Source organism: Phallusia mammillata, chromosome 3 (assembly GCF_965637545.1).
Source record: "Phallusia mammillata chromosome 3, kaPhaMamm4.hap1.1, whole genome shotgun sequence".
Classification (NCBI taxonomy): Eukaryota; Metazoa; Chordata; class Ascidiacea; order Phlebobranchia; family Ascidiidae; genus Phallusia; species Phallusia mammillata.
The window spans coordinates 20,721,475-21,272,546 of NC_137254.1; the positions used below are offsets into that span (position 1 = coordinate 20,721,475).

Below are 551,072 nucleotides of genomic sequence, written 5' to 3' on the forward strand. Positions count from 1 at the left end.
TTGGGCAAAGCTTTGATCCCCGCAACACTACTGTGCGTTCCATGATTGGTGATCGCTCGGACGTCACCTCCTCGTCATTCCTAAACGTCACCGACGGTGTTTCGCCACGTGGAAGCGGTACAGAGCAGATGAAAATCCTTCAAATGTTGGACGTACTGGATTTCGCTCAGGTAAAACCACTGTAAACAATTGCCCAATTTGGATGAGTGTTGCAAGTTCAACCACCACACCTCACGTTGTTTCATTTTGTTTGTATAGACCATAGTATATTTCGCATATCTTCATGAAAGCCTGCCTTTCAATTTGGTTTATTTGTTAATTTTTTACATTATATATATTTTAGTTTTCTTGTTGAAACTACTGAACTAAATTATCTCCTTTTAAATGAAAAAAAATACTTTTAATTAATCAAAGTCTACTTTTGACTGCCTCGAACCTTAGCCATTAGTGTTTTTTAAAAAATCTTTGCATTTACCTTATAATCAGCAGTATGTGATGATTTAGGATTTTCCGACAGCTTTGTCGTTGGATCAGTTTGTACCAACTGTTGTGGAACAAGCCATCAAATCATGCGAGACGACCAACGAGCATGGCGTACAATATTGTGATATAAAGGTTTGCAAAACTTTATGCTATAATACGATATTTTTGTCCTGTTGGCCTTCTTGCAGTTAACTGTAAGTAAAAAAAAAACTGAAAAGTTGTTTGCACGTTTAGTTTCAACTGGGTTTGGAGCAGAGGTTTTTAACCTGTCGTATGTCTTCCTTTTACAAATTATACTCCATACTATGTCAATTTTGTTGGTTTTGTTTGGAAATTATACTAAAAAAATACTTACAAAAATCTGTTTTTTTTTTAGGATCAGTTAATTTGTCATTGTTTACCCAAATTTGCTTTCATGCGTTCAGGCTCTTCACGAATTGCTGAAAGCTACTCTTGGCACATTAACAGCCACAGATGACGTCACTAGAAGACAATTGGCCAGTCAAGACGTGCAGGTACAATTTTCCAGCACAATGTTTTTTACGGAAAAAAAGATTGATTTACATCTGTAACCCAAACGTTGCAGAAAATACACCAAATTTTTTTTTATCAAACAAAATATGTTTTTCAAACCTCAACTTTTTGACGTTCAGAAAATCCTCAACACTGCAGTGGAGCGCAATAAAACGAGAGAAACCGTGCACGCCAAACTTTCCTTCTTATCAGCGTGGAGACACACTCTCGAAATTTCTCTGACGGCTTGTCCGGTTGACTTATTTGCCACTGCTACCAGACAACAGGTAAACGAACATTTCCATGCAACTATTAGACAGCATGTAAGTTTAATTGTGATTAAAGAGGTTGCAAATGGTGTATCGAAGTATACTCTATAAACTGTTTTGGTAATCACTTCAGAATACAGACGAATCCAGATAATTGCATAAAATAAAACAACAGTTGCGGGATTAATTCATGTAATTACAAAACCGTTGAACTTAAGGGATTTTTTTATTTATTGATTTAATGGACTTGGCGTTTGGGTTTTCTATGCGTTATATATGGACTTTTTTGCTTGCAGGCTCTTCTTGAAATTGCTCAGCACCTTACTAACCGCGTTCGTCAGAGTGACGCAGTCCAGGAGCTTACGTCACCGGTCGCTGGCGTCATTCTAACACTCGTCATGCAAATTCGGTCATGTTTTATCAACCAGAAGTCATTAGGGTAAGAAATGGTTGTTTTCTTAAGGAATAATTTAGTATGATTTTATGTTTGAAGATGTATGATATCTATGGATATTTTTTAGAAATTCAAACTTTTTCGACAACGGGCAACTTTCGCAACTCCTAAATGCCGAAAACGAAAAGGAAATCGACTTAAACGACATTGCTCCTTTGCAGGTAAAATCGTTTTTTCGGAAGTTTGGAGTAGAATTGTAGGGCGAAGAGTAGTTGAGTGCAAAATCTGATTTAAGTACGTCAGCAACAGTGCTTTCTTCATTTTCCGGGTCTTTAGAGGAAGAAATTCAAAAAAAATCGAATAAGCAAAAAAAACGGTAATAGAAATCGTTTCTGATCAATTGAAGTACAGATTTCGCAATTTGTTTTTACTTCATAAAACCACATTGTCACGGCATAAAACCGTTTCCACCTCTGTATTAGCGGATGGTGTTAATACCGTTACTAAATTAAACCCTGTTTCAGCCAAACTATATGTGTACATCCAAAAATGTGCAATCTGTATGTGTTGCAGGGTGGGCACACGAGGTGATTTTTTATGTCATTCAACAATTTGCGAGATTATATTTAAGTATCCTTTGATGAAATATAAACTATTGCATTGCTTGTACACAGTTCTTTGGGTTGTAATAGTTTTAAAACCTAGCTAACCCAGATTTCGGCCTTGTACTTTCGTGCTTGAGCCTGATACAACTCTGGACAAAGCACTTTGCCGCTTAACGTGCGTTTTGAATTAGAAGACGGAATTGGTAACAAAACAACTACTGCCCCCCTCCCCCTTTTAAAATGTCTGGATACGCCCCTGTGCCGACCCCTGGTGTATTGTATGATGATGCCATAAAAGAGATATTTCAAAGTTGTCCGTGTATATAGGTTGTTATTCGTGGAGTTGTCGAGTGGCTTCTTCAGTCCGGCATCAGTGAAAAAGTTCGCACACATCTTTATGCCGCATTCCTTTACTACATGCAGATGTGTAGAAGACCAACATCAAATAAGACTGGTAAGCTTTTTGCTAGAATTTAAGTTAGGCAAATGGTTCTGTAAATTAAACAAAGTTAATACGCTGGGTACATTTGCTGCCAAAGGTACAACACATGTAACTTTTGACACTGAAATGAATATGATCACGCCTGAATGTTTTGAACTTCTCTGGACTGGGTTCCACCTAAGTGTATGCCTTTACTTTATACTAGTGTACTGTTTGCATTTACGATTCACATCATTCGGTCAAAATCCCATCTCTTACGTACTTTCAATTTGTTCAAAAGATTGACATAAAACTAGTGTTTTCAACCATTCTGCCACCACACCATAGTGGCAAATTTGTGATAGAGAATTCAGATAGGACTAGATGGTTCTAGCACCAAGCAAGTTATAATGTTAAAGGCTTGGACTGTTTTTTGGAAATTTATAAATCTTTTTTGAAGGTCGCCGTGAAATCACTGGTATTTTAGCCTCGTTGGAAGACAGTTATTCAAAAATCAACCGAGAAAACTTCAGGCTGATCCGAGACTACGGTGACTCGTTTATCAACCTCATTTCAAAAGATGCCTGCACAGGTATAATAGAGTATTTTTTGTGAAATAAGAATTTCAGAATCGAACAGCCCTATTAACAGCGGATAGTTTGTCATTGAACAAACTGTGAAACAGATTGCAAACCATTAATTTTTTTTACTTGACCGCCATGTATATTTTTTGTTTAAGTTTTTATATTTCTGTTGTTAGCTAAAGTGTTGTTGTTCGAACGCTGTCGGATTTTATACTCTACAAGGTCTCTTACGTCACCAGCGGTGTATTAAGCTGTACATGCCCATGAAGTACGCGTTATTCCACCTAATAACGCATTTAAAAAATAGTCCATTTTGTTCTTGGATACCCTTTCGAAACACTCGTTTCGTATGTTAGCAGGGCATAAATAAGCAAATTTAATGCTCGGGTCAGTTTGTGCAACTGCTCGGCCGAGCACCGAGCATCAAAAACAGCGACGATCGGTACCGAGTACTCTGGTTCTGGCTCGGCTCGGCTCGGCTCGGCTCGGCTCGGCTCGGCTCGGCTCGGCTCGGCTCGGCTCGGCTCGGCTCGGCTCGGCTCGGCTCGGCTCGGCTCGGCTCGGCTCGGCTCGGCTCGGCTCGGCTCGGCTCGGCTCGGCTCGGCTCGGCTCGGCTCGGCTCGGCTCGGCTCGGCTCGGCTCGGCTCGGCTCGGCTCGGCCCATCCCCAGTTAATATAGTAGATAATAATTTTTAATGAGTAGTCAGTTGAGACCTCCATGCGCTTGCTTGGAGTGAACTTAATAATGTGTCTTATTTTATTTCTCCAGGTCAGAGTGTATGCAGAGTCCTTGCCCTGGCGTGTTTGGATTCCATCGTACAAATCGATTCCCAGCAGATCTGGCTTCAACACATGGTAAAGAACGGTTCTCTGAGTCATATCGCACACAGGTTGGTGTTTAACAAATAAATAGTGCAAAGCAAAGAACCAGTGTTGTAAGCAGGCCTAGAAAATAAACCAAACCTGAAAGTACAAGCCCAAAACCCGGCCCGAAGTGGACTTTTTTGAAAAAGCAAGATCTGGTGTGAGAGTTGGACTAACGTAAAATTACGATACAAATGTGAATTCAGGTCAAAATCAAGTCATTTTTATATAAATGAAATCCGTTTTTGCCCTTTTTTTCTCAAGCATTGCCGCCGAGGACGAGAGTTTACAACAATACCTGAACCCAACTTCCGAACCTCTTCGAGCTGTTTACATCTACGAACAGAAGATGGCGCTGTTGTGTGCGATTGTACAGACCACTAGTGGCGCTAGAGCAACGATCGAAAGTGGACTTTTGGCTCGTCTTACGGAATGCTCGTTTCTAGATTTGCGACCAAGTGCCGAAAACGAAGGTATCTTTTCGTCTGACATATTTTGCACTCACAGATCGACAAAACAAAACAAATTCTTAATTATAATCCTCTGTAGAAATTAAATATTTGCCAGTGAAGAAAATTAAAAAAATATTAAACTTTTATTTCAGTAGTACTGTTGTTGGTGTGAGTATTTACTTTTTTGCTGAAAATACTTTGTGTCTTTTACTAGAGTTCAACGCGTTGCTGCCTGGCGTATTGGGAAGATACAGACAACTCCTTATTCCAGCCCTGCAGTTTTGTGCAAGTTTACTAACCACCTTAGGTAAGTTAAGCCAATACACGAACGCTGCTGATTTTGCACGCAAAATTATTATGTCTGATACTACGTGTATTTTGTGCTATAAGAGAAACACTATATGCTATAATATTGATATAGTTGTATTGTTATGGCCTCGACAATCGTTTCAACATCGCATGCCATTTTTCTTGTTTTGTCACAATAGTAATGACTTGTATGACAACCTCTGTTATGATGGTTTGTGCCATGTGATTAAAAAATATTTTTAATATGCTTGCTGGTTTGGTGTTTATTGACCTCACTAAAATTTGAAGTTTTATTGGCTTTTCTAACCTCGCCAGGTGGTTCAAATCATTACGAAGCAAGCGCATTGATCCTACAGTTCCTACTTGCTCATGCTGATTCAATTATCAACGCAGTTCTACGCATAAGTTCCATTCCTACCGATATCCAGGTTAGGTGTTATCAAAAAAATGAAAACTCAACTGTCTGTTAAAGAATGCTGAACTGATAAACGAAACCGGTTAATCGCATAGCCAAATTGCCGACATTTTTTAGCTTTTTCATTACGAAATCAAACAAAAATCGGGTCTAGTTTTTGCACAAAAGCCGTAAGTCCCTGCATTGCAACATGGAGTACTTTTGTACAGTATAGTCTTGTAATATGTAACATCCCAGTTTTCTTTATTTGAAGGCTCTTACTGAATTAAAACTGGTGACGAGCATTTTGTCACAAACCGCGGCACAAGATTACAGCGACCCCACAATGTTCGGTAATGTGCCCCAAGGTCATCTTGCAGAGATTCAAGGTCACATGTTGCGAATTCAGGTAAGATAAAGTCAAGTGAAAACAAATTACGCTCGTTCTCTGACGGCAGTGGGTTTTAATATTTTTTGCGCTTGTTTCCCTAGTTTATAATGTGAAATATAGTGAAATATCTGCTACGTATTCGGGATTTGCTTTTTATAACACATTAGGTGAAAATTTAGTATTTAAACGTTTTCATAAACCCTGCATTTCGCCACTAAGTCCTGAAACACCGAAATATATCACATGGTGTACCCTTATACCGCTAGGTATGCACCTAGCAATATAAATGTGCACCGAAAGGTATAAATGCGCATCAGGCGATATAAAGGTGCACCAAGCGATCCTGTAAATTTATGATGCACCGGTTTATAAGTATGTGCAAGTCAACAACGCATAAATTAGTAACCGCGGCCGAAAATTGTGCACATGTGATATAGGCTTAAGCTTAACAGTAACTGAATGCAATTTATTTTCCAGCGACAATTGCTTTCGTTGCTTCCACATTTGTTTCCATCCGATCCAACATTGAACGAAATGCAACGTGAAGCCCAAAACGAAAACAAGGATTTAGATTTTCAGCAAGTACGAACTTACTTAAAACCTACTTAGCTGTTTTATTTGTATTTAATTCCATTTTTTGCTGAAATAAACCTAGGCTACAACTCGAGTCCGCGTCTATTTTGCTCATTAAATTTAGAGTAACACTCATTTTTTCAAAAAAAATCTCTTTTTATAATCTAGTGGTAAGTGATATATCAGAGTAAAAAAAATAGTTTATTACTTTTTCAGGTCAGTTCGTTGTTACACGAAATCGGAGGAAACGTGTTGGCTTACTGTCGGGCTGTTGCGCTTCGCTCATCCGATGTAACAGACTCGTCAGTATTGCTGTTTGCCCCTGATCTTTCGGAGACCGCTTCAGTTGCGTATGGAACAGGTAAATATTAACACAGCTTTAACACACAACCTTGTTCGCATGAACACATTTTCTAAGAAGCTCCGCAAAAAATTAAGGAAAATTCGCATGAAGTTTTGCTGAAAAAAAATCGTATGTTTAGATCAGCTATTGGGAACCTATTGCTCGCCAAATGCAACATTTGTTTGCTCTTCCAATTAGAAAAGGCGTATCATGATTTCTGTTTATTTCTCAACCTAGGGCTAACATTTTAACGTGTTTCCTAATAGGGATGACCCGAGTCGAGCCGAGTACTCGGTACCAAGCATCGCTGTTTTTGATGCTGGGTGCTCGGCCGAGCAGTTGCATAAACTGACCTGAGCATTAAATTTGCCTATTCATACCCTGCTAACATACGAAAATAGTGTTCGAAAGGGCATCCAACAACAAACATGATTGTTTTTAAATCCGTTGGATGGTGGAAAAACGCGTATTTCAGGGGCCTGTACAGCATAATACACCGCTCTTGACATAAGGGACCTTGGAAAGCTACAAAACTGGCGAGTAATTGGGAATGTTTGTCACAATGCACCAAACATTTGCTGTTTTGACCCATCCCTAGCCCCTAAGACACAATTGTCTGCATAAAAACATATTTTTGCAGAGGACTTCCGGAGTCAATCTGCTCTTGGTGTTTTACTTCGCATACTCCGTACCATTAGCGCACGATACAGTGCCAGAAACGAGGAGCAAAAACGAGAGAAGTGGAAACTGGACAATGTAAACACCCTTGGCGCTCAGGATCTGAAGGAGGTTGGTAAAAAGTTTATTGGATTAAATCTGTGATTTATTTTTTGAGCGCTGTGTTTCACAGAAGATATAAACGTTGTAGTTTTGAGATGCGCCTGCAAAATTGTTGATTAAAGCATGAAAAAGCCAAATACATTACTTCTGTACACTTCGTAATTATAAGAGTTTTTTGTTGGGTATGGGAAGCCATGTAAGCATAATCCCAAAAAAAGAATTGTATTCGCAGATCGTCAACGCCGCGTCAGAGCAGCTTTCGTTAACCCAGGAACAAGATCTGGCTTCAGCCATTCTACGCAAGCGAATACGACAAAAGGTAACCATGACGAAGGCTAAATTGCAACAACATTTCAAAAATATGCTACATTTTTGCGCTTGGGCTTGCTTAAGAATGGTAAAATTCAGTTAAATTCGGTTCCTTACGTCTACATAATTGCACTAAAATGAGCCGTAATTCGAAATTTAAAATAAAATTATGCAGATCGTTGCTTGGTATATTTTACTGATGATGCTGTAAGGGTGAACTCTTCATACTTTTAACCGCAAACAATTGATGTTTTTTCATAAACTTCTTATGTGTACACATAATTGTTTATCTAATCCGTGTTGTTTTTGTCAGATTTTCTTAATTATAGACTGCACATACCTGCTTTAAACTCGTGTACACGTGTTTTATTTTTTTTCTGTAGACGTCCCATCTCAAATGTCTGTACTACATCATTGAGAACTGCCTTTTGTTGTTATGGCAACACCTCGACTACTACGTGCTTCGGGCCGAGCCGCTAGAGGCGCCAAACAGCAATATTCTGTTCCCCAGCAAAGGCAGGTCTGAGAGTTTTTCGCGTGGGTCTCTGAGACGCCTTCAAGGTGAGCGATAAAAGTGTTTCTTGTCGTGTTTGGTTTGATTCTTGTTTCGTTATGTGTCTACCCGTTATGTTAACTTACTAGTTATACCAACTACGGTGCCACCAAATAATTTAAAAAACTTTGATGACTTCAAAAAATACTTTTCTTTAGCTAAAGAACTATAAAACACATATATTTTTATTCAAATAAACTTAAATCTTGGTTCAAACAAAACAAGCATTTGGTCAAAGAAAAAAAAGGGGAATTTTGAGTAAGACCAATCACGTTTAAATTTGATGGCCTTAAAATGCCATATGCCAAACGATTGGTAACTTCACCGTTGTCCTTAACAATTCACTGTAAAAAAAGCAATTGTTTACATTTAAGGTTTAACGTGGATTTTATTCGTAGAGAAACTGTTGTTAAATTACATGTACAAGTTAGATTTCTATGACTGCTTATGCCTTGCCCTGTGTAAGAGGTTGCCTCGCATCAGCAGTATTAAACTACTTAAACTTGTGTGTTTCCATTACCAATTTTGAACTCTTTTATAAACTTACTTATATTTGCGACTATTAGACATCTCAAACTTTGGTGCTGACAGCAGTTTTGCGGACAGTGAAGTTGTAAGCGGCTCACAAATATTTGGGAAGCAAATTGGAATCAGGCGAGCCGATGTCGACAAGGTAAGTTGCAATAATGCAGTCGAGAGTTGTAGTTGTAAGTTGGGTCAGTTTCTGACTTCACACACTGTTTCAATAACTAACTAAGTAGCTACTTGCCTTTTCTGTAGTAATATAAATACATACATTTTTAGCAATACTTGAACCAACTTTTGACTCGGCTGCACTGAATTTTTTACTGTAAATTTTTTAGTGTAAATTTCCAAACTTTGTACTGTTTAGGCTTTAGGGATTTTGTGCAGTGTTCGCGTGTGCCACCAACTTCGCAAAAATAAAAACAAAATACCCTTTTAAACGTTAATGAAGTAAACAAATACCGAGGGTTAAAAGGCCAAAGCAAAAAAAATATATTGGTTGACATAATCGAAAGAACAATCGCATCATATTCCCCACCATCAGTCAGTTCAGTCCTATACTTGACAGTTCGGGCGTTACTGTTGTACAACGAGTATTGCGCAATAAAACTGAGAAATCACAAACATCCCCATACAGCAGGGGTGTCCAAACTGCGGTCCGCGGGCCAAATGCGGCCCCCGACGGCATTTTAAGTGGCCCGCGGCTGTTTTTTTTAAATTGTGTTGCGTATTGCCCGCCATAGTTTGGAACTTTGGATTAAGTTTTTGGGTTTTGGCGACGCTACTTCACGCAAAAGCTTATCATGGAACTTCATTTACCGGTAAAAAGGAAGGTGCTGACTCAACAAAATCACAAAATTTCCTTAAATCCCGTAAATTTGTGTCTTAATTCTGAAAATTTGGCCCGCGGGCGTCTTTACTTGGTAAAATTTGGCCCCCGTTAAAAAACGTTTGGACACCCCTGCCATACAGTAAACCTCGATTAACCCGGACCCGTTTGGATCCAAAAATTTGTCCGGATTGACCAATATCGAATAGTTTAAGCCTTACCACGAAGTTTTGTCCAAATTAGTCAAAGATCCGGATTAACCCAGTTTCTGTTTACAAGTTTTTGCAAATTCCTTTTTTATCCCTAAGTTTTACACTGATTTATTTTAGCTGAAACGCGAACTGCCATCCTCTTTGCCCGACCACTTCCTACAAAAGATCGGCCAGATTGAAGTCGAAGCCCGGGCTGGCGGTGGCGATTTCGTCCAACCTCTGATTAGACGAGTTCAACACATTGTCAAGCTTCATGCTTCTGCTGTAAACTAACAAGAGTTGTAGCAGTTTCAAAACGGACCAACTTTTTTTACTCACTGCCGTGTTTGCTCTAAATTGCTCAAAAATACAATCCTTGGTTGCGATATTACAAAAGTGTGTTTTCGAAAAAGGCTGCTGTTTAGTTTTCTTCTGCTTGTAGTGAAATTGCAGCAACCTGTCCTACCGGCATACTTATGCACACAGGTGGCTTGAATTTAAAAGTCTTTTTATTATTATTTTATGAATCCAATATGTCGGCAACTTAAAGGGCAGCAAACTGAACATGCCATTAATCAGATAAGTCTATGTTTTTTTTAAAGAACCAACTGCATCTTTTGTAGGCTAAGCTTAGTTTAAAATTGATTAAAATCGCTTCATGTATATGGCGGTTGCCATTAAAACGCTCGTTAGACAAACTCTGATGCCGATGGTAACAAATCTACCATGCATGGTAGACAACTTGAGGCAGAACCTATTTCAGCAAAATTCTACGGTGGCGAAGGTCATAATATACAGAGATCTTTAATATAACATGTGGTATATCGTATTAATTTTGAAACCGGGCATGAAAATCCCACATAGCAGTACAGAAACACTGCACTAATGCCACAGAACACCCGATCCGTCTGCAAGTCCCCGATTAAAATCGGCTGTGTTACGCAGAATAATGCGTTTCTTATCGGGCGGGATTAGAATCTTTAGAACCTGTGTTATAGCACAGCCCGATTGCGGACGGTTTTATCGTTAAAGCTTGTACTAATGAAAATGATGAAACACCAAATGCACAGTGAGGACAACACTTTATTGATGGAAAAAGCACCTTATGAACCCAATTTCCACACTTCAACATTTTCAAGTTGAGCCCCATAGTTATATGAAAGCAGAAATAAATGGGAAGAGAATAAATTAGTACATTCATAGCAATTGGTTGATTGGTCAGTTAAAAACCTGCATTTACAAGTATATAGTACATACTAAACAAGGATCTTTAAGTAAACAGACTAAAATAAAACAAAAAGGTGAAACAATATTGCACAGCTGAAAATGTAATGATTTGCTGAATTATCAAGAAAATTAAACCGGATATCATGTGAAAATGAGGTTGAACCACACAATTGTCACAACATGCTATCATGCAGACTACTGGTCAAAACTAGAGGTTCTCAATTTATGTTAAAGCGGTCACGCCCTGCATTCGCTTATGATGCACGTCTCTCATTTACGAGGTTATGATCAGATTTAAACGATATTTTGTATGCCTTTACTAGATGTATTTTAGAGTTGACCTGTGAAAACCGTTTGTGTTTATCTTTAACCGTTTAAAATCTGGAGCTTTTATAGGCTACATAATTCGACAGCGCAAAAATCATTTTTAAGGCGGCCATGCCCTGCGTTCGCTTATGATGCACGTCACTCATTTTCGACGTTATGATTAGATTTAAACGATATTTTGTATGGCTTTAGTGGATGTATTTTAGAGTTGACCTGTAAAAACCGTTTGCTTTTACCTTAAACCGTTTGTCATCTCGAGCTTTTATAAGCTACATAATTCGACAGCGCAAAAATCATTTTTAAAGCGGTTATGCCATGTATTCGCTTATGATGTGCGCCTCTCATTTTCGACGTTATGATCAGATTTTAACGATATTTTGCAAGCGTTTACTGAATGTTGTTTAGAGTTGGCGTGTAAAAACCGTTTCCATATACCTCAAGCCGTTAGTGGTCTCAAACACGTTAAAGCCTGTACTAATGAAAACGATGAAACACCAAATGCACAGTGAGGACAACACTTTATTGATGGAAAAAGCACCTTATGAACCCAATTTCCACACTTCAACATTTTCAAGTTGAGTCCCATAGTTATATGAAAGCAGAAATAAATGGGAAGAGAATAAATAATTACATTCACAGCAATTGGTTGATTGGTCAGTTAAAAAAGTGCATTTACAAGTACGTAGTACATACTAAACAAGGATCTTTAAGTAAACAGACTAAAATAAAACAAAAAAGTGAAACAATATTGCACAGCTGAAAATGTAATGATTTGCTGAATTATCACGAAAATTAAACCATGTGAAAAATGAGGTTGAACCACACAATTGTTACAACATGCTATCATGCAGACTACTGGTCAAAACTAGAGGTTCTCAATTTATGTCTGATGAATCACTTTTACTGTCCGATTCTACATCAGAGTGCAAAACATTCTCAGAATTTACATGAGACCATAATCACCATGGAGGTAAAATAATATCAACGCCTACAAATGTTTGAATACAAATTCTTAATTTGGGTATAAGAACTAATAAATAAACTTGCAGGCAGGTAGAACAGTGGAAAAGAAATAACACATATTCCGATTTGATTCATGTAAAACTAAAGTATGTGGTGCATATCTCGACATACAACTTTCTCCTGTGAGGCAAGTAGGCTAACAGGTTGTATACATCAATGATTTTGCTGACACTTTAAGAGAGAGCTGTTTTTGTCGACAAAATTCTTCCGCAATGAAAGACTTTCTTCAATTTTTCTGATATGGAATGCTTCTGTTGATTTTTTCGAGCTTAAGCATTTTTTCCGGATGGTAAACTGCAATAAAAAAATAAAGATAAAGTGTATGCTCATTTGACTTGACAATTAAGGGTTAAACAAAAGAGGCTTGAGTTTAGCTACCAATAAGCAGTCTAAGTGTCATAAAACAGAGTTAATATTCAATATTGGGAGTTTTAACTGTGCTAAAATTCAAAATAACATCAGCCAGAAATACAGAAAGAGTTGAGTTTAGAAAGGCAGTAACAAGGCAGCCACTTACTGTGAATCATTTCAATTCAAATCCAATCTACAAGTCCCTCATATGACAGTGTGCTGGTCCTCACTTTGCTTCATATAAAGGTAAAAACTGGAAATTCTTCTCACTGAAAGGTCTCTTTGCATTGCTTTATTGCCAGAACCTTGATGCCAATCAGGTACTTCAATCTTGATTCTTGGCTGGCAGCAACACTAATAGTACAATGCAAGATGAAATGACTAACAAATTTCCGCACACGATCGCAAAATCAACTTAATAACACAGTCGTACAATGATATCGTGGTTTGTTAGTCAAGCCAAACCATTCGAGCCAGTTGATGACCGAACAGTAGTAGGTTAGATTTGGTGGATTGCTGCGTCATGAAGGAAGCATTGGTAGTCCAAGTTGTTTCCAGCAACAAAACCAAAATGGCAGTTTTTCATTTGTTGTTTGTAGTGAGGATACTACTACCAACCACCTATACGCGGTCTCTGGCGTTTGTCATAAGCATCGGTGGCTCGTCACTACAGGCAGCGCGTTGGTGTAAATGTGGGCTTCAACTACCAGGCTACAATAAAGTGTTATTGCTTCATAGTTGCTTGAGCAATACCCAGTTTGCACACACCCAAGAAAGGTAATACTTATCTTCTAGGTAATCTCTCAGAGCTGGCAAGGCAATTCCAGAAACTACAACAATGTTCGTCAATGTTAACGGTCCAACTACAGCTATTGCCATCCAGGTGTACAGATACAATTACAACCACATATAGTTCTGGTTTCAGTAATTTTGGATGTCGTTTTGAGGTCGCTTCAATACTTAAAGTAGAAAGGAGGTCTTAAACTAGGTGTGTTCTGTTGTGCTTCAGAAATTGTTGATCGAGCATCGCACAGGAACCTGATGAGCGAAACCTTCACTTTTCTCTCCATTACGAAAATCAAGCCAATACATCATAAGCTACAGACTGTGCATGCTGTTTCGGCCAAAGGGTCTCATCAGTGTAACTGGTGACGAAGGAAAAGATCGTCTTTAAGTGGTGATTTTTGCCGCATTCGTCTTGAAAGGGTATACTACAGTCAGGTAAAAGTTTCAAAACAAGTGAAAAACCTCACACAGTGTTGGTTTAGTTCAAGTTGCAATAGTGTTGTTGGTTGCGGCAGTATTGGCAAATTTGTCGCCCGCAACGCTGACACACATCAGTGTGATGAAGAGGTGATGTGGTCAAACCACGCCAGCACACCACACATGCATTACAGTGCTGGTGCTCATGAGCATACTCAGCCAGTACACATCTGCCACAGGAGGCGCACCTCTCATATGAGACAGGACGGCTGAAATCGATGAATCGCTGGAGAAAAAAAAAACAAGTGATAAGTCCCAAACTTCAGAAATGATTTCTAGCCAAGGTAGTATGATAATACGCTGGTCAAACGACAAGATTTAAAAATATCCTAGCTGGGCTTCGGCTACATCTGCCTGGTAGGATTTTTAGTGGGTTTACTTAGGCCTTCCATATAAGACTATTTTTAGGGCCCTCAAAAAACAAAAGCATATGCTATTAGACGTTTTTCCCCAGTCCATTGGTACTAAATAGTTTGGATAAAGTTTACCGCTTATTGCAACTCACACTAAACATAACTTTGTATTGTCACAATGTAAGATTCACCCATATTTATTTTAGAGATAAAAAAGATGCATTTTTTGATAAAAATAGTTCAAAAACACAAATGTTCTTTACACAATTTTGCTTCACACCAAATTTTTTGGCCACCTAAATGACAATTTTGACTTACGTTAGTGATAAAACAACGTCGTTCAAGTACGCTGTCGTTGAAAGTACGAAGGGCTGCAAAAACAGATAGTATTTTAAGCACAGAAAATGTAATCAAAAACACAGAGACACCTAAACAAACCACAAACACATGTGCAAACAAAAGCAGCAACATTACTTACCATTACTTAGCAGCTTTAGAGAATGCAAAGAAAACAAAAACAACCCATCACAAATATGTTAAGTAATGTTTGAAAACCTTAGACAGTGATTCTCAAACTGTGTGCCCCGGGAGATTTCCAAATGTGCCACGAAATATTCCCTATTTTAAAGACCAAACATCCTCTCGTGTTTTAGGACTCTATGACGAAATACTGGTGTGTATGACAACGTTTTAAAGCTTATATTTTAGTTATTGGTAATGAAAGGCAACCTTATCCACCAACATAAAATTGAAAACTAGAAAGGTGGCTTTCTGATGACATCATTTGATCAACATATATGATTGTTTTTGCAAGCAAAAACAGATGGGTCCCCACACGCGCGTTTGTGCGGATTTAACGTCCTGGTTATTTTTAGATTCTTAAGCAATAACCCACCTTTAAAAGTTTTGTCCATATTCTTTTTGCATCATTATTGTCATATAATTACAAAAAAAAACAGTACATAAGAACGGGAAAAATACTTTTAATTTAATCTCATGCTTTGACCTTGATATTGTCGTTCAAGGTCAGTTTTTAACACAATTTTCCACAACTGAAAATGTGCTTGATACTTAATAAAACGACATAGTATAGCTCACAAAAACAGCTGATTTCTAATCACCGAAACGACTGTCTCATAAAACGTCTGTCCGGACGTCAAGCTGAGCAATCCCGCTGCATTCACCCGCCTTAATCGTAAACAAGTGAATTACTCCCTTGAGAGTTGAGACTTCTGACTGACAGTGTACACATATTATGGGCTGTAAAAGTAACTATTTGGCCGATGAAGGCAAAATTTTAAGTACTGAACGAATAACCTACTGCAAACAATTGTTTAACATTTCAGCACATTAGGGCTTGTATTTTTGGCCTAAAACTTATTATTTGGGGGTTTAATGGGTGAATCCAATAAAAAGTTACAAAATTCTTTAGAATACCTTACATTGCACCAACCAACAAATCATGAAACTCTCAGATAATGTAGGCCTACTTTAGTCAGTACAGCCGTTTTTAATTATGTTTTTTTTTGGGGGGGGGGGGGGGCTGTGGGTGAACCACTGGGTCGTTTGGGGTCAAACTTCAGGAGGATCAAATTTGGATTAATAACTAACATTTGTGTAAATTTTATTAAATTTGGAGCACTCTTTCTTGACCAAACGCATTTAACAAACCAGCGTTAGACAGTAATGAATATTTGGGGGTTTAAGGGGTGAATCGAAAAAAAGATACCAAATTCTTTGAAATATCTTATATTGCACCAAACAACACAGCATATCACTCAGAGATGCTGTACTTTAGTCAGTTCTGTCGTTTTTAAAAAAATACGTTTTGGGGGCCTGCGGGTGGACCGCTGGGTCATTTGGGGTCAAACTTCAGGAGGATCAAATTTGGATTAATAACTAACATTTGTGTAAATTTTATTAAATTTGGAGCACTCTTTCTTGACCAAACGTGTTTAACAAACCAGCGTTAGACAGTAATGAATATTTGGGGGTTTAAGGGGTGAAAATGGGTGAATCGAAAAAAAGATACCAAATTCTTTGAAATATCTTATATTGCACCAAACAACACAGCATATCACTCAGAGATGCTGTACTTTAGTCAGTTCTGTCGTTTTTAAAAAAATACGTTTTGGGGGCCTGCGGGTGGACCGCTGGGTCATTTGGGGTCAAACTTCAGGAGGATCAAATTTGGATTAATAACTAACATTTGTGTAAATTTTATTAAATTTGGAGCACTCTTTCTTGACCAAACACGTTTAACAAACCAGCGTTAGACAGAAAAAAGAAATTGTCATAAAAAATGAAAAAAAAGAAAAAAAGAAAAAAAATACGGACAAAAACAATATGTGTTCCCTTCATAGAAGGGGACCCATAATTAACATTCTTTGAACAACTTTTGTTATGTTTAAAATTTTGCTACCTGCGAAGTGTGCCGCTGAAGGATTTGTTTGGTTTGCGTCACATGCTTAAAAAGTTTGAGAACCACTGCCGTAGTGGTCACATCACAATGGGAAGGGTGGCTTGATACATATTGCTATTGCATATAACCAATAGTCAGCAACATTTTCAATGACGCATACCATTTACTTGTTGTTTTAAACTAGAACAAGTTTATATGTTACAGATATCTGGAGCAACTGATTTAACTGACAAAAAAAGCACGCAAATTCGAAGATACAACTCTGACTAAGTTTTTAAACTTGATTCATTGTATGGGGCTAGTGAGGTAACCAAACCCTTTTGACCCAACCTATTGTCCTAAAAATGGAGGTTAACATGTCAAATCTACCATTGCAGAAGTTGCTTTCCTATTTTACAAAGAATTCGTCGCAAAAAGAGTGGACAAGCAACAAAATACAACAACAAAGTAAAACAAAATGTGTCCTGTTACACAACAAATTTAAATGAGTATTAATTGAACCCACCTGTGTCAATATTTTGTGCATTTTCCCATAGTGTTGCCTCTGTCATCCTGACCACCAAATAATCTTGATCTGTGACAAAAAGCAGTGCTGTTTAATTGTACTACTAAAATACACCTGAATTGGGCATGGTTCACACTACTGTAATAGGCTGAATTCAGATACACGAAGTGTTTAGATGGTTGCCAATAATACTTTATACTACAGATTGTTACATATCAAAGCCAGGAAATGTTGAAATTAGTGATGCACCGAAGTTTCGGTTGGCCGAAACATTTCGGCCGAATCCGTTGTTTTCCAATGTTTCGGTTTCGGCCTTTTTAACTTTTTTGAAAATTCGGCCGAAACCGAACTTTTTTATTGCAAAGAATTAAGGCCTCAAATTTCATTTTCGTCCATACGAAACATGATAAATTATCTATTTGTTGTATCAATAAAATACGAGCCACGTTCTCTGCAAAATATTTGATGTTTAGAAAAGCTCACGCATTGTGAAAGCTATTTTAATTTGTCATAATTCACTTCACTCGCATCAACAACACATAGTTCAGTTGAAAACATCCATTGAAACAGAGATTTTAGGTTCGGCTTGATTCGGCCGAAATTATTCGGCCTCATGGCCGAATATTCGGTTTCGGCCCGAACTTTTTTAGCCGGGTTCGGTGCATCACTAGTTGAAATCCCAAATCTTTACTTTCACAGAACACTGCAAACAGTGCAATAACTTCTCTGTGGACTAAATTATTGCTGATACTGAAAAAAGATTGAAAACCAAAAACCAAATTATACCATCAACATTGTCCACTGGTTGGATTTCTTCAGGCATTGGATTTGGATCCATCATGACAGCTTCATGCTCACAAGAAACGTTATTCATATCCCCTGGAGCTGCAACATTTGAACAAAACATATTTATTGAAAAGGAACAAGTTTACAGTTGTATTCAACAATTGATAAAAAATATAGTAACATTTAAGACCTATAAAATGATTTAACTGCAAAAAAACTATTTGGCGCTATTTGAACTTGATATGTTATTCAATCTTGCCTTGTTTTTAGCTGCCTTTTTTGTTTATTAGATTTATAAGAGCCATTGCTTTCGGGTACACCTGAAAAGAAAACTTAATATTTACTTGTATTTTCCACAGAATGGTCTTCAGATTCTTCATCATCACCGATTATGTCAAACTGGGCACTTGGTGAACGATTGTGAACAATGCCATTCTCCCATACCAGTTGTCTACTCGTTGAAGGTTGGTTATGAGACTGTTATAAATAAAAACACAGGTTTTAAATTCTCAATATTTAGGCACTAAATGATGATGAACTTGTCATATACAGCATTTATGTGTAATTTAACTTGCATGACACTTAGCCCAACCGAGTCAAGATAGACCATAGCTTTATATCTATGCAAGTTAATTTTACAAGCTTTTTGTCTTGCACGCGGTTAGTCAGTAACACAGTTTTATCACCACAATTTTCACTAAACTTATGTCTATCTATAACCAATTAAATTTTGCTAAAAAAAACAAAATTTACCGTGGTTGGATGGTCAGCACTGAGTGAAGATGCTGGCTCACTCTGATGAGAATTCGGGTCTCTATGATCAATCTTCATTGGTGTTTGAACGCTTACTTCATTGGAGTCACGCCTTAATCACAACATTACACATTCAATTTTTAACAAGTAGGTAATCATCAAACCAATTTCAATGCAATGTTTAGTGATAGGGACGCCTACTCGGAACTCGGTATCAATGGTTTCGATTGATTTTGGTGGTATCGATACTCGGAGTAGCGTATCCAGGGGGGTTAGGGTTCGGACCTCTGCTTTTTTAGCGTAGATAAAATATGAAATGTTAGGTCCTGGTTAGGACACTGATTTAATTTCTTGAGAAGTGCCAACTGCACTAAATTCAACATTTCGAACTATTTTTGCACTTAAGCATATAAACAGTCACAAAAATGATTTAAAACGTTTAATATGGCACTGTTCGACCGTTAAACACGTAATAGTTTGTCACAAACAATTGATCAATGTTAATCGAGTTATGTTATTAAGGTACACGGAATTTATAACTTGCCAATGCTTGGCGCAATTTATGCATTCCACAGTTACCAACTTTAGTGCATTCGTGACATTGCGCAACATAACAGTTGGATTGCCGTTTTAGAAAGACGTTCAGTCCTTTAGATGTTGTTGTGTTTTGTACTTTCGGATTTGGGCCGGTTTACAACTTTGTACAAAGCGCTTTGCCCCTTTAACGCGTCGTTTTTAAACAAAACAAAATTTCTGGATACTCGTACTCGGTATCGAAATATTTTGCCTCGGTTTTCGATGCCAACATGAAATACCGAAGGCCGGTTTACATTATAAGAATACTGGCAACTCTTTGTCAGTATCGGTACTCACTCGAAAACCTGGTATCGCCCAAAACTAGCACTCTTACCAATAATAATACAGGTATACCAATACTAGCCACTAGAGGCCACAAAACCAATTTTCCCAGCTCTGTATGCAACTAAACAGTTTATTAAATTAAGCGCTTTCGTCTGTACGACAGAAACACTGTTAGAAAAGTCTATGGTTTCTGTGCCACATTGTGGAGCAGGTCTGCGATTGCACCAGTCAGTGTTTGGAAGTGTGCTCTCAGATTGTAAGTGACAAAATAGAAACTGCTTTTAACTAGTGATGCACCGAAGTTTCGGTTGGCCGAAACATTTCGGCCCAATACGCCGTTTTTTCGATGTTTGAACTTTTTGATTTGCATGGAATTAATACTCAAACTTTCATTTTCGCCAATACGAAACATGATAAATTAACTATTTGTTGTATCTTAAATACTTGCCACAATGTCTGCGAAATATTACAAGTTTAGTGAAGCTTTCGCATTGTGAAAGTGATTTTGGTTTGTCATGATTGAGTTCACTTGCATCAACAACACAAGGTTAAGTAAAAAACACCCATAAGAAATGCGGTTTTAGGTTCGGCCTGATTCGGCCGAAATTATTCGGCCTCGTGGCCGAATATTCGGTTTCGGCCCGAACCTTTTTAGGCGGGTTCGGTGCATCACTACTTTTAACTCTTTCTTTTCATCTTTCTTATTTGTGTTAACGTTTTAAGCAATAAATAAAGAGAGAGAAATTCTCTTACTCTTTGCAATCTTGCTTATCAGCTCAAGCTGAGCCTGTAAGTACATTTAAATCAGTCTGTGTAATTCACAATGTAACTTACTGAAAAACAATTTCGCCAATATAATGACATACTCAGTTCGAAACAAGAAATTAAAAATAAGCACATGTTGAGGTTGGTTCTTTACGATTTCTGCGAAAGCACAGTTTTATACCTTCTTGTTAGTAAGCATTTTAAGCTCCAAAATAAAGAGGGTTTTACCCACTTTTCCCTTTGATAGATTTTTTCAGAGACCACAAAAAATGTAAATAATATTGGCATGCGGCGCTTTAAGTTTGCCAACAAATGCTGCACATTTAGCGCAAAAACAGAAATTGAACAACGTGTCCTGAGGTAGAAGTGGCAAAGTTTACTACATAGTATCACGTAAAGCAGGGACAGTCTGGACCTCCAGACGACAGACGTACGTCTGGACCGCACGTGATTAAAGACACCCCGAAAACAAAGAGTGTAACGAATTTGAATTTTGAGTTTCTTCGTTTTTCTACTTTCAGTTTTTTTTTCATAACATTTTCGCCTGGAAGCAACATTTATAAGAACAATCACTGCGCTCTATTCAAAGTTTTGTATCACGATACATACATATTTCGAATTCTTTGCTGCAATCCGACAAAACGTAAGCGTGTTTTAGGTGTGGAACGAAAAATCCCCATTCATAATGCTATGCAAACTAAAGGTTAAAAACACGCTGCTAACGATTTCACCCTTCGCACGCAATGTTTTTCCCTAGCGATCAATCACTCGGGAGGGAAACCTTGGGTAATCGAGACATGACAGAGCTTTAAACCTGTCCTTATTTGTGTAGACAACTTCCCAAAAAATATGGTAGCCTTGTTTCCAATGGTTTTTGAGATTTCAGAAAAAAAGTATTACTTCAAACGCAAAACAAAACAATTAAACGAAAACTATAGAAATGTTTGGGCCTAAATTTTAGCACATGGAAACAGAAATTAAACAATGGATAATAAGGATAGTAGAGTTTGCTGAAATCAACTACTTTGAGCTACGTGATGTCACGTATCAAGTACCTCAGGGTCAGACTGGACTTCAGACGACAGACGTGCGTCTCGAAACCGCACGTGATACGGGTTTGCTACCAAACAATACGACTATGGAGGGTATTTCTAAGAATGTTTTGAATGCATGATACCCATGCTAACTATGTTGCAAACAAAAGTCTATGAAAGAAAATTAATTCAGTTTTATCAATTATGTACCCTATTACAGGAGTCGGCAACTTTTTTTGCACTGCGGACCGTTTTTGAAACTAACATTCTATCGCGGACCGGTCTTCAAAAAAACTACAAATATTTAGCAATAAAAACTCTTAAATTAATTTATCATCCCCGGGATACATGGGCAAATGTTTTATAGCAATTAACCTAAAAAGTTATGCGGCCCGGTGACGAACTCCTCGCGGACCGGTACCGGGCCGCGGACCGGCGGTTGCCGACCACTGCCCTATTATATAGGACTTTCGCATAGGCTTGGACAGGGTTTTTTTAAGGTTTGGTTTGTTTTTTAGTTTTAAGAGACCGCAAGTGTTACATTGAAATACCAAAAAATAGCCAAATCCAAATTTTGGGAAACCGCTGGAGAAATTTGAAAACACCTTAAAAAACACTGGCTTGGATAAGGTATTATGCATTCAAAACATTTATTACAAAAAGAAATAGGCAGGAGCTCTGTTTAAAATCGCAAGCCATCTCATATGTGCCGCGGTTGCAGTCAAAGTGCCAAAGGATATAAAACGTGCTAAATGTGACTTCTACAAACTTGCAACAAAAATTCAATTAACAATGTGTCTACTTAGTTGGCGGACAGACAAAAATTTTGACGGCCGTGTCCATTGATGCCACACCCTTAAATGTAAAGTAAAGACAAATTATCCCTAGTTTAGCTCAAACCATGCAGTTTTTTTTATTCTGTGCCACTTGATTGTGTTTATGTATCATTTATCGTGCAATAACAAAGCAATCCTCTGGATCAGAGGTCACCAAACTACGGCCGGCGAGGTCATTTCATCAGGCCCGCGACCACATTTCTTGGTTTCCAAATCGTATTAATAACTTTGTGACATTAAAAAATTATCTACTCCTCACGAAAGTTTTCCTGTCGCGATATGTAGAATATTATTACCTATTATCATAGAATTACAACACCCAGGATTGATCCAAAGCCAGTTTGTTACGTCATAGACAAGACTAAGTGTCAATTGTGCGCAAACAATTGCCTTTTTGTTACTTGTAACGTAATATACAAGAAGGCCTATATAATTTAAAGGTCGCATCACCCAATTTTAAATGAGTCTGTTGAAAGACCATCTCTTGGCGCACCAACAAAAATCGCCTCGCGGGATAAGTTTGGAAAGGCGGCGATAGGGCATGTAAACTATGCGGCCCGCGTGAAATATTTTTAAACTCATCCGCCCCGCAGTGAAAAAAGTTTGGTGACTCCTGCTCTGGACAAACAACCTGGTTTTATTTTCAATACAACAGTTTTATACAAAAGTACAACGTTATTGGACAACATAACTCTTAGATTAACGACATGTTAGGCTTGTTTAAGAGGTAAAACCGCATTTTCAAGGCGCAATACGACCGTAGGAGGATTTTGAATACGTGTAATACAACGATGGTTGATTTCAATGATCACACAGTCTTTGTTGATTGAACTGTTCGCACGCGATGTTTTTCTCGTGGTGATGAATCAGCCCCAAATGCGGAACTGCATGGGTTAATTTCGTTGGCAGTGCTGACGTATCGTCCTTATTTTCAAAAAAATGTATTATTATTATTTTTTTTGTTTAAACCATGTTAAGTTTGTAGTCTGGCCATAGATGTTTCGCTATGATGATTTGTGACGTCATACGTCATGTAATCTTACTGATACACAAACATAAAATAATCACACAGCAAGGAAATTCCAATGGGACCATTTCAAAAGTTAATCTAAACTAGAAAGGTGAATTGACTTTATTTTATGTGAAGTCTTTAGAAGTATGACACTTTCCAGAATTGTAAAAAATACAACAAACAATGTGTCAAGAAACAGAAAAGACTGTAGGCGATATTTACACGGAACAGTTACTGGATCATACATTTTCGAAGATACAAACATATATATAAAACCATTGAATTAGCAGTATCTGATATTATACTATTGATTGGCCCAAACGCAGGTATGCACTGGCGTAACGTGTTTCCAGCTAAACAAATGCGCTTGCACTCATGCCCTTGATTGAATAGACGTCGGATGAAACGTAACAATTGTAATTGTTTCGTAACAAACGGTTGTAACTGTTTCGTAACCGTAACACATTACTTTAAAACCGAATCGTCGTTAAAATTGCTAATTCGGCAAATCGTCCTTTCGTTACGTACATATGTAATCAGACGCACAGCAAACGTTCGAACTGAACACAAAGAAAGTGCGTCAAGGGATTATCAAATTAATGTGATAGAAACCAAGTACGACTAAAGCACGAAAAAGGTGTCGTGATTTGGTCTTATACGAGTACAGATACCGCACATGGTATAGGCATCGGCACAAATGATGAAAACCCCCGGTTTTTTTAAACTCTACGTCTATGCAGGTATGCCAGCCTCTCGCGCAAAAACCTTTGTAACACACCACAAATACCTTCATATAATAATTGTTCGCATTGATTGAATTTGTAGAACGATCCACTATTTATGACAATGTTTCGTAGATTGGGTACAAGGGTCATGCGGAACAGGAAATGACAACACATTTTCGATTTTGTTTCAGGTATTGTGATTGTTAAGAAATCAACTAAAATAAATCCCCTGCTTTCAGAAGACATGAAATACCAAGCTAGGTTTTGTCATCATTCATGGAAAGTTTTACAACATACTTTACACAGTGCCAGTGGGTTGAAACGGTAAAAACAGCAGTTCAAAAGTGCACTTTAAAACTGGAAAAATATATACGATAAGTTGACACTAGCATCAGCCCTAACCATTTTAAATCTATCTGTTGGTTCAAACTTGCCTTGCCTGCAGTTCGTATCAGAAATTGGTGTTGGGCAACCACATGCCTAGAAGCAGAGTGTTATAACCCAGTAGTGTCTTTCTTTCAGGGCAATATTCTACATCATATTTAGGTAGCTTTGTTGTACAGGTACTTTCTACATGTTCATCAGCAATTATCAAAACGGTATTCAACGTTTTTTGAAAATATTCTCCTCTTACATCTACAGTCCAACTAATTAAAACAGTTCAAAAAATCCTAATCATTTTGTACTTAAACTGCAGAAGAATTAAAGGAACTTATTAAAGGAAATTCGACTCTTGGCAAAGTGCTTACAAACATCAGTGCCTAGCTTGTAATCATGCTTCCAAGCGAAAGGTCATTTAGCGTTTTGCGTGCATTAAAACATATTAGTGTTCCACAATGACCCAGATTTGACTGAACAACACTCTTTCAATCAATGTACATGAAAAAGTCGGGTGTTGTAAGGTAAAACACAGTGACCGGCACTGGGCTTAAATAATAATACTATGTAGAATACGTACTATAAAATTAGATTCACCCCAGATATTGTTTGAAGTATGTCCCATTTAACGTTTTAAAAAACTGACACATTTTAGGGGGCTAGTAGGGTAACTAATTGGGTTCGACACACAAATTAAAAAATATATAAAAACCGCAATGACTCAATCAATAGTACTGCAAAATTTCAGCCCAATCCGTCAATGTTTAAAATTTTGACCACTAGAGGAGTTTTGAGCAACAACCGTTAATGTTTCTGACGTCATAGGGCTGTTGACAAGCCCCTAACTGTCATGGCACAAAAACGACCACCAAGCAACCCACCAACGAGCAACATACAACTGGTTGCCCTTGTAACACTATTGCGCCAAAGAAATCTTTCGTTTGTGGTGCCCAGTAACATACAAATACGTTTTACACTTTAGGGGCTTGTGGGGTAAATGTTAGGACTACAGGGTTGAACACAACAATCGACACCTATAAATGGCATACTATACAAGAAATCCAAATTTCAGCCAATTCTGACACTGTTTGAAAACTCACCCATTTTAGGGGGCTAGCGGGGTAAATACTGGGGCTATCAACAAAAACAAAGTGGGATGCACATCTACATGAATATATCTACCATCTGTGTAAATTTCAGCCAAATCCATCAAACATTTGATGGAAAAACGAGTCGGACAAACTTTGGGTAAAAACACCCATTTTAGGGGGCGAGTGGGGTAAATACTGGGGTTATCAACAAAAACAAAGTGGGATGCACATCTACATAACTATATCTACCATCTGTGTAAATTTCAGCCAAATCCATCAAACATTTGATGGAAAAACGAGTCGGACAAACTTTGGGAAGAAAAAAAAAGAAGAAAAAAAACAAAAAACACAATTCGCGGAAAAATCAATATGTGCCCCCTTCAGGGAAGGGGACCCATAATAACGCCAGGAAGAAAAAAATAAAGAAACAAAAAGTAAGGAGTGGTGATGTCATATCAAACCCTGTGATGCAAAATCGACACTCAGCAAATAAGAAAGATTAATTCTAAAAAGGTGAATTATGGCCAAACTAAAACGGGTACCAGTACCATCACCCTGCTTTGGTCAATTTAAAACTGTGAAGCACTTGACAAATGTAGCTTTTTGAATTTTCATTTTTTGAGTCAAAGGAACAGTAGTTCAAAAGAGCATAATGAGATGAGATCATAGGCGTCGATTTTTTAATTATTTGCAAAATTTTAGGGGAGACCTTTCCATGTTTTGGAAACATCCATCAGCCGTTAAAACCCACAATCTTAGGAACATAAAGCAGTTGCGTTAACTGCTCCGTTGCCCTGGCGACCGCACGATCTAAGTTATGACCCTTATTCGGTTAAACCAGGGGTCACTAAACGTTTTACACTGCGGGCCGGATAACTTTAATAACGATTCGCGCGAGCCGCATAGTTAACATGTTCTAGCGCCGTCTTTCCATACTTAGCCCGCGATGCGATTTTCATAGGTGGGCCAAAATATGGTCTTTCTACAATCCCATTTAAAATCTGGTGATCCGACTGTTAAATTGTATAGTTAGCATCAACTAACGAGCAATGCACGTATATTACGTCACAAGTAACAAAAGAATGCAATTGTTCGCGCACAATTAACACTTGTAGCCTCGTCTGTGACGTAACAAATTGGTTGTGGTCTATTTTGGGCGTTGTAATCCTATGAATCCAAAAAAATGTGGGCCGTAGTTTGGTGACCCCTGGGTTAAACAAACGAAACAAAGTTTGCAGATATAGCAAACTTCCGCACAGACAGATAGTGAAGTTGCCACAGGAATTAAGTAAACATTGTTCAAGATGTTCATTTACATTGTATGTGACGATTTTTAAACAACTCAACATTAAACTGGCAACGTCTTATTCGAGAGTTGCTTGCGTTTTGGCTGCAAAAATGCCTATAATATTTGTTTGACTAGTCATTCCTGCAGTTAACATAAAGCAAATATAAGATACTTGAACAACCAGCCAGTACTGGGAATAAAACAATCACATAACAATGCCGATTGTAACTGCAACCATTGTTACGTTGCGTAACAAACCACGAGACACTTGCGTTTGTCATTGATTGTGACCTTCAATCTTACAAACAGCCGGTTTCAACTACTTTACGGTATAGACGTGTATGTGGTCTTTCTGGCAATACTTTATTTTAAACAAAATCAGGGAAGACAATACATATGTTGTCACCCCTGTTTTTTCAGGAGGGGAGACATGTCACCCCGGTCACCCCTAAATCGACGCCTATGGATGAGATTGCCATGTAAATAAGCAAAAGATCAGTTTTTGAAACGATTTTTCCAGTGTTAACATCAAAAACATAAAATATGTTTATACCAGCAGCAATAAAAGGCCAAAAATTTTTTTTTTGCAAATTAAATCATTCTTACTTTGCAAACTAAACTTTGTAAACTTTCCTAATCTAGTGTGACTGTCTGTCTGTGCAAATAATTTCAACGCAAAGAGGTGTTGCAGGGTTTTACCAGAGGCTAATATTTGTCTTAAACTCCTCTGTTTCTTACAACTGTTTTTGTACTTAACAACATGATATTTTACAACAATCAAGGCATTTGAAAAAAAATCAAGGAAAAACTGTAATAAGCTTTAACACTACATGGAGAGTTGATGATGAAATATCAACAAAATTGAATGAAGTTCTTAATGAAAGTTATGGTTTTCATGTTGATAGAATAAGAACCACTTACCCAAGTATATTTGTGTTGGGTATTTCATGGTCTTCTTGGGATGGTTGATTGGCTGACATGTGAACACTTTTGGCTGTTTGACCATCATCCTGGCCTCTGTTTAAGATAAGTAAAATTGTTAGATCAAATCAACTACATCATTTGTAATGTTACAAGTCGTAAGGTATGCCTAATACTGTGTGGTTCTTTATTAAGGAGAAAAGTCATGCTTAGATTTGTGTTGGTACAATTTTCGGTTTTCGTCCAATCACAAGAAATCACTCGGCCAAACCGATTTTTTTAAAAATAGGTTGTATAAATTTGTCAAACAAACAGAAATGTCTTACTGGCCTAGCTTGGTTGCAATGAAGCACATTTAATCATATGGCAAGTTTATTTAAAATGCAGAGAACTGTAACACATGGATTTACACTTGTTGGAAAACATACTACCGTTTAGCACTAAACTACTGTATAATTATGGCTTTAGACTGGGTAACAAGGCCAACTATAAAAGGAAACACCACTGCTTGTAGTGTCCATACTGTGCTAGTTTCTTGCAGTCATTACTGAAACTTTTCAGCCACTTTACTGAATTTACCATGTCATATAAAGTTGACCATAAGTGTGGTTATAACTTAATATGTGTCAACATTGTATAATGGCAATTATACAAAAAAAGCATAGATTAAAAAGTAACCTGGCATGCAGACTAATTTAATGCTGGTTCGATTTAGTAATTCAATGTTAAATTTGTTTGTATATTTTGACACAAACAGAAAGTCCATCAACTTCTACATACCTTTGTGTTCCAATTGGTATGGGCTTTTGCGAGAGCGGAGTTGACTATAAAACAATGAAAAAAAATTAACAAACAAATCCAAAATATACATTTATGTTTCTGTACAATGTGATCGTCAAACACAGTGATCGGTACTTTACATAAATAAATATGTTATAAGGAGTACAAACTATTTAAACTCATTCCATTAATACAGTTTTGAAGGTTCTTCTATTTTATGGTCTATCTGAGAAAAAGGGTTAAATAGTGAGAAAATAGGCTAAAACACAATAATCGGCTCCTATTAATGGCAAATTTCACATGATGGTAGGGGGCTAGTGGAGTAAATGATAGAGCGACAGGGTTAAACACAAGAATCAACACCTATAAATGGGACACTCTACAAGCTATCTGAATTTTATTAAATTCTGACATTGTTTAAAAAATAACCTTTTTGGGGGGCTAGTGGGGTAAATGTTGGGGGAACAGGGTTGAACATAACAAACAACAACTACAAATAGCACACTCTATAAGCTGTCCAAATTTCATCCAATTCGGACAATGTTTAAAAAAATTCACCCATTTTAGGGGGCTAGATACCCCTCTAGCCGGGTTAAGCACAACAATTGACACCTATAAATGACAAATTCTACAAGCTGTCCAAATTTCATCTAATCCCAACACCGTTTAAAAAACTGACCCGTTTTAGGGGTTAGTGGGGTAACTGATGGGGTTCAACACCCAAACGTATGAAATATGAAATCACAATGACCCAATCAACAGTTGTGTAAGTTTTTATCCAAATCGGCCAATGTTTAAAACTCTGGCCACTAGAGGTGCTGTAAGCAACATTCGTCAACGCTTCTGACGTCATAAGGCTGTTAACACCCCTCTGTTGCCATGTGCAAAAACGACCACCTAGTAATGCACAAACACAAGTAGCAAATGTTCTGTTGCCTTTATTATACCATTCTACCACAGAAATCTTTCGTTTGTGGTGCGCAGCAATATACAAAAACGTTTTACACTTTGGGGTCTAGCAGGGTAAATACTGGGGTTATCAAGTCAAACAAAGCAGATGGCACATCTGCATAACTATATCTACCATCTGTGAAAGTGTCATCCAAATTCATCAAAGATTTCATGTCAAAAGTGCATGGACAAACTTCATCGGAGAAAAAAAAAACAAAAAAAAAACATAGTGAAATCAAGATGGGTCCCCTTCAGGGAAGGGGACCCATAATTAGTATGAACGTTATGTATATCATAGTTCAAAATCCAGTTCAATTTCTTTTGATAAGTTACATTACAATGCAAATCTTGTTTTGTATTATATCATATTATATCAAGAATGCTTTAGTGAATTTAAGATGGTGAATTCAAAGGTAAAACAAAAAATTACTTGCCTGAAAACTATGCCCACTAGCCCCATACATCTCATCTAAACAAAAAGATCTTTTGTTAAGAATAAATGCGTAGGAAAGAGACAATGTTCATTGTATGACAGCAACCATGAGTTTCATAAATTGTTTTGTTCGAAAGATGAGCATTGTGTATCATTAATTGAAAGCATAATTAATTGTTTTGTCAAGACTCAAGAATAAAGCTATTTCATTCTTTGTGCTATGTTAACTAGGCAATCAATGCACAGGGTAGCATTAAAAATGTCTACAGAAAGCTGGCCCAAAAGACACAGCCTGAAACACATAAAAATGTAACTTGATGTCAAAAGGAGCTAAATTGGGTGACAAAAATGACTGGGTGACAAAAATGACTGGCAACACTGGTGATCATCTTCTATTGTTGTTTGAAGGTGCAAACCTAATTAATAACAGGCCATAATCTTCTTGTTTATTTTGCAGCAAAACTGAACTGTTTTACAACCTTTTTACAATCCACTTCATTGTGAATTGTAATTACTAACAGTTTCAGCGGTTTGGTTTTGGCCAATGGATAAGAATCAATGCATTGTAAACATGTAAAAGGACAATCAAATTTTAAAACTTTGAACAACATGGATTACCATCTGATGATGGTGATGATGATAAATCCTCATCCATGTTATGTTTCCTTTAAGTATGGACTGTTGAATTGTATACTTGCAGCCCTAATTCCTTAACTTGCAAAACCAGGTAATCTTTAACTTTTCAACACTTAAAGTAAGATTAACAGATTGAAACTATACAAAAAAAAAATTACTGATATATATTGTTTCAAAAACAAACTGCCTATTGTAGAATTTTATTTTCCCAAAATATTTTGATATTTTGTAAACACACAACAGTATTAGACAAACTGCACAGGTTAAACGGTATTTGACATTTGATTATCAAGTAGATATAACTGTGTTTTAGTTAAGTTTTGACACAACATTTTAGGCTTTAAGCCAGGGGTGGGCAACATACGGCCCGCGACAGGATTTTGAGCGGCCCGCAGACAGTTTCAGGTCTTACATGATAATGTGGCCCGCGGCCACAGTCTGCCGCAATCCCCCACTTCTTGCTTACTGCGTCAAATTATAGTTGAAACGGACAGTAACGCTCCCCAATAGCAAAAAACTTTCCCGCCGTTGTTACCATTGCACCTTTACGTCCATTGTTACGACATATAACTGCCAACCATGTGTGTGGCCTGCTTTCACGGTTTCCTTTGTTTCCACACGTGTAGCCTAGTTAGTGTTTCAGCAGTATCTAAGTCTGTGGTGTATGCATTAAATTTGCTGTGGTGAATAATTTTATGTTTTATCAGTTAAATTGTTTGGACTGTATTGTATTTGTGATGTTCTTGAATGTATTTGGTTTAAGTGATCAAAAATCCGTTTTAAATCACTGGATAAATACGCGATTAATGTATCGATTCAGGATTCCGGCCTGCCAAGTACTTCATTTTCCCATATCAGGCCCGCCGACTGGATAAGTTGCCCGCCCCTGCTTTAAGCATTCCTTAAAATCGAAATGATATTTCAAAAAATAAGACATATTCACTCATTGAGCGGTGTGAGCACTGCCCTAAAATTCAACTATATTTTTATGCGTGTTATTTCCATTAATCGTGTTATTTCCATTAATCGGCACAGGCTGGTAAAGCTTTAGACATTAAATTGATATATGGCTGTTCGCATGTTGTCACTTAAAAACTTTTCATGTGCGAGGTTCGTACAAAAAAAAATTGCACGCCACCAACCAACAAGGCAACAACCTGTAACCTGTTGATGTTTATATTTGCTGGCCTATGAAATGCGACTATAATCGCAATTTCACACTTCACAACAGCCACAGAAATCTAAAAACAACAATCTACGAAAAGCACGGTCAGAACTACACTTGCCTGCGCTAATTGCAACAGCTTAAATGAATATGAAACCTTCTTGCTCTGCCCCAGAAGCATGTTTCCAAAATATTTTAGAAACGGACCTTTTAGGCCAATCACAGCGGCGAGTTAGAAACATGACATGTGCCCCTCCGGCGCCCTCCAACTAAAAAAAACATCAAACGACGTTTTACATAGAAATACTACACCAGGACCTTTCGCCCATTTGTTTTGCCAAATAGTTATATATTATATTTGCCATTTTACCCATTTATTTTGTCAAACTTACAGTAAGCACTTAATGTAAAGCAGCAGGTACTTGGATAGGGATACCTTGCCACATTTTTTTAAATGTAGTTAAGATAGCTAAGTTGCTGCAAGATAGCTAAGCTGCAGCAAGATAGCTAACATGCAACGCAATATAGCTAAGTTGCATTAATAACTTTGAACTTTGCGTAATTCACCAATAATTATTCTCTCGTTTTTTTTTTGTTTTTTTTTCATTCTGTAAATGTTATTTTCATGATAATTTTCCTCCCACCAAAAAAAACTTCCTGGCTAATAATATTCTCACATGCGTTGGTGATGATTCCAAACACTGCATGTTAACTCATGTAAGAATCTCAGTTCAATAAGGGTATCTAAGTTTGAATCATAATGTTAATAATTGCAATTACAAACTCTTAACTTGACCCGTCCCTAATGCTAATACCGTATTTACTCGATTGTAAGCCTCGGCTTATATTGTTTAATAGCTGCCGTTTGTGCGGCTTATAACCGAGGGCGGCTTGCAATATTTTTTTAACACCACAACATGCGGCTTACAATCGAGAACGGCTTATAAACGAGGGCGGCTTACAATCGAGTAAATACGGTAGACTGTTTTAAGATTGTGTTGCCAAATTGAATAATATATGGCAGTATTTTTTTACATATTTCTTTACTTCTATTTAAACCTTGTTTCTGGTATTTCGTGAACGTGCTTTTAAAAACAAATTTGTCACTCCTATCAGGTTGCATTTGACTACACCCAGTGGTGGGATTCAGCCGGTTGACACCGGTTCTATACAGTGGTGGGATTCAGCCGGTTCGCACCGGTTCTATAGAACTGTCTTACGAAATTTTACGAGGTCAGCGAGTCGGTTAGCATTACTGGTTACTTTCAATCGACTTTTTATAACAGAACCGACTGAAAATATGACTTTTGTGATAGAACCGGCAGACAAAACATTTGAATCCAACCATACACTGACTACACTTCCTTTTTAAATACAGAGGCTGTTCTAGTGTTGATGCGATATTAGAGTTCAGCAGTCTTCAGTAAAAGCAGCAAAACTTTTATATTTACTAAAAATCTTTATGGTCTAATATGAGTGATGTTTATATCCAGGTCACAGCTTCTGTTGCAAAATTTTTAAAGCAGTGATAAAATATTTTAAAAGATATGTTGTTTTATCTTGCTATGGTTAGCTCGACCTGGTGGTAAGTTTATGATCAAATTGTATATGTTTTTGGTTATGGCGATTAGGCTAGGCATTTTTCTTATTGTTGTAACCGATAGGTAAAAAGTGCTTTTTCCAAACTAAAAGAAGCAGAATTACGTAGTTAGTATAGGCTTAAGCTAATGCTAATACCAATTTTTTCGATTTTCGGAGGTGCGACCATATCGAAATACCATGCGATTTAGGCCAGATCTTTACAAAAGCATATTAAACACCTTTTCCTTCTCGCAAATAGCACTAGATGTATTCTCCTCTTTTTATCATGCTACCCTTTGTCGGCAAAAAAACGAAGAGTTGATTTGCGATGGTCAGTTCTACCACAAAGCCTGCGACATGTCCATTATTTTTAAACTTAAGGTAGCGCTCCAGAGCAACGGCTGAAAATAAATGAAGATTAGAATTGAGGCCGATAGGAGTAGAATTACACAACATACACATAAATTGGGAGAAATTATACATTAAAACTTGTCTCCATTGAGGTATTATGGGGATAGAATTACAGTTAAATCTACAGCTTGGCAACACATCACACATGGTCCAAATAAACAAAATCTCATTTCCAGTTGCTGTTTAATTGTTAGATGTGATGTTCATTTACACTGCACCGTTACACGTAACCGTTATTGTCCCATTAGTTTCCGTTGCCGGTGATTCAGCTTCCATTGTTAGTTGTTACTTTGATCAGGTTGCATTCGTTATGTGGCATTTCCAAATGCATGCGTGTTTTCAGTATGCTGTTAGTTATTGTCAGAAGTCAAAAAGAACAGATGCATGCGTACATACTATCAAACTTAGATTAACGAGAGATGTTGGTACAAATGTACGGTAATAAATTTTCACAAAAACATGTATGTATTTCATTTCTGAAACAAGGCAATACAGCAGTTCGTGTAAAATAACTTTTGAGTAAAAAACTGCAATGAAAACATTTTGGTGTTGTGCTATCTTGCTATGCTTAGCCGGCCGTGGAGGAAAGTGTTTTTAATGCAATTCGGCAGCTTTACTAACAACTACCAGCCATATGCACTTTTACTACAAACTCTTATTTTTTGGTACCATGTTACACAGATTGGAGCGTTTTTAAGCACCCCTACAATACATTCCACCAACGTAGGGAACCCATACATTACGGCGAAACAGGCTGGGGTGGAGCTCGTGAGCAGGAAATGACATCGTTCAAGAGCGCAAATAGGGGGGAGAGAGAGAGGAGGGAGAGAATAAGCGGGAAAGATAGTTATAGAGAGAGATCCATTCAAACTTTAAATAACCATATATATTACTCTTTGAGCTTTTAAAAGCAAGGAGTCGAACCGCTTGTCATACGGGTTCAGGTTCAGAATTTTTTATTGTTTTCAGGGGTTCGGTTCAGGTTGATGAAAATGTATATTTTCGGGTTCGGGTATTGTTTCGGTTCAGAAAAATGATCCGTTCCGAACCGATTTGCGGTTTTAGAACTTTTCATCTCCTTCCATCTTCGCTCATTTTCCTTCCATCTAAGTCTTCTCATCTTTAAAACGGCCTTATCTAAATCCAAACAAATTTTGACTGCTCAATGAGCGACACCATAAATTTCGTTATTTTTGACACGCCCTTTAGCTATTGTCGCGTATATTCTGTCAGCTGTACTCTTTTTAGAAAAAGATCATAACGCAGGCTGCTTTTTACTATATCAGTTCCGGTTCTGGAACACCAATGAACTTTAGGGTTCAAATTCGGTCCTAATTTTTAGGAAATCGTAATTTACGGTTGGGTTCGGTTTGGATTGAATGAATGAATTGCACCGCTTAAACCAGTGGTTCCCAAACTGTGGGCCATGGCCCAGTAGTGGGCCACCAAGACATTTTCAATGGGCCACAGAGCCATTTGAATAGATTCTACTGTTTTGTAATACTGTATATGTTATGCGATTTGTTTTGAAAAACGTAATTTTTGCAAAGAATTCTGAATCTTGTAGCCAAATTTCAGGAGCATGTATCTCATTAAAAATAAATTGCTGGATAATTTCGCCTGTTTTTGAGTTATTTTTTGGTTTGTGCCCAAATTTACAGCACGTGGTGGGCCACGAATCGCTATTAAATAGACATTTGGGCCACAGACCAAAAACGTTTGGGAACCCCTGGCTTAAACCGTTCGCGGGTTCGGGTTCAGCCCCTGTTTGACTCCCTGTTCAAAAGAGACTTTAAAATTATCAAAAAAATTAAACTATATTATTCCAATCGTAACATATAAAGTTTTGTAGTTCATGCACTCAGTTTTATGATGATGTAACAATATTTCTTAAGTATCATGCCAGCTTGTTTTTTTACAATATGTTCAAGTATTTACCCTTGGGTATTCAGTTAAAATTAGGGTTGAGATTTCGGGACTAAATTTGAAAATGCATGGATCGGGATTTCCCGGGATTTTCACTTTCCAATGCCGGGATTTTCCAGGATTAAAACACTATGCTCAAAAATACCATTTTTGAGTTGTTCTTTTAGCTTAACGACACGATCACAGACTGTTGCGTTGCGTTAAATGTATACTTAAGTGGGTTAAAGAATGCTTGATAAAATCCGACTGTTTTTTGCAACTTGAAACGAGCAATTTTATTTTCGTTTGGGTGCGCGAATTTCTCTGTTCGCCGCGCTAAGTGAAGTTGAGCAGTAATCTTGAATAATGCCAGGAATGCTGATTTATACAAGGGTTCTTCAAATTAAGAAACACGCACCTACTTAAAATGTTATAACCTAGTCTCCAATCCCGAGATTTTAGCAAAACCATCCCGGGTTTGAGATTCAGAAAAAAAAACTCTAATCCCGGGATTTCCCGGGATCCCAAACCTAGTTATAATAATCGATGTTTCAAAATTTTAGTTTCTTCTCGCGTTTCATCGATGTTCCATTCGAGCTTAATAGGTTTTCGCACGCAATAAGCTTTTGACTGTGCAATAACTGATAAAAGTTAAAAGTATATGAATTGGAGAAAATATTGCAAATTCCTGCAAAATGTTGGCGACTGCGTTGTTGCGTTGTGACGTGCTTGCGTTTCATTCTTTTTTTCCTTTTGTTTATCGTGCACTGTACTAGTCGCATTCAGTGTTATTTACCCTGATGAAGACGACCTGTATAGGACGTCGAAACGTCGGAACAAAAATACATTTGCCAGAAGAGCTCTATAAACGACTAACGATGTATGCCAACTCTAAAAAGGGAAAACACATTAGTTCTTTTACGCCTAATAGTTTTGCAAAATCCTGAATAATTTTTGAACAAGTAAATAAAATCTGCGGAAAAAAGCAGTGTTTTTGTATTTGCAGCATGCTGTTACGTGAGCCTGTATGCGAATTTTCTTCAAATCCAAAATATTTCTTCGATCACCACTACAAACACGTTTTTGGACATGCTACACTATAACTAGCCTGTTATGAATTCATAACTCTAGAATACTTACATTTTCAGAGTCAAGCTTTCGTACAACCCTCCACCCACTTGTTACAATAGGAAACTCTTTTTGTCCACTTACCAAAATTTTGATTGTATGCTTTCACTCCTAAATGTTGTTTTATTCACAGAAACATAGGAACAGTTCTTGGCCCAATGGATGGAAATTTCGACATTTTGTTCAATCTCTTCAGTAGCAGTTACTTTAATGAGACTTTGTCCGAAAACTCACAGGTAATCGTCCCTGATTACATCTTTGGAATGGTCAGACTCGACAAGATTTCTACCGATGGATCCAACTTTGTTGTTCAGGTCAGCAGTAAAATCCATTAATAATTCAATTCGAACAACATATACTATTTTTGCAAACTGGAGAGCATTTACGCAATAGTGAGTGGACAAATTGTGAGAATCCAAAAGTTTCAATCCATTTGATCATTTAAATTCGTGTAAAAGCTCCCCAGTTTGTTAAAAGCAGAAAATTATGTGTTTCTCCCTATACCCTCTGGATTAATTTGGATGCAAAATGGCCCCGAGAGGCTATATATAGCTTAACAATAGGTTGAACAGCTTGTGTTTTCACTTTTCACACAGACTTTGGTTGTGACATGTGAATATAATTTTTCAATGTTTACTTGCAGGCGTTGGTCAGGTTAAACTGTAACTGTTTGCAAACACAGTTAGCTACAAGTAAAATATGAAAAACGACTCGGATGACTTGAAAACTTACAAAATATGTGATCTCGAAAACAGATACTTTTAACAAATATTGACAGTTGGAAAACTGTTGGGCAACACGTTCGGAAAGCCCTACTGACGAAATTACATATCCAATTATACAAAATGGGTAAGAACGTAAGGTGTACTGCAGTGCGTTTAACCATGATCCACTAATTGTGTCCTTCAATTTTTTTGCTCTTAATAACGTTTTACCGTTGTGCAGCTACTCCGGCCTTATGACTGCTTTAGTGCTGTTGTGCCGTTACTTTTTTTCATGAAGCGAAATAAACTCAACTTTGGTAAACCATCCAAATTCTTTTGTTGCATTTTTCCATAGCAAAACTGTTAGTATACATATTTCTGATTCTACCATTTCTACAATAACACATTCTTATTTGCAACAATTTGGATTCAAGGTGCCCTGCAGCAGCCCATGGAGATGAAGGATCTGATGCAAAGGTGGTGATCCGAAATTACAAGGAAAACTTCGCCACATTCAAGGTGAAAGTTTCGTGTGGACAAATGTGACAGACGACCAACAATCAATTTATATTCACTGCGATCTGACAATCTGTCAAAACACCACTGGCCTCTGCCCAAGACCGGTAAGCATTTTTTTCTCTTTTGTTCGATAAAATATATTTCGCACAAACTAATTGTAATATTTTCGTACATGGCTGGAATTAAGAAATAGTCCACAAACCCTAAGTACACACAAAAACAACGTAACAACTTGTCAGTTTCTACTTTGCAGACATGTGGCGGTCGTAAACGCCGGGCATTTGGAGTTTAAAACCAACCAAAACGCCTGTCCTATATGGGCCAATCTACATTAAGCAAACTGAAAAATCTGAAAAAAAGTACAATTATTGCTTTTTAACGTTTGTTTGGTCCTTCATTGGGTTATTGTCCTGGAAGCTTAATAATTTCTCCTTGCCAGCAATATTTATCTAATTAGGCTGCTGATTCAAAAAAGTTTAGTCCCTTTGAATGCAACACGTTGAATTTCTTATGTCGTCTCTTTAAAATTATTTTAAATCACTTTGTTTCAGGTGAGGAAAACTGGAACAATATACACCCGGAGTATGAAGGAAACATTACTCGTAGTTTTAAATTTTATGTTGTAGTTGTGTTGGTCATATATATTTGCGCTGCTTCAATTATGGCTTTAAAACGCATGGGAAATGTTTTGATTTAAAACTGACTGTATGCTGTAATTGCTTTAAAAGCTTACATTGTTTGTAAATTATGTTTCTTAGAATGTCTGGTCGAGTAAATTTGCTGCAACAAACTTTGATCAAATCATTAGCTCACATATTTATGCTGAATTATTGTAGATCTTTTGAAGCGTTTCGTTCATTTAATGCCAAAACCTAAAACCGATATTTTTTGACAAAAGTTTCACTGGTTTTGACAATTTAGCTTCCTTAAACAAACAAATTTCCCGTTGTATACCTTGCTAAGTTCTCTAAGTTAGTTGTATGTCTTGTTATGCTCTGTACCAGGGGTGACCAAACTTTTTTTCAAACCGGGCCGGATATTTTTAATAACCACGCGCGAGGGCCGCATGGCTTAAAAGCCCTGGCACAGCTTTTTCCCAACTGGAACTTGCAAGGCAGTGTTGACCGGACGGCCATGGGCCGATGTCACTCCAAAATCATATTTTTATTCAAATGGTCCGCTGCCGCAGCGCATTTTCTTTTACAAGTAACGAATATAATCAATCACAAGTAAGAAAAGAAGGCAACTGTTGGAGCACAAATACTATTATTTGCTTTTGTCTGTGTTGTAACAAACCGCTTTTGGACTTTATCTATGCGCTGCAATCCTGTTTGTCCAGGTACAATTATCACTAGAATGCATTCTGCAAGCTTGCGCCATCTTTAACGTATTACGTTACAAAATGTTACATCGTTTTGTTAAACAAGAAATACTGTTTTGGGCCTCATAAAACGACACAGAGAGCCGAATCCGGCCCGCCGGTCGCAGTTTGGTGACCTGTGCTCTGTACCAACGATTACGTTGTACAATATGTGAAGTTAATAAACAGAGATGGGTGGTCTTGGTCGTTTGTTTGTTTGACGAGAGGGGGGACTGAGTTAGTTCACTTGTCATGCATTTTGCGGAAGTTAACGGAAAGGTAAATGACAACCGGTAGAATTTGGACTTGGCCTTAGCTTTTTTTTAGCTACTTGTGTAATGTAAGGGGTTTGTTTCCTTAAATATGGTTCAAAGCTTTTGGTTTTACGCCAGTATCGTAATCACATGCGGATTAGGTTACGTCGATTTGAGATGCCGGCCATTTATTTTTCTCTCACTTATACTAAGAAAATCGATTTAACTTCACCAGACACACTCTTCCTTGATGAGCTTGCTACTTTTATTCGTCACAAAAGCCAAGAGTTGATATGCGATGCTTTTTTTAAGTTGTAGCAGAAGGCAAACCCGAAACATGTTCATCAGTGCAATGCGAGACTGAAGATATGGAGCTCGAAAGCAAAGACGGGGAAAAGTTAGAATTGAGACCAACTGGGACAGTTCATTTTAACACATTATGTAGCAATTGCATGAAACAAATCACTATAAAAATCAATCAATATACTGGCTATGGTTAAAAAAACATACAGTAGAAGAAATTGACCTGTCAGCAAACCGTTTGCACATGTTTCGACAAATTATTTGAATCTGACATGACATATAGCCTATGTAACAATCAACTTAAACGCTGCCGGAAAGTTTGCCACATCTGTGTTCAAGATATGTATCGGGTAGAAAAAACATCCAAATAAACAGAAATGCTGTACAGGTGTCTAGAATGCAGACCGTTAAAGCAGCTGCGTTACGTATTCGTCATTATCCTGTATGTTTCCGGTGGTGGTAAATTAGGGCTCGTCGTCAATCTGTAGGCTACTGGTGGACATTGTTTCAATGCAGGGATTGTTTTCCTCATACTGATATAATCGCGTTTAAAGAGAACGTGGTAGAGTCTTTTTTCCGATTAGTTAAAACAACGATCTTTGTTGCTAAAAATATATATCTTATATTAATGATTTTTTTCAGTGTTCCTGTAGTTAAAATAAAAAAGAAAGAAGTAAAATGAAGGAATTTTGGTGTTGTGTTATCTTGCTATGTCTGGCTCGCACTGGAGGTAAGTTAATGATGTAATTGGCATGTTTTAGGCAATTTTGGGACAACGATATGTGAGATTTTGTCTATTGCTTCTATATAGCACAGTACAGATTATTGTTTTGGTGCCAAAAGTGTTCGTAACGCGCTCTAATTTAGTCCAGATATCACCAAACATCTGAAAACAGAAAAACAAGTTTATTCATTAGGGACGGCGGTTCTCGAACTGAGGTCCGTGGCCCTTTAGGGGTCCCTAAAGGAAATTTTCCGGGGTCGGCTAAAAGGTTAATTGACGTACTTCTATAATCTTATTTAGCGTCATTTTGTGCCACTGAATAAGACTCCATTGCTAAACGATAGAAAAGAAAGTGTTTGCGCACAATCGTAATGTTTTTTTTTGGTATTGTCTGTGATGTCACAAACTGTTTTGAATCATTGTTATGCTTAAAAAAATCAATCTTCGTTTTGCTAACATCACGTTCCAGCTAACGGACCGCGAGCCCTCGATATAATGGCAAAGGGACCATTTTTTTTTAAATAATGAAAAAGTTTGAGAACCACGGATCAGGGAGAACTAGCAACAAACGATTATGAGCAAACATATAAGTAAACATTTAAGAGCTGAAAACTGAAACACTTCAGTCCGTAATGAATCTCCCGCCGACTACAGATTATAAATAAGGGTTCTTGTTTTGGATTAGTTGAGTATTTAGACAGTTTAATAAAAATACAATAAAAACTAGGCGTCATCAGTCTCAGAAAACTTACCAAGTTCTATGTCAGGTCAAAATGTAACTCCGGTCCACGTAAAAATACTTCAACAGAAAACATGCGTTGGTCAGTGTCCTTCCATTTGTTTGCGTTGTAACCAGTGATGCTAAATCTCATAAAATTTCTTAAAACAGTTCTATAGAACCGGTGCACACCGACTCAATCTCACCCTTGGCTATAACGCAGACAAACGAAAGGACAGACCGTAACAGTGAACACATGTTTTCTGTCAAATTAATTTTACATGAAGCGGAGTCAGAGTTAGACCTGAAATAGAGAAAGTTTTCAGGGCTAGACAGGTCGGTCATTAAACAGTTAATATAATGGTAATACATAATACACTACAGTCAAGTTTACAACAGGTTTAAATATGTTTTTAAAACAGTACACTTGTGTGCACATAAACAACAGCTGGTGTCACAATAAGCATATCACATAAAGTGAATTGGGCAGCTATTTAGTTTGAGATAGTGTGATTTATACTTTGCTTCGGTATTACTTGTAGGATTAGTAAAATAAACTAATATTTAAAACAAATCAAAACATCCAATGTTGGTAACTATAATTTGTGCTTGAAACGATATGTTTAAACGGTGAGGTACGCGCAGGCATGTTACATTTTTGCTCTTATTTGCCTTAGAGGCCGTATATACTAACGAACTTTCCTAAGAACCAATCTTTATATCCTTTTTTCTAGTTTGCTGTTCCAACGTTCACGAAGGATCATATCTGCAATTCACAAATATCCCGGCTAGCTGTGATACTTATCAAATGCGTTTCAGCTCAACACTAAATCCGCCTAATATGGCATTTTTCTTTCGAGATTCTTTGGTGAACAACGATTATTGCAAGGTGAACGTTTTCGATACAGAAATGCGTTGTAAACGCTCTTCAACAATCGCAAAAAAACTGTTGCCTGGTTTATGAGTGGTTTGGTGCGTAACAAAATAGCAGCTTGAGCTATGAGCTATGAGCTTGATATATATTACAGAGTTGTAAGTCGGGCCGGGTTTTTGGAGCTGTGTTCGGGCTTAGGTTTCTTCAAGAAACGGGCATGGCATTACACTCTGTGTCAGTGTTTCTTTTTTTAAACAAATTTCACTAGCAAAGTAGCTAGTTGCAGACCTGACCTAAAGTCAAACAGCCTTGTTTAAGACCAATTGTCTCTTGCATAGGCGCCGAGTTTTACAAAAATGCAAGGTGGCGGAAGTAAAATATGACGTCACTAATGCGTGCGACCACAAGAACTCAAAATCAAAGCCATTACAACACATTCGCACTGACAGAAAATTGTGTGTTTGACGCCATAAACCAGGCACCAAACTAGGTTGCAGTTTTAAGCCATGTTTTGTGGCTGCATCGCCACTGCAGTACGCTTGTTTGAAAGCAAAATTGTTACTAATTTTCTTCAGATTTGACGATATTTCGTCCGATATCGCTACAAACTAACCAAAATGTGCACGGTGGCCGCCACCGTACTTTAAAAACCCAAGGTGGCGGCGCCACCCCGCCACCGCCTACTCGGCGCCTATGGTCTCTTGTGTTTGTTGTCGTGGTCTTTCCTGGTGTTTCAATCAAACATTCGGGTCTAAAGGGGCTTCTCAAAAACGAATCGGGTTCGGGCCAGGTTTTAGTCTTGTGCTCGGGCCGGGTTCGAGCCCCAATTTTAGGCCTGTTTACAACTCTGATATATTACGTTTAAGATATTTTCATGGTTATGTCCAATTATCAATTGCATAAACTACGGATAGATTAGCTTTGAAACAGGAAAAATGCCATTTTTGATAGTTTAAATCGAGTAACAATAAAATACAAACATAGCCGAAGCAACGAAAGGCATGAGGTCAGTCAATATTACATTTACCAACTGTGAAACTTCTGTCAGAAAAATAAGAAAGTTTTAATTAAATCATATTCGAAATATCATCTACCAATCAATTGTTCATAGATTTACGCGGGTCTAAATGAATCGGGCGTGTTTTTGGAAACAGTCAAAGGTGGAGGTTTGATCATGCCCCTTGACATTCCAGGAAAGCATGTATTTATTAATTGCAAGACAAATGAAACAACAACAAAAACAGCTCAATTTGATGTTATGCCAGGTAAGCTACATACACTAGATTATTTTTTCTTATTTTTTGAAAATGAATTATTTTTTCTTGTTTTTTGAAAATGATTATTTTGGAAAATGAATTGCAGTTTTGCCGTGTTGGGTAATACGATAATTGATTTTAGAGATTTTTTTTAAAATTAGTTGATAACAAACATACTTCTTGTCCCTCTTTAGATTTTTCTTGTCCCGACGTGGAAATTCATGATTTGTTTTACGAAATGAAAACACCAGGATACCCAGGAAATTACGGGACATACCAAACCTGCCGATGGACTTTTATTCAACCAACCGAAAAGTTTATTGATTTTGATTTCACACGTTTTGATGTGGAGTACCTCTACGATTTGTTTTTAGTGAGTTTAACCCTGAGGTTTAAAAACGCGGTAAAAGTTTGACAAATTTATTTATTTAACGCTGCACACACCAGGTCCGGGTGAAATTTTTGCAAAATCTTAAGGCAGAAACGATAGAAAAGGAAACGTTTTACTTGTATTTAAAGGTAAACTTATAGGTAGTGGCGATTTTTGAATGTATTTATTAATAGAAATATCGTGATAAAAAATATTGGTATCATCCCATTCTCACAATGGATACGTCATTGACCACAATCAAGCAAATATTCTGTACAGATTCAAGCCGACAATGGCACAATTGTTGCCTGGTACGGTACGGCATCAGATGATTTCGTTTTTCAACATACGGCTAAAGTTGTCAGGATTGCCTTTGTCGCCGACCAAACGATTCCGCGTTCCGGACTTTTCGGTAACGTCTATGCAAATGAAGTGGAAAATATATGTGATGTCAGTTGGGTCGTCTTCAGGTAATTCTTGATTTGCTTGTTTTGCGAAAAAAATAAAAACTCTTCCAGGCGCTTCTGTCCGAAATATCATTGTTTTACCGCAGACTTAACGAAACTCAACTTGATGCATTGAACTACGGAGAGGATGATACACTTTACATTGCTGAAAACAGCGAAGTGCCACTCTCCGGCGTTCACAATTACTGTCAAGCTACAGGAACTGAGCCACGATTTTCCTTTCATTTTTCCCAATGCGCAAGTTTATCCCGTGAAGTAATACATGAGTTTACAAAAACCTATTCCATCGTAGTTTAATCCCTTTAACGAAAACGCTTGTTTCAAAGGAAGGAAACGGTAACATGGTAGCAACATTCAGGATTTGGCTTGTGAGAAGACAATCTACAGGTCCCATTCGCCGATTTTATGATTACACTGTGAATGTGACATGCTCATACAACGCAACTCGAGCTGTTATTTTGGAAAACTTGAAGCCAAACGTTCAGTAAGATCATCATATTTTTTTATTTACCTCAGTAGTTACCTGCCTTATAATTGTGAAGAGTATTTTTAATTAACAAAGTTGTTGCAGTTATAAAGCATTTCGGGCCCAATTTACTGTTCGTGGTAAATCTGAAAGAGTCAGTATAACAAAACAAGTCCTTTAGTGACTATAATCGCTATAACTAGTATAAACTCAATAGCAGAAACTTTATTGCAGTTTTACTATATTACCCACACATTTTTTGCAGTGTGAAAGTGTTTTGCCTAAAAACATACTTAGATGCATAGTGTGACAGAAGTACATGCCTCTTACGTAATATAATAAAATGCCAATTACAGGTTTTTGAGCTCGTTCCAAACTGTTGTTTTGTGTTCAGAGAAATAGGAACAGCCAATGACCCAATTACTGGAAATTTCGACATTTTGTTCAATCTCTTCAGTAACAGTTACTTTAACGAGACTTTGACCGAAAACTCACAGGTAATCGTCCCCGATTACATCTTTGGAAAAGCCGAACTCGACGAGATTTCTACAGATGGATCCAATTTTGTTGTTCAGGTCAGCATTAAAACGTATTCACAATTTAAATTGCTCTACATATTTTTTACCACCGACAAAGTGTGACAACTATACTATAATTGGTTTGTTAACTGATCGATGATTTAGGACAGTGGTCGGTTACCGCCGGTCTGCGAGGAGTTCGTTTCTGGGTCGTATACTTTTTAAAGTTAAATGCTTAAAACATTTTCCTAATTTATCCCGAGGATGATAAACTTAAATTTGGGCGTTTTCATTGCTAAATATTGTTTGTATTTTTGTATGCCGGTTCGCGATAAAATTTCAGTTTCTAAAACGGTCCGCTTTTAAAAAAGGTTGCCGGCCCCTGATTTAGGAGACAAAAAACGCTCACTAAACTTCAAAATGCCAAAACATATACTTACGTTTCAAAACCTATGTTTAGTTGAAATACTGTTGGGCCACACATTCGGAAGACCCCACTGAGGAAACTACATATTCAATCATACAAAACGGGTAAGAACGTACAAATTTTGGTGAACCACCTTTTGTCAGATGAGCATAAAATTTGTTTCGAAGTAAAGCGACATAAAAATAAGACTGTCAGATAGGTATATCCTTGAGGTATTGCTGTACTTTCTGACAACAACAACATCTTATTTTTGACATTTTGGATTTAAGATGCCCTGCAGCAGCCCATGGAGATGAAGGATCTGATGCAAAGGTAGTGATCCGAAATTACAAGGACAACTTCGCCACATTCAAGGTGAAAAGTTTCGTGTGGACAAATGTGACAGACGACCAACAATCAATTTATATTCACTGCGATGTGACAATCTGTCAAAACGCCACTGGCCTTTGCCCAGGACCGGTAAGTTTTTTTTCCTCTTGTTGATCGAAATATTTCGCACAAATTAATTGTTATGTTTTTGCAAAAGTCTGCAGTTAAAAAATAGTACACAAATTCTAAGTACACAAAAAACAAAGTGGCAACTTGTCCTACTTTGCAGACATGTGGAGGTCGTAAACGTCGGACAGCTAGAGTTCAAAACCAACCAAAACGCTTGTCCTTTGGGCCAATCTACATGAAGCCAACTACAAAATCTGAAGAAAAAGGTACAATTATTTCGTTTAACGTTCGTTTAGTCCAGTGGTTCTCAACCAGGGCCCAAGCCCATTTTTAAGGGGGCCACAGGTCCTACAGGGTTACTTGAAGGGGGGCACGAGGTCCAAAAGTTACTTTTAGGGGGCCACGGTCCACGAAAGGTTGAGAACCACTGGTTTAGTCTTTAAATGGGTATTGGCCTTTTTCTTGTCAGCAATATTTATGCAATTAGGCAACTGATTGAAAAATTAAAGTTTAGTCATTTTAAGTGCAAAGCGGTTAAATTCCTATATCGTCTCTAAAAAATGACTTCATCTAACTTTCTTTTAGGTGAGAAAAACAGGAACAAACTACAACTGGCGTATGAAGCAAACATGGGTCATAATTTTAAATTTTATGTTGTAGTTGTGTTGGTCATATTCGTTTGCGCTGCTTCAATTTTGGCTTTAAAACGCATGTGAAATGTTTGAAATTGACTGTAATTGCTTATATTGATTGTCCATGCCAGTGGTTCTCAAACGTTTTTATTATTTTTTCAAAACGGTCCCTTGGCATTATTTCGAGGGATCGCGGTCCTTCATCTGGAATGTGTATTTGAGAAAAACGAAAGTTGATTGCAAGATTTTAGCTAGTTATGCAAACTTGCGCATATTAATGATCCAAAGACATCATGTGACATCACAGACAAGACAAAAAAATGCTTTACGAATTACGATTGTGTGCGAACAATTGCATTTCTGATATTTGTCATTTAATAAAGGCTATTGTTTAGCAATGGAGACAGTCGATTCTCAATTATAACTTTAATTTACACTTATTCAGTGGCACAAACTGACGCTACATAAGTTTATACAATTACTTCAACCGCTTCGCGGCCCCCCAAAATTGCCGCACCCCTAAAGGACCGCGGACCCCAGTTTGAGAACCGCTGATCTAGGCTATGTTTCTTGGAATGTCTGGTAGAGTAACTTTGCTGCAACAAACTTTATTCAAACCATTGGATTACATATTTATGTTGAATTTTTACAGATCTTAAGTGTCTCGCTCATTTATTGCCAAAACATAAACGATGATCGAATAACTGACATTTTTTTAAGAGTTTCGCTGGTTTCGACAACTTTAATTCGCTTACATAAACATGGAAACTTGGGTTGTATACCTTGCTACGTTATCTACGTTGCATACGCCTTGCTATATGCTCTGTACCAACGATTACGTTGTACAATATATGTAACTTACAGTAATAAAGTTTATAAACAGAAAAATGTGATCTAAATCATTTGAGCATCTGGTGGGGGGAGAGATTAAGTTAGTTTACCAGTAATACAGTATGTTTGCGCACAATTAAAATGTCAATGTAGAAAGACCATATCTTGGCACCCTATAAAAGTCGCCTCACGGGCTAAGTTTGGAAAGACGGCGGTAGACACGTAAATATACGGCCCGCGCGAATCATTACTAAACTTATCCGGCGCGCAGTGAAAATGTTTGGTGACCCCTGCTTTATACCAAGAAAATAGATATAACTTCGCCAGATACACAATCTCATCTTCAACGCTTCAATTTGCCACATCTGTGTTCCAGACATTCATCGGGTCAAAAAAGACATCCAATTGAACAGCAATGCTGTACAGCTGTATATTGTTCTGCAACATACAGAATGCTGATTGTAAAGGCAGCGTTTACCTAGTCGTAATTATCCTGTATGTTTCCGCTTTTGATGATTTAAGCCTCGTTGTCATACGGTACTGGTGGATGCTGTTCGGACCGCCTTATTCAATGCAGGGATTGTTTTTCTGATACTGATATAATCGCGTTTGAAGTGAAACGTGGCAGAGTCTTTTTCCGAATAGGTAAAACAACGATCTTTGTTGCCGAAAACGATATCTAATATTAATGATTTATTTCAGTGTTCGTGTTGTTAAAAAAGAAAAGAAGGAAGTAAAATGAAAGAATTTTGGTGTTGTGTTATGTTACTATGTCTGGCTCGCACTGGAGGTAAGTTAATAGCTGCAGCGCGTTCTACACAATTTTGCGCTACATACCGATGCGCAGCTATTTCCGGTTTGGTGATTGTGTTTAGTGCTATTGTGTCACTGTGTTTTCTTTCACCAAGCTAACTCAACTCAACTCAACTCAACTCAACTCAACTCAACTCAACTCAATTAAACTTTACGAAACAAAAACCGAGATACACGCTGATATTCTTGCTCAACAAGAAAATCATACGAAGAAGCACTGTTAATCTCACAGAAGGGTGACAAACCGAAAACCGAAAACCAGAAACACAGTTAAACACGGGTGACCAAAACAATATTTCGTTGGGTTAAGACTAGTTTCCAGTTTTGTTTGACCACAACAACGAACTAAAGGTCATCAATGATTCGTTTGCCTGTGTTGCCTGTGTGCGCTTTCGTGCAAGAAGAAGGCAATTTCGCTTGCTCATCAAAGAGTCGAGTTGTGGAAATAGCGAAAAAGGAAATCGTGTTTATAAGAGGGAACGGTTGCCACGCAAGTGAAGCTGATGCTGCGCACGCTACAATACCTATTGCAAACGCGTATATCCTTTTTATCACCGAGAGTTGGTAAAGCAATCAAGTAATTTTGTCAGACCAGTATGGATACGTTTATTGACGGAAAGCAGTTTGCTCTAAAAATAAACGTTTTGCCAATGCACCAAGCAATTTCTTTCAGTTAAAGTTTTTAATGGCTACTTGTGCGCAATCAGAAAAACACACGTAATGAGGTCAAAAAAGGTTTATTAGACACTCTGTTTAACACACGTAATGTAGTTTAACACAAAACGTCTGAGAAATTCTTCGGGTACAAAAAAGATTAGATGGCCAGCAAGGTTTCAAACAAACAATCGCCGAAACAGAACAGCAAAATTAAGAAATTGCTTGAAGTTGTTTTTGGTAGTTGTCCTACTACAATTACAAAACAAGTTATCTTACCTACAGTTTCCACGTATTTTTTTACAGCAAAAATTATAGGGAAAAAAATGATGTTTCGCTTTCTGTTGATAGTGGTTACATTGTCACGCAGTTCCTCACTTCCATGTAAGTATATACAAGAAAAAAAATGACTAAATGGTTTGCAAAGTTTTATACTATATCTCAGGAGTGTGCTACCTTTATCTATGAGGGGCCAAATACAATTAACATGGTTGTTTCGTGAGTTGCACCTGGTTACGACATACGTTTACTTCACTTTGTTGCGCACCTAGCACCTTTATATTGAGACAACAGCTACCAGTAATCGTGTCATTACAAATTATCATTGAAGTCGCTTGCTACCATTACATTAAAGTAGTTTATCCTCACTTTATTTAAATTCCAAATGTCTGAACAAAACGTCGCGAACAACTTTTATACCCCAACGCGATATACCATATTTTTATTCTACAGGAAATTTACGAACTTACATCATACGCCTGAGTTAACGAACGAGCTTTGCTGTTTTGGCCATTTTTGCATTTTACGCGTTTTACTTCGACTGTTAATTTAAACAAAGTCTTGTAGTGAAACCGACAGCTTGCCGAGCACACAATTTTAGACCAATTTTCACTCGAATCGATTCGTGCAATTCGTATTTCTAACATACAAATGTAATTTAGGCTATACATGGTGATTTTAAACACAACTTCGTCACCATGCTAAACTACGATCAAAGACTATAACATCAACACAATACATTAGTAAAATCATGAACCAAACGTATGGTAATGTGTACCGAACAACTTTTCTACAGTAAACTAACGTTTACTTTTCCAGACCCTGCTAAAGAGAACAGTGCTTCATTTTGGAAAACTTCTGGCGATGAAGCTGTGATGGACGCGGTTGAAAAGTTCGAAAATATCAACAAAGGAGTCGCAAAAAACGTTATCATGGTTATCGGTGACGGGATGAGTTTGGGAACGACCACAGCGGGAAGAGTTTACATAGGACAGAAGCAAGGAGAACTCGGAGAGGATCATGTTACTCAATTAGACCGCTTTCCCCACATCGGACTAGCGAAGACCTACAGTCGTAAGCTAATTAAAGGGGCCTTACAATTGCTCAAGAAATTCGGTCTAAGCCATATTGCATTGGCAAAATGTTGCAACCTCGTGTGTCCACATTGACTACATAACCGTTAAGTTAACCAACATTTTGGCAACAAATATCCTTTATCGTGGAATGTATTTTGCGTTCTGTATGAGGTTAAAGACAGTAACCAACGGTTTGTTACAAACTGGCCAAAAAAATGACGAATGTTGCAAACATACGTGAAAGATCAGCAATGTTAATGTCATTATATACAAGACATTCCTAGAAAGCTTTCAAAGACACAGACAATGCGACTTCGCTTTCAAAACTCTTTTGGCTTGTATGCAAATTGTTCTAGGTACTATAGAGCTGCACTCGGCAAATTTTACGCATACATTTTAACTAACAGGCACAACCAATTTGCCCAAGATCGAATAGGCGACACGGGGAAGATTGATATAATCGATTAAGTTGATTGTCATCAGCATGATGCACACGTTCGCTAAATGCATATTGTTAAAGTGGTTTGCCACGTAAGCGAGTTGCACGAAAATAGAAACCACTCAGTGCCAACAGTTCACCCCATGCATTCGAGATCAGATCATCGATGCCATACAGATAAACCACAATAAAAATATCACGGTCAGCGATATCTGAATCTCATTATTGCCGTTTATTTCCGCAAGGGTGTCACATTACTGTTGGCGATACGGTCTTTTAAGGGGTAGTGGTAATTGTGAGCGAACCTCAACGTTTATATGTGTCCATTAAGCGAGATAAGGGAATTGATAACATCTACTGAATGACGTGTTCGAAAATGAACCCTGCGATGCAACGCAAAAAAGGCTCGTTTGCAGCAAAGTTGCATGAATGCACATGCTTGCATATCGCAGCATTGATTTACCTCATTCTTGACTTTTGTACACTCTTTTTCAACGTTTAATTTAAGTGGTAACGATATTGTGTCCATGGCCGTTTAGGATCTTAATCGATTGCAACAATTAGGGACAAATATTCGTTCACGCACAATAAATGTCTACTTGGTGATTCAGTGTACATTTTAAAATTTAAATCAGTTTAGTCCGCCCCTGACAGATATGTTATTGCCTTAATCACCTGATAAAGCCGCATTCTTAACAGAATGTATGTTTTGATTATTAAACTTAGCTCACCTTTAAACTGTCATTTTTTCATCAAGTACAAAAGACTTGCTAAATGTTGCTTGGTAAAAAGGTTGGAGATTGTCTTTGATTTAACTAAAATGAAGTCGCATCATATTAGTACTGTTAATAATTGCTTTCTACTTTTGCAGTGGATCACCAAACACCTGACAGTGCTAGTACAGGAACAGCACTTCTTTGTGGAGTTAAAACAAGAAGTGGAATGCTGGGGGTGACAGGAAATGCAGAAAAGTGTGAACAATCAACAGAAAACCATGTTTATTCAGCCCTCGAAAAGGCTATAAAAAAAGGTTGGTAATAAGACTTCACAAATTTTTGTAACCAAGATCGAATCGATGGGCCAGGAGTACTGAAATTTACAAGATCAAATACTACATATAAAATGTGTCAAATGAATAAAAAACAGCAAGTTTGAAAAAGAATACAAAACTAAAAAACATTGTCTTAATTTAAGTCTTAGTTTACTGAATACATTTTAATGACTACAAAAAAAACAAAACTGTGCCTACCACAATGCAACAACATGTAAAGTTTGGAGATTGACCAAAGATCTGTAAATTAAAATAGGTAAATTTTGCACATAAATTTGCATATATGCAACTGATTATATTTCCATAATAGTGACAAGACAATTACATTTGTTCTTTTACATAGCACTTAGACAATTTTACAGTATCATGTATCAATCATCCACAATGTTATTGCAACTCGATATGAAAACTACCCATGAGTATTTTAAAACCAGCTATTTTTACTTGCCCTACAGAAAATCTCAGTAGTTATAAGAGCATTACTCACTGCAATGTCCATCAATATTTTGTATTGCTTGTTGGGTTTCAAATATATAGCAATATTTTGAATGTATCATTACAAATTACAACAAAAATTTGTAAAATTGTTTCATAGACTAAATTAACTTTTGAAAATATAATATCATGAAATATAAGCAATAACAAAAATCACCTTTACCTATGACTAAACTGATGTGTACTGAATATTTTCTGAAATTTAACACACATAAAACATATTGCTACTATTTTATAAGAATGAGCCTTTTTCAAGTTTAGGCAGCATATACACAAAACAACTTTAACAATTGGAAAATGCATATTTATGTTTAGGTAAGTCTACTGGTATTGTGACTAACACAAGAGTTCAACATGCAACCCCAGCAGCATCATATGCTCATATTACTCAAAGGTAAACAAAAAAAAGTTTATGCAGTCATTTTGACATATGCTTTTTGCAAATATTTGATATTTTAGTTTTTTACTGTATGCAGGTAAACTTTATATTAAAACACTTACTTAAAGTCTACAAATCCGGTATGCAAACATTAATTATGATTATTGCATCAAACGTCAACTCACTTTTTGCAACAGACAATAAAAACAAAAAATAAGAATCAAAATAGAACTACACATTTGAACAAAAACATTTAAAGTGCTTACCTTTGTAGAAAACGCGTTTGATGCTCCTCCAACAAAACTTGTTTTGGCTATAGTGGATGATTAAGTGTCATATCATAAATTTAGGGTAAAAACTCACAGTCAAAGCCGCTGAAAAACTAATTTTTGAATCATTTTTGCTTTTCAGACGTTGGTATTCGGACAGAAGAGTGCCAAGAAAAAACAGGAAAAACTGCAAAGATATTGCAACGCAGTTGTTTGAAAAGCGTTTGGGCATTCAGGTAAATTGCCAAGTTAGCTGTAACCTTCTGTTTTTTGTTGATGTTTTGAAAGGCGGCATACAACATTGCAGTGTTTCCAAAATGAAAATGAAAATAAGAAAATGTATCCAAAACATGTTTGTTGTTGCAGGTAATACTCGGTGGAGGGAGATCTCCAATGCGTCCAAACAACGTCAAGGACGAAGAATTTCCGTCAAAGAAAGGCGAACGCCTTGACGGAAGAAATCTGATTAAAGAATGGGAAATGGATTTGAATAAGCGGGGGAAAGAGGCCGAGTGAGTTTAATGGATTTAACACATTTTCTTTGGACATTTTCTTTTTGTTGGCTACATGTATACTTCCAACGCACATGTTTGCAACGGCAATGATTTCAGTCGCATATCTATTTAGTTTGTTATCTTATTGAAACTATGTTCGGGTTACGGGGTCAAATTAGGACTACATTCATTCAACGCAAAGCAAATTACATTTTGAATGAAAACGTACAACCAAATACCACCTTGTCGTGCTTTGATTTGATCTCTTTCAGGCCTAGCGTCTTGTAAGCACATGCTAACTTTAAAAGACCAAATTTTACAGGTACGTTTGGAACAAGGAACAGTTTATGAATGTGGATGTCAACAGCACCGACTATTTGTTAGGTTTATTTAGTCCGTACGAGATGAAATATAAGCTTGACCGCTTTAAAGATGTGAGTGGGGAACCAAGCCTTGCCGAAATGGTGCAAAAGGTCAGTTTGAATTGAATTTTGATTTATCTTTAGCAAATGTTATATTTGTAAAAATACTTAAAAATTGTAAGTCATGTGATTTAACACAACTAAACGGCAAAATGTCAAACGTCAGGCATAATTTTTCGATAATATCACAACCCTCAAACATCCTAACCTGAAAATTATGTTGTTGTTTCATTTTTAATATGCTTTACGCGACAAAAACGGTTTTAAGTGTCTTAAGGGCATTGTTAAATGCAAAACCAGCCTATACCGCGGATAAAACACGACCTAAACATCACATACCCTGATCGAGCTCGATGTAGCCTCACCACACGGACGTGGATGGCGATATCATCGACAGGAAGTGTGGTTTTCTCAAGTCTGTTTACATTTTTGATTTTGCACACCTTGAGTGACCGTTTTAGGGTTGATACACTACGTTTTGCAGCTGTGCACTGCGGTAATTGAATTACAAACCAACGTCGTTATAATAAATACTTGATGTAGCACATGTCAACATGAGCGGAAGTTAAAGGTCGAATTAATATAAACAGGTGTTTATATGAATGTTAGCACTTCAGGTGCTTATACTGTGTTCGTGATACTCACTGTTACATCTCCACGTTCAGTTACGCATGATTAACTTGTCTCATTATTCCACTGCTATGACGTTACAATCGCCATGTGCGTAACAGTAAAATTAGAAGGCCTTTGTCTGTATGTTGCAATGATTAGTTCATTTTACTGTACAACGTGGTCGAGTAAGGTGATTTATTACTGCATTAAGTAAATTCGTTTGTGTTGCATTTTTAGAGACGAATAAGGCTAAATTAAATATTGTGACGACTGACTAATTAATCTTCAAGTGAAGGCTGTTTACCGTGATTGTCGGTGAGTGTTTAATTCGATTTGTGACCTAAATTAATTCATGGCTTTATGTGTGACTTATGGCATGCTGTATTTTCCTATAGTGATTGCAGCGATTGTTTCATCGTCTTGCAACTGTTGATACGTGTACTGTACCTGTTGACCTGTGTCGCAAAATAGTTGGTAAGTTAGTCATTGGCATTTTTGTGCGTTGACATATGTCAATGTGTTTCGTTTTCTTGTTTAGAAAACCGTTCCCGTACCCGTTCCCGTTTCGTTCTCAACCCTGTTTCTGTCCGTTCCTGATTGTGTACGACGTTGTGGTTGTTGCCGCTGTTGTCGCTGTGGATTATTACACGTGATTCGGGAAGTGTGATTTGTGTGGGAAAGGGCGGGGCGTGTTTCAACGTGACAAACCCCTTTGTGAGGCTCAGCCTTGCAGGTCGGCCGTTCAGAGTCTACATAAAGAAGTTTTCAACTATTGCTCGTTGAAAAGGAAGTTTCAACTGTCGCTGATTGAGAGAAGCTTTCTACTCTTCCTTATTGGAAAGAAGCTGTTGCTTGGTTAAAAAATGAATTCCGACACGATTGAAGAAGATAAGGGTGAACAGCTCATCAAATTGCAACGTTTATTGCAAGAATCCTACACCCAAACGGAACGTTTAATGGTCAGTCCCAATAACTTAGTTTCTGTACATTCATCAGTGCGAATTATAAATGAAAGGTACCGACTTCTTGTGGAGCACATTACTTCAAATTCACCTGAAAATGAAGACCTTGTCAAGGATTTGTTAAAGCGATACGCTGAGGAGAAGACGGAGTTTGATAGCAGGGTTGCTGAATGGATCGAAAAGGCCCAGCCTGCTACGTCCCCACCGCCACAAGCTGGTTCAAAAAAGTCGGCAAAAAGTTGCACTTCTAGTTGCCGTACTTCAGCAAGTACGAGTTCCAGTGTTCGTAGAACTGAAGCACGAATTAAGCTTGAGATGGCTCGCGCAAAACTTCGTCAGGCCAAGGAAAGACAGGACGAGGAGAACGAGCGACGAAAGAAGCTGCTTGATGACGAACGCAAGTTGCGTGATGAAGAACAGAAGTTGCGTGAGTCAGAGCGCCGATTGACAGCCGACGCAGAAATTCGCGAGGTACAACGTCAAGCCGAACTAGCCGAAATCGAAGCTCGCGGATGGGAAGGTAAATTCGAAGCGGAATTCGTTTATCCGCCAACCGTAGAGAGGCCTTTTGTGCAAACGGTCACCGAATGTCCAAAACCTGTACCGCGTTGTGATAGGCAGGAGCTGCCTAAAGTAAGTCATCAGCCTCCTATCTATGCTACTCCGCAATACGATTGTCAAAATAGGAATAATCCCACAGTAGCGCAGGAACCTCGTTACAGCTCAGATGAGCGTTTTCTACCGCGTCCGAAGATAATGTCATTTAACGGCGATCCAATGGAATACTGGACGTTCATTCGCAACTTTGAAGCGCACGTTGCCACTAAAGTTCACTCTGACGATTTGCGGTTGGTTTATCTGCTGCAACATTGTGATGACAAAGTGCGACCTAAAATTGATCACTTGACGAAAAGGCCAGTCGAGGGTTACCGACAGGCACGTCAAAAGCTATTTCATGAGTACGGACAGCCGCACATTATCGCAAATGCCTGTGAGCAGCATTTGAAGAAGAGTCCTCGCTTGAAAGGAGATCAACCGGAACGACTAATGCAGTTTGCAGATCTGCTGGAAAAATGTCTCACTACACTGGAGGATATCGATGAATATGCCGGTCTTAATTCACTTGACACCATGCTGCAGCTCATTGACAAGTTGCCATATCGCTTGCAGGAAAGATGGATAGAGCGATCAGTCGAAGTTCTACATCGCACTAATCGTGAAGCCGGGTTTAGCCACTTTGTTCAGTTTGTTTCGGAGCGTGCTGAGGTGGAAAATTCCCTCTACGGAAGTAGGATTATGGGTTCTAGGCGCGACAAGGATCCTGGTCCACCGATGAGAAAGCCAAGAGCGTCTGCGTACGTTGTGAACCCAGTAGAAGTTCGGCAGCGTCCGGCAGAGAGGCCGACTACTTCCGCTACGTGTCTGTTCTGTGGTAAGGCTCACGATTTGTCCAAGTGCTTTGAGTTTAAACGTAAAACGTACTCCGAACGTGTGGAATTTGTCAGTCGTAAGAGATTGTGCTTCAGATGCCTTACTCCAGGTCATCGTGTAAGAAGATGTAAAGCGAGAACTGCCTGCGAAGAAAACGACTGTTCGAGTCACTATCACCACACATTGCTGCATAGGCCTGCTCCAGCCGCAAAGCCAGAGTCACCAGCGACACCGGTTGAACCACAAAAGGTCGCTTCATGTTCAGTAGCAACGCCCGGCGAATGCGGTTACGACGACGTGTATCAGTGTGTCGTACCGGTTGAGGTAAAATACGAAGGCCGGAAGGTTTTAACTTACGCATTTTTGGATATCGGCTCTACCGGAACCTTCTGTAACCAAAGGTTGATTAAAGCCCTGGGCATGAAAGGTGAAACTAAGGAGATTGTTTTGCAAACACTGACAGATGAAGCCAAAGAGCATACGGCTGTTTCAGTGAGTTTCTCTGTTTCTCCAGTAGGTGGCGGAGATGATATATTTCTCCCTAAAGTAATAACCGTTGGTGAAATCCCCGTTCGTCCTAATCCGATTCTTAGCAAAGAAGCATTAAGGGGTGCCCCACATTTACGTGACTTGGATTTTCCCTTAATCGAGAAAGGAACTGTAACATTGCTGATTGGTCTGGATAATCCAGACGCCTTGTTCATTGATGAGATGCGTCGTGGTCCAAAAGGGAAACCGTTTGCTGTCAAGACACCTTTTGGATGGACATTATTTGGCCCTTCACTCCTTCCGTGTGCATCATCGAGGTATCAGGTGAACTTCGTGAAGTCTAGAGACAGCTCTTTACAGAAGCAAATCTCTAGTCTGTGGGAGACAGATTTTGGGGACGAAACTGCTGTTCTAGATTTCCCCACGTCGCGCGAAGACAGAAAGACGTATGGTATCATGCAAAAGAACGTGAAAATGGTGGAAGGTCACTATGAGCTGCCGTTGCCGTGGAGAGAAAGCTCAGCTTGTTTGCCAGATAACAAGCCAATGGCCGAAAGACGGCTGACGTACTTGAAGCGACGCCTGGAGAAGGATCACTCACTGAAGGAAAAGTACGTGAGCACAATGCAGTCCTACCTCGAGAAAGGGTACGCAAGAGAGATACCTCGAGAAGAAATCGAATCGGTTGATGGTGTTTGCTGGTATTTACCACACCATCCTGTACTTCATCCCCGTAAACCAAACAAGGTTCGTGTAGTTTTTGACTGCGCTGCAAAGCACAAGGGCGTTTCCCTCAATGATGTGCTGATGCAGGGCCCGGATCTCGTAAACAGTTTGGTGGGTGTTTTGACTCGATTTCGCAAAGAGCGGTACGCTTTGGTGGCCGATATAGAATCGATGTTCCACCAGATTCGTGTTACCCCTAAGGACAGGGACGCCTTGCGATTTCTGTGGTGGCCAGGAGGGGATTGGACAAATCAACCAACAGCGCATCAAATGACTGTGCACCTGTTCGGGGCGACTTCATCCCCTAGTTGCGCGAGTTTTTGCTTGAAGCAAACAGCCTTGGATTTTGGTCAAGATTTCAATGCACAAGCGTCTTCGGTCGTCAGAAGAAATTTTTACGTGGACGACTGCCTGACTTCGGTTGCATCTACAGTGGAGGGAATTCAAATGACCAAAGAGATTTCAGATTTGTTGTCACGTGGAGGATTCCACTTGACAAAATGGCTCAGTAATAACCAGAAGATTCTGTCAAAAATTCCTGAAGAAGAGAGGTCAAAGGCAGTGCGAAACAAAAGCTTGAGTGATGACGTCACAGAGAGAGTGCTTGGTGTCCACTGGAACGTGCACGAAGATACGTTTGGATTTAAGGTCAACCTTCCTGAAACGGCGAAGACTCGAAGAGGACTTCTTTCTGCATTGAGTTCACTGCACGACCCTCTTGGATTCGTTGCACCGTGCACGCTTGGAGCCAAATTATTACTCCAAGGTTTGTGCAAACGTGGAGTTGGCTGGGACGACTGCATTTTGGAATCGGAAGCAACACAATGGAGCGAATGGCTTGGGCGTTTACCGAAGCTTCATGACCTGTGTCTTCCTCGTTGTTTTAAGCCCGATGATTTCGGCGATGTGCAAAGTTGGGAGTTACACCACTTTGCAGATGCTTCCTCCGTGGCCTACGGAGCTGTGTGTTATCTGAGGATAGTCGACGTCGGTTTGCGTGTTCACTGCGTGTTTCTTGTTGGCAAGTGTCGACTAGCGCCGCTGAAAACAGTGTCAATTCCAAGACTGGAACTGACGGCGGCAGTTCTATCCGTGAAGCTAGATGAAATGATGCGACGAGAGCTTGGCTTGCCAGTGCATCGGTCTGTGTTCTGGACAGACTCCACTGCCGTCCTACAGAGCATCAGGAATTCGAAGAAGAGATTCCCTACGTTCGTTGCTAATCGAATTGCAAAGATTGAAAGGCAAAGCGATCCTTTAAGCTGGAGACATGTTCCTTCAAAGCTCAATCCGGCAGACGAGGCGTCACGTGGATTGACGTCAGAAGCGTTAGTGACGTCTGGCCGCTGGTTGCGCGGTCCGCAGTTTTTGTTGGAATCTGAGGATCACTGGCCTGTGAGTCCGATTGTTTTACCCGACTTGCCTGCTGAGTTCAGTCCCGTAAAAAAGCAGGAAGTCTCCATACATATGGTCGTAGAGAGGCAGTCCATAGTTGAGAGGATCATCCATCGGTACTCTTCGTTGCATCATTTGAAAAAGAGTATCGCCTGGCTGCTTCGATATAAGAAGTTTTTACTGTCGCGTGTTCGCGGTAACAAGGCTGTGGTGGAGAATCGTGGATCATTATCTGTTGAAGAATTAAATGCTGCCGAACTGGAGTTGATTAAATATGTGCAGCGAAAGCATTTCAGCCCTGAGCTTGCTGCGTTGGAGAAGGGATCTCTTTCCAAGACCTCTGTGAAACGTCACATGTTCAAACTAAATCCAATGGTTGTTAACTCCGTGCTTCGAGTTGGTGGTCGACTAGAAAAGGCTTTCATTCCGTACGATGCCAAACATCCGATTCTTCTACCACATTCGTGTCATTTTACTGACTTGGTTATCGAGAGACATCATCGTCTTGTCGGACATTCTGGGATGGGCCACACTTGGTCGTCGCTGCGCCAAAGGTTTTGGATACTTAAAGGTGGAGTAGCCGTACGCCGAGTGATTGGGAATTGCCTGTTCTGCAAGAGAAGAAATGCTTCCGCTGGAGTACAGAGGATGGCAGACCTTCCTTCAGCAAGACTGCATCCGGACGAGCCCCCGTTTTCACACGTAGGGGTGGATTATTTCGGTCCCTTTCCAGTTAAGCAGGGACGGAGCATCGTGAAACGGTATGGAGCAGTGTTTACCTGCCTTTCAATTCGAGCTGTCCATATCGAAGTTGCCCACAGCCTATCTACAGACTCGTTCATCGACGCGCTTCGTCGCTTCATTGGTCGGCGTGGGAATCCTGTAAATATATATTCCGACAATGGGACGAACTTTGTCGGTGCAGAACGGATACTGAGAGAATCACTGCAGTCTTGGAACCAAGTTCACATTGAGGAGTACCTGAAACAAAGCGGAATTCGTTGGTCGTTCAATCCCCCGACAGCCAGTCATATGGGAGGTGCGTGGGACGAATGGTGCGCTCCATCCGGCGAATTCTGACGTCTCTGATGACACAGCAAGTTGTTTCCGACGAAACATTGTCAACGCTTTTTGTTGAGGTTGAGTCAATACTCAACTCGCGTCCTCTTGTTCCTGTCACCTTTGATCCCCGAGATGATGAACCGATCACACCCAATCATCTCCTGCTCATGAGATGCAACTCGAATTTGCCTCCTGGCTTGTTCGACAAAAAGGACTGTTACGTGCGGCGCCGTTGGGCGCAAGTGCAGTACTTGGCGAATCAATTTTGGATCCGCTGGGTTCGCGAATATCTACCGAACATCATTTCCAGGCAGAAGTGGTTCCAGAAGAGGAGAGATCTCCAGATCAACGATGTGGTTCTCGTCGTGGATGATTCACAGCCACGCTCCAAGTGGTTGATGGGTCGCGTTGCGGATACATTTCCCGATAAAACGGGAACTGTACGCTCGGTGCTTGTGCAAACGCGATACAATCGTGTCAAACGACCGATTGCAAAACTTTGCTTGATTGTCGCCGCTGAAAGTGATGTTTAGTGTGCTGTTTTGTTTATTGAATTTCGTTGAACGTTCGATGTTTGTTTGTGTGTGAAATGTATTTACCCGGGTCATACATTTAGGTGGGGGTATGTTACATCTCCACGTTCAGTTACGCATGATTAACTTGTCTCATTATTCCACTGCTATGACGTTACAATCGCCATGTGCGTAACAGTAAAATTAGAAGGCCTTTGTCTGTATGTTGCAATGATTAGTTCATTTTACTGTACAACGTGGTCGAGTAAGGTGATTTATTACTGCATTAAGTAAATTCGTTTGTGTTGCATTTTTAGAGACGAATAAGGCTAAATTAAATATTGTGACGACTGACTAATTAATCTTCAAGTGAAGGCTGTTTACCGTGATTGTCGGTGAGTGTTTAATTCGATTTGTGACCTAAATTAATTCATGGCTTTATGTGTGACTTATGGCATGCTGTATTTTCCTATAGTGATTGCAGCGATTGTTTCATCGTCTTGCAACTGTTGATACGTGTACTGTACCTGTTGACCTGTGTCGCAAAATAGTTGGTAAGTTAGTCATTGGCATTTTTGTGCGTTGACATATGTCAATGTGTTTCGTTTTCTTGTTTAGAAAACCGTTCCCGTACCCGTTCCCGTTTCGTTCTCAACCCTGTTTCTGTCCGTTCCTGATTGTGTACGACGTTGTGGTTGTTGCCGCTGTTGTCGCTGTGGATTATTACACGTGATTCGGGAAGTGTGATTTGTGTGGGAAAGGGCGGGGCGTGTTTCAACGTGACAAACCCCTTTGTGAGGCTCAGCCTTGCAGGTCGGCCGTTCAGAGTCTACACTCACCAAGAATATTTAACACCGACTCTATTGAGTTTTGAAACCACTCTGACGGAAGCTGGAGTAAACCACGTGTTCGTGACGTCAATACGTGTTGTGTTTATTGGATTCGTGATGTTTATAGAAGTCATGCACCGGTCGCTCTTAAGTTTGGCAAGTTCAGTCGTTGCTAGTAGACCACCTAACAGTGGCCATGTATAAATAGACACACCTTGTGAAGTGGTACGATGCTGTAAAATGACAGGAAAATGTGTACAAAAATACGACATTTTATACTACTGTTCTATGGTGGTATATACTTAACCAATGCATGTATACTTAAACAAGTTAGTCTTTGTATTTGTGCAGTTAAGGTAAAAACAACAGATCACAATAAATGAAGGCTTAAATGGCACCTTAACCGGTTTCCATAAACGTTTTTGTGTACTCGTCTTTTCACATCCAGTGTATCATCATATACAACCACACATAGACGAGGCCGAAATAATTTTTGTAAACTACATTGAAGGCCTTTAAATTTAAAACTAGAACGACATTTTTAAAACAATCCGGGTCAGACGTGTTGCATTTGTAAACAGAAGCGTCTCAGACCTTTTCGACATTGCCACCTTCGACGGAACGTAACGTCTAACTCTAAAGTTTTTACCTCTGAAGCCAACATAGAACGTAATTTACAAATTAAAAAACATTATAAAGGCATAATGTTTTTGTAAAAAATGATGTAAGCATGAGTATTTTTAGGTTAACTTCTAACGCCCTAATTTTTTACTGTTTGACACTGCTTCGTACCAATCTTAATCGAGCTGCTCTTTATCTCTATGAGTCACTGCAGTGCTTTGAAATCATAGGGCCGATTGCTCGTCACTAGGACTAACGGTAATCTGACTATTTTACATTTTGTGTATTTGTGAGCCTTTTAGGCCACGTGTCTTTTTTATCGCAGGGACCGCTTCGCTTTAAAATTTAATTATAAATTAATTTTTTCAGGCGATAGAGATTCTGAGCAAAAATCCTAAAGGATATTTTCTGCTTGTCGAAGGAGGATTGCTTGATAAAGCTCACCATCAGGGATTGGCAAGATATGCTTTACAGGAGTTTATCGAAGTCGACAACGCCATCGAGGTCTGTATTAACTCGATAATAATTGAATAAACCGGGGAACGGTCCGGCGCGCCTGACCTTTATACCGACGTAAAAAAAAATCTTGATCGGGATTCGTCCCCGGAAGCGTCCTGGGTTCGAACCCCGGGAAAAAAGGATGCTGACGGTTGGGTCATTTGGGTTGCGTTTGCTTTTATAATAACAATAAAACCTACTTATAAACTTAGTTTCTAACAATAAATTAAATTATTTACCCTATCCGCAGCCTCACTGTCGATTTTAAAAACTGTGCTCTTTGCGCCATTTAACGGTTGTAGCAAACGTTTGTCTGCTGTGACTTCTTATGTTAGTGGATCAGAGTTGCAAGTCGGGCCGGGCTTTTCGGGCCGGGTTCGGGTTCGGGTTCGGGCCGGGTTCGGGATTAGGTATTTGTCAAAAAACGGGCTCAAAACGGGCCTGACTTTACGTTCCGTTTCCGCCATTTTTAGTAACAATTCTCTGGCTTTGCCCTAATGCCCACCCGACTATAAAACGTAATGTTTACCCCATTGTCAACGATTGTTCATTGTGTTTGTCTTCTTATTTTTTTTCTTTCTCATACTTTGTTGCAAGGTTTTCGTGGATAGGCCTGTCAATCAAAATTTCGGGCCCAAACGGGCTTCTCAAAAACGTTTGGGGTTCGGGCCGGGCTTCGGGCTCAGATTTCGGGCCCGCTTGCAACTCTGTAGTGGATATACCTTTTTCGACAGGTTGCACGTGCTATGACTTCAGAGGAAGATACTTTGTTTTTGGCTACGGCTGACCACGGTCACATGTTTACATTTGGTGGTGGGGCAGTAAGGGGAAATCCTGTTATGGGTGAGTGTTCGGAATATAAAGCGTTAGAAAAAAAAGATTTGTTACCCTTAACAATATCGACGTATATTAAGCTTTCTTGTGTGTTAATAGGCCTTGCCTCAAGTCAAAGACATCCCACAAAAGCGCTCGACCTCCGATATTTTACTTCGATTCTCTACGGAACTGGACCGGGATTCTCGATTTATTCTAAAACCATTCCTGTTCGAAAATCTATAAAGCCATGGGAAATATGTAAGTATTTACATTTATCGCATGATTTTGCGAAAGTCCTTGTCAATATGAACCCATACGTTTGTAGGCCCAGCGCACATGGATTTTTGTAGTATTCAACCAAACAAAGTGGATGATGTGGTTGGCCAAAATTGGCGTAAACATTTACTTTTTAATTAACATATTTCAAGGAGGTTTTAGGCTTAGTCACAATATACTTTTTTGATACGCCAGTTCAGTAATGCACACAAATTAGTTACCACTTTACTTGTATGATGCGAATAAACAATATCCCCATATAGATGTTCTGGTTGCTCAAAAAGTTATGACGTTTATAGATTCAAAGTCGTTTCGTCCACAAAGTGCGATTCCGCTTAATGCTGGCACGCATAGTGCAGAAGACGTCGTGGTGTACGCCAGTGGTCCAATGTCCCATCTCATACACGGAGTCAACGAACAGTCCTATATTGCTCACGTGATGTTCTACGCCGCCTGTCTTGGTAAGATTTATCACGTATGCACCAAGTAGACCCAGTCTTTGGCCACGATTGAGTAGCAAATCAAATCCCTGACGAGTCCAAGACGTCACGTTCCGTTTTCACTGGTACGCTAAAAAATGGCGTGTGTACTCTACGTGTACTCTAATCGGCAACAAACCTTTCCTTTTATATTCATTCACACTTTACAACCTTATTCAAATAAAATTGAATTAAACTTAAAAAGATGAAATAAAGTCTAAACAACCCCAAGTTTTACACCAAAAGCGAACACACGCTTTTGAGGCAATACTTGTCCAGCTCGGTATTCTATAATGTTTTATTTTAACAAGAGATTTTTAGAGAGCTTGATTGCAGCAAAATGCGCCCGCCATTTTTTTCAAATAAAACAATGGTAATTTGCACCCGGTGGAAGCGCGACGCGATAAAATTGGAACTAGAATACAAAAGAATAGCGTCTGCAACAATAGATGGGACGCACAAAAACCATATTAACGAGATGACAGAATGTTGTCACGCGGCGATCAATAACATACATTTTGCTAAGTTTTTTCATCGGTTGATTTTTTTTGAAATGTGTTTCGATAGCATTACAGTTTGACAAAACAGCGATCGTCGATGAGCATGTTGCCTGTCTGGGAGTCATACACTGTTTGCTCTTTGATTCTCAGTAATATTATTTAAATTTTTAGGGGAGGAATACAAGCAATATGCGCACTGCCAAAATCAAAGTTCATTATCCGAAAAGCAAATGATGGAAAGCAAAATCACCACCGAAATCGAAGAAGATGGTTTCGAACCAGAAGCTGAAACTGAAGACATTTAAATAATTTTTTCCTCGAAATGTTTTATTAATCTAAATTTACCTAAACTTTTTATGTTACAACGTAATTGGTGTTCTGCCCTTTAAGTTTGTGCTCTTTAGCCGACCTCATTTTTTAAAAATAAACCAACCATTCGTTTACGTATAACATTCTTTATTATAGCATGTAGAATAGAAGAGAAAACAATAAAATAAAACAAAATATAAACAAATGAGGTTAGAGAAATGGCAAATATCCTCATAAATAGTACAGCATGGCCGTAAATACAACTTCGACCAATCAACGTGGTTAGTAAAAAAACAAGAAAATAAGTTAGTAATTTGCAGCGTTAGTGCGCGTTCTAATGTTAGTGTAACATACATACATGAATTCGTAGAACAAATAAACGTAGACTACAGAAAAAACGGGTAAACCCACAAAAATCAAAATTTACATGCTAATGATGGTTAGTGTCCGTTTCTATAGTTAGTCGTTTTCTGTTCAAGTTTTTTATGATTTTTAAAGTCGCGTAAGATGACTTTTACTGCGCAATTCAAGATTTCTTAATATCCAACACTTTTACACAATTTTTAAATTCACAAGCGCAAGCCTATTTTTAGAAACCGAAAAACATAAAATGAAACAAAGGAAGACGATTTAGTTGAGATGATTTATCGACAAGTAGCACCGAAACGACGTCCGTATCCATATCCTGGTTTCAGGCAAGTACAACTGACGGATCCAGCACATCTTTCCTTCCACATTCCACGATATCCGTAGGGTTTCGGGCAAAACGCCACACAACCTCCGGTACAAACTGGGGCATCGTATTGTCGGCCTTGACCGCAATTACACGTCGATTTTTCTGCGTTGTTGCCTTGGCAACGGCCGCTGCTGCATTGGGCTTTGCACGCGTCTAAAGATATATGACGAAAGGTTAGATTTCGATAGAATTGATGTTACATGAACGCAATATTTTAAAATTGTCATGAATATTTTTAATAGCGTGTTCTAACTGTTAACCGCTTTTTTTCGAGTTTGTTTAACTTTCATTAAAATCTCTTTCGTAAAATTTGAGCGCTACAAAAATATTACGACAAAAAATAGAAAAGAATATTACCACAAAGTACACAAACTATTGTATTAAACTATTTCAATCAGTGTCAAATGGATCTGTCAATATATCGAGTTTAGTGTTTCACAAGAAAATTGTTTTTGCAAATACTAAATAAGTTTGGAATTTTGTACCTACAAAAAAACTTATCACTTACTCTTCGGTGGTTTAACATTAGCTGGGAACTTCATTGGGACATTTCCAGCTGCTTGGTAATGTGCAACAATATATATTTCGTTTCCACGCTTCTTTAAACCACATCCTACTTTGCTGCTGCCTTTCCACACGAGCTGCGTAAAATGACCTGTGAAAAAAAGTTTCTAATAAGTAAACAAAACAATTGTCAAATACGGGGGGTAAACACATACGTGTAGATGCAAAACTATCTTTTGTTTTGCTGTTGAACACAATTTTATTTAAAAAAATCGAAATAATTTTTCATGAAATCACGGTAAATAGGATAGGATCAGTAACATTGTGAACGTTATTAAAAAACTTAAATATTTCAATTACTTGTTTTGTCGTTGTAGCCTGGGTTCTCGTGATCGTAGTTGAGTCCTTCCGCATACCAACCACTAACAGCTTGGTATATATTGAACTGGTTGTACCGGTTCATTTGCCAAGCAATATTTTCACCAACGTCTTGCTCTCGATCGATACCTGAACATAAAACAAGAGCATTATTAACTAAACATAGGTAACTAAAATATAGGGGTTACATTTGGCAAAAAGGAATTTTTAATTTCATACCGGTTATCACATCATTAAATGTCTGCTTTATATGGTTTTAACCAATTGTTGAATTGAATTATCAGGTGTTTTATTGTTCTAACGCTAAATGAATAAAAATAAAAATGATTTCACAAACAAATAGGCAGAACAAGTGAAAATAATAATTGCCGTTACTTTTCGAGAACCTAAAATGAGAACTACTAGATATATTAGGTTGATAGAGAAGTCATACAAAAATCTACATCACTTACCAACTAACGAGGGTTTAACTGACGCTGCACCATACATTCCATCATTCGCCATCTTGATTGCATACGAGTATGCGCTTGTTGCTAAAATGTCGTCGTATTCGAGCTCTGGGACATTGTGAAGGCATCTGTAGTAGTTGTGTGCAGCCAAGCACTGCTCCTGCAAGCTGGCTTGCATCTGGATCTTGTATTGTTTGCATTCACGTTTGACCTCATACTGCAAAGTGTTTTCGGGGCCGAATTTCTTCTTTGTAATGCTTGTTCCGTTGTCCGTATCATTTCCGTAGAGTTCACTCAAGATTGCATAAACGTCCTCTGCGAATAAAGGAATTTGTTTTATATTTGTTGATTAAGCTTTTATCGCACAGTGCACGTATGAAACACGTTATGTCTCATATCAAAATTAAAAGACATCGGACCGCACAAATTTTAACGACAATGGATGAACATAAATTTTGCATCGGACAAGCCCTAAAACGTCTATTTCAAAACAGTCTGGCAATTACGGCACACACATGTAAATTATAGTACGCTAGGTCTATTGACAGCGTCATAACGAATCAGCCGGTCATCAAGCATGTCAAAGCACAGGCTAGAAAAATCTAGCCGGCGATGGGATTCGAACCCACGACAGGAGCCTTTCCGGGACTCGCGCTCTACCAAATGAGCTACATATATGTAGCACATATGAGCTGGTCAGTGGTGAGCTGGTTTAGTTGTAAGAATTGCAAGCACCGTTGTGGCATTTTTACTATGGCATTCGGTAAATCCAAATTTACAAAACAAATCAAAAGTGGGGTGTAGCTTACCGGGTGAATATGTGCTGATTGGTTCATCGGTGGGAGTTGGGGTCGGTTTGTAGCCTTGGGGTGGCGCCGGAGGTGCGGATATGAGGGACGGGAGTTTAGGTGGTGCTCTACATTTCTTGCATAGCCCACAGCTAAGTTTGCAGTTGGACTGCATCCAGTCGGTGTAGTCAGGATATGTGCAATACCTCATTTCTGTAGCAAGTCTTGGGCAGTCGTCACGTAGATCCTCACAGTCTGTATGTAAAGTCAATGTTAAAAAATGCTCAGTTTAAAATTACTATTAGATTTTGATTAAATGTGCCTAGTTTTGAGTTGGACTGGGCGATAGAATTTCTCTTATTAACGGTTTAACTTCCGTGGTTGCATTGTTATTGCAAACAGAACCCCTTTAATGCCGAAATAGAATCACAAATCAAACAGAAGAGTGTATGACTTTTCTAAAACAATATTCCTACCGTTAGAGCAAGGTGGTGCTTGGTATACGGGTGGAGCTTTGCAGGGCCGGCATTCTTCACATGTTACCCTACAATGTTTGCGCACCACAAGACCATGACTGCTCGCTTCCGAACATTTGCCCTTCAGAGCAAACTGGCACCATTGTGGTGATTTGTCGAAACAAGTTTTCTCTGCAAAAATGATATTTTTTGTTAATGCAACAAACCGAAATATGTTAAATTTTCATAGATGAGGAATTGATTTTTTCGGACTTTCGGCGGAGGGCACAGACGCTACTTTATCGTATCTTAGCAATAATTTATTTGTATTTGTTTGCTTATTAGTGGAAAACGAACGTGAAAATGTTAGCTTTAGTGGCTATTAAGTTGATACTTTTTCTATTGGAATATGTTTCTGCTATTGGAGAAATCGTACAATATCAGCATAAATCTAGGTAGATTTGTACAATATATTGTACACTAACCATTCAGGCCCAATTTTCAACAAAGTTTTGTTCACACATTTTTAGGCAAAAATATCGCCGGCAAATAATTTCTCGTATGGTCCTTTGTTCGTTTCTCCTTACCTGATTCGCATTTTTTCTGTTCATACGTGCACGGTGTACAGGAGCCACATGTCTTGGGGCAAGCTCGCTTTGCTGCAAGATTTACGCCGAGTTTTGGTGAGTTGCATTTTGTAACTTGCAGCATGCAAAAGAGTGTGTTCATGTCCTTGCAGTCTTCATCTGAAAAATTAAACAATTTTTAGCACTATTCAAAATAATATATTTAATTTTTTGTATCTCAAACTGAAACTGCTGTTAATTAAAAGTATTTCAACTGTCACTTACCACAACTTGGTCCGTAAAAACTACCCAACGGTGAGGATGGAAAACCAGTACCCAAAGATGATGGGTAACCAGTACCCAACGAAGAAGGGTAACCAGTACCCAACGAAGAAGGGTAACCAGTACCCAACGAAGAAGGGTAACCAGTACCCAACGAAGAGGGGAAACCAGACCCAGGCGATCCTGTGCCTAAAGATGATGGGTAACCCGTACCTAACGAAGAAGGGTAACCTGTACCCAATGACGAGGGGAATCCAGTGCCAGGCGAAGGAAGACCAGATCCTGTGGACGAGGGACCCAAATTAGGGTACCCTATCCCTGTAGTCGATGGTAACCCAACACCCGCCCCACTGGGGTCTGGAGGATTGAATGGGGAAGGTAAACCTGAAGGATCGAACGGATAGAGAAGGTTGGCCTCTGCAATAAGCACGGCAGACAGAAGGACGAGGTATTTCATGGTGTTTAATTTAAGTTTTCCTGTCCAACCTATGTAAATAAATAAAACAGTATGTAGCTTTTCCTTAAAATGCCGTAAAAAACACATGGCAAACGCATTGTGTCCGGAATATGTACGTTGTATGCTAACTAAATTTTGAAACGCCCGATAAAAATTTTAAATAAATTTTAATAAAACGCACTACTAAAGTTCGCCGTAACCTTACTTTTAGTTCTAAAAAACTAACTAAGTGCTAACTGAGCTCCTTCGATATTCTACCGATACAATACCCTTCTGACTTTGTAACGGGTAAGTGAGCGCGCTTTAAACGGTTAAGCCACCCCAAATCAACAAAAAATACGACGGGCTGGCACTCCCAATGTTATTGCGATCACCTGAAGCTATGTGAGCCATAATGCACTGACACAAGGTGCTTTCTAATTTCCCCTTCTTATAGTCTCACTCAGCGGAAGAGAACGCCCATTAAGGTAAATCAACATAGGGTACTTCGATTGGAGTACGTCAGGAGGGGTGATCAATTAACGTTGGCCATTTGGTAATTGCTCGACTGAGCTGTCAATTGCACCCTTATTGCTTGGTAAAGGATGGGCCGGCTGTAGTACCACGAAAAGCGCTGTAAATTACAACCCAATGTGTGTTTTGCGCCGTATACAACGACCGAGGCAACTGAAGGACAAAGGTTAGATGCAAAATCGTGGGCATGACACTGTGGACTGGACTGGTACCTGGGAAATTAATTTTATAAGACTTCAAGGTGTCTTTTATGCAAATAATTGAAAACTTTCATATATTTTTAAGCTGCGTGAATTTAAAAATAAATGCCTTCAATTACGGCAGATCTGACACATAAATTCAAATCAAGGGTTGTTTTAATGTTTCGTTCTTGCAATACATAACCCGTGAAAAAAATAATACAATTTAATTCGACTTCTGGAAACATACAATATCAACTACCGACGCAAAAAATAAAAATAAACAAAAACGAAAATATCCCGTGGGTGTTTAAAGTACGCGTTGAAGGGTTTGGGGCTGGTGGTGTAAATGTATTTAAATTTATTTACACAAGCTGTCCCTCTGTATCTAAAATTTCAATTACCTGCTTCAAAAGGCCCTTCCACAACTATATTTTCAACATTGGTCTTTTAAACACCTTCCCATCAATTTATGACATTAAAGCACTTTATGTGTGATTTCAAATCATGAACCTAAATGGATAAAAAAAAAACTTCAAATAGACTGCCATAACATGCAGAATACAAAACTTCATAGAAAACACGAACAAAATTTCAACTTCCATCAAAACGACATCGACCACAAACCGTTCAACTAATTACTACAATGCACATCACGTTTGGGGAAGCTCATATTGCTACCTGGTCGTTACAAAGTACCGTCAATTATCAGATAATCGTATTTTCCAGTCGATTACTAGCGCCAAGTGCTAATTAGTTTTCCGTGTGGTGCGCTGTAATCGAAGTTGGTTCCCTAAGAGTAGATGCGTTGCTGTCAGCTTGAGATGTTTGTTTTTTCACAGACAAACTACACATTATCGAAAAAGGTGTGGGTCACAAAACTTATAATATCAGCCGGATTATAACCAATCACTTTATTCAATCTGTAGGTGCCCATGGGGTTTTGAACTGCATTTACGAACCACAGTGCCGTTAACTACTGTACATAAATGTGTCGCGAAATAACCGTTTTTCGGAGTGGCACTTTTATTTTGTTTAGGGGCTTGATAACGTATACCGGGTGTGTCATTAAGCTTAATTGTCAGCAAAAGCAGCGTTACACATCAGAGTAAAAACGCAAAATTATTTGTTTCGACAATTAGTGTTTTCGGTTAAGTGTGCATCGTGCAAAACAATAGCTTGGCGGTTTTCCGAAAGCTTAATAAAGTTCTGCAACATTTCTTTGGTAGATTTCGCCGCATCCCGATTCAAGAGAAATTGTAAGCAAAAAAGTTTTTTTGCGTCAGCACATCCTCAACACCGAAGTCTTTCTTGTTTTACGTTCGTAACCATAAGGGCTGTGGGAACCCCGTTTAACCCAGAAAACCGGTTTCCCCAGTACCCCTATACAGCGCGCGAAAATAGAAAAACCTTAAAGAAATTAATGTCTCCAATAAAAAAATCAGTAATAAGTTACGTCACGTGTAAGCAGTTATGCAAGTTTGTAACCGCACAAATTTGAATGAAAATTAACCATTTATGTAACCTTAATTTATTTACGCTAAGAATATACTAACAGTAATTAGTTAATAGCAGCACATAAAAACAACCAAAAAATATAAATTAAAAAATCGGTTATCAAATTTGGCATGTAACTTACCAGTGACGTAACGGGTACACGTTTTCACGTCACCGAAATATATAATGGCCGCCAACTAGGCAGGTGTGGAAAGGATTACTGAGCCTAACCCAATGGGTGGAACAATGTGATCGAGATTAAAGAAGAAGTAAATGACAATAATTGCTGGGAATGGCAGTTATCCCTTGTATTTTGACAATGGGCGGAGGATTTAAATATGACCTTAGCAAACATAGTTACATTGCTCAAGTTTGGAACGAAAAATAACTTCCTTGACCGATATCCTGAAAAAACGATGGGTGATTTGCATGTAATGTTGTTATGTCGAGGTGTTACATGTTTTTGGACATGATTTGCATTGAAGTTACATGTTTTTATGTCGAGGCGTTTTTCTCCTGCCTAATTGCTGCATCGGAACACTAGATTATGACTTTAAAAGTAGATCAATCAAAACACGGAACTGACTAAGGGTTTGCATGATGGTTATGGTAAAGGTTGCAAAGATTACTACATCATACATTGCTTAAACAACCGTATTAAATGCATTTAAACCACACAAGCTTTTGATCAGTTTTGTGTTTTCATTTAGTTAATTTTGAAAATATATTGTACTTCAAAACAAAGTTATGATTCGGAACGTTTATGGCTTTAGTTTGAAACAACAGGTTTACACTTGGTATGATTCGTGCCGAGATTTTGGCTTCTTTTTCACAACATTTGTGGTTTGAACCAGAGCTCTAAGTCGGGGCCGGGTTCAGGTTTAGGTTTCTTGAAAAAAAACGGACTTAATTCGGACCTGACTTCATACTCTAAACTCTAAAGTCTAAACCAGTGGTTCCCAACCGGGGAGAATTTTATCAGTTCAGGGGAGGAATTTCATAAAAACTGCCAAAAAAATACATTGTAAATGTTACAGAATATTTTTGTTTGTACATTATTATGTCCATTATAATTTGGACCCGGTTCACATTTGGTAAAGGCTTCTGAATGGACATCCCTAATTATAAGGTCTAATTATTATATATAAGGTCATCTGGGATTTTAACCAGTAGCTTTACGAGAGGGTAATACGTTAACCACCTAATTATCTCAAATCGTCTTGAATTAATATTATCGTGAGTTTTCTTCACATGACGTCATATTTCAGTTGCACAATCTCTTTAAAATGAAACTTAAAACGGTTGTTTATTGTTTCAACAGCCGAAATACCATTTACTTTTTTTTTTTTTTTACTTACTCGAAAATAAAATTGAGTCCCAAGATTCTTTAAAATATTAAGCCCGCTAATCTACTTTTTTCGCTTTTAGCTTTTACCTTATTTAGCTTTTACCTTAAGATGGGGGGATAAAACCTCAGTATCTTCTAAACTAGTCAACATAAAAGTAAACAAGATTTTAAAACAAGCAAACGTGTTTTTTACGTGTTACTATATCTACAATAATTTTAGGGGACAATCTCTACAAGCCTTCCCCACTTAAAGTGGCAGAAATACAGTCGCGTGGCGATTTTATATCTCCCTCAAATAAGTACCATTATAAACAACAACGTCAAAAACGCAGATACGATACTGTAACATGAATATTTACAAACATTGGGCATCACCAACAGTAGGGTTTCGGAAATGGGATATTACTAAGGGACTTTTAGCGACGTGGCAAACTTAGCCAAATTGGCCTATTAGGTGAAGCCATATCCTTAACAACGAATGCATTATGGCTAAATCAACCGCAACAACTCATATCCGTCACCTTACACTTAGGTTCATCATTTATCAAGTAATTAGCACTTAAGTTTCTGATATCCTGCCAGATGAGACAGATTAAATCAAAACAACACACGAACTTGGCAATTATTGTTCGTGTGAGGTGGAAACTATTATTAAGCGTGTAGGCCTACTGAGCAAATTTACTTGATTAAATTAATTAACGTGTTTTAATTAGGATTTAAACATCACAGTAGTTGGATACAATCGTTATGTGGTCAAAAAAGTGTCATTGTTTGTGTTGATTGCGTATTGTGACGTAGAGAACAACTGGGGGATATCATATAAAAGCGAGAGCAAAAATTTAAGGTCATGCATTCATGAAATTACCAGGGTAAAAGTAAGATCATAAGAGGTGTACATATAAAATAAACAGGTAGAAAAGCGATATGTTAGCATAATTATGAAGTGATATGTTAGTTTAAAAACGCTCAGAGACAGTTGTTGTATTTTGTGTCTTTTTGGGGTTTTAACGAGCGATTTGTGTTTGTTTTAGAAAATTCATATTTTCACTATTCAAAAACGCCTGACAGGCTAAAAAAGGAAAAACAAAAAATGCTGCGTATAATAATTTTAACGGCAATTGCAGTTGTAGTACTGGGAGAACCCCCAGTAAAAGTCGACCGATCAGGAAGATATGTTACAACTGCATGTTGTAAGTATTTCTAAAACTATTTTACAACTTTATCGGAAAATATTTACAAAATGTATACTTGTGCAAAAAAATTTATGCAAAACAAAAAAGGCCAAGGCCAACTACGAGAACTTTTTAACCTATATTGTACATAAAAATCATAGTACGCCAGACCTATTGAACAAAGAGTGTATCCTATACCTGGCATTTTACAAAACAGTTAAACAAAAATTTTATGCAGCGGAACATTGTGAAGACGAAAAGGGGAGATGCGGTATACCTGGAATGAAAGCGTTTTGCGACCACCGTGATTACAAAGCTCTAGTGCGAGAGAAATGTCCACGTTTGTGTGGAACCTGCACACCTTGTAGCGCTACCAAGATGAGGTGTTCTCTTGGTAAGTAAAATCAAGGAATTAAATGACCTAAAAGATAAAAACTGACCTGAATACTACTATGGTACAAAAGAAAATTTATATTACCCACTGAATTGCTCAGGGCCAATGACTTAAAAGTTAATATTTCTTGGCCACATTTTCTTTTACATGTATTTCATACTGTTATTAGAACACAATTTCAGTGTTCGCTTGGGCAGTGGTCGGCAAACGAAGACCGTTACCGGGCCGAACATTTTTTCAGGTTCAGTGCATTAAAACATTTTGCCCATGTATCCCTGGGATGATAAACTAATTTGGGCGTTTTCATTGCTGAATATTTGTTGTTTTGTTGGCCGGTCCTCGATAAAATTTCAGTTTCGAAAACGCTACGCAGTAAAACAAGGTTGCCGACCGCTGCGCTAAAGATTGTTTTGGGTCAGAAGTTGTATACATGGTGTATTTTTGGATGAACCTTAACATTCTTGGATCGTAGAAAGTAACAAACCCTCGTTAAACCTTTGCTTAATTTATGTCCAAAGATTGTAAAGATGAAAACAAGTGGTGCCCTACCATGTACAAGTTCTACTGCAATCACCCAGCGTACGGACTGAACATCAGGAAGCAGTGCAAGAAGACGTGTGCTGTTTGCAAATCCTGTGAGCCTGAAAAAGTACCAAGATGTGATCCAGGTAACATAAACAATCGCAAAACAAACAAACAATTGGATGAAAAAATTTACAAATACATTTCGATTTCCTTTTTTTATCCTGACAAACCAAACAACGCTAACCAAAACTTCTGCGTTATCTTTGATCAGTTAAAACAACGTAAAGCTGTAATTTTAGGTTGTCGTGATTTTGACCCGGCTTGCAAGTACTGGGATACGAAAATGAATTATTGCGAGGGTTCGATCTACTCCAAGTGGATGAAGAATAGATGTCCTTTGAGTTGTGGCGAGTGTAGATATTGTGCTTTGCCCACAATTCCAGCAACCACAAGAAGACCTGTATTCACTAGACCACAGGCCACGACAAAATACATCAGAACTACACCAAAACGTAAGAAGTTGAATTTATGTGAAAGATTTTGCACATTTTCAAACCTCGTAGTCTTCCATTACTATGAATTGTTAAACAACGTACATAACAAGCCGTCGCCTGTCGTACTTTTCACAAAAAAGCTATCGCCTTTTATATCCATTTAAATCCCATGTAGATGCAATTTAGGGATAAATATTATCCTCAGTGAACAGTTTACTACTATAAATCGCTGATTTCAGCTTAAACCACAATGCCAAAAATTTTACGCTAAAAATTTACCACACCCATGACTTAACGGTAATATCTATCATCCAGCAATCACACGTCCCACCAAGCCAACGCCGAATAAGTGTGAACGTGGACGAACCGTTGGAGTTTCTGTAGCTGATCAATGTCTTAACACTCACAACTATTACCGATGTCTTCACGGAGCCCAACCTCTGAGGTACGACCACGGACTCGAAAGAAGTGCTCAACGTTATGCCAACAGACTACCCACAATGTCTGAACTGCAAGCATCAAGGATTGGTGAGGACTCTTTTTAACATATTGCGTTTACTCTATTTTTGTGCCACGTTAATGTAATGTCGTTCCAAACTTTCAACCCAAATTCACAGAAATAAGGTACGTAACCTAAAACAGCAGAGACAAAATAGCGTAGAGATTATCAAGTAATCACGAATAATGTGCAGGGATATAGCTGACACCCTTCACAAATATGCGTTGGGACTTACTTTTACCAACGACCATTAAGAGTTGCGCAACATTTTGGAGCGTCTAACAGTAATGTATACAATGTCTTTGCTTCAAATTTAAACAATAACGATACAACAACAAGTCATACACGAACAAATAAGCATACATCATTTCTTATTTTACAAACTGTCCTACACCTGGCACCTATAGTTTTATATCGTTTCGTTTTTTAAAATTTATTCTTTACTTTTTTCAGGGGTTGATCGTGGTGACAACGTTGGTGAAAACATGGCCTGGACATTCGACCGTAGCAGGAAACTCGATGTAAATCAGGCGATTAGTCAATGGTACGCTGGAGGCCTAAACTACGACTACGATGATCAGGGCTACACACATGAATCTGGTAAATGACAGATCAACACTGAATTTTGTATTTCCGAAGCTTTTGATCACTAAAGCTAAATTATAAGCTGTACTAATTTGAAGTCCTAATTAAAAGTGATAAACTTATGGAAACTTTTCAACAACGTTTAGTTTAAATTGAACAATTACTTTATGTAAAACGAGTTGAAACTGTTGGATAGCACAGTAAACGTAAATGATGATTTTAAAACATAATATAGCCTAGAAGTTAATTTACCATGACCTCCATGACCAATATAGAAGACATATAAGCGGGAAACGAAACCAGAATTCATAACGCAGCAATTAAATGTAAATGTTTCTTTTGGCAGAGCACTTTACACAAGTTATATGGCGCGAGACCGAAACTATTGGATGTGCAGTGAAGAAGTACAAGGACGAAACTTACATTGTCGCCCACTACAGGACTATGGGAAATATTGACAATGACTATATGTACAACGTGAGAAAACCCAAAGGTAAAAGATTAATTATTTTATGAATGATGTTACAGCTTAATAGAGAAGTGAATGAATCGGAATTAACTGCATGTAATGAGCACACTGTAAGCTTCAAAAAGTCTAAAGGAGTAAACGATTTTTCAATGACATATATTTGTCTCGAGTAATTGGCAACTTTAGTAGGCTATCTTATTATAATACAACTTTTAACAATACAAAAAAATGATTAAAAATTATTGTCAAATACCGAAACAAGCCATACAAAATCACAATGCCAAGAAACAAAAGCGAATGTGAGGATTACATGTAGTTCGCGTAAATTAATGAAACCATTGTTTACAGACACATGCAAGTCGAAATGCCCTAGGGGAAGTTGTCAAGGTAACCAACCTCGCTTTGACGATGACTGCGATTGTGACCGATCAGGAAATCCAATCTGTTACGGACTCTGTGTGGTGCATTGTGAACAGCCTCAAGACTTTTATGATGAATGGGTAGCCAGTTGTGAGGGCGCCATCTCGTGTACATGTAGCTTGCCAAGCGATTGGGCGCGTGGTGCCCCCAAAGGAGCAATGTGCCGATAAGGGTCAATTGATCTAGTTTTGGTATTTTTATAATATTTTATGACAATTGTCATTGTACTGCAATGATGCACCTCATTAATTGATTAAAAAAAGTGCACCTTATTCTACGCCGTGCTCTTTCTAAAACTATTATTCGTACGTTTTTATTTTATTTTGTGTATTGATTATTTTTGAATCAGGTGTTCTTCACCACGATTCGCATTTTGCGTTACTGTTTGTGTTTTGATGAGCGATCTCGTGAATAAATAATATATTTCCTCTCATAAAAAGATTTTGTAATGTCTATTTATAGGTCAACTATATAATATCTATACGTACGGCATCCCACCATTTAACAGTTTTGTAATAGTCTGGCACACCTTATCATTGAAGCCATTTAAAAAAAGGAACTATTCGAAAGACAAGAAAGTAAATACAAGTTATGAAAGAGCCATGTTTGGTACTGCTTTCCTTTTTGTACAATGCAGTAGAATCCAACAAATATTCAACATAAAAACAACCTTCCCGTCACAGTCTTATGTTGCTAATAAAAAGAAAGTAGAAAAAAAAATTAATGACGCTTGAAAAAGGAAAACACTACAAACCCCGGGAGACTAATTTAAAGGAATTAAATACGCAAGTAGGCTAAACCTCGGTTAATCCGGACCTAATTGGACTACAAAATACATCCGGATTAGGCGAAGATCTGGTTTAATTCCCTTTTTAATGCCTGACTGTGTCTAATTAGTTCTAGGTCGGTACAAACCATCTTAATTGAGATCATTACCTACCTAACAACAATACGATCAAAAAAAGAATTTATTGATAAATTAACATCGTACAAATTAATATTAGCATATCAAATGATTTAGTTTGTCGTCTTGGATTGTCGAGGGCATTTCAGCAACTGTTCCATAAGTATACCCGCTATTTCGATAATTGGGCCATCCATTTCATGACATGAACACCTAAGTGAATAGCGCTGGAGCGTTTGTATGGCCGCGTAAGCATCGTTTATGCTAGGTACAAGTTCTTCCTTAACTGCAGCTTGACTTTTGTTTTCTGTATTTCCATCATTGTCTATTAGCCCTTCGACCACAGGATCCATTACGACCTGTGTGATTTGTTCGTCTGTGAGATCACTTGACGTTTCAACTGTGTTGTCTATTGATACATTATGCGGCGTGCGATCTTCTTTGTGTTTTTCATCTTTACATTCTCCAACGATTTTATTATCGGCACCACCAGACCCAGCAGCTTTTTTAACGCGACTAAAGCCATGACGCTTTTTCCAACGATCAATCCAAGCCTTTGAGATTGTCTGTTTTGGTAATGTGTCCACCGACAGAGCTGCTAAAAACTTCCTTGCCTGTTGGTGTAGCATAGGACCATCAGTACGGAGTTGTGGGTCACACGATCGCTGCTGAAACCAAATCAATAGAGCTTTGTCCACTTCAGGCTGTGAGCTTTTTCTCAAGCGCTTACTGCTAGACAGAGAGCTACCTTTAGAAAGTTGAGCACGAATTTTGTCCGAATTCTTTATTAGGTCGCTTAAAGTCTTTGGGTTTATACCAAAATGCGCGGCAATAGTTTTCTTTTTCATTAAAGGATTTTCATTAACATATTGTACGATTTTTAACTTTTCTTCCAGTGTTCTGTCCTGATGACTTCGTTTCTTTCGCTCAGACATCTTTGCAACGTACAGTTTTCAGCAAAGCACAGTACACGTTCAGTAAACCAAAGCCAATATCTAACTAGCGTCTGGATACCTAACAAACACATTAACTACACATTACTTTTGGATACCTAAAAACATTGAACTACAAACAAGACAATTACATTATACGTCTTATGCACTGCAATAATTCCAGTTAGTCGACCGAGCGCTCACAATAAAGTGTTGTAGACAGTGGAGCGCAATGCAGTGAAAAAAGTTGCCCACAGCAAGCAGAAAAGCATTTTTTCTCCGGATTAGCCGAAGATCCGGATTATGATAAACCGAGGCGTCTTGTTAATGAAAACAAATCTTTTGTACCGCAAGTTTACTTCGGATTAGACGAGGTCCGGGTTACACGCATCCGGATTAACCGAGATTTCCGAATTAACCGCTTGACTTGTCAACCAGACCTATTTTAAACGTACAGTAGCTCCGTAAAAAAACTAAAATTTCATTTGTCCAGACGAAAATTACATGTTTTTTGTCTGGCGCCAATTGATAGGAGGTAATTAATCCTAAACAGATAGTAACGTAGAACTTAAGCGCCAAGGTAGGCAGACATAAGCAATTCATAAATGAATTAACCGTCAAACACAAACTCCAAGTTATGGTAAAAACAACATTCATTGATCACACATGTATTTAACATAACCACACGTATATGCGTTTGAAAAAAAATACAGTATAGCGACCAAGACTAGCCTACATATGCTTTGCGTTTAAATCTCGTTGGATTTTTTACGTTCGTGCTAAACTTTTGCAACGTCAATGCCTATTTCATGAAATCTTTCTTTACTGTTTGAAGTTTCGCAGAATGCAACTCATTGTAGATACACGGTGCGTAATTTAAAATCTGTTTGTAATTTTGTACATTTGAATCTGATGTTATTAAAGTTGGTATACCTAAACGTTATTTGTGTACAATAAAATACCACAAAAATCTGCAAACACCCATAAAAACTATATCTCAATGCATTTTGTTGCTGGGTCATCGAAAGTTGCAGGCGGTTCATTTGTGTTGGGTGATAAACAATTTTTGACGAAAAAGGGAGGCACCACTGGGATTCGAACCCAGGATCTCCTGTTTACTAGACAGGCGCTGTAACCGCTTAGCCATGGCGCCGCGAACGCTTCCGTCGTAATATCGTGTATTTATTTGTCGCTTACTCTTTTGTGAGCTCTTGTCACACTAAGCTTTGCGCTTTGCTATACGGTGTAGCTGCAGCGCGCTTAGTCATAAACCACAATTATTCTCCTTTTTGCGCTCCATAACGTTTCAACATTGCCCAGCTATTTTCAGCTAAGCGATTGTTTAGTGTTATTGTGTCGCTCGCTATGTTTTCCTTCACCAAGCAAAATAAACTCAACTCAACAATTGTGTACTACACTGTTTGGTACTCAATAACTTTTCAACGTCGCCCAGCTCTTTCCGACTTAATAGTTTTGGTAGAGCTTAACACCATACCTCACTGGAGATTCCTTTTCACAAGGGGGCGTAAAGAGCTTAATTTTTTAATTAGCGGCTAAAGAGGGGTTGGGTTGGGAAAGTTATTAAAATTTTTATATTAGTAAATAAATTTTGGGGTTAGTTTTATTGAATTTTAAATGCCCTTATCCCGACCCTAATAGCCCAAACCGTGACCTATTGGGATATAACGTTTTAAATGCAAAAAAGTACTTCTTGCCGAAAATTAGGCACTTTTTGGCGTCGCGAGAGGTATGGCCAATTTTTGAAATATAGTGGCTCTGGTGCATTTAAGTCGCTTTATGTTAAAATTAATTACCTCAAACTTATTTAACGTTTGTAAACCCACTAAACAGACTGTTGGCCTGTCAAACCAATCACAAGAGTGACGACTAAGTGTCAGTATGGAATCGCAGCATTAGTAATTAAAGATCACTGGTCTAGAACAGGGCTACTCAAACTTTCACAGATTGACAGTCTTAGCTTTTATGATGTCATAATCTATATTGTGACGCTTGTGGTATTGGCTTTTCGCATTGTTTGCACACTATAGGCATAAAAAAGTCTGGCGCTTATGGCTTCTAGGCTGGTAATATTCTTTTAAGTTCCACAAAATCAGTTTGAAAATCAAAATATTTTTATTTACGTCAAGGGTGCCGTCAAGTACATATATTGTAATAAACATGTTCACGGCCGCAGGTTGCGCACGCCTCGTGTGTAGCCTTCACACGGGAATGATGTTGAACAATAAATGTACGCACATATGCCATTTATTGTGACTGACATAATAACTGTTATTATTAAATAACACATAATGTTTCGCGACCCCAAAATTATATTATCCACAGTTTGAGAAGCCCTGGTCTAGAACATTAAAAATATTTAAAGTTAACACAAATTATAAAACATAGTTCGCAGTTCACTTGAACTGCCCCGTGTTGGTGTCAATCACGATAGACTCTAAAGTCTAAACTAATGTTTTTTTAAACATAAAAACTTGCTGCATCTACACAGTCCCACAAAACGTTAAGCCTTTGAAATCCACATAAATTTGACACAACGTGGATAAGCACGGCTGAGGAAGCGTTTGTGGAACCAGAAATAAACCCTTTCTACCTTTTTTAAACGTATCGACACATGTGCGAACATTTTTGCATTAACTATGACATCAGCTGCCGTTTAGTGCAACACATGATTGTAAGTTGCCACGTAATCCGAAGCAGCAAATAACAAAATTGTTTTACTTTAAAACCTACGCACAATTCGTGTGTTTAACTTCATCAACTTATTACTAAGTTTATTGCGTCAATGTCAAATGCCAAAAGATTTACAAGATGTAATTTTGTCAATTATGGTAAACATTAAATGAGCGTTAATTTGACCAATCGTTGTCCTTTCACCTTAGCACCGCATAATTATTGGTTTTAATTTACCGTAATTATTAAATCCCATCGTGATTTCTGCTACAACACAACACATCAGGCGTGGGCGTCAAACACATGGGTCAGGTATATAAGCCTGCAATGGTTGTACGAAATTCAAACAAGAAGTAGCTGTTATCTGACAAGCGAAAGAATAAAAATACTCGACGATGTTGAAGTTTTTTGCATTAGTCTGTTTGTTTGGGCTTGTGAATTGTTATAAGTTTGGAAAGTTCGGGAAAACTTTCCCCAAAGTTCGTGCATGGAAGAATGACAATAATGCTGCATGCGGTGAGTTTATGATTTGATCTTTTTTTGCTAAATTGGCATGCATTACGTATTGTTTAAGTATAAGTCAGCAAAATTTACATGCTATAGTTTCATTCACTAACGAATGACGTGGGCTTACAGCGCGTCCTAAGTTGGTACCTGTTTTTTTGTAATGCATATTTGCAGAAACGAAACAAATCGTAAAAGTCGTTTGTATTCACTGAAAATAAACTTTAAATTTGGAAATATCCACAAACCAGTTTTATTCGCAATTTTGTACATTCTGTACATTTTCTTCCAACAGAACCCCAGTGCAAAAACCACGCCACAATCTGCAAAGTTCCGGGAATCATAAAACTTTGCAAAACTCAACAACTGGTAAAAGTAATGGAGAAAAACTGCCCTCTATTGTGTGGTTTCTGCAAACCATGTTCCAGGGGTTGCATAGGTAGGTTTTTAACGCTAGCAGCTGCAAGTGGGCTAATTTTTTCATTTGACTTTTTTGAAAATGCACACAATTGGGGCTATGTAGGATAGGGTTGTAAAAAAGTAACACTAAAACAAAAATCTGATCTTAGATACCAAGGCTTATAGTTTGCTAGTACTAATTTCAGTATACTCAAGCACTTCAGGCAAAGAACACTATGAAAAGGCAAATAAACTTACAGCTATCTTCATGTAGATTAGTCTTGTTGCATTAAAGGCAAATTAGCAATTGTCATACCTATTGTGCAGATCCCAAATGTAAAGACCAGATCTTATTCTGTCCTGCCATGGCAACAAAAAAGAATTGTAATACGGATCCTAATCTAAGACAGCTTTGCCGAAAGTCATGTGGAACTTGTCCAGCATGTCCTAAAACACAACAACAAAAATTGAAATGCTCCAAAGGTATGTCATTTACACAAATAAAAGTATCTTTACCCATAATACATCTTTCATCAAATTGATTGTTTTGTGCCACAGATTGTATTGATTCATCAACAAAATGCAAACAATATGCTTCTATTCGTGAAATGTGTGGTGATGATTCTCCACACTATGATTTTATGCAAAAACACTGCAAACTCAGTTGCAAGCTATGTAGAAAATGTAACTTAACCATGGCTCGTGGCAAACAAATAAAAACTGCAAAGCTAAACAGACCTACAACAAGAAAACAAGGTAATGATCCTACTTGTTATGAAGTAAATAACAACAAAGCTTAAAGTAATCAAGTTGATTAAGTTTCAAATTAGATGATTTAGTTTTATTCAACTTTTTTACACTTTAAAGAATGCAGGAGAGATGTTGCATCTGAATCAACAGTAGAAGCACAGTGTCTAGGAGCACACAATTTTTTCAGATGTTTGCATGGAAGTCCACCACTGAATTATGACTTAAAATTGGCGAACCAAGCAAGACAATATGCAATTCATTTGGCTGAAAGTGGAAAGCCAGGTGATAAAGGGATGGAACATTCCAAAAAAGGTGAAGTTACCCCTTGTTTGGACACTGTGCAACAGCATTCAGCAAAAATGTATTCTACGATTTAATACAAAATTAAGAGCATAACTTTTTAGTGACAGCAAGATATGTACAAATTTACAAAAAAACAAACAATATTGTTTCCAGGAGTGGATCGTGGAAATGATGTTGGGGAAAATTTGGCATGGAGATGGGCAGTTAACAACAGATATAATGTCAGCCAAGCAATTTCTGATTGGTACACAGGGGAAATGCAATATGACTTCGATAAACCTGGATTTTCAAACACAACAGGTAATTTTGAGGCATTCAAGTCACTTAAAATGTAGTTGACTATTTTACTGAGGTTTTAGAAACCACATAAATGTGCGTACTAAAAGCATATTTTTGTATTTTTGCATTGTTTTAGCTTATTGGTTTTGACAGGTAAATCACTACAACTAATACGTCTAACAATTTGGGTACAAACCTAATTAGGAATCTTATGCAACATGTAAGTTTTTATTTATATTGCTTTTTCTGCAGGGCATTTCACTCAGCTGGTATGGAAAGATACACAATCAGTTGGATGTGCTATTGCAAGAGTTGGCCATGAGGTCTATGTGGTAGCCCAATACAGCAAAAAAGGAAACTCTCCAAATGGATTTGCACACAATGTTCAGAGATTGAAATCAGGTATTTTTTCTTTCAATGATTTAACAAGTTCTAAACTAAGTTTTGACACTTAGAATATTTATAAGCATTAATACCCAATTAGCCTTGTTAACCAAAATCTCCATTTCTTTTTAAATAACTTGGTTTGTTTAGATGTGTGTGAGGCAAAATGTAAAGCTGGAACATGTCAAGGTCAAGATGCCAACACCTCAACTTGCAAGTGCACTGGGCCACAAAACAATACAGTTCCAGAATGCACCAAACGGTGTGTTGCATATTGTCCCAAGCCTATGAATCATATTGGATCCTGGTTGGAAAGATGTGAAGGCAGTACCTCGTGCAAATGCATTTCATCCAAAAAGCAAAAACTTTGGCCAGGAGCCCAGTGCATTTAAATGTTGCAGATTCTAAAAGAGTTCTATATATATGTTATTAATTTAGAATTTTGTAAGATGTTTTCACATAAAAATAAACATTTTTGACACACAGTAGTTTTTTACTGATTTTTTGTATTTATGTACTATTTATTTATAATTTTAAATCCAATACTATTGTATTTTGTTTGTGCTGACATGTTTATGTGTATCATTTTGCGTAATAAACCAAAAATTACATCAATAATTAATCAAAGTGTTAACAACATGTTTTTGTACCACACACAAAGAAAAACAAGGCACTTTTCAAAAAACAGGAAAGTTGCTGTATAAAATAAATTAAACAAAATTTAAAATACTTAAGCCAAAAGTTTTTGGGTGCTGTTTTATCCATCAGACTAACACAACAAATTCTCCCATACTTAGGTTTACAATAGCCTAAAATACACTAAAAGTGCACCTCAAATTTGGTTGCTCTTTTGTGCAACGCCTAAATAGAAAAAAGTAACGTAAACCGAGTCTACTGCATCACTTTTAATAATTTCGACAAGATTAATATTTTCGTGCAAATCAACTTTACCACTTTTCTGAGCAGTTTTCTTATGCTTACCGACATTCGATTTTCGGTTAAATTTCGCGGGAAACGCATGAACATTGACATTATTGACAATGATTGGTGCATACCGCACCCCCCTTTTTTTGAAGTAATGACAAAACCATTAACTATTTGTATCTGCGTAAGGAGTGGATGGACAAAATCTTGTAAGCCGTTGATATCCCGAATAATAAAGCAATTTATCGTTTCGTAGCAAGTCTTGGTTTATTAGATGGCAAAAACGTGTCAGGTTTTTATCAATATCCAGATTTTTAACTTGATTTGTAAGGGAACTAAACTTTAGTTGCACCGCAGATGACTTTATAATGACAAATGTGATCCATTATTAACTTAAAAGCATGTGACCATTTTAAGCATTATTCGAGCACTTGGTCGTTTGTATCTGCTTGTTACAAATCGTTTGTCCACATTATAGTGCAGGGGTGGCCAACCCGCGGCTCGCGAGCCGCGTGCGGCTCTTCGCCTGGTTTTATGCGGCTCTTAAGTTGTTGTCGAAGTTTGGGGCCATTGTGTATATTTGGGTTAGTATGTGGCGATCTGGTACAAAAAGAGTTAAATTTAAAGTAAAGCTTTAACAATTTTGCTTTTGAACAAACTTATTATCGGTATGGCCACAAACCTTGCCTTAAAACTGCAACTTTATGTGCCAAATGTGTTGATTATGATGGCATATATTCAATTGTGAACAATGAATAATTGCTCATTGTTGGGTACAATGCGAATAAGACACAAAGCAACAGCAATATTTACAACAAATGTGATCCAAAGTAAATAATGCTTCAATACGTTGTGTAACATCGTAAATCACTCAACCGTAACCTAGGTCACATCTTATATGGTGTGATTGCACCACAATGTCAGAATCCCCTATGACGTAACAATATCATTGTGGTTATTTCTCTATGCTGTGCTTTTGGCCATTTAGTATTGAGTTTAGTTTGGACCACGTGTAGTTCGTTAGTTGCTGACTTAAATTTGCAAGCGTTAGATAAAGTAATGAAAGTGACTAAATATAATTTGTTTGTCATTAATAGATGGTAATGCTAACTTTATAACTCTGACGAAAAAGGAATAATGTTGCCTTTGCAAGGTAAGCTTGATTTGCATTAAAGTTGTCTTATCGCAATTAACCGTATATTAAAAGTCTACGTTTTTATCTGTGTAGAACACTTTCTGGTGATATCAAACTGTGTTTATCTTTGATACCCTGGTCCAAAACTCTGGTAAGCTTTATTTCTGCCGGTATAAATTTAATTTCTGTTTCGCATTTTTGAGTGAATGTTCTCTTTGCAGAAAACCGTGATTATCTTGTCGTATTGAACCGTGTCTATCGTGTCGTGTCGTGTCTACCGTGAACGTGACGTGATTACCGTGTCGACGTGTAAAATAAATTCACGCGTTTCCAGAAATTGGACTTATCTAGTGTGACGCCAGCGCGGTACCAGGCGCGCAAATTCCTGACGTTACATTAAAGTTTTCAGAGTTTCCTGAAAATAAAGTTTTCAGAGTTACCTGGAAATAAAGTTTCCAGTGGCTACTATACATAAAGATTCCAGAGTTATCTATAAAGCGAATTTCGCCACGATGGCTGAAGATTTGGAAAAGACACCATCTCCGATGGAATCGCCGGTGCCTACACGTTTGAGACCATTTGCTGCACAATCTACGCCGATGTGCAGATAAATTGAATAGCTGGTATGTTGTGGCTGAAACTGGCATTCCAAATAAAGAGCATTCCACGTTGCGAGTGGCTCAAAAACAAATTGACGAAAACTACACGATACTTCACAGTATGTACGATGCATTTATTAATTCATGTAACGACCCAGAGAAACTTGCTGCCTCCAAAGAAGATTTAAAATCTCTTGAGCAGAGCAAACTTGAATTCGAAACTAGAGTATCAGAGCTACCGCCTTCCAAAATGCCTGACTCACTGCCAGAACTTGTTCTAAGTCCACAGTTCAGGGCCCCAACTGTTGTTTCCAGTAGGACGTCACGGTCTGGCCGCTCACGTTCATCTAGCGCGAGCACATCTGCTACGGAGAGAAGTCGCCGAGAGGCAAAGGTAGAGCGGCAGCTTGCGCTAATCCGCCTCAAACAAATTGATGAGGAAAACGATCTTGCTAAGCGCGAAGCGCTTGAAATAGAAGAGCAGAGAAAACATGCCCTGGAAAAGGAAGAAAAACAGAGAAAGGCAGCGCTAGAACAAGAACAAAAACAAAGAAAGGCGGAAATTGCTCTACAAGCGGAAAAGCGGAAACTACAAGCAAAATACGAATTTCAGGCTGCCGACGCAAGAGCCAGAATCCTAAATGAAGACGACGAAGGTTTATCACAAACGGACATGAGGTCCAACGACGATCAGGTTCCAGACGTAGTGACGGTTTTTCCGGATGATGCCTCCAATGACGGTATCATGACGTCCTCTGCTGCTAGGAACTGTACGTTTCCTATCCGCGATAGAGAAGAACCACAGGAAAGTATGCGTCCTAGTGTACGTGTTCCTGTGACTAAAGCCCATTCAGTTGTTAAAGTGAACGAAGAAAACCCAGCTGTGCTTCCATACATAGTGAAGGCAGTTGGAGAGGGCATGAGTATGCCGAAGCCCGATCACATGACGTTCTCGGGCAATCCTACTGATTATTGGATGTTTGTACGCTACTTTGAATCCAATCTTGAATGCAAAACACGGAGCGATGATATGCGATTGACACTGCTTATAAATCAGTGCAAGGGAAAAGCGAGGTCTTTAATTGAACATTGCTCTGTTCTAGATACGAAAGAAGGTTATCCCAAGGCCAGAAGCATTCTTTATGAGAACTTCGGTAAGCCCTACATAGTTGCTAGAGCCTTTGTTGAAGAGTTAACTAAGGGTCCGAACTTGAAGCCCGACGATGCTACTGGAATGCGTACTTATGCGCAAACTATGAGGAAATGTCTATTGGTACTTCACCAGCTAGGAAATTTTGCTGATCTCAACACAGTTGACCGTTTAGTGGCTCTTGCAAATAGGCTCCCGTACGAGTCGCAAAAGCTTTGGCGCCGCCGAGTCGCGCAGACTGTAAGGAAAACCGGAAGAGAAGCGGATTTTGCCGATCTCGTTGAGTTCGTCGAAGAAGAGTCTGCCGTTGTAAATACTTTACCTGGTCAATTGTGTGTTTCCCGAAAGGCTGAAGAAAAGAAACGCCCCGCAAAACCCGGTGGGAGGAACGTTACCTGTGCGACTGTGACCACAAACCAGAGTCCTGCTCCTGTGTCACCAATAAGCTGCCCGTGTTGTAAACGAAATCACGTGTTGGAAAGATGTGAAGTGTTCGGCAGAAAGTCCACGGTGCAGAGAAGAGAGTTTCTAAGAGATAAGTTTATGTGCTTTAACTGTTTTGGTTACCGACATACGTCAAGGGTGTGTACCCAGCCCAGTGCCTGTACTGTGAGAGGTTGCAACCTTTCACACCACACGTTGCTACATGAAAATATGCAAAATTCCGTGCGTTCCAGGACATACGCGCATGCTCCTGAGAGATACAACAGAGCTCCGCGCAGCGAACCTTCTAATGGACAGACATCGAGTTCTACAGCCAGGTGCAACGCGATAAAGAATTGTCATTCATCTTACTTTTCTGTTATTCCAGTGAAAATTCGGTCGAACGGTCAGGAGATCATAACGTACGCGTTCCTCGACCAAGGGTCTGACACAAGCTTCTATGACAAAAAGTTGGCAGATCTGCTTCCAATAAGAGGAAGACCAAAACAAGTTACGATGTCCAGCGTCGGAAGAAGACCGGCGAACCATAGCGGAATAAGCGCGAGTTTCAGCGTTTTATCATTAGATGGAAATGAAGAGATAAGTGTCGACAATGCTTTGTCCATCGACACCATACCAGTTGAGCCGAATCCGACACCAACAAAGTCGGAAGTGAACAGGTTTCCACACCTACAGGGTTTGGAATTTCCTGTGTTGGATGAAGGAGAGGTGCTACTACTTATCGGCACTGACGTCCCATACGCACATAGAGTACTGGAAATGAGAACAGGGGAACGCAAGCAACCTTTTGCTGCGAGAACCCCGCTTGGATGGTCACTTGTTGGCCCATCCGTCTGCTATCCTGCTGTTGATAATATTTCGGTAAACTTCTTTAGATGCAAAGAGACCCAGGAACTAAGCGGTGATTCTTGGGTGGACGAATTTATGCAAGACCCAAACGACTTGCCCTTTCCTACGTCAGTTGAAGACCGGAAGGTGCTACGCATGATGAAGAGCTCAGTGAAACACACGGACGGACATTTTTATTTGCCTCTTCCGTGGCGAAGTGATGTTACTTTACCGAAAGACAGCCGTCACATGGCTGAACGACGGCTTTGGTCGCTGAAGAAACGCTTTTCGCGTGACGTCTCTCTTAAAGACAAGTATGTCCAGAAGATGCAAGACTACATTGATGAGGGATACGCAGAAGAAGTTACAAATGAAGAAGCCGAGGACGCTTCAGGCAAAACTCAATGGTATTTGCCACATCATCAAGTTTGCCACCCGCGCAAACCCGACAAGGTACGCATCGTTTTTGATTGCGCAGCGCAGCACAGAGGATTGTCTCTTAACGACGCCTTGCTGCAAGGTCCCGATTTGGTTAATAGTTTAATCGGTGTCTTGGAACGATTTCGTATGAACAGTATTGCTCTGGTAGCGGACGTGGAAGCAATGTTCCACCAGGTCCGCGTTCACAAGTCTGACATTGATGCTTTAAGGTTTTTGTGGTGGCCAGGGGGAGATCTATCCCGAACGCCCACCGTTCATCGTATGCTCGTGCACATTTTTGGCGCAACGTCATCGCCCAGCTGCGCCACATTCTGCTTGCGTGAAACCGCCGAGCAGTTTGGAAAAATGTTTGATAAAGATGTTGGCGACATCGTCCGTAATGATTTTTACGTAGACGATTGTTTGACGTCAGCCGAAACAGTCGAGCGTGCCACCGAGTTGGTCACGCAACTACGTGCCTTGCTGAAGAAAGGAGGATTTCGCCTGACCAAATGGCTATCTAACGATCAACGTGTCTTGGATCAAATTCCAGAGGCAGAGAGAGCAAAATCGCTAACCGATGTAAACTTGGACGCTTCCGTAAAAGAGCGCGTTCTAGGTGTTTACTGGCGGGTACAGAGTGACGAATTTGGATTCAGCATAACTGACACGATGCAAGGCAAGAAATTTACCCGACGCAATATTTTATGTGCTGTTAACACGCTTTATGACCCTTTGGGTTTTGCCGCACCTGTAACTTTGATTGCTAAGGTGTTACAACAGGAAATAGTCCGACAGAAGCTGGGGTGGGATGACGAGCTGCCTAAAGACGATATTGAAGAATGGCGACGCTGGCTTTCTCAATTGCCGGAGCTCGAGAAGTTAACACTTCCCCGCTGCTTTAAGCCTCCTACTTTCGGCTCAGTCGCGAAGTGCGAGATGCACCATTTTTCGGATGCTTCAACTCAAGGCTATGGAATTGTGTCCTACCTTCGTCTGGAAGATGTTGATGGACAAGTCCACTGCTCGTTTCTATTTGGCAAATCGAAGGTGACACCCCCGAAAACTGAAAGCATTCCGAGGCTTGAACTTGCTGCTGCTGTCTTAGCTGTAAAAGCGGACAAATGGCTTAGAAGCCAATTAAAATTTGATAACTGCGAGTCCGTGTTTTGGACAGACTCGTGTGCCGTCCGACAAAGTATTTACAACCAAAGCAAACGCTTTGGTACGTTTGTTGCCAACAGGTTGGCCGAAATTCATCGACAGACAAGTCCTGATCAATGGAGGCACGTAAATTCCCAGCTAAACCCCGCCGATGATGCTTCGCGACGTTTGTCCGTGCACAAGCTCATCCGCTCTCGATGGCTGACTGGTCCAAAGTTTCTTTGGCAAACTAAAGATCGATGGCCAACCCCGCCGGAGTTGAAGACTCAGCTTCCTCCAGAGTTCCAGCCAGCTGAGCGGAAGAGGATTGTTGTAAACGTTTCTGCACAGTCAGGGTCAACCGATCGTTTGCTGAATCGATATTCATCTCTTCATAACCTGAAGACAACGGTCGCATGGCTGCTGCGTTTTAAGTCGTTCCTGCGCTCAAAGATTTCCGTGCCCACCGGCAAGCTGAGCGTGGATGAGCTGAAGGATGCGGAGTTAGAGATAATAAAGTATGTGCAACGCCAGTGTTTCGCTCCTGCTATCGACGTTTTGTCCAGCGACGGACAATCCGATAGGGAGCTGCAAAGGAAATTGAAGAAATCGCCACACGCTAATTCGTTGGCGAAACTTAGCCCCCAGGTTTTCAATGGCCTACTGCGAATTGGGGGGAGATTGGAAAAAGCGCCTATTGCCTTTGACGCAAAACACCCGATTATACTGCCGTATGATCACCACCTAACAAGAATGATTATTCAAAGCCATCATCAAGAAGTTGGCCATTGTGGAACTGCTCATACCTGGACGTCACTGCGCCAGCTCTTCTGGATTATTAAGGGAGGCGCCGCTGTGAGGAAGGAACTCAGCAATTGCATGCTGTGTCGCAAGAGAACCGTACGACGAGGACAACAGCAAATGGCGGAACTGCCATTCGCCCGATTGAAGCCTGATGAGCCACCGTTTACTTACGTTGGCATTGACTACTTCGGTCCATTCATGGTGAAGCGAGGAAGAAGTGAAACGAAAAGTTATGGGTGCATATTCACCTGCTTGACTATGCGAGCTGTACACATCGAGGTGGCACCTGATTTATCCACTGATGCATTTATCAATGCCCTGCGTCGATTCATAGGAAGAAGAGGCAGACCAAAGGAGATATACAGCGATAACGGCACGAACTTTGTTGGTGCTGAAAGAGTATTACGTGAAGCCCTACAAGGTCTCCAGCAGTCCCGACTAGAATCGTACTTTAAACGACTGGAAATCAAGTGGAATTTCAATTGTCCCGCTGCTTCCCACATGGGAGGTTCGTGGGAGAGAATGATTAGATCTATTCGTCGCATCCTAAATGCGATGTTAACAAGAAACCAACCGATCGGTGCGGACATGTTGCAAACTTTGATGATCGAAGTGGAAAGCATTTTAAATTCCAGACCGTTGACACCGATCAGCTTCACTTCTACTGAAGATGAACCACTGACGCCCAACCATTTGTTGTGTTCCAGTGGGACTTATCAATCCAAAGGACTGCTATAGCCGAAGACGATGGAAACAAATCCAACTTCTCGCCGATGATTTCTGGAGAAGATGGTCTCGGGAATATTTGCCCACAATTGCCTTACGCCAAAAGTGGCCTGACCGACAACGCAATTTCCAACCGGGAGATGTGGTGATGATCGTTGATGAGACTCAGCCTCGACGTCGATGGGAGATTGGACGCGTTCTGCACGCGTTTCCGGACAAACACGGTGTTGTCCGCCAAGTCAACGTTAAAACGCAATCCGGTTCCACGTATAGACGGCCGATTGCAAAGTTGTGCTTGCTCTGTGAGGCGAGCACCCAATGCCAATAAGTGCATCCGACGCATTCAGGCCACGCAGTCGTCGAACTGGCCCTGAATTGCGGTGCACAAGATCCTAATTGCGATGAAAGAAGAAATATCATGGACGCTATGCTGTTTGCTGCGTTATACATGCCGCACTCTGAAATACGCCAGGTTGGAACTTTGCTCACCAACGGCGTTTCGCGACGCGACTGTTTAGCTTTCGTGTGTGTTTTCGCTGTTTCATGATTCGATGTTTTCTTGGTTTGTTTGTAAATGTGTTTGAAGTGTAAGCACACATTTAGGGGGGAGAATGTAACATCGTAAATCACTCAACCGTAACCTACGTCACATCTTATATGGTGTGATTGCACCACAATGCCAGAATCCCCTATGACGTAACAATATCATTGTGGTTATTTCTCTATGCTGTGCTTTTGGCCATTTAGTATTGAGTTTAGTTTGGACCACGTGTAGTTCGTTAGTTGCTGACTTAAATTTGCAAGCGTTAGATAAAGTAATGAAAGTGACTAAATATAATTTGTTTGTCATTAATAGATGGTAATGCTAACTTTATAACTCTGACGAAAAAGGAATAATGTTGCCTTTGCAAGGTAAGCTTGATTTGCATTAAAGTTGTCTTATCGCAATTAACCGTATATTAAAAGTCTACGTTTTTATCTGTGTAGAACACTTTCTGGTGATATCAAACTGTGTTTATCTTTGATACCCTGGTCCAAAACTCTGGTAAGCTTTATTTCTGCCGGTATAAATTTAATTTCTGTTTCGCATTTTTGAGTGAATGTTCTCTTTGCAGAAAACCGTGATTATCTTGTCGTATTGAACCGTGTCTGTCGTGTCGTGTCTACCGTGAACGTGACGTGATTACCGTGTCGACGTGTAAAATAAATTCACGCGTTTCCAGAAATTGGACTTATCTAGTGTGACGCCAGCGCGGTACCAGGCGCGCAAATTCCTGACGTTACACGTTGTTTTTCGGGTTATGACAAACGTTATATTTTATCGGTAGTTTGTCTTGGGTTTGAATTGAGCGATTGTTGGTGGTGAATGCATTAATGACGTCGCAATGAATTTAGTTTCGCCACTTTGCACTTGGGGCACATGCGCGTTAGGTGTTTGGGGCGCGTGCTCGTTAGATGAAAATACCGCAAGTTTCTTTTAAATTAAGGGAAAATCTTTTAAATAAACAATTTTTGTCAAGTTAGCCTTCAAATTGGCAGTGAAAAAAGATTTTAGCAATTTACCAGAAATGAATCTCACCGCACGTTATATATAGAATGAGAAAAAAGGGGTATTTTAATTCATATGTTTTTGTTTGATGGATTCGTTGAAATGAGAGTTTTGTGTGAGAGACAGTGTTTTCACTGACCATTTATTGTTGAAAATGACTGGTCCGTGGTAGGTACAAGTCAAATTGTGTCATTATTATGTTGGTGTGCGACATTTAGAATAGATCTGGCTAAGCACAGGTCTCTGTGTGTGAGGAAGGGACGAGCCATTAAACATATGTGCTTATGTGTATAATGTGGCTCTTTGTGGTAACACAATAAAAAATATGGCTCTTAGGCTTTGACCGGTTGGCCACCCCTGTTATAGTGTTTAATCGCACATATGATGACCAGAACAAAAAGGACAAAACACCGAGTGAGTGTCTTGAAGTACATCATATTGTAATTTATATTTTACACAAAAGCGGTAGCCTTTATTGTTGCATAATATCATTGGTTGACTACGTTGTGATGTCCTTTAATTTGGTTACATAAAAATTAGCAAAACAAAGAAGCGTTTCCTTAATTAGGGTACAAGAAAACAGAACCTCTCGTACAAACGCAATCACTTAAACCAGTGGTTTTTAACCTTTTTTCCTTGCTGCACCCCTTTCAAATCACCAACCAAATTTCGAACCCCCTGGGGTTTTGTATTTGTATAGGATAGACCTAACCAACCTTAATGATTCAGCATCCTCGCGCATATTTCCAAAATGTAATCTATTTCGCATATGGGGCTTTTTTAACCAATCACAGGTATCGTTTTCACCGCCGCTTCGTCAGTCCAAACCAATCAGAGAACACTTTGCTTTTGACCAATCACAGGACACGATGCGTGACAACCATGCAATCAACTTATTTTAAATTTTAAGTTCCGTTTCGCAGGTGTAGCTTGTTTTCATTAGCATTGCTTAGAGTTATGCCATTTTAAGCATATGTATGTAGTTTTAATGGTAATAGCATTGTTTAGAGTAATACCAGTGTAAGCATACTATGCATGTAGTTTTATTATAGTAATGGTAATTAAATTTAAAAAAACTGAACTTGAGTTGTTGTGTAGGCAAAACCATAGACCTAGTTGCAGCTAAAACTCAAAAAATAGAAGCACAACATTTCGTAGAAGCACTTGTTTGGTAGTAACAAAAGAAAGAACCGAAATGTTTTTTGGAGGAAAAAAACTTCAGCAGAAGAATAGTCAAATTGGCTTGGATATAGTGGACAGTCTTTCTGCAGATGTGAAATATCACATGTGAAATCTCTAAAACAAGCTGGAATTCCAAGTTGTCTTTGTACCAGCAAAAAATTATCCAAATTTGACCTTGAATTTTTGTCAAAAAATTGGTTTGGTCAACCAATCTGACGACTGGGGGTTGGTCCAAATTTTGACCGTGTATCAAGCCAAATTGGGGTTGCTATGTCAATGAAATTACCCAAAATTTGAGCCCTAATTTATACCGATTTAATTTCCAATGAATGTGTATCAAACATTTTTTAGTACTAAAAAATTCCAACATAAAACCAGTGCAATTAAATTCAACACTCTATGCCTTATATCTATAAATGTTTAAGTCAAACTTAACACCGAGGCAACTTAACAAATGCAATCAAATAGGACCAAGTTGCTTGTAACAGATGAAGAAGTGCAGTTGCCAACAACCACTCTTATCCAAAGCACACTATTTCAGGATTGAGTGCTGTATCATTGTAGGACATTTATTGTTGCCGCATGGAAGTATGCTTAAGCCTCAGCATTTTCGACGATGTTTGTGTCATTATTAATTTGATCATGAACATATCATAACATAATAGAACAATCTTCACAAGAGATTGTATATATTTATGTATCAAATCTGATAAAAAAAGAACCTCTACATTGCCAAAACTATCAAACTTCGGAAAGGATAGACTACAGAAAAAGTCTGGCTGCCCTGACACAAGCATTTCAAAATGTATGTGTAAAGTATAATTGGGGTATAAGAAAAGTTATTTCAGATTGACACAGTGCATTCCAAAAATGTTTTAATCTGTATGTATTGTCTCAAAAGATTATAAAAAGTATTGTTTTCATATTGGTGATAAAATGTGATTAATGTTTGTTTAATAGAAATGAAATGGTTTTGGATATTTGTGGAAAGAAACGAAACAAATTAAAATTGACTGCTTGCTTATGGTTAAACACTATGCCTGCCTTTTTTAAAGTCATCATTATGCTTGCCATTTTCCAGTTTATTAATTACACATATACGACCACAAGACTCATGAAGGCAGTGCAATTCAGGAGGCTTATACAGGACACTTTAATGGATACACTGTAGAAAATGAAAACTTTGGTGTACTGGGTAAATTGGTAGTGAACAAAAAGGTTTTTCAGGCCTAATTTTTTTTAATGACAACAAGGTCAAGGCAACCAGTAGTTTTGATACCAATATAAACAACACTAGTTTTTGACAAGGATATTAATGTGAGTTTTCCAACATGTTTATACAATCTATACCAAAATCTAAAATAGAATGATGGTATTTCATTTTGTTATTTCCAACTATTGACCACGAAAGCTTTCGTTTACACATTTTAAATATCTTTTACAGAACCTCAGGATTTGATACATGTGTTTTGCCCCACCATAACTTAAATGTGTGCTTTTTGGAAGGAGGTGCAGAGGCAATTATTGTTCTGTACTTGCCAAAAACAATTTTAGGACAGATTGGAGAGTTCAACAAATCAACTGACGTGGGCCTATATGCTATTAAAAAAACTAAATGCAAAAAATAGCGCCCACAAACACTTCGTTACAAGAAAATAACACAGTATTTGAACTGGGTATTTGTATAATCCAAAGGTTGTTAACAACAAAAGATGTCAACTCATTACAGATTGATAGTACACTGCAAAAAATAATGGCTCACTATTGAGTCATAAGGACCAACCTTTAACTGTACTGACTCATTTTTTGACTGGAAATGAGCCGAAACCATTTTTAATTTTCAGCCAACAAACTTTCAGTGTGAAAGTAGAAACATGGCTCATTACAAGCCGATACTGGATTGATATAAGCCATGTTTAAAAAGATTTTTAAAATGGGCCATTCCAAACCATTTTTGGCTTGAATTCAGCCATTTTATTTTTTGACTTCATAGCTAGCTAATTTTTTTTGCAGTGTAAGATTATACTGCTGATTACTGTAAACATTTTGGAAGTTTAAGCAGTATGTTGATTTCAGATATTTATGTCATTTAAAAGTAGCTTTAAATATAAAAGACCAGCCCTCATTGTTGCCATTACATACAACTTAAAGCATTGCATTTTAGTAAACATGAACACTTCTATCTTGCTGCTTGCTTTATCCGCGCTGTTGTTTTCACGATGCGATGGAAAACAAAATTGCATATATTTCTCTGAAAGTAGCCTGCATGTGTGCTGCTGTGCATAATATCAGTAATTTTACAAAGAGAAAAATATAATCAGTCTAGTTTATTGCAATACATTATATACTGGTCATTACCTGCACTTTTGTACTGAATGCTTCCATTTTCGCCATATTTTCAAAATAAAATATTATTTTGACTTGAAAAAGCAGTGACGACCTTACAACATCGAAAATGCGCAAAGTAAACCACTACGCAACGGCCTACGTGACGTAACGAAAGTCCGCAAAAATGTGTCCCTCTGATTGGTTAAAAAAGCCCCATATGCGAAATAGATTACATTTTGGAAATATGCCATCCTCGCACCCCCTAGGAACATTTCTCGCACCCCTTGGGGGTGTGCACACCCCTGGTTAAGAACCCCTGACATAACCTGAGCGCCCACGCCATAGTAAATGAATGATGGAATACATTACGATTCACGCGTATAACATGATTGTTGGTGGTGTAATCCTATCGTGTAACAACGTGAAGTTTTTGGCTTTTAAATTAACATGTTTGTTTAAAAAAGGTGCGAGGTAATTAATGTTTAAGTGATATAAATATATAGTTATTTTTTATAAAACATACATGCAAAAACACGAAAAATGTGTCTATTGAGCTAAGAAACACAAAACCAATTAGTAGGCTACACATCTTTGCTTTCCAAAACAATATTTTGTCATGACGTTGTTAAACTTGCTTAGTGTGAGTTACTTATTCTACTAACTTTTCGTTTATAAACCTAAATTAGTTTTTAAAAATACTGGAAAGACTGGTGGAAAACTAGCATGTTCGCGATAAATGGATACGTTTGTATAAAAATAGGTTCATATAGTGTAATGTGATTCTTGACTTGTTGGTGTAGTGGGACTCTTCACAGGACAAAACACGAAATCAGTGCTTTGAAATATATGCTTTATGTTACATTAGCCTACACACAATAGGTGTAGATCGCATGGTTACATAACGATCTCAATACCAATTGGTCGATTACGTAGTGTTGTGCTTGTTTACTAATAAAATTGGCAAAACAAAGAACCTTCTATTTAATTAGGGGACAAGAAAACATAACCTTTTGTACAAGCGCAATCACGCTATCCAAACGCCTACGTAATTGTAAATAAATTATAGAAATACGATTCACGCGCATTATATGTTATAATTTGTCCGTGGTTTAATCCTATCATGTAACAAAGTTTATGGTTTGTAAACGTGTTTGTCAAAATAAGGGTGTGAAGTATTTAAATATACCCTGACTTAAATATAAGTGTATAGTTTATTTTTAAAAACGTACGTGTAAAATACGCCACAAAACACACAAAATGTGTCCAGTGTATTTAATGCTATGTTAACACAAAATCATTAACATATACTGCCATGTGATCTAAATAAAATCTTTTAAAAATTAGCGTTTAACGTAAAAGATTTTAGGCTATGAAATTACCATACTAATCATCACGCAACCAAAAACAACAACCTACGCACCACGATGGGGAAATACCCAAACACCTCTTTACGAACTTCAACCATTCGGCAATAATTATTACCTTGTCCCGTCATAAATCCGTGTAGCTGACCGTTGTCTGTGTGAAGAGGCGTAATAATTCGATTGTTTAGCTTCAAAATTATATGAGAAATTCGCGGGTTTAAATCTTTGATGTTGATTCGTTCCGAATGTTTATTTATTTATATTCAAAGCAATCTGAACAAAACCGTCAAAGAGCGAATCATCACGTAATATTGCTGGATTTTGGTATAAAAGACCTGCCTAAGTTTTGGAAAAGCATCAGTCTCAGTTTGCAGACAACGAGATGAGAAAAAGTCGAGCTTTGCAAGCGACAACAAGATGAAAAATTAAAGTAGAGTGACTTAAAAAACAGTTTTAACAAAGTTTACACCGATCAATCGGTTTATTCTGGATCCGAAATTTTGTTTTCAGCATGGTGCTAAATTTCATTATTTTTACAGAAATACAACTGTCAAGTGTAAACTGTTCGTAAAAATACAAAAACGAAACATGAAGATCTTCATCTGCCTGGCGACTGCCTGTCTCCAGTTTTTCGTTCTGTCCAAAGCTTGTGGTAAGCAAAATGTGTATAATTAACTAGTGCTAACCATGACCATAATTTAGCCAAAAGCGTACACTTTGCCTTAAATTTATTGTACGTGAAAGAAATCCTTGAAAGTGTGAAATTCATGTTAAAAATTTGCTCCAGTTAAATTAAAATTCATCTTGAAATACAGACCCAGATTGCAAGGACAAAGTCACCAACTGTGATTTGGATGTCATTACCCAAAACTGTCAAAATCCCTTCATCGGTTACTTTGTCAGAACCAGGTGTCCTGCTGCATGTAAAGTGTGTACGCCATGTGCACCTGTCCAACCCAGATCTTGTACACCAGGTATGAAACATCAAAGAGTTGGACTATTGTATATTTTCAAAGAATAAAACAAGGAGATAAAAAACAAATTTTGTACATCAAAACCATATTGATAAATGTTTCGACCTATAAGATCTCAATACTGCAGCTGGCCGTATATGCGCTAGTGTTGCCAAAACAAATTAAAATCTGAAGTAAATGTAACTGTGGTCTGAAATGGCAGTGTAAGTTAGTTTTTCCGAAAGCTGCCCAGATGGCCATTATGACTGAAAAGGTTAAATTTGAGATAACTTAAAACGACCCTTGCAGAAAACGACCCTTGTCAAGACAAGTCTAAAAACTGTTACCTGTTTGCCCCCACTCACTGTCAATCTTCCAATCCCATCACAAAAGCATTGGTTAAAAGGAATTGTAAAAAATCTTGTCGACTTTGCACACCCTGTGAATCTCTTCTTGAACCACCACCTTGTGACCCAGGTAAGAAAAAGTTGCTAAACTATTTATAACTTACCATTTTAAATATTCATTCCGACGATTATTTAATTTTTTTGAAAGCGTTGTTGATTATTTATAATTTAAATCCGCAGAAATATACCAAAGGAACTTATTTTCAATTCAAAGTAAAAACACTAAATTTTTGTTTTACATGACAAATTTCACTATGAATTTCCAAATAAGAAAAGATTTACAACAAGCCTATAATGAACATGTATACTTGCCTTACTTAAAATTTACTTCCATTAAAATCATTTTTGTGTCTTTCTAGAATGCGCCGACAAACTGACCGAGTGTCCACCATGGTCTGAAGGAGGTTATTGCAAGAATCCTTTGCACGCGAAATTTATGAAGAAAAACTGCCCACTTAGTTGTGGTGTATGTACTCAATGTCTACTCGTAAGACCCCCTAAAGTTCCTCAGCCAGAAATACGACCACCACAACCTGTCACAACCACGGAACCAGTGGTTATCGTTACCACGGAAGAGCCAGCACCAGAAACCACCATGCAATCAGTCGTAACTACTGCTTCAGCACCACAAACAACCGGACGATCAGTAAGAACCACGGCGCCAAAGCCAGAAACAACACCACAAATGACCGGTAAGTAATCTAAAAAATAATATAACGACTATACGTCTTTTTTTGCTAAACCAGAATTTAAACTAGAATCTCCCAGTTCGTTGCTTTGTGCATGAAGACTACAAAGAACCTAATGCTTATTGATTTAAAATTAATAAAACATCAAATCATTCACCCTTATGAGTTCAAGAAATTTTATCAGTTCCGGCATTGTCGGTATCTTAATAAGATATATATCTTGAACTTGATGTTTAATACAGTTGAGAATTCTCGGAATTTATGATTTTTACATGAAAACTATAATAGCAATTTTCACTTCAGGTTCCTCACCTAAATGCATCAGAGGCGAAGCGAGAGAAGCCCACGTTTCTACTCAATGTCTGAACGCTCACAACTACTATCGGTGCCTGCACGGTTCCAAGCCATTGAAATACGACTACAGACTCCAAAAAAGTGCTGAGAATTACGCCAAGAAGCTCGCACAGATGGGTTCCGTCACAAACCTCGAATCCTCTATAATCGGTAAAGAAGCCGGGATGTCTACTATACTTTATTTAAATTACCTGAGTGCAACATTCGCAAAAATTTCTTATGTATATCGCTTTGGAATGGCAACATTTTATACCTACGCAAGCGTTGGAACAAAATATTATGTTTTTGCAGTCAACCATTATTGCTAACTTTTAATTTTGCATTTTGTTTCATGAAGGACTTGACCGTGCTGATGTAATTGGCGAGAACCTGGCCGCTTCAACTGATAAAGATTATTCAATTAGTCAGGCAATTACTGCGTGGTACGCCGAAAGTATGACATACAACTACGGAATAGAAGAGGTAGAAGAAGCTTCAGGTACGTTTCTCCCTACAACTGATATTTTTTTTCAAAAATTTAGATTTCTCAAAAAGAGTCAAAATTTGTAGCTTACTTGTAAAAGTAAAAAAAATCGTTGATCTCTTAATTCTTGTCGTTTCAAAATGATCGTTTTCTTCGCAGCTCATTTCACCCAGATGATTTGGAACGAAACCAAAAGTATCGGTTGTGCCCTACGCAAAGTAAACAACAAGATCTTCGCAGTTGTTCATTACGAAGTAGGCGGAAATGAACCGGGTTTCTTTATTGACAACGTCGGCATCCCCAATGAAGGTAAATATAATTCCTAATGGTATAATTAGACATCTCAACATAAGGTATGTAAAAGTGTTTGAAACACTATAGGTAATCGTTACGCATTCAAGCTTTCAGAAAATATATTTGAAGGTACAGAAAAAAGTATTTGATTATTTGAGGATATTAACATATTTTGCACTTTATTGTTGTATCAGGGGGTTAGCAAATGTCTAATAGTTTCATTTCATACATTAAGGCCTAAATTTAAATTGACTAAAAATGCACGATAAGTTTAAATAGGTGTTCTGCTTAAAAGGTTTTCGGGTTGAATTTTGGATGTTAAAAATGTTAAAGCTTTTTTAAACCACGCAACTATATTTTTGCAGATGTTTGTCAAATTGATTGCAATAATGGATACTGCCAGGGAAATGAAGGCAAACATTCCTGCCAATGCGATTCCCGAGAAGGAGGTTACGACGCCCCTATGTGCGCTGAACGATGCGTGGTACAATGTCCAAAACCACAGGGGCACACTGGACAGTGGATGAGCTCATGTGAAGGAAGGTTTCTTTGTACTTGTTCTAAGAAACCAATCCCAGAGCGTAATATTCATGCTGGTGCTTTTTGTCGCTAATTTTGCAGTGTTTCGCACACATATTGTTAAAGTTAATTGGTTTTTACGTTCTGATATTTGGATTTGGACTCAAATGAAACTTTGTAAAATCTTTTTAAAAAAATCTATTCCGCTGCTATTGATTTCATGCTGTAACATAAATTATTTAACTTATTTGTTTGTGTTTTGAACTGCGTTCGCGCAAATAAATAAAACTATTTAATCGTATTTAATTATTGTTAACTCTTTGCTCGATATGAAAGGTATCAAAGTTAATTCAAATGGTTTTATCCATGACAATTAGGCGAAGGCTAAAATGATAGTAATTGACAAAATATCTGCCTTTATTTCTTGAAATTCAATTGTTCAAACAATTTGTAGCAGTAGCGGTGTAACAAACGTATCGGAAAGACAAAAAACATAATCGTAGTGATAATTGGTTCAACAAAACCCGTTTCAGATAGGAAAGTAGGCTTTTGTGGAACGAGTTATTCTCTTTCGTTTTATCACAACAAAAACGACAATCGTTGGCCCACAAAAATATTAAAATGTCTTCTTATAAAATGTACCAAAACACTTTTTGAACCAGTTTTATGCATGCAAATTCTGAATGACCAGGTGAAATTTATGCTAATTGTTACGAAAATACATTACTTTGCAAAAAGCAAAGTATAACTTTAGGTTGGTGACTCGGCCTATAGTTTTCATAAGATGTATATTTAGCTTGGACCGCGAGTATCCGAGAAAATTAAAGGAATTTAGGTGACTCTGTCACAGAAGTTTATTTGCCTAAATTCATTGTTTTTTGAAGTTTCATGCCGAGCAGAATACCATTACAGTGTTCGATTTATGTTAATGGTGTCTGAAGAGTCTCAAACATAACTGCGTCACTACAAATCAAAAAGGTATACCACCGTCCTTAACCTCCCAAGCTCCTGAGCTTGTCAGGACCGAGTCCTGGAACCTCCACACAAGTCTCTTGCACTTCGGTTCGTTTGTTTATTACTTATGAAAGGCACAAGAAAGAATAGGAAGAGAAGAGATCGAAATGAAACAGTGTGGTTTTACATATACCCCGGATAAAGGCGTTAAATCATACACATGTGCTCTTGCCATTGGCTCTTGCACAATTTCCACACAAAGAAGCGTCCAATCACAGCACAGGACAAAACATACGGTAGAAGTTCGCAAACACCAGATCACAATGTCGCATTTACTTAATTAACTGCGACAGGAGGTCCGAAACATGATTTGTCAATAAAGTTGGATTTGGTCGCTACACATTTTAACTTCCTCGCAAGCTTTGAGCTAGCGAGTCAATACGAGCTATTTTGGTAAACAACTATAGCAAAGTTTGCACAAATTATGTCGCAATCGCTACACCAAAACGTCAAAAGAAAATCATTATCTCCAATGTTAATTACATTTAATTGGCTTACGGTAACATGTATACTTATTTTGTAATATTGTTTATATTGTGGGAACACTTTATTTAAAACAGCAGGTAGTCCTGAAGTCCTTATTGCAACTCTGTAATATTTAGAATGAGAAACTATAGGTTATATTCTGGTTCCTGATGGTCTTTAAATGGCTGGCACTGGTCCATTGGTTGCTGGAAGAGAGCAAGGGGCACACACATGGCAAGATTTTGGGCAAAGTCTTCTGATGGAACCTCTCAAGTTGTTGTCATGGCAAAACTTCGGCGCGTAAAACGCCGGGCACAGTCTGTTTTTGTCAACACAGGTGTCGTTTTCTGCACGAATAACATGTTTCTTGTTAGCCATTTTTAATAACTTCTTTTTAGTTTTAGCCTAAAATTACTCCGATTCCCAGCAGTTACATTAAATGCGTTAGTCAGTTGTAATAAACTCACTATCTAATCTTAAACAATGTACATACCACAGTTTTCTTTTCCATGCAGCACCTAGTAATGAGCGGACAGTAGCTTGAAAAGTGCAATTTCCGAGAGCGACAAGAGACAGAAGGATAAAAAGCTTCATTTTTTAGCGAATTTGTTAATTTGAAGGCGATAAAAAACTTTTGCAAGCCCAGTATAAGATCGTTTTTCACGAGTTTTTGAAATAAATGGCATAGAAATATCGAAAATAAAAAATAATTTTTAATTCTGATCTTGGTTATTTTAACTACAAACTCTACATCCGCGAACTGAGTTTAAAACTATCACAGCACAGAACAAAACATACGATAAAAGTTCGCAAACACCAGATCACAAAGTCGCATTTACTTTCTTATTAACTGCGACAGGAAGCCCGAACATGATTTGTCAAAATAGTTTGGTCGCTACACATTTTAACTTCCTCGCAAGCTTTGAGCTAGCGAGTCAATACGAGCTATTTCGGTAAACAACTATTGCAAAGTTTGCACAAATTACGTCGCAATCGCTACACCATAACGTCAAAAGAAAATCACTATCTCGAATGTTAATTACATTTAATTGGCTTACGGTAACATGTATAGCCTACTTATTTTGTAATATTATCTATAATGTGGGAACACTTTATTTGAAACAGCGGGTAGTCCTTATTGCAACTCTGTAATATGTAGGATAAGGAACTATAAGTTACACTGGCTGTTGCATAAATATTACGTGGCAACACTTGCTTATAAACTTTAATTTTTCTTGGTTGAACTTTCTTGTGTTACCCATACAGAACTCTTCGAAGCTCCATAAACGCGTCATATACGAATAGAACTAATCCGTGCCAAGAATGTACAATACATGATCTTAATTGTACCATTTTCATTTAGCTGTTATCTACTAAAGTAAACTTACGTACCTTAGCAGCAGTGTTTCATACCGGAACGGAACGGTACGTTATACCGGAACGAAATAAATAATTTTTGGCTCAAATACCGGAACGAAATACCGAAATAAAAAAAATTCAAGATACCGGAACGGAACGAAATAGGCTACCGTTATTTTTTATTCCGGTATTTCGTTCTGGACATTTATTATGAAACAATTGCTGAAAATTTCGCGCCGTTGAACTATAATAAAAATTGAAGCTCCACAATTTACATCCGTTTGACCATCATTGACAAATGTTATGTGACGTAACAACTACCGACAATAATTGTTGTGTGTTGCAACTTTTTTTTCGTTTTCGCTTAATAGTTGTAAAGACCACAAAGAAATGTTTTTTTGTTAAGACCGAAATACCGAAAAATACCGTTATAATTTTATTTCGGTCAGACCGGAACGAAATGAAAATATCGGTCCAGAACGAAATAAATAATTTGCTCAGAACGAATAACGTTATTTGATTTCGTTCCGTTCCGGTATGAAACACTGCTTAGCAGTAAAGGTACCTGCACCACAGTTTGGGACAAACTATTGTTAGAAAGATTGAGTTACCGGCTACGCCTGTTTACACTGAGTTTGGTAACTGCACGAAGCAAACGTGGCTTACTTGTATTGAATTAAAGGTTTCCTGACACTTCAAATGAAGCCAACATCAACACTTACAGGTTGCCTTATAGCAGGGGTCGCCTTCCCGCGGCTCCAGATCGGCATGCGCCTCTTTGATCCCTCTGATGCATGCCATTTTTTAAAAATTCCCAGATGTTTTGAATACACATTCTGTGACACAAAGTCGAAAAATGTGACACAAAGTCGAAAATGAAAATTGCATTGCAATAACATGAGCCAAACCGATTACAGTAGCTACAATTAACCACGTCTATACCCAGTGGTGGGATTCAGCTGGTTCGCACCGGTTCTGTACAATCAACCGTCTCACGAAATTTTATAAGATCCGCGAACCGGTTAGCGTTACCGGTTACTGTCAATGGACTTTTTGTAACAGGACCGGCTGAAAAATAAGACTTTTGTGATAGGACCGACTGACAAAAAAATTGAATCCTACCACTGTCTACTGCAGGGGTTCTTAACCTGGGGTGCACGCACCCCCAAGGGGTGCGAGAACTGTTCCTAGGGGGTGCGGGGATGCTGAATCATTAAGGTTGGTTAGGTCTATTCTATTTAAGCAATTACAGAAGGGGGAGCGAAAATTGGTCAGTGATTTGAAAGGGGGTGCGAAAATTGGTTGGTGATTTGAAAGGGGTGCAGCAAGGAAAAAAGGTTAAGAACCACTGGTCTACTGTATACCATGAAACGTTAAGTATGAAAGAATCAAAGTGGCGAAGTGCAGGTTAACGCACAATGTGAGGTTATTGTTTCGGTTTGCAGTGTGTGTGTGTGCGCGCGCAACAGTACCCTATTGATGTGTCATAATACGTGCGAAACAAAGAAACAAAAATCAAAGGAAACACAATGTTCAATGCTACAATCGTAGGCGCCGAACAGGCGGTGGCGGGGTGGCACCGCATCCTTGGATTTTTCAAGCAACGTGGCTGCCACCCTGGATATTTTGGTTTGTTTGTAGCGGTATGGTTCAAAACATCGTAAAATCTGATGAAACTCAGAAACGATTTTGCTTTTAAACAAGCGTGCGGCTAAAAACTCCGACCTGTTTTGCTTAGCACCTTGTTTATGACGCCAAACACACAATTGTTGCCAGTCAATGTTTAGCCATTATTGTGTACACTGCATTTGTACTGCAACAAATGGTTATTTTAGGTGATACAAAGAAACAGCAACGTGACGAAACATTTTTAAACGTTGCTAAACCAATGCTTCAGCAAAGTATATTATCTCTAAAATTCCTTAATATGCAAGAAACTGACTAACAACAAAAATCGACGTTTTTGCAGTGGGATTTCATTTCAAATTTCAAAACGGCTTTGTGGCTCCCAGCGTTTTTTACCATGTCCTTGTGTAACAAGTTCCAATTGCTCTTAGAGTGGTAAAGGTTGGCGACCCCTGCCTTATAGGCTGATTAGATGGTTTAACCTTTAATGTACTTCTTAAACTATTTTTTTTTCACAAACAGTTATTTCTTGTCAACAATGACTTACAGAAGTAAAATAAAGTATATATTAGTCGCTAAATAGCTTACCTAGGAATGTAAAATTGACAGACTTGTTTGCATTTAGTGGTGTACATGGTTGTAAACACGTTATTCGAAAATGATTTTTATACTAAAACTTACTGTTTTACAACTATGCCCAAACAGTCTGCAGTAAATATTGGTATTTTTTGCAGGTACTGCTAATTCGTTTTTGACAGTTAAAACTATTATTGTTACGCCTTTTTTCAGTTCTGCTGCAACAACGGGCTGTCAGTTCCCAAATTAACTTGATAAAATATTAAAACAGTAAAACGATAAACGCGCAAGCAGCTTAGACAGTCGCGACAGAACCACCGCTCATCTCCAACTCCATAACTTCCGGCTTCTCAGCTGCGTGAGGCCACGTCTCCTCGACAATTCGTTACAGCGAAACGACATAGAAATATATTATGACGTCAAATGATGGTGACAAAATAAAAATTTAACACACTTGTAAGCTAATAAACGATATGTACTTATGTCGTATTACACAGCAACGAATTGAAACAAAACGAGCGTGAGGGAATCAAAACAAATGTGCAACAAAACAAACCAACCTATTTCGAACTTTGAATGTTAGGCGACATAACTAAGGTGACAACAATGTAAAGTCAAGCATATGAATGGTAACACATCAGAATACTATCTGTAACAAAGATAATATTCGCAGAACAAGTGAAAATACAACGTTCCCGTTAAAACTGTGTGATAACACAACGGCAATTGTTTTGTGAAACACACAACAAAGCAATGACATAGAGTATCTATCATTACGTTTGTGTCAAGTATAGCAGCACACATGTATGGCGCTTAATCAATACCCGACACGAATAATTTGTTCAACCATTAAAGTTTTTAGACTTTTTTTTGTAAGTCGTTATCGCAGGGTTCTAGACCGTTTGCAGTTTTGGGGTGACAGTATGGGCAGAGTTGTAAACGGGCCTGAAATTGGTGCCCGAACCCGGCCCGAACCCCAAAGTACGAGCCCGAAACCCGGTCCGAGCCTGAATCGTTTTTGAGAAGCCTGTTAAGGCCCGAAAGTTTGATTGACAGTCCTATACATTGGAGCTTTAGAAAAGACCAAGAAAGCCAACACATTAGATTTTTTATCTCGAACAAGGCCTTTAAGGGCTGCTAGTTAATTTTTTTTAATAAAATACTGACGCAAAATGTAAAGTCAGGTCCGAATCAGGCCCGTTTTTTTGAAAAAATCCAAGCCCGAACCCGGCCCGACATACAACTCTGTCGAGCGGTAACACAATTGTAATTTTGATATGTTTATTAAGACAAAACAAAAACAATTCGCGAAATAAATATATTGCGGTAAAGAAGTACATAAAAACGGGTGAAAATACTGATATGTAAAAACATCTTATTTTCAAAAAAGAGGGCAAGGACATGTGTGTTTAGCACAATGTTTAAACAACCTGAGTTTGAGCAAAAATCATCTCTCGGCCAGTTTGCTACGTTTAAAGCATCTGGTCGATCACGTGACTAATTACATCACGTGATGATGAACTCGCACGTTGATTGGCTGCGACCGAAATCACGTTAAAAGCCTCAACGGCGAGTAAACAAATCAAGCAAGGAAAATAAAATCGCAACAAAGTATGCCATACGGAACTTATAAACGGCTGATGGCAAATCAAAGTAAATTACTGGTAAATATTTGATGGAGTAGAAACATTAATAGTTTGGAGTGGTTATTTATCTGCAGATGGCGCCGGGCAAGATGCCAGTTCTGGGATCCACTTTGCTGTTGCAGGTGCACACAACTGATCCAGAACAGGTGGTTTCCCAGTCACCCTCGTGGTCTCGGGGTCTGGGACACAATGCAATACATGGTCCTCCACATCTTGGGGAGTCGGTTCGATCATTGCATTGACATTTGGATACTTGGGAGTTTCCCTGTTCACCCTGACAAGCCCCGTTCAAACACAAAGCATCGCAGCGACCTAAAAAATTGAATAATTAAAAAAATTAAAATATTAAATTTTTTTGGTATGCTTTGAGGGTAAACATTTGTTGGCCATAAACATTTAGCTAGTTAATTGGCCGATAAAAGATAAATTTGCACGAGGCCACAAACATCAATTACAATTACACGTTCCAGAACTTATCTGTGGGTAAATGTAAAACTATAAGTAATGCTCTTTGATATGTTACCTTCATGGGGCATTGGAATGTTGTCCATGAAAAAGCCAGGCACGTTTCCCATTTCTCGGTAGTGAGCAACAGCGTAAAAGTTGTCGCCTACTTTGCGAATCGCACAACCAACACGGGTGGTGTCTTTCCACATCATCTGGGTGAATTGCTCTGCAAGATCAAAGTGGTTAATGTGGTGTCTAGTAAAATTAACAAAGAATGGAAGAGATTGTAATAGTAACAAAATCAGTCCATAAATGTCGTGGAATATAAATATTTCGCCTAAAAGCATCTTCAGTTCCTTATTCGAGTAGAAAACTGATCATATTTATTAGACTGGAGATGCGTATTAATTAGACTGGTATGATAAACTGGAGTTTTCTATTTACCTGTTTCAGGTGTGGCTTGCTCGTTGTTGTAATCGTACAGCATACCCTCGGAATACCATTCGGTAACAGCTTGACCTAAAGAGTAACGGTTGTTCTGGGCATGTTTCATGGCCAAGTTTTCTCCGACGTTGCTACCTCGGTCCAAGCCTAAAATACAGGAGAAATCAAAGAAACAGAACTAAAGGAAACATTTTTACAAGAGCTTATTTAAGGCGGCTTTAAACACAATACATTTTGTTGAATAAGATATAACTTGAAATATTTACTGATAGTAGATGATTTTAGATATCCGATGCTAGCAAGCTTGTTGGCATAAAGTTGAGCGCTTCGTTGCAGAGAACTGTCGTACTGCAGTTTTCCAACTCCGTGCAGACAACGATAATAGTTGTGTGCGTTCAAACATTGCTGAGCCTGAGACACGCCCTGGAGTTCAGGTTCTTCACAAGTTTGCAGAACATCTATAAAATCACACAAAGAGGATGGTTCAGTTTACGAAAAAACAACAACAAATGGTCACATTCTATTACCCCATGCATTTGTGTATAAAAGTAAACATTTGCTCGTCAAAACTAAGTGTCTATAGTTGCGTTTAAACAAGAACCAGATGAAAAATCAGCTTACTGTCTGGTCGTTTTGTCTCGGGACGTCTGGTAGTTGCTGGTCGTCGAGTAGCAGCTGGTCTTCTGGTTGCAGCTGGTCTTCTGGTTGCTGCTGGTCGTTGAGTGGCTGGCAATGGTTTTCTGGTTGCTGGAAGGTATGCTGGTGATTTGTGAACAGGTGGTTGTCCGCATGATTTACAGATGCCACAAGATTTTTTACAGCTTCCGCTCATGTATTCGTAATGAATGGAGTGCACACCACAATGACCTTCTCCTTTCCAGTAGTGACAATGTTCTCCTTCATCTTTGCAATCTACATTGAAGAATAAATGAGAGTTTGCGATCATTTTTTCATTTTGCATACATTGACTAAACCACGTGTGCTTACTATTCTCCTATGTTACGAGAGGCAATATACATTAAAACATATTGTCAAGCCAGAAAACCAAATCATTTCTGCTACTTTTGGTGATACTACGTAAGACTCTATCAGCGTTTGTGTAGCGCCTGCTTTAATTTGCAAAGATCAGTAACTAATACCTTTGTCACATTCGTTTTTGATAGGCACCGGCAAAGAGCAAGGGGCACACACATGACAAGATTTCGGGCAAAGATTTCTGATGTAACCGCTCCAGTCGTTTTCATGGCAAAACCTTGGCGCGAAAAACGCCGGGCAGAGTTTGTTATGGTCAACACAGGTGTCGTTTTCTACAGGAAATAAATATTTTTTGTTAGCGTACAGACAAATAGAACTTTCGTTTTTGATTTTTATGAAATTTTGTAACCCACTTGTTGTTTATGTTAGAATAGAATTTTCTTTCAGTTTGTTTTAGCATAACTTTTATTTAAGCATTTTTGAAATTAATTGATAGGAAATTCACTTACTGGTGTTGCAAATTCTTGGTGCGATTTCAGTGCAGGGCTTGCAAACCCCACAGGATTGGGAACACCACGATTTGATTAAATATCCCAGCAGCCCAGGGGAGTGGCATTTGGCTTTCATAATCGAATGGCTGCAAAGTCCAATACGATCCGAGCATTTAGAATCTGAAATCAAAACAGAAAATTTCATTTTTAATAGATTCTTTATAGTTTAAACCCGAATATTATAAGCCTACTCAGAATGCTAACAGTTGCTTCAATGGATTAGTGTAACAGTTAATGACTGAATTAAACTCTATTTCAAATCTTAAACAATGTACATACCACAGTTTTCTTCTCCGCCTAGTAACGAGAAGACAGCTTGAAAACTGCAATTTCCGAGAGCAAAAAGAGACAGAAGGATAAGAAGCTTCATTTTAGTGAGATTTGCTGCGATTTTGTTAATTTGAAGGCGATAAAAAATACTTTTGCAGGCACAGTAAGATCGTTTTTCACGATTTTTTGAAATAAATGGTATACAAATACCTAAAACAAAAAAGAGTTTTTTATTTTAGTCTTGGCTGAAGAAACTTTAAACTCATCGGCGAACTGATAATTGAAACAAAACTTTCGAATTGCCTATTTATTATTTTCTCTTGCAGCCCACTGACTGAATTTATAATAAAAATTTCCTCAATTTCAAAATCATCGATATTGTTCCATTTGTTCAAATGCTTTGCTGTGCTAGTAGTAGTTGTTAACTTGATACTGAGTTACTGTTGGTGCCTGGGTTTATATAGGCCAGGATTTTTTTCTACGCGTATGCTCCAACGGATTTATTTGTAAACAGATTGTACAAAGTGACATCAGATCTGCGCCAAAAAACGTCACTGAAAGTTAATTCTACGACAAAGTCGGGCTAAGACCACGTTGGTTTAATTAACGGGTAGCGTTGAAAACGCCGGCAAGACAACGCTTTTTGGGCATTATTACGCCTACACTATGCTATTATGATGTAACAGTTGTAATTATTTATCATAATGACCGGGACATAGGTGGTTTACCTTATTCGTAACTTTGGTTAAATGTCCAATAAGCGAATTTAATGATTTAATAGTAAATCGGCTACGCCTGTTTACATTAAGTTTGATAATTGCACGGAGCAAACGTGGCTTACTTGTATTGAATTAAAGGTTTCCTGACACTTCAAATGAAGCCAACTTCGACACTTGTAGGTTACCTTTTCGGCTTTTTAGAAGGTTTAACGTTAATCCAACAATTTTTGAGTAATTGCTAATTACTGTGAAAATGACAAACTTTTTTACATTTAGTTGCGAAGTTGTAAAAACATTTTTCGAGAAATGACAGATTCTTTACTAAAATTTACTATTTAACGAGTATGCCAACACAGTGCGCTAACGATTGGTATTTTTTGCAGGCCGCGAAAGCGACAAAGCCATGAGCATAGAATTCGCGTATCAACCACTGGAAGCAAAAACACTGCCCTTATGTGCGTATTACTTTGAGGCATTTTTATTACAATTTTTATTACTTTAAATCGTTTCTCTCTATTTTGAAAACTCTACCGAGGTAAAAACACACGCCAGACAAAGCTTGCTAAATACCGGTAAAATGTACAGTGAGCATTTGCAATTATTGAAAAGCAATTAATTGTGTAAAAATGGTGACGTTTAGGCCGATTAGGGTAAGGGTTAGGTTTAATAAAAAAAAGCAATAAAGCCAACTTAAACTTAGTTTCCAATCCAATATTTAGCTCCTAACCCTATCCCAGTCTGGCTGGTAATTTAAATAACTGCTCTTTATGCCATCAATCGGTATTTAGAAAACTTGTCTTTTGTTCGTAGAATTTCCTAACAGTAGACCTGACGTCGAGGGGGCGCGTAAATGAATATGTCAGCAATTCTTTATGACTGTTGCCTCTTTGAATTCTGCATATCTTTCAAAAATATCCAAGTGCTTTCGGTTATTTATTGCTTGTGAAACGTCTTAGTTTTGTACAAATATGAATAAAACAGGTCAAGAAAAAAATTCGAGAAAACGCGACCATAATTTCCATAATATTGTCTTTGTAGAAAGAGCGTGAAAATACATGACATCACAAATTCTTTTAGACGTCATTGAAGAAGAAAAAGGCAATTTTCTTTAAGAATAAATAGTGCCTGTACTGTGTAAAGTTGAGTTATAAAAGGTTTTTTTACTTCAGTTTTGGAAAGAAAAGACGTGCGACGCTTGTTTGCCGATGGAAAAAATTCGACATCATCGTTTATGATAGAAAAAGGTCTTTGCTCGCATCCATTGAAATCCAGCGAACCGCTTAGATACAGTATGATTCAACACACAGCTTCAAATTAATGATAAATACAGCCAGGTTGTACGGAACCACAATAGAAATCTTAGGTCATCTTTGCTTAAACAATCAAAAATTTTAAATTACTAATAGATTTGCAGGTCTACTTTAAAACAAATTAATAATTTATCAACAAGCACGTAAAATTACTAGAAAAATACGATTTTTGTAACTTATTCGGAAAACAACTGTCAGTATTTATATATCATTCGTTTTTACTTTGGAACGAACGAGCTCCTTAGCAAGTGACATCATAGGCGGTATAACATCACTCCTTCTTATCATTGACGTCATCAATTGACAACGCAGGTGGCGGAGGAAGGCCATTTGTTTCGTTACCTGTTGACTTTTCAGGAGAAGCAGAAATCGGAGTCGGAAGATCTTTCGGCATCGGGTTAACCTCGGTTGACTCCTCTGCTTGTGGGATGTCCGCTGGAGGCGGAAGATCGTCGGATGGTTTTTCTTCAGGTGGAGGAAGACTTTCCTCTTCTTGTGATGGCGGCGGGAGCGGTAGATCATTTTCTGTTTCCTTTGAACACTCAGATGAGTCTTTTAAAGAGGAAGAGTCAGGAGCATTAACAGGATCTGTTTTAAGTGATTCTGAATTTTCTGTCGGAGGAGGGAATTCCACAGGAGGCAAATTTAATTCCTCAGGAGGAGGTGAAGGTTGAAATTCCTGGGTGTCATTTGATTTTTCATCTAGAGGAGGATCTGGTGCGGGTAAATCGTCTAAAGTTGGTTCGGGCGCTTTAACCTCTTCTTGTACCGGGGGTGGCAAATCGCAATTCGAGGGTTCTTCCACTGGATCTGGTAAATTTTCTATCAGCGGTTCCACTTCTATAGGTGGTGGTGGTAGACCGTTAGTGGGAAGTACCTCTTCAGAAAGAGGAAGGTCTGAATTTTCAGACTCTTCAACCACAGAAGGTGTTTCCTCATTTGAAGGAGTCTGCACATCACCATTGGTAAGTGGTTTAACTTCCTCAACTTCAGGAGAAGAAACAGCATCTTTAATTTCGGGTGAAATTATTTTAGGAGTATCCTCATGGTCTTGTGTAGTTGGCAAAGGAGTAACATCTCCTTGTTGTACATGTGGCGCCTCATTTTCACAAGGTTGATCCTCATTCAAAGTTTCAGGTTCTTGATCTGGTACAGGACTTGAAGCTTCTTCTTGGTCCGGAGGAGGTGGCGATGGAAGATGTAGGCTTGAAAGTGCGGATTTCGGAGGCTCAAGTGAAAGAGGCAAAGGAAGTTCCACATCGTTTTCATCCCGATCCGAAGTTTCATCTGAAAAGTTTTTGTTGATAACAACAGGTTAGAAAATCACTTCACAAATTTAATGCATAAAAATGTATTCCAGTCTTCTGCTTTCTTTTCAATCACTGATTTATTTGCCCTTCAGTCGAGTATGGCGACAAGAAAGATGTGTTTCTCACGTTTATATGCCACATAGATTTGGTTCATCGAGCAAAACTAAGATTCTCCTAAGTGGACTATACGCTAAAGTGGACACAGGTATGGTAGTTTTTAAACCAAAAACATACGAATCAAACATGCGTTTTTACCACAACACTTTAGAAAAAGAGCGCAACATCTTCAAAAAACTCTGTACATGAAGTTTTACCTTTTTTAGGTTTTTCTTCAACCACTTCAGATGTCACAACATCAATAGTGGGAGCTTCTATATCTTCTTCAAGTTCAGCAGATGCAGAACTCTCATCAATTTGCTGCTCAAACTCGGCTAATGCGTTCTCCAATTCAGTAACATCATCCTCTGTAATATATTTGTTCGTTTAAAAAGCTTTCCCATACTCCCGGCTTTATTGCGGAAATAGTTTTATTTAAAAGGATAATGAAAAGAAACTTGTACTTACCCAAAGTTTCCTCTGTGATTTCCGTCTCAGTTTGAGGAGGAATCGGTAAATCGGTTATAATTTCTTCTGGTGCTGTTGATGAATTTTAACAAAGTGTTATTTTTTACAGCTATTTTAAGCAACATGTTTGATAAAAGCAAACAAAATTTGTAGAACTGGAATCCGAATATCTGTGTATAAAGCAACACAACGTTTCAATTACTTTTGTCATCGTGAAAAGAAAAACAATGATTGTTGGAATGTTGTGATGCTTTATTTACAGATATTGGCTTGTATTTTTGCTGGAAATATTTAGAACCATACATTGTGTTTCCCAACTTTATCCTTTATCTTAAATTTTAAAAATAAGTAAAAAATGTACCATAAGTTTTCTCTACAACGGAAACATCAACATCGTTTGTTTGAACTTCAGCAGCATTTAGCGAAACTTCATTATCAGGTTCTTTGGGTACTGGGGGCGGCAATTCATCCACTACTGGAGGTATCACTTCCTCAGCGACAGGTGGGGGCAACTCGTCAACAACAGGAGGCGACTCTTCTTGAGCTACTGAAGGGGGCAATTTGTCATCCTCTAAAGTTGGCACTTCTTCAACAACTAAGGAAGGTACTTCGTCAACCACTGGAGGGGGCAAATCTTCGGTCACTGGAGGGGGTAAATCGTCGATCACTGGAGGGGGCAAATCTTCAATCACTGGAGGGGGCAGTTCATCAGTTTGCGCATTTTGGGTTGTCTCCTCGACTGCAGTATCCGGTAGTTTGGGTTGTGTAGCTGTAAATATTTACAGGCATTCAAAAATTATACAAGGAAAAACAATGGGAGCAGTAGAAAATGATTAAATTTTTAATAATTAATTTCTTAAATTATACAAGAATTAACATTTGCCGAAACGTTTGAATAATGAAGTTTGTCGCTTTTTTCGTCTATTTGGGCCGTTATTTTTCTTATTAAACTTGGGATTATACCTGTATCTGTGACGGCAATGACAGAAGCGACGGCAATTTGAGATTTACGTTTTTCTTCTTCCAAAGATTTTCTCTTCTCAGCATCCATTGACTTCCTCTTCTCGGCTTCCAGCGACTTTCGCTTTTCTTCTTCCTTGTGTATAGAAATGCGATTCTGTCTTTGCGCTCTCTTTTCTTTAATTTCATCAAGCTTGCGCGCAATTTCGTCAGATCCTTCCTCCTTCTTTCTGACAGGTTCCGGGGTCTTTGCCTTATCTTCGGATTTCATCACTGCTTCTCTCTTTCTCTCAAGACTGTTTGCCCACGGAACCTCCTTCTCTTCAACCTCCAGTTTCTTCTCCTGTTTTGGCTCTGTTTTCCTCAGCTTTACCTGCGGCATGATGGCTTGCTTCTCTTCAACATCTTTAGAAACATCAGGTTTTTTCGCTTCTTCCCTGTTAACCTTCTTAAGTTGAACACCGGCCAAACCGCTGATCAAGGCGTCGTTTGCTTTGGTTTTTTGGGGTGAGGGCTTCGCGGTTCGAAGTTTTGCTTGATTCAAGTCGACTTGAGGCATCAGTGCCACACCAAAACGTTCAACCTTTACATAAATACATAATATTAGCGCTTAGAGTTGTTACCGTCTAAAGTTGTGTCAGTAATGGCACTTTCGTTCCCTGCATCAAAACATATTTCTCAATGCCGTGTCAGAGTTGTAAGTCCAGTATGTCAGGTGGGGTTTAGCCTAAATTTAGGCTCGCGCGTCAATAAAACAGGATTGATTCGTGCGAGGCTTATACACTCGGCATCAACAATTTAGCCGCTTTTTCACCCACTATTATACCCGAGATTTTCATTTGAAAGTTTTTTCAGATTTGTTCACATCTATGTGGTGGGCTTTAGGCCATTTTCGATGTTGATTCCAAAATATACGCATAATCTAACCACTTTCAAATTCTGTTTACCTTTTCTTTAGGTGAAGTTGGTGGAATATTTTCAGGCTCCAACATTTCTGTTTCCGGTGCATTAGATTCCTCAATCTCCACATTTCCAGCCTACAAGAAAGCATATGGGCAATGTGAAATCAAGTCGCAAAGCCAAGCTAACGGAAACCAACAAACATAGCTTACAAGACCTTGAAGGTCCCTAGACACTGAACCTCTTACAAGACTATGATATTTTGCCCTATTCTAAACTACACGTTTTTGGTTAAAGTTATGATAAATAGAAAACAAGTACCTGCAGAAGATTGTCTGTAGACTGAGTTCTTTCGTTGTCGGGTACAAACTCTCCCTTGGGTCTTTGGAAAAAGATTGCGCACTTCCGGAATTCACTTCCGTCCTGCTTCATACGAACGTGTGACGTCACCAAAACCGTGCACAGCTCCCAGCCATTCTCTCCAAACCGCTCCGCTTCAGATTCAAGGTTTTGCTGGACGCTCTAAAACCATGACGTCATGGGTAAAGTAACGTCACACAATTACACATAGTGACGCCACAAGTTACTTACATCGTCGATAGGTGCCCACACTTCACGTACAAGGCTTTCGTAACGCATGGGTGTTTCGTAGATTTCGTCATCGTCGTCCTCGTCATCCCCAGTGACGCCATCGTTGTCGTTGTTGTCCTTGGCAACGGGTTTCTCGTGAAAACAAAGAGTCATCACTTGAAATTCCCGCTTCTTCATTTTCTTTTTGTTTTTTGCATCGTAATCTGAAAAATAATCAAGTTAAGTATTTGGTATTTCGGTTTGGGTTTCTTAAAAGTGCGTTGATGGTGGCGTTGACGGTAGAATAATTTAATAAAGCCGAAAAGGCGTTTTTATTTAAAGCAGTGACCCTCATTCAAGCAATACTTGATAATTTAAAACATTTTTATTACACGAAATTTAACACACAATTGTTAGACGATCTTATATCTTCAAGAACCACTTTCAGAATTTTTCACAAGTCCTGTGAAAAAAATAAAAATAAACTTCCTTGAAATGAATTCCTCCAAGCTTGGAAAATAGGAGTTAAAGGCAATAAAGTAGATATCTTACCTTCGCCTGACTTGCTCATTTCACCAACGTTAATTACTTCAGTTATTCTTGAATCTTCTTCAAAAAGTTCCAACCAGTTTTCAGACCACGTGATGTTGGTGTCACGTGGCAGTTTGGTCTTCTGTTTCTTTTTCACTTTAATTTTCTCTTCTGCAACCAAATATTACAACACATTTAAGATATTGAATAGTTCACTTGTAGTTCAACTCATTTTGTTAAGGATGACACCCTTTTGCCTTTGTTTTAATTTTTACGTCATTTATGTCATGACACACAACCAAAGTTCAGAAATTGTTATTAGAGTTGCAGTTTTTGGATGTTAAAACAAAACCCTCTCAGTAAAGCCACGTAAATGAACAATGTTCCTTAACCTTTTTACTCCACCACCTACTTTTATACATTTTTTTAAATGAACAATTTCTTGTGCCAAAATATTTGATTTGGAGTGTTGGATGTAAAAGTTCACACCACCAGTTTAAACGCACAAAAACGTATATCATCAGGTCATGCATTGCCCTAAAAATTCAAGATTTTTACCTGTACAATTCATGCTGACGCATTTAACGTTGTAAAGGAATCTTTGTTTGGCCTTGTCACTGTTACGATGAAGGAAGACCATGCGCAATGTGAGCTTGCCGCCTTTCTTCGTTGTTTGATTCGGACTCCCAGGTTCGCTTCCTCCCCCATTCGAAACCCCGTTGCCCGTCGTGACGTCATTTTCGACGCGCATGACCGAAAGTAACCTTCCACCTTTGGACGCTTCATTGGAAATCTAAAATATGCCCATTCACATAATTTTGTAGAAAAATATGTGTTGATAATAAGAATACAAATTTTTGGAGCCAGATAATACACTTTTGATAAGTCCAAAGAACATACAATACTAAATAGATTTTTTTGAAAGATACCGTACAACGTATAGTATTGCATAGAAATGCAAGATTCATAGCAGAAGAGTTCGTACATATACTGTAAAAACGTTTTGCTTTAAAAAGAGGTTCCACATATCTGATTTATACACAAAAATACTGTTTGGCGAGCCTTGTCCATATTTTATGTTTTTCTTACCATTTCTTGAAGCTTTGCGACATATTCTCCTGATTCAATCTTTGCTACGTCGCTTTCATATTCTTTCACCGAGAAAATCCATTTGTGCTGAATGTCCATCCTGCCACATTAAAATTTGAATTTATTAAAATCTTGTGGTTGTCAAGGCCAAGTAAACGAAAACCAACGTTCTATGCATATTGTGGAAGTTTTAGGCAAACAACACCATGTTAAAAAAATGTGAAACAGTATATCTGCTCGCACCATGTTTTATTTTATTCACGTACCATTTTTGTAAAAACAAGACAGAACTGATTTCAGGTGTAAACAGATATTTTGGCATGGAAAACGTCGAACGTAAATTGCAAGCAAAAATAAAACGCTTTTCTTACATCATGTTGAGGAAAGTCTTTTTGGCTTCCATTTTCTTTAAAGACATTTCTTTTTTAAGTCGCGCTTTCACTTTCGGTCGCCATAGAAACACCGTATGAGTTAGGTCGCCTTCCTTCTGTACAGCTTCGCTATCTTCAGGATCCTGCGACAAAAAACAGTTATAAATTTGAAATACATGTACAAAAGTGCTTCCGTACGTCCAACAAAATTAAAATTTGAGACACTTGGAGGCCTGTGGTTATTTTGCGCTAAATGTTAAACAAGCTTCTTTGTTTATTATTTTAAATATCGGAACAACATCTATCTAGAGTAGAGAGAAAAAGATTTTCAAGCTACATTGCTTCAAACTAGTAGGAGCTTTCGGTACACAAAAGCATCAACGCCCTGAAGTAAATTAAAAAATACACAATCAAAATGTGCAATGAATTTAATAGGCGAATAACCCATACTTCTTCAACAAGCGAATTCCTGTTGAGGTTCGTAGGTCGACTTCCTTTTACTCTAGGAATAACAAAGGCAAGGTTATAGCTTTTTCTATGTGCTCTGTGGAGAAGCTGAATGATCGAGTCTGGATTTTCTGGCGTTTTCTTCTTCGGACTTCCTTCAGCATTCTTTGGGTCCGGTGATTCATCTATGACAAAAAGTGAATTTGGTGTACTCTTACAATATTTACAATACAATGTGCATTGAATGGTAATATAAGCAAGCAATTTAGAGCCTTTTACATTTTTATTCTAAAATTCGTCCCAAATTTTTTTGTCAACGAAATTCTAACAAACCTTGTTTCGGCTTCTCCACTATGACGTCAACGGCGGTATATTCACGCGCTCGTCCGACATACTTGGTTACGTCACCGTCGGACAGCTTGCAATGTGTGACGTCATCGGTGACGTAGAGGTCAGTCTTTTTGGAGCTTTTCTGTCCCATTTTTTTCAGTTACGTCATTTTTAGTTAACTTCCGTTCTAAGTGTGTCGGTTGTTTAGTCAGCAAAACCTGTTTCCTGCCCAAACCGAAAAAACAACGTCATTGGGGTCGTGACATCGGAAGTTTGCCGATATACGCAACGGCGTGGCACACGTACGTCACGGCCATTGGTCGTGTGTAGTTTAATGGCCACAAAAAGAACCAAGCAGTTAATGTGAAAGTTGCACACATCACTCTTTTTAGCGTATGTTCGTGGTATAATTAAATGTGTTAGTTTTCGGTCTCGTAACCATTCGTCTAACTTGCAGTTACGTACACCAACTGACATGGGTTACAATTAATATTAAGTAGCTCGTAGAAATGTATCACTTTCATAAATTTTATCCGGTTTGTGGATTCCTACATTTAATTTAAAACGAGACTGCCTTTCTGAGTACGTAAAGGAAAAAAAGAAATAAAACCTTATGTTGCTCTACAACAAGTGCCCTAATAAATTTGAGTTTACTAACACCATAGCAAAATACCAAAGAGCTCTCGGGGTTCCGCGAGTGCCAGGTATGGGAACATTGCTATCTTGGAATGGACTTGACAATAATTGATAAACAAGTATTGCAACTGCAAGATAACTCGAAACAACTACTGGCATTCAAATGACAACCTTAGTAATAGATCTAAACCATCATTTTGATATCGATTTGTATTTCGATTTCCAGAACTAATGATGCCACATGGGCGAAATATATATTCCTTTATTTGAACCGACTGATTGTGTTTCACCAAGGACTTTATCGTCCATGGGTTTTACTGAACTATTGACATTAGCACTGTTCCACAGAAAACAACTCTGCTCTGATAGAACTTCCTTTTCAATTCTAACCAGGCCCAATGCAAGCTTACTTCTGAAATTTAAATATTACCTCCATTCCATTCTATTGTGAGCCGCTTATATAGCATAATAGTGAGCTGGCCAAAACGCTTTTGATAAATCTAGTTGCCAGATGATGTGAGTCAGTCGTTGCTTGAACCGAAACTGTTGGTGTATTACTCAACACTCTTCCATTTATTTTTTCATGGTGGTTTCTAATGACTAAACTTATAAGTCAGGTATCGCTTGTGTATCACCAACCTATTATAAGGGCCGGCGAAACAAGAAACTAAGGTGGTAACTTGGTTGCTGCATTTATCGACCTTCAGATGGACATATGGTATATGCTACTGGTGAACTAAGCATTCGGCATTTTACCTTACTGGTGATAAAATGAAACAGCACATAGCGTTTTCCGTTCGCGAGAAATACCTATACGCAGGGTTTCCTTCGACATGGATCCCAAAATAAGGACAACCTAAAAACTCAATTTGCATACGAAACGATAGAAACGTTTTTGTATGAAGCTTTGCATTGATACGAGCCATGACACATGACACATATTTTGCCAGAAACAATCTGTCCCTGCAATCCGTTTGAAGAAAAATATACCTCGTGCATCTCACGACAGCTCAGGTCTTGGTTTACTTTTACTTGTAGCAGGGATTTGACTGTCATTTCGCTACGTTTGTTCCTTGTAATTGTTGAAAATAAGACAAAGTAAGGATTCGGATTTTTGTTGAAAATAAGACAAAAAAAAGAGGACTCGGGACGACATTGCCCTTCAAAATTAGGACAAATCTTAGAACTGAGGAGGACGGTATGACGACCCTGCCTATACGGGCTACATTAATTACTGGTATGATTGTTTGGGTATATGCCAGATCAGCAACTTATACGGCTATAACTCTTCTTCAACTAAAGCAAATGCTAATGTACTTTTTTGAACAACGATTGGATTTTGAAGAGCTGAACATCAATTATCAAGCAACGGTTTTGGCAAAGTATTTGTTTCTTGTAACCGTGACAGCTCGTCCGTATGTACGTCATTTCGGGCGTTTCTTTGCAAGATGTTCAAGTAACCAAATAAGGAGTTGTCGTTTTCGCCCTGTAAACAACCGCGTCTTGAGTCGTATCGATTACCGTTGATTTAAATTTCTAACACCAAAAACGTGCTTGAGTCGCTTTATTCATTTTTTTCAATTACAAGTGGTTTCTGCGCAAATTACGACAAAACGCTGTTTATATTTCTGGTATACAAGGCTAGTACACGTCATAAACTCTTATATATCACCTAAGCAAGAGTATAAGACAATGGCATCACCTAATTTGCCGTGAAGTCAAAAAAGCCTTGGCCAAAACAAAAGCGCATGAAGGTGTTTTGCAATACTACTTTCACAAATAAGACTAACTGATTCAGTCACAAAGCGTTAGTTGGCTTAAAGTTTTTACAACATCCTCTGTTGGCATCCCATGACCTGCGTGGTCGGTCACACAAAGGAAGGTGTGTGTTGTGGCATGATTTAACAAACACTTTGCTTCAAGAATATGTATTTGCAAGCAGTTTGAAAAATTTATTGGTTGCTAACAGGTATATTTCCTTCACACACCACATTAAGTGAGAGCAAAATCCCTAGTTGCTTGCAAATCTCAATTTGACTGCTGCTTAAGCATTGTTTTTTCGAATATCTGGAAGTGACTGGTTGGAAATCACCTTTACACGTTTGTGGAATTTTAAAATACCATTTAACTACAACTCCACTGGTTGACACAATAAACTTTCTGCCTAAATTCGCTACAACGTGTTGCCAGACCCAACAAAGCATTGACATTGGGCTGGTGTTGACAGACGGTTCATGTTGATAATCGTCAAATTTAGATAACACGTTATCCAATGTTTGTTCACAATCACACACAAGACCCGTAGGTCATGATTTAAAAATTTTGTTGCTAAAATGCTGATATGGTTGCAACATGTCAAGAAAAATCCGCAAGAACAAATTTTGGTTGAAACGCCTCATCTATATGCAGTTTTAGAACGATTTCGCCAGCCAAGTTACCATTGCTATTACACCTTATCCTACAGTAACCTGTCTTCTGTCTGATACAGTTACAGTTACCTGTCCACAGTCTTCAAACACTAGCCAATGTACGCTTAATTTGGTCCGTAAGTAGGACGTTTCTAAATGTAAATTTTCAACAAATAATGGGTTAAATATTACGTAAAGCCACTACCAGGAAATGCGTGTGAATGTATGATCAAGCAAAACCTAAATATACATATTATACAGCAATGTTATGTACAAATTTTGTTATAACCTACGCAATCCTATTGTTAAAAGTAACACAATTGACTATCACTTATAAATTAGTTCATAACCGTTACAGTATAGACCTGAGCTGTAATAATATTAACTACAAGCACACAATCCCACATATCGTTAGTCAGTTGTGATAACATGCCACAAAAGACAAAATCCTTCGACCACACTGTCGCATGTCATGCACAACAGGGACCGACGTCACTTCCTAATTGGCGGGAAAACGACCATCCGACAATCTATCACGTGACTTGGCAAGTGCACATGCTATTAGTAGATCACTAATGATCACATACTTTCGGCTTATAGTTAGTTTCCGATTACTTGTTGTAGGCAGGTTACGTGTTGTTAACTTACGTTAGGGACATATAAGGTTATAGCATGGAGTTTGACACGTTAACTTTTTGTGTGTATTAGCGCAATGTCGTATAGTCTAAACCTAAACTAAATAAAACAGCTAACTTATTGACAGCTAGGAAATCGTGTTTGCAGCCTATTTGTACACTATATTATTTTATAACTGTACCATTTTAGCACCAAATACAAACAAAATGATATATGTCGGTATTCATCGTTTTCAGAATCAAGCAGCGTTTGTAGCATGTTGCGTTAATCTTTATTACTGTTAATATATGCTAAATTTAATCTATAGTCACACTACTGTTTTACAATCTTCTTACAACAGCTGCAGTTAAACAACCAATGATAGTAAAATCGATCTTTAATTGATTAAATCCAGCAGCATTCCCAATAAGGCAATCAACAGTCAACACCAACAGCACAAAAGGGACAAATCTCGACGAAAACGTTGACCTGTCACGACCAGACCAATGACAATTGTCATGGAAATTACATCTGTCAGTGCAGGTTACCGCCAAATCACGCGTGAAATTTAATAATTGTTTCTATTCACTGCATGTCGGATTTGCAATAAAAATGCTGGGGTCGCTGTTTGACTGACGCTTTTGTATCATTAATTCTAAGTTCTAACCAAGCCTTAACTTGATATAGCCTCGAAGCCTCCCAGGTCGCACTTGGTTTTTAATGTAACTATAGCAGTGCCTTTTAGTTTTAGTTTATCACAAGTAACAACCAATTTGAGTAAAAAAATAGTGGTCTTGGGCCCGCTTTCAAGCCATAACGATGCGTAATTTGGCTGCGCAAATCAAATGAATACCCCTGTTTAAAACAGACTATTGACAAAAACACTTTAAAAAATTCGTAATCTTAGGTCTAAATTTGTATTGACTGCTGAAGCAGCTTTACGTTTTTCTTTACTTCAACCTGTTTTTTTATCAAATTTCGTTTCTTCGACAAACAAAACTATGTTTATATTACAGCATCTACTCGAGCAAATAACCTAATAAAACATTTTTACCACTGTCTGTATCTTACTCAGTCTATAGGTTTAAGTCAACTAAGATTATTAGCCGGTCGACGACAAAATAGGCTAATATGTCCTTTGGGATTTCAAAACGGTCGGTTTCCTACATAAATTGCCTTTTACGGTAAAGATCAAACGACCAGTTCGTACTTTGCTCCAACAAGTCGAATGTCTCAAAGGGAGAAAATTAAACACAATCTTTTAGTAGCAAGTTTATCACCACTATTGTACTGAACAGAAAACGACCTAAAACTGAAAATCGACCAAAATTTTAACCACTCACAAGAAAAATGTATGAATGTGCAATCTTAAAACAAGTTATGGGACATAAGGCTTGCCCTCGCCTAACTGCAGTGTACAGTAAATCACCACCAAATACGCAAAACCAAGAAAACGAATTATATATCTTGTGTTTAGGTTTTAACTAAGCAGTTTTCTTCTTTTTATTGGTTTGTAATTTACATATAGGACATACCGTCGATGTCGAATGGCCAGTATCGAAAAGGTTCGCCTGTTCGATAAATCTTTTAAGCCAGTTTACATGAGTTTCGTGAACCTGGTTTTTCCACAATACTGTCAATGTGAAACTGGACAACAATACACGTGGACCACGCATAGCAATGATGTCTTAAATTGTAGTTCCAGTAATGGTAGGCTGCATTGTATTTAACCAGGAGAATCCAGCAACAATAACTTATTTTGGTAGTGAGTCAAAAGAAAAACAACAAGACGTTAGCGGATGAACCAGGAACTAAGATAAAGGAAGGTATGTCACTTTGCACAAATCGATGAACAATTTAGTTACTAACCTACAGTAAACTACATTAAAGTTAAGTTAAAAAAGTGACAAAACTTTGCTGACAAATGACGCATACCACAAGCATAAGTTGCCAAACCTCTTAACTGATAAAAACTGTACATGTTCAGTTCTTGTGAAAACAAGTTTAACTATCTAACTGCTTTGTAAGCGCATCATGACTAGTTTCAATCGACTTGACTAGCAATTTTCTGCTGGCAATTGCTGTCGCTTGCTGTCACTTGCCTCAAAACACAACACAGTCGACTGAAAATGGTCGGTAAACTGCTGCTACCAGTGATTGATTTATGTCCGCACGGTTCCGTACTTTGCTGCAATACAATAAAACTACACCCCTGGGGTTTAAAGGAAGTAGGCAAATGGCACCATGTAGATGTCACAACTTTGCCCGGTTTGACCGTTCAAGTGATAGAACCTGTACAAAGTGCATGATGCTTGAATAATTTATAGCAGAAAGCAATTTATTGAAGACCTAGAGGCTGCCTGCAGTAGAAATTGCCGATTTTGTTGAATATGCTACTACAAAAACTAAACGACATATTAAGATGATGTCTTCATTTTTAGGTTTTAAGTGTAGTTGAATGATGACAAATCCTTCAAAAGAACTTGACACTGCAACTTTTGAAAAAGTATCGCGTTCTTAACGAGCTTCTTGTGAAGTAATAAACCGAAAAAAAGATATCGATCTTGGCTACAAATACTACAACAAACATTTTGAAACTCAAAATGACCTGTTTTTCACTAAATTCAAATAGAAAAATGCCAGCAGGGCAACGCATTGGCAAGTTTAGCAGCAGTACGAACTCGTGCATTTAGCCGACGGCAAAGTTTAACCTTAACACTACTGCGACCAACAGGGCACGTGTTTTTCACTTTAATCAATCTAGCTACAAAAACCTCTCGCTTAACACCATCTTCGTTTCTGCAGTAGGTTGTGTCTGAAAGCATTGGCCTTGCAAGGCTTCTTTCAACCCAAGTAATATAATGTTTGACAAGATATGTTCAATGTTGAACGTATTAGCATGTAGATTATAGAAGAAGATATTAAATGAACTTATTATTACGTCACATTACTCCAACATCTTGAAAGTAAACATTTGCTTGAAACCATTGCGCAGCGTTTAAAATAATCCTGTGCACACAAAGCGACTAAAACAATTGACAGTGTGTACCATTTACTTCCTTCAAGCATTACAACTACAAGTCCTAAGGGAGACAGTGGAAATGTTTTCGCCAGACCAAAACAACCCATCGGGGTCGGCTACGTGAAAAACAAACCACACTTGTTTACATTTCCTGTCCTGAAATACCCAGGTAACACAAATCGGTTCTCAAATTATTGCATGTAGGCTACACACAACAATGTAGTAGCTTTGACTTAATAATGCTTTGTTTAGCGTTGTAAGTTGTTGCGTACATTTAACTGAATTTCCTAACGAGTTTCATGCAATAAACTTAGGTAGTACTTGGAAAGACCTAAATGAAATCATAAGAAAACCATTAAACAACTACACACCATATGATAGACTAGAAAAGGCTGGGTGTATAATTCTTTTGACGATTACCACGCACAGGGCTAGTGGAATAATTAAACCAGAATTCAAAACAATAAGATGACCTTATACCTATATCAGTTTGACTAACTGCCGTCCAACAAACAAGTATCGACCTAAAATTCAACACTCATGCCCTTATTCATATAATTAATAAATAATTACCTATTACTAATTAACTGTTAGCACAGCACATGCATGCCACCTCGCAATGACAAGCTTCACAGCGGTGGCGCCTTCCACAACGCATTGCGCTCCTTCCTCTTTGGAAAACTTCTCCTTCTTGTTTCTTTTATTATCCTAACAAGGAACCGCGCATTGGGACCCGGACAAAACACATTGGCCAATTTCCTGGCTCTGTTTGAAGAATTGCCGCTTAAGGCGCACTGTGCTGCATCCGTGCGGTAAAGCTACATCAAAAAGGCTGATCCTTTGCATACATTCCAACGCGTTCAGCCAAAATGACAAATCGTCAAGTCGACAGACTGCAGAAGTCAGCTGGTGTTTGACATAGGAAGTTAGATAACACCGGACACACTTTGAACTACGCCGGGGCAGTGACAGTATTATACTTAGGCCCACATTCGAACTGAGTTCAAGATCGTATAGGTTCTCGACTTAAATCTAAGTCGTCTGTTTCGTTTGCTGTTTCTTTATACACTTTAGCCTTTAAATCATGTCTGCTGTAGCCTACGTCGATTTGCATAAATTTTCTGAGCTGTCAATTTTTCGGGAACTGCTACAACAAACCCCATTATGGTGGCTCCATTTCTTGAAAACCAACAGCATTAAAAAAGAAACTTGCTTCAGTAGCTTTAGCTCTATAACCGCAAACGGCCTTGCCGAAAACACTCTGCACGAGACTTAGGTCAGTTTATAACAACGCATAACAGACGCACTTCCGTCGTCATGGAAGTGACAAAAGAATCCTGTTAATGAACTAATTGATAGATATAATTTTAGTGATAATAGTGATAATATAATATTCACTTATTACTAAATCGCCAAGTGCATAGGCTATATTTGGTATGTCTTCTGTTAGTGTTTACGTTTTGAACCACAGAATGAAGTCTACCAGGCTTTCACATAAATCCTTAAAATCCACATATATCCTCAGCTTTAGTAAGCTGGGTTATCCTGTTTGCTGTTTTAATTGGCTTTTATTTTAAATCGTCGAAGTTCTCTGTTGGCAAGCACGCGCCCCTCGCACAGAAAAGGTTTTCCTGGAAACAAACCACTGCTATTCTTCAACTCTGGTGTCTGCGTTACAGCTTCTGGCTGATAGCTCACATTTCGTGGAAAGATAATAGGGTGAAGTTTGGAGTAGCTTACTGCACGTACAACTATAGACAAGAACATATAAACTAGCAATACCGGCATATTTGTTTGATCTGACACTGTTATACACGTACCTCGATTGCTTTATCTGTATGATATGTATGAGTACATGTGTAAATAAATAAACCTGTCCCTAACAAGTTACAAAATCCTGTACTCGCTACATTCAGCAAACAGCAACTCGTTAGATTACAGAATAGCCAACTAGACCCATGGGTTACACCGTTAAAAACTTTTGTTGGTCATCAAGGTTGCCTGATCGCATCATCAGGCGTGAAACTTAACAAGCTGTCATTGAACTGAGAAAAAGAAAAAGTTTCCCACTGTCACGACTGACAAACTGCAGTCAAGGAATGCAAACGAATGACAGCTGAGTTTTTTTGCACCTTCACTTCTACTTGAAAAGCGGATATAGTGCTTTCAGAACTATTCACGAATAACTGACATATACCTGTTGTGGTCAAAGAAGTTTCTTTTACCGTGTTTTTTTTTTATCTTCCACCATCTGTGCAAAACGTAGTGATTCGGATAGCTCTTGCCAGTTGCGACCCACTCACAAACTATCTTTTTGTGTCGCACTTTTAACGCTATAAACAAAAAGCTTTTGAAATGAAACTATTGCACCGTGAAAACAATATTTTCGAGTTTATTTTGAGAATTGATGGTTACCAACATTTTTGTTGGAAAGGTTTTGTTTTGCATACAGCCCCAAAGAAATAAATCTAATGCTAAAACGAAAAGAGACCTTTGCTGAAACATAGACTCCTTATCACTAAAACGCAGCAAAGATAATGCACCTTTTTTCAAGAGGTTTGGAACCCAGGACGCCCTCGGGTACGAATTCCGATTATAGTTTTTTATGTCGATATAGTACGCTTCTTTTTCACGGAGTTCGAACCCAGGAAGACCCCGATCAAGGTTTTTTATGTCTGTATGTAGGTCAGGCGCGCTGTACCATTTGGCCAAGTTCCTGCCAGCGATACAGTACGTATCTGTAACCTGTGATGGGCACTTTATGCTCTTTACGCCCGCATGCGGATAGTTCGTTTTGTTAAAGCAGCCACTAAACGACAAAAATGTTTGTCCATACCAATTTAGGTTAAAAACTTGCAGTTATAAAAAACAACTCCAAATTTGGACATCTTATTTTCAACATACAAGCCTAAAATGCAAAAAAAACGTTGACACGGTTTTGGCAAAGTTTATTGCATAAAAACTTCTCATCTATAGTCTCACAATATTGACAAACAATTTTCATTGTGAAGTATCAAGAAAAGGGAGAAATTTCATCTAAAGGTTTTTGTTTTAGATAGTAAGACCTACATAGGCATTTTGGTGTCAATTTTTGAACACAAAACTGACAAAATAAATTTCCTATTTAACATTACTTTCTTTTACAAATTCATCAAATATAGCACGAATTTTTTTTGCGGTCCTTCTCACAAGGTTTACAGGTGATAGGGTTTTAGTACAACAGCAGTTTTTTAACCATATGTTGACGGTAGTATTTGAAACATAACAAATGCTATGTGTGACAACCTTGTATGAATTCATGAAGGGAAAATGAAACTTATATTAACCCCAAACTTGGATCAGTCATGTTTAGACTGTTGGTACAATCTTGGTGATTTCCTACAGTATATTTTCACACAATTTTTCCCTTTAAAAATAAAAGAAACAAAAAAATGTTATGTTTTTTCTGCTGGTTGTGTTTGTGATCTCAACCTTTCTTCTTTGTGAAATTTCTCAACCTGCAAAGCAATAAACAAAGGTTAACACCGCAAATATATGGAAGTAGCCTAATCCTAAAACAAAACTGGAGACCTGTATATATAAATATTATATATAGGGTTACCAGATGCCTACAAATTTCTGAAATTTAGGCATAAAATATGTGTCAGCAAATCTTTTCAAAACCACTCATAAAGCCTGGAATTTTATCATCCAGTAGAATACAGTACTCCTCTGGGGCGAATCAAACAAAAGTTTACATGTGGTTTTGGTGCATGAAATATGCAGGTGTTAAGTAATGTTTGGTTTGACCAAAGGAATTTATTGAAATTGTCAGGAATTTTGGCCACTTTAATATGACAAACCCATGAATATGTTACTATATAAGTCATTTTGCAATGATAATAACAACAGGAAATCATGATATTGAAGCTCGTTCTAAAACATGTTTAGCTTCAATTTTTGGTTTTTAAAATGACCAACAAGATTATCAACTTTGACAGAATTTATTTTTTTAAAGGTATTTTTTTAATCCATCATTTTAATGTATTTTTATCAATATACAATAATCTTCAACTCAAACAAGCACCCTAACAGTAACATCTTCATAAACATGTGCCAGAGTTCACACACAAAATGAGGAAAAACAGATGTGCCACTATTTAATAGTTTTTAGCTACTCACGAGTTCTTTAACATAGTCAAGACAGCGCTTGGAAGCAGCAGTGGTTTTTGAATCTTTTTCCAGACAATTTTCCGACTTATATGGTGGTTTGATTAAAACTTGATCCATGATGTTAATATTTTGCTCCACCAATGAGCATTCAGTAAAACTAAAAGAAAACATATTCAGTAAATGTTCAACAAGAAACAAGTCTTAGGTTTGATAGACACTTTGAGATATATAATTTGTAGATGCATTTGCTATGTCAAAAGTGTTTTTATTTGATATTCGGCACAAAACAACAAAACATTCAACACTGTATTACTATCAAATGAGACAAAATAATGACAACAAAAATTAATGTTCAAGAAACCTTTTGAAAAACAAGCATAGTTTAATGGTAAGTGTTGACATCAGCGTTTTATTGTTGTGTAAACCTGTGCATTGAAATGCTTTTTGAAACATGATATTGACTTACTTAAAATAAAACAAACAGCTTTACACTTCACACAAAAACTTACAGATGTTTAACAGATAAATAGAGTTGTAATCCTTCTTTACTGAAGCCTGCCTTCAGAGCCTTGGCCAATTTGTTCTTCAGTTCAACTTCACTTTTATATCTCCTCAAAAGCTATAAAGGCATAACATATGTGTGACAAAAATACCCTGGAAGTAAATGCTACAAGAGAGCATATCTGCTAGCAGTCAATTGCAACTGTTTTAATTATCCTTCAAGTTCTGAAGATTGCAATAACACACACATATATATATATATATTATTAAAGGTTACATCAATTAATTTATTAATTGTACGCAAAAAGTGTTCAGAGGCTGCACAAAGCTAAATGTGACCCTGGTGTCTGAGTTTGTACCATACTGGTTTAAAATAAAATGAATAATCTAAAACAATGTCACAACAAATCTGTATTGTTTACCTTTTGACGATTAAGTGATGTTAATGGAGGGATAGGACCATCAGCACAGTCTTTGATAACTTCAACATCTTTCATGAAATCCATGTTAAGCTGAGCAACATTGCTAAGCTCTGCCTTTCCACATGATGCTGGTTGTTCTGCAAACCAATATATTGGTTTTAAACATAACCTATTAGGTGTACAGTCAAATATAAGAAAAGTTGTATATTAATATTGTCTCCAAACAAAATAACATCATAATTTATCTTATTAACTGAACAAAATACAGTAGAAACCAAACAATATATTGTAGCTTTCTTTCTAAAGATCATGAACTATTTTTTCTGGTGTAATATCTTTTATAAAAGAGTGTATATATTTGAAAGTTTTTAGTCACAAATATTAAGCTATGCTAACAGTTGACAGTTATGCTTTTTACAAGTACCTTAGGCACAAAACAGCACTTTTCAGAGGCCTTGATGGGAATATACTTGCAACAAAAGACACAAAAAAGCATTCTTAAACATTTCAGCCGGTTATGCCAACATTAGTGGTAAAATCAGAAAATTTTAAATCAGCTTGTTGCTTTTAAACCCCACTTAAGCCAGCATACTTCACGTAAGACTTATTTTGTCAGTTAGATTTTATTGGTAACATGGTTTAAAGTTTATCAGAAAATAATAAAATTCCTTCATAAATATTTGAAAAAAATATGCATCCATAAAACATAAAAAAGGACTTACTGAGCAACAGAATTTTGGTTTCATAATCAAATGCCAAAACTTCTCCCTGAAACACGTCTTCATGACAACTTATGCATTTTACAATGCTACCAGGATAGAAGTAGTCGTTGTTTGACGGACAGGGTGCCGCCATTAGCTTGTCTTGCATTCGTAATTGATGCCAATAACAGTATCTTTATTTCAATAGCTAAAATGATTTACATTCACTTGTACATGTAAACCTTGTCGACGATTGTGTACGGCTTATTAACTTGGCAGATACAAGAAGTCCACGTGCTGCTCAAACTGTAATTTCAAAAACTTTTATTAATATGTTCAGAAAAGATCTGAAGTTTATGATGGGTTTTACAAGTTACAAGACTGCAAATACAGAATTGTGAACAATTTCAACGCTTATTTGAGCAACTAGGTCAACAACTCTTTTGCACCGGACACCGGCAAACGAAAAAAGCGTGAACAAAATTATTAAGAATCAACAAGAAAATAGGTTCACAACGATTGAATCGTAAACGTCCAACGATATTTTTTTCTCGTATGCATGTCGCCGAATTAAACCATGGTTATCAAAAAGCAGTAGAACAGAAAAAATGCTGTCACAAAAAATGATTACTTTGCTGTATGTGTTTTGTGGGTGAGAGGTTTCGCTTATTTGAATCGTGGCAACTATCAATACAACTGCACTAACTATCTGAGGCAAATTCTGTAGCGTTTTTAACATGTTTTTTAGTTTATAGACAAAATGTCTCAATCAACGCTTGCTAAAATAATTATTCAGCAATGTGTCTCTGCTCGTCTGCAAACTAAACCTCCGGAAAATGATGTCGACGCTGAGTTTGTGGAGATTGGTCGAGGAATTGTGGTGTATGTTTGCTTTATGAAAGGTGCCACTGAAGCGACCGTTGAAAAAGTGTTTAATATGGTAACAAGCGTTAAACTGAGTCGCGATAGCGATGGTAAACTTAAGTCTGTTGTGGATATAAATGGTGACATACTGGTTGTACCACAGGCGACATTAGGTGGAAAATTAAAGGGAAAAACCATGCAGTATCATAATAACATTGATAAGCAACTTGGATATGAATTGTATGAGAAGTTAATCCCTTTGTTGTGCAATGCTGTGGGTAAAACATCCAGTTCCCAAGTTAAGCATGGAACATATGGCAATCTACAAGTCCTAAACATTGACACTAATGGTCCTTATGCACACACTATGGATATTATTTGATTGCCAATGTGCTGTCCATTGCATCACTGTGCAATATGCTAAGATTGTTTGCTATTTTGGTAACTTATGTTTATACTCCCATTTCACGTGTAGTTGCTATGCTGTAGAACTTAATACCATATTTTTAAGAAACATTTCAAGATGTCATTTTGTGCTGTTGATGAAGTTCTAGTTTTTTGTACAGTTGAATATTAATTGCAATTTTTATTCAACAAAAACTAAAAATCAGATTATCAAAATAATTATGGTAAAAAAGTAGTGCATTAGTTTAAACAACACCAATATAACAGTATCAGGACAAAGCATAGTATAGATAATGGATAAGGCAGAGTAGTAACAAATTGTAGAACAAAAACAGAGGCAAGGCATATACTGCAAATTACAATTATTTGAATATAACATTAGCTACATCAAAGCTGCGTCTGAGACAACAGGCAAAAAGAGCAAGGAACAAAAATACAAAAAATGGAACACTCAATGTTTTAAGAAAACACAATTTTACAATGTCAAATGTCCCATTGCTGCTTTGTGTACTTTAAAATTTAAGATGAGTATAAACAGTTTATGAAAGGTGCAAACAATAAAAACCTAAATATGAACCTAAGAAAACACAATTTTACAATGTCTAACGTCTCATTGCTGCTTTGTGTGCTTTAAAATATAAGATGAGTATAAATGTTTATGAAAAGTGCAAATAATAAAAACCTAAACACACAAAGGTGGTGGCTCATATTTGATGGTTCCCAATTTGTTAAGAAGCCCCTGTTTTTATCAACCATTGTCTAAGTAGGAACATTTCTGGGGTCATTATTTGATCTTGCCATTTTGACCTTTCCACTTCGGAATATTACAACGGCATGTGCAATGTACACCCCCATTATAATAACACTGAAAATCTGTCGAAAAAGCACATGTTTATAAAATTCAATGACAAAATAACAATTTAAATCAGTGGTTCTTAACCGGTGGGAAATTTCCCACTAGTGGGAAATTTAATGTTTTCAGAGGGAAATTATGTAAGTCAGGTAACCAAACTCGGGCCCGAGGGTCGAACCCGGCTTTAAATTAATCGTTGAAAGTTACTTTCCTAAAAATTTTCCGCAACAACATGTAAGATTAATTTTAGCAAGGCTTCCAAGACACATACAAATCCAAAGGCCGTTTGTTACATGACAGACAAGACTAAAAGTATCAATGACTTTGCTATTGTGCGCGAATCAAAGCCTTCTCTTTGTTGATTGTGATGCAATAAATGACTATTGCAAGCAGAGGAAACTCTTTAATATATCCAAAAAACTTTAATTTTTCACAGAAGCACTATTTAAACTGAATAAGATTGCAGTATACCTTCGGAGTTCCACACCAAATCGCTTCACAAAATTATTTCGATTAAAGAATAATTTTTTTGTTAACGTAGGGCACAAAACATCATTATAAAAATAACTGGGTGGGAAATTCGAAGTTGGTGGTTCACTTTAGTGGGAAACCACACCAAAAAGGTTAAGAACCACTGATTTAAATAATGGTACAGTAAATTTAAATTCTATAGTTTGTAAATGATTTTGGGTTACTGAGATACCAACTAAAACAATCTGAAAAAAAAACTTACAGCACATGCCACAAACAAGTTGTATCTGTTTCCACGTCCAAACTTTACTGCAACAGATGCTGAAATTGCCATTCCAATAAAATGAAAAATTGCACTCAAAATGCAATTACCCAACTCCTAAACAACACATTGTTAGGCAGTAAAACAGCATTTTACATCCAGAATATGTGTCGCCAGTGTTTTTTTTAAGGTGTTTTGGGGGACCAAAACGGTCCCCCAAATTTCTCCAGCGGTTTTCCAAAATTTGCCAGTAGCCTAATGAATAATTCGTTTAAGCAAAAATGGCTATTTTTTAATATTTAAATGAAACACTTGCGGTCTATTAAAACTACTTAGCGGTCACCCAAACCTTAAAAAAACCCTGTGTGTCACTAATAATTGATACTATCACAGTGATGTGCAGCCAGTTTTTAACTTACCAATATTCTCCATGGCAAACATGCACAAATTGATGCATTGTACAGTTTGCATATGTACAAAAGCCCAAGAAACAGCAGGGTTACACAACTGTAAGCACTGGAAAAACTGACATATGCCATTTCTAAAGATGGCGCGAAAAGCCAGTAATCGCTGGCTGAACATAAAATCACCAGTATAAGGCTGAGAATCTAAAATACAGAAGGGTAGTCAATAAAAAACAGACAGCTTATTGGCTTGGTTAGGACACTTTATCGGAGGGTAGGTTTTTACAATAGATTGAGTAAGTTTTTACGTTAACAACTGGAAATAAACGATTTTAGACATTTACAACAAAAGAAAATACACTTACAAAGAGAATTGTTGCGAAAAGGCCATCTCTGGAAGTAAAGCAGTTCAAATCCAATCCAACGGAACTATCGTCGTGAGGCATTTTGTCTACTTAAAAAAGTCTACCAAGCTAAAACATTAAAACTTGAAAAACAAGCTGGTGAGTTGCAACTTGCAAAATCTTTAAGTTCCTTCTATAGGGCCAATTAGTGAATCGTGACAAAATAAATTATCGAAACCAATCAAAAAGTGCGTAATTTTAAGATTTATTTTGTAGAAATAAAAAGCTTACTTTGTATATGTGTTGAAATTTCAACCTTTTTTATAACCTATAAATAGACTAGGGGCGGGTACCGTATTTTTAGAACAAATAAAGGTTGTCAAATACGGGGCTTTCCCTTTTTTCAATGTGTGTTTTAAGCGCCAAAACGGATTTTTTTTCCTTTTGGGGCCAACAACCTGACGACCATCATCATTTCGCCGAAATGGTAAGTGCGAAAATTGTTAATAAGCGTTACGCACCACTGCGTACAGTTTCCAATTTTTTTTTTTCATTTTTATTTTTTTTAAACCATAGAGAGTGGTCAAGGTACGTACAAATCGACATTTTGAGGTATGGGAGAACGTTTGAGCTTGTAAAGTCACATTTCTGGTCTCAAACAGCATTTTCCAATGAAATGACTTTAACCGATACTCGTTTACGTAGGTCGCCCATATACAAATGCATACATCGGTAAGCCAATGTTACGATCAAATAAAAAGACATTCCGAGCCTAATATTTTTCTATAAATTGGCACAGATGTACGTTGGAGCAAGAAGTTTCAACTCGTAGAGTCACATTTCTGGTCTCAAACAGTATTTGCCAACGAAATGACTTTAACCGATACTTGTTTACGTAGGTCGCCCATATACAAATGCATACATCGGTAAGCCAATGTTACGATCAAATAAAAAGACATTCCGAGCCTAATATTTTTCTATAAATTGGTACAGATGTACATTAGAGCAAGAAGTTTCAGTTTGTAGAGTCACATTTCTGGCCTCAAACAGTATTTGCCAACGAAATGACTTTAACCGGTACTTGTTTACGTAGGTCGCCCATATACAAATGCATACATTGCTAAGCCAATGTTACGAAACAAATAAAAAGACTATCCGAGCCTAATATTTTTCTATAAATTGGTACAGATGTACGTTAGAGCAAGAAGTTTCACCTCGTAGAGTCACATTTCTGGTCTCAAACAGTATTTGCCAACGAAATGACTTTAACCGATACTTGTTTACGTAGGTCGCCCATATACAAATGCATACATCGCTAAGCCAATGTTACGAAACAAATAAAAAGACTATCCGAGCCTAATATTTTTCTATAAATTGGTACAGATGTACGTTAGAGCAAGAAGTTTCACCTCGTAGAGTCACATTTCTGGTCTCAAACAGTATTTGCCAACGAAATGACTTTAACCGATACTCGTTTACATAAGTCGCCTATCTACAAATGCATACACAGTACATAGTCCAATGTTACGAAACAAATAAAAAGACATTCCGAGCCTAATATTTTTCTATAAATTGGCACAGATGTACGTTGGAGCAAGAAGTTTCAACTCGTAGAGTCACATTTCTGGTCTCAAACAGTATTTGCCAACGAAATGACTTTAACCGATACTTGTTTACGTAGGTCGCCCATATACAAATGCATACATCGGTAAGCCAATGTTACGATCAAATAAAAAGACATTCCGAGCCTAATATTTTTCTATAAATTGGTACAGATGTACATTAGAGCAAGAAGTTTCAGTTTGTAGAGTCACATTTCTGGTCTCAAACAGTATTTGCCAACGAAATGACTTTAACCGATACTTGTTTACGTAGGTCGCCCATATACAAATGCAGGGGCGGCTCGTGCGAGGGGGCTGCGGAGCTGCAGCACCCCCAGTATTTTTACTTGACATTCCTATTCCAAGTTGTTACACAAAACAATCTTTACATATAGTTTTTATGTTTGATCAGTGTATACTAAGAATAACTTTTATGGCATTAATCGGCCTTTTATTAAAATAAAATTAATAAAAAATTTGTATTATTTAAAAGAAATTTAAAAAAATAATAATAATAATAATAATAAGTTATCTATGGCGGAGCTGCAGCTCCAGTTTCGTGACGTTTCATGACGTTTTCAGTTGTGCGCATGCGCACTTGGAAAAGCTACATGCCAGGCGAAATAGGCGAGAGGGGGCTGTGGCTCGCGCAGCCCCTCCCGTGACGTAGCGCTGGTTGTGTTGTCTGCTTCGCGTCAGTGAGCTCCAAAGCCAAACCCGTGTACTGTGTTTTTAAGTTCGACAGTGAGTGCAGTTAAATAATTATTTTGCTATCATTAAATTTATTGTTTGACTGTTAGTCGTGACTTTTTAAGATGACTGCAAGTGGGTTTTAGTTTTTACAGTTATCATTGAATTAAATAAGTGTATCTAACACCTTGAAAAAGAAAAAAAAGGTCATCTAACACCTTTAAAAGTCACAATTAAGCTTTATAATAAATAACTGAATTAAAAAGATTTTTGAAAGTATGGGACAAAACATCTTCTACTCCAATGTCATGCAGGAATAAGCAACAACAAGAAATACTCAGTTTTAGTTCCTAATGCTACCAAAGAAAAATTAAATTTGTGACTGTGAAGTTAAATGCCTCACTGAAATTCAGGCAATATCAAATGCAGAACAAACAACTGCTAGCAACAGGAATTTTGAAATGAAGACAAAAAAAGAGTGAAGACAATTTAAAGTGTGGCTTTCTTAACACACCATGTTGACAGTATTTGCAACCAATTGCAGTCATGTGTATTGATATAATGGACATGTACTGTTTGTCTGAACAGTAGCTGCTAAATTGCTTCACAGGAAGTGTTTCTTAAGAATGAACATTCTACAGACAAGATAGTAGTGACACCAAGCACATCCTATTGTTGACAAAGAAAAGCTAGTTACTCAAATGAAAATGTTTCTGTAGATCTGATGTTCATGATTACTTTGAAAATAATTAATCTAGAGATGATGTTTTGACAAGTTAAATTACTAGGATGAAAAATCCTTTTTGCTGTTTCCATGATTCTTTCAAAGGCAAAACAGTTCTTTTTAACACTGAAAAAGATGCCAATTTTTCTGAGGAACACCAATATTTCCAAAAGACTTGCACTTGCAGTGCTAGTACTAAATAGAAAAACAGTTTCTTAGTTATCATTTGGGATTAAGGAAGAAGCTATCAATTATCATACCCAAACTATAACTTCATGATTCATTTTGGTTGGAAAAAGGAACCACAAGATTTAATAATATGGTTTAAATTTAAGTGAGAGTGTTGTAAATTTTAAAACTTGAAGGCGTTTTGCACTTAAAAAGGAATGTTAAGCTATTTGCCAGCAAGCAGCAATTATAGCAGCTAAGAAACTAAAATACAATCAATAGTCTGCACACAAAAATTCAAGAAAGATGTTTAAATGAACAAGTTCTGAAACCAATGTAATGGGGTTGTTAAATTTGTTAGTTATGATACCAATAAAAAGCTGTATGGCTAGTTTTTTTGTGTGACAATAATCTGTGAAGTGTCATAGAATATGTTGAAAACGCTGACTGTGACTAAATTTACTTAAATGAAACATGAAAATTTTTGTTGTCGAACTGAAATACTTCGACCTTTTTCGACTCATCTATATCTATTTTTTTTTCTATTACTTTTTTTTCTATATTTCTGTTGTGTTTTACCGTATTTACAACCGCTTCGTTTCGAAGCTGTGCCACGTGTGTTTTTGTTTTTCACATAATTACTGAACGTTATTGTGTTTGGCCCGTCGCTGTGCAAGTAAACAAAATACACAAATGATGCCGTCTGCTGTTTACACTCGTGTACATTTTTGCGTAACAAAAATTACGTCACAATGGAGTTGCTAATTAAGATTTGTATTACTTGCACAAAACAAGTGGCTAGAAATGTAGCTTTTCAATATATTGCCAACTTATATATGTTCAGTAGAGGCTAAAATTTGTGGGGGCAGCACCCCCACAAATTTTAGGCACGAGCCGCCACTGTACAAATGCATACATCTCTAAGGCAATGTTACGAAACAAATAAAAAGACTATCCGAGCCTAATATTTTTCTATAAATTGGTACAGATGTACGTTAGAGCAAGAAGTTTCACCTCGTAGAGTCACATTTCTGGTCTCAAACAGTATTTGCCAACGAAATGACTTTAACCGATACTTGTTTACGTAGGTCGCCCATATACAAATGCATACATCGCTAAGCCAATGTTACGATCAAATAAAAAGACATTCCGAGCCTAATATTTTTCTATAAATTGGTACAGATGTACATTAGAGCAAGAAGTTTCACCTCGTAGAGTCACATTTCTGGTCTCAAACAGTATTTGCCAACGAAATGACTTTAACCGATACTTGTTTACGTAGGTCGCCCATACACAAATGCATACATCGCTAAGCCAATGTTACGAAACAAATAAAAAGACTATCCGAGCCTAATATTTTTCTATAAATTGGTACAGATGTACGTTAGAGCAAGAAGTTTCACCTCGTAGAGTTTATTTGTTTCGTAACATTGGCTTAGCGATGTATGCATTTGTATATGGGCGACCTACGTAAACAAGTATCGGTTAAAGTCATTTCGTTGGCAAATACTGTTTGAGACCAGAAATGTGACTCTACGAGGTGAAACTTCTTGCTCTAAAGTACATCTGTACCAATTTATAGAAAAATATTAGGCTCGGATAGTCTTTTTATTTGTTTCGTAACATTGGCTTAGCAATGTATGCATTTGTATATGGGCGACCTACGTAAACAAGTACCGGTTAAAGTCATTTCGTTGGCAAATACTGTTTGAGACCAGAAATGTGACTCTACGAGGTGAAACTTCTTGCTCTAGAGTACATCTGTACGAATTTATAGAAAAATATTAGGCTCGGATAGTCTTTTTATTAGTTTCGTAACATTGGCTTAGCGATGTATGCATTTGTATATGGGCGACACGTAAACAAGTATCGGTTAAAGTCATTTCGTTGGCAAATACTGTTTGAGACCAGAAATGTGACTCTACGAGGTGAAACTTCTTGCTCTAGAGTACATCTGTACGAATTTATAGAAAAATATTAGGCTCGGATAGTCTTTTTATTTGTTTCGTAACATTGGCTTAGCGATGTATGCATTTGTATATGGGCGACACGTAAACAAGTATCGGTTAAAGTCATTTCGTTGGCAAATACTGTTTGAGACCAGAAATGTGACTCTACGAGGTGAAACTTCTTGCTCTAGAGTACATCTGTACCAATTTATAGGAAAATATTAGGCTCGGATAGTCTTTTTATTTGTTTCGTAACATTGGCTTAGCGATGTATGCATTTGTATATGGGCGACACGTAAACAAGTATCGGTTAAAGTCATTTCGTTGGCAAATAGTGTTTGAGACCAGAAATGTGACTCTACGAGGTGAAACTTCTTGCTCTAGAGTACATCTGTACCAATTTATAGGAAAATATTAGGCTCGGATAGTCTTTTTATTTGTTTCGTAACATTGGCTTAGCGATGTATGCATTTGTATATGGGCGACCTACGTAAACAAGTATCGGTTAAAGTCATTTCGTTGGCAAATAGTGTTTGAGACCAGAAATGTGACTCTACGAGGTGAAACTTCTTGCTCTAGAGTACATCTGTACGAATTTATAGAAAAATATTAGGCTCGGATAGTCTTTTTATTTGTTTCGTAACATTGGCTTAGCGATGTATGCATTTGTATATGGGCGACACGTAAACAAGTATCGGTTAAAGTCATTTCGTTGGCAAATACTGTTTGAGACCAGAAATATGACTCTACGAGGTGAAACTTCTTGCTCTAACGTACTTCTGTACCAATTTATAGAAAAATATTAGGCTCGGAATGTCTTTTTATTTGATCGTAACATTGGCTTAGCGATGTATGCATTTGTATATGGGCGACCTACGTAAACAAGTATCGGTTAAAGTCATTTCGTTGGCAAATAGTGTTTGAGACCAGAAATGTGACTCTACGAGTTGAAACTTCTTGCTCTAGAGTACATCTGTACCAATTTATAGAAAAATATTAGGCTCGGATAGTCTTTTTATTAGTTTCGTAACATTGGCTTAGCGATGTATGCATTTGTATATGGGCGACACGTAAACAAGTATCGGTTAAAGTCATTTCGTTGGCAAATACTGTTTGAGACCAGAAATGTGACTCTACGAGGTGAAACTTCTTGCTCTAGAGTACATCTGTACGAATTTATAGAAAAATATTAGGCTCGGATAGTCTTTTTATTTGTTTCGTAACATTGGCTTAGCGATGTATGCATTTGTATATGGGCGACACGTAAACAAGTATCGGTTAAAGTCATTTCGTTGGCAAATACTGTTTGAGACCAGAAATGTGACTCTACGAGGTGAAACTTCTTGCTCTAGAGTACATCTGTACCAATTTATAGGAAAATATTAGGCTCGGATAGTCTTTTTATTTGTTTCGTAACATTGGCTTAGCGATGTATGCATTTGTATATGGGCGACACGTAAACAAGTATCGGTTAAAGTCATTTCGTTGGCAAATACTGTTTGAGACCAGAAATGTGACTCTACGAGGTGAAACTTCTTGCTCTAGAGTACATCTGTACCAATTTATAGGAAAATATTAGGCTCGGATAGTCTTTTTATTTGTTTCGTAACATTGGCTTAGCGATGTATGCATTTGTATATGGGCGACCTACGTAAACAAGTATCGGTTAAAGTCATTTCGTTGGCAAATAGTGTTTGAGACCAGAAATGTGACTCTACGAGGTGAAACTTCTTGCTCTAGAGTACATCTGTACCAATTTATAGAAAAATATTAGGCTCGGATAGTCTTTTTATTTGTTTCGTAACATTGGCTTAGCGATGTATGCATTTGTATATGGGCGACCTACGTAAACAAGTATCGGTTAAAGTCATTTCGTTGGCAAATACTGTTTGAGACCAGAAATGTGACTCTACGAGGTGAAACTTCTTGCTCTAACGTACTTCTGTACCAATTTATAGAAAAATATTAGGCTCGGAATGTCTTTTTATTTGATCGTAACATTGGCTTAGCGATGTATGCATTTGTATATGGGCGACCTACGTAAACAAGTATCGGTTAAAGTCATTTCGTTGGCAAATAGTGTTTGAGACCAGAAATGTGACTCTACGAGTTGAAACTTCTTGCTCCAACGTACATCTGTGCCAATTTATAGAAAAATATTAGGCTCGGAATGTCTTTTTATTTGTTTCGTAACATTGGACTATGTACTGTGTATGCATTTGTATATAGGCGACTTATGTAAACGAGTATCGGTTAAAGTCATTTCATTGGAAAATACTGTTTGAGACCAGAAATGTGACTTTATAAGCTCAAACGTTCTCCCATACCTCAAAATGTCGATTTGTACGTACCTTGACCACTCTCTATGGTTTAAAAAAAAAAAAAATGAAAAAAAAATTTTGGAAACTGTACGCAGTGGTGCGTAACGCTTATTAACAATTTTCGCACTTACCATTTCGGCGAAATGATGATTGTACCTGACGACAAGCCTAATTTCCAAACTCCCACAAACATGCCAGGTACTTAAAAGTGAAAATTGTTTTATTGAAATCAAATACATCAATACATTTTATTGCTTTTTTCGTAAGGTTGTGTTAAAAATCATTCAATAACGACTTTGATCAGTTGGTCATAAATCAACACTTCAGTGGTGTGTAGATTTATTTATTTTGTATTTCTTGTGTGATATTCAAGCAGGCTAACCACTGTTGTACATAATTACCAAAACACAAACAACATCTAAACTGGAAATTAGTATAATATGGTTTCACAAATGCATGACAACATATTTATGAACACACCATAGGTGGGGTCGACCAACTAAAAAAATTCTAGAATTTACCACTTTTTATTGCAAATGGTTTTGTTGGTGTTTTATTGATGTTCAACATAGATTGGTAGTAGAAGTATGCTTGCTTTGTTAAAATATGTTTTTATTGATGCCTCTTTCTGCATTATATATTTTTTAAAGTTTATTAGACTTATTTATTTTAAGTAAAGGTTTGGTAGGATGTGTCTATTTTTGGCAATGACCATATCTATTTACAAATTTGACAAATTGTGTAAAGCTGAATAGGACATCAAGTTTTGCAGGAATTTATTTGCTTTGTATCCATTTTCTGAAGAATTCCAACATGTTCTGTTTCACTTTGATTTTAGACATAAAAGTTATGTACAGTTTTATAAAGTGTCAAAATTTAACTACACCTTTGGAGTATTAAGTAGTTTATTATGTACATTTAAAGTGAAAAAAGATACATAAACTATTAAAAATATAGCGCTTTTTAAAAGAAGCATAACATTTTTTTGAAAAAATAGTTATGTAATCAGTTAACTTTGCTGAAGTTTATATTTTACCACCAAATTGACCAATATACTAAATACAGATTTACAATTAAAGCTATTTTTAACTGAATTTTGTTAATTCTGTTTGCTGTTGTGATAACCACTTTTTATGTCTTTGTTGTGTTTATTTTGAGATTTTTGTGCTTGGTTTGGAAAGAGCAGTTGAATTTTTTTTCTCAAGCATGATGCACAGATTTTGAAACTCTTCTTATGTGCAGTTTGCATCTGGACACAAGGCTCTATTGCTTTAGCCATTCTTTTCCAAACCGTGTTAACATTCTTCTAAAAAATAACAAAAAATGTATTAAAATGTGAATGTGTCTATTAAACATTACATACTGAAATTAGTTTTAAATGGCACTATACCTTTCTGGCCATTGAAGAGCGACCTGAAGCATCTATTTCAAGATCTTGCTGACATAAAAAGATGGAAATTGATCTAAGTTGCAGATTCTGTACAAAAAAATTCTTCTGAAGGTTTTGTGCTAAAATATTGTCATGACTTTATATTAAACTTTCAGCATTTGTCTGAATAATTTTTACTTTTTATATATGTTTGCATAAATTATGCTAACTTAATTAAAATTTACCGGTGTCTGTGCAGCAAATGATTGTGCACATTTCTTTTGTAGTGTCTTTTCATCCACTAGTTGAGTTACCCTAACAGTGGTAAAGATGATGATTCCAAGGCTTAGAAATACCACCAGTGTGTAGCATAAGCCAAATGAGCTCTTCTTACGTGAGGATGATGGAAATGGAGGTGCTTTCTACATGTTATAAAACACACGGTTACTACAGCTGGTATGCAATCATGTAAGTTCTATTAATTTTAATTTTTTGGTGAAATGTTTTGTTTTAATTTTAACTTAAAGTATAATTACAAAGCAAACCTCAGTTAAGTCCACTTCAGTCACCACACTTGGCTCGTGATCTTTTTCCTTTTTAGCAACAAAAGTGTCCACAACCATTTTTTGAGAAGGGACGGGCAGTGTAGATTTTTACAAAATGCAGTGAGTCTCTGCAAAACACAGCCCATTTTTGTTAGTTTAAAACGTTCGAAACAGAATTTTAGTTTGTATCACAAGCAACACATTATGTTCAAAACTACTCAGATAAGGTATAATTTTAATGTTGACTTGAGAACATCGATAACCATGTGCACAACATTCCTCAAAAGCTCAAAGCAGTTTACCGTTGTACAATTGTCTTTGTTTGAACATAGTTATAAGCGGGTAGGTACGAATATAGCCTTTCATTCTTAAAAACTGCTCTTAAGTGTTTAAACTGTTTAGTGAACATAACGTATAACCACCTTTTAACAGTCGTTTAGCAATTGTCTGCACCAACTCGTTGCTTCCCAATGCTTTATACAAGATATTGTCAATGCATATTGTACATGCAATTTGCTTCAAAACATTATCTTCCCATCGTTTTCTGATTTTCAACCACTCGTGCGTCATTTGCTCATCTTGTCCCAGCATTGTACATCGTTTATAAGGTTATTTGGAGAAGAACATAGGCTGTTAACACGCATCCGCCTTATTATGAGCTAAAATTCCTGCGAAATTTGTTGTCTGAGCGTCTTTAATTGCGCAATATTGTAATCAGAATTATTTGTTTGTCAGCTCCATGGATTGGCAGGTGCTTTTGTATGCCATTATGACAATGCATTTGTACGACGCTTTATTCCTCGTAAATGCATTTACAATATTCAAATGTTGGTTGAAAACCGGATTTTTCTTTTTAATATTTACCAAAGTTTCGGTTGGCCGGAATATACCGTTTTGCCGATATTTCGGTTTAAACCCAAAATTTTAGAAAATGCGTTCAAAACCTCTTTGGGTGTATTACATTAATGCCTCATAAACTTTCACCTACAAAACACTTTTTTTTGCAAAAGTATTAGACGTTATGATTCTGCTGACGTATTGTGAAAGTTGTTTTGGTTATTATAGTTCACCTGCATCAACAACACAAACATCCATCAGAAATGAGGCTTTGATTAGGTTCGGCTTGCTTTGGTACTGCCCCGAACCTTTTGAGGCGGGTTCGGTGCATCACTAGTAGCAACCGCCTGCATTAAGCCCTTTTTCACATTGGTTATTGTTTAAGATTTTACACGATTTTACAATTAACCTTAGGACATGGTTAAGCTTCAAAAACACGCAATTCTCTTTGTTTTCGCCTTTTTTCCACGCGTGCGTCATTTGCTCATCTTGTCCAAGCATTGTACGTCACACTGCAGGTTTGTTTGGAGAAGAACATGGGTTATTGCAGCATATCCGCCATAGGCTACATGTGTTTATTATGAGGTAATTAAAATGCAAACACTCATTCAATCGGTTCATGAAATGTCATACGTTAATTGTTTCCAAATTGTCTGATACACCAGTCTGTTAGGCAAGTCCCTTTTTACCTGTAGGTTATTTGTTTAATAAACTGTACAGTCTTTTATCATACTCCATTTTGCATGAAATATAAATTTCTTAATTACGGTACGTATTTTAAATGCTTTTTTACATGTGCCTTTTCACAAGGGCAGCACACATCTTTTGGAGATTTTGCTTCATATTTTTTGATGCAAACACTAAGTTGTGTCTGTTTTATTGTAATGCACAACAAAAATGTCATTTATTCCGAAAAAAACTTTCTTGCACATTTTTAACTTGTTTCTTCGAACCTTGCGTTAAGGTGATTCTGCGTCATTAAAGTATCACTTTCTGATTTAGGCGTTTAAAGCTGAGTGGTTTATTTTGACATTAGTTGCATATTCCTGTTTTTGCGGTAGTGCAGAAAATGCTTGCTGAATTAAATTTAAAATGTTTTGGAAATTAAATCTGAATATCATTTGTGGTTTTACGTTACGATCAAATCCATGGTATTTATGTTTTTGGATTAAGCCCGAATCAGGCCCAACGTTAGATTTGCCACGATAAAATTGCGATACAAATGTGGCCCGAATTCAGCTGGTTTCATTTATATTTAGGCCCGTAGCTGACCCGAAAAGCCTGACACGACTTACAACTATGATGTTTACAAATAATTTGATGTTCATGAATAATTTCTTACCTGGCTGTTATGTCTGACATACTGTCGCAACGTTAAATCAAATAATAAAGTCGTAAAACATATAATTTATTATTAATATTTTATGTCTATGCCTACACACTAAATGGTAGCAATAAATCACCAACATTTTAATTTTAAAAACAGTCCTATATACATTTTCGTATTCTTGTTATAATTGTTACAGTGTTTTGTCTCAGTGATGTTTTTATATTACGGAGCGTTAAATTGTTAGTTTTATTTGTGCGGTTTTGTTATGAGTGGGATCAACTTTTTGGGACGATCTTGATAAATACCGGATCGTTCCTATAAGATTTATTTTACTTTTATCATTGTCAAAATGTAGCAACTTTGTGATATAATTATGTTTCATCTCAGATGCAATATGTAGCCTACATTTTACATTAACATAGCCTAAGTCCCAACCAATTGAAACTACAGAAAATAAAACAACACTAAACACATTTTGTTGACTTAAATTTTTGACAAGAATTTCATCCCCAAATGTTTAAATTTAGTAAGAGTTTAAATAAATACATCGGGTTTATCTTTTTGGGAGCAACCATTTCACTTTAGGCATGGCGTGTTTTGTTACGACGACCAATATTGAAGTGCTTTGTGGGATGATGTTCTGGTTTTTGTGGTTGCTCTGTCACATTAAGCTTTTTCTCAAGGCAAGATGGACGAATATTGAATTTATGCCCCTTTTTGTTGTCGTGCTCAACACATGGTTTGACTGTTGCAGCCATTTTTTTCCAAAAGATTTCGGCATCCTTAAAAAATATTATGGTTTGTATTAAATTTTATATGGGGTAGTTGGTTGATATTAAAATACTTGGCAGAAATAAAAACAAAATATTTCTGCCCAGAGACCTAAATATCAAGCTCACATGGTAATCAAAACAGTAACAATACAATTTTTCTCTATGAGAAGTCAAATTTAGAAAACGTTTGCCTACAATCCGACATTTTACCTTTCTGGGCATTCTGGAGCTGTCTTGGGAATCCTCACTGCAATTTTCCGTGCACAAACAGAAAAATCCAGCTCCCAGGACTACCTTCTGTAAAATGAATTAAATGTTTATAAACGTTTTTTATAACTCTGTTATCGTTAGCTTGATCTTCGAATAGTTGCAAAACCGACGTCAAGTATTTCTAATACAACTCATTCGAAATACAGCATATAACTTACTTAAGGTAAGCCTACAAATGGTTTGTAAGGCTTTTTTTAACAAAACGCTTCGAATTTTTTGATTATTTTATCCGGATTTTTGCCTAATCCGTAGAAACGTTTCGATTTTTTTACTTTTCAATGGCACATTTGTTTTGTACAGGTTGGTGGTTCATAACAACTACTTGTTCCACTGTTTATAAGTAGACAACTGAAACAGCCAATTGTACAAACATGCGTTCTTATAATGCAGAGGTGTCCAGACGTGCATCTTGCTCGAGCCGCATATCACAAAACTTAGTTTTAAAGAGCCGCAACACAAAAAATCAAAAACAAATTTATTCACTCACAATGAAATGATACTGTAAGTCTCCAGTGCACCTGAGCTGCAAGGTGTTTGAAATTAGGCTGATTTGATGGGAAATTTTTGTGTTTAGATTCGTAATGTCGTTTTATGTTACTAGTTTTGTAATGATTGAGCGAAGCTTGACAGATAAGACACACAGGTTTACCTCCATTATCACTGAATGCAAACTGCTCCTCACATTCTGTTTATCTTTCTTTTTTGCAATTATTTATCAACGACATTTTTTCGCTAAACTTTGCAGTTAATGCTAGTATGAGGCGCAATGCAAATGTAAAATGCTTTTAATGTCAGCCCTGACTTACAGCTTCAATTTAACAATATATTTGACTACAATGCACAAGCCATGGACGCCGGCACGTAGGGGCAGGAGGGGGCACTTGACCCCCCCTTGGAATTTCAGTGTACCTCAATTTAACATATTTTGCAGCAAACCTAATTAAAGTGGCAGCGCGGGGATTCGTGACATCGTTTAATGCTTTAACTTTTAGGCAACTCAATTGTGAGGTACACGATTTATACCTTCATATGTAAAAAAATTCTTGATGCGATAAAGTATGAGCCAAAATTTGCCCCCTCTTGTGTTACCGAATTATTTCGGCAGGCCTGACAAATCGATCTTATGCACCAAGCCTGCTTACTTAATTCGTAACCGGTCCAGAACCCTGCAATAACGGCTCACCACTAAAGCCAATTATACTCCCTCACACTGGTTTAGCTTATGGGCGCGACTTATATTTAAAACAAGGTAAAAACAAAGTTACACCGGGCACGTGGCAACCCAACACCAATATCACCACGTTTCACGGCACCCAGAGAAAAGCCATCTCTTCGACTAGTGACGCCCTATTTAAAGCATGCGGAACAGGAAGGCACATTCCGGCGCAATCAACGCTTTCACAACTAATCACTCCTAAGGGGAAGCAGCGAGGGTGCCATAACACAAAAACGTAATTAAGGTGCCACAACGAAAAAGAACGAAAACAATAAGTGACGGTGACAAAAAATAACAAGCAAATAAAATTTCGCTACACTTGCAAAATATTTTGCCGGCGCCCATGGCACAAGCTAACACGCTTCTGTACAATAATGTTCTTTTCAGTACAATGGTTATTATAAACAGTCAGTCTGATGTTAATACGTGATAGAATGCATTGTTTTATAATCAGGTTAAACAACTTGGCAAGATGGGGAAGTGCATGTTCCACTTTAAAGAGCCGCATGCGGCTCGGGAGCCGCAGTTTGGCCACCAATGTTATAATGTATCGATAAATTTGTGTTTTTATAGCCTAACTCTGTCGTTATTCGTTCCTGATCGCAATTAAGATAATTTGTACCGATCAACCACTAGATAAAGTAGGGTTAAAACGACACCAGATAGGCTAAACCGAATCTTCGCCTAACCCGGAAATTTTTTGCGTCCAATCCGGTTCGGATAAACCGAGGTTTACTGTAACATTACCGGTAGTTCCAATGGTTGCCGTACGGGTCGTAGCGCTGCACATCTTTCTTTCATGCTGTGGTCGTTTACATATATGGTTGCTGTAGCAGTAACCAAGACAATGACTCCAAAACCAAGAAATACCATCAATGTGTGGCTCAGGCCGCTTTTCCGGGAAGTTTTGAGGGGTTGTGACTTTAGAAGAGATGCTTTCTGAAATTCAATGACTCCATGTTTAGGTCATAACGTTAATAATTTTTATATTTATAAAATATTTTAAGCAACAACTCACGAAACTAAGAACTATTTACTGATATATTATCACAACACTTGCCCCATTTATATCCATATCAGTGAACACATGCATATCATGGTCGCCTTGCATTGCTTTGTCCTTGTTAAGATCTAATGTTTCCACAACCATTTTCGTTGCCGATGTAATGCCTACAACTTCTATTTGTAAAGTACAAATAGTAATGTTTTCCACTTGTAATAAAGGCCCCACGATCTGCTTAAAATCATACTTTTGGGTTAACGTGTGAATCAGCCGTTCAAAGGCATTATTTACGATTGTGAAAACAATAGTGGCATCTAAACATGGTGATTTAGCATTGTTACGTCAGACTCATCTTTTTTTTATACCGACTAAGTTTTGTCGTTGATCCAACGCACTTTAAAGGCGTGCACAGCAGCATAGCTACTGTGAAAGCAAGTTTTTTTTGTACGTTTCTGTTTTATTGCGTTAAAACTATGTTCTCAAGTCTGCCGTCAACATTGCTTATAGACGTTTAAATTTACTGCATTAAATTCAAAATGTGAACGTGATTTCATGTACAATGCTGCAGTAGACATAACTTAAAAACTGTTCCAAGCTTGTAGCGTTTACTAGCAGTAAACTTAATGGGAAAATATCTTTGACTGTTCAGACAGAAAAGTTACCAATTACAAACTATGCCCTTAAGAGCGGTAGGATTGTCTGAGTTAAAATCGTTACCGCCTACCGCTTTTATGCTGTAAAATAAAGCGTTTTACGTCATGACTGCATTATTTGCTCCCCTTGCCCTGACATATTTTGATGGTATTTTTGGAGAATAACATTCCCTGTCACCTTGTCAATATGTTTCCAACCCTGTCACTGAATGTCCAAATGTCACAAATAAATTGTTTCCAGCGTCACTGAATGCCAAAAACAACTCAAAAACATGTATGACCTCAAATTCGTTGTTTCAACTCTTTCATGCTTTTCATTCTCCTGTAAACAATGTTTACTTTTTTCCAAAGGCCAGAGAAATGTCAGTATCATTTTATACAACTACGTCAACGCGCCTCAAAATTGAACTTAATTAACGTGTTTTACCAAATTATCATAGTTGTTGCCCCAATGAAAAGTTTACATATACCTAATTGCGTCACTAGATCAAAAGAGTTTTTTTTTTTATTTCAAAGCACACTGACACGAAACTTACGGTAATGTTGCCAAGTTATGATGCTCGTGGTTTCGCAAGGTCATAAACGACCGTGCACTCGTTACATGGGCATAATTTTAAAATTTTAGCGTATTTCGATCCGGGCCATAAAGAAGAAATAACACAACGGTGTCAATATTTACAATTTTACGTTTATGGAAATACACTTTTTTGAACAAAAATTAGTTTCTACTGGTGTCGAAATTTGCATTGTAGTTTGTGTTTTCCAACACATTATTCACAATGAACTTTTCGCAGGAGCACATTTCGATCCTGATTTATTGCTATCACTTGAATCTGGTTTAATGTTGTTTTGTGGATACCGTAAGTCGGTATGTTCGAGATATTTGGTGCAGACAAAAGGATAGAAGTCTAATGCATAGTTCGTCCATGAGCATTGAATTGTATTCGTCTTGTGAATTTTCAGAGTTTTCAGTTTCATTTTTCACCGAAGTACTCCCTGCGTTATGCTTTTTTACGCAGAGGAACAAATTGAGAACTGAATTTACAAACTCAGGAGGCAGCTAAACAAACAAGTATTTGTTTGTCTAACGCTTGCGGTCAAACCAGCTAAATAAGACTCACCTACCTATACATATTTATTTAACAGTTAAACAGCTGTGTTAACTAAAAGATAAATGTAAAATAGGTATGTTAACTTATTGCCGGTTTAATTTTACAAAACCTATTTTTTGTACCTGACGATCGATTTTTTGAAGACTCTTTTCTGCTTTTCGCCAATCGACTTTGCACAACACGAACGAAATTGTTGCCAACAGACTGTCAGTCAACAAAAGAATTACGAAATTTTGAATCAATCTTCCATAAAGTTTGTCTCTCTTTGATCTTGCGTTGGGTCTCTGCATATTACCAGATTAAAAGTAAACATATCAGCACGATTTAAAGCACCTTAAACTAATTTTTTATCTGTTCAACCATTTTAGGTGTTTCAACATCACCTGGAAGTGGCTTTTGAGACGTTGTAACAGAAATCACTCCCATTGTTAGCGTTTCCTTAATGGCACAGTATTACACAACTCAACGATGCTTAAGCTGTAAAAAATGCGTTAACTTCCTTATTCAATGCCAAAAAGCCTAACTCGTGAACTTGTGCTCCGAAGAATATATAGTACTCCAGTGGTTTAATTGTCACTTTAGGCTCTTCAGAACAGTTTTGCATGTGCCGACTCAAGCCAGTATGTTTATATCTTTGGAAAACGTTGCCCGTTGTCTTCAAAGCTTGACAGAAATCAAGCACAAGGAAGTAGATGCGTTGGCATTTTGTGAGCCAAGAACATTTTTGTGAGGTGACTATACTCTGTGGCGCTTTGTGTATACTTGTAGATTGTAATGTGATGCGAGACATGATAACCAGAGCAAAGTTTATGTATTGATACCCAGTTCGTTTTGTCTAAAACAAAAGAAAATCACTTTAACGCATCGACCTTGTTTCAGATAAGTCACGTCAAACTGCACAAATACAAAAAGAATAGTAAAGTTCAAATCGCCTCTTCGTGAATCGTTTAATTTTTGAAACTTAGTGGAGCTATGAGACGTTTTATTCTGCACTAAGACATGTTTCAGTTTCTGTCACATGGCATGTTTTGTCATGACTTTAATTGTCACCGTTAATCAGAGTTGTAAGTCGGGCCGGGTTGGGGGTTGTACTTTCGGGCTCCAATTTCAGGCCCGTTTAACTAATATACGTATACGAAAGCTTGTGGTAGTGAGCAAGTTCAATAGGCTACATGCTTATAAGTCTGAAGTTTAACAAAGTCGACCCAAAGTTAACCAATACCACCGTACTTGTACACGGTATACACATCGGTATGTTTGTTTATTGTTTCCTAACGTAACGAGTGTGATTTTATACATAATCCCGATGAAGCCATAAAACTGGATGTGCTTACCGACTCTTACAATTCTTGCTCGAAGTCAGTATGTTCGGCACAGTACAAACACATAAACAAGAGATGACAATGGAGCAACATCTACATCCTAGTTAAACTGCGACAAGAACAATCGGAAAGTTCATGGCATGATTTGGATATCATGCAAGCTACTGCCTAGCTTGTTATCACAAGGTTGTCGATCTATCTTCTTCTCGGCATCTTGTAATTCTCTGAGAAACCTGAGAGGCTTTGCTTGGATTTAGGCGTTGCCTACCTACACAGGGTATACACCGAACCAACAATACAAAACTCTTTTCACCAAAGAAATTCGAACCATGCTTGTTTATTTACAAACCATGCACAAAAACGAATGTTTTTTTATCAATTGAAATCCCTATATATCATAAGACTGATCTATGCTGTTACCACGATTTACAGTAGTTTAGACCGCTTTCTTGGGCAGTGGTTCGTTTTAAATAGATTTTTTTCAGACAGCACAACAAAAAATATACAGAAACAGATGTAGGGTAAAATTCATTGAAGTTTAATTTTATAAGTGCGTCTTTTAACACTATAACATTTGCTTAAAATAGTTACGCACAGGCTATGTCACGTAAAAGAAAAGGTAAAAGCTACTTTTTGTGTGCCATTAGTTTGTTTTAAGTGAAATTGAAACTATAGGAAGAAAACAGGAAAAGCAAGTAAACAAAGCGAAGGTTGAATATATCTGTATACAGGAAAATGGGCTTTTTATTGTGGCCGAGTTAATTATATATAATACGATCATGGAACAGACGGCGAACAATTTTTCTGATCGATCTGGAGTATCTTCTCAGACACTGGGCGTCGACAGAGAGCTGGTTAATGTCCTCAATCTCTTCATCTCCAATAATGTCTTCCTGGACATCCAGCTCATTGACATCAACAGTGCAATTGGCAACAATGGCAGCCAATCTCTCCCAACCGTGCTGTGGTAAATATATACTTTTCATTTCAAGTAAGAGTAGCAGTTTTTTACCCAGCTTTACCAGTTTCACATTGTGGACTTTTTATATAAGTTTGAACAAAAGCAATTTGGTGCTAAAATACAGAAAGGCAACTAACGTTTTTAGTAGGATTTCGCACATTTGTCTTAAACACAACGCAACCCAGTGGTATAATAAACAAGCAGGATCTTAGTGTTCTTCAACTGCGCAATTCAGTATATTTGCTTCACCGAACAACAAGGTATTGAAGCCCCATTATAGTAATTTGATATTAGCTACGTAAAAACAACCACTGAAGCAACCATGTCAGAACATGGAAGCAACATACAGTGCATTCAGAAAATTTGAAATTTACATCACCATTAGATGGCGCTAAAGTGGTGGCGAACGTAAGGTTGATCTGACAATAGCTATATAAAACACTGTAAGGTACACTTTTTCAGTAAGTTAGATTAGTCCAGAAATTTGACACAACTTAATTGTAAATTGATACTTAATTGTTATTAACAAACCATGTTGTCGAATTCAGCTGGGTCAATAGGCATGTAGTCCATTTCATCATCCATATCGTCCATACCCCATGGTTCCTGTACAAACATATGTCATGCAGGAATAAACATGTACGAATTACCTAGAGTCCTAGACGGAATGTAACATACACGCAGGCTATCGTTGTTGTTTTATTAGTAGAGTGTGGTCTAGCTTTTTGTGTTGCGGGCCATTAAAAATCATTAACTTACGTACACGGGCCAGTGCATAATAATTCTTGTGACTTTGGAGATTTACATATCAATACCAAAATCCAGACATCACATTTTTTAGATAGATTGCTTAGAACGTAGGTTAAGAATCGAATGTAGATTAATGTGTTGGTTGTGGTCATGTGGTCTTGCAAGTATCGATTTCAAGTTGGTTTCGATTACTTGTTTTTTATGTTCATGAAACGTTTCAATGGCGCTATTGTTGAATTTTTTAAAGCTGGAACTGTTTTTCTTTTTATCTTTTATAGTTTGTATACCAACAAGCAGCAGCCGCTTAAAACTTTTACTTTTTACTTTAAAGCTGACTGACTAATTTTTTGATGCAGAAACCTTTTATTACGCATAACCATGTCATGCGCCACAATGGGAAATTTTACAGTATTTTGTATCGCACGATCCTCACGTTTTAGGAAGTGAAAATAAGAATTTTGGTTTTCGCAGACCAACGCAATTATCTCGCGGGCCTGCAGTTGGACCACGCTGTATGACTACTTTACATACAATGTGAAGTTTTGGGTTTTTTTTTTGAAAGCGTCTTTTTTATATTAACGTGTGTGATCATTTAAAGTTGCTTACTAAAATGAGAAAAAAGCTAGACCTAATTGATTAGAAGAAATAATATGGTTGTTAGGTACGAAAATTCAAACTGATTCCACATAAACCACCAACACTTACAGGCTTGTTCCATCTTGAGCATTTCCTGGCCAGCTTGGTCTTGTAACGGTAATTCATCACACCCAAGTAAATAGACACACCAATGAGACCCAAAATGAGAAGCAAAGTCAGGCACCCACAGCAACCCTTGTTTCTTTCTCTATGGCATTTCACTCCAGTTTTCTGCAAAACGATCATATTAGCATGCTTTGCCTTAAATATGCCGCTACAAACCACAAACGGGATGTAGTTGCATTTTTTGTACAAACACCTACGAATCAAGCGCAACACTATAGTCTAAACCAGTGGTTTTGAACTTGTGGCTCGGGTCGTTTGCTATTTTACTGCGGGGTCTCGAAGGCTTCAATTTCATTTCAGGTTTAGGAAGCTTGGTTTAGGAAATATTAGGACCATTACAATCAAAATAAATGCTTTGTGACGTGACCCTGCAGAACATTATTGGCTCAACGAAATTGTCACCGCGCGGTATAAGTAATATGGCAGGTTAAGCAATTGTGTACAAAAAATGAGAGAACAAACAAGCTCACGCGTTTTTCGCCTTAAGTCAAACTTTAATCTAGTTATTGTCAGAAAAAAAAACGATTGAAATTTTCGAAAAAAGATCGTCACCTAAATTGGGTTGCTAAAATGGGCTGCGGAATGACATGGGTTAAAAACCACAGTTGTAAACCACTGTGATCCAACCTTTTTTTGCGGGACACTAAACATCGTTAACTTACTCCGCGGATCAGTGCATAATAAATACTGGTTTCAGAATCCTTGCGTCAAAATGGGAGATTTTACAGTGTTTTGTGTTGTTTAAATTTAAGACATTGAAAACTAAAATTATCGTTGTCATTAAAATTACTCTATTGGCTCTGCAGCGTTGACCAAGCTGCCTTCAACGATAACAAAATTAAAGTAATTTTATCCGGCCAACCTGCCAGCATTCTTTTGCGGGCGGTTGAGGTTGAAGAGGAACCTCCGCATAACCAGGAAGAGCTGCTATGTTCTCCAGGTCCTGTTTTTCAGCATCTTTCTTTCCCCCAGCAGTTTCGATCACCATATTGTTTGATTTTGTTTTCTACTTAAATTCAATAAATTCAGGATTTCCTGTAATCTCTGAAGAATCATAAATTAATTATTAAATCAGTTTGTGCTTGTTGTCGTTGAATACTCTACGTCTACGTGAATTCTATATTTGATCATAATGCGGAAGTAGAAACCCATATTCCAATCTCTTTACGTGTTGACTGATTGTATCTGTTACTTCAATCGCGCTTCTATATGCACTGAAAAACTAAAACTTAACTGCTAGTTGCGCAAGGAAATATACAACAAAATCCACCCAGAAATTATACATAACTAGTATTTTCCCTAATGTTGTTAAATTCGATGAATAATATGCAAATCGAATCTTAAAGTTTTCGGTTAGTCGAAAGCATAATCGTAGCCTAAGTAATCAGTTGGTGCGAAAAAATGTTTGCTTGACGATTATTTTCTAGCTTACGCCCTGTCCTTCGTTTCTTAACTGCCCAATCATCTCTGCGAAACCTCCAACAAAGCAAGTCACAAGACCCATTTGCGGTCACGCACGTTTAAACAGGAAGACGGCCTGACTGAACAATGCACTGGAACCCGAAAATAACTAAGGCAATGATCTGGAATGAATTCTCTTTTTAAGGGAGTTTTGGACGTGTTTCTTTCACTTCTGCATGTCCTTTGTTTGGGACAAAACCATAGCGGTTGCTTGTTGTTGCAAATAATTGTTATTGCTTTTGCCAGCAAGCTTTGTAAAGTTAATGGCTTTATATGTAATAAATTAACTGGTCTTGATTTTTTTGGCAACATAATTCAAATGATTACTTTCAACATTTTAACGTTTCATATTCAAGTGCAAAGTGTTAAGTCTCATTCTGCAGTGTTAATGCTGACTAATTGCCCTACTAATAAAACCTATACGTTGACGCAGCGGTAATATATACTTATTATTCATCAAAAATGTCTATCATACCCAGCGTAGCTTAAGCTGTGCAATCTGAATCAAGAAACTTATTTGTTTTCATCCGTATATTTTCTGTTTAACGCGAGGCCCAATTGCAAACTTACAAACATGCTCAAACTGATTCACAGTACACCTACCTAACGCCTCGTTCCATGTGAATACATTATTTCACATACGTCAAAGGACCACGTGACACAGGTGGGTTACGCAGCTATTTGAGGACAAAGCGCTTCCACCTATGTTCGATATTTATTTATAGCAACGCACAAAAGGAGAGCAATGATCACCAACAAAGAACCTTTGCAGCAGGTAGCACAGTAACCCCTTCTTTTCAGATTGCTTTATTCAAAGATTTTACTGCAAAGTGATCGCCTTTGCATTGCGTGCATTTGATTTCAAATTGACAGGTGCAATTAACTATAAATTATTGCTCTGCACCCAAATCTAAACGCACGTTGGGATGTACAGACCGTTGTGTCTCTTAGCGACTATTTGTAATTTGATACATAGCGTTTTAAAGTAGTTAAGCAACATGTCACAACAAAGCGTAATGTCTGTTAAAGTCTGAAATGTTAACGTTAAGCAACATGCCACAACAAAGCGTAATGTCTGTTAAAGTCTGAAATGTTAACGTTGCAGGAAATTGAACCCTTTTGGTGGTTTCGTATGCTTCACTTCATGCAGACTGGTTTTGCTTTCAGCGCAACTCATGCTTTGGTGCCAATAGATAGACTTGGCCCATGTAGCATATTTTACGCTTTGGCATAAATGTTGATACGCTTTGCTTCACCTAACCTAGGCAGGTGAAAACACACCTAAATTGTCGCTTTTGGTACATTTAAATTTGTGGCTTACATTAGATTTAAATAGTCATTGAGGAAAAACAATTTTCGCAAACTGGTTATTCGTTAATGATTTTTGTCTTGTAAAAGCAGCTAAAATAAAGTATATTTTATTCTGTTCGTTCCCTTTCCATTTAGTTTTCAATATTAAAACCCTCGGTTTATCTTTGAGCACAATTTTAGGTGCAAACTAAACTTCCCAAATTGAGCTGGCAAACAAAGCGAGGTAGATGCACGTCTGGTTAAAACCCATATTCGACCGAAAACTGCAAACACGTACAAAAAGCCATTGATGTTGGTGTTGCTTGGCAACTGTTTGCGTCAGGGTGACTTTGCGAAGTCGACAGAGCGGCAACGAAAATCCCCAACAGTAACTAAATGCTAAAACGTTTGTTCGAATTGTTTTCTTGCAATACGTAAAAACCCTTTGTCAAGGCTTTGGGGTTTTCGCTTACATTAAACAGTTCATTGACTCAGATTTTCGTTGTTAAACGGCAGTGTTCATTTCGCGTTGTATTAGGTTTTGCTGTAAAATGCTACAATGGCAAACTTGGCCTAATATTGTAAACTCACGTACAAAGAATAAATTCATAATTTCACTTCATTGTGACTAGATGTTTGCTGTATGCAAACTCAAAACGAAACACTTGTTTTGTTCGTTTGGAAGAATTTTGTTGTCTAGCTATAAATCCGTTAAAATCGCGCATTGTTCAGAAAACACGTGACCAATTTATTATCATGTGACAACCAGCAAAGCTGACGTAACAGTTTGACAAACCCCTAAATCCTGCAATCGAAACCTATACAGTCACATGTAACTATAAGGCTATTACACACTCTTAATTGACTGTGCCTGCTTTATGTCTAAATAATTATCCCCGCTTGGTTTAATCCAGTAGTTCTCAACGGGGGCGCCAGCGCCCCCCTGGGGGCGTTTGCTCTCACTAAGGGGGCGCTGAAGAATAATTGGGCGATTGGGGGGCGCTGGGTAAAGATAGAACAGGTAAAATCAAAACGTCAGAGTCATTTTTGTCATATCTCTTTCATCAACGACTAGTAAAAGTAGATTAGACTATTCACTGTATTGTGTACTTTGTTTGCTGCGTGTTTTTAATGGTGGTGTCACAATGCATTTTATACAAATCACAATACGTCAGTTGTCAGGGCTTGTCTGCGCTTTGAATGCAAAATTTGCAGGTAGCAATTGACTTGTGCTTGGCCAAACCGTGATAGAAACCCGAGTACTTAGAACAGAGCATCGCAATTTTTGATGATCGGCGCTCGCATTAACTAAGCCGTTAGACCAGGGGTCAACAAACTACGACGTCATTTCATCCGGCCTCCGAGAATGTTTGGTCCTAATATAATATATATTTTGGAAAAACTAAAGCTTGAGTTAAACGTTAAAAGTTAATTTAATGTAAAAGTATTTCTGCAACAACATGTAGGACTAAGTTCACCTAATTTTACAGAACGCATAAAATGATCCAAAAGTTGTTTGTTTTATCACAGACCAAACCAAAACTATCAATGCCTTCATTATTGTGCGCAAACAAACGTTCTATTGTTAATTGTGATGGAATACAGTTTTGCTTGTAGAAGAGATTCAAAACTTTTCGCAACAATTTTACTATTTGACAATAGCACGATCTGACTTAGATTGCAATTTTGTTGTTCCCGGAAAGACGCTATGTGGCCCTCGCAAGATATTTTTAATGTTATCCGGCCCGCACTGAAAAAAGTTTGGTGATCCCCTGTGTTAGACAATCACTACAAAACCGTACCACGAATTGATTGCTTGCTTATTACACAATAATGTAATGGGCAAGTTATAAACGGTTTTTGTGAAATCACAATTGAACGTGTGATTTGTTTACTGTTGAGTGCTGACGTACAGTAGGGTCCGCAAGAATAATAGTGACTGTTTTCAAAAACATCAAATAGTGTTAACAATCTCAGTTGCGATTTGTTACATAAAAACCGTTGGTGTTTCACTTGGCGTTGGCTCTCTTTACGTGTTATGCAGAAAGGACCTTTACAAGTACGGCCCTGGGGGCCTAATAAGGGGGTCTTGGATGGAAATGTTTCTGACGTCACAATACACCGAGCGTTAACGTGAGATGCTTGCCGCTCGACCAAACAAAACAATTGCAGTTTTGGCCCATCACGTGTATGAAGCTAAAAGCAATGAGCACTGTCTATATAGTCGATTTATCATGCTGAATTAACCGTTAAAATATTTACGATTAAGTGCTAAAACATAACTTGTTAAACATTCTGCTCTTAATTATCGCATTGATATTGTTTGCAAAATAAAATCGTATTTATTTTAGTTTTGAGGGGGGCGTTTATAAATTACGAACAGTAAAAGGGGCGGTACAAGAAAAAAGGTTGAGAAACACTGGTTTAATCTGTAACTATTTAAGTTATTCTGCCCTTATTCACCATGGTATGCCATAACTATACGAGTATACGTCAAAGTTGCCATATGTCTGAAGTCAAAACATATCAAGTTCTGCGCATTACACCGATAAATTCCTATTTTCCAGTCGATCCTGCAAGCAAACTTAAATATACTAAAATACCAGCATAAAACCTTGTTTCTTTTATAAAATGCCTCGTTTCATGCGTATACTTTGTCTCACATGCGTCATAGATACGTCAAACAGCAGGTAGATGTTGTAATTACTATATTAAAGACAAAGCACTCCCACCTATGGTCGATGTTTATTACAATTCTGTTTTTTAATGATTGAAGTGTGGCCTTATAAGCTAATAAACTTTAGTTCACAAGTAGTTATAACTAGCAAACTAATAAACACTCCAGTATAAAACATAATACCAACAACAATTCAAGCAAAGGGAGCAAAAAGACTAACAAAGTCAATAACGGTATAGAAACAAAACAACAGCACAAAGCGCACAAAGCGCACAGAGCGATTTCTAAAATAGAAAACAGCCAATTATGACCCTGCTACCACATCACTAATCGTGCAAAGCAGAGGAAATGGTGTTGTACGACGGACGTCATCAAAAACATGCTTCTGCTTGCTGCTTTATGTAACCAGTAAAGCTAATAATAGAAATTTCGTGGTAACATTGGAAATGCTCTTTCGCCTATGTTTTGCTTCATGCGCTCAAGAAAAGTTACTTGTTTTGAAAAGCAAACGAATTATGGATTTGAATTCATAGTGCTTAAAATCCCTAAGTTGTAATTTATTGTTACATGTTAGTTTATAAAAAACATTAATTCTTTTCCATTTAAATAAGATAGGCTACTGATGACTTTGTAAAGGCTAAATATACATACCTTCAAATCTTAATGACTTTTCATGAACTTTAATCAATATACATAACGTTTATTATAGTCTTCATCCACCAAACAATGAACTGGGATATTCTAGTTCAAAGTTTAAGGTACAATTAAGTAGCCTATTGATTTTTAACAATTCAAAACTTAATGTTTTTTATCTCCTGCATTTCTTGGGCCTTTGGTCAAAAATGTTAAGGCACTATTTTTTTCCTGAACAAGCAAAAACGACAAAAGCGAACATCTAAATCCACAACGTAAATCTTACAATTTGCTTCAAAATGTGGCCCATGTGTTGAGCTCCACAGCACCACTTAGTGTGTGGTGAGTTACTTTAAATGGTGATGGTGAATTTTAGAATGTATTTGCACCAGAAAAGCTATGAAGGACCTTGCAACTGTAGAAACAGTATAATAAAACAAAAGATCGACTGAAATCATTAGATGTGTTTTTCAAAAATTGTGATTAGACCCTGTATAATAAACAGAAATTGGCGACTGTAAAATTAGGTAAACATTTGGCTTAATTTAGAGTAGTGTTGGGTATTATTTGGTCGAATCAAAAAAATATATACACAATATAAAAAACATTTACAAAATGGCACTTTTAGTTACTAGTTAAACATCATGATCCATATTTATTACCACAAGTAATGGATATAAAAGTCATCTAATATAAATTTGTTTGTAAAATGAGGGAGTTAAATATATATTATATCCCAGGCTTTACCAACTACATTACAGATCTTTATTGCACCAACAGCTGCCAGTATATCTGTATTTTTCATTTATGAAATTGTTTTCTGGTTTTTCTATATGCTCTAAATTGATGTCATATTTTACCAAAGAATAAAGTTCTTGATGTTACAAATGCAATGCACTGATGTCGCATCTATGCTTATTGTTTGCATCAATGAGCATATAAAAACAGCTTAGCAAGTTTTTTAAAATTTTAGATAGAGTGCTGTCAATCGACAGGCTTGTCAACTGTAATTTAGACTATGGTAAATGAAAAGGTGTTTTGTTTCATCATAGATATGATAAAGATATCATAGATACATCACAGATATAATTGACTTACTGTTTATTTATGGGATTTGTTGCAAATAAATAAAACCAAAACTAGTGTAAAAGAAGAGATTAAATAGCTGAGGAAAACCTGCTCACATAAGGAAAACAAATTTCTAAGACTGCTGCATGACTGTTTTTTGGTGGTAGTTATTCTGTACAACATTTTTGGATAAAAATATTTATTATTTCAATCTCATAAGAAAAATGCTCAAGTAATTCTTCTCATAATTTACTTTATACTGTAGCAGCCTTTTTTAATCCTCCAGTTGTTTCAAAGCACACTACTTCATTTTGTCATTCAAGATAACTTCTGTTTTATTATAAACTTACGACAAAATTAACAGCATTCATAATGAAAACAACATACACATTGGTGGTACAGAACAACATTCAAGTCTAACATACTGGGAGTTGTTTGGAACAACTATGCAAATGGTGTCCATAGTGTACATTTAAGTTAGAACTGCACTGTGCACAACTAAGAAAACCATTCATCTCTGTAAGTTAGGAACAGTTTGTTGATCCCAAGGTATGGCATGCATAATGTGATAAATTGCGTTGATCATAATGTGATAAATTGCGTTGATCAGGTGCTTGCACTATAGAGAGAATATGGCATAATACATATTTATTATGCTATCCAACTGGTTTGCTGTGCCGTGCTCATCATATGCATTCTAAAAAAAGACATTGATTGATTGAAAGGGATGTGTGTTATCCTAAACAAACACATGCCATTTAATAGGGAAAATATTTTGCACAAAAGCAATTTCAGACTTACTAAAAATTATAAGTGTATAATTTACCATTCATAAAGCATATATTGCACAGAAGTCATTTTACATTTAAATAAAATTATAATTTACTGCTATTCATAACCTAATGAGCATTACCTTCAGTTCAAACATCTAAAATGCATGAGTCTTCACCATGTTCTGACTTGTAAAAACACCCCAACTGCATCAGTCTTTATCTTGCTCTGGCCCGCAAAACGTATTTTTGAATCAAAACTGACATAACACTTGCAACGTCGACAATACTGAAGTCAAAATAACCGCTTAGCAACCTAGACGTGACGTAACGGCAACCCGCAGATTTCCGCTGCTGTGATTGGCTGAAAAAGCCCTGTGGTTCGAATTCGGAAACATTTTGGAAATATGCGTCCGGTTCACTTTAGGTCAAATGACAAATAGTTTAGGAAAGTTTATTACTGTTGTTTAAACCATTAGAATGCAACTGTTGTTGTAGTGTAGTGGAAAAAACAATGCCTCATGCGCATGATTTTTGGGTTCAAATCCCGTTTAATTTTTGTGTTTTTTTTTTCTTTTTTTTGCAGACTTGTAGAAATGCCTGCGGTTAGGGTTATTCGGGTCAGGTGAAGGTTTAAAATCATAAATAACTTCAAAAACAAGCTTTTTCAAACATTTGACCTGACGTTACCTTCTTGACCTAAAGTGAACCGGACTCCAGTGCCGCTAGTTTTTGGTGTTAAAGCATCTACCACTTTGTTGGCTACCGTATTTGCTCGATTGTAAGCCGCGGCTTATATTGTTTTTTAGCTGCCGTTTGTGCGGCTTATAATTGAGGGCGGCTTACAATCGAGGGCGGCTTATATTTTAATTTTATGCCGAAATCATTTCTGCACTCCAACATTTTAAATTATTTGGGGTTCAAAAAATGTATGCGTGTACAGATTATACGTCGATATACGTTCTGTCGGGTACAGTTATCAACGTAACTAACAGATATGGGCAAATAGTCATACCATATAACTACAGAAAGATGTATTAGGAAACAATCGTATCTAAAATTCCAGCGTGCGGCTTACATTTGAGGGCGGCTTACATTATTTTTTTAACACCTCAACATGCGGCTTACAATCGAGGGCGGCTTATAAACGAGGGCGGCTTACAATCGAGCAAATACGGTATTGGCTTTTTGTAAAAAAATTCGGATGCGGCATTGGTAGTAGGTTAATGTAAAAAAATCAGTCATTTCACTTCAAGGATCATATTATATGAACTAAACGTTTTCTTTTTGTCTCGCATTTTAGGCTGGGTGTGTTTTAAGATTTTAAGATTGTGATATGATGTGACTTAAATGAACAAAGGTTGCAGAGCTCATAACAGAATGGCATCCAAAGAACCAACTTGGGCTGGTTAGAATAAAAGAGGAGAATCCATCATCACCTTCCCTGTTTAAGAAATCCGCATATTTACTTCTGTTTTCGCAAGCATAGTGTATTGTAATTCCGTTCACTGCGGTAGATCGACAACTCTGTGGCTGTGATACTCGTTCCTACCATTGGCCGCTATTTGTCGTGAAATAATATATGGTACCGTTTAATATATACAAGACCTTTAGACTCAGCAGCGAAACCCAAATGCGATTGTTGCGTTGTCAACAAAAGCCTTCAATGCTTTTCTTAAAGATCCAGCTACCGGGTTGCGCAGAGCCTGGCAAAAGGTTTTGTCATGGGTGGTGTTTTACCATCCCATATTTCGACATAACTTAATATTCAAGATTAGTTCGTCCCAACACATTTCGTGTGTTGACAATTTTCATTTTGGCATCGGAAAAGCATGATTTGTGTAACAGTTGCAATGATTGTTTCATTATAATTTATAAATCCATTATTACAAAACAACATCAAAACTTGACTAGGCTATAAGTTTATGATTACCGAAGTTTGGAACACTGAAATTTTGGACTACGAACTAATATAAATATATTTTAATCGTGAAGATGTTCGTTGTTTTTCATATAAATCATGTAAAATAAAGAGCAAAAAGAACAAGCATGATGTACATTTGTGATTTCTATTTGTTTACGTTTGTGAGAGACTTTGGTTTGCGGTCGGAGGTCGAGTCATCGAGTGTTTATTCGTGACCGGCTTGCGGTCGTAATAGTTTGTCTTGCAGGTAAAGTGACAACAAACATAACATAGTTACATTTGAATTTGCTTGGTTACAATATGTGGTTATTTGAAAATTGAAATATTTACTGTTAAACACATCAAGAAAGGGACATGTTGCACGAATGTATTTAATCACTAAATTTTTATTTTACTAGTTTGATCTTTTTTCCTTTCGTTTTTAAAATTTAAACTTCATAAATTATTGCAACTTTTTGGAAAAAAAATAATTATTAATTAGCTTTTAGGACGTAATGGACTTATTGCAGGCAGTGTCCCCAAATTTTTGGGTTGCATTTGGTAGCTTTGTATTTTGTAGTGTTATTGGTGTGCCGCTAAGCAATTTTGTGTCTAGCAATTTTTCAGCATACAAACAAGCTTCGAAAGAAAAACAACAAGAATGGGACACAAGGTAAAAATTCCAGTTTTTAATAATTAAAGAATTGACAGCAAAATTAAACTACTTTTTAGTTGTAAATTGTAATGCAGTCTGCAAAATATGCTGCAACCTGCAAGCACTCCAATTTGTTTGACTGCAGTCTGAAATTTTGCACCAACAACAGCCTTGACCTATTTATCATAATCATAAAGGACTCATTGTCCCTGCTTGCCAAAGATCTTGTCTGGTACTGCCATTTACTGCAGACTGGGCTGTTCTCATAATTTAAAGACACACTAATATGAATTAAATATTTTTATGTTTTCTAAAAGAATATTTTTTTAAATTTATTATCATCTTATTAACTTTACATCTAATCTTGCAGGTTCATTTCAACAATTCATGCTTCAACTGTTGCAGTATTAAGCACTATTGTGCTAATAGTTGACCAGGAAAGTTATGGAAACCCTATTTTGTAAGTATACTTTGTATGTATAACTTTGACAAAGCATGAACTTGTAGCACACACTATCATATTATGTTTGTTTAAACCAGTGGTTCCCAAACTATGCGCCGCTGCACACTGGTGAGATGTCATTAGGTGTGCCGCAAAAAATATTGAAATTAAAATCAATCAAGTAGAGTAGTAGTACCAGGTGCTTAGACCACTAGGCCAACATGCTCCACGTCTCTGAGATGTTCAACTATGCTATTTAACTATGAGAGTGACCTGTATAGCGGCTTTATGACCTCATAGTTAGTGCCTTTGTCAGCTAATTTGCTGTGCCATTTTAAACTGAAATAAAAAAATCAAATATATTTTTTATTCAAATGTTCGAAGTGCGCCAAATAATTTTTGTTTTTTCTCAAATGCGCCTTAAAAGAAAAAAGTTTGGGAACCACTGGTTTAAACATTTGAACAGTCTGTGCATGTTGTAATATGATTTTGAAATAGATTCTTTGACTTATTTTTAGAGGGCAGTTTTGGGGAATGGAGGCAGTGGCATCAATCAACCAGGGATATTTTGTCGCAGGTAAAGTTTGTTCCAAATTCCAAACTTGCCCCATCATACATTGAATAATTATGGTAAAACCTTTAATGCTGTGCAAATAAGTGTTAATGCTTTTAATTGTTAAAATCTTAACTTCTACAAAAAGTTTTTTTTAATCCTTTCATAACTCGAACTTCATCTTTTGAGCAACATCTTTTTAATTTTTTTACAGATACCTGTTTGATGCTTTTTTACTTGACAAAAAGCTACAATGGATATTGGTTTGATATTTTTCATCACATTGCCAATTCGATTGTGGTTATTTCATGTATTGTAAGTTATTAGGCTTTTAATAAATGTATTTGCATCAGTGAATTATTGCCTTTTTATAACTTTTGTGTAAAGTGATAAAAATTTGTTAATGTTGTAGTGAGGGGACGATACCAGGTTTTGAAGCGAGTACCGAGTACGAGTACCACATTTATATACCTTTGATACCGAGTATCAAGTCCGATTAACAAGTACTTAAGTACATTGTTGTACTTAGTTGTATATCACCTGCTAATTTATCTGCCATGGCCGGCGTACAGGCGTGCACACACACATGCAGAAAAAAGTAATCTTCATACGATAGCGACCAAAATACATAACCTGGCAGAACTTTTTCCCATATTTTTACTGTCCGAAGCATATATATATTGGCACAAAGTTTTTTTCCGTATTCTTACAATGTAAACCGGCCTTCGGTATGGAATGTTGGTATCAAAAACTGAGACAAAATATTTTGATACCGAGTATGAGTATCGATACCACTGAAATTGTTCGATACCGAGTACCAGGTACCTGTCCCATCACTATAATGTTGGGTCATAGTAAAAACATGCTTTTCTGTTGTTGTTGTTTTTTCTTTTTTTTATTATTATTTAAACACTACTAACATAAATATACAGTAAAGGATACGTTTTAAATGTTCGGTTGAATTTAACAAATGCAGCATTAGGTACCAGTTTGTCGTTCCAAATACAAAACTAATTGTGCCTTATCAAACAGCTACCAATTTACAAATATACGTACATGTGTGTGGACCTATTCATTTATGCTTGCAGAAAAGCAACCTCTGTTTTTTGTGTGCTAGATTTAACAATTTTAGCCAAAATATAAATTATGATTTTAAATGACATTTTTAAGATATTTGATGATTTTTTTATCATGAAAACAACATTTTTTTACACCATCTTTTCCCTGCAACTGGTGTATAATAAAATATGTTTACTGTTTCAGAAAAACAATGTACTTTTACATCTTGTGATGGTGAGGTATTTGTCTGAATGGTCAACCCCTTTTCTTAATATGAGGTAAATGAACGGAATATATAATCTTTACCTTTATGTTACTTAAAATATATTGCTATAATAATGCTTTAGGTCTTGACAATCCATAGAATGTTAAATTTTATGGATTATGTTTTTTATTTTTAGGTGGTTCATGCTAAAGTCCAAAGTTGTGGAGGGAACTATTTATGTTGCCAATGGAATTCTTCTTCTTGCCTTCTTTTTCTTATCACGAATTGCAATCATGCCATATATGTATTATAACTTCTTTGCTTATCATGACGATGTCAAAAAGTAGGTTGATTTGTTATACATTTTTATGACTGTATTAGGACGAAATTTGTTTCATGTCATTGAAAGTGTCATATATATATATATATTTATATATTTACCATTTGACCTAATTTGCAAGACATAAAAAAATTACTGGCAAAGAAATGTTTGGTGACTAAACTGCATATAAATTATCTGCAAACAAGATTTTGATTTTCCTGTGATGTATCTTGTCACATGATTAAATCAGAACTAAATGTGATCCTAATTTTGAAAACAAACATGCTGACCCAAGTTGACAACCTTATTTTGAACACAAGGCCATGTTAGTGTCTAACTAATTCCATAGTGGCCCATTAAGGTCAACAAAAAATAAGCACATTTAAAGTTGTATTTTAGAAACACAAAAAATTATTAAGTGGACAAGACTTGGCTAGTTATATTTTAAATAAAGCATTCTTTTGTTAAAAAAGATATGTTGTGAATTGTAACAGAATGAGTTCTGTAAATTCAATAACAGACCTTTGTACCATGCGATATCAGCTGTCATGTATTGAGATAATTGTCAACAGAAATAGTCTATTCATAACAATGCTGTCCATACACAGGAAGAAGTAATTAATATCCTTACACTTTTACCCAGTATCCTGAATGTTCACAATTATAACCGTCATCTTTTTTACTGTTCCTGTTGTTACACATACTTTTCTACCTGTTTAAGTAAACTTCCAGCTGAACATTTCAAAACAAACAATTTTTGTTAAAGACTGCATTAAATCATCTAGTTGTTTATACGAGGTTAGTTCGTTTACTTCTTAATTACCTCAAAGGTCAATATAATTATTTGGTTAATGACTGCAAAAGAACTAGCTTTAACATTTGTTTTCATTCACATCTATTCAAATTTGTTTGTTTTTCAAATTTTGTCAGGCTTTTATTTTTTCTTTTTGCCAAATTTAATGTTTTTTTGGCACACAATTCAGAGTTTCAAATTTCTGACAAGAGACAGACAATTTAATATATTTGTAAAAAACATAATGTTTTGACACATCTTTTGTCATTCTCAAATTAAATTAAATGTAAAACCAGTAAAACAGACGCCCACTTGCCATTTGTTCTCTCACCTTTTTTAGTGCTTTTACTGGTTTTATATAATGTTTTTGTTCAGTGTTTTTAATTACCCTAATTAATAGTTCCTTTTTTAATAAATTTGTTATTTATTTTTAGGACTGGTTATCTACAGTATCTCATATTGTGTGGGGTGGCCATGGATCTTTTAAACATTTTTTGGTTCATTAAAATTGTCCAGTCGACCCTAAAGTTTATGCGGAAACCGAAAAGTAGCTAACAAAATATGCCTTTATTAACAAAGCTACAACAGGGTAAATTAACCAATCATTTTGTATGTGTTTATCATGCCCCATCATGTGTTTCAATTTTTATGCCAAACCTTCATAGCCAACTCTTGCTTGAAAGAACAGCTTGGTTAGCTTCAATGAATTTTACAAAAGCAGTGTTCAAAAATTAACTTTAACAAACCTTAATTTCCTCCAGGGTGGTTATTTGTGCAGTGGTCAAAAGAATAGTTGATCAATTTGAATGTTGGTAATCTTTAGTGGTGCAAATTTTATTATAAAACACGGTCACAAATGTATTACTGTGGGTATTAATTGTGTCATTAAGTATTTTTTATTGTGCTATTGCAATACAATACCCCACCACCTTACGTCAGTAAATTAACAAAACTTTTTTGATTGCAACTCACTAGCTAAATTGTAAAAATACTGTTCTATTACAATTGTTGCAAATAATCCGATGTAAACAAAATCATTTGTATTTTTGTACCTTCCTCTTGCTTATATTACTGTGTCTTGCTAGTTTTGCTGAAATATGTTACATATTGTAAAATTCAAGATAGCGAAATTTAAGCATTGCATGACCAAGTAGACTTCTTTTGGTTTGGGTACGAGCTGTCATAGATTATCATTTGTATTTTTCTATCTTGATCTTGCTTTATTATTGTGTCTTGCTAGTTTTGCTGAAATATGTTACATATTGTCAAATTCACGATAGCACAATTTTAGTATAGTATGACCAAGCATACTTCTTTTGATTTTAGATTTTCTAAACCGTAGAAAAACATACGTATTTATTGAATTTGTTCTTGATGTTAACACAATTTAGATACAATTGGGCATTTTGTTTTAGTGCTAAACAGTATTGCAGATTTAGTTTTCTTGTTAAAATGGCAATTGTCACATACAGTATTGTGTAATTAGTTCAATATTGCTGTTTAAAGATTAAGGAAATAAATTCTGAAAGGCAAGTGTTACATGGCACCTAGCCTTTATCAGTGCCTTGTGTTTGTTTTTCTTGTATTTTGAACAACAAAATTTGTTAAATTTATTTGATTTGTTTGTACTTTTATCATGAAATGTTGCTTGAGTTTATTTTATTTCAAAAAAGATAACATAACATAGCCAATTGCATGTTATGCAATTGCACAGCTATATCAATCACCAGGCCGGAGATAGCAGTTCAAAATGCTCTGAAGTGCAAAATAGTGATGAACACAATTGATGGAGCTTAACTGCAGCTACACAATCATGTTTTGTGTGTTTAGATAAAACTCTTACAACTGGTATATACTTGTAAATAGAGACATGCAACTATAGTTAGTACAAAAAAGGTATAGTGCAAAAATATAGATTTTTATTTTTATACTTTGGTAATGATACTTCTGATCTATTTTGTGTTTTTATGAACATAAATAAAGCCAACTGGCTATTAATGACCTCTGGATAGTTGATAACAAACAATTAATACTTAACACAAATGAGAAAAAGAAACGGGACTCTTATGATTTCCTCCCTTATCATAGCTTAGTTATTTGCTTTGTTGACTTGGTATGTCATTATCTAAGATGTTAAGTTATTTTTGTTAAATCCCTTGTAAGGGCTAAAATTTAAGTTCTTGTCATCTGCATCATGTCCACTATTTTTTTTTTTTTTAAAGCTAGTAAAATCAATTTAGTAAATTGTTTGTTATACTGCCAGACCTCACAAACAAGCTTGTTTGTGGCTTGGAATATTTTGCAAGCCCTGTTATTTTTTTTGCAGACCTCACTTTTTCAATCCTGTTACCTTAATAGTAATTAGGATAGTAACATCATTCTGCCTGGAAAAAGGACTTTCATTTATGTTTCACTTTAAAGAGTCAACTTTCTACCTTTCAAGCCAGAATTCGAAAATGTATTTAATGGAATTTTTAGAGCCAGGATCAGATTACAAGTGTTGGATTCTGATCTTCTACCTTCTCTGCAACACTGGATGCTTTATTTAAAGAAAACTGTTGTTTTAATTTTATAGAAGGATGGAAAAAAATGCCATACATTTTTTATAGAAACAATGTTTTGTGTCATTTTTTTGAAAAATGGCAACTTCACCCTACACTCCTGAACTGTTTAAATATCTGTCTTTTATAATTTTAATTTCTAAACTTTGTCTGTGGGATACATATATTTTGTCTGCAAAAGTAACTATATCACAAAAGACTTAAAAAATAGGACCTAATTTAAAAATGATGTGGCAAATGACTGAATAGGACCTGATGTAAAATTAAAAATTATGTGGCAAATGACCTATAGTTTACCCCTTTTTGAAAGAGGCTGTAGTGTGAGTTCAGTAGTATGATTGAAAAGCCACCATTTAAACCATTCTCAGACGGTTGAGCTGAAATAAACTTTAACCATTTGAAACGGCGAAAGCAGTTTTTTATGACTTTTATTCGCTCTTAGGTTTTTTTTATGTGTTTTATAAGCATGGACACAATTTGTTTGAACCAAATTAAATTGAGTAAATCCATTGCCAATCCTGCAACAATAAGTAGCTGGAAAAATCCAAGTCTAAAAACAAAAAGATAGTTTTAATCTGTACTTTTAAAAATATACACATATACTTACGTTTTAATCTGGTCATAGAAAAGATAATACACAACATACATATGTGGCATAACAACAATTCTGCAGATAAAAAAAGACACCACAAATGCTATGCCATTCCTAATGTACCATTTGTCATTCACCATATTGGACTTGATCATGATCCATCTAAAACAATAAAGTAGTGTACAAAAAATTTTAATGCAGTAAAAAAACTGAAATGCAAAATTCTATTATTTGCTTTATTTACTGTGATTTATATATGAGTGTGCCATGATCGCTGGTCTGCATAGACGCTTCAAGCCTGATTCCAGTTATGAATTTATGTTCATCTTAATTGCTTTATTTAAGTTCAAATCCTGTTTCTTGGTAGTGTCCATTTTTGTGAATACAATGACACAAACATTCAGGCTGTTTGTGGAAACTTACATGGAAAAAGTATTGGTAAATTAAATGTTTTTTTTAACAAACTCCCACCTGATGTGAAGAGTTGAACATTCACACCAAGATCGAACCAGCATGACTGAATATATATACTTGAATTTCTGAAACAAATACTTATTTTTTTTTTTGCTGAATTGTATGTGAAAAATTATTAGTTTGTCTTTTCAGTAAAGTAAAAAGACCTAAATTAAGCAATTTTTAAAGTAAGCTTTGTTTGTGGTGTTACCAGTAATTTCGTTTTGGTTTTCTACATGACAAGTTGTCATCGCCAGTCGCATTTTAAATAAACAATTTGTATTAACTTTTTTTTTAACTTCGATTAGTTTTCCTAAAAAAGCCTTAAATTTCCATGCCATGCAGCTAAATAGGGTGTTTATGTCATCATTGGTATTATTTGCTTTGTGAAAATGGAGTATCAATAACAAACAAACATAATAAATTTTTGATAGTTTTTTCATAATTTTGTTTATTATTCTCAGTTTTCTAACCACAATCGTTTTGGGGAATATTAAAAAAAAGGTATAGATGTACCAAGGAACAAGCGGGTACTCCGAAGGTTAAGAAATGGTGTAAAATGTCTGGCAAACTAATCCTCCATCCTGCCCATATGTATGTTGAAACCATAGCAAAATCTGAAATAAGCAATAAAATTTGGTAACAACCACAAACTTTCTTTTCTATACGAATTAGATACTGAAGGTGCTGATTACTGAAATATATATGTCATAAATATACAGGGGATAACTTTAGACTAAGAACACGTGAAAGCTGAAATTCTTTGATGAAAATACAATAGTTTAACTAATGATATTTTGTTGTTCATGGTACTTTCACTGTGTTATATTATAACATTTTTTTAAAAAAAGGGCTATATTATAACATTTTTTTAAGCAAATGGAATAAGTATTTTTTTAGCTTGGTAGTTGAAAGACAATACTATAAATTAAGTTTCTTTTTTGCCTTTTCAAGCATTTGAATATTACAGTAGTGATGTAAATAGAAATACAAACCTTCTAACATGTAACCTGCCAAAATAGAGATGGTCGTTTCAGCTCCATAAGGTATGCCCCTGAGTACAATATTGTATCGAATTATAGCATCACTGTTTTGGAAAACTTAATTCAAATGTGCATATCCAACAAAATTAACAAATACTATATTATTGCAGAAATATGTTTGTTTTGGAAAAATGAAATATATTTCACCAATTTAATAGATTATGTTGAAAAATACGTACAATTGAAATGTCTTTTGTGAAAGTGTGTTTTATGGATGCCTTATTATTTTATTAGTTAATAAACCATCCTTACCATATTGGGTTTTCATGTGATTGTCATGGTTGCCATAACTGCTGCATGGATTGTTGCAGAAAACCTTTCAAAAGATAAACCAAACTAATATGTTTTGAAAGTTAATTTTTTTTAATTAGTATCTGTATCCTAATGGTTATTAACTTAATACCAAATCTAGTTATTTTTTTAACAAAGACGATTGTGTTCAACAACACAAGAATAAATATTCGTAAAGTAGGAACTTGTATAGATTTTTTTCAAGGCAGCATTAGTGTTTCAGTGATACATCAAATGATTTGTGATATCACATTACTTAAACAATACCTGACATCCCAATTTCTTCTTGTCTTTTCTGATGCAGTTTTTTTATGATTCAAAACGCCTAAAGATGCAATTACTCCAGTAAAGAGAAGTTGCGCAAAAAAAAGCGAAACTTGCGACTGTTACCTTCACTTCATATGGAAGGTTTAAAATTGCTTCCATAATTCACCAAATTTGAATGTCTGCCTGGAAAGACTTTATATCTTTTTTAATTTAAAATTAGTCGTTACTGCTTGGTTCCACATAAAATACTGTGATGTGAAGTAACTTTTTGCATGTATGTAATCAAAAACTAAACATATGGATACAACAGGATGCATGTATCACTCTTTATTGCAAAATGCGAAATGATTAAGAAACTATGTCATAACATGATCTGTTTTCTAATTAACATTATATCACAGAATCATGTTGGCATTTTTGCCAATTTTTAATGACTACCTAAACTTTCTTTTGTAACAGTTGGTTTGGGATAAAAAATTGTTACAATTTTGGAATATGTTTTTTACACTTTGCTCATCAGTATGCCAAAAAATGCATTTAAGTCAACTGTATGAGAATAGGATATTTTCTGTTATTTGAACGAATAGGAGTTGGAATTTGCCCTTTGGGATACGGAACCCAGGTCAGTTTTACCCACAAACTTTTCTTATACCATCAGAAGAAGGGGTGTTGATCGATATAATAACAAATAATGGTATGTTTATTATACATATATGTTCAAAATATGCCTTACTTTTTAAGAAAAAACAGGGTACTGAACCTTGAAAAATCAATTTTTTAAGTTTTTATTGTTTTGTAAACATTACCTAAACATTGCTACCAACAATAATGGAAGTGACATGGTGTAAAATGTGTAAATAAGTTTCTTCGCTGCCAACCTTTTTAAAAGTAATTTTATGGGCATGCTGGAACTTTTAATAAATATGTACTTAATACTATTATGTAGCAATGATATTGCAGCAAATATTTATTATTATAAAATGATACCTACACATATGCAATCAATCATGCATAAGGTTTCATATATGTTGTTGCCTGTAGAAATACTTTTTTCAAAATTATAGTTTTATGCTTCATAGTCATTTTTATGATAATTCAACAACTAACTGTAATGACTAAGAAGACAATATCTGGATATTAAATTGAAACATGTTTGCCTGTATGTAATGTAATGCACACATAGCAAGCATATCATAAACATTGGGGTAGATAAATGCACAATCCAAATTATGCAGAGAGGTTAAAAACAAAAATCTTTTGATCAGAATTTAAAATAAATTTGGAATGCATAAAAACTGTGTATAACACAATGCACAGAAGTTGCTTCCAGCAACAAATCTTGCAGTTAAATACAAACATTCTTTTTGAAAGACAGTTGACTAACATTTAAATGGTGTTTTTGACAGTTGCTTAAAGTGGTATACTTTGATGATTTTTATTCCCTTTTCGGGTTTTTTATGTATGCAAATAAAATAGACAAAATTTTGTAAAACCAAGTCAGATTGAGATAATCCATTGCCATCCCCATCACAATAAGCAGTTGCAAGTATCCAAGTCTGAAAATAGAATGTTTTTTCTTGTGATTAACCCATGACAAGATATAAATGAAGCAAAGTTTAAACACCTTTGTATCAATTTAACATTTTTAATATACAGATTACAATCATACTTACGTTTTAACCTGGTCATAGAAGAGATAATTTGTTACATACAAATATGGCATGATCAAAATTCTACAGATAAAAAATAGAACTGTCACGGCTATGCCATTCCACAAGTACCACTTGTTGTCCAGCATATCAGACTTCATCATAAACCATCTAAAAATAGATGTCCAAATTAATTTATTTGTTTAAATACATGCAGCAGTTTTTCCTGTGTATAATAACTTTAATCAACTTGATCCAACATGCAAAACTGCTTTTGCCCAAAACACATTGACAAAATAAAGTGTTTTATTTCAATTTTACCTGATATGAATAAATGGTGTTGAACACTCGGACCATGCACGAAGAATTGTAATAAAATAAATATACTCATATTTCTGCCAAAACAAAAACATATTGTGAATAATATTTCATAATGGGTTTTGTTTCATTTTCTGACTTAGGAAAAAAAACTATTTATAATTATTGTTTTTTATCTGCTTTTGTAAGCCACATGTATATTCCTATACACCTTTTAACTGCTTTTTTCATGAAAGTTTGTATTATTTCATTTGCACTTTTTAGAATCTAAATATTATCAATTTATGTTCTAATGTGGAACACTATATATGGATCTGTTCATAAGTGTAATGGTGAAAATAAAGGCCCAAATAGATGTAAAAAGCGACTTGCTTTATTGTTCAAACGTTTGAACAATAAAGCATGCCGCTTTTTATGTCTATTTGGGCTGTTATTTTCACCATTAAACTATGTTGTAATGATTTCTTGTGTTTAGTTGTAACAATTAAGATAAGTGTTAATTTTACTTTACGATACATATAGAAATAAATAAGTATCATTTAAAGAATTTTTAATGTATGTTTCTTGTTTTAGGTAAAATCAGTACAAAAATTTCATATTACTAGAACACTTGTTGCCACCACAACAGATGCAACATGATGAACAATGTCTGGCAAACCAGTCTTCCATCCACACCATATGTAAGTTGATATCATGAGAAGATCTTAAAAAAAACGTCCCTTTGAACTGTTCTGTGACTTTCCAAAATTGAAAGAATGTAAACAGAGTTGCTAAACAGTGGCACCAATATTTACGGGTCCCTTTCCCTGGAGGGGACACATCTTGATTTCACTCTGTTTTGTTTTGTTTTTTCCGTAGAAGTTTGTCCATGCACTTTTGGCATGAAATCTCAGGACAGTTTGTTGATTTAGCCATAATTAGGTGATGATTGTTGTGTGTTACCCTGTAGCCCCAATATTTACCCCACTAGCCCCCTAAAATGGGTAAATATTTTAAACAATGTCCGAATTGGATAAAATTCAGATCGTTTGTTGAATTTGGTATTTATCATTGTAGATTATTGTGTTTCACCTTATAGTCCCAATATTTATCCATCTAGCCCCTTTAAATGGGTGACATTTTTTTTATCCATCTAGCCCCTTAAAATGGGTGACATTTCACCATTTACCCCACTAATCCTTAAAATGGGACTTGCATTATTATTTCTGCAGACTTTTTTGTCGCCCTGTTTAAACTCATAGCACCAAAATTTATTATAGTTATTTCGTGAAATGCATTATTTACAACTTTGCCTGTGTGAGGGAACCATGAGTTTCTGCCTGCAGAAACAAATAAGGTTATAAAAGACAGTGGCTGATATTGGACTGAATATTAAAAAAGTGCCTGATGTAAATATATGTTAAGAAATGGGTCACAATGTATGTGCAATGGCAATATGTGCTAAGGCACCCTTCTAGTTTGCAACACAATAGTGTAATACATAATTTTTAAGAATTTGCATGCATTAGAAATCAGTTATTGTTTTAAAGGTTGTTTTACAAAACAATACCTTGTTAAAACTAGTAATTTGCTATACTAGAATGCACAGCAGGATTAAAGTTGCTTTATTGAAATTTGCATATTACTTTGAAATGGAACACATACCTTCAAGCATATATCCAATAAATACAGAGATTGTTGTTACAGCTCCATAAGGCTTACCCCTGAAAATAATTATTTGTTTTAAAGTAAGATTTGTTTTTTGAAACAATATGTAAAAACTGTTTTGTTTTGTTTTTGCATTTTCGAAATTATTTGGCATAATTGAACAACTTACCAAATTGGGTTGGTATGTGAAAACTCTAAGTTGTTGATTAAAATAACTGATGTCATAATTGCCATAACAACTGCATGGACTGTTGAAGCAAACCTTTCACAAAAATAAAAAAACTGCTTAGAGTGCTTTGTTCATTCTATTGGTTATTGGATTGTTAACTTTATTCGAATTGGAGTTTTGGTATGTGCAATAATCCTTGTTTATTTTGTAATCCTTGCAGTTGGGATTAAATTATGGTTTAACTTAATATGACAATGTTAAAGTGCTTTAAAAAGTTACCTGACATTCCAATTTTTTCTTGTCTTTTCAGAGGCATTTTTATACGATTGAAAATCCTTGAAGAAAAAGTTACTACAGTAAAGACAAGTTACACTAAAAAATGTAAAACTTGCCCCAATCACCTTTACTTCATATGGAAGGTTTAAAATTACTTCCATAATTTAGCAAAGTGATTTGCCTGTCAGATATGTGTGGGGTGTTAAAATTGTGGCACTTACTACTTGCAACTAAATTTAGTTTACCACTTTAAACTGGTCAGCTACAGAAACCATAAGATTACTACTCCAAACAGTATTAACTAACAACTCTTGCAAGAAACATGTTTTTGAATAGGTGCAAAGATTTACTAACCAAATGAGATTTACTAACCAAATGAGTTTTTTTTTTATATGCTACTTGACTGAGATGACACAGGATACAAGTGTTACAGTAAGACTTCCTATGTGTGAAATGACTAAGAATGTTGTCCCTGCTTGCCAAAGATCTTGTCTTGTACTGCCATTTGCTGCAGACTGAGCTGTTCTCATAATTTAAAGACCCACACTAATATGAATTAAATATTTTTATGTTTTCTGAAAGAATATTTTTTTAATTTATTAATATCTTATTACCTTTACATCTAATCTTGCAGGTTCATTTCAACAATTCATGCTTCAACTGTTGCAGTATTAAGCACTATTGTGCTAATAGTTGACCAGGAAAGTTATGGAAACCCTGTTTTGTAAGTATACTTTGTATGTATGACTTTGTTAAACCATGTACAAAGATTGTTACTGAACTTGTAGCACACACAGACAGTGTTGTGTTTGTTTAAACATTTGAACAGCCAGTGCATGCTAAATATGGTTTTGAAACAAATTCTTTGACTTATTTTTAGAGGGCAGTTTTGGGGAATGAAGGCAGTGGCATCAATCAACCAGGGATATTTTGTCGCAGGTGAAGTTTGTTCCAAATTCCAAACTTGCCCCATCATACATTGAATAATTATGGTAAAACCTTTAATGCTGTGCAAATAAGTGTTTATGCTTTTAATTCTTAAAATCTTAACTTCTACTAATTGCACCTTATAAAAACTGCTACCAATTTACGAATATACATGTGTGTGGACCTATTCATTTATGCTTGCAGAAAAGCAACCTCCGTTTTTTGTGTGCAAGATTTAATAATTTTGGCCAAAATATAAATTATGATTTTAAATGTAATTTTCAAGATATTTGATAATTTTTTTACCATGAAAACAACATTTTTTTACACCACTTTTTCCCTGCAACTAGTATATAATAAAATATGTTTACTGTTTCAGAAAAACAATGTACTTTTACATCTTGTGATGGTGAGGTATTTGTCTGAATGGTCAACCCCTTTTCTTAATATGAGGTAAATGAACGGAATATATAATCTTTACCTTTATGTTACTTAAAATATAGTGCTATAACAATGGTTTAGATCTTGACAATCCATAGAATGTTTTAAAATTTTATGGATTATGTTTTTTTTATTTTTAGGTGGTTCATGCTAAAATCCAAAGTTGTGGAGGGAACTATTTATGTTGCCAATGGAATTCTTCTTCTTGCCTTCTTTTTCTTATCACGAATTGCAACCATTCCATATATGTATTATAACTTCTTTGCTTATCATGACGATGTCAAAAAGTAGGTTGATTTGTTAATACATTTTTATGACTGTATTGGGACGAAATTTGTTTCATGTCATTGAAAGTGTCATATATATATATATATATTTACCATTTGACCTAATTTGCAAGACATAAAAAAAATTACTGGCAAAGAAATGTTTGGTGACTAAACTGCATATAAATTATCTGCAAACAAGATTTTGATTTTCCTGTGCATGTATCTTGTCACATAATTAAATCAGAACTAATAGTGATCCTAATCTTTATAACAAACATGCTGACCCAATGAATACACTGTTGCTGCCAGGCATAACGTAATAACAGAATTTTTAGCTCTTCCGGCAGTTTTTTATTGTAATATGCCAACGTTTCGATGTCCCATACGAAACACCTTCATCAGGGTAATGACATACATTGCAAACACAAGTTATTATAAAGCGAAAAGGGCGGCGAAACACACACAAAAAAGGCGATAGAAATAACGCAATGCGCACCAATGGTCGTGTGATAACACCTGGCTCAAGTTGACCACCTTATTTTGACCATTTGAAGGCCATGTTAGTGTCTAACTAATTCCATAGTGGCCCATTAGGGTCAAAACAAATAAGCATATTTAAAGTTGTATTTCAGAAACACAAAAAATTATTAAGTGGACAAGACTTTGGCCAGTTATATTTTAAATAAAGCATTCTTTTGTTAAAAAAGATATGTTGTGAATTGTAACAGAATGAGTTCTGTAAATTCAATAACAGACCTTTGTACCATGCGATATCAGCTGTCATGTATTGAGATAATTGTCAACAGAAGTCTATTCATAACAATGCTGTCCATACACAGGAACAAGTAATTAATATCCTTACACTTTTACCCAGTATCCTGAATGTTCAGAATTATAACCGTCATCTTTTTTACTGTTCCTGTTGTTACACATACTTTTCTACCTGTTGAAGTAAACTTCCAGCTGAACATTTCAAAACAAAAAATTTTTGTTAAAGACTGCATTAAATCATCTAGTTGTTTATACGAGGTTAGTTCGTTTACTTCTTAATTACCTCAAAGGTCAATATAATTATTTGGTTAATGACTGCAAAAAAACTAGCTTTAACATTTGTTTTCATTCACATCTATTCAAATTTGTTTGTTTTTCAAATTTTGTCAGGCTTTTATTTTTTCTTTTTGCCAAATTTAATGTTTTTTTGGTACACAATTCAGAGTTTCAAATTTCTGACAAGAGACAGACAATTTAATATATTTGTAAAAAACATAATGTTTTGACACATCTTTTGTCATTCTCAAATTAAATTAAATGTAAAACCAGTAAAACAGACGCCCACTTGCCATTTGTTCTCTCACCTTTTTTAGTGCTTTTACTGGTTTTACATATTTTTTTGTTCAGTGTTTTTAATTACCCTAATTAATAATTCCTGTTTGGAATATTACAAGCTTGTTTGTGGCTTGGAATATTTTGCAAGCCCTGTTATTTTTTTTGCAGACCTCACTTTTTCAATCCTGTTACCTTAATAGTAATTAGGATAGTAACATCATTCTGCCTGGAAAAAGGACTTTCATTTATGTTTCACTTTAAAGAGTCAACTTTCTACCTTTCGAAAATGTATTTAATGGAATTTTTAGAGCCAGGATCAGATTACTAAGTGTTGGATTCTGATCTTCTACCTTCTCTGCAACACTGGATGCTTTATTTAAAGAAAACTGTTGTTTTAATTTTATAGAAGGATGGAAAAAAATGCCATACATTTTTTATAGAAACAATGTTTTGTGTCATTTTTTTGAAAAATGACAACTTCACCCTACACTCCTGAACTGTTTAAATATCTGTCTTTTATAATTTTAATTTCTAAACTTTGTCTGTGGGATACATATATTTTGTCTGCAAAAGTAACTATATCACAAAAGACTTAAAAAATAGGACCTAATTTAAAAATGATGTGGCAAATGACTGAATAGGACCTGATGTAAAATTAAAAATTATGTGGCAAATGACCTATAGTTTACCCCTTTTGAAAGAGGCTGTAGTGTGAGTTCAGTAGTATGATTGAAAAGCCACCATTTAAACCAGGGGCGGGCAACTTCTCCAGTCGGCGGGCCTGATATGGGAAAATGAAGTACTTGGCGGGCCAGATTCCTGAATCGATACATTAATTGCGTATTTATCCAATCTAACTGATATAACATAAAATTATTCACCACAGCAAATTTAATGCATACACCACAGACGTATACTGCTGAAACACTAATTAGGCTACACGTGTGGAAACGAAGGAAACCGTGAAAGCAGGCCACACACAAGGTTGGCAGTTATGTCGTAACAATGGACGTAAGGTGCAATGGTAACAACGGCGGAAAAGTTTTTGGCTAGTAAGCAAGTAGTGGGGGATGCGGCAGACTGTGGCCGCGGGCCACATTATCATGTAAGACCGGATACTGTCTGCGGGCCGCACAAAATCCCGTCGCGGGCCGTGTGTTGCCCGCCCCTGATTTAAACCATTCTCAGACGGTTGAGCTGAAATAAACTTTAACCATTTGAAACGGCGAAAGCAGTTTTTTATGACTTTTATTTGCTCTTAGGTTTTTTTTATGTGTTTTATAAGCATGGACACAATTTGTTTGAACTAAATTAAATTGGGTAAATCCATTGCCAATCCTGCAACAATAAGTAGCTGGAAAAATCCAAGTCTAAAAACAAAAAGATAGTTTTGTAGTGATACATACCATCTGTACTATAAACAATATACACATATACTTACGTTTTAATCTGGTCATAGAAAAGATAATACACAACATACATATGTGGCATAACAACAATTCTGCAGATGAAAAAAGACACCACAAATGCTATGCCATTCCTAATGTACCATTTGTCATTCACCATATTGGACTTGATCATAGCCCATCTGAAACAATAAAGTAGTATAATTTTTTTTAATTCAGTACAAAAATTGAAATGCAAAGTTGTATAATTTGCTTTATTTACATTTAAATCCTGTTTCTTGGTAGTGTCCATTTTGGGGAGTGCAATGACACAAACATCCAGGCCGTTTGTGGAGACTTACATGAAAAAAGTATTGGCAAATTAAATGTGTTTTTTTAACAAACTCCCACCTTATGTGAAGAAATGGTGTTGAACATTCACACCAAGATCGAACCAGCATGACTGAATATATATACTTGAATTTCTGAAACAAATACTTAATGTTATTTTATTTATTTTTTGCTAAATTGTATGTGAAAAATTATTAGTTTGTCTTTCAAGTAAAGTAAAAAGACCTAAATTAAGCAATTTTAAAGTAAGCTTTATTTGTGGTGTTATCAGTAATTTCATGAACACATTGGTTTTCTACATGAAAAGTCGTCATGGCCAGTCGCATTTTAAATAAACAATTTGATTTAACTTGTTTTATAACGTTGATTAGTTTAGCTAAAGAAAGCCTCAAATTTCCATGCCATGCAGCAAAAATAGGTATGGAAATCATTATTTGGTATTATTTGCTTTGTGATAATGGAGTATCAATAACAAACAAACATAATAAATTTTTGATAGTTAATAGTTGGCATAATTTTAGTTAACATTCTCAGTTTTCTAACCAGAAGAGTTTTTAGAAAAAAAATGCATAGATATGCCAAGGAAGAAGCGGTTACTCCGAAGGTTAAGAAATGGTGTAAAATGTCTGGCAAACTAATCCTCCATCCTGCCGATATGTATGTTGAAACCATAACAAAATTAGCAATAAAATTTGGTAACAACCACAAACTTTCATTTCTATATGAATTAGATACTGAAGGTGCTGATTACTGATGAAATATATGTCATAAATATACTGGGGATAACTTTAGACTAAGAACTTATGAAAGATGAATTTCTTTGATGAAAATACAATAGTTTAACTAATGATATTTTATTGTTCATGGTACTTTCACTGTGTTATATTATAACATTCTTTTTAAAAAAGGGCTATATTATAACATTTTTTTTGAGCAAATGGAATAAGTATTTTTTTAGCTTGGTAGTTAAAGACAATACTATAAATTAAGTTTCTTTTTTGCCTTTTCAAGCATTTGAATATTACAGTAGTGATGTAAATAGAAATACAAACCTTCTAACATGTAACCTGCCAAAATAGAGATGGTCGTTTCAGCTCCATAAGGTATGCCCCTGAGTACAATATTGTATCGAATTATGGCATCACTGTTTTGGAAAACTTAGTTCAAAAAATATCCAATAAAATTTACAAATACTTTATTATTTCAGAAATATATTTGTTTGGGAAAAATGAAATATATTTCACCAATTTGATAGATTATGTCGAAAAATACTTTAAATTGAAATGTCTTTTGTGGTTGTGTGTTTTATGGATGCCTTATTATTTTATTAGTTAATAAACCATCCTTACCATATTGGGTTTTCATGTGACATCTTCCAGTTGTTGATTAAAATAACTGTCGTCATGGTTGCCATAACTGCTGCATGGATTGTTGCAGAAAACCTTTCAAAAGATAAACCAAACTAATATATTTTTAAAGTTAATTTTTTTTAATTAGTATCTGTATCCTAATGGTTCTTAACTTAATACCAAATCTAGTTATTTTTTTAACAAAGGCGATTGTGTTCAACAACACAAGAATAAATATTCGTAAAGTAGGAACTTGTATAGATTTTTTTCAAGGCAGTATTAGTGTTTCAGTGATACATCAAATGATTTGTGATATCACATTACTTAAACAATACCTGACATCCCAATTTCTTCTTGTCTTTTCTGATGCATTTTTGTATGATTCAAAACGCCTAAAGATGAAATTACTCCAGTAAAGAGAAGTTGCGCAAAAAAAAGCGAAACTTGCGACTGTCACCTTCACTTCATATGGAAGGTTTAAAATTGCTTCCATAATTCACCAAATTTAAATGTTTGCCTGGAAAGACCTTGTATCTTTTAATGGGTCCCCTTCTATGAAGGGGACACATATTGTTTTTGTCGGTATTTTTTTTTTCTTTTTTCTGTCTAACGCTAGTTTGTTAAACGCGTTTGGTCAAGAAAGAGTGCTCCAATTTTATTAAAATTTCGACAGATGTTACATATTAATCCAAATTTGATCCTCCTGAAGTTTGACCCCGAATGACCCAGCGGTTCACCCACAGGCCCCCAAAACGTATTTTTTTAAAACGGCTGTACTGACTAAAGTACATCATCTAGGAGTTATGTGCTCTGTTGGTTGGTGCAATGTCAGGTTTTCTAAAGAATTTTCTAACTTTTATCAGGATTTACCCATTAAACCCCGAAATAATCGTTTCTGTCAAACGCTGGTTTGTCAAATGCGTTTGGTCAAGAAAGAATGCTTTAAATTTGTTCAAATTTACACAGATGTTAGCTATCGTTTTAAACCTGATACTCTTAAAGTTTGACTCCAAATGACCTAGCGGTTCACCCACAAGCCCCCAAAACGTAAAATTTTTAAAACGGCTGTACTGACTAAAGTACATGATCTAAGAGTTTCATGCTTTGTTGGTTGGTGCAATGTAAAGTATTCTAAATAATTTTCTAATTTTTTGTTGGATTTACCCATTTTTACTCCTTTAACCCCGAAATAATCGTTTTTGGTTTTAGGCCAGAAATACAAGCCCTAATGTGCTGAAATTTGAAACATTTGTTTGCAGTGGTATACTCGTTTAGTATTCAAAAATTTGCCTTAATCGGCCAAATAATGACTTTCACAGCCCATAGTTCGTGTACACTGTCAGTCAGACAGAAGTCCCAAGGGAGTCATTCACTGGTTAACGATTAAAACGGTTTTGTGCAGAGCGGGAGGGATCAGCTTGACGTCCGGACAGACGTTTTAAGAGACAGTCTTTTCGGTGATTAGAAATCAGCTGTTTTTTTTTTTCCTTAAGAATCTAAAAGTCACCGCAACATTTGTTTGCTGTAAATCCGCACAGACATGCGTGTGGGGACCCATTAGTTTTTGTTTACAAAAACAATCATATGTGTAGATCAAATGATGTGTATAGTAAATTGGTAAATATCGTATAGAATACATAAAATGGAAGTATATCAAAAAGCAACCCTTCTAGTTTAATTTAAAATTAGTCGTTACTGCTTGGTACCAATTAAAATACTGTGATGTGAAGTAACTTTTTGCATGTATGTAACCAAAAACTAAACATATGGATACAACAGGATGCATGTATCACTCTTTATTGCAAAATGTAACATGACTAAGAAACTATATCATAACATGATCTGTTTTCTAATTAACATTATACCACATAATCATGGTGGCATTTTTGACAATTTTAATTGACTACCTAAACTTTCTTTTATAACAGTTGGTTTGGGATAAAAATTTGTTACAATTTTGCCATATGCTTTTTTACACTTTGCTCATCAGTATGCCAAAAAATGCATTTAAGTCAACTGTATGAGAATAGGATATTTTCTGTTATTTTAACGAATAGGAGTTGGAATCTGCCCTTTGGGATACGGAAGCTAGGTCAGTTTTACCCACAAACTTTTCTTATACCACCAGAAGGGGTGTTGATTAATATAATAACAAATAATGGTATGTTTATTATACGTATATGTTCAAAATATGCCTTACTTTTCAAGAAAAAACAAGGTACTGAACCTTAAAAAATTCTATTTTTTGAGTTTTTATTGTTTTGTAAATATTACTTAACATTGCTACCAACAATAATGGAAATGACATAGTGTAAAACAGGGGTTTTTAACCAGGGGTGCGAGAACTGTTCCGAGGGGGTGCGGGGATGCTGAATCATTAAGGTTGGTGGTGTCTGTTCTATATAGATAAAAAACCCAGGGCGATGCAAAAATTGGTTGGTGATTTGAAAGGGGGACAGCAAGGAAAAAAGGTTAAGAACCACTGGTGTAAAATATGTAAATAAATTTATTCACTGCCAACCTTTTTGAAAGTAATTTTATAGGTAAACTCGACCTTTTTTGAATGTTTATTTAATACCCTTATATAGCAGTGATATTACAGCAAATATTTAATATAATCCCTCAAAATGATGTACCTGCACACATGTAATCAATCATTTAGGAGAATTTATATATGTTGTTGCCTGTAGAAATACATTTTTTTTGTCATTTTTATGAAAATTCAACAACTAACTGTAATAACTAAGAAGACATTATCTGGATATTAAATTGAAACATGTTTTTCTGTATGTAATGTAATGCACACATAGCAAGCATATCGTAAATATTGGGGTAAACAAATGCACAATCAAAATTATGCAGGATTGCAGAAAAGTTAACAACAAAAATATGTTTTGCAGAATCTAAAATCAATTTGGAATGCATAAAAACTGTGTATAACACAATGCTCAGAAGTTGCTTACAGCAACAAATCTTGCATTAAATACAAACATTCTTATTGCAAGAAAGTTGACTAACATTTTAATGATGTTTTGCAACATTTTAATGAACAATTGCATGAGGCAGTATACTTTAATGATTTTTATTCCCTTTTCAGGTTTTTCATGTATGCAAATAATGTGAACAAAATTTTGTAAAACCAAGTCAGATTGAGATAATCCATTGTCATCCCCATCACAATAAGCAGTTGCAAGTATCCAAGCCTAAAAAAACATTTTTTTATTGTGATCAACCCTTGACAAGACATAAATGTAGCAAAGTTTAAACACTTTGTATCAATTTAACATTTTTAATATACAGATTAAAATCATACTTACGTTTTAACCTGGTCATAGAAAAGATAATATATTACATACAAATATGGCATGATCAAAATTCTACAGATAAAAAATACAACTGTCAAGGCTATGCCATTCCACAGGTACCACTTGCTGTCCATCATATTAGACTTCATCATAAACCATCTAAAAATATATGTCTAATTTAATTTGTTTAAATACATGCAGCAGTTGTTTGTTTTTTCGCATAGCAACCAATTTAGTCAGGAATTTGGTGTTTAATAACTTTAATTAATCAACTTGATCCAAAGTGTAAAACTGCTTTTGCCTAAAACACATTGACGAATTAAAGTGTTTTATTTATATTTTACCTGATATTAATAAATGGTGTTGAACACTCAGTCCATGCTCGAAGAAGTGCAATAAAATATATAAACTCATATTTCTGCCAAAAAACATATTGTAAATAATGTTTCATCATGGGTTTTGTTTCGTTTTCTGAATTAGGAAAAAAATCTATTTACAATTATTGTTCTTTATCTGCTTTTGTAAGCCACATGTATATTCCTATACACCTTTTAACTGCTTTTTTCATGAAAGTTTGTATTATTTCATTTGCACTTTTTAGAACCTAAATATTTTCAGTTCATATTCTAATGATTTCTTGTATTTAGTTGTAACAATTAAGATAAGTGTTAATTTTACTTTACAGTACATATGGAAATAAATATGTATCATTTAAAGACTTTTTAATGTATGTTTTTTGTTTTAGGTAAAATCAGTACAAAAATTTCATATTACTAAAACACTTGTTGCCACCACAAGAGATGCAACATGATGAACAATGTCTGGCAAACCAGTCTTCCATCCACACCATATGTAAGTTGATATCATGAGAAGATCTTAAAAAAACCATCCCTTTTGAACTGTTCTGTGACTTTCCAAAATTGAGAAAATGTAAACAGAGTTGCTAAACAGTGGCACCAATATTTACGGGTCCCTTTCCCTGAAGGAGACACATCTTGATTTCACTCTGTTTTTTTGGTTTTTTTTCTCCGTAGAATTTTGTCCATGCACTTTTGGCATGAAATCTTTAAAGGATTTTAATGAAACTTTCACAGGTGTTAGATATGGCCATGTAGATGTGCCATTTGTTTCGTTTGACTCGATAGCCCCAGTATTTACCCCACTAGCCCCCTAAAATAGTTGAATTTTTAAACAGTGTCCGAATTGGATAAAATTTGGACAGTTTGTTGATTTAGCCATAATTAGGTGACAATTGTTGTGTTTTACCCTGTAGCCCCAATATTTACCCCACTAGCCCCCTAAAATGTGTGGATTTTTTAAACAATGTCCAGATTGGATGAAATTCAGATCGTTTGTTGAATTTGGTATTTATAATTATTGTTGAATTTGGTATTTATAATTAATGTATTTCACCTTATAGCCCCAGTATTTACCCCACTAGCCCCCTAAAATAGTTGAATTTTTAAACAGTGTCCGAATTGGATAAAATTTGGGCAGTTTGTTGATTTAGCCATAATTAGGTGACAATTGTTGTGTTTTACCCTGTAGCCCCAATATTTACCCCACTAGCCCCCTAAAATGTGTGGATTTTTTAAACAATGTCCAGATTGGATGAAATTCAGATCGTTTGTTGAATTTGGTATTTATAATTATTGTTGAATTTGGTATTTATAATTAATGTATTTCACCTTATAGCCCCAATATTTATCCATCTAGCCCCTTAAAATGGTTGGCGTTTTTAAGATTGTAGAATATGCCATTTTCACGTGTTAATTGTTAAGTTTTAGTTTTACCATGTAGCCCCACCATTTACCCGATTAATCCTTAAAATGGGTAAATTTTGCAAGCAATAGCGGAATTGAATGCGACTTGTATAGTTTGTATCACTATAGCATTATTATTTCTGCAAACTTTTTTGTTGCCCTGTTTAAACTCATAGCACCAAAATTTATTACAGTTATTTCATGAAATGCATTATTTACAACTTTGCCTGTGTGAGGGAACCATGAGTTTCTGTCTGCAGAAACAACTAAGGTTATAAAAGACAGTGGCTGATATTGGACTGAATGTTAAAAAAGTGTCTGATGTAAATATATGTTAAGAAACAGGTAACAGTGTATGGGCAATGGCAATATGTGCTAAGCCACCCTTCTAGTTTGCAATACAATAGTCACTATTCTACTGCACTATTGAATAGTGCAATACATTATGCACATGAGACATAAACATCACAATGTATGTGTCGTTGCTATAACCTTTGGCAGAAATGATTTGTTTCAGCAAAACATTTCCATGCACTTTATCAAATTCATTTTATGATTGCTGTTGAGTTTTTAAGAATATGCATGCATTAGAATTCAGTTATTGTTTAAAGGCTGTTTTGCAAAACAATACCTTGTTAAAACTAGTAATTTGCTCTACTAGAATGCACAGTAGGATTAAAGTTGCTTATTATTTGCATACTAGTTTAAAATGGAACACATACCTTCTAGCATATATCCAATAAATATAGAGAATGTTGTCACAGTCGCATAAGGCTTGCCCCTGAAAATAATTACTTGTAATTGTTAAGGGTCCCCTTCTCTGAAGGGGACACATATTGTTTTTGTCTATATTTTTTTTTCTTTTTTTCCGTCTAATGCGGATTTGTTCCCACGTTTTGGTCAAGAAAGAACGGTTCAAACTTTTTCAAATTTACACACATTATAGATATTGGTCTAAAGATGGTCCATGTGAATTTTGACCCCGTTTGATCCCTCGGTTCACCCACAGCCCCCCAAAACGTGAAATTTTTAAAACGCCTATACTTGCTATGATTCTGGAGTTTCATACTTTTTTGATTGGTGCATTGCAGCGTATTTTGAAATATTTTGTAACTTGAAGTTGTATATATCCATTTTCACCCCTTTACCCCCAAATATTTGTTTGTTTGTTCACATGTTAATGAGGTCAGAAATACAAGACTTAACCTGTGAAATTTTAAACAGCTGTGGATAGGGTGCTCCTTGTTAGCTGTTAAAAATTTCAGTGCAATCGGCTCAGTAATTACAGCCCCAAATATGTTCTTACAGCCCCAAATATGTTCTGCTGTCTTTTTGTGCTCGCTAAGTGCACAGCTGACGCAATGGGAGTGATTGACGATAGTGGCACATGGAAAAAATGCCTCTGCTTCACACTTGAACGCAGTCGTCACTTGACCATTTTCTCATGTGCATATGTGTGGGAACCCATTAGATTATGCTTGCAGAAACAATTATGTTATAAAGTGCCAGGAAACAGATAGGGACCCAATGAAATGTAGGTGCCAAATATATATCCATTATAAATATAGTAAATGGTATATGTGATACATCGTTAAATATGATGTAGTATATATAAACTGGCAATATATAGGAAAACCACTATAGAAGTTTAATTAATACAAATGTTCCTGATAAGAAAGTTTTAAAGTAAGATTTCATTTTTGAAACAATATATGAAAACTATTTGTATGAAGTATTTTGCATTTTCAAAAACATTTGGCATCATTATACAACTTACCAAATTGGGTTGGTATGTGAAAACTCTAAGTTGTTGATTAAAATAACTGATGTTATAATTGCCATAACAACTGCATGGACTGTTGAAGCAAACCTTTCACAAAAATAAAACAAACTGCTTAGAGTGATTTGTTAATTCTATTGGTTATTGCATTGTTAACTTTATTTGAATTGGAGTTAGGAGTAAAAGCTTTTTTTTTATTATTTATAATTTGGTGTGTAGTCACCCTTGTTTATTTTGTAATCCTTGCAGTTAGGATTAAATCATGGTTTAACTTAATATGATAATGTTAAAGTGCTTTAAAACGTTACCTGACATTCCAATTTCTTCTTGTCTTTTCAGAGGCGTTTTTATAGGATTCAAAATCCTTGAAGAAAAAGTTACTACAGTAAAGACAAGTTACACTAAAAAATGTGAAACTTGCCCCAATCACCTTCACTTCATATGGAAGGTTTAAAGTTGCTTCCATAATTTAGCAAAGTGATTTTCCTGTCATTAAGTTTGGGGTGATTCATGTTAAAATTGTGGCATTTACTATTTGCAACTTAATTTAGTTTACCAATTTAAACTGGTCAGCTACCGAAACCATAAGATTACTACTCCAAACACTATTAACTAACATCTCTTGCAAGTAACATGTTTTTGCAGAGGTGCAAAGATTTACTAACCAAATGATGTTCGGTTTTTTATGTGCTACTTGACCGAGATGAAACAGGATACAAGTATTACTGTAAGACTTCCTATGTGTGAAATGACTAAGAATGTAAGTAATGTAACCACTAACGCCTTTTTTGCCAACTTATTTTTGCTTTTTTTATCACGAAAACCTTTTAAATGGTTGTAAATAAAAACACAGTGCAGTTTCAACATTTTGGAAAACATATTAATGTACAAGATAACTTTCAAAATAAGAAACAATAGTTTGCAAAATGTAGTAGTTGTTATGTGCCTGTAGTACAAAACTATTATTTATCTGTATGTTTCTATGAATAACTACAATCCATTGTTGACTTTGTCAATCAGTTGTTGACTTTGTTCTAAAAATATTGCTAAAATTGTTTTAAACCAAACTAAATTTAGATAGTCATTTGCCTTGAAAACAAATAATGCATAACAGACAAGCCTAAAAAACAAACACATTGTTATAATGGTAAATTTATAACTAACATCTCTGGATTAAACATAACAAGCATACATAGATGACTGCATATGAAATTGAAACAATACTACATTGCTTGCAAACTTTCTTAGCCAATTGTTGGTCAGAGTAGATTACATGACAGGAAACATATGTTTTATCACAGCAAAGGAAGCGTGACAATAAGTAAGTATGGTAGGACAAAATTCAGAAAAAAGGAAGCTGACAGCAAACAGAGAACCATGTCCTCACACAAACTTTATAGTTTCACTGCTGAAAATTGTTCCAAAAGAAGTTGTTGCAACCAATTGCTTTTTTTCATAAGAATGTAGTATTCTTTACAGGGTTTTAAACAATCAGCAATAAAAAACTTTGTTGTGTAAAAGTTTATTTATTGTGAAAATAATACAAAAAATGATAATCTAATTTTATTTTTTTGGCATGGTATGATTATTTGTACTTAACCCATTTGTGTTAACAATCAATAGTCTAAAAAATATCTGGTAGTTCCAATTGCCTACATTTTAACAGTAGAAGTTCACATGCTACCATTAACAAATCTTAACACAATAACAAAGTTCTTTTTTAACAATTACATGATGTGTTAAAACAAATAAAATTTTACTGTTCTTTTGAATCTTTTGTTTTAATTGTTAAAAACCCGTTGTATTTTTTCAATTTTTATTGGGTGGGTACCTTTAACTGTAATATTTTCCCCCACTGTAATTCACTATGGTTTAGGATTTACACTATCTATGCAATAATATGAAATTTGGGCTGACAGGATTGCTATCAAGCAGAATAGCCTATATTATATTCTCAAACAACAAAGTGCAAACATAAAATAAAAGTTGTATTTGTTAAGTAAACAGATGACTACCACCTATTTGCATATATAGATAACGTATACAAAAATAAAATAAACACTTTATGTAATTTGCAGCAATCTACAGTGATTTCTCAGCATTAACTTTCGTTTGACAATTTTTTCATTCCATCAGGTTTTTGGCATTTTGTAAATGTACTTTTTTGTTTTGCAATTAATGAATGGCGGTTATAATTCCATTCATGATTTTTATTCCTGTTTAGGATTTTTTATGTATGCAAAAAGTAAAGTCACGATTTTGTAAAACCAAACCAGATTGAGATAATCCATTGCCATTCCCATCACAATAAGAACTTGCAAAAATCCAAGTCTAAAAATGTAAAAACAGTCTGAATAGTAAGGTTTAAAATCTTTTCGCAAAGGTTGAAAAGTTTAAACGTCTTGTCATACTTACGTTTTAATCTGGTCATAATAGAGATAATTGATCATGTACAAATATGGCATGGCAGCAATTCTGAAGATCAAAAAAAACACTGCCAATACTATGCCATTCCTCAGGTACCATTTATTATCCTCCATATTGGACTTCATCATAAACCATCTAAAACATTCATGTAAAAAAATATTGCTAAGATTGTTGAACTGAAACAAAAGTTTGTTTTTGGAGGGTAAAACTTAAAGCTACCATTGAATTTTAGAATTTGACGAAGCGTTGTAATTTTGTTATTAAACAAACAAATTTTACCTGATATGAACAAATGGTGTTGAAAACTCCGCCAATGCTCGGACTAGTGAAACAGAATAAATATACTTGTATTTCTGAAACAAGAATATTGCAAAAGATTTTGGGTGCAGGGTTTGTATGTTATCCTTTCTATTTCAAACCTCAATATAATCAAGGATTAAATTTAGTCATTTGAGTCATTTTTGCATGACAGTCATTAGATTGCATGATTCATTATTAAATGCAAGTTTATGTTTTTTTTACTTTGTTACACAGTAAAGATCAAATAATTCTAAATGTATTATGTTCTGTGACTTTGACAATTAGGTTGCTAAAATAGCAATATTGTTGTTATTATAATGTTTTTGTTTTAGGTAAAACTGAGAATAATATTTAAACTCTTACCAAAACGCTTGCTGCAACTAACATAACTGCAAGATGATGAACAATGTCTGCCAAACCAAACTTCCATCCTGCCCACACATACATTGTGACCATAAGAAGATCTAAAATAAACCAAATATTTAAATAGTAGCTTAATATAAAACAGTATGAATTTTTCTGTAAAAATTTAGCACTCACAATTTTGATTAGTTTAAATTACAACTTTGGTAAAAATATCATTTTTAAGTTTAGTATTTAAATCAACCAATTTAATATATGCCAGTGGTTTACAAAGCTATTGTATTGCTTAACAAAGTTATACAATAACAGTTTTGAAAATAAAAAATCAGAATGATCAAAATACACGAATGTTTCATAATTCCAATCAATGATTTTACATGCTAGTGTTGAAATAAAGAACACAAACCTTCTAACATGTAACCAAGTAATATAGAGAGGACTGTTTCTGTTCCATAAGGTGTGCCCCTAAAAATACTTGTGTTAAGTTTTCAACCACCAGGAAAAAATGAAATGTTTATGATATAATATGTCATAATATATGAAATAAGTGGTTTATTTAATTTATTCTTAATCCCAAAATACAACGCATTCTAAAATTGTTTCAAATTTTTTTGTACCCAATTACCTAATCTTACCAAATTGGGTTGTTATGTGAAATCTTCCAGTTGTTGATTAAAATAATTGTTGCCATGAATGCTACAACCACTGCATGCACCGTTGAAGCAAACCTTACACAAAAATAAAACAAGCTGCTTGGATTGTTTGGACATTTTTGTGTAATTATATAGACTATTGTACGCTTAACTTGGTTAGGTTTGATTTTTTTACTTTGTTTGGTTTTTGATTATTTTAATTCATAGAGCAATTTGTTATAAATCTAGTGATTCTAAGCACTTAATATATATAAACTAATTGTTTTGAATAATCTTATTTGAATGTCAAATCAAACTAGCGTAATATAATATTGTAAAAAAGTACCTGACATTCCAGTTTTTTCTCGTTGTTTCTGAGGCATTTCTGTATGGTTCAAAACGGCCAAAGATAAAATTACTTGTGTAAAGACAAGTTACACTAAAAAATGTAAAACTTGCCCCAATCACCTTTACTTCATAAGGAAGGTTTAAAATTACTTCCATAATTTTCTTAATTCAATAAATGTCAGTTGAGTAGGAACTGAACAAAAAATCAGTCTAACCTTTATTGCTTAAAACTAATTCGCTGCAAATACACCCTCTCTTTAAATACTGCCTGCATATATCTTTGATGGTTTACTATCTATACAACACATGTTATGACACTTTCAGATTTCTCTTAATCAGGATGCAAACGGATGCTTTGTATTATGTCAAACTTCCTATTGGAAAATGTGAAATGACTAAGAAAGTAAATCATGTCCTAAACAATAACAGCCCTCTCCACCACACCAATTAGCACAGTCTTATGTTGCCATTTTACCAACTTAAAATGCTTGCCTAAAAGTTCTATATTAAATGGTTTCATCAATCTTTAGCAATTTGAAAAAGGCTGGACAGTAAAATAAGTGTAACATTTACATCATACATATTTTCTTTCAATCTTATTTCAACAAGAAATATAACAAATTAAAATATCATCAAACTATATCATTGTTTTGCTTTTTAGATTTTTAACTATTTCGGTATCTTGTATCTTTTTGCCCATCATTTCAGTTGTTAACCAATAGATCTTTGACCATTTTATGACCGATGGATAAGCATTGCATTTTTGTCGTTTTCCAACCATCGTGTCCCCTTGAATAGTTCAAGTTTCCATCAGTGGATTTTATTTTTTGACTTCAATCCTTTTTGAATGCTTTTCAATATTGCCAAATTAGTGACATGATTTTGTAAAACCGAACTAAATTCAAATGTCATTTGCTATTGCCAAAAATATAAGCAACTGTAGATACCCAAGTCTGAAACAAAACAGCATTTGCAAAACTTTTTACCATAATCTGTTTGTGCAACATGAAATCAATGTAGTTTTTAATGACATAAAGCTCACTGGCTATGTAGAAATTGTCACATTGCATTTATAGTTCCCCAATAGATATTTTGGAAATAAGATTACTCAACAGGAAACTTATGTTTTAACATCGTCACAAAAGAGGAAATTGACTACATACAAGTATGGCATGACGACAATTCGGCAAAAAAGGTAATGGCAAGCATAATGCCATTCCTAAGACACCATTTGTTGTCCACCATATCTGACTTCATCATGAACCATCTGGAATAGTTTAACATAAAAAGTGGATTTAATTAATAGAATGATTTAAATAAATTCGGAAAGCAAGACAAAACAATAAGAAATATTCATTGACTTACCCAATATAAATAAATGGTGTAGAACAACCAGACCATTGTCGCACCAAAGCAACCGTATAAATATAGTTGTATTTCTAAAAATAAACCATTAAAATAATTACCAAACAAAATTGTTGTTGTTTTATAGAAAAAATCTTAATTACAAAGATGGTTAAAGGTTTCATATTTTTTTTATTAAATGTTTAAGCAATTATGCATGCTATAATCAATCATGAAACATATATTTGTCATACAAACACTTGAAAAATTATAAAAGATCCCTTTCTTCATTGCAAAATCGGCGTCATTTTTAGCTTAATTTGAAAAACTTATTTTTGGAGTAAAAATATGTTTATAATCTCTTAATTATTTCACAGAAACGCTGATGTTGTTTACTTACCAAAAAACTGCTACCAACAATAATGGCAGTGACATGGTGTACAATAATTCCCAATTGCCAACCTTCCCTAAAGTAAGTTGCTAACATCAACAAATCTAAAAGTAATAAAATATTAAGCATTTTTATTTTTTCAGTTTTGCTACATTTAATGTCTATGTAATTAATCCCCTTACAACAATTATATTGCAATAAATATATTTTCATACATTTCTGAACAAGTAAGTTACCTGCAAACATGTAAACCAAATATAATTATGGGTCCCCTTCCCTGAAGGGGACACATATTGATTTTACTCAAATTGTTTTTGTTTTTTTTTCTTCCCAAAGTTTGTCCGACTCGTTTTTCCATCAAATGTTTGATGGATTTGGCTGAAATTTACACAGATGGTAGATATAGTTATGTAGATGTGCATCCCACTTTGTTTTTGTTGATAACCCCAGTATTTACCCCGCTAGCCTCCTAAAATGGGTGTTTTTACCCAAAGTTTGTCCGACTCCTTTTTCCATCAAATGTTTGATGGATTTGGCTGAAATTTATACAGATGGTAGATATATTCATGCAGATGTGCATCCCACTTTGTTTTTGTTGATAACCCCAGTAATTACCCCGCTAGCCCCCTAAAATGGGTGAGTTTTTAAACAGTGTTAGAATTGGCTGAAATTTTGATTTCTTGTATAGTATGCCATTTATAGGTGTCGATTGTTGTGTTCAACCCTGTAGTCCTAACATTTACCCCACAAGCCCCTAAAGTGTAAAACGTATTTGTATGTTATTGGGCACCACAAACGAAAGATTTCTTTGGCGCAATAGTGTTACAAGGGCAACCAGTTGTATGTTGCTCGTTGGTGGGTTGCTTGGTGGACGTTTTTGCGCCATGGCAGTTAGGGGCTTGTTAACAGCCCTATGACGTCGGAAACATTAATGATTGTTGCTCAAAACACCTCTAGTGGTCGAAATTTTAAACATTGGCGGATTGGGCTGAAATTTATTGATTGAGTCATTGTGATTTTATATATTTTTTAGTTTGTGTGTCGAACCCCATTAGTTACCCTACTAGCCCCCTAAAATGGGTCAGTTTTTTAAAACGTTAAATAGGACATACTTCAAACAATATCTGGGGTGAATCTAATTTTATAGTTTGTATTGTACATAGTATTATTATTTAAGCCCAGTGCTGATCACTGTGTTTTACCTTACAACACTCGACTTTCTCATGGTTATCTCTTGAAGTGCATTATTTTCAACTTTGCATGTGTGGGGACCCATGCGTTTTTGCCTGCAGAAACGACTAAGGTTATAAAAGACGATGGCTAATATGGGACCCAATACAAAATAAGCATGGGAAATATATTAATGTTTTAAAATAGGTTATAGTGTAAATGCAACAACAAAATGTGCTAAGCCACCCTTCTAGTTGAAATTGTTGTTTCAGCTCCAAAATGCTGTGACATTTTTATTAAGTAATTACAAAGAAATTTTCAACACAAAAATGCTTTAAGAAGTGCATGTATGTTGTAAAACAGAAAGTAAACCTTACCAAATTGGGTTTTCTTGTACTGCATTCCAATTTTTAACCCAAAATATGGTTGACATTTTTACTTCCACAGTTGCAAGTAGTGTTAAAATAAATCTAAACAAACCCAAAAAATTAATGACAAAAAACAACAACCTTATATACATTTGAATTATACAAGCAAGAAAAAGCAAGATATTCATCAATTTTATTCAGTATTTTTATTGTTAAAAAAATTGGTTACCTGACGTTCCAATTGCCTTTTAATCTTTCTGATGCATTTTTGTAAGCTTCAAATCGTCCAAATATGTGTTTGCTTATCACAAGGTTGTAAATATGGTTGTAAATAAAAACACAGGACAGGTTCAATATTTTGGAAAACATATTAATGTACAAGATAACTTTCAAAATAAGAAACAATGGTTTGCAAAATGTAGTAGTTGTTATGTGCTGTAGTATGCAACCATTATTTATTTGTATGTTTCTACGAATACCGATAATCCAATGTTGACTTTCTTTTGTTCTGTTAAAGATTTGTTAACCAGCAAATTTTCATCAGTGGCTGAATAAAGGTTTTGTACCTTATTTCTTTCAATTTATTGCTAATATTATTTTAAACCAAACTAAATTTTTAATGTTATTTGCCTTTTCTCAAAAATTAATAATGCACAAACTAAAGCATAACAGACAAGCTTAAGAAACAAACGCTTTGTAATGATGGTGCATTTATAACTAATATCTCTGGATAAAACATAACAAGCATACATAGATGCATTGCATTCAAACTTTGTTAGGTGATTGTTTGGTCAAAGCTGATTGCATGACATTATTAAACATATGATTTATGACAGTAAAGGAAGTGTATAAGTAAGTACGTTTGAACAAAATTGAGGAAGAAGGGAAGATGACGGCAAACAGAAGACCAAGAACCTTGCTCCCATGAAAACATTGTAGTTGTATTGCTAAATAGTGTTCCAAGTGCAGTTGTTTGAAAACCACTTGCAGTTTTTCATAAAATATATTTCTTCATAGTGACTCAAGCAATTAGCATTAAAAATGTTGAATTTCTTATGTACAAGTTTACCTATAGTGAAAATAATACCATGGACCTAATTTTAAAGTGTTTTACATGGTATGATGTTTTTCAAACAATGTTTTTTTTTCTTTTAACAACATGTGCCAACAAACATATTAGTTTGAAAAATACCTGGTAGTTTCAAAAGCTTACATTTTTAACAGTAGACTGCTAAGTTCACATAAAGTTATCACTCATGAAGTACTGTTTGGCCTGCACAATGGTGGAAACTAAAATAACAAACGTTACTACAAAAAAAGTTAAACAGAAATCACAGAATGTTTCTTAGAAAGTGGAACATAACAAATTAGTTGTCAAGTACAATTATATTTTCTAATGTTGCTTTAACAATTACATAATGTGTTAAAACAAAAAAGGTTTACTGTTGTTTGAAAATAAATGTTTTGTAATGATTGCAAAAAAAACCTTTGTATTTTTTCATTTGTATTTTTTTGTTGATGGGTACTTTTAACGGTAATATTTACCCCAACTATAATATACTATGGTTTAGAATTTGCCGTATCTACGCAATAATATGGATTTTCGGCTGACAGGATTGCTATGAAGCAGATTTGCTTGTATTATATTGACACAAACAATGAAGTGCAATCATAAAATGTAAATTGTATTTGTAAAGGAAACAGATGACAAACATTCATTTGCGTGTATAGGTAATATATACAAAAATAAAATAAACACTTCATGTAATTTGCAGCAATTGTCCCTATTTCATTTTGTAAACCTCTATCCCAAAAGCCAAAACTCTTACATCAATGACCACAAAAAATTTTTGTATTATGCTACTGTCTTTTGATCCTTCAGGTTTTTAGTATTTTGCAAATATACTTTATTTGTTTTCCAATTTTCGAGATATAACTCCATTTATGATTTTTACTCCTGTTTAAGATTTTTTATGTGTGCAAAAAGCAAAGTCACAACTTGGTGAAACCAAGCCAAATTAAGATAATCCATTACCATTGCCACCACAATAAGTCCTTGCAAAAATCCAAGTCTAAAATGCAAAATCAATGTGAATAGTAAGGTAACATTTTCACAAAGGTTAAACAGTTTGAATGTTCCATCATATGCAGACTGAAACAAACTTACGTTTTAATCTGGTCATAATAGAGATAATTGATCACATACAAATATGGCATGGCAGCAATTCTGAAGAGGAAAAATAGCACTGCCAGTACTATGCCATTCCTCAGGTACCATTTATTGTCCTCCATATTGGACTTCATCATAAACCATCTAAAACATTAAATTAAACAAATTATTGCTAAGTTTGTTGAATTTGAAACCAAAGTTTGTTTTAGGGGGGTTGAAAATATGACGTCATGCTACCATTAATTTTCTTTTAATTTGACAATGCATTGCTATGTTTAAATTGAATATTCTTTACCTGATATGAATAAACGGATTTGAAAACTCCGCCAATGTTCGGACTAGTACAACAGAATAAATATACTTGTATTTCTAAAACAAGAATATTACAAAATATTTTTTGTGCAAGGTTTCTAATTATTTCATATGTTCAATTCAATACACTATTAAATTTAGCCATTTGAGTATTTTTTGAAAGACTGGTAATAATGCAAGTTTATGTTTCTTACTGTGTTACACAGTAAAGATCAAATTATCATGGACATATTGATTTGACTCGAATTGTTTTTTTTTTTCTTTTTTTTATCAAAGTTTGTCTGACTCGTTTTGCCATCAAATGTTTGATGGATTTGGATGAAACTTACACAGATGGTAGATATAGTTATGTAGATGTGCATCCCACTTTGTTTGTGTTTTGAACCCCATTAGTCACCCTACTAGCCCCCTAAAATAGGCCATTTTTTTAAACAGTGTCGGAATTGGCTGAAATTTTGACAGCTTGTAGAATTTACCATTTATAGGACCTGATTGTTGTGTTTAACCTTATAGTCTCAATTTCACCTCACTAGCCCCGTAAAATGGGTAAGTTTATTAAACAGTGTCGGAATTGGCTACAATTGCATTTGGAATATGCTATTTGTAGGTTACGATTGATGTGTTTTCCTTTGTAGGCCCAACATTTACTCCAACTAGCCCCCTAAAATCTGGTAATTTTCTAAACAACGTTTAAATTGAATGAAATTTGCCATTTATAAATGTTAATTGTTGTTTTTTACCGTATAGCTCCAACATTTACCCCACCAGCCCCATAAAATAAGTGAATTTTTAAACAAACGTCTGAATTAAATGAAATTTGGAAAATGTATTGAACATACTATTTTAAGTCCTCAATTGTTGTGTTTTGCCTTGTTGCACCACAATTTAACCAACTCTCCTAAAATGGGTGACTCTTTTAACAATGTTCAATTTGAATGAAAATAGGACATACTTCAAACCATATCTGGGTTGAATCTGATTTGTATAGTTTGTACTCTACATTGTATTATTATTTAAGCCCAGTGCCGACCACTGTGTTTTACCTTACAACACCCGACTTTATCGTGGTTATCTCTTGAAATGCATTATTTTAGAAACAACTAAGGTTGTAAAAGACGGTGGCTAATATGGAGCCCAATATAAAATAAGCAGGTAATAGTGTATGTGCAATGACAAAATGTGCTGAGCCACCCTTCTAGTTTTGAATGTATTATGTTCTGTGACTTTGATAATTAAGTTGCCAAAATAGCAATATTGTTGTTATTATAATGCTTTTGTTTTAGGTAAAACTGAGAATAATATTTAAACTCTTACCAAAATGCTTGCTGCAACTAATATACATGCAAGATGATGAACAATGGCTTCCAAACCAAGCTTCCATCCTTCCCATGCATAAGTTAACATCATGACAAGATCTAAAATAAACCAAGTATTTAAATAGTAGCTTAACATAAAACAGTATGAATTTTTCTGTAAAAATTTGGCAATCAATATTTTAAATATATTTTAAATACAATTTTAGTAAAAATAAGATATTTAGGTTTAGTATTTAAATCAACCATTTTAATATATTTCAGTGGTTTACAAAGCTATTGTATTGCCTAACAAAGTTATACAGTAACAATTATGTAAATAAAAAAATTAGAATGAATCAAAATACATAAATGTTTTATATTTCCGATCAACAATATTTACATGCTAGTGTTGAAATAGGGAACACAAACCTTCTAACATGTAACCAATTACTATAAGGAAGACTGTTTTTGTTCCATAAGGTGTGCCCCTGAAAACAAGGTTGTGTTAAATTTTGAACCATAAGAAAAAAACTTATTGGTCAACTCCTAACCCCAAAATACAAGACTTTCTAAAACTATTTCCAAGTTTTTTGTACCTAATCTTACCAAAGAGGGTTTTCAAGTGCAATCTTCCAGTTGTTGATTAAAATAATTGCTGCCATGATTGATATAACCACTGCATGCACCGTTGAAGCAAACCTTACACAAAAATGAAACAAACTGATTGGATTGTTTGAACATTTTTATGTAATTGTATAGATTATTGTTGTATAGACTTTACTTCATAATTGTATAGACTTTACTTCACTAGGTCAATTTTTTTTGTTTTGTTAGGTTTTTGATTATTTTAATTCATAGAGCAATTTGTTATAAATTTAGTAAACACTTAATATATATAAACTAATTGTTTTAAATAGGTTCATTTAAATGTTAGATCGAACTAGCATAATATAATATTGTAAAAAAGTACCTGACATTCCAGTTTTTTCTCGTTGTTTTTGAGGCATTTCTGTATGATTCAAAATGGCCAAAGATAAAATTACTTGAGCAAAGACAAGTTACACTAAAAAATGTGAAACTTGCCCCAATCACCTTTACTTCATAAGGAAGGTTTAAAATTACTTCCATAATTTTCTTAATTCAATAAATGTCAGTTGAGTTGGAACTGAACACAAAATCAGTCTAACCTTTATTGCTTTAAACTAATTCGCTGCAAATACACCCTTGCTTTATTTACGGTTATAAAGGATGTCCACCAACTAACTTTTCTGCATATATGTTTGATAAATAACTATCTATACAACCATATGTTACGACAATTTCAGATTTCTTTTCATCAGGATGTAAGTATTGCAACAAACTTCCTGGAAAATGTGAAATGACTAAGAAAGTTAATGTGATTAATAACAGCCCTCTCCACCACACCAATTAGCACAGTCTTATAATGCAATTTTTACCAACTTAAAGTGCTTACTTAAAAGTTCTATATTAAATGGTTTCATAACACTTTAGTAATTTAAAAAGGCTAAAATAATTGCACCCTTTACAGCATACATTTTTTCATGAGCAATTCAATTTTATTTCAACAAGAAATAAAAATAACAAATTAAAATATCATCAAACTGTATCATTGTTTTGTTTATTGGATTTTCAACTATTTCGGTATCTTCAATAGTTTGTGTGTCAATACAATGAAACATTTCTATCCATCATTCCAGATGTTAACCAATAGATCTTTGAACATTTTTTTATTGATAAGTGAGCCTTGCATTTTTGTCAATGTTTTCCAACCAATGTACCCCTTGATTACTTTAAGTCTCCATCAGTGGATTTTATTTTTTGGACTTCAATCCTTTTTGAATGCTTTAAAATATTGCCAGATGAGTGACATGATTTTGTAAAACCAAACTACATTCAGAGTGTCATGTGCTATTGCCATAAAAACAAGCAACTGGAGATATCCAAGTCTGAAACAAAGCAACAGTTGGAAAATTTGTAACCATAATCCTTCTATGCTACATGAAATCAATGTATTTTTTTAAAAAAATTTAGAGATCAGATTACTCAACATGAAACTTACATTTTAACGTCATCATAAAAGAGGATGTTGACCACATACAAGTATGGCATGACAAAAATTCGGCTAAAAAAGAATGTTGCTGCCATCACAATACCATTCCTAAAATACCATTTGTTGTCCACCATATCTGACTTAATCATGAACCATCTGGAAAAGTTTAACATGAAGAGTGGATTTAATTCATAAATGCAAAAGAACTTTGCAAAGCAAGACAAAACCATATAAAATATTTATTGACTAACCTAGTATGAATAAATGGTGTAGAACAACCAGACCATTGTCGCACTAAAGCAACCATATAAATATAGTTGTATTTCTGAAAATAAACCATTTAAATAATTACCAAACAAAATTGTTGTTGTTTTATGAAAAAACTTAATTACAAAGATGGTTAAAGGTGTCATATTTTTTTATTAAATGTTTTTTTTGAACGATTATACATGCCATAATCAATTATCAAACATATATTTGTCATACAAACACGTGAAAAATTAAACAGGTCCCTTTCTTCAGATCGGTATCAGTTTTAAGCTTAGTTTGAAAAACTTTTTTGGAGTAAAAATATTTTTATAATCTCTTAATTTTTTCACAGAAACGCTGATTTTGTCTACTTACCAAAACACTGCTACCAACAATAATGGCAGTGACATGGTGTACAATAATTCCCAATTGCCAACCTTCCCTAAAGTAAGTTGCTAACATTACCAAATCTAAAAGTAATAAAGTATAAATAAATTTTTTTTTTTCGGTTTGCTACATTTAATGTCTATGCATCAATCCCCTTACAACAATTATATTGCAATATCTGTTTGTTCATTCTTTTCTAAATAAATAAGTTACCTGCAAACATATAACCAATCATAATTGAAATTGTTGTTTCAGCTCCAAAAGGCTGTGACCTTAAAAATTAAATTTTGTTTTATTATTGTTTTTAATTAGTAAATGACAAAGAAATTTGTTCTCCACACAAAAAAGATTTATTAAGTGCATGTAGCGTTGCAAAACAGAAAGTAAACCTTACCAAATCGGGTTTTCATGTACTGCATCCCAATTCTTAACCAAAATTGTGGTTGACATTGTTGCCTCCACAATTGCATGTAGTGTTGAAACAAATCTAAACAAACCCAAAAAAATCGATGACAAAAAATTAACAACCATATATGCATCTGAATTATACAAGCCAAAAAAATGACATACAAGAAAAAAATCATAATATTTTGTTAAAAAAAAATTAGATTTTATTTATAAATATTTTTTAGTATTTTTATAGTTAAAAAAATGATTACCTGATGTTCCAATTTCTTTTTGATCTTTCTGATGCATTTTTATAAGCTTCAAATCGTCCAAATATATGTTTGCTTATCACAACGGTGGTCACACAACAAAAAGTAAAGCTTGCTCCACCTACCCTTAATGGATAGGGCAACCTCATAAATGCATCCATGCTAATTTTTGTGCAAATTCAAATTTTGTTGTAGCGACTTAGATAATGTTGCATTGAACACTTTACTTCAATATTGCAAAAAAATGTTGCCAATATTTCCAATTTAAACCAACTTGCCAACATTTGACCTACTTTTACGTGACTAACCAAAACTGCGGATGACTTGCACCAAGTAGTGTCTATTTAAGGGCGAATAGTTTTCTTAATCATCGGAATTGGTGCATATGCCCCAGAAGTAACGTGCCCAAATCACGTATAGTTTTTCCGCATTTGACGTCATTTAGAAACTGCTAAACGCAACCATATCATCCAGGACGTGCCTTATTGACGCTTATACTTCCGCTAGGAAGTTTGGAAATGTTATTTAGTTGTCGTATCTGTGACATACGCAATTTCCTTTTGACCTGTTAAAAAGTACCCAAACAGTAGTGAAGTATTGCACAAAAGTTGCTGGGATAAAAGCGCCATATGTTTGTGTCCACAAAGCTGTTGGTCGAAATCATATAGTTGTTCTGAATGCATTTATAGGACGAAAAAATAATCAACCTATTTTCGATATTGTTTAAGTTTGAATTAAACATGCCGCAACTGGGTGCGCACTTGTGTTCTGCAAAGTTTATGACGGGAAAATGTATTCGTAACGTTTTTTGGCCTTGCCACCGCAAAAAAACAACTTCTTTGGGATGTGCGGCAACATTAACATTTTACTTTGCAATTACCGAACGGACCAAGTGCAAATAATTGCCAAATTGCACTTGCGTTGTGGTTAGAGGTGAGACACTTTTTTGATGAACAACCGTTCGGAGACAACAGAACTAACTAACCAACTAACCAAGTGCATAATTTCAAATCTTTGTGTTGGTTCTTGTGTCGACCAACTGATGTGCATCAAAATTTAAGTCTCACCTCTATAACCACAACGACAGTGCAGTTTGGCAATTATTTACACTTGGTTGGTTTGGTAATTGCAAGGTGAGGTGTTCATTAGGCTGCAAACTCTAAAAGAGGAGGTTTCGAATGTGCCTGGATTAGGTGAAAAAATTTGCAGTACCATACGGTTCGTTTCGATGTTAACATACTAATCTATTAGCAGACTCACGTGTGCAAACTTTTGAATTTCTTTTGTTGTTACTGGTTCCAATTTTTAGGAACGTATTGTTTAACGTTAGCTTAAGACCAGTGGTTCACAACCTTTCATGTACAGTGGCCCTCTCAAAATACTGTACATTTCGGACTTCGTGCCCCCCTTTTAATGACCAGTAAAGAGTGTTGGAATTCGGTACTAATTTTAGCTTCAAACAAGTCGAATGAAGCAAAACAATTAACAAACCGTACTCGCGATAAACCGCAATGTGAACAATTAGTGTGGAAAAATGTTAAATTATAAAATATTTGCAACACACTCAATTTTGTGCATTATAAAAGAAAATAGCTCACTTACTTGTAGTGGATGTTTCTTGTGAGCGTACACGCGTAGCCCCCGAAATACAGGTCGTGCCCCTTATTTCCGAAGGGCTAAATGAACTTTAACTCCAAAGTTTAGTTTGCTAAGGTGTTTTTAGTTTTAGAAATATATTTAGCTTGGAACGCGAGTGCTCGAAAAAAATGCAAATGGGCCGTTATGAAAAATAGATGTTTGAGAACCGCTGGCTTAGGCAATCTGGGCTTACTAGTTATTGATTTTAAACAGTTACAATTGGGTTGCATATGCACGTAAAAATATTTGCAGCCACGATGGTTGTTTCTTACGTGACTTCTTACTGTGTTTGCCGGGTCGGTTGATGACTCCATACGGCGTTATATGACTAGTTATTAAACGGCGTTATATGACGAGACTAGGTAATAATGAGATTATGCACGACAGAACTTAAATTGCAGCTGTTTTCGTATGTCAACATGTGGTACGTTGTGCGTGCAAAGTTTTGGCGACCACGTATGTTTAACGTCATTTTAACGTAGACATGTAAGGGATTTTTCCACTGCAATAAATTTAAGTTTGCATATTTCTCATGCTTTAATTTGAAAATCACCTCGTTCATACATGGAACTTTCAGATGTAAAATAAATACAAAACATTTTTTTTGAGAATCAGAAACGTTGCATCGGAACCCTTTTATCGCAGTTCATTCGGATACGAAGCAATATTTAATATCCTAACTGACGACTTTTATTGTAGCGCCAGAAGTGCTTCCTTGTATATTACTCGACAACGCCAATTCAGTTATTTTCCAAACATAAACATTCTAGAAAAGGCTTAGTTTGTATGATCATGATGTAAGTAAGTTAAAACATCTCTAATATTTGCATTCACTCTTTGATTAAATCAGCGGTTCTCAAACTGGGGTCCACGGTCCTTTAGGGGTTCGTGAGTCTAACTTAGCGTCGGTTTGTGGTACTGAATAAGTTTAAACCAGAAAAGTAGAATTGAAAATTTCTCGCGCAAGTATGCGCCAAGTTCACCCCGACCAATCATTATGTACTTGACCGACCACTTTGGCGGGAATTCGCCTCACACTCTTAGTGCCGAATGCAGAAACCTGGATTATGTTTAGTCACGGCTTAGCGCCAATCGAGGCTCAGTCGATCCCCGGTTCATAGGCCCGGCTCAGCGGTATGCAGAAACCTGCGAAAGTATATCCTGCGATTGTGGATTTTTTTTAATGATTAGTCTGGATGAACTTGGCGCATTGCGCGAGAGCGGTGTATAGCCTATACTTTGACGTAGAAGCTATTTTTCTAGCCTGCTGAACGGTGACTGTGCTTTCCTTGTGGGAAAAACTATACAACATGGCGGGTATCTGGCATGTTGCCACTGCAGGCATTTAGCAAACTTTGCCTGATTTGCGTTCTAACGTTAGTGGAATTTCCCTGCAAATAAGATCATATCGTTTCGGACCATGTTTTGTTACTGTTCCAGGGTATATATTGTAATCAGTATGAATGTAAAGGATGACGACGATTTTCTGCAACTTCCAATTCATTTGCCGATGAAACAACAAATTGCAGTTGTTCCTAATGGAACCAGCATCTTGGAAGTGGCCCGGAAGGTTATAGAGAGAAACAAACAAAAACAGGTGCATAATTCTGTGTTGAATACTAGACATAAAACAAAGCGTTTGTTTGCTTAGAATTCAAGAAGTAAAACCTCAATCACTGCATGTACACTTAAAGTTTAGCATTAACTATAGGTGCCAGTTCGCACTGAGTCGTGTATTTTGTGTTGATAAGTAAACTATAGGCTACTAAAGGTTTTCAACTAGCGGTACGCGAGTAGCTTTCTGTAAAACTCATTTGAATTTAGATTTAAAATTGTCAGCTGACCCAACTATTTAGACTTGGTCTATGGCGTTTTTGTTACTGTTCCAGGGTAAATATAGGCCTAAAATGGGTCTACCCATTTAAACAGGGTTCAGGTTGCACGCAGCGATAGAAAAAGTGGTTTGGTGGGACGCGATCATTATAAGGCACGAACCACTGTACGAACTTCAACCATGGTTACATTTATAAATCTTCATGCAAAATAGGATTGGGATGAATCGTTTTTCGTAGCTGATATTGGAGTTGTTCTGGATCAGTTTAAGAGATGGAAAAAGGAGCTTCCACGCGTTCGTCCTTTTTACGCTATAAAAGCAAACTCTTTACATCCAATTGTGTGTACGTTAGCTGCTTTGGGTTGTGGCTTCGACTGTGCAAGTTTGGTATGCCTAAAAACAATTTTTCTTTTTGCTGTTACAAAAGTTCGAAATTCAAATCTTGAAAACGTATGTCCATTGCTTGTCTTTTATAACGGGATCACCATGTAAACATTTAATATTTAATGGAAAAATAAAAGGTCATCACGTATTGCATTTGAATAAGACGGAAAGTGACTTTGGGACGACTGGTAAACATTTATGGGTTGGAGCAAAGTTTTTGAATTTTCTGAGTAAAAACGCCCCTTTATAACAATGTTCTTATTTGTAGATTGTTGCTTCGTATCAAGACAAACGACGAAGAGGCTTTAGTAACGTTTAGCAAAAAATTTGGTGCAGACCAGGAATATTCCAAATGGCTCGTCGAAAAAGCAAAAGAACTACAACTAGACCTTATTGGTGTTAGGTAAGTTCGCTACGGTAAAATGAAAAACAACAACTTAAAATTACAATATTTTAACTAGTTAAGACAAATAAACGTTAATCTTAACTGATATTGGTCAGTCTGACATCCCCTACAACGAAGCTGGTATGTGCAGCATACAAGGCAGGCAACGGTGCTTGTGATTCCACTGTCGACCAGCTCACCGCTGAGCCGATGCATATCAGTTGGTAGAGCGCGAGTCTCGAAAACCTCCTGTCGTGGGTTCAAATCCCACCGCAGGCTACATTTTTCTAGTTTGTGCCTTGCTGTTTGGAAATGCTTGATGGCTGGCTGATTCGGTATTACGCCTTCAGTGGCATTGGCGTACTAGGATTATTAAGCTTATATTTCCAAGCGGCAACCCATAGAGTAGAAATACGCCAATGCCATTGAAGGCGTAAATTCATGTCCCCAACAGTAGCCTGCAAGTCAAGTCAAATCTTATTTGCCGTGTAGCCTATAGTCGTACGGTTAGGATAGGAATGTTCGGGACTTCATCAAGTGCGACTTTCCAAGTTTGTTTTGCAGTTTTCATGTTGGCAGCGGTTGTCCAAGCGTTGATGCATTTCGCAAAGCTATCCAGGATTCAAAAATTATTTTTGACTTTGCGCTTGAAAAGGGATTTCACCTATCCCTGCTTGATATCGGCGGCGGATTTCCCGGTAGCCAGGAACATGAAAGTATCACATCCTTTAAAAAGGTTTTAATTATTTTGTTGTCATGCAAAGTGATTTGCTACAACATTAAATCATTAAAACCAGTGGTTCTCAACCTTTTTTATTGTCGGGTCCAAAAGGCATTTTTTCAAGTGTGTAAGGAACCGCAAAAAACGAATTTAAAAAAAACAAGGTGAACAGATGGCCAAGTTTTTGAAGTAACAAATACTATATAACATTTAGAAAAATACAAGTTGTCAAGGCTTTTAGTGTTACTGCTTATTAAAATGTTAATATTCCAGATAGCAAATGTGATAAAAGAAGCGTTGGATGAACACTTTCCAGAGGAAAGCGGTGTTGAAATAATAGCCGAGCCTGGGAGATTTTTGCCGGGACCTGCCTTTATCCTGCTTACACATGTTTTCTGTAAGAAAGCAATCAAAGGTAGGACTGAAGCGGCCGAAGCTTTATTTAGTAGCGGCATCATGTTAGAAACGTGTAAGATGTAGTAGAGCAACGCGAAACTGGTGTTTATAAAGTGGCAATAGGATCTTAACATGTTTAGTTTTTTTTTCATCATCCATTATAGTTGTGAGCACAAATCTTTATGTAACACACTTTTATTGTTATAACTTGTCTTTCACAAATCGCAGAAGAAAAACAATGTTTAAAACTATTATGTGTTTTTTTCTACAGACACCGTTTCCTATCACGTAGGTCAGTGGTTCTTAACCGGTGGGAAATTTCCCACCAGTGGGAAATTTAATGTTTTTAGAGGGAAATTATGTAATCAGGTAACCAAACTCGGGCCCGAGGGTCGAACCCGGCTTTAATTTAATCGTTGAAAGTAACTTTCCTAACATTTTTCCGCAACAACATGTAAGATTAATTTCAGCAAGGCTTACAAGACACATACAAATCCAAAGGCCGTTTGTTACATCACAGACAAGACTAAAAAGTATCAATGACTTTGCTATTGTGCGTGAATAAAAGCCTTTCCTTTGTTGATTGTGATGCAATAAATGACTATTGCAAGCAGAGGAGGACTCTTTAATATTCCAAAAACTTTAATCTCTCACAAAGCACTATTTAAACTAAATAAGATTGCAGTATACCTTTGGGGTTCCAGACCAAATCGCTTCACAAAATTATTTCGTTTAAAGAATTTTTTTTTTTTTGTTAACGTAGGGCACAAAACATCATTATAAAAATAACAGAGGGGGAAAATTTAAGTTGGTGGTTGACTTTAGTGGGAAACCACACCAAAAAGGTTAAGAACCACTGACGTAGGTGATGGAATATATGATGGAAAATTATATAAGTTTTACAACAGCTCTGACGGAAAATGCTGTTTTAGTGCCATTTCCAGTTCAGGTATTAAAGTTGATGTCAAAATACTTTCCTTACAACAAAATAAAGTACATATTTGCTTAGATTCTACATTCGTATTTAAAAGGTTGTTTTACCAACCATTTTTAAAGCACTGGAAAAATAACATAGTCATTCGTGGGATTAAAAAGTTGTAAATAAAATTTTGGTCAGTTCTTTGTATGGGGTAAAAATTAAATAAGCTTTAATTTTTAGCCAGTGGAGGGTTCAGTAAGACGTAGCGCTGTACATGGGATAAGTCTTGATGGCATTGACACAATCACGGAATCTGCAATGCTACCAAACATCAACGTTGGTGATTGGGTTTATTGGAAAGGCAAGTCGATCTATTACATTGGTGTTTAAACGTGAAGGTAAAGAATTCGACCGAAGAGTACTTTGCGATGCAACACTATACATCAAGAAAATAACGATCAAAACACAAAACTGCATAGGCCTAAGTAAGCTTAATTGGAGAATTTTTTCTGCGTAAAAAACCGTACGCAAAAACAAACAAAATATAAGTCCTGCAATTTCATCGAGGCCAGACATACATGTTTTTAAGAATCAGGTAAATAACTAACTGTTATATACATATCATACTTTGACAGACATGGGCGCATACTCACCAATGACTCAAATTGGTTTCAATGGATTTGTAACGTACAAAGCTATATACTTCATTGAAGATTCAAAATCGTAAGTAAAAATATTACTACAGCCTGATACGGACCATGGTAAAGCGCTGTTGTTACGCATGTATGTAAAATGACACCTCTACAAAATTCAATAGCACCATAAATGGTTTACACACCTTCATTGTGTAATGTGTAATCCAACGACACCTGCACTTATATGATTTACCAGCACTCAAACAAAAAACTCCTTTTCGCAGAGAAGAGTTAAGGAGGATCTGTGAGAATCCAGCTTTGCTTCCCAAAACAAGAAACGACATTTGAAAGTCATCAAGAATTTATGGCACTATATAGAGTTATAGTTTACTGAACTCGCGTAATAATATTTTGTTAAATACATATAGAAGCATAAATCGCGTTTCATACACTGTAAACCAATTTGGGTAAAAATAACCCAAAAACGTTGGGTATCTTGGTGGGGAAACCCAAATTTTTTTGGGGTAGTTTTAACCCAAAATTGATTGGGTAAAATACAGTTTTACCCTATTGAATTACCCAACAATTTTTGGGTATAATTCGAATTTACCTAATTATCTGTGGTTATTATTTTGGGTTTTTACACATTATGCCCAAAATTGATTGAACGTTTTTTTACACAAAAATCATACAGATTTCATGTTTTATTGTTAGAAGAAACACACTTTTTTCCAAAACATGCTACAGAAGAAAAAACATAACGAAAAAACTAATTACACCAATAACAACACAATTATTCATACATTGACAAGTCTGGAATATCAAAATGATACTTGCAAAAATTGTAAAACTTTATCAACATGCAGACAGTATTCATAGTAAAGTACACAGTACAATGACAATAAGGCTGTGATGCCTTTGATGATACCATTCACTCTCAGCACAGGGTTTTGCTCAGAAAACAAGGTTATTTTTTAAGCGAAAGAAATATCTCCATGTGCAACCAAGATGAGTTGCTGACGATCACCCAATGCTTCTCGCGAACCTTGTTGTGTTTGCCTGAATATTTAAATATTACCAGGAAACAAACAATAGCAACATAGTAAATTACCAAATCTAGACAAATACAAACCATAATATGCTATCCCATACGCAAGATTTAACAAAACATAGGGCTACAAAAAAATCTCTTTTCAACCATAAACGTCATTAATAATTAATATGAAACTTACTTCCAAGTATCAATCTCTTTCTGTGGGACGTCCAAGTCACCAAGAACAGTTTCGACAAAATCGGTCAAACCTTGAATTCCTCCATCAACCTTCGCACTACTTTCTACTTTCAACAGCAGTACAGCACCAATCTCTCTAGTCACTATAGGGCTAGTTTAGGCACTTTCACGCAGGAACGGGCAAAACAGCAAAGCCCAAGGGACTAAGGGAGTTAAGATTCCCGCACTTTTTGTTTGGCAGTTGAGCGCAGGCGGTCAGCCAAGCATGACGCAATTTTAAGCCCAGTGGGCGGGCGATTTAGCGTGGGATTTTTTTGTTTGTTTTTATTATTTTTATTTTCGATCTTTCGAAAAATTTTCGATTGGTATCATTTTCCATTAACCGGCCGTAGTTTAGATTAAACCAAGTGAAAAGTGTTTGAAAGTTTTAAACACGTAAGGTCTTGGAAAAACAGTTCAATTTGAAAAAAACACAAACTTTAGAAGAAAAGAGTTAGTTGAGTTCAAAAACTTCAATATTGTGGCTACAGTACCAACACCAACATTTTCCCCAAACAACCCAATTTTTTGGGGTAGAGTATCCATGTCATTTTACCCAAACGATTTTAGGTAAAGATTTTTTTACCCAATAAAGTAGGGTAAATACGTTTGGGTAACTTAAATTTGGGTATAAATCATTGGGCAACAAAACAGTTTACCCAAAATATTTGGGTATATTGCTGCTGTACCCAAAGTTCTCTCGCTCGATTTACCCAAATTGGTTTACAGTGTAACCATGTTAAAACGCTATTTGTCCACTATTTCATGACATGCTGTTATATAATCCAACATGGTGTGATGTTGCGAAATTCAAACAGGTGTAATGCCAAACACAGACTTATAGTCCTACCAATTTTTTTAATGTGTTTCAAGATGCACGCTGAAAAAAAAAACATACAACAGAAGGTAGTCATTTTTGCACACGGCTCGGTTTTCTCAAATTGCTACATAAACGTGACTTGTCGTTGTTAAACAAAATAGAACCATGCAGGTGAAAAATGAATGATTGATGTATTTTGTTCTCTTTTATTCGCATCTGTGTTCTTTTTTCGAGTGTTAAAAAACCTACGACGCAAGCCAGGGAGTGGCATATTAACGCCTGACCTTTGTTGCTTCGTGCAGATGTTTTATGTTCAGGTTTGGGATTGATTGCATTATTGTGTGGTGTATCTTGTATTGCAGTACAATACGCGCAAATAACATACGAGTGACTTTATCACACGATTGCATGATCATTTTGCTTCGTCACACTTGTTGTACTCGACCTCAATTGTCAGTTGTCGCTATTTAACAACTTTTACCATCTGTACAGTTACGTCATCGTCACCGTTCTCTCTATGTATGTTTATGTGTGTTGTAACGATACCAGAGACGCTATCTATAGTACCTCATATCTCCCTTAACTCAATAAACTGCGTTTAAGGTTAAACGCCGTCTTCCTCATTGGACTAACTAAGCTCAGGCAAGCAGTAGGCCGGAACCTTAGAGTATAAACATCTACAGCGAAAGATACTTCTGTAGTAATAAGTACGATGTCATCAGGTTCAACCCCTAAAATTACCCTTCTTAGTCGTTGAAATTGTGTGTCAATAAACTACGTTTAAGGTTAAACGCCGTCTTCCTCGTTGGGCTAACTATAAGCTCAGGCAAGCAGTAGGCCGGAACCTTAGAGTATAAACATCTGCAGCGAAAGATACTTCTGTAGTAATAAGTAGAGATGTACCGAATATTCGGTTTGCCGAATTTATTCGGCCGAATCGGCCACTTTTGCAAAGATTCGGTTTCGGCCGAATAATTTGTTGCGATTCGGCCGAAACCGAATCTTTTACGAACACTCATTTAAAGTGTTATACGTGTTTTTTTCTGCTTAGTACCAACGAAATCGCGTCAATCATTATATTTTTTAACACATTGTCGCTTTTCCCACTGCAGACGAAAATCAGTAATTCATTGTCGGGTTGGCAATCAATGTTATACCTCACTGAACTAAAATAAGGACGAAACAAAACCATTCTGCACTTATTGTCTGGTAGATCAACTTATGTTTTCATGTCAAACGCGTAGGGTACGAATTCGCGTGACGTCACAAATGATTCGGTTGATTCGGCCGAATTTATTCGGCAAAACCGCCGAATATTCGGTTTCGGCCGAATCGAAATTTCGCCGATTCGGTACATCACTAGTAATAAGTACGACGTCATCACGATCAACCCCTAAAATTGCCCTTCTTAGTCGTTGAAGTTGTGTGTTAATTTTGCCACATATACATTTCGAATGGGGCAAAAAAACTGTAAAAATGGGGTTTTGGTCGAAAACGCCTTGATCCCTAGAAAGAATTCCGGGATTCGCCGCTGGACAGCTAGCTAGGTCTTTGCCTTGGTTTAAAGTTTTCAATCAAATTCGCTCTTAATTTATAGGTTATAATTAATAATATTTTGCACAATTTGTAACAACGAGTCAACGACTGGGGCGACTGCACGTTTTGATATGCATATTTTGACCCCTGCACATTTTCGAAAAATGTGCGCACATTTATTACGCTTGCACTTTTTCGAGCACATTGTGCAAAAAACGCTCGCATCCCCGTCTCGAATTAGCTGTGCAACGATGAAGCGTTATGGAGGCCGGAGGGCGCAATTATTAGGACATTACTCATAATAAATCCGCTGCAGGTACATTGTATTATTAGGCGTTATGTGACAGCAGTTCACAAGAGAGTTTGTTGCAATGTGAGTACAAACATGACCAGTCGAGGGGACAGAGAAACTTACCAGCCGTGTCAGGGAAAGAGGGTGAATTTTGACATGATAAGAAATCCTGCCCAATAGTTTTATGCGCTGGAAGGAAAAACACACATACAGAATAAAAATGCGCAAAAAACGTAAAATATCGGACACCAAAGATATCAAAGACTCACTACTGTTTGCAAAAAAGGCCTTTAGATCGAGTTTATTACAAAGCAAAATAGATGTGGTAGTAGAAGTTTTATGTGTAAGCGACATGAAATACCACAATTGAAGAAAATTGCATAATGGGATTAAATTGAGCTTATAAATAATAATTCATCACGCAAGAAACGGCTTGTCTTGTCGTTGACTCGAAAACCATGGCTTGGTTGGCAGCATATAATCCTGATATGCCATAACCAGCTGAATCCATCATACCCTTCAAGGACATCCGTGGCCCATTTGTTTTGTAATCATGTCATAAAATCTTCCCTTTTCATGCTTTAATACCAATGCACCTCCAAGAGCAAAACAAAAAACAAACTTTCATAAGACAAAATCTTTCCAAATCCAATCTTCCAAAATTGTAACTTACATTTAGAAAATCCATGTCTGGTCCACTGTGCATAAATGTTTGTATCTTGTAACACACACTGTTTTGTAGCCTAAAAGTGTTCTAACATGGAAGACAATAATAAAGTTTCTGATTACAAAAGAGGATGTAAACCAAAATTTTGTTTACAAACTAATTTCCATCTGACAGAAACCAGCATATCAGTACAAACTTTGTCCTGAATTTGTGTCACTCGAGAACTATAGGTGTTTTGATAAATTTGCACATTTTGTACTGAATGAAATCACTATGATTTTTTACATTGAAATTTTAAAAGAATATTTTTGTCAGTAAAAACATGAACTAACTTTTCATATGTTGCTGGCTAGTATGTAGTATCAGTAAAACATTTCTACTACCACTGAGGTGAACATTTGCACAAATGCAATTTTACTGAAGACACAAAGTTAAAGAACAAATCCGCATTCCAATGATAATGGCATTGGTGTAATAATATCACAAACAAAAAGGGAAACAATTACAAAGCAACATTAATGGAAAATTGTTCTCTTGTATTGACAACTTTTGCACACACACAAAGTTTTTAAACATTAGGAAATACCATAACAAAGGGATAATTTAAAACAATCAATATGCAAATCAATATACATCAGAGTTTTGTGCATGTCATATGTACACATGTTATAATTTGAGTTTTTGTTGCAAATGCACAGTTCTTGACCCTGTCAATAATGGCCAAGCAGCATTAGTGGAGTTGAACAAACCTTTGCTTTAACACTTTTTAGTTGCATAGTGGAATGTTAACTATCAGGCAGGCATTAACCACGTATGTGGCAGCAAAAATGAAAAGGTAAAGTTTGACAACAAATTTTAAATGAACAATGAAATAGAAAAAGATGGTATGTAATATCAACAAAATATTTGTGCAAAAGTCGATTTTTCTAGATGTCTTTCGCACCATTTTTGAAACTTAGTACATTTGCTATCCATTGGTATGCTTGTTGGCATTGCAATATTGTTGGTTGTATTGAAATGAACAACAACGTAAGACCAAGAAAACACTATTGCTGAATGAAGAATTTCCTCATTTGATTGCAAGCTTCATTTGTGCATAAAGGACACCGCAAGGAGAGCTGCTTTGTGCATATTTCACCTTTATCAAGATGATCCTTAACCACATCAGCCATGGCCTTAATAAAAATAGGGCTATCATTCAATGACTCAGCACGATGAATGTGCTCAACACCAGCTTCCTTTGCTAATTCACCAATATACTCTTTATCCAACTCGAAAAGTGTTTCGATATGGTCACTTGTAAAGGCAATAGGCACCAGTAGTAGATTTTTAAAACCTTTGGAGCTTAAACCTTTGATGGCTTCATCTGTTTGAGCACCAAGCCATGGTAAGGGGCCAACTTTTGATTGCCACACAAGGCGGTATGGGTTACTGTATCCAATCTTCTCCATAACTCGACTTACTGTTGCAGCAACTTCGGCTGGGTAGGGATCACCACGGTTTACAACATTCATTGGCAATGAATGTGCCGAGAACAAAATGATCACTTTGTTTCTAATATCTTCTGGAAACTTGTTTAGGCCATCTAAGGTTCTCTCAGCAAATGCTTCAACTAAACCAGGGTGTGTTGGCCACCTGTCAATCACACTCCAGGGCATATCACCAATCTGCAAGCTGTTACGCTTGTAATGGCGATAAATTGCATTTAAACTGCTGCCAGTTGTGGAACAACTGTACTGTGGATATTGAGTAAATGCCACAGCTTGTTTTATACCATCTTTACGCATCTGATCCACTGCATCTTCTGTTAATGTATCAACATATCGAAAACCAATATAGTGCTTATGAGGTGCTGTGCTTGGACTGATTTTGTCCAAAATTTTTACCATTTCACGTCCTTGCAAGTCTGTCCATCTCTTAATTGGAGAACCCCCTCCGATTTCCTTGTATTGTTCCTGAATTTTTGGTGTTCGTCGTCGAGCAATAAATGGTGCTACCTGACCTCTAGCTGGTAGGGGCAGAAGGTCAGGGTCTGAAAAAAGTCTCAATAAGAAGTCATACACCCCATCCACTGTCTCAGGTCCACCCATGTTTAAAAGCAGAATTCCCGTTTTAGGTTTCTCAAACGATGATTGTTCAGTGTTCATGTATCTCATTGAAACGATTGTGCTTACTGCGCTTCTGGTTTTTCCTACTGATTTAATGCCGCACGCAAACAACTCGTTGATTACTCGCTTAAACATGATTAGTCCAGTCAATTTACCAGAACAATACAAATTTACCTAAAAAATACATAATATGATGTGACCATTACCATCCATTACGTTACAAAATCTGATGCGACTACAAACAAACCAAGCTTGCGATCACAATCATGTCAGCAGCTATTAGCAATTTAGCATTTCACTGAAAATCTTTCTGAAACAATCATACGATTAAGCTTTACATTCAGAAATCAGTTTTGACAGAACCGGTGTCCTGTGTGTGGAATCAAATTAACTTTGAACTTGGCAAATGCAAAATGCTGTGTCATCTCCCACTCTCATTTGTTACGTAACAAACACCACAATGGATGATATTGCAGTACATTTTTGTTGCCATATCAGTGTTTCCTATTATATTTTTGCAATGGATAAACCTGTTATTTTTCTGCTTTAGCTGGGCAGCTACAATCGATCTTGCAACTTAAAATCATTTTACGATTGAACTTATTTTACTCGTTTTTTCTGACCTAATTTTAACATTTGCATTATTTGCAATGTTTTTTCGACAGGGAACTTTGAGAAAAAGTAGCATCTTTGTCACAAACAAAGACCAAGCACGAAGAAATGACGGTTTCACAAAACACTGCCCAAATAAACTACAAGAACATTGTTAGAGGCGACATCCTTTTTAATATTCTATTGCGGTAATAGTTAAAAAGTCACTACTTTGTTAAGCATATGTTAATGAAGGTTAAACACCATTATGGCAAACAGGAAATTGTCCGCTGTATTTTTGCAGTGATCACGTTTGCATTTAACAGCATTTAAAATGCTGACTCATCAATTTTTGGACCACAACTTTGCCTTCGATTTGTTGATTTTTTTTAAGCAATATTTTGTTTATGTTTAGTTTTAACTAACTGCCATGCCCGATTTTAAACGCTCAAATTGTAATGCATAAGTGCTTGTCAATTTTATTTCTGCTATTAATGAAGATGTATTCATGCAAATCTTCATTTCCTTTGGTGGTGAATACATGGCCTTGGCCACAAGCAACGGATGCTGGTGAGTACTTCGGTTTACGTTTTCTCAAAACATATATATGTGCAATTACAATTAATTTTGGTCATGCCATGCATGCTGGCTAGTTATAATTGTGTATTTCTGCCCCAGTATGGATAGTATGGCAGCTGCACACCCGAGACTTTTTTTTTCAAGTTTGATTGCACACTTGACCACCCCTCGAAAGAAGCCTTCGGTCAAAATTTTCTGTTGTTTTCTTGCGTTATTGACAAAACATTAGGCCTGGATGCTAAATAACTTCTGTTTTCCAGATTAGTTACATTAGTTAACCAGTGGCGCAATTGCATTTGACGGCTATTTTGAGATTTTGTTAAATATTTGTAAATCGGTTAGCTTTTTCTTGATGTGGTGCACACTTAACTGGTTCGTGCACACTTGCACACCTGAAAATTCTTCGTGCACACCCGAGATCTCGGCGAAATGTGCCATAAAATCCAATGTGGTTTCTGCCCACCTATTTAGCTTGGAATGTCCTAAAAAGTCCCTCAACAGCCCTTGATGCAGTAGTTGCAGGATGCGCTAAATGTGAGGAGGAACAGTGTGATGGGTCAGTGGGATTTGGTGGATCTCCTGATGAAAGTGGGGAAACAACATTGGATGCAATGATAATGGATGGGTAAAATGAATTATACTGGATATTTTTTCCACAATTCATCTTAAGGTGGAACATAAACTGTTCAAAAAACTGAACTGTTTAAAAAACTTCAAAAACTCTCTGTCAGGAATTTTAATCAAGCTACTTTTGAAGTCTATGTGTAGTGTTTTTATCTTTGGACAAGTGTACAAAAAGGTTTCCCTAAACTGGCGTTTGTTGTTAAAACTAAGGATGAACAATATATTTCCAGCAAATCCACTGTTTTTTGTGTTTGCTTTAGATCAACCATGGATATAGGAGCTGTAGGTTGTTTGCGAAAAGTGAAGAATGCAATTGGTGTTGCACGTCGTGTTCTGGAAAACACAGAACATACATTACTTGTGGGTGAACTTGCTACAGAATTTGCCAAAGAAATGGGCTTTAAAGAAGAAACACTTGAAACAAATCATTCACGAAATGTAAAGATACATTTGTCCTACTTAATTGTTTCACTTTTATTTAAAAAGTTTGTTTTACAGATATGGCAAACATGGAAAGACAACAATTGTCAGCCAAACTTTCATGCAAATGTAAAACCTGACCCCAAATCATCCTGTGGCCCCTACACCCCTATTATGACCCAGACTAAGAAAGTAATGTCTGAAAGAAATGTTGATATTAGTCAGTCCAACCATGACACTATTGGAATGATTGTAGTGGATGAAAAAGGAAACTTTGTGGCTGGGACCTCAACTAACGGTTTAACTCATAAAATTCCAGGGTAAATAAAGTAGAAACAATTTTTTTGCAAATTTAATTCATAATTCATCTGATCAGTCGATGTAAAGATGTAATTTTGCAGTCGAGTTGGTGATTCCCCCATTCCAGGAGCAGGAGCATATGCTGAAAATGGAGTAGGTGCTGCTGTTGCTACAGGAGATGGTGATGTAATGATGAGGTTTCTCCCTGCATACCAGGTTTGGTAAAGTGCATTTGACAAACAAATTAGCCTAGTTTCCTTGTTGAAATATTGCGTCAATTAACAAAGTCCTAATACGTATGCTGTGAAAAGATTGTAGAGTTAATGCACAATGGAGCCACACCGACTGAAGCTGCTTCAAAAGCTCTGGAAAGAATTCTCAAGTTTTACCCAAAGTTTAATGGTGCCTTGGTTGGTGTTCGCAATGATGGTGAAATTGGTGAGCTTTAGAACAAATTTGATTTTTCTAAAACAGTTGAGTTAATTTAGAGAGAAACATTTCTCTCCTGCAGCTTTGTGAGATATTCTTATTAAAAAAAACATTAAGTGTACAGGTGAAATGCTAAAAATGTGTACATTATCTACAAACAAAAGAACACTGTTAATGTGACATTGTTCTGTTTTTCAGGAGCTGCCTGTGTTGGATTTCCCAAATTTGAATTCTGTGTCAAAAATGAAACAAGTGCAGACACGATAATACATGGAGTGGATTGCAAGTAAAACATTTTATACCACCCAACACTTTTCATCAAATTAATATCATGTGCAATTTTCCTGTAGAAATTACACGCACTGTGTTTTGTAATTTGAATCATTGCTAGAACTGTTTTATGAAACATATTTTACTCGGAATTTTTCAGTTGCTGATCAAATAAAACTGCAAAAAAATTTCCAAATGGTAAAAATGTATTTTTCAGCGCTGTTTTTTAAATGTTAATTAGGATTTTAATGCAATGATCAAAAAGTTACAATTCCAATCCCAGCAATTAGTTGTTTTTAAGAATGAATATTTTACTGTATTGCAATAGTTTCCAATTTAAATGGAGGTTTGATTTATATATTTTTGGTGCACAAATTTTTAAAAAGCATCAGCGACAATTTTAAAAAAGACAATGTTTTTGTGCAAAATTGTACTGCATGTTTTTTACCAGTTTGGACAAAATACCACAAGTACATATTTTACTTTTTGTGTTTTATTTGTTCGTTTTCCATGTAATTGCCATTTTTGCATGAAGGATAATTTGTCCTTGTTATTCATTTTGCCTTTAGGATAATTTGTCCTTGTTATTCATTTTTGCCTTTAGTATTTCATGTATAAAGATTTTGAAAACAATTTATGCAAACTGCCCAATTTCAGAAACAGCTGCACAGACTGGAAAGTGAAGCAAATCAGGTTGATTGCCGTTGGTTTGGTTTTGCAGTGGACTTTTTCGCTTTGACAGACAACAAAACTTACACACAAATAAGTGTGCCTCATTTCTAAAAAAATAAGCAGCAATCTTACACATCTAACTATGATATAAAGATATAATTGGTAAATTCGTCATGTGTGCAAACAAAAATTGGCTGGCCAAGTCAGGGGTGCACAACCTGCGGCCAGCGTGCGGCAGAGACGAGTTTGTGCGACCGTGAACATTTTTATAAAAATGTATGGTTTGGCGGCTGTGATGTAAATAAAACTCTTTTACTAAAAAAATTGATTTTCAAACATCAGATGTTGTGGGACTGAAAAAAGTATTACTGGTACCATATGCGTCAGACTGTTTGTACGCCTATTGTGTGCAAACAATGCGAAAAAACAGGTACCGCAAGCGTCATAATATGGATTATGGCGTCGTAAATAGTTAAGACTGATTTTTCACACTGCGTAGCTTAATCTGTGCATCAAATAATTTTATAACAAAAACAAGCGGCCGTTGGTGAATTAAGGATTGGTGATGCGGCCGTAGTAGCGAAAAGGTTGTGCACCTCTGGTCTAAGTCATTGAATTTGCATTATTAAGTTCAGGTTGATTGCCTTAATTGCGGCATGTTATAACTTCACGTTAAAAAAGGGAAAAAATCACTTCATTTTAAAAAGTTAACGTTCCTCAAAGGAAATTATTTTTGGACCAGCATTGTGTGATGTTTTGAGCCGTTTAAAACTTATAAATCGTCGAAAAAAATCTGTTTTACGCTACAAATGTACTGTTTCTTGAAATCGTTATTTTATACTTTTACATCGTTTTCTAATCGTCGTTACGCATTTGTTGATTACAAGAAGCATTGTTCAATGAAACTGTTTATACCAGGGGTCCGCGCGCATCTTTTTGCATGCAGCGGGCCAAGACTAAGATCATCCAATTCGCAGAGACCCGTACTAATTTAACTCTCATTAGTTCGTTTCATATACTGCTCTGAAATTTAGCGTAGTTTTTGATTGATTTGTCGTTGTTTAGCTACGTTTTGCATACTTCAAATACTGCATTTAGCATTAAAACCCGACGTACGAAGACCGTTAACTACTTTACTTTGTGAAACTAGAACAATTAAAACGTAATTACTATATTCACGGATATGGAGTTATACTGATCATTGCGATAATAAATATTCACAAAAGCATACAGACAAAGTGTAAACTTAAAGCTTTTTCACCCTAGAAGTATTTCTTTTAAATGGAATTGTTTAGCGATCGAGGATTCGACAAAATCAGCCATTTTTATGTTTGGGAAATTTTATTATTCTGTTCGCCATCATAAGTTATGAGTCCCCTCTTAAAATGTTGTTTACAAATAGACTTTTTAGGCTTGTCGAACAACGAAAATGCTGCCATATGAGTAAATCAGTCAGGGCCTACTTGGAAAGTTGAAATTGGTCTGTGAAGATTATTTACGCTGGTTTTTAGAACATACCTCAAAACATTCATATGTTTTAGACAATCACAATGTTGCACACATAAATTGTAATAAGAATTTCTATCCTAAGGAAGAAAATAACAGGATTTATTGACAACTGACGTCACAACAGCTGTGCGCACAGTGGGCTGCGTTGCATAACAATCGACTTTATTACAAATCCGGGATTTTGTCAAAATCAGACGGGCAATCAAGTCATGGTGCCATGACCAGTTGGAAAGGACTCGTAATTACAAAAAATATTCTGACTGGGTTATCATTAGGGACTGGCTTGAGTGGTAGAGGTTGATTTTATAAGAACTCACTGTTGCAAAGCTAATACGTTTTTTATTGCACTAGAGATTATTTAACACTTCTTTAACCAAGCAGTATACGTTGTTTGTATACAACCGTATTCTCAATTCTAACCCTCTTTGGTAAACTGTGTTTTAAAAACAGAAAACAATATCATGTACGGGCTGTTACTTGAGAGTATAGTAGATTGCATCCACGAAGAATGGGGCGAAGGCATGTGGATGCAGCTTGTACACGAGGTGGGAATAGACAGTGTCGGATTTTCAGTACACAACGTAAGTTACACAATGTGTAATTTCTTTCTTATAAAACAGGCTTTGTAAGTACCTTTATCGTTTTTTAAGTAAGAACATTTTGTCGATTTTTACGTTTATTTGGGCCATTATTTTTATCGTTACGTTTTGTATGTTTTTGTGAAATATAGCTTCATACGGTGTGTTAACATTTTAGCTTTTATGCTTAACTTTATTTTTGCGCAGGTATATGAGGAAACCATGGTCCCCATGATTGCCCAACATTTGTCACGAATTTTGCAATTAAGCGAAGACATCATTATGTTCAAGGTAAAACATTACTTTTTAAAATGTTTCGTTCAACAAAGGCGATTCTTAAACAGCAATACGAAAACGAAATCAGTGACAGCCTCGTAATTACCATTTATTTCTCTTTGGCAGTTTGGAGGTCATTTTATGACGTTCGTGTCCAGCTATGGTTATGACCAAATCACAAAGGTCCTGGGTCGTCGCATCCGGGACTTTATCAACGGACTCGACAACTTGCACGATTACATCAGCAACCTCTACAAGGATATTAAACCACCAAGGTAAAGAAATAATGATCCTTGTCCAAATTAACAATCGGCTTAATCACAAACATAACTGCCAAGGAACTGGTGTATATAGAAATCATTATGCAGACGTTTCAACAATCAGTATGTTGTCACCATCAGTGCAAGTTGTCAATCGAGCTATTTTAGAAATCGAGCTACATCGGTGCAGGTTGAAACGTCTGCATGATGTATTCTATATACACCAGTTCCTTGACCGTTGTGGCCGTTATGTTTACGTTTGATTTCAGGTTTGCAGTAATAAATACGTTCCTGTACACTATGTGACAATTTGTAATATATTTGATTGTGTTTAAACGTATACAAATTGGTTGTTTTAATTTTGAAACCCTTAACCCTTTAACTGCCGAATTTGTTTTGACAAAAAATGATGTTTAGACATGCTCTTGCTCTTTTAGGTTTTATGCAAAATCGATAGAAGATAGGCAAAAACTTTCTCTGGGAAAGTTGTTGGGTATATAATTTTCTACAATTTTAAGATAAAAAATTTTTCGATGACGTCATCACCTATGAAATGACGTCATTTTAATTCTATTTTTTCATGAAATTGCAGTTTATTGATGTTTTTCGTTACAATTATTAGTTACAAGTTGTTTTACAAACACTTCGTTACAAAATTTTGTCTGTGTTATTTTGATTACGTCATTAATTAGCTCATGACGTCATAATCATTAATTTCAGTTTGTTATTTTACAGTATTAAATAATAAAATTAATGTTTTTGAGGGTATGGAACTTGTTTTCAATAATATTTATTGGCTAATTTGACATTTCACTGACTTATTATAATGTTTACCAACCAGCTGTACACACATAATGCATTCATAAGTTTTTTTAAATGGAATGTTTATTATGTATTATTACACCACAACATGTAAAATTTGTAAACACAGGGCATATAAGTTTGCAGAAAAAACACAATTTCAAGCCTTCCCAAGGTACTTTGCATTGATTCTTCTGTATTTGTTGTCCATTCGTGAGGCCACATCTCCTCATCATTTGACAAATGTAAATGCATTTGTGGGCCAGATACAATCATAATATAGGTCAGCAAGCACCAACTTCCAAAGTCAAAGTGCTTCTGCAACAGTTGTTTTCTTGATAAATAACTGTTGTCACCACTAATAATAAAGCTAAACTGACTCATACAGTTGTATATTCAAGCAAATCAAGGCAAATTTACAGGCCCGAACTACCCACTTTCAAGCCCAATTCAGCTGCACACATATCAAATTGTAAACAAAGATGGCCGCAACACGCACGCAAAGCCCTGAAATCAACTCCAAGCAGCTGTCTGTGAATCAGTCAAGCGTAAAATATCAAAAAACGGCTCAAAAACAAAAATTTGAAAAAAACTTGTTTTTTTCTGAATTTTCACTTTCTCCTTACTGTAATTAATTTTTTTCAAATACTAACATATCATTTTTTTCAAATAAATTGAAGCCAATATGCATAAGCTTTCCAACGCACCCCAGTTGGAAAAAAAATTCGCACTAATACGATTTTTGTCGCTGTTAACAACGAGGCATGTCTCCATGCGCATTTATGCGCCCGTGGCAGTTAAAGGGTTAATCTAAGTAACCCAACAAACTTTACCTCGAAAAGTTTGCATTGGTAGTTTAATACAAACGTGCTTTTGTTAGTTTTTATGTGGAGAAGGAAGACAACGAGGGCATCACTTTCCATTACAACACACCGCGAAAGTATCTCGGCTTCATACACTACGTGAGAGGAATCGTACACGCCGCTGCGTCAATGTATTATAATCTGCCCGATGCAAGCGTCGAAATACTCAAGCAGGAAATGGTTGGAGAAGTGACACACGGAGTTTTGAGGTAAGTTTAAATTTGTTACTTTTAAATCTGTAAAAAATTTTAAACACAAAGCTCAGGAATTTGTCTGTTTGATGTTGGAAGCATTCTTGACAGCTGCAGACAGTGCACACTGTTTCGACCTATAAGGTCTTAACAGTGCAGCTGGTGACTAGAGATCGGCCGTATTGGCTTGCGTAGCCATCAAACGGCACACCAGTTTGTTGGGAGTAACAGGGTAAAAACCCATGCCTCACCTAGTCTGTGCGATGCCACAACTGGGCAAACACCACAGTTGCACTGTCTGCAGCTCATCATTTATTGGCTCTATGCTTTTGCATTCCTGACAGTATTTTGGATTTTTTGACTTTGATAAAGTAAAAAATCTGCAGGGATCATCACAATGTTTAAAATAAAAGAATGAAACCCTGCCAAAAGGAATGAAATATTCAAAAATAAACTTCTGTTTTGCGTGCAGGATTACTTTCCAAAACTGCTCAGTGGATAAGCAAGGATCATGGATGCCAGCGTTGGCAAAGCTGCGTACAGTTACCCCAGTTACCGTAAACAGCGATGTCGTTTTCAACTCCTTTCCGTTTTCGATTATCTTCAGTCAGGTAATGAATTCGTCGAAAAACATACCGAAGCAAAATGTATCAACGTTTTTCAAAAACACGTTTTATAGTTGTAAATTATAAGTTGTTAAACGTAAAATGTATTTTTTGTGTAGAATATGGAAGTACTGACTTGTGGAGCTGGAGTTGTCAAGACTTTTCCCACTCTTGTAGGAAAAAAGATCACTGATTTCTTTGTTCTGACAAAACCGATTGGAATGCCACTATCCTGGTCATTTGTAAGTTGACTAAATGTTTAAACATGTTGGCGTGGTTTAAATAAATGTCTGCTTGACTCCTGTCATGCTTTACGTACTGCTTTTCATTAAGTCTGCATAATTAAAAATTAGGGCTATATATTGGCAATAAAAGAGTAAAAATTGTAAAATTTTATTTGGATTTTAAATGGAATATTAAGCGGTAAACCTTTTGGCAATGTAAACCTCGGCTCAAACAAAACTAGTCAGTTTTCGGAAAACGAGTCGTCTGTTTTAAATGAGGTGATGCCGGCTAGGCGAAATAATGTTCTGTTTTCATCTCGAAATTAATTTTGATTGACTTTGTTTTAAGGCTCAAAGATCTTACTGCTTAAATAATATAAAGTGCAAATAGTGATCATAAGTTTTAGCTCTGCTGCTGTCGATAATTATATTGGTCTATTAACGAAAATGTTATTTGATTAAGTGGAGTAAAAATAAAAACCTTTAGATGAAAAACCGTCCTGTTAACATCCTTGTTGAATTGACTTCAACTGTCGCCTTGTGGGCAGAATACGAAGAATATTTAAGATCACAAGGTAAGATGCACTGTATGCTTTCAGTTGAAGTACATAATTCAACTATTGTCTTTGTTTGTAGAAATCCTTGACCCAGAGCATCCCCCACCTCCACCAAAGCAACGTGACAATTCAGTTTCCTTAAAACTAAGAGGAACGTCAGCATTTTTGAAGAGCTGGAACGCTGTAATATTCATGTGTACACCAGTGTAAGTCTGACAACGTTGGCTTTATTTAAAAAAAAACGTACTAAATATGTTTTACGAAGGTAAACAGTGATTTAACCTTGGGTGCAAAATCTGTTCATTGTGTGTTCGAACATGCTAAATCGTTAGGGTTTGGAATATTACTAACATCGCGGAAATGTGAGAACTTGAAAGGCTTGCTAGAACTGATTGGTGTCTTCAAGAGGGTGCCGAAGAGAAATAAGATTAACAATCACTGAATAAAATAGATGATCAGCAAACATAAAAAAAATATCTTTAAAAGTAAAATGTTCCACAATTCATAGCTTAATTGTGTATTTTCCAGATTTGAAAAGATGAACATCATGAAAGATGTTGGTTTGTATATCAGCGATCTTAGTTTTCAAGATTCACTTCAGATGTTGTTGATGGCTGGTCCGCAACAATCGGCCGAGCTCAAGATGGCTCTAGATATGGTAGGTTTTACTGATCTAGCTGAAATAAATTCTGGAAGTTTCGATTTCGGCTAATCAGAAAATATTCTTAAATCAGGAGCAAGCGAAAACTTCCAAGATGGAAGAAACTTTGGAGGAATTGGAAAAAGAAAGTCAGAAAACGGATGCTCTTCTCTATTCAATGATCCCACAAGAGATTGCAAAAAGGCTTAAGAAGGGGCGCAACGGTGGTGCAAGCATTGCAGAGGTAAACGAAAAGTGAAAATCCTAGTCCAGGCAGAACTCCAGCCCCATTTACAATAGAAATTCCGAAAAGATGACAAAAAAATTAGAAGTGGTAAACTTATGGGACTATTTAGCCTGTTCAAAAGCTTGGCACACAAGAAAATTTAACGACACATTTCAATAACCCATTTTGAAAACATTAGCATCAGAGTGTAAAGAAAATGTTACTTGCAGATGTTTCCTGACGTCACAGTGCTCTTCAGTGACGTAGTTGGTTTCACTAACATCTGCACTCGCATCACCCCGATGGAAGTAGTGGCTTTGCTGAACACCATTTACACTGTGTTTGACACTTTAAGTGAAAGGTGAGGGATTGTACATCATACAGTTAATTGTTGGTGTATTCATACTTTACCAAAAAGTAGCCGTACAAACTGCATGTTGACTATGTGACACACCTAGAAATTTTGTAAAACATTTAACATCGATAAGAAACGTGGTACAATTTAAGATATTTCGGTTGGTGACATTTTTATGACAGCAATTGAGAGCAATTTTAGTTTAACAACTGCAGCTTTGAGTACTGACCTGATGCACAACCACTAATTTTACCGACGATGGTTAAACTGTAAGTTTTGGCATCTTGGTAAATTGTTTTCTATCCAATCAAAACACTAAGACCTTGCTTTGTAATCTACACTATTTAAACATGATAATAGATGGTGTTTTTTGTGCTCACGAACAGGTATGCAGTATTCAAAGTTGAAACAATTGGCGACGGGTACATGGCAGCGTCTGGCGCCCCTGTGCGGACAAAGGTTCATGCGCAGCGTATTTGCGATATGGCACTAGAGATGCAAGCTGGAATTTGTCATGTAAAGGAACCGGCAGGCGGAAACCGGATCCGAATCCGAATCGGTAAGTAAAAATATTTATAATCATTTGGTTCAAACTAAGTTAAAGGCAGATACTAAACAATATTTTTAAGTATTTAGTATTTGTCTTTGACGTCGTTTAAACTGCGATTAAAATTAATTGAAATCTGTAAAAGCGTTTTACTCTCACTCGGATACTCGTAATATTAAATACTTAAAATATTTGATATGGTTAAACCGGATCTTTGCCTATAGTTTATACAAAACTTGAGGTACAAATGCTTTGTAATGTGGTAAGACCTTAACTAACCGACGTCGGTTAATCCGGATCCTCGCCTATTCCGGACATCATTTTGGTCTAAACAGGTTCGAAGTAACCGATTTCAAGCTTACCCTTTTTATGAACTGGAACAATTCACCAATTGTACCACGTTGCATTTCAACTTCTTTAAAATCACAAGTTCAAAAGTTTTCACAGAAAAGTGTGACTTGACTAGCTATTTTTTTAGTTTGAGTTGAGTTTATTTCGCCGGTCAAAATCGTAGCAGCACAATTGCGCTAAAATATTCACCAAGCCGGAAATAGCTGCGCAACGTTTAGACGTTAAAAAAGAACGACAAATTTGAGGGCACAATTGGTGGATAGATGTTCATAAAATGTGTTAATTTCAGGCATTCACTCGGGAGGTGTGGTGGCTGGTGTGGTTGGTCGGAAAATGGTCAGATACTGTTTATTCGGAGACACAGTGAATACCGCTTCACGTATGGAAAGTACTGGCAAAGGAGGGGAGATTCATATTAGCAAGACTGTCAGGGATCAACTTATCTCCACTGAAGATTACATCATCAAAGATCGTGGCATTATGTATTTTAAGGTCAGTTTTTCTTCTTTAAAGTGGCAACAACAAACACGCTCGAAAGGCGCTCTACATTTTGTCCATTAGATTTATATAATTACAAAACCCATGACCGTTTTATAGTTGGACATGTCCCCGCTTTTAGTATAAGGTTCGGTCTTTATGTAACAAACGCAACTTCGTACATAACTTCCAGTTAAACAGAACCATAACAAAAAAATTAGCTCGAAAGTTTTTCGGGCAACAAAATCTTCTATGCATAAATTAATGGCAACATATAGTTTTTTCAAGAGTAACCAAAACCTCTTTGCATTGCAGGGCAAAGGGCAAATGCGAACATACTGGCTGATTGGGAAAAAAGGAAAGAACATCTCGATTCCCGGATCCAGGTACACTTTTCGCAGTAAAAACATTTTTTAACCAAAAAGTCAACGGTACCGCTATATTTGATCGTCTTTTAAAATTAAGGATGATACGAGCCTAGCGGTCATTCAATACATCAGATGATGTTTGTGGGCAAAAATGTACTTTTCTTTTAACACGAATGAAAGAAGCAAATAGTTAAATGAATAGGTTAAAGCGCTGGTTTAGACCGATCCACTGCGGCTATAGAAAAGTGACATTGCATGCACGCCATTAACAAAAAAATTGCAGTGTTATCATTGTCCACATTATTGCGCAAAACTTTTCATGCAGTTTACGCAATTATTATCGACATGATTTTTTTGCCACAAGCGTAAATGCGTTAGTATATGACAAAGTGCAATAATTACGTTAAAAGGCGATGATAAAAAAGTAACGTGATGTGTATATTCAATGTAATTGAAGGCGTCATACCAAAATCAGCCGTTCTCCAAGTATTTCCACATAGCACAGGCATAGGCTAGAACAACACTGCAGTGGGGTTCGAACCCACGATAGGAGCCTTTTATGGGACCCGCGCTCTACCAACTAAGCCACGCAGGCTGAGCAGAGAACACGTTCAAAGTCGAATCACAAGAATCTTTGTCTGTCTCGTATGCTGTATAAGTCAGCTTCGTCGTAAAGCAATGCAACTTCGACTAACAATCAGTTATCATAAACATAAATTGAATACAGGGATCCACCATGTTTACTAAATACATAAACATTACCCAGTGACGTCGAAAAGCTTAGTTATTCACAAATCGTCCATTTTCAGATTTTTTGACGCAACCTCGGGACCAAACAAAACTGCATTGCCAATCAACGGTGTCCAAGTAAACAACGGCCAGAATCCAGAAGGCATTGAAGGAGCCCCAGCGCCAGTTACTGTGGTGTCGACACCGGAAAAATTGGTATGCACGGTGTTGTGGATATTTCTTTTATAATTCTCATGCTTGGGTGATGTTTCACACCTTTATAGGTTGAGGGAATTTGTTTGTTTTTTTCAATAACAAGCCCTTTGTTTTGTTTTTGCGTTTTGGGTCCCTGCATAGAAAAATCCACAGTCCAACGAATTAAAGGTGCGCATTAGGCCGCTATAATGGCATTGTAGTGTAACGTTTATATTCCATGTATTATGAAAAAACGATTATCCTACCGTTAGGTTTCGCCAAAATATTTGACAGGTTTGCAGCTTCAAAACGAAGATTTTTACACGATTTAACCATAATTCTACAGGTTATGAGTTGTTTATTGTACTATATCTAGATTGGGAAAATGAATTCAGAGATTGTTTTTGATTTTCAGAACTTTCGCGAAACTCTTGAGAAGATTGCTACAATTCAGAACGCCAATATATTAAACTACAAAGAACAGTGTTGGTCCGAAGGTAGCGTAGGTAACACATGCTCTGCATTTATTTCTTTTTTGTCCTTCAAACATTGAGTTGGACAATCTAAACTTGTCACTGCCAACAAAACTAAAATAATTCTTTTTTATTTCAGTGAACATGGAAATGTCAAATTATCCTAAAAGCATGGAAAGTAAGTAGAACAAATTCGTTACCTAAAAAGTAATACTGTGGTCGACAAAACATACCGCACCGTTATGTTTGTTTCCAGGGAAAACACAAACAATACATAATGTAAACTAGACATTACAAACAAACGCATGTGTTAATACCACTGCCTTCCCTAAGGCAAAATAACCTAATTATTCAGCGCCATGATTCGTGAGGACCGTATTTGCAAGCAGTAAATAGTTATTTGGTTTTTGTTATTTATCGAAGGCCAGTCCGCAAATTAACCTACTACTTGGCGTAAATCGGTCCACAGCGCAAAAAATCATTTATCGTTCCACTACCCTAGATCAGATTCTTCTTTTTTTCAGATTTCCGTCACGCAAACAGCAATGAGAATAAAGGTAACCAAGTAACAGTATAATCAAAGCAGTACAGCCAGGATGGTGCTTTCGTTGCCCTAAAAGGCGTTTTCATACCCTCGAGTTGCAACATTTTGACCTGAATTCGTCTTTGCAAGCATCTAATTTACAGTAAAATTGAACTAGTTTTGGGATTTACCTTGTGGTAACACGAGTCAAATAGCCCAATATTTGGTGAATAAAATATTTCAAGTTCAAACAGTTTTGATGTTTTGCTACAGTCCCTTTACGCAATACTTTTTTTAGAAACCAAATACTCTGCTGTGGGAATTCTAGAAGAAATGGTTAGCGGACGGTCCATGTACGGTAAGCAGAGTAGGATTTATTTTTGATTTAAAAACCATTTTTCTACAACGACACCGTAATCATGGTTTGCATTTGCTTCTTACGGCTTCATTCAAACTTCCTTGAAAAGAATTTTCGATAGGTGGTGCAAAAAAATGAATTATTTTTTAGCGTCTAATTAGGGGTAGGATTAGGACATAAGTTTTATAAAATTTTACATTAGAAACTGAGTTTTATTGCCAGTTTTATTGAATTTTGAATGCTAATACCTTACCCGACCCTAATAGTCCTAACCGCGAGCATTTTAAAAGATATATCATTTTAAATGTCTAAAACAGGGGTGTGCAACCTGCGGCCCGCGGGCCAAATGCGGCCCGTTGATAATGGTTGCTGTGCGGCCCGCGGAGACGCTGGAAATTTCTAATTTACTGGCAAACGAGTCCAATAATCATATATTTTTAGCAGATTAATGCGCCTGGTGGTATTTCTTTGCGCCCTTGCAATAATGCAGCTATAAATAAATGCGACTTTTACTTGTTAACTCAATATAGGCATATATTTGGTATGCAACAAAGTAAAATCAACTTGTGGTGCGGCCCGCGATCTAATCATGGTAATTGTATTTGGCCCCACAGTGACAAAGGTTGCACACCCCTGGTCTAAAATGTTCTTTGCGCCACCTATCGAAAACTATCTAAATGTGGGTCTGCTGTGAGGTATGGTGTTAGTAGATTATCCGTAAAGATAACGCTAAAATAATACTTGGCTGAATGGCCTGGCGCACCTGACCCATATACAGATATAAAAAAAAAATTGATCTGGATTAGTCCCCGGGAGTGTCCTGGGTTCGAACCCCGTGAAAAAAAACTAACACAACAACAATTATCCAAATTTTCATCCAGTCCAACTGCTTGCTTTCTTAGGTCATCAAGCTAAAAACAAGGCTGGCCAAGGAAAAGTGTTCGTGCGGTCTCCCCCCTACAGCAATAGCATGGCCCATGCCCAAGGCATGCACTTGACACCACAAGGCATTCATTCAGACGCAGCTATTGCTCATGACACAAGTCTTCGAAGTAACTGTGGTGGGCCTATAGCAAGTGTCAAAGACAAGACCAAAAAATTACTGAACAAGATTCGTGGTGGGGAAGATAACCAAGGTTCTAAGGTCTGCACCATTATATGATCTGGAGCAAAAAGCTAATTTAATGTTTTCATGGATCTGGTTTCCGTGAGAATAACAAACACTTTGTTAATGTATTTTTGGATCAGAAACTTTGTGTGATTTTAATGTCGGAATTTTTGGGAGGTCACATATAGATTTGTTTGCATAAATTTCGTACGATTTGCGATAAGTTCGTCCTTTACTTTGTGCAACTTTTCCATCATGTTTAAGACGAAACACTTTGCAAACGTGTTGTGTAGTAATTGATATCGTCTTGTCATCCGCATCTTCTGTTTTTGTTGTTGTTTATCATAAATGTTGTGTAATGCGAATGTTCAATAAAGGTGTGAAGTGATAACTTTTTGTGATAAAATTAAGGTCATTACTTTTTCTAGGTTTGTTAGTCTTCATTTAGTGTAAAGTTTCGGTTTTCGTTTGAAGTCTTTTTATATGTACGGGCTGTATGCCGAAAGAAACCATAACGATCCTATGTTTGAGATGAACATAAATTCATAACTGGGATCATCCCTGAACGTTTTTGCAGACCAGCAATCACAACACACTCGCATAAATCATATCACGCCAGGCCTATTGAAAGCTTCATACCAAATCAGCCGGTCACCAACATTGCCCTAGGGCAGTGGTAGGCAACCGCCGAGCAGTTCGTTACCGGGCCGTATACTTTTTCAGGTTAAATGCTTGGAAACATTTCGCCTATGTATCCCGGGGACGGACGATAAACTAATTTAGGCGTTTTCATTGCTAAATATTTGTAGTTTTTAAAAGCCGGTCCGCGAAAAAATTTTAGTTTCAAAAACGGTCCGCAGTAGAAAAAAGGTTGCCGATCCCTGTAGACTACAGTCTACAGCAGTAGTTCTCAAACTGTGCGTCGCGACGCCCTGGTGCGTCGTTTCAATTTTCCAAGGCCGTCGCAGAATAGTTCCGTTTCGTGGCTTTTTGTTGTTGTATCAATAAACACAACTTTAATAATAAGTTTCCTCATTAACTTTTATTTGCTGGTGCGTCGCAAGTCCTGAAAACTTTTCCAGAGGCGTCGCAACAAAAAAAGTTTGAAAAGCACTGGTCTACAGCAAGGCGTATGATAGAAAAATCGTGCCTGCGGTGGGATTCCAACCCACGGCAGGAGTCTTTCCAGGATCCGTGCTGTGCTAATTGAGCTAACCAGGCTCAGGGGCAAGTCAGATGAACTTTAATTTTTGTTTGGATCAGTCCTGAATGGGATCCGCCCTGAAGCGTTGATGCAGACCAGCAATCACAGCATCCTCATATATAAATCTACACCTACGCCAGGTTTATCAAAGGGGTTGTACCAAATCAGCTGGTCACCAAGCATTCCTATTCCCACCAAGACCTTATTTTTTGACTAAAATATAACCAACACAATCAGATGAAATTGCTTTCTTTGGACATTATTGCTATGTAAACCTTGAATTTTTGTTTAATGGTAACTCAATTAGGAACCCCCATAATCAGCCCAAGAATGTCTTAGTGACAACACCAACTGCCCACAATTAGCATGGCAAATGAGATTCAAAATATCTTATACATAAAAGGTGCAATTTATTTACATGCAACGCTTTCCATACTTTGAAGAATCAACTACAAGTGCAAAATACATCATCCATGTAACTTTCTGTAATTGAGCATGTTCTTTTTGATACCTGATGCAATAGATTCCTTTTCAACAGATCTTGAACCATAGTAATCAACAAAATTGCCTTGTGGGTTCATAAGATACATAACAATGGTATGGTCAACCTGAAAAAATAGATGTTAGATGAAAAAACAAGCAGGCCTAATTCGGGCCTGACTTTACATTCGTTGTCAGTAATTTAATAAAACAAAACTAAAAAACAGCCTGTTTGTAGCTAGTTGCTGGAACCTAATGCCAACAGCCCCAAAACTTATTGTCTGAGCCAGTGTTAATTATTGTCAAGTAGGAGAGAGGGAACATTGGTTTGTTTACTCACAATGTAATCATTATCTTCATCCTTTGGTCCAGCACTAAAATATACTCTAAATGCCTTTGTAGCCTGTTTTATATCTTCCTTGCTTCCAGTAAGACCAACAAACTTTGGATGGAATTCCTTCACATATTTTTCAATTGCTTCTGGAGTGTCACGCTCTGGATCCACAGTGATAAACAATGGCAGGAGATTTGGAATGGTTTTGTCACCATCTTGGAAAAGTAAACACAGCATAAGTCAGAACTAGCTGGTTTAAAAAATCATATGCCTTGTCATTTGAACAAATACAGTAACAAACAAGGTTCCAGTGCAGTCACTTAACAAAATTCAAACACCCTACTACAGTAGTTCTTAAACTGTGCGTCGCGGTGCCCTGGTGCATCGTTTCAATTTTCCAAGGGCGTCGCAGAATAATACCGTTTTGTGACTTTTTGTTGTTGTATCAATAAACACAACTTTAATGATAAGTTTCCTCATTAACTTTTTTTTGCTGGTGCGTCGCAAGTCCAGAAAACTTTTCCAGAGGCATCACAACAAAAAACGTTTGAGAACCACTTGCCTACTCATGCTATGAAAAACAACTTAGCTTGACTAAGCTTGCTGATTTACAATTATTTACCAATTATATCAATAATTTCAGCCATTTTTTCCAGTTCTTCGGGGCAAATGTCGGGACAGTGAGTAAAACCAAAATACAAAAGCAGCCATTGACCAATGAAGTCTTTTTTGCTAACTTGCTTTCCTACATAAAATGTAACATATTAGAGATAAGCAAAAATTAATCCAAAAATATCAGATATTTGCTGGCACCAAACAAACAGCAAAAAAATGCTAATTGTAATCTCAAATGCGTATAGAAACCAACAGTCATCGTCCAATTGTGAGATAGCAGCATAGATATTTTAGAATGTACCACGTCATATGATTGGCAATAAATGTTCCATTTTACAAGTACTTGCCTGTGTGATCAGTTAAGCTATAATCATCAGCACCAATATCCACTTTGCTAAGTTGTGATTCTCTCTCTTTGATTTTGTCTATTTTGAAAAAAATGTGTTATTTTAAATAAAAAAGGCTTAGGGGAATATCAAAGGCATATATTCGACCAGGCCACATAATATTTAGTTGATAAAAAGTGATGTTGCAGATAAAAAAATACTTACTGTCTTTTTTTACTTGGGTTGAATGATAGTAAACTGCTAGCCACACTGCGAATGCTGCAGAAACAAAAGCAAGCCTTTTCATTAAAGGCACAGTTGTCTGCTTTGTTTCTTTTTCAGCCTTGGAGTCAATTTCTTCAAATAATTTTTTGTCCGATCCTGATTTAACATCTTTTTCTTCATTTGGTGTTTTGGAATTCTGCCAGGAACTCAAAGTCACTTGTAAATGTCGCTTTTGAATGCATAACAAACATGGACCTGCAGCATTATTCGTTTTTGCGATTTGCTTGTAGCTTGGAATGAAGATGGTTGATGAGTTGCTGAGGAATCTAGTACTGACCTACAAATACAAATATAAAACGTTGTAGACAACTATAATACTACAATAAGTCTTTGTTACATAGAAAATATCAAACCAAAACCTATTGCTAAATTTTGGATAGAGCAAAACAGTTTATTTACCCATGACCAACATGCAGAAGTTGCATCTTGCATGAAAATGCTAAACGTTATTATGAAGGACAAAAAGTACGCGCATTAGAAATAATATTTTTGCCACTTTGTAATGTAGTAACTAGTAAACAGGTTCGCAAATCGCAATCAACGCAAGGTAAGTTGAAAAGAAAGATTGGTAAACAAAAATTTACCTGCGCAAAGTTTTCTTGGGCAATGAAGCGTTGTGTCAGGCGATGCACCAACGCCCGCATGGTTTCTTTGACGTGAAATTAAAAACCAATCGACATTAACAGATCTGAATCTGAATCTGCATCAAAATGTAAGGTCAAGTTCAAAACAAACGTGACAACTGACAACGTAACCGGCACCGGTACAACGTGCATTAACATAATCCGCTCCTGTACGGATCAAGAAATCCGTGTGTGTAAGGAAGACAAATTCGATTTCTTTTTAAAGATTTTACGCCACAATGCTCTAAATCAGGGCTTCCCAAACTGGGGGTCGTGACCCCAGAAGGGGTCGCTCAACAAACTTGAGGGGTCGCAGAGAGCTGTACCTATTTTTGAAGAAAGTACATCGTACACTGGCGTAGAGTACGGGAATGTCGCACATCCCCGGCCTTGACCTTTGTATCACATCACAATGTCATTTTTGTTCGAGTTACGTCGATTTTAAAACGTTTCCAGCTAAGCGCTAACGCGCTTGTAGTGACGCCATTGATCGAACAAACGTTGGTGGAAACGCAACAATTGCAATTGTTTTGAAATACACAAGCATTTTAATGCAACATAAAAATGACACATAGAGTTATAGACTAGAGCAGGGGTCACCAAACTTTTTTCACTGCGGGCCGGATAAGTTTAATAACGGTTCGCGCGGGCCGCATACTTTACATGCCCTAGCGCCGTTTTTCCAAACTCAGTCCGCGAAGTGATTTTTCTAAGGGCGCTAAGATATGGTCTTTTACAATCCCATTCAAAATCTGGTGTTGCGACTGTTAAGTTGTATAGGTCGTCTCTTATGAGCAATGCTTATATATTACGTCACAAGTAACAAAAAATGCAATTGTTTGCGCACATTTGAGACTTGTCTGTGACGTAACAAACTGCTGGCTTTGGATCAATCCTGGGCGTTGTAATCCAACGAAACTAGGTAATATTATTCTACATATCGCGACAGGAAAACTTTCGTGGGGAGTAAATTAATTTTAAAATGTTACAAAGTTATCAACACGATTTGGCAAACTAAAAAATGTGGTCCCGGGCCAGATGAAATGACCAAGCGGGCCGGATGCGGCCCGCGGGCCGTAGTTTGGTGACCCCTGGACTAGAGCGTTTAAGTATTGTGTGGCGCAATAACTTTCTCTAATAAAAATAGGTAATAAATTTACGATTTCTAACCAGTGTTTAATGTCCGTTTGCAAAGCACTGCACCGGCCTAAACTTGGTCCAAGGTGATAAGTGCCTATTTGCAAAACAATGTGACAGAAACTAAAGGCTAAAGCACGTAAAAGGTATCGGTGTTTGTTCGTGTAAATTAGTAGACTCCGAGTAGGTAGGTTGTTTCTGGTTTTCGCTACCGGTAGGTAGGTTGTTTTTAGTTTTCGCTCGAATTAGTCGTTTCAAAAAATACGCTTGTTGTATTTATTGAAACGACATTGTTTATCATATTAAACACGAAGGGTCGCGGAAAATTTAAAGAGACTAAAAGGGGTCGCGATCAAAAAAGTTTGGGAAGCCCTGCTCTAAATAATACATTTCCATCATCAAACAAAGAAACTGTGTAAAAAGATGCACGTTAATAGCAGGTAAAAGTATTTTATTTAAACGACGTTTCAAGAAGTACAGTTTCATTAACGCGCCAAACCAACAATCGTAAACAACGAATGCGACGTATAAAATCTGCTTTCGCAGTCACGGACAAAGAGTATACAATACCAATGTACCCTGATACCAGTTTTATATCTACCGTCGCATGTTTTGTATCCTTCATTGTACTTTGTTCAATCGTCGAATCTAGAATCCAGACTGATGCCTTGTTGCTCTGTATTGCCTTCAAACCTTTTTTGTCAGTACTTGTATCTTCTAAGACATTTTTTGCCACAATTTTTGGAAGCTGTGACCTATTTTTGCCCATTTTTTTCTTTTTGGACACTGTTATGTAAAATTCTGACAAATACTAGCTGGATAAGCGACTCGAACTTCACTAGCGAATTCAAGTTCCTTTACAATACTGATAATTGCACAAAAATGTATTCAAAGCACAGCTACATTGATCAATCAATCATACAGCTTCAAGAAGAGAAAAGAGGAACAGTAAATAAATCATAAATAATACAAGGACACTATGCACATCAACTGTAACTAACCTAGATTAATATTCTAGTGCAAGAAATTTTAAATCTTTAGACTTGATAAATGCATGTGTGGACATTTCATGAATTTCTTATGTTTGAATGCCAATAGTGGTTTGCTACATAAAGTAACAGAACGCATAGGCAAATGAGAAATAAAAGTAACAAAATAAATACGCAAATCTGTTCAATGCATTCGATTGTTTGCATAAATCAGTAAGCAGAGGCACAAATCAAAAGCCACCGATGATTTTGTTTTGCTCAAAGAGGACGCGTCATTTTCAAAAGTGTACTCAAAACCCATAAGAGCAAAGAAAAAGTACAGTAGGAAAAAGTATATAAGAGCTGAGATAAGTGACAAAAATGGTATTGAATATATATTTTGTTGTAAAATTACTATTCACTGAATGCTATCCAAAAGTCTACGAATGGAGGCAAAACTAGACAAATGGACCTTGAGCATTAGTGAAAATTCATAATACTTACGCTTTGACAAACCACTTAATTTTAAATCGCTTCTGAAATTCTTATGAAAAGATATACTAGTTAAACTTATATCAATATGAATGCCCGCATGCATATTTGTGACAACTTTTTACGAAACAACACAAAATACAATTTCTGATTTAATTTGCAACATTCTTTTTCATTAACAGCACAATAATGTAATGCCAAACATTCTACTTACAGCTATACTCAAAATATTTTAAGTCTGTAGTCTATAGGGATGGAATAGACGCAATAAAATATTGAATCGATCACACAAAAACAACAGCCTTTCCACTCCTTTACAGTGCACAAATAGTAGAAAGAACGGAATTGTAAAAAGTGCAAGAAGTGCTGTTAGGCTCAAAAGATTTTGTTAGAACGAAGAATTAAGTTTGTACCAAGTTGTGGTCTCCGCGGAAAGGTCGACTCCCGAAAGATCAATCAATGTTCCACCAAGGAAGTCGTTTTCCTGAAGGGTTTCGCAATTCCACACTGTTACTTGTAATTGTCGTCGTTCTATTTCATTCTGTGGAAGACGATAGATCATCTGTGGAAAAAAAATCAGCGAGTTTTAAAAATCAATCCTAATTAAATGTAGTCGTGAAAAGGTATAATTTTTTTAAATTTTTTTTATAAAATTAAGTTATTTTGCCGAAAATAGAAAAGAACATTCAATTTGACGAAACTGGCGTCTGCATATCTTTTCATAATAAAAGTCCTTGCTATGTTAGTATGTTTAAAACACTGCTGAAATTTTATTTTTTAATCATTTTCGCTAAGACATAATCTATCTGTTACAATCATTGGTACATTACAGTAAGCGCAACATGACCAAATCTGTCCTAAGAAATGTTACCGGATGACAATCCTATAACAGGGTATCATGCACTAAAACTGAACGTTACAATTACATTAAGTTCAAAACTATGAGGCTGTTTGGATTAAATGAACATTTCACAGTAGAATTCACAACTTGCAAGTAAAGAAAAATTAAAGTTGTCCGGCCCGAGAAAAGCAGAGCTTATTATGGCCGACAACACTAAGTTTGAGACCCCTGACTTCGAGTTTGAAACAGTACAGTTTTACGGTTCAACTTTGTCAATTGAGTTTAATGGCTGACCAATGTGCTCACCATTTCATTATAGGTGGGATGGAGAGTTTTCCTCGCAACTTTGGTTTTCTTTTTGGTCACGTGACCCGGATCAGGAAGAAGGTAGGTTTTCACGTACGGGTCCGGATCTGAGCCGTTCACGTGGGACTGTACAGCAACGGATTAAGAAGTTAATACTCGCAAAATATGTTCGGGACTTAGATACAAAGTTCCTATTTATGAATATGTTACATAAAGCGTTTTTTTTTATTCTCACGGCCTTTGCATAGGTATAAATTCATACTTCCAATCAGTCGATCACCAAGCATATGCATATGCTTTCTAAACGAGATCTGCATTCACGCTTCAAGGCTGACCCCAGCTATTCATATATGTCTTACTCCTTTTCCATTTATCCTTTCGGCATTTTTAAAACACACTATTGGAAAAATGTCTTACTTTTGTTATCAAACATATTATAAAATTGTATTTATTTGTATTCTATTTCTACAACCCTGAAGTGGAGATGTGGCATTTTGTATTTGTAACGTCTTCTTACCAGGTTTTTACAATGCATGATCATAATGTACAGTGCGTTGTTCTTGTAATGGAGAGAAATCTTGATTTCACCACCTATGACGTCAGGAGTACGTAGATTTGGTTTCACTTCTTTTTCTTCATCGCGGAGAATAGGATGAAAGAAGGTGTAAACCAAATCGTGCTGCAATAAGGAAAAAAATGGTATAGGCTGCTGTGCATAACGAACATGACCCAAATGGGAAAGGTTGGCTCATCTTAGTAATATTGGATTGCTCAGTAGGGCTAATTCCAGCGTAATAAACCACTAAATATTTTCTTGATCTGATTTTATGACCCAGAATCGTCGCAGTTGCTTTACTTGAATAGAGATTTCATTAATAAGAAAAGATTCACCACGTTGCTCAGTAGGGTTTAGTTCTAAAAGTGTATTTTTTCACCAATCATCATCAAAAACATTTTAACTTTGTGGAATAAAGCGGCAATTTTTCTTAATATTTTTTACATCAAAAGCATTATACATTATAAGTTTAATGAGAAAAATAACGGTCCAAAAAGACTTAAAAATCAGCATGCTTTATGAATCAAACGTTTTGGCAAATGCTAATGCCATCACCAGTAATAAGAGGCGGGACATCAGTTACATAAACACTGGAGACACAAAAAAGATTCATAAAATGGGATGAAACAAGCGTCGCGTAAAACCGATAGAAAAAATAGTGCGTTTTGTCTATCTGGGCCATAATTTTCCTCATAAAACTTAAGAACAAATCCGTGTTTAGTGTTCCAAAAGCATTATACATGTGTAAAATATTGCTTACCATAGCAACGTTGCGTTTGGATTTCAGCAAAGCAGCAAGATAAGTGTTAAGTTTCGCTTTTCTTCTGTCAGCAACTTGTTTTACTTGTGATCTGCCAACTATCAGACTGCCAGGAAAACTGAAAAGACGAAACGTTAAAACTTGTACGTATTTTGCCTTCCTAAAAGCCCATGTTTATCTTTTACTGTGTCCCGCGTGAAAAACACACATAATTTGCCACCAAAAATACACCATAGGCGAGGTGACGAATAACACACAAAGAAAACTACACATTTGGGTTCGTAAAGGATAACTACGGAGCAAAACTTGCTATTTTGGTTGACGAATCGTAACAAAGAACACCCTTTCAGAAAAGCACAATACCTTGGCAAACTCCAACTTTGACAAGCGTAAGAGAGTTTTTCGTGAAGTTCTTCAAATTCATCAAACGTTCGAAAAACGTAAGATTCGACTGTTTTTAACGAAGTTTTCTCTCGCGTAACTTTTAAGCAATAAAGCTGAAAAAACAAGTTCAAAAATAGTTACTTAATGTGATACAACTTTCATTGTAAAGAAATCAAATCACAAACATTATAGTTGTAGCTTTATTTCGTTGTACACAATTCTTATTGTAGAAATATTTCGTTGTACAAATTTCTTATTGTAGCCATATTTCGTTGTACACATTTGTTATTGTTGAAATACTTCGTTGTACACATTTTTAACCCCGCGCTTATGGATATTAGCACAATATCAAAAACCAAGGTTAAACTAGAAGGGTGGCTTAGCACATATTGCCCTTGCACATACACTATGATCTATTTTAAAACATAAATATAATTCCTTCACTTATTTTATATTGGGTCCCATATTTGCCACCGTCTTTTAAAACGTTAGTTGTTTCTGCAGGCAGAAACTCATGGGTCCCCACACATGCAAAGTTGTAAACACTGCATTTCAAGAGATAACCATAAGAAACTTTGGTGTTGTAAAGTAAAACACTGTGATTGGTACTAGGATTAAATAGTCATGCTATGCAAAGTTCAAACTATACAAATCGACTCAATTCAAGCATTGTTTAAAGTTTGTCTAGTTTAAAACAAAGAAGTAAAACACAACAATCGATACCTATAAATGGCATAACATTTCCAACAATTGCCCACTGTTTAAAAACTCACCCATTTTAGGGGGCTAGCAGGGTGACTATTGGGGCTACAGGGTTTAACACAACAATCGTCATTTGTAAATGGCAAATTGTACAAGCTATCCAAATTTCAGCCAATTCCGACCCTGTTTAAAAAATTTATCCTTTTTAGGGGGCTAGTGGGGTAACTGATGGGGCTACAGGGTTTAACACAACAATCATCATTTGTAAATGGCAAATTGTACAAGCTATCCAAATTTCAGCCAAATCCAACCCTGTTTAAAAATTCACCCATTTTAGGGGGCTAGTGGGGTAAATGCTGGGGCTACAGGTTTTAACACAACAATCATCAATTGTAAATGGCAAATTATACAAGCTATCCAAATTTCAGCCAATTCCGACCCTGTTTAAATATTCACCCATTTTAGGGGGCTAGTGGGGTAACTGATGGGGTTCTTCACCCTAATGTTGAAAATATGAAACTGCAATGACCCAAACAACAATCCTGTAAAATTTTGTCCAAATCGGCCAATGTTTCAATTTCGACCACTAGGGGGCGTTTTAACCAACAACCGTAATAACTTATGACGTCACAAGATGACCCAAACAACAATCCTGTAAAATTTTGTCCAAATTGGCCAATGTTTCAATTTTGACCACTAGGGGGCGTTTTAACAAACAACCTAATGACTTATGACGTCACAAGGCTGTGAACAACCCCCTTGACTGCTATCCGCAAACACGTTCACCAAGCAATCCTTAAACATGAGTACCATATGTAGTTGTCTTTATAACATCACACAAAACTAACGTTTGTGGTGCGCACAAACCACATTTTACATTTTGGGGTCTAGCGGGGTAAATACTGGGGTTATCATGACAAACGAAGCAGATGGCACATCTACACAACTATATCTACCATCTGTGAAAGTTTCATCCAAATCCATCAAACATTTCAGGGCAAAATGGGGTGGACAAACTTCAGGGAAGAAAAAAAAAAAGAAGAAAAAAAAAGAAAAAAAAAAAAAAGAAATCGAGTAAAATCAAGATGTGTCCCCTTCAAGGAAGGGGACCCATAATAAAATGCAAGAAATATGCCAAAAAGACAACAAATCTTGTCAATTTCGATTTTTAAGAGCAAATATTTTAAAACTACGTTGTTGCAATAAAACATAACACGACTTACGTAGTACTTTTCGGGACAGTAGCGTTTCTGGTAGCCGACCACTGTTGCCATGGTGATTAGGCCTTCCTCTTCCTTGTATCCCCGAAGTTGAGGAGCGAAGGAGAGAGTGCGACGATCTTCCTCACTCTCGTTGCCAGAGAAACGCATTTGAGCCAGATTGTGGATGAAGAAGTTAAAGCGCGTGAATGATGACGACAAACTGGCATCGATCAACCTGGAAATAAGTTTGACGTCATGCCATGACATCACAGGGCAAAAAAGATACCCGAGATTTTCTGGTTTCGAAAAAGATTTTACTTTAAAACTATTATGTGGTTATTAAACAGTAAATACAGCGTTGTTTCAGGCTTGCATGACACCCGACATTGGCAGATAAGTTGCCGAGCCGATGGAAAAGTCCGGCCTGACTTACAACTCGGTAGCAAAAACATTTCCGCAGGAGTTATATCAAGAAAACCAGTCCAAAATGTCAAATATTTTTTGGACCGTGTAAAAAGTCATTTTGTATTGGCTGTGATTAAATTCAACAAACAAAACGAACTAACTAACTTTGTAAACATAGTTGTAGCCTCTGTGTCTGATGCGTTCGGCCTTAAAGCATCATAAACATATTTTAAATCTGATTTCCCGCTTAGCTCAGGAATTCCACAGTTTAGCATCTGAAAAAAACGAAACAGCATTTTTCAAACAACAGCACCAACTATAACGTTGTAATTGTTTGAATTTGAACTGACCAATGAGAGAAGGTTGATAAGAATGTGCGATTGTTTCCTTACAATGTTGAAAGCGCGACAACAGATGTCGACAAAATCTTGAAATTGAGAACTCGGTCGATCACCCCCGTTGATGACGTATGCCATGTCTGACGTCAGAACGAAAGGCGCGCGATCACTAAAGTAGTAAACAAAACATATGAAAAAAACTCCTCTTCTAAAATATTCTAAACTGAATATGAATGTTGGTGTGTATACTTCAGGCCAGGAAAAAAAGAAATTCCATATTTTATGCACTGGGGATTCTCAAAATTGGTCCTGGGAGCCGAACAAAAAAGCATTTAACTAGTTCCTAGAGCCATAAGGTGTTTTATCAGTTTCGTTTTTTTTGCCCTTGCGCCGTAAGTACGTTGTTGCAATTCGGACCGGCTTTTATAAGTCGGGATGTCTACATACAACGCCTGACTTATTTCGTATTACGGGCCTGCCTTTATCCTTAAGCTCATTCGTGTCAATTCACCAACTTTTTGCCTAATTCGGACCTAGTGCTTTCAAAAATAAGTTCGGGCTTGGTTGCAACCCATAACCAATTGCTAAATTGGACCGACAGGGGCCATTGTGAACAAATTTGGAAAAACACACACAATAATCATTGACAAAGAAGATATAAAAGTTCTAGCAACAAACCGCTTAATGTTTCCAAACATCTGAGCATGTCCAAGAAACCTTGCAAAATCAATGTGGAAAAGATGGCCAGTTCTCCTCAGCATAATATTGTCATTGTGCCGATCACATATGCCAAGCACATAAGTGGCAACACAATATCCAGCGCAGGACAAAGTGAAATTTTCCACGGCCTGAAAGAAATCAAAATATGTCTTTAATTGCTAAAACACCCTGTGGTTGGAGTTAAAAAAAGTATTTTTTATTTTAGGGAACATTTAAAACACTTCATATCCACTTAATATCAACTTTTTGAACCGGTTAAATTTCACATGTAAGCATAAATCGAGAAAATTATGTCCGTTTAAAGTAAATTATATGTTCAAAATTAACTGAAATGCTGAAAAAAAAAACTTGGCCTAAGGCTTTATGTTGAAGAGAGAACACACGAGTAATACATGACTAAGATGCTTTACTTTGCTAATATTAGGCAGTTCTAGCAAATACTAGACCAAACCCAAGTGTTTTGTCCATAACACAAAACCGAGTGCTATTTTTAACCATCAAACAAAATCTACTCAATTTTGGTGATTATATAATATGAACAGCAAAAGTTTACATTGGTCCAAGTTTTGCATCTTTTAGCAAATTATTATCCCTGTTAAAATATGTGAACCATACAAACCTTTTCGTAGCTAATTCCAGTGGCGTTGTACTTTTGCAGCCATTCAGCAATAGGTCGGTCCTTAAATGCTCCTGTCAACCCGTAACTAGACTGGATCTCACGGAAAGTTCTGGAATCTGGTATTATTTCGATCATTCCTGTTGAAAATGGAAAACAAGTTTAAAAACTGTCTTGCAGTAAAGGCAAGTAAAGCATTTTTCTCCTAAAACATGTTTATAAACTGTTCTTTGGACAAGTTTCTCGACTAGATGAGTACCAACTTTATGCTAAACATATGACATAACAATACAAAGACTGATGGATTCTTTTGTTCTTTCAAAATACAACCTATTGCTTAATGCGGTATTTTTGTTTGTTGCAAAACTTTAGGGAAGAAATTGATCGTATTGATTGGACTTGCTAACCATTACCAAATATTTTTACGCAAAGTAAAGAAAACACATTTTTTACTAAAACCCTAAACAGCAATGACAAGGGACATGTTGTTCAAAACGGCTGATATGATTAGTCAAGATTGTGTTAACTAAACAAATGATCACCTTGATTAAGACCAGTTGGGAGGCATTCAAAGGTCAAAATCCGGAGGTCGAGTCCCTCAGATAACCACATTCTGTCCATAACTCTGATCAGTTGCATTGTGAGAGCGTCTTGTCTCAAGTCATCACCAACCTAAAAGTTGTTTGTTTAAAATAAACTTTAAAATGAGATATTTAGGCTCTGTGGAAAGAATACAAACCTTGTACATTATGTTGATTTCTTGTCCCAAAGGGTCAGCATTCGTAAACGCCACTTTGACTGGAACAGCATTTGATGTAAAGTAGGTGGAATTCTGCAAAGAAACAACATGTAGTACAAATCTACACAACCAACATAGGCAAGACGCCGCCAGTTCCACAGGTTTTGCAGATTCAAGAGGTTTGTTGTGAAAAATGAAAGCGATTTGAACGTATTGTTACATGGAGAAACAAATTTATGTACGTTAGGCTTATTGACGGCTGTATACCGAATCAAGCTTGTGTCCCAAGCCTTCCAACATTGCAAGGCATATGTATAGACATAAACGCTTCAGGGCTGATCTCAGTAATTACATTATTCTTAGCTGACCAATGGTCGAGCTGCCATTTCTACTACCAAACAAACAAACAAACGTATGTGGCATACAATGCAGGCAACGATCATCTGTAATTAGAATTGATTGCTAGATGAGCATAGTTTTATTTTGTAAAGCAAGTTTTACCTTCGCGAACAAAAATACCCCCAAACTTACTTTTACATTCACTCCGTTGGCGACATAGGCAGGATTAATTGGTACCCGAAATTTGTGACCACCAATGCGCGCAGAAACTTTTGTCAAATCCTCCTGAAGTACATTTGACTTTGCCGAATCTTTCGCATCTTTCACTGCTTCTGCGACCCTGAAGCAAAAAAAAAAACGAAAAAGGTTATGAACATCTGTGAAAAAAGCTCTTCCAGTATTATTTATTTCATAACGAATAAATATGTACAAGTGGTAAAGTAGTTTACAGATGTCAGGGACAATGATAGAGTTCGTCAATTGGACCAGACAGTGAAAGAAACGTTAACACAGTTGTATTTTCATTTAAATTAAAACAGTGATTCAACTTTTCCTTGTAAGATAATTGCGCCCACGAAATTTATTTTGCGCATAAACTTAGTTCATAATCTGCATATTAGCTAGATTCATAACATTACTTACAACTGTTCTTTGTTTATTTCGGGCGCATAATTATTCGATACCAAGACGCATAAAAAGATACAAAGAACATTACGTGTTATGAACAAGCACCAACCTAAATTGATACACAAAACATGACACTTTTTTCCAAAAATGTTTACTACTTTACGTTGCTATATTATAAATACATAATTGCGCAGTTTGTGCATTACCTGTGGATCATTTTGAGAAAATAGTGTTCCTTCTCAAATTCTCTTTTTAAAGTTGCACTGCATGTCACCATAAGAGCGGCGTACAGTACTCTGTATCTCCTTCCACATATACTGTCGTTCATGTTTTCATGCAACAACCTTAAAACGCAAAAAAAGTTACGCTTCAATGTTTTTGCATTATTTTGCAGAAACCGCGATTTTTTATATTGTTAGTCGGTGCTTGGCCCAGCGCGACATGTAATTGTGACGTCATACTAGCATGACGTAGCAAAGATGTTATAATTTTTTCGTATTTTACAGTTTGCTGCAGGTGTGAAGAAATTTGGCTATGTTTCTATTAACCCAACATTTTTCGAAAATTTGGCCATTGACCAAAACCCAAACCCGAAATTAATAAAACGTCCTTAATAAACTAATCGCTGTCTCTACGAATAAAAAAAAACTTAGTTGCAAAATATTTTTTGCGTTTGTGCAGGTTAAACATTAAATAAGGGTTTTGGATTCAAAAAAAAATACTTTATTAAAATTTATTGAGGTGGATCTTAAGGTTAAGTTCACAATTAGGAATGGAAAGAAGCAGTTAATAAAATTTGCTAACCAGAAAAGTTTCTGTGCAATTCTGACACTTCCTATCGCCCGACGAAGTATAAGTTTCATAAGAGGACTGTCATGCCGTTGTTCCCATTTCAGGGCTTGTACAAGTTGTGGCAACCACGACCCGATGTCCATATCACCTGCACCTTCCAACCATCGGATGGCAGCAGAACGCACTCGTCCGTCAGGAAATCTACGAAAGGGAAAAAACACAAAACGTTTCGTATGTGGTTTAAACTAGACTCGAAACGGGCCTGACTTGACCGTAGGCTACATTTGTGACTTATTTTACAGTTGGTTACTTAAGTTTCGGACCGAAAGACAGAATCTTGCCTTATGTTTGGGCCAACGTACAACTGGTTAAGAGAACACAACTTAGCAATTTTAACGACTTAAGTAAAACTTTTATTAGTTAAGCCTTATGTTATGTGGAGCATAGACCCATGTCTGGAGATTTAAAGCATCTGAACATGGTTTGAGAACAAATCTTTACCGCCCTAATAATAAAACATTACAGTACTTGCTTAAACCATCATTTAATTCTCAAATGGCGGTAATACTTACGCTGCAGTTAACATTGCGAGCGATTCCTCCGGTTGAGGGGTTCGGGGCCACAGTGAGATAAGGTTGTACGCGTCTCGAGCATGTAACAAACTTGGTGACCAACTTGGAATGCAACGGAGAAGTAATGGTAAACTGATACCTGACAAGAAGTATTAATATTATAAACTAAACACACTCAAGTCACTTTTAAACCTAAAAAAATCGGTTGCGGGTTTGGGTCCGTTTGCAACTCTGTCGCACACCCGTAAGAAAAGACTGCGCTACCGTGGCAAATACTATATCATGTCAACACTGCCATGATCGTAAAACTGTTAAGATTTGAACAACGAAACGCCTACAGGGCCGTTAAAATGCAAACAAACTGTTCTGTTTCGCCATTAGGATGCATAGAGTGCCTAATAGCCAGTCACATGCGATAAACAAATTCAAAGGAAATTGTGTCAAAAATCTATGGGAAGTCATGTTACAAACCACTTACAAAACGGATAGGTGTTGAAACCGATTCGTGGACATCAAATGGTGATACAGTGGCAGCAAAATACGTAAACTCGAATCAAAACATGTTTTTGTTACCTGGGAAACCATTGTTCTGGTTTGGTGCGCCAACAATATTTCTATGTTGCCAAAGAAGGCCCTTCTCCTTTTTGGAAAGGTTGCATAATGGTCCCACCATAAGCTTGGCCCTGGCCAACAGTTTTTCTAAACTTTGTCTTGTTTCTGCGGATACGGATGACATTTCTTTCCACGGTGATGACCTAGTCAAACAATTGCTGATGACTTAGAGCACGAGTTCTTAAACATAAGCCTCTATCACCATGGCATATATGGTGTTAAATACTGTGAAAATGCTTTTATTTTTGGATTAATCATATTACGCCAGACCTGTTGAGAGGGTTATACCAGCCGACCACCAAGAATTCCCCCATAAGACAGGCTAAAAAAGTCTAGCTGTGATGGGATTCTAGCCAACTAGAGGAGCTTTTCCAGGATTCATGCTTTACCAACTGAGCTACACAGGCTCAGTGGTGAACCCTTCGAAAGTTGAAACACGAATATCGTCCTGTATCATATGCTACACATGTTGTGGCCTGTTCGGCCATAGCCAACAAAAATGAACAAAAATTCAATACCGGGATTAACCCTGAAGCATCTAATATCAAAATAACACACGCAACTGTTTGACGACACAGTGGATATCAAGTTGTACAATTAATGTGTTTGGGTCTTTTAGTTTTTGTTGTTAGGGTTCAACTTTTTAATCCAACTTACCCATTTTGAACAGTGCTCACAATTTCTGGAAATTTTACAACACAGTCAGGATTTTTTTCTTCAGAAAAATCGATGTTAATCACAATGCTGTCTGGATTAGTGATGTTGTCTGCACAGTGGTAAAACACATGACCCTCACCAGTGACTTTTGACCCCACAGAGGTCATATCCCACATACCAAACACTTTGGTGCCATGCTTAAGTATTCTGAAAAATGAAGGTTTTTTAATGAAATGTTTTTTTTGTACACATCACAAAAAAATGCGTCTTGTTAACTTTGTAAAAACTTAAATATTTAGGATTTTTGTAAACTTTTTATAGAAGAAAATATGCATAAATCAACATTAAACGCAAGTCAAATGTCTGTTTGTAGAATTGTTTTAAATTTTACACAGTTATGTGACAGCTATAAAAAATGTAAAAAACGCAATTTCAAGAAGGTTATTTTTAAGCTTTTATTTTACTTGTTCTGATTATAAAGAGGAATGTTGATCTGTGCTAGAACTTTAGGGGAATTCTTCTCCTCAGAAGGTGAGCATCCATTTACTCGAATGTTAAGCACCGTTTCCAAAGGTAAGTCATAAACAGCAACATCGAAGTCAAGCCTGTTATATTGAAAAAATTAAATGGTTAAGATGTAAAATAAATAATCTTATCGATTTGATCGATTTTGTTTAAAAAAAGAATACTAGAACCAACTCTAAAACAAAAATCTCATTTATGTTAATAGTGCCTCAGCCAAACAACAGATGTAGCTTTTTTAGTTTTAATCAATACAAAAGCTCCAGGGTTAAAAAAAACATACCATTTTTCCCAGACAAGCCTTGCGTAAAATCCTTTGGTAACCTTCACATGTTCAGTTTCCATGGGTTTGTGAGATATACATTGGTCACCGTGCCATAGACTGCATACAGCATAGAATTCCTCATATCTGTAATGCATTATGTAATTTTCTTTTTTTAAAGAGTTTTTCTAACATTATACCTTGTTAAGAAAAAAGGAAGCCTGATCACATTTTTACCATAATATGCTTGTTAATTGTTTCATATAAACCAATTTTTTCAAAATTTTTTAATTTTTTTTACATCTGTAAATCATTTAGTTTATCATAACTTACGATGTTTCCCAGACTTTCGGAACTCTGTGCAGCGAATTGATGTTGACTGAATATAAATCTTTCACCGATGTTGATAAAATTTGTTTCAGAAGCAGTGGTGCAGATGGGGAAGGATCAATAGAGAAGAAATCAGACTCAAATGACTGCAAAATCAACAACAACAAAATGAAACCAAAAAGAAAATGCAAGAGAAACGGTCCAAAAATATTTATGTCAAAGACACCCAAATCATACAGATATTTTTGTTGCAACTTTTATGTCATTTGCTACTAGTGAAATGGGCATGCTCAAAACACTTGTTAGGCTTGTGGGTAAGCACATTGAAACTACAAGCCTAAGATGTTTTGAGAATTTTTGACAAAAACAAAAACTATTCTTGACAAAAACTTTGACAAAAACAAAAACTTTTTTTGACAAAAACAAAAAACTTTTTAAACATAAAGATGTTAACTATCTGTGGGTAGTCTTAATGCAAAGTAGAAACATATCAAAAAAAGGGGGAGTAACTGCAATAGTCTGAAAAGTAGAATGGACCAACCAACCTGACAATATAGTTCAACAAACTCTGTAAGAACAGTGGTTAGTTGTTCGATTGCTTCATTGACTTTGTTGTACCTTGCCGGCTTTTTGTCATTGGTCACTTTGCTCGAAGTGGTTATACCAACCAAATCATGAACAACTGTTAACAACCAACACATGCATATAAACCATTGGATCACAAATTTTAAGAACCAACATCAGGGATTTAAACCAGAGCATGACCTGGTCCAAAAGGTAAGAAAATGCTGAACCAGCAAATAGTGATTGAGTTTGATTCTATTTTTAAACATTTACCCTTTAATGTTAAAAGGTTGTTGTTACTATGCACTTGTAATAAAGGACATATTGGGGCCAGGGCACCCTTTTTGTGTTTTCTGACTATTGTTGCAATTCGAAAACCATAACACCAAATTATTTTAAGCTTAAAGTTGAAAGTTCCAAGAAACTTTTATGTTAATTTTTTTGAAGATTTAAGATTTTTTGAAACAGGAAAAACAAAATTCAAAGCACAATCATCAAACATATTGGAAAAGCAAAGAACAAGAAATATTTACAAATACTTTTATCTACCTGATACAGTTGATTTTCGTGATGGGGGACTCATAGGACGGTTTACAGCAGCACGAAGATTTTTTACACTTTCCGTTATTTGTACTGTTTCTATGTTTCCCAGTGCACTGCACATGGCACGCACAGATTGAATAACACGCTCACATTGATGATGGCAAACTTGACTTGTCACATCACTCTCAATCTCCTTCAAAAAGAAAAGAAAAATATTTTTCATGTGTTTTTGATAGAAAACCAGGCAAAACTGCTGAAATGCTGTTTTGTAATAAGGCTGGCTAATATAGCATTAAGAACATGTCAAGGACCAATCTGATTATATCATACAAATGTAGTGTTAGAGAAAACATACAGTGTATGATTTTTTAGTAATTGTTTTATTTATGTGTGAGCAAAGCAAGCTACAATTTTAGAAATTAAAATAGAATGTTTTCCTAGCCATATCTAAATGTTCTCAATGCTTTTTTAAGTCCCCTTCTCATCAAACAAGGGTTGGTTTTAAGTTGAAAACAGAGCAAAGTGATTTACTGTGTTACATTACCAAACATGTTTTGTTGACTTTGAGGATAAAACTTGCTACATATGTGCACACACAAGGATGATTGGCTTAATTAGTATGTGGGTAAATATGGCTTCATGGGTTCTATATTTTTTCCTGTCATAAAAGCCAGGAAACCAAGATTTAAAATGCTTTTCTACCAACTCAAAATCCAATATATACACAAAACAGCATATGTTACTTACAGTTTCCAGTTGGTTTAGTAATTTGTCAGTTTCGTTGTAAAAAGCTTCCCACAAAATCAGGATATCTTCCCTGAAAATGCAAAAAAATACAAAATTACAGAAGAAAACCATTGATACATTTACGAAATCATTTAAGACCAATTACTTGACAAAAAAAATTCCAAATAGTTTTTAAAAACAGGAAGTGATTAATGATTCAGAATCTGAGACACGAAACCAATTCATCCAACTGGTGACATATTGTGTAACTGACACCCTTAGTAAGGAAACCAATGATGTCATAAGCAATTAAAAGTGATCAGTTGACCAGCAAAAAAAATTAGGTTTCACAATGTCACACCAACATGACATATTGGCAGTCAACAGCACAAATGGATTTGGAAATTTTTGAAAAACAGTGGTTTTAATAAAATGTTTGGTGGCGATAATTTGAAATCTACAACCAAGAATATTGAAAAATAACAAATGTCATCATTATGATCTCCTGTAACAACTGGGCATAATTTTCTCTGTAAAGTTTTCAGTTACCGTCATAACAAGTGCTCAAAAATGGCTTACAAACCTGGTCATGGCTATAAGTCATAAGTTTCAATTTCAAGCAAATATTTTACATATTGTTTTACAGTAATTACCATATTGCTACAATTTAACTTTTCTTACAAAGGGCTGAAGATACAGTCAACCAAAAATTAGACTTTTTTGGATATACAATGTGTGGCTAATCAGTTGACATCCAAGTATAACTAAATCGATGCTAAAAATAACTTTACATGGAGAATAAAAACCAAATGCACTCACAGTTCATATATGTAAGTCAATCCTAAGTATGATTTACAAAGTAATACATTCAGGTTTGTAGAGCTCTTCTGGCAAATGTAATTTTAACCCGACGTTTCGACGTCCTATTCAGGTCGTCTTCATCAGGGTAAATAACACTAAAATTACATTTGCCAGAAGAGCTCTACAAACTTGATATTATGCCTAGCAACAATAGCTTATGTAATATATTCAGGTTGGTCAAAAAATAACTAGGCACAAAACATTTGAACTTCTAGTAATGTGGTGCTCACCTAGTCAGAACAGTTGTGGGTTTCCCAATAATATCACAAAACTCTTGTTTCATGTTCTGTTTCTCATCATCATCTTCCTGTTAAAATAAAATTTTTGCTTTAATGATCTGCTGAGGGTGAAGGTCAAAAAATTCCCAACAAGACGATATATATTTACATGAACTATTTGTTACAAAATCTTCAGCATTATTAACAGAATTTCACAAACATGTTTAATCCAGTAATTCCCACACAGGTGTATGGAGTCCCTTAGGGGTCTAAAAGCAATTTTGGTGGGACATCATAAACTACCTATGTATTACCAAGGATATTGTTGAAAAACAAGCGGAAATAAATCCCGCTTTTGTTGTGGTAAATTAAAGTATCAACTTACAGTTGTTAACTTAAGTTTTGGTTCTGTTGAGGTATGTCAACTTCAACAACTTATTGCTTTTGGACCGCAAATGTTGAATGTATAGGAACCGTTATGAATAAAACATTAAAAAGTTTGGGAACCTCCAATTTTAACAAACAAAACATATTCCTTAAATATTACACACTTGCACACTGGAAAAGTAACCAGTAAGAACTGAAGACTTGGGATTGCAATTTTTATAGTTCCAAGTTGGGTATTACAAGTGACATTTCGCCCAAACAGCTGGACCTTTGTTTAAAGGTAATTAAATGTAGAAACAAGTCTGTGTTGCACATCGAAAACCACAAAACCTCAAATCCCTACAACTCAATAAGTTTTGATTGAAATACTATTAAAAAAGGTCAAGCAAAAAATTAACCAATTAATTTCTGTTAAGTACATCCATGTCAGTATAATAATTCAAGTATGCTTGGCATCATAATTGTAAGCAAAAACTAATGCCAAATAGTACATTTGGATGTAAGTGAATATACAAAACTCTAGAAATACTTCCTTGTTAAAATTTCCCTATTCTATTGTTTTGATTGAGTCATGAATAAAGATTTCAGAACAAAGCAATAAGGAAACACAACCACTGCAGTAACACTTCCTTGTTGTTAAATAACTTTTGCATGTTTTTCTACAATATCAAAACTTGTAGTGCTTTAACCCTCCAAAAAAATATTGTAGAAAAGGAAAATGATTTTATCTGTTAAACAGTTTTTTTCCTCTGTACAAAAAGAAATATGATTTGAATTTTTGACCACAACTTTCGAAATCTACACAAAGTTAAACATCCGTCACAGTTTTTTTTTTAAAAACAAGTTTTATATATTTCTACAAAACGTTAATAAATCTCATTCTATCTTTCAATAAAATATATGGAGATTTTTCGTTGCGTATAAAAATGCCATGTATTCTGACAGACACCAAACTTTCACAATTGATTCTAGGTTGATTGCACAATGACAAATAATCACATTTTTAACAAACAGGATTGAAATTGCTCACTACCACTACACAAAAAAGCTTTGGTGGGACATAATTCATATCAGATCCGAAATATTCTCTGTGGAATGAACTACTTCTGTATAAAAGGTTGCAATCGGCCTGTGTATAGGAGATTGTACACCACAGCATTAAGCAAAAATATACCGTTCTTTGGAGGTACTGATCCATTTTGCTTTTATGTAGAAGTTCCAATTCCACATCCCTTTCATACTTGCAGCATTCTTGTACATATTCATAGGTGCTGAGAAGTGTTTTGCTGAAAAAATGAGTTAAACGTTATCATGACAGGCATGACACAGCTAATAAAAAATCTTTCTGTTGTTGCATTTACAGATCCAAGAAAAGAGTGTACAAAAATAGGATTCGGCAACCTACTGAACACCACATGTTAATTTATGGTTCAGTCAAAATGGTAAATATTCTAATTTGAATAGCGGTCAGAAAGCACACTGATTTGTTCACTCAGACATAGGTTTACTATTATCCATCATCACAAACTGACAAAAGCTGTCTAACAGTTACATAAAAAAGAACTGGGATAAAAAATCGCAAACCATGCAAGGAGTTGCAGAACCCTGGTATAACTCCTCTAAAAATGCCAAATCAAATTCAGCCTACAAACCATTGAAACATTAAGCATGGGGTGGGAATTTACCTGCTAGGGGTAGACATTAGGAATCAGTCAACCCCAGTACTGAAAGCACCATCACTTTTAGGAGAATAATAACAGAAATACTTAGGAATGAAGATACAGAAATCTATTGATCACCATCATGCAGGATGTATAAACATTAGATGCCTGGTGCATTGCAAAATGTTAACCATTTTTTCTCAGAAAACTACCATCGACCCAAATTAAGCATCACCAATACTAAACCACTTAACACCTGGAATTGTCTAACTTACTACTTTGTTAAAAAGTTAATATTTGCAATTACTATGTTTTATACATGGTGCATTTGCCCACATTACTTGTAGATTTTCTTTTAAATGTATTTCCTTTACACCATACCAGGTGGTTAGGTGTACCTACATGCGCGCAGTTTACCTGACTCAGATAAGAAAATAAGAAATATATCTTACATGCGATAGACCAAAATAGTTGTACGGAGTAGTATGCAAACAAATGTTGGTGGTAAAGGAAAGAAAAAGTTTAGGAATTACTGCTATAGCTCACCTGAGAAGATATTCCTGCCTTCCAACAACTTTAAAAGAATAATCCTCAGCTGATACCTGTGATATGTCCTCATAGGAAATGCATAACGCTTGGCTCACAATGTGTTCAATCGATGCATTCACTTTTGAAAAAAAACACAGCATTAATGTATTATACATAGGTTACTGGGTACTATGTCTTACCATCACACTCAAATGAAACAGGTTGGGAAATTCCATCAGCCCTTACAGAAATACGAACTGTTGACTCTGTATCTTCACGATTGACTTCAACTGTAAAAAAGACTTGGTTATGCAATAGTCACAAAACAATTAAGATGTATATATACATGTCAACTGTGCCATATTCTGTCATTGGACAACTGAAAGTAGATAAATGCACAATATCCATATAATGTGTGGTATGGCATATGTTGACTCAATATCTTGATGATTGACTTCAACTAGGCAAAGACTTATTTGCGCAGTGGTAGCATAAAAAAATAAGATCTATATGTCGAATGAGGCATATTCTGTCAACAGACAACTAAAAGTAGACAGACACACAGTATTTATCCAGAACAACTTAGTGACCTAAGCACAGAAAACCCCTATCCTTCTATCACATGTTATAAACTCACAATTTTTTTTGTTTATGCATTATTTAATTGTTTATGCACAAAACAATTTGATTCGTGTATACATAATTGGTAAAACAACTGCCAAACCGATGTTTTATAGTGCACACACTGTACTATGAAAGCCATTGTTGTAAGTTATGTGATTTCTTTTCTGCCTAAGGGCAATAATTAGAAAAATATTTTCATTAAATTTGTGATTGGGATAAAAGTTTGCAACAGGCATATAGCCACCTGTAACCATTTAACTTAAAAAAAAGAAAAGTCAAACCTCCATTTTCATTGATCCACTGATTCTGTGACATCAGGTTACAAATGACATGACCAGGGTTAGAAAGTTTGTCCTTGAAAGAATATTTAGATCGCAGTGTCTCAATGGTCCTTGCAAAGCTGTCAAGTTCTGTGATATATCCTATTGTGGCCACTCCATCATGTTTAGTCTGAAAAAAAAGTTCGGTCATAAAACCAATCGGAAATTTAGTCGTATTTAAAAAAATTATGAATGAGGTTAACATAGATAAAAATTCGAAATGTAAAAGAGCAGAAATAAAAAAAAAACTGTGTGGGTTGTATAAAATTTGACATGTTTTCTGTTACATTTTTTTTTTGTAAACGCACATGACTGTTTGTTTGCATCTATTAAATATATAGTGTAGAAAAATCTTTAGTCACAACTTTTAGTAAACATTGTCTGAATTGTCCTAAACTAAAAGTTAACTCTGAATGAACTTTTCTATTCACTTTACTACAATCATTTTCAAGATCACCACAAAACATTACATTAGCAAAGTTTGCATTTCATAAAGTTCATGTAAATTTAGACATGCATCACTGGGTTATTCACAGGTCAGTACACAATTTTGAATATGTCATACTAATGATTTGAAAAAATAATTTTGCAATATGACTAATTTATGCTATGTTACACAAATTTGCACAGTACCTGCAATGAATCTGTGAATGTATGATGATCTCTTTCATGAAACTTCATTGCAGGTTCTGTCAACGAAATCATGACAGAGTAGTTAATTTCTACTTACCTTTAAAATATTACAAGTTGGCTGTATTTTTTACAAATACTTTGTGTGACCAAATAATTTCAAGCTTTGTCACATCATAACAGAAGAAAAGACAATGCTAAAAACTTACACGCATAAAAACACTTTACTAATAAAAGTACAATTTTTCAAAGCGTAGTAAAATTGCCAACATTTACGAATAAAATTTGCATTTATTTTGGCAAAGTTGATGTATGTTTTTACCACAAGCAATTTAGGTAAATATGATTAAACAAATTAAACTCCAACCTTTAAGTATACGAATTTGTTTACCTTACCCACAGTGGGCAAATTTAACCACTACTCTTTAACCAAATCAACTGTGAAACTCACTTTACCTGATTGTAAACCACAAAAAAGCATCAACAATTTCACTTAGTTACAGTTAGGCAAATACTGTCAAAATCATCCACCTTGGGCAACCATATTTACTCTCTAATCACAACAAGATCAGCTTACCTTGCGGACTTGCCTTGTGGGCATTCCCTCTTTTTGCAGAAAAAAAATCCTGAAAAGAAGTCGATAGTAAGAATGCAAGTAGCCTGCATTGCACTCTGACAATTTAATTGCTTCAAATATTTCCTCAATTGAGATCATTCACAAGAAAACCAAAGGACAAAATAGTAAAGGCAAAATTGTGTACAGGATCAAAAATTTAGGTAACTAATTTAGATGTTGACCGTGAATGCAAGAGAAAGTTTTAAATGGATTAAGTAAACAAGAGGTCTGTTTATCCAAAAAGTGCTTTTAACATACCATTAACCTGCTTTATTATCACAAGGCCTTATGTACACATATGGCATGTTTCAAAGCACATGCCATAAATGAACTTGCATTCAGAGCTACACAAAACATAAAAACCATTTTAATCATACCTGTTGTGGTTCAGCAACTTGATCTCCTGAAAAAATATTTTTTGCTTACAATACACTATTTTTCAAAGCAAGTATACGTAATTAAAAATTATCAATTGAAAGTAATGCAACACATTGTTTTTTGAACAGACGCTTTTGCATGACAAGAAAGTAGCTTCACACACATGTACACTTTACTAGTATCCGAAACAATTAAACTACGTATAATACAAAAACATGGTAATTGTCAGTTATATTGTCACTGTATACCTGTATTTGTATATTAGCTTGAACATTATGTAGTAAATACATTTTCTTGCAGATGACCTACCATTGTTGTTCTGAACTTTTGATTACATGTGCAACATGCTCTTTTACAGTTTTGTTTATTATCAAACTCCTTTTTTATGTTCAAAGTCACTTAGTTTTTAATGTGTAAACTAATGGATTGCATTGAAGACATGAAAATCACATTTATCATTGTCTCATTGGTTTACTATTTTTGCACAAACAGACAAATAAACTTTTTAGGCAGAATTTTGTGAAAAGATAGATCACTTTTGGTTTAAATTTATACAACTGATGCCTGCTGCATGACATGTTTATGACAGGATGCGTCTGTATTTGGTAAAATGAATGGCATTTCCTAGTTCATTGTGCTTTACACTTACACTTTCTATCAGACAAATGAGGCGTTTAAACAATACACCTTTAAATGGTGAACTTAAATTAAATACTAGAAAAGTGGCTTTCTGATATACTTCCATTTTATATATTCTATACGATATTTACCAATTTACTACACTATACACAATTTTATCTACATACATGATTGTTTTTGCAAGCAAAAACGAATGGGTCCCCACACGCGTGTTTATGCGGATTTACGGTAAACCTATGTGGCGGTTATTTTTATATTCTTAAGGACAAATTTTTCACAAAGCATAAACTTAACTTTAAAAGTTCTTTTCCGTATTCTTTTAGCATCATTATTGTCATATAATTACAAAAAAATCGGTGAAAATACATTCAATTTAATCTCTTGCTTTGACCTTGATATTGTGGTTCAAGTTCAGTTTTTAAACACAAATTTTCCTAGAAAGCCTTAACTGTTGTATTAGACACTATATAAAAAAAAGTCGTTTGCTACAAAGGTATACATAACAACTTGTTTTTCACTTAACCTTGTTTCGCAAAAACGACCGTTTAATGACCTTTTGACACTGTTTTTAATAGCATGCAGTCGTTAGTGTTCAACAATACCGTTTAGACTAATTTATACATGACTTAAGTACTGATTCTTGAATTGATTTGTCAAAAATAAAGAAGATACGTTATGACGAAAAATTCGTAACGGTGTTGTAATGCCTACAAGTTGACCTTTAGTGACCCGTGGTTATGAGACGGCGAAGCTGACAACGAGAATTTAAAGACCATTTATCGCGGCGTTCGAAAAAGTTAAGTTTATTAAATTTCATATTTATGTTGTTCAACGATGTTTTGCCTGATATAAACGAAACCGAAGTACGTTTATCGAGTTCGAATTACGTCTTAGGTGTAAAACCTGCGCCAATACTGAAAATGCGAGTGATAACTCAATAACACGACACAGCATTGCTGCACACAAAAAAAACAGCTGATTTCTAATCACCCAAACGACTGTCTCGTAAAACCTCTGTCCAGATGTCAAGCTGAGCACTCCCGCTCTGCCGCCTTAATCGTAAACCAGTGAATTCCTCCCTTGGGACTTACATCTGACTGATAGCGTACACATATTATGTGTTGTAAAGGTAACTGGCAAAATTTTAAATACTAAACGAATACCCTGCTTAAATAATTGTTAACTTTTTCAAATATTTCTGCACCATAGGGCATGTATTTCTGCCTTAAAACTAAAACTGATTATTTCAGGGTTTAAAGGGTAAAAAATGGGTGAATCCGAAAACAAGATACAAAATTCTTTAAAAAACTTTACATTGCACCAAACAACAAAGCATGAAACTCCAAGATGCTGTACTTTAGTCAGTACAGCCGTTTCAAAAATTTTACGTTTTGGGGGCCTGTGGGTGAACCGCTGGGTCAATCGGGGTCAAACTTCAGGAGGATCAAATTTATTAACTACTCTGTAAATTTAAATAAATTTGGAGCACTCTTTCTTGACCAAACGCGTCTCACAAGCCAGCGTTAGACAGAAAAAAGAAAAATACGGACAAAAACAATATGAGTCCTTCAGGGAAGGGGACCCATAATTATCTACTACATAAATGTTTATGTGCAGCAAACTGTTACACCAAAAATTGAAGATGATTGTAGTTTAAGAGCAAAAATCATGTAGCCAGTTATACAGTTATTTGTATTAATGAATACATTGCATAAGATACAAACTTGTTTACAATACAATTAAAATCAACCTTGTTTGTTTTTCTGTAGAGGGTCAAGGTCTATCCAATTGTGGACATGAACAGCGGCAGTTTCTCGTTTCGGGGAAGGAGTAGAATCTGTTCTTCCAAGTTGGTCATTGAACCAATCATCAAAAATGGTATTCATATGTTCTGTTTCTGATGCACTGGAACTATTGTTAGTTTTAACTGAGGATGTCCTGGAATTAGGTGGTAGAAACCCTGCAAAACAGAAAAACAGTTTCATCAAGAACACACCATGTAACAACTTTATTTCAACTTGGTAATAGAGCTCTTCTGGCAATTGTATTTTTATAACCTTCTCATATTTTCATATCACTATTGTTTTGAGGGTTGCGCAATTGCTACAAGCAGATTAACTCATGAGGGTTAACAAAACCATTTAATTAGCATGAACCTTTTAAATTATGCATTGTACTTGTAAAATTACTTTTTTTCTCATTCCATGAATTTATGGTGCAATAATGTGTGCTATACTGGCTATTTTCCAGATTTAAGCAATACATAAACGTATAAGTATAAAAAGTTAGGGAGTGAATTACAGATCTACTCATTTTAATACCAAGTACATGATAATTATACCTTCTTCAAAAGTGGCAAACTTTGATTCACTTTTCGTGAATGTTTGCTCATCAAAACTTTTCCATGATCCTTTTCGAATCGTAAGCTCACTTGTGAAACCAACAGGCATTGTTGATGATTTTCCGTTGGTAAAAAGATTAAGCTCAGATGGATGTGAATGTGTTTTTGTTAGCAGTAATTTTGTGGAACTATGGGGAGGAAACAAAGAACTGTGTGACATGGTAGATGATGTTCGCTGTGGAAATGCTGATTGTGTGCAAGTTTGGGGGAATGTCCCATTAGCCGGAGGAAACCCCGGTATTACATGGGGTTGCGAAGCCATTGTATGAGTTGGATTGAAATTATTTGGTCCCAGTACAGTGTTGGGTTGGTGACTCTGATGTTGCCATTGTGGCTGACTGTATCCTTTTGATTGATTTGCTCTGGTAGATGCATCAAACAAAGACAAGACATTTTGAATTGTAGCATTATAATTGGAATTTGTATCTGTTTCAACTCTGGGCGATTCAAGAGATATCCAATCCTCACTTGTGCTTGCCATAGAATTTGATACTGTATTATCAAATGACATTAGATCTGGGATGTCAGACTTGGGTTTTTGAAAATCTTGTGAACTGCGTCGAAAGCTTGGTATGTCATTGGAACACAGCGGATTTGATATTCCATGCTCTCGAGATTCTGTAATGAGATAATGTAAAGCATTTTTTACTGGAAGTAACCATTAAAGTTTTAAATTATTAAAAAGAACTTTTTAAAATGGTAATGGCAAACAAGTTACTGATGCAAGAGATTTATACCTGAAATCATTTGATTTCTTTTCATTTTTTTCAATGCCTCTTCCTCCATTCTTATCGCTGTTTTCAAATCTGCCATGTTTTCTGTACAATTATAACAGCCACATATTACTATCACTACTTCACTGTACCAAACAACAAACAACATTTGTTATTTTCTCATCCAATCGTTTTTACTTAACGCAAAAAAAAATTAACGACGCCAGACTAGCACCATTTACTTTTAAAATATTCATCTGCGCTGACCATCCACGAAAAAGGCTTCACATGTAGTAGTACTGTAGTAGTATCTCATCGGAGAAGAACCTTTCGCGTAAACAAATAATTTTCACAAAACAGCTGATTATAATTACACCAATCAGTGTGCGAAAAACAATTTCCCGGGTTTTCTTGTTTACCACGAGATTTCTTTTTGCACAGACGATTAGAAAGAACGCGGTCACGTCTAAAACTGCGGGCCCACTTGGATCACTTGGCACGCTTGGCCCAGCACTTCGTTCAATTGAAAAACTGCGGGCCCACTATATCCAGTGCTTGTCGCGTCTCTCGTAAGTACAAAAACTGCGGGCCCGTTATATCCAGTGCTTGTCGCGTCTCTTGCAAGGAAAAACTGCAGGCCCACAATATCCATTGCTTGGCCCGTCTCTCGCAGGGAAAAACGGGCCAAGTGCTGGGCCAAGCGGGCCCGCAGTTTTAGACGTGACCCGAAAGAACGTGCTGCTAAAAGTTGGCGATAGTTTCGGTCAGAGTGTTTAATTTACCAAAGTAAGCAATTCGTTTAGCTTGGTTTAATGGGAAACAAAAAGCTAATAGTATACTTTCGCTTTTTGTTAGAAGCTAAGCAATAAACAAATATGCGACAGGGTCTTAACGATTTTTTGCTGGTGGTTATGAAATGAAAACTTACCCTATATATCCAAGTAAATAGTACATATTTCGTATTTTTGTGTTTGTTGGCAAACTAACGAAACCATTTTCACTCAAGTTAATTTGGGACCATCTCACGTATCTGCAACTGCAACCAGTCAAGGTTTGAAATAGTAACTAACATTTAACATTTGTCTTTTAGTCTTGGAAAACATTGGTGTATGAAAACTTGAAAAAAATACATTAAAATAATGTCAAATCTAAAAGCTCCGCAAAATTTGTGTCTTGGTCAAACTGACAAATCAGTGACCTCAATTTCAACAACATACTTTGTTCCTCAACCTTTGCCACATAAGTCTCATTATGTGCAAAATCGCTTATTTGTTGGTGGTTTACCCAAAAGTGCTTCAAAAAGAGAAATTGCAATGCTAATGCGCCAGTTTGGAGAAATTACAGAAACAAATTTGATTGATGATGGGTGTCGAAGATTTGCATTTGTTACATTTGAAAACATCGATTCTGCTGATGCAGTCCTAAGTCTGTACCATAGAGGAAGGCCCTTTCTTATTAAAGGATGTCCTGTTGCTATCAACAGGGCATACTTTAAACCAAAAAAGGTGGATGGCAGTAAAGGAAAATATTCCAGTATGGAGTCAGATGATACAAACCATGCCTTTGGAGTTTATCACAATGGAACTGTTTACTTTGATCACAATTCTCCAATGCAATACATGCCAGCATATTCACCTAACAATTATGTTAACAACCCATACTATGAACCCCAGCAAAATTACTACTATGGTGAAAATGCTCCACTGGTAAATTGTCCTATGTATCAACAAACCTACAAAACTGAGTACAACATCAATCAGAATGTCAATATTAGCCAGGTTGTAAATAGTGTTTTCAATCATTCTTTTGACAATTCTGATTTCTCTTCAAGCAATGAACAGAACAGTCAAGATGGGTTGGTGACTGGAAATGATTTGGATAATTCAAATGCTGGCAACAGGGTGATATACGAACAAGGTATACAGCCAGCATCTCCACACAATGCTTTGATTAGTCCTATTACTGGGTATTGGTGCACTGATGCAAAATGTATGCAAAAAATCCCAGAATAAACACTGTATTATGAGCCCACCCTGAACCATGTAGACTTATTGTTTCTAGATCCTTCAAGCAAGCTTTGATTTTATCTACCTTTTATACATTTTTCTACTTGTGCACTACCTTGTAAATATTAGGCACAAATCACTCTTGTAATTATGTTTGCTGCTTAGCTTTTAGATACATTTGTAGTTGCCTGTTTTTAATGGTGGATTTTATGTTTTTAACTATTCTATTCGTTTTTAAATGTGATGGTGGGCTTATAGATACTGTGTATGTACATTTTATTGTATCATGTTCTTTATGTTCTTGTAGATGCATAATCGTGTCATTTTTGTTTCTAAATAATTGTTTTTCATAGCATTTAGTTGATATGTGCCAATTTAAGTTATGACACTCTAGTTTCTTTAAATTTCTTAAAGTTTGATTTCGTTCCAATTGCTCAAATAAACTTTCGTTGCTTTAAGTTTCGTTCAAATAGAAAATAAGAATGCTCACATATAACAACCATTGATTCTCTGGACAAGCGTTGCAGGCAGATTCGGCATACTTATGATGACCTTTATATTCCCCACTCCAGGGTAGTGAGTTAGAACAGCTATCATGTAAAAAAGTATGGGCCCTCTCCTCTAAAGAAGACAGGTTTTGAATTTACTCAACTTGGTTTGCTTTATTCTTCTTGCAGTTTGTCCACCCTCTTTTTGCCATGAAATGTTTTTTATAGATTGGGTAAAACTTTTACAGATCGTAGATAAAGGTCATGCAGATGTGTCATCTGTTTCTTTTACAGGTCTGTTGCGTCAGAAGCAAAATTTTACCTTTTGCAGAAAGTTGCATTCCGCAGTGTAATGCCCGGTGAAAGTTTGCACACAAATAAACATATGTTATATGTGCTGATAACACTGGACCACCAGCGATCCAATAAAGTCGTTAAAGACGCGTTTGGTGAATGGCGAATGCCTTGACTTGAGCAACTATTACCTTCGAATAGTAAACACGCACTTAGATGGGCAAAAATAAGGTTTAACTGTAAATTCTTTCAGGTAGCTCTATTTAAAATGCTCTGAACGCGTTACCTGCTGGAGTTCGCATCAAAACGGTTTACCTGAAGTATACACAATTTTCCATCTTATTTGAATTACATCATCTGCAGTAATAAAAGCACCAAGTTAATTACCTAGTGTGCACTAAGCGAATACTACGGTTTTCGAAGACAGAAAGGCGCCACTATTTACGCCCTCTCGTGACGTAATGGTAATGACGTTACTGTTGAGAAGTACCGTACCACAACGTGAGGTAATAATTTGCATTGATCAGCGCTGCGAAAGGCACTTCGATCATTAGTCGGTACATGAAAGATTAACTGACACCTGTGAATTTTAGAAACTGATTACCTTTCAAAACATCAACCGAAATGTCGGTACGTGTGCACTTGCTTTGTTTTTTTTTACTTTTTATGCCATTTTTGTAGCCATACTTTAAACTCAAAAACCTTACCATTGAACAATGGAATAAAAAAAAGCTTATTAACTGATTAAAATCTTATTACTTTTAATTGTGCTTCAATAAATAAAACCTTTTCTGCCTTTGAACCAGTCCAATTTAATGTGTAAAATATTCAGGTAATTTTTGACAGGACAAAAAGAAAAAAGAAAGCATTTTGGACCTTTCGAAATACTTGGATAGGCCAATTCGAGTGAAGTTTCATGGTGGCCGTGAAGGTAATTTGCAATGTTTTTACAGTCCTGAACCGTTTTAAACATTTTGACTCTATTTTAGCCTCCGGAGTTTTGAAAGGTTTTGATCCACTTCTCAATCTGGTATTGGATAGTACAACCGAAACGCTTAGAGGTGAATTGTTAAAATATTGCATTGGCATGGTGAATTATAATCACAAAGTACACTTGTGTGACTGCATGGTTAATATTATTGCTAGTACAGTCCTTTTTAAACTTTGATTTGTATGATTCTTATTCTATAGAATCCATTACAAGCAGTTTGTAAAAATGTGATGTGTACAATTTATGTACACATGGTTTTAAATTATGTTTGAAATCTTGTTTAAGAATTATATAAATGTAAAAAGGAGGTAAATTAAAAAATGTTACAAAAATGGATCTTGGACATGTTGCATAAATTGCGAAAGCTTTTATAGTCAAAGTAGCACTAGTTCAGCACTTTAGATATAATGTTTACTGGAGCTTAATTTACTTTTGAAATACAGTAAGATATCTTGTATGCATTTAACACCCTTTTCCTAAACTTGCATTATCCTTTTTATCAACTAATTTGGCATCCAGTCTGTAATTGCTAGTCTCCAGCCTTCGTAAAATTATGGTTTAGTGATTTACCACAAATTGAACTATTTTAGACCCTGATGACCCATATAAACTAAGTGAAGATACAAGAGTACTTGGACTTACTGTTTGCCGTGGAACGTCTGTTGTGCTGATCTGTCCACAAGATGGCATGGAAGAAATTCCAAACCCTTTTGTGCAAAACAATTGATAGAGCGTAATCAAACTCATCACTGCAGAGCTAGTAGTTTTGTTCAAGTTTGAACCAGCCTGGATGCACTGAAGGGAATGTCCAGCTGCTTTTGAGTTTGACAAACACTTTTACCCTGTTTCGTTTCAAAAATTGCCTGCCTAAGTTCTAGTTTATTTTTACTTTATTCATGTCAATGCATTTTGTGAACTACATCTGAATCTGAAAAGAAACTGGTTTCTAAATCTTCATGATATAACAGACATACATTTTTGTATTAAAAGGTTATTTGGATATGTTTGTAAATTGGTTAAAGTGTATAAAATACATGTACATTGCCCCAATAGTGCTTTACTCGTATTTATGTGCACCACTAAAAGTCTTTTAACCAGATTTGAAACCACTTTGCATGTCTGTTATGTGTAATTCTGCAACAACAGGATGTATGTGCAGAGAACATTACAAACACTTTTCAGAAACAACCTTTTGCAATACAAAAGCTTTCTAATGTAAACATTTTATTTTTTAGATCATATTAATTACACAATTTAAGGTTCTGAGTAACTCATAAAACAGAAAACAAAACATCAATAAAATAAAAATGGTGGCAGAAATAAAATAACAGTATTATCTCAGCAAAGCATTGAAATAACCTACACAAAATTTTCTGAAGTGAAACAAGAATAAAATAGGTATGACTTTATGAAATGACACATGATAGCTTAAATGGGAATTAAAACAAAATATACCCCAACCGTTTTTTATGGAAAACTTGCTTAATAAACAAATAGGTTTTTTTTTACTAAAAAAGGATAAAATTTTAATCAGAATGGTCGCAGTCTATGGCAGAATTTAATCCAGAATATATTGTAAAAAATTAGAAAGGCAAAATTGTTGTATCTAATGATAATTCTAAACGCACAAAGTTTGTACAAGGCATCTTATATGCAAGACAGTGGAATCATGCACACTGAAAAAACAATGTTTTAGAGAATAAAGTGTCAACAACAATAAGACACCTCTTAACATGATGGAAGACACATTTTTAACTTGAAAATAAAAGTACTGCAATTTCTACAAAACCAACAATAAAGGACTTTTATGACCAGTTGAAAAACCTATGATAGATGCCCTAACACAATGAACAATAGCACAGTATTTTTGGCAAAAGTCATGGTGTTCTTCAGTAAAATGAGTCCTTAAACAATATGTTCTTTGACATTGTACAATTAGTGTAATGTTTTGTTCTATATTAACAAAGGTAATAAGTCATTTATGAGTTGATCGGAATAGTGAGATTGAAAATAATCGCACAAAAGCAGGGTATAATGTTGCTGCATGAACTTTACAACCAGCGAAAGTTGATTATCATTTGTTTCAAGAGCAATTCATTATCTATTTGAGCTTATGCCTTTTTTACAAAACAAATTAAATTTAATGCAAACACATATTTGATCTGTTCAACTGCCATTGAAAAAACAATAACACAGGTACGTCATACTTAAAGAAACACTGAACTATTTCCAATGCACATATTCTGCATAAAATACATAAAAACAAGTTAAAATGCCAGAACAAAACAATAAAGAGCTTCTGTTCAAAGGAAAATCTGCCTTTAAAGCATATAGCATCGAAATGGACGGAACAAAAGTGTCAAGTACATGATTAAACACTGGTCCCAGGTGATTCAAAGTTGTGTCTAGGGTTCCACAATAAACTGCTTCTTTGTGTAAGTTTTGGGGTCAATTTAAATTCACAAATCAATACAGCCAGTGGTGGGATTCAATTTTTTTGTCAGTCGGTTCTATCACAAACTCATATTTTTCAGCTGGTTCTGTTACAAAAAGTCCATTGACCATAAACAGTAATGCTAACCGGTTTGTTGATTTTATAAAAAAATTCGTAAGACGGTTCTATACAACCAGTGTGAACCGGCTGAATCCAACCACTGACTACAGCATATCTACAAACCCATTACATGAATTGGGAAAATTTAAGGTTATAAACCAGTGTATGTGCTGTGGTATGGCCAAAAAGAAAATGTTAAATGTATGTGGGGTGATTGTCTCAAAAATGCTAGAAATATTTGTAACAAGAGTTTTAAATAGTGCCATGTGCATGAATGATGTCAACAGTAACAATTTAATGGTAAATGTGGGTCTCCAACCGTATACACTTGTGCATGTCAACTTCCTTGTGACAATAGTAACTACACAAGTCGCTGGGAGAGTAAAAATATAATCTCAAAACATGCCAGAAAAAACATACAAACAAGACAGTATCGACGAAAGTGCATACACATCCAAGCAAGTGTATACTATAGAGTTCTAGCTAGTTATTCATTAAAGCAAATGTTAGGCCGAAGGATAAAACAAAACGAAAAAGATAAATATTCTTCGTATGTGCACAGGATTGGTCAGGGATTTTACCAACTGTGATAAATGTACAAAATTGAGGTCAATGTATTTTCATTGTAAGGCACATGATTTTCAACTAAGGTTTGTTTCACGTGGCGATACTTGGAAGTACTGCACAATGCTTGCTGGCATAATTCTTTGCAAGAACTTGAAACCACAAAAAACACTGCGACCTCAATGCACATTCGTCCGAATAATAAAAAGCAAGAAAATCGATGAAGTGGCAACCTGGAAAATACAAATAGCCTAGTAATTGAATTTGTATTATTTTTTAAACTCATAAGTAACTGTACAAAATGTATGCCGGTTCTCGGCTCAAGGATCTAAGCTGCAATGGCGGACAGGGACGTTTGAAGGAGTGGAGTCAATCTGGCCCCGGCAACTAGCCCGATACGATAATGATTATTTTTCAAACCAATCGTGTTAAGTGTATAAAATATATTGATAAGGACTAAAACTTAATGGCAATTATATGAATTGGCGCACATTTCATATACAAGGCTTCAGTGTATATGTGAACTGCACCAGTCAAAAAAGAGAGTGTTACACACAACTGCCTGATATATGCATTGATTTTTACCACATTATGTCACATTTGTTGAAACCCTTTCTGTTTTGAAAGTAATGCTCCACATATTTGTCAAACTTTACACTTGTCATAAATCCAATTTACAAATCTAACCTTTTCACAAAATGTGCTTTTTATGTAGCTATATCTTCACATAAACTGACCATAATATACAATTTAAAATAGGTTATCTCTTTACCACTAGAAGTGTACACTCAAAGTCCAACGGAACCATATGCCCATATAAGTTGCTTTGATAATGTTACTGAATGTGCATGATATGATTCACCAACGAAGTTGGTCACCATTAATGATGTAACATACTCGTTAGACATGTGCTGTAGTACGAATGTGAGTTATCAATCAGCTATATCATTCCCACAATATTTTTAAATGACTTTTATTTAGTGACAAAGGCAGTGGGCAAATTTCAAGAGTCCACACACTTGTAGTTTTTTTTCGTGAAGCAGCATTTATGTGATTTAACTAAGATTGTCATTCACTACCCAACACTTCATACAACATAAACACCGATGTCTACCTTTGAATGGGCTATGTTATAGTACAGGGGTGGCCAGACCTGATTCATGCTCGAGCCGCATATCACAAAACTTAGTTTCAAAAGAGCCGCAAAAAAAATCCAAAACGAATTTATTCACTGACAATAAAGTCTGCGCTATCAAATAATTAATGATTGTTGTGCGGTGATACTCTGTGTCTCCACCTGGGCTGCAAGGTGTTTGAAATTAGGCTGATATGATGGGAAAGTTTTTGTGTTTAGCTTCGTAACGACGTTTCATTGTAACGATTGAGCGAAGCTGGACAGATCAGACACACAGGTTTACCTTCATTATCAATGCATGGTAACTCCTCCTCCCATTCTGTTTTAAAAGTTATATTTTCCTGTTTATCTTTCTTTTTTGCAGTAATTTCTCAACAACGTTTTTTTGGCTAAACTTTGCAGTTATGGCATGTGCAACATTAAAGAGCCGCAATCGAAGGTTTGACAAAACCTTAGTTTGTTTGACAAAACCAAATGATGAATTCTGTTTAGTTTAAGTTTTGTTAGCAGCAAAAGGATAAACATTGGGGACTTTCTTATGACAGAAATGACAAGCGTTTTAAGGTTGGCTAGACATTTGCACATAACAGGAAGGTTACAATGCGGTATGACCTTTGGCAAGAACTGTATTTGGGACCAATGTCCAAAACACAAATAGGGACTATTATACATACCTGTATTACTAGGATGCATCTGGTTTTATATCTGTTAGTTTTCTTTCAACTGATACATCTGTTCTGAATTCGTAACCTCCTTTACTTTGCATGTTGTCTTGTAACTAAAAAAAAACACAAATTGATCTTGTTAGCTTTAACACCATGAAACCAACAAATCAGAAAAAAGATATTTACACTGATTAAGGTTTAAGTATATTGCTACTTGTAGTTTGTACACTTTGTGTTCTTTAGTACACTCTGGTTTGTAGATATTAGTGATGGGACGATACCAGGTTTTGAAGCAAGTACCGATACCGAGTACCAAATGTATATACCTTCGATACCGATTACCGAGTACTTAAGTGTAGTCTTGTACTTAGTTGTATATCACTGGCTAATTTATCTACCATGGTCGGGGTACAGGCGTGCACACACACACACACCGAAAAATGTAATTACCATGTGATAGCAAAAAAAATGTGTGTAACCTGGCACAGAACTTTTTCCCGATTTTGTGCTGTCCGAAACAAATATTGGCATAAAGTTGCCCGAATTCTTATGGTGTAAATCGGCCTTCGGTACTTGCAGGTTGGTATCGAACACTTAGACAAAATATTTTGATACCGAGTACGAGTATCGATACCACTGAAATCGTTCGATACCATCGATACCGAGTACCGGGTACCCGTCCCATCACTAGGACATATTATGGACGAAAAACACTTTGGAATCAGCAAAAAATAATTAAATTCTAATTATCTGCAACCAAATAAACACTTTCAAATTCACAAAAAAATTCATTTCCTGCTAAAACAGTGATGTTTTATCACAGACAACTGCACAGGCTCCTTTTTGGCAGTCATCACACAACACACGTGGTTAAAATGATTACATAATGTTACAACAGGCTTGAATTAGAGAACAAAATGCTAATTGTGTGGTTACTTAAAAAATTACATTACATACAAGTTTATGAATGACATTTTAAAAACGTTGCTTTATTAAAAACAGGACACGCATATGAAAACTATACTTTTGCATGTAACACAAAGAAACATTTAAGAGACCTAGTATTTGTAATCCAAAGGTCATTAGCTAATGAGAATGCTTACTACGGCGAAGGGATGTTAATTATAACTTAATACATCATGTCTGATGTACTTGCATCACATCACTTCTGATCACATGTAATACTGGACATGATAAATCTGTCCCTCGATTATGACAAATACCAGCAGCTTAGCAAAGCCCTTTGTTACAATGTATTAACTAAATTTAAACCCTATTTTTTAACATGATTGTACATGCTGTACATAATGTATATACTTCAAAAAAAATGCTTATGAATAGCTAACCACATGAGCAATATATACACATTAAAGAGCTCCTTTGTTACAATGTATTCACTATATGTATGGGAGATCCAGGGCTTAATCTCAAGGTTTGCAAAAGAATATTTTTCATGTTAGGTGATTAGCTATTTGCATTTATATGTATACATATTAACCATTGCTTATTGAGCTTGCAAATATATACAAAGTAAAAAAGTAAGTGTTGCTGTTGCTTTATTGTCATAATTTATAATCATTTTATCACTTTTGATCAAACCATTTTCCTTCACTTAAACAAAAGAAGAAATATGTATACCACAAAATGTACATTGTGCATGTACTCCATTGAAAAAGCTCTTGAGTGTACATGAGAGAAACCTAACAAAATTACACAACCAACGTGGTGTTTTCCTGTTGTATAAATGTCAACACCTTTGTATGTATGCAAAAAAACCTTTATCAAACTTTTATCACAGTTATTCGTCCCACGACCTTTATTCTGTCACATTTTATGTACAGCATATTTTCAAGGCTGCACAACTTCCAACTCTCAAGAATTTGTTATACATTCTGTTTCCGTGCCACACCATGTTTGATTAATTGCTTGTTTCATGCTCAGAACTTATCTTAAATGAGCTTGATTTGACTAAACAATTGTGATTTGTTATAAAACAACTAACAAACAGCATTACAGCCAGTTGGTATAGTGCCCAATCATGTTTGCATGCCCTGTCTTTTGCATCCGTTAGGTCAGTGTTTTTTAACCTTTTTTGCGCTCATACCCTTGAGCTTTCATACAATTTTCTCATACCCCCTGAATTAATCTTAGTGTATTTATAACTTGGGTGTTGAATGCATGCATGAAAACAGTATTGTAAGTAGGACAAAACTAACCCATTCTAGATATGTAACAAAGTAACTTGTTATGCATTCTTCACAAATATGCCTAAATAGCACATATAGATTCACCCTGCATGTCGTACCCCCTACTTTGATGCTTCGTACCCCCAAGGGTACACATACCCCTGGTTAAGAACCACAGCCTTAGGTAATAATAAAAAGGATGCTATAAGTTAGTATAATGTATCAGTCCACACAGGAAAACTTGACTTACATCATCGCCCCCAGACTCTCCTGATCCGATGTGATTTAAATGTTGGAAGTTTGCAGGAGCACCAATCATACTGGGGTCTAGCTTTCTCCTTTTTGGCTTTCTTTTCTAAAATAGAAACAAACATTTTACAGTTTTCTTTCTCCCGGAGCATAGACAAAACAAATTAAAGGTAAAAAACACTGGCTTTCATTATTCGACACTAATCTGCAAGACTTTAGTAATGTTAGAACAGAGGTTGAAAACATTTTAACTGTAAGAGCCAATAAAATCACATCTTCCAAAATGTTTTTTTTTTGTTTTTTTTGTAAGAGCCATTGATTATTCTTTTTGTAAATAGAAGAAGATCAGTAAATCATCATCAAAAAAGGAGCATTAAGCACAAATGTATTATTTCAAAATTATGATTTATCAGCAGAATTATGTATATATATATTAGTTATGTGTTAAGAAATGCAAATAGAGATGTCTGAGAGTCACATCTGACTTGAAAGATATAGGTTTCTGCACCTTGTGTTAAAGATTTATATTGGGCCTGTTTCATGTACATCATCTTTGAACTATTTTTTTATTTTTTTTATCATATAACATAGTTCATTTTACCAACAGATTTGGTGATAATAGAAACCCAACTAATGAAAAATGTAAGGTCAAAAGTGTTCATACAGACCAAAGATAAATAATGCTATGCACATGTATAAACCATCATACATCAGGCCTGCAAGAGGTGGTATACTGTATTACCACTTCCAAAATACAGTAGTGACCCATCACATATTCTACATTCTTACACATACATCTGATATTTTCAAATTTCGCAAGTTTAAATAGTTAGGGCCAGGTACAAGTCATATGTTGTTTAAGCTGATCCTATTTTGTTTGCAGTGCTTTGACCTATTTTTGCCTTAGTGAATTAAATTGATATGTTTATCATCAGTGCTATAAACAAACCAATGCATATGGCATACCAAATCCAGACTCTTATGTAATACCAGTTGTCAAGAGCCTCTATGTAGCGAGGCATAAACTTAGGTAGATTAGCCTTTGTTAAAACTTTAGATGAACAGCGTTAACCCAGATTTAAAACAATGAATCTAAAAAGGAAATGAGCACTTTACTAACCAACAGTAAATCTTATATTTAATACTTACTGATTGTCCGCTGCTTGACATGCAACAAGAAAAACACACCCACATTTCTGCCATGATGAACCAATAGAATTTCTATAACAAACAAACACTAACTTACACAAACTTCTTGCACAACCAGGGTAATATAATCAATGTGAAATTTATGGGTGAAATTTAGTTTGATAAAAAACATAAATATAGAAAAGAACTTACTCCGTGAAATTTTATGTTTAATTCACCATTTTGGTAGTAGCAAAATATAGAAATATTTATTACATGAGACAGTGTTTCCTCATTTAATACATGCTTTTTTGTAGCCACAGATAAATATTTAAAGAAAAGATACAAATATTGCTTTTTAAACATTTTTAGGTCCACTTGTCACAAAAATACCAACACAAAATCTATTGTTAATTTAAGCAAGGCAACTATTTTGAAACGTATTTTGAAACACAAGATTCCTTCACAATTCGTAAAGTTAAATATCAGAATCTCCACCACAGTTTGGAAGTACAATCAAATGATCCATTTAAATACCTTTTAGTGTTTGAACACCACTTCTTTTTGAACACCAACAGTAACGTTTCAGTTCTTCAGTATAAATCCAAAAAATAATCACAGTTTAAGTAATTTCCAAACCAAATTTTCTCTCAGGCGGCTAGTACAATACCGCCATTAAATCCAATTTTTCACAAGTTTACCCAGTTTTTGACTCACATACGTATCTGTAAATATGTTAACGTACTGTATTGTGGGCTAAGGGCGGTACATTACAAGGTTAAACTTGCCTTAGCAAACAACAAAAACAAACAGAAAAAAACGCTATTTTAAACGCATTTTCCCCTGTCATATATTGTACAAAATCTTAAATTGTAAACAAAATACAGCTACTCTGACAACAATAAACTGTTTAAATAACAGGTTTACCAGGTGTTTACAAAAGAAGATCGTAAAAACTGTGTTTAGTAGCAGACTGGCAGTTAACGATCCTGCCGGTATTATTGACTCAAGACCAACCCAACTATAAAAATCATATTATGATGACATAATATTGACGTCATTGCGGTGCACCAAAAACACAAAGAGCAAACTCTTGACAGTGTAGGTTGTTTTTGAGGGAAAATATTTTATCACAAAATGAAATGTACCAAATATTGATGCCAATTACCAAGATACAAACACGTATCAATGATAAGGGCAAAGCAACATGCAGACATAGGGATATTATTTCTCGTAATCAACGATTGTTGAATAAACTTTAGTTTCCAAGATTTTTGTGGAGTGAGAACAATATTTTATTTTATCAGGTGGCACTGTTTGGCGCAGCCGAATTGTACTGACGAAAAGGTTTATTGTTTGCAGCACAGCCTGTTTAGCTAGCAGTTGTATCCTAATTCCAACTTTACAACAGTTCAAATTCCAACTCACAAAGGTAAAGGTGGTGAATGCTTGGTGACTGGCTGATTCGGTATAGCGCCTTCAATGGGCCTGGCGTACTGTGATTTATATATGAGTGTGCCGTGATCGCTGGTCTGCATAGACGCTTCAGGGCTGATCCCAGTTATGAATTTATGTTCATCTTAACTGATACTGGTCAATCTGGCGATCCCCTACTACGAAGCTGACATGTGCAGCATACGAGGCAGGCAACGGTGCTTGTGATTCGATTTTCGGCGGATTCTCCACTGGGCCTGTGTAGCTCAGTTGGTAGAGCGCGAGTCCCGAAAAGACTCCTGTCGTGGGTTCGAATCCCACCGCAGGCTAGATTTTTCTAGCCTACGCCTTGCCATATGGTGGTGAATGCTTGGTGACCGGCTGATTCGGTATAGCGCCTTCAATGGCCCTGGCGTACTGTGATTCACAAAGGTAAATTAATGGATTTTACATTATGTACAAAAATTTAAACTATTTTGTCCAGTGGTTCTCAACCTGTGGTACGCGCACCACTAGTGGTACAAGCGGGGGTGCTGTTTAGGTGGAGCGTCGTGCGTAGCTTTCTGTTTATGTCCAACTGATTAGGCCTGGTTTGGGACGAAATTCTTGTTTTCCTTTCAATTTTCTAACTATCCTCGTCTAGAAAAATGGGCTTACATATATCTCTGGTACCCATTGAAAAACGGATTAAGTCAGGGGTGCACAACTCGCAGCCGTACGGCCACATGCGGCCGTGGAGACGAGTTAGTGCAACCGTGACCATGTATATTGAAATACATGTACTGGCGGCCGTGACGTAAATTATTTTGGTCTGGGGGTGTGTGTTTTTTGTATTTTTTGCTTTTATCCCGCTTTTTATTTTGTTTTTAGACACTGATGATGCTTTTTATAGCGAAATGCATTTGTTTTGATAAAACAAATAAAATATAGCGACAGATTTAGTGGTTTTTCACACTGAATTTTCTTGATCTGATTTTAATGACCCTGAATCGTCGCAGTCGTTTTACTTGAAAGGAGATTTCAATAATAAGAAAAGAACATTTTGCTGAATTACTACATTTTGCTAAATATTTTGATTTTCAAACTGCTCTAAACAGATTTCGTGGGACTGGAAAAAAGATTACTTTTTGTACGCCTATCGTGTGCAAACAATGCAAAAAACAGGCTTCTCAATCGCCGCAATGCAAATTATAATGCCATAAACAGTTAGCACCATTCAGCTTAATCCAGGGGTGGGCAAACTACGGCCCGCGGGCCGCATGCGGCCCGGCAAAGGAGTTCATGCGGCCCGCCAAATGTTTCCGAGTAACGCTGAATAGTACTATGAGCACAGGCGCAGAGTTTTAAAAATACCGGGGGTGTGACTTGCCGATACCAATACCATGTGCAGTATCTGTACCCGCACGATCAGTTTTTTTTAAGGTTTGGTTTGGGTGACCGCTAAGTAGTTTTAAGAGACCGCAAGTATTTCATTTAAATACCAAAAAATAGCCATTTCCAAATTTTGGGAAACCGCTGGAGAAATTAAACACCTTAAAAAATTCAGTCTTTGTTGCAACAAACGCTTGTTTTTTTAAAAAAACAATTACAATTGTAGCGTTTCAACCACTGTTTGTACAATCATGAACAAACGTATTTGCATAAAGCTGAAAATATACTATGTAATAATTTTGCGCAGGGGTGCACAACCTGCGGCCGCAATCTATTTTGCTAAATATTTTGGTTTTCAAACTGCTAAAACAGATTTCGTGGGACTGGAAAAAAGATTACCAATCTAGTAACCATATGCGCCAGGCTTTTTATCCGCTTATTATGTGCAAACAATGCGAAAAACGGGCACTGCAATCGTCACAATACAGTTTATGACGTCATAAACAGTTAGCTCTGTTCAGCTAAACTTGTGCACAAGTTAGAAATTGTTAATCAGAGCATCTTAGGCGACTTTAAATGGTATATATATGATACAAACCTTATTCTTTACATCAGTTGTTTTAAAACAAAACAACAAGCAAGCAATTGGCGGCCGTTGGTGAAATACCATGCGGCCCGATAAGTTTATAAACTTTTGAATGCGGCCCTTGCACTGAAAAGTTTGCCCACCCCTGGCTTAATCTATGCACTAAGCTAGAAATTATTAATCTGGGCTTTTTAGGCGCCTTTCGTTGGTATATATATGGTACAAACCTATTTTTTACACCAGTAATTTTCAACAAAAACAAGCAAGCAATTGGGGTCGTTGGCGAAATAAGGACCTGCAATGCGGCCGTCATAGAGAAAAAGTTGTGCACTCCTGGTTTAGTACGTGGTAAGCAGCGATAGAAAAAGTCGTCAGGTGGTACGCGATTTGTGTAAGGTTGAGAATCACTGATTTAAGCGGTCGTTTTGCTGCCTAAAGTTCGCCCAGCAGGCAATAGGACTTCCTTGTGAGCAGAGCTGCATCGCGGACAATCTTGATTCACGCAAGTGCAAATCTGTCGCTATGTTTTTACATCAAGTGACAATTTAAATTGTGCAGTTTGGAAAACCCTATTTAGCGACCAGTCGGGAACAAGATGTGGTGGTGTTAACGTTACGTACAAAATCATATGGCGTATGTTCGGTTGCCTTTCATACTGTGTTTACGCAGTACAAACTAGTTCAGCAGCGTTAGACACAATGCCGTATGGATGGCATTGTCGGCCTCTCTTATATACGTTGCTACCGGGTTATTGATAAATAATTTGAAAAAGACGACTTTGCAGACAAAAAGTTAAAAACACTTGATGAATAGTCAGACCTAGCCCCACAGGGACAATGCTTGCAGATGAAACTAAGATTTCGGTAGGCTAAGCAAAGATAAAAAAATATATGTCACGGTCGTTCCCGGTCTAATAGAGATAATAATTTGAAATTTGTTTCAATTTTGAACGAGAGCTTTTGCATCAAGAATAATTTTATGAATGGCCAGGTTTAGCAATTAAGACATCATGCTACATGCCTGCGGCGATATAGCGACATTGAATTTTGACCGTTACTCATTTAATAAGATTGGTTGTTTGTCCAATACACGTGATTATGGGTAGTTAATTACGACACAATAGCAATAAACAATATCTTGAAATGTCATTTCCTGGCTAGTTGTGATACAAGGCCCTCGAGCAAGTTATTATATTGCTAGCCCGGTTAAAAACGTGTCTGGTTATCATACATTCTCATTTTGCCTCGGGCCACAAGACTTGAAACTTGACTTTCAACTTTTCGACAGGGTCTTTGTTGTTGAAACTCTGTACAGTAATGCGTTGTTTGTGCTAAATAGGTAAACATGTTTGAGGGAATGGACATTGGTGATGTCGTGGATACAGTAATTAGATCGCTGTGCGTTGTTCACAGCCGAGTTGGATTAACGTTGACTAAAAGTGCGAAATAGTAAAGTTGGGTCCTTCAGAAAGTAACACAGGCAACAGAGTTTAAATGTTATACGATATTTGGCACAAAAGTGCAGAATGTTTGAGTTAGAATCAAAAATATTGTTAATTTTGTGTTAAATACTTGCGTATAATTAGAGTTAAAAGCTTCGTCAGAATAACACTTAACCAAAGTTTGGCAGTTTTGTGAAATAACAGTCATTTCCATAATTGTGTGTAGGTGACTGATCGACCGTCTGTGTAAAAAGAGTGTAACCACGTAAAAATAATATTGTTCTTAACATACAGTTTGTAGTAGCAATGATAACCTCCCAAAAAACTCTTTGAAGAAACGAAGCATGAAACTTAAACCGGAATTTAGCATAAGCAAGAAACCCAATGAGAAAAAGAAGGACGCAAAAGGTGGAGATAAAAAGAAAACCAAAAAACAGAAAAACAAGAAGCAGAAAGCAAAAAGGGACGGAAGCAAAGAGACGGCACCCAAACCTATTATATTTGCACCAAAGAAAACAAAAAACAAAAAGGACAGAACAATATCAAGAGAATCCTCGATATCCACCGTTTCAAGAGGAAGGTCGCCCAAACGAAGACATTATCCTACGGACACCGAGGACGCATCATCCACTAGGACTTCAGCTAGAGATTCCAGCCTTCGCAGCGTGAGTTCTAGAGCTTCGTCTTTTAGCGACTTTGAAAGCCAGGAACGACCATGGAAGGCAAAGAAAAACAAAGAACCAATTGTATATTCGTGTTGTGGCTTTTGCAGTCTCGGCGCAGGCAGTCTTCTAACAGCACTTATTTATGTGGTAAGTGTAAATGTTCAAATAAATGATTATAAACAGTAGTCAGAGATCCGCAAATGTTGTGGGTCGTACGTTTGCAGACCAGGGTGGTTCAGCCTTTTCATGTTTCATGCACCCTTGCTGCAAACCAGTGCACCCATAAATCAGGGGCTTTTAGACCTGTTTGTAGACGTGGAATGAAAGGGTTAAGTTAAAAGAACGCAAATGTGAATTGGTATATTTCACGAAAACGGTTATGTTTTAAGTGGTTAAGTTATCATACACGTACTGCAAATTACTTAGGCTTACAACATTTTCGGTGGCCTGCTTGTGCTCCTTTGTGCCCATGCAACCTTATGACCGCTGCTGTCTATATAGTCTACATACACGGCATCAACATTTAGAATTTTATATATACACGGCATCAACATTAGAATACCAATAAAGAACGTATGTTTTTGCAGGGATTGTGCATTGGATTCTTGGTTTATCGCATCGGAAGTTTTACCTCACATATGGAAGAAAATAGAGACATAATTTGGTCGGGCGAAGATCTGCTTCTTGACATATGGATTCTTCTTATCATAGCCGGATTCGCTACGGCCGGGATTTCAATGTTCGGCGCTCTGGTGCTCCTAGTGGCTTCTTGTGTGTGGGGTCAAAAGGTCAGTAAGGAAATTTATTCACGCAACTCTATCTGCTTCGTAATCCAATGTATTTCTATTTCGGTTTGTCCTAAAAATAGTATTGAATTACCAACTGATACAATATCCTTCAGTCTTGTTAACGCACACGTAGTTATTGTGTTCCAATTTTTTGCGGTTAATTTGTCCGCCTGCGACAGAAACCTCTCGACTGTAAACAAGCGTTTGGCATTACCTCATAATAGATGGCAGGCGTCATACCGCGGGGAGATTTTAACTTCCTGTTTTATATCACGCCCATTCCGAACCACGCAGTGAACATTTTGCTACTGCGTTTCTTTCAATAGCACTTGCCAAACTATTGGAACACTATGCACTTGCCAAACTATTGGAACACTATGAACCTATAGGCTACACAGACTGTTTAATGACGAATATAAAGGCCCAAATAGATTAAAAAAGGTTTTAATTGTAAAACTTGTCGCATCTAACGTCTATTTGGGCCGTTATACTTGTCAATAAACTTTGCTAAGCGAATGCACAAAATTCAATCTCAATGTAGCCTCATTTGTTTTGAACCTATTTGTTAAAGGTTTTGAACCAAAGTTTTTGTCGACTATTTATGTTTGTTTGGAAACATGTTTCCACATTTAGAGTTATGTGTAAAGCGTAACCGATTGATTTCTGAGTCTTATGTCCAACAAGCCATAAACGTATTATTCGTTGCTTTATATTAAAACATCAATGTGTATCTAGATTTAATTTCGAATGACCTACTTATGGTTATACTTACAGCCATAGGCGCCGACTTTAAATTTTTCCCGGGTATGCCATACTATATGACGTCACAAAATGACGTCATGATATACCAAATTAATTTCCTGTCGCCACGTAGGGTAAGACTACGTTAAAGCTTGCAGTATACGAGTTTACACGTCAGAATTCCACCGCTAGGCCCTTCTGCTACTGTTGCAAATCAATGCATGTTCGTGCCCGGTAACACTGCGTTGTACATTAAAAAAATGGGACCCACTTGCCGAAATTACAGTGAGGCGGAATAACGATAAAAAATATTTAGCTCGGACGCAACCTTACGTCACGAATTACTTTTATGTGTAAACATTTATTTTCTCTACAATAACTGTTATAAAAAAGAAAATACTTCTGGCCTAGCCATTACAAAAATCGTTTTTTACGTTAAGTCGCTTGTTTCGTTTACAACGTGCCGCATATTTAACGCAGTGAATTGTTTGTGACGCATAATTAATTTTAAAGTTTAGTGTACTTCAAACGATGTCTTAAACTGCCAGAAACTTTCGACAAGATAACACGTTAATTTTTGTAAAAGTTCCAACCTTACGTTTGTGACGTAACAATAAGCGTTGTTGTATTTTCTGTTGAAATTAGACAGCCGTTGTTCTTGCGGTAGAGGCATAGTTAGAAGTTAGAACTGCATTCTCATAATTTATTTTACAAACGCTAAACTTTTTATTACGTGGTTGTTGACGTAATATCCGGCGCAGCGTCAGCGCCAATACCTTTGATGTGCTTTTTACCAACCTCTAATGTTTAAATTTCAATGCTTCCTAAAGGCGTTACAATTGTCACAATTGTAATAAATACGAACAATTCATGGGTTGTGAAACAATAAACGCGATTGAAATCAATTGTGTAAGTTACGTATTGGTCTGTATCAGAAAAATTTCCATGAAGGAATAACGCATGACTAACGTTGGTCCGATTCTCGGGTATGTAGCATACCCGAGGTTTGCGTTCGGGTATGCGTGGCATACCCGTGTTAGGCGCCTATGCTTACAGCATGTAAATTATGCAAGTGAGATAAAAAAATAACGCAGTGAGTTTCTACGCCGGCTTAATAATTGGAGCTTGTAAAAGGTTCACACGCCCGAAAGTGGCAAAATACATCGCCATATTGGCAATATTACTCTAGTTCAGCGGTTCCCAAACTGGGGTCCGCTGTCCATTAGGGGTCCGTGAGGCAATTTTGGGGGGACCGCGAAGCGGTTGAAGTAATTCTATAATCTTATTTGGCGTCAGTTTGTGCCACTAAATAAGTTTAAATCAAAGTAGAATTGAGAATCGACTGTCTCCATTGCAAAACAATGGCCTTTATTGAATGACAACTATCAAAAATGCAATTATTCGCGCACAATCGTAATGTTTTTGTCCTGTTTGTGATGTCACATGCTGTCTTTGGATGATTGTTATATATTTTGCATAACTAGCTAAATTCCTGCAATCAACTTTTGTTTTTATGAAATACACATTGAGGCTTAAGGACCGCGAGCCCTCGAAATAATGGCAAAGGGACCGTTTTGAAAAAAATATGAAAAAGTTTTGGAACCACTGCTCTAGTTAGTCAGTAGTTCACCGTTTGACGTTTACAAACATGTAATTACAGGAACATTACAAGAAGATGCGCAACGCGGTAATAATCTGGTCCAGTCTTACTGCCTTTGCAATCATCGGAAATTTAGGCGAAGCAATATACAGCACTGTGATACCCGAGAAAGTACAAAAAGAGAGTAATTTGGATGTGAAACTTCTCTATGGAAGACCTATCAACATTGAGTTTTGGACTTACAACCATATCAAGGACAACTTAAAGACGATATGGGGATTAACTGGAACACATACTATAGCATACGTATGTCGAAGATACACATACTTAATATTATACATTTTAGTCCTTAATGCACAATATGTATTGCGCAAACGACAGAAATTTACCCCATTTTTAAATTTAACAACGGAATTGCAACAATAAAAATGTTGTATATATAATTAAACAAAACGGCATATTTCGTAAAGTTCGAAAGGCCATTGACCGATGATTTTCTTATGGTTTAGTTTTACTTGCTCATTGTACTGATCTCTTACCTTCGCCTACTCAAATACAAGAGCGCACCAAAAGTAGGAAGTAATCAGAAAGGTGAAGACGAAGAAAGTTCCGTGGCGTCCACTGGAGGGCGATCGAAGTCATTTATGGACAAAGGAAGCAGTAAGTGGTTTTTATTAGCAATGAAACTAAGATGAAAAACAGCAGATCTTATGGAGCAAACAACGTACATATAGTTTCATGTAGTCTTCTTGTAATTCAAACAATTGCCTGTTGCAATAACTTCTTTAAAGTGACATGAACATATAGTCATTACTTAGTAAATTTCGCTAAAGAATGGAAAGTGATGGGGTTGCGTTAACAATGTGTTGATTCGTTTTGTGTAACTTTAATCGATGATTTGAAGTTTTTGCTTTTGTTTGTCTTAGGTCGCGGTTCTTTGACGTCCAGTTTCAAGCCAACTTCACAAAGCAGAACAAGCAGCCTCACAACCACGTAATATTGTGTTCAAAAATCACTGCATTACCTAATACATATTAGATTTAGTATCATAGATAACTGGCAAAACCAAAAATAAATTATGTCTTACTTATACTTGGGAAACATCCCGCAACGTTACTTTACAATGCGTTTAATGGTATTGCAGGTCTCGGAAAACCAACGTGAACAATTCCTACATGAACTGGCCAATGGTAAATGGCGGCTTCACCCCGGATTCTGTCGTAGATATGACGTCAAACGACGACACACAAACTCTTGCCTCATCATTTTATGACATGCCCCCAGGAAATATATATGACGGTAAGAAATGGCAAAGACGCGGAAAAGCAATTAACATTCTCGCTCTAAACCGCAAAAAGATTGTTAGTGGTAATATTTTAAATAATGCAGATAAACCGGTTGGGTTTATCATCGCTGTTGCAGAATGGTTAACATCTACATCTGCAACAAAATATTTTGTTTCCCAGAAACCCCAGAAAATGATCAACTGATATCTGGACCCAGAACCGACAAAGAAAAGGTACCAAAACATATAGGCTTACGCCGCTATTAAATAACGTAGCAATAGAAGAAGTTAACGATACGTATATTAAAGCAATAAAACAGGTCACATTACCCGTGGAATATTGGCAAGTTAGATATTTTACTGTAAAATCTTTTTCGTTTGACCACCCAGGCTCCAGCACCCCTTCCTAAAGATCATGTTGCAACAGTAAAGCCAGATGAAAGAAAAAAGCAACAGTCATTCCCAAATGGTAAGTTTAAAGCTTATCAGTTAGAGCCCACGGGTTAAGTTTCAAGTATTTAGTTCACTTAACCTAACTTAGTTGATTCTATTTACCACATGAAAATAGTTATAAAGAGGTATTAAAAACGCACATTTCGTTCAGAAGTTACCCACAAGAACTTCTAGAACAGTGGTTCTTAACCTGGGGTTCGGCCGTGATAAAAAGGTTAAGAAACACTGTTCTAGAAGTTAGATGACTATTTCCTATTTTTAATGTTTTATAAGTTTAACTCCCTAAACCTAAATAAACGACAATAGCCGACTCAACTTTGTACTCCAGGTACCACTGCTACCAAAATCACACCAACAAACAATCTAAAATCTTCCACATCGAGGACTTCATCACATAGTAGCGCATCATCGTTGCGTCCCAAGAAGCAAACAAACGACGAAGAAAAACCTCAAATGCAACCAGAAGCTGTTACGAGTTTTTTCAAACGTTTACATAAAAACGAGAAAACACCATTTCAAACCGATGAAGTAAATCCAATGGAAGAAATGTTCCGACTGTTCGGGGGCGACCTGTGCGCAAAACATCCCGAAAACTGTGACCGCTATTTAAAGTCATATAAAGACATACGGTCAAAAACAAGCCACCTGAACTCTATGAGAGACCCCTACGACTTTGAAGGTCTTGGCAAGTCTGCCACAATAACCCCAGAGCAAAGAATAGAGCAATTTGATTTAGGTATGTTTTCTAATGTTGAAACGCCGTTCGAAATTGTGCTATGTTGGGAAGCAAAAGGTTTATCAAAGACCAAAAACTGTGGTACCACTTGTAACTACATTGATTTTAAAGAGTTAAGTTATGTGAAACGCATTGCAAAATGATTTGTTAGTTTACAAATTTAAATCATTTGGTGCAGCTAAATTGCCCATTGCAGCAAAATGTTATGCAACAGGTGACATTGGTCCAATAAATGTATTTACAGAGCAAGGACCTTACAGTCTCAACACGTCGTTGTATGGGAGTTTTGGAGGCACAATTCCACATCACCAGTCCATATCAACCGAGAGACCTAATCCAGTTTACGGCTTTCGGCCCCAAAGTCGGGGTAAACCGAAAGACTACCCTCAATACCCACCAAGCAACAGACCCCCTCCAGGAGACCCACAACCCAGAAACGGGTTCAGGACCCCCCAATATCCGTTTGCCCCCAGTGATAGCATTTACTATGATGAAGCATGTAGTACTTGTTATGGGGACTTCGGTTACGGTGACTACGGGAGTTATTACTCGTGGGCAGGAGGTTATCCACCACCACCAAATGAACCGCCTCCGGTTTACACCCCCACTCCACCAAGACCTTACGATCCATCTATGCAGCAGTTTTCAGCTATGTCCGATATGCGCCGGCCTAGATCGAAAACAAACAACCCAACTTGGTATCCTGTGAATCTTAATGATGACTATTCAACTTATATGCCTAGCGAAGATTATTCTTTGTCCACACGAACACGCAGTCTTCCAAACTTGGCTGCTGCAGCCTCCACGACCAGACATTCTTCCCTGTTGAGCGACGACTTCGAGTCAAGAAGACCCATGCGACCGGAAATAACAATTCCGTCTCCCCGTGAAGCTCGTAAGTTAAGTCGATCTTCATCCTGGTCCAAAGAATCAAATCGAAATCCCAGAGACAAGAAGAAGCGCTCATCGTCCGGCGGTAGATCTCGTTCGTTAAGAAACTACAGCGGTTATCACAGCGGAGATCTAAGACGCAGGACATCCTACACAACTGATGATCGGCAAACCTTTGGCAGCGAAAGACCATCTACAAGGAACAGTGGATTTTCATCTTCTAGACCAGTTAGTCGTGTCTCCGGGGGTCCTCGGCTTCCACCTAGAGATATCACTGATCAAGAGTATGAGGAACTTGGAAGTGTTTATTCTTTCCATGACCAACATACAGGTGGACCCGGAAGACCACCTACAAGAACACGCACTCCGTCTTCCAGGCCATCTTCTGGAGTTAGCAAGCCGTTTCGTGCTCCGGAGCAATCATCAGGAAGAAAGGGATACCCAGAACCAGAAAGAACACCGAGCTCTATACTGCGAAGAACAGGGTCGTCTTTAGATAGGAGCAGAACCTTGCCAAATCTGTTTCACGATGATTGGGAGCCCGAAAGACAAAACAGCAGACGAGGAAGGAGATCAAGTCAAAGTGGAACTCGTGGCCGGCTCCGAAGCGTCGAAGATCCCGCCACTGGCCGGAGTCTTTCCCGGGATCGGGCACCAAGAGAACACAGTAACAGTAGAAGATCTAACAGGTCTTGGTCTGAGGATGTGGATAGGTATCCAAAAAATCAAGTTGAGAGAAAAATATCTTTTTCGAGAGAAAGAGGTAGATCCAGAAACCGAAACGAATTTGCAGGATTTGCAGAGGTTCCAAAAGAAAGAAGGAGAGCATCATCCGGAGGTCGAAGAAGATCAAAATCTCGGGATGGAGAAAGAAACAGATGGTTTGATGGAAGTGATGAGGCCGACTGGATGACAAAGAAAAGAAGTCGATCACCGGACCGTGAAAGGAGAAGATCGGAGGTTTGTAACTAAAAGAACTTTCTTGTAAACTCGGATAAAAACGTTGTAGTCAACTGTATTTCATTGCGACAAATAATGAGTTGATAACTTTAAGATACAAATATCGAACTTAGTCGATAATAATGCCAAAATGTTTTGTGTTATGCAGGAAGATCGTGATTTTAGAAGGACAAAATCTTTCCGTTCAAATGCGGGCAGCGTCGGAAGAAGCAGCGCAAAACAGGTTTGTACAAAATCATTCCAAACCTGATAAAATAAATACTCTATCAAAACGACATGCATGAAAAACGTCTTGCTTCATTTTTTGGCTTTAATTTCTTTAAAACGCCCTGAGGTATTACTACTCTAAGTGTGATTTAATCAAAACCGAAAACATAAACTTCATTTTCTTTTTAGGTGAAATTTGGAAGTACACCTAACCTTCACCATATTTGAATAAGCCTGAATAAGAACTTGCCTACAAGTTCCATTTTGTTGGTACGATTATGACAGATATTCACACAAGTAATTCAGCAAAAATAATTAAACAACCTGCGGTAACGAAAGCCATAATTTCGGCAATTCTGAAATTGTTTATTTGTCCTGATTTTTGTCTATATTTTGCGTTTTATGTTCTTCGATTTTATGCCGATTCTTGTTACAATATTTTTGTCGCCACTAGATGACGACAAAGAGAATATGTTATAATTGATTTTAATTTAATAAACGTGTTATGACAAAGAACATCGATTTGAAAACAAACCGCCAAGTTTAATTACAATAAAGATTTTTCTAAAGACATTTTAGAAAAGGTATTACAATTTTCGGATAATTCATTAATACATCTGAACAGAATGTAAAGTGTTGGTCAAAAACAGAGAAGAAAAATACACGAATCATACGCGTTCAAAATGTAAGGTCAAAATTTATAAATGGTTTCATTGCTGCATTACAGTATTGTAATAGACCAGTGTTTCTCAACCTGGAAGTCGCCACTAACAAAGGGGTCGCCAAGCACTTTTGTGGGGGCGCGAAGATGCATCTCAAGTCGAAGATAATGATTTTATTTTATTCGCATTATAAAAACTTTTCCGTGACGTATGTTTAGCATAGTAACTCACACGACTGTTTGATTTAGAATTTGCACAACATCATTTGCGATTAAATACTTCTATAAATTTGTTTTTTGGCTTTTCTTGACATAAGGGCACGAATATGTTTATGATGATGAGAGCCGTGACCACAATTTTAAGGGTTTGTTGCAGTTCGAAATACCGAATTGTTACTCGGACATTTGATAGTAAATGGATGATGATTACATTCTGGCAGTGAAACTTAATTTATGTGTTTGTAAAGGACTGTGTTACTGTGTTAGAAAACCTTAAAAGGGGGTCGCCAAGTAAACAAAGGTTGAGAACCACTGTAGACATTTGTTTTATATTTAGGCAAGGATGATAAATGGTTGGTTGTCTTACGGAGATTTTTTAGGTGTTACTCATAAAAGCAGTAAATAAAAATATTTTAGTGAAAATGCATTAATGCTTAATTAAGCTGTAGTAGTGAAGGTATTTCAATTTCGCTAAGCCGTTATTATATTGCATTGGAGCAAATTGTAGTAAAAAGAACCGTTAATGCAATCTGAAACATCCACTTCATCATTTATTTTCAAGATGATTTAAAATCAACTTTAATTATTGTGACTAAGTGCTTGAAATCCAAAAATAAGCAGAGCAGGTATTCTGGTAGCAATTGAAATGTCGGGAACAAAGTCATGGATTAAATTACTGCCTTGCCGATGCGCCGGGATTGATTTCAATCTAAGCTTTATCAATTATTAATTGTGCCTGGGCAATCGTTGCTATATTCCCTTCTTTTCTAAGTCGTATCAAGTATCTAGAGAATTTAAACCTTTAATGTCAATGCCATAAAACCGCTGGATTAAACTCGTCGCTTTATCGGACTCAAGCGGGGTAATAAAGCTTTTTGTAGCGGATACATAAAAATCGTTTTTGTTTCCTAATTTTAACGTTTTCAGCACATAAAACTGCATTAGATCTGGTTTTTAGCTGGCTGCCCTGGGTTACATTCGAGTAAACTTGCAAAATGAAATATTTTTTTGACAGCCTACAAAATATTTTGGCAAAGTTTAAACCACTATTGAAAAGTTATGTTACAAACGAGAAAACTACACCACCTGACCCATGAGCACATTTATGACACTTCTAAGCAATACGTAAAATATTTAAAGTAAAACAAATTCGACTATTTTCAGAAAAATAGGCATATAACGTCAACAACAAAATTTAATTTCGTTCATTTTGATTTGCTATTGTCTTGTTATGAAATTACCTTAGTTTTTAGGTTGCGAAATTTTTAGCAAGCGAACCAAGTGAAATTAGAAAGTACGGACTCAGCAAAGTGTTTGGGTAAAGTAACATTATATCCCAAGCATTTTTAAACCTACCCAAAAGTACGCCTAAATGCATGTTATGCTTTTGGTGTTATTTGTTATTTGTAATCTTTGGGTTCACACCACTAAGCAAAGACGACCGAAAAAATAACGCCTTTCGTGTTTTAGCCCTTTTCGTGGGTATTGTTATAGAAGTTATATACGTAATTAGTCTGGAACAAAAGCATGGCGGTCATGAATGTGGCGAAGTTCCAAAAAATTGACATCGCCAAAACCGCGCACCTCGCTTAATCTATCACGTGACAACGATGACGCACTAAGTACGTCACACAATGACAACGCGATCGATTGGGTGCGTAGAAAAAGCGTATGCAATAGAATTTTTCGAATACAGAGCGAATACATATTTGCCCGTGGTGCAAAAAATATAAAATCTCGAGACAACATTGCATTTTCAATGCTGCAAGTGTTTGAGAAGATACTTTGAAAAAAATGTTGCTCGAAATATAATATACAGGGTGTAAAAATTGTGCACTGCGTATAAGTCAGCGTAACAACTCAGTTAATTGATTGCATCTGTTACAGGAAGTATGATATTGCATGAGGTTAAGTTTTAACCCTTTGAGGGTTACTGGTACATATATGTACCACAACTTTGAAGCATCGTAGAAAATTAATTTGTTGTTCGATCGATATAATTTTCACACAACCTCTCAATGTGGATTTAATGTTTATATTTCTATGATTTTTTTGCACTTGCCACCTTCAGATCAGCTGTTTTTGTGCCTTAAAGTAGTCAGTTTTCGGTCATTCTCAAGGGCATAGTTGTTTCACTTACTGGTAAGTATACAAAAACATAAAAACAAGTGACTGATAACGTTTTTTATTGTTTATGTGTTGGTTGTCAATAATTACTAGTTTTAAAAAATAAAACCCTAGTAAAAATGTAAAAATTTTGGACATACATGTTATGGTACATATATGTACCACTGTCCATTTGGGGAAAAAAAGTCAAAGTTTTCGGTTTTGTTGAAAAATGCTGTTGTTTGTTTTTTAAGTCCAATTAGAACTACAAAACAGCACATTTAAGGTTTTTAGTATTTTTTATTTGTATTTTAAGACATTTCAGAACAAAAGTGACAGGAACAAAAAGTTAGTTTTTCCATTGACATATAGCATCGTGGAGGAAATTTTGTTTGCTGATGTTAGCGACACTGAAGATGACCTTGCTTTAGATGCAGAAGATGTTAAGGTTCTCTTAAAAGATTCCAAATTGTTGCTGCCAGTTCAATGCTTGATTGTACGGTAGCAAAAAAGCAAAATCCTAGTGATTAGAAGAGATCTGTAGCAAGTTGAACTTCAACAACAATGAAAATATGAAACCGAGAAATGATCCAATGTATGAAAGGGCTTGTAAAATTAGGCCAGTACTACAGCATTTTAATTCATCATTTCTATCAGTCCTATTTTCTTCCGTTGATGAACATGTGATCAAATTTCAAGGGCCACAATTCTAGTATTTGCAAGAAAAGATCTAGCAAAGTCAATACAATTGACAAGATCAACAATATACAAAGGTGTAAGCTTTGCACATGTCAAAAGATTCAGAACAGGACCAACAACAAGTATGTCCAGTGTGACACATATCTTTGTTGTGCAAAGGATAGGAAATCCTTCAAACTTTATCATAAAAAATAAGTTTCTGTGCTTGATTTTGTTGTATTTCAATTTTTTGTGACCTGTTACCATTTGCTATCTATGATTTCTTCGTACAAAACTGGCATTTCCTTTTCATCTCTATATTGTTGTGAAGCTAAGTTTACTGAACTGAAATCCTACACTGGTAATGACAACAACTATTGTTGAAATACCTGCACCATTATTCTATACTTACAAGTTTTCTCGCATTTTTGTATGCTGTTGACTAGGTTTTGTTTGTTGTTTTGTATTTACTAATCAAATACATAGAATACAAGTATTTGTTAGTTAACAAAGTTTACTTACAGTGATCCTTGAATACATTTTTTACTATAATAATGGATTTGCACCAAAATTGAAAAAAAAAAATTTCAAAAAAAAATTCCCCCAGATGGTTGCTGGTACATATATGTACCATGCTCTAAAATAAACAAACTAAGAAATTACAAAAAAAATTTCGGGGGAATACTTTTTTTGACCCATTTTAACTAAGATTTGTTGACTGAATTAAAAAAAGCAGTGCACAAAAAAGTGTGTCCCTCAAAGGGATAAACAAGAAGCAAAATAAGTTCTTTTCTTTATTGAGGAATGTAACTTGGTATTGGTAACATTTGTGTGGGGGTTAGATTACAACCAAAAATTGTGGTACTGCCCCAAACCAATCGAAAGTGTTTTTGTTAATTTCTTTGACCAAAACGTCACAGGGTGCGATTCAAAGCCACATCGGGTGAAAAGATAAGCAAGTTTTGTGCTCGTATTGGCACAGCCATGCTATTGGATCAACAGAATAAACTATCTTGGAAGTTTTTAGTAAACCACCTAAAAAAAGTTTGATGTAGTTTCGACAATATTGTCTTTTAAACCAAACAAGTCTACATTTGAAAAAGCATGGTACCGTTACTGTGTCGTTCGATCGCCATCTAACACGTCCGGTGGCGAAACAAAAGCTACCTGTCACTCAGTGAAGATAAATGACCCGTCCTTTGTTCACGCCAGTTCAATGGATATTGTATGTCAACCAGTCATTGGACAGTAGCGAAAGAGGATGTTTTTTGTGGGAGTTGTATACATGCTGATAGCGTCAGGTAGGTCTTGTTTTTGACCCTGTAGCTCTGTTTGTTCAAGTTGAGATGCCTTCGATAGATGAAGTTTGAGGTGATACGAAACTGTTGTGTTTAGTGAGAGCATTTACTAAGGCAAGACCACAAAAGGGTTAGTCGTCCTGATACGGACTACCTAACTGCGATGTGAGGTTTACCACGCAAAGTTTGTTTACTATATACATAGTTCATGGATATGAAAAGCGGTTAAATACAGAAGTATTTGTTACTATAGCGGCAGAATTAAACGTTGCCAAAATGAACTTATAACCAGACAGGCACTGGATTTGTTATTGCAGTTTGTAGCTATCAAAATTGCGGCCATCCACCCAATCTGTTTCTTGAGGATGTTATTTAGCCAGGTAAAATACCATGAACTTTCGGGTTTGACAAAAAAACGCGAAGTCATTTTGGTTGTCTTTTTTACATCTATTAATATTCATTCACAAAGTAACAATATGTTACTAATGAAGGCATGAGCATTTGCCGAAACGTTCAAATAGTAAAGCATGTAGCTTTTAACGTCTATTTGGGCTGCCATTTTTTTTCATTATTTGAACGTTTTTTTGCAAAAATCGGTTGTTGAATTGGGGAGTTCGAAAAACAACACTTTCCTACAAAATAGGACTATAGGTCGGTTTAAAAAATCTTAGCCACAACAACGAGAGCTTTTATCGGAATGGCCCCAATAGTATTTACTTTGATAGATAAACTACTAACGTGTTGTTGATGTGAGAGCAATGGCATAGCAATTGGACGAAGAAGCCCACGCCACTTCTCCGTGTTCATCCAATGGGACTGGAAATCAATAAACAAAGGCTGCACTGAGCAGCAAAGGAGAATGCCAGTCAATACTAATTTGTTTGCAACAGAAAATAGGATTAAGGGCCCTTTCATGGTTGATGATTACCCATTGGAACTACATTTTTTCTTCCACTCATTGCTTGAAAATGCTTCATAATCTCCAATGTCTGAATCAAAGTTCCGTTTAAGTGCTTAAACTAAAGAGATCGCGGCGCCTTACTTCAACTGCTTTTGCGATGAAAGGGGTTTTGCGTGTAATTCCAAAATGCAGATAGTAACGGTTCTGTTGATGTTTGTATGTAATAGCGTTATTTGAAAAAGTGTAGGTGAGATTTGTTGTGAAACAGGCATTTCCTTTTAAAACCAGTATGTAGTTGAGAACAACTGATCTACAGTAATGATCTTATATGAAGACAATTGTATTGGTGTTCAACGGGGCGATACGATAATTATGGGTACTCTTTTCGTTTATTGGGCAATATGAGTTGTTTGTTGGAAAATATTAAAATAACTGTTTAAAATAATGCAAGCAGTTACTTGAGTATGGTTTGGTACCAAAATAAACTGTATGCGGAATTTGACAGCGACCCCATTTGCGTTGCACACAAGAGCCTAATTTTGAAAACACTATTCGGCAACCATTAGCATGACGAAAACTTTGCCGACAAGCTTATGTAATGCACTTTGCAAAACGTATTTTAAAATAAAAATTTTAGCTTCCTACTGTAAAGTACAAATAATCTACCAATTAATCCAGCAATAAGCCTTTTTGCATGTAAGAATCAAAACGCTTATATAGTAAGATTATTTAAGCCAAAAGTAGGTACGAGCATTCACTTGCGGCAATAAAAAAACATCCGAGATTTAATTACTGTCCAATGGTCGTTTGGGACTTGCCTTTCGACCGAACAACAATATAACGTTGTTATTGGTTACACGTTTTGTAGTTGGTTAGTTGTTCGCGTGTGGCGATGACCCATTCGACACATTAGTGCTTAACTGTTTCTGGTAAACACGATAAATTATTAAAATTAACAGGATTTACTGAAAAAAGCTTTGCCGGGCTTCATTGTGGTTTAGCATATGCCTCCTTTTGCTACCATGTGTAATTTCGTTAAAGTTTGTTTTTGGGTCCAACTTTGTGGGTGCCTGATAACCTTCCATTACATTATTTAGGGTACAAGACATCGCTGTTACCAACAGGGTTTTTTTAAGGTTTGGTTTGGGTGACCGCTAAGTAGTTTTAAGAGACCGCCCGCAAGTGTTTCATTTAAATACCAAAAACTGTAGTTGTAGTTGCAAGTCCAAATTTTGGGAAACCGCTTGAGAAATTTGGGGGACCGTTTCGGTCCCCCAAAACACCTTAAAAAACACTGGGTCCAAAGGTATATTTGCATGTAAAAATATGGATTACGTTGTAAAAAGTTGTAAATATTCGAAGCAGTGCATAACAGTAAACTTGCTTTTCAGAAAAAAAGCGTTTGTTTTTCTTGACCCTGTAACACTTCTTGCACAATTTAAACATTAACAAATATTTAAAAGAAAAAAGGTAGTTTTAGGATTTTTTAAAGTTTGTGTACATTGCTCATGTTTAAGTTTGTGTCACATCATTTTTAAGAATTGTTGGTTTGTAAGCAGTGTACACGACAATATACCTTTTTGGTGTTACTATACAGCCTAAAAAATCTTAGCAAGCTGTAATATTAACAAACGTAGGAAAAACTTAAATTCGTCGCGGTTAGGTGAAAAAATACCCTCAACCATTTGCAGCCAATTAGAATTGAAGATGAATGATACTTGATGAGAGTAGCCACACTAAAAAGAGGGTCTCTTGCTATGGGCTTAGTCGCCACTCCAATGCTTATTACAGGAGAGCAGCGCTTTGAATTATTTATTAATTTTAAATAAGACCGCCCCTAATTTACGGACTTGGGCTTTTGGAGAGCAGCCGAATAGTCGTAATGAGTTGGCCGTCGTCCCCTTTCTCTTTTCAGGATGGCCTTATTTTACTCTTTCCAGCTACCAGGTTTACCTGAGGTACCAGTAGGCAGATGTAAGGTACTTGAATGCAGCCAAATCACTACAAGCGCAAGAGATAGGCTATTGAAACTAATAGTAAAGGTTGTTTACTATGGCCTTGTATAAAGGTGTAAAAATATGTTTGTTTAAAAGATTGCTGTTTTGAACAACAAGCAGGTGTATCATTAATAAGTACACTGGAGTTATACGTATGTCAGAAGATTTAAAGCTAGTTGACAAAGGCAACTTACAAACAAAAAACATGAAATCTAGTAGATGAAGTGCAGTTATAAACTGAGGCTGGGCGCTCTATGTTGGCTGGGCCAAAGAATGTAATCTAGTATTTCCTCTTCTGTCTATGATTTGAGATATTTTGTCCAGTAGCCCTCCTGATAAGGCCATAATTTATTAATAAACCTATAATCATGGAAACCACACAACTGAATGAGCCTAGATGCATTTTTAATTCATCTCAATTCAAAAAAATCCACGGCTTTAAATTTGACTTTTCGGTAATGAGTAAAATTTGTAATCGGTAAACTTTGGTGTCTAAACTAAAAGCAATATGAGGTAGCAATCAGTCTTCATAGATTTAGATCAGGGGTCACCAAACTACGGCCCGCGGGCCGGATCCGGCCCGCAGCCACATTTTTTGGTTTGCTGAACCGTATTGATAACATTGTAACATTCAAAAATTAATCTGGTCCTCACAAAAGTTTTCCTGTCGCGATTTGTAAAATTGATATAACCCAGTTTCATAGTATAACCAAGCCCAGGATTAATCCAAAGCCAGTATGTTACGTCACAGACAAGACTACAAGTGTCAATTGTGCGCAAACAATTGCCTTATTTTGTTAGTTGTGACGCAATATACAAGCATTGCTCTTAAGATGAGACGAGCTATACAATTTAACAGCCGCATCACCAGTTTTTAAATGAGATTATAGAAAGACCATCATGTCTTGGCGCCCTTATAAAAATCGCCCCGCGGGCTAAGTTTGGAAGGACGGCGCTAAGACATGTAAACTATGCGGCCCGCGCGAATCATTATTAAACTTATCCGGCCCGCAGTGAAAAAAGTTTGGTGACCCCTGATTTAGATAAATAGAAAACAGTAAAATAAACAACGTTTCAGTAAACTCCTTATCTCTTTCAGATATTTTGCGAAATATTTTTTTCGCATTTGTTTCCTTATCGTTGGACGGTTTGAAAAGGTTATTTATGCAAACTACCCCGTTGGAAAGTCCTGTGATAAACATAATGCGCGGCCAGAGATAAAATGTCAACCATAGGTCCTCACTATTTTTCAATCTGAAAGCGAGCCTGCTTCAGCAAAGGTCGCAAATTTTTCGCGTTTAAAGAGTGCAATGTGGCCCTGGCATCAATAATGCATGGAAATATACGGACCCAACTCTATGAACTTGCTGCCATTATAGCAGTCATATGCAGGACTATGGGTCAGTTTTAAATGGATTTCGGTAATAATTTTTGATCAAAGAGTTGTGACTGTTGACCACTAAGCAATTGTGACTGTTGACTACTAAGCAAGGCAGAGAAAAACAGCAAACTTAAAAAGCGAAAGGGTTTACAACGGTTAGAAACTAAAGTAACCCCCCTCCCACTCTCAGATATTGGCAAGTTAATTATACATGATCTCTATTTACTTAATAGTAAATTGGCTACCTCCTTGAAAAATGCAGCAGTGCTAACCAAACGTGATGAGTGTTTGGCGATTTGCATCTTAAAGCCCTATTTCATTGTTTGTTTTATCACAAGACCATGTTAACCGTTTTTACACAATGCTTGTCACTGTGCAATGATTTAAAGAAACAGTTTTTTATGCTTTTTGTGCTTATTCTTTTAATTATTGCACCGGGATAAAAATGCTAGTCAGTCTGACAAAGATGTTAGGTTCATAATAATTGATCGCAGAGCACAATAAATAACAATTGTCTGGATTCGACGTTTACCGGCTTACGTTCAAAACCCTCTTTAGAATCAATAATGAACAGGATATAAAAAATTAAGATAGAGAATGGTCCGGCGAATTATGAAAAAATGAAAGAACAGTCCGGCGAATTGGTCAATAACTTTCTGATTTTGTTTCATTTTAATCTTCGATAAAAAAACACAAGATTGCAACTTAGCATCGATTGGGCATACGTATGTTTTGTGTCTCAAAACCCAAAATTTAAGTCAGTTTTAACTCTTTTTAGGAACCACCACGATAGCGCAGGAAAGGAAAACAAAAGCGGATAAAATTGATACAAGGAAAAATGAGTAGAAAAGCGTTCAAGACTTTTCCAGGTTTTTCAGGAAAAATAAATTGATTTGACTGATCTGTTTTTTAGCATTACAGCCACATGCAAATCGATTCATTCGAATCAGATTAGGGACGCTCAATCAAAATTAACAAACTAAGACTATTGACTTCCACATCTAAAGCGCAGCAAAATTCAGATTCGCTGAAGTTGTGTTCAATCTCACTTCAAACAAAGATTGCCATAAATCACCTAAAATGCCTCTTAAATCTAAACAACGCATAGACGAAAGGCTTTCAAAGGCTAGTTTCGACCCAAATCACTTGATGTTTGTAAATCTTAGTACTTCAAGCCCATTGAAAGCGTTTTACCGAATCAAGCTCAAGTCTCTGAAGCATTCCCATATGGCACTGACTAGAAAAATCTAGCCTAGCCAGCCGTGATTGCTGGTCTGCATAGACGCTTTAGGACTGATCGCAATATGAATGTATACATATTAGTTGATATTTGTAACGTTTTATTTTTTTTCCTTTTCAGATAATATTAACGTATTGCAAAGGGAAACATGGTAACTATAAAACAGACAATCGCTATGTGTCTTTCGTATTTATATTAAACATTACCACTGTCTGTGTGATGATTTCTGTGGCAGCGGGAAACCCTGCGTCTTCACAACATGGTAGGAACATGGCCGACGCCACAACGATTTCGTTTCACAGCAGGGAACAGGTATGATTCTATTTGAATAAGGATTTATTTTACTTTTGTATAGTTGATTTTCTTTGTGAATACTTCCACCTTACATGCCGTTTGAATTTTTTTGAACTGTTCAGTACAGCAAAGCACTTTTTTCAATATTTAATGTCTCTAACCATTAAAACGTACTGTCGTGAATGTTTGAATAAAAAACGAAATATCGACACTACTACTGCAAATAAACCTATAAGCAACTCTTAACATAGATTTAGGTCAGTGTATACATACCGAAAAAACGATTTCTATGTGAATGCTCATGCCAAGTATCACCCAGCAATGATCACTTGAGTCGCAATACGATACGCTAACCGCAAACATATCCCGGGAATACTAAGTGTAAACCATGTCTTTGATGTGCCTTTATCACTTCAAAGCACAGTGATTTAGCTGTTCGTTTAAAAGATGCATGCTTTGGTTTCCAAAAGTACATTAGTATCAATAATTTGCTCTGCATGATACTTTACTGAGACTCTATTATTTCTGACCTCATATCAAGATGTGTTACAAATTTGCTTTAAGAATCAAATTTATAAAATCGCATATTGAGAGTTAATTCAACACCAATTAAACAAACCTTGCGAGTCGTTTAGAAACGAGCCAAGCACAAATTGGCCAGCTGATGTATTGTGCACGTAATAACCCGTCCATACCGAGTGGTCCCTATGGCGAGTCAGGCAATGTTACGACGAACCTTGAGTTTGTCCCCCTCGGGAAATAGCTTGCGTGGCTCGAAGCCGATTCCTTTCGCGTTACAAATCATGACTCTCTTCTTCTTATGCTGCGCCGTAACAAAAGTTAGAAACGTATTAGCTTGCGTACATCTGGTTTCTGTAAGGCTGAGCTTAGGCAAACTTTGTATGCATAATTACAATCAGTGTGCGTTTATTTAAGAGAAACTATTCAAGCTACATTTGCATAGACGTCCCTTGAAATCGAATTGAAAATAATCAGCTGAGCCGACAATGGTTGACAAATGCCAGTAAAACGAATATTGGCATCTGTGAACTCCAGGCACGGCCAATCATACAGTGTAGTCAATTTCAATCAATGCAGGGTTTTAGCGAGAAACGTAGCAATATATTGAATAGGACGCAGTGAATTAAAATGACATGTCAAAAACCGTCGGTGGTAATTTAAAATTTATTGCTAAAAGGACGTTTACAGTGCTGCCAGTACCTGTGATGTGACTGTAGGCTTGTCTAAGTGCTGATTGTTTTAACATATCGCTTGTTTAATCTTGGAATAATTGAATGTTTTGATATATATTTGACATGTAATCGTACCCATGGGCAATATTGATGTTGTATAGGCTGCCTTCTGGGTTGTATAGGCTGAGCTACCATATACTGTCTTTATTTTTAGAATTTTACGGTAACTAGTGACTTAGTTAGTGGCAAAGGCTTTAAAATTGCTGGTTAAATGCAGTATTTTTGTTGCTATAAACTATTTCACATAAGTTGCATAAAAAAATTTCTTCGTAAAATCGTTTTTTGTGGACAAAAAAGACAGAATAAAACGCTGCAAATTAATATTGGGCTTAGTATTGCATGCTCTAATATATATAATGTTGAAACGGAACAGCTTATCATTAAATTGACATAGTCACTGGAAAAGGCCCACAGGAGGTGCTACGTACTATTATTCGGTCATGCTTTTTCCATTTAGTTGCGATTTCAGTTTTGTGTATGTATGTATAAGTGGCCTTTTAAACCTGTTTTTAAAACCGCCGTTTAACCAACGACAGCGTTTAGTCAGCGTGAAAAGCGTATCAATAGGCAAATGTTAAAAAAATGCTTTCGACGCACAATTGGAAACTGGGAAATTCCATTAATTAGTGGAAACAAAGAATTTAAATTACAAACGGACTACTAAGTAGGGGAATACCCTGACTTGTTGTTGATAAACACATCAATTATTTGCGGAAAATAAAACGCTGCTTTGCTTAGCAAAAAACATCTTTACCCAGGTGTGGAAAAAAAAACGATTTAAATTTAGCACCATGGAAAAGTTTTTAGCATATTATTCATTGAGTTCTTTAAGCAATGTCCGCACATCCTGAACTGTACACAAAATATATAAGCTACCATTATACATGAACTTTACATAGGTCAATTGTCTGGAGAATAGCGAATTGTCAGCAACTTATATAAGCGTAATTTGATAAAATATACTTTATTCAGGAAAAAAAAACACTCAAGTGAGTTTTTTTAGTGTTTATCGATTTGACCAAACCTTTAAATTACTCAACGGAAATGAGAATCTAAACTCACTTCGTGCAGGCACAAAAACACGCTTTTACAAAAAGACCGTTAAAACAACATGACTAAAGCCACCAATTAGATCGATAAGTAAGAGAAACTGCATATGCTTACGCGTAAAACACGGGAGAAACGTAACGTGCGTATGAAACAAATTGTTAAAAATAGCATGCTTAAAAGATGAATACATCAGACTTGTGAAGTTAATATATCCTTATTAAACGCATTTCCACCATGAGACGATCGATATAAGGAAGAATTGCATAACCATCTGCAATACTGCCTAGCTTTTTACGTCACAATTGGCAAATTATTGCATTTTTTCTTGTATAATAGCGACGACGTTGCGTAAAGTTTGTTACAGCACAGCAATCCAATGTTGGAATATTCACATTTTTTTGAAATACATTCTTTCTCTCTTGTTTCGACTATCTGAAGTGCCTATGGTATTTGTTTAATATCTAGTTAGTTTAGTTTTTAAGTATTTCCTAGTCATCTAAATATTTGAAAAGTCTGGCAACGTTATGTTTTTTCAATACAACATTTTACTGTGTTATGAACAGAATATCTATTTCATCGTATTGTATTGTTTTTTCTTTTGGTTAAAGTCTACAAAGCAGCAAAATCCAGCTGGTGATGATGGTAGATTAGGAACGGAGAGTTTTCGACGTAAGGAAGCAAGCTACAAAGTATTAGTAAGCTCGGATAATATGGAGCAAAACAACTCACCAAAACAGGTTAGTTGAAAAATTAGAGATGTCTTTGTGTTTCTTTTTTCAAGTAAAAAAAAAAACATTATAAAATGTACAGAAGTTGTATTTTCATTTGGTTGTCTGACAAGCACTGACAGTGAAAATAGCCTACATGTCTAAACCTTAAAATCATGAAACACAAACGCAAAAGATTCGTTTCACTGTAGAAATAAGTCAATGGTTTTGCGTTTGAATTAGGGCTGAGTAAACTTAAACTTACAAACATTTAGAACCAAGACCTTGAGTAAATTGTCATTAATCACCATATTTTGTGCCGACGGCAACATTCAAAAAAAATTATCACGAGTTTGCTTGGACATCGAGCTAAGAGGCAATCACCATAAACGGCAATGAAAGCAGTAAAACAGCAAATGCTGTATACTGACGTATTTATAGTGACAATTTGGCATGTTAACAAGTGGATTTGTGTTGATTTGTATAATAGGTACAGCTTCTAAATCTAAACGCTTTTCAACTCCATTATGATAATGCATGTAAAAGCTGCAAATCAATTGATGATTACGTTAAGTTGGGAGCTTTTTTGCAACAAAACGTCAAAGTAATAGTCAAGCATAAACTTTTGGTCCTCCACAAACAACTATTACCACAGTATTTAAATAAACAGCTTTGAAGATAGGAACAAAATCTGCAATGTTAACATGTACATGTGTACACAAGTTTGACATCTTAAGCATTCAAGGCATTTTGATTGCTTTTATGACAAGGCAGTAATTTCAAACGATGCATCGCGTATTGTCGAGCGCTTGTATAAAGCATGTATTATTCGAATCGATAAAATCAATAGAGTGGGCGCTTCGTGCAAGCTTGCCAATTTTTCAACAATCATTCTGCAACGCTGTCGCGTTTTTCGACATTTCTGATTCAAAGCAAATTAGCACATTACAAAACTTTGACTGACCTCAAGACTTGTTATTTTTGAGCACTTGTTTAAAATTTTGAGCCAAAAACAAACCAGCTTAAAAAATAAACATACCAGGGATATGTTTAGCAACTTGCATAAGGCAAAAGTAAACCATTAATACCCTGTTAAACATTTAGATTGGAAAAAAAATATTCTGGAAAACAAGTAGGTCATTGCATCCAATGTAACTGCGTTTTCGTTAAACAAGTTGTCCAAATTCTTAAAATATTAAATGTAAATACGTTACTCCAAAAAAGATGTGACAATGTAAAATAAAAGTAGTGTAAATAATGTATGTGATAAAAGGGGGTTTATAGTAACTCTATCTAATCAGCGTAGAAGTTTTTTTTTGTTAAATCATTTTCGAGAAATTTCTACTTCTGTCTTGATAAGTATGATAAATGCTTACTTTAGAGTTAGACAATTAAAGGGCTTTTCATATGTGATCACACAGTACAATATTACACTGTGTACAACTAAGACAAGTCACAGTACAGCACAAACCAATGGTGAACTCGTCATTACGGTGACAACCCCAGGAGAGCGAACGTCACACGCACTGCTTGTTGCGTTGACATACGTCACAAACGCATGTAGATACTGTGGCGCATTCATTGAACGTTTACTGCGACATGCAATCGCTGTGTTCGGTGCGCTTAAACCAACGTCAGTCTTTCAAATTACAAGATGATTGAAATGTGTGCAAAATGTGTACATTTAACCGCTACTTTTCCATCCACGCAAGGTAATGGTTTGATGAAGTCAAAAATTGACTCATGGTTTTCAATGATTGCAAGCAATTACATTTCAACGTAAGTTATTACTAATACGATCGAATATTCAAACTACTGGGGGCTAGTAGGTGAAACGCTTTGGTTGCAAACTAGAACAACACAACCAAGCAGAAAACGCCTTTGCCAATGCCAAAACACACATAATAGCATGTTTTACAACTTGACAGCAGAAGTTTTGGGGAATATGCGGTACTTTAATGAAACCATCAACGCCTTTACTTCAAACTTGCTCACTTGGTGATTTTTAGGTGACTACCCAGCAGGCGTTAACACGTTTTTTCGACGTATATTTTATAGTCGAGACGTATGATTTTTCAACGTTGAAATTAGATGCGTTATTTGGTGTGGAATGCAAACATGCATCTACGTCTTTTTCGCGTACATAACTTATCCTGTCGCTATTATACCCAGATAATCTACATATCATCACGCAAAGTCAGTACATTCAACGTGTGAACCTTATTACATGTATTTCCATGTTAAAAAAATAACAGAACAGCCTAACATGGAAAAGATACATGTAATTTGAATATATCTAAACCACATGGAAAACATATTCTGTTTTATATTGTAGAATTCGAGTCGCCGGGAACGCGGTTCACCCAGCGGCACTCTTCCCTTTAACTCCAGCTTATCAGATCGCAACCGGAAGTTTTCACGTGGTCATGACGTCATTATGGAGAATCCTAACGGAACTGCACACTTAAATTCCGACACGATGACCAGAGGTAGAAGAATTTCATCGAACGGTAAAGGTAGGTTTGCGATGTTTTTAGTTGACGAATGTGTTTTTGTCATCTCAAAGCCATTGGACTTAAGTATTTTAAGGTTGTTGGATTTTGAAATGCCATTGCGTGCAGCGAGACTCTGTATATTTCAATTTAATGTTCGGTGTTTAATACCGCTAGAAACTTTTTTTAGTTGTGTGCGTGTTTTTTGTTCCTTAACTAACAGCAAACGCTGTTTTTTAAAGTTGTGAGTGTTTTTGTTCCTTAATTAACGGCAAACACAGCATTGTTTAAATGACAAGCCCAAAAGAAAACAATAATCGCACCGTCAGTAACGATATTCCTGTCATTTTTCGGAAACTTTACCTTGTGTTTAATTTAGAACTGATCAACGTGGCTGTGCAAACCAACCCGTACACAGACCTGGATGAAACTGAGGATATGAACCTCAGTGAAACGACAGCGCACGACACCGCAATGTTGGGCGATGTTCCGGTTCAGTGTGACGATCACTCCTGTTCACACCTTCTCAAAGGTGTGGATGATGAAGGTAAAGTGAATTTCGACAAACCAATTTGCTAAAGTTTACACAAGGTTGAATATAGTAATAAATGTTGACCCAATAGTAGCCTACTAAGCACCATAATACAGCATTTTAATGAGTTAGAAACTAAGCGTAATCTGTTAAATCAGTTAGCAACTAAGCGTGGATGACTTGAACCAATCATGGGATTTATTTAGGACTGTTTGGTTTATATCTTATTTATTTCATTTGGGCCATGTTCTTTAGACTCAGTTGAACCAAATAAGTATTGATTAAGGTTTTGCATGGCTTAAAAAAAGTTAACGTTTCAAATGTTATTGATACTGGTAAAGACAAAACGAAAGCATATAACGCTGTATAAAGTTATGCGTTGCAACGTTCTGTTCATGCAAGCCGCTTTTAAAAAATGGCAGGCACTTTTCCAAAAACCAAACTACAAGTGGAAAAAAAGAACTACAAATGCGAAAATTAACAAGCACATCAGTAAACCTAAGTTAGAATCTTAAATAAAAGTTAGTACAAAATATTGCTCAATGTTATCTAATAGGCGGGCTTTGATTACAACAAAATTCACTTAATAGTCTACGACATTTAACGTATGAACAGCGATGATTGCTTTCTACGTAAGCTTTGAAAACAACAAGTATGGGGAAAAATTACTTCACTGTTTGCAGAATCACTAATTCAGTTATAATTAGTCTGCAGTAAATTCACCTACACAGTAACCTGTGGCCAAAATCAAATAAAACTATTTTTAAAATCAAGTTAACCCAGGAACCTTAAACCACATCGCTTTGCGAAGTCACATGGAAATCGTAGGAGATTAACTGAAATCCGTAGCCTCGAGGTCACCAGTAAATAACCCTGCCGCTTTGTACGACCGCGCGTTGAATTATTGATGCCTGTTGCATAGCTGAGAAGAAGGGGCAGCTTTCATTGGCTGGTCAGCAATTTTCACAAGGACCAGGGGATTTGGTGGACTTTACTTTGGACAAACTTAGAAAGTTGGTAATTCAGCAAACTTGGCTTAACAGCCATGGCCAAATTTAGTCACGGACATGTTAATTGAATTTTTTTCTTTGAACCACAGCCTATTTAGAATTTTAATGGCAAAATAGTGCTTTTTAGCTGCCCTTCATATAAAAAGACATATACATAACATTACTAAACACAGTGTTGCATATTCCAAATAGTACAATCAGGTCATGCACTGTAGCTAGGTCGGAGCAAAAACCGCCTCTTTAGGAATAAATTCAATTCATTTTCGGTGCATTATCACAGACAGATGTGGAATAATTGACTTCAGGGTTGCAGCTCTTTGCGCAAACGATACTTGACACAGACTAAGTCGATACCAAGTTGAGCCTAATTGTTTCCAAATCGCTTTATCATCGATTGCAAGTTTGAAGGAAATTTAAAGAAACCCTTCTTTAGGCTCATCGCTGATATAAGAGGGTAGATTATTTTAGTACCGGGGCGCACCTGAGGTTTTCAATAGCTGAAGTAGACGAAAAACAAAGAAACATTTTTTTAACAGCAAATCTTACATTTTAAAAACTGATTTAAATACACCACATTGCATGTTTTATATATATTGCCACATGGTAGGTATTGCTTTCACTATTTTTCTTTGTGGTAAGTCCAATTAATTGCACAATCGCATGTAGGAAAACAGAAAAGTAAAAGTCCAACTTATATTTGAATCGTATGGCAGAAGCATCAAACTTGGCAAACATTCTGCAGCTAGACATTAAGGTCATGAATATCTCAAACAAGTAAGATGCATTTATAGCAGGGATTTGAGGGTAGTCGGTTCTGGAAGGCACAGCTGATCATGTTACAATAAGTACTGAAGCGATAAGCCGTCCATACACCAATTAATGTGTGTGTGTGTGTGTGTGTGTGTGTGTGTGTGTGTGTGTGTGTGCAAGCACATCATTAGCTCGAACCTTCAAATTCGAAATCTTCTTACCAACTATGCTTATGTTTTTACGCAGATGGAGCCGGAGACAACTATCACTCATGCAGTAACAATTGCCTGTGTTGCCTGCGAGTAGTCATCAACATCTCTGGACAGATATACGAAACCCAAGTAAAAACGCTACAGCGATTTCCAGAAACGCTGCTGGGTCACCCGGAAAAAAGGAAGAGGTTTTATGATCCAATCAGAAATCAGTATTTCTTCGACCGAAATCGACCGTCATTCGACGCCATATTGCATTTTTACCAGGTAAGAACTAGATTGAAAGTGTCGCGAAGGAATGCGCGGGGAGTTGTGACCTTTCAACCGTCCCCAATGAGCGGAGGTCATAATTAGATCAGGGAACCTAAAACATGCAACCTTTCGTTTATGCAAATTTCAAATTCCGCTTAAATTAAAGTAAACGTTTGTTCAGTGCAGGGTAAAAACACCATGGCAATAAATGTTCACGTATAAATTAATAATGTTGACTACAACCTTCCGCAAAGGTAAAATATGTACTCTTAATTGAAATGCCAATACTATTTTAAAACCGGCAGCTAATAACTGTGTTTACAAAGGGGGTATATAGTATAGTATATTTCTACTGTTCTGTTATCACCTGTTGTATGCAAATTCCCCACGTAAAAAGGAACTTGGCATTTATTGCATACTAAAATGCCACAGCACTATTAATGGGATTCATATTTACCACAGCCAGCAACCGCTTACATTAGCCAAAAGTACAGGCGACAGCACCGTTTCATTTTAACCCTAGGTCACAGGCACAGCTAGGTACGTGTTAAAAGGTCTCCCCATGGACGCAGGCTATTTCTGGGGCTGCCTTGCGTGGCTTGTGATGGCAAACCCAAGGGAGAAGACGGCACTTATTTTCTGTATACGCTCTAGGACATTAATGATCGAACAGGATGCTGCTGTTTTAAGAAAACCTTGGGATTGTTTAAAGAATCTATAACCTTGAGTAGCAGCTTTCAAAACAAGGTCGTCTACATCAGCGTAGCTCAAGCTTTTTGACAAGTCAAGTCATACCTATTGCGCTATCTGATACGATTTAGCACCATATGACTTTAACATTGCGACTTTATTTACAATAATAAACTTCCCAGAAAATTATGATGTGTTTAAACAAACTAGAACCTTGCATTCCAACCATAGTCGTTTACATCAATATATATCTACTTTTTTGTCAAGTATAGTCATACCTTTTGCGCCATCAGACACGGTTTTAGCCAACATGATTTTAACATTACGACTTAACGAGTATACAATAACAAACGTACTAGGACATGGCGAAAACTAAGCTTTAAATCATATGCATTTCCACTGAACCAGCAGGTACGTTAATAACTTTAATTTGTAACATAGTTGTGAAATAAGTGACAAGTTCACAACTAAAACGTGATATAAAACGCACATCAGACATAAAACGCACAAAACGCGACACTATAAGGTAGTTTTTTCTTCGGTAGTTTTTTTGGCTCTCACAGTGACACTTCTTCTGACATACAGTCCGCAATCCTTTCGTTTTCAGAAAAGTTGGAATATAAGCCGAAAAATATACAGTCGCGTTTTTAACCTCTTTCCATGCCTTTAGTGTGAATAGCACGCATGGATTTGTTACAGCAAACAATGTCCATTTAAATAAATACTTGGTGAAACTTAAATTTTGTTCAGCGGCGTCGTGTTTGTTTGGTAACAAAAGTTGGGGTAATATTTGCTACACCGAAAATCTACAATAAACACCACGTGAATACCGTTGACCAATTAGAAGCGAGATTCTTGGCCTTATAATTTATTCATTGTTGCTGATTCAATTGATTTACTGGCGTCGTTTCGTTGCTACCAAGACATCGATTTTTGGCGACCAAAAATCGAGAAAGAACTTTAAAGCAATACAGATAGCTGTCGATTAAGACGAAGTGGGAGTTGGGACCAAAACTTTGAATACGGGATATCGCTCGGCAAATGACTAGGAGGATATTAAGAAATGACGTAATGCACAAGCTGCTTCGTTCAAAAGACAAGACTGCTAATATCTATATATTTTTAAAACAATTTTGAACAAAACATAAGTAGCTGACATTACCCTGATAAAAACGCCTCGTATAGGACGTCAAAACGTCGGATGACTTGTTTATATTTGCTGAATGATCAAAAGGAAAGTTTAAAAAACGGGTTTATAATTTTAACTCTTTTAAGAATTTTAGACTCTTGCGAAACTAAACAAAGATTCTAGTCATAACTGAAAAGCCTTTTAGTCCACCACTTAAAAGTTTCACTTGTATCATAGCTGACCACGTCAAATCTAAATCATTACTGCGACAGAAACGAGAAAACGCTTTTGTTTTGAGCAATTTTTTTACAAGCAATTCTGCGCGTAACGTAAAAGTTACACGCCGATGTAAATAAAAACAAGATTATCTTTTTAAGCATGTTTTGAATATGTCTTCATTCTAAATGTGTCCTCTGATTAAATCATGACCTTAACCACATAAAGTCCTACGTTGTTCAGAGAGTTTATCTATATTGTTTTGTTTCTCCAACAAAAACTTGTGAACCGTTAACCATGGCTTTACGAACATGACATAACGCCATTATTTGATGCAGAGCGGAGGTAGACTACGCCGGCCACTAGATGTCCCTGTTGACGTGTTTGCTGACGAAATCAAGTTCTTTCAACTTGGAACCGACGCTATGGCTAAATATCAGGAAATCGAGGGATATATTTTCGAAGGTAAATAAAGTGTATGGAACAATATAGTATTCCTAGCCCCAATGACACGGCAAACTATTAACCATAAACAATAACCGCTAGCATATTTACAAAATGTAATCTAATTAAAACTCAAGCAAAACAATGTTATGTCCGAAACACACGACATAACTTACAGCGTTTATAAAACAACCTTCCCACGTTTTAACTTAGCAATTCAAAAGCGCCGTTTGTTTTTGTTTTAAAATTAAAAAAATACTAAATCACAAATCTTTGCACACCAATAATTTGCCTTAAAAATAAAATACCAAACAACCACCAAATTAGTGCAATCTAACCAGAACTGAAGGTAAACTGTCAACTTTTGCATCAAATGTCCAGTTTGGTTTGGGCCCTAATTAGTTCTCCAATTACGTTTAAGGGTTCTTGTTTTGACCGTTACGCATCGATCATCCAATGGCTGCCGTTATTTTTTTGGAAAGCTTGAGACTCTCGTTGATTTTGTCATCGATTTTTAAATAGCACCGCTCACCTCTAGAACACGAAAACCCCCTTAAAATTTTGTCTGCTGCGTATCTGCTCTAAATATGCTGTAATAAAAAGACTAAACGAGGGAGAACAGCATCCATTTGCCAGCAGAAAGTGGTAAAGAATCGGTCGAAAATCAATTAGCGAAATTAGTAGGTGCTCCTTACTACAATTTAGCACAGCAGTCGTCACTTAATTTGGGTTTTTGCTCATGACTACGGGAATTGAAAGAGGATTTCAGGGTAGAAGGTAACGATTACAATAAACAACCAAATTAGAGAGATTCATCTTGTTGCAGTTGAAAATTGGATAACACAGTTTAAAATTGTCATGGGTATAAACCTTTTTATGCAGTTGCCATTTCAAATATTTAATGTCAAATTGAGAGTCGTAAATCAAAAGAAATGGTGGGAAGTTTGTTTGTCGTTTCCATAGTTACATTCCCTACTTAAGATACATTGGAAACTCGTCACTTTACACATTTACCCAAAAAATAAGCTTTCTATTCACCACAAGCAGGAACGCTTACCTCCAGTCATTGCCTATGCTCGAGTTGTAAATTAAACTTATGAAACGGTTAATTTTAAATCTACAGAGGAAGAATACCGTGCCTGCGGTGACGGCTTATCACCTCAAATGCTGGAGAAAAGAAAAGAGAAATTGCCGGAAAACAAAATCCAAAGAGCCGTGTGGATCCTTTTTGAAAAACCGGAAAGTTCAAACGCCGCAAGAGTGGTTGCTGTTATTTCAATATCGGTTATTTTTCTTTCGATCATTTGTTTTTGCTTGGAAACTGTCCCCGATTTGCAAGAGAAGTGGATTTTGGAAGAAGTCGAGGTCCCAGTTATTCTTAACACGACAAACCGTACGCAAAGTGGGAATGGAAACCGAACCCTAGCTAGGTTTGAATGACTTAACTTTGTGTAACAGTAACACCTTATGATCGCATGGAGTAAATGTGTCATTTATGATAACATAAAAGTACTAACCTGACGAGATAAGACGATTTAGGCACATATTTAAACTTATTACAAATATAAAAGCACATGAACTATAAACAATGTGATGACAGTTACCTTACTATAACTCCTTGTGTCCATTTTGGCAGTATGGTCCTCGATAGACATTGCCGGGCATTCTCAATTTGTCGACCACGTCTTTAAAACTAAAAAGAGTGCATCACTATGAAAGCAATTTTGCCATTATAACGATAATTTAGCAGCAGACATTGCACAACGTTTTGACCCGTGAGTTCTGATCAACGCAGCTGGTGACAAGACATTGGCGAATAGGCTACTGTAGGGGTCGGGAACATATGGCTCGAGAGCCAGATGTCGCTCTTTCGATTACTGCATTTTGCCTCCAACTAATATTAGTATGCATGTAAATCATATTGTTGAATAATCTTGTCGTGGATTTTACGAGCGTAACGCTGGATCCAATCAGATCTATAGTTGTCTTCAAATTAAAAAAAAAATATATTAGTTATCATTCAGTTTGCAAACGATATACAACTTCCATTACAGGTGGTTCAACGTTTCTTTGTCACACTCGAACACGTCAAGCGAGGTTCAAATGCAAAAAGTTCGTCGGCTGCGTCATTTCACGAGCAACCCGTTCTGGGTGATTGAGACTTTTTGCATATGTTGGTTTACAATAGAGGTGAGAAGGCATGAATTATGCACGAACCAGCTTTGAGTAGCGTGTGTTGTAAGTGTTAAGCTTACAATAGCCGCTGCGGGCGTTGAGCACTTATATGAAATATTGATACTCCAAGGCCGTGATTTTCACTAGCTTGCTGCTCCGACGTACTTAAAAGATTGCATTTGCATTTGCATTGGTTACACATCGTAAAAATGAATGGCGTAAAAATATTTTCGATGACACTAACAAAACTTCACAGGCAATTTTCCAAATTAACATGCAATTCAATGTTGTGAAGATAGACAAGCGGTAGGTATTATCTATAGTAACAAAAAGTTTTTGTTTTGTAGCTAATGTGCCGCTTTGTAAGTTGTCCACGCAAGACGCAATTCTGCTTCGATGTGTTAAATATCATCGATTTGGTTGCGATTGTACCTTATTTTGTGACGACTGCATCACAGGCTACGTCAGAGGACAGCAACCGTAAGTAACAGTGCAAACTCAATAATTGGTCGTTGCTAAATGTCAGGAGCTAACAAGGTCAAATGGTTGGTGAAAGCTTGTGGCAAGACAGCCGTAGTCGCCATTTTGTGTTTTTCCAAGAGTAGGTTAAGTGGAAAATCTACTAACGTAAGAACTCAAATCACACAAAGTTTGCTAGTTGCCGATAGAGAGCGAAAAGAGGCTTTGCAAATGTTTAAAAGCAAATTGTGTGAAAATGCTGGCGGTTAGAGCTATTGGGGTTGGATGAGGTTTTGTAACAACAATAAAACCACATTATAACCTTAGTTCCTAACCCCAACCCAGTCTCACTGTTAATTTAAATAACTGTGCCCTTTAAGCTCCTTATCGGAAGTTCTTACATTAGCAGCTCTAAGTAAGTTTCCCAAATATGTTTGTTTGAAACTAGTTTGTTCTTTGAAGTTCCACTTATATAAACAAAATTGACACCCACAAATAAGCACCACTTTTGCACAAATGCCCATTCGTCTGCTTAACAAGAAAACAAAGGGAAGAAAAGAAACAGGATATTTTGAGCACACATTGAAACCAAAACATTGTTTTCAGCAGCCAATGCAAACAAAGGCATCTCATTGGCGTTCATTCGAGTCGTACGTCTGGTCCGAGTCTTCCGAATATTTAAACTTTCCCGCCATTCTACTGGTCTGCAAATTCTCGGCCAAACCCTCAAGTCGAGTTTTCGCGAACTTGGGCTGCTTCTGTTCTTTGTTCTTATCGGAGTCGTGCTATTTTCAAGCGCCGTTTACTTTGCCGGTAAGTTATATATTTTAACTTTCTTAGATGTTAGAGTAGTTTCAAAACACCGACTTGGGGTTAAGCGAAACACCGACACACTAACTTGTCAACAATATTATGGGCACCAACCACTGAAGTATTCATCACAAATTTCAAAAGTAGTTTCATTAAACAATTAAACTAAATTAGGCAAATATGTTCACAATCATCGCAGAGAGCAACCATCCAAATTTGGTTAATTATAAAACTTATTCTATATATGCAAACATTGTAAGTGATTTCCAGATATTATCGACAAAAACGCCATTTTTTTAGAAATCGACTCAGGTAAGACAACGTACTTCACGAGTATACCCGACGCCTTCTGGTGGGCCATTGTTACCATGACAACTGTCGGATACGGGGACATGCATCCCATAACCGCAGCTGGCAAAGTGGTGGGTAGTGTATGTGCCCTTACTGGAATACTTTGTCTCGCCTTGCCAGTTCCCGTCATCGTTTCAAACTTCATGTACTTTTACCAACGAGCGGTTGCGAACAGAAAAAGAGACGTGTTTAGATGAGTCGCCACCCTGTCGCAAGGAATTGTTTGGTTCCGAAATGCAACGCGGAGTGCGATCGCATAGAGCAAACAAGAGATAATGGTGAAATGATGTAAGTGAGCGAATGAGCAAGTTATATGTTTCCTCGAGTTTCATTGTATAATGTGTAATATCGCTCAAGAATGCAAAAGAGCCACGATAACAGCCCTAACCGCATTTTTGCAGTAATATCGAACTTAAATTTTCCCACACTATTTTATTTGGTGTCATTTAGTAAAGTGGTTTTAGGCCATTCTATATGCTGCAGTTTTTGCAGCCAATGTGTTATATTTTTGTCCTTTACTGATTAACATATTCAACTGTAATTATGCACCAACTTTTTGCAGTGATCTCATTGTGTGTTTCGCGACAATCTGTGCTGAGGTCACAGTGTTACATTGTTTATTTATTACCGAGCAAGTTAAAGTGTAGTAAATCTTTCCTTATTAATGAAATCTCCCTGAAAGTAACAAAGGACTGCGGCAATTCAAGGTCATTATATCATGACTGCAGGAAACTTCAAAGTAAAAACAGACGCTGACGAAGCCTACAAAAGCAAAATGCATCTGATTTGTCAAACAATATTTGTAAAACTTTCCCTATTTCCTGCAAGTTAAATTGGTATGTTTTTATCACTAAACATTAAAAACAATGAATTCAGTATCAAGGTGAACGCCAGAATGGAAACACATTAAACCATTTTAGGACTTCACTTTACATTAAGTTGTCATGTCAAAAAGTTACTTTCTTCTCTGTTGTAAACTTCTGCCCGTTTATTGTAAGCTGAAACCAGCCTCGATCAATTCTATGTTTTTCTCGCATATATTATTATTCTCCTTTTTATCGTTTTTCGCCCATGCCATTCATAGTAGCGTTGCGGATTGTTGTATTACTCTATAATAAAAATTTACCGAATGCTACACTTCGTGGGGGAACTCTGAAAAAAGATGTTGAATTACTATTTCGTTACAAATCAATAGTTTGTTATAGATTATAGATTTCAGTATTTCCTTTAACATTGCCTGTTGTAAATCAGCGCCTTTCAACCTTGTTGCACTGCAGTCACAGGGGTGCACAAAACTATCAAAAACTGCAGCAATAAATGTGTTCTAATGCACCATATACCAGTAAAATCAAAAACGGAAATACACCTGTTTCATGTTGAAAGCTTTTCAATTACCCTCAACGTTTTAGCTCTGGCGCGTACCTCAAATCGTGTTGATTTGCAAAACGGTTGAATACTCGTAGCATGTTGTACCAGGTAGAGCTTCTAACATAGGAACTCACAACATAAAAAGTTTCCTAACTATCGATAGGTAGCGCAAAGAACACAGTTATATAAACTGTGGATAGGGTAAGGAACTAAATTCGTATGTTGAGTTTTTGATATTTTATTATAAAACCTCACCCCAACTCCAATAGCGCCTAGCATTTTACATTTGGCTATTACATATTTTGTTTCTGTAAGTGCTCTTTGCACCCCCTATCGGTATTTAGCAAACTTTGTTTGAGTTGTTATGTTAGTACCTCTACCGTGCCGACTATTGATTGTCACCATAGGAACCGAGCTTCACAAAATTGCAAGGTGGCAGACATAATATATAACGTCACTTTATGTGACGTCACTAATGCGTGCAACCACAAGAACTCAAATTCAAAGCCAAACAAACTTTCCAAAGAATGCAAGGTTTCTCAAAATCAGAAAAAAAGATATGTTTGAAATAATGTTTAGTTCGTAATTGCAACACGTTGCTGTAACGTCAGATTTGACGATATTTCGTACGATACAGCAACAACTAACCAAAATATTCACGGTGGCCGCAACCGTGCTTCAAAAACCCAAGGTGGCAGAGCCACCCCGCCACCGCCTATATACTCGGCGCCTATGATTGTCACCATAAAACAAGTTTTAAAATGTGTCTATAGTGGCATATTGGCTACATTTCAAAATTAAAAAAGAAGATTGTTACAGCGGGCACAATTTGCCGCAAGCGCTGAAATATTCATGTGGCAGTTAGTCAAACTGAGCAGACGGCCACAGAAGACTTATAGTAAAACCAAAAACTTTTCCAAAGAGCAAAAAGAAGTGTGACAAAATGGAATAGTGGCTGTGGAAAGTTTAAGTTCTAAAACGCAAGCTACGCAATCTTTAGTAAACAAGTTTCACGGTTTACAAGTAATGAAGTGTGATCTGTGCTTGTTGACAAGGTGGACCAATTTCATTCAGATCGTGTCAGGCATGAATGTGACAACTTAAAAGATAGTCGCTTTAGTTAATTCTTGCAAACAGAAAGTTTAAAGCGCTTTTTAAAAGTAGTTGTTTTTTGAGACGCTAGTCGAATAAAGTATGACAGAATATACTAAAACGTTGGAATGAGAAAATTTAGTACTTTAAATGTGAAAATTCAATTACAGAAAAGATGCAGAAACTGAATCAGCTTCACGAAAGCTGCTTCCATATAGTATTGCATAGCTCTGTATAGGAGCACACAAAAAGAAACTATGTAGTAGAGATCAGCACTTCTAATAAACACCTAAATTTTGGCAGGGTCAAACGAATGGTAAAATGAAACAACTATTTCTGTTTACATTATTTCTCATTGCAAACCAATGCGGTGGGTGTCAGCTCTTCATAGGGGCTTTCAACGTGAGAGTTTTTGGAGAAAGAAAGATGAATAAACCAGATGTGGTTGAGGTTTTGGTCAAAGTAAGTGTTTTGTAATCGAACATTTTTATATGTGCGTTTGTCATTCACACATACATATTTTATTTATGTGAATAATTGATGCGTATGAACAGCGTTAAAAAGTCGTCAAAAATAAAAAAAAACATCAACCGATTTTTATTATGACATTTTTTTAACCAAACAGAACAAACTAAAATCAAAGTCAGATAATAAATTGTAAAATAATTCAAATTGAATGACTGATCAAAATTTCTGTAATGTGTTTCGCGCAAGACATTGTCGTTGCGATTTCTGTTTAAAATATCCAGATAATTCAGCGCTACGACATTGTGATGATCCAAGAAATCCGAGAAGCGTCAGGCGAATCTTTTCCCATGTTAGTGAAAATGGTTAACGACACAACAGCGCCACCTTACGACTACGTGATAAGCCCCAGATCTGGTCGAACAAGAAGCAAAGAACAATATGGGTTCATATACAGGTACAGACTGCTGACTCTAGCCCGAAATATATGATACAATTAACCAAAATTTGCAAACATATTGATTCTATTACATTATAAACTAATCGCCAAATGTTTTGACAACAGACTAACATGTAGCCATTTCATTTGTTTTGACAGAAGGGACAGAGTGAAAGTACTTAACGTGCACCAGTACCCGGACGAAGAAGACGTATTTGAACGGGAACCATACGTTGTGCAGTTTGAAAGGACAACATCTGATGGTAAGTGACAAGAAAATTTTCCATTAAGCCTAAAAACGCATGTAAACCTATCCATGCAAAACTGAAGAGTTTTTGCTTCAAAATGCGATAACTTAGTTTTGTTTAAACATTCAGGCCAGCAACACAACTTCAGCTATATCTCAATCCATACAAAACCTTCCGACGCCATTGCTGAACTTAATACATTATACAATGTTTCCCATCAAGTGAAAACTATGTATGGAGAGGTAGGACGAAACAAATTGTTCGTAACGCATGTCTAAGCTTCGTGCTTTTCTTTAAAAAAGTTCACAAAAGAATTTTTTATTCCACATATTACATAAAATGGCGTGCTGTACTGCAGTGGTCGGCAAAGGGCGGGTACCGGTCCGCGACCGGGCCATATTAATTTCGGGTTAAATGCTTTATAAAATTTTGTCCATGTATCCCGGGGATGATAAACTAATTAATGCGTTTTCATTGTCAAATATTTGAAGTTTTTTAAAGGCCGGTCCGCGATAAATTTCGGTTTCAAAAAGAGTCCGCAGTAGAAAAAAGGTTGCCGACCCCTGCTACACTGTTTAAATATATGGTTTTATGCACTTAAACAAATTTGTGAACAAGTAATACGGCTTATACACAGCTGAAAATATGTGTGTTATAGGACGTATTGGTTGGTGGAGATTTTAATGCCGATTGCAGATATGTCTGTAAAAGTTGTTGGAATAGAGTAAAACTGCGAGAAGACCCTCAATTTCGCTGGTTAATTTTTGACGATGCTGACACCACAGTAAAACAAAAGACTGATTGTGCATACGACAGGTAACTAATAAAACACAAGTTTGATTTAAAGAGCGAAATGACTAGGGAAAAGAATCATTCAGTCTTTTCCCATTAAATATTCCATATGTCTATATTTAAGCAACCTAATTCATCATACTTTTTATTTTTTTAGACTGGTCGTAACAGGTACGCAAATGATATCCAACTCGCACAATGGTAGTGTTTTCTACTTTGATCAAGTTTACAACCTAACAAGCAAACTGGTAAGAACATTTTACTATCTGATGAAGTGTTAACATAACAAAGGATGGGCTATAAAAAACGACAAAAAAATTACTTGGCAAAAACGCGTTTTCTGCTCTTTCACCCTGATGTCCCAGAAAGTGGAAAACTAGCTATTTCAGACACGAACATCCAAATACCCCAAAATGTAACGTGTTGGTATATTGTTTGCAGACGAAAGCGGTAAGCGACCATTATCCAGTGGAATTTATCCTCGACTGAAAGGCAAAAGCATTTCGTATTCGTGTTCAAAATAAGTTTTAACAGACAGGATCTACATGTGTTAATTTGTTGAAATTATATACAGAAATACCTTGAAATACATAATAAATAAAACGAAGAACAAGTATTTTGTAAGCATGTTTGCAAGTTGCTACTATTATAGGGATAACCAACAGGTGACGTCACTACTCTGCAAACACATACGCCCCCCAAAAATTCTGTCAGCATAGTCATCAACGCCACAATGTGTATCAATTTACGTCACCGAGAATAAATACGTACGAAAATATGTCCAAACTTACGTCCAAAAACTATAAACCTTGTCTATATGTAGCTCGATCGCATAAAGTGTCAACAACAAGTGTACATAATAAATAAGTGTAGGTCTTTTCAAGCACTTGCTTCGCACGAAGGCACACATCCAACGTGTGAAACACAAGCTGTGTAAACTGTCTGTCACGCAACCCACCCTAAGAACATACGTATCCAGGCATAAACAAGCTCATAAAGTTATTCCTATCAGCAAATACGATTACACCGTTAGAAAAGCCAAAACATAGGCAAAGAATATAAGAGCAGTAGTGTTACATTTGGTCTACAATAAACAATCTTGCGGTATAAAAGCGGTGGAAAGTGACGCATTAAAATATTCACTTCAAAGCAGTGAGTCCGGATGCAGTGAGTTTTGTAACTTTACATCGTGACATGTTTTTAACATTGTTGTCAGAAAAGCAAACATTAGGAAGAAACGCAACATTGAAAGGTGTGCCCAGAAGCGCACAAATGCTAAAAACTCGTGTATTTTATCGAATGATCGCCGATCGGCCATGCTTTCAGACTTCCCACTACTAGAGGCATTTGCTTTCTCTTTCACAAAAAAGTTGACTTTTAACTAAAGGATTTTGTTTTTTCAATCTTGCAGACCTTTAGCATGTAGACATAATAAGTCAAATGGAATTTTTTAAAGCAAAAACCGACCCAAAACCATTTATTTTATTGTTCTCCAAAGCAAGTGCGCGAAATTTGGTTAAAATGACTTTTTACGATATAAAACGAACTACTTTTTTGTTATTTTTGTCGGTAGAAGACTTGCATTGCTGAAAAAATATGCTCTACGTACTTTTGTTAGTGTTGGCAGCTACCGGCTCGTACGCCGAGCCCTTGCTAATTGGGGCGTTCAACATTCAGATATTTGGACAATCAAAAATGGACAAGCCCGATGTGGTAGATATTCTTATCAAGGCAAGACAACCAGTTGTTAATTTTTTGGCTTTATACTGTTTTTAACCCACTACAAACCAGCAAACGTACGAAACGTGTATGGGATCATGTAGAACAACAGTTTGCAATAACATGTGTACAAAAGTTGCCTATAAAAAAACACAAGATCGTCCAAGCCCGTACCCTATAAAATTTCGGTACGCATCAGTTTTTAAACGTCTATACAGATATATGACTACGATAATTTCATTTCTCTATACCAAGCGGATAACTGTGCATATATTACCGATCATTTTTGAGCAACTATAATCCCCAGGAGTTTTTCAATTCAAAATGATTTCAATAGGCTTATGCATAAATGTGATTCAAATGTTCTAAATTTGAAAACATCAACTAATACAGAAATATTTCGCCGCAGATTGTTGAGAGATACGACATTCTCATGATTCAAGAAATTCGTGACTCAGCGGGAACTGCTCTACCCGAGCTTGTAGACAGGGTTAATGCTGTGTCACCGATAGATTACGATTACGTTGTAAGTCCCAGAACCGGCAGATCAAGCAGCAAAGAGCAATACGGATACATTTTCAGGTTTAACGACTATTGCCGTTACAAAACATATTAAACGTACACAATTTTTGAGTTAGTGCGACAATGTACAATTTAATAGCAACGGTTTCGTGTAACGGTTTATTAACATATCAAGGTAGTCTTTTTCTTTACAGTGTTAGGTTGTCATTTATTATTTCATTAATGACGATAAAAGTGAATTTAGCTGAAAAGCTGACTTTGTTCTCAGTCATGCAGTTGAAACATTTTTATCTTGTTTTTCACATCAACATTCGCAAATCGAAATGTAATCTATCATGTAACACCGTTAGAACGTAGGTCGATGCAAAAAGTACCTACTTTGTGATTCGCAAATTAAAAAAGATGATAACAGTTTGCTTTGTCTCTAGGACCGCCAAAACAAAAGTCATCAACGAGTATCAATATCCAGACAACAATGATGTTTTTGAACGTGAACCGTATACTGTTCAATTTGAGAGAACCAGTCCTGGTAGGTCAAACTTACAACACTGAAACAATGCAAATAAAATCACACACACAAAACACATGAAACAAAACCCACATAACCTACTTAATATAGCTGTTGTGTAAAATATGACTTTACTGGTTGGTCATAAACAAAGTCTATTGTGTCATGTTTATTAAGTCACACAACACAATGATGCATAAATTTATTTTTTTGTATGTTTGGAAACCTTTTTTAAACATTTTAGTTTGTTGCTTCTGTACTTATACTTTTAACTGTTGTAGTGTTTTGTTATGTATCCATGTGTTGCTTATGCAGGAAACCAGCAGACGTTTAGTTATATTTCAATTCATGCCAAACCTGATGATGCAGTTGCCGAGATTAACATGCTGGATGACGTGTATGATACTGTTGCCAAAATGTATGGGGAGGTATGCAATTAGTTTTTTTTTTGAGTGGTAGTCATATACAAGTTAACATATAACAATTTTGCAACTACATTAATCCCTAATTAAATGTACAAAAGGAAACTAAGAGTGTTTTTGATAACTATTGTAGCCTTAGTAAGTATATGTGCTAATTTTAGATATCTTTCAAAATCATGATTAGGCATCAATCAAAATAAAAACAATAAACTATGGATATATAAGAGCTGAGTTAAAATAAATATATGTAAACTATTTATAGTAGTATAAAATACTACATACTTTTTAAAAGGATGCTTTGATTGGAGGAGATTACAATGCAGATTGTAGTTATGTGTGCAAATCATGTTGGGATGATATCGACATGTGGCTGGATCCAAGATTTACCTGGCTTATACCAAGCTCAGCAGACACAACAGTTAGTTCCACTGACTGTGCCTATGACAGGTATGACAACTCTCCTAAAAATTACGACTAGTAAAGTGGACATGTTTTGAAAACAGTAAACTGTATACAGTACTGAAATACATTCATAAGAAAAGTGGTTGTATACCAATGAAAGTTACACTAGTCTGTTTTTTTAAAATTATTCTTCAAAACCTCTTTTTAAACAATGTCAGTTAGTTACTAACTATCAAGAAACAACTACTACATGATCCAAACCTGCTGATCCAATCATTTTCAGATATTCATCTCTTATACACAAAACTTGATACTTATCTGTGGATTGTCCGCTTGGTCGTGACTCACAACACATATGTACTATTTTGCTTCTGTAAGAATTAAGAAACATAAAACAATGTCTAATAAGTAATAGCCATACTTAACTTGCTGATTACACATACAAATTTACCAATCCATACATTACTGTAAGAAAAGGGTATTTAACATTAAAATCCCAGTAATGATACGTATTTAAATCTGCAGTCTTTCACAGAACATAACTTCAATTTTCGGAAAAACTTTTAATTTTAGAAAAATATGTTTAAAACAAACCAAGGGGACAGAGCTACAAATAGTCCACACCATCTAGCTGTTACTGCGATAACTTACAACAAAAACTACTGAACTTTCTAATGTAACCGTATTCTGATAAAACAGCAACATTTTAGAAATGCTAAAATTTACCAAAAAATTCCCGCCAGATTTGCTACCACAAGGTGAGAAAAATCACCTAATTTCTAAAATAGGGGTAATATTGCTAACCAATATTTTTCCAGACTTGTTGTTGCTGGAACCCAAATGACTGCAAACTCTGGGCCTGGTAGCGTGTTCAGGTTTGATTTGGAATATAATTTGACTTATGAGGAGGTAAACACTTAACAATGGACACACAAAAAATATTCGAGAGATTTACATAAAATTATTTATTTTGCAGACCAAAGATGTGAGCGATCATTACCCAGTGGAATTTTCGCTGTACTAGTTTGATGTTTTTGCTTGCATAAGCGTCAACATGATAAAATAAAACATCTACAATAATGAATGTGCTGTTGCCAGACTTGTCGAAAAGTTCTTTTAAGTCAGTGGTCTTCAACGTGTGGGTCGCGACCCCAAGTGGGATCGCCTAAACTTTGTCTGGGGTCGCTATACATTCAATTTATTGGCGTTTAGATTTATTAGAAAAAAATGATACGTTTTTGTTCTAGTTCGCAACCTTTGCTCATGTTTTGCAGTACAGCTTGGTAGCTCGTGTCAGAACCTTATCATTGTGATGCAATAATCTATTATATAAAACACAAGTTGTCCAAATGCCACAATCATTTTTTTAAATGCGACCAAACAGAAATAGATAATCTTTACTTACAAGTATTGTTGTGTCCTAATAGCAGAAAAGCTTTGGTGCCATCACATAGTCAAGTTGCGTTGCAGATTGCAGTATTTATTGACCCAAGCATATTAGGCTAGTTATTGCTTTCGATGCCAAAAAGTTCTATTTGTAAGTTATCAAGACTAGAGCCTTGTCCCTTGTGCATAATAAGCTAGATTTGTAAATTTGTGGCCGATGGTTTTGAAACGGCGGACTCATCCTAAAATATCCGTCTTGCATTTAACACATAGGTGCAATTTAACATTAAAGATAACTTATTTTTAGGGAAGGTTGCTTTTTGTACAGTAATCGAGTTGTCAAAGCCTTATTTGTTTAAAAGACCATCCCACAAGCACTTATCGTTTCCCAGAGCAACTTGGAAATAAATGAATTTTACCAGCATTGCCTAAAAAGACATGAATAAGTTACTGAAATTGTGTTCATTTTAAGTGGTATTGCATTACAAAAAGGATTAAGGGTAACTAGGTCTGGTAGTAAAAGTAGTTTTATATTTCACAGTGCGTGGGTTACTGTAGTTATTTGGCATATAACCAATGTATTTGTCACGGTTTAGTTTATAGGTAAAGGCATACACTTTTTGTTTGTTTGTTGCATGCATGAGAGTATGAACCCTATCTGTGTACTCGTAACGATGTTTTATTTTATTTATCGGATTTCCTGGCTTCATAGCTCCTTTTGGTTAGCAAGTACACCAGTGGTGTCGTTTAATATGTGGTTATATAACGACTGTTGCGGTAGTGCGATCCAACTTGCCAGTGCCACTAGGTTCTTTACAGTCTTGGATTTACAGTCTTGTTATGTAATGGTTTTAAATTGCATTGTCGAGACATTATATATTTGTGTAGAAAATATGTCTTTTTTGCGTTATCGCATTTGTGCACATTTGGTTGGCATATTCCAGAAATCAAGCTAGAAGTGTTTTTGAATTAAATTTTTCAGAGACTACTTAATTCAATTGGAGATCCAATATACGGAACACAAGCTGCAATTGAAAGCAAATTTTTACACACTTAGTATTTCTGTGGTACCAAATTGTATTTGGTCGAAAATCGAGTTGCAAAGCAACGTTGTAGGCAGCATTAAATATCGCAAAAAACACACAAAACATAGAAATCACAGCATCAGGGCTTCCAGCACAAGGCATCGGCGTCCCTGGGATTACAAGAATTTTAAGGGAAAAAATAACGCAAAGGGCCATTGATGACTCTATGGTTTCATTACAGGAGGCATTCCCGTGTTAGTTGCGTATTCGATGACTTGGCTGCCTGCCATATCTGCAAAAATAATGCAAATTGAACGTTAGGGTTAATTCACACTATACGGGTATTTTACACAACTGAAATAAGAACATGATTTGAAAGAAATATGTTGGTATTGTTTATGGTTTACAAACTAAACAATACAACTCGTTAAAACGTTTTTAACAAGGGACTAGAGTCACTAGAAGGTCACATCGAAATAGACGTGCAATGAAATGAATGATTTAATAGAGATATAAGTCGTAAACCCTATTAATTAGCTGACAAATTCGACACACACTTAAAAATATAAACCTGGTTTATTTATTTCCTGTTTAAGACTGACGATGCCATATATTTGGGCAAAATCGATTTCCGAAGTGTTTTGCAATAAGAAATATACAGAATGATTTAAGTGTGTGCTGAATTTGCCAGCTAATTAATATCTATGTATGTGACTGGACTCGTCTGTTGAGCACCCGTGGATCGGGACGATTTCTCTATTAGTGTATCGTTATAAGTTGTAAACCTTGTTACAGGGCCATCAAAGGAGAAAAACGTCCTCTTACCAGAATCTCCGCTACGAAGAAGTGCACTGGCACTTGGCAATCCAGAAGGAACTTGATGATGATAACCACCAACACGTTTGTAACATCGTGGAGTGTTGGGATATTTTCTTACCACCTCTTCGTTATACTCCCAACAACATCCTAATTAATTAAAAAAAGTTTAAGAATAATATCCAAATATATCACAATTAATTTTTTTGCGAGCTTTATTTGCATCCAGAAAGCAAAACGTCTTATAAATTGGACTTATATTTAATCGTGGAATAACTGCAAATTTGTTTCTTTTTTGCGGAACAACAAAGAAAGGTAAAGCATGTTATGACATATAGCATTACTTACCTAGCTTTGTGGTGCAGTCTACATCGTTGGGGACAGCCAACAAATCGTATCCGGCAATGTAGAACTCAAACCGATAATGGCAAGCTTCTCGCTTTTCGTAAAGCAGAGGAATGTTGTATTTGTTAGTGTTGCAAGTTCCATTTTCTACAAAAAGGTTTAAAAATGTTTAACGAAGGGTTCGTTTCACAATTACTACAGCGTAAGTTTTATTCTAAATAAATCATTTTTTTCTCAGAATGTGATTAATTGGATAAAAACGTTTGTCACAGTAATATCATTCGTTGCTAGTACTAGAAACAATAATGCAGTGAACTTCGGTTATGCCGGGCTTTCGCTTAGTTCGGACAAAACTCGAGGCACAAATGATTTGTAATGTGCTAAGGCTTGAACTAACGGACATCGGTTAACCCGACTATTCGTCTAATCCGGATTATTAGTCCCAGTCCGGATTAACCGAGGTTTACTGTATATTAAAGAGTGCGATTGGTGACTTACTAGGCATAAATGCAGCAGGGATTTTGTCGAATGTGAAGGGAAGAGAAATAGCCCCGTTTCGCTTGAAACACTGAGGAATTTTGTAAGGTGCATCCCCGTCCCAGCAACAACCGCGAATGGCAACACATTGAAACTCAGAGATCCCGGGGAAACCGCATTCGTACCGCTGTAACAAATAGAAAGACATTAATAACGATTTGCTCGTTCAAATGTGACATTAAATTGTCTTGTTTATTAAACCAGTCAGCAATGGTGTGTTATTTTAGGTGCAAAGGAAATTGTCGTTACGCTATGCTTGGCTTTATCGTTACTTGTATCTTTTTCGGTCTTCTCGGAACATTATGTATACTTTTTAATTCGTAACAAGTATTTGACTTTAAATAAAACATAGACAGCAGTTGGTCGGGCGTAGAATTAATACTTACGGGTCGCATAAGTCTTGAGATTCCGGTATTGGGATTTTGAGGATCGTACAAGTGATAAAGATTACGATCAAGTTTGAGTCCGTATTTAAACAGTCCAAGGCATTCGATTGGTGCAGCAAATTCACCCGGTGACTTTACCTGCATGTAATCTGCGAAAAAAATGCAAAAGATTTAAAGTTAGAAACCAATTTGCGATCTTTGCAGCAAAATTGTGTTAAATTCATTTTAGTTGAGAATAAGATTGTTAACTCCCATATATTTTAGTTTTTAGAGCTTGACGCAGAAAGTCATCAAGATTTTTTCACAGAGGATTACTTACATGAGTCGTAGTACACGAAAAAGATATTGTAGTAACACCAAGGGATTACTGCTGCTGTTGTAATTTGACCCTCTGTGGCATTTCGTACTTCAACATCGGTCAAGAAAACAGGCTAGAAAAAAACATATCATGTAAAACGTGACCTAATATGCTAATTTGTTGGCGTTAACTATGGCACAATGATGTTAATAAAAAATCTCACGTATGTATAATGACCTTTAATCTTTTATCATGTGATTAGTAAAAAAACTAAGGTGTGTTAGTTTGGTAATAAACTACTCACGTTATAACAGCAGTATGGGACACTTTCGCATTCGGCGGCACTGATTCCAATGTAACCACAATCATATCTAAAACGGAACAAGTGCAATTGTTTCATACCAACTTTCTACAGATTTCGCATTTTTGCAGAACTGAAATAAAAACCGCCAATTGTTTAACTTTATTTACTTCAAAATTACCTGTTACGCAAGTCATGAAGTGAACAAGTATTGACACCAAGAGTTTCGAAATGAGCAAAGTAAAGGCGACTTCCTGGGTAAACTCCTCGGGGCAGAGCAGGGACGTAGGGTTTTCCAATGCTGTCGAACAGATCGGGCCTTTTCGCCTGAAAACCTTAAAAAATAACAAATGTTAGATTTTTGCTTGAGTACATACCAGGAAAGATGCACAAGTTACACTTATGAGCCAGCTACCAACGGGTTTCAAAAACCTTGGTTTTGGTCACAGTTAAAAATATTTTTACAATTCGTTGTAAATTAGTTATTAATATGTGGTCTCGTATAGATAAAGCAGTAACCGATAAAGAGATCTGCTTCACAAACTCACTTTAAGCAATTGGGGAGCATAAGGGTAAAAGTTAATAGTTACAAAACAAAGTTTGATAAACCAACGTACCTTGAAAAAGCATCAGATTTAGGAACTCCTCGGTGGTAAGGCCTCCTTCCGCCATTCCCAGCATAACAGTCGTTAATGGATCCATTTGACCCTGATAAAAAAAGTAAATTAAACCTTTGGGAGATACTATTCTATCTAGTTTGTATTTTATAACCTAGTCGTGTTAAACTTTTACGGAAACTTCCAGATATTTTTCAACTTTGCACAAAGTTTTAACTTACAGCGTTAACCATGCTAGCAAGAAGAAAGTCTTTTCCGTTTTGCACGCCCAGCAAGAACGGGATCATGGATGCATCAAGGGCTCCCATATTGGTGAGGTATTTGATTACGGATATTTTGTCAGCATCATCATTGAATCCACCGTTTAGAATAATGTGCACCATGGAAGAGTCGATTCCTTAAACAACAAAAATGGGTCGTTACTCGTTAGTATACGGAAAACAAATTACTGTTTTGAATAAGATTAAATGCAAAGTTTTCTAACTTTTGCAAAGGGCATAAAATCTATAAACAACAATGCTTACCGATACTGGAAAGGATGAGCTGCTTTAACATAGAATCTTTGCCTTGGCCCTGATTTTGAAGCAATGAAAGCATTTCAGGTGATGTGAAACCAGCCATTACAGAGTAAAGATAATCTTGCATAGTAAGTGAAGCTCTGTGAGCTGGAGTTCCCAAAGCATCAGTGATGATTTTTTGTTGCTCATCTAAAAACAAACAAAAATAGATTACATCAATTGCGATATAATAACTTTAATACTTTGACAGAACATCACAGTTGAAATGGAACTTACCTGTGAGAAGGTTGCGAACTTCGGGTGAAGTGATAAGATACTGCATCAAGGTTGCTTCGTGGCCCATATTGACTTGAGCACATGTACAGGATCCACCACCATGAGTTAATGTGCCACTGTAGAAGTAAACATGTGTTACGATCAGAAGAAAGATTTTCTTATAGTTTTAAATGTCGCTGTGGTATAAAAAATACTTACGGAAACGAACACAGATAAATTCATTACAGCAGTTTGTAAAATAAGAAAAATACTACAATTTTTACAAAATTTGGAACATTGCTTTGTTTACCTGCATTTAGCGTCATCAAGAAACAACAAAAGCATAAGCGGAAACTGGTCAGGGGTATCAGTTTTTGCTGCAAACAGAAAAAACATAAATTTGTACCGAAACTTACCTCAAAATAACTATCACATAGATTTAGATTGAAACACGGTCTCACCTTTTTCAGAAAACTGTCCGAACAGAGAAATCCAAAACATCAGGTCGGTTTGATCGTCACAAAGGCAAGTTTCGTTGGTGGGGATGACGTTATCGCCTTCAATTTCAATATGTTGATAATCGCAACCTCGTGTAGTCTGCATGGTGACTAACGGTAGCACAGTTTCCTCTTCTTCGGGACCTGCAAAACATAATGTAAAAATCGGTAAAACCTTATTCAAATAGAAAACAAAGGAAAAATACGAATGTGTTGTTTTTAATGGCACTCAAGAATGTAAATTCTAAATTTCGAGTCTGCAGAACTAAAATTCAAATATTCTACTTTTGCATTTGCTTGTTACTTACAAGTTGAATCTTCGTCTTTATTTTTGTGGCAGAACTGTTTTGAAGCAAGGAGAAGTGCCATGGCTTGTTCTTCAACAGATTTTCCCTTTTGCATCAGAATTGGAAGCAAATCACGAAGCACAGATATTGCTTGATCTAAAGAACAATATTTTATTAATAAAAGCAAAAAAGTTAAACAAACGCTCAGAATCACTTGGCGTTTTTTTTTCACTTGCAAGTAAACGAGTATTTTGTTAATTGAAAGATACCGTCGTTGATTAATGAGAAAATTTTAAAGCTTTTGCTAAGTGCAAAAAAAGATTTAACTTACCGTTAGTCATTCCACCAGCATTCAACAACGAAATTTGCTTTTCCTTTGAGAAATTCATTCCATCTTTTAAAAGTGTTGGCATGATGGAATCAAGAAGTAGTGTAGGATCAGCTAGAATTTGAAAATTCAATTTTAGAATTTTTTTACAGACAGACTTCTTTTAATCGATGTGTAATTATTCATTATAATATTAGAAAATAATAAGGATGATTATCTAGATCAGGGGTGGGCAACCTGCGGCCCGCGGGCCGCATGCGGCCCTTCATTAAAGCTTGTGCGGCCCGCAGAGACGCTTGGATTTTAAAAGTACTGGCAAACAAGTCCAAATATTACATATTTTTGAGCTGATTTAATGCGCCTGATGCTAGTTTTCTGCGATTTGGCAAAATGTGGCTAGAATCAAATACGAATTATACTTGTAGTTAAGCATATTTGGTAAGAAACAAAGCAAAATTACTTTGTGTGATGCACATGTGCGGCCCCCGATCCAATTTTGACACTGATAATTGGCCCTACAGTAACAAAGGTTGCCCACCCCTGATCTAGATATACACAATCACTTGGAAATCTGTACTTACCGCCATGCCTTTGTGCAGAAATTAGAGCAAATATAAGAAGCGGTTCGTTGTTGACCTCTGAAACGCATAAAAGACAAAGTTAAATTCCGAAAATGCGTAAAAGTACTCTGAGCGTATGTTTTTACATTTAACAAGTAGTGATGAAGTTAGTTAATGTCAAAAGAGGAAAGTTTGTAAAATATAAGCAATTCAATCGACACTTACCGTAACCTGATGTGTCGGTTGCTGGTGCTGCAAAAAATAAAGAAACAAAATATTAGAATCTATACATTTTTGTGATGAAAATGTCGCAAGAAAAATCAATCTTACCTGAAAACGTAACAGCCAGTAACGGCAAAAGAAAGAAAACGGCCTTCATTTTGTTCTACAAAATAAACGAAGGTAAGATTACAGCAAAAACAACGAAAGCTTAACATAATTGAAATTTATTACCACGTGAAAACTCTATTTGTAACAGCTAAAACTAATCCAAAAAATAATAAACATAGGTTTCCTGAACGATTTTTTTTACAACTGTGTTAATCTGGTACTCTTGTATACTGAAAAAAAATCAAATTTAATTTTACGACGCACCTTTTGTCCTTTTCTTGCTTCTTTTCGCTCGTTGTTGTTTCCAGTTGAAGAGGAATTGCGACTTATGACGAAATCCCCTCTCGCGCCGCCAGAAAAATCCCTGATCGCCTTTTTCCTTTCCTCCTATGACGTCATCGACGTTTTTTCTTACGTTGGCAAGCGACGCCGAAAAACGGGTCGTTAGCCCCAGGCGTGACGTAATTATCACAGAAAAGAAAATTCTTTAAAACAACAAACGCTTTCGTTTCATAATAAAAAATAATGCACCTAAAACTATTGTTTCTTATTTGTCAGTCCCGGTTACGTTTTTGCCGGCATCTCAAAGTATATTACACTTTTACAAATAAATTGCAAGATTTGTTGTGATACAATTTAAATTCACGTATAACCAGCAAATGGTAAATAGAGCTTAACGAACAGAAAAAAAACATTTAATCAATCATTTATTGAAAAGTGCCTAATAACTCTTTGCAGTGATTTTGCAGCGTTGGGTTTTGATTATCAAACAGCACAAAGTTTTGCATTAGGTGAAATACTTGGGAACTTGGAAACTAGTTTGATTGATAGCATTTGTGGCGCATCACCATTGAGATGATACCTGTTTGGGATTGGCTTATGACTTCTTTTAGCCAAAAAATAGCATGAAACTTGATGGTGATGTCACTGACATTATCTAACTAACTGTTGACTTTGAAATGTTTGAAAAACGCATAAACATATTCTGGTATAGTTCCAATGTGTCAGGGAAAAAGACAGACGGGGTTGTATTGTGTTTGAAAATCCCCGCATGGGGACGCCATAATAAAGAACCTGAGCAAACAAAAAAAGTAACTTGAACTTCAAAGTTGTGTCGTTTTACCGGTTCACAAGCTTAAAAAGTTTAAAAAGCACATGCCTAAAACAGTGGTTTTCAACCTTTCGTGGACCGTGGCCCCCTAAAAGTAACTTTTAGACCTCGTGGCCCCCTCTAAGGAACCCAGTCGGACCTGTGGCCCCCTTAAAAATGCAAATGGCGATCTCATGTTGAAATTCGGTACTAACTTCGACTTTAAGCAGGTCGAATAGAATAAACAAGAATCCGTAATCGTAAAAAACCTCAATATAGACAAATAGTATGTGAAATAGTCGATTAAATTAGGGAATAAATTTGAAAAGGAAATGGATTTTAGTGGTTGTTTCTGGTGAATCTACACAAATCTACACCAAAAAAACTCCATCTAATGTGCTAAACAAGCATTTGGGCACGAACATACTTTGAAAACATTTTCGGAAAATTAATGATGCAATATTTCGCCAATATGCCAGTTGAGTAGCTTTCTAATCCTGTCGTACAATCAGACAGATCGAGAATCCATAGTTGTGATACGAAGGTCTTTTGTGAGAACGTTACAGATAAACCTTCTAAATCGCAGCGATTGTGCGTGATAATTAGCGCAGATGTCAAATTGTTGTAGAAAGCTATCACAGTAAATGACGATAAGTTCACGCCTATGTCTGACAATAGTAAATAATTACCGGGTGTAGCCAACAAGGCATTAAGTTTTTTTCATCACTCCGTTAAAATTCTTATTTCGTTTAACACTAGATTTATTTAGTTTTGCAACACTAGATTAGACCTGAAACTTATTTAGTTTGCAAACTGTATTGGATTGAAAGAGGTTGGGTTCTATGACTTTTTTAACACACCAAAAATGCATATGGACCACCTGAACGGTTGACCAACATTTATTTACGTTTTTAACATCATCTTTTATTACGGTAACAAGTCTACCTCTGTGTAATAAAAAATGCGGGACTCTTTGAGCCGCGTTTATCCCTTTTTGAATAACGCAAAGATTCAGGGCTGGCTTTACATTTGCGTCGTAACTTGCGCTTGGTAAATATTTTTGGCCTTCTTATGATTGTTTTGAAAAAAAGTTGTCTTCGGGTCGGGTTTGGGTTGCTGTTTCAGGTCCGCTAAAAAAACAATTGCATGGTGTTATAAAGTTGCATTTTTCAACCATTTGTCAATAGCACTACAAAAATGCACCACATACGCAAAAAGGACCGCAAGGGGCATGTTTTTGAAACGACAAAACCCTTAACACGTATTCGCTGTATGGTTCAATGTTCTGAAAGTTGTACTAAATTGCTAACATAAAGGTATCTATAAAATAACAAACGCGGCTGGCTTACATTACAGACTTAAATTAAAAATATTTTATTCGCAAAGTGAATTTGTTTATTGAACGAATCTGCATTACTTGACTGACAAACATTTTGAAGTCTACACGATTTTTGTGCTAAAGTTATAGTGAGAATTTAACACAAATTCAGAAATACCACTCAACGCCGTTGTTGCATTATGGAAATAAGTGCCACGTACATTAAGTGCTTCTGATGTCGTCTTTCGTTAAAAACTAAAAGCTGGAAGAACAGACAACTAACGGAAGTGCGCATCGAATTATGAACAAAAAGCAACTACTACTCCATCATTACAATGTATATTTCGTTTTAAGCAGGTAAGTGCGAAATTTTCCCATACTGCAGCTTTTCAATTGGTCGTAGTGCAATGGATATTTTACGGGAATCGAACTTTCAAAACTAAAAAGTACGATTTCCAATCTGTTTCGTATGTTTAGTACCCGAGGCCGTTGAGCCAAGTACACTTCCTATACCAAGTTCGAACCACGGACGCTCCCGAGGACGAAACCCAAACAAGATTTTGTTGACTGAAAAGATGGGTCAGGCGCGCCGGACCGTTCGGCCAAATCACCTATGCAAAGTCTGTCTAATGTCCACCTTTACCGCCATCTAGCGGTATTATTAAATAAAACGCAACAGTTTAGTGAAAGCATTTATTACAGACCAGAGATACATATATATATACATGTAATGATATTGCCAGTATTTACTTGGGAAGACTAAGTATTTTAGAATTTGCGGGAAGTTTTTGTAGTAATGTTTGCCCAGAAGTAATAGCTGACCAAAAATTGAGCCATGTTTACTGGAATGCCTGAAGGTTGTAGAAAACAAAACATGCAACAAATGACAGCAGTACCTTCTGGATGAAAAAGAATTTTAAAGAAAACTGTAGCATTTGCTTTAATGAACTTGGATAAAACAGTGTGTAATTTACAGTATTTGCAAACATCAAGCCATAATGACACACAGTAATGAAAAGAAGCACAAACACTGTCTAATCTACAAAGACAATACAAGTGGAAACAAAAAACATTCTAGGCACTACAGAATCTGTGAAAACTAAGGCAATTAAAATGTCGTGGGACAAACATTGTTTGGAAAGACATATTATACTGATTCAACTTATGTAACACAATAATAGAAAAGCATGATTTATTTAATTGCATTTCAAACTCAGCCATAGTCACACTAATACAAAAATGTTAGTAATAAGTTTAAATCACAACACTGCTGAATAAAGCTTGCAATACTGGCTCTAAGCATCAAGTAGAACAAGAATGATCCAAAAATCAAAATGGTTCGTAAATAGGCAATATTTGAAAACAATCTAATGCAATACCAAATAATTAGGTAACTGTATGCAATATACTTTTCATTAAGACTAAAGCAGTAATCTGATTTTGGTTGTGTAGACAAAAAGGTGGTAAAGCAGTAAAAAAGGTGTGCTAAAATGATTATATGAACAAACTACACACTAAACGAGTGTGAAAATATTTACATGGTCAGGTTTTGTGCATGGAATCTAATCTGTAAAACAGACATTTGTAAGCTGTCCTTTCCAAATCCTTTGTTTCTTATTTTAGTAAGGAGTTTTTTCCTGAAACAAAAGTGACATGTTGTAAAAAAACCATACTAATACTAACAACAAGATAAAATACTAACAGAAAGACTCGAAATTTGAGAGAACTCTCTCACATTTCGAGTCTTTCAACAATTTGTACAGTTATCGTCGGTATGCATGGCGGCTGTTGGAGGTTCAGATATTGCCAACCCACGACATTTTCTGTACTAACAGAAAGGTATTATTCAACACACCAAGTCCCCCTATTTGATTGTGATACATTTTTCCTCACAATGAACAATGTTATAGTATATATTGTGCAAAATATTCATATACTCGGCATTACAAATGTGAGCTTAAAAACCAGTACTTACTGCATATTGTGGTGGTGGTGACTGGTTGTTCGCATAAACTGGCTCTGAAAAAATGTTTTGAAATAACGTAACATAACATATATGTATATATATATATATTTATAAATAGCAGCAAATATACAATTAAAAAAAACACATTAAAACAACTGGTTTTGAGATGGCCTGAAAGCATAAACCTTTATTCTAAAAAAAATTAACCCATTATTGATTTTGTGACTATTTAACACATTGAAAAAAAAAAGATTTCATAACCAACTTACGAGCAGGGGATGATGGGTATTGTTGTTGTTGCTGTTGTTGTTGTTGTTGTTGCAACATTGGTTGTTGTTGCTGAATGTTGTATCCAGGTTGGACAGTGGTATAGCCTGGTTGTTGGACTAAAATGAGAAAAGCAAATTGAAAATCAAGTTTTTGTTAGCTGGTTTTATTAAGATTCAAGGCTTTTAAACATCACTGTATGTTTAGCTAATCTTAGTCTTCTTTTTGTGTTCGTTGTCTTCTTTGGACTTGACCTTAAGTAAATGACTGAAGTTAATTTTTGGTAGTTTTTACTGCGATTGTTTTAAGTGTGATAAACGCCCCTGATCATTGTTTTTGCAAGCACAATGTACACAAAGTTTTTAGGTTACAAAATGAAGTTTTTTCAAGGCAACAGTTTCAAAACAACATAGCTTTGTCTGATATTTATTACCAGACCAACTGGTGGGTTTTACAATGTTGACACAATACACAGCTATTGTTGTGTGGTACGCATTGTGACGTAGAGACCAGATGTCATCAACATCCAACAATAAAAGCAGCGCTTTTGTTACAAAACAGACATAGTTCTTTTACTGGAGTTCATTTTCTTTAGCCTGAGCTTTTAGTATCAATCACAAAGCAATAAATACGGACTTTTTGATAAAACTGATGCCCATGTTAGCACACAGTTTTCATGCCATTGGTAGGCAGGTACATTGTTATGCACAATGTTACACACACATTTTATGTAGAAAATTAAACATTAAACAATTACATATGTATCATGTTGAAAGAAGTCCAACAATGTTGTAAGTCTGAAAAATTTACAAGAAAAACTGATTTTAATGTATTAAACAAGGAGGTGAGTATGTTTATCACCATATTGCAATCAAATCTTATTTAAAACAAAGCAATCCTGAATATTTACCATAGTGGATTTGCTGGCCAGGCAAAGCAGTGACTTGCATTTGGTTTGGATAAGCTGTGGTGGTCACAATAGTTTGGGTTGGTCCCTGGAAACAATTGGTAATAGTAACTAGTAAGTATTCAAGAAAAGCCTAACTGACATTTGTTTTTTTGTAAAAGAACATTTTTCACTCTGTTTTGATGTTAGGTCACGTTGACAAAAGCAAATTGCAACAAAGTATATAGTAAAACAAAGTTTAAACACAAAAGCAATTTACTTTATACTCAGTGGTACACAAAACACATTTTATCAGTGAATGACGTAGAGACAAAAATAAAGCAGTTAATCATTAAAACATACGTCACTGGTTTCCTGCACTAAAATATGCCTGAATCACATATAACATGAGACTTGACATATTGTATGGTGTAATTAAAAGAGGAGGGGGGGGGGTTCAATTCTTAGGGTGTTCAGATACAATCAAATCCTCTTTGCCTTTATGAAAACAATACAGCCAGAGTATATATGTTTTATTAGTACTGTTTTCTTTCAAATCATTTGTTTTGTAGCAATATATATACATATATATATATATTTACATTCCAAAAAAGAAAAAAAGTGGTTACATATACAAAAGTGCATTTGTATTTAAAAGTATTACAGATAAATAAATAGCGGAAATTTCTGTTTAAAATATGGTAAAAAGGTTCAAGCACATTTGCTTATCAATGCTTAAGTACCAACAGAAAAACAACTAACATACCAAAACACGTCCAGTGTATGTATGACAGCATCCTACAGCACAGCAGTATGCCGAATGAACAATGGCTACCACAAACTCAATAAATGCAAGGGCAGAAAGAATGGCATGTATTGCAGTTGTTGACTACATAAAATACAATAAACACAAGACATGAATATCTTAGGATGAAGTGTTTTGCATAACCTAAGACAAAAAAAAACTTGTCAAAAAGTAAGTACAGTTTATATCAAACATGTACTAAAATCACCCGAAAAGCTACCACATGTTTACAAAAGTAATGTAAATTACAGTACATTACACTGTTACACTTACAGATGCTCCATAGTAGGAATAACCTCCAGCATACACTGCTGCAGGAGTTTCCACAGAAAACATGAGCCCAGCTGCTATTGCTGCAAAGATAGTCACAATCATAGCTCCAGTAACCTGCAGATATAAATTAAGCGAAATTAATCATACTCTGTTACTTGTAGCTGGAAACAATAATTAAAAGAAAAAAACAAAACAATTCTTACGCGGCAAGAATCTGTTTTGGATCCACAGAGAATACCAAGTATTCCAGCGGTAAGAGCCTGTAAAAGTGAAAGGATGGTTAAAGTCGAAATATGTCTGAATTAACAATTGCACATGTTTTTATGAGACAAATATAAAACATGTTTTGTAGTAATAGTAACCAAATCCATTTTTTATGTGCTGCATTTAAACTAACAAAGGGCCATTTTAACCATTGTCCCATGTTCTAAACTTTTGCACTATGGTAACATATGTTGCAATTTCTACACTGGTTCAAACAATTATCAACATACATTACTTATTTCTACATAAGTGCAGCCTACACAATGTGTTATTTATGCACTTATTTGCGACCCACCAAAGCCCCTGTCCAAATTCCACATGACACAAGAGTTAAACCAACTGTTCTGTAAAAGTATCCGTTTGTCTCGATACCAAGATTAACTATTGCGAGAATGATTGAAAGAACTCCAACCACCACTTGAATAATCTAACAAGAAAAAACAGTGATTTTTTACAAAAAGGTCAAGTAAATAGAAACTATTTAGTTTATTTTTTTTGCACAGAGAATTTTTGCAAAAACATGAATGGATCCAACACAAAAAGCAACTTTTCTTTGCAGATTTGCAAAGATATTTGTATGGGTTAACATTTAGTTCAAAGCAAATTTATGCTTTATTATTTAATATTTAAGTCTCTAAAGACTATAGCAAAAGGAATATCACAAGCAATAAATCGGTATTATTCAACATTGAACAATTTTCTTTCACAGCACATGCAAAACCTCATTTCCATAATATTTTTCACTACAATTTATTTACAATTCAAACATTCTTTCATTTAAAAAACCCTAGTGATAACACAAGGATAAGTCCTCTGTACAAGGTCTTTTAACAGTAAGTCATATGAATGTAACAGTGCAAGTTATCTTTAACATCAAATACCAAAACTATAAAAGCATAAATATATAAGTAACATATTTATGTGAATAAATATAAAGGTAACATACCCCCAGAGTTTTGTATGTTTTCTTATACTTTTCTCCAGGGTATGGTTCAGGTTGAACGTATGGAGCTTGGGTAGCAGTAGCTGCAACAACCGGAGGCTGTCCAGGTGCCACAATAACATTCGCCATTTTGAAATTTAGAACAAAATACTTCAATGTATAACTGTTGCAAACTTATCTTCAAAAAAAGAAATAAAAAATTATTACAAAAGTCAAATATGAACAATAGATGATTAAATTTGCATTTAAATACACTGTTATTAAACATAATTATTGAAAACACACAAATAATTTTAAACTTTATTCACTAAATAAAAACAAACCAACACAAATCAAATAATACAAACAAAATAAACCCGAAACATCTAAACCAGGGACGCGTAAACTACGGTCAGCAGACTGCCAAAACGATTTTCAGATTTTGAATCTGATTTTAGTTAACAGTTTCTTTCATTACCATAACAAACAATGTAAGTACCGAAATTAATTGTAGAAAATTAGTACGGCCAGCTGCAACTTAGCTTATAGTGGTTTTGGCTCGCGGCATGCTATTTTAAACGGGCCACTCTAAAATACGCAATCTACGCAATCTACGCAAGCTATACGCAATCTACTAACAAAAACTAACTAAGATGTTGACGGTTAGTGCTATTAGGGTCAGGGTGACGGTTTGTGATACAATTAACTTTATAATTTAATTTCGGATGCCTTTCAGGTCTAATTTTCTCTACAAGTGTTCACATGCGGTACCATACAGTGTTTAGTACCACTCTCAACACATATGAGAATATTAAGCCCAAACTGGACATCTAAAACTAAATTATAGTGTTAATTTTATTATAAACCCTCACCCAGACCCTAAAAGCCCTAACCGTCAACATTTTTTAAAGGTTGCATACGTTTTATAAGCAGATTGCGTACAGATTGCGTAGATTGCGTAGATTGCGTAGATTGCGTAGATTGCGTATTTTAGAGGAGCCCATTTTAAACCTCTATCAGCTGATGATAAACACGTCTTCAAACGCAAGTCACGAGTTTCAATCGCCTGCGCAAATGTGCACCGCATGACTGCTCTTCATTCAACCATGACACAGTTTTTAAAAACACTTCAAAATTTGGCATTTAAATTAGATTACCAGTAGGCAAATTGCACTTAGTTTACAGCTGAAATTACAGCTATGTGATCAGTTCGTAATTGTTTTGGTTTCTAATAGCAATGTGCCAATCAGCTGTATACATTCACTCAAACGATAATAGTTTGTTTTCTCTAATCTTTCAACAATCGATTTATGTTCCTCAAAGCATTTTCGTTTTGTCGCAAGACTTTTGTTATTGTCAATGGGACCGAGCCACTCATTTAAAAGCAATTTTTCAGTTGGATTTTGCCAGCTTTTCACAAGGGATTTTAATGCTAAAATACAAATGTTAACGACTTCCTCGTAGTTTCCCTGTTCACGAAGACACTTCCCTTGGCCAAACTGTGATAAAAAGCAAATGCTTGAGGCCATTGTGCTGCATGCAGAATCCATACTTATTTTACTGCATTGGACAAATGTATCCAAAGCGTCTTGTACACAATTCATCTTAAAATAACAGAATCCGATTTGCAAGAAACAGTCAGCAACTGGCAAAGAAGTACCACTGCTTTCGGCCAAATGACGCCTCATACCAAGTTCCAAATTGTAGTACGTAAGCGCTTCCTTGTAGTTTGTTGACATATCCAGGCAATATGCGATGTTTCTATAACAATCTGCGAGTTTAGATGTCGTTACCAACGACCAAAAAGGTAAATTACCATTAGAAGATTTTTTTTCCTCCAATGTAAGTTGTTCCATAAACAGTTCTGATGCTGAGATGTACTTTTCTTGAGAAAGGAGGCAATGTGCTTTTTTCTGCAGTGTTATACTCTTGTTGCAAGAATTTTCTGTCAAATCATTTAATATCTTGAGTTCGCTCTCAAACATTCCAAATCCTTTTGTTTTCTTGTCAATTTTGACCAGAAATAAACCATACAAATGATAACACTCGGCCAAATCCAGATCTGTTTCAGCATTATTCACCGCCAAATCACATTGAATCTCTTGTTCGAAAATCTCAACCACCTTTTCATCTTGCTTTAAATGAACATAACATTGTCTCAGCAACTTGAGATAGGGAAGTTTTTCAGCATCAGGTAGTTCTTTTACATTTAATGTCATCTCCAAATCTTGAACAGCGTCATTGCGACATTCAATGGAGTCATCGTTTCGTCCTAGTTTCACCAAACAATCAGCAACCGCTATTTTACAGGCTACAATCTGGTCCACTGAGGTAAGTTCGTTTGAAATGTCTTCTAACTCTTCAAGAATGTTCTCATGTATATCAAGTTCTTCCTCTTTATACACAAATGCTTCTTTTAGGCGGTCAAGTTGTATCAGACACAAATAGATCAAGTCCAAAGTCTCTGCAACATCGCAATCCATTGTTTCATCTTCCGTAAGCCGCCTTTGTTCATTTAGCAAATCGCAAAACGTTCTCAATGCAATTTCAATTAGTCCAAGATTGAACAAGCTCTTTCCTTTCATATCTAGACAATGCACTACAGTATCTTCGATGCCTGCTTGAACATAAATGCTTCGCGCTGATTCAAAGTAATGCATGGTTGATGTAAATTGGTCCAAGCGAAACAAACATTCTCCCATACGAAATAAACAGTCGGCCTTCAAAATGTCAACAAGATTATCATCCTCAAACAGAGATAATGCGATTTCCAGTTGGGCAAGACCTTCCTTGTAGCGGCCAAGATTTAACAATGATTCGCCAGATATGCAAAGCAATAGTTGGCGCAGATCGTCAGTTTCACTTAATAGTGATTTGCATTTTTCATTTGCATCTTCGTAACGTTTCAACCGATAAAGGCTGTGAACCATTAAAACTTCAAACCACTGTCGCTGTTTTGAAGGGGGGTGAGTCATCAAGTGCTTGTGACACTCTTCGATTGTCTTTTCGTATAATCCAAAAGTCATGCATACAGTTGGCTTGATGTTGCCAACTCTATTTGGATTTATTGAAGATTTTCTCCTAGCTTCATCTTGATCTGGTGCCATCGACTTTAGTACAGTATCATCGAAAAAATACTGCAAATTTTCAGCAGTATGGAATAGGGAAACTAAACTGCCAATGCCTACAGCTTCTACCACACCCAAGTTTTTGATATCATTTTCACTTGAGTTCCAAAACAACTGGTCAGCCTGGGCACGATTTTCCATGTAAACTTTTAATCTGATTTCACATGCAACGGCTACGGCGTATTTTAGGCTGCTGCCGAATTCTTTGTCGATAATTGAGTTTTCTTCCAGCTCCTGTATGATGTCAAGTGATGAGGTGGAATTCAATTGATGATACCGGCCCAAAGACGCAATAAAGATGGTAACAATCCGAAAAATTGTTCTCTTCATGTCAAACCGCTGTCTAAAGTTAATAGAAGATAAGCGCGTCATTAATTCAAAGTTATCTAAATCTTCTTCATGCTGCTTACGAAATAAGGACAAGTCCTGTGTTCGACTTTGAAAGTGCTTAACCCCTTTGCGAAATTCATGATATACTGTATCATTTCCTTGGACAAAACAAGTTTTCAGAAGTATGTCAGCAAGATGATATCCGTTTTTTAAATCTTCTTCTGTTTCAAGATACTTAAGCATTCCGCTAATCGGTTTAATCAATTCAGTTTCCCATGGTTTTTGCTTAGTTTTGGGCCGACCTAACGGGTTTTTCGAAGCGTGTGGTGCAAAACCATCTGGTGAGATACCACATGTAGTGTACTGGTCATAAAACCAATCATCGTCTTTCTTGTATGGGTCGTTGAGTCCTTCAATATTCAAAAAGCGAACGATGGTCTCCCCAAAGTTGACCAGTATTAGTTGGAAAATTACAGCCACCCATCGAAAGTATTCCAAAATTTCCTCGTAATCCGGACGATGCTGTACGCCCTCTTCCAGTAAAATAACGTTTTCAAAATCTGAGTATGGAGTTATTTCGTTTCGAGCAAGAGACCCCATTCCCACCAAGGCATACATACACGGTGGTGGACCTTTTATGTCAATACAACAAGTCATTATCTCTTTCATTACATTTAAATACTCTTCAGTTACAAATGTTTGGATTTTTCTTATTTGTTCAACCCTCATGGCTTCCATGTTTTTCCTTTCGTCCTTTGACACATTATCGCCTATTTCAGTCAAATTTTCCAATTCTTTTTCGACGTCGCTACGCATTCTTTCAACCATGTCATAAAAGACGTCCGTTTTCGTTACAAGGTCAGCATTTCGAGCTCTAGCCAGCATTAAAACATGCGTACAGAGTTCTCGAAGGTTCTTTGCTATTTCTTCCAAGTTGTCTGCCTCTCTTGCTGCAGCAGCATTAAATAAAGCACAACTTTGTATCAAACTTAACTTATTTGGGCTTTTTAACCGATACACCACCGCTAGTTGGCGCAAAATCTCCGCGGACTGTTCTTTGTCTTTTTCCCGACCATTTGCGTAACAAAGTGTTCTGAGTTGCTTGCACAACAAAACCTCGCAAGCTCGCAGCACGTACTGTTCCGTGTCCAACACAATATGTTTCACTTCACCAAACACAGCCCATGTTAAATCCAGTCTAGACAGCACAGCAGACATTTTACCGCGCTACCACCATAAGTTGCCTTCAAAAACAAAACAGGTTTTTGTTTTTGCCAAGAGTAAGCTAAACCAGGGTTCCTATCCTTTTTTGACATTTTTTATTCTATTAACAAGTCGCTAAATTAGACGACGCTAAATTAACCTCACCATTTAACATTGGACTCCAAAAGCCCAGCTTCTATAACTTGAGTATCTTTTGACAAACAACACGCTAAAATAACATTGGAATACCTCCACGTAAATACCAAAATTTCTCATTTGGGAGAAAATCCTCCCAGACTGGAAAACACCACAGTACTAGAGTTTACTCTAGAGTAGACTAAAAGGAAAGCGAAACTAGTTTATTTCAGCTAACAATCTGTCTAAAGTCGAATGAGATTTTCGAACGAGATTAAACTAACTGAAAATAAAACGATTTTAAGATCGTTAAATTGTTACAAAATAGTGCAATTCCGCCATCGATGAACGCCTATATGGGTCATGCCAATGTATGTTACAATCGTTAACCTTACAAACTGACTTAAAAGTACTTAAACATAATGACATGAAAATCGTTTTTCATCACATTTTTATTCCTGATGGTAATATCGTTCGAATGCGTACAAAAAGCTTTTTATCAGTCAGCAAACAATTTCAAAGTACTTTATTAACACTAAAACTTGCAACCTGTTTACACAGCCCGCGTCAATTATGAGCTTCCAGCTTGGCAATCAACCTAAACGCAGATACGAAAAATACACTAACATTTTAACTAGCAAGTCTCGTCATGATATATGAACGCTTAATTGAGCTGTAAACCTACCTTGGTTTGAGCAGATACTGCTTATTTAATAGGAAGGTACCTCTCGAACACTAAATAAACAGCTTTGTCTGAAATTGAGACTGAGGCAATAGAAACTCAATGAAGCGTGTCCGGCTAGGTCAGGGGTCGCCAACCCGCGGCTGCGGAGCCGCATGCGGCTCTTTGATCCCTCTGATGCGGCTCAGTTTTTGAATTTACCAAATGTTGTACATTTGAAAAAAAATTAGGTGACGATTATGCTGAACACAAAAGTCGAACACGAAAATTGAAGTGCAGTAGCATGACTGTACTCGCTTGTTGTAGTTGCCTGCAACCCCATCTCTATACCAGTGGTTCCCAACCTTTTTTTGACGCGACCCAAATACTTCCTAAAATTTATTTTTGTGGTTTCTCGCGACCCATGAACATGCATTCTTACTATTTTGGTTGTATGTTTGTCTGCAAATGAGGAAAGCTTTTCGACAATTTCTGCACCTGTTTGGATAATCAAAAAATCAATCTACTTTTATTTGTTTTTTCGACCAAACATTTCCGTTTAGTCCGAACTCCGAACTTTAGAGAGCTGGTTTTAAATCATTATCAGCCAAACAACGCTCAACAGTGAGCTAACACATACCGTATGACGTCACAAACAGAATTAACTTGTATCCTCCAAGTTGGCACAAAATTATTATTGGGTTATGTTTTTTACAACAGTTTAAAACCTTTGAAAATAAAAAATAACGCTACAAAACGAATCAATAAGTAGATAGTCTTATTGTCACAAAGACAGGCGACCCAACTTTGGGTCGCGACCCATAGGTTGTTAACCACTGCTCTATACCAGTGGTGTGCAACCTACGGCCCGCGGGCCAAATGCGGCCCTTGAAAAAAGGTTCTGCGGCCCGCTGTGACGCTTGGATTTCAAATGTACTGGCAAACGAGTCAAACTATTATATATTTTTAGCAGAATAATGTACCTGATGCTATTTTACTGCGACCTGGCAACATGTAGCTATGCAGATTTTGATTGCAGTTTAGCATATTTTGTAGCAGCAAAGTAAAATCACCTTGTGTCATACCTAGGTGCGGCCCGGCATTAATTTTGGCAATTGGATTTGGCCCCACAGTAACAAAGGTTGCACACCCCTGCTCTATACCATCAAACGTGAAGTCTGAAAGAGGCAAACTGGCGGAGCGCTCAGCGCAGGTTAATACGCAATATGAGACAATACTGTTTTTGTTTGCAGTGTGTGTGCGCGCTTAACAATAGCTGTTTGTTAATTGTTACGTTAGAAACGCGTTAACAATAGAATACAAATCTGCAAAAACAGAATATGCAACGCTACGTAAAGTTGTTTTTCTGCTGACGAGACTAGTATACCGGTGTGTCTAATATGCAATGAAACACTAGCTAAACAACAACAAAAAGTCGAATGTCATAAGACTAAAAACGTTTTGCATTTTATTTTAAATTTTAAAACGACTTTGTGGCTCCCAGTGTTTTTTTACTACGTGAAACTGGTCCGAGTGGCTCTTTGAGTAGTAAAGGTTGGCGACCCCTGGGTATGGTGAAGGTCTTAATGTTCTGTTTGGTACGGTACAGAGCTACTAACGTAAGAACTTACGGAAGAAAATATTTGCTAAATACCAATAGATAGCGTAAGGAGCGCAGTTATTTAACTTAAGTTAAATTAATTAATTAACAGTGAGACTGGGATAAGGTTAGGGACTAAATTTAAGATAAACAATTGGGTTTTGGGGTTTAGGTTAGTAGCTCCGCAGCTTGGTACAAATTTAACTAAATATGAAAACGACTATTTAGTTTTGCACACTGGTCGCACTAACAGCCTATCCAGTTTTCATTTTCCTAGCTTATGTAATTTTGTAGTTTAAGTAATACAGCGGGCAAGAACATACACATGCTTAAGCTTTGCTTTGTATTTTATAGGCACGGGACAGTTGGTTGTCAAGAAAACGGAAAATAACAAGCAAACACACAAAATATATGGTGAAGGAAAGTGATGCTTACGTAAATTGTAGAAACATGCTGAACTTGAAACATAATTAGGCAAAATCTACATACATTTATGTCGATCGGTAATAATATGATTAACACATAACAGCGATGCTGAACATGAACAAAAATGAAGCAAATATACATTAATCTTTAAATCAGATATAGTAAGTCAAAAGATGCAAAAAAGTGACATCTTTATTCATATAAAAGTTATGTACAAAGAAGAAACAAAGGTTACACAAAAAGTCACAAATACACGAAAATTGCCATTTGGGGACATCAGTAATGTAAAATGATAGTTGATATTTAAAGTTAAGAGATAATTATAGCACAAGGCTTTTAAGAAATATGATATGAAAGACAGTATTACATTCGCCCTGTTACCCGGCCGGCTGTAATCAAAGTGTTAGAATTGACGTGCTCAATGGCAAACATAAAGGGCGAATCTACAAAAAACTTGTCTTCATTATTTCTCGACGTTAGAGGCACTGTTGAGTGGTTTGTGTTTACGGTATTTTCCATCGATATTCCTTTTTCACTGACACTGAACTGTGTGATTGCTAGCACTGTGCATAAAGTGATAAAGATATAAATTAACTCTTAAAATTAAACTTAGTTACACTAATTAAGCAATTATACACATAAAACTTCAAAAACGGACAAGTAAAAAAAAACAATTACGGTGCTAAGATGAAATTACGAGAAACAAACGATTTTTTTGATAATGTCAACTTGTTAGATTTCTCGTCATGAGACTTGCATGTAAAATTTACACATAGGAATCAACTCAATAGATTTTCATTTTCAGGTCAAGAAATATGCGTCTTAAATTTAAACTTACATTTCGTAGCTTGGTATACCACTGGAACAACGGTATTATGTCCTCCATAAATGTCAGTAAATTCCCTCTCAAACCTGGTTTCTGTGCCTTTTTTAACCATGTGTCCAATCAAATCATAATATGTCGTCATCTGAAACAATTTGTTGTATTTTAAGAAACAAAAATCAATTATAAATAAAATCGTTATATGTCAACTCATGAAACCTATAATTAATATCGCCTGGTGCTTAGCCTAAAAACAACTGATGACCTACACATTTAAATTAGACATGTTTGTGCATTACTAATTTTTCTTGTAAAATTTCAAGTATAAACGTAGCTGAAAGAGTATTTGGAATGTCTGAGCGAAAAACTCCAATGCTGCATAAATCGCCCGTAATAAGTTAGAGCTAAAAGCAGGGCCGGTTTTTTCGAGTCGGGTTCTGGTTTATGGTTAAATAAAACTGGCTTGATTTAAAGACTGACTTTACATTTGGCCAAAATTGTGTCGCAATTTATTTGATAAACGGCTATGTTGTTTTCATGTTTAGGGAAGAAAAGTACGTTTTTGCAAAATATTCTAAGAACTCTCAAAATACAACTACTCTCGAGTCTTATTCGGGGTTGATAAAAAAAAAACTTGGGCTTCACTTTCAGGTTTGGGTCCCGATCACAGACCGGCTTATAACTTTGGCGGTTAAATTTTTGAAAAAAATTAAGCGATATGTTATTACAAAATTTTATTTACGTAACAAGAAAAGGTTGGACCATTACCATACAATGTATATTAGTTCAACTTCAAAAATTTTTTTGTGAAAATGTATTTTTCATACGTATGGGCCACATATCATTGAAACAAAAGGCCGTAGTTTAATGCGTTCCGATTTCAGACAATGAAAAGCAGGATAACCTACATTAAATTTTGGTATGATTATGGTGGCCGGTTTACGATTAGCTTTGGATCGTCCTTGAAGTTTCCACCTTTTCGCTCCTTCAAAAGAAAATTTTTCCTGAATTTTTTGCAGAGTCAGGTTTTGTGTGGTTTGATAAATCATCATCCGAAATTCTTGACCTGACGATGCCCTGCAAACATTGGCAAGTTTTTCGAAATTAAAGATTTTTATGAAACGTGACATTTGCGTGATATATGGTGGTGTGCCCGGCGGCAGATAGTAATTCGTCCGTGAACTTTTCAAGGAAGGAAAAAACTGATATAATCAATTTCTTATGTAATGCTAAAAAATATGACAGGTGAAGAGGTTTTCGCGTCAAACAATTTCCTATAAAAACCACTCATGCTATTTTTATTATTAACAGACAAACTTACAGCAACGGGATTTCGTAAATATTGGGCATCCCCCTTCTTCGACACTTGTAGACTCCGTTTACTTCGCATTGAAGATATCGATGAACACCAGTCGATGTTATCGCTTCCAGCTGAGGTCATAAGGTTTACGTTTTAAATGCGTAAAAATTGATAAAACTATTTTAATAAACAATGCAAAACCTCATTACACGTTTTTTAAAAATGACCAAAAGCAATATACATCATTATCAACCACTTTTTGTGATAAATTTATTAAAGAAAATATACTTACATAACTTATATAATGTACTAACCATCCTTATCAACTTGATAAAAGTATTCAGATAACAAATATTAATTTTGACAACTTTTTTGTAATAAAATTGATTACACTTTTTACCATTTCGAAGTTCAAATTTCCCAAAGAAGCACTCATTCGAAATTTAATTCTTGTATCGCTTGTGATGGTCGGAAACTTCCACAAAGCTCTGAAGTTTGCCACATTTATTGCCACTAAACTTTCGTTGCTGCCATCCGTGTGGTCGCGTAAAAGTTCTTTGACCCCAACAACGGGCCTTGCTCTTAAAATGAGATCCAGGGGTGAACGAAAGTTAATCTGTAATGCATGGAAATAATATATGAAGGACTTAAAAGATATTTATTGTTAAAATCATCGAAAGAACTCCAAATGTACGTCGATTTTACACCCAAGTAAAATATTCCCCATTTAGACATTTATACACTTCGGAAAATAGTGTTATGACATTTAAATTCGTTTATTAAATATAGGGTTACTGTATGTGCGTGAGCAAAATTCCCGATGGTTTTAAAAAATATTTTTGGCTAAACCAAAGCTGCTTTACACTGCATAATATAGCATGTTGTCACACGTATCAACCCAAACAGTGCCATTGTTAATAAAATATCACTACTTTCAAACAGATAAAAAAGCGCAGTTTTCTTTCCAAATAATTTACAAAACAAAATTTTCATGATCCGGTCTTTTTAACAGTAATGTTAGCTTTCAAGATGCGTTGTTTCGCATATGAATGTACGCGGTAAGGTGCTATGTAAATCAAAATCAGCACAGACAACAGTTTAATATAGGCTAAACCTTTAAGTTCCCAATAAAAATAATTGTGAAAACTATTGTAGGTTAGGCTACTAAACGCTAAAATTGCGGACATTAAAAGAGTGCATATGAAAATTAATTCCGGACACAAATTTTACGTCCAATTCCTAATAAATTCTTTGTAATCTGTGCCTTTGCGTTCAGGCGAATACACGGTTCATACCACGTTATTCATCAGAATACATATCAGTGCGCGAGGAAGTGGCCATAGCCACATTCTAAAAATGGCGCCGAGACGAGCTTTGATACTTGCAACTTACAAATGCCGCTCTATGAACATAACTTACGGTAAACCAAATCTTACATGATTTTAAGGTAAATCTAACTCTTACGAAAACTGATCCACTTATAATTTTCGTTTACTAGTTTACACAAAAAATTAAAAGATTGTTGAAAATAAGTTTCTCCTTACATCACTATGACTGGGTTCAGTTGACACAAAGTCCCAATTAAACATTTCATCGTCTTCAGTGAAATAACCGTAGGGAGTTGGAAGACGAAGATAGACTTCAGTTAATGAAATGCGACTGATGTTCGAATACCTTTGGAATGAAGGACAGGCGCCAACCAACACACTTTGCTTTACCAGATGGGTTACATGATCGAATTGATGTGGTTGAATGTTGTGAAGCAAACTATGAGTCAGAAGCTGTTGCCTGAAAACAAGATAAATGTGAAACTAAATTTGTGATTGTAAATTTTTACTACACACATAACCAGTGTTGCCATCGAAACGAAACAAACGTTTTTGAACATATATTTGCATTTATGCACTCTATGACATATCAAATGCCATATTTTTTTGGCCAGAAACAATCTGGTCCAGCAACTCCTTGTTTGTAGAAAATACTTCGTGCATCTCATGACAGCTCAGGCCTATAGGTTTACTTTTACTTGTAGCTGAGATTTGTAATTGTTGAACATAACACAAAATAAGGACAAGTCTTATAAATAAAGGCGGTATGGCAACCCTGTCTACAACACAGCAGATAAATAAATATTTTTTTATTGCAACAAACCAAGTTAGAGTATCAATTTAAATTACTCAACGATTTGAAGAAAGAAGTGTTTTCTAATCACTGTTATGTTAATCATCTTCTTGACTTTTGTTGTATATTGTGGTTAGTTCAACAAAATAACATTTTCTAAACAAATATAATTGCTCTTCCAGCAATTTTTGTTGTAAATAATCGACGTTTCGACGTCCCATAATAGATGCCTTCATTGCGATAATGACCTGTGTTGAAAGACGACTTTCTTGTAAAGATTTTTCTCATTTGAAATAAAAACTGCTGGAAGAGGTAAACTTTTTAACACATTATGCTTGGCAGCAATCGCTTGGTTAAAATAAAATATTGTTTTGGGATTTACTTTGGGATAATTCGTTTTTTGTGACTTGCAGATTTTGCATAACGTGCAAATGTAAAAGCCCAAAATTTGTGCATTGCAATAAACAATAGTTGCTTATGAAACATTATTATGAATATCATGACGCCATTTTGCTAACGACTAAAATCACGTTTTTTCTTCGAATCCTCCAGATCATAACCTGATTATAATCCTAGCCAGATTTTCAGGATATGGAGGTATTCTTGGTGTTTACAAAACAGCATGTAAACCAAAAACAGCTTCGGCAATGAAGAAATGCAGAGTTAACCACAAGCTGTCAATCTTCCACGGCAATTTCTTACAGAACAACTCATTTTAAAAGAATTTTAAATGCGATTTGTGCATTGTGCAGATAAAGGTAGGACGGAACCCCATTCTTTTCAGTGTACATGATAAAAATAAAAGCAATGCTAAATATGATGAAATGTTTGATCTCCGGCAGGTTGAAATAACTTTTTAGTTAAACAAACTATCAAACGATGCGTAGTCAAAGCTTAAAAAACCTGCCTAAAAGTCAAAATAATGGTAAAAATCGATGAAGCCAAAAGATGTAAACAAACTTTTGAACCTAGCCTGCGGTTCTTTAGCCTTTGCCCTACATTCAATCGGAGAAAATTTCAATTAAAAATGCCTTGCGCACATATCAGCTGTTATTACGGCCATTATGAAAGCTCAACAACTAACATTTACCTCAGGTTGTCTGGTGCGTCAAGGTACAACATTTTTAATATGTCTGTGATACCGTAAGCGGATACAGCAATGTTGTGAAGTTCGTTGTTTTGACCGTTTTGCCGTCGCCACGTCAACAGTTGTGACGTATAGGACCTCAAGTTTGCTTGATATTGTCTCCATGAAGATAAAAGACCCCGACTTAGAAACAACTGGAAGAACAATTAGGAATCAATTTCGCCTTGATTTGCATTAGGCGTCAAATACAACCTGAATTATTGTTTACAAATGTGGCTAATGTTATGTACTCAATTTTTATCCCTCAAAAGCGCAGCAAATTGGCATTTGAAGCTTCCTGGTTAAAACACTTTACCTGACTCTATCAGTTTGAATATAGATATATTTTTGAACTTGTACCAATTAGGCTATAAAAAGGCAGGTAGTGTGAGGATTTGATAAGAGTATCACGCAACATTATTTAGCTAAAAAGGGACGTGAAATGTAACACACAAACAAATAAGAAAAGTGTCCACTGCTTCAAGATTTTACGAACATTAGGAAATCAGAAGGAATCGAAGTTCACAAACCTGTTTGCTTGTGCAGGGTAACGTACTTTCAACCACACCTGCTGTCACGCAGGTCATAAAAACCATACCTAGACATAGTCGAAACATCTTTGAAATGTTTGTGGGCCCGTATTCTGCGAATTGCCTCAGGTGGACGTAATTGAACTATGCAATGGGTTAACTTTTAGCCACAGAAGCTGAAAATGCAACAATATATGCGTTCATTAAATTCATGCACGATCCACATTATCACCGTTTGTAAATGTTTTTTTATGCAACCAGTTTGGACTAAAGTAAATCGGAAAACGGGTTAACATTTGGCCATGTGGAAAACGTAGCAAGCTTTGCATTTTGCAAACCATCGGCACTTGATGAAATTCATTCGGTCCGCAACATACTTAATGTTAATTTTTGGTTTATACACAGGGCTGCTCAGGCTTTTTTCATCTTTGAAAATATTTTTGTTCTTTTACCTAAGAGTATCGTAATTTTGCTTTTATGTAACCTCTTTTCAGTAACACTTTAAAAAAGCATTTATAACTATGTGTGGCCAAAAAATTCGTCAGACTGGCGCTTTTGTTGGCATGCATCTCAAATCGAGTAGCCTACTTAGTTTGGCATAAAATTAAAACACAATTTGAAAGTCTTTTGTTTGCGTTACATTGAAAAAAAATTCCGTTAAATAGTTTGTTCAATATCAGATGCAAAAACCAAACAACTGCGTAAAAATAGGCACATGTTTAGTTTTTAATTTTTTTGTAAAGTAGGATAAGTTGTAATTTCGCGTAATTTAATTTTGCAAACACGCTTAATTTAAGAGTAGGTATCCAACAACCAACTAAAATTGAGAAAAAGATCGTTTGCATATTGGTATGTTAGAAAACTTAGATTTGCTCTTGTGCAAAAAAATCAGGATTAACCACCTGAATTATTGCACAAGAATGATGGTAAAACAAAGTCTTTAATAAGCCAACGAAACCGTTGTGAGCACGGTCAAAAACATTTCAAAACATATTCCCGTTTGCAAATACCAAAAATAGGTTAAGTCTATTTTAAAGTATAAAGCCTTTTCAAACTTAAAACTACAAAAGACTTCAAGATAGTTTTTTGCGTAAATTAGATATAACAAATTGCTAAATAATACAAGATTTCTAATACAAAAACACCAACAATAAAAGTTTAGAAAATTGTTTTGCAAAGATAGTGAACTTTCTGTTTCAAACACGTTTGAATATCTGACTGCTGGTGTCCTGATAAAACTCTGGTGTAAGATTTCAATTTCACCCCTTTTTATATCACCAAATTCAGGGTGCGTACTGAGTTGAACATATTTCCATGCAAATTTCAACCACATTTCCCCGTTAATTGGTCGCTTTCTCCTATGTCTGCCGAAACTAGACATCGAAACGTCGTAGCAACGAGCCACAATTAAGGGCAATTTTTTTCGCCAGAGAAATCCCACCGTTTGTCGCGCATACTCAATATTTATATTCGACGAAATGCGAAACAATTGTATCTTCTGGTACAGGCGTAATTTCTCTTTTGCCTAAGGCTAATTCAGTTACGTGATGTCGGCCATTTTTTATGACATTGTACATAGGGGCATTTAGGTGTTAGGAAATTTACATGGTAATTACATCCTTAATTTAGGTTTCCCAAGGTCAATTTTGGCTACATGCCAGTCTAGACCAAGAGTTCTATTCATTTAAACATCAACACTTGATTTGGCATTGAAAAAATGTTAAGCTTTTGCGCAACACAGGATATTTAGGTCGTTGAATATTTTTGTATATTTTCTGGCATTGTGCCCAACATACTCATATTGTGTTGTCGTTAATGTCTCAACACACAAATGATATAGAAACTACATGTTTTTTGTCATTATACGACGTTGTGCTTACGATGTTGTTGCATGTATGTGTGTGAATTGTAGTTCTTGAAAACCAACATACATACACGTACTGTACATAAAAACAGCACAAGATTCAAGACGAAATAAATGTTATATCATCAAACGTTTATAGTGAAACTGGTCAGTGAAAAAACTGTGATATCAGTTTTAAGTGAATTTAAAAAATTCAATATCATGGTTGTTAAATCTTACCTCAAGTGTTTAGCTGTTATACGTACTGGATATCCCAACACACGCCAAACTATTTATGCTTTGGATTTACCCCCCTATATCTATACTTATCCCGGGGTTTAAGCACTAGTGGAGCGTAACAGAACAGAAGTTAAAGTTATACAGTAGACGATAATCCAAACGTCTTTTCGGTTCCTATGCGAAACTTACCTTCGAACCTATGGATTGTTGAAGCATAGAGCACAGATAGTCTCATCATTTTTTGCACTGACATGTTTTTGTCTGACAGGCATTTTCTGCAGTGACATGCATGATTTGTAGTAAATAAGCAATACCGTTTGTGTTCTGAGGACTGAATGGACGTTGATCGTCTTAATTTCCGTTAATTTGGTGCAGATAATGATGTTGTTTGTCATAGTATCATAGTTACTGACTAACGTAGGTGGAAAAGAACATTTAGAGAAATGCTTTGGAGTATGAGGTTGGAGCATCAGATTTAGAATAAAAATATATATTGCTAGAATCAGTACAAATCACATGCATTTTGAAAACAGTAAGGTGATTTATGTTTATGAACACATTAAGTCATTCGCTCTTAAGATATATTTCGATGTAACCGCATCATCAGCATCTGTATAAGCAGGAACTAAAGACGTGATGAGAGAAAATCGTATGTATAAAATATCTAACCTGTACAAAAATGTAAGGCATAAAATCGAAAAAAAGCAATAAAACTGCAACAACACGAGCATATGACGCCGTGAAACCTTGCTTTGACTGCATTTCGTTGGCACGGTACAGTAAAAAGCCCAAATGGGATGTTTTCGAAAAAACTGGGGTAATTAATGCACTAGCAAGTATAGAAACAACAACTATATACTACAGCTTGTGCAGTTGGTTGATTAAAGCAGAGAAGTTGTGACAGAGAGTCGTCTATTTTGAAGTCACGATTTCGGTCCACCTTTGGTCGGTTGCAAGTTTATATATCAAACTTTGGGGTAACATTTGTTTTGTTGATTTTTGTTCTTTATCCGGTGTTTTAAATACATGCTTGTCACAGACTAATACATTGTAAACTTGCCAGACTAGATATCTGTTACCTTCAGATTCAGCCCAAATAACTTAATGTTACGTGTCCGGGTTATAAAATTCTTATGGACCGGGATCAGACCGCGGTCAGCTATTCCAAAACAACATCATCTTTTGTTAACCTCTAAGCCTTTGTATATTTTGGACATAGTTGTAGAAATGGCCTACGATTTGCAGGATTAGCCATAGCTGAATCCAAAGGTTAAATGTATGCGACGTTAAAAGGAAAATATATCCAAAAATATAATTGACATCCTTTGCATTATTTTGACACCACTTTTTAAAGGTACATCAGTGCTTGAATGTGGTTTGTGTGAACGTGTAAATAAAATAGTTGCAGAAAGCAAGGTAATAAACGTAAGGGAGCTTTCACTATCTCCTTTGTTTACTGATTATAGGCATTTGAACGTAAACAAAAAAATCTGTTATGGTTTGTAATGGTAATGTTTTGAAGGTCAGTCGCATAATGTGTTACGTAAATCAGTAAATCAATTTAAAACACACATGATGGCTTTTTAAAACTACTGTTTAGGAGAAACGCCCTTAGTTTGAATCAGGGCTCTGGACTTGACATGAGGTTTTTCTCTTAAACTTGGACTTCATGTCTTAAAATGAAGCATGATCCAATTTTATATATATACTTCATTGTACATTAAAAATATATTGTCATTTTCCATTTAAACACCCAAACACTGAGCACTAAGCGTTCATTAACTATGTTTAAACTTCTGCGTAAAAGTCAACAGAAATGTTTTACAAACAAAGGCTGGTGATCCCAGCATTCTCGTCAATAAGTAACTTAACGATACGATACGATCCACACAACGCTTTAGCACGCAAGCTGTGTTGGTGTTAAAATATCTGGTCGAAACAGTACATTATTAAAATTTACATTGTAGCAGGTTTTATAGCAGCATGTGTAATGACTGCATTGTAGCGTCTCCATTGTTTTGTTGTGGTAAAAACTTAGTTGATCAGTTGTTTAGTTTCAAATCTACAAATTAGGGGGTAGTCTGTGCTATAAGAGGCGATTAACCTATGGTATAGTGTTACTTACAGATTTAAAACTCTTTTATACATTGTTTATTATGTATAGGCAAATCCTTTCAAAATTGTTACACATATGCGATGTGTTATACACGGAAACGTTTGGTTGGTGGTTTTTGGTTGACCTAAGGGCGATTGTAAGCTGATAGACTTACTAGCGGTCACCCAAACCAAACCTTAAAAAACCCTGTAGATGGTAATGGTTCGACGCACTAAATAAACGACTTTATGGCTTTGTCAATATTTCCGAGTTTCGGTCCCCTCAACTAACTGCTGTCTTTTTTGGTCAAAGGTTTAAAATTTAAAAACATGGTTTTTGATGTAACGTATAGTTTAATGCCGGCTGTTTTAATTGTTGTTGACAAATCAAGTTGTCGGAATAGCAAAATGCAACTGTCGGTACAATTGATTTAAGATAACAGTTCCTTAAACCAACAATATTGAAATGCACCTGCAGGTCACCAACTTTTATACACGAACACAAAATGTTGCTAACCAGCACCAGTAAATGTGAAAATACGATCAAATGTATCACATCATGTGTGATTTCAACGTACACTAATTTCTGCAGCTGTAGAATGGCTTGTTTCTAAAGCACACTGAATTCAAGCAAGCGGTATATTCCAATTAATTAAGTAAGTGCCGTAGCATGGCTATGAAAATAAACCTCTGGTCTTACAACTGGATTTCAAAAAAGTGGTCCTGAATTTTCCGGATTAACACTTTGACCAGACTTTATTAGCATAAGCCTTTGATTAGGCACAGTGATAAAATGTATCGTCTGATATTAGTTGTTAAAATTGCTTAGATGTTATTTATTAGCTATACAGGTGTAAGAATATCATTTCAAAAAGTAAATTTGTGCAATGAAAGCTTTTAAGATGGCACAACCCACAGCCGATCAAGTTTTTGCAACATCTGTTTGTTCCAAAGTGTACAAAACATGTAAAGAAATGGGAAAGCTTGTTGTATTTTATCACACAGTAGGTAAATCTTGTGTATTTTTTTATTCACGTTTAAGTTTAGAATTTGTTGTTTAGGAAGTGAACGGCTATCTGCCTTTACATGGACTTACAAAAGACGTCAAAAATCTAGAAAATGCAGCAAAGATTCTTGATTTGGAGGTTTCATTTCACGAAAACCTTAAGCGCGAAGAACTTGAAGAAAAATTTGACCATTGTGTGTATTTAAATGTCCAATTAGATAATTTACACAAATCTTTAAAAAAATCTTTTAAACGCTACAGATGCATCTATGGATCACAGCAATTACACGTGTTTTATGATGATTATTTCAACTCATGGCGAAGATTTAGATAAAGATGGAGTATATAAGGATGTTTTTCTTCAAATTTCTTTATTTGTGTAGTCAGATCGCGCATTTTCCTTCTTTAACCTAACGTTGCACCCTCAGCAATAGGGCTAATAACTTATTTTTGCAACACCTGCAACATAAGTGAAACCTTGGAATTTTGCAGAAGTTAGCATAACACATTTCAACACATCAAAACCACCATTTTGAATCACAGTCATTATTTACACACATTTTACATGTCTCCAAAGAACATACAAAATTATAATCATTATCCATATTCCTAAAACTTGCTTTAACACAATAACCATCATAATACCGGTTTGAGTAAGGCTGGCCAAGTTGTTTACATACCACTTACCGTATTGACGTCTTACACAGCTACTGGATTGCAAGTTCAACTTGTAAACCTTAAATTGTTTCTTATGCACAAAATTGGGATTCAAAATTATGCAATAGACGTAAAAACGTAATATCACACTTTTCTTTTAATCAAGCAGACTACATCAATTCGGAGACAACTTTGCCCGTAACTTCTGAGAGAACTCTCTCAGACAAAAGAGAAAAAAGAAATTGCGCGATTGTGATTGGTTGGCTTTCCTGCACCAACGAAACCGCGCCGTTTTTACGGAACAGCATGCGTAAAACGATTTTACTGAAAAATCTTACGCGGCCGCACACAGTAAAATTTACGAACTTTTTTAACAGTGTAGGCATTTTAGATTAAACGCTTGGCATGGCAAGGGCAGAGATTCATTACAGTACATTCAAGCAAAAACAAAACAAACATTCTTGCAATTTTATGCAGGAAGGTTAGTAACATGCAATAACGATATATTGTTTCTTACTAAAAAAATTGGAAGCTAAATTTAAAAGGGTTGGTGTATGACTATTGTCACAAATATTCTAGACCGCCCCATGACATCATCTCGCAACCCAGTTCTCAAGCGACGTTATCCCGCAACCGCTGGAGGTTTACTGTGTGGGTCAAGTCTTTTGTTGCGAATGGCCGTTTCTTTTGTTTATGTGTTTAATGCGCCAATTTATCAGTTCGCGCTGTTACGGGGTGCTAGTCTCCATTGTTTTATCTAAAGGAAATCGTCATAGCGAATTAACGCCTTTTTCCCGTTCATTGTAATGCAAGACATATAAGCACCCCAATCTAATGATATACACAGAATAAGATAGAATTGAGTGATAACTGCGAAGTAGTGCTGGATTGTTTGTTTGATGTTTTGGTTGGTCGTGAATAAATGTAAAAGAAGAGGTTTGCTGCCGATCAGAGTACACGAGCGTTAGCTGTTAAAAGAACTTCCATAGTCAGTCCCAAATCTTTTGCGTAACCGTGCAAACGGGAACGTGACATCTGGGGGCTCGTCCGGGATCTGACTTTAAAACGCGAAGTTGAACACTAACCCCTGTAAGATCGGCAATGGCGTCTGCAAGCCAGTATATGGAGGTTGGAAAGCAACTAGGGTATGTTGACGAGGAGTTACGCGAGTACGTGAGGGAGCAGGAGGCACATGAACGTGAAGAGCGAAGGGCTAATCGTGAGGTTGAACAGAAAAAACGTGAGATCGAGCAGAGAAACCTTGAAGCCGAAAGGGAAGAACGGCAACGAAGCCAAGCCATGGAGCACGAGCTGGCGATGAAGAAGCTTGAGCTTGAGCTGGAAGCTATGATCCGCCGTGCAGAAAAAGCAAACACGGTGACATCTAATGTGGCCAAGTGTCCAGAGCACCTGACGTACGCGCATAAGCTTTGTGTGAACAAGTCAGTCGACCCGGATCGTGTCCACCTGGTGGAGGATGAACAAGAGCGCATTCCAGGGCCAATTAGCAAAGCAGCGGACAGCGCCGAGGCTCATGCTCTGTTTAACCAGCATGACGAGGATGCTTCGAAGGGATGCATTGAAGAGGAAATGCAGATGTGTGACAAAGAAGAGTCGGCTTCTGCGACACAACAAGCGACGAAGCAAAACGCCACGCCTGAGACGATGACCGTTGGGCAACAAGCAGAGTTATCTCAGGAGCTGGTTAACGTACAACTGCATTCAGTGGAGGGAGGCGAGACGGTTTCTTCAAACCAGACGACGGAGAAGAGCACCGTTACACGTACTGTCGTGGCGCCGACCAGTGAGAGTAACGTGTCAAGCCCGTTTACCCGTCTCCCGTCGTTCTTGCCAACCCGCCAACAGATGAAACAACAAATGCAGTCAGGAAACGAATTTGCGCAATCATCCTTCCGAGATTCGAAGCCATGTCGCTATCAGGGGGATTTCCACACGTGGTTCCGGTGCAGACGTAAGCAGGGAAAAGGCAACGAAAGAAAACATTGGATAGGAAAAGCGATATCTTCAGCAAGGAAGAGCTTTGACTTTCGGATGGCACTGATGAGTTGTGGGAACATTTGTGTCAGATTGCGCGAGATTTTCTTGTTTGAAGAAAATCTCCTTTCAAAAACGGGGTTGTGTCACAAATATTCTAGACCGCCCCATGACATCATCTCGCAACCCAGTTCTCAAGCGACGTTATCCCGCAACCGCTGGAGGTTTACTGTGTGGGTCAAGTCTTTTGTTGCGAATGGCCGTTTCTTTTGTTTATGTGTTTAATGCGCCAATTTATCAGTTCGCGCTGTTACGGGGTGCTAGTCTCCATTGTTTTATCTAAAGGAAATCGTCATAGCGAATTAACGCCTTTTTCCCGTTCATTGTAATGCAAGACATATAAGCACCCCAATCTAATGATATACACAGAATAAGATAGAATTGAGTGATAACTGCGAAGTAGTGCTGGATTGTTTGTTTGATGTTTTGGTTGGTCGTGAATAAATGTAAAAGAAGAGGTTTGCTGCCGATCAGAGTACACGAGCGTTAGCTGTTAAAAGAACTTCCATAGTCAGTCCCAAATCTTTTGCGTAACCGTGCAAACGGGAACGTGACAACTATGTTAAGTATTAGTACGTATGGGATCAGGGTATATATAGGCGTTATTTCTTTTTTAATTAAAGGACTGACTGACTGACTGCGTAAACGCCATATGAAAAGCTCAGTTAGCTGAATGCTGCCAGTGGATTGCTTCCTGTTGATCTTCGTCAATGCATCTGTCTCAGTACCGTCACGTGTGGGATGACGTGTCCGGCAAAATGTGCTGAGTAGCACTGCAAAAAGAACATAGGCTAAAGATTTGCAAAAGTTGTAAAATTGGTGCGAAATGTTGCACAATGGTATCGAAGTATAGTTGATAAATAGATAGTAAAAATATATTAATAGATAGTACGTTTGATGTAGGCTACCTTGAAAGTGAAGACCCTGTTGAGGCGAAAGGGTTCTTTATATATTATATAATTGAAAACATTATGTTGGCCATAAAGTTGATACGCTTCTATGTCGGTAACCTGGTCATCGTTACATTTGACAAATAGAGGACGTATCGCTTAAAGGTTAGTGTTCTTTATGGCCAGAGATCTTTTTAAGCACATTTGTGTAGTGGTGCAAGCTGTTTCTATGAGGACATTGCCTTGAGTAACTGCTGATCTCTGTTTTCCTAATGCGTATGTTAATGTTAAGCTCGGCGTCAATTCCTTGTTGGCACGCAAGAGCAAAATCATGGCTTATGGATGTTTGTATTCAAGAAATAATAAGTTAGATAGTTGATGACGTAGTTCGTCATTAAAAGTGTTGACAATGTTGTTAAAAATGAGTAAATAGGAGTGACGTCAATAGTAATATTCGAATGCTTCATAATCGGTTGAAGTCCTACATTCAGACAGTGATTGGATTATAGTTATACGATTCATTGGAATCCGCAAATTGCATTGTTTAGCATGCTAAAAAACAGAGTATCGTTTGCTGAGCTCGTTGCTCGATATATTTTGATAGTAGATCTTATAGTAACGTGTGTAGCTTGTCGCTCGAAATATTTTGGGTAGATTTGTGAATGGAGCTCGTTGCTCGGAATATCGTTTGTAGAGCTATTTGCTCAAAATGTTTATTTATTTTGCAGAAAACATGGTATAGGATACAAGACGTGGTGTTGCGAGATCAGGAAGTTAACTAATTGGTTGTGTTGCAAAAAAAATAAATATCGCGCTGAGGGGCGCTCTTGGCTGCCCAGGTTGCAGGAAAACACGGTTTACACGTAAACATAGAATTCATATTATGGAGAAAAACTTGGTGCTGCAACTACAGGGTGCAGGAGATAATATATGTAATGATATATACAGGTTCAGCGGGAAAGAAGTTTAGTTGTAAGCACTGCTGAAATTTGGCGGACAATTTGTAAATTAGATGTATAGAGGGGGCATGGAGGTCCAAAACACTTCAAGGCGTTGTCTTTAAATCTTCGGTGGTAACAGGCAGTTGAATATTTGGCTTGTTAGGTGGTCTATAATTCTGTGGCTGACGTTGGTAAAAGTTGCGTTGTGGATCGTTATAACGCTGTGATTGACCACGAGAAAAACCGCGTTGTTGATTGTTTGCGTTATTCGGGTAGAATGGTTGTTTCTGACGTGACATAAACACAAGAAGTTCGTTCATTTTTGCCTGAAGTTGTGCAATTCCTAAGGATTTTTCTGTTTGTGAAGGCGCCTGTGTGACATATTTCGCATATCGATCATAAAATTTTGCCATGTCTTCTAAAGTTTTAAATTCCGTGGCTCGTATGAGTGGACGTACAGTATAGGGCAGTAAAGAGAGGGAGTTATTTTCTACTACCTCTCGCATAGCGGGGTCGGCTTCTGCCTTTCTTGGGCATATTGATAAAGTTTTTGTAGGAGTTGATTCATTAGGCGAAAACATGACGTCATTAAGTGCTGATATCCAAGAACTTTGGGTGCTATTAATTTGCTCAATCATGAGTTGTTTTAACGTCGTATAAGGAGTTGTTGAGTCAGACGATTGTGTTACTGCAGTTTGAAATTGATTGGTTTGTTGCTCGGTTAGGTTTGTAATTAATAATGAGTAAAAAGTTGTCTAGTACCTTAAAGTAGCTACTGATTCCGTTCGGGGAAGACCACACAGGTGGCAATTTTAATACCGATAGCCTCATGGTATTCAGTTGTTAATTGTTGCACTATGTTTGGGGGAAATGACGCGTTTAAATTGCCTGGTGGTATTAAATCTTGCAAAAATTTAGATGGAGTTGGTTGGACAGGATTATCGACGTGAGACGTTGTTGGTTCATTGCTAAGTTGGGGGCCCATAGAATCGTTTATTACGGCGGATGTCGCTATGGTTTGTGAAGCATTGTCTGCGCTCGGCTCTGTGACAGACGGATTAGTGATTGACATAATACGGCGTTTGCTTCTCGTGTTAAAAGCTGGTCCAGTGTCTATTTGAGATTTAGAGGAAGACGTTATCGTTTGTTTGCCTTTAGCGGGACAACCAAATGTGACTGAGCGTATTATGTTTGTCAGTTTGCTAGTCTAATAAACGCGTGGGAAGAAAAACTGTTTCCCTATTGAACAACTTATAGGCCAGCGAAACAATATATCGGGCGCACTGTTAACCAAAATATATCTCAGGCTAGGCACAGTCTTGGACATGAAATAAAAATGGCCTAGACAAGGCCTGTATGAACAAGTTTAATTTAAGCATGCACAATATAAATACCTAATTAAGTAACTTTCTTTGCATTAATGGCTGAGAAAGCAAGCATGCACCCTAAGATATGAAATAAAATGACCTGGACAAGGCCTTAACAATTCAACAACAAAATAAACAATTTAACTTTAGGCGCACATAATATTATCGTATTAATTGAGTTTCTTTACTCTAATGTTTGCAAAGACGTATGCAAACCCTTGGACGTGAAATAGAATGGCCTGGACAAGACTGGTATTTACAATTTAAATTTAGGCGCATACAATATTATCGTATTAAAAAAAATTTCTACATTGATGGTTGTAAAAACAAGCACAAAATCACACATGCAAATCGGACAACTTAACGTTTCATTTTGGTAATACTAGACAAAGTTTTGAATTAATTGGTTAATGTTAAGTACACATTAAAGGGATGCCAAGCGTAAAATCAGTGCACTTACTCTGGTAAATTCCTGGATTCGAAGACGTTAATCCTGTAGATCTCGAAACAGCAACGGTTTGGTGCAGCGGGTTCCGGTGAGAATTCTAAGACGTCTGCTTGAAGTGGAAAATCTCTGGGCAAGTTCGCTCCAAAACACATTCGAAGGCACCAGTTTGTAGCGTTTACCTCGATGAAGTCTATATATACTCCAAACGCTACAAGAAATAACAATGTTATTGCCTCGGTTATTGATGGATCCTCGTTCTGTCTGCTTTAATTTGTTGAATGCCATCTTCTTGACTCGAACTGCAGCAACATTAATTTGAGACATCCTATATTTAAATCAGCTGAAACATAATGCAAGGTTATCCCTTCACAATTTTATTCTGAGTATTTACTAAACGTTTATCGTTTTACAATTCCAAAACCTCTCTGATTTCAAGGCGGAAAAACAGCGCTTTTTATAGTCCCACAATGCAACAGTAAACTTCTTCTCTCGCACATAATTACGTTTGTTAATGTTACTTTTAACTGGGCAAAGTCCAAATTAGCCTTTTTTAGTTGCCAGAATCTTCTCGAAACCAGGCACATAAACGTCAGTGGGACCGGACATGTATAACTGCAAAATACAAGGCAAAATGTTACGAAAATAGAATATGACTTCACCCATACAAGCAAAACATTTACCTGAACACCGGGTGAAATATCCGTTTTATAAGTTATTTTACGTTTGTTCTTTATTTAGCTGCAAACGTTGCTTTAATGCAGCGTGCAAAAATACCGGTTGCGATTCGTGTGAAATGTTTACTTATGACTATTTGGGTTTATTCGTTATATTATAGCTGAAAACGCTGCTTTAATGCAGCGTTCTAAAGTGTAACGCGCAATTGTGGTGAAATATAGCATTTTATCTGCTTGGTCTGCTACAAGGGCAATGCTAACTCAGCCTGCAATGACAGTTTAATTCACATAAAAGGTGATTTGCTTAAATTTCGAATATTCACTGTTGCTGGCAACAAGGCCTAACCAGTGCCGGATTAACCATTAGGCAAAGTAGGCACGTGCCTACAGGCCAGTCAAAAATCCAGGCCACTTTTCTTTGTGACAATGATTTGGCAACACTGATAAATCTAATTTTTTTAGTTGGCAACCCTGATTTTTGGTCCACTTATAAAATGTGCCTACAGGCCAACAGACCCTTAATCCAGCACTGGGCCTAACACAAAATTTTGTTCATGTTAACGCGTAATTAGCCTATTTCCGCAAGTGAATGCGTAGGTAGTATGCAGCAACGGTTATTATAAACATCAGTAGAAAATAAAGGCACAGTGTCACGTTCCCGTTTTCACGGGTACGCAAAAGATGGGACTGACTATCGGAAGTTCTTTAACAGCTAACACTCGTGTACTCTGATCGGCAGCAAACCCTTTCCTTTTACATTTATTCACGTTCAACCATACGTACTCAAAACGACAAACAAACAATCCAGCACTACTTCGCAGTTATCTCTCAATTCTATCTTATATTCTATGTATCTTATGTTATTAGATGGGCGCTCTTATATAGCATGCGTAACAATAACGGGGAAAAAGGCGTTAACTCGCTGTGACGATTTCCTTCAGATAAAACAATGATGACTTGCACCCCGTAACAGCGCGACCTGATAAGTTGGCACATTGAACACATAAACAAAAGAAGTGGTAGTGTGAACGGCGATTCGCAACAAAAGACTTGACCCACACAGTAAACCTCAAGCGGTTGCGGGATAACGTCGCTTGAGAACTGGGTTGCGAGATGATGTCATGGGGCGGTCTAGACTCTAGAATATTTGTGACACACAGCATTGCTGAATTTCAGTGCTGTTTAAGTGGGACTAAATATTAACTTGGGCAAACATATATTTAACTTTTTTAGCTTGGTGTAAGGAATAATAATCGCACTAAAATCATAAATTATGCTTTTGAAGCGCAGAAACAAAATCTGTAAAAAGCGGCAAAAACAAAACGAGTTTGAGCACTTTAACTCGAAGCATTTGTTGGGCTATATGCCACTAATCCAAGCACAGAAAAACAGATGTATTGCAAACTTGACAACAGACCTTAGTTTCGCAAAAGGCTACTAAGCGTGACAAAACTATTGCTTAGAAGAAACGTTGTCACTTTAAACCAGGGTTTTAGGTTTCCGATACCAAGTTGCCGAACCGTGAATTATGTTTAAGAGTTTAAAATTTCTCGCTGGACTGGAACTTGAGAAATAAAGTTGTGGTTAGGAGGCACAATGACAATGCATATACTTCATTATTTATACCTTAAAGACAAGTTATTTTCTGTTTAGACAAATTTTTCACTCAAACAAATTTTTAACCATGATGATCAAAGTAAGCGAATCATATGACACATTTGTGATCTAGTTTTTGCATCGAGCGTTCATTAACTATTTTTGAGCTTCTGCGTGGAAGTCAACAGGAATGTTTTACTAACAATGATTAGACATCCCAGCAGCTTCTTTATTGTGTTGTTGTGGTACAAAATTCGTTGCTCGGTTTTGGAGTACAGTGTTATTTTCAGGGGCGGCTCGTGCTAGGGTGCTGCGGAGCTGCAGCACCCCCTAGATATTTTCACCTAATATTCCTATCACAACAATAAAGATAACTTTCATGATACTTATTTTTTATTCCTAAGTATAATTTTATAAGTATAATTTCCGCCTTGATCGGCATTTTTTTCATTTAAAAAAAAAAATATGGCATTAATATGTTATCTATGGTGGAACTGCAGCTCCAGTTTCATGACGAATCGTGACGTTTTGCACTTGTGCGCATGCGCACTTGAAAAAGCTACATGCCGGGCAAAATAGGCGACTGCGCTGCGGCTCGCGCAGCTCCACCAATCATGCAGCGGGTGAACCGGCCGCTGTAGTTGTGTTGTCTGTTCCGGGTCTACTGTGCTCCAAAACCAAACCAGTTTGCTATATTCTTAAGTTCGAGAGTGAGTACAGTTAAACAATTTTTTTGCCGTTAATTTATGTTTTAATTTATTTGTTTGAAGGTTAGTCGTGAATTCTTAAGGTGACTGTAAGAAGTGGGCTTCAGTTTTTGCAGTTATCATTGAATTAGAAAGTGTATCTATAGATACATCTAACACTTTTGAAAACCTGAATAAAAAGTTAAGAAACCTGGGATAAAACATCTTCTATTCCAAATATGTCATACAGGAATAAGCAACCACAAGAACTACTCACACTGTGAAGTTAAATGCCTCACTGAAATTCAGCCAATATTTAATGCAGAACAAACAATTGCACAAGCAACAGGAATTTTGAAATACCTTAGTGATGACAACACAAGCAGCAGGAATTTTGAAATACCTTAGTGATGATAATTTCAAGTTTTGGTTTCTTAACACACCATGTGGACAGTATTTGCAACCAAGTGCAATCTTGTGTATTGATATAATGGATGTTATGTTTCTTTAAACAGTATAGCTGCTAAATTGCTTCACAGGATATGTTTCTTAAGAATGAACATTCTACAGGGGAGATAGTAGTGACCACCAAACTTATCCTGTTGTTAGAAAAGTTACTGAAACTTAAAAAGCCAGTTAGGCAGCAATTTCCATGAGTCTCTCAAAGGCAAAACGGTTCTTGAAAAGGATGTCAACACTGAAAAGGATGCAAACTTTTCTAAGGAACACCATTATTTCCAAAAAGACTTGCACTTGTAGTGATAGCACTAAATAGAAAAAAAAACAGTTTCTTGATTGTCATTTGGAAATCAAGGAAGAATATATCAATTATTTTGCTTAAACTAAAGCTTTATAATTCATTTGGGTTGTAAAATAGAAGCGCAAGGTTTAATAATATGTTTTAAATTTAAGTGAGAGTGTTGTAATTTTCAAAGCTTGCAGAGTTTTGTACTTCAAAAAAGGAATTATAAGCTATTTGCCACCAAATAAAGCAGCAAGTTGAGCAGTTAAGAAACTTACAAACAATTAATAGTTGTACACAAAAATTAAGAAAATATGTTGAATAATCAAGTTCTGACACACATGTAATGTGGTTGTTGAATTTATCAATTATGATACAAATAAAAAGCTGTATGACTATTTTTTTGTGTGGCTTTTATAATCTGTGACGTGTAATAGAATATGTTGAAAATGCTGACTGTGGCTATAAGGTACTTAACTGATACATGACCATATTAATGACTGAATAGCAAGTGTGTTAGTTAGTAGTCATTGTTATAACCAGTTTTACTTTTAAATGTTGTCCAATTGAAATACTTCGGCCTTTTTCGACTCATTTATTAATAAAAAATTTTCATATGTTGTTGTGTTTTACCGTATTTACAACCGCTTTGTTTCGAGTCTGTGTCACGTGTGTTTTTGTGCCACATTATTACTGCATGTTATTGAGTTTGGTCTGTCGCTGTGCAAGTAAACAAAATTCCCCAATGATGCCGTCTGCAGTTTACACCAGGGTTGCCAAATAAAAAATGATGAAAGGTGCCAAAAACTCCTAAAAAAGCGCCAACCACAACAAAAAAGAGCCAAACAAAAAACGTTTAACGCCAAAAATACCGCCAACCATTTTTTACAAAACTAGCAGGAGAACGCATATTATACAGTTGTATAAGTCACTTTATTAGCCGAGCTGTACAAATTTGGTAAGTAGAAAAAATTGGTTCGGATGAGCGGGAACATTTGCCTGTGTAGTGTGTACCGTAACAAATTACTGGAAACTATTTCCCGGGCCAGTACTGGAAAAGAACTATAAGTTCCAAAACCAACATTACCTGAATGTAAAATGTTGTGTTGTTTAATTTCATTAACAAATATTTACAAAAGTATTACAATTGTATTTGTTGGCTAGACAGGAGCATCCATGACGTAGATATAGTCATTCAATGAAATATAACCTTAACCTGCGTTGTAAAAGCGCAGCTAAGGAATCTAACCTAGATTTTGTTGGGTCAAAAAGATTCGACAAACAATGCCAAAACTTTGACTAAAAAGCAAAAACGCCAAAGAAATCGCTTGGGTGCCAACCAGTTCTATAAACCGCCAAATTTTACAAAAATATCTGCCAAAACGCCAGCTGCAATTTTTGGTGCCAACCACTCTCAAAAAACGCCAATTTTGTGGAATTTGGCGACAAATCCGCCAAATTGGCAACCCTGGTTTGCACCCGTGTAGATTATTGCATAACAACCATTACGTCACAATGGAGTTGCTAATTAAGATTTGTATTACTTGTTTTTCTGCACAAAACAATGACTAGAAAACTAGAAATGTGGCTTTTCTATATATTGCCAACTTATATTTGTCCAATAAAGGTTAAAAATTGGAGCAGCACCCCAAGAAATTTTGGGCACGAGCCGCCACTGGTTATTTTACGTATTTAGTTCAAAAGTTATAAATTAGCGGGTGGACTGTGGTGCTATGAGATGCGTTCGACCTAGTATTTAGGCCGCTAGCTCGCAAACAGCGATTACATACGCTAAGGTAGTCGCACACCGATGTATGCCTGTTCAAAGGTATTTAAGACTGTAATGGAGCCGAGATAAACAATACACAATCATTTGCGTTTAAAATTACGCCAAAAATATTCAAATTAGTAATGCTATATATGAGAGTGGTGTGAATCAGGGAGAAATTCAAGTTCAACGAAAAAACGACTTGGCAGAAAAGGTCACTTAGGAACGGAAAAGATGTACAGCTGTACGCAAAGAGGTAATAAATATCTTATGCGCCATAAAACGTAGACTAGGAAGCGAATGTACCAAGTCAAACCCCTGGTTCCGATCTGTTTTATCTCTGTTTTGTTTAGCACAACATGTAACTTTTAAATTGCACCTTTGCACTCGCTTTTATAGTGAAATGAAAGTTCCCGGTTTGTAAAGCTGTAACCACGCAACTGAAATATAAGCCCCTAATTGAATGCGTACAAATTTGGCAAAGAAAACCCCTGCGACAGGAGACAAACCGGTCCCGCATATGTGACATATATTGAACACGACTTAAATTTAACGAAAACTGTATTTGGATGTTGTTACTTTTTTGTAACTAAAAGAGCTAAAGAAACCATGGTAATAAACGTTAGCGAGCTGCCAGTATCTCCAATAGTGTACTAAGATACAATAGTGTTAGCTGCGTAAGACGCTATGGATTAAATCAATTCGAATCGCATATTTTGTTGGTTTTTAATTTCCTACTGAATCAGCGCGGGATTTAACCACCAACCAAGCGTGACGAAATTATTCTTTAGGAGAAACGCTTCTCAGTTTAAATCAGGTCGAAAGCATTTCCTTAAACTTGGACTTGTCGAAGTTCGGTTTCATTTAGTTTAGTTTTTGTTTTAAACAATCTGTTGAAAATGTTTCATTTCTTGAGAACTTAAAGTTAAACTCAATTATGTTTCCGATGTTTGATTTTGGGTTAGCCGATACGGAGTGGCCGTTTCCTAATTGGTGATTCAAAAGTTTGAAAAAAATCCACAACGTTGGTTGAGTTCAAATGTCCACCAATTTAAGTACATTTTTTTATGACGAATAACTATACACAGAGTGGTTGTTAACCAAAGTATGTTGTATTTGATCTGCATCAGACACAAAAAATTAACAAATTTGGACAAAGAAAGAAAATTATATGATTTGTAAAATTACCACATTTGATTAAAGAAAGCAAATCATATCAATTTGGGTTCGCATTGTTGCACTGTGCATTCAATAATTGTATTTGAACTTTTAGGTGAAAGTCAGTTTTAGGTGAAAGTCAGTACGCAGGCTGTAGTGATGTTGGATTAATTTGTACATTGTAGCAGTTTCTAACAAGGGTGTGTAATGCTGTTTCATTATTGTTTTGTTACCACAAACTTAGTTGGTCAGTTCTGATGTATGGTTTTTTGATCTTAGTTGGTTTCAGTGTGTGGTGGATAAATGAAATACTGCCAAGGAGCGCGACTCGAAAAGTTTAAAAACCCATTAAAAGTTTAGGGCTTAAATTCTACCAGGATTTTGGTGCAATAGAATGTGATAGCCCCATGGCCTGGTGTTGCTTATAGTTAAACTAATTCACATAGTGGTGGCTCATCAGATTCTTAAATATCTGACTGCTGGTGTCCTGATAAAACTCTGGTTTGTGGTTTGAAGTTCAACCCTTCTTTAAATCACAACATTCAAGGTGCGTACTGAGTTTAACATATTTTAATGCAACCATATTTCCCGCTGGTTGGTTACTTTCTCATATGTCTGCCGAAACTAGACATCGGAACGTCGTAGTATCGAGCCGCAATTAAGGGAAATGTTTGATCCTTATTTTAGGTCTCCCCCACGGTCAAATTAGGTGGCATGCGAGTCTAGACACTAGAACAGGGCGACTAAATTAGTTTTGTGAAAGGTTCAGATAGAAAAGCAAAACTACCGAAGGTCGGGAAACTTCTGTCAGGAAAGCAAATGCTACATGTCTTCGCGTATTTTGGTTAAAATAATGGGGAAAATCGTGGAACAAGATCAAGACAGTTGTTTAAGCCAAATGATTCTGTCAGCAAAACAATAGTTGAATTGGGCACTAAACATCAATTTAATCCTCGCGAGAGTATTGGCACAACGACAAACCAACTACAGTTTATCTAGTTTTGCTGGATTACTTCGTGAGCCAAGGTAAAGATTGAAAAATCAGTTTATTGCGTCATTGATACAATTGTGCGCAAACAATCGCCGTTTCGTTAACAGTGCAGTGGGATAATGGACCACCGTCGAGGTCCACATCCAACGACCCAAAGGCCTGGATTTGGACCGCGTTCCGCCATTGGAGCAGCCCTGCTGTAGACCATGGTTTTATTCATTAAAGATTAATACTTGATTTCGCAAGAAAAAATGTTAAGCAGCCACTTTCGCTCAGTACAGGGTATTTAGGCCGCCAAATACTTGTGTCTATTTTCTGGCATTGTACCCAACAATGTGTTAAAGTTAATGTCTCCTTACAATATGTATATACATTCTAATCATAAACATTACTGCCAAGGTAGTGATTAAACTACTTTTCAAGTCCGTGCATAGTGTTCCTAAGTATATACATTCTGTTCTGCACATGAAAACGGCATAAGATTCAACACAAAAATAGAAAATATTTAATGATCAAACGTTAACTGAACCTGGTTTAGTAAAAAAACTGTGATATTAGTGTTTCGGTCATTTAGAAAACTTACTAGAATATTGTGGGTGTACGATTTTACATGAAGTATTACGTTGCTCTATGCCCCCCTGGGGGCGTTTGCAGTGGTGGGATTCAGCCGGTTCTATAGAACCGTCTCACGAAATTTTATGAGATCAGCGAACCGGTCAGAATTACTGGTTACTGTAAATAGACTTTTTGTAACAGAACCGCCTAAAACGTGACTTTTGTGATAGAACCTAGTGACAAAAAAGTTAAATCTCACCACTGGGCGTTTGCTATAATTAAGGGGGCGCTGGAGAATAATTGGGCGATTGGGGGGCGCTGAGAGAAGATAGAGCAGTTAAAACGAAACAAAACGACAAAGTCATTTCTGTCATATCTCTTCCAGTGACCAGTGTAAGAAAATTTGACTCAATTATTCACTCTATTGGGTAATTTGTTTTGCTACGTGTTTTCGATGATGATGATGTCACAATGCGCCATTTGTCAGGGCTTGTCTGCGCTTTAACAGCAAAATTTCCAGGTAGTAATTGTGTTGTGCTTGGCCGAAAATCGAGCCAGAACCCGAGTACTCGGTATTTTTGATCATCGGTGCTCGGTCGCAGAGCGTTAGACAAAGCCGAGCGTCAGACAATCACTGCAAAACCGGATTACGAATTGATCACTTGTTAATTACACAATGATGTAACGGGCAAGTCACGAACGGGTTCGTTGACATCACAATTCAACGTGGGATTTGTTCACTGCTAACGTACGGAAGTAAGACCCTCAAGAATAAAAATGTCCGTTTTTTAAAAAAAACGTCAAATAGTGGACACGCGCGCACTCAGAAGTGTGCAAAAGGGACCTAGCGTTGGCTTGCCTCACACGTTATGTAAAAAGGACCTCCACATCTTAAATACGGCCCTGTGAGATAAACATTTCGCTTGTTAAAAATTAGGATTTCAATTATCGCATTGATATTGTACGTGAAATAAAATTGTTTTGATTTATGTCAGTTCTAAGGGGGGCGTTTATAAATTATGTAGACCTAAAAGGGGCGGTGCAGGAAAAAACGTTGAGAACCACGGCACTAAACCATCTCGTTTGGACTGGATTTACCTCCTATATATCTATATTTATCCCGGGATTTTAGCTGTTTAACGGAGCGTGAAAGAACTGAAGTTTGGGTTACAGAAAAGCCTATAATCCAAACTTTATCACGGGTCTGCTGCGAGTATATGTTTAAAAACCATTGAATAGTCGAAGCAACATAGCGTACATGCAGCTTTACGATTTTTGCACTGACATGTTTTTGCTGAGCATGATTTGTTGTAAATAAGCAATACCGTTTGTGTTCTTAGGACTGAATTGACGTTGATAGTCTTAATTTCCGCTAATTACGTGCAGACGATGTTGTTTGTCATAATATCATAGGCAGTGAATAGGCAGGTAGTAAAGAACATTCACAGAGATGCTTAACGTTAGTGTAGCGTCGCACCTTCAGTGCAGCGCCTGGACAAGCTACCAGTGCGAGCAACAGAATTTTATTTCGACCAAGATGAATGACGCGCGCAATAAACGCGGTTTTCTGCAAATATAACAACACTAGTAAAAGTCAGAACGAGGAACAACGACAAACGCATTTACAGGAGAGAAACAAATAACGTACCAAACTTTGATCGGTCCAGGCGTTAGACTTCCCAGTTGGAAATCACAGATTACGGTTTTCACACTGTAAATATCGTAAGGCGTAATCAGTAAAACACATAAAAACACACCAAGATACAGGCCACTACATTAAAACATACCGGCGTACAGCAATGCAACCAAGTCACTTCCTCGCAAAGATCGATGTAGGCCGAATCTTGCCCACAGTAAATTAATCGGGTCACAATATTCCAATGCTCAGCGCAAAGTTCACAGGTCCAATTTGCTAGGTACAACTTTTGCACATTTGCAATAAACTTTCTGTTTCAAATAGAATCAGAAATTCGTTACTTAGCTATCACAACTCACTTTCATGCGTTCAGCACATCACAGGCACTGATAACCATGCGGTCTCGCACAAGGTAATTGCACCACAATGGATTTTACGTCACAAAGTCATTGTTCCGACAATAGCAATGCCAGGACGATCTTCCTGGCACCCGTACATAACAGTTTGCCGCTAGAGGCAAGAAATCTTACAGTTAGTATTTTTGATTTAGAATAAAAATATACCTAGCTAAACTAAGTACGAATCGAAAGCATTTTGACAGTTGTAAAAAGCAGTTGGCTCTTTGAAGGTATTACTGCATTTAATGAATTGCTACAAAAGAACATTAACTCCACAAATGATTACGCACGTTTTTAGTCCGTAACCCTTCAATAAAATGCCATTTGGTATATTGGTGTCTGTTTGTACGGTGTCATATTAAACTTTCATACATAACACAATGTTACGCGCCTGGGTTACAGATTACGCACGCATCAGATCACGGCCAGCTGTTTGTGGGTCAATATTTTATGTGAAATTAACGTCAAACGCATATGAAATTAACGTTAAACCGAACTTTTTTATGCCCCAATTAATGTCCCATAAAACACAAAAACGTACTATTTGGCAAGGAAACAAAGTGAGTTTAAAGAAACAAAGTGAGTTGAAATCTTTTTTAACCGCTATAAGCCTTATATTTTGGACATCGTTGTAGAATGACGACTTGCAGGACTAGCCATAAATGCGCTGAATCTATAGGTGGAAGGTATATACGACATTAAATGACTTTGCAAACAATAGTAAAAATACTAATGCCATGCAATTGCATTTAGCCCGTCCACTTAAAAGTATAACTGCATTTTGATGTTGTTACACGAGTGTATTAAACACAGCAGCAGAAACCAAAGCACTTACTGATGATGAGGCATTTAAACGAAAACGAAAAATCTGTTATAGTGTGTAATGTTCATGTATTACAGGTCAGTCGCATAATGTGCTATAAAATAAATCAACTTAAAACACATATTTTGTGGCTTTTATTTTCTACTTAATTATAATTTAACCACAACGAAGCGTGACCAAACGGTATCCGGTTAAATCAGGACTTATGTTTTTTCTCGAGTTCAGTCTCAAAATGAAACATGTATTTGCGACGCTTGGTTTTGGATTAAGCGATACGAAGTGGCCAAATCCTGAATAATGTTTCTCGCCGGACTTGTACTTGTGAGAAAAGGTATCATTTGGACTGGGCCAATAACAATACGCATAGTTCATTTTGCTGAGTCTATCACTTAGTTCAGGGGTGGGCAAACTACGGCCCGCGGGCCGCATGCGGCCCGGCAAATGAGTTTATGCGGCCAGCCAAATGTTAGTAAACTTTGAAGAGAAAGTTACCGAATTACGCTGATTAGTATTATAAGCACAGGCGTTAAGTTTTAAAAATTCCGGGGATGCGACTTGCCGACAACTATACCATGTTTAACAAAAATGTCGTTCAACTGGTGTTAATGTTAAACAAAACTAGAATGGTGGCTTTCCGATATACTTCCATTTTATATATTCTATACGATATTTACCAATTTACTATACATATCATTTGATCTACACATATGGTTGTTTTTGTAAACAAAAACTAATGGGTGCCCACATGCGTGTTTTTGCGGATTTACGGTAAACAAATGTTGCGGTGATTTTTTAATTCTTAAGAACAAATTTTTAGAACGCATTAACCCAACAATAAAAAATTTTGTTTGTATTTTTTTGCACTATTATTGTCGTATAATTACAAAAACAATAAAAAAGAACGAAACAAATACTTTCAATTTAATCTCTTGCTTTGACCCAGATATTGTCGTCCAAGGTCGGGTTTTAAACACAATTTTTTTCTAGAAAGCTGTAACAGTTGTGTTACAGACAATTAAAAAGCGATTTGCTGCAAGGGTATATATAACTTTTCATTTAACTTTGTTTCGCAAAACGAGTTTTTCATTTAACTTTGTTTCGCAAACGAGTACCATTGACCTGTAGTAACCTTTAGGGTGTACACACCAAACGACTGTTTGACCTTTTGACACCGTTTTCAATAGCACGCCGTCCTTGGTGTTCAACAACACCGTTTGACCTAATATATACATGCCTTGAGTATTTGATTCAAAAACAAAAACGCTACTAATTGACCTTAAGTAACCCGTGGTCATGCAGCGGCCAACCTGACACTGAGCATTTTAAAAAAACTTTTATCTTGCAAAAAAGTCAAGTTTATTTTTTCATATTTAGTTTGTTTAACAAAGTTTTGCTTGACATATACCAAACCGAAGCACGCTTATTAGGTTTAAATCGCGTCATATGTGTATTAGGTTTAAATCGCGTCATAGGTTTAAATCGCCTTTGCCAAAACTGAAAATGTGAGTGATAACTTAATAAAACGACATAGCATTGCTGTGCAAAACAGCTGATTTCTAATCACCGAAACGACGTCTCGTAAAACGTCTGTCCAACGTCAAGCTGAGCCCTCCCGCTATCGTAAACCAGTGAGTTACTCTCTTGGTACTTCTGCCTACAGTGTCTTTCTTGACCAAACGAGCGTTAGACACATTTACGTTTCGGGGGCCTGTGGGTGAACCGCTGGGTCATTCGGGGTCAAACTTCTAGAGAATCAAGTTCAGATTGATAACTAAGATATGTCCAAATTTGAATAAATTTGAAGCACTTTTTCTTTACCAAACCAGCGTTACAAACCAGCGTTAAAAAATGTACGTTTCGGGGGCCTGTGGGTGAACCGCTGGGTCAATCGGGGTCAAACTTCAGATGGACCAAGTTTGGATTAATATCTAACATGTGTCCAAATTTCAATAAATTTAAAGCACTTTTTCTTGACCAAACCAGCGTTACAAACCAGCGTTAAAAATTTTACGTTTCGGGGGCCTGTGGGTGAACCGCTGGGTAATTTGGGGTCAAACTTCAGGTGGACCAAGTTTGGATTAATATCTAACATATGTCCAAATTTCAATAAATTTCAAGCACTTTTTCTTGACCAAACGGGTCTCACAAGCCTGCGTTAGACAGAAAAAAGAAAAAAGAAAAAAAGAAAAAAGAAAAACAGAAAAACAAATACGGACAAAAACAATATGTGTCCCCTTCAGGGAAGGGGACCCATAATAATTATATTATAACAAAGGCCATCCGAAAAGAGTAGCGTCCGTTGCCAAACGATGAAGTGGCACTAATGTCCGAAATTTGATGTATTGGTCGGGCGTCTTGGGTGGATTCCTTTTCAAACCGTTGGTACATCGAGCTGTCCCCTAGGAGCGAATGTAATGTAGTCTATCCAAATCTGATGTGGCCATATTCTTTTTTGATGGTACCGATATCGACTGCCTTGACATACCTTCTGACCGCTGGTAGACTCGCTTCATTATAATCTCTTCTCATAATAGAAAATGCTGTACAGGCGTTTTCGTCCACCAGGTTGCATATTTAACAAAAATGTCGTTCAACTGGTGTTAACATTAACACATTTTTTATGATCAGAAGAGATTATAATGAAGCGAGTCTACCAGCGGTCAGAAGGTATGTCAAGGCAGTCGATATCGGTACCATCAAAAAAGAATATGGCCACATCAGATTTGGATAGACTACATTACAATCGCTCCTAGGGGACAGCTCGATGTACCAACGGTTTGAAAAGGAATCCACCCAAGACGCCCGACCAATACATCAAATTTCGGACATTAGTGCCGCTTCATCGTTTGGCAACGGACGCTACTCTTTTCGGATGGCCTTTGTTATAATATAATTATTTTTTATGGTATCACGCTGTTCTTGCGCCTTTTGCTTGTTGCTTGCATTCGTCATTCATTGCTCTGAAGAAGTCCTACCGTTCTGGTGGACGAAACGTCAGCGAAAATACAATGGATAGAAACAACTAGTATTTTTGTTTAACATTAACACCAGTTGAACGACATTTTTGTTAAATATGCAACCTGGTGGACGAAAACGCCTGTACAGCATTAACTATACCATGTGCAATACCCGTACCATACTTTGGAACTAAACACAGATACTTTTTACGTGCTTTAGACTGTTGTTTCTGCCACGTTATTATGCAAATCACTTGACACAATTTCTTTGTTCGCTAAAAGTAAAAGCGACGATTTATGTTTTCAAATACAGCCCACTTTGCAATGTTGACGGCAAAACTTTGGTCACTTTGGATCAAGTTTAGGTTGTTGCAGTACTTTGCAAACGGACATTAAACACGGCTTAAGGATAATAAAAACGGCTCGTGTTGTTTAACGTTGGCGCAAGGAATTTATTAACAAAAATACGTGGTGTAGCCTATGTTGAAAAAATGCTTGTTTATTTTAAAACAATTACAATTGAAGCGTTTCAACCAATGTTTGTACAATCATTAAAGTGACAACAAACGTATTTGCACATAGCTGAAAATATACTATGTTAATGTTTTGGGCTAAATCAGGGTGCACAATTTTCAAACTGCTAAAAACAGATTTCGCGAGACTGGAATAATGATTACCAGCCTAAACCATATGCGAGACATTTTTATCCGCTTATTGTGTGCAAACAATGCGAAAAAACAGGCACCGTAATCGTCACAATACAGTTTATGACGTCATAAATAGTTTGCTCTGTTTAGCTAAACTAATGCACCAAGTTAGAAATTATTAATCTGAGCATTTTAGGCGACTTTAAATGGTAGGTATATGATATAAACCTAATTCTTTACACCAGTTATTTTGAAACAAAAAACAAGCAAGCAATTGGCGACCCTTGGTGAAATACTATGCGGCCCGATAAGATTAAAAACTTTTGAATGCGGCCCTCGCACTGAAAAGTTTGCCCACCCCTGACTTAGTTCATGGGAGAGATTGCAAATGCAATGTAACTATGGGAACTAGGGAAGTAGCAAAAACAAAAGTAGGCTATATTTTAACGCCGTATGTTCCAATTTTGATTAACCAAATTAAGTAGTTGGTATTAATAAAACGCAACTGTCAGTGCAATTATTTAATAAATATAGTTTATTGAACGCTGAACTACAGACAGACGTATAAAACAAAACAAATATAGTATTTTGGACAAGTTGTTTCTTGCAAGTAAATATTAGACCTGCTAACAATACCGTTTAAAATTTACGTTTTAGTATAGCTTTTGTAAAAAAAATCATGCAAGAGTCGAGTGAGCAACTGATAAATGTCGAAGTACCTTTGTACCCAAACTACGAAAACACAGGAAAACTTGTCGTGTTCTACAATACAGTAAGTTGAATATTTCCTATAAGGGGGCTTGTTCCAATAACACAACATAATAAATTATAAATTATCATCTTAAGAACGTTGCTGGGGAAGAACCGCTTGCAGAACTTGCAAAAGATGCCGAGAATCTACAAGTGGCAGCAAAAAGTGTTGGATTTGATGTTGATACGTATCAAAATTTAAAGCGGCACGAAATTTTCGAAAAACTTGAAGGATGTAAACACAAATAAGAGCAAAATGAGTTTAAACATAATAATTTGAGGATGATGTTGCTAATAGTCTGTACAAAATTTTGTCAAATCCGAATTCCTACTGCTATGTTAGTTTCATCTCGTAACTTATATATCGAAAGTTGCACAAAAGCAATTTATTTTAAATTTGGTAAAACAATTGCGTTGTTAAAATTGGCATTGCCATTTTTTGAAAAGTCCTCAGGAATCAGGATTTAACAATTTAGACATATTTTGACAATTTTTTCGCTAACAATGTAATTTAAAAAAAATAATAACTACGCTCATTTTTGTCGAGAAGTGTCGAGACAATATAACCTCGTTGATCACTTTTCACGTTTTATGCCTAAATATTTTTATTTGTACCTTTGTTACAGACACAAAAATGGACCACAGCAAGTGCACATGTTTTGCTGTGGTTATTACTACGCACGGCGGAGAAGAGGACATTTTATGGGCATCGGACAAAGACGAAAATAACGCTTTCTACTACCTGAACGACATGCTTAACAATTTTCGCAGCAAAAACTGCCCAAACCTCAAGGAAAAACCAAAGCTTTTTTTCATAAATGCAAGTTTTATTTACTTCTTAGAAACAACGTGTTTAAAGCTGCAAAATGACAAAGGATTTTTTTCATAGGCATGCCGGGGTGGTGCCGAAGATCGTGTAGCTCCACATACTGGTACGCGAGGAACCGTCGCCACTGGTGCAACTGAAGAAGATAAATGCAAAATATTGACTGTTCCAGTAGAAGCTGACTTTCTTGTGGCACACGCATCATGTCCAGGTTTCAAATCCATGACAAGTTGTGTCAAATTGTATTAAAAAACACTACATATCATTTTAATATCTTTGTGTAGGTTACTATGCAACTTCTGAGGCTGAAGTTGGATCTATTTTTATCAAAAAGCTGTGCGACGTTTTGAAAAACGACGAATTTAGTGACCTTTTTGATGTAAGATGTAAACTCAGATACACAACAGCGAAAACTTTTTACTGTTTTACTTAATTAGGTTGATTTGTTAATGTGAATGTAGATTGTATGTAATGTCACGTTCCATTTTCACTGGGAACGCTAAAAAGTGGGTCTGACTGGGTAAATATAAAATATCTTGGATCGCTTGGTGCTAGCATCAATACCGCTTGGTAGAGCGTTATAACGCATGCTGGCTGCACCAAGTAAAATGGTGACCCGATAAATTGGCGTTAGAAACAGAAATTTAAAACGGAACAAAAAATGATACCGTATGCAGATTAGAAAAAAGATTAAAGACCCACAGAAACTGTCCACGACACATGATAAAAACAACTAGACCGCAGGATATTGTCAAAGTGATGTATATCACATTTGTGATACATAGCGGTACAAACAGTGGCACAGTTTGTCTACACATTTGTTTAAAAGTTGTTGTTTTTAAGATTCTGACAAATGTAAATGAATTGACTGCCAGAGAAAGCTGCAATGAAGGTGACATACAGATGCCCAGTTTCACGACCCAGCTCACCGCTTCACTACAACTTCGGCAACCTAGCAAGAGCCCAACCAAGCCAGAATCGTAATTCGGTGTTACACAATTGACTGCAGTCCATACTGCATTTTGCTCACGCACCTGATAGATTATTAAGTATAAACTTGATGTTATGCCTGGCAGCAATAGCTTCTATAGTATATCTGCTATTTCAAACATTACTTTAAAGGGCACGCAGAAACCTTTTCTGGTACATCTTTAGAACAAATATGTTTTATAACAAGTTGTAACTGCTGTAACCGTCAGCAAAATTATTCTGTATGTTCTGTTTTTTTTTTCCAGAAACTATCAAATGAACAATGCCGAACGTGGACACTGTTACATTTTCAGTAAAGAGGTAAACTTCATTTCTGTTTTATATTGATAAAAAATAAAAGGAAGAATATAAGTGTTCAATCTAAATTTAAATAAAACAGTTCAAGTTTAGAATGAAGATTTTTGTCTAATTATTTCATAGCTACGAAACGTTAACAGGAATATATTTACTCAACGTTTGCAGGCAAGTGCGGACGAGAATAATATTGAAGACACCGGAAAACATTTAGGGTTTTATGTCGAGAAATGTATGTTATCGCAAATGCAAGAGATCGCAAGTAAATGTAAGGACTTCCTGTAGTATGTTTTCTTTTACAATTGCATTTTAATTTACAATTGCACATTTTTAGACATAGAGGCAAAACACGAAAACCATGATTGTTTCATGTGTGTTATAAAAACATACAGCTTTGAGCATGATCAATTGACCAACGAAAGCGGTGAAAAGTTTTTGCTAAAACATTTTGTCTACCGTTTTCATGGCAACGAGTGTCCTTCTTTGCACGGAAAGCCAAAAATCTTCATTGTTCAGGTCTGTATATTTTCGATCCTATTTTCGAAGATTTTCACACGTGACAGGTATTTACTCTCACATTTTCAAATTCTAGGCCCCATATCGCAAATCGAAACTTGGAAACGGGCGAAAAGAGGCAAAAATCACAATCCCAGAGACTGCTGACACTTTAATCGTTTACTCAACCTCACCGGGTAAGTATCAATATTAGGGAATCGGTTTGGCATCATGTTACGCGAAAAGAAAAAGTGTGACAATATCGCCTAGGTTAGGCCAAGGGTGCACAACCTTTTCGCTACGACGGCCGCATTGCAGATCCTCAAATTACAATTATCACCAATGCTTGTTTTTATTTTTTATTTAGCCTACTAATGTGAGGAAATAGGTTTATTATTTTATATGTATATATGCGGTTTAATGCTCGGATTGGTTTCTAACTTGCTGCACAGATTAAGCTGAATAATCTGACTATTGGTCTTTAAGACTGTTAATTAACTGTGTACACTTGTGTTATCCGTGTTTCCGCATTGTTTGTACCAGAACAGGCGTACAAAAAGTCTGACGCATATGGCTACTATAGGTTGGTACAGAGTTGCAAGCGGGCCGAAATCTGAGCCCGAACCTGAAAGTAAAAGCCCAAAGCCCGGCCCGAACCCGAAACGTTTTTGCGAAGCCCGTTTAGGCCCGAAATTTTGATTGACAGGCCTATCCACGGAAGCCTTGGAACAAAGGATGGGGAAAAAAGAGATAGACAACAAACACGATGAACAATAGTAGACAATGGGGTAAACAATACGTTTAGAGTAGGGTGGGCATTAGGTCAAAGGCAGAGTTACTTGGTAGAGCTACTAACACGGTACGTTTCTCCTGATCCAAAAGTGCTTAATTTTAGATAGGTGGCGTAAAGAGCTGAATTATTTATTTAGCGGCTATAAATGGGCTGGGTTGGGAAATATTTACATAAAATTTGTACATTAGTAACAAATTTTTTGGGTTAGTTTTATTGAATTTTAAGTGCTAATACCTTACCCCAACCCTAATAGCCCCAACCGTTAGCATTTTTTGAGATATACCGTTTTAAATGAAAAAAGTGCTCTTTGCGCCACCTATCGAAAATTAAGCACTTTTGGATCAGGAGAAACGTATCGTGTTAGTGGCTCTACCGAGTTACTTAGCTGAGTGATTTTAATTTTTTTTTAAATGGCGGACACGGAACGTAAAGTCTGGCCCGTTTTCTCACAAATACCTAAGCCCGAACCCGGCCCGACTTGCAACTCTGGGTTGGTAATACTCTTTTCAGTCGAACAAAATCTGTTTAGAGCAGTTTGAAAATCAAAATATTTAGCAAAAAAGTTTTATTTACGTCACGACCGCCAGTACATATGTTTTTACATACAAGTTCACGGCCGCACAAACTCGTTTCTGTGGCCGCATGTGGCCTGACGGCCTCGTGGTTGTAAACCCGTGGGCTAGGCTATATTACTATTGCAATGTTGGTCATCTCATAACTAAAATGTTATTATCAATGTTTTATTGCAGAACCAAACAGTCAAGGGAACGGAACATTGTTCGTTGAGACTTTGTGTAAGCACTTACAGGACTACGCGGGAGCTGGGATTGATTTAATGAGCGTAAGTAAACGTACCTGACTGTTCTTAAACTGCGACAAAATTGTTGTTTTAGTTGTAAAATTGCTTCACAGATTCTCTCCATGATAACAAGCAAAATGTCAAAACTGGTCGGTTTGCATGTGCCTTCAGTCACAAGCCAGCTGCGAAAGAAAGTATTTTTACACTAAGGAAGAACGTTCCCAGATTTTACGTGTAAAGAAGGAATAAACGAAAATAATTTTTACATTTTTAGTTTTCTGTAAATATTTGTTTTGGAGTAGTTGAAATCTCTCAGTATTTATCTTAATAGAGCAAAAACGTTTTCAAAAACGGATTATGAAAATCATTTCCTCTACACAAACTCAATGCCATTGTTAGTACATGCCGATGCATTTTTGTAAATATAAGTCGCTTGCGTCCCAAAGCATATTCGGTGTGGAAATGAGCTTTTTTATCCACTCAAAACAAGCACTGAAATAACCTATTTGTATAAAGCTGTAGGAGTTACTACACTCTTCCCTAAAAGTAAACAAATGTCGTTACGTCGATCACCTTTTATGGGTGGAATCCCAATGATTCTGTTTATGCATTAATTGTTTGTACATTGCTGCTTGTATGTTGCTTTAACCGTGTTGATTAAACTATAACCGCATTTCGAAGTTGCCATGTGTAAGTTAGACGCCCGCAAGAGGTCATGTACCAAATTAGGCATGTTTGCAATCCTATAGCGCTTTTTTATGTGCGTCGACAGTGTTTTTTAAGGTGTTTTGCAAATTTCTCCAGCGGGTTTCCCAAAATTTGGACTTTGGATTTTTTGGTATTTAAATGAAACACTTGCGGTCTCTTAAAACTACTTAGCGGTCACCCAAACCAAACCTTAAAAAAAAACTGTGCGTCGCCATCGAAAACGAATACCTAATTGTTACGTCACCATATAAAAGATAAGTCAACACAAGTGCAGCAGCTCCGTGGGCTAACGAACGTCAAAACACTTGCAGTGGATGAAGCGTGTCAGTGTGTTGTAACAAGATACTTTGTGTATGAAAACCGAACGGACCACAAGCAAAGACCTTTCTCTGGTCGAAAGTGAGAGTTTATTTCACTGATTATAAAAAATGTAAGTTTTTGATAGATGTCTGCAAATTACATTTGGTTGCTAAAATGCGTCGCGGCATGAAAAAGGTTGAAAACCACTACTTTAGCAGAACATACCAAGTTCACTCATCATTTAAAAAAAAAACAGGACACTTGACATGATAAACCATGTGTTTTCGGTGTCCTTGCTGTTTTACGAAACCGTTTATACCTTTGTCGCCCTTGTTTACAAAAATGTCCATAGCGAGAGTATTGGGTAAAGGTTGAAATAGATCTTCGGTGTCGGTGTACAACGTGATCTAATGGCATTTACGTACCAATATAAAGTCATACTCTGGAAAAAAATTCGTTACGACTTGCGTGACTACATCAGTATAGTGTATGTAACTTTTGCCGATTTACAAACCTGTAGTTTCTTTTATATAGCGGTAACTAAGAAAAAATACAATATAGTTCGAGCACAGTAGGCCTACTGGTGTTTTTTAACGTATATTTAAAATATATTTAATGTTGTTTAATGTATATTTAAATATTTGTTAAAAGGACTGTTATGTAAAAGATCTAAAAGTTTGGTAAACACTTTTCAACGGAAACATAGTTTCAGTATTTTCAGGAAATCTTTGTGCACTTAAATGGCTCTATAGTGAGAATTTTAACATAACCCATGTGTGCTACGTTTAGGGTATCCGCAAACTCTGCTACAGTCAAACTTCGATACTATGCCACCTTGATATTATGCCACCCTCGCTACTGTACCACTTGTGATTGTCACCAACTAAATTCAATGGAAAATATATTTACTATGCACCCCTTACCCTTGATACTATGACACATGAGAGTACAGTATTACTGTATTAACGATCTGGTTCGGCATTGAAAATTAGGCCTTCCGACAATTTTCGGTTTGAGCTCATGATAAAACAGAGAAAACATGAAAAACAAATCATTGAGCAAACAAACGTGGTCATGTTAAGAGGTTTCACGGCTTTGCAGCGAGTTATGTAAACGCCGTTCCGTGCTTGTGTCATGACAAAACTAATAGATCTTGTTTGTTCTATGCACGATCTATCCGTTTTTTGTAATAAATTATACTGTATGTTGTACCTTATACTGTATACTGTAATAAATTACAATCGTACAACACAACGTGGCATTACAGTACATTGTCACGTCACAGGGCTATTTTTACAACAAACCCTCGCTATTATGCCACCCTCGCTACTATGCCACTTTCTCTCGGTCCCAAAGGGTGGCATAGTATCGAAGTTTGACTGTATTTCATCTCCAAAAGTTCCGACACTTGCACAAAATCTCCTTTACAATTACCGCTGTTGAACTTCTGACCCGTTACCACCCTGCAAAAGAACCCACGAGCTCTGTTAAACTACTTTCTTCAACACTCTGCAGTTTCATCTTGGCTTGTGTATTCTCTGCAAAGAAACACGTTAAAACATAAATCCCAAAAACGAAACTACATTTTCATGCAGACAGCAATCTTTCTGCGACCTTCGGAATCGACAGAAAGGCTGTGAATCAATTGGTGTCTTCCAGGGAAAAAATGCGTCACGGCACAATATAAGTAAGCGTTGGTGCACCAGGAAACACAATGGAACGTGGAATGAGACTTGCGAAGTGTGTGGCAGCGCCTTAGCAACAGCAGCAGTAGAAGTTAACTAAACTTTTAAACTGATCTTGTTTGCTATGTTGATGATAATACAAAACTAACACCGCCACAAATACAATAAAGAGACGTTTTGCAATGCAGTGTCAAGAAATATCCAATTTAGCGCTCTGCCTTTGTTTATTTTTGTTTGAAATCGGTAAGTATTGATGAATCTTACAAAAGTAGGCTATAGACATGATTATTGGTATGTTGCCAAATATTATATGAATGCAGTGTAATATAAGCAAAGGAAAATTGATAAACAATGCACCGAAATAAGCAATGTGTAACATATACACGTTTTCGGTTGATTAAGGTCAAATGCGAAAACGACTTTAAAAAACTTTTGTGTTTCTTTTTTTTCAGACAAAATTCCCGCTCAAAATGTAAGGATTGATAACATCACGGTGAAGCCAACACCACAACAAGCTGTCGGAAGCCCAGTAACAGTAGGAGTAACGTACAAAACATACGGACAGCGTATTGATAAAGCAACACTTCGAAATGACAGTGTAACAGCTTGTTGAAACTGAGTTGCTCTTCGCATAAGTACAACTGCGTTCTTTTTTTGTAGGCAACGGACCCTTTTTTCACTTATATCGTCAGAAAACACGACCTTGAAATATGGACCAGAAATCGATTTAAGTTCAGGTGATTTGGTGTTAACAGCAAACCAAAAGAATAAAGCACACAAATTAAAGGCTGCATAAAATGTAGCGTTGAAGGGAGAACGACAACAATATCCGGTTTAAATTTTGGGACGGCTTTTTACAGTGCACAAGTTCGTAGGTGGAGATAGATAGGAGGTTGTTATGGAGCAGCATACTCCGTCAAAACACGTAGTTAGGAACCACTGGATTACATGGTTTTATATCACACATAAACTAATCACGTGTCACATTTATACCTCAAGCTTAATGATAAAAAATCTGTCTCTATGGCAAAAAATAAGCATAAAAGGACAACAAGCAAACTTTCCTCAGATACATCAAAAAATCGTCAAAACTTATGTCAATAGATGTGACTATAGACCCAGTGGCAGAAGAAGATACAAAACTGGTGTTGGGAATTGTGTATAACGGCCTGACAAAAAATGTATCATTTACGGACATACTCAACATTACAAGTAAGAAGAAATAAAAAAGTAAAAACAATGAGGCAATAAATGATAAGCTGCTGACAGTACACTCTGTTTCGGCCTATAAGGTCTTCACTTTATTTTCCAAGCAGTTATTTGGCTGTTGTGAGTCAATTTCTCTGTGGTTTATGACTAAGTTTAGTTAAGGCATCGAACAGAATAGGTGAGGAATGGCTTTTTAGCTACTCCCAACAAACTGGAGTGCCGTTGGATGGCTACTCAAGCCAATATAGCCCATCCCTCGTCACCAGCTGCACTCATAAGATCTTTAGGTCGAAACAGTGAGTAGCCTACTGCCAGCATTTTGATAAAAAGTAGTTTTGTTAACTTGCTTTCTTGACCTAATGGTGTAAGTCATAACTTATCATTTTAAAATATTTTTTTAAATTTAAGCCCTAATTTTTGAACATGTGTGTGAAACTTTTCTACATTTAGATTGTCCTGTGCGTTTGTCTTCTAAAATATCAGTGGCGGCAACATCTTACTCTTACAACTCTCAAGGAAGAATAAAGTGTCTGCTGGCAGAGGAATATCTTTTTTACGCAAACGCGACGCTTGCAACCGACAATACCACTTGCCAAGCAAATGCCCAATGGACAGGATCCAATGGATTGGAGTGTTGGAAAGGTTGTTGTTTAGCTTCGCTTTAGCACATAAGTTGTTGGCCAAATAATATGAATGTATAGTTATTTCTCGAAACAATTTGAGATTTTTTGTAATAGGTAAGCTATTGACCTAAAATCGAACTTTTATCGTAATTTAATTCGCAATTTGGTAGCCTCCTAGGACCTAATAACTTAATATGTTACTGAACTTTAGTAAAAGATAAAACAAAAAACATTGCTAAAAGAGAATTAAAAGGTCGATAGTTTATTTTAAATGAAAACCGAGGATACGACTCCTCACAAACATTTTTTATTCAGGCCTACAGTTCGCACATTAAGTCTTTTTTGTTTAGCTCCAAAACCCGTTGTAACTGGAAAATTTAAATATAAAGCCGGCGAATTGATCAAAATCAATTGCAACGTTGGGTCCGTCTACCCACCAGTGACAACAATATGGTTTCAAATGCGGAACAACAGCGTTTTAGTAAGTTTCCATCTTCGTTTTGCAAAACCTCTTAGTTTGCAGGTTGTGCTTGTGCTTTGGCATACTAAGTTAAAAAATTAATTAGACGGCTATAGTAAGAAAGACCTATGCTGGCTGCTGGCGGTTTATCAAATTTCACGATCGGAATCAAATCTTAATTGGCATTCGTAACGGTCTGAAACTGTGTAGTGTTGCAAACGTAGTTTTGCCTTTTTTAAGCATCATCTTTATATGTTTAAAGAGTTGGAACAGTTGTATGTCATATGTGAGTATACCACCACACATTGTTTTGACATCTTTAGGTCAACAGTTCGAGACTTCGTGTTCGTGCTTTGCCAAGTTTTAACCTGTTAATCTTTTCCTGCCACGCGGCATCCAAATACACAACATTTTACAACTTAACAATTTCCTCACCACGATATATACTTTCCGTAGAGTGTAAGTACAATAACAAGAAAAAACATTGCGTATTAGTTTTATTGTTTACGATTCAAAAATGGAAAAAAAATGGCTAGTTGGTTTTTTCGAGGCAGTGCTGAGACAAAATGTTGTCTAACAGCTCTTGCACTTTCACATGATTTTAATATGGCAAAAGAAAAAAAATCGTTTAGTTTTTAACATGTAAAATACAATATAATAATAAAATATACAAAACATAATTTTAGGCTATCTAATAAGCATCAGGGTTGTAAGAAGGGAACGGCTTTTCCGGTCGGGCCTGGCCTAATTCGCACTCGGTCACATTTGTGTCATGATTTTACCTTTGTAAATCTTGCTTTTAGGAATTAGCCTACATTTAAAATAAACTAGCCCGGGCTGCACCTTATCTACAGGTAATTCGTTTGAATAATGTTCACAGAAAATAAAGTCGGCCCAAGATCAAGCCCGCATGTAAAAAAAAACAAAATAGGCCCGAACCTGAAAAAGTCCAACCCAAATTACAACTCTGATTTATTATGTGACTGATCGTTTGTGTTAAATTTTGTTACTAATTCAGCGTAAGTAATTACAACAGAGTATATTGCCTTCGTTACAGATCCGGCTTACACAGAGAGTAAAAACCTTACATGTTTATGGAAAGCGGAGAGGAGTGAAACTTGTGTAGTAACATTCCAATCTAATCCCCAACCATCTCAAATAACTTTGACCAAAGAAGGTAGGCCTACTGGAAATGTATCTAAAAAGTTAAAGCTCAAAAATTTTTAGGGTTTACACACGTAATTATAGTTTACAATCAAGACTTTTCCTTTCAGGAAAACCGGTAACTGACATGAGGTTGAATCTAGTTGAAACCAACGAACACTACAACTTCACTATTGCAAAGAACATGGTAACTTAATATAAAAACCGTCTCACTGAATTTTATGAGATCAGAGAACCGGTTAGCATTACTGGTTACTGTCAATGGACCTTTTGTACCAGAACTGGCTGAAAAACATGACTTTTGTGATAGAACCGGCTGACAAAAAATTTGAATCTCACCACTGGATAGGGCGTGTGATATTTAACAGTTTTGGCTTACACACTGTGTTTTCAAACAAGGCAAAAAACAAAACTGAATCTTTTAACTTTAGGTTCGTGTCGAAGATGCTGGAATCTACAATCTAAGCTTTATAACTTTGAATGTTACAACCAGCAGCAGAATTATCATTTTGGTGAATAATCCAAATACTATAAATAGCACGCCGCTTTTGTTGGCTTTGGCCATTACCATTGCGTTGTTGGTGCTTACTGCTTTGGTAGCAGCGATGTGTTGTTGGAGGAAAAAACGCAAAGCAGCCAAAGGTTTGTACCTAAAGCATATGGAATGTGCCTATTACAGAGTACGAGGCACAACTAGTTTTCGAGTGTGTGACATCACATAATTACCACTAAGGCAAAATGCTTTTCAAAGAAAACCATTCACTTATGCATTGTCTCGTTAAGACTATGACTTAATGTGCAACGTTTGTATTAAGAGTATAGCAATATTTAGTCGTACTATGTGCCGATAGTCAATAGGCTAAATAATGCCCTTCAAACCAAAAAGGTGACAAACTAAACAATCCTGATTCTTATAGTATACACGGATCTGTTCATAAGATTAATGATTAATATAACGACCTAAAAAGCAACATGTTTTTTTACACAAACGTTTTGGCGAATGCTTATGCCAGGATTAGTGATACAAAATGATGTGGCCACTCATATCATTGATGATGACATGAGCATTAGCCGAAACGTTTAATAATGAAGCATGACGCTTTTGCGTTTAGTTTGACCGTTAGCCTTGTAAGTTATTCGCCACCAAACTCTTATGTTTTTTAAGAAACCAGTCAACAACCGAAACGTGACCAAACCCAAACACCAAATACGGTATAATTACTGTTCATTCAACTACATAGTACGTTGAAACAATAATTTGTGATGTATTTAGGTTTCAGCACCGCATGAAAACGCCGTTTACGAAAACCTGGAAGAAAACGTGCAGGTCGAAATAGGTAAGCAAACATGGGCATAAGAAACGGCGATTGCAAAACAAGGCTCCACAACAGAACAATTGTGTCAACTTTAGTTGCAATGAACGCTGTTTCGACTAGTAGGGTCGCGCAAGTGCATGCTGGTGACATCGACTGTAGGCTCAATGCCATGGCCCCTACCAAATTTTTGAAGTTGTCTATTGAAATTTTGCCCCATTTTCTACTGCAGACGACAGGGCGTAGGTTACATAGTCTAAAAAAAAACATTTTAAACACACATTTACTGTACCCCACTTGTTTAGATGATCACGGATACTTGGTACTAACAAACATGCAACCCGAATTTCAGGTAAGTAATAGCACATCGACGGTATAACCTAAATCACTCACAAGGCAAAATCGTGAGATTGCATCGGACACGTAGCCTGCTCAAAAAAGTGCAAGATTTGTATGCAAACAAGTTGAAATTTGGCTGAGGTTATAGTACGTGACGTTACTCAGACGCGTTGTCGCCAAACAAGTTGGTCATTTTTGGAAAAGCAAGGATGTATTATATAGCCTAGGCATAGGCTGGACAAGCAGTAATCCCAACGATTTGAGGCGCTTGAACAAAACGTAGTGGAGACGGCATCTTCCTGGGCTCTAAATCTAAAGGGAATAAAGTTTACTGTTTAAAAAAGAAACTGATAGGTTTTTGTTCTAGTTCGCAACCTTCGCTCACGTTTTGCAGTACAGCTTGGTACCTCGTGTCACAATCTGTTCATTGTGATGCAATAATCTATATATAAAACACAAGTTGTCCAACACGTTGTTACGCGATAGCCCCATGAACGCACATTGTATCTAAAACAATACAGCGGGTACTGAGAAAAATACATAAATTTACTGATTTCTGCTAACTGGTGATCTTTAACACGAATTAGATTGGCCAAATTAAATGAAACTTCTAACACTTGAGCGTCATAATGCACGCAGAATGCTTATAGTCTAGTCAAAAATTAAGCGGACATATTGACATGAAAATAGTTTTAGTTTCGGCATTACTTTTAACATTTTTCTCCCTATCGGAAAAAATGGGGTCGCATGCAAATCCGCTTTTAATTTTCTTTTCAATTGGGGTCGCTTTCAAAAAAAGGTTAAAGACCACTGGTCGAGCCCAAAGTCTATATAAAACAATCTTCTACGTTTTATACATATACTTTGGTCTAGCTAGCCTATGCACTGTTTAACAATACTTCATTGTGGTAATTACAGACCGCTAATGGTGGAACAGGAGAAAACTATGAAAACATCGAATTCAACGGAAACTACGAAATTCCGATACCTATGAGCAAATAAAAGATAAATACTTTTTGCCTATATCGCATCAAAGCGCAAGGGATAATTGTGCCACGAAAACGCAAATAATCAGGGCTTTTTTGTATATTGTTAACCCTGCATTCTGTTTAAAGTGAGCAAAACCTTTAAGGTTTGTAGGCTTTTTTCAAAGTGTGGGCGGCTTTGAACCATTTCTGCAATGGCATCAGATTTTTTTGTGTATTTTAGTTTTAGGTTAATCAACTATTTAAGAAATATGCATTTTCCTTGGTTGTTGGATTGCTCTTTACAATTATGCTTCAATAAAAAACTGCAGCTGGTTTGTGCTTATTTCATAGTCATAAATTGAACAATGTAAACAACAAAGAAGAAGATGAACGACCGTCCGTCAGGCTACAACATTAGCCAGAGAACCACCATTTCCCCTGCACTATAACAAGCGACGTTATTAACCTTTTTGCAAAATGGGATGAACGGTTTTTAAAAAAGAGACGATCACCGCACCTAACGTACTGGTTTGGGCCACACATTTTCCCAATTTGGCTACGGTAAATCTAGAGCTAAAGCATAATGCCCAAGTAGTTACATACAACCTTCAAATCTGGCGGTTCAGTAACAAACCTCAAATCTGGCGGTTCAGTAAAAACCACTGTAAAATCGCCCTGGTGCTAACAAACCGCAGAACGCGGATCTGCCAATCCATGTGAAGCTTGCGCACTAAGTTGCCACTTCAAAAACCAATTAATCCAGTGGTTCCCAACCGGGGAGGAATTCCTCCCTAGGGAGGAATTTTATGAGTTCAGGGGAGGAATTTCATAAAAACTGCAAAAAAATACATTGAAAATGTTACAGAATATTTTGTATATACATTATTATGTATTATTATAATTTGGACCCGGTTCACATTTGGTAAAGGATTCTGAATGGACATCCCTAAATATAGGCCTAAGGTCTATTTCAAAATCCTTTATTTTTTAATGTTATATTTGTTTTTCTTCTTATGGGGAGGAATGACTAGTTCGAAAATGGGCGAAGGGAGGAATGTAACAAAAAAGGTTGGGAACCACTGAATTAATCGAAGGTGTTTTCCACTTCCGCGTTTAGATGCAGTAATTAAGTTAGAGGCAATAAGCATGGGCGCCGTCAGAACATGTTGCAAGAGGGTGCAAGTATTGCATAGGTGCCGTCAGAAAATGTTGTATTGACACATACATAGTTACCTGGATGGTACGATATCATGTACAAAGGTATTTTTGCGTTGACTAAAACCTAAATCAACCTACGGTGTATAAAGCACATATTATTAACCAGTAACCATCGAACACAGCCACATTATTACGTAATTAAATCAACCGGCGATAAGCATGTTGTGTGTGAAGACAAATGGTATGGTAAAATTGAGGCCATCATCAACGATCAACGTCACCAAAATGGTCTTGCGACAACAAGGTTTGTCTTGACGCTTTTTTCTCTCCACGTCGTTTTTTGGTATGTAGCTTTCGGGGTTAGATGTTTAGCCGAGGCGCTGCGCAGTCGGTTTTGTCTTCACTTTTCAAACGAGACAAAACAAGCGCAAGCCGGTCGCCTTTTTTAGATAGCCACCGAGCTTACGCATTGATAGATATCAAGGTTGAGAGGGCTATGGCAATCAGGAATATAGTTTGTTCAATACTTTAATAAGGTATCAGTTAAAATTAGCATTATTTAGAATGAATAATAGTCAGTTTTTGCATTCGCATGTAGGCTATGGGCTTCCGTGTGTTAGTTAAGTCAGATTTGTTGCTTTGTGCTTGTCCTGTGTAGTAAACGTTAATGAGTAGCCTACAAACCAAAGTTTCAAGGCTACAACAGCCGAATGACAGAATTAATCTTGCCCTCACGGTAAAACAGCGCAGTTATTTAATGAATTTCACCACCAAACGAGAACCATGATAAACTTAGGACTTCATACAGCTGCGATATAGCCTATAGTATAGGCCCTTACTGTAGTACAATTAAACACGATAGGCCTACTTGTTAGCTAAATAGCAAAAGTACCTCCATTGTATTCAATCTCATATCGTACGCACACGAACAATAGCGGATTGTTTTTCGAGACGCGTTTAAGAGTTGTCAACGGGTCTGAAACTGGGACCCAAATCCAACAATACAAGCTCAGAAAAGGTGGTAGAATTGCATCGCAAGCAAAAGCTAGAATGAAATCCGGAACCTAAAAGAAACGACCCGATTTACATTTCGATTGCGTCTAATGATATAAACTGTACACTCTGTTTGTGTTGTCGGTTGTTGACATTTGTTTTAAAAAATGTAGCCTAGCCATGGTGATGAGCATCATCCTAGGTATGGTTAATGCTTAGGTAACGCCCTTTTTGATTTACAAAGGACCGTAAGCCATAACTTTTACAGCACAGTACACAATATGGCTGGATAAAATACATAAATAACCTTTGTCTCGTCTTACGTACTTTCTGTATAGTTGGCTCCGATGTTTAACATTTCGCAAGAACCCTTCTCTTAAATCTTTATTACTTTCAGTTCTTCCGTATATGAACCGAAACGTTTATATTACCTTTTCTGGGACTATTCAACGTTGTGTTCAAAATTTAAACTGGGTAGCACGATTCTGCTCAAATCACAAAATACGTTGGTTTCCTTTGTCAAAATCTAAATTTAAATCTAAGACATGATAGCAAAACATACCTTAGGTCAGTGGTTCTCAACCGGGGCTCGATCGAACCCCAGGAGTTCGGCAACGGCGAATCAGGGGTTCGACGAAGGTATTTTTGAAGTACAATACAAAAACTCGTTTTTGTCAAACTTTAGGGTCTATAGTCGCTAAAAACGGCAATTTGTAGTTGCCAAATATCAAAACACTGGAAGGTTAAACTCAGCCAGGGGTTTTTAAACTGCTCTAAACAGTTTTTGTGGTACTAAAAAGAGTATTACCAGCCTAATAAACGTATGTTTTAAACTTTTTGTACGACTATTGTGTGCCAACAATGCAAACAAAACAGGTACCACAAGCATCGCAATATAGATTATGACATCATAGACCTCGCTGTGCAGCTCAATCTGTGCACCGACCTAGAAATTAATCTGGGGGTTTTGGGAGCTATTGGATAGTAAATACATGATATAAACTAAGTATTTTAAAACAAAAATTAGCAGGTAAATAGCGGCCGTTGGTGAAATAAGAATCTGCGATGCGGCCGTCCTAGCAAAATGGTTGGGCACCCCTGCATTAAGGTTTTATTTTCTTTTTTTGACGCAACAAAGAGCATTGTTCGCAAGCACAAATACAACGAAGTTTTTTTGGCAGCAAAAGCGTATTACTTCATCTGCTTCATGCTTGTGTACAGAGGCTAAAAATACAATGCTTCATTTTGGTAAAAACTAAAAAATGCCGGAGTTAAAGCAATCATGAAACGAGTTGCTTGTACTATTACGTCAGAATTAAACAAAATGACAAACAGTAACTTTTGCCACTACCTTTGAACAAAAACTAATTATGACCCACCAAACAAAATGGGTTAAAACCCTTGGATGTAACTTTGAGGTTTGACCAAAGGCTGATGAATATCGTAGGGGTTCGGCCGTTATAAAAAGGTTAAGAACCACTGCCTTAGGTACATCGTTGCATTAGCATCATTGGTGGAAGGAACAACTGTTAAATGTAATTGTGCTAAAATCCTTTGCAGTTTCGTAAAATGGTTGTCAATCTTCCATCAATGTTACGATAGATTTGTTTTCAAGTTGGGAAAATGATAATTTTGTGTTTTGCTCTATCCAACTAAATCCACTTGATTCGTCCAATGCCGTCAAATTTCCTTGTTTCGGTTAGCGCATCAGGTCGATACGTGTTTAGGCCACAACCTTGCTAGCGAATGGCGATCGCACAAGAAGACTGACATAAGCTGTTAGTACCGTCGTACATACCACCAACTATTAAACCTACTGTTAAATCTTGTCGTTGGCATGTGTTTAAAAACACGGTTATACTTACAATGTTCTGCTGCCTTGACACTTTAAAGGGGGGGGGAATTATCCTTCAAACAATAGTACCTCAAGTGATTGTCACACAATATTGACCGTCACCACGCAGGGGGGCGTCATCCACTTATAACCTGCAAAAAACATTGGTTACACCCAGTGGTGGGATTCAAATTTTTTGTCCGCCAGTTCTATCACAGAAATCAAATTTATTTATTTTTCTGTCACAGCAAGTCCATTGACAGTAACCAGTAATGCTAACCGGTTCGCTTATCTCATAAAATTTCGTGAGAGGGTTCTGTAGAACCGGTGCGAACCGGCTGGATCCCACCACTGGTTACACCCGAAAAGTGTAATTTCTTAAACATACACCAGTTGACAGGCTGTGACAAGTTAAATCAACAAAACATAAGATCTCATAAAGTGTTAACTATTCCCACTCTTTAAATCTAAGCAGTAAAATCCCAGTTTTACTATTTCTTCGAAACAACTCACTTCATTTGACAAGTCATGACAAGACGTTCAATGACAACAGGTCTCCAAGCTTTCACAGAGACCAATAAAATATTCTACTGTAAAACGAAACACTTAAAAATACCATTTAGAATGACAACATCTTCAAGGTTTAAGATTAATGTTTGGATAAGGTAGACAACGGTTTAGTGCTATTTCTAACACTATTTATATGTCTTATTTGTAGAAGACAAACCAACTGTGATTTAACTTCATGATAACAAACAAAATGTTTACAAATAAGATTTATTTTGAATGTACTGATCAGTTGTTTGGCATTCAAAGAAAGACAACCCAATGCAGCTATACTGGAGTGATTACCACTTTCCAGCATATGCATGGAAAAAAACTAAAATCTTTGTGCCATTTAAATGGAAAAGAAAAACATGTGGAAACGTCAGTGCCTGTTATTGTGGAATTAGGGGATATACAACAACATTTGGGAAATGTTTTAAACCAGTTTCAACACATCAATGAGTTAAAGAACCTAAACAAGATTGCCTATATTAGAAGTGCTGTTTTGCTCAATGCTGCTCTGGCAAGAAAACCTAACAACAGCAAAGAAATACAAAACAAACTTTATGATCTTTGTTCTTGTACTCTCAATGAAGCTGGTGCTCAAAACAGTGAGGCTAATTTAGTGGACAAAGCTATGTTGTGCAGAGCATCACTGACAGGCCTTCGGCAGCGTGTCGAGGATTTTCTGGAGCAAAACTTGAATGCACATGGAAATGTAGCCCAAAAGCTACAATTTACCAAAAGCATGGAAGACCTGCAACAAGGTATTTCAGAGCAATATATAACATTGATGAAAGAAATCTTGGACTATTGTGTTGCTGTTATGGGTACACCACCATGCAAATATGCTCTTCTAGGAATGGGTTCTCTTGCAAAGCAAGAGATTACTCCTTATTCTGACTTTGAAAGCATTATTATTTTGGAAGATGAAATTCACCTTCAGTCCAATTATGAAGAGATACTTGATTATTTTCGATGGGTGGCTATGTTGTTTCAGGTTGTGCTGGTTAATATGGGTGAAACTATCATACGATTTATGGCCATACCTGGTCTTAATTCACAAGAAAACAAAGATGGAAACTGGTTTTATGATGCCCACACACCATGTGGTATTTCTCCAGATGGCTTTGCTGCTGATGCATGCAAAAATCCTCTTGGAAGGCAAGAAGTCACACAATCAAAGCCACATAAGTTGGAACTCATTAAAACCTCAAAAGACATGGTTGAACTTGTAGATCAAAAAGTTTATGGTGAAAGTTATGATAGTCGTTTAGCTGATATGCTGACAAAAACCTGCCTTGTGACTGGTGACAAGAATTTGTACAATTTTTTCCAACATGGCGTCAAAGCAGTAGTAAATCAAGAAGAAAAGAACAAGGCACAGAAAAAAGTACAAGAATCGGTTGAACATATGCAAGCCAACCTTACGGAATTTAACAGTGTGTACAGTTTATTAAGACATGAACAGTCATCAAAACTTGATATAAAACGCTTTGTGTACAGAAGTTTAACCCTTCTTATTTCTGCTTTGGGTCGGCATTATAACATTGAAGAAAAATCATCATTTGCAATAGTTCGGAAACTGGTTGAACAAAATATATTCCCACGTCAGTACATGGATGAACTTTTGCTGGGCATTGCTATCATTTGCAAGATTCGGCTTTTAACCTATAGTCCTGCAAAAGAGCAAAAAGATCTTTTGTCAACTATTGATGAAAGTGAGGGAGTTGCTTGGTCGCTGGAAAATTCTGACCGAAAAAGAGTGGACACAAAAATGCGAGAAATGGTACATGAAGAAGAAATTGACTGTTTTTTTAATGCGGCAATTCGACTGCAATCTTTTATGGCACAAAAGTTCAAACTGGTTCTTGCCAAACCAAGCATTATGAACCATATCTTTCCACTGCTTCACACTCTGCCACAAGAAAAGCTTCAATGTCTCACAAACTTTTATTTGGGTCGACATGAAAAAGTAATTCAACTTTGTGAAGAGTTTCAATCAAAGCAAGAAACTGAACACACTCAAGACAGCGGTGAGTAACTTAATATTGTAACAGGTCTTGTGTTTTGTATCGGGTGTTTGGCACAAACTTGTAGCTAGTCAACAATTACAAAAAGCATACTTTTAAACCACTGCTTGAACAACTTTTTGTTTTTGTTTTTACAGAATATGTGGAGTGCATGCAGGCCAACTTCAACAGTTTATTGGCAGGTTCTTACCTATGCCTAAAAGAATTTGAAAAGTCAATTTTTCATATGGAACTTGCACTTGCTTCAAAACATATGCAACACAATAATGAGGATAAGATTGTTGCCATTGGAACAGTATCATTGTGTTATGTCCAACTAAATGAGCCAGCTAAAGCATTACAATATGCAAAACAAGGGCTTACAATCTTGGAAAGCCAAGTACTTAAAGAGTGTGAAGAAAATTTTGTTGCAACAATGGAACTAATGATATATCACTTGCTGTTTGTTTGCCACTACTACCTTGAAAATTTTGAAGAAACAGATAAGTTCTTGAAGTTAGCAAAGCAAAAACTTTCAGAGATTAGCGGAAAAAGCAATTTTAACAAAGCTTTAGAGGTAATTGCAGGTCAGGTGCTGGGACAAACTGGAGACTTGGAAGGGGCAAGAGTTGCATTTTTGAAAGCACTAGACCAAAGCAAAAAGCAAACTGACGATGAGACAACCGATCCAGATGTCGGGAATGTATATTTTGCAGCTGGCGTGACTGCAAAATTACTGGGAATGCACACAGCAGCATCAGAAAACCTTGAAACAGCCCATTCCATATTAAAATCAACCAAAAATCCACGATTTAATAAACAAACTGCATACCTTGAAATAACCCAGGCAGTCTTTCAGTTGGTCCAGTATGACGACAAAATAGCAGACAACTTTACAAATGTAAAAGTACTGTTAGAATTGTTTGATAAAATTGACATTGCAATGGAAGTTTTCACGCGACCAAGTGACTATGAATATGATGCAACTTGGCCCAGTAGTGTGGATGACCTTGCTAAACAAATGGATAAATTTCCTAATGTCCTACAAAACTTAGGACTGGCTCCAGGTGTGGTAGCAAACAATAAGCAAGGAATCATGAAAAATCTTCCTGAGACTTTGTACCATTCTGGAAAAACAAGAAACAAACATATTGCAGCAATGGCGGATTTCAAACTTGCCATTACCATGTGTGATTTCATTAACATTGGGCCAAAAGTCAAGGTAAGAGCAGATTGCCTCAAAGGTATTGCAGATTCTCTTTGTGTATTTAAACAACATGATACGGCTTTGGAAAATTACAAACAGGAACTGAAGCTCAGAGAGTCACAGTCAGCAGAGGAAAAAAGTCCAGACAGTGAGATTGCAACCTGCTACCATTGCATTGGAAGCTGTCACAGACAACTCGGTAATGATTCAGATGCATTCAAGTGTTTCAGAACTGCTACCGACATCAGAAAGAAACATTCTGAACGATTGCCTTTGTACCATGAAGCCAACCGAAATATGGCCATGGGAAAAAGTTTGTTTGATGAAAAAAGGTTTGAAAAGGCTAAGCACTACTTTGAAAAAGAATTAGAAGTGCGACAAAACATGAGATTGAAAGCAAAAAATCATGAAGATGAAGTTAAATGTCAATTTATGATTGCACTTTGCCATTACAACCTGGGAAATTCTGAAATCACACTTAACATTCTCAACAAAGTAAATGCAGTTTTAATAGATAAAAGGGATACTGGCTCATCTCAAACAAAAGCAGAGTGTATGGAGTGGATCGGAAAGATTCACCAAGAAATGAATCTGATCGACAAAGCACTGGAAAACTTCCAAACTGAATTACAAATACGTTTTAAGATCACAAGTGACATGCATAAAGATGCAAAAATAGCTGCTTGTTACTTCAACATGGGAATGTGTTATTTACAGTGTTTTTACCATGAAGAAGCGGCGACCAAGTTTAAACTGGCACAAGAGGTATTGGTAGCAAATGGAAGCCCTGAATGGAAAAACAAGATTGATGAATGCCAAACTTGGTTAGACATATGCCAACAAAATGTGTTTCTTTAGGTTGTTGATTTTAAACCTCTCATGAAAATCAAAACATTTTTATTATAAGTTGGTTTTCGTATTTGTTTTGTGTAAGTGTTTTTTACATTTGTTCTCTAATTTGGTCAAAACCATTTTTAGCTTATTCCTAAACTGTACATTATTTTGAAAAAAAACTGTAGAGTTTAGTCATTAAAATTATGCTTTCCATATAACCATGCAACCTGAAAATGTGACCAAATAATCAGTACATTTAACAAACAATTGTGTTATGCTTCATAATGCCCTGTGCATGTTTAATCAGATAAGATTGTGTTGTGATAAAATGCAATTTGTAAACATTATAGCAACAATACTTTTCGCAACAATACTCAATGCTCACAATACCCACCTGTTTTTCTCTTCTTTTCTGCTTAGTTTTAGTGCAATCAAATGGCAATTTTGGTAAACTCGTCTAATTAAATATTGAATCCTAAAGTTTTGTACAACAAAAACAACTTTTTGGATACTCTATACTACACAAAACACAAGTAAAGTATACAATGATTTCATCTTACCAATATAATCACTCGATTGTTTGCTCTGGTATTCACAGAAAATTTGGCATGTGTTGTCAACCCTTGATGTGAACATTAACGACTTCAATGGTGAAAATTTAGCTTGTTCACCAATAAGCAACAACTGCGAAAAAACACAACCTAGGGAAACTTTTAGATAAACCAATTATTTAACTATGTGAATGAGAAAATGGACAAATTTTCTCTTTCGACGAATATTCGCCTTGTGATCACGTGACAAACTGTGGTGCGCGCGTTTTTTATCGAAAGGGTCACCCACAAAAAAACACATAAACGTGTGGTTTCACATAGCCTATTTAGGGAAAAGAAAGTTTTTTCAGCACCGAATAAAATAATTTTATCGAAATTGTTAGACCTACCAAAATTTTACTAACAATGAAATTAAAATCACTGTGCAATTTGTAGGCTAGTCTGTCCAATTTGTCTAGCAACAAACTGTCCATCTCTTGAAACTAACCTGTTCTTTGCTGGAGCCGTTGCATGCGAAACACAGTTGAAAAGTTAAGGTGTAGCGGCAATGAGTCTCCTGATCGTGGCTACACTGAATGCCATTAGTGGTTGGGGAAAGCGAATGTCAAGGATTTTTCACGCAGCGGGGATCATAACAAAAAAAAACTGTTCATATTCCGCTAAATGACCTTAAACGTGAACTGGCAGAGACTGTAGGCTATGCTGCTTCGCTTTACTGCAACAAAAAAGTTTCAGGAAGCACTGGATCATTTTCGGATTGAGTTGGTGGCCCGTGCGAATAACCACAAGGATTTGGATGTAATCGAATGCCGTGCTGCAAATATTTTTCCCTTGTGGCATAGATACTACGTGTATGTAGTATCTATGCTTGTAGCCTAGTGCCCCGAGTTAAATACTGGACGCATTAAAAAATATTGCTTTTATTTGTTTAGTGTGTAAGTATAGAACTCGTTTCTTTTTATTTATTCCCGCTCATAACCAGCTTAGCCTATTACAAGTGTTTAAAAATAACAAACACTTTTTTGCAAAAAAATATTGTAACAATAAGGCCCACAGCAGACAAATTACTATTAACTTACAATACCCGCACATTTAGCTGTATTTTAATATAAGTTGCGCAGAGCATGAACACCTATTTCCAACGGTAGGCTAAATGCACAATAATGCTGACGGGTAGCCTAGGTTTTGGGTTTGGTTAGGGTATTACCAAGCAATAGATTTAAGTTTTAAACTTATTTCCAACAACTTCCGAACTGTAGCCACTAAATTTATAGTTCCACTCATTGCGCGACGTATTAAAACCTAGCCAAATGTGGGACTGTCGTAAGATATAGTGTAGTGATGTCGGTTACAAATTTGTTTGGATTTGAGGTCGCACTGCACAATTTTAAGCTTTTCGCAAACCGCATCGATGCTGCAAATTTTGATAAAAGTATTTTAACACTGCACCTAGTAGGCTACATGAGCCGAAATGTGCGAGGCCGGAATCGGAGTTTTTTTTTTCGGAGCTGCAGTCGAAAAAGTCAGGCTCTCTTTGACTGCACCACACCGAACATGATATTGCACCATACAAGGCGCCAGAGGACTGTGACTTTACATGCGTCGAACTTCGTGGCGTATTGAAAACACGTGATCTGTCACGGTTAAGTGTTGGCGCATGGAATTTGTCACGCTTGGCCAACTTAGTCACATCGACACGGTAACTGAACAAGGGTGAAAAATCTTTCAGATGGTCTAACAAACATAATTTCGTTTCGCCCACCTGGAATTTCCCCAATCCCGCTTTATTTATCGCGAACCTGAATTCAGTCACGTTATGTGTTGTGGGAAAATAATGGAAAGGATTTGTAGTATACATAGGTTGTAGCCCCTGAAAAATGCCGTTTACGAAAGCCTGGAAGAAATTGTGTAAGTCGAAATCAGCATAGCGGCGAGCGCAACAGCAAGCTACAGTACATCGAACATTCGTGCTTGGAAGATGTCATCTTACGTTTGCTGTGTCCAACCTATGTTTAGATGATCACGGATGCTTGGTACCGACAAGCATGCAACAGTCTTGGCTTGAAACTGTTCATGTTAAAAAATGCGTTTTAAATCGACTATAAAGACCACCATCAACTTAACGTGTTGGGAAATACCACGGCCCTATCCACTGCGCATTCACTGGGAAAACCACTAATAAAGGGTACTTTACTTTCTCCTTTTGAAGCGAACAACCATGTCCAACACGAAACTCGTAGACGGCTTTTTGATCCATTTGAGCATTGAGCTAACACACTAAAAGGTGCCAGGGCCAAGATAGCGAAACAAGGCAAGCTGTCTTAGGTAGACTTTTAGAGGAAATAAATTTGTTTAAGACTGGATTTTTCGTAAGTGATGTAAACTTTTTTCATAACTTTGTAATTAGCACCAAAAATTGATAATGAGTAATAGTCATAAAGTATAGTTGCAACCACAAGGATTAACTTTGGAGTGTAATCAAGTCAAACTGAGTACTTTTGTTGCTTTGAAAATTAAGCGGACAAACTAAACTTCCAAGGCTATTGTATACAACAGCCTAAACATAAAACTAGATGACAAAGTTATGTTAAGCCGTCAAGGTAAAACAACGCAGGCATTAAGAGGAATTTCAACACAAAACAGGAACCATAAAAACTTGGGCTTACATACACCTGCGGTATAACCTACTGCTGTGGTTCATGCACCACGATACTTACAAGGCCCAATTAGTCTATAGTTAGTTCAAAGGCAAAATTAGCCTCTTTTGTATTGGATCTCATAGCCTTCGCACATTAATAGCTATTTTTTTTCGATCAAGCTTTTGTACTGTTGTACAGCATCCAAGACGCCTACATGTGTTGCCAACGGTTAAACGAACCGAGTGAAACTTTCGTCATAAAAATGTCTGAAGAATGAATCTGCGAACTGCTTAGTTTTGCAAACCTTGTTTTTTGTTCGCAGCCGCAGTGATGTTGTATGTGCATATTGGCGATAACTGTATGAAATGTTAGATTTATTGCAGACACAGTCGATGTAATGAGCATTACTTTCGACGTTCGTGGTTTTAGGCAACGCACTATTAGACTTACAAAGAACTGTCTCCGTGATAAAAAGTAGGAGCATCGAAAGCTATAACCAGCGTTAATACATAAGCTATTACCAGGGTTGCCTACGACATGGACCCCCCAAAAAGGACAACCAAATAATTAATTTTTTAAACAAAACAAACGTTTTCGTTTACACGAAAATACACGAAACAAAACAAAAAGAAAAATACATGTGTTAATATAAAGCCGGAGTTAACGATGGAAGCTAATTAACTTGCGTTTAGTATTCCCGCAACAACATGTAGGCTAATTTTCCCCAGCTTTACAGGGCGCATTTAGGGGTCTTTATTTGTAAATTGTGGTGAAATTAATAGTTTTTCTCAGTCGAGGCTCCATTTTTATCCACACTGATATTTTATCTGATTCTAATAAGATTGTCGTAAGCTCGTGCTGGTCCCGCTAAAATGGCATCGCAGGCCACCGTTTTGAAACAGCTGTGTGAAAAAAAGTTTGGTGACAACAGCTGTAACCACAGGCATAGAGTTACAAATTACATAACCTTTTCTAGAAACAACTATCACGGTTCTGCTCAAATCACAAAATGCATTCGTCGTTTCACTTTGTTAAAATTGTCTAGCCTAAATTAAAAAAGGAATACTGACGGTGACTAAGAACAGGAAATGCACCACCAGTGAAAATAAAACTTTGGTTGTCAGATCCCTTCAAAGTGGGATTTCTTAGATTATACTACACCAGTTGACGGTCTGTGACAAGATAAATCAATAAAACATAAGGTATCATGATGTGTTAAACTACAACCACTTCCCAATTCAATCTAAGGATTACATATCCTATTTTATTATGTTTTTCTTAAAAACAACAACCTCATTTGACAGTCCACAAACCACAACAAAAATTTATGCAAGTCCTGTTCTATTGTCAAATCAAACACTTAAAAGAATATAATGCTGGGAAAAGAATTTTATGTAGTTGTATGTCTAATGCTATTTTTATGTGTAATTTATAGATGTCAATTTAAATGTCATTTAAATGATTGATAACCGAAAAAAATGTTTACAAATAAGGTTTATTTTGAGTGTACTGATCAGTTGTTTGGCATTCAAAGAAGTACAACACAATGCAGTTATACTGGAGTGATTACCACTTTCCAACATATGCATGGAAAAAAACTAAAATCTTTGTGCCATTCAAATGGAAAAGAAAAACATGTGGAAACATCAGTGCCTGTTATTGTGGAATTAGGGGATATACAACAACATTTGGGAAATGTTTTAAACCAGTTTCAACACATCAATGAGTTAAAGAACCTAAACAAGATTGCCTATATTAGAAGTGCTGTTTTGTTTAATGCTGCTCTTGCAAGAAAACCAAAAAACAGCAAAGAAATACGAAACAAACTTTATGATCTGTGTACTTGCATTCTCTATGAAGCTGGTGCTGAAAACTGTGAAGCCAATTTAGTGGAGAGGGCTATGAGGTGCAGAGAAACACTGACAGGCCTTAGGCAGGGTGTTGAGGATTTTCTGGAGCAAAATTTGAATGCACATGGGAATGAATCCCAAAAGCTACAATTTATCAAAAGCATTGAAGACCTGCAGCAAGATATTTCAGAGCAGTATATAACATTGATGACAGAAATCTTTGAGTATTGTGTAGCTGTTATGGGTACAACACCATGCAAATATGCTCTTCTGGGAATGGGTTCTCTTGCAAAGAAAGAAATTACTCCTTATTCTGACTTTGAAAGCATTATTATTTTGGAAGATGAAATTCACCTACAGTCCAATTATGAAGAGATTCTTGATTATTACCGATGGGTGGCCATGCTGTTTCAGATTGTGCTGGTAAATATTGGTGAAACTATCATACGATTTATGGCTATTCCTGGTCTTAATTCTCAAGAAAACAAAGACGGAAACTGGTTTTATGATGCCCATACACCATGTGGTATTTCTCCAGATGGTTATGCTGCTGATGCATGCAAAAATCCTCTTGGGAGACAAGAAGTCACACAATCCAAGCCACATAAGTTGGAACTGATTAAAACAGCAAAAGACATGGTTGAACTTGTAGATCAAAATGCTTGTGGCAAAAGCTATGACAGTCGCTTAGCTGATATGCTGACAAAAACCCGCCTTGTGACTGGTGACAAGAATTTGTACAATTTTTTCCAACATGGCGTCAAAGCAGTAGTGAATCCAGAACAAAAGAACAAGGCACAGAAAACAGTACAAGAATCGGTTGAACATATGCAAGCCAACCTTATGGAATTTAATAGTGGGTACAGCTTATTGAGACAAGAACAGTCAACAAAACTTGATATAAAACGCTTTGTGTACAGAAGTCTTCCCCTCCTTATTTCTGCTTTGGGTCGGCATTATAACATTGAAGAAAAATCATCATTTGCAATAGTTCGGAAACTGGTTGAACAAAATATAATTCCACCTCAGTACATGGATGAACTTTTGCTGGGCATTGCTATCATTTGCAAGATTCGGCTTTTAAACTATAGTCATGAAAAACAGCAAAAAGACCTTTTGTCAACTATTGATGAAAGTGAAGGTTTTACTCGGTCTATGGAACACTCAGATGGAAAAAGAGTTGACAAAAAAATGCGAGAAATGGTACATGAAGAAGAAATTGACTGTTTTTTTAATGCAGCAATTCGACTGCAATCTTTCATGGCACAAAAGTTCAAACTGGTTCTTGCCAAACAAAGCAACATGAACCATATCTTTCCACTGCTTCACATTCTCCCACAAGAAAAGCTTCAGTGCCTCACAAACTTTTATTTGGGTCGACATGAAAAGGCAATTCAACTTTGCGAAGAGTTTCAATCGAAACAAGAAACTGAAGACACTCAAGACAGCGGTGAGTAACTTAATGTTCTTAACAGATCAATATTAGTGGGTATTGTATGTAGCGTTTGGCACAAACTTGTAGTTAATTCACTCCTGCAGAAAGCATACTTTTAAACCATTATTTGAAAAATTTTCCATTTTGTTTTTACAGAATACATGGAGAGGATGCAGGCAAACTTCAACAGTTTATTGGCAGGTTCATACCTTTGCCTGAGGAAATATGAAAAGTCAATTTTTCACTCAGAACTTGTTCTTGCTTCAAAACATATGCAACACCACAATGAAGAAAGGATTGATACCTTTGTAAAATTATCATTGTGTTATGTCCAGATAAATGAGCCAACTAAAGCATTACATTATGCAAAACAAGGGCTTGCGATCTTGGAGAGCAACAAACTTAGAGAGTGTGAAGAAAATTTTGTTGCCAAATTGGAACTAATAATATTTCATTCATTGTTCCTTTGCTACTACTACCTTGACAATTATGAGGAAGCAGACAAGTTTCTAAAATTGGCAATGCAAAAACTTTCAGAAATCAGTGAAAAAAGCAATTTTATCAAAGAGTTAGAGATAAATGCAGGTCAATTGCTGTTAAAAACTGGTAACTTAGAAGGAGCTAGAGCTGCATTTTTGAAAGCATTAGACCAAAGCAAAAAGCAAACTGACAATGAGTCCACTGATCCAGACGTTGGAAATGCACTTTTTGCAGCTGGTGCCACAGCGAAATTGCTAGGGATGCACACAACGGCATCGGAAAACAATGAAAAAGCCTTTTCCATATTTAAATCAACCAAAAATCCCCGATTTAATAAACAAACCGCATACCTTGAAATAACCCAAGCGACCTATCGGTTGGTTGAGTATGACGACAGAATAGCAGACAACCTTACAAATTTGAAAACACTTTTGGAATTGTTTGATAAAATTGACATTGCGATGGAAGTTTTTACTCGACCAAGTGACTATGAATATGATGCAACTTGGCCAAGTAGCAGTGACCAAATTGCTGAACGATTGGAAAAATTTCCTAATGTCCTACAAAACTTTGGAATGGCCCCAGGTGTGGCAATGCACAATTGGAAAGGAGCCTTGCAAATTTTTCCTGAGATTGTGTACAGTAATGGAAAAAGAATGAATAAACACATTACAGCAATGGCAAAATTCAAACTTGCCATTACTGTCTGTGATTACATGAGCATTGGGCCAAAAGTCAAGGTAAAAGCAGATTGCTTTAAAAGTATTGCAGATTCTCTTTGTGCATTTAAAGCCCATGGTGCAGCTCTGCAAAATTACCAACAGGAACTGAAGTTCAGAGAATCACAGTTAGCTTGTCCAGACAGTGAGATTGCAACCTGTTACCATTGCATTGGAAGCTGCCACAAACAACTCGGTAATCATACTGAAGCAATCAAGTGCTTCAGAACTGCTACCGAAATGAGAAGAAAACATTCTGAACTCTTGCATGAAGCCAACCAAAATATGGCCATTGGAAAAAGTTTGTTTGATGGAAAAAGGTTCAAAAGAGCTTTGTACTTCTTTAAAAATGAATTAGAAACAAGACAAAACATGAGAATGGAAGCAAAAAATGATGAAGCTAAAGTTAAATGTCAGTTTATGATTGCACTTTGCCACGCAAACCTGGGAAATCCTGAAATCATACTTTTACTTTTCAACAAAGTAAATGTACTTTTAATGGCTAAAAGAGATACTGGCTCATCACAAACAAGAGCAGAGTGTATGGAGTGGATCGGAAAGATTAACCTAGAAATGAATCAGGCAGACAAAGCACTGGAAAACTTTGAAACTGAATTACAAATCCGTTTTGAGATCACAAGTGATATACATAAAGATTCTAAAATAGCTAATTGTTACTTTAGCATGGGAATGTGTTATTTACAATGTTTTTACCATGAAGAAGCGGCAACTAATTTTAAACTGGCACTAGAGGTATTGGTAGCAAATGGAAACCCTGAATGGAAAAACAAGATTGAAGAATGTATCACTTGGCTAGACATATGCCAACAAAATGTGTTGCATTAGGTTGTGGTGGTTCCGCACCTTATTGGAAAATCCAAACATTTCCACTAGAGTTTGTTTCAAACCTATATTTTCTAATAAGCTGTAAAACATTGAGGCATCTGTTATACACAAACCACAATCAATCTGTGTTAAGATTTACACTTTTTGTTCTTTAACAGTTTGTGATACTGTATTTATTTGAAGTTAAGTTGTTGCTTATAAAGTTTTTCACCCAACTATTTGTGCAGTTTGCAAACAAGGGCCGCTTACATGTTTGCTGATATTATTTCCATACAAAGCTTTTATATCTATTTTGCGATCAAAATTACTTTGCTTATTGGCATACTATCAAGGAAAAATGGTATTTGTATGCGTTGTATGAGAAATTGGTATTGCAAAAGTGCAAACTGTAGTCATTACCTTTATGACCTTCTCTTCAAGCATTGAATCTGAAATGCACTTCTTTTGCATTTTTTTAAATTTTGTTGTGCTGTTGGGGACTTATAATGTTCTTGTGTAATTAATGTTGTTAGCAGTTTCATTAGCAACTGCAAAAAGCATGCTTTTAACAACTGTATTTAGTGCACACAATACCCACCCTATTTGCTTATAAGTAGTGTAAACAAATATAGTTTTTCTAAAATTGTATTTAAAATATTGTTTTTTTGGAATTAAATTTATAATATGTATATTTTTATATTACTGCATGTAACTATTACAATCATGAATGTGACTAAAAACTTGAGTTATAGTCATTTCAGAATAAACATAGAAATACAGAAAAAGTAGACAATATTCTACAGAAGTAAATGAAATTGTCTTACCAATAATGTCACACAGTCGTTTGCTTTTTACATTTAGATCGACACTTGACAGAAATTTTCACAGAACATTTGACATATAAGCTAAACAGTTAATTAGTTCTTAATCCCAATTTGGGGAAAATAACACAGTCGTCTATTATCGGCGGAACAGAAAAAACATCTTGGGTAAATTACTGGACAAATCTCAACAAATTAAACAGCTTGCTTAACAAAAGCTACCAATTTTGGCAGTTTGCAGCGCGCGAATATTGGACGAGCAACTGATAAAAAACGTGGCACATAGGCGTAAGCAGGGCAGCCAATATATATTAGGAAAGAGGGCTTTTCTAGACACCGAATAATAAATGTAGTTATCTTTATGGAAATTATTGAACAAAATAAAACTTTACCATCAAAATTAACGTAAAACGGCTCTTTTAATTAAATTAAAATGAGAACCGCTGGTCGGGTTGTAGGAATTAGGTATGTATGTGTATTACGTGTTCTTGCGCTTCCGATTGTGCTAACAGCAATAGTCCAGCCGTTGGTTAGTTTGTTTTATTATAACACCAACAGTAATGCAATTTAAACGTGGCTTGAAGTAATGTGATTCATACGCCCAACCGAAGTCGAATCGAATAGAATAATGTCCAGGGGTAGGGCGAAGCCCTTGTGCCCCCGAGAACTTGGAAGACACGGTATTTAAACACATATCAAAACAACGTCATTAAACTACGCACATGGGATCTGTGATTTGCCTGGAGGTACAGAACATTTACATCCTATGTCAAAACATCAATTAGCAATTATATGGGATGTACCTCTGCGGTCTCACGCAATCAAACACTTGAGGTATATAAATCACGTAATGGGAAAACTTACAAGTCACGTCCGCTCTTACTCATGACGTCAATGCGAATATTACATCATTATGTTACATTAGTCTTCCTCCAAAAAGTGTTTTACATGAAACATTCACAAGAAAGAATTGCGAAAAAAACATGTGAAAACAATTGTGACGATACGAAAGAAAAACATTTAATTAACCACACCAAAACTGATACGCGTTAACAGTACAATTTGTCATAACGCTTGCGCGTCTCTCGAGCTCGGTTGTCGACAGTTCCGAAAATTCGAGAATCGGTCTCAGCAGTGGTATGGGAAATTCAAATGTCCTCCTTCATTGTGCCACAAGTAGTTGTATGAATTCACATTTCTGTAACAATAAAATAAACAGCAGTACACGTACAAAAACAGTTTGCTTTGTGCTAGAGCAAAATTTAGATGCAATTACAAATAACAAAACATCACTAAATAATAATTGCTTTTACTCTACGTGGTCAAAGTTATTCACGTAAATATGCTTCAGTAAGCAACATCTGAGGCAGCTATGGCCTAGTAAAGATATCTGGTCTAGTGTCTAATGCATCATGTTTCCAATTGGGACGCCATCTAGCCAGTAAAGGTATAGCAACCTTGTGAAATGTCATGGGAGAGTATAAGTGCGGGGAAAAGCTCATCCCGTCAAAAATAAAATAGAGCATGTTGCTTGTAGACAATAAGGACTGGTGTAAAGCAGGTACGCGCGAGAAGCTAACGTATTTCTCAGAACCACGAAAAGTAATTAATTGTGTTTATCAGGCACAATCGCTACCAAGAGCTAACTTTTCTTAGGTGGCATACTAGAGAATAAAGTGTCTCAACTCGCAAAGTCGAGTCTCCACGAAGCTAATGGATATCGAGACAAGCAAAAGCGATAATAAAAAGCTTAGTTTCGAAATTAATAGTTCAAATTAAGTGTGTGTTTTCACAATAAGTAGCTTTTAAACTAGCACATTACAAATAAAGAGACAAACAAAGGTGTTAGTATAACATATCCCAAGAATGGGGTAGGCAAAGAACTTAATGACATAACAAAAACAATAAGGAAAACTTAACTGGTAAGATTCAAGAAGCGTCATCGTTGAAGTAGTGATTTATGACGATGCTTGATGTATTTGCTTGTTTCCATTTGTTCCGTAATCCAGTTATAATAGACAGTTTGTGTTTCCGATCTCCGTACCTCGAATAATGTGTGATATCCTCACGCGAATTAGTGCGACCTCCAAACCGAATTCGTCTCCGAACGTACGCGAATGGATAGTGTCCTCCTCAGTGGCTCGAGCTTGATTGATTCGTCAAGAAATTGAAAGCTCGTGCTCTTGAATCCTTGTGGATGGATTGATTGATTGATAGTAACCTTCTAGCACTTGGCAAGGCTTAGTGCTTGTTCGTCGACTCGTCGCAGTCGAAGCGATGCTTGATTGTAGCGGAATTAAGTTGTACCGCTTGCTTGATTGTTGCTTGACACTTGAATGGATCAGAAGGTTATTTGTTGAATGGTTTAAGAAAGATTATCTTCGTTTAGATGATGAAAGATCTTCCGACCAAAAAGTACAATTGTTTTGGTACTCACGGTCACAGTTGTTGTTGTTGTTGTTGTGGTTGTTGTTGTTTGACGTATTTCTTCTTCTCTTCTTGCAATTTACTGCTGGTAGCAAATCACGTCGGGGTCACCAATTGTAGGAATTAGGTATGTATGTGTATTACGTGTTCTTGCGCTTCCGATTGTGCTAACAGCAATAGTCCAGCCGTTGGTTAGTTTGTTTTATTATAACACCAACAGTAATGCAATTTAAACGTGGCTTGAAGTAATGTGATTCATACGCCCAACCGAAGTCGAATCGAATAGAATAATGTCCAGGGGTAGGGCGAAGCCCTTGTGCCCCCGAGAACTTGGAAGACACGGTATTTAAACACATATCAAAACAACGTCATTAAACTACGCACATGGGATCTGTGATTTGCCTGGAGGTACAGAACATTTACATCCTATGTCAAAACATCAATTAGCAATTATATGGGATGTACCTCTGCGGTCTCACGCAATCAAACACTTGAGGTATATAAATCACGTAATGGGAAAACTTACAAGTCACGTCCGCTCTTACTCATGACGTCAATGCGAATATTACATCATTATGTTACAGGGTCATACCGTTGACAGAGACGCATTTGTATCGTCGCTGCTAATTCCTTTTAATTGTCTGTTACCTACTGTGCGCCAATAAGTTGGAACCACGTCGCTTTAAATGGAAAATGTAAGGTTGACGCAGCCAGATTTTAGAATGAGCTGTATCAAAGTTTAGGCTTGGTAACATATTAACAAAGTATTGAATTGAAAATACATGTAGTTAGGACTACGTTTGGTAAAAACGCATGAAGCTAAACAATGTAGGCCTATTACAAACAACCCTAATGCTTGACGCTGCCATATGTGTTTGATTCGTGTTGTAAATCCGACAAAGTGTGCCAAAAACTGCAAAATATAATCGGTAAGTGGGCTCAACGTTAAAAGGGTTTTGTTTGTAGTGTGCAGTCAACCGTCAACGCAACTGACGAAAAAATGCTTGAAAGCCCCACAGGCTGTATTATTTTATCAATACTATTTATATGTACATGCTAATTGCAGTGCAAGTAAGTTACCTCAATTGTAGCGTAAGTAGGTTACAAGTTTTTAACAACTTTAGCAACATTTAGGATAGTGCTGTAATAGGCTATAGTTGCCTCAAGCACAACTGTCAACTTTAAGTAGGTACTTCGTTACTATGAAGACAGTTTATTGAATTCAAGCCTGTGCAAAACTTTTACAAACAGTTGTATCAAAAAAAGTCTGTGGAAAACCCTATCAAACTGTTGGAACCTCAGTTTTCGTAACAGTAGCCTAAGCCGTATGAGCGCCCTTGTTTGAGTATAAACACTGTATGACGCTTAGGGCATTTCTCATTTACCTCAAACACAAAATTAAACGTGTCCCCATAGTTGTGGCATACGGAGACTTATGGAAAAAACAGCCGATGACCAATTGGAAAGAGAATTGTGTGTTGATTTGAGGTTATCTTGTGACAAAAATGGAAAAGAAACAGATTTGTTAAAAAGTTGTGCAGTTTTTCATGAGCTTGGTCGCATCTACAGGGGCAGAAGTCCTGACAAAGTATCACTAATTCAAAGTGCAGTATTGTTTAACGGAGTTATTTGCCGCAATCCTCCGAATGTTGCCGAAGTCAGGAAAGACCTCAACGAAGTCTGTTTACACGTTCTGCATCTAGCAAAAGCTGCACGTCGTAACGAGAACCTGACTGAGGCTTGTCATCTATATCACCAACGCCTAAAAAGGATTAGAGAATCCGTTGAAGCTGCATTGGGTAAAATGTTACCTATCGCCGAGTGTTCCGAAGAAGAATTTCAACAATTGACAACACAAAAAGTCGAGGCGATTGAATTCTTGCAAAGTAGGATAACGTTAGATTTTGCATCGATTATGAAAGATATCATGGGCCATTGTATAGAAATCATGGGCACGCCACCTTGTCGATATGCCTTAGTTGGGATGGGGTCATTGGCCAGACAAGAAATAACACCATACTCTGACTTTGAAAACATCATTGTATTGGAGGAGGACGTTAGCAGCGATCATGTAATCGAATACTTCAGGTGGGTGTCAGTTATCTTTCAGCTGATTATTGTTAATATGGGCGAGACTATCATCGCTATTATGAACTTGCCGTATTTAAACAGCTACAACGACAAACGTTTGAATTGGTATTACGACGCTTACACGCCCAGGGGGGTGTGTTTTGACGGACTTGTACCATATGCATGCAAGTACCCGCTCGGGCGCATTGAAACGTTAGGGAGACCTTGGAAAACCGAACTGATAAGGCCAGTAAGTGCCATGTTGGAATATCTTCAAGCTGATATCGATTTAAAGAATGGGTATCACCTGGGCGACATGTTGACCAAAGTTTGCTATGTTGGAGGTGATATGGATATTTACAAGACCTTTGAACAAGGTGTTATTGAATGTGTACATCATGAGGTTGTTACCCACGATTACAAACCTAGCAGGTTCACACCAATTTTACAGAAACATCCATTTCATTGGCAAGTCAGCGAGGACGTTCGCTCTTTTAGCCCTCTCATTAACTCCGAAACAATAATTGAAAATGCTCAGTTAAACATTAAACGAATGATATACAGAGCTGCTACGTTGTCAGTAGCAGCATTGGGACGCTTTTACAAAGTCCATGCAGCCTCTTCGTTTCAGCAGGTCCGTGCGCTTAGTGAAGGCGGCTTTATTGACAAATCCCTTGAAGCTGACCTGCTGTTTGCTGTGGCCGTCGCATGCGAAACACGATTAAAAATTTACAGCCGATATCGAAGTTTGCGCGACGTTGTTTCAAACTCTATTGACAACCAAACCACAATTGTTGAAAAATTGATGGGCTGTAAAGGTTATGTGACTTACTTTGAGGCAGTGACAAAGGCTCAGCAAACAGTTTTAAAAGTTGTGTGTGACAATACTATTCCACAATTGGAGAACTACGGTCCTTTCAGAGTCGCAATGTGGCATGCCATTATGCGAAACTTTGACAAAGCCATTGGTGAAATTGAACAAAGGGCTCATAGGTATAAATTACCTGATAACGCATTGAATCCGGAAGTTTATCATTTGTGGGCTTACTGCTATTATAAATTAAGTCAATACAAAAAGGCATTGCCATATTTTTCTTCAGCAAAACTAACAGCCATCGCGAATGAATATCCGTTTCAATTCAAAGTAAATTGCGACTTGTACATCGGCAAATGCATGATGCAGTCAAACTGGCTTCCAGAGGAAGTTTATCGACATTTTAAGGCGATTCTAGAAGACATTGAAACGTATCGCGGCAATGAGTCTCTTGACCGTGCTTATGCTGAATGCCATTTGTGGTTAGGGAAAGCGAACTTTAATGTGAAGGATTATGCACGCAGCGGCGATCATTACAAAGAAGCTCTGTCCATGTTTCGCTACATGAAATTAAAACGTGAACTGGCAGAGACTGAATGCTGCTTCGCTAACTCCTTACTGCAACAAAAAAAGTTCCGTGAAGCACTTCAGCATTTTCAGAATGAGCTGGGGGCCCGTCCGAATAACGACAAGGACTTGGATGTTATCAAATGCTATGAAGCAATTGCTGAATGCAAAGAATGTATTGACCTGGAAGAGCTATGAAACGACTACAAACGCATGTTGTCAAAATATATTTTTCCCATGTAGCGCTTTGGGTTAATCACGAGACAAATTAAACATACATTGCATTTATTTGTTTAATGTGGAGGTGTAGACGTTGTTTTTATTTTGTGTAAATTCAACCCGCTATGTAAACCTCTATGTAAGGTATATTTCTAGCGTTAAAAAATACAAAATAATAATCAGTTATTTGCAAAAGCATGTTGTAAGTTTGAACTTACGTTGTTTTTTATGGTTATTCACCTATTCACCCCGTTTTATATTCACCTATTCATTACACGCTTTATAGTTGTGTACACACGAAGTACTATAAGCGTTTGTTTTTATTATAAACGTGCATTACGAAGTGTGGGCTATATATTGCAACGGATATGAACTGAATGGATGAAATATTTTACCAGTTACATCTTTACCTGTGAATGTGCAAATGGCCTCGTGTCCCATAAGACAACAACATAATATCATAACGGCTATATAAATTCTATCACAATTACCTGGTGTGTTCTCATTTAAGTTAATTTTGGTGTATTGTATTTTTTACTCTGAGGTATATTAGTTTATGTTTTTCAAACTTCACTGTGCGTTTTTGAGTTACTGAATACAAGTGATGCGTGAGCGCTGAGTGGAAGTAAATTGCTAAATTTAGACACACTTCTTTACTATTACAGCCAAGATCGGTTACTTATTATAAAACTACAGTGGTTCGTAAACCTTTGTCGGATCGACACGATTTTCGATTCTGGAAATTCCAGCGATATCTTGGCATTTATATGAATTCTACTCAAATAAACAAACAGGTTTTCAAAAGTTTTGACCGAAATTATTCTCCACTTAGCCTAGTCCAAAATAGCAAATCTGACCAACACTGTAATGCAGATTGGATTTTTAAACGGTTACAATTGACATCACTACGTAGTGAACTGACAGGTCACACATAATCATTTCGCTGCCAGCTGGCGTGGAATAGTTCTATGCCATGAGAAATAAAACAGGCTTCAATACAAAATGTAACTTAGGAAAAGCTGTTACAAAATACGGTTAACCCTGTAAAACCCTTTGCAAGATTTTGGCTTCAAAATACTTACCTCTTTAAGGAAACCAGGAATACAGTAAACGCAAATAATGGTAACGGCCCTTTCTCTATTTTTTATTTTAATTGACACTATAAAAATGACAATATTGCGAAAACCGTTCACCAACCACGTTAGCAAAGTACTGACGTGAAGCACACAAAAAGCATTCAGCTCAACACTCCATTTCGACAACCGAATTCATCAGTGACTTTCGCATGTTAAACAACAGGAAAGCGACATTATTGCACCTCAATGGGTATCTTGTTTGCAGTTTTGTTGAGATAATGTTTAATAGATGCAGAGTAGGTTCGTGCGTTAATGATCTGTGGGGGAAAAGTGGGAATTCGCATATCCTGCAAAACAGATAGACAAGTTTAATTTTTTTAACGCAAGTAGCATTTCTGCACACAGCTTTATGTAAATTGAATAACGGCGCCTGATGTTTTGATTATTTAACCAATTTACACTGAAGCTGACAAAAAGACATGCCGAAACACCTTCAAAATTTTTGTGTGTTTGGAATATTCCTGTTTTATTTTAGTGGAACGTTTTTGCCTTCCGGAAAAACATTAAAAAACTGTAATTGCTTTGAAATGTAAAACATAGGCTAAAAACGTTTGCAGTACAAGAAATACATTAGAACATTATAACGGATATGTTCATAAGTTTAATGACAAATATAACGGCCCAAATAGACGTAAAAAGCAACATGCTTTATTTCTCAAAGGTTTCGGCAAATGCTCGTGATATAAGGAGCCACAATAATAAAGTATGTCACTTTTTACCTCTATTTGGGTCGTTCTATTCGTTAATAAATATACATTTTTTAATTTCCACTACTTTTTTTCAAAAATAATTCACTGAAATTAAGCAATTAATGCCGGTTTAAACGGGAAAAAAGATTCAGGTTTATACAAAAAAAAACAGTTAACTTACTCCTTTTATTCCTAACAGCCGCTGACGGTAGCTGGCATCAGTAAATGACGTCATGCGAGTGCCAGGTGACAAATTTGAGAAGTTGTTCAGCCATGACGAGCGTCGCATAGACTCGCCACGGTTGAGTGCTCCCAGCCCATGTTCCAATACGAGTGGAGGTGCGTCTATATTAATGTCCCAATAAATTGTTATGTTTCAAACTTATTCAATTGTTAAATTTGCTAATCCGAAAAACTGTTAAAAATATACAGATTATTTACAGGTTGTCAGAGTAAATTGATACATTTTGAACTAATTTTTCACAGCCGAACAACTGTTAACATTAGACACACATAGATTTTTCGCGCACTTCAAATGTTTATAATTTTTCAAGTTAAATGCTATAAAACATTTGCCCATGTATCCCGGGGATGCTTAACTAATTTAGGCGTTTTTATTGATAAATATTTGTAGTTTTTAAAAAGCCGGCCTGCGATAAAATTTTAGTTTTAAAAACGGTCCGCAGTGCAAAAAAGTTGCCGACCCCTGCTATGTAACACATAAGTCAGTTTTAAATGTGTTTAGTTTCGAAAAACGTTTTGTAGGCGGAGAAAGAAAAAAGAAACTCAATTTCCTATTGTAGTACAGTAAACCTTGGTTAAACCGGGTTCGGTCCAGATTTTCGCCTATAGTTCAGATATTTTCTGGTTCAAATGAGTTCGATTCGACCGAGGTTTACAGAATTTAGTTACATTATAGTTCAAAGGTTCCCCTTTCTTAAGATTGTGTTCAGCTATCAACTTAAATGCTTTGTCACGTGCTCACCTGAACTTTTGACCTCACTACATTTCTGGGCAACTCTCTGTACAAGATATTCAGGCAAAAGTTTGCTTGAGATTCCCATGCGTAACAATACGTTGCCTGCAAAAAATCACATAATTTCATTACACTGTAAGTCACGTACAAGTCACTTCATCGTTGGAATAACGATTCAACTCAAAGAGCAACTGCATTATTGTGACTATTTTGTTTTGGTGTCTATTTATTTACGTTTCGTATCTTTACTTCTTTGACCTTTTTTCCCAGGTTTCAGTTATTACATGAGTTAAAAAATGCGCGTTTGTTCTAATTATCGTCAAGTTTAATCAAGCAAACAAAGGGAAAAAATGTGCCTTTTCTTATGTCAAATTACCATGCTTGGTGCTCAATAAACCAAACTATGTGCTTGATTTGCTTGCAATGTACGATACATGATTCGAAAAGGGCTTCGATTTGCGTTCTGAGTTCTTTTTACAGCAGTTCCTATTTTTTTTCGATGATCTTATGTGTATTGAGTTCCGATATCATATAAATGAATTGTAAACAAACCTTCCCATTTTGTCATGAAAAGTTCAAGAATTATTTTACCTGGAGTAAAACGAGAGAGCACAGATCCAGAACTGCCTTCTTCAGTTCCTTTCTCTTTTTCAACCGGAGCAAGACCCTTCCAGTCCACCTCCAAAACATCAGCAGCTTCTGTATCATATGGATATAGTAATTACACATTAATGTTATATAAACACAAGCGTAAGGAGTCACCTGTCGTAGTTTCCTTCTCTTGGTTTGCCAAAGTGGAAGAAGTTTCGTCCCTTTTCTCCTTGCTTCTCTTTTGTCTGTCAGATGAATGCTTCGTTTCTGATCAAGAAACAGAGTTTTTGAACTGAAACACTTTCTCAGTGATGTTAATAGACAAAATCTATAATCTATATATTTACACTACACATACCCTAACAAGCAGAACGTCAAATCAAAATTTTGTTTGGCTAACTTATGTGTAAATTTGAATAAGTTTGAAGCACCTTATCTTGACCAAACGCATGGAAGAGGCCAGTGTTAGACCAAAAAAAGAAACAAAAAATTAGAAGGGTACATTTTGCCATTGCACATACACTGTGACCTATTTTAAAAGTTAATATATTTCCTACACTTTTTCTATTGGGTCCGATATTAGTCACTGTTCTAAACCTTTGTTTTCTGCAGGCAAATCCACACGAATAGTAGTTCAAAAAAAATCGTACAATTTTAATAACTGCATTTATTTTGTATGCGAATGTATGAAAGTTTTCTTGATTTTTTAATTAAAAAGGTTGAAACAAACCGAATTCAAATTGTTTCAAATTCTTACCTCCTCGTTCGCTTTTGGCACCGCGCGAAGACTGTCGATCCGTTCTACCACTACGAGGCGCCAGAGGACTGTGGCGTCGCATCCGGCGAGGTGATCGAGTCGAACTTCGTGACGTAGTGGAAACACGTGATCTGTCACGGTTGAGTGCTGGCGGGTGAAGCTTGTCACGCCTGGTTAACTTTGTCGCATCACCACGGAAACTAAACAAAGATCGTGGTGAAACAGTTCAAGACATGGTAAAACTAGAAGAGTGGCTTTCTGATATACTTCCATTTTATATATTCTATACGATATTTACCAATTTACTATACACATCATTTGATCTACACATATGATTGTTTTTGTAAACAAAAACTAATGGGTCCCCACACGCATGTTTGTGCGGATTTACGGTAAACAAATGTTCCGGTGATTTTTACATTCTTAAGGACAAATTTTTAGAAAGCATTAACCCAACAATAAAAAAAATTGTTCGTATTCTTTTTGCACTATTCATGTAATTACAAAAACATTAAAAAAACGTAACAAAGACTTAAATCTAATCTCTTGCTTTAACCCAGATATAGTCCTCCAAGGTCGGGCAATTTTTTTTAGAAAGCTGTAACAGTTGTGTTACAGACACTTTAAATTAAAAAGCAATTTGCTACAAGTGTATACATAACAAATTGTTTTTCATTTAACTTTGTTTCGCAAAATGAGTACCATTGACCTGTAGTAACCTCTCAGGGTGCACACGCCAAACGACTGTTTGACCTTTTGACACCGTTTTCAATAGCACGCCGTCATTCGTGTGCAACAATACTGTTAAGCCTAATTTATACATGCCTTGAGTATTGACTCCTAAATTGATTGTTAAAAAAACGCTACGTTATGAAGAAAGTTCTGAGCTGTGTTTGTAATACCGACTAGTTGACCTTAAGTAACCCGTGATCATGCGGCGGCCAACCTGACAGCGAGCATTTAAAAAAACATTTATTTGGCAAAAAAGTCAAGTTAATTTTTTCATCTTAACTTTTATTAACAAAGTTTTTCTTGACATATACAAAACCGAAGCACGGTTATTAGGCTTAAATCACGTCATAGGTGTAAAACCTTCGCCAAAACTAAAAATGTGAGTGATAACTTAATAAAACGACATAGCATTGCTGTGCAAAACAGCTGATTTCTAATCACTGAAACGATGTCTCGTAAAACGTCTGTCCGACGTCAAGCTGAGCCCTCCCGCTATCGTAAACCAGTGAGTTACTCTCTTGGTACTTCTGCCTACAGTGTCTTTCTTGACCAAACGAGCGTTAGACACATTTACGTTTCGGGGGCCTGCGGGTGAATCTCTGGGTCATACGGGGTCAAAATTCACATGGACCATCTTTAGACCAATATCTGTAATGTGTATAAAATTGAAAAAGTTTGAACCATTCTTTCTTGACCAAAACGTGGGAACAATAGCCGTGCTAAAAATTTCACGTTTTGGGGTGCTGTGGGTGAACCGAGGGATCAAACGGGGTCAAAATTCACATGGACCATCTTTAGACCAATACCTATTATGTGTGTCAATTTGAAAAAGTTTGAACCATTCTTTCTTGACCAAAACGTGGGAACAAATCCGCGCTAAAAATTTCACGTTTTGGGGGGCTGTGGGTGAACCGAGGGTTCAAACGGGGTCAAAATTCACATGGACCATCTTTAGACCAATATCTGTAATATGTGTAAATTTGAAAAAGTTTGAACCATTCTTTCTTGACCAAAACGTGGGAACAAATCTGCGTTAGAAAGAAAAAAAGAAAAAAGAAAAAAGAAAAAAAGAAAAAAAGAAAAAAAAATATAGACAAAAACAATATGTGTCCCCTTCAGGGAAGGGGACCCATAAAAATACTTCTATACCTGGAGTTTTGTCCATCACGCTTTACTTGGTAATCGCGACTACGTGGGCGGTCACGTGATGCGTTGCGTGTGCTGCCTACAGGCGCCCTCTGCTGGTGATAGCTGTCGGAGCGGTCACGTTGATGTCGGGAAGTTTCAGGTCTAACGAACAATATAGCAAGCTAGTTATTGCCAGGTTTATAATATATGCAAAGCCGCAGAGCTACTTTATGGGTGAACTGGTTTCGAAATACACAAAAGAAATGTTTTCTAGACCTTCTTTGTAATACAAGGATTTTTTATGTTTCAGTTTTTTTTGGGCGAATTGAAATCAAAGTAACGGTGGATGGGAACCGAAGCAAAGTCAAATAAAATAATTTTAACACTTAAAAACAATTCGACTTTAACTATATGTAACAAACAACAGAAACTTTTTCTGGCAATAAAAACAAAGTCAGGTAAGCTGAAGGTAAACTGTAATTCTAAAAACAACGTAAATACCCCGCTCCAGTTCGTTGCTTGAGGGATAAAAACTAATGAATGGCATGACAGTAGGTATAAGTACTTAAACGTGATGTACGCTATGCACGAAATACCTCTTTGGATTGGACCCGCTTCTCGAGCGTTGTACTACCGGTGGAGGTGGCGGATGCAAAGACCGATCGTGAGGAGGGTCGTAAGCTACCATACGGGCAGGAGAACGGGGCTTTCTGCTTAAAAATTATAAGAAAGTTTTATCACTAAAAATAGGTCATGACGAAAATTAAGTGGAACATTTATGTTTCAAATCATGACCAACAAAACAATTGTTTGTATTTAAAAGTTCCATTACCAATATACAAGCATGATTAAACCAGAAACCGTTTCTCCTTTGTGATATTTTTTAGCAACGTATTTGTGTTCATAAAAGTCTATGAATAGTAAAAATGCGCTTTTTTGTGGAATTTACTTTTAAACTACAGAACAAAAGTAAAAGAAACCTTTTCATTTTTTCAAAATCCACATTTGTTCGATTGCCACCATCATGGATTGTCACTTCGAGCCTCAGGTCTCGGTTGCTATGGTGATCTCCACTGCGACGTACTTCTCTATATGTTCCAGACGGAGCAGGAGACTTCCCTTCATTCCTAAACTGCCCTCGATCGCGGGAAATGCTTTGGCCTTTGCCATCCTTGTAGCGAACATCACCAATCAGATCATCTATAGGGCGTCTTGCTGGGGGCCAACGTTCTTTTGACACATTCCTATGTCTGCTTACTGAAGATGGTTTAGAAGCACCTTCCACCCATGGTGAAACCCTTCTAGGTCGAGATGGTTCTTCAAATGTGGAAGGGTTTCTAATTTCACGCACTCTTTGAACAGTTTCAATGGGCAGAGGCTTTCGTTCTCTGACGTCTGAACGTTTTGTTGAACGCTCCAACACTGGTGGGGCTTTCCAATCTGATTTTGCACGATCTCTTCTCACTGGAGGCGGATCGATACGACGTTCTAACTGAACTGTTGGTCTTTTGTGTTTAGCAAATTCGGGTACTGCTCTATGCGAAGGTCGTCTTTTTTCAGCATTTAAGTGCTCTTTTAGTAGCAATAGCTTTTCCTCATACGAAAGCTTCTGCTGTTTCTGAGTATACCCTTCACTTTTTTCACTGTATACCGACCGTTCGCTGATTGGACGTTCACGAGATCTTTCTTCGACTCTGATTCTTCGATCTTCCATTCTTGATCCTTTCAATGGTTTTCTGCGTTCCACATCAGCATCCCGGACATACACAGGCTCTTCCCTGCGCCCTCTTCTTTCATCTGGACGTAGTTTGAATGAGTCTCGCTCTAATGAACGGTCAGTTCTTCGTTGCAGCACAGCAACGTTACGAGGGCCAGGAGAAAGCTTGTGATGACGACTGAAAACAAGTGTCAATGTTGGGAAAAATACAAGCCATAAAGTGACACAACTTTGCTCTCTCTGAGGTAATACTTATTTAGCCATGAACTGAATTGAAAACAATTAAATTGTGAGAGCAATCATTAAAAGATGCTGGATGTCTAAATTCCAACAAAAACCTAAAGGTTAGGAATCACTGGCATAAAGTATTAGAATTCCAAGTTTAACATAAATGCAAAAAAATCTAAACTAACATATATATGTTTTTAGACTTCTTTGCAGATTAATGCTGATACACAACTACCAGATCAGTTTGGTTAGTAAACACTTCTCCACTGTAAACAAACTAAAGTTTAATACTTTTTTGCCCACGGTTTTGTTTTACCTTGTGCTACGGGAAGAACTGCTCTCTGGTGTCTCAACTCTTCTTCTTGGCAACACTTTTTCCCTCAGATGTGGAGGTGTTGGGGTACGCCGTGCAGGTGATCTTCTTAAAATTGGAATTTTTTCTTCCATTTTTCTTTCCTTTCGCCTATCCTTCCAAATATCTTCCGTCTCTCTGAAATGTTGAATTTCAACAGTGTAAGAATTCAGCCACTAGGTTTGTCTCATACACTTTTTTAAAGGTATTCCAGTGCTTTAAATTTTTACACACTTTGGTTTACTTTTATAAACTATAATTTCACCTTTCAGAAATTCTTTGCTTTTTTGGAAGTCGGTCTTCACTTTCTGAACGACTAACAGAAGCACTCTCTATGTCTCTATTCCTTTTTCTCTTTTTAGTTTTCTTTGTCCTTCCATCATCCGTAATGTCCTGAAAAACAGCATTAATCAGAAAAGCTTACATTTCAGAAAAAACGCTCTTTCATAAAATTGTAACTTCTTTCATGGTGTGAAACAAAAATGACCAAAAATGAATGTAAAAGTTAGAATCTGCAGTTTCAGATTGATAAAGTTAACCTTCTGAAACATTAGTCTGAAAAATAAACCAAAAAATGTGCAAACAATACCTCAACCATAAAAAAAAGTAGCGACTGGAGCGATTAAATTAAACTGTTACCTCTTCAATGTATCTCTGCTTTCTTATCGGTGGTGGTTGCGATTCAACAATATCGTCTGCATCAGAGTTCATTCGATGTTTTTTCTTCTTTTTAACTTTTGCTCGAAGTTTTTCTTCGACATCACTTAAATCATCATTACTACCAGCTTGCAAATGCCTAAAAAAATTTGTTACTTTTTTATGTTTGTTTGTTGATTCTTACAACAAAAACATGATTTTGTCGTGGCATGTCGACTTTAGATGCTAACCTTTTAACAGCCACACTAATGCAACCAAAGCCACCTAAAGGAAAAAATGGCTTCAACTGCATGAAACAGATTACACCTCAATTTTGAGGAAGTTTATGCACATATTTTTACAATCCCAAACACTCACTTTGAATATCTAGCAGTGCTTTTTTTGCTGTGATAAGTAGGAGTAATAGATCTTGGTGGGCTTGGACTAGGTGATCGAGGCTGAATGTCTTTTCTCTTCTTTTTCGATGAGTACATTTTTGCACTTTGTTCACTATAACAAAACAATGATAAACTAATTTATGTTTATGATAAAGATTGTTAAAACGAGGTATGTGCCTGCCAAACATATTGGTTTTTCAAACTGTAATCAGCCCAAGTTTTTAATGAAAGAATTCACAACTCTATTATCCTATTACAACTTTTATTGCCACAATTTTTACTTAAACTCTTACGTTGATGAAAATTCTGCATAATGTGAAGAGGTTGATCTGTCATCACGTTGATCTATTATCTTCTTGTTTCTTCGTTTTTCAGTTATTTCTGGTGACCTGAAGGTAAGAAAATCATTTTATTACAGAATATGTGATGAACAAATAGTTTTCTGCAGATTTGCCTAATACCTCTTATGTCTTCTTTGAAGGTGGCTATCTCCTTCCATATTTTCTTCACTGGAATATACAACTGTTGCAAAAATTAGGGTAAACATTATAAAAAAGAAAAAACTATTAAGATGGTAGCCAAGATCGGGAATCATAACAACTTGTGCCAAGCAAAGATAAGCATAAAAAATATACCTTTCTCCTTTTTAAGCTGTTTGTGCTTTTTATTGTAAAGAAGAGTTTTTTCTCTGTGATGATCATCATGAACATAACTTTGCTCTGAAATATCTACACATAAATGTTTATTTGGGTGGTGATTCGAGTGATAAATTTCATGTTTCATTCATGGCCATATACCTGCACGAGATAAATGCTTGCTACTTTTTGAAAAACTGTCATCTTCATATCTCTCATCCCTGTGGTGACGTGTTCTGAAAAGCAAAATATGATCTGAAGATAGAGTACCAAACTTATTTAACTTAAGTTGTACTTTTTCTTTTCTGAAGTAAATGTTTTGTGACGATTGTCTCCCTCTTGGCTCCAAGTATCCTCTGGGCTTGTTTCTCTGGCAACAAGTTCTAAGAAAAGCAAGTATTACGAACAAACTAGAGCACCGTAAAATGCAACAAATCTTGTCATTAAAAAGGTAAAAAACATACTTTTTGCCACACTGTGGTGTGAGTGAGGGTACTTTAACATCTTTGTGGATTGTTGGTGTGATTCATCAGGTGAATCGAATTGTTTCTTGCCACGTCTTTCTCTACTTCTACCTCTTTCCTGGCCCTAGATAATTATTTCGATTTAAATTTTAGTAACTGAAATGATGTATGTTTTTCATGTTATTGATGTTTTTAGATATCTAATTAACTGGTTGCAAATTAATTTTTAATTTATTATTTCAAACTAGCTGGCATGTCTAGAAATATACGAAGATATGAAGCTTTTAATAACCCTTATATGTACTTTAACAAATGAACCAAAGAAAACATGTGTTTACAGGTTTTTATAACCAGTCAGTTGTTTACAGGGTTACTTTACTTGCCCTTACTTAAAAAACACTTAATTCCCTATTTAACTATTCTGTAACATTTTACGTAAAGAAAATAAATATGAACCAAAAATGTTAGAAAATCAAGTATGCATTGTGTTTGTGTCTATTATCATAAAACCAGCCAGATAAATACTTAGTTTAAGAGAGCAATCTATTTTATCACAAGTAAACCCAAACAAATGCACACAACTTCAAACCTTTGGGTGATAACTAGGCTCAGGTGAAGGACTTTGATATCGTTGGCGTTTTGTGAGATGCTTTGCTTGTCTTGGTGGTGACACTGAAGAACTAGCAGTTGAATTGGAACGGGCTACTTTGCGCTTGTGGCCCCTAGAGGCCTCTTGTTTTGTTCTGAAAAGCAAGAACATGGTAAACTTTCACAACAAGAACAGACCATTTTTAACAAATTTGTCGTTCAACTTGTGTTATGCTACTAGTTGTTTGTTCAAGAACTTTTTCACAGCAATGATTGATATATTGCAAGCACACAAGCGTAATGCACAAGCGAAGCGGGATATGATGAAAAATAATTACACTAGAACAAAAATACAAGTTCTTGAAAAAACAACTAGTATTTTGTTTAGCATTACACCGGTTGAACGACAAATTTGTTAAATATGCAACTTGGTGTACAAAACGCAGACGATTAATAGAACTTTTATAATTAGTTAACAAAATTAACTCATGCCTTCCATGATGTTGTGGTTCCACAGTAAAATCCACATCTTGTTCATCATATGTGCGATGCAGTTTTGAGGAAGGTCGAACTGGCTCATCTATGTTACATGTAACAAGTTGTAATATTACCTAGACTTAAAATGAGAAATCACTCCTAATTTCTTACCAACATACTCGTCCTTTCTTCCTTTACTTTTGCTGGTGGAATGCTTTGAAATTAGACAAAAAACATTGATAGTAATTAAATAATTACATGGCATTACAATATATATAATGGGTTGTTTACCTTTAATGCACTTTTCAATTTTGTTTTCTTTTTTATATGATCATGCTTAGGGCTGTGTTCTTCGAATTTGTCATGTGTGCTCTTGTAATATTTGTCCTGCACAAAAAAACAAATGCTTTCAGGACATCATAAATGCTTTAGTAGACACACAACAACACATATTGAATTGGTAGATATTAAAAAAATGTTGGTAATGTTCATGTCTCTTCTAAATTTACTAAAGTTTAAAATGTTGTTAAACACAAAGGTTAAAATAGAAAGGAAATCTCCAACTTACCTGTTTCCGTTCAGACCGACTGTCACCAAGCCTTTCAAATACATTGCTTTTGGATGAATGCTTCAAGTCCTCCTCCTTTCTGCGATGTTTGTTGCTGTGCGACATATTATTTGCAGGTTTTGAGTTGCAAAAACGCACAAACTCAAAACAACTCGTGCAAGAACATATTTTTCTAAACAATCTGCCAATCTACAATTCCTGCTGTCACGGATGATTGGTTTGTGACATTTTTTTATTCGATAGGGTACGTTATATAAATACACAACAAAATGAAAAGGTGTTTTGCAATAAGGCCATTTTCAAATCAAACATTATTTTACACAACAAAAATTTTTAAAAAGAAAATGTCTAAAAGAACTGAAAATATCGATGATGATGGCATGAGCAGTTGCCGAAACACATGTTTGTTATAACTTTTTTCGTCTATTTGAGCATATTAAATGCTTACAAGACTTATTGCATCAATAGTTTCAAATATTTTTTCAACATGCGCTTTTGTATACGGTAAGAATGATTTGACATTTCGTTTTAAAATTCCGACTTTTTAGAAGTTGGTTTAAGTTGTTTGTGGTTATTTTCAGTACTCATTGTCGTTTTTTCTTTAGATGATATTCCGCACCAAATTCACAAAAAAAACTAGTAACTTGATTCTAAGTGTGTTTTAGATTTGTCTTATAATCTGGACAGCAAAAAATTCTTGAGCACGTGCTAAACATTAAGGCACTTTTTTAGTTTTTAGTTTGATACTGTAACTGTACGTTTATTGTTTCGTTAAAGTGCATGTTTTAAGTTGTAGTTGTACATTGAATTCAAGCGACTCACCTAAGCGACTAATAACATGTAATACTGTATGCAATTCAAAAAAGCAGAAAATGACGGAAAAAACGTCGAGGTTTTTTTTTGAAGAAAGCTTAATAATTCGGAATTTCAGATTAAACAATAGAAGTTTAATCGTTTATTTAATGTTTCTCATACCCTTGTTGTAATGTTTTTTAAACCAGAATTTGCTGTATTTTTGTTAGGTTTGTTGGTGTGTTTTTATTTGAAGGCTTTAAATAGCAGTTAAATATGGATGGAATAGCAACAGCCCGACTTTCAGAGGAGAGGAAGCAGTGGAGAAAAGACCATCCATTTGGGTTTGTTGCAAGGCCAATAAAAAATGAAGATGGTACTGCCAATCTTATGCATTGGGAGTGTGCAATACCAGGTAAAAGAGGAACAATTTGGGAAGGAGGCTTGTACAAACTGAGAATGATTTTTAAGGATGATTACCCTTCATCTCCTCCTAAATGTCGATTTGAACCAGCTTTGTTTCACCCAAATGTCTATCCATCTGGAACTGTTTGCTTGTCTATCCTTGATGAGGACAAAGATTGGCGACCAGCTATAACTATTAGGGAAATTCTCCTTGGTATTCAAGATCTTCTAACAGAGCCAAATATTAAGGATCCTGCACAAGCTGAAGCTTATGCCATCTACAGCCAAGATCGTGCAGAGTATGACAAGCGTGTTTGTAAACAAGCCAAGCAATTCCGAGCATTGGACCTTTAGACACTTGTTTATTTTTTTCAAATGACAACTTCTGTGTAGCAAATCCTGGCCCTAATATCCACACAGCTGTGTGTTTTGCAAAAAAATGTCAAACAACTGCCAGGTTTTAAATGGTTGTACATAAGTTTCTCTTCCTTCTATATTACGTTCAACTATTGTTAGAGAAAGTGCTTTGAATGATAAGTTCCAAAACGAAAGGTTTCATCGGAAACAAAAAGCCAATCTCCTTTGTGTACATTCAAGAATTTAGACTGGGTTTTCTTTAACTAATATATACAATACACATTGCTTTAATTTTTGTTGTTGAGACCAATTCATAGCTTGGTTACTGCGAAATGTTTACAATGGGTGTACATCTTGTTTATGTTTTCTTGCAATTTGGGATTGTGCTGATGGAACATTATGTGATTTTGTCTCTTCTTAGGTTAAAGGCATCTCAATACCAATTATTGGCCAAGTTATTTTTCTTGTATAAAAATGTCTGAGCCAACTAGTGGCAATAATGAAGAAAAATCAAGGAAACCATTTGTTTGTTCTTCACCTGGTTGTGATCAGGTAATGTCAACAGATTTTAATTGTTTTATATGTACAGTTATGTTCCAATATGAGAACTTGATTTTATTCTGACTTTATATCTGAAATTGTTGTAACTTATTTTCCACGCTGGAAAAATGAAACCTAATAAACAGTTTTTTATTTACAATAACACCTCTACTAGTAACATTAAATAATACTAAGTAAAATATGTCCGAAGTCTGTTGACCTGATTACTTCCTTGGTTTGTTACCGTAAAATTGACTAATAAAACCAACATTTTTGGCAAAACATGTAGGTGCAACCATTTTCCCCACTCTTTTAGACGCTTGTTGTCTTTTGCATAAGTTATGCTTTGAAGAAATCTGTGTGTTGTACTATTTTGCCTAATTTAAAAACCCCAATGTGAGGTGTTCTCTAGGTGTTACAAATATTCTTATGTAATCAATTCTGAGTCAATGTTATTTTTGAATTTCAGCGATTTTCAACATCAGAACGCCTTGAAATTCACAAACAAAAACATCAAATGACCTTAAAGCTGGGACCATCTCGGTCAGCTAATTTGCAGGATGTTTTACCTATTGGTAAGTTTCAAATTAAAACATAAGACAAACAATAGTATAATTGGTTCCTGGGCCGTTTAACGCATTGTTCTTGCAAGTTTATAAATATTATTGTACACAATTATCACAACCATAAGGTAATGATTTAAACTGATGACAAAAACATTCCAACTTGTTAGACTACCTAGATATATTCTGTGTAATGAAGATTAGCTCATTATTTTAGCTCCTGTTGTTTTTATTTAAGATCAAACTCCAACCCCAACAAGATTCCTTCATCTTGGCAACCAAGTTGGTCTGTTTGATGAGTTAAAAGAGAATCCCTTTGATCGCGAGTTCAAAACTGCACAAAAAGATGTAAGCATTGTAGACATACTGTTGATGTGTTGCATTGTTGATTCATTACAGGTGACTTACATTGCTATAAATATGTTCATTTACTGTTAACACAGATGATCTGTAATGCTATAGTAAGGTTGACGTCAGCAGTGGGTAATTACCGATCTCTTACATCCATCTATGAGTTAATCCAGAAAGTGTGAATCACATCATGCTAAACTGACCATTGTGCGTAATTATATCCACAGTGATTGGTAATTAGACCTCAATGGGCACGCCCATTTCAATGAACGCTAATAGTCAGTTAAAATGAATTTGGTATCTCATTAGGTTTACCTGCCTTTTTTTCTTAACATGGTATCTTTATTTTATATTTCCCAAACTGTAAAAAATGCCATTATCAACCGTATTGTGAAATTAAAGTTTTTGAATAGACCCACATTTTGTTTACAAATTTTGTTCAAGCCTGCTAAGTGAGGTTTTCAGATTGCAATTTGAAACCTTAACAAATTCAGATGTGTAAATATAACTATTGGTCAAATAACATAAGAATTATGTTTCATGTTGCTTAAGTGCTAATGAACTATAACTCTATTTATAAACAACAAGCTACCACCTAATTTTGTGGTCCAACATGCATTGTGGTGCAATTTTAGAGAAGCTGTAATGTGGTCACTATAGCATCTAGTTTATTTCTGAGAAAATTATGGGACATAAACAAAACTTGTATCAGGATAAAAGTCTATTTTGTACACTAAGTTCTTGAACTTGTATGGTAAACTTAAACTTGGCGTTGTGGGCCCTCAGGCAAGTTTACAAGGTTTCATTTAATTCGAATAAGCTTGTGATGTCACACCTACCTCCCTTACCACATAACTACAAGCCTGTCCAATGTTGATAACTAAATTGCTGGCACGTTTTTACGGTCTGTGGGTAATGATATGGATTTAGATGTTTCTGAGGTTTTCAGACGGGAACAATTTGGAAAATATGTCAATTATAACTTTTTTATGATTTCCTGATCTGTGTAAAACTCACAGTTCTAGTCTTAACTTACCAAAAATGTCTTGTTTATGGGGCCAAATTTCACCAATGCTGTTTGCCAATACCAAATAATCTAAGTTGTGTTTGATAAAATTGTCATTTTAAAACTGTGCAAAATACCCAAATTCATCAACTACACCTGTAAACTTTCGTTAACTCCCATGTCCTATTGGCCATACTTTCTTTAAAATAAATTTAATGCTTTAGGAATATTTTTATCCGGATGTTTAGTCTATATTAAAACCAAGTCTCATAAAAAAGTTACGCCCGCTATTTCTTGAACTATATATATATTAATGTCACAAATCACTTGGCCCTTTTGGGTTCTGGTATTCTATAATCTATTGAACAGCAGTATAAGACTTGGAAAAAGTCATACAGTTCAATAAGTTATTAGTCTACTCATTTTGCTGCTATTGTGTTTTTAAGACCAAACTCCAACTCCAACACTGTTTCTTCACCTTGGCAATCAAATTGGTCTCTTTAATAAGTTAAAAGAAAACTGCTTTGATCGCGAGTTGCTATTTCCACTATTTCTTGAACTATATTTTAATGTCACAAATCACTTTCCCCTTCTTGTGACTTGGTGTATTAAACTTCTATTAAACTTCTATTAAACAGTATTTCAATGATTGGAAAAAAATCATTGAATGCATTTTAAGTAGTTAAAGTTAAAACTAGTTGGATATTGTTGTTCTCGTAGCACACAAACATGAACATTTTACATCATGAATGTAATAACATTTGCAGGGAGGCATTACCCCGAAACAACGTCGGGCTGCTTCAGTAGTTCAACAACTTCAGTTAAGGACCAATAACCACAAATCAAAGACGCCAACGACACCAACATGGCCAATCAACATAAGCTCGGGTGCTGAAGCTGTCTCGGGCACAAGTGTAAGTATATTTGGGTACAAGTTTATGTGGCAAACATGCCTAAGTACATGTGTGTTGGGAGAGGGGGTTCTTGTGATGTTTGTTGTGGTTATTTGCACAATGAGGTAATGCTTTTTCTCATGTAGTTTTTTATGTACACGTTTGACAAAGTGGTCTTCTCCTTTGTGGTCATGTTTGTGTGTACTTATTTCTGGCTTGGTTTTCTGCTGTATTTCGAGAGTTGTGACTTAATAATAGGGTTAATAATGGTTTTCGAAGAACATTTAAATTTAGTGACATTGGCGCTCCACAGCATGGCTTTTGCATGGTAACACCACTACATTTTTGCCATGCAAAAAACAGCATAACTAAGTGTAAACTTACTCGACCACATTAAACAAGTAGGAAAAGTGTGTACAATAAACCTTGATTAATCCAAACCTGTTTAGGTCAAAAAATTATCCGGATTAGAGCAAAGATTAACTCTTGTCAATTAGTTCAAGCCTTACCACAATACAAAATATTTGTACCTCGAGTTTTGTCCGAATTAGGCAAAGACCGAATCCAGTTTAACCAAGGTTTCCTGAATAACTGTTAAACTTTATAGAAAACAAATGAAAATGTTGTAATAGTTTCCATTTCATTGAGTTTTATTTTTTTAGCAACCTGTTCATGTTATCACACTGACCCCAACCCTTCCTTCACCTGGACTCCTTCCTGGAGCAGCGGGGCAATATTTTCTACCACCCCTTATGCCATCACCCCAAGGGATTCCTGGTCTTCCTGGGTATACTGCAACATCACCCATGCAAGTCCCTGCTACCCTGCTCAGCCCGACCCTTATGCCTTTTCCTCCAGGTAATTAATTGTTCAAAAAATGTATCTTTTAAATGTTGGATTTCAACCAGTGTTTCATACCGGAACAGAACGTAACCAAATAACGTTATTCGTTCTGAGGTAAATTATGCATTTCGTTCTGGACCGATTTTTTTATTTCGTTCTGGTCTGATCGAAATAAATTATAGCGGCATTTTTCGGTATTCCGGTTCTAACAAAAGAACATTTCTTTGTGGTCTTTACAACTATTAAGTGAAAAAAGAAAGAAAGTTGCAACACACAAGAATTATTGTCGGTAGTTGTTACGTCACATAACACGGATATAAATTCAGGGTTTCCGCGGGTATGGAAAACCTGGAAAAGTTATAGAATTTAAATTTGTATTTTTAAGGCCTGGAAAAGATTTGAAAAAGGCCAACTTTTGCAAAAGTCCTTGAAAAGTATGGAATTTGGCGACTGTGTTACCCTGAAAATGCCAGATAGAGATAGGAATTTCAAATCCTGTAACATATGAATATTCGTTGCAAGTATGGTAAATTGGCTGCATCTACCAAAGCCTCTTTACTAGTTTTACCATGGGAATAGCTCGATTTTTTACGAATAGGGTTATGGAAATTTGATTTTTTTTCCTTGAAAAGTTTTTGAAAAGTCATAGAATTTATGAACGAAAATTGCGCGGGAACCCTGTAAATTGTATTTTACTATAGCTTGACGGCGCGAAATTATCAGCAATTGTTTCATGTCAAATGTCCAGAACGAAATACTGGAAAAAAAATAATGGTATTTTGTTCCATTGTGGTATTTTGAATATTTTTTATTTTGTTCCGGTATTTGAGCCAAAAATTATTTATTTCCTTTGGGTATAACGTTCCATTCCGTTCCAATATGAAACGCTGATTTCAAATTAAAATTAGAAAAGGGATATAGCAAAAGAAGGTTATGTGCACTCCACAAATTTAAATGTATGTTTTCGTACACACAATACATATTTGAAATATAAGTTAAATCTGTAACAAACTAACTAAGATCAAAATCACAACGTGCATTTGGTTGTAACCACTGGCGATTTTTTAAAATGATGTTTTGGGTTAACTAAACCTCAGTTAGAAACGAAGGAAACCTATCTGTGTACTAAAGCTTATGATTTCAAGACTAATTTAGGATGCAAAGAAATGTGGAAATTTTTGTTTAGGCAAGTTATTGCATCCTAAGTCCATTTAATGTAGTTTGTTTGTAAAAGAAATGCCGGAAAGGAAATCAAACTTATTTCCTGTGACGCATCACAGAGATCAGACGATTAATTACTATGTCGTGATACTTTTTTCCAAAGTTTACATTTCGTTTGAGGAAGAATTTAGTTTGCAAGGGAAAAACTGTTTGTATTTTTGTTTCTTCCAGATAAGTTGGCACCTAGCAGGAATAGTGTTAAACTAGAATGTTAACCTGACATTGATGTTGTCTATTAAGTCAAATATATTTAATGTATTTGCTCAAGAATTAAATATGTAGTTACATTTAAATTGTTGTTTAGTTGGTCATTGTTTTAATCAATTTTACAAACTGAGTTTTTTGGTTACATTTGAAAACTTTTATAAAGTTGCTTGTTTTTGCTTTTTGTTAAATTGAAAAATAAATAAATAAACAAACAATGTTTTTATTTCTATGCAAGAAAAATGTAATAAAGCTGGGTTAACTTTTTCTGAAATATATTAATACCTCGTTACTATAAGAAGACCATGCACTGATAACTGCGTGCAAAATTAGATTGAATCACGTTGCTTGACCTAAAAATAGTTTGTGGGCAGGAAAGGATAGTTAATTTTAAGTTGCTGCAGTTTAAATCTCCGTCACCATGTCCACTGGTAGGTTAAATAAAATTGTTGTTTCTAGAGGTAAAATTGAAACCAGGAGATCACCCATTTTGCTTTTGAAAAATTAATAACAATAGTCTGATCAACCAAATTCATTGTTTACTTTGACATGTTGCAGTAGGAAATATATATATATATATATATATGTATATATATATATATATATATATATATATATATATATATATATATATATATATATGACAAAAAGTTAATAAATTCAGTAGAATCCCTTTGCCAAATTCAATACCATAAAATTGCAAGAAAAAACCTTCAAGCTCATAAAATTTGCTGTTTTTGTTCACAGGTTTCATTCCTAATCCAATGATGGCTGACGCCCAACAAAGAGCATTTGCGCAGGTAAAAATTGTTTTCTTTATTCAGACATATTTATTTACAGTGTATGCATGCACGACTGTAGTTGATTTAGGACAGCTTTTAAATCATATTGTTTAGAAAAAAATAGAGCACACATCATAAAATGAAAGTATATTAACATGGCAGATTTTTTTCCATGATTAAGTGGGCTATTTTGCATATAAACTTGCTAATATTGTTTATTATCGACTGTACCTGTTATTATATCAATGTAACAGGGTTAAATATAACTGTTTTATTATTCTGAATACCTTAACAATTGTTGTAAATAGAAAACCATAGATGCATAAATTGCGTTTTTGTTACCAAGTATATATCATTTATTTCAACTGTTTGGTTTTGTTGGCTTTCAAACTATGTCAATAACACATCTGTTTCCTTGTTGAAATTTAGGCAATGTTTGCCGCTGCTGCGTCAGCTGCATCACCGCTGGCAACAACTGCCACCTCACAACCAGTGGCTTTCTCAGAAAATTCGGCAAAGGAAGTGTCATCGACCAGAACGATATCCACCAACAATGTTATAGTAAGTTTATAGTGTTTACTATGCTTTACACAAAACCCCATTTCTGCCTGACACACTAAAGTACGACCATGATGTGCTTTGCCATTACAGCTATGTGTGGTTTAGGGGGGAACATATGAGCTGTGCGCTTATGTGTGGTACTGTGTTTTTACAATTACCATGACTTTTGCCACACACCATTATTTATTTTAGTTTGGTTGTAAATGAAACACAGAAACTTATGTTTTTTTTGTTTAAATTTAAAAGACTGGTGGTGCCTCACAATTTTTGTGCTCTTTTGACAATATTTCAGTTTAAGCCCTATTTTTGTTACACATAGTTTTCATGTATGAAAAAACCTGATTGTTGGCCATATTTTTTATTCCTAAACATTGACAAAAAACTATCCTTTACAATATGTTAACTAAACAGGAAATGACATCAACATTGGTAAGTGATGTCATTTGAAAGTTTTGACTGATTGTTATGCTACATCTATTCAAATCAACATGGCTTCATTTCTAATGTTTTGAAGTTCAATTGTATGAGATGACAAATGTTTTTGTGTTTTTTGAACCAAGTTGCCCCTGTGGCTTTGTATGTAAACCAAGAATTGCGGTTTCAAGCATTTGCTCATATCAAGAAAGCAGAGGCAATCTTAAATATTTATCCTAAATCCCCATTTATTTATATATCAGGTAGTGTTTGTTAAGTTTCTATTACGGTTTCATTCAAAACTATTACGGTTTATGAACTATTTAGTGCTCCCAAAACATGTGTGTTACACATACCTAACATTGGTATTAAACAGTCAAAATCATTTTGGAAAGTGTTATGATGGAACACTTAACATTCGTTAGCAAGACTGTTTTTCACTTATATTCATCTCTGCTCTTTTCTTTAGTCACAACACAATGTGCCAACCCTGATTCTTCCCAAGCAAGAAAGACCAATGTCAGTTGCATCTGTTGGAAGTGATGGCTCCGGGCATCCTCCACATGGAACTTCTGTCATACAGCGGGCCTCAACAGGGTCTAATGAACCATCTTATGATACAACGTAAGTTTTCAGTCATTACAAAAGTCATGGTATGTAAGTCTTAATGGGTGACGCCTTACATTGGGTTATATGGTCTAAATGAGGGTTTAATTAGCTAATAAGTACCAAGGATTGGTGGTTACATTACAAGAAATAATACGAATGCTCTATGTTTAAGTAAATATGGTAAATACTCCATATTGATAACAAAATTTCTAAAATTATTGTGACTAGCCGTATTGAAAGTTAATTTGTTTAAATTTACATGTCAAAAAAGGAAAACCAGTGGAGAGGTAGGAGTTTGTTATGTTTTAAAAAGCCAGGTCGAAGCAAAATACATAGTAGGTCACCTAAATTCTTTCTGAGTTGACCTATCTTCTATGAGCACAATACCTTGCAGTGTATACTTTTTACCCAAAAATCTCTTCTAGTCCTACAAGTTTTCAGTTTCCAAAATTATGAGGTAATTCTGCACTGTAGGTCACATGCGATGTCCTATCCAATGATGACTGAAATTACTGATGTCAAAAGATCAGCAGTTACCATGGCAGCCAATAATCACATCACCATGCCAACGACTGCGACTTTACCATCAGTTTCAAGTTTATCAATGTTACCCAAACAACAAGCAGCATTGGTAAAATTTTGACACTTTTTACTATCTATGTATTAACAGTGCACCAGTGTCTACGTTTGTTAAGCAAAATACTTTTTAACTGCAGACAGTGCATACTGTTTCGGCCTATAAGGTCTCATCAGTGCAGCTGGTGATGAGAGATCGGCCTTGTTAGCTAATGTAACCACCTTACGGCGCTCTTTGTTGAAAGCAGCTTCACCAAATTGTTTAATGCCACAACTGGTCATTAATGACAGTGTGCACAGTCTGCAGCTTATCATGTATTGGCTCAATGCTTTCATAAAATTGCTTGTTTGTTGTAATAATAAAAAAGGATATTGTTTGAGCATTTTGTGTGTTCTAAGCTGTACTCCACTTACTTAACAACAAAGCGCCTAATCTTGTCATTTTTTCTATGCTTTGCTATACTGTGTATATTTGTTTATTGTTATTTTAGTAAACATGCAAAAACGCCAAATATACAAACACGAAATTGTGCTTAAAAAGTGAAACAGCATGTTTAAAATTCAATTGTGTTTTTGTATCAGGCAAATCAACAACAACAACCTTTAAGTCGAACATCCTCCTCCAATGACTTTGGAAGCAGTTCCAACTTAGCAGAAGCCAAACAGGTAAAGGTTATTGTCTTTCTGTGTATACATTTTTTAGTAAAGCTGATTAATTATCTATGCAAATTAGCTAGTAAATATTTTCTTGAGGTATTTTTTGATTTAAACTGTTTGCTATGCTAGTGTAGCCACAATGATATCATGACCGCTACGCTAGACACTTTTTAATATTCTTTTAAAACACTTGTTTTCACCCTGTGTTATGTCAGGTAATATTTATGTCTGTCCCTCCTTGAAAGGGATACATTTGGATTTTACGATAAAACAATTGTGCAAAAAAACTTGGGTAAAAAACTACATTCTAGTTATAAATGATATCCTTGACCCCCCCTGTAGTCTGCACACCAACATAAGCTTATGTGCTTTTGCAGAAATTAAAAGAAACAATTACAAACAATAATCCGAATCTACAGCAAGTAATTGCAGCAGAGGTATGAAAGTGGCTGTTTTTAGTTAATTCTGGCAAGCAATAAATTTGATGTACACTGATCTATAAAAACTTCTCATCATTGTTTAGCTGTGAACAAGGTTGCATGATTAAGAGCATGTGCTTATATTCAACAGCTGGGCATATAGTGAATTTGTTGCAGTAAATTTGGTATTAGCCCTTTAAGCAAACTTTGACATAACAAGCAACTTGGCACACAGCATTCAAAAGTTGCAGGGACCTGGCAACGAAGATTTAAGTAAATGTAGGTTGTTAACCCATGTAGGCATGTATTATGCTTTAAAATCTAACAAACCAGTAAACCCCTACATACTAACATACAGCTTTAACAAAGATCTTGTCACGCTTTTGTCTTGTTAGCATTTTAATTCTTACGATGACTACTACCCAATCTCGTCGCAGAGAAAAATCAGTTCCTCCAGTGATTCTTCACTATCATATCCCTCTGTTGGGCCACAGGGAGAAGACTCTAAACCTGCTCCGAGAAGAAGAGGACGTCAGCAGCAGGATATTGACCCTGATATAAAACGGCAAAGGTTTTTGGAACGAAATCGGGCAGCAGCAAGCAGGTAATCATTTTGTTCACAGTGGGGACATGTATTCTTTTGATTGGATAGAATGTTTGGATTACTTTTTTGGAAAGTATGTTTGTGGTTATGTGTGAATAGTGTGTCCAAACTGATTTATATATTAAAATATATATACACCAGTATACACATAAACATATATACCAGTGAACTTGTTTGTCAATTGCACTTGTTGTCGAACTGCTCTTATGCAATTGTTTTGAAGTCCTGACCTCAAGCATTGTATACCTGTATTGATATACTGACATACTATTTGAGTTAAGTATAATATAGACAATTCCAGTCAATCACATTTAACAAGGTTTTGCATGCATTTAGCCACATTATGTGAATAACTGATTTGTTTTCATACTAAATCACTTAAATGCAACTTTTACATGACTCTTCCCATTAAGTTTGGCAGGCTCATTAGCAAACAAAGAAAAAAAATCAAGACTATGTTTTGCAGATGTCGCAACAAGAAGAAAAAATGGGTCAATGGATTGGAAAGTAAAGCTAAGGGATTAACAAATCTCAATGTTCAACTACAAGTAAGTATAGTGACTCACTCATAGCACACCTATCTGAATGTGTATAAACCTAAAGTGGTTGTTTCAAATTGTTGTAGTCACATGTTGAGTTGAAACATTAAACAGATAAAAATTACCACTAGTAATACCAACTTTGTTTTTGTTTTCAGAATGAAATAGCTTCTTTGAAAGATGAAATTGCTTCCCTCAAACAACTTCTGCTTTCCCACAGGTTAGTCTTTTCTTGTTTTGTTTTTACCTTGTCTTATCTTATAGTACAGGGGTCACCCAACTACGACCCACGGACCGGATCCGGCCCGTGAGGTCATTTCATCCGGCCCGCTACCACATTTTTTGGTTTCCAAATCGTATTGATAACTTTGTGACATTCAAAAATTAATCGACTCCTCACGAAAGTTTTCCTGTCGCGACATGTAGAATAATATTACCTAGTTTCGTGGGATTACAACTCCCAGGATTGTTCCAAAGCCAGCAGTTTGTTATGTCACATACAAGACTACAAGTGTCAGTTGTGCGCAAACAATTGCCTTTTTTGTTACTTGGGATGTAATATACAAGCATTGCTCGTAAGAGACCTTTGTATTTTACAGGTCGCATCACCAGATTTTAAATGGGATTGTAGAAAGACCATATCTTGGCGCACCGAGAAAAATCGCCTCGCGGGTTAAGTTTGGAAAGGTGGCACTAGGGCATGTAAACTATGCGGCCCGCGCGAATTATGTTTAAAATTATCCGGCCCGCAGTGAAAAAAGTTTGGTGACCCCTGTTATAGTACATAGAAAAGCTGAGAGAAAAAGTGTGTCTAGTTTCAAAATCTCTGCTTAACTGTTGAGCCTGATAAGAATTTGGAAAAGAGTGAAGAAAATCACAGAAATATGTGTTTTGCCAGTTTTAACTATGCACATATTCTGTTTAATTGTATAGGGATTGCAGATACCAACCGTTTGTTAAAAAAAGTCTTTCAGTTTGTTGAATAATCTGGTTTGTTGCATTTGATAAGAAATATGATGTCAAAAAGATGAATGACAATCACAGAAATATGTGTTTTGCAAGTATAGTACTAACAAATTCAGCCACATAATATGTTTGATTGCAAGTACAGTACTAACAAATTCAGCCACATAATATGTTTGAATGCATAGGGATCGCAAATCCCAACCGTTTGTTAAAAAATCTTCCAGTTAGTTGTATAATCTGGTTAGTTGCATACAAAAGCATGGCGACTTGTGATAAACCGGATTCATTTCTACTATAATTAGTTGTATCAGATATGCTTGTAGATTTACTGTAACAGCTGTTTTAGTTGTGCTTTAGGACGCAGGCAAACAGATTTAGAAGTTTAGAAAGCCACAATGGGTTTGCAAAACAGTAAATACAGAAAAAAGGTTGGTTTAGAGAAAACTTATTGGTCAGTGTTTGGAGTGTTGCAAAGTTTGCAGATTACTCAGATTTGCAAAGAAGAAGGATTTTATTCACAGTGCAGAAAACATAATTGAAAAGGTAGTTTTAAAAATTAACTGTTTATGAATTTTAGACTATTTTTGTGTAGCAGTATACTTTTACTTATGTGGACAAGAAAGTAAGAATTTGTTTGTTTTTCTGCTGTTATCACACAGTAAAACAACTTTCTAATTATGGGTCCCCTTCCCTGAAGGGGACACATATTGTTTTTGTCCGTATTTTTTTTTCTTTTTTCTGTCTAACGCTGGTTTGTAACGCTCGTTTGGTAAAGAAAGAGTGCTTCAAATTTATTCAAATTTGAACATATGTTAGTTATTAATCCAAACTTGATCCTCCAGACCAGTGGTTCTTAACCGGTGAGAAATTTCCCACTAGTGGGAAATTTAATGCTTTCAGAGGGAAATTATGTAAGTCAGGTAACCAAACCCGGGCCCGAGGGTCGAACCCGGCTTTGAATTAATCGTTAAAAGTTACTTTCCTAACATTTTTACGCAACAACATGTTGTAAGAATAATTTCAACAAGGCTTACAAGACACAACAAGTCCAAAGACCGTTTGTTACATCACAGACAAGACTAAAAGTATCATTGACTTTGCAATTGTGCACGAATAAAAGCCTTTCCTTTGTTGATTGTCATGCAATAAATGACTATTGCAAGCAGATGAGACTCTTCAATATTCCAAAAACTTTAATCTCTCACTGAAGCACTAATAAAACTAAATAAGATTGCAGTATATCTTTGGGGTTCCAGACCAAATCGTTTCACAAAATTATTTCATTTAAAGAATAATTTTTTTTGTTAACGTAGGGTACAAAACATCAGTATAAAAATAACAGAGAGGGAAATTCGAAGTTGGTGGTTGACTTTAGTGGGAAACCTCACCAAAAAGGTTAAGAACCACTGCTCCAGACGTTTGACCCCGAATTACCTAGCGGTACACCCACAGGCCCCTGAAACGTAAAATTTTTAACGCTGGTTGTGTAACACTCGTTTGGTAAAGAAAGAGTGCTTCAAATTTATTCATATTTGGACACATGTTAGTTAATTATCCAAACTTGATCCTCCAGAAGAAAATTTTTTATTGTGGGGTTAATGCTTTCTAAAAATTTGTCCTTAAAAATCTAAAAATCACCGCAACGTTTGTTTACTGTAAATCCGCATAAACACGGGTGTGGGGACCCATTCGTTTTTGTTTACAAAAACAATCATATGTGTAGATCAAATGATGTGTATAGTAAATTGGTAAATATCATATAGAATATACAAAATATATCAGGAAGCCACCATTCTAGTTTTTATTTATCTTTTTTACAGAGATTGCCCTATAACTAAAATGCAGCAACAAAGCATGGCGATGGCTGGAATCAATCTAAACACTCTTGAGCCTTCAACCCCATCAACAATGAATTTGTTGGATGCTGTTGTAAAATCTGAATCACCCGGCTCATCTGGTGGAGGTAGTCTGTTTGTTTGTTATGTTATATTAATGTAATTTCGGCCTTACACTGTGGTGGATATGTAATGTATAACTTGAAAACCCATTTCAATATGGGTCCCCTTTTGTTTCATGGGACACATAATTTTTTTGTATATTTTGTTTAATGTCGGTTATTTCCCATGTTTTGGATGAGGTGGCACAATGTACCTTAAAGGTTTTGTTTCTGGGTAAAAGTTTAAAGACCAGGTTAATTGGATATTTTCTATCAGTCATAACACAATCCATATTTTATTTGCAGAAGGCAGTGCCCACCATACCCTGTCTAGCACTTTATCATCAGGTTCAATGGATGATAACTTAAGAAGTTCCAACCCTAACCTTGCCATGCAACAACCCACCTCACAGGTATTGCTTTTAAAAATGCGTTGTTAAAATTTTAGTGCTTTTGCATGTGATAAACCGTACTGAAATCCTTATGCAGCTTATATTATTGATTGTGTTAACTTAAACTTTTGGCTGTATAAAGTGGAAACTAACAGCGTTAAAGATAAAAAAAAGTCCATTTACCTTGTAAGGTTAAGCTTAGTTTCCTTTTTTCAGCCACAATCAGGTTCAATGGCGAACGGTCAAATGATGTACCCGAATATTATTGCGTCATCAGCTGGTACCACGTGACAACCGGCTGTGACGCGTGCGTTGAGAACAATCAACCTTTGTTCTTTTTCTTCTGCAGACAAGCATATTATGGTACACCGACCTTTATATTTTCGCCTTTTTGTTCTCTGCATTGCCAATTTTCTTGTTTGTTTATTATATTTTCTATTGTTTTGGCGCAAGGCGCGCCATTTTGGCTTCCGAGAGATCAAGATGTTCCAGAATACTTTGTTACCTAATAATGTATTGCGGCACAGGGTGCAACGCTGACGCTAATGTTGACACGTGCCTTTTTGAAATGCAACGGAAATTAAAGCAGTACAAAAGAAGTAAAAATACCTTTTATTAATACCCGATCTTGTTCAACATCTCCATTATTAGATAGTTTGTGAGCTTCTTATTTTTGTCCCTAAATGGTCCAAATTAATTACACAATTTGAATACGCTGTTGTCATTAACTTGTGTTTTACGGCAATTCAAGTTCTTTGAAATTATTATTTTTTGACAAAATGGGTTTGGAATTAGTCTATTTCAGCGCTTTCCATGACGCATTTATCCCCAGGCATCTGAATATGTCGTTTTCACTTAAAAATAATGACATTTTATTTTACCCCAAATGGAACAAATCCACCAGCCTGTGCAGGGTGTGCTACTCTTAAAAAGGGTCGAAACCATTGATTTAACTTTTTAAGTAGCAACTTAACTCTGCGAAAAACTAACTTTGTTTTGTGCAAAGTTATAAATGTGAAAGACGCCACAGCTTGTATGCGGCTGGTTTTTCCCATCGCGCGATTTTTCCTTAGTACACATGAGGTCATAGTGACGTCAGAGCTGGCCTCATTCCGAGTACATTACGCGCAATGTAGCAAAGCTTAACCTTCTACTAACATTTATATTGTTTCCTTTGCATCGGTCACATACTTCTGTATTGACTTACAAAACAAGGAATGATTTTTTATTCTTTACCTTTTATAGAGCCATTATTTTTTCCTTTGAACAGGATTTTTTCTTTGTTTCAAAAAGGTTTAAATTTTTACGCTTTTCAATAATATTTTCAGGATTTTTATGTTTTACTGCTAGTTTTTCTCTTATGTTGAACATCTAACTGCGCTCTGTGGATTTTAACAACATTTTTGAACTGTTAAAAATTATGCATCGTAAGGAATATTCTTTTGCTTTTAAGAACATCGTGTGTCCGAATTTGTGATTGTAAAAATACGAGAACGTTCCAAAAATCAAATGTTTGATTTTCCGTCTGCCCTATGTTCCCATAACCAGCAATTGTTTCTATATGTACTTATATAATCTAAGTTTGGCATCTGTAAAATGCAGATATTTTGCCAACAATTCCCAAACAAATACACATATTAATGTAATGTTTTGTTTAGAATTGTATTGTGACAAATTAATCACATAAGTTAAAATAATATTTACATGTTTTGTTAATTATAAAGCGGGTTTTGTAACGAGCTTCATGCAGTCAACCTAATTGGTCACATAAAATTTTACTAACAACATTTGCGTATGTCTGCAAGGATCTTGTTAAAAACCTGGCTTTACTACCAGTAAGTTATATATGTGAACACTTACCGTGTAATATCGATATCTAAACGTTACATGACAATTAATTCAAACAACAGTGCCTTGAATGTATTTCGGCAATAACATTTAAGGCCCTTCAATATAGAATGTGTGTTGTCTAGGCGGTCTAACAATATATGTGTGTGTGTGTTCAGTGTATGTCAAGCTCGAAATGCGTGGATGAGTACAATCAGTATTGTGTAGATATGCACGGAACTTGTGCGTGTTTCATTATAAAGCGTTGTATTGCAAACTGCTGAATCTATGTGCTGTATTAACAAATCGTGTCGCCTTCCTCCTCGCCCAGCAGAAACTACAAACAAAAATCGCGGAGTCTTTTTTTCAAGTAGCTTAAATAGACAGTGTTGGTAAGAATACAACAAGGATAGTCAATGGGCTAACACTGTACACCAGAGTTGTAAACGGGCCTGAATTTGGAATCCGAACCCGAAAGTTCAAGCCTGAAACTCGGCCCGAACTCGAATCGTTTTTAAAATGCCCATTTGGGTCCGAGTTTGATTGACAGGCCTATGTATTGGAGCCTCAGGAAATACCAATACAACAAGCACAATGTACAACGGTAGATAATTGGTCTTAAACAAGACGGTTTAGGGCTGTTTGACATTAGGTGAGGTCCAGCAACTATAGCTACTGAACTAGTTAAATTTTCTCCAAAAAAATACTGATACCGAGTGTAAAGTTAGGCCTGAATCAAGCCCGTTTATGGTTAAGAAACTCAAGTGCGAACCCGGCCCGACTTACAGCTCTGCTGTATCCAGTTTCTGTGTTGCTAGTTCCTCACTAGCTCATGGTAAAACACACTGGACAAAGACTTGAGATTCCGCAACAGAGGATTGAAATCAATGTCACAGACGTGTAAGCGGGTCCGAACCCATTTTTTTTGAAGCAAAGTCCAAAATAAGCTTATATAAGTTGGTATGCTGAGTGTACTGTCGGGCCCGAAACAAGTCCGTGATTTTAAACTTTGGCCCGAAATCGACCTAAAGATCCTGGCCCAATTTGCAACTCTGAGGTAAGATTCACCAGCATTAAGTAGTACACGCCTACATATACATCAGGGCGCACAACGTTTTCGCTGTTGCTATATTTTTGACACTAATCCACGTATTGAAGTCCAAATATAAATTTAGCATAAACACGTTTGGCTTTATAGACAGAGCATATTCGATTGTTTTAGTCTCACTAGGATTGACTCGGATGCCAGTCGAAAATGAACAAAAATATATTTGATCGGAATCCGTAGCCTACCTATGGCGCTTCGTGGGTTCCAACCCCGTAAAAAGGTAATGAAATAGAGATGCGCATCTAATTTTTGTTTCTGCCGGTAAAAGTTTCTTGCTAATCGTATTCGCAAGATGGCGCTACTGCGCTAAAAATAACGTTAAGATTCTCAAATGGTATTTTACGTTTGACTCATATATGCCTACTGACTCTCTATTCCACTGCTTTTATAATGGTAAGTTTCTAGGTTAATTTCTGCGCTGTCATATTTTAAGATACAGGTTGCTCAGAATCAGTCTCAAAAGCAACACGTTCAAGTGATTTATATTTTTTACACAGTTCTCAAAATATGCTGACATGTGCAAAATATACAGGCATGTACAAAATTATCAAAAAACACTACAAAGACATATGACCCAAAAGCTTTTTCTTTCAGTAAACTAGCCCTTTTGGGCTGTTGATACAATTACTGGTACGTCTCGTTTGCAGCATGTACAAAATCGTGCATTGGAACTAATGTTTCAAGATTGAACAAAAATCTTGCAAAGCTGTTTCAATAAAAATGTGTGCTGTTTTTTTCAAGTGACCTTAACATTACCGGCATCAGTCAGCTGAAATTGGCTTGTGAGCAAATCTGTAACTTCAAAGGCATTGGTATCTTGTCTAAGAAAATCGGTGGCATTACAAATATAATAGCAACTGAGTGTTTCTCCATGGGCTACAGGGTCCACCATTTCTGCATGTTGAACTTCAACGTGGCGTTGTCTAAAACAATAGCAAGGTCCATAAGTTTGCACTGAAAGTATTGTGCATTTGTAAACTGTTGCTGCCAGGCATAATATGTAAACTAGATGATGCTCTCCTGGCAAATTTACGGTTTTTACCGAAATTTCAACGTCATATTAAGGTCGCATTCATCAGGGTAATAACACTTCAAAAGTAAAACACAAAATTAACAAAATAATGGGCGGAAAATGCAAAGGACATGAAGCGCAAAGATATGTGTATATTTCATTCGAATATATCTTTTGTACATCTCAGGCGCCCGGTTTCATTACATGAAATTGTTTATTAGGTCTTATAATCAGCCAGTATTTACTAACTTAAGATAAACTACCTTTGTAATGCTGTTACGTAAACTACTTTAAGCATGTGCCAAGAAGTAGTTTGCATTTTTGTGATTGAAATTTAATTACTCTCTTTTCTAATTTCTTGGCAAACGATCAATTAACTGTCATTTTTTTATCGGGCCTTTTTTGGACAAATAAACCGAATCGAAACAAACCTGTATTTAAGAAATTCTTTCTTCCTTCTCTCGAAAACGTGTGCCCTTTTAGATTGCCTCTGCATCTTTCGTGACAAAAACTCGCCAAAAATTCCACTTGAGGTGTCCGAGAGGTGTTCTGCACCGCTTACCACCATGTCCACGTGATCTTCCATCGGTTTCAGATGGTTAAGCAGAAGTCTATCCCGGGTTCGATGCAGATTTATCTGCGCATGTTTAATGGTGTTCTTAACACTGACATTGCAGTCAGAATTGTTGGCAGAATGAGATTTTCTTTGAATTTTAGTATGACTTCGGCATTTATTTGCCACAAAACATTTTTAGTGCACATTAGCATTTATTCGGTGTCCTATGTTATGTACTTTTTGTTGCGTGTACTACATTATGGGCAGGTATGTCGACTGATACATATGGAAGTATATGGTTACAATTCGCAATGTTTTCGTTATAAACATAAATATTGCCACACTGCAACAATAGCCTCAGATTCTATAGGCTCTCAGAAATGCCTTATCTCGCCCTATTTGGCCGTTAAGTCAAGTTTGCAAAGGAACATTACCCTTCCGGCATTAATTTGCCAAAAAACTCTTTAGTGCATATTTGTGTATGGGTTTCCTACATTTCGTTAGATCTCCTATACTTCATATACCGGAATGTCAAACCATAGGCTACATATAAAAGTAGGCCTGTTTTAGGGTTACATTTGGAATGTTTCTAGTAGGTAAATTGCCTGGCCCTACAGCTCAATTTACAAAGGAACAGCGTGACTTACTGTAAACGTAACGAGCCCTTTTAATGTAACGTTGACCATAGAATGTAGCCTGGATACATCGTACACGATGAGATGGGTTGTAGGACCATCTAAGTTCAAAGCCTCGTCTGACACATAAATAACTGATTTCTTGACTCGTTTTCCATCCGTTCCATTGTAGATCGTGATGTTATGAGGGTTGATCTAAACGCAAACATCACGATAAATAAATTTGAGCAAATTGGTTTAACAGTTTGAGAAATAAGTGAAAAACAAGACGAGGTTCTATTGGTTATCATTATTTTTATTGAAGACCTTCCATGATCATGAATTTTCGCTGATGTTTGTGAAAAATTGTTTTGCATGTCTTTGTTTATGGTTCGTTATAGTGTTGTTACCAGGCATTATTCATTGACGAATGAGACGTCAAACGTCGGTTGACTCAAGTATAATTGCCAGTCGATCAAAAGGACAGTTTGTGGTTCTATAGTTTCCTCACCAGAAAACAAACCAAAAACACCGGCTTACCAAAAAAGCAAGTTTAGCTTTTCCGAAGTTAAGAGCTATAGAGTAGAAGTAGGATTCTTGTACGTGGTTCGAACAAGTCACTCTCTTTGTTTCATCAGGCGGCCGGGCTGGAGCTTTTACGACTAATCCGTTCACACTTATGTCATGTTTTGGGGCATGTAGCAGATTGTAGACCTGAGGGAAAAAATCAAAATGATAAATTCTATTTTCTGGTTTGATTGATATTGTCGAAAAAGTCGTGGAACATTTAGATATAACTGCTTTGAGCCACAGGTTTGGACAGATTTATTTCCAGGTTAAAATCTGTCATAGCTTACTGATTTAAGACAAATATTACTTTGCTAAGAAAGCATTGCCAGTGTCTTGAAAAAAGCCACACAAAAGGGCATAAAACATAAAAGGCTAAAAGTTTTGCAACACGACCGTCGCACAACTAAATACCTTTCACGCAATACTTGCTGGAAACACGCAGTGATACATAAGAGAACGCAAGACACAATAAAAACGTAGGATAGATGGCCGTTTTGAAAGCTATATTTCAAATTTTGTCATACCTTGCCTGGTACTCCGGCCCACGTAAAGCACACTGTGATGTCATCGTGTAGATTGATGATAAAATGGGGATCTCCCTGCAAACACGACATTGAGATTTGAGTGTAAACATGTTTTCCAACACATATAAACCCTTTGTGTCAAACTCAAGATCATTGTTAACTCCTTATGGTTCAAGGATTGAGTAAATTTGCATATTATTGAGGTTACAAGTTACATGATATTCTGGTATAAAATTATGTAAGTTACTTGAAATATCCACGGGAGCGGTTGTTTTGTTTCTGGTCGCGGTGCCTTTGTAACAATGCGTGACGTCACTTCCGATGGAGGTGTAGTGGGCGTGGTGACGTCACCTGTATCGGCGCGTATGACGAGAGCGGTGACGTTTGTGACAAAACCGTATCTGCACAAAACATGATAAACGAAATCAAGGCTAGTTTAGCTGAACACAAATTCAATGCTGGGATTAACCCTAAAGCGTCCATAAGGACCAGCGATCAGAACACACCCATATTCAAAAAATATAAATCAAAGTACGCCAGGCTCTTAAATCCTGCCAAAAATATGCGCATAACTTGCTTTTTGGCTGCACAAAACCAAAGATAAAGCACAAACGGTTTTCTTCTCAACCTAACAATCACCAACTTTGCAGATGAAAAGGGGTATGTACCTCATTGAAAGCTCAATTGCTTCTTTTCTATACTTTCTACGTTCAAGTTCGGTTGTGGCACCTTCCAACTTCTTGTGTAATTCCTTAAGGCGCAACAAAGCGTATACCCGATCGGTTATTGTCGGAACTCTTTGGAAAACTTCGGATTGTTTGCAAGTTGTGACATTTTTCACATTGAGATCGTATTTGACGGTTTTTTCTCTCGCTTCCGACATTCCTGTTAGTTGCAAAAGAGGAGGAATAGTTAAAGACTAAGTGTCACACATGGGTTCGAATCCAACCGGAAGCTAGATTTGTTTGGCCTTTGTCTTGACGCATAAGAATGGTTGAGAGACTGGCCTAATTTGGTACCACGCTTCAAATGAACCCGCGTACTGTGGATTATGCATTGTATTCAAAGCTAATACAAAAAAATCAACAAAAAACGATTTTTTTACCTATACAAATAGTTAAATTAACGAAGCATCAGGAAAATTATCACGGAATAGTAATTAGGACACAACTTGATAAAATAGAATATTGCCTAAAAGCTTGTGTACATTGCAGGCGGTCCAACAATCGCACCATACAGCAATAACAACAACAGCAAAATTCGGACATGAGCAATAGATTGTGTTTACTATAAATGCTCCTGGGTGGTTTTCTTGTTTATGAATCAATGCAAAATAAACACTTAAAACTTTATTCTTACCTGTGACAGAGATAGTTACGACATCTCCGTCTTGCAGCGTTGAGTTATCAGGTAATGCACCAGCCACTAATATTTCTTCACCCTTTCTCAGCACGTAATGATTCAGTGTACTTGATCGTTCCACCACATCATCGGGATATTTAATTGTTAATTCGACCAGCAGTGGTGCAGCAATTAGTGAAAGAAAATTCTGTATCTATTAAAGATGCGACAAAGCACCTTTGTTAATTCAGTGGCACAAGGGGCGCCGAAGATTAAAAAATCTTCATTTTCTTGTCCCATTTAAACACTAGTCATATCTAATTTAGAACAATAGTCATTATTTGTATCTAAATAGTAATCCATTATGCTATAAGATCGGCTATCTAAAACGATATGTCTTAGCTTTAAAGCAACAATAAAAGTATGCACAATTGCCAATTTCAAAGCCCCATTTGGTTTGGCCTAAATGGCAATATTATACCTTTTTCAAAACAATGTATTAGTTTTTCTTACTTGTATTCCTGCATCTGCGTCTTCGTAAATTTGTTTCCATGTCCCACCGTTTTGCGTTGCTAGTTTTTGTAGAAAGTCGACGTCCACGTTTTCACCGAAGCCAATTGAATAAATTCCATACCTAAAACAAATGTTTCTCAGGTTGGCAATGATTTAATCAAATTTGTGGTTTAATTTATCAAATTTAGTAATGTTACACACGGATAGTACTTTATAGCTATCAATTAAGCAACATTGTTTGTTTGATAGATCGCTATAAAGTACAGGTACTTAATACAACGTTTTTTGGCAGTTATGGTTATAAACAACGTAGATATTAAGGGTTTTGTTTCAACTTTAACAATGTATCGCGTCGCAATACAAAATCAACAAATAATTGTAATTTGTAAACTTGTGCTTGTTTTTTTTACATATGAGTAAATATAACGTAGGTGGACCTCTATCTTACAAATAGTCCTCAGTTCAATAGTGCAATGAAAATAGATAAATTTCATCGTTAGTCTCTTATTCAAATAGAATCAATCCTCTGTTTTGTAAAAGTTTTTACCCTTGACTGTTGCTTCGTTGTACGTTCCGTAATATTGCTGTTGATGATCTGGGTCCTATTGTTGGTTTGCCGTCGGTTAGAAATATGAGATAATCGGTTGTCGGGTGAATGAATGAACGCATTGGACGATTTTCCACACTGGTATCTGTTAAGAGCATTTGTAGTTGCAAGTTTTGTTTTACATAGAATTGACAAATATTACATGAACAAAGAAATGATAATCGACATCGGTTTATCCGGATCTTTGCCTAACCCGGACGAATTGTTTGGTTCAAACGGGTCCAGATTAACCAAGGTTTACTGTGTCTATTTTTTTACACATTTAGAAAGAGATAATTTTACCATTTTTTTATGAATATTCAAAAATGGTCAATTGCAACGAGTTCGCTAGGGAAATGCTTTCGGCAATTGCTTTTTATTACAATTTTGAAGTAGGTAAGCGCTTCTTGTTGTACATCCTTTATTATCGTTCTTTGATGAGACCACGGACTTACCCTGTATAAGTAGTCTCAGACCAGTCATAAGCGCATCGTTGATATTTGTAGCGCCGTCTGGTTCGAGACTATTCATGAATCTGAGAGCTAATCGCTTGTTTTCCTCATTTGCAGGGACAAGTCCTTCTCTAGCTTTCCAAACTCGTATTACTGACTCGAATAGGACAATATTGAGGAGAACCTAAAATATTAGGCAGGTTTTAATTGCGTTCCTTTTAAATTAAGCATTGTAGTAGGTTTCAAATATGATCTGTTTTGATCAATTGCAAATGCTCACGCGAGTCACCAATGGAAACCAAATTATTTGGTCAGAATTCCTAATAATGTTTATAAATTCAAATGTTATTTTTTTAGTGTTTTTTTTAATTCTAAGTTTGGCTGGCATAAAGCTTTTAATACTGATAAGTACTATTGAAAACATTTTAAAAAACAATCTTTACGTAGGTGTCATTAAATCACTTGTGATCGCTATAGATACTGTCTTGAAACGGCTGCTACATTTCCCTAACTTACAGTTAGTTTTGTGAACATACATTTGACATTTTCTTACGTTGTTGTTTAAGTCGGCGATAATGTTCTTCACAGCCGATCGAACTTGGTTCATTTTGATACCCGCCATAGAACCGGATATATCAAGAACAAACACGATTCGTCGATGGATCTCATGCAGATCTGGTGCAAAGTTGTGCAAGTAATATCTGAAAACAAACGCATTCAACGTAAATTATGCACTCATTTTGCATGTAGAAGCAGTAACATAGAAGTATAAGTAGTAATGAAGAAAGTACAAACATACCCATTTTGGATGTAAAATGTTCCAGCTCGCAACTGCTTGGTAAGATTGTACTGGAGTTCAAAGTGACCACCGTGTGGCGCTATTTCTCTAACCGCCGGGGGACGATACGACACGTGAACGAAGTTTCTATGCAAAAGTAAAGGTTGATAGGCACTTGACCGTGGAGATTATTTTCACCCCATAACTGAGCGTGATTTGTCCTCCTTAAACTTTAAACTCATTAAAAAACTATTGTTCATGAAACCATAGTGATAAGTGAGTGCGGGCTTTTGGGGTTTCAGCTTTTAAATAACAAGGGCCTCAATTGGGCCTGTCTTTACAATCGGTCATATGTGTATCGTAATTTCTCCTTGGTAAATTAAAGTATGGATATTTGTTATCAAGACAATTACAGTTTAAGTCAGGTTTTTGGTTTGTACTTTAAGGTTCGGGCAATAATTTCAGGCTTGCGTACAGCTTCAAGTGAAATTAACCGCCAAACATTTGTACGTTGTTTTGTGTGAAAGCAAAATACCACACAGAAATAGTGTTGTTTTACCCATGTACTGACCTTCGTCTAGTCACAGTGTATCCAGGTGGTATGAATTGGGATGAGTTTGAACTTAGCTCATTGCTGGCAGTTGCGATCGGCGGCAATCGAAGAAGATCAATACGGTCCCTTGCACAAAGATATATATCCACTCGAATGTTGCTAAACAGCTGTTCCCTTTGGACAGTAGCTTGATAAACGTACCTGTAAAGTAAAAACTGTATTATCACATGTTTTAAGACTAACTAGTTTAAATCATCACCTAGTTTATCGGAGTCGCACTACAGTTTGAACAATATAGGAGAGAATATATGTGATTCGGCAAATGTATTTATTTTTAAAATAACTGATGTTTTTTCACTTAGCTTGGTAATTTTCTTGTTGTAAAAGGTTATGTTTAGTGTTTCCGAATATTTTTTTGCTAAAGCTTTGTTGACTGTTATAGTTTGCGAAAATTTGAGTGGCCAAGCTTCCGATACCTTGCAAACCAAAACAATGATATATTTCATTTTATCTTAAATCGGTTTGAACTTTCAACCAAAACTTAACGGCGAGGAGCCTTGTCATTATTCTAATCAAACTGATTTTAACTGCGAACTTATCGTGGTCGATTTCTTTTTTCGTCGTCGATAAAGTGCAAGATAGCTCGCTGCGTCGTGCACGAAAACAAGGGGAGAAAATGTTGAAAAATTCAAGTTACCGCAGTGAATATATTTAGGGTAAAAACCGGTCTGGTTGGTGGCCAAGACACGTGGTACATGCCATGTACTTATGTGTACAACACAAAATACTTTTGCTCGTAACACGCGGTTACAGGTGTCTTGTGTTGAGCTAAGATGCAAACAAACAAGCTACCCTCTCAGGTTCACTTCACCTTCTTCTTTTAAAAAAACAGCGTGGAAGTCAGAAATGTCAAAGCATTTCTTAATCAGCTTCAATTGAGAAACCCCATGCGTACATTACGTGTTCAAGCACGCTGTTTATGTCAGTGACTATAGGTGTAAGAAAAGCATAAAAGCTAATAGAAGTTTCTTAATTTTTCTCTCCAGAAATGACTTAAAAATGAAAGAAAGTTGTTGATCAAAATTTCGTTTAACTATATTTATCATTTTTTCTCCTATTTTCATTTTTTTAAATGTTACTAAATAACAAAGCCAATCGCGTTCAGCAATAGTTGTTTTATCCAGGGGTGATAGGTCAATCACGAATGGTTATGTTATGATTAAGGCTTTGAATTTGGTTAAACATATGGTTTCATGTTACAAGGTGCGCAGCCCTGAAGCTATATACGATCTGCAGGCATCCTAAGATTTGTTTTCTCAGGTACCCTTATCGTAAGAATCTCGTCACGGTAACTATTCAAGAGATAGAACAGGATAACCCTACTGTTTCCGACGACAGGCTAAGTTTCATTTCAACGTATCGGGTTTAGGTCGTTGATATAGAATCGATGTATGTTTGTAGATACTGTCTCATTGCTTCCCGTTAATCTCATTGGTTAGTGACATAAAATTACTTCTTTGGTTTATGGGTTCATGTGAAGACGAAATTTCAAGAAATGTCCTACATTTACCCATTCATGCAGTTTTTTTTATCGTGTTACTGTTGGTTGAAGTTTGTTATGTTCGTATTTTCTCATCCATAATTAATTAATAGAGCCGGTCCTATTAATTTCAATTTGGGACTGTCTGTTTTTTGTTGGCTTTGGCATCAGGTGTCGGCCATTTTTTTTTATCAGAGGGCCGGATAACCTTATGAATATTAAGCAAGGATCGAGTATTTCAAGCCCTAACGCGATTTCTTGGTAACCAAAAACAAAAAAACATCTATTACAGAAAATAAATATAGCCGTCACGAGGTCACTACGCTTTGTTAAACAGATTCACCTCGTAATGATAACTATAACGTACGGACTCGTGTGCCGTACTTTGATTAAATAAGAATATCATCCTACTTTGATTGGGTCTTTGCAAGCAGTTCTTGGTATCTTAATTCGAAGACAACTTCTTTTCCAGGGAGTACGAAAAGTGAAGTAACGAATCGCTTCATTGACACTTTTAGACCACTTACGTAAGGAGTAGTGATGGCTCGAATCTTCACAACAATAAATAACCTAGTCAAAACAACCCAAGAAACTCACTTTTGGCAATAATAAACAACATTAACTTTTAGGTCCTGGTTTTCACCAACGTGAAACTACTTTCTTTTTATGTGAATATACTTCTATAAAAATTTGTTCTGTTTTGTTAACTTACAAAGGCTTCTTCGTATTTTACGAATGCCTCTCTTTTAATCTCGAGGATTCCACGAAACGTCACTCCGCGTGTCGTCATTTCAAATGACGTCACATAAGCTGTTTTGGGCAATAAGTGTTCGAAGACAACCTGAGAATAGATGTTTGAATGTTTTCAAAACTGTTCAAATTAATGTTGATCAATAAACTTACATAAAACAAATGCTTCTGAACCTAAACGATCAACATTTGGACGACATTGATTTGTGTTCAACAATAAAGCACTTACCTCTCTAGTGATATTATCATGGTTTTCCACACGACAGGCGACCTTTGTATCTGCCAAGGTGAACTGAATTACAGTTGTGATGTTGATTTCAGTCTTGAGAGCTAAAGGAACATACAATAAATGCGGGATAAATAAACAACTAACAATCTGCGCAACGTCCATTACACATTTCAAAAACACAAAAAGCAACAGGCAGAAATTATGCAAACAACATCAACGAAAAAAAGGCAGACATCGTCAAACTCAAATATTTAAGACAGAGCTTTGGGCAGGTTTTTCAGGTTCGGGCTTTGGTTGGAATAAAATGGGCTTGATTTGGGCTTTTACACTCGGCCACATTCGTGTTTGCGTTTTACCTCATAAATTTTTGTAAAATTTAACAAAATTGGACTTATTTTTTTATAGGGTTCGGACCCGAGGCTTATACGTTCGAGTTTGGTCGATAATGTGGGCATGATTAAAGGCTGGACACTGGAAATAAATTAGAACTAACAGAAAGGTATACAAAATACTCAATAACAGCGGCAGACGATGAGCATCGGTGAAATCCTTTATTTATCAAACAAAAATATTAATTTCGCCAGTGTACAAAGCATCGTTGACGCTAATCGTCTGCCGCTCTTTTTGAGTATTTTGTATATTTGATAAGTTAAGACAAATGCGTTGGTCACCACCCTGTTACACAGGCTGCTATGACATAAAGCTTACTAATAGGAAGTTTTTTTGGTAATTTAAACCGCAAAGCAATACTCTTACCTCTACGGTAAATAGCTCTGAAACCGCGCTCCGATACGCTTCTGTCCGAGATAAAAAGCACATATAACACCCCGGTAGATGAAACCAGTTTGATGTTTCTTGTTTCCTTAACACCTTGAATCTTCATCAAAAGAGGGGAATCCCCCGTACTGCCGTCACGTACCTGTGGTTTTAAGTACAGCGTTGAGAAGGTTGTTTACTGTGGCTAAACAAACTGTGGTTAAGGACTGACGTGGAAGTTTAAATGTTCAATCGTTCATTTCTGCTGGAATACGTTACAAGGTACATTTTGCGATCCCTGTTTTGCGCGAAGTTTTGTTTAGCATTTAGTTGGACCCGCCATATTTTTATGCAGAAAGAGGACATTTTGCTCTGTCTAAGATTATTACTGCAATATTTTACAAATGTTACACACATTTGAACATATGGTTAATAGTTATACATAAGTTTTGTGTTAAATTTAACGAACATTAAATTTAACTTATTTGCGGCGTCACAAAACTGCTATTCAGTTTTGTAGAATAAGTAAATAGTGCAAAAAGGAGGACATTTTGGGATTTTGTAATGTTCCCATAGGAAAAACTAAATTTTATGAAAAAGTTTGACATGCACCCAAAAAAGTAGACGTATGGTGTGTTAAAGAATACCAATAGGCTTAATAAAGAACTGTACCTGTTAGGCCATTGGCTGTTGACATCACATACACCGCATGTTTCTACGCATCGTGGTTCTTCGCTAATCTATCAGCTTACACTTTGTTGAATACCCTATTTTAGTTGTAACTGTACTTTTCGTATCTGGTGTGTATATTTTCCCAGTTTTATTTGTTACCCTGGCAAAGAGTATCAAATACCAAAAGAGGTAAAATTTGAAATGCCATGAATCGCGCCGTTTGCGATTGAAAAAAACATCGATGCGTAAAAAGCTGAAAGTTTGTCGTAAAAACTTTCAAAATACACCTTTTGAAGCCTTTAATAGTACACTTATAGTGTAGTGTAACACTACCATACCGTTACATATTCTCGCTACGTTGAAAATGATCTAAAATATGGTAAGATTTTAAAAGCGGGCCCAATGTTTGAATACCTCTATATAATCGTAGTCCTGCTCTGTTTCCCAATCCTCAAACACGACTTCAACTTGTCCGTTGCCAGGTGTTCTTAGCAACCAGTAACACTTCAAGTTATGATCGTATGGTTCAGGATAGTTCGGAGTGTGAAACTGTTGTGCGTGGTATTCTGCTTCTAAGGTTACGTTGCAGTTTTGTGATCTAACTGATGCTGCCTGAAAAGCTGAAATCGAAAAAAAAAACGGGTTGAGTTAAGTTTATTTTGCTTGGTGAAAGAACACATAGGGAAACAATTGCACTGAAATAATCACCAAGCCGATAATAGCTTCACAACGTAGAAACGCCATAAAGCGCAAAATAGGCAAAGCCCAATTAGTTGATAAATGGGTAAACGCGCTGCAGTTAGATCGTCATGAAAAAGCGTTAGAAATTGGGAATAATCGAAAGCTAAGTTTATGTTTTACTATGTCATTTTTGTCTTGTTGTGGAAGGACTTTTATTAAACATATTTATTTTTGTTCATTCTTAGCACGCAAATATTTTTGCATAGTAGGCAACAATTATCAAATAGGCTACCAATCTAACCCAATTCACTAATTTACTTCCAAACCATGCTACTTCAAATGCGAAGTAGAAACTTACCCCCTAGCAGAAAAATTAGATACAGTACATCCATCTTGGTTGTTAATATTTGAAGATAAATACGAAAAATCGAAGCTAGTTAAATCATTCTTGCGTCCAGCACAGGTATCACTTTGCAAAATCTTCTGACTTTCTTAAAATTACAATTTTCGGCAAACACTGTCGTTCAATAATCCCACAAAATTAAACAGCTGCAACAACATAAGAAACATTTTCGAGCAATTTCGAACATTTCTCAACGATAAAACATATTTGTTGTTTGGGCTGTTATATTTGAACTACGCTTTTAGGATTGATTTTCATAACCAGTAAATCGCGGCAACCGTTCAGAGACACAAAGTGAGATATTTTTGAAAAGAAACTTCATATGTTTCACTTCAATCTGTCATATTGATCTAAACAAAGAACAAAACGTTTATTTTTCTGTTTATACTAAATGCTGAGAGAGTTGCCCTTTCAGTAGGGGTTGTCGTTCAGGTGATTTGTATCGTAAACTGTCAGTTATCGCTGTAATGCAAAACAAACAAGGGCATTTCGTTTACAATGCACCGAGACTTTTTGGCGTGTGAACTTTTTACGGCAGTTGTTAAAGGAAAACATAACCTAAGACAGTCAAATTCCACAAAAGGCTAAACGCGGACATAAGATTCTATTTGAATGAGACGGAAACTGATGATGCCTTCTGAATAGACGAAATTAATATTTCTGCAAATATAAAATTACACTGATGATGATCACCTGCCGCTCTTTTTGAGTATTTTGTGTATTTGATAATAGGCTACGTCGGTGACCACCCTGTTACACAGGCTGATTTATGTAATCTAATATGACATTACACTTACGCAGACATAAAGCACATTTTACAAATGTTTAAGACTTTAGGCAATCACTATACGTGACTCTATAACAGCGGCGGGCAACATACGGCCCGCGGGCCGGATCCGGCCCGCGACGAGATTTTGAGCGGCCCGCAGACAGTTTCAGGTCTTACATGATAATGTGGCCTGCGTCCACAGTCTGCCGCAATCCCCCCACTACTTGCTTACTGCGTCAAATTATAGTTGTAACGGACAGTAACGCTCCCTAATAGCAACAAACTTTCCCGCCGTTGTTACCATTGCACCATACGTCCATTGTTACGACATAACTGCCAACCATGTGTGTGGCCTGCTTTCACGGTTTCCTTTGTTTCCACACGTGTAGCCTAGTTAGCGTTTCAGCAGTATCTAAGTCTGTGGTGTATGCATTAAATTTGCTGTGGTGAATAATTTTATGTTATATCAGTTAGATTGTTTGGACTGTATTGTATTTGTGATGTTCTTGAATGTATTTGGTTTAGGTGGTCAAAAATCCATTTTAAATCACTGGATAAATACGCGATTAATGTATCGATTCAGGAATCCGGCCCGCCAAGTACTTCATTTTCCCATATCAGGCCCGCCGACTGGAGAAGTTGCCCGCCCCTGCTCTATAAGATACCGGCATATTTTGACAAACGTTTCTTCGACAAAAATGAAACCAAAGCTAAATTGAAGCACTAAATTAACTGTCTTTTACTTAACACCCGTAGGCAAGGATTTAGCGCTGCTGCTCCCTCCGTAATAAAAATGTGGACTGCAATCTACGGTTGGCGGGTATCCTTTGAAACACAAAATCTTGTATTGTCACTGCAACATCTATAAACGTTCTGCCATAAAATTGACAGTAACTAGTGCAATGGTACGGCTTTTACAATGAGAAAATATTTACAATGTTTATTTACAAACATTTATGTTTGTATTCTATCAATCAATTGTCTAAACAAATTTTTGCTTTTTCCCAACGCTTTCTTTTGAAGAATATAACCGACTAAAAAGTGCGATGAAAAAAAATCTAAACAACTTTAAAGGATAACGAAAAAACAACGTCTCGCTGTTCTGATTTTAAACAACACTTTCATGTGATCAGTACATATTAGATTTCTGATCAAAATTTGTCACTACGCCTACCAGTTTCACAAAGTCTGCAAAGGCTGTAGTGCCAACAACAGGCTAAATAACTTTCAAAGCATAGATTTTTACCATGCCATTGCATAGGATATTTTTGCTTATCTGTGTTCGCGCCTGACATTTTCAATTTATCGCCGAAGCCTTGGAGCAATTGTGACGTCACTAGACAGCCAATTGTGACCGCATTAAAACGTCGAAGGCGAAATATCGAAGGGACGCCGCCCCCGTTCAATGGACAAAATTACCCGAATTATTTTGTATTGCTGAAATTATCTGGTTGATTTACTCTAGATTCAAATGATGACGTCACACAAAGCACAAATCTAAAATGAATCATTTTTTGTTAGTCAACACAATGTTATAGTGAGGTTAAAAGTGCACAGGAAAAAATGTCAGACAGCCCTTCAATAGCATTCTATTTCCAATAAGGCGGTCACACTGTATGAAATACTACAAACGTGTTTGGGCGCTTAAAACCACATATGTTTGGCGCGCCTTCATTAAAGCTGCATGTTTGTTATCAAACATACTTTTCAAACGCAATTTCAACGCTTTGTTCATGTGCTAATTGCCACTAATTAAGTTAAATAATGATCTTACATACAACACCTCGGCAGATGATAGTTTTTGCTTGTGCATAATTGCGCTAAGCCGTGACATGTGCTCCGTAAGGACCCCCTGTGGTAAAACTACCCTGTAGCGCTTTATTTAGAGTTTTACGAAATATACTACTGATGTGAAAGTGGATATACTGATTTTTTGTAGTGGCTTTTAATGTCTGGAACAGTGGTTCTCAACCAGGAACCATGCCCCTCGAGGGGGGCCACGAGCTGTGTTCGGGGGGGCACCGGTTGTAGATTCACCAGAAACACCCACTAAAATCCATTTCCTTTTTAACTTTATTCCCTAATTTATTTGACTATTTCACATACTATTTGTCTATATTGAGGTTTTTACGATTACGGATTCTTGTTTATTCTATTCGACCTGTTTAAAGTCGAAAATTTCCGAATTCCAACATGAGATCGCCATTTACATTTTTAAGGGGGGCACAGGCCCTACAGGGTTACTTGAAGGGGGGCACAGGCCCTACAGGGTTACTTGAAGGGGGGCACGAGGTCCAAAAGTTACTTTTAGGGATCCACGGAAGGTTGAGAACCACTGGTCTGGAATATACAAACCATATTCCTTTTTAGGTCGATTTATTTGTTTTGTGGTTTGAAATGCACTTCGACACTGATATTTTCTCGCTTTGAAACTACCTGGCATTTTTTTCTTCTGTCGAACCCCATCCTCTTTTCTAACACGGATGGTTAGTTTTTAGGGCACTCTCGACTGGTCCCACCAACGTTTTTCCCCAGTCGTGTTTTACTCACAAAGCGCCAAATTCTCTGCTGAGCTTTTACCACATACATGTTGTAACACTTTATAACACAGTGTAGCTGCAGCGCGTTTAGTCATGATCCACCAATTGTGCCAGCTAATATGCGCTCCATAACGTTTCAATTTGTGCAGCTATTTCACTCTTGTTGATTGTGTAGTAGTAGGGTAACTGTGTGTTCTTTCACCAAGCGAAATACTCAATTTCGGTTTAGTAATTGAAGTCAAATCTCACTACGGTTAATTCGGGTGCTATTTCTAAATAAACAAACACGTATCCAAACGGGATTTGTACTTTTGTGTGTACTGGGTTTAAACGCCGTGAAAAAATGAAATAAGGGATAAGCACTTTATAATCACAATTTCTAGCGATGAAAGTTTCACGCTAATTGCATTTACAAGACGGTGCTACTGTGCGAAAAATCGCGCTGATAATCTTTAAACGGTATATAGAGCGTTTTACTCACATAAATTGTGCAGGTGTCAAAAGGTACGCACATTTTTAAAAATACCGCCTTTTTATTCAAATAGTTCCATTTTACGGAAAAATTGTTCCTTTATTAAAAATTCAACAAAACAAATTTTACCAGTACTTGCACGTTTTCGAAAAATGTGCGCCCATTTTGCCAGCCATCTCGTAAGTACATTTACCCTTTTATTGGGGAAAATTTATAGCAATTTCGGTATACTGTGCTGATTTAAATAAATGACCTATTTAGAATTATAGTAGGCAAGTCCCATTGAAGGCCAAACCACGCCGGTCTCCCAAGCATTCGCATACGGCAAGACCAAACAAAATCTTGTGGGGTTCCAAGAGGCGAACTATTTATCTTAGCTATTTAGAATTAATGCTATTTATTTATACCCCTGAATGCAAAAACAACACAACGCGTTATTTTTTAAGCAATTGTAAAGGCTTGAACGCAAGACAATAAACTTAACAGCAGTTGTACCATATTTCCAACAGGAAAAAAGTTGAAGAACATCCCAGTAAGTTCCAAGTTAATATGTGTTTTTTTTGCAACATTATTGTTAATTTGGCAGAGGAAATACACAAAGAACACTGTAAACAATTCTTCGTAAAGAAAACAAATTGACACTGACCAAAAGCAGCCCCACAAATTAATCAAATGCATAGTAACCACAATGTCACATGCTAACAGGGTTCGGATTTTGAAAATGATTTGACAGATTCTTGGCAAAAAAAGTTTACACTTACAATAAAAAACTCAAAAGTTCATACTTTGCTCGAGTTTATATAATTAAAACATATGAACAAAAATACTTAATTTAAGATAATTTAAATCCCTGTCAGTTAAAAAAAACCTTCCTGTCCTTGTGTCATAAATCTTTGGAGCTTAAAAAAGGTTTTGTTTTGTCATTTAAAGAAGATTCATTGCGTGCCCTAAAAAAGCTGCAAAATAATGGAAAAAATGTTTTACTGTTTAAATTGTTTTGTGCTACATAAGAATACAAAAATACCTTTTGCCCAGTTCATAGGAACCAATCATAATTGCACATCCCGGTGCTACTTTCGCACATCGTGGCAAAATTCCTGCAAATTTAACAAGATTGTTAAAATCGGAAGGTACAATGGGGTGAAAGTAGTGTTCTGTTTAGCCAAACACAATAGAAGTCGGTAACTAAATAAGTTTTATTTAAGAGTTTACAGCACTTGCTACTTCCACCATGTAAAAATAAAAGGAACCACTGACTGATGCAACTAGGTCAAATTAAGTTTGTTTTTTTCGAAACTAACCGACAAATAAACCACGATATCCACTTTCTTGCACAATCTGTTTCATAACATTCCATGTTTTTGTTCTTCCATTGGCTGCAACTATAAATCAAACACACTCATTTTGTAATACTGTAGTCCAGTACTTTCATACTGTGTGGTTTTATTTCCTACAAACAAATTTTATACCAATTAACATTTCTACATACCTTAGCTTGCTTCGAAAAGTAAACAAGCCAGGACCCTCAAATAGTTGTTTAAACAATTTTTAGTCATCTTTAACAAGCTCATACAGTACACAAAATGCATTAACCAGAGATTACGTTAAGCTCTCAGGCAAAAAAATGTTGCAAAATTGTAAGATTAATTTGTCACTTTATACTTTATAAATGACACAAATTTTATCATATTTTTACAAAAAATATAAACATTTTCTTTTGCAAATCTAGAAATCTAAGGCAATTACTTCATTTCCAAAAGATCATACCTCCCATCATTTCAAGTTCACCCAGTGTAATTTGCCTTCTAGTTTTGACCACATCTAGAGGTAAGGTGGCAATTGCAGCAATTGTGCCAGCTGAAAAGCCACACACGAATGATCTTCCGAACACAGATGAGATATCAACCATTGATTTGAACCTCTCGTAGAGATACCAATACAACACTGACAAAAAATTATGATTATATTAAATAGCCCATACTCTTCCTTAAAATGCTTTTCTTACAGTGTAGCTGCAGTATCATCAACTTATTATTAATTCAATTACGCTGCTACGATTTGTTTCACTTGGCAAAATAAATTTAACTCAAAAAAATGTTTTACTATGTATATAAAATGCAAATGGAAAATGACACAGATGACTTTACTGCAATCATTTTCCAGTTAAACAAAGTTGTGGAGGTTGTTACTCCATTCTTCGATAAGTGCTTTTCAAAACATAAGGCAATACTATGTTGGTTACTTGCCACAGACAACCTAATACTTACTACTCTTTAACATTCCACTAATTTTTTATGTTGAGCTTGTTTAATATTTGTAGTGGAACGGCCGAGTGTTAACTCACACCGGGTACTGGAATACTACAGGTTTCGTCCCATTTCTTTATCTAAACTTACTTGAAAAGGGAATATCTCTTAACATTGTAGGACCTAACCCGATCCATAATGATCTGTATCCATTTGCTTTTATAGAATTCTGTACAGCAGCAACAATTTCTGTAATGTATGGTTATTGTACATACAAATAAAATATCACACATATGCATTACGATGTACTAACACAGAAATCGTCGGATTCTATTTGAATAAGGACTGACGATGCTGTATATTTGGCCGAAATCGATTTCCGAAAGGTTTTGCAATAATAAATACACAGACTGATTTAAGTGTGTGATGAATTTGTCAGCTAATTAATGACATATGCATAATGCATACCTTTGTGGCTAAGCTTCTGAGATTGCATCTTTGTTCTAATAAGCTCAAGAGGGGATATAAAAGTGCTTGTACTACCTAAAATGCAAAAAAAACTAAAAATAAAATTGTTTGCATACAAATTGATACCTGTAGTTTTGATGAACATTTCTCCCAGGCTAAGTGGTATTTAATTAATTGTATGGAAATTAAATGTTGTACAAAACACATTGTTATTTGTTAGACATCAGAATTACACCAACATAAATTAGGATCAATATTTGTACTGACTTCTAGCAAGGGCTCCTGCTATTATTGGAGCAAATTGTTGCTTTGAAGGTGCAAACTTGTTTGTGAAGTACATGCGCAAGTTGTCGTAAGAAGTAAAGTACATGACAGTTGCAGGAATGGCCATTACCCTGCAAAAAATCAAAATATGGAAAAAGTGAAACAAAAAGTCAAAAATAACACATTTCAAATTTGTAATTTTTGCTCCACCACATTAAATAGTTGTAAATATCTTACAAAGTTGGAGATAACCCACTCCACAAAGAAGCCATTCCTTCATTTTGTGCAATTTTCACCATAGCATGCTGAAACAAAACAATAACAGGCTATATACATATATTAGCATATGATTCTAGCATATTATTATATATACATCTGATTAGCAAAAAAACATGCTAGTTGCCTTACAACATGTACATAATAATCTACAATATTGGATAAGCAATTCGTATAAGAGGTACATTATACATTTTAATGTTAAAAAAAACTTACAAAAGTTCCATTAAATTGGCCGGGTCTTTTATACCACTTCACGTTACTGCTAACACTGTTGCCATTTACACAGTAGCACATGTGGTCCATTAATCCATTGCAGTACAAGAAACACTTGCTTTGTGTTTTCTGCGCTTGAAGTCGTATCTTTATTACATCAAGAGGAGTAACTAAAATAAACAAAAAAAAGTCTTTACCAAACTTGAAAAGTAGATTTAAATACACATATAAAAATGACACAATAGATAAGCAGTGTATGATAAAAGGGAATCTCTGCTGTCAAACATTAGTACAAAACACTGTTTCTATTACCCATTGTATAAAAAATATCAGACATGTATTCCAGTTGTATATATATATATATTTATTGTTAAAGGTTTCCAAATTGTATGCTATATATAACTTGTAATTATGATAAAATATTTGTATATACTGCAGAAACAAAGTAAGGTCATTCTAGTTAAATTTATGAACTAAGGGGTAAACATTAAATTTCAAATACAATTTTAAAATTACTGAATTTAAACTTACCTACAAGGGATGTTAAAATTGCTCCAGAACAAGAGGATATAATTTGTTGGGTTGGAGTTATTTCCATTTTTACCCTTTTACATTTTCTCAAAGCTTAAAACTTTCCTCTGTAAAAAAGGTAACAGGTCTATGTCAAAAATATCTGCAACAAAGTTCACAAAAAATCACATGATACTTAATTATATATATACCACAACATAAAAGAAAACATTGCACACCACCTAAGCAATAACGTTTTCTGCACAAAAAACAGCATATTCAAAAACACAATTGTTCCTTCCTGTTTCACCCCCAGTTCTTCCTGTTCCATATTGTACACATATGTGGAAACAACAGTGTACAAACAACACTAGCCAACAAAAAAGAATGGCAGATATACCCAAAATCCAACAGTCCCACACAATTGTACCACAATACGTTTATACAGTTCTCTTGTGATTTTCAAATACAGACACAGCACAACTTAAATATGACAAACTAAATTATAACGTTTTCATTTGAGCCATTAAATCGTCTAAAGAAGCACCATTTGAACTAGCATCAACAGTTACTGAATTTTCATCATTGTTTTTAGCTGGAACAGTGTAGGCCATTTTTAACCCTTCACTTAAGTTTGGAATTGATCTTTCATCTTCTTTCAAGTCCTCAGCAGTTGTTTCTGAGACAAGTTCAATTCCCCATTCATTTTCTAAAGATGGTGCCACCTCTTGAACCACTTCTTTTTTAGATGGTTCTTTGGCTAAGAGCTTTACCTTTTCCTGCCATTTTACTTGGCATTTTTTGCAAGCTTTATCATCACAATCAGAGTTCGGTTTCATTTCCATAGTTGGGAAAAAATCCAATAAAGCATTATAAGCAAGATATTTTGAAACTGAACCAAACTTAAGCAAGTACTTTAGTGTGTTCTGAACAAGCAGGCCAGCAACAACACCCATTGTAGTTGGTAAACTGGCTGCACAAACACCTTCTCGTTTCAGTGTCTTTTCATCCGTGTGTGTTGCTACAACTAACGGAGGTGCACAAGCAAAACATGCAGTCTCCCCAGGACTAATAAGTTGAATATGGCCAGACACTGCATTTTCACTCACCCCAGATTCAAACCAGACTTGCTGCAATTCATTACATGCAGTGTTAATTGCCATCCTAGCTTCAAAGTTGTCGACACAACTCAGAACCAAATCAACAGGCTGGGATTCTTTCTTTCCACCAAGACGTATTCTGTCCATAAAGTGTTGGAAATTATCAATTGTCGTGATATTGTAATTGTGCACTTCAAACTCCACATCTGGGTTAATATTTCTCAATGTAAACTCTGCTGCCTGAACTTTACTTAGTCCAGCCTGGTGTGGCTGAAAAAACAGACGATTCATATTAGCAAGTTCAACCTTATCATAGTCAAACAAAATCAGCTTTCCAATTCCACATCTTGTAAGCATTTCTGCAGTGACACTTCCAACCCCACCAATACCAACAACTGCTACAGTGTATTCCCTGATCGACTCATAATTATCCACAATTCCCATTCTTTTCAATGCCATGAGTCTACTATACGGATTTGAGTCAACAACTTCAGAGCTCATAGTCTCAATTTTTGCTCTAATAGTTGATTTCGCACTCGTTTCAACAGCATTTCGTAGCACCGCATTTTCCTGCTCTAAAGCAGCAATTTTTTTCTCAAGTTGTTCAGTATCAGTAGTCATTGTAAACTTATTTTTAAAATTCTCTGAAAGCAAACAAAATTAAAGTGGACTAAAAACGAAGACATGTCACTATTACGCCGCATGTCACATTTTATTCATCTGAACGCTGATGTAGCACGAATTTTTGTTTTGCAAAGTCACCCTACAAAGCACAACTTGCACACGCCGCAATATGAGAGACTGGCAACTAAAGTAGGTTACGATAATAACATTATCCTAAGCCGCACGGCATTTAGGTTGCGATATTAAAGTTATTTTTTGTGTTAAAAGATACAAAGATCTTTAACTTTTACAGAATTTGTACAAATATGAAATTAGATAATCCAATTTTTGTCACTGCTACCAGAAAAATGTCAAAACATTTTTGTGTAAAAAGAATGCCTTCTGATCTGGAAAAACAAACGGGAAATCCCCTAATCACGTGTTTTTTTAGGATCTTTTTTATGATATTCTGATAATGATGAAATGAGGTGAAACGAAAAAACTTTCCTGAAATGGCCAAATTTGCTCAATTATTTTAACAACAGAAACTAGTGAAAGGTATTGAAATAAATGTGTAAGCCAACTCAGGATGAACAATGTTTTATATTCATCCACTACAGGGCACTGTCGATTCGTTTAAACTTTAAACGTTGATTGTATTTTGGAAGAAGTAAGAAAATAGTGTGAAGAATCTTCAACCAAGTGCGCAAGAACCACGTCGTTTCATGCAAAACATCATTAAAAGTGTAAATATGAACCATAGCTTATACAGCAAGCCTGCTAATGCCCAACGCAAATGTGGAAAACAACGAATGTAAGTAAGCTATTTTATTTTTCATTCGCTATTTTTCCATTATAAATCATCGCCCTCGTCACAATGACAGAAGGCGATTAGTAATCGTTTCGCTGCAATCGTTTAGTATTTAACAATATGCCCGAATCCAATATGTGAACAAACAATTAAACACAAAATATGAATTTCGGTCTAACTCATCACAAGTAAAAACAATTACCATTTAGGGCAGTGGTCGGCAACCACCGGGCTGCGGCCCGGTGCCAGTCCACGAGGGATTCGTTACCAGGCCGCAGAAAACTTTCTCAAGGTTCACATTGAATCAAAGTTGTAATAACTGTAATTAGTTTTCAGTGTTGAACATTTGTGGTTTTTAAAGGCCGGTCCGTGATGAAAATTTAAGTTTCAAACCGGTCCGCTGTGCAAAAAAGGTTTCCGAACCCTGATCTAGAGTAGCCTACGATGGTAAGAACCTTACAATGGATTTGCTGTATCAGCGCATTAGTTTTGTTCACTTTAGCGTTTCAACGCCAAAAGTGGCAAGAATTCTTCATTACACACTATATCCATGGCTATATTAAGTCGAATTACTGTTTGTTTTTTGCACCAATGGACACAGTTACAACACTGTCTGAGTTTAAGAAAAAAAGCGTAAAAATTTGCAAACAAAAAAATCTATTTTTTCAACTTCACACTTGTTTTAAACGACACAGGGCAAAATAAAGGTGGATATCTTGACCTGATATTGATGCTCTATACCCCTTCACCAGTGCGACGCTGGCATTTCGACGTGCTCTTGGCGTCAACTTGCGTCTCGCCTTTTTCTTTTCTTGGGTTGCTCTCTCAACAGAGCTTTGAAAAAAGACTGGCAGACAACAGGTAAGAAGTATGCATTGCAGACAAGTCAAGGCGGCGAACGCGTAGTGTGTGATGTGCGTGACTGGCACAAGGCAACAATTAGCAAATAGCTTTGCCGATTGATCGTCTTAGTCAGCAAAATCGCGTACTGGGAGGTGAGGAAAGATCGAAACAATTCCCTTGTCTCGGCTCCGCGAAAGATAAATGTTGTGTGCATGTTATTTCCCTTTTCCACCGGCTTGAAAGATTGGGGATTAGTTTAAACGCCTCACAAAGGCGTGATGAGGTAACTTCGTGCTTTGTTGCATGAGAACAGGCATATATAGCTTATCGCAACTTAGAAAATACCGCCTTTTTAGTCCTTTTACAGAGGTTTAGTGTAAACAGTGTTGTGCTTTACGAAACTGACTGTATTTTTTATTCGCTTTATATATTATGTTTAGTTAAAGCAGAGCACAATCTTTTAGCTATGACGACCACTTCGCAGGACCTCATGTTCCCAACGGCAGCGAAGTGTCTTAATGTTTTTCGTTTATACATTACTGATGTAGAGAATTATGATTATCTACTGATAAGTGAAAGTCCAGATTGAGTTCTTACTATGTTCATTAATTTAGTTGCCCGATTTAGGAAGCAATCTAAACTGTTTAGGACATCACCATTTTTTACTCAAATCACGGCCTCCGGTACATATATTTCAATACACAAGTTCACGGCCAAGTAAATATGTCTCCGCGGCCGTACGTTTGCAGGTTGTGCACCTCCAAGTTGGAGCTCATAACAGTAGGCACATTTCATATGGTTTCGAGGCACAAAAGCTTAAGTTTTATATATTCGTAATAAGCGTGTTCAGAAAGCTCAAGAGTATTTTTCCTCGAGGTGTACCACAGGGTAAATTAGAGATAAGGGGGCGAGAACCGCTGATGTAGCTAAAGCCGATCATACGAAAGTCCTTGAGGTACTCCCGGAAATGAGCTGCATCAGACATCATTGCCTAATTTTACGATGTTGCTGAATTTGTCGATTTGTTATGTTTAGATCATTTACATACGTGGTGGTTGATTGTATGATGTCAAATACCACTACAGAACTGCCTTGAACCCAATGCACTGTTTGGAGTAATGTTGCAAGTGTTGATTCAAAATCGTATCGAATTTGCATTTCCTACTTCACAATGTCATGGCATCTATTAGAAAGACTTCTGGACGAAGTGTCAAAGCAGTCAACCTTCGTTGGAAAAGTTTGGATTACTTTGCTTTTCGTCTTTAGAATAATCGCCATCACTCGTATGGCAGACTCAGTTTATGCTGACGAACAGGCTGCTTTCAAGTAAGTGTTATTGGCCCATTGCCGACGTTACTATAAGACTATTGATTCTATTTCTAGTTTTATAATCAGGCGGTCATTACAAGAGTGAAAGCGCCTTTTGCATAAAGTACTTGGTGCTTGGTTACAATTACGACAAATGTTTTATTGTTCAGTTGACACTACCGTTGACGGCCTTAACAGAAAGTTATATCGGCCAAGTTTTTTTGTTCATCTCTTAGGAATTGGAAGTTTTCTGCAAATTTGTAACTTAAGAAATATTGGTTTAAAACTTGCTTCCAGGTTTTGAACAACAAAAGATTTAACGAAATTTAAATAAATCGTTTTGCGACGTCTATTCTCTCTTGATCGGTGCAATTCTTTTCGAGGAATAAATTGTGGTCTGTTAAAACGCCGCGCCAAAGTGACTCGTAATATAATTAGGTCATCATTAGTGACAGGTCAATCAAACAATTGGCATTTTCGTCTCGAATTGCCATTCCTTAGTTAGACTTCGCCTAAACTACGGATTTACAGAAGTTTTTCATATATAATATGGCCAGGACGTATTTTTCGTGGAGAAAATTTTACTAATATCGTTTTATTGTTTAAGTAATAAGAAAAGCATAAATTACCAACCATAAAATGCCAAACCACAGCTCTGCCGGTGATACTAATAGGTTTTAAAACGTACAGTAAACCTCGTTTAGTCCGTACCCGTTTGGACTAAAAAATGTCAGGAATAGGCGAAGATCTGGATTAACCTATGTCGATTAGTTCAAGTCTTACTACGTTACAAATCATTTGTACCTCGAGTTTTGTCCGAATTAGGGGAGGATCCGAGGTTTACTGTACGTCAGAAATGAGCGACGCATTCGAAACATTCGCAACAAATTGACTCGAAAAGGCGCAAGACATCTAAACTGCTTTGGCTAGTATGTAAACATGCCGTAATAGCGAGCATTTATAATTCATTGGATAAAGGCGAAGCGATGCTGGAGATATCCCTTCAGGGTTTTCGACAACGCGAATAATTTGCCTCACAACGTCGGCGTTCCTCACTGTTCGAAACATACCTAAGTCAATTTTTAACTCAATTTGAAACAAGGCTTGTGGTGCGCTGTTTTTGTACATCGCTGTACCGTTTGCGTTAAATTATAGTTTGACCACCGTTGGCATGCGTGCAATGTGGTTACGTATATTCAATGTATTTCTCAGTAGAGGGTAATAAAGCCAAAATATTATAAGGTAACCATTGTTTTGGAATTAACAAGCATTCTTTAAATATGCTTCCTTATTACGTTGATGCACCTGTCCTGAACGTCTGATCATTGCAACACACAATTGCGTAACCGGTATTGACCACAAAAATCCCCATCACCTCTGGTACGTATGACTCAGAACTGGATTATTTACCGTGTTGGCGCTAAAAGCTTTAAAACTCAATTAAAATATAGGAAAGTTTGCATCATGATAAGCCGCTTCAATTGAGTAAATCCCCACGCTAACTTTCTAGAATAGATGCTTATGCCATTTTCGTGCGTTTTTGAAACAAAAATTCTAAGATGGTTATGTTGGCAAAATAAGGTTTAATGATATGTAAACTATTGCCGTCAGGCACAAATTAGATATGATGCAACTCCTTTGATTTCATGTGTGAGAATGATCTACTAACTACACTAAAGTGGGTTGCAACTAGCCAAAAAATATTTTGTTTGTTTGTTAATGTTTTTACGTATTTTCCTTCGCTCTTGAAAGCGGTTTAGGCAAAACAGGAACAATAATAGTCCGACTTTCACACCAAAATATCAACGAAGGGAAACACGTGTAACTACAACGGGCATAAATTTAGGAGCGTTACGTTTCAGGAACGTTTGCTGTTCACGCACTTGAGCGCCTGAAGTTTTTATTATTGATGAGCGAAAATGCCACACATTTGTAACGTATCCCAAACGCTCTTCAGACGTTTTCAATTCAATTGTTGCATCCCAAAGTCTTTGCTTGGTATGAAGTCATTTGTTAAATCATGTTTACTTGAACCAGAATATACTTTTCCATAGCTGCTGTCATATTTTTGATAATTTAAATTATAAACCTGATTTACAGCACAAATTATATCTTTATTTTTCAAAGTTGGTATTTGCTTTATATTACAAGATGTCAATGGCATTATACGAAAGCGAAATTTCATGAGTAAAATTTCAGTACTTGTTGTCATCAATTTCGACCACAAGCTGTGAAAGCCTTGTGACTATTACCACATCAAGATATAGTTGATCAGCTACACGTAAAAAGTCATATTAAAGTGTTTATTTTAAGGAAAACGCGTCTTTAAATGGCAGTAGCCTAACCTGGAGACAACTTAACGTTTTACCGCAAGACATCTGTCAGTTTGTGTGTGCGATATAAAACTCACTGATCCTAGCCATGAATTATGCAAATGGTCAGAATGCCGTAAATTAAAAGTTCTTTGGCTCTTACGACGGCGTAAGCTAAAAAGTCACGCTTAAGCAAATGGCTTTAACCGCTCGTTAAATGGCGACAAAATTTGTTGGACCAGTGTTGCTTTGTATTGTTAAAAATTTGGATTTTTTTGCTCGAATTGTTATAGGCGACTACCGCTTTTTAGCACAACGTAAATATTCGTTAAATTAGCGACAACTCCTATGCACGCCTAAATATTGAGTTTTTACTTGAACCAAATAATGCAACTGGAAAATATATGTCAGATCTTCATTAAGGGTCATTTATACTTTCAATATTAAACCATAAAGCCAAAAAAAAACATAACCACACTTTAAGCTTAAAATGTTCATACATTGTGTTTCTGAAACTGTAATGATTGTTCAAACAACAGTCTATTCTTTGTGCCATGTTATTTTAGCTTACAAACCTACAATGATAAAAATCCTGACGTAAATCGTATTTCACAACGTGTTAGGAACGGATCAGACCTTTGTCAAAAGCCACTGAAGCGTTTATTACAGCCACATATAAAGCTGCGCGACAAATTATGTTTTCAAGTCGAAGTTGATCAAGCCATTTTACGTCCCGCGTCCTGCCATTCCACATTGCATTCCTAATATTGTTTTGCTTTCTCTTTTTGGCAGCTTAATGTAAAAGACACGAAAATCAAAACGTATTTCAATTAAAAAAAATGTATTGTGGCCCTAATGTGACAAAATTTAAATTCTAGCTTTGAAAACATAGGCAGCATAAGAAATACTTGCTTTTTTAATTTTTGCTCTATATGTTAGATTAGACTTCTGAAGGGACAGAACAAGTGAGTGCGTATATTAGTTCAACACGGTTGGTTATAAATAAGTTGTAGAATTTACATGTCCTTGTCAGAAATGTCGCGGACTGATTCAGTTTGTTCGTTCATTTGTCATCATCATTATTCCATATTGATTCGTTAACTCAAATTGGAATGGCGCGACAGAATACACCAGGGACGCCAAACTGACCCATATGCATTTGTTATACAAAGGTTCCCACTCAAATATAATCAATGTTTGCATAAATCTTTAATTCGTTTTCTATACGACGATCATGGAACTAATACTGAGAGAAAACGTGGCCATGAAACAGCTTTTAAAATCTAATTTGACAGCTGCCTATACATACCAAGACAATTCTAGCAAATCTGTCAAAAGGTTAAATCGGGCTGTATTGTTAACATTTTCTTTACATTACAAGTACACTTCTTACTTCTGTAGTCTGTTTTTCCACTTATGGCACAATTTTGCAGCATTCAAAGCAAGTCTTACATTTAAAAAACGTAAAACTACAAATAACATGTTAATCTTATTCGAATAGAAGATTTGTTTACAAACTTGTATTTTGTTCAGGTGTAACACTAAACAACCAGGATGCGAAAATGTTTGTTTCAATGACTTCTCGCCAATTTCTCATGTCCGTTTCTGGGGTTTTCAGGTAAAACCTTAATCTTTAAAAGTGTCACAATGATACAAAACTTTGTAAATATAACATTTACATTGCATCGGTATTCTAACACAGGAAAAGTATTTTATTTGTTGCTTAAAAAAATTCTAGTTCTTAAAGATCAAATAGCCTACATCAAGTATTTGTAACATAAAAATCCAGTTCGACCAAACAACGGTGTATTTTAATTTTGTTTAGGTGATTATTGTTGCAACTCCATCAATGATATTCATTGTTTACGCTCTCCATATTGTTTCAAAACTTCCTAATATATTTCGACTCAGCGCAAGACATATTGAAGTTGCCGCATTTAAAGGAAAGAAAAGAGGTATACATAATTTACCTAAAATATGAATATCTGCAATTGCAACTGTTTGCTTTTACCAACCATTTTTTGCAGACTATTTGTGACAAGATTTATATTGTTTAAATAGCTGCATATTTTTATGCATATGAAATCTTACTATTTACAAGTGTGTTCTGCCTCCAATGCCTTTTTAGTCATACAGTTTTTGTGTATTTGGGAATTTGTAAAACGCTTATTCCGTTTATCCAATGTTTTTTTTAGAATCCTCTTTTCCATCAAAACAAAATCCCTCTAGTTTCTCGAAGCTTCCTTGTAGTGACGCCTTTATGTCACAATCGAAGCAGCCAACCTACGTCAACGCTTACGAGCATTGCACACGGAGACAGTTGTGTGGCCACATGGCCGAGGTTATAAGTTTCGGAAATTATCCGCGTGTAATTGGCGACTCTGATGATGTGAGTTGTGTTTTAGTTCAAATTCAATGTTTTGAACACAACAATTTTTTATCTATATTTTTACATGAAAAAAACAAAAACAGTTAAGACCTAGAAGAGTTACGAAACACAGATATTTCGTTTATTGTATGGCGCTTTAGCCCTAGTTAACCTGCTTGGTAGGGCCTTTTAGCGCATAATACCCTTCAAAATTTATACACTCGCCATTGCTAACAACATCAATGCTCTTCGGTAAAGTGCTTGTATGCTAGATAGACAATAACCTTTGGGACTCCTATAATAGATCAGCGCCTATGCGATCAATACACCTTCACACCTCCAACAATTCAACTACTCAAGCACTTACCACTTACCCTAATTAACAAGACACCATGTCCGTTTAATATTCACCGTTAAGGCGCCCACACTTAACAAACCACTATGCATCGGCGCCAGCACGTAAGGACAAGAGACCTAAATGTACATAACTATTTGATATCCTAACTTAGTCCTCAAAAGGTTTCGGCAATGCTACCGCCTTTATTAGTGATATGAGAGAACAAATCAGTTTATACATACAACACATACATATATGAATAAGACGATTTACCAATTTAAACAACCTGGTGTGTTGTTGCAGGAGAGTCCACCTGCCTACAACAACCACAACCAGCAGAACATGTTCTATTATGAAGAAGTTCCAATCGGAACCGTTTTACCCACCTACGACAATGTTCGAATTAGAGCAAGGTATTTTTCGTAAATAAGAAGAAATTTTTTCTTAATTTTTTATTCCGCTTTATAAGTGTACATATAACCTCCCATGTTTGATATAAATTTAAACCAGTGGCATAATAGACACACAACCTTTCTAATATTTATTTATTCCCAAGCCACAGTTATAAGCCAAGCCGGGCTTTTCGGGTCGGGTTTGAACCATGGGGTTTTATTTTTGCGGCGGTTAAAAACCACACTTTTTGATTGCTTTAGTTTAGTTGCGTTTTTGGGTAGTATTTTTTTATGCCATAGTTTGGCCTACGTCGGTTGTACAATCTGCATTTTATTTATGATGCAGTAGAGATGATCTATACACCCCGAAGTCAAGATCTTGGTATAATTCGCATTGGAGTTTCTCTCCATCTTCCGAAGAATCCCGAATGAATCCGAAACGTCGTCTTCGGCGTCATAGCGACGGCAGTTTCACTCCTGGAGATACGAAAAATAAACGCGGTTTTAGAAAATTTACCGGATCTCTTTCGGCGTCATCTTGCGATTTGACGTCACACGATGACGTCACAAAACAACGTTATACCGTGGCAAAAGAATGTAGTTTTGTAAGTAACATGTGTTTTTTGTAATAGTTTTAGTGTTAAGGAACAAAATTAATTAGTTACATATTGTTTAGCAATTATAAAGGTTTAACTGATGTTTAAATTATTACAGAAAAATGAATGGTTTGCACATACCTTTGACCGCCAATCACGTGGCTGTACCAAATAATATTAAAACAAATAAAAATAATTTCACGGTTTGGTTAACAATTCACGGTTGGTAAAGGTTTATTGATATTTTGGTTTATCCTGTATTCAAACAAAAAAAACAATGTACATAATGTGAAAGGTGATTATTCAGTCTATTTGCACAATGTGATCGGTGACAGACAGCGCATTGATGGAGGGATTATCTCTAGAAAGCGCTTGGGTTTGTATGGTAGCTTACCCGATTTTCCAAAGGCTGAACGCGGGCAATTAGTCACAGAAAATCGGAACGATTGCCAATATAACGTCAATCATTTGACATGACTGTTAATTGGCTTTTAATTGAAGTTACCGGCACCTTTAATTAGTTTGCACAAAATAGCTAACGTCCTTTAAATATAACCCATATAATTGCGACACCTTGACAATAAACACAAAATGTAAAACCAAGACCTCGTAACCATAAGAATGCAAATATTAACACTTTTACCCAAAACTTATTTATGCCGTTAAACTTTTTAGAAACTATAGATTAAGTAATATCAAATCAATGAACGTCGTTAATTTTGTACGTGGTGTCTACGTGGGGTCAAAGGTTAATGTCAAAGGTTGTGTGATTCGATCAATCAACAGTAAGAACGGAATTTGTAAACGAAACGGCAACGACTTAATTTATACGAATCGTAATTGCTGTATTTGTGAAGCAAGTCCTAAAGGTGGCCTAATGGAGGCTTTTTGGTAATTTAATTTCTTATTTTAATGCTACATTTTTTTAATTGCTCCTTTAGAAATTTTTTGGTACCAAAATATTTTAGGATCATAGAGGTCAAACGCTTCGGTGAAAGTAATGTGTTATATTGGTGCTTATATAAATGTTCAGTGCAATGCGAAGTAACACATAAAGTGGTACTTTAAGTTACTTTGTTTGACTTCTTAACTGTTGGCGTTTATAATCGATCTGTTTAACATTTGTCAGAGCGAAATATACAAAAGATCGGATCATACTTGGGGTGATTTTCACATGCGACCCAAGGCATCATGCGCAACCACGCCGAAATCTGACAAGGACAGTGCGTTTTCCGAAAGCCCAACGTCATTACAATGTCCTTACATCATCAAGTCTTCTCCCCGTACCGCGACGACCAATGAACGACGCTTTTCCAATCACACCCAATCAACACGCTTCATGACGTCGCAAAGCAAACTCTTACGTCACAAATCCGAATGTGGCTTCCGCAATAACGCCATCGATGACGTAGGAAGGCCGGTACGGTCTATTGATGCTTGCTCCTCAAGAACCAAAAGAACAACAGCGCCAAGCAGGACCTCGTCTTGCTATAGATCAGTTAGAGCCCGGGCAGTGATCAAAAGGTTGGAGGATCGAATCGCGGTGGGATATTTTGTGCAGTGTGTTATCAGATTATTGCTCGAGACAGCGTTTCTCGTGCTGCAGTATCTCATGTTTGACTTCAAGGTGCCAGAGAAGTTTCAATGCGAAAGATGGCCCTGTCCGCATACTGTAAGTATGGTTGTCATTTAAATTAGGTCAAAGTTCAAGATTTTGACAATTCTAAAGTACAACAACTACTTAGAGCCAATGGTAGGATTCATGCAATTTACCAACAAGCTAATTTACTAACAAAATGACAATCTGATCCATAAATGCAGTACTTGAAATGACAAACAGGCATAAACCGTATTGTTAACAGCTGGATCGCCATTGAATACAAGGACATGTTCGTAAAACCGGTGCAAACTGTCTGAATCCCACCACGTGCTTAAGGCATTCCAAATTTTAAACATATAAATAAGAACTAAACTATGTACTTCTATCCGCATGCAAAGCGTGTGTTAGGTTATGTTCAGTGTGTCATATTCGAAACAACACAAATTCAGTGTCGGTAATAGTTTCAACCCACAATGTATATTTTTACATGAGGTATTTTAAGCTCATGGTCAAAATCAACTGTCAGTCAAAATTTGACCTTTCATAAAATGGATTAGCGCACAGAAACGTGTCACTATTGTTCTGAAACAAACGCAGAAGGGTTAGACAACAAAAAGGCGATATAAAATAATCACTATCGATTGCCTATGTGATTTTCCCTTTGTTTATCCGCATGTCATTTCGTTTGCACATAGCTGTATCACATTGCGTGTTTGGCCGAGCGTTATCATTTGGCCTTTGTGGTTGACTGACACTGAGATGTCTGCATGGGCATGTATTTGACAGGCAATATGCGTAAGCCCGTATGAAAACTAATCAAGGATTTAATCCACCGATGGTATGCATATTTTGGGTAAGACTTTCTTTAAACCCAATTTGACTTAATGCCATGGACACTCGGTTTTAATTTTTCGCACAATCTACGTCAATAGTCAATGTAAATAACTGGAATAGTTGCGTGAAAAGTTATGAGATAAATGTACAACTCAAACCGCTTGTCATTGTATAGTTGAAATTGTGTCATTTCTTTTTACTTACAAATCAACGTACTGAAATTTTAATCTTGTTTTACAGGAAAAAGTTTAACTAAAGCCACGTTGTTAATTGGCAGTTTAATATAATTATTTAGGAAACAAAAAATTCGAAAATAGTTAGGTTGCTTTGAAAACGATTGGAAATAGTAGGTTTTAGTTCTTCGGTTTTCGTTTCAAAAGAAAAAAAAGATTGTTACTTACAAAAAATATTTTGAATAGGTTGACTGCTTTGTTTCCCGTCCTCGCGAAAAATCGACCCTGCTTTATTTTATGTTCGGGGTCACTGTGGTCTGCATCGCCCTTACGTGGCACGAAATTGTCAGCCTCTCGTGGCGTTTCTGTCGAAAGATGCAACTTGAACGAAAGAAGACAAATCTTTCCGGTATGAGAACACAATTGCCCTTTTAACACTTGTAAAATCGAAAAAATAATTCATGAAAAAAAAACGTTGCAATAAGCTATTAGCAAAGCGTCATAAACTTTATTGTGACGTTTCCTTTGTGGTGTGACGTAGGTGGTGGCGTATCCCTAATGGCTTTGACGCGTTCTGTGACGCAAGAAAAGAAGAAAATGGACAAGGACGTGAAATACAACGACAACTACTTGCTTGATCGTTACGCAAGATACATACAAGCTCGAAAGTGGGTCTATGATTTCAACCCAAACTAGTTCATACAACCTTTATTCTAAAGCAGAACTGGCAACAGGCATTGTATTACAGCAAATGTAATGTACAAGTTATTGACATCTGAAAAAATGTTTCAAAACTCTCAAACAGCACTGAAATATTTTTATCTTTTTTCCACCGCCGACAAAATACAAAACATATTTTTGGGTCTGTAATACAAACCTCATTACCGAGTTTTGTGTTAGATAAGCAGTATACAATTGTTTACATACTACCAGCGCACGGAATCTGTGCACACTGTTAACAGTGTTTAAAATTAAATCAACATTTTCATCTTTGGAGACCATTTGTAAATTACACGTTAACATCATGAAACCATTAAGCAACGCTTACGAGGATATATTTTGAGTTTTGACAACATTCTATTTCGTTTAGTGGTGAAGTTGAGGTGGACAGTTGTTCCGATACCAAAACACACTCATCATCGTCCGAATCCGAATCCGCCTCTGAGCAAGAATCATTTAACTCAGAAGATTTAAGTTCCATGTTCGACAACGAAAACATCGACATTGGTGACTTTACTGAAGCTGCAGCCGCTGAGGGAGGCGATGACTTTGTGTGAAACTTCATTTGTTAGGACCTTTTTTTGGAAATACAATGCAAGGGCTTTGGAATGTTTTTGTCATGGTTGGGCAAAGTTGTTTGTTTGAAAAGAACAGGAAAAAAACCCAAAAAGATTTCAAAGACGTGCTTTTTAATGTCGACTGCATTATTAGCACACCCTTGCCACAAACCTGAATAAACGCTGTTATTTTCTTGTGCGGCGATTTTTTTTTTTAAATTTATTTATTTGTGTGTACAAAACAAATACGTCCCCCACATTCAAATCAACTGTGTGTTTCAATATATATTTTCGTGTTGTTCTTTATTCCCTCTAATAAACTCGTTTTTTCATACCGCTTGTGTATGTTCAACTTTAGGGTTTGACTTTTAGTCATGCAGTTTAGTCAAAGTTTATAGATGGGTCATGGTTTATAGTGGGCTCTCTAAAAAAGTCCAAATATGTCAAATTGCTTATTAAATTCCACAACAGATTATAGGGGCCACATAAAACTACGACCTAAATGTTGCAAAGTGCGAAGCGAATCGACCCGTTTCGTTGAAACTCAAGCCCGAACCTATAACGCCCGACTCGACTTACAACTTTGAGTTACGTGCAGATACCTATAGTCTGTGTAAAGCATATATGTGACATATCAACAAAATTTTCAGCTCTTCCGGCAGATTTTTATTCTACTGTGCCAACGTTTCGATGTCCCATACGAAACACCTTCATCAGGGTAATGACGTACATTGCAAACACAAGTTATTCTAAAGCGAAAAGGGCCGGACATCGAAACGTTGGCACAGTAGAATAAAAAACTGCCGGAAGAGCTGAAAATTTTGTTGATACGTTATGCCTGGCAGCAACAGTGTATTCATATATGTGACATATTTATGAAAATGTTCCCGCACAGACTTCAGTTTACCAGACCTGGGAAGGATTCAAAACAATAGGTATTACTATTTTAGGTACTCCCTGTTATCGTGCGTGGAACGCCTGAACCAAAAAGCTACTCGATTCTAAAGTGGAGCTTGCTGCAAAACTTTGTTCCCCATATCAAATCAGAGTAAGCATGCTGGCGTATGTCGCATCAGTGACGTGTTAAGTGTTACTGTTTTGCTCATAAATTTGCCAACATATTCCTGTCACGTGGAGAATTTTTGTTTTACCTGGTTAATAACCCAACATGGCCATAAATGTTACTACTGCTCGTATAAGTCAAAATTTAACTGACGTTTCGTAAAATGCGATACACTGACATTAACGACCATCGAAAATTTATAACTTTTGCCCTTTTCTGGCTTAAAAAAACATTTCTTGGTATTATTACATATCACCTGGACTTTTGTTGCCATTTAAAAACCCTTTGGGTCATTCCCTGGCCGAAATGGTTACATTTTGTTTCCGAATTTGTCATAACGAGACTACAGGACATAAACTCAAAACATTCGTTTGTTTGGTAATGCTGACCTGCTTCCTTTGAGACACTAAAGTCAGTGAAAGTGATTGGTATAAAAAACAATGGTATTTTATAAACATAACCTTAAAAAAATCGTCTTTGGTTAAAACGTGTCAGCCCGGAAAAATTTCTGATAAGAGCATTTGTTTGTGAAAACCTATTTTACGATTTGCTCAAATATTTTAATCAATAATTTAAAATGTTCGAAATTCAATAATTTAAATCGGTGCAATATTGTCGTACTCAAGCCACACACATAATGCCCAATACTTTTTGCAATCGGTGACGCACTTACAAGTCGGTGACACACTTGCAACAAAGCTAAATGGAAGTAACAATATTGGAGACAAGTGAGCACAGCCAGGGTAAATCCATCTGTTGTAACATCTTGGCATTATTCCATACAACACCACATAATCAGAACAGAAACTCATTGTCCCCAAACTAAATTACAAACACGTTTAACGAGCGCATCAGAAAAACACATGACAGTTGAAAATATTTCCATAAAAATGTGTGTGGTAAATTTTGTAAGGTGATTTTCCTGTGCTGGCCGTTTATAAGCTCCAACTTTGACGCTATTGTTCAGTAAGATAAACGGATGAATTCAACAAAACATGTCGTATAGAAGTAGTGTCTTGATTGTTACTGTGGTTTGTTTGGTTTCTATATCTTTTGCCAAACACCCATTAGCCTCTATCGATTCTAATGGCATCAAAACCTTCTGCAAGAATTCACTTGCAATTCATAGCACTTTGCGAACATACACCATCAATAGGACTTGTGTGGTAAGTGGGTAATAAATTTGGCAAACGTAGCATATAACGTTCTTACTTTGTGCAACTATTTCCGGCTAGTTTGTGGTTCTAGTGAAATTGTATAAGCTATTGGTGCCAGGCATAATATTAAGTTTATAGAGCTCTAGTGAAATTAGTTGACTACGTTGTCTTTCACTCTGCGACATTTTATATCTCAACTCATGTGGTTGAAATCAAAGCAAAATTAACTCTTTTTAAAGCTAGAAAATAAACAGATTATGCTGAGATTTTTTATTTCACAGGTGGATTAGGTTGCGTATATGTTTGCTTATTGCGACATGTGTCATTATGCGGGTAAATTTTGTTTGGTGCAATCATGTTTTGCTTTTTCAGCCACTGATTTTTGTGTAAACGTCGTTGGAATTGGGTCAGAATATTTTAATAAATTAAGAGATACATTGTTAAACAAAACCTACTGCTAACACAACTAAGTTTGGAAAAACATCTTATTTGACATTCATTTTACAGGTGTATCGTAATTGGTAAAAACGTTTGTTGTGTGTAAGCTACGCTATTGCAAGCACTTGTTTAAGTGCATAAGCTCTACTCGCAACTAATGTCCACTAGTTTATAAACAGGAATTAAAAGTTTATTTCGATATTTTCTGTTTCATTTTAGTCTCATCATGCTTTACGCAGTTTTAAGAAAATCCACAAAATATTGATCCACAAAATACCGAGGGTAAGTAGATTGACATCGAGTTGTAGACGGGTCATAAACTTTGAGCCCGAACCTAAATTTGTTTGTAATGAAACGAATTTGTCCCAAATGCTAATTTTACTGAACCAATTTGATACAAATCAAATTTAAGATCTACAGAAAGGACGGCTGAATGTGCATTTGCGCAAATTCAGGGAAATTACCAAAAAAATGTTCCTAAATTGAAACTTTGATCCGGGTTTAGCACTTAAGAAAGAACTTGTTTTATGTGCTCAATCGTTTAAACCCGAACCGGACACGAAAATGCTAGGCCCAACTCTAAACTCACACAATTCTTTGACATTAATGGTTATCAAAAGTTTAACATTTTTGCCGTTACTATGCCCCACAAATTTTTTTACATATTATGAGCCCACTGTCAGAAATATCGGTATTCTAACTTAATAAATGAAAGTTTCTGTTCACAATTTTATCATAACCAGAAACGATACATATTTTCGTAATTCTTATAGTTATTTGCCGCACGATGTCGCAATTAATCATTACGATGTAAACTGCATTAGGAACTTGGCCGAATGAAGGGCAGGAACTTGGCCGAACGGTCTAGCGCGCCTGACCCATATACATGCATAAAAAACCTGATCGGGATTCGTCCCCGGGAGGGTCCTGGGTTCGAACCCCGTAAAAAAAAAAAAATTGGCCGAATGGCCTGGCGCGCCTGACCCATATACAAACATAAAAAACATTGATTGGGATTCGTCCCCGGGAGTGTCCTGGGTTCGAAACTCGTGAAAAAATGGAATAGGGGAGGAACTTGGCCAAATGGCCCGGCGCGCCTGACCCATAAACAGACATAAAAGAATTAAAAAAAACTCATCGAGAATCGTCACCGGGAGCGTCCTGGATTCAAACCCCGTGAAACATAAAAAATATAAAAAATGGATCATATATTTTAAAGGCCCAATTTATTGATTGTCTTTTTTTTGTACGACAACTAACATTCCTGTAACTTTAAATATTTTTTTAGAATAGTGCGGTAGCAACAGAATCGGTTGTCAAGAATAGTTTTATGTGTTATGGAATAAACTTATATCGTATTGCTGAGGTAACTAATGCCATCGTTTTCGAAATGGGAGAGGTTGGTGTTTTGTTATACTTTCTATCATGTTTTATCTGTTAAGGTAAATTTTTGTTTAACATTTGTGATGTTTCATTTTTTGCCGAAATAAACTACTTTTGTCTGCTTTGTTTCGTGAATTGTTTGTACAGTTATTCTCCCGTTGCAAAATTACCCAAGTAATAATTCGTTGAAACGCCAGCTAAAGTTCTTGTAAAACGTTTTAAATAAAACAAATTATTTTTCGACTGTATTCTGCAAAGCACAATTTCTTTGTAAATGAAAAAAAAATGTTTCATAATTTAGTATCTTTTAATTCAGCATTATACAATAAAAAAGGTGCAAAAAAAACTCCCCCCTCCCAAAAAACGAATGTATTCTTTTATTTTTCCATTGCTTTCATTTTAGGCAGAAACGGACACATTTCGCTGCCATACGTCGAGGTCTCACCAGGTAATAAGCACATTTTTTGATTGTTTTTCAAGCTTGCTGCATTTAATGGTAAAATAAAAAAAGTTTTTTTTTAACTTATACCATTGTTTAGCACTGTCCTAACTGTTGCAACAAAGTCTTTTCCCGTCAAACTATTCACAATCTAAAGATGTTTGTTCAAGCTGAATTTGAAAAGCTACTTGGAAAACCACCAAGCTACAATAAAATAGTAACTCAATTTGTTGTTATATTAAACTAAGCATTAATCGATAATTAACTCAAAATAAAAATAAATAAAAAACCTTTGCAACAAGTATTCCTTTTTTGACATTGTGGTAAGCTTTATTTAAGGATCAAAACACTGAACTTATATTGTTTTAATATGCATATTGTCTATGATTATCAGAAAAAGATGAAGCACCACAAACTTAAAACTTTCATGGAGGAATACATTAAGCTACTGGGATTTAATAACGAATGGGTAAACAAGAGTAACTGGAAAGCCCGAGCTTGCGCATTGCTCAGTCAAATCAACATACGGTCTTTATCTTGCCAAAGTTTCTGTATCTAATGGAACCTAATGACCACGAATTTTACGACAGACCAAACGTTGCTGACATTTTGTACAGTTTTGCGTCTTATATTCACATTTTATATGTACTGGTTGCAATATGTTTTCTTTTTTAATATATATATGCTGTTTTGTTTTTTCAATTTTACTTTCTTTGGTTGTTAGCAATATTTAGTCTTATTTTCCACATTGAAAACAGTCCAACATTTAAGTGAAAAGGGTTTTGCAGGGTCTTTATTGTTTCCCAGATAATACAACTGCCCAACTAGCGCAACTACACAACCTTCACAAGGCTGATCTCATAAAATTTCGTGAGACGGTTCTACAGAACCAGAGCGAACCGGCGAAATCCCGCCACTGTTGAGAACCCTATTTGGGTCAGGCAGCATTAAGAATAAACTCTGTTCATGGTCATGCGTGTTTGATAATTTGACTAAACCTCTGTAGGTAGTCTGATGATCACAGATGCGGGTGGATCTAACCTAAATAAGAATATTTCTTTGCGCAACGACTTGAAGGTGTAGGAATAATTCGCACAATTTTTATCTAAATGATTGTTTGTTGTGTTTAAAGAGTATAATGTAGGTAAAGTAAATTTCAGTGTTATGAATAAAATGTATCACTTTGAAAATTGTACGTGCAAAAACAAACGCAGGCGGTTCAGTAATAATAAGGTATGTTTATTCTGCATACAATGAGTCACAAACCAGGAAACATCATATCCGAAACAAAGCATTACACATCGCGTATCAACAACTCTCGAATAAAATCGATTTGTTTGTTCCACTACACTGAATTAAAAATAGAGTACAATCCAGAGACAAAAAAAATATCAAAAACGTAGAAACATATTGCACTTATCAATCTTTGTTGGTGATTTTTTAACTGCACAGATTATACCATGGTTGCAGTGGCTTCCTTGTCCTATAAATAAGTTTAATATAAATTATTAAATAAATAAAGTTTTAAGTTTAGCTTTGAACTGAACCAATTGATATTAACGCTGATATGGCGGAACGTTAAGAATCTTCTGAGTACTCACCTATTTACTGGTTTTGCGTTGTTCTCCATACATGAACGTTAACACTTCCACCAATAAGACTAAACAACCCTCCTATCCAGCCCAGGAAATAGCTGTATCCATAAAGTGAGTGAAGATAACCGCCCAGTGATCCCATAAAAATTCCAAGTCCAATAAAGACATCAATTCCTATAGAACAAAAGAGTAAAAAGGACACATGCGTTAACACAACACACATAAAGTGGAGTTAAATTTAATTTATTTTTTTGACAAATATTTAAATACTTCACTAACTTAGTTACCTGCCATCAATGTAAGAATTGCCCCAGTCCGTATTTTTGTCATGTCTGCGTTGCATTTTCCGAGCCAGTTGAAAATCGACCCAATCAGCAACATAACCAAGTTAATGCATAGGAGCAACAAGGTCACCAAAAAGCCTATCGGAATAACTGCCAAAAACACAACATACATGAAAAAACATAAAAAAAATTCTTGGCAAAATCAAAATGATTTTGTATTTAAATCTACTGAACATTTAAACGGGGATAGAAGCTTTTATTATTATTATTATTTGCTTTTAGGTGTTCTTACCTGGTAAAGAAGTACAGCTAAGAGGCCCGCAGATGGTAAATAAACCCAAGTTATACTGGCCAATAACAATCCATCCTGGAGAAAACGCCGCTATGATTGTGAACAAAAAGCCAACCAGGCCACCAATGGCGCCGAAGTACAATCTGTTGTCCATGGCATCAATCGAAGAGATGTAGAACAGACTATAAATGCACTTTGAAGTTGTTCGATTAGGCCAATAAAGACAAAAAGAAACCGTTTTTAAATTTATTTAACAATTCGGCCAATTTTACATTACCTACTGGGAAAAAATATCTTGAAAAAACTATCTTTTTTTCGTTTAGTTTACTCTTCACTGAGAATTTAATTGCAAAATGCATGTTTTGATAACATTTAATGTACGTCGGAGTGTTAAAGCATAGATACGATTTCTACTATCTAAGTTATATGAATGTGTTTCAGGTAAACAGCTTTAAATCTCAGAGTTAAGTTCGCTACAGCATCGGTCATAACTGACAGTTAAGCTGTCCAAACTTTTCCACAAACTTTATCCAAACTGAAACACACCTTCTATGTCCACCACCTTTATCAAAAAGAACCAGGATATGAGCCAAGTTGTGTATGCTAATTGTTGGAAAAAAGTGGAAATGGTATGTCCGATAACTTCCATTCCATAACAGTGATTCGAGTCTGTGAGTGGTTTTCTTAATCATGTCTGTATCCGCGAATTATACAGAGGCGTTATATTAGTCTATGTTCGTTTATGTCACAAAAGCAAAACTTTCCAAATCAACAATCGTGTTATAGATGTTCAAATTTTTTAGGGTTTAACCAGTGCAAAAAGATTTTCTCTACTCAGCTCTATTTATATTGTATCGTATTTTACCTATTTTGGTCATTCCATCCACGTTAAAATTGAAACATGCCAGTTTGGTTAGGAATTCCGCAAGATCAACGCACATAAACCCGATGTAAATGATGTATACGCTTTGTTTACATAAATTACAGTCGTTTGATATCATGATAGGATTTATAGACCGCAACTTTATTGATAACGTCATTTTGTACACTAGGTATATTGAATATTGAATGGAGTTGATGTTGATATTAATCACAAGTTCGGGAAATGTTTATTTTCAGGCTAAAATCAGTGTTGATTTTGTTTAATTTGTTTTTATAACACTGTCTACACTGATTTTAGCCTGAAAATAAACATTTTTCGAACTTGTAATTTATAAAATAAAACGTGGAAATCGTTGCGACAATATGGCAATGGAACAGGGGAAGATTCCCAGAATTAACTTTTCCAGGATGTTGTTATGATGGAATTTTCGGCTCTCAGTGGTGTGTGATGTATTTTACCACATTTTTTTTGACAGGTATTAAATGCATTCACCTAGTTCAAATATAACTGCACGTTACACAACATAATCTATCTACCACAACTCGCAAAGAGCTGGTACATTTTTGCTTCTGATTTTATCACAACCAGACATTATCATAAAATTTCCCTAACTGTTTTTTTACCCTAATTGTCATCGTCCCTTTAAAAGAAAGTGGAAATGGCAATTGAAAGGAAAATGAAATTGATTGTGGACAGAACGTATCAGTTTCCTATCGAGAAAACGTCCCTATCTTGATTTGGTAATAAATATTACTTATTTGTAAAAGCCCAGTCTTTGTGCCAGTTTCAGTTCTATACTAGAAATATCGATCGTTAATATAGTCAATAATTTCAAAATGTTAGAAAATCCTTTAACGTGTGTATAAGCTACCCTATTGCATGCATTCTGACAATTTGGTATATTAGCATGACAATTTTAGTATGCTACAGTCATGCTCAACATATTGTCACAACCAGAAAAAAGTCAATACATCATCCATGTACTATTTCTTTTTTCGCATTAGGCCGCACGCGATTCTTTGCAAAAGCAAGTTGCATAGAAAGCTTGTATTGGCTGAATTTTTTTCATTGACTCAGGTAAGAACATTGCTGTTAAGCTTATTGTTTTATCCGGGATAGTACGATTGCAACAGAACCTATTACCAAAACAGTTTGATGTGTTATGGAATTAACTTATACCGCGTTGCTAATGTAACTAATGTCATCGCTTCCGAAATAAAAAAGATGGGTATTAAAGATGGGTTATACTTTTGATTTATATTAGTTACCTTTGGCTAAATAAACTTACATTTCAACATTTGCCATGCCTCAGTTTTTGCCAAAGTAAAATATTTTTGTCTGCTTTAAATTCTTGACGCAGTTATTTACCGGTTGCAAAAAATGCATAGTTTTTGTTAAACGGTTTAAAACAAATTTATTTTTCGACTGTGTGTTACCAAACCCAAGTTCTTTGTAGAAGAATAAATTGGGCTGCTATACGTCAAGAAGTAATTAATACTTTATAACTTAATTGTTTTTCGAATTTGCTGCATTTAAAGGCATAAAAAGATAATAAGCTTAGGTTTAGTAACAACACGTACTATTATGGTATTTATTTATAAAGGTTGAGTATATTACATAGTATACTGCAGTATATGTATAGCCTACAGATTATGCAAGTTTTAATGTTATGATTAATGTAGGCTCATTACTTTGAACAGTGGACTTACGTAACAGACGCATGCGGTTCAGTAATAATAAGGTATGTTTATTCTGCATATAATGAGTCACAAACCAGGAAGCTTCATATCCGAAACAAAGCATTATACGCATTGCGTGTCAACAACACTCGATTTGTTTGTTCTACCGCACAGTGGATTAAAAACATAGTACAATCCAAAGATAAACACAAATATTAAAAACGTAGCAACACATTGCACTAATCAAACTTTTTATTTTTTGGTGATTTTTTTCCTTTCCAGATTTTGTCGTGTTTGCAGCTTTGTCCTAAAAATGATGTAGGTAATTAAATTATTTTGATATACAACAACTGTAACACGTTGGCGTAGTTGTCTGTTTCTAGTCCGAGATATTAGATTCGGAAATAGTTTGCTTGTATGAATTGTAGAAATACGAAAACCTTTACTTAAGTTTGGATTTCCCTTGGTTTGTAAATAATAATTTAAAACTTAAACGTATAAGGCTACCTAGATAAACATTAATAAATGTATTATTTGTGTTGAAAGTTTTATTTGCGGAAGTATATTTCAGTTTAATTTTGCTTTAAATTGTCATTATCGCTAATACGGTGTTAAGTTCGGGAATTTTCTATTTGGTCACCTTTTACGGGTTTTGGGTTGTTCTCCATACATAAACGTTAACACTTCCACCTATAAGACTAAACAACCCTCCTATCCAGCCTAGGAAATAGCTATATCCATAAAGTGAGTTAAGATAACCGCCTAGTGACGCCGTAAAGATTCCACATCCAATAAAGACAAAAATTCCTAAAGCAAGAACATGCTTTGCATATGCAACTATAACATTGTTTAGCTAAACATTACAAAGCTGAATTTAAAAATTTGTTTTCCTTTAAAAAAATATTGAAATACTATGCTAATTTTAAGAGTTAATTGGGTGCTATTATTCATTTACATGTACAAATTTTCACCTGCCATCAACGTGACAATTGCCCCAGTCATTATTTTTGTCATGTCTGCGTTGCATTTTCCAATCCAGTTAAAAACAGACCCCACAAGCAACAGCAACAGACTACCGCAAAGGAGTGCCAAGGTTATCACAAAACCAATCGGAGTAACTGTTAAAAAAGACAAGACTTGTACATGTAAAGAATTGAGAATTTTACATGCAGATTTTCTTCTTTCAAATCGGCTAAAAATTTAATTCGCTAATAACAATGCTAACTGTATATATGGATTATTCATACTTGTCGAAAGTTGACAAAAAACGAAAACTTTTTTGTTGTCACACATGTGCTGTGAAAACCTGAGGCGAGCTTTTATTATTGTTTGTATTTAGGTGTTATTACCCGGATTAGTAGTACAACTAAGAGGCCCACAGAAGGTAAATAAACCCAAGTGATACTGGCCAACGACAATCCATCCTGGGGAAAACGCCGCTATGATTGTGAACACAAAGCCAACCAGGCCACCAATGGCGCCGAAGTACAGTCTGTTGTCCATGGCTTCAATCGAATAGACGTAGAATAGAATTAAAACAGCCTTTGAAGTTGCTCTATATAAAGCTAATTGAAACAAAAAGAAATTATATATGCCATTTTAACTCTAACATTTTGCCAATTATACATTACCTATTGTTTTGTTATTAAGAGAAATAACATTACCTTTAAAACAATTCTTTCAATTAATTTTATTTGTTACTAAGAGTTTAATTGCAACAGCAACGCTGGAGTACCAAATATTTGCTTCTACTAACTCTATGAAATATTATCAGGTAAACATGCTCTAACTCGTAGGGTTAATTGGCTACAGCGTTGTGCATAACATACTGTTAATTTGTCCAAATTTCTCTACAAACTCCAAACTGAAGTATATCATCTATGTTCACCACCTTTATAAAATTAACTCGGATACGAGACGAGTTGTACATGCTAACTTAAGTGTTAGAAAAGGGTGGAAATGTGTCGTAAGTGGTTATGTCAGATACGTTTGTGTGGTTATGATAAATAAGTTTATGGGCGGTTAAGTCAGATAAGTTTATGGGCGGTTATGTCAGATAAGTTAATGGGCGGTTATGTCGGATAAGTTTATGTGTGGTACTGTTATTCACATTTGTATGCTCGCATTATACTGAGGCGTATCAGCCTCTGTTACGTCTATGTCACACAAGATAATTTTTTTAAAACAACAGTCATTTTACGGATGTACATATTCTTTGGAGCTTTGATAGTACACAACGATTTTTTAGATGCACCTTTATGTTTACCATATCGATTTTTACCTTTTTCGGGCAAACGTAAAAAATGAAACATGCCAGGGCTGGTTGTAGGTCTATCAGATAAATAAACACAAAACCAATGTAATTGTTGCCTACACTTTATTTGCATAACAGATAGGATTTACAGACCGTTATCGATGACGGCATTTTTATGATTATATCAGGTGTAACGTCCCGTGCACGCGCCCCGGTTATAGCGCGGAACGTCACACGAGGAGAGAATTTAAACGCGATTCCTAATAGCCTCCAACAACCAGTCCACACAGATAGATGTTTGCTGATCTTATTAGGCGAATTCTTTGAATGTAGGACAAAGAGGACGGTAGAAGACGATGAAAACGAGTAGGAAACGGTTTCTGCACAAAGCATGACATTAACACACTGCGCTTTAAATGCAGAAATATAGCACAAATCTTACCAACTGTTGTGGTAACCGGAGAGAGTAAATAGCACGGGTATTCAACTCGCATCAATTACTGGCACACCTAAACATACAATAACATATATCACCACACTGCGCCTTTATGACGTCACACACAGTTCTTACCAAGCTATGTTGGGTGACAGTACAGAATAAGTCACGCTTCACGTGAAGATAAAACAGAAATACTGCGTAAACAAAATGCAACTTAAGCACCTTGTCTAAACCCAATTACACGTACAGTACAACTATTACAAAGCGAATGACATATTAGGTCATTGCGGCTAAGTTCACATTCATTACAATAATTCACATTTTGGAGTCATTAAACACATATGTACAAAGTGATAATCGTCAACACGACAATAAATAGCCTTTTCTAATTCAACCGACGCAGCACCGTGCTCCACGGAAGTCAGCAACGAAAAGAACTGAACCACGTTGCGTTATCACACAAAACTGGCAGCCGATTATTACGTCACAAAACGCCATAGATTACAACACAAGTTGCACTGAGGAAATGCGGGAATCAATAGAAATCTGCAATTACTGGCAAATAAGATGTAACATCAGGTTTATTGAACACTATAAATAAAGATGATGTGGATATAATGGAATTTTTGGCTTACAAAAAGACTTTCAGTTCTAGCTGATGCCCTTTACCACGTTTTTGGGGTCACAGGTATTAAATACATTCACTGTAACGTCCCGTGAACGCGCCCCGGTTACAGCGCGGAACGTCACACGTGGGGGATTGAAACGCGATTCCTAAAGATCTCCAGCAAGCACTCCACACAGATGGGTGTTTTGTAGATCTTATATTCAAACACTTTCAATGAAAAATGAACAGGACGGTGAGAGCATAGTATACTAACATGGACGTCCAGCTATTGTTACCGTCACGCTTGATTAACTCTGTGCTGTGAAGCAAAAAGTTTATTTGAAAAAAATTGCTGTGATTGGTAACATAGAGTTTAGAGTATTTGGAAGGTGATGTTTTGTTCAAGGCAAAAAACAATTTTACAAAAGTAAGCAAAATTGTTAGCAAGTTGCCCACCATGCAATCACAGCAGGGCAAGCTGATTTCTTCAATGGAGCAAAACCCTGGAGGTCTCACTTATCCTTCATCAGAGTTACGGCAACTTTTACAAAGTGTGTACCTGAAATGCTTGAGAAAGAGTTTTTTGGCCAACCAACAAGCTAGACTTTTTTGTGTTTTGCAAAAGTTTTTCCATGATCTTCATTATGAAAGTTTCCAAAATAGGACATGTGATATTCTGGAAGTTGATATGGATAAAGAGAAAGTACCCAATAGGTTTTAATATTCGTGGATTTATTTATTTGTGTCTTGTCGTTCACGTTTGCCGAAAAGCTCTTTTCTAAAATGTTCCAAAGGTCTACCAAGGAAACCAAAAAAAAGGGGCTCTGAAAAATATATTAAAATAAAACTGTCAAAAGTGTCTGTACTTTCTGCACAATGTGCTTCTTTTTTCAAATTACAAAAAATGATGCCTCACCAAAATCTGTTTAATACCACAAATGGGTATAAACCACAGAAAACAACTGATTTTTAATCCCTAATTAAGCAACTGCTGGGGAACCAAAGTGATGGCAATATGATTAATAAGCCAATAGATAGATGATAAGTAAGCTGCAAATACTGCTCACTGTTTTGACAAGGTCTCATCAGTGCACCTGATGACAAGACACAGGCCATGTTGGCTAGTGTAGTAACATGCTGAAAAACCTTGCCTCGCCAATTCGGTTCATTGCCTCAATGTTAAAGCAATTTCTACAAAAAAGATGCCTGTCTATAAGTTTTTAAAAATACACTTCAAAGAGTTCATACAATTGAAAGCTAAAAACGTTTTAATAGCTCTACATACATTAAACAATAAACCCAATAACTAAAAAACTTCAAAACAGACACGGATTTGTCGCCAGCGGCTTTTAAAAACTAGCTGTTTACCACGTACCTAATACAAAACTTCAGGCGACGTGCAGTGTTAGTCATGCGTAACCGAAATGCGCAGGATAATAAAAGAAACGAGAGGAAAAGAGGAGCTGGACTACCATGTTAGTATACTATGGTGAGAGGCGATAGAAACGATGGAAAACGAATAGGAAACGGTTTCTACAAAGACATGGCATTAGCACTGCGCTTTAAATGTAGTAATGTAACTTTAAGCTCACCAAATGTTATGGGAACCGGAAGACAACAAATAACATGGGCGATCCCAGAAATCACTGTCACACACCAAAATACACAATAAAACATGAGACCACAATATGCCATTATGACGTCATACACAATGCTTACCAAGCTATGTAGAGCAGGGGTGGGCAACCTGCGACCCGCGGGCCGCATGCGGCTCTTCAATAAAGGTTGTGCGGCCCGCAAAGACGCTTGCATTTCAAAAGTACTGGCAAACGAGTCCAATTATAACATATTTTGAAACTGAGAAATGCGCCTGATGCTAGTTTTCTGCGATCTGGCAAAATGTGGCTAGAATCAAAAACAAATTATACTTGTAGTTAAGCATATTAGGTGAGAAACAAAGCAAAATCACTTTGTGTTATACATGTGCGGCCCGCAATCCAATTTTGACATTTATAATTGGCCCTACAGTAAAAAAGGTTGCCCACCCATGATGTAGAGCAACAGTGTAGAAAGTCACGCTTCACGTGAATATCGTACAAGAACGCTGCGTAAACAAATACAACTTAAATAAACCCAACTACTCGTACAGTACGACTATTAAAAAAGGGGAATGACATTTTAGGTCAAGTTCACAGCGCTTTGCAGTCATTATGGTAATTCACAATATTGAGTCATTAAACACATATATACAAAGTGACTTACCAATAATCGTCAATAAACAGCTTTTATACAACAACCGACGCAGCACAGTGCTCCACGGAAGTCAGCAACGAAAAGAACTAAACCACGTTGCGTTATCACACAAAACTGGCAGTCCATTGTTACGTTACAGAACGCAATAGATTACAACACAAGTGGTACTGAGGAAATGCGGGAATCTATAGAAATCGGCAATTACTGGCAAATAAGATGTAACATTCACCTTGTTCAAATAAGGAGTGAAACATTTCTGTTTCCGATTTCATCATATTAATCATAAGCAGACATTACTATAAAATTTCCTTCTCTATTTGTTTACCTTTTGAGATATGTTTCGTTGTCAACATCACATCATAGGAAACTAGTGGAAAGCAATAAAAACTTAAACAAATTGATTGTGCCTAAAACAGTTTCCTATCACGAAAACGTCCCTGTCTTAATTTGTTACAAAATAATACTTATTTGTAAAAGCCCAGTCTTTATGCCAGTTTCAATTCTTTTCTGGAAATATCGATTGTGAATATAGTCAATAATGTTAAAATGTTAGGAAAATCCGTGGCAACTATTTGGACTAAAACAGGAACTGGTACTCAACCAATCGTTCAAATATACGAAACAAAAATTGTTTGAGCTATAATATGACCTAAACCGCGAGGCATTGCGCAACAAATAGACACATTACCGAATGTTTAACAATAATTTTCATTTACTTTCACTCCTAGCCACAACAAAACACCTTCACTTTGTTTCGTTGCCTTACATGACCTGATTTTTGACGTCTCTTCAACATTTTTGGAATTTTTGGACAACACACTTTAGGTGTTTTTTATTTCGGATGGTGCTTAAAAGCTCGAGTTTTATCACGGTTACTCATTCAGTCAAATGTATCAGTGTAAATTGTTTGCCTTAAACATGACGTTTGCAAGACTTGTATTAGTGTCGGTTACAGTAAGTTTGCTGCCGATAGTTTCTGCCCGGAAACCTTTAGATTCTTTGAATATTACTCTTGCTAAAACATACTGTAATACGTCTGCACGAGCGGCTCGACAAGCCTTTGGCAAGTATTCCATAAGTAGAACTTGTGCGGTAAGTAAATGAAAAACTTGTTGACAGAGTTTTGTCTGTAATTAATTTTTAACGCTGGATAAATTAAAAATGCCAATATTTTGCTTGCAAATCGCTTATCAAAATATTACACGAGTCATGTTGCGTCCGTTTTGATGCGGTCTGGTTATATTTGTCTATTTAATTCTGTTTTATCTCGTTTTTGACATTTTTATAATAAATCAGCTAAACAAAGCATGATTTTCTACTCTAAAACACACTGAACGTATATTTAAATGGAATTAAAAAAAGTTATTATTTTCTTAAAATTTGTTCATTTTAAGTTAAATGAAACTAATTAATTTTTTTTAATCTATGTTTAGCCCCAAAATGCAACACGTCAATTCAGGAAAATTTGGCTCAAAAAAATCAAAGTGCTGGTAAGTGATCTGAAAAATGTTATGACTTACATAAGGCTACAAAACGTATTTGTTAAATTTCTAATTTTAAACAATAGTGAGATACAACTTAAATTAGGAATTATGTTAAATAACCCGTTTCAATACTAAAACTAAAGACTACTGTTAGGTAATTTGGAACTTCATTGTTTAAACAGGAAAACCCAAACGGAGAAAGAAACTCCCGGAAAATAAAAATTCCAAAATTTATTACTTATGGCATCAATTTATACCGGGTTTCCGCTGTAGCTGATGCCATCATTTTCCACATGGTTAAGGTATGTAGACCACCTTTTAAATTTGTTAAAGTTGCTTGAACATCAGATACCTTTTTTCATCTTTAATTACAAATAATCTTTTACACAAAATGTTGATTTACCACTAGCTACCCTGGTAACTAAAGTAAAATAAAACTCTATTGCTAACAGAATCAGAATAACACGTTTCATCTTCAAGCTTTTTTCTTTGTTAAAGTGTATGAAACTGAGTGAATATGTCATAATAGACTACCGAAATGAACCTGTGCTATAGGGTTGTGACCGACGGATACGTTTTGGGTTGTGAAATACTGTACACAAATATACTCAAAAAAGTAGCAGACGATCAGCGTCAATGTAATCTTTCGTTACAAAAGAAATGTCAAATTAGCCTACTTTAAAGGCATCTTCCTAGTTTCCGCCTTATTGAGGAATAATATATAAATACGTTAATCCTTTTCCGCCACTTAATTGAGTGATATTGGGAGTAAAACTATATAAAGCTACAAACCTTTTTTGCAACTTGCATTTTTTGTTTTAGGCGAAAAGAAGCACATTTAGCTGTCCGTCACGACTTGGACAGGTAACTTATAAACCATTTGATAGTTTTTTCTTATAAGTTACTTTTCGGTGTTTTTCACCTCAAACGAATTGTTTAAACAAAAGTAAAGACAAAAGGTAATTTTACGAACAGAAACGTCGTTGCAACAAAGAACACGAAACTTCAAAAATCCAAGACATTAAGATCTTTGTCATCAGCCATTTTAAAAGTCTTCTTGGATTACCACAAAAGTCGCCGGTGAAAGTAAGTTGATTACTTGCCTAAAACTGATTATTTAATAAACATTACTCAGGATTAAAACTTTTGTATTGCTGCGTTTTTATTGAACTACAACGGGTTTAATACGAAAATTAGCATTTTGATTATTTCTTATTCGATTATAATGCATGATATATAATACAGCGTCTACTATTTTCAGAAAAGAAAACTGACTTCCAAAAAAGAATACATCAAAAAACTTCGTTTCTGTGCCAACTGCAAAAAAGTAAAAAAGATAAACAGTTTTGTGAACAAGAATAATTGGAATGAGCGAGCTTGCGCATTGCTCAGTCAAATCAACAGAGCATGTCCGAATTTTTGTTGATTGGAAAACTTAACTCACCACGTTGGAAGCCAAATGATGCATTTACTTATTTATTGTCTGTGTATTTATTTAACTTTTTACCACTCAACCGTGTTTTTACTATTTATTGCAAATATATATGATGTTTTTTTTGACAAATTGACATTTTTGTGGCAAGTTTCTGGTTTGGGTAAAAGGAAGACAATTGTTTCCTTTTTTAAATTAAGTTTAAATCTAGGGGTAATTAGAACCACTGGTTTAAAGTACAATTTCATATTGTAACATTTCGTACCTAAACTCAAGCCTAAGTTGGTTTTTGTCAATACACCAAGTAGCTTTCCAAAGTTTTCATTAATTGCATATGCTTTACTTCGGAACTAAAACAAACAAAAACAGTCAGCAGATTTAGTGTCTTATCTAGCTGTCAGTTACCTATTGCTATTTACGTTTATGTTAACTTGCATTAAAACTGTATGAAGTCGTTTTTAAAGTAACGTGTAACATTGTATAGTAATCAGACGATTTATCATAACCTTACCCAAGTCGACCCACTTTCAAATTACCTCAGTCAGTATACACAGCTTCGTTACAATAAAAGTTGGACAGGTCTTTAATTGAAGTATTTTTGTTTCCATCAAAATGAAAGGCACACAACACTCTACATCAGGGGTCGGCAACCTTTTGCACGCCGCGGGCCACATTCAAAATTAAATAGTAGTAGCGGGCCGCACTAATCTTCCACCTTTAGTTTCCTTTCCTTAACTGTTTTGTATGGTGTCAAAACTCACGAGTTTAGCGTTTTAAGATTTTGTTGCAGCATATGTTAACGAAAACACAAAACACGTTTATTGACAACTTTAATTAATGCGATATTTATTTAATGTTGTTTATTGCTTGAGAGTTTTCGAAGTTCAGGTTGGTGGGAAGATGAGGCTAATATCTTGAAGGTGTAAACCAGTTCCCAACCTTTCGTTGACCGTGGCCCCCTAAAAGTACCTTTTGGACCTCGTGCCCCCCTTCAAGTAACCCTGTATGACCTGTGGCCCTCTTAAAAACGGAAATGGCAATCTCATGTTGGAATTCGGTACTAATTTTGGCTTTAAACAGGTCGAATAGAACAAATAAGAATCCGTAATCATAAAAAAACACAATGTAGACAAATAGTATGTGAAATATTCAATTAAATTAGGGAAGAAAGTTAAAAAGGAAATGGATTTTAGTGGGTGTTTCTGGTGGATCAACACCTGTGGCCCCCCGGAACACAGCTCTTGGCCCCCCTGGGGGGCCCTGGGCCCTGGGCCCTGGTTGGGAACCACTGGTGTAAACCAATAAATTTAGAAAAACTTGAATGCTTGGTGTAATTATGGCGCTTTATGTGAAATTACTTGTTTACAGCAACATAAACGTGGCAAATCCAAAACACCGGTTTACCAAAATGGTAAACGAAAAGATACTTGTTTTCCCCTTCGCCATTAAAACCTCTGCACTCAGCATCAACTTTTCTACGTTTTGCCATGATTTTAACTAAAATGTGACAAAGATTCGGATTGCCAACTAACGTAACACACCCTAAGTGAAATTTAACAGCACAATAATTGCTAGTTGCTTGGATTTACATCTGTGAGTTGTCTGTGATGTCAGACGCACGATTGTGACGTAACAAAAACATTTCATTACATTTAACCAAAGGCTATGTTTTATGTAAACTATTGGTAAATGGTAGCTTTGTTCTCACAGACTTTTTTCATGGGCAGCAACTTTTAAAAACGGCTGCGGGCCGGATAGTTTTGCTTGGCGGGCCGGATCCGGCCCGCGGGCCGTAGGTTGCCGACCCCTGCTCTACATTTAGTTCTAAATAGGCTGCAAAATATCTTTCAAGATTTTAATTCTTTTCTTAGAGTTTATCGACAGGCTCGACATATTATAAATCCCAAACTGCATAAACCTCAGAAGACTTTTCATAAAGTGAAATATTGTGTTTACTTTTTTTTGACAATTTGTGTAAAGAATACATACCAGAAATGCATATATGCAAATGAACCAGATTTTTACAATATTCTGGTATGTTTTCGCGGCTACATAAAATTAATTACAAAACGTGATATCATTACAAAACTTCTCTGTTACACAGTACACAAATTTGTAGAGTCCACGTTGTTTGTCGCATCATGGGCCATAACTTTTGCTAAGATCAAGTTTATAGCTCCACCAACTGAGGCTAGGATAGCCCCAATCCATGCCAACGCATAACTGTAAGAATAAGAAGGGACAGCCAAAACTACCAATGCTATGGTGGCGGAAATTCCTGCAAAAAAACACAAATGAACTACATTTGACATTTCAATGCAATAAAGTAGTCAAAATTGTTTAAAATCATATTCACAGCAGCGGCAAAACTGACGGTGTAACAGTTTTTGTACAGATTAAACAGAAGATTGTCATCATCTCAAAGCTAATAAGTTCTTGAAAAAAATATTGTCAAATACACAGCATTTTATTGCACATTTGCATTCACAGTATCGAGGACGTCGAAATAGACATGTTATTTAATTAAAAAATAATACAAAATTTTTGCATGCGAATTCTCTACCATCTAAAACCAAAAAGAATTGAAATACATTACCAAATTCTAAGAAAAATTCACTTACCTCCCAAAACAAAGAAAACGCCCGATTTGAGAAGGCGTGTACGGTTATTCTGAAATCCAGTTACAGCAAAGAACGTTCCTAGCAGCGTTAAAACAGATGCTTATATCATGAACACAAGAACAGCAACAAGTATTGCTGGAAAGGTCCCTGAAAAAAACAACGAAGTGTTTTATTTATAAGTTTGGCTTTTGATACGCAAAAAAGCATTTGTAATTAGTAGAAACGTACGTAACTGTTAACTTGGAGAAAACCGGTTGTCGAATCGAATGTTACTGGGCTATATCGCATGTAAACAATGCGCATGCAATTTTACTTAAAAATGTTTTATTGGGTTGTTTGTGTTTTAGTTTTGAAACCTTAGTCCTACACTATGTAACGAAGTCTTAAATGAAGTTTTGTTTTGCTTTTTAACTTACCGACTGGATAACTCATGCAGCGAAATCGCGAATAGCAGGAGTAGAAAAGGCCATTGTAATACCCCCATCCAGGGCTCAACAAAGCGGTCAAGGTCAAAAGAACCGCCACGATTGAAATTATTAAACCCGCTAATCTTGGGCAAAACATGTTGTTATTTAAAACTACAAATCTCTTGTCAAGCTGGAAATAATCACACAAAGTCAATTAAAAGTACCAAAAAGTCAACTGACATTTTTATTTATTGATAGGACTTGCCCTGGTTATAGATATATCCAGGGTTGCCATCGACATGGACCCCAAAATAAGGACAACCGAAAAATTAATTTTTCATACCATGCAAACCAACATTTTAAACAAATCTGTGCATTTAAACGGTGTTTTTTTTACATTCAATTAGTGCGGGAATAAACACAACCTAATGTCTACAGCATGTTTCGTGCGTAAATGCTCGCGGAATATACGCAAGTAATATCGATTTCGACAATTTAATGGCATCCTCAGTTTTAAGCAAGAAATAAAAACTTTACTTTGTTTTATATTAAACTCGATAGTTTCCAATGTATGTATAACCGTATATGCAGGATATGAGGAAATGTGTGATTGACATTAACATTTGGGCAATGTCAGAAACGCAATTCCACAATAAATTCTCCACTGTCAGTTATTGTCTCATAATTTATATTGTTTTGGTGTATTCCAATGTATTTATACCCGCGTATGCAGAATATGGAAGTGTGTGATTGACATTTACATTTGCAAAACGACATAAACACAATTTTTGTATCAAAATCAATAAATGTATTTGATACGTAATGGCGCATTTTCCACTGACTGAATATTCACCACTCTAGCTTGCGTTTATAAAGTAAAGATAAATTCAAGAAAAAAATTGAGTTCAACAAAAATTTAGTTTCAATTTCATCGGCCGAACATTTCTTGGGTTTAACAGTTGCGGATGAAATTAGTTTCTCGGAATTTTTTTTGATTCTAAAAAAAACAACGGCTTGTAAAAGTATATCATCATCGTCACCAAAAAGATTTTCTAATGTTTCGGTTCTTTTTACAATGGCTGATTCGGTGGTTGGTTCACTTTTGTTGCTTTTCACCACTAAAATTTTGCTGTGCAATGCTTTTTTGCCAGAAATAATCTGTTCCAGCAACTTCTTGTTCACAGAATATACTTCGCGCATCTCACGACAGCTCAGGTGTAGGTTTACTTTTACTTCTAGCAAGGATTTGTGTAATTTTTGAAAATAAGACAAAACAAGGAGGTAAGTCGAAAAGAAGGACATTTCTTGGAAATAAGGATAATCCATTTTTTTAAGACTTTGGCCATCAAAATAAGGACAAATCTTAGAAATAAGGACGGTATGGCAACCCTGGATATATCTAAAGCAATCAGAATTGTTTAGATCTCTGTAAAAAAAGTGTTTTGCGGTTTCGTTAAGTTTGGTCTTAACACCGAATGGAAAATATCTACGAATCGATCATGCGCCTGTACAAAAGTTATATTATCGTTAATAAAGTCCGCTTTGTATTATGAAGCCATGGAAAATCGTGGTCGGTAACGCATCATAGCAATATAGCATTTTGACAACGTTGCTGTCGACTTATGTGATTTTCACTGTTAGGTCTGATATTCTGCTGTGTATTGTTAAATCGTGTTTTACTCAATTACCAATGTCATTGCTATTTTTTTGAAATCCTGCAGGACGGTTACGAAGGTATACTCAACCCTCCAACTGTTTCCGGACCACGTTTCTAGTGTGCCGTCACGTCACACCCAATGAGACATAGAATTCGTAACTAGTGATCGATGAATTTGTTTATGTGTTTGCAAACTCGGTAAAAATTTGACCTTGCAAAACACATTTTTTGATTCTACACTTTTTTCATTCAGCGAAAGAATACGCTACGCCAAGTAAAGTCGAAAATAAGCTCTTTTTAAACCCTTAACAGAACTAACTAACTGGCCTCAAAGAATAGCTCGAGGCAATAACATGCGAGGTTTGATAAACACAAATCATAGATCAACTCTGTAAATATTATTCTGATTTTTAATTAAATCAGCTAACTTTTATGCACAAAATCCAAAAGCATCTTATGTTAATGAATTTACTGAACGTATTAAACAGTACAGCAGACTATAAGCAATACTGTCGTTTGAACCGTATGTCGTTTAAAATAACCTGTAGAAAAAAAAGGCCAACGCAAGAAAAATGGGATATGGGACACTTTCACGTTTTAGTTTGTCATTACTGAGTAACACAGGCTTTTTTATTTAATTGTGGAACTGAAACTACATTTCCACTTAGCTTTAATCATGACCATTAAATGTGTTTTCGTAGTCTATGCGTTCTTTCTGTTTTGGTAAATTAGGATTCTGCTACGTTTTTGATCGTTAGCCATGGGTGCTCTTTAACTGCAAAAAAAATCTAAAGCCTTAAATGTTGGCATTTCATCGAATTTAAACGATACATGTTTTTTAAATTGTTTGGTTCTTCATTGCAGCTTTTGTAGGTGACGATCTATCTGTTTAGGCAGCAAGATACCAAGTTATTGTATTGACTCCGGAATTGGGCATGAAAAAAGTTTACCACTGGTCACATTGCATACGTCAAATCTTACTTAAAAAACGTTTCATGGCGTGTGAGACAAATGACACTATTGTAACCTGTGTTGAGTAACTTGGAAATTAATGATTTCACATAAAAAGCAAAGGGTAAAAGAAATTTGCGAAAGAAACAAAATCATTAACTTATACCGTGTTGGCAATGTAGCTGATGCCATCATTTTTTTCATGGTAAAGCTACCGGACTACAAAAATTGACCAAGAGATTTATGTTTTTTAATGCGACCGAAACTACGTTAGATGTGATTTCATAGTCTGATGCTTTCTGTTATCTCTGGTGAATTAAAATGCTGTTACGCTTATGGAAACATCTTAAATCTGGAAAGAATAAAGTACTGAAGAAGTTTGAAACCACTCAATGTGATTAATTGGTGTTTAATGCAACGTAATATCAACGTGCGAGTGGAAAGTATTTAAAAAAACATTTGGGAAAATTTCGGTGCGCTTTGTCAATGGATTCGTTCATATTCGGTGCATACAACAGGTCTAAAAATACGTTTTGAAAGTCAGGACAAATCACAACATTTGGCAAACATGTTGGCTCAGTTGTCTGTTTCTAATCCGAGTACCTAGATAATATTTATAAATGTATTATTTTTGTTGTTTTTATTGCGGAAGTATATTTCAGTTTTATTTTGCTTTAAATTGTCATTATCGCTAATACGGTGATAAGTTCGGGAATTTTCTATTTGGTCACTTTTTACTGGTTTTGGGTTGTTCTTCATACATGAACGTTAACACTTCCACCCCATAAGACTAAACCACCCTTCTATCCAGCCCAGGAAATAGTTGTATCCATGAAGTGAGTTAGGATGACCGTACAGTATTGCCGTAAAAATTCCAAGTCCAATACAGACAAAAAATTCCTAAAACAATAATATGCATTGCACATTGATGCATAACATTGTAGAGCTAAATATTACTGAGCAAAATTTGAAAATCTGTTCAAAACGACAATAATAATACATGTAAAGAATTGTGAATTGTACATGTCTTCTCTCAAATCGGCTAAACATTTAAACCGCTAATAATAATGTTAAAAGTACATACAAATTATCCATACTTGTCAAAAGGTGAAAAAAAAACGTTTTTTAGTTACCACACAGTGCTGTGAAAACCCGCGAGTTATTATTATTGTTGGTATTTAGGTATTCTTACCCAGGTAAGCAGTGCAACTAAGAGGTCCACAGACGATAAATAAACCCAAGTGATACTGACCGACGACAATCCATCCTGGAGAAAATGCCGCTATGCTTGTGAACACAAAGCCAACCACACCACCAATGGCGCCGAAGTACAATCCATGGCCTCAATCGAATAGACGTAGAATAGACCTTGAAATTGCTCTATATAAAGCTTTTTAAAACAAGACAAAAATACATATATGCTTTTTAACTCCAAAATTTTGCTAATTATTCATACTGTATATTGTTGTGATATTAATAAAAATAACATTACCTTTAAAAAATTTCCTTTAATTAACTTTATTTGTTGCTAAGAATTTAATTCCGTCTGCAACTTTGCTACCATTTCTACTAACTCTATGAAATTGTATCAGATAGACATGCTATAACTCGTAAGGGTAATTGGCTACAGCGTTGTGCATAACATATTGTTAAGATGTCCAAGTTTCTCCTCAAACTACAAACTGAAATATATCACCTATGTTCACAAGCTTTATTAAAGTAACTAGGATATGAGCCAAGTTGTACATGCTAATTGTTAGAAATTGGTGCATATGTGTTGTGAGTGGTTAGGCCAGATAAGGTCATTAGTGGCTATGTCGGATAAGTTTGTGAGTGACTATGTCAGATAGGTTTATGGGCGGTTACGTCAGAAAAGTTTGTGAGTACTTATGTCAGATAAGTTTAAATGTAGTGTTGTTAATAACATTTGTATGCTCACATAATACCAAGGCGTTATATCAGCCTCTGTACGTCTGTGTCACATAAGATAAATTTTAAGTTGATGTCTGGTGACCTGGTTGGTCCGCCAGAGCAGGGACGGGTTCGGGGGGAACCGGATCCTTCGGTGCTAAATTGTGCGAGTCCTTCTGGGATGGCCCCGGTTGGGTTGGCGTGGAGTGGTGCGCGGAATTGAGGGGCGACCACGGCGTGAAGGTCCGCAAAGCTCCAAAGGAAGACCTGCAGGCTTCATCGGCCGAACTAGTTTACGGCTCTGCCATCACCGTTCCAGGAAATTTTTTTTCGCCCAGAACACCACGAGCCTTCACCCCAAACAGTTCTTCCATCGTTGAAAGCTACGGTGCGTCAAATTGTACAGAATGTCACGTCACGGTCCTGTCCGCACAACGGCCCCCGAAGCATTGGCCTCCACTCCGTATGTTTTTGTAAGGAATGAAAGCCACAGACCCCTGCTCAGTCATATTACAGATGTATACATTGGTTGGAGCTTTTCTAGTACAAATATATTTTTAGACACACCTCAATGTTTACCATATCGATTTTTACCTTTTTCAGTCAAATGTAAACAATCAAACATGTCATTGCTAGTTGGGGATCTATTCAAATAAATACACATAAACCCAATGTAATTGTTGCCTACACTTTATTTGCATAAAATACAGTCGTTTAATATCATGCATAACAGATAGGACCGCAACATTATCGATGACGGCATTTTATACGTCAGGTTTATTTAACACTATAAATAAAGATAATGTGGATATTATGGAATTTTTGAGTTCCAAAAAGACGCTCAGTTCTAGCTGATGCCGTTTACCACGTTTTTGGGGTTAAGGTATTAAATGCGTTCACCTTGTTCAAATGAGGATTGGCACATTACTGTTTCTGATTTCATCATAAGCAGACATTACTATAAAATTTCCCTCTCTATTTGTTTACCTTTTGAGATATGTTTCTTTGTCAACACCACATCATAGGAAACTAGTGGAAAGCAATAAAAACAAATTGATTGTGCCCAAAACAGTTTCCTATCACGAAAACGCCCTATCTTAATTTGTTACAAAATAATACTTATTTGTAAAAGCCCAGTCTTTGTGCCAGTTTCAGTTCTATTCTGGAAATATCGATCGTAAATATAGTCAATAATGTTAAAATGTTAGGAAAATCCGTGGCAACTATTTGGACTTAACAGGAACTGGTACTCAACCAACCGTTCAAATATACGAAACAAAAATTATTTGAGCTATAAAATGACCTAAACCGCGAGGCATTGCGCAACAAATAGACACATTACCGAATGTTTAACAATAATTTTCATTTACTTTCACTCCTAGCCACAACAAAACACCTTCACTTTCTTTCGTTGCCTTACATGACCTGATTTTTGACGTCTCTTTAACATTTTTGGAATTTTTGGACAATACATTTTAGGTGTTTTTTGATTTCGGATGGTGCTTAAAAGCCCGAGTTTTATCACGGTTACTCATTCAGTCAAATATATCTGTGTAAATTGGAGTTGGCCTTAAACATGACAATTGTAAGACTTGTATTGGTGTGGGTTGCAGTAAGTTTGCTGCCGATAGTTTTTGCCAAGAAGCCTTAAGATTCATTAAATGTCACTGTTGCTAAAATATACTGTAATTCGTCTGCACGAGGCTCGACAAGCCTTTGGCAAGTGTTCCATAAGTAGAACTTGTGCGGTAAGTCTTTGAAAAAGTCAGTGACAGAGTTTTGTCCGTATTAAATACTTAACACTGGATAAATTTAAAAATGGCAATATTTTTCTTGCAAATTGCTTGTCAACATATTACACCAGTCATGTTGCGTCCGTTTTGATGCGGTCCGGTTATATTTGTCTATTCAACTCTGTTTTATCTCATTTTTGACACTTTTATAATAAACTAGCCAAACAAAGCGTAAAGTTTTTAATTGCTACGTTAAACAAAACACTTAACGTATATTTTAATAGAATTAAACATAAAGTTGTTATTTTTCTTAGAATTCGTTTATTTTAAGTTAAATAAGACTAATTGTTTTTTCTTATTCATGTTTAGCCCCCAAATGCAACACGTCAATTCATAAAAATATGGCTCAAAAAAATCAAAGTGCTGGTAATTGATTTGAAAAATTGTGACTTATATAAGGCTACAAAACGTAATTTTTAAATTTTCCAATTTTAGTCAATACTGAAGTACAACTTGAACTTAGAATTGAGAAAAAAAAATCTGAATCGTACTTTAAAGATAACTTGGTTTAATACGAAGACTTAACACTACTGTTAGATAATTTGGAAGTTTATTGTTTTAACAGGAAGACCCAAATGGAAAAAGAAACTCCCGGAAAATAAAAATTCCAAAATTTATTACTTATGGCATCAATTTATACCGGGTTTCCGCTGTAGCTGATGCCATCATTTTCCACATGGTTAAGGTATGCAGACCACCTTTTTAATTTGTTAAAGTTGTTTGAACATCATATAACTTTTGTCATCTTTAATTACAAATAATCTTTTACACATAAAGTTGATTTACCACAAGCTCCCCTGGTAACTAAAGTAAAATAAAACTCTATTGCTAACAGAATCAGAATAACACGTTTTATCTTCAAGCTTTTTTCTTTGTTAAAGTGTATGAAACTGAGTGAACATGTCATATTAGACTACCGAAATGAACCTGTGCGATAGGGTTGTGACCGTCGGATACGTTTTGGATTATGAAATACTGTACACAAATATACTCAAAATAATAGCAGACGATCAGCGTCAATGTAATCTTTCGTTACAAAAGAAATGTCAATTTAGCCTACTTTAAAGGCATCTTCCTAGTTTCTGCATTATTCGGGAATAAGATATAAATACGTAATTGAGTGATATTGGGAGTAAAACGGTGTAAAGCTACAAACCTTTTTTGTAACTTGCATTTTTTGTTTTAGGCAAAAAGAAGCACATTTAGCTGCCCGTCAAGACTTGGACAGGTAACTTATAAACCATTTGATCGTTTTTTTTTATAAGTTACTATTCGGTGTTTTCACCTCAAAGGAATTGTATTAAACAAAAGTAAAGACAAATGGTAATTTTGAAAAAAAATAAACATACGACATATGTTAATTTTACGAACAGAAACGTCGTAACAATTGCAACAAAAAATACAAATTAAGATGAACATAAATTCATAACTGGGATCAGCCCTGAAGCGTCTATGCAGACCAGCGATCACGGCACACTCATATATAAATCACAGTACGCCAGGCCCATTGAAGGCGCTATACCGAATCAGCCGGTCACCAAGCATTCACCACCATATGGCAAGGCGTAGGCTAGAAAAATCTAGCCTGCGGTGGGATTCGAACCCACGACAGGAGTCTTTCCGGGACTCGCGCTCTACCAACTGAGCTACACAGGCTCAGTGGAGAATCCGCCGAAAGTCGAATCACAAGCACCGTTGCCTGCCTCGTATGCTGCACATGTCAGCTTCGTAGTAGGGGATCGCCAGATTGACCAGTATCAGTTAAGATGAACATAAATTCATAACTGGGATCAGCCCTGAAGCGTCTATGCAGACCAGCGATCACGGCACACTCATATGATGAAAAAATACAAATCTTCAAAAATTGACAATCTTAAGCTCTATGTCAACGCCCAGTTTCGAAAACTTCTTGGAGATATTGAGTTGCCGGTAAAAGTAAGTTAATTACTTGCCTAAAATTGATTATTGAAACTTGCCTAAAATTGATTATTAAAACTTAAAACATTGGAATTTGTTTGTATTGCTGTGGTATCATCTAACTACACCTGTTTGTTTTTCGGAGAAAAAAAAATGTTGTTTTATGAAATTACCAAAATGCTTCAATGTCCATTCGGGTTTAATACTAAAATTAGCATTTTCAATATTTTTTATTAAATTATAAGGCATGATATATAATACAGCGTCTACTATTTTCAGAAAAGAAAACTGACTTCCAAAAAAGAATACATCAAAAAACTTTGTTTCTGTGCCAACTGCAAAAAAGTAAAAAAGACAAACAGTTTTGTGAACAAGAATAATTGGAATGAGCGAGCTTGCGCATTGCTCAGTCAAATCAACAGAGCATGTCCGAATTTCTGTTGATTTGAAAACTTTAACTCACCACGTTGGAACATAAATGATGCCTATTTTTTTATTTATTGTCTGTGTATTTATTTAACTTTTTACCACTCGAATGTGTTTTTACTATTTATTGCAAATACATATGATGTTTTTATTTGACAAATTGACATTTTTGTGGTAAGTTGCTGGTTTGGGTAAAAGAAAGGCATTTTTTTCCTTTTTTAAATTAAGCTCATGCTAATAAGAATCAGTTTAAATCTAGGGGTAATTAGAACCACTGGTTTAATGTACAATTGCACATTGTAATATTTCGTACCTAAAATCAAGCCTAAGTTGGTTTTTGTCAATACACCAAGTAGCTTTCCAAAGTTTTCATTAATTGCATATGCTTTACCTCGGAACTAAAACAAACAAAAACAGTCAGCAGATATAGTGTCTTATCTAGCTGTCAGTTACCTATTGCTATTTACGTTTATGTTAACTTGCATTGAAATTGTATGAAGTCGTTTTTAAAGTAACGTGTAACATTGTATAGTAATCAGACGTTATATCGCAACTTAACCCAAGTCGCTTTCAAATAAACTCTGTCAGTATACACAGCTTCGTTACAATAACAGTTGGACAGGTCTTTAATTGAAGTATATTTGTTTCCATCAAAATGAAAGGCACACAACACTCTACATTTAGTTCTAAATAGGCTGCAAAATAACTTTCAAGATTTTGATGTTTTTCTTAGAATTTATATTGACAGGCTCGACATGTTACAAATCCCAAACTGCATAAACCTCAGAAGTCTTTTCATAAAGTGAAATATTGTGTTTACTTTTTAATGACAATTTGTGTGAAGAATACATTCCAGAAATACATAAATGCAAATTAACCAGATTTTTACAATATTCTGGTACGTTTTCGCGGTTACATAAAGTTATTTACATAACGTGATATCATTACAATACTTCTCTGTTACACGGTACACAAATTTATAGAGTCCACGTTGTTGGTCGCATCACGGGCCATAACTTTTGCTAAGACCAAGTTTATAGCTCCACCCACTGAGGCTAAGGTAGCCCCAATCCATGCCAACGCATAACTGTAAGAATAAAAACCGACAGAAAAAACCACCAATGCTATGGTGGCAGAAATTCCTGCAAAAAACAAAAAAACAAATAAATTAGATTTGACATTTCAATGCAAAAAAGTAGTCAAAATTATTTTTGATATAATTATATTCAGCGGCAAAACTGACGGTGTAACAGTTTTTCTATGGCCTTAAACAGATGGCTGTCATCATCTCAAAGCTAGTAAGTCGTTGAAAAAATTATTGTCAAATACACAACATTTTATTGCACATTTGCATTCACAGTATCGAGGACGCCGAAATTGATATGTTATTTAATTAAAAAATGAATTCAAAATTTTACATGCGAATTCTCTACCATCTAAAACCGAAGCGAATTGTAATACATTACCAAATTCTAAAATATCTACTGTTTGAACAAAAAACTAAATATGCCAAAAACCTTGGTGAAATAAATTCTAAGAAAAATTCACTTACCTCCCAAAACAAACAAAACGCCCGCTTTGAGAAGGCGGGTTCGGTTATTCTGAAATCCAGTTACAGCAAAGAACGTTCCTAGCAGCGTTTGAACAGATGCTAATATCATGAACACAAGAGCAACAATATGTTGTGCAGAAAAGGTCCCTGAAAAACCAACAAGTGTTATATTCGTAAGTTTGGCTTTTGATACGCAAAAAAGCATTTGTAATTAGTGGAAACGTACGTAACTTGGAGAAAACCGGTTGTCGAATCGAATGTTACTAGGCTATATCGCATGTAAATAATGCGCCTGTCATATTATTTAAAAATGCTTTATTGGGTTGTTTGTGCTTTAGTTTTAAAACCTTAAACTATGTAACGAAGTCTTAAATGAAGTTTTGTTTTGCTCTTTTAACTTACCGACTGGATAACTCATGCAGCCAAATCGCGAATAGCAGGAGTAGAAAAGGCCCCTATAATACACCCATCCAGGGCTCAACAAAGCGGTTAAGGTCAAAAGAACCGCCACGATTGAAATTATTAAACCCGCTAATCTTGGGCAAAACATGTTGTTATTTAAAACTACAAATCTCTTGTCCAGCTGGAAATAATCACACAAGGTCAATTAAAAGTACCAAAAAGTAAACTGACATTTTTATTTAATGCTAGGACTTGCCCTGGTTATCTAAAGCAATTAGAATTTTTTCGATCTCTGTAAAAAAAAGTGTTTTGCTGTTGCGTTAAGTTTGGTCTTAAAACCGAATGGAAAATATCTACGAATCGAGCATGCGCCTGTATAGAAGTTATATTATCCTTAATAAAGTCCGCTCTGTATCATGAAGCCATGGTAAAAATCGTGTTCGGTAACGTATCATAGCAATATAACATTTTGACAACGTCGCTGTCGACTTATATGATATTCACTGTTAGGTCTGATATTCTGCTGTTTATTGTTAAATCGTGTTTTACTCAATTTACCAATGTCATTGCTAACTTTTTGTTTGAAATCCTGCAGGACGGTAACAAGGCATACTCAACCCTCCAATTGTTTCCGGACCACGTTTCTAGTGTGCCTTCACATGAGACATGGAATTCGTAACCCGTGATGGATAAATTTGTTTATGTGTTTGCAAACTGAGTAAAAATTTGAACTTGCAAAACACATTTTTTAAATTCTACATTTTTTTAACTCAGCCAAAGAATACGCTACGCCACGTAAAGTCCTGTTTTTTTAAACCCTCAACAGAAAAAAAAATAAGCTGTATTTTTAAACCCTCAACAGAACTAACCAACTGGCCTCAAAGAATAACTCGAGGCAATAACATGCGAAGTTTGATAAACACAAATCATAGATCAACTCTGTAAATATTATTCTGATTTTTAAATAAATCAGCTAACTTTTAAGCACAAAAGCCAAAAGCATCTTATGTTAATGAATTTACTAAACGTATTACACAGTACAGCAGACTATAAGCAATATTGAACCGTATGTCGTTTAAAATAACTTGTAGAAAAAAGGTAGCGTTTTTTAATTATTAAACTTCTTCCAGCAATTGCTGTTACAACTATTGTCAAGTTTATCCTCATGTTCTCAACAAATTCTTTGCACACGACTTAAGCGCATCAAGCACAAAACTGATCAAGTTTCCGTAACTCGTTGCCTAAAAATGGTTTAACGCTCACGAGTTTCATGGGACACTTTCACGTTTTAGTTTGTCATTACTGAGGACAGGGTTTTTATTTAATTGTGGAACTGAAACTACATTTGCAATTAGCTTTAAAAATGACCATTAAATGTGTTTTCGTAGTCTATGCGTTCTTTCTGTTTTGGTAAATTAGGATTCTGTTACGTTTTCGATCGTTAGCCATGGGTGCTTTTTAACTCTAAAACACAATCTAAAGCCTTAAATTTTGGCATTTCATCGAATTTAAACGATACATGTTTTTTTAATTTGTTTGGTTCTTGCAGCTTTTGTAGGTGACGATCTATCTGTTTAGGCAGCAAGATACCAAGTTATTGTATTAACCCCGGAATCGGGCATGAAAAAAGATCACCACTGGTCACATTGTTTACGTCAAATCTTACTTAAAAAACGTTTCATGGCGGGTCAGACAAAAGACACTATTGTAACCTGTGTTGAGTAACTTGGAAATTATTGATTTCACATTAAAACGCAAAGGGTAAAAGAAATTTGCGGAAGAAACAAACTCATTAAATTATGCCGTGTTGGCAATGTAGCTGATGCCATCATTTTTCTAATGGAAAAGCTACCGGACTACAAAAAGTGACCAAGAGATTGTGGTTTTTAATGCAACCGAAACTAATGGTGCAACCGAAGCTACGTTAGAAGTGATTTCATAGTCTGATGCTTTCTGTTATCTCTGGTGAATTATAAATTCTGTTACGCTTTTGAAAACATCTTAAATCTGGAAAGATAAAAGTACTGAAGAGGTTGGAAACCACTTAATGTGATTAATTGGTGTTTAATGTAACATAATATCAACGTGCAAATGGAAAGTATTTAAAATATTATTGAAAAAATTCCGGTGTGCTTTGTCAATGGACTCGTTCATATTTCGTGCATACAAACGGTCTAAAAATACGTTTCGAAACTTTCGAATCGAAAGTCAGAACAAAAAAGAAAAGGTTTGAAGGATTTTGGACAACATTTGGCAAAAGTTGTGTACGCAGTTGGTAAACTACGTCAATAAAAGGCCTCAATACAGAGTTTGGAAAATATATACAGCTGAAATAAGGATTTTTAGTGTGGTTATATGTTAGTTCCACTGTAAATTGCGTGCAGCAATTCACGTGATAAGAAATTTGTAATAAGCTCTGCGCACAATATGTCACAGACCTAATCCAATTGATCAACACTGTAATCCAGTGATTCTCAAACATTTTACATTTTTTGTCATAACGGTCCCTTTTTTGAGCCCTAGCGGCCTGCTCAATACATTTACAAAAGTGAATATACAGTAACAAAACTAAACCTTGAGTCTACAACTACACGTTAAGTTGTTCCTTGCGAAAGTATTTTAGTCTTTTAAAGTACCTCGCTTTGGGAATGTTTTATGAGCTATTTCAGGGATGGGCAACCTTTTCATTTGGCCCGCGGGCCGCAGGTTGCCCACCCCTGAGCTATTTATTACGTCACAAACAGGACTAAAACAATAATGTAAATGTGTGCTAATAATCGCCTTTTTGTTGCTTAAAAATGAAGTAAAACACCAGGTCTTGTCACAGAAGACTCACTAACCAGTCAAATTTTTTCCAATACTGTCGCCCGAACTTATTACTAAATAAACCTTTGAAATCGCTTGGCGGACCCCAGATGAGAACCGTGTTAGGCTCAAGTATTGTAAAGAGTGTTGCATCTTCAAAACGTGATGAAGAAAGCGTACGAAAAACAACCAAGCCGGTGTTATCAGTTACAGTGTCGACTATAAGTTGGTTCAGCTTTATGAAACTTTAGCTTAGCAGATATAAGCAGCGCTGTGACTGACACAGCATTAAAGTGATTGTTCAAAAAATGCTGCAAAAGACCTGTCAAGATTTTTTTTTAGAATTTGTATTAACATGCTTGACAAAAATAAAGCTCAAATTACATGAAGCTGTTTCTATAAAGTGACCACATTGTGTTTACATTTATTGACAATTTATGCGAAGAATGCATTCCAAAAATAAATACATCTAAATCAGTGGTTCTCAAACTTTTTTATATTTTTTTCAAAACGGTCCCTTTTTCATTATTTCGGGGGCTCGCGGCCCTTAATCCTAAAGGTGTATTTCAGAAAAACGAAAGTTGATTGCAGAATTTTAGCTAGTAATGCAAAATTGCGCATAACAATAATCCAAAGACAGCTTGTGACATCACAGACAAGACAAAAAAAGCATTACGATTGTGCGCGAACAACGGCATTTTTGATAGTTGTCATTCAATAAAGGCTATTGTTAGTAATGAAGACAGTCGATTGTCAATATGGGTAGAGCTACTAACACTGAGCTTGGCTTTGGCCCGATCTGAGAACTTCTGGTAGGTGGCGCAACGGAGCATAGGCGTTTATGGTGCTGACTCAGCAATTTTCTTACCATAAACCCAAATTGCTGTAACAGCACCATAAACGCCTATGCTCCGTTGCGCCACCTACCAGAAATTCTCAGACCGGGCCAAAGCCTATATGTTCAGTGTTAGTAGCTCTACCCTCAATATGCTGTGATTTAAACTTATTTGGTGGCACAAACTGACGCCAAATAAGATTATGAAATTACTTCAACCGCTTCGCGGTCCCCCCAAAATTGCCCCACGGACCCCTAAAGGACCGCGGACCCCAGTTTGAGAACCGTTGATAAATTAACCAGATTGTTATGTAACTGAGTGTGGCGGTTATATAAGGCCATTTACAAAACGTGATATCATTACAAACCTTCTCTGTTACACAGTACACAAATTTATAGAGTCCTCGTTGTTTGTCGCTTTAAGGGCCATAACCTTTGCTACGTCCAAGTTTATAGCTCCACCAGTTGAGCTTAGGCAAGCTCCAGCCCATGCCAACCAATAGCTGTAGGAATACACCTTGAGGCCATTGTAGAGAAACGAGTTTGAGATCATATTAGTGTAAACCACTATGGCGATGGTGGCTAAAATTCCTGGCAAAAAAAGAAAATATATTGATACTATTTTCTTAACAGCGGCAAAACTGCCGGTGTAACAGTTTTTGTATGTTCTAAAAACACATTTTTTTTATCACAAAAACTAGTTGTTAATACGAAAATAGTAAAATAAGACAATTTTGTTCAAACCCAAATCTTGACAATACATTTCCAAAACTCCTAAAATATTAAATTTGAATAAGTAGCTGACCATGCTAACAAATTTTTTTCATTGATAAGTTGGGCATGATATTGAATCATATTGATATAAAGAATATATATTTAGAAAACGCAACTGTAGATTTTGATTTTAGTACAAACCATGCTTTTTGTACTATTTATTCTTACCCTTTTTTCACCATTTATCACTTACCCGCGGTAACAAGCAAAACGCCAGCTTGATGAAGCCGTACATGTTTATTTTGAAATCCAGTTACAGCAAAGAACGTGCCAAAAATCGTTAAAACAGATCCTAATTCCATCAAAACAAGAACAGCAACATCGTTTTTGGTAAAGTACTCTGAAACAACAACAAGATATTTTATTTAAATGTTTGGCATTTGGCATGTGTAGAGAAACTGTAATTAGCCGAAGCGTAATTGTTAACTTAAAAAATCGTTGGTCGGCATACAAATCGAATTTTCGGTTATATAGCATGTAAACAACGAGCCTATCGTATTGTTTCAAAATATCTTGTACATGGTGAACTGGCAACTTGTCAAACGTTACTCGTACTTTGTAACATGTCATATATTGCAGCGCTTCCCAACCGGTGGTCCGCGGCCCACTGGTGGGCCGCAACGTTCTTTCTCGTGGGCCGCGAAACTTGTCAAACTAGTATTATACCAAAATAAAAGTTTAAAAGTTATACAGTTCGTGTGAACATACTTTCAATGTAACGTCAGGAATTTGCGCGCCTGGTACCGCGCTGGCGTCACACTAGAGAAGTGCAACTTCTGGAAACGCGTGAGTTTATTTTACACGTCGACACGGTTCAATACGACACGGTAATCACGTCACGTTCACAGTAGACACGGCACGACACGGTTTTCTGCAAAGAGAACATTCACTCAAAAATGGGAAATATAAATTAATTTTAAGCCGGCAGAAATAAAGGTTACCAGAGTTTTGGACCAGGGTATCAAAGATAAACACAGTTTGATATCGTCAGAAAGCGTTCTACACAGATGAAAAACGATAATTCAAATGTACGGCAAATCGGGCAACTGAAATACAAATCAAGCTTACCTTGCAAAGGCAACATTAATCCTTTTCGTCAGAGTTTTTAAGTTTATAAAGCATTACCATCTATTAATGACAAACAAATTATAATTAGTCACTTTCATTACTTTATCTAACGGCTGCAAATTCAAGTAAGCAACTAACAAACTACACGTGGTCCAAACTAAACTCGATACTAAATGGCCAAAAGCACAGCATAGAGAAATAACTACAATGATATTGTTACGTCATAGGGGATTCTGGCATTGTGGTGCAATCACACCATATAAGATGTGACGTAGGTTACGGTTGAGTGATTTACGATGTTACATTCAAGTTTAACTATATTATCAAAACAAACAAACATTTTACTCACTATGAAAGCCGCATAAGGTTTCACGTTAAACAAAGCTTTTATTACACACCCAAACTGCAATTGTTGCGTCACAACAGAAAAAAAAACTGCAATTGTCGTGTCACAACAGTACTTGTATTAGTTGAAAAAACCAATGCCAGAACTCTCTTTGTTAGCTTCATTTGGACCCAGAATACATCAAATACGGCTTTTTCGTGTTAAAAAAAGGCAGGAAGTAAATTTGAGGCACAAGTACAATGTGTTAAAACAGTGGTCCGCCAAGAAAAAAAAATTTTTAAAGTGGGCCATGAGCTGGAAAAGGTTGGGAAGCACTGATTAATTGGGTTGTTTTTGTTAAAGTTTGTAAAACCGTAAACTGTGTACCTAAGTCGTCAACAAAGCTTATAGTTTTTTGTGACGTACCGGTTGGAAACACCCTGCATCCAGTATTTGCGTCGCAGTAGCAGAAAAGTCCAACAGATTACGTAATTTTAATCCATCCAGGGCTTAACAAAGCGGTTGAGGTCAAAAGAACCGCAATGATTGAAATTATCAAACCCGCTAATCTTGTGTCAAACATGTTATTATTTAGAGATACAAATGGGTTGCTTGGTTTTGCTGCAATTACGTTCTGCAAGTAAACAAAGTTTTGTTATTTATATAAGAAACGATAACAGCAATAAAAGTTAAATGAAAACTTTTCTCTTTCATTTGGTTACGTCTAGACTCTATATCAGTGGTTCCCAAACTGTGGGCCATGGCCCAGTACTAGGCCACCAAGACATTTTCATTGGGCCACAGAGCCATTTGAACAGATTCTCCGGTTTTGTTATACTGTAGATATTATGCGCTTTGTTTTGAAAAACGTAATTTTTGCAAAGAACTCCGAATCGTGTAGCCAAATTTCAGGAGCATGTATCTCATTAAATATAAATTGCTAGAAACCATTTCGCCTGTTTTTAAGTTTTCTTTTTGTGCCCAAATTTACAGCACGTGGTGGGCCACGAATCGCTATTAAATAGACATTTGGGCCACAGACCAAAACAGTTTGGGAACCCCTGGTCTAGATAGACAGTAAATCGCTGCAGCAACAAAGAAAGAAACAAGTGTGACGTCATTTAACAACAAATCACCTTCAGTAACGTAGCATAGCACAGAAATGACCTAAATCGGTAACGTAGCACAAATTTACTTAAAACTTTATACACACGATTTAAATAAAACAAGCACAGAACTGATAAATTTTCCCCAACAAGTTGCCTTAAAAAGCTTAACGCTCACGAGTTTATGACGGGACGCTTTTCACGTGACTGTTAGTTTGGCATCACTGATAAACCCAGAGTTTCAGTTTATTGTCAAATTGTGCAATCGAAACTTCGTTTGCAGTCACCTGGAAACACGTCAATTAAATGTCGTTGCGTACTAATGCTTTCTGTCTGCTTTGGTGATTCTAAATAATGTTACGTGTTTGGCCGATCGTGTTATTCAATTTCAAAAACGCAACCTAAAGCTCTTCATTGTTTTGCATTACATCTAATTTAAACTATTTAAAATGTATTGCATTCCATTAAAAAATCATTAAATATCTTTTGTCTTTGTTTATTGCACTTTTGTTAGGCGATAAAATTATTTTAAATCTTTATTGGAGACACCAATGAGTTGCAAAACGCTTGATTTCAATAACTCGTTTGAATAACAGTGGACAAAAAAATAAATGAAAACATTTTACTACGCTTTTGTCAGTCTGGATTCGTCCATAACGCTTGGCATAAAAAGGTTCAAAACTCACGATTTGCGGGACGCTTTTTACTTGTTGATTTGTCATTATTGAGTAACCAAGTTTTTTTTGTTTCTTCAAATTAAACTGTGGAACTGACACCATGTTTGCAATTTGCTTGATTCAGAATGTGATTCGTAGTCGAATGTTTTCTGTCTGCTTTGGTGAATTAAAATGTTTTTACACTTTAAAAACATCTTAAATCTTGCATGAAAGAGGTTAGGAACCACTTAATATGATTGATTGGTGTTTAACGCAACATAATATCAACGTGCTAGTGAAAAGTATTTAAAAAATTATTTGGAAAAATTTCGGTGCGCCTTGTCAATGGATTCGTTCATATTGCGTGCACACAACAGATCTAAAAATACGTTTCGAAAGTCAGGACAAAAAAGAAAAGGTTTGCAAGATTTTCAACAGCATTTGGCAAAAGTTGTGTACGCAGTTGTTAAACTACGTCGATAAAAGGCGACATTACAGCGTTCGGAGAATATATACAGCTGAAATGTGTATTGGAATATAGTTTTATGTTCGTTTCACTGTATATTACGTGCTGCAATTTATGTATTAAGGAAGCTGTGCGCATTATGAATGACAAACTCGATATAATTAATCAACACAAGTTTCTGGAGATCAAGTATTGCAAAGAGCCTTGCATCATTTAAACGTGATCAAGAAAACGTCGGAAAAGCGTGCAAGTTAAATTATGTTGGATTGTGTTTGTGGAAATTTGCTTTTGCTTAGCTATTTCTTCTTATAACTGTGAATGAAAGAATTAATGTTTAAATGACAGGATGTTTGATTTATTATTGTCGGATACTAATAGCAAAAACTTTTAAACTATTATTAGACAATTACGTTGTCAGCGTTCTGATGAGTCATGTTACGAACATGTTAGGTATATTTGCAGCAAACCTAATAACGAAAAAATCGTAACTATAATCATTCTGTAAGTTTGAGTTAAGTTGATTTTATTTCGCTTGGTGAAATAAAATATAGCGACGCAATTAAATAAAAGCCATCACCAAGACGGCAATAGCTGAACAACGTTAGAAGCTGTGGGGTGCATAATTGGTGGATGAAGGCTTCATGACGTCAACACTATAACTTATATCATTCTGTGATGTTATACTCCATTCTTTATTACGTTAAAGAGTGTACTTTAAAACCACATGCTTTATCTACTCCGCTAAACCTTTTTTGAGAAATGTAGTGAGATGTTTGTCTAAATAGTAAGAGAAAAGCCTAATTTTTTTTGCGTTACGGACGCATTAATACACAAAACAACATCTAAAGAAATGTAACTTTATGGCACAGGAACATCCCTTAAGTTTTATATAAGACTTTGTTTACAACTAGATTCGTATAAAACTGTCTGGTGTGAGCAATATGTGTGGTTTAAGCTTGGTGGGATTAATTATTTCAATCGTTGCTGTTCTATTAACGTTGGCCGCTTTGCTAAGTCCAGGTTGGTATAAACTTTCCGAAACGGTTGGACTTTTCTACAGCTGCGATGCTAAAGATGGATGCAAACTGTTTCGTCCAGGTGAGGTGGTGCATTTGATTTCTAACATTTCTATAAATTTCTTACTTCTTTTTTTTAATGTTTTTTATCTAACTCCTTGTTGTGGTTCCGCTTCATGTACTGTCCTTAAGGCAGTAATCGCGTACGCGCATTCCACAGTCACGTGATTCATTAATTGTACCGCATTTCGTTACTATTTTGCCTGTGGTGATTACTATTCGTGTGTGCTATGTAAATTGCCAATTATCCAAGCTATAAATGCTTGTTTCATTTATTCGTTATTCATTCTATTTTACTCTTCGAGCGAACAATACAAAGAAATACAACACTCCTAATGCTATGTTATAATAGGCTTGCCACATGAGTTATATAATGATAGTTGTGGGTTTAAATTTTACGTCGCTGAAAACTTGATTATTTTGTTGCAGACCAATTTACAAACAAAGAAATTATTGCCCTTGCGCTTATGGCGACAGCATCTCTTGTAATGCTCATTGCAACATATTTTGCTGTTACTGGATTTCTTACTAGTTCTTTACGCCTTCGTAAAGCTGGCTTTCTGTTTATTTTAGCAGGTAAGTGGTAGATACTCCCCCAAATCTAAAATATTATAACACAAATTTAGGTAGACAAGTAAAAAGTTGCAAAAACAGTTTGTGTTTTCTGTTTCCAAATAAATGAACTATTTATTTTATCAGACTTAGATCACCAAAAACAGTTTCGTAAAATATCTGCAAAGTTCGTTTCACCAACTGATAAAATAAACCCATAATCAGTTTATACAAACAAAGCGATGTTAACCTGCATTTAACAATAGTTAAAATAAGTTTTAATTGACTAAACGAACTTGCACAAGTATAGTTCAGCTAGTTGTTCAAAGCTTTTTTGATAAATTCGTTTTTCTTGCAGGAGTTATTGCTCTCATAGCGATGGTGACCTACACGGCCATGATATCTGCCTTGATTAGTGTCAATATGTATTTCTACAGTTACTGGCTAGCATGGGTGGGAGCTGCGCTAGCCACCATTGGAGGAGCTATAAACTTACACGTTGCTAAACTTATGACTTTGGAAACAGAAAATAATCAAGACTCCATGAATTTGCGTACTGTTTAGTAGAGCACATTTCCTTTGTTTTGTACAAAATCATTGTTAAAATTGCCACAAGAACCTATGTGTATTACCATGTTGTCTTTTTTACAAATAAAGTAAAAAAAATGCTTGTGGATTTTATTTTCGAAATCCTCTCGTCTCCATATTACTATTGCCAAAATAACACCGTAAATCATGAATATTTAATCAAGTTCTTTTAGTCTGTTCTCGAAATTTTGAAAAAATACTGCACCAAAATTTGTTGCAAATCTTAGAACCTTCTTTATTGTCGGGGCCAAATAGTAGTTGAGATTTTTTGAGCTCTAGTGCGGCCGCAAAATAAGTGGTTAGGAGCCGCATGCGACCCAAAGAGCCGCGGTTGAGAATCACTAACCTAAACAGTAGTTCTACCATATTTCTCATTTCGTGATTTAGCCCATGTAATTTAGTTGGTGGCGCGCAATACAAAAACTTGACAAGTAGTGCGCAAGTAAAAGTCAAATATGAAAAAAATGATGTAAAAGTCGACGCCGAAGAAAATAAAACCCTAAAATATGTACAACAAATATATGTTACACTTTCTATTAATAAAATTACCGCTTTTATTTTTAATAAAGATTTTATTTTGCTCTTGTTCTCTTTTGCAAGTACAAGTTCAAATATTTACACTGTGTCTAAACATTTCAAGCACTGATATGGCTAAATGAAGTGCCGGCCTTGCTTAAAAAAATACCTATTCTAAAACGATGTGTGCAGAAATACCCATATATATATATTTTAATTATTGATATTCCGAAAGTATAAAGTGACACGCAGAGATAAATTCACACATGTGCTACGTTTTGATTTATTTTTACAATGGAAAATTTGATTACGTTCTAGTTTAGGAAAAAACACTTTGCAAAAAAAAACGTATACATTTGCAAAAAACTTTGCAAAAAACGGCTGCAATTAAAAAGAAAACATCAAAACACAAAAAATGATCAATGTTAAAAATTTCCAAAAAAATGTAACCATGCTCTAATTCCCATGAATACCAAATATAAACAAGAACTACTTACAGAAATGCTCTAATACCTACGAATGTTAAATATAAACAAGAACTAATTTTTAAATTGGGAAACTTGACATTTTGTTTGTTTTGTTTTTATTTATTTGATGAAGCAACTTCCCAGTCTAGCTTAAACTGAATGTGGTCCCCCCAAGATTCATGCGTTTCGAGACATAAACGTTAACAGATCCTCCAATAATTGCCACTATTCCTCCGACCCACGAAAACCAATAGCTGTAGCCGTACAACAAAATGGGAGAAGAAAAAGCTGTTGTGACAAAATTAGTGAAAATGGCTACAGCGATAAGTGTACAGATCCCTGCAAAAATTAAAAGGTATTGTCAGAAAGCATTCTCATATTTTCATCATATAGTTATATAAAGCAAAGAGAGGTACGAATTTAATAATTTTTTGTACCTAAAAATGGTGGTGGATCGATACACACAGAAAAGCGGGTCGCGTTTCAATTCAACATTGGCTAGGCTAATTATCATGAAGCTGCTTAACAAATCCGTACTCGTATCAAGCCAGATATTTTATACAATTTAATTTGATTCAATACAATAATTTATTATACACAACACTCTTAAATTTATTTCATTTTCTACAGAACAAGACTTTGTAACAAATAACTTATAGAATTATCGGATGTGCAAAATTTACCCAACTTATAGTAAATTTGTAGATCTTTCTAAAAATGTTTTTGTGGATTAATAAGAATAAAGTCTCGGCCTTTTTTGCTATATAATATTAAAGCTTTTGTGTGTTTGATTCGGTAGATTGTAACTGCTATATACTTCGATAAATATATTTGTTGAAACTAGCAAGAATTTTGTCCATTCATTTTTGATAAATCTAGTCGTAAAGTTAGGCAATATATTGCGTACCAGCAAATATAAAAAGATAACCAGAGATTCGTAGTTTCCAACAATCACCCTTACATCCGATGACGACAAGGCATGTTCCCGGCAGCACTGCAAGTACTGCAAACACCATAAAAACGAGCACAGCGACATCTAGACTGGCAAAACCACCTAAACATAGGATAAAATAGTACAATATTCATCTTTTAAGAAAACAGTAAATAAATTATGAAAAGTATAGCACAATCCTTTACGTTTAAAAGTAACAACAACAAAAATAAATTTTACAACATCCATTTTCAGTAAGTTGCATGATTTTTAGGTTAAACCCTGTTTTACAGTACTTGCAGGCAGTGGTGGGATTTAATTTTTTGTCAACCGCTTAAATAACAAAAGTCATATTTTTAGCCGGTTCTGTTACGAAAAGCCCATTGACAGTAACCAGTAATGCTAACCGGTTCGCTGATGTCATAAAATTTCGTAAACGGTTCCATAGAACTGGTGCGAACAGGCTGAATCCCATCACTATTTGCCGGTACTTTATAAAATTGCAACATGAAGTGGTTAACAAAAAATTAACTTACTTGGAGGATAAGGTAGACATTGACCTTTGAAGTCACATTGATAGAAAAGACCTTTGGACACTAAACCAGGAACATTAAACCAGGACGGTGTTATCAGACCTAAAAGTATGACCAGTGACGCTAAAACAGAGACTGCAGTGCCGACTTTTTGTTGCTGTACCATTTTGTAATTTTTATTCTTGTTATTTTTTAAATCGTCTAAAGTCTGCAAAAATGAATATGTGATCAAATGTTTTCTTGTTGAGGATAGAATAAAACATCACTTTCTTTGTATAAAATAACCGTTACAAAACTTGTAATGCCCATATCGTTTATTGTTGCAATAATATTAGGTGACAGAAAAATGTAGCTAGGTGCCTGTTTCTTTAAAATTCATACTTTCTGCAATTTGAATTGTTACTAATAACACATTAATCGCTATAAAGCACTTATCCACTTGTAAAACATTTTTTAAACGAAAAAAATGTGTATTTTATTAAAATCGAAAACTTTTTATAATGCTCATGTCGTCTTCTGGCTCCTAAAGCTTTGATAATGCTGTGTATTTTCTTGTGCTTCTGCTTTAAAGGCTTATTGTATGACGATACCATTTTTAAAATGACACTTACAGTGTATTACGTAATATGATAGCGGACAGTAGTTTGAAAAATTTCCATGCAGTGCTGATGTACATTACTGATTGCACGATCACGACACTTCATCGAAAGTTTGCAGCAAAAATTCCATTCCTACGTAACACTTCTGTATTGGGATAAACCGACACAAAATGTTCCAAATTAAATCATTCGTTATTAGGTTATAATTTTTGTGTTGTGTTTTGGTCCCGTGGCACAACAAGTTGAACTCATAACTGCAGGCCGGGAACCACTAGTCTAGAAAACAATTTTATCTTGAACCACTGCGACCCAGGGGTGACAGGTATTAAATGCATTCACCTAGTTCAAATATAACTGCACGTTAAACGCAATAATCTATCTACCACAACTCGCAAAGGGCTGGCACATTTTTGCTTCTGATTTTATCACAACCAGTCATTATAATAAAAATTCCCTACCAGTTTTTTTTAACCTAAGTCCACCACCTTTATCAAAAGAAACAAGATATGGACCGAGTTGTGTATGCTAATTCATATCCTATCAGATAAATTTACATAAATCCGATGCTATTGAAGCTGACGCTTTATATACATTAATAAGATGCATAAAAAAGATTAAAACAATATTGCGATTCAAATGTAAATGACCTATTTCTGTATTTCAAGTTTAGTCAACAATAAATAAAGTTTAATGTAAATATTATGGACATTTTGCTTCCAATTAGATGTTCAGTGCTGCGTGGTGCATTTTACCACGTTTTGGGGTGGAAGGTATTGAATGCATTCACCTAGTTCAAATATAACTGCTTGCCACACACAACAATCTATCGACCATGATTAGCGAAGGGCTGGTACATTTCGGTTTCCGATTTTATCACAACCAGAATTATCATAAAATTTCCCTAAGTTTTTTTTTTTATTGTCATCGTCACTTTAAAAGAAAGTGGAAATGACAATTGAAAGGTAAATAAAATTGATTGTGGACAAAACGTATCAGTTTCCTATCGAGAAAACGTCCCTATCTTGATTTGGTAATAAATATTACTTATTTGTAAAGGGCCCGACTTTGAAACAGTTTCAGTTCTATACTCGAAATATCGATCGTTAATATAGTCAATAATTTCAAAATGTTAGAAAAATCCTTTAACGTGTGTATAAGCTACCCTATTGCATGCATTCTGAAAATTTGGTATATTAGCATAAAAATTTTAGTATGCTACAGTCATGCTCAACATATTGTCACAACCAGAAAAAAGTCAATACATCATCCATGTACTGTTTATTGTCCACATTAAGTCGCATTCATTGATGTTAAGCTTAATGTTTTTCAGAAGAGTACGATTGCAACATAATCGGTTATCAAGAATAGTTTGTTCCACCACCAGTGGATTAAAAACATAGAACAATCCAAAGATAAACACAAATATTAAAAACGTAGAAAAGCATTGCACTACTCAAACTTTTTATTTTTTGGTGATTTTTTCCTTTCCAGATTTTGTGGTGCGTTTGCAGCTTTGTCCTAAAAATGATGTAGGTATTTAAATTATTTTGATATACAAACAACTGTAACTCGTTGGCGTAGTTGTCTGTTTCCAGTCCGAGATCTTAAATTCGGAAATAGTTTGCTTGTATGAATTGTAGAAATACGAAAACCTATACTTAAGTTTGGATTTCCTTTGGTTTGTAAAAAATATATTAAAACTTAAACGTATAAGGCTACCTAGATAAACATTAATAAATGTGTTATTTGTGTTGAAAGTTTTATTTGCGGAAGTATATTTCAGTTTAATTTTGCTTTAAATTGTCATTATCGCTAATACGGTGTTAAGTTCGGGAATTTTCTATTTGGTCACCTTTTACTGGTTTTAACACTTCCACCTATAAGACTAAACCACCCTCCTATCCAGCCCAAGAAATAGCTGTATCCATAAAGTGAGTTAAGATAACTGCCTAGTGACGCCGTAAAAAATCCATATCCAATAAAGACAAAAATTCCTGAAACAAGAACATGCATTGCATATGCAACTTCACATTGTATAGCTAAACATTACAGAGCTGAATTTAAAACTTTGTTTTCTTCAAAAAAATATTAAAATACTATGCTAATTTTAAGAGTTAATTGGGTGCTATTATTTATTTACATATACAAATTTTCACCTGCCATTAACGTGACAATTGCCCCAATCTTTATTTTTGTCATCTCTGCTTTGCATTTTCCAATCCAGTTAAAAACAGATCCCATAAGCAACAGCACAAGGCTAACGCAAAGGAGTGCCAAGATTATCACAAAACCAATCGGAGTAACTGTTAAAAAATACCAGACTAATACATGTTAAGAATTCAGAATTTTACATGCAGATTTCTTCTTTCAACTCGGCTAATAATTAATTCGCTAATAATAATGCTAACTGTATATATGGATTATTCATACTTGTCGAAAGTTGACAAAAAACGACAACTTTTCTGTTGCCACACATGTAAAAACCTGAGGTGAGCTTTTATTATTGTTTGTATTTTGGTGTTATTACCCGGATTAGTAGTACAACTAAGAGGCCCACAGAAGGTAAATAAACCCAAGTGATACTGGCCAACGACAATCCATCCTGGGGAAAACGCCGCTATGATTGTGAACAAAAAGCCAACCAGGCCACCAATGGCGCCGAAGTACAATCTGTTGTCCATGGCTTCAATCGAATAGACGTAGAATAGAATTAAAATATCCCTTGAAGTTGCTCTATATAAAGCTAATTAAAACAAACAGAAATTATATATGCCATTTTAACTCCAACATTTTGCCAATTATACATTACATATTGTTTTGTTATTAAGAGAAATAACATTACCTTCAAAATAATTCTTTCAATTAATTTTATTTGTTACTAAGAGTTTAATTGCAACAGCAACGCTGAAGTGCCAAATATTTGCTTCTACAAACTCTATGAAATAGTATCAGGTAGACATGCTCTAATTCGTAAGGTTTAATTGGCTACAGCGTTGTGCATAACATATTGTTAATATGTCCAAATTTCTCTACAAACTCCAAACTGAAATATATCATCTATGTTCACCACCTTTATAAAATTAACTCGGATATGAGACGAGTTGAGCATGCTAACTTAAGTGTTAGAAAAGGGTGGAAATGTGTTTTAAGTGGTTATGTCAGATAAGTTTATGTGTGGTTATGTCAGATAAGTTCGTGAGTGGTTATGTCAGATAAGTTTATGTGTGGCTATGTCAGATAAGTTGAGTGGTTTTGTTAATCACATTTGTCCCCTTATACCAGGGGTTCTTAACCAGGGGTGCACGCACCCCCAAGGGGTGCGAGAACTGTTCCTAGGGGGTGCGGGGATGCTGAATCATTAAGGTTGGTTAGGTCTATTCTATTTAAGCAATTACAGAAGGGGTAGCGAAAATTGGTTGGTGATTTGAAAGGGGTACAGCAAGGAAAAAAGGTTAAGAACCACTGCCTTATACGGAAGCGTTGTATCAGCCTTTGTCCGTCTGTGTCACACAAGATAAACTTTTCAAAACAACAGTCATATTACGGATGTACATATTCTTTGGAGCTTTGATAGTACACAACGATTTTTTAGACGCACCTTTATGTTTACTATATCGATTTTTACCTTTTTCCGGCAAACGTAAAAACATGAAACAAGCCAGGGCTGGTTGTAGATCTATCAGATAAATAAACACAAACCCAATGTAATTGTTGCCTACACTTTATTTGCATAACAGATAGGATTTACAGACCGCAACATTATCGATGACGGCATTTTTATGATTAAGTTATATCAGGTTTATTGAACACTATAAATAAAGATGATGCGGATATTATGGAATTTTTGGCCTCCAAAAAGACGCTCAGTTCTAGCTGATGCCCTTTACCACGTTTTTGGGGTCACAGGTATTAAATACATTCACCTTGTTGAAATAAGGATTGGTACATTTCTGTTTCCGATTTCATCACAAGCAGACATTATTATAAATTTTCCCCTCTCTATTTGTTTACCTTTTAACATCTGTTTTCTTGTCAACGTCACATCATAGGAAACTAGTGGAAATCAATAAAAACTTGAAGAAATTAATTGTACACAAAACGTATTAGTTTCCTATCGAGGAAACGTCCCTATCCTAATTTGTTACAAAATAATACTTATTTGTAAAAGCCCAGTCTTGTGCCAGTTTCAGTTCTATTCTGGAAATATCGATCGTTAATAAAGTCAATAATGTTATATTGTTAGAAAAATCCGTCGCAACAATTTGGACTAAAACAGGAACGGGTGGTCAACCGATCGTTCAAATATACGAAACAAAAATTATTTGAGCTACACTATGACCTAAACCGCGAGGCATTGCGCAACAAATAGACACATTACCGAATGTTTAACAATAATTTTTATTTACTTTCACTCCCAGCCAGAACAAAACACCTTCACTTTGTTACGTTGCCTTACATGATCTGATTTTTGACGTCTCTTCAACAGTTTTGGAATTTTCGGACAACACACTTTAGGTGTTTTTTATTTCGGATTGCGCTTAAAAGCTCGAGTTTTATCACGGTTACTCATTCAGTCAAATATATCTGTGTAAATTGTTTGCCTTAAACATGACGTTTGCAAGACTTGTATTAGTGTCGGTTACAGTAAGTTTGTTGCCGATAGTTTTTGCCCGGAAACCTTTAGATTCTTTGAATATTACTCTTGCTAAAACATACTGTAATACGTCTGCACGAGCGGCTCGACAAGCCTTTGGCAAGTATTCCATAAGTAGAACTTGTGCGGTAAGTAAATGAAAAACTTGTTGACAGAGTTTTGTCTGTAATTAATTTTTAACGCTGGATAAATTAAAAATGCCAATATTTTGCTTGCAAATCGCTTATCAAAATATTACACGAGTCATGTTGCGTCCGTTTTGATGCGGTCTGGTTATATTTGTCTATTTAATTCTGTTTTATCTCGTTTTTGACATTTTTATAATAAATTAGCTAAACAAAGCATGATTTTCTACTCTAAAACACACTGAACGTATATTTAAATGGAATTAAAAAAAGTTATTATTTTCTTAAAATTTGTTCATTTTAAGTTAAATGAAACTAATTAATTTTTTTTAATCTATGTTTAGCCCCAAAATGCAACACGTCAATTCAGGAAAATTTGGCTCAAAAAAATCAAAGTGCTGGTAAGTGATCTGAAAAATGTTATGACTTACATAAGGCTACAAAACGTATTTGTAAAATTTCTAATTTTAAACAATAGTGAGGTACAACTTAAATTAGGAATTATGTTAAATAACCCGTTTCAATACTAAAACTAAAGACTACTGTTAGGTAATTTGGAACTTCATTGTTTAAACAGGAAAACCCAAACGGAGAAAGAAACTCCCGGAAAATAAAAATTCCAAAATTTATTACTTATGGCATCAATTTATACCGGGTTTCCGCTGTAGCTGATGCCATCATTTTCCACATGGTTAAGGTATGTAGACCACCTTTTAAATTTGTTAAAGTTGCTTGAACATCAGATACCTTTTTTCATCTTTAATTACAAATAATCTTTTACACAAAATGTTGATTTACCACTAGCTTCCTGGTAACTAAAGTAAAATAAAACTCTATTGCTAACAGAATCAGAATAACACGTTTCATCTTCAAGCTTTTTTCTTTGTTAAAGTGTATGAAACTGAGTGAACATGTCATATTAGACTACCGAAATGAACCTGTGCGATAGGGTTTTGACCGACGGATACGTTTTGGGTTATGAAATACTGTACACAAATATACTCAAAAAAGTAGCAGACGGTCAGCGTAAATGTAATCTTTCGTTACAAAAGAAATGTCAAATTAGCCTACTTTAAAGGCATCTTCCTAGTTTCCGCCTTATTGAGGAATAATATATAAATACGTTAATCCTTTTCCGCCACTTAATTGAGTGATATTGGGAGTAAAACTATATAAAGCTACAAACCTTTTTTGCAACATCCATTTTTTGTTTTAGGCGAAAAGAAGCACATTTAGCTGTCCGTCACGACTTGGACAGGTAACTTATAAACCATTTGATCGTTTTTTATTATAAGTTACTTTTCGGTGTTTTTCACCTCAAACGAATTGTTTAAACAAAAGTAAAGACAAAAGGTAATTTTACGAACAGAAACGTCGTTGCAACAAAGAACACGAAACTTCAAAAATCCAAGACATTAAGATCTTTGTCATCAGCCATTTTAAAAGTCTTCTTGGATTACCACAAAAGTCGCCGGTGAAAGTAAGTTGATTACTTGCCTAAAACTGATTATTTAATAAACATTACTCAGGATTAAAACTTTTGTATTGCTGCGTTTTTATTGAACTACAACGGGTTTAATACGAAAATTAGCATTTTGATTATTTCTTATTCGATTATAATGCATGATATATAATACAGCGTCTACTATTTTCAGAAAAGAAAACTGACTTCCAAAAAAGAATACATCAAAAAACTTCGTTTCTGTGCCAACTGCAAAAAAGTAAAAAAGACAAACAGTTTTGTGAACAAAAATAATTGGAATGAGCGAGCTTGCGCATTGCTCAGTCAAATCAACAGAGCATGTCCGAATTTTTGTTGATTGGAAAACTTAACTCACCACGTTGGAAGCCAAATGATGCATTTACTTATTTATTATCTGTGTATTTATTTAACTTTTTACCACTCAACCGTGTTTTTACTATTTATTGCAAATATATATGATGTTTTTTTGACAAATTGACATTTTTGTGGCAAGTTTCTGGTTTGGGTAAAAGGAAGACAATTGTTTCCTTTTTTAAATTAAGTTTAAATCTAGGGGTAATTAGAACCACTGGTTTAAAGTACAATTTCATATTGTAACATTTCGTACCTAAACTCAAGCCTAAGTTGGTTTTTGTCAATACACCAAGTAGCTTTCCAAAGTTTTCATTAATTGCATATGCTTTACTTCGGAACTAAAACAAACAAAAACAGTCAGCAGATTTAGTGTCTTATCTAGCTGTCAGTTACCTATTGCTATTTACGTTTATGTTAACTTGCATTAAAACTGTATGAAGTCGTTTTTAAAGTAACGTGTAACATTGTATAGTAATCAGACGATTTATCATAACCTTACCCAAGTCGACCCACTTTCAAATTACCTCAGTCAGTATACACAGCTTCGTTACAATAAAAGTTGGACAGGTCTTTAATTGAAGTATTTTTGTTTCCATCAAAATGAAAGGCACACAACACTCTACATCAGGGGTCGGCAACCTTTTGCACGCCGCGGGCCACATTCAAAATTAAATAGTAGTAGCGGGCCGCACTAATCTTCCACCTTTAGTTTCCTTTCCTTAACTGTTTTGTATGGTGTCAAAACTCACGAGTTTAGCGTTTTAAGATTTTGTTGCAGCATATGTTAACGAAAACACAAAACACGTTTATTGACAACTTTAATTAATGCGATATTTATTTAATGTTGTTTATTGCTTGAGAGTTTTCGAAGTTCAGGTTGGTGGGAAGATGAGGCTAATATCTTGAAGGTGTAAACCAGTTCCCAACCTTTCGTTGACCGTGGCCCCCTAAAAGTACCTTTTGGACCTCGTGCCCCCCTTCAAGTAACCCTGTATGACCTGTGGCCCTCTTAAAAACGGAAATGGCAATCTCATGTTGGAATTCGGTACTAATTTTGGCTTTAAACAGGTCGAATAGAACAAATAAGAATCCGTAATCATAAAAAAACACAATGTAGACAAATAGTATGTGAAATATTCAATTAAATTAGGGAAGAAAGTTAAAAAGGAAATGGATTTTAGTGGGTGTTTCTGGTGGATCAACACCTGTGGCCCCCCGGAACACAGCTCTTGGCCCCCCTGGGGGGCCCTGGGCCCTGGTTGGGAACCACTGGTGTAAACCAATAAATTTAGAAAAACTTGAATGCTTGGTGTAATTATGGCGCTTTATGTGAAATTACTTGTTTACAGCAACATAAACGTGGCAAATCCAAAACACCGGTTTACCAAAATGGTAAACGAAAAGATACTTGTTTTCCCCTTCGCCATTAAAACCTCTGCACTCAGCATCAACTTTTCTACGTTTTGCCATGATTTTAACTAAAATGTGACAAAGATTCGGATTGCCAACTAACGTAACACACCCTAAGTGAAATTTAACAGCACAATAATTGCTAGTTGCTTGGATTTACATCTGTGAGTTGTCTGTGATGTCAGACGCACGATTGTGACGTAACAAAAACATTTCATTACATTTAACCAAAGGCTATGTTTTATGTAAACTATTGGTAAATGGTAGCTTTGTTCTCACAGACTTTTTTCATGGGCAGCAACTTTTAAAAACGGCTGCGGGCCGGATAGTTTTGCTTGGCGGGCCGGATCCGGCCCGCGGGCCGTAGGTTGCCGACCCCTGCTCTACATTTAGTTCTAAATAGGCTGCAAAATATCTTTCAAGATTTTAATTCTTTTCTTAGAGTTTATCGACAGGCTCGACATATTATAAATCCCAAACTGCATAAACCTCAGAAGACTTTTCATAAAGTGAAATATTGTGTTTACTTTTTTTTGACAATTTGTGTAAAGAATACATACCAGAAATGCATATATGCAAATGAACCAGATTTTTACAATATTCTGGTATGTTTTCGCGGCTACATAAAATTAATTACAAAACGTGATATCATTACAAAACTTCTCTGTTACACAGTACACAAATTTGTAGAGTCCACGTTGTTTGTCGCATCATGGGCCATAACTTTTGCTAAGATCAAGTTTATAGCTCCACCAACTGAGGCTAGGATAGCCCCAATCCATGCCAACGCATAACTGTAAGAATAAGAAGGGACAGCCAAAACTACCAATGCTATGGTGGCGGAAATTCCTGCAAAAAAACACAAATGAACTACATTTGACATTTCAATGCAATAAAGTAGTCAAAATTGTTTAAAATCATATTCACAGCAGCGGCAAAACTGACGGTGTAACAGTTTTTGTACAGATTAAACAGAAGATTGTCATCATCTCAAAGCTAATAAGTTCTTGAAAAAAATATTGTCAAATACACAGCATTTTATTGCACATTTGCATTCACAGTATCGAGGACGTCGAAATAGACATGTTATTTAATTAAAAAATAATACAAAATTTTTGCATGCGAATTCTCTACCATCTAAAACCAAAAAGAATTGAAATACATTACCAAATTCTAAGAAAAATTCACTTACCTCCCAAAACAAAGAAAACGCCCGATTTGAGAAGGCGTGTACGGTTATTCTGAAATCCAGTTACAGCAAAGAACGTTCCTAGCAGCGTTAAAACAGATGCTTATATCATGAACACAAGAACAGCAACAAGTATTGCTGGAAAGGTCCCTGAAAAAAACAACGAAGTGTTTTATTTATAAGTTTGGCTTTTGATACGCAAAAAAGCATTTGTAATTAGTAGAAACGTACGTAACTGTTAACTTGGAGAAAACCGGTTGTCGAATCGAATGTTACTGGGCTATATCGCATGTAAACAATGCGCATGCAATTTTACTTAAAAATGTTTTATTGGGTTGTTTGTGTTTTAGTTTTGAAACCTTAGTCCTACACTATGTAACGAAGTCTTAAATGAAGTTTTGTTTTGCTTTTTAACTTACCGACTGGATAACTCATGCAGCGAAATCGCGAATAGCAGGAGTAGAAAAGGCCATTGTAATACCCCCATCCAGGGCTCAACAAAGCGGTCAAGGTCAAAAGAACCGCCACGATTGAAATTATTAAACCCGCTAATCTTGGGCAAAACATGTTGTTATTTAAAACTACAAATCTCTTGTCAAGCTGGAAATAATCACACAAAGTCAATTAAAAGTACCAAAAAGTCAACTGACATTTTTATTTATTGATAGGACTTGCCCTGGTTATAGATATATCCAGGGTTGCCATCGACATGGACCCCAAAATAAGGACAACCGAAAAATTAATTTTTCATACCATGCAAACCAACATTTTAAACAAATCTGTGCATTTAAACGGTGTTTTTTTTACATTCAATTAGTGCGGGAATAAACACAACCTAATGTCTACAGCATGTTTCGTGCGTAAATGCTCGCGGAATATACGCAAGTAATATCGATTTCGACAATTTAATGGCATCCTCAGTTTTAAGCAAGAAATAAAAACTTTACTTTGTTTTATATTAAACTCGATAGTTTCCAATGTATGTATAACCGTATATGCAGGATATGAGGAAATGTGTGATTGACATTAACATTTGGGCAATGTCAGAAACGCAATTCCACAATAAATTCTCCACTGTCCGTTATTGTCTCATAATTTATATTGTTTTGGTGTATTCCAATGTATTTATACCCGCGTATGCAGAATATGGAAGTGTGTGATTGACATTTACATTTGCAAAACGACATAAACACAATTTTTGTATCAAAATCAATAAATGTATTTGATACGTAATGGCGCATTTTCCACTGACTGAATATTCACCACTCTAGCTTGCGTTTATAAAGTAAAGATAAATTCAAGAAAAAAATTGAGTTCAACAAAAATTTAGTTTCAATTTCATCGGCCGAACATTTCTTGGGTTTAACAGTTGCGGATGAAATTAGTTTCTCGGAATTTTTTTTGATTCTAAAAAAAACAACGGCTTGTAAAAGTATATCATCATCGTCACCAAAAAGATTTTCTAATGTTTCGGTTCTTTTTACAATGGCTGATTCGGTGGTTGGTTCACTTTTGTTGCTTTTCACCACTAAAATTTTGCTGTGCAATGCTTTTTTGCCAGAAATAATCTGTTCCAGCAACTTCTTGTTCACAGAATATACTTCGCGCATCTCACGACAGCTCAGGTGTAGGTTTACTTTTACTTCTAGCAAGGATTTGTGTAATTTTTGAAAATAAGACAAAACAAGGACGTAAGTCGAAAAGAAGGACATTTCTTGGAAATAAGGATAATCCATTTTTTTAAGACTTTGGCCATCAAAATAAGGACAAATCTTAGAAATAAGGACGGTATGGCAACCCTGGATATATCTAAAGCAATCAGAATTTTTTAGATCTCTGTAAAAAAAGTGTTTTGCGGTTTCGTTAAGTTTGGTCTTAACACCGAATGGAAAATATCTACGAATCGATCATGCGCCTGTACAAAAGTTATATTATCGTTAATAAAGTCCGCTTTGTATTATGAAGCCATGGAAAATCGTGGTCGGTAACGCATCATAGCAATATAGCATTTTGACAACGTTGCTGTCGACTTATGTGATTTTCACTGTTAGGTCTGATATTCTGCTGTGTATTGTTAAATCGTGTTTTACTCAATTACCAATGTCATTGCTATTTTTTTGAAATCCTGCAGGACGGTTACGAAGGTATACTCAACCCTCCAACTGTTTCCGGACCACGTTTCTAGTGTGCCGTCACGTCACACCCAATGAGACATAGAATTCGTAACTAGTGATCGATGAATTTGTTTATGTGTTTGCAAACTCGGTAAAAATTTGACCTTGCAAAACACATTTTTTGATTCTACACTTTTTTCATTCAGCGAAAGAATACGCTACGCCAAGTAAAGTCGAAAATAAGCTCTTTTTAAACCCTCAACAGAACTAACTAACTGGCCTCAAAGAATAGCTCGAGGCAATAACATGCGAGGTTTGATAAACACAAATCATAGATCAACTCTGTAAATATTATTCTGATTTTTAATTAAATCAGCTAACTTTTATGCACAAAATCCAAAAGCATCTTATGTTAATGAATTTACTGAACGTATTACACAGTACAGCAGACTATAAGCAATACTGTCGTTTGAACCGTATGTCGTTTAAAATAACCTGTAGAAAAAAAAGGCCAACGCAAGAAAAATGGGATATGGGACACTTTCACGTTTTGGTTTGTCATTACTGAGTAACACAGGCTTTTTTATTTAATTGTGGAACTGAAACTACATTTCCACTTAGCTTTAATCATGACCATTAAATGTGTTTTCGTAGTCTATGCGTTCTTTCTGTTTTGGTAAATTAGGATTCTGCTACGTTTTTGATCGTTAGCCATGGGTGCTCTTTAACTGCAAAAAAAATCTAAAGCCTTAAATGTTGGCATTTCATCGAATTTAAACGATACATGTTTTTTAAATTGTTTGGTTCTTCATTGCAGCTTTTGTAGGTGACGATCTATCTGTTTAGGCAGCAAGATACCAAGTTATTGTATTGACTCCGGAATTGGGCATGAAAAAAGTTTACCACTGGTCACATTGCATACGTCAAATCATTTTTTGAAACCACTCAATGTGATTAATTGGTGTTTAATGCAACGTAATATCAACGTGCGAGTGGAAAGTATTTAAAAAAACATTTGGGAAAATTTCGGTGCGCTTTGTCAATGGATTCGTTCATATTCGGTGCATACAACAGGTCTAAAAATACGTTTTGAAAGTCAGGACAAATCACAACATTTTGGCAAACATGTTGGCTCAGTTGTCTGTTTCTAATCCGAGTACCTAGATAACATTTATAAATGTATTATTTTTGTTGTTTTTATTGCGGAAGTATATTTCAGTTTTATTTTGCTTTAAATTGTCATTATCGCTAATACGGTGATAAGTTCGGGTATTTTCTATTTGGTCACTTTTTACTGGTTTTGGGTTGTTCTTCATACATGAACGTTAACACTTCCACCCCATAAGACTAAACCACCCTTCTATCCAGCCCAGGAAATAGTTGTATCCATGAAGTGAGTTAGGATGACCGTACAGTATTGCCGTAAAAATTCCAAGTCCAATACAGACAAAAAATTCCTAAAACAATAATATGCATTGCACATTGATGCATAACATTGTAGAGCTAAATATTACTGAGCAAAATTTGAAAATCTGTTCAAAACGACAATAATAATACATGTAAAGAATTGTGAATTGTACATGTCTTCTCTCAAATCGGCTAAACATTTAAACCGCTAATAATAATGTTAATAGTACATACAAATTATCCATACTTGTCAAAAGGTGAGAAAAAACGTTTTTTAGTTACCACACAGTGCTGTGAAAACCCGCGAGTTATTATTATTGTTGGTATTTAGGTATTCTTACCCAGGTAAGCAGTGCAACTAAGAGGTCCACAGACGATAAATAAACCCAAGTGATACTGACCGACGACAATCCATCCTGGAGAAAATGCCGCTATGCTTGTGAACACAAAGCCAACCACACCACCAATGGCGCCGAAGTACAATCCATGGCCTCAATCGAATAGACGTAGAATAGACCTTGAAATTGCTCTATATAAAGCTTTTTAAAACAAGACAAAAATACATATATGCTTTTTAACTCCAAAATTTTGCTAATTATTCATACTGTATATTGTTGTGATATTAATAAAAATAACATTACCTTTAAAAAAATTCCTTTAATTAACTTTATTTGTTGCTAAGAATTTAATTCCGTCTGCAACTTTGCTACCATTTCTACTAACTCTATGAAATTGTATCAGATAGACATGCTATAACTCGTAAGGGTAATTGGCTACAGCGTTGTGCATAACATATTGTTAAGATGTCCAAGTTTCTCCTCAAACTACAAACTGAAATATATCACCTATGTTCACAAGCTTTATTAAAGTAACTAGGATATGAGCCAAGTTGTACATGCTAATTGTTAGAAATTGGTGCATATGTGTTGTGAGTGGTTAGGCCAGATAAGGTCATTAGTGGCTATGTCGGATAAGTTTGTGAGTGACTATGTCAGATAGGTTTATGGGCGGTTACGTCAGAAAAGTTTGTGAGTACTTATGTCAGATAAGTTTAAATGTAGTGTTGTTAATAACATTTGTATGCTCACATAATACCAAGGCGTTATATCAGCCTCTGTACGTCTGTGTCACATAAGATAAATTTTAAGTTGATGTCTGGTGACCTGGTTGGTCCGCCAGAGCAGGGACGGGTTCGGGGGGAACCGGATCCTTCGGTGCTAAATTGTGCGATTCCTTCTGGGATGGCCCCGGTTGGGTTGGCGTGGAGTGGTGCGCGGAATTGAGGGGCGACCACGGCGTGAAGGTCCGCAAAGCTCCAAAGGAAGACCTGCAGGCTTCATCGGCCGAACTAGTTTACGGCTCTGCTATCACCGTTCCAGGAAATTTTTTTTTCGCCCAGAACACCACGAGCCTTCACCCCAAACAGTTCTTCCATCGTTGAAAGCTACGGTGCGTCAAATTGTACAGAATGTCACGTCACGGTCCTGTCCGCACAACGGCCCCCGAAGCATTGGCCTCCACTCCGTATGTTTTTGTAAGGAATGAAAGCCACAGACCCCTGCTCAGTCATATTACAGATGTATACATTGGTTGGAGCTTTTCTAGTACAAATATATTTTTAGACACACCTCAATGTTTACCATATCGATTTTTACCTTTTTCAGTCAAATGTAAACAATCAAACATGTCATTGCTAGTTGGGGATCTATTCAAATAAATACACATAAACCCAATGTAATTGTTGCCTACACTTTATTTGCATAAAATACAGTCGTTTAATATCATGCATAACAGATAGGACCGCAACATTATCGATGGCGGCATTTTATACGTCAGGTTTATTTAACACTATAAATAAAGATAATGTGGATATTATGGAATTTTTGAGTTCCAAAAAGACGCTCAGTTCTAGCTGATGCCGTTTACCACGTTTTTGGGGTTAAGGTATTAAATGCGTTCACCTTGTTCAAATGAGGATTGGCACATTACTGTTTCTGATTTCATCATAAGCAGACATTACTATAAAATTTCCCTCTCTATTTGTTTACCTTTTGAGATATGTTTCTTTGTCAACACCACATCATAGGAAACTAGTGGAAAGCAATAAAAACAAATTGATTGTGCCCAAAACAGTTTCCTATCACGAAAACGTCCCTGTCTTAATTTGTTACAAAATAATACTTATTTGTAAAAGCCCAGTCTTTGTGCCAGTTTCAGTTCTATTCTGGAAATATCGATCGTAAATATAGTCAATAATGTTAAAATGTTAGGAAAATCCGTGGCAACTATTTGGACTTAACAGGAACTGGTACTCAACCAACCGTTCAAATATACGAAACAAAAATTATTTGAGCTATAAAATGACCTAAACCGCGAGGCATTGCGCAACAAATAGACACATTACCGAATGTTTAACAATAATTTTCATTTACTTTCACTCCTAGCCACAACAAAACACCTTCACTTTCTTTCGTTGCCTTACATGACCTGATTTTTGACGTCTCTTTAACATTTTTGGAATTTTTGGACAATACATTTTAGGTGTTTTTTGATTTCGGATGGTGCTTAAAAGCCCGAGTTTTATCACGGTTACTCATTCAGTCAAATATATCTGTGTAAATTGCAGTTGGCCTTAAACATGACAATTGTAAGACTTGTATTGGTGTGGGTTGCAGTAAGTTTGCTGCCGATAGTTTTTGCCAAGAAGCCTTAAGATTCATTAAATGTCACTGTTGCTAAAATATACTGTAATTCGTCTGCACGAGGCTCGACAAGCCTTTGGCAAGTGTTCCATAAGTAGAACTTGTGCGGTAAGTCTTTGAAAAAGTTAGTGACAGAGTTTTGTCCGTATTAAATACTTAACACTGGATAAATTTAAAAATGGCAATATTTTTCTTGCAAATTGCTTGTCAACATATTACACCAGTCATGTTGCGTCCGTTTTGATGCGGTCCGGTTATATTTGTCTATTCAACTCTGTTTTATCTCATTTTTGACACTTTTATAATAAACTAGCCAAACAAAGCGTAAAGTTTTTAATTGCTACGTTAAACAAAACACTTAACGTATATTTTAATAGAATTAAACATAAAGTTGTTATTTTTCTTAGAATTCTTTTATTTTAAGTTAAATAAGACTAATTGTTTTTTCTTATTCATGTTTAGCCCCCAAATGCAACACGTCAATTCATAAAAATATGGCTCAAAAAAATCAAAGTGCTGGTAATTGATTTGAAAAAAATTGTGACTTATATAAGGCTACAAAACGTAATTTTTAAATTTTCCAATTTTAGTCAATACTGAAGTACAACTTGAACTTAGAATTGAGAAAAAAAAATCTGAATCGTACTTTAAAGATAACTTGGTTTAATACTAAGACTTAACACTACTGTTAGATAATTTGGAAGTTTATTGTTTTAACAGGAAGACCCAAATGGAAAAAGAAACTCCCGGAAAATAAAAATTCCAAAATTTATTACTTATGGCATCAATTTATACCGGGTTTCCGCTGTAGCTGATGCCATCATTTTCCACATGGTTAAGGTATGTAGACCACCTTTTTAATTTGTTAAAGTTGTTTGAACATCATATAACTTTTGTCATCTTTAATTACAAATAATCTTTTACACAAAAAGTTGATTTACCACAAGCTCCCCTGGTGACTAAAGTAAAAAAAACTCTGTTGCTAACAGAATAAGAATAACACGTTTCATCTTCAAGCATTTTTCTTTGTTAAAGTGTATGAAACTGAGTGAACATGTCATATTAGACTACCGAAAAGAACCTGTGCTATAGGGTTGTGACCGACGGATACGTTTTGGGTTATGAAATACTGTACACAAATATACTCAAAAAAGTAGCAGACGATCAGCGTCAATGTAATATTTTGTTACAACAGAAATGTCAATTTAGCCTACTTTAAAGACATATCGTCATGGTTTCCATCTTATTCAGGAATAAGACATAAAAACATTGATCATTTTTCGCCACTTTTTGAATGATTTTGGATGTAAAACGATATAAAGCTACAAACCTGTTTTGTAACGTGTTTTTTTTCTGTTTTAGGCAAAAAGAAGCACATTTAGCTGCCCGTCACGACTTGGACAGGTAACTTCTAAACAATTGTTTGTTTTTTTGATGGAAAAAAATGCTATTTGGTGTTTTTCAGCTCAAACGAATTGCAGCAAACAAAAAAAAGACGAAGGGTAATTTTAAAAAATGAAAAATTTCTAAACATACGACATATGTTAATTTTACGAACAGGAACATCGTAACAGTTGCAACAAAGAATACAAACCTTCAAAAATCCAAGACATTAAGTTTTTTGTCAACGCCGAGTTTAAAAAACTTCTTGGAGATTTTAAGTGGAAAGTAAGAAAAGTACTTGTCTAAAATTGAATATTTTAAAAAGCGTTACTCGGGATTAAAACTTAAAATGTTCAAATTTATTTGTTTTGCTGGGTTCTTATCGAACTACAATTGATCCCACGCACAAAAAAATCTTTTAAGAGTTTTTGATGGTTATTTGCCTTTGGAGAAAAAAAAATGAATACCGATAATACAATACGTATTTACGGAATTAGCATTTTAAATATTTTTTCTTCACTTATGATGCATGATATGTAATATAGCGTCTACATTTTCAGAAAAAATAACGAAATTTGAAACAGCTGACTTCCAATAAAGAATATATCAAAAAACTTCTTTTCTGTGCCAAGTGTAAAAAAGTTGATGATGCATATTTTTATTTATTGTCTATTTTTATTCAACTTTTTACCACTTGAATGTGCTTAATGCTATTTATTGCAAAGATATAAAATGCTTTTCTGACAAGTTGACATTGTTTTGGTACGTTGCAATTTTCGGTTAAAAAGAAATTGTAGTTTGCTTTTTTTAATTTAGTTCATAGTAATAAGAATCAGCTTAATGTAGAAGCAAGGTTGCGTCCGCTACTGGAGTTCTGTCCAAATTAAGACACTACATTCAAATCAAGCACACTCCGAAACGTATTTTTCTCTGGTACATCCACACCTCCTGCAAAGGCTGCTCTCATGTGGCATTGCCAACAAAACAACCATGCAAAAAATAACAGTTATGCAAAACAGAATTATAAAAATTATTGGGGGGGGCAACAGCATAAAATATATTGCGCACCTTGCGGTGACAAGTGCGCCACCTTGCGGTGAAAAGTGCGCCACCTTGCGGTAGACTGTGTAGACCTCTCTGTTCGCACCTGTTGTGCCTACTAAACTCGCAATATCAACTGAATGCTGGTTAGCCTAAGGCCCTGTAAAGCCCTTACTCTTGCTGTAAGTAACGAACGTTATAGTCACGATTCGATTCGTGTTCATGGAACACTTTTTAACACTCGGCACAGTTGTTTCTAACAGTGGTTGTCTCTTAATCATATTGTGAATTATCTTCACTTGTATGAGTGTGACGTAACAAAGTTATTATAAAATCCGTTGTAACGTAATACACGCAGTTCGACGCCAAGTGCCCTTGATTGGCATTCATTGCTATTGAGATGTGTGACAAGCATTAATGCGTTACGCACATTAAACAAAATAGCGCACATTGCTATTCACAGTTTTGTCTGAAATTACAAGATTTAAAACAGGGGGGGGGGGGGGGGGGGGGGGGGGTATGGCACCATGACTCCGAAAGTCGAACCTTCGTTTTATACTCACAATGCTTCGCAATGAATTTATATTACATGTGCAGACTCCAGCGGATCCATTTTAGTTTGCGGCGTGGTCATTGAATGTGTCAGGACTGCTTACTTACTATATGCGCGTAAACGAAATAAATGATTTGAAAGAAAAACAGTAACTAGAACCACTGGTTTAATGTGTAGTTGGGAAGCAATTGCATATTGTAACATAGATGTACAAGGTTTAAAGTCAACCGAAATTGTTTTTCGTCAATACGCAAAGTAGTTTTCTACAGTTTCAAATAATTCCATTTGCTCTGAACCAAAACAAACAAAATCTGTCAGCATCTTTGGTGTATTATCTAGCTGTCAATAACCAATCGTTGTTTACAGTAAAATTAACTTATAAACGTACTATTGCAGTAACATGTAACATTGTATAGTAATCAGACGATTTATCATAACTTTACTCAAGTTGACCCTCTTTTAAATAAACTCAGTCACTATGCACAACTTCGTTACAATAAAAGTTAGGCAGGTCTTTCATTAAAGTATTGCTGTTTTCATCAAGATTAAAGGCACACAACACTCTATTGTAGTTATTATTTAAAAAAGGCTACAAAATATCTTTCAACAAGGATTTTTGGTGTTTTTTCTTAGCATTTACATTAACAGGCTCGACATATTATAAACTCCAAACTGCATAACCCTACTCGTAATTGAAACTTAAAGCTCGAATCACCCAGTCCGTTGCTTGGTGGGTGAAGACTAAAAATCCTTATAGCAATAGATGTAAGTTCCGACAAATCACTTAGTCGTTCACCCTTTGGTTTTAAAGATATATATATTTCGCTATTACAGCATCGTCAGTATCTACGAACAAGCAGAAAGATTCATAAAAAATTAATGAAAACAGTATGCATAAAAGACCTACTAATAAAAGTGTAAAAAACGTTAAAAAACGTTACTCAAGCTGCAGCGGCAACCAACGCACCGAGTGAACCACTACCGCATCAAACAAGCGAACAGACAAGAAAAAGAAAAAATACATTACAGGTGCGCGGCCGGAGGGAGGAAACAAGGCAACTTGTATATTATCGTCCGATAAAAATCCACAGGCAGAGAAAACACGCTGG

At 36.2% G+C, this 551,072-nt stretch overlaps 55 protein-coding genes, 14 long non-coding RNA genes, 2 other non-coding genes and 1 pseudogene across 100 annotated transcripts in view; 35 read left to right on the plus strand and 37 right to left on the minus strand.

Annotated features, from left to right (window-relative positions):
• LOC145218103 (nuclear pore complex protein Nup205-like) overlaps window positions 1–10,178 on the plus strand; it is a 24,860-nt gene extending 14,682 nt beyond the window's left edge. Inside the window, exons 25-44 of the mRNA XM_080085498.1 lie at window positions 1–170; window positions 505–615; window positions 909–998; window positions 1,137–1,283; window positions 1,562–1,704; window positions 1,787–1,880; window positions 2,592–2,718; window positions 3,146–3,277; window positions 4,039–4,159; window positions 4,398–4,606; window positions 4,800–4,892; window positions 5,210–5,322; window positions 5,563–5,697; window positions 6,157–6,261; window positions 6,469–6,613; window positions 7,236–7,384; window positions 7,608–7,694; window positions 8,068–8,245; window positions 8,804–8,910; window positions 9,921–10,178. The exon at window positions 1–170 is cut by the window's left edge and continues 64 nt beyond it. Of these exons, the coding sequence (XP_079941624.1) occupies window positions 1–170; window positions 505–615; window positions 909–998; window positions 1,137–1,283; window positions 1,562–1,704; window positions 1,787–1,880; window positions 2,592–2,718; window positions 3,146–3,277; window positions 4,039–4,159; window positions 4,398–4,606; window positions 4,800–4,892; window positions 5,210–5,322; window positions 5,563–5,697; window positions 6,157–6,261; window positions 6,469–6,613; window positions 7,236–7,384; window positions 7,608–7,694; window positions 8,068–8,245; window positions 8,804–8,910; window positions 9,921–10,076 (2,612 nt within the window). The 3' untranslated portion in view covers window positions 10,077–10,178. The remainder of the gene's footprint in view (window positions 171–504; window positions 616–908; window positions 999–1,136; window positions 1,284–1,561; window positions 1,705–1,786; window positions 1,881–2,591; window positions 2,719–3,145; window positions 3,278–4,038; window positions 4,160–4,397; window positions 4,607–4,799; window positions 4,893–5,209; window positions 5,323–5,562; window positions 5,698–6,156; window positions 6,262–6,468; window positions 6,614–7,235; window positions 7,385–7,607; window positions 7,695–8,067; window positions 8,246–8,803; window positions 8,911–9,920) is intronic.
• A 669-nt stretch (window positions 10,179–10,847) lies between these two features.
• Window positions 10,848–30,660, minus strand: LOC145218100 (uncharacterized). 3 transcript variants are annotated; one of them, XM_080085495.1, is made up of 12 exons: window positions 30,486–30,660; window positions 29,869–29,903; window positions 28,484–28,527; window positions 27,704–27,799; window positions 18,793–18,904; window positions 18,384–18,516; window positions 18,040–18,138; window positions 17,254–17,322; window positions 14,645–14,697; window positions 13,144–14,199; window positions 12,877–13,064; window positions 10,848–12,653 (listed from the first exon to the last, which is right to left on the minus strand). In XM_080085495.1, the coding sequence occupies exons 1-10, from the start codon at window positions 30,520–30,522 to the stop codon at window positions 13,975–13,977; spliced, it is 903 nt and encodes a 300-aa protein (XP_079941621.1). In that variant the 5' UTR covers window positions 30,523–30,660; the 3' UTR covers window positions 10,848–12,653; window positions 12,877–13,064; window positions 13,144–13,974. The 3 variants fall into 3 exon arrangements, with proteins under 3 accessions (XP_079941621.1, XP_079941620.1, XP_079941622.1); XM_080085494.1 differs by having other exon boundaries at window positions 12,877–14,199; XM_080085496.1 differs by lacking the exon at window positions 29,869–29,903 and having other exon boundaries at window positions 12,877–14,199.
• Window positions 30,661–40,480: 9,820 nt separating this feature from the next.
• Window positions 40,481–47,602, plus strand: LOC145219170 (ZP domain-containing protein-like). The gene is made up of 12 exons (XM_080086559.1): window positions 40,481–40,563; window positions 42,010–42,164; window positions 43,261–43,414; window positions 43,600–43,778; window positions 44,055–44,245; window positions 44,329–44,497; window positions 44,569–44,726; window positions 45,103–45,283; window positions 45,687–45,757; window positions 45,923–46,112; window positions 46,252–46,357; window positions 46,677–47,602. The coding sequence occupies exons 1-12, from the start codon at window positions 40,512–40,514 to the stop codon at window positions 46,805–46,807; spliced, it is 1,737 nt and encodes a 578-aa protein (XP_079942685.1). The 5' UTR covers window positions 40,481–40,511; the 3' UTR covers window positions 46,808–47,602.
• Window positions 44,055–53,158, minus strand: LOC145219174 (uncharacterized). Of its 2 annotated transcripts, XR_013857874.1 has the most exons (5): window positions 53,007–53,158; window positions 52,065–52,106; window positions 51,547–51,904; window positions 46,245–46,345; window positions 44,055–44,194 (listed from the first exon to the last, which is right to left on the minus strand). It is a non-coding gene; the product is annotated as an uncharacterized LOC145219174 (long non-coding RNA). The 2 variants fall into 2 exon arrangements; XR_013857875.1 differs by lacking the exon at window positions 51,547–51,904.
• Window positions 49,319–65,571, plus strand: LOC145219171 (alkaline phosphatase-like). The gene is made up of 12 exons (XM_080086560.1): window positions 49,319–49,405; window positions 50,120–50,374; window positions 51,687–51,845; window positions 52,677–52,755; window positions 53,152–53,245; window positions 53,376–53,521; window positions 53,826–53,976; window positions 62,935–63,069; window positions 63,798–63,906; window positions 63,997–64,137; window positions 64,455–64,616; window positions 65,306–65,571. The coding sequence occupies exons 1-12, from the start codon at window positions 49,348–49,350 to the stop codon at window positions 65,437–65,439; spliced, it is 1,623 nt and encodes a 540-aa protein (XP_079942686.1). The 5' UTR covers window positions 49,319–49,347; the 3' UTR covers window positions 65,440–65,571.
• Window positions 54,572–61,861, plus strand: LOC145219167 (uncharacterized). Of its 4 annotated transcripts, none has more exons than XR_013857872.1 (2): window positions 54,572–61,668; window positions 61,733–61,861. XR_013857872.1 is itself a non-coding variant. In XM_080086554.1 (2 exons), exon 2 carries the CDS (start codon window positions 55,401–55,403, stop codon window positions 60,618–60,620), a length of 5,220 nt encoding a protein of 1,739 aa, XP_079942680.1. In that variant the 5' UTR covers window positions 54,572–55,011; window positions 55,076–55,400; the 3' UTR covers window positions 60,621–61,861. The 4 variants fall into 4 exon arrangements, 2 of the variants coding, with proteins under 2 accessions (XP_079942680.1, XP_079942681.1); XR_013857873.1 differs by having other exon boundaries at window positions 54,572–61,509; window positions 61,590–61,861; XM_080086554.1 differs by having other exon boundaries at window positions 54,572–55,011; window positions 55,076–61,861.
• A 2-nt stretch (window positions 65,572–65,573) lies between the features above and the next one.
• Window positions 65,574–83,964, minus strand: LOC145219168 (uncharacterized). Of its 3 annotated transcripts, none has more exons than XM_080086558.1 (9): window positions 83,900–83,964; window positions 69,605–70,087; window positions 69,341–69,499; window positions 68,775–68,945; window positions 68,320–68,553; window positions 67,514–67,825; window positions 67,044–67,190; window positions 66,688–66,834; window positions 65,574–66,332 (listed from the first exon to the last, which is right to left on the minus strand). In XM_080086558.1, exons 2-9 carry the CDS (start codon window positions 70,056–70,058, stop codon window positions 66,088–66,090), a joined length of 1,869 nt encoding a protein of 622 aa, XP_079942684.1. In that variant the 5' UTR covers window positions 70,059–70,087; window positions 83,900–83,964; the 3' UTR covers window positions 65,574–66,087. The 3 variants fall into 3 exon arrangements, with proteins under 3 accessions (XP_079942684.1, XP_079942682.1, XP_079942683.1); XM_080086556.1 differs by lacking the exon at window positions 83,900–83,964 and adding an exon at window positions 75,711–75,769; XM_080086557.1 differs by lacking the exon at window positions 83,900–83,964 and adding an exon at window positions 71,155–71,263.
• On the plus strand, window positions 74,624–78,323 carry LOC145219172 (uncharacterized). The gene is made up of 8 exons (XM_080086562.1): window positions 74,624–74,785; window positions 75,006–75,161; window positions 75,680–75,829; window positions 75,986–76,198; window positions 76,496–76,708; window positions 77,133–77,279; window positions 77,611–77,757; window positions 78,082–78,323. Exons 1-8 carry the CDS (start codon window positions 74,686–74,688, stop codon window positions 78,321–78,323), a joined length of 1,368 nt encoding a protein of 455 aa, XP_079942688.1. The 5' UTR covers window positions 74,624–74,685.
• Window positions 81,070–81,142, minus strand: Trnat-agu (transfer RNA threonine (anticodon AGU)). The gene has a single exon. It is a non-coding gene; the product is annotated as a tRNA-Thr (tRNA).
• Window positions 82,865–85,917, plus strand: LOC145219173 (ectin-like). Its single transcript, XM_080086563.1, has 8 exons — window positions 82,865–83,196; window positions 83,480–83,623; window positions 83,911–84,066; window positions 84,142–84,339; window positions 84,451–84,645; window positions 84,790–84,936; window positions 85,168–85,317; window positions 85,450–85,917. Exons 1-8 carry the CDS (start codon window positions 83,076–83,078, stop codon window positions 85,689–85,691), a joined length of 1,353 nt encoding a protein of 450 aa, XP_079942689.1. The 5' UTR covers window positions 82,865–83,075; the 3' UTR covers window positions 85,692–85,917.
• A 2,161-nt stretch (window positions 85,918–88,078) lies between these two features.
• Window positions 88,079–93,484, plus strand: LOC145219811 (uncharacterized). Its single transcript, XM_080087119.1, has one exon. It carries the CDS (start codon window positions 88,079–88,081, stop codon window positions 93,482–93,484), a length of 5,406 nt encoding a protein of 1,801 aa, XP_079943245.1.
• Window positions 93,485–100,438: 6,954 nt separating this feature from the next.
• On the plus strand, window positions 100,439–103,834 carry LOC145218576 (uncharacterized). The gene is made up of 8 exons (XM_080085987.1): window positions 100,439–100,547; window positions 100,711–100,869; window positions 101,158–101,325; window positions 101,615–101,947; window positions 102,248–102,448; window positions 102,636–102,776; window positions 102,921–103,070; window positions 103,421–103,834. Exons 1-8 carry the CDS (start codon window positions 100,484–100,486, stop codon window positions 103,666–103,668), a joined length of 1,464 nt encoding a protein of 487 aa, XP_079942113.1. The 5' UTR covers window positions 100,439–100,483; the 3' UTR covers window positions 103,669–103,834.
• Window positions 103,835–109,884: 6,050 nt separating this feature from the next.
• LOC145218566 (uncharacterized) lies at window positions 109,885–113,167 on the minus strand. Its single transcript, XM_080085981.1, has 8 exons — window positions 112,957–113,167; window positions 112,636–112,797; window positions 112,291–112,458; window positions 111,773–112,063; window positions 111,418–111,609; window positions 111,152–111,298; window positions 110,784–110,933; window positions 109,885–110,572 (listed from the first exon to the last, which is right to left on the minus strand). Exons 1-8 carry the CDS (start codon window positions 113,045–113,047, stop codon window positions 110,325–110,327), a joined length of 1,449 nt encoding a protein of 482 aa, XP_079942107.1. The 5' UTR covers window positions 113,048–113,167; the 3' UTR covers window positions 109,885–110,324.
• Window positions 113,168–114,580: 1,413 nt separating this feature from the next.
• Window positions 114,581–122,367, minus strand: LOC145217630 (uncharacterized). Its single transcript, XM_080084929.1, has 14 exons — window positions 122,052–122,367; window positions 121,722–121,903; window positions 121,272–121,414; window positions 120,901–121,000; window positions 120,370–120,604; window positions 119,833–119,982; window positions 119,302–119,504; window positions 119,032–119,232; window positions 118,758–118,847; window positions 117,814–118,393; window positions 117,212–117,619; window positions 116,851–116,922; window positions 116,601–116,750; window positions 114,581–116,263 (listed from the first exon to the last, which is right to left on the minus strand). Exons 1-14 carry the CDS (start codon window positions 122,197–122,199, stop codon window positions 115,248–115,250), a joined length of 3,678 nt encoding a protein of 1,225 aa, XP_079941055.1. The 5' UTR covers window positions 122,200–122,367; the 3' UTR covers window positions 114,581–115,247.
• A 9,293-nt stretch (window positions 122,368–131,660) lies between these two features.
• LOC145217631 (protein LSM12 homolog A-like) lies at window positions 131,661–134,949 on the minus strand. The gene is made up of 5 exons (XM_080084930.1): window positions 134,527–134,949; window positions 133,805–133,941; window positions 133,391–133,500; window positions 132,891–133,038; window positions 131,661–132,226 (listed from the first exon to the last, which is right to left on the minus strand). The coding sequence occupies exons 1-5, from the start codon at window positions 134,672–134,674 to the stop codon at window positions 132,164–132,166; spliced, it is 606 nt and encodes a 201-aa protein (XP_079941056.1). The 5' UTR covers window positions 134,675–134,949; the 3' UTR covers window positions 131,661–132,163.
• A 43-nt stretch (window positions 134,950–134,992) lies between these two features.
• Window positions 134,993–135,885, plus strand: LOC145217634 (D-aminoacyl-tRNA deacylase 2-like). The gene has a single exon (XM_080084932.1). The coding sequence runs from the start codon at window positions 135,266–135,268 to the stop codon at window positions 135,749–135,751; it is 486 nt and encodes a 161-aa protein (XP_079941058.1). The 5' UTR covers window positions 134,993–135,265; the 3' UTR covers window positions 135,752–135,885.
• A 57-nt stretch (window positions 135,886–135,942) lies between these two features.
• LOC145217632 (uncharacterized) lies at window positions 135,943–138,608 on the minus strand. Its single transcript, XM_080084931.1, has 4 exons — window positions 138,130–138,608; window positions 137,780–137,968; window positions 137,361–137,477; window positions 135,943–136,647 (listed from the first exon to the last, which is right to left on the minus strand). Exons 1-4 carry the CDS (start codon window positions 138,208–138,210, stop codon window positions 136,534–136,536), a joined length of 501 nt encoding a protein of 166 aa, XP_079941057.1. The 5' UTR covers window positions 138,211–138,608; the 3' UTR covers window positions 135,943–136,533.
• Window positions 138,609–146,243: 7,635 nt separating this feature from the next.
• Window positions 146,244–147,553, minus strand: LOC145218825 (uncharacterized). Its single transcript, XM_080086232.1, has 4 exons — window positions 147,476–147,553; window positions 147,176–147,352; window positions 146,952–147,038; window positions 146,244–146,867 (listed from the first exon to the last, which is right to left on the minus strand). The coding sequence occupies exons 1-4, from the start codon at window positions 147,551–147,553 to the stop codon at window positions 146,661–146,663; spliced, it is 549 nt and encodes a 182-aa protein (XP_079942358.1). The 3' UTR covers window positions 146,244–146,660.
• Window positions 147,554–149,767: 2,214 nt separating this feature from the next.
• LOC145218826 (uncharacterized) lies at window positions 149,768–150,684 on the minus strand. The gene is made up of 2 exons (XR_013857751.1): window positions 150,626–150,684; window positions 149,768–150,424 (listed from the first exon to the last, which is right to left on the minus strand). It is a non-coding gene; the product is annotated as an uncharacterized LOC145218826 (long non-coding RNA).
• Window positions 150,685–156,312: 5,628 nt separating this feature from the next.
• On the minus strand, window positions 156,313–159,528 carry LOC145218687 (uncharacterized). The gene is made up of 4 exons (XM_080086094.1): window positions 159,327–159,528; window positions 158,408–158,569; window positions 157,484–157,558; window positions 156,313–156,953 (listed from the first exon to the last, which is right to left on the minus strand). Exons 1-4 carry the CDS (start codon window positions 159,450–159,452, stop codon window positions 156,750–156,752), a joined length of 567 nt encoding a protein of 188 aa, XP_079942220.1. The 5' UTR covers window positions 159,453–159,528; the 3' UTR covers window positions 156,313–156,749.
• Window positions 159,529–168,471: 8,943 nt separating this feature from the next.
• On the plus strand, window positions 168,472–175,020 carry LOC145218600 (TLC domain-containing protein 4-A-like). 2 transcript variants are annotated; one of them, XM_080086005.1, is made up of 7 exons: window positions 168,472–168,939; window positions 169,292–169,381; window positions 169,882–169,940; window positions 170,131–170,231; window positions 171,180–171,253; window positions 171,377–171,523; window positions 174,622–175,020. In XM_080086005.1, the coding sequence occupies exons 1-7, from the start codon at window positions 168,782–168,784 to the stop codon at window positions 174,842–174,844; spliced, it is 852 nt and encodes a 283-aa protein (XP_079942131.1). In that variant the 5' UTR covers window positions 168,472–168,781; the 3' UTR covers window positions 174,845–175,020. The 2 variants fall into 2 exon arrangements, with proteins under 2 accessions (XP_079942131.1, XP_079942132.1); XM_080086006.1 differs by lacking the exon at window positions 174,622–175,020 and adding an exon at window positions 172,730–173,858 and having other exon boundaries at window positions 168,480–168,939.
• A 253-nt stretch (window positions 175,021–175,273) lies between these two features.
• On the minus strand, window positions 175,274–177,778 carry LOC145218601 (uncharacterized). The gene is made up of 7 exons (XM_080086007.1): window positions 177,503–177,778; window positions 177,197–177,260; window positions 176,897–176,955; window positions 176,418–176,518; window positions 175,920–175,987; window positions 175,464–175,610; window positions 175,274–175,406 (listed from the first exon to the last, which is right to left on the minus strand). Exons 3-7 carry the CDS (start codon window positions 176,904–176,906, stop codon window positions 175,295–175,297), a joined length of 438 nt encoding a protein of 145 aa, XP_079942133.1. The 5' UTR covers window positions 176,907–176,955; window positions 177,197–177,260; window positions 177,503–177,778; the 3' UTR covers window positions 175,274–175,294.
• Window positions 177,779–178,912: 1,134 nt separating this feature from the next.
• On the minus strand, window positions 178,913–182,101 carry LOC145218912 (TLC domain-containing protein 4-B-like). Of its 2 annotated transcripts, XM_080086317.1 has the most exons (7): window positions 181,565–182,101; window positions 181,286–181,378; window positions 181,114–181,172; window positions 180,072–180,172; window positions 179,473–179,546; window positions 179,176–179,322; window positions 178,913–179,058 (listed from the first exon to the last, which is right to left on the minus strand). In XM_080086317.1, the coding sequence occupies exons 1-7, from the start codon at window positions 181,720–181,722 to the stop codon at window positions 178,938–178,940; spliced, it is 753 nt and encodes a 250-aa protein (XP_079942443.1). In that variant the 5' UTR covers window positions 181,723–182,101; the 3' UTR covers window positions 178,913–178,937. The 2 variants fall into 2 exon arrangements, with proteins under 2 accessions (XP_079942443.1, XP_079942444.1); XM_080086318.1 differs by lacking the exon at window positions 181,286–181,378.
• A 62-nt stretch (window positions 182,102–182,163) lies between these two features.
• On the plus strand, window positions 182,164–185,080 carry LOC145218913 (TLC domain-containing protein 4-like). Of its 2 annotated transcripts, XM_080086321.1 has the most exons (5): window positions 182,164–182,285; window positions 182,442–182,500; window positions 182,868–182,941; window positions 183,070–183,216; window positions 184,693–185,080. In XM_080086321.1, the coding sequence occupies exons 3-5, from the start codon at window positions 182,895–182,897 to the stop codon at window positions 184,850–184,852; spliced, it is 354 nt and encodes a 117-aa protein (XP_079942447.1). In that variant the 5' UTR covers window positions 182,164–182,285; window positions 182,442–182,500; window positions 182,868–182,894; the 3' UTR covers window positions 184,853–185,080. The 2 variants fall into 2 exon arrangements, with proteins under 2 accessions (XP_079942447.1, XP_079942445.1); XM_080086319.1 differs by lacking the exons at window positions 182,164–182,285; window positions 182,442–182,500 and adding an exon at window positions 182,502–182,553.
• Window positions 185,081–190,657: 5,577 nt separating this feature from the next.
• LOC145218144 (TLC domain-containing protein 4-B-like) lies at window positions 190,658–196,356 on the minus strand. 2 transcript variants are annotated; one of them, XM_080085541.1, is made up of 7 exons: window positions 194,766–196,356; window positions 194,455–194,547; window positions 193,400–193,458; window positions 191,689–191,789; window positions 191,259–191,332; window positions 190,927–191,073; window positions 190,658–190,812 (listed from the first exon to the last, which is right to left on the minus strand). In XM_080085541.1, exons 1-7 carry the CDS (start codon window positions 194,921–194,923, stop codon window positions 190,692–190,694), a joined length of 753 nt encoding a protein of 250 aa, XP_079941667.1. In that variant the 5' UTR covers window positions 194,924–196,356; the 3' UTR covers window positions 190,658–190,691. The 2 variants fall into 2 exon arrangements, with proteins under 2 accessions (XP_079941667.1, XP_079941666.1); XM_080085540.1 differs by having other exon boundaries at window positions 194,455–194,568.
• A 68-nt stretch (window positions 196,357–196,424) lies between these two features.
• On the minus strand, window positions 196,425–199,745 carry LOC145218145 (TLC domain-containing protein 4-B-like). Its single transcript, XM_080085542.1, has 8 exons — window positions 199,691–199,745; window positions 198,526–199,480; window positions 198,183–198,275; window positions 197,954–198,012; window positions 197,548–197,648; window positions 197,164–197,237; window positions 196,873–197,019; window positions 196,425–196,788 (listed from the first exon to the last, which is right to left on the minus strand). Exons 2-8 carry the CDS (start codon window positions 198,681–198,683, stop codon window positions 196,668–196,670), a joined length of 753 nt encoding a protein of 250 aa, XP_079941668.1. The 5' UTR covers window positions 198,684–199,480; window positions 199,691–199,745; the 3' UTR covers window positions 196,425–196,667.
• LOC145219812 (uncharacterized) lies at window positions 199,532–200,508 on the minus strand. Its single transcript, XR_013857926.1, has 4 exons — window positions 200,499–200,508; window positions 200,272–200,366; window positions 199,893–199,966; window positions 199,532–199,794 (listed from the first exon to the last, which is right to left on the minus strand). It is a non-coding gene; the product is annotated as an uncharacterized LOC145219812 (long non-coding RNA).
• A 2,912-nt stretch (window positions 200,509–203,420) lies between these two features.
• Window positions 203,421–209,444, minus strand: LOC145219813 (uncharacterized). Its single transcript, XM_080087120.1, has 14 exons — window positions 208,944–209,444; window positions 208,679–208,771; window positions 208,498–208,556; window positions 208,273–208,367; window positions 207,900–207,973; window positions 207,658–207,804; window positions 207,427–207,544; window positions 206,548–206,711; window positions 206,184–206,276; window positions 206,007–206,065; window positions 205,597–205,697; window positions 204,266–204,339; window positions 203,968–204,114; window positions 203,421–203,872 (listed from the first exon to the last, which is right to left on the minus strand). The coding sequence occupies exons 1-14, from the start codon at window positions 209,099–209,101 to the stop codon at window positions 203,752–203,754; spliced, it is 1,503 nt and encodes a 500-aa protein (XP_079943246.1). The 5' UTR covers window positions 209,102–209,444; the 3' UTR covers window positions 203,421–203,751.
• Window positions 209,445–212,037: 2,593 nt separating this feature from the next.
• LOC145219814 (ornithine decarboxylase-like) lies at window positions 212,038–215,607 on the plus strand. Its single transcript, XM_080087122.1, has 8 exons — window positions 212,038–212,148; window positions 212,626–212,900; window positions 213,065–213,199; window positions 213,298–213,322; window positions 213,693–213,917; window positions 214,176–214,317; window positions 214,570–214,586; window positions 215,458–215,607. Exons 1-8 carry the CDS (start codon window positions 212,038–212,040, stop codon window positions 215,605–215,607), a joined length of 1,080 nt encoding a protein of 359 aa, XP_079943248.1.
• A 5,216-nt stretch (window positions 215,608–220,823) lies between these two features.
• LOC145218316 (ferrochelatase, mitochondrial-like) lies at window positions 220,824–222,955 on the minus strand. The gene has a single exon (XM_080085725.1). The coding sequence runs from the start codon at window positions 222,678–222,680 to the stop codon at window positions 221,484–221,486; it is 1,197 nt and encodes a 398-aa protein (XP_079941851.1). The 5' UTR covers window positions 222,681–222,955; the 3' UTR covers window positions 220,824–221,483.
• A 532-nt stretch (window positions 222,956–223,487) lies between these two features.
• LOC145218317 (N(4)-(Beta-N-acetylglucosaminyl)-L-asparaginase-like) lies at window positions 223,488–226,391 on the plus strand. Its single transcript, XM_080085726.1, has 7 exons — window positions 223,488–223,706; window positions 224,187–224,340; window positions 224,600–224,777; window positions 224,838–225,079; window positions 225,161–225,275; window positions 225,371–225,497; window positions 225,687–226,391. Exons 1-7 carry the CDS (start codon window positions 223,595–223,597, stop codon window positions 225,776–225,778), a joined length of 1,020 nt encoding a protein of 339 aa, XP_079941852.1. The 5' UTR covers window positions 223,488–223,594; the 3' UTR covers window positions 225,779–226,391.
• A 1,907-nt stretch (window positions 226,392–228,298) lies between these two features.
• Window positions 228,299–239,035, plus strand: LOC145218740 (soluble guanylate cyclase 88E-like). The gene is made up of 20 exons (XM_080086142.1): window positions 228,299–228,520; window positions 228,725–228,808; window positions 228,920–229,068; window positions 230,735–230,926; window positions 231,381–231,519; window positions 231,633–231,755; window positions 232,225–232,312; window positions 232,374–232,500; window positions 232,823–232,952; window positions 233,029–233,178; window positions 233,391–233,521; window positions 233,902–234,074; window positions 234,703–234,905; window positions 235,206–235,276; window positions 236,068–236,203; window positions 236,598–236,688; window positions 236,795–236,833; window positions 237,180–237,212; window positions 237,477–237,536; window positions 238,439–239,035. The coding sequence occupies exons 1-20, from the start codon at window positions 228,401–228,403 to the stop codon at window positions 238,696–238,698; spliced, it is 2,499 nt and encodes an 832-aa protein (XP_079942268.1). The 5' UTR covers window positions 228,299–228,400; the 3' UTR covers window positions 238,699–239,035.
• Window positions 239,036–240,236: 1,201 nt separating this feature from the next.
• Window positions 240,237–242,677, minus strand: LOC145220186 (cytochrome c oxidase assembly protein SCO2-like). Its single transcript, XM_080087460.1, has 6 exons — window positions 242,473–242,677; window positions 241,829–242,165; window positions 241,625–241,702; window positions 241,285–241,407; window positions 240,669–240,877; window positions 240,237–240,456 (listed from the first exon to the last, which is right to left on the minus strand). The coding sequence occupies exons 1-6, from the start codon at window positions 242,530–242,532 to the stop codon at window positions 240,316–240,318; spliced, it is 948 nt and encodes a 315-aa protein (XP_079943586.1). The 5' UTR covers window positions 242,533–242,677; the 3' UTR covers window positions 240,237–240,315.
• Window positions 242,678–244,517: 1,840 nt separating this feature from the next.
• Window positions 244,518–269,536, minus strand: LOC145217419 (phosphatidylinositol 4-phosphate 3-kinase C2 domain-containing subunit alpha-like). Of its 2 annotated transcripts, XM_080084680.1 has the most exons (36): window positions 269,442–269,536; window positions 269,224–269,304; window positions 268,427–269,104; window positions 267,836–268,045; window positions 265,446–265,471; window positions 265,030–265,078; window positions 264,456–264,511; window positions 263,784–263,952; window positions 263,079–263,168; window positions 262,897–263,017; window positions 261,864–261,975; window positions 260,315–260,391; window positions 259,245–259,314; window positions 258,504–258,690; window positions 257,936–258,072; window positions 257,394–257,536; window positions 257,082–257,207; window positions 256,741–256,881; window positions 256,277–256,483; window positions 255,581–255,762; window positions 255,008–255,146; window positions 254,448–254,636; window positions 253,850–253,987; window positions 253,209–253,356; window positions 252,678–252,770; window positions 252,481–252,610; window positions 251,942–252,078; window positions 251,281–251,450; window positions 250,615–250,771; window positions 250,430–250,539; window positions 249,881–250,094; window positions 247,935–248,068; window positions 247,572–247,689; window positions 246,773–246,934; window positions 246,256–246,381; window positions 244,518–245,670 (listed from the first exon to the last, which is right to left on the minus strand). In XM_080084680.1, exons 1-36 carry the CDS (start codon window positions 269,467–269,469, stop codon window positions 245,497–245,499), a joined length of 5,229 nt encoding a protein of 1,742 aa, XP_079940806.1. In that variant the 5' UTR covers window positions 269,470–269,536; the 3' UTR covers window positions 244,518–245,496. The 2 variants fall into 2 exon arrangements, with proteins under 2 accessions (XP_079940806.1, XP_079940805.1); XM_080084679.1 differs by lacking the exon at window positions 269,442–269,536 and having other exon boundaries at window positions 269,224–269,370.
• A 111-nt stretch (window positions 269,537–269,647) lies between these two features.
• Window positions 269,648–271,557, plus strand: LOC145217420 (uncharacterized). The gene has a single exon (XM_080084681.1). The coding sequence runs from the start codon at window positions 270,339–270,341 to the stop codon at window positions 271,209–271,211; it is 873 nt and encodes a 290-aa protein (XP_079940807.1). The 5' UTR covers window positions 269,648–270,338; the 3' UTR covers window positions 271,212–271,557.
• Window positions 271,558–272,424: 867 nt separating this feature from the next.
• Window positions 272,425–274,077, plus strand: LOC145217421 (U6 snRNA-associated Sm-like protein LSm7). Its single transcript, XM_080084682.1, has 4 exons — window positions 272,425–272,617; window positions 272,834–272,918; window positions 272,977–273,048; window positions 273,569–274,077. Exons 1-4 carry the CDS (start codon window positions 272,612–272,614, stop codon window positions 273,703–273,705), a joined length of 300 nt encoding a protein of 99 aa, XP_079940808.1. The 5' UTR covers window positions 272,425–272,611; the 3' UTR covers window positions 273,706–274,077.
• A 108-nt stretch (window positions 274,078–274,185) lies between these two features.
• Window positions 274,186–282,211, minus strand: LOC145217423 (CDC42 small effector protein 2-A-like). Its single transcript, XM_080084683.1, has 5 exons — window positions 281,997–282,211; window positions 281,481–281,552; window positions 280,333–280,437; window positions 277,906–278,009; window positions 274,186–276,329 (listed from the first exon to the last, which is right to left on the minus strand). The coding sequence occupies exons 2-4, from the start codon at window positions 281,532–281,534 to the stop codon at window positions 277,914–277,916; spliced, it is 255 nt and encodes an 84-aa protein (XP_079940809.1). The 5' UTR covers window positions 281,535–281,552; window positions 281,997–282,211; the 3' UTR covers window positions 274,186–276,329; window positions 277,906–277,913.
• A 4,288-nt stretch (window positions 282,212–286,499) lies between these two features.
• Window positions 286,500–295,571, plus strand: LOC145218577 (uncharacterized). The gene is made up of 12 exons (XM_080085988.1): window positions 286,500–287,103; window positions 287,544–287,744; window positions 290,146–290,391; window positions 290,595–290,745; window positions 291,012–291,078; window positions 291,230–291,384; window positions 291,552–291,604; window positions 291,761–291,839; window positions 292,152–292,559; window positions 292,804–294,410; window positions 294,559–294,633; window positions 294,807–295,571. Exons 1-12 carry the CDS (start codon window positions 286,636–286,638, stop codon window positions 294,843–294,845), a joined length of 3,549 nt encoding a protein of 1,182 aa, XP_079942114.1. The 5' UTR covers window positions 286,500–286,635; the 3' UTR covers window positions 294,846–295,571.
• Window positions 295,572–297,241: 1,670 nt separating this feature from the next.
• Window positions 297,242–298,777, plus strand: LOC145218430 (uncharacterized). The gene is made up of 2 exons (XR_013857605.1): window positions 297,242–297,639; window positions 297,920–298,777. It is a non-coding gene; the product is annotated as an uncharacterized LOC145218430 (long non-coding RNA).
• A 6,443-nt stretch (window positions 298,778–305,220) lies between these two features.
• Window positions 305,221–321,059, plus strand: LOC145217952 (potassium voltage-gated channel subfamily A member 1-like). 2 transcript variants are annotated; one of them, XM_080085331.1, is made up of 11 exons: window positions 305,221–305,410; window positions 308,304–308,432; window positions 310,738–310,918; window positions 311,274–311,441; window positions 313,433–313,665; window positions 316,024–316,150; window positions 317,253–317,559; window positions 318,184–318,319; window positions 318,652–318,784; window positions 319,370–319,576; window positions 319,874–321,059. In XM_080085331.1, the coding sequence occupies exons 1-11, from the start codon at window positions 305,318–305,320 to the stop codon at window positions 320,119–320,121; spliced, it is 1,962 nt and encodes a 653-aa protein (XP_079941457.1). In that variant the 5' UTR covers window positions 305,221–305,317; the 3' UTR covers window positions 320,122–321,059. The 2 variants fall into 2 exon arrangements, with proteins under 2 accessions (XP_079941457.1, XP_079941459.1); XM_080085333.1 differs by having other exon boundaries at window positions 319,373–319,576.
• A 1,626-nt stretch (window positions 321,060–322,685) lies between these two features.
• LOC145217953 (deoxyribonuclease-1-like) lies at window positions 322,686–324,830 on the plus strand. Of its 2 annotated transcripts, none has more exons than XM_080085334.1 (7): window positions 322,686–322,846; window positions 323,134–323,306; window positions 323,448–323,551; window positions 323,666–323,778; window positions 324,195–324,352; window positions 324,486–324,576; window positions 324,770–324,830. In XM_080085334.1, exons 1-7 carry the CDS (start codon window positions 322,706–322,708, stop codon window positions 324,815–324,817), a joined length of 828 nt encoding a protein of 275 aa, XP_079941460.1. In that variant the 5' UTR covers window positions 322,686–322,705; the 3' UTR covers window positions 324,818–324,830. The 2 variants fall into 2 exon arrangements, with proteins under 2 accessions (XP_079941460.1, XP_079941461.1); XM_080085335.1 differs by having other exon boundaries at window positions 323,143–323,306.
• Window positions 324,831–325,886: 1,056 nt separating this feature from the next.
• On the plus strand, window positions 325,887–328,972 carry LOC145217954 (deoxyribonuclease-1-like). 2 transcript variants are annotated; one of them, XM_080085337.1, is made up of 7 exons: window positions 325,887–326,059; window positions 326,457–326,629; window positions 326,998–327,098; window positions 327,393–327,505; window positions 327,792–327,946; window positions 328,720–328,810; window positions 328,878–328,964. In XM_080085337.1, the coding sequence occupies exons 1-7, from the start codon at window positions 325,925–325,927 to the stop codon at window positions 328,923–328,925; spliced, it is 816 nt and encodes a 271-aa protein (XP_079941463.1). In that variant the 5' UTR covers window positions 325,887–325,924; the 3' UTR covers window positions 328,926–328,964. The 2 variants fall into 2 exon arrangements, with proteins under 2 accessions (XP_079941463.1, XP_079941462.1); XM_080085336.1 differs by lacking the exons at window positions 325,887–326,059; window positions 326,457–326,629 and adding an exon at window positions 326,652–326,922 and having other exon boundaries at window positions 328,878–328,972.
• Window positions 326,130–328,578, minus strand: LOC145217955 (uncharacterized). The gene is made up of 2 exons (XR_013857530.1): window positions 328,163–328,578; window positions 326,130–327,960 (listed from the first exon to the last, which is right to left on the minus strand). It is a non-coding gene; the product is annotated as an uncharacterized LOC145217955 (long non-coding RNA).
• A 1,374-nt stretch (window positions 328,973–330,346) lies between the features above and the next one.
• On the minus strand, window positions 330,347–336,711 carry LOC145218476 (uncharacterized). The gene is made up of 20 exons (XM_080085881.1): window positions 336,652–336,711; window positions 336,388–336,442; window positions 336,283–336,309; window positions 336,079–336,135; window positions 335,501–335,611; window positions 335,191–335,325; window positions 334,847–335,026; window positions 334,696–334,762; window positions 334,407–334,522; window positions 334,137–334,319; window positions 333,834–334,009; window positions 333,613–333,703; window positions 333,177–333,330; window positions 332,999–333,065; window positions 332,716–332,827; window positions 332,397–332,545; window positions 331,972–332,137; window positions 331,477–331,620; window positions 331,138–331,278; window positions 330,347–330,604 (listed from the first exon to the last, which is right to left on the minus strand). Exons 2-20 carry the CDS (start codon window positions 336,434–336,436, stop codon window positions 330,537–330,539), a joined length of 2,193 nt encoding a protein of 730 aa, XP_079942007.1. The 5' UTR covers window positions 336,437–336,442; window positions 336,652–336,711; the 3' UTR covers window positions 330,347–330,536.
• Window positions 336,712–338,237: 1,526 nt separating this feature from the next.
• LOC145218558 (uncharacterized) lies at window positions 338,238–339,727 on the plus strand. Its single transcript, XR_013857653.1, has 2 exons — window positions 338,238–339,152; window positions 339,273–339,727. It is a non-coding gene; the product is annotated as an uncharacterized LOC145218558 (long non-coding RNA).
• On the minus strand, window positions 339,475–344,403 carry LOC145218557 (uncharacterized). The gene is made up of 9 exons (XM_080085974.1): window positions 344,203–344,403; window positions 343,552–343,683; window positions 343,196–343,252; window positions 342,993–343,106; window positions 342,681–342,803; window positions 341,939–342,023; window positions 341,031–341,147; window positions 340,771–340,814; window positions 339,475–340,432 (listed from the first exon to the last, which is right to left on the minus strand). The coding sequence occupies exons 1-9, from the start codon at window positions 344,326–344,328 to the stop codon at window positions 340,415–340,417; spliced, it is 816 nt and encodes a 271-aa protein (XP_079942100.1). The 5' UTR covers window positions 344,329–344,403; the 3' UTR covers window positions 339,475–340,414.
• A 1,383-nt stretch (window positions 344,404–345,786) lies between these two features.
• On the minus strand, window positions 345,787–348,854 carry LOC145219815 (uncharacterized). The gene is made up of 2 exons (XM_080087123.1): window positions 345,995–348,854; window positions 345,787–345,939 (listed from the first exon to the last, which is right to left on the minus strand). The coding sequence occupies exons 1-2, from the start codon at window positions 348,852–348,854 to the stop codon at window positions 345,863–345,865; spliced, it is 2,937 nt and encodes a 978-aa protein (XP_079943249.1). The 3' UTR covers window positions 345,787–345,862.
• Window positions 348,855–351,564: 2,710 nt separating this feature from the next.
• Window positions 351,565–370,948, minus strand: LOC145220232 (serpin B4-like). Of its 3 annotated transcripts, none has more exons than XM_080087508.1 (9): window positions 369,115–369,181; window positions 357,562–357,737; window positions 356,996–357,186; window positions 355,329–355,572; window positions 354,185–354,400; window positions 353,806–353,915; window positions 353,393–353,561; window positions 352,500–352,629; window positions 351,565–352,224 (listed from the first exon to the last, which is right to left on the minus strand). In XM_080087508.1, the coding sequence occupies exons 2-9, from the start codon at window positions 357,646–357,648 to the stop codon at window positions 352,025–352,027; spliced, it is 1,347 nt and encodes a 448-aa protein (XP_079943634.1). In that variant the 5' UTR covers window positions 357,649–357,737; window positions 369,115–369,181; the 3' UTR covers window positions 351,565–352,024. The 3 variants fall into 3 exon arrangements, with proteins under 3 accessions (XP_079943634.1, XP_079943633.1, XP_079943635.1); XM_080087507.1 differs by lacking the exon at window positions 369,115–369,181 and adding an exon at window positions 359,834–363,304; XM_080087509.1 differs by lacking the exons at window positions 356,996–357,186; window positions 357,562–357,737 and having other exon boundaries at window positions 369,115–370,948.
• Window positions 367,031–369,108, minus strand: LOC145220233 (uncharacterized; annotated as a pseudogene).
• Window positions 370,949–378,779: 7,831 nt separating the features above from the next.
• On the minus strand, window positions 378,780–379,403 carry LOC145220234 (uncharacterized). The gene is made up of 2 exons (XR_013858042.1): window positions 378,921–379,403; window positions 378,780–378,839 (listed from the first exon to the last, which is right to left on the minus strand). It is a non-coding gene; the product is annotated as an uncharacterized LOC145220234 (long non-coding RNA).
• A 3,146-nt stretch (window positions 379,404–382,549) lies between these two features.
• LOC145220236 (caspase-8-like) lies at window positions 382,550–389,360 on the plus strand. The gene is made up of 12 exons (XM_080087510.1): window positions 382,550–384,505; window positions 384,580–384,718; window positions 385,110–385,303; window positions 385,373–385,520; window positions 385,594–385,688; window positions 386,153–386,289; window positions 386,545–386,599; window positions 386,762–386,861; window positions 386,928–387,109; window positions 387,186–387,285; window positions 388,631–388,722; window positions 388,794–389,360. Exons 1-12 carry the CDS (start codon window positions 384,413–384,415, stop codon window positions 388,887–388,889), a joined length of 1,431 nt encoding a protein of 476 aa, XP_079943636.1. The 5' UTR covers window positions 382,550–384,412; the 3' UTR covers window positions 388,890–389,360.
• A 3,822-nt stretch (window positions 389,361–393,182) lies between these two features.
• LOC145219816 (uncharacterized) lies at window positions 393,183–395,025 on the plus strand. Its single transcript, XM_080087124.1, has 4 exons — window positions 393,183–393,224; window positions 393,989–394,124; window positions 394,723–394,842; window positions 394,940–395,025. Exons 1-4 carry the CDS (start codon window positions 393,183–393,185, stop codon window positions 395,023–395,025), a joined length of 384 nt encoding a protein of 127 aa, XP_079943250.1.
• A 240-nt stretch (window positions 395,026–395,265) lies between these two features.
• LOC145218323 (uncharacterized) lies at window positions 395,266–397,483 on the plus strand. The gene is made up of 5 exons (XR_013857568.1): window positions 395,266–395,471; window positions 395,995–396,041; window positions 396,103–396,166; window positions 396,448–396,494; window positions 397,400–397,483. It is a non-coding gene; the product is annotated as an uncharacterized LOC145218323 (long non-coding RNA).
• On the minus strand, window positions 396,071–407,429 carry LOC145218324 (uncharacterized). Of its 7 annotated transcripts, XR_013857572.1 has the most exons (6): window positions 406,594–407,003; window positions 401,466–401,586; window positions 400,163–400,824; window positions 399,928–400,085; window positions 399,500–399,671; window positions 396,071–398,284 (listed from the first exon to the last, which is right to left on the minus strand). It is a non-coding gene; the product is annotated as an uncharacterized LOC145218324 (long non-coding RNA). The 7 variants fall into 7 exon arrangements; XR_013857571.1 differs by lacking the exons at window positions 399,928–400,085; window positions 400,163–400,824 and adding an exon at window positions 407,072–407,429 and having other exon boundaries at window positions 406,594–406,717; XR_013857574.1 differs by lacking the exons at window positions 399,928–400,085; window positions 400,163–400,824 and having other exon boundaries at window positions 396,071–396,793; window positions 398,084–398,284.
• Window positions 402,161–406,513, plus strand: LOC145218321 (uncharacterized). The gene is made up of 2 exons (XM_080085730.1): window positions 402,161–404,016; window positions 404,151–406,513. Exons 1-2 carry the CDS (start codon window positions 402,180–402,182, stop codon window positions 406,055–406,057), a joined length of 3,744 nt encoding a protein of 1,247 aa, XP_079941856.1. The 5' UTR covers window positions 402,161–402,179; the 3' UTR covers window positions 406,058–406,513.
• Window positions 407,430–410,645: 3,216 nt separating the features above from the next.
• Window positions 410,646–415,221, plus strand: LOC145219098 (uncharacterized). The gene is made up of 2 exons (XM_080086476.1): window positions 410,646–412,523; window positions 412,665–415,221. Exons 1-2 carry the CDS (start codon window positions 410,702–410,704, stop codon window positions 414,551–414,553), a joined length of 3,711 nt encoding a protein of 1,236 aa, XP_079942602.1. The 5' UTR covers window positions 410,646–410,701; the 3' UTR covers window positions 414,554–415,221.
• A 658-nt stretch (window positions 415,222–415,879) lies between these two features.
• LOC145220217 (uncharacterized) lies at window positions 415,880–418,359 on the minus strand. The gene is made up of 2 exons (XR_013858036.1): window positions 417,791–418,359; window positions 415,880–417,684 (listed from the first exon to the last, which is right to left on the minus strand). It is a non-coding gene; the product is annotated as an uncharacterized LOC145220217 (long non-coding RNA).
• Window positions 418,360–418,476: 117 nt separating this feature from the next.
• Window positions 418,477–422,069, plus strand: LOC145217583 (uncharacterized). The gene has a single exon (XM_080084859.1). The coding sequence runs from the start codon at window positions 419,216–419,218 to the stop codon at window positions 421,427–421,429; it is 2,214 nt and encodes a 737-aa protein (XP_079940985.1). The 5' UTR covers window positions 418,477–419,215; the 3' UTR covers window positions 421,430–422,069.
• A 504-nt stretch (window positions 422,070–422,573) lies between these two features.
• LOC145217582 (uncharacterized) lies at window positions 422,574–433,724 on the minus strand. Of its 2 annotated transcripts, none has more exons than XM_080084858.1 (24): window positions 433,523–433,724; window positions 433,246–433,341; window positions 433,126–433,168; window positions 432,970–433,057; window positions 432,479–432,632; window positions 431,890–432,013; window positions 431,721–431,808; window positions 431,588–431,661; window positions 431,426–431,518; window positions 431,252–431,312; window positions 431,084–431,179; window positions 430,771–430,902; window positions 430,396–430,552; window positions 430,022–430,149; window positions 429,721–429,894; window positions 428,440–429,354; window positions 428,056–428,169; window positions 427,481–427,621; window positions 425,600–425,799; window positions 425,014–425,109; window positions 424,843–424,950; window positions 424,261–424,356; window positions 423,457–423,620; window positions 422,574–422,873 (listed from the first exon to the last, which is right to left on the minus strand). In XM_080084858.1, exons 1-24 carry the CDS (start codon window positions 433,625–433,627, stop codon window positions 422,760–422,762), a joined length of 3,561 nt encoding a protein of 1,186 aa, XP_079940984.1. In that variant the 5' UTR covers window positions 433,628–433,724; the 3' UTR covers window positions 422,574–422,759. The 2 variants fall into 2 exon arrangements, with proteins under 2 accessions (XP_079940984.1, XP_079940983.1); XM_080084857.1 differs by having other exon boundaries at window positions 428,056–428,172.
• A 783-nt stretch (window positions 433,725–434,507) lies between these two features.
• On the plus strand, window positions 434,508–435,497 carry LOC145217585 (SUMO-conjugating enzyme UBC9-B-like). The gene has a single exon (XM_080084865.1). It carries the CDS (start codon window positions 434,591–434,593, stop codon window positions 435,071–435,073), a length of 483 nt encoding a protein of 160 aa, XP_079940991.1. The 5' UTR covers window positions 434,508–434,590; the 3' UTR covers window positions 435,074–435,497.
• A 47-nt stretch (window positions 435,498–435,544) lies between these two features.
• Window positions 435,545–451,336, plus strand: LOC145217584 (cyclic AMP-dependent transcription factor ATF-7-like). 4 transcript variants are annotated; one of them, XM_080084860.1, is made up of 17 exons: window positions 435,545–435,628; window positions 436,086–436,191; window positions 436,418–436,527; window positions 438,304–438,450; window positions 439,092–439,287; window positions 441,445–441,497; window positions 441,909–442,040; window positions 442,924–443,078; window positions 443,538–443,694; window positions 444,222–444,305; window positions 444,674–444,733; window positions 445,111–445,319; window positions 445,786–445,867; window positions 446,017–446,078; window positions 448,645–448,787; window positions 449,067–449,173; window positions 449,369–451,336. In XM_080084860.1, the coding sequence occupies exons 1-17, from the start codon at window positions 435,551–435,553 to the stop codon at window positions 449,441–449,443; spliced, it is 1,956 nt and encodes a 651-aa protein (XP_079940986.1). In that variant the 5' UTR covers window positions 435,545–435,550; the 3' UTR covers window positions 449,444–451,336. The 4 variants fall into 4 exon arrangements, with proteins under 4 accessions (XP_079940986.1, XP_079940988.1, XP_079940989.1 ...); XM_080084862.1 differs by having other exon boundaries at window positions 445,153–445,319; XM_080084863.1 differs by lacking the exon at window positions 444,674–444,733.
• A 1,214-nt stretch (window positions 451,337–452,550) lies between these two features.
• Window positions 452,551–464,785, minus strand: LOC145219681 (inter-alpha-trypsin inhibitor heavy chain H3-like). The gene is made up of 20 exons (XM_080087010.1): window positions 464,573–464,785; window positions 463,948–464,153; window positions 462,862–463,024; window positions 462,106–462,206; window positions 461,839–461,967; window positions 461,538–461,677; window positions 459,605–459,787; window positions 459,055–459,180; window positions 458,809–458,956; window positions 458,259–458,439; window positions 457,765–457,909; window positions 457,218–457,338; window positions 456,723–456,918; window positions 456,032–456,248; window positions 455,611–455,764; window positions 455,364–455,438; window positions 454,810–454,983; window positions 454,303–454,485; window positions 453,531–453,736; window positions 452,551–453,010 (listed from the first exon to the last, which is right to left on the minus strand). Exons 1-20 carry the CDS (start codon window positions 464,604–464,606, stop codon window positions 452,824–452,826), a joined length of 3,069 nt encoding a protein of 1,022 aa, XP_079943136.1. The 5' UTR covers window positions 464,607–464,785; the 3' UTR covers window positions 452,551–452,823.
• Window positions 464,786–468,561: 3,776 nt separating this feature from the next.
• On the minus strand, window positions 468,562–472,536 carry LOC145218672 (mitochondrial glutathione transporter SLC25A40-like). The gene is made up of 10 exons (XM_080086078.1): window positions 472,400–472,536; window positions 471,869–472,038; window positions 471,614–471,681; window positions 471,380–471,507; window positions 471,113–471,187; window positions 470,795–470,893; window positions 470,166–470,342; window positions 469,700–469,780; window positions 469,423–469,495; window positions 468,562–469,354 (listed from the first exon to the last, which is right to left on the minus strand). Exons 1-10 carry the CDS (start codon window positions 472,464–472,466, stop codon window positions 469,282–469,284), a joined length of 1,011 nt encoding a protein of 336 aa, XP_079942204.1. The 5' UTR covers window positions 472,467–472,536; the 3' UTR covers window positions 468,562–469,281.
• LOC145218671 (ubiquitin-like modifier-activating enzyme 5) lies at window positions 472,508–474,147 on the minus strand. Its single transcript, XM_080086077.1, has one exon. It carries the CDS (start codon window positions 474,097–474,099, stop codon window positions 472,882–472,884), a length of 1,218 nt encoding a protein of 405 aa, XP_079942203.1. The 5' UTR covers window positions 474,100–474,147; the 3' UTR covers window positions 472,508–472,881.
• A 2,615-nt stretch (window positions 474,148–476,762) lies between these two features.
• On the plus strand, window positions 476,763–487,266 carry LOC145219076 (uncharacterized). Of its 2 annotated transcripts, none has more exons than XM_080086446.1 (10): window positions 476,763–477,061; window positions 480,889–480,973; window positions 481,181–481,310; window positions 481,551–481,744; window positions 482,364–482,473; window positions 482,799–483,057; window positions 484,178–484,720; window positions 485,902–486,064; window positions 486,197–486,323; window positions 486,746–487,266. In XM_080086446.1, the coding sequence occupies exons 1-10, from the start codon at window positions 476,907–476,909 to the stop codon at window positions 486,930–486,932; spliced, it is 1,953 nt and encodes a 650-aa protein (XP_079942572.1). In that variant the 5' UTR covers window positions 476,763–476,906; the 3' UTR covers window positions 486,933–487,266. The 2 variants fall into 2 exon arrangements, with proteins under 2 accessions (XP_079942572.1, XP_079942573.1); XM_080086447.1 differs by having other exon boundaries at window positions 482,802–483,057.
• Window positions 487,267–498,692: 11,426 nt separating this feature from the next.
• Window positions 498,693–501,283, minus strand: LOC145220011 (uncharacterized). Its single transcript, XR_013857943.1, has 2 exons — window positions 498,842–501,283; window positions 498,693–498,779 (listed from the first exon to the last, which is right to left on the minus strand). It is a non-coding gene; the product is annotated as an uncharacterized LOC145220011 (long non-coding RNA).
• Window positions 501,284–502,757: 1,474 nt separating this feature from the next.
• LOC145220467 (uncharacterized) lies at window positions 502,758–503,634 on the plus strand. Its single transcript, XR_013858191.1, has 3 exons — window positions 502,758–502,790; window positions 503,132–503,188; window positions 503,365–503,634. It is a non-coding gene; the product is annotated as an uncharacterized LOC145220467 (long non-coding RNA).
• A 10,911-nt stretch (window positions 503,635–514,545) lies between these two features.
• LOC145219118 (uncharacterized) lies at window positions 514,546–515,360 on the plus strand. Its single transcript, XR_013857859.1, has 3 exons — window positions 514,546–514,639; window positions 515,141–515,182; window positions 515,328–515,360. It is a non-coding gene; the product is annotated as an uncharacterized LOC145219118 (long non-coding RNA).
• A 176-nt stretch (window positions 515,361–515,536) lies between these two features.
• Window positions 515,537–515,610, minus strand: Trnas-gga (transfer RNA serine (anticodon GGA)). The gene has a single exon. It is a non-coding gene; the product is annotated as a tRNA-Ser (tRNA).
• Window positions 515,611–527,822: 12,212 nt separating this feature from the next.
• LOC145217562 (uncharacterized) lies at window positions 527,823–528,543 on the plus strand. Its single transcript, XM_080084826.1, has 2 exons — window positions 527,823–527,938; window positions 528,273–528,543. Exons 1-2 carry the CDS (start codon window positions 527,830–527,832, stop codon window positions 528,476–528,478), a joined length of 315 nt encoding a protein of 104 aa, XP_079940952.1. The 5' UTR covers window positions 527,823–527,829; the 3' UTR covers window positions 528,479–528,543.
• An 862-nt stretch (window positions 528,544–529,405) lies between these two features.
• Window positions 529,406–531,142, minus strand: LOC145220257 (uncharacterized). The gene is made up of 3 exons (XM_080087520.1): window positions 530,953–531,142; window positions 530,393–530,539; window positions 529,406–529,824 (listed from the first exon to the last, which is right to left on the minus strand). Exons 1-3 carry the CDS (start codon window positions 531,113–531,115, stop codon window positions 529,631–529,633), a joined length of 504 nt encoding a protein of 167 aa, XP_079943646.1. The 5' UTR covers window positions 531,116–531,142; the 3' UTR covers window positions 529,406–529,630.
• A 5,155-nt stretch (window positions 531,143–536,297) lies between these two features.
• LOC145220529 (uncharacterized) lies at window positions 536,298–537,064 on the plus strand. The gene is made up of 3 exons (XR_013858209.1): window positions 536,298–536,330; window positions 536,672–536,728; window positions 536,905–537,064. It is a non-coding gene; the product is annotated as an uncharacterized LOC145220529 (long non-coding RNA).
• The last annotated feature ends 14,008 nt before the right edge of the window (window positions 537,065–551,072 follow it).

Coding starts and splice junctions, on each gene's coding strand:
- LOC145218100 (XM_080085495.1), bottom strand. CDS start 30,522: ATGGATGAGGATTTATCATCATCACCATCATCAGATG. Junction 29,904..30,485: donor ATCATCACCATCATCAGATG/GTAATCCATGTT, acceptor CTTTTTGTTTAG/ATGAGATGTATGGGGCTAGT. Junction 18,139..18,383: donor CCATTCTGTGGAAAATACAA/GTAAATATTAAG, acceptor CAAATGTTGCAG/CTCCAGGGGATATGAATAAC.
- LOC145219170 (XM_080086559.1), top strand. CDS start 40,512: ATGAAGGAATTTTGGTGTTGTGTTATCTTGCTATGTCTGGCTCGCACT. Junction 45,284..45,686: donor GATCCAATTTTGTTGTTCAG/GTCAGCATTAAA, acceptor ACCTATGTTTAG/TTGAAATACTGTTGGGCCAC. Junction 46,358..46,676: donor TACAAAATCTGAAGAAAAAG/GTACAATTATTT, acceptor ACTTTCTTTTAG/GTGAGAAAAACAGGAACAAA.
- LOC145219171 (XM_080086560.1), top strand. CDS start 49,348: ATGATGTTTCGCTTTCTGTTGATAGTGGTTACATTGTCACGCAGTTCC. Junction 51,846..52,676: donor CGAAAAGGCTATAAAAAAAG/GTTGGTAATAAG, acceptor ATTTATGTTTAG/GTAAGTCTACTGGTATTGTG. Junction 53,522..53,825: donor AAGCGGGGGAAAGAGGCCGA/GTGAGTTTAATG, acceptor CAAATTTTACAG/GTACGTTTGGAACAAGGAAC.
- LOC145219167 (XM_080086554.1), top strand. CDS start 55,401: ATGAATTCCGACACGATTGAAGAAGATAAGGGTGAACAGCTCATCAAA.
- LOC145219168 (XM_080086558.1), bottom strand. CDS start 70,058: ATGAAATACCTCGTCCTTCTGTCTGCCGTGCTTATTGCAGAGGCCAAC. Junction 69,500..69,604: donor TTTTTACGGACCAAGTTGTG/GTAAGTGACAGT, acceptor TTAATTTTTCAG/ATGAAGACTGCAAGGACATG. Junction 66,835..67,043: donor AGGCTACAACGACAAAACAA/GTAATTGAAATA, acceptor TTTTTTTCACAG/GTCATTTTACGCAGCTCGTG.
- LOC145219172 (XM_080086562.1), top strand. CDS start 74,686: ATGCTGCGTATAATAATTTTAACGGCAATTGCAGTTGTAGTACTGGGA. Junction 75,162..75,679: donor CAAGATGAGGTGTTCTCTTG/GTAAGTAAAATC, acceptor TTATGTCCAAAG/ATTGTAAAGATGAAAACAAG. Junction 77,758..78,081: donor CAACGTGAGAAAACCCAAAG/GTAAAAGATTAA, acceptor CATTGTTTACAG/ACACATGCAAGTCGAAATGC.
- LOC145219173 (XM_080086563.1), top strand. CDS start 83,076: ATGTTGAAGTTTTTTGCATTAGTCTGTTTGTTTGGGCTTGTGAATTGT. Junction 84,067..84,141: donor AAAATTGAAATGCTCCAAAG/GTATGTCATTTA, acceptor TTTGTGCCACAG/ATTGTATTGATTCATCAACA. Junction 84,646..84,789: donor GATGGAACATTCCAAAAAAG/GTGAAGTTACCC, acceptor TATTGTTTCCAG/GAGTGGATCGTGGAAATGAT.
- LOC145219811 (XM_080087119.1), top strand. CDS start 88,079: ATGTACGATGCATTTATTAATTCATGTAACGACCCAGAGAAACTTGCT.
- LOC145218576 (XM_080085987.1), top strand. CDS start 100,484: ATGAAGATCTTCATCTGCCTGGCGACTGCCTGTCTCCAGTTTTTCGTT. Junction 102,777..102,920: donor AGAGGTAGAAGAAGCTTCAG/GTACGTTTCTCC, acceptor TTTTCTTCGCAG/CTCATTTCACCCAGATGATT. Junction 103,071..103,420: donor CGTCGGCATCCCCAATGAAG/GTAAATATAATT, acceptor ATATTTTTGCAG/ATGTTTGTCAAATTGATTGC.
- LOC145218566 (XM_080085981.1), bottom strand. CDS start 113,047: ATGAAGCTTCTTATCCTTCTGTCTCTTTTTGCTCTCGGAAATTGCAGT. Junction 112,798..112,956: donor AGGCGGAGAAGAAAACTGTG/GTATGTACATTG, acceptor TTTTGATTTCAG/ATTCTAAATGCTCGGATCGT. Junction 110,934..111,151: donor GCAAGCCACACCTGAAACAG/GTAAATAGAAAA, acceptor TTGATCTTGCAG/AGCAATTCACCCAGATGATG.
- LOC145217630 (XM_080084929.1), bottom strand. CDS start 122,199: ATGGGACAGAAAAGCTCCAAAAAGACTGACCTCTACGTCACCGATGAC. Junction 121,001..121,271: donor AAGACTTTCCTCAACATGAT/GTAAGAAAAGCG, acceptor TTAATGTGGCAG/GATGGACATTCAGCACAAAT. Junction 116,751..116,850: donor AATCACAGAGGAAACTTTGG/GTAAGTACAAGT, acceptor AATATATTACAG/AGGATGATGTTACTGAATTG.
- LOC145217631 (XM_080084930.1), bottom strand. CDS start 134,674: ATGCAAGACAAGCTAATGGCGGCACCCTGTCCGTCAAACAACGACTAC. Junction 133,039..133,390: donor TATTTATCTGTTAAACATCT/GTAAGTTTTTGT, acceptor GTTTTCTTTTAG/TTTTACTGAATGCTCATTGG. Junction 132,227..132,890: donor TTGACTATGTTAAAGAACTC/GTGAGTAGCTAA, acceptor ATTGCTTTGCAG/GTTGAGAAATTTCACAAAGA.
- LOC145217634 (XM_080084932.1), top strand. CDS start 135,266: ATGTCTCAATCAACGCTTGCTAAAATAATTATTCAGCAATGTGTCTCT.
- LOC145217632 (XM_080084931.1), bottom strand. CDS start 138,210: ATGCCTCACGACGATAGTTCCGTTGGATTGGATTTGAACTGCTTTACT. Junction 137,969..138,129: donor TTTTCGCAACAATTCTCTTT/GTAAGTGTATTT, acceptor TCTGTATTTTAG/ATTCTCAGCCTTATACTGGT. Junction 136,648..137,360: donor ACTTGTTTGTGGCATGTGCT/GTAAGTTTTTTT, acceptor CTTTTTCGACAG/ATTTTCAGTGTTATTATAAT.
- LOC145218825 (XM_080086232.1), bottom strand. CDS start 147,553: ATGGTTGTGGACACTTTTGTTGCTAAAAAGGAAAAAGATCACGAGCCA. Junction 147,039..147,175: donor CATTTGCTGCACAGACACCG/GTAAATTTTAAT, acceptor TTTTTTGTACAG/AATCTGCAACTTAGATCAAT. Junction 146,868..146,951: donor GCTCTTCAATGGCCAGAAAG/GTATAGTGCCAT, acceptor GTTATTTTTTAG/AAGAATGTTAACACGGTTTG.
- LOC145218687 (XM_080086094.1), bottom strand. CDS start 159,452: ATGGTGATCGAAACTGCTGGGGGAAAGAAAGATGCTGAAAAACAGGAC. Junction 158,570..159,326: donor CCGCAAAAGAATGCTGGCAG/GTTGGCCGGATA, acceptor ATCGTTTTGCAG/AAAACTGGAGTGAAATGCCA. Junction 157,559..158,407: donor GCTCAAGATGGAACAAGCCT/GTAAGTGTTGGT, acceptor ATGTTTGTACAG/GAACCATGGGGTATGGACGA.
- LOC145218600 (XM_080086005.1), top strand. CDS start 168,782: ATGGACTTATTGCAGGCAGTGTCCCCAAATTTTTGGGTTGCATTTGGT. Junction 169,382..169,881: donor AGTTATGGAAACCCTATTTT/GTAAGTATACTT, acceptor ACTTATTTTTAG/AGGGCAGTTTTGGGGAATGG. Junction 169,941..170,130: donor CCAGGGATATTTTGTCGCAG/GTAAAGTTTGTT, acceptor ATTTTTTTACAG/ATACCTGTTTGATGCTTTTT.
- LOC145218601 (XM_080086007.1), bottom strand. Junction 175,988..176,417: donor GAGTACCCGCTTGTTCCTTG/GTACATCTATAC, acceptor TATTTGTTTCAG/AAATTCAAGTATATATATTC. Junction 175,611..175,919: donor TGTTCAACTCTTCACATCAG/GTGGGAGTTTGT, acceptor TTATTGTTTTAG/ATGGATCATGATCAAGTCCA.
- LOC145218912 (XM_080086317.1), bottom strand. CDS start 181,722: ATGGAAGTAATTTTAAACCTTCCATATGAAGTAAAGGTGATTGGGGCA. Junction 181,379..181,564: donor AGAAAAAATTGGAATGTCAG/GTAACTTTTTAA, acceptor TTTTTGTGAAAG/GTTTGCTTCAACAGTCCATG. Junction 179,323..179,472: donor ACACCATTTATTCATATCAG/GTAAAATTGAAA, acceptor ATCTATTTTTAG/ATGGTTTATGATGAAGTCTG.
- LOC145218913 (XM_080086319.1), top strand. Junction 182,942..183,069: donor ACCCCTTTTCTTAATATGAG/GTAAATGAACGG, acceptor TTTTATTTTTAG/GTGGTTCATGCTAAAATCCA. Junction 183,217..184,692: donor TATCATGACGATGTCAAAAA/GTAGGTTGATTT, acceptor TTTTTTTTGCAG/ACCTCACTTTTTCAATCCTG.
- LOC145218144 (XM_080085540.1), bottom strand. CDS start 194,923: ATGGAAGCAACTTTAAACCTTCCATATGAAGTGAAGGTGATTGGGGCA. Junction 194,569..194,765: donor AGAAGAAATTGGAATGTCAG/GTAACGTTTTAA, acceptor CACTCTAAGCAG/TTTGTTTTATTTTTGTGAAA. Junction 191,074..191,258: donor ACACCATTTATTAATATCAG/GTAAAATATAAA, acceptor ATATATTTTTAG/ATGGTTTATGATGAAGTCTA.
- LOC145218145 (XM_080085542.1), bottom strand. CDS start 198,683: ATGGAAGTAATTTTAAACCTTCCTTATGAAGTAAAGGTGATTGGGGCA. Junction 198,013..198,182: donor TCACATAACAACCCAATTTG/GTAAGATTAGGT, acceptor AAGTATTTTTAG/GGGCACACCTTATGGAACAG. Junction 197,020..197,163: donor ACACCATTTGTTCATATCAG/GTAAAATTTGTT, acceptor TGAATGTTTTAG/ATGGTTTATGATGAAGTCCA.
- LOC145219813 (XM_080087120.1), bottom strand. CDS start 209,101: ATGGATGCATTTATGAGGTTGCCCTATCCATTAAGGGTAGGTGGAGCA. Junction 206,066..206,183: donor GCACTTGAAAACCCTCTTTG/GTAAGATTAGGT, acceptor CCTTGTTTTCAG/GGGCACACCTTATGGAACAA. Junction 203,873..203,967: donor TATTATGACCAGATTAAAAC/GTAAGTTTGTTT, acceptor TTTGCATTTTAG/ACTTGGATTTTTGCAAGGAC.
- LOC145219814 (XM_080087122.1), top strand. CDS start 212,038: ATGAATGTAAAGGATGACGACGATTTTCTGCAACTTCCAATTCATTTG. Junction 212,149..212,625: donor TCTTGGAAGTGGCCCGGAAG/GTTATAGAGAGA, acceptor CATGCAAAATAG/GATTGGGATGAATCGTTTTT. Junction 213,918..214,175: donor GTATCACATCCTTTAAAAAG/GTTTTAATTATT, acceptor TTAATATTCCAG/ATAGCAAATGTGATAAAAGA.
- LOC145218316 (XM_080085725.1), bottom strand. CDS start 222,680: ATGTTTAAGCGAGTAATCAACGAGTTGTTTGCGTGCGGCATTAAATCA.
- LOC145218317 (XM_080085726.1), top strand. CDS start 223,595: ATGCATAAGTGCTTGTCAATTTTATTTCTGCTATTAATGAAGATGTAT. Junction 225,276..225,370: donor GGTTTCTCCCTGCATACCAG/GTTTGGTAAAGT, acceptor TGCTGTGAAAAG/ATTGTAGAGTTAATGCACAA. Junction 225,498..225,686: donor TCGCAATGATGGTGAAATTG/GTGAGCTTTAGA, acceptor TCTGTTTTTCAG/GAGCTGCCTGTGTTGGATTT.
- LOC145218740 (XM_080086142.1), top strand. CDS start 228,401: ATGTACGGGCTGTTACTTGAGAGTATAGTAGATTGCATCCACGAAGAA. Junction 230,927..231,380: donor GTGACACACGGAGTTTTGAG/GTAAGTTTAAAT, acceptor TTTTGCGTGCAG/GATTACTTTCCAAAACTGCT. Junction 237,537..238,438: donor TAGCGGACGGTCCATGTACG/GTAAGCAGAGTA, acceptor TTGCTTTCTTAG/GTCATCAAGCTAAAAACAAG.
- LOC145220186 (XM_080087460.1), bottom strand. CDS start 242,532: ATGCGGGCGTTGGTGCATCGCCTGACACAACGCTTCATTGCCCAAGAA. Junction 241,703..241,828: donor AACCCAAGTAAAAAAAGACA/GTAAGTATTTTT, acceptor TTTTCAAAATAG/ACAAAATCAAAGAGAGAGAA. Junction 241,408..241,624: donor TAGCTTAACTGATCACACAG/GCAAGTACTTGT, acceptor CATTTTATGTAG/GAAAGCAAGTTAGCAAAAAA.
- LOC145217419 (XM_080084679.1), bottom strand. CDS start 269,368: ATGTTGTTTGTTGTTTGGTACAGTGAAGTAGTGATAGTAATATGTGGC. Junction 254,637..255,007: donor CTCGCAATGTTAACTGCAGC/GTAAGTATTACC, acceptor TCCCTTTCGTAG/ATTTCCTGACGGACGAGTGC. Junction 248,069..249,880: donor ACTGTCCCGAAAAGTACTAC/GTAAGTCGTGTT, acceptor TTGTTTTTTCAG/CTTTATTGCTTAAAAGTTAC.
- LOC145217420 (XM_080084681.1), top strand. CDS start 270,339: ATGTCAAATCTAAAAGCTCCGCAAAATTTGTGTCTTGGTCAAACTGAC.
- LOC145217421 (XM_080084682.1), top strand. Junction 272,919..272,976: donor GTTTCATGGTGGCCGTGAAG/GTAATTTGCAAT, acceptor ACTCTATTTTAG/CCTCCGGAGTTTTGAAAGGT. Junction 273,049..273,568: donor TACAACCGAAACGCTTAGAG/GTGAATTGTTAA, acceptor GAACTATTTTAG/ACCCTGATGACCCATATAAA.
- LOC145217423 (XM_080084683.1), bottom strand. CDS start 281,534: ATGGCAGAAATGTGGGTGTGTTTTTCTTGTTGCATGTCAAGCAGCGGA. Junction 280,438..281,480: donor TGTCAAGCAGCGGACAATCA/GTAAGTATTAAA, acceptor TTTCTATTTTAG/AAAAGAAAGCCAAAAAGGAG. Junction 278,010..280,332: donor GAGAGTCTGGGGGCGATGAT/GTAAGTCAAGTT, acceptor GTTTTTTTTTAG/TTACAAGACAACATGCAAAG.
- LOC145218577 (XM_080085988.1), top strand. CDS start 286,636: ATGAAACTTAAACCGGAATTTAGCATAAGCAAGAAACCCAATGAGAAA. Junction 290,392..290,594: donor GAACACATACTATAGCATAC/GTATGTCGAAGA, acceptor CTTATGGTTTAG/TTTTACTTGCTCATTGTACT. Junction 291,079..291,229: donor ACAAGCAGCCTCACAACCAC/GTAATATTGTGT, acceptor ATGGTATTGCAG/GTCTCGGAAAACCAACGTGA.
- LOC145217952 (XM_080085331.1), top strand. CDS start 305,318: ATGATTTCTGTGGCAGCGGGAAACCCTGCGTCTTCACAACATGGTAGG. Junction 305,411..308,303: donor CGTTTCACAGCAGGGAACAG/GTATGATTCTAT, acceptor TTTTGGTTAAAG/TCTACAAAGCAGCAAAATCC. Junction 311,442..313,432: donor CAAAGGTGTGGATGATGAAG/GTAAAGTGAATT, acceptor GTTTTTACGCAG/ATGGAGCCGGAGACAACTAT.
- LOC145217953 (XM_080085334.1), top strand. CDS start 322,706: ATGAAACAACTATTTCTGTTTACATTATTTCTCATTGCAAACCAATGC. Junction 323,307..323,447: donor CAATATGGGTTCATATACAG/GTACAGACTGCT, acceptor TTGTTTTGACAG/AAGGGACAGAGTGAAAGTAC. Junction 323,779..324,194: donor TGAAAACTATGTATGGAGAG/GTAGGACGAAAC, acceptor TGTGTGTTATAG/GACGTATTGGTTGGTGGAGA.
- LOC145217954 (XM_080085337.1), top strand. CDS start 325,925: ATGCTCTACGTACTTTTGTTAGTGTTGGCAGCTACCGGCTCGTACGCC. Junction 326,060..326,456: donor TGGTAGATATTCTTATCAAG/GCAAGACAACCA, acceptor ATTTCGCCGCAG/ATTGTTGAGAGATACGACAT. Junction 327,947..328,719: donor ACTGACTGTGCCTATGACAG/GTATGACAACTC, acceptor ATATTTTTCCAG/ACTTGTTGTTGCTGGAACCC.
- LOC145218476 (XM_080085881.1), bottom strand. CDS start 336,436: ATGAAGGCCGTTTTCTTTCTTTTGCCGTTACTGGCTGTTACGTTTTCA. Junction 332,138..332,396: donor TCTCAAGACTTATGCGACCC/GTAAGTATTAAT, acceptor TATTTGTTACAG/CGGTACGAATGCGGTTTCCC. Junction 331,279..331,476: donor AGACTGCACCACAAAGCTAG/GTAAGTAATGCT, acceptor TTAATTAATTAG/GATGTTGTTGGGAGTATAAC.
- LOC145218557 (XM_080085974.1), bottom strand. CDS start 344,328: ATGGCGAATGTTATTGTGGCACCTGGACAGCCTCCGGTTGTTGCAGCT. Junction 343,684..344,202: donor AAACATACAAAACTCTGGGG/GTATGTTACCTT, acceptor TTTTCTTGTTAG/ATTATTCAAGTGGTGGTTGG. Junction 343,253..343,551: donor GAATTTGGACAGGGGCTTTG/GTGGGTCGCAAA, acceptor TCACTTTTACAG/GCTCTTACCGCTGGAATACT.
- LOC145219815 (XM_080087123.1), bottom strand. CDS start 348,854: ATGTCTGCTGTGCTGTCTAGACTGGATTTAACATGGGCTGTGTTTGGT. Junction 345,940..345,994: donor GGAAAAAAAATCTTCTAATG/GTAATTTACCTT, acceptor AGATTGTTATAG/AAACATCGCATATTGCCTGG.
- LOC145220232 (XM_080087508.1), bottom strand. CDS start 357,648: ATGTTTCGACTATGTCTAGGTATGGTTTTTATGACCTGCGTGACAGCA. Junction 353,562..353,805: donor ATTTACGAAATCCCGTTGCT/GTAAGTTTGTCT, acceptor CAATGTTTGCAG/GGCATCGTCAGGTCAAGAAT. Junction 352,225..352,499: donor GGTATACCAAGCTACGAAAT/GTAAGTTTAAAT, acceptor CTTTATGCACAG/TGCTAGCAATCACACAGTTC.
- LOC145220236 (XM_080087510.1), top strand. CDS start 384,413: ATGCAAGAGTCGAGTGAGCAACTGATAAATGTCGAAGTACCTTTGTAC. Junction 385,689..386,152: donor AATTTAGTGACCTTTTTGAT/GTAAGATGTAAA, acceptor GTTGTTTTTAAG/ATTCTGACAAATGTAAATGA. Junction 387,110..387,185: donor CAAAAATCTTCATTGTTCAG/GTCTGTATATTT, acceptor TTCAAATTCTAG/GCCCCATATCGCAAATCGAA.
- LOC145219816 (XM_080087124.1), top strand. CDS start 393,183: ATGCCCAATGGACAGGATCCAATGGATTGGAGTGTTGGAAAG. Junction 394,125..394,722: donor ATATATACTTTCCGTAGAGT/GTAAGTACAATA, acceptor CCTTCGTTACAG/ATCCGGCTTACACAGAGAGT. Junction 394,843..394,939: donor AATAACTTTGACCAAAGAAG/GTAGGCCTACTG, acceptor TTTTCCTTTCAG/GAAAACCGGTAACTGACATG.
- LOC145218321 (XM_080085730.1), top strand. CDS start 402,180: ATGATAACAAACAAAATGTTTACAAATAAGATTTATTTTGAATGTACT. Junction 404,017..404,150: donor TGAACACACTCAAGACAGCG/GTGAGTAACTTA, acceptor TTGTTTTTACAG/AATATGTGGAGTGCATGCAG.
- LOC145219098 (XM_080086476.1), top strand. CDS start 410,702: ATGTTTACAAATAAGGTTTATTTTGAGTGTACTGATCAGTTGTTTGGC. Junction 412,524..412,664: donor TGAAGACACTCAAGACAGCG/GTGAGTAACTTA, acceptor TTGTTTTTACAG/AATACATGGAGAGGATGCAG.
- LOC145217583 (XM_080084859.1), top strand. CDS start 419,216: ATGGAAAAAACAGCCGATGACCAATTGGAAAGAGAATTGTGTGTTGAT.
- LOC145217582 (XM_080084857.1), bottom strand. CDS start 433,627: ATGTCGCACAGCAACAAACATCGCAGAAAGGAGGAGGACTTGAAGCAT. Junction 432,014..432,478: donor AGCCTAGTTATCACCCAAAG/GTTTGAAGTTGT, acceptor ATAATTATCTAG/GGCCAGGAAAGAGGTAGAAG. Junction 430,150..430,395: donor AGCAGAGATACATTGAAGAG/GTAACAGTTTAA, acceptor GCTGTTTTTCAG/GACATTACGGATGATGGAAG.
- LOC145217585 (XM_080084865.1), top strand. CDS start 434,591: ATGGATGGAATAGCAACAGCCCGACTTTCAGAGGAGAGGAAGCAGTGG.
- LOC145217584 (XM_080084860.1), top strand. CDS start 435,551: ATGTCTGAGCCAACTAGTGGCAATAATGAAGAAAAATCAAGGAAACCA. Junction 439,288..441,444: donor CCTTATGCCTTTTCCTCCAG/GTAATTAATTGT, acceptor TTTTGTTCACAG/GTTTCATTCCTAATCCAATG. Junction 446,079..448,644: donor CAACTTCTGCTTTCCCACAG/GTTAGTCTTTTC, acceptor TCTTTTTTACAG/AGATTGCCCTATAACTAAAA.
- LOC145219681 (XM_080087010.1), bottom strand. CDS start 464,606: ATGGATGTACTGTATCTAATTTTTCTGCTAGGGG. Junction 461,968..462,105: donor ATGATAATATCACTAGAGAG/GTAAGTGCTTTA, acceptor ATCTATTCTCAG/GTTGTCTTCGAACACTTATT. Junction 455,765..456,031: donor GCAATTGAGCTTTCAATGAG/GTACATACCCCT, acceptor TGTTTTGTGCAG/ATACGGTTTTGTCACAAACG.
- LOC145218672 (XM_080086078.1), bottom strand. CDS start 472,466: ATGGAAATAACTCCAACCCAACAAATTATATCCTCTTGTTCTGGAGCA. Junction 470,343..470,794: donor AAGAGATATTCCCTTTTCAA/GTAAGTTTAGAT, acceptor ATTTTTTGTCAG/TGTTGTATTGGTATCTCTAC. Junction 469,781..470,165: donor TGAACTTGAAATGATGGGAG/GTATGATCTTTT, acceptor TTTGATTTATAG/TTGCAGCCAATGGAAGAACA.
- LOC145218671 (XM_080086077.1), bottom strand. CDS start 474,099: ATGACTACTGATACTGAACAACTTGAGAAAAAAATTGCTGCTTTAGAG.
- LOC145219076 (XM_080086446.1), top strand. CDS start 476,907: ATGTCATGGCATCTATTAGAAAGACTTCTGGACGAAGTGTCAAAGCAG. Junction 477,062..480,888: donor GACGAACAGGCTGCTTTCAA/GTAAGTGTTATT, acceptor TATTTTGTTCAG/GTGTAACACTAAACAACCAG. Junction 484,721..485,901: donor GATGGCCCTGTCCGCATACT/GTAAGTATGGTT, acceptor TATTTTGAATAG/GTTGACTGCTTTGTTTCCCG.
- LOC145217562 (XM_080084826.1), top strand. CDS start 527,830: ATGGCGACAGCATCTCTTGTAATGCTCATTGCAACATATTTTGCTGTT. Junction 527,939..528,272: donor CTTTCTGTTTATTTTAGCAG/GTAAGTGGTAGA, acceptor TTTTTCTTGCAG/GAGTTATTGCTCTCATAGCG.
- LOC145220257 (XM_080087520.1), bottom strand. CDS start 531,115: ATGGTACAGCAACAAAAAGTCGGCACTGCAGTCTCTGTTTTAGCGTCA. Junction 530,540..530,952: donor ATGTCTACCTTATCCTCCAA/GTAAGTTAATTT, acceptor TCCTATGTTTAG/GTGGTTTTGCCAGTCTAGAT. Junction 529,825..530,392: donor TTATCTTTTTATATTTGCTG/GTACGCAATATA, acceptor TAATTTTTGCAG/GGATCTGTACACTTATCGCT.